Consider the following 473,386-nt stretch of genomic DNA (forward strand, 5'->3'; position numbering starts at 1 on the left):
CTTTTGTAGCTTTTTTTATTGTGCATGTGTTATAATTTACCTGTTGGTGTATCTAAATAAATATATAAAATAAAAAAATACGTGTATAGCCTACGTGTGGAATTCAAAATTATGATGCGGGTTCGCTGTCCGCGTGACGTCTCTATGTGGCCCTGGGCGCATTATTGTTATCGCTGACCTCTTGACCAGACGCTAATAAATGCTCGATATGCTTTTATTATTAACGACGCGGCCACGACATGAAAACACATTAACCAATAGGTAAGTGACCGACGTGTCGCGCAAAGCTGTCATTTTAAATAGGACCCACGACTTGCACAAAAATGACGGTCGCGGTCGGCTAGTAAAGACTAGTTTGGATGGATGTTTGTTTCAGGATATCTCCGGAACGGCTCACGGATCTTGATGATTTTTGGCATAGAGGTAGAACATAGTCTGGAAGAACACATAGGTTTTTTTTAATTCCGCTAGACTATCTAGCTTAGTGATATATCTCAAAACCTAACTGGACGCAGGAAATCAAACTTGTATTGGAGCGTGTCCGGAGCAAACGTTTTCGACTTAAGTTTTTTGACTTGTGGATGTCATGTCTTCGGATGAGGTCAGGATAGTGTTTAAGTTGGTCGACATAATTTATTTTATTAATTATTTAGATAACTAGATGTTTTATTAGTTATAAGGCTCTTGGGGCTGTTTGGTTGCATTAGAACAAAGCCTAATTATTGAATTAATGAATAAATACTCAATATTATTTCAGTTCGCTAAATAATATACGCCGACTTTTTAGATTTATTATATGTATGTATAGATAGAGAAGATATGGATGTTATTATGTACATATATGATACATGAGTTGAGTGTTATCACAGGTCGGGGCGCAGTGCGCAGTGCGCGACATGGACCCGGAGCGACAGCCGCTGCTCACGCGTGTTCAGACACAACACAGGTATACATACTAGTTATTCATTATTTGTTTAAAAAACCTTTGTTCATTTATGTCAGTAGTCAACAACTTTAATTTTTTAATTTATTTTTACGTTAAATAAATTGTTATTAATTATATGTATACTAGTTTTGTTTACCACAAATGTGAGGATTTTCTCCAGAGATTATTTGTTTTGAAATGACGCATCAAGAGTGGTGCGGTATTGTCGTGTGCAGGTGCGGAGGCGGGCCGCTGTCGCACGCCGAGGTGTGTGCGGCGCGGCGCGCGTGCGGGTGGCGCGGCGCGCGCGCGGCGGCGCTGGAGCTGGTGTGGGCGCTGACGGCGACGGCGCTGGCGCTGGCGGCGCGCGCGCTGGCCGCGGCCCCGTCGTGCGCGCCGCTCCGGGCCGCGCCGCAGGTGCCGCCGGCGCTGGTCTCGCTCGCCCCGCTCATGGCCAGCGTGCGCGACCACCATCAGAAGCAATACATCTTATAGCTTCATTGCGTTTATATTTATAACACTCGATAAGTTTCGTCAACGACAAGTTTGAGTTCGATGCGCAATATCCATTTAGCATCATTCTGTTTTAACACGTTTATGAAACATGTCTGTCGAATGTTTTTTACATACACATGAATGTTCCGTTTTTCTATTATACGCTGCTAGTATATATCTTGTATCATTTAATTGTAATTATAATCGACGTAGATTCGTTTAGTTCACGCATATTTTTGGAATTTCTTTGGAGGTATGTGCAGGTTGCATTGCGATGCTTTCTATTAACCGGCTATACAAGTTGGCCGAGGCTCGCCGAGTGAAGGCGAATACCAACGCACCAACATGTACACAGTAGGTGGGTCGCGCCAACGTTTGCGTGCACAAACACCAACATGTATAGAGCTCATTTGGCGATGCTTGTCACGATTTGCCGGCGCTTGCGAACGCTTGTTTCATTTCGTAGCGCTGTCGGTTTTTCTGCACACATCAAAGACGCTCTCTTGCGCTTTGCCAGACCACGTAGACAGTAGCACTTGACTTGTATTATTTTGCCTACACTCGCGTTGGCCTACATTCGACAAGCCTCGGCCAACATGTATAGCCGACATCACCGTAAAAACAGCGGATAAGTATAAATATGAAATTTGAAAAACATTTTGATATAAGACAGGAATTCAACCGGAACCTACAGATTGCAAGTCCGGTGCGTATCTACTGAGTCACAGACGTTAAAAATAAACCTCTTTACCTAATAAAAATTCAACAAGAGTATAAAAAATCAATTCTATCTAAGAAAGAAAAATGTACATCGATTGTACTAATATTAATATTAGCAATAACTAACAATATAACTAACTATTAGCACACAGTTAGGGGACAAAGTATAAGCCGCTCTCTGGTTCAGCTGAACTTTCTTTATGAGGAGGTCAGTTTTAAGGTAAATACGAAAATACGTTTATTTGTATAAAATATATAGACACGAAGTGCGGTCACAGCAGCAGCCGGCACGAGCCGTCCGGGATGCTGTACAGCGCCAGCAGCTCCCCGCCCCCCGCCGCGCCCCCCGCCGCGCCCCCCGCCGCACCCGCCGCGCGCACCAGCTTGCCCACCTCCGTCTGCGCCTCCTCCAATATGTCCCCGCGTTTTGCAAATCTAAAACAATATAAATAAGATGAATACTATGATAGAGAGAGAGAGAGAGAGTTTTTTTTTTTTTTTTTTTTTTGCCTCTACCTCTAACATGTTGGTCAGAGTCTATATTCACTATTCTCATTCATTCCAGTTCTCTCTTTTATTCTGCTCGCACTTTTATTCTGCATACTATATTCTTTCTTTCATTCATCCACTTTTATTCCTGTTCGGGTGGGGTTCCCGATCTAATCTATTCTATCTATGTGTCTACTTATTTCTTTATTTATTCTGTTTGCGGGTAATAAAACACAGCTTCTTAAATCTTTATTCATCAACAGGTTAAATACTTAGTTTCTAACTTAATTTGCTAACAACTTATTTATAGGATCTTTTAAAGTCTTATTTTTCTACTTCTCTATTGGATACCCAGTCTATATAATCTTATTTTGCTAATCATGTTTATTTTATTTACAGGTGCAGTGTGTGTAACACTCCGGATTTCCTAAAAGGTAAGGCACTTATTTTTTAACTTTGTTTTATCTTATACTACTAACAACATTTTACTCTTTTTTACAGGATTCTATTAAACAGGTAAGTATACTTATTATTAAAGGTCTTATTCTACTTTATCTTATCTTACTGCTATTTCTTTTCTCTATACTTCTATGCTTATAAATAATATATATAATAATATTATTGCAAGCATCATTAATACGCTTATATTTTATTTCTTATTTACTACTTTTCCACTTAGTCGCTTTGCAGTACTCAAAAATCTCCTTTTTATATTTTCAGCTGTTATTGCCCCGCTAATATAATCATTATATTGGTTTGCAATACTGCCTCCATTTCCCATTTTCTCGCTATTGAATTTTGTCTGTGGGCAGTAATTTGTGCTGTTTACTGTTGCCTTATATTTAACTATATTTAAATATTTGGCAAAACTACCGCTACCCTGCCCACTTTTTATTTGTATTCTGTTTGTTATTATTTTTGCTGTTGTTTTTGTCCTGTTCTCAGCCGGTAAATTTGCCTTAGTTTTTCCATTTTTCAGGTTGTTCCGGGAGATTTTGACGGTGTTTTGGGTGCCCTGGGCGTCTTTAACAGTAGGCGACGGTTGAACGCGCAATCGTGTCCCACTTTTTCCGGATTGGACAATTGCGGTCGAAACTATTATGGTTGGTTTCCGTGAGTTTTGCCTTATGGCAGTTTTGACACTTGGGTGGTATCCCTGCTATTATGTCCGCGCAGTCTGATCGCAGGTGTGGACCTCCGCAGTGACTGCACAGGTCTGTCGTGTCCGTGCAGAAGCGCCTGCTATGTCCGAAGCCCAGACACCGAGTGCACTGAATTAATGGTGTTTGATCCTCCACTTTAATACGCTGAAGGTCAATGTGGGCATATCCTTTCTCCACCGCTTTTTGCCAAGTCAGTGGCGACACCGCTACCACGATATGGCTTGTGTGTGGATTCCTAGTTTTCCTTCTATATTTAATTTCGATCCTGTTTTCCTCTTCATCGAGGGAGCCAAAAATACCCCGATTTTGATTTCTCAGTGCTTTCTGTATGTCTTCGTCCGTGTTGATGTTTAGGACGTCTCTGAGGAGCAGCATCGGGTCTTTGTTTTTGACCTCCTCGACGCTGAGATCTTTGGCTGTGGTTTTGAGTCTCTCCTTCATCTTCTCCCTTTCCTCTTTAGATCGGAATCCCATTATAATTTTCCTATCTTTTGCCTTTCTAATCCTTTCCACTCTCACCCAACCTTCCTTTGCGTCTGCTGTCTTCCGAACCTTTTCTAGCACCTCTTCCCCCGTGTCCATTTCGTTATTAGAAGTGACAACTATGGAATGTAGCGTCACTTTCTTTGGTGTTTCCTGTGTATTTTTCTTCCCATTTTTTGTGATGTTGGCGTATGTATCTGTTTGTGTAGCCAGTTTCTCGCTGAGTTCCGTGATTTTCTTATTATTTTCCAATAATAGCCTTGAATTCTCCTCTAGTTTACTTAGAAGTTCTTCGTCAATTTTGCGGGGGGCTATTTGGTTTATTGTGCTTTGGTCGGTTTGTAGTGTGTTTGGGGTTTCACATTGAGTGGAGCCCTTTTTGAGTTCCATGTCAAGCTCTTTGACTATATTGTAGAGACGTTTTAGTGACTCTTTGAATACCGTTTTAATTTCAGTTTTTAAGTTTCTGGAGTTGTTCAAGTGGAGAAGGGCTTTATTATGGCAAGCCCTTGCTTCGGCAACACGACTTTGGTTTCCCTCCTTGGGTGGGGTGTCCAGCACTATTTGTGTGATTTTTTCCGAATCCGGTTTCTCACCCTGTGGAGATGCTGATGTCGGTTTTTCATCTTGCGTTTGTCTTTGCGCAGTGCTGGCCGCCTCCCATTCACCGATGCTACGTCTCACACTTGTTACTGTGGCTGGTCTTGACATGTTCGCAGTGGGTTTGGTTGGGGTTCTTATTCCAAACATGTGGAGGCAGAGTTGTCAATCAATAATACGTAATCCAAAAAGGTTTGTAAAAGTTATATATATAGAGTATATAAAGTATGATTACTTGTCAAGGGCTAACTAATTTCAGTGTACAATAAAATTTCACTAAAATTAATTTTATTTGTGTCTTACAGTAACTCTACTATTTGTAGAGCTTGTCTCTACATTCACTTTTCTGATAGAGCTAACCAAGCTCTTTGTACTTGTTTTTATGTTACTAAGGTTTAAAGTTTTTGTTTTCAAAAAACAACTCAAGTCCGATGCTACTTAATGTCTATTTGATAGTCTCAATGTAAAGCTCTCCAGGAGCCCTTTACAATGATACCAAACACCGATTACTTACGATGAATGTAGCCGGAGTTATAATTATCTTAACTTATAGTTTAAAAGTAGTTAAACCCAAGACTTTCCAATTTTACTTAAACTAATTCTAAAACTAAATAAATATATTACAATTGTTTAGTATTGTTGCTCAAATCTCAAACAATAGAGCAATAATAAACGGGCGCGGCGAAAACAATAGAACAATAGGCGGTCGAGTTAACGTTCATGCCATTGAATACTAAACAAATAAGTCGATTTATGACAATGTCCAAGTTAAACAAATAATAAATCTATTTGTTTGGTCATAAAACTTCTCGACGCTAATTACAATTGAACGTCGGTCTCCCTATTGTTATCGGATGTAAACAAAATCTTCTTTCAATAGCTTAATTAACACTGTTTGAAAGTCTTTTAAAAGTTAATTTACAAATGATTTATAAATGATTTAAAAGTAATTTATATGTTTCAATCGTTTACACAATGAACCAAACGTTACAAAATGAAATAACTAAAAGTAAATGAAATGTTTCAAACGTTAATTAATGAAATCAAACGAATTTAAACTAAACCAAGCGAAATTAAATTAAACCAAACGAGACAAAACGAAACAAAATTTTTTAAAATGCTTTGCTTAGTTTCGCTTACAACAATAATACAAACGAATTTAAATTAAACAAGACAAATTTTTATGAAATGTTTCGTTTCGTTTGGTAATATTAAATCCAAACGAATCCAAACGAATCGAAACGAAACAATTTTTTATAAGTTTTCACTTTTACAATTTTTATTCTTATATGTTATATATATACTCTATTCACTCATTAATAACCATCTATAAATCTATTTATTATTTTACGATTTTTGTTTACATCATTGTTTACGTTTTTCTGAATTTTCAAAATTCGAAATAAATTAGAAAGAAAATTATAACGGGTCAAAAAACCCCGTCAATCTTATTTTTTACAAGTGCTTTTTTAACCTACTTACAATTTTTATCAAAAAATTCAAAAATAAAAAAGTTATTTTTCGAATTAAATTACGTAAACATTTGGTCCACTTTTTATAAATTTGGGTGTATCTTAATAAATACTGGTCAGAAAAATCTGAGTGAGGTGTCTTTTTATTCGTTATTAAATGCCGGATTTAACCATAATTTAAAAAATATACCTAAAAGATTTAAATCCGGAGTTATGAATTTTTTAAAATGTCATAAAATTTTCACTTTTTCAGTTCCTTATAACTTTTCACTGTATTGTCCAATTTCAGATCTTGAAACGGCGTCAGATTCCTCTCTTCGTCAGCTTTCGATTGGTGTATGTTGTCACGCTCCAGCTGCCCCGGATCAATGACCTCGTGGCCACGTGGTACTTGTTTTTTTGGCTTTTTGACCCGGTTATCCGGGTCAGAAAAATCCAAAAACTATCCAGGCTCCTAGATGTCGACGAGCACTACAGTTTGACACCAAAAAACCGGTATGTCGTCGATTTACTTTAGCCAGCGTTAATTTTTGAAGTTTAAAATGTTGAAATTTTTCACTTTTTTATGTATAATTTCCAAACGGGTTGTCCAAAATTCACAATTTACACACCGTTGTAATCCCTGCACAATTCTGCGTACTTTGGTATGCAGCACTCCCACTGTTGGAATACTTTTCCCACTCTCACGAATTTTTACACTTTTCTTAGGTGCGGAGCGACGCGGAACGACTCGGGAGCGGTGTCTTCGGTACGGCGGCTGGCGCGCAACCGAAGAGAGAGAGAGTTAGAGATAGAGAGATGTGTGTGACTGACGTGTCGGCGAGCGCGTGCAGCAGGAGAGGTGCGGCGGCGTGCGGCGGCGGTGCGGGCGCGGGAAGTCGCGCCGCCAGCGCCGCCACGCGCGCCTCGTCCGCCGCCAGCGCCAGCACCGCCACGCGCCGCGCAGAGCTCGCCAGCGACACGCGCGCCGTCACACTCGCCACCGCCTGCAACATGCGCGCGCGACATGAGGGGTCAGCCCGCCCCCGCCCTCGCCCTCCTCGCGCCCACATACACACGCACCTGGTTCTCGATTTGTCTCCTGTAGCTTCTATTGAGCTTCTCATCTCCGGTGACGAAGGCGACGAGCACGCCGGGTGCTCCGCCGCGCTCGCTCTCGCCGCCCCCCGTACCTCCCGCCGCACCCCCCGCGCCCGCCGCGCCCGCCGCCTCGCGCGCTGCACCTGCGATGCCAACCTAATGTCACTTACAATTCTAGTTCTCCACTCGTTTCGGAATAAGATGTGAGACATTCTTGCCTCTCTACGTCTCCTCGGCCTATTAAAGACATGCAGGTGGAGCGGGGAGGGGAGCGGGGAGGGGAGCGGGGAGGGGAGCGGGGAGGGGAGAGGGAAGCGTCACGTACCTTCGGGCGCGAGGTGGCGGCGCACCAGCTCCACCGCGTCCCCCGGCGCGAGCACCATCTCCCGCGCTCTACAACGTACACACCATCTTGTACACATCTTTTTACTTTATTTTTACAAAACATCAGCGGATGCTACCTAAAACACGAAGGCACAAAAAATAATATGCTAAATAAATTTTAACCGACTTGCTGCCTTCCCAGAAGTCGACTCGCACGGTGTCGGCGAGCTGACGCAGCAGCAGGCCGGAGGGCAGCGCGCGCGTCTCCTGCTCCTCCCCCTCCCACAGCGTACAGCTCAGCCCGCGCGCCCACAGCTCGCGCGCCAGCGCCGCGCCGCCCTCCGCTGACACCAGCACCGGCGCCCCGCCCCCCGCCTCGCCCCCCACCTGCTCGCACAAACACCACTGTCAAATGATGCCGACACAGATGAGGGCGGGTGTCGTCGCCGCACATAGAGAACATTGACCTGTGCGGTGTCGCGGCGCAGTACGGCGGCGCGCTCCAGGGACAAGGAGAAGCCGACCGCGGCCGCAGCGGCGCGGCTCCGGCCCGCAGCGCGCGCAGCTCGCCCCAGTCGCTGCACCAACTCGTCGTATCTGTAACCAAAACATTTGCTTACATAAATATTACTTTATCGATCTTACTGATATTATACATACGAATGTTCGAACGGATGGATGTTTGCTTGAAGGTAACTCCGAAACGGCTCAACGGATCTCGATGAAATTTGGCACAGATGCAGACCATAGACTGGAAGAACACATGGCTACTTATAGTTTATTTTTTAATTCCGCGCGGACGGAGTGGCGGGCGACAGCTACTTGTCTAAAAAACTCCCCGAATAGAAGATAGTGTATATAAAACCGGCTGCAGACCTGCCCCCGGCGGCCACCACGTGGCGCTCGCGCAGACGCTGCGACGGCTCGCCCGCCACCAGCTGCCAGAAGACGCCGCTGTGCTGCTCCGCGCCGTACGCCAGCAGCGGCACCACCGTTATCGGGATCTGAACAAAGTCGAAGGCGTGAGGGCGTAACGTGTAGGGCAGGGCGGGGCGTGGCGCGCTGGGGCGGGGGCCGGGGCGTGGCGCGCTGGGGCTGGGGCCGGGGCGTGGCGCGCTGGGGGCGGGGCGTGGCGCGCTGGGGCGGGGGGCGGGGCGTGGCGCGCTGGGGCGGGGGCCGGGGCGTGGCTCGCTGGGGGTCGGGGCGGTGCTGAACGCTCACCTCGCAGCCGAGCGCGCGCGCGCCGCTCTCCACGAAGGCAAGGTCCCGGGCGGCGCGCTGCAGCACGGCGGTCCACTGCTCGCGCTGCACCTGCGCATGGCATTCACCTACTTCATACTGAGCCCTGATCAAAGCTTCTTAAAAATACGTTTATTAATTTTTTTTCTGCTTTATAAACTGACGTATAGAACTGAACGTTTGTCTCTTTGTCTGTGCATAAGTCGCGTTCGTTTAGGTTACTTGTCCGAAACGACAGATTCGATTTTGACGTTACATACACTGAAGTACACCTACCTATGTAACAATAAATATAATATGCTCGCACACCATCACCATGTGAGCATATTACATGGATTTATTTTGCGTCGACGAAGTCGCGGACGACAGCTAGTTTACAAACAAAAATATTGTTGTAAATATACCACGGAGAAAGCTGCCCCGTTCTTTGTACAGATAATAAATAATTAACATGTTTTGAAAAAAAAAATGTGTCGCTTTAACCTGCACAATGAGGTCGGGCAGGTCGGACACGGGGAGCTCCGCGTCGGCCAGCCGCATGAGCATGGCGGCGCGCCGGCCCCCCAGCGCCAGCGTCGCCAGGTGCGTCTGCAGCTGCTGGCGCACCAGCCGGCCCAGCGCGAAGTCCCGCAGCGCGCCCACCAGCGGCGCCGCGCGCTCCGCCGGCAGCCCCGCGCAGCGCAGCAGCGCGCGCAGCAACTCCGCGTGCCCGAGCCTTAGCCGCGCCACGCGCAGCCCCAGCGCCTGCGCGCACCTCGCCGCGCACGCCACCGCCTCCGCGTCCGCCCACAGGCTCTCTGCACAAATAGTGCGCTGTCGTCAGCCCGGCTCGGCGAGTGTCGGAAGTGTCGGCAGTGTCGGCAGTGTCGGCAGGGTCGTAGACACCGACCGGTCCGCGGTCCCACGATGTCGAAGGCGCACTCGAGCGCCTCTCGCGGGTGGTAACCGCGCGCCGAGCGCTCGCGGTACACTCGGCCGATCGTGTAGCGTCGCAGCCGCTGCACGCCGCCACCGGCCACCAGCCTGCGACACACGACACGCGCCCTGTAGTCGATGGTGGGGGGCGTGGGGGGCGCGGGGGGCGCAGGAGGCGCGGGGGTCACCTGGCGAAGGGCAGGCGCAGGTCGTAGGGCAGCAGGCAGACGGCGCCCGCCGCGGTCATGAGGCGCACGGCGTCGGCGCGGGAGTCCCAGGCGTCGCCGCGCAGCGTGAGGAGGGGCGGCGTCAGCTCGTGCGCGCCGTGACTGCGGAACACCTGCACCAATGAGAAATAATGATTTTATTTAGGCAGATGAAGCAAAATAACAAACGTAGTTTTCATAGTAAACTAGCTGTCACTCGCGACTCCACCCGCGCGGAATAAAAAAAAAGAGTAATAAGTAGCCTTAGTGTTCTTCCAGACTCCTCTGAACCAAATTTCATCAAGCTCCATTGAGCCGTTCCATCTATCTAAACATTCGCATTTATAATATTAGTAAGATGTTCAAAACAGTCGGGACACAAGTTACAAGATCGAGACTATTCTGAGCTGAAATCAAACGTTCATATTACCGCAGTTCCACACGAACATACTAACGTTGACGACCGCGTCGGCGAGGTGCTGGAGGAGCGCGGGGTGTGCGGGGTGTGCGGGGTGTGCGGGGTGTGCGGGGTGCGCGGCGCGGGGCGGGGCGCGGGGCGGGGCGCGGCGCGCGCGCGCCGGCTCGTGGAACAACAATTCATCAGCCGGCTGGGCGCGCTGCGCGAGACAGGCGCGCACGAGCTGCGCGTGCGCCGGCGAGTCGCGCTCGGCCAGCGCGTGCTCGAGCAGCGCGGCGAGGGCGCCCCGCGGCACTGCGCGCGGCACGTGCTGCGAGGCCGCGAGCTGCGCGCACGTCGGCCGCTCGTCGGGCTCGGGTCGCAACATCCACCTATAGTCCCGCCCTCGCATTATCTTATACTTCATATAGAATTCAAAGTGGTTTTCTCAGTTGTGTTAAAGGTGCTAATGACGAGATAAGCGCCAGCCACCGACCTGAGCAAGTAGACCTGCTTGGCGTTGGCGGCGGTGTCGAAGTCAGCGGGCAGCAGCACCTCGGGGCGGCGCAGACCCGCCAGCACCGCCGCGCGCTCCGCCCCCGTGACGAACGGCGCGTGGAACATCTCGAACAGCGTCACGCCCAGCGAGTACACGTCCGCCTTCTGGTTGTAGCCCCCCGCGCCCCCCGCGCCCGCCGCCAGCTCCGGCGCCACGTACATGGCCGTGCCCACCTGTGGGCGAGCGCTCCTTGTTTTAAGATGACATTTAACGCGGCCATTAGGTCGTTTCATCGGCTGAAAGTTCTTTCTTGTGCACGATTCAACAAATACAATATAATAAAATAGTCCCGAGGTCGGCTGCATTCAGCAAATATGATACATAAAATGGTAGATTCATCATCCGGAACATCTTTTTGATAAGCAACAATGTAAAAGATACAACCCATTGTACGAGAAGTCACACTGTACGATATATACCACATATATTTAAAGCAATATTAAACAAACAGACACAGTAGGAACGTCGTCGTGTGAGTGCTTAGTTTTAACTTATTGTTAGGCTATTTATAAAGAGTTAAGTTAAATGAAGCGAAGCGATGTCCCCTTCTCGTGCAGCAGCAGCAGTGCTGACTGCCGCCGACGAGGGCGCAGTGGGCGCAGTGGGCGCAGGGGGCGCAGAGGGCGCAGGGGGCGCAGAGGGCGCAGGGGGCGCGCAGCGAACACTCACCTCGCCCGTGAGCGCGCTGTCGCCTTCTTCTTGCGATTTAGTTTTATCTGTGACAGAATAATGAGACAGTCAGTCGGCGAGCCGAGAGCCGACACGGAACAAAGTTGCAAAGGAGACAAAGGTACCTTCGGCGGAGAGACGCGACAGAATGTTGGTGGCCAGACCGAAGTCTCCGATCTTGACGTGGTCGTCGGAGTCGAGGAAGATGTTGGCGGGCTTGAGGTCGCGGTGGATCATGCCGCGCGCGTGCACGTGCGCCAGCCCCTCCAGCACCTCGCGGAACAGCCGCCAGGCGCGCACCGGCTCCTCGTGCAGTCCGCCGTCGATGGCCTGCCGCAACGTGTGCTTCTCGCAGAACTCCATCTGTATGTACAGCACGTGCTGCGCGCCCCCCGAGCCCCCCGCCGCGCCCCCCGACCCGTCCCCGTCTCCTTGGCACTTGTCTTCGTCGTCCTGGAAAACTATACCGCTCGTGTCTTCCTCAGGACTGAAATAACATTAAATAAAACGGATAATAAAGACGTGATACTATCTGTATACATCTTATTTTTTTTTGTTTGGTTTCGAGCATCTCCAAACAAAATGGATCCAATCTTATCTATTAAGGGTAACAGCTTTTAAACCTTGTTGAATAGCTGTTACCTATCATTACCTGCTATCATTCATAAAAGAAAACGCAGCGGCTCACCTCAGAGACCAGGGGCCGGCGCCGTCATCTTGCTCGTCGGTATCTTCGTCGGTGTCAGTGTCGGTGTCGGTGTCGGTGTCGGTGTCGGTGTCGGCGGCGGCGGCGGGCGGGGCGCCGGAGAGTGACCACTCGAGACGCGGCGGAGGTGGCGGCCGGCCGGCGCGCGGGCTGACGCTGGACTCCACCCAGGCGTTGTAGTAGCGCACGACGTGCTCGTGGCTGAGACGCGAGAGCAGCTTCACCTCGCGCATGATCTTGCGGTTGAGCGCGACGTCGCGCGGGTTCAGTTGGATGCGTTTTATCGCGTACACGCCGCAGTCCAGTTTGTTCCTCACCTGTGAGCGAGGACGCAATAGTCATAGCGGCAGCTGAATAGGGCTGTAGGAAAAGTTGTTGCAACTAGATGTTTCGAACGAGCGAGGAGTTTAGCGGCAGAAACGAGGATCAGAAACGACATTGCAACTCGTTACTTAGTAATTTATTTATTTTTCTCGAAGTGCATCACTAACGATAACGTACGGTCGCAGGTCTCACCTTGACCACGTCGCCGAAGCCGCCTTTACCGATCCACGAGAGCACCTCGAAGTCGAGGGAGAGCCGCGACGCGCCGCTCGCGAGAACGCCCAGCGCGCGCAGCTCGCCTCCCGCCTCCGACTCCTCCTCCCGCTCCTCCTTCGCCCCCCGCTCCTCCACCTCCGTCTCCGTCTCCGCCGCCGGATCCTGCAAGCGCATATTGAATGTCGAAAAGTTGGGACACAGAGGGTGGAGAGCAGACAAGGGAGTGGCGGTACCTGCACGTGCGACGGGGGCAGAGTGCGAGGCGGGCCCGGCTGCAGGAAGGGGTGCGCCGCCAGCCGCGCCGCCGGCCACAGCGAGCGCTCGTCGTGCGCCGCACACCTGCCGCCGGCGAGAGACGGTCACATTACAGCTCAGGCTGAGCGAGGAGTGAGATGTGAGCGACGATCACCTGGCGAAGAAGTCGCGCGCGTCGAGCGGCAGCCGCGCCGGCAGCGCGCCCACACCCGCCGCGCCCACCAGCGCCAGCAGCACGCCGCCGGCGCACTGCACGTCCAGCGCGCAGCTGTGTCTGCGTGCACGCGCAACGAACCATTTTATATTCATCGACATGTATTTGGAGAATAATCAAAAAGATCTTAAAATAAAATTAAAATTTTAAATAAGTGTAAAATTATGAAACAAAGTCGCAGGCCAATGTGTCCCGGACCAAACTTGTGTCTGAACTGGAGATCCTATTGGGTAAAGTCTCGGATTGGGCTCGACTAAATCTCGTCGAATTCAATCCCAAAAAGACACAAGTGTTGTATATGTAAGCGCATAATCTATACGCATTAACGTACGGCTGCTGCGTCTGCCGTCAGTTTGACAAGTACGCGAATAAACCAGTCTGCACTCAGCTAGCGGTCGTATCATTACTCCCTATATCTAAGAACAAGTGTGCGCCATTAACCGCTAAAAAACAACCCTTTGTCGTAGATCTTCGTTTTGAGGGCACTCCCCTGGTTGCCTCAGCCAGTATCGGTATTCTCGGCGTTGACATATCGAGTGACGTTCAGTTTCGCGGTCACTTGGAAGACAAGCCCAAGCTGGCCTCCAAAAAGCTGGGTGTGCTCAGTAGGGCGAAGCAGTATTTCCAGCCGGGCCACCGCCTACAACTGTACAAGGCGCAAGTTCGGCCCCACATGGAATACTGCTCGCACCTCTGGGCGGGAGCACCCCAATACCAGCTTCTTCCATTTGACCGCATACAACGGAGAGCGACTCGAATCGTCAACGACCGAGCTCTTACCGATCGGCTCGATACTCTGGCCTTCAGGCCTCTGGACGTCAGTTCCCTCTGCATCTTTTATCGTATATAACACGGGGAGTGTTCCGAAGAACTGTTTAGAACGATTCCTGCCGCCGAGTTTCGTCATCGGACGACAAGACAGACCGCCAGGTACCATCCACACCATCTGGATAGCTGGCATTCCACAACAGTGCGCTTCTCGCGAAAATTTTTGCCGCGTACGTCCGCTTTGTGCAATGGTCTGTCCTCGGCGGTATTCCCAAACCAGTACGACTTAGGGTCCTTCAAGAAGCTAGCATATATTTTTCTTATACACCAGCAACGTATCTGCAGTTCTCCTAGTGTTGCGGATGTCCATGGGCGTCGATGATCTCCTTGATGTTCTCGCCGCTCGTTTGCCCCCTTCTCTTATAAGAAAAAAAGGCACAGCTGCGACTTCGTCCGCGTGAAATACTGTCTTCGGGTAACATTTCAATTATTTAGGCTAATTATTTTACTTAAACTTATAAAACATATAAAAATTTAGAAAACATTCACAAAAATCTCATATATTTCCATACAAGCTTTCACCCCTTATTTCTTATTGTTGTTTTACACCCTCGAGGAATCCCTCTAGTCTTCTAGTTGTAAAAATGACGATACTTCCAAATAAAATAAATAAATAAACAAATTTTCATGCGCCTCTTCTCAACACTATCTGTGTATTCAATTTCATTTCATGTTTAATATTTTCGGCGCGAAAGCGAAACGGACAGTTTGCTTTGTATTTATAATATTAGTAAGTATTATTGTTACCTATCACAAGAATCATCTCCGCGCATCAGCTCGAGCAGGCGCGCGTCCACGGCGGCCCCCACCAGCCTCACCTCCCCGTCGGGGTCCAGGTAGAGGTTGCGCGCGCGCACGTCCCCGTGCAGCACGCCCGCCTCGTGCAGCGCCGCCAGCGCCGCCAGCAGCGCGCGCCCCACTCGCCGCACCAGGCGCAGCGAGTCCGCCGCGCCCAGGTACAGGCGCGAGGCGGCGGCGAACCGGCGCAGCGAGCCCCCCGCCAGCAGCCGCCGCGCCGCGTACAGCTGCGTGCGCGCCCCGCTCTGCACCTGCACCGCGCGGTAGGGCTCCAGCGCGGCGCAGCGCAGCGCCCGCACCGCCGCCGCCTCGCGCTGCAGCGCCGCCAGCCGGCGCTCGCGGCGGCGCACGTCCGCGGCGGCGGGCAGCTGCCAGCGCCGCACCAGCGCCGGCGCGCCGCTCTCCTCCAGCGCCAGGTGCGCGCTGCCCAGCCGCGAGTGACCTGCGACATACATACCATACATACAGATACGGTAGGTGGGGGGGGGGCTGGATGCGGGCAGAGATGTGGGGGCGCTCACCGAGACAGTGTCCGAGGTACATCTTGGTGTTGGCGGCGGCGAAGCGCACGGGGCGCAGGGTGCGGGGGGCGCAGGCGCACTCGCCCCCCGCGCACTCCGCCTCCCCCGCGCCGCCCCACTCCGCGCCCGCTCGCTCCTCGTAGCTGCGCTAACATCGACGTGTCGGTTAAACACAGGGACACCATTCGATCATATACAATAGTAAAAAATGACAAAAAATCATGAGTGTCAAACCACAATAGACGGAAGTCGGTCCGCGCCCCCTCCTCGCCGCCCGCGTCCTCGGCGTCCCGCTCGGAGCTGTCGGCGACGTCGGCGTCCAGCGTCTCCTGACGTCGGAGCAGCGCCGCGCGCATCTGCCGCGCCTGTACCCGCACATCTCATGTCAACCGCTTGATAATGAGTGCATTCAAAAACTATTATCAATAAACTTATAAAGTGATGAGTTCTGTTGGCAGCCTCTCGCCTGATCCGACCTCCTCGTGCTCCTTGATCTGTAGGTCACGCTGCCGCATCTCCTCCAGCTGTGTCTTCTCCTTCACCATCTGCTCGTAGAATGACAGCATGGGCTTGTTGTGTTCATGCAGGAATTGCTGGAATTGTAAAAAAGTAACAAGAAGTGGAAAGTGATCATGAATTGATATTTGTACTTAAAACAGGGCTTTTTCATTCTTAAAATTACACATGTTCTCTCATTCACATTACAAAGTAGACATGTTGTGCGTTATCAACATATTGTATGACACATGTTGATATAAAACCCAGCTGCATGAACCTTATTAATGTAACTGTTTTCATATAAGGAGGTAAAAACAGCGGGGTCCTAGTTGAGTGATCACCTATACCAATGACTTAGTTAGTTAGTTAGTAGTAGGGGCTCAGTTCTCCGCAACTCCACAACAAATACCACTGACAACTACAAATACCAATGACTTTCCACAACACTAGAGGAAATGCAGACATACATATTACTGACTTTCAAGTAAGGCAAATACTTGTTTATCACTCTTCATCGGGGTTTAATTACATCAAGTTGTATACTTGCGTGTGGCTGGCCAGCTGATATATCATGACCTCCCCGCACATCTCTGCTGCCATCTGGTCCAGCTCCTGTAGCAGTATGTTCATGTTCTCTAACGACAGCCCTCGCACACTTCGTACTGAAATTTTTGGAGGCCTTAAACAAAAATATTATTTCAAAAACCAGGGAAGTTAACATTATCATAACTGGCAAAGAATAAAAAAATAATAGTGCGGTATTAAACCATGTTATTTCTCTAAAATTAATCTTTCAGTGGTCTCCTTATATAGCTTAACTCAAAATTATGACACGGAATCAACTAAGTAGGGTAACAATTTAGGAAACTGTGGGGACACTCACTTATCAGGATACCGACGACAGCACTTGAAGGTCAGCGTTAGGGAGCAGTGCGCGCCGGCCGAGTCGTGCAGAGGCAGCAGCGCCAGCGCCACGTGCAGTGGCCGCCAGTCCGCTGATACCTGCTCCTCACCATTCCAACTCTCTTCTTCATCCCCGACCTCCACCACTGACTCCCCATATATTGACTGCAGCAATTTAATTCAGTTCAATATCGTCTTTGGAAATGTTGAACACTGACTTTACAATCCCAAGTCAAAACCAGCAGTAGTCAGTAGAGTCCTAGTCGATTTCAATTAGAATAAGTTCCAGTTTTTATTACTGATGTCAAATTTTGTTTTCATAAATTCCTGTTGAATTAATATCATCATAGGGGGGCTACCCCTTATTTACCCCCTTCTTACGCATATCCTCTTTCACACAATCTATCCATACTTTCTTTAGCCTTCCTCTACCTTTATAGCCATCCATATTCAATATCATTACTTTTTTGTTTATATATATATTTTTTTTATAAGAGATGGGGGCAAACGAGCGGGAACACCAAGGTGTTCATCGAGGCCCATGGACATCTGCAATACCAGAGGAATCGCAGATGCGTTGACGGCCTTTGTGAGGTGATACGCTCGCTTCTTGAAGGACCCTAAGTCCAGGTTTGAAAATACCGCGAAATATGATCATTATCCCTCCGCATAACATGTCCAAACCACGCTAACCTTCTGCTCCTCAATTTCTTGATAACTGAAGGAAAACCTTACTCAAAATCTTGTTCAATAGCAAGTGAAATGTTTACACTACACTAACAAAAATAAAACTTTTTATAACCTTTAAGACAACAAGTTCATTATTTTGTCGTTCTTCCGGGGTGTCGTCGCCCATATTACATTAATACCGATCTGTTTCTTCTTTCTTCGCAGTCATAAACTTCAAACACTATTTACAATTTCAGATAAAAATTTAGTCAAATAAGAATAACAAAAATAAACTAATCTTAAACTTTTCCCACTTCTGCTGAGAGAGCTTAGACGTGTGTAAATCAGCTCTGAACCGGTTCAAATGTTCCGTTCACAAAGGCACGAACAGTACAGTTGAGATGCAGCTCAAAAACAAAACTAACATCTCAAGATTCAATGTCAATTCAGAGTCGTGAGATGTTAGTTACCCTAGGACCAAGTTTATAACTTACAAGTATATAACCAAGTATATAATTCTTTATCTGAGTAGTTACTACATGTCAGATGTTAGTTTCCACATACTATAACTTTGCAAGTAAATAAGCCGAGAGACAGACAGCGAGTCGAAGCGCGGCCAATCATAACTCCATACATGAATTCAAATTGAGCTGGTCTGCGAGTCGGTGCTCTGGTCTAATTCACGCATTCAAACTGTGAGCTGATCTGCAAGTCATCAATTTTAGTTGAACCACTCGTGCTTCAAGCAAGTTTTGAGTTTTGCCAGTGTTGCCAAAATAAAATTGTACCAAAAAATTGGCCTGTAAAGCCTTACAAAAATTTTAGCTACAGGGCAGCCCAATCTTCTTTGATTTTGTGGCACTTTTCACCTACTTTCTACTACGAGTGAGCTGTCATAATTTAATTTGACTTACGCCCAGTGGATAAGATAGCACTAACCTCTATAAATGGACTGGCTATACGACGCAGTATTTTGTGCCGTTTTGATTTTCGCGCTAATGGTGGCAGTGCGGTGTGTAGAAGGTGGTTTGTAGAAGTGTTGTGGATTTGAAATAATAATATAGATAGAATTAACTGTCACCTAACATCGACAGGCGCGTTTGAATCGGAACGAACCAAAAACAGTTATTTTGAAGCAGACGCCTATCCATATATAATCCGATAAGGATCTTATTGCAATTTTTGACATTGCTTGAAAGCCTATTTTTTTTTATTAAGGCAGAAAAACTAAAAGTTTTAAGGATTACCTATGAACAAAAATTACCTAGCTTCTACCGAAATTCACCAATGTAAAATATAAAACAATTTGTAAGAACGTTATTTACAACTTATAACCTGAGTGCCTTAAGTAATTGCTAAATTTTTCGAATTAATAATCCATACAAATTGATACAGCTTTACAATTTTTCAAGAAAAAGCAATGTAAGCAGCTGCGGTTCCCTTATTGGTCAATATATGATACTGTCCAGATGACATTATTTTCCAACTGCCATAAGCCATAAGATCATTGTCTATTAGACTATACTACTACTCGTAACGCCCACAGCTGGGAATAGGCCTCCCCCAAAGATCGCCACAATGATCGGTCCTGTACAACCCGCATCTAGGATACTCCCGCAACCTTGACCAGATCCTCAATAATTAGTAGGTTTTCCGCAACATGGCGAGGATTTCTACTTTTCTGGTAGGCACATGAAAACACTGAGTTAATTTTCCCCAAAAAACTTCTTAGAAGGTCTACTCGACTGACAACAGGGTAATGTTTTTTACACTATGTAAGTATACTTTTATGTATGGGGGTTTGTACGTATTCTTAGGCCTTTCGTACACAAGGCAACGTAAATCTAGAATCTAGAAACTAATATTGTATATGGTTCCGTCGTGAGCATCACGTCACGAGCTCCGTACACACGACCTTAAACCGTCGATGCGAGTCGTCAATTCACTCCGCTTTCGGGTCGTAAAGATTTGCTCCGCCATCTGCCAAAAAAGTAAATAAAAAAAAAAGAATGTGGCAACAGGTGGCCAGCTCAACTGGTGCAGGGACGTCTTTGGTCATCCCTTCGCTGGTTTTCAGCAAACCCTTTTGCTCTTATACCATTTTCTCTTAGGTGGTAGGGTAACTAAACCATACTACTTGATATTGTGGCCGACATAGATCAGAGAGTTTACCACCTCATATAGATCCTTGGATAAGAATACAGGAACGACCGTGACTAAGTTCTGGAGATGGTTAAGAGGCACTAATGTCAAAATGCCTTGTGAACCTGGCATAGCAGGCTGCTTGACGAACGATATGCACATAAACGCAACGGAACGTTGTTGGTTCTGCCGGTATTTGAAACATTATTGCAGGCATGCATAGCGGCTTCAAATATATAATTTTTGTAGGATCGAGCGTGATGAATTGGATTGCTTCTTCGATTATGGAGGAAACGATGATTCTGCGCCTCACACCCTGTCGGTTTTTTGACTTGGCAACATGAACGGGTAGTTTTAGATGAATTCAACAATTCGAAACTTTCTCTAACTGCTAGCAGAGGCTTCCTTTTGCAAGGCCATCATAGAATAAAATAAGAGAGGGCAAATCGCGCAAATCAGTTCAAGCTGAAGTGTTAGTCCTACAGTTACGAGAGCTTTTGGAGACTCTAGTGAGTATGATAGGGGCCTTAACCATTAAGAGAGGGGTTTAGAGTGGTCTAAAAAATACTCGAGATAGACTACTTTCGCTTGAGCAAAGCGTTGGGGCACGCATGGCTGTTCTAAGGTCACTGTGATTGAATTAATCATAACAACATTTGTCAGAGTGCGGCCCCGTAGCGTAAGTTATCTTACTGCAGAGAGAAGAATTGCAGTTAAATAAAAACCGATTTCGTATAACTAGGATATTGGGGGCGAAGGAGGGCAAGATTCGGGTTTAGAGGGGTGGAAATGGATGGCAGGGTGGCGGGCGACAGGTGGGCGGAGGCGTCTGCCGCGGCGGGACGGGAAGCGGGCGGGCGGAGAGCGCAGTCGGACGCCGGCTGCGGGCGGCGGCGGTCGGCTCGGGAGCACGATGTGCATGCTGGCCGCGTTCACGCTGGCGGCCTGCTGGCAAGCGGCTCGCTCCGCTCCGCCCGAGGCGCGTCTCGCTCCGCGCAACTCTACACCCGCGCGCACGCTGCGTTGCAGCGACGGACTCGTTCTTCCCGCCTGGAAGCCCCTCGAAGACGTTCCGACCCTCGACATTGCCTTCCGTGGCCTCGTATACTTTTTCGCACTCTTATATCTGTTCATAGGCGTCTCTATAGTATCGGACCGGTTCATGGCGGCCATCGAAGTGATAACGTCGAGAGAAAAGGAGGTGCGGGTTCGACGAAACGGCAGTGAGCAAATAATCGTGGTGCGAGTGTGGAACGAGACCGTCGCCAACCTGACGCTGATGGCGCTGGGCTCGAGTGCGCCCGAGATTCTCCTGTCGGTGATAGAGATTGCCGGCAAGGACTTCCAAGCCGGTGACCTGGGCCCCGGTACTATCGTCGGTTCGGCAGCGTACAACCTTTTCGTCATCATCGCCATCTGTGTGGCGGTCATACCCGATGGTGAGGTGCGGAAGATAAAGCATCTAAGAGTGTTTCTAGTTACCGCGACCTGGTCGGTCTTCGCTTACGTATGGCTCTATCTCATCCTTGCAGTAATTTCACCTAGTGAGGTGGAAGTATGGGAGGGCGCCGTGACCTTCCTATTCTTTCCCGCCACGGTAATGACTGCTTATATTGCGGATAGACGTTTGTTAGTATATAAGTATCTCAAGAAAGGTTATAGGGTTAATGAAAGAGGTGTAATCGTAGAAGCAGAAGGGGACGGATCCGTGGAGATGGCTTTAAAACCAGGAGACGAGTTTGCGACAGACGACGAGGAAGGTCGCGAATTAGAGAAGTCTAGAAGAGAATACATTTCGGTTCTTCGCGAATTGAGGAGACAACATCCTCAAGAAGATTTAGAAACAGTGGAAAGGATGGCTTTGGAGACATTGATGTCTCGAGGTCCCAAATCAAGAGCTTTTTATCGGGTGGCCGCGACTCGTAAGATGACCGGCGGCGGAGACTTTTCCCGCAAAATCTCAGAAAGAGCTCAAAGCGATCTCAGCGAAGTAAAAGCTGAAATACAACGGCGCGAATCGGAATCTTTGTCTCCGGAACCCAAAGGTCCCACCGTTCGGTTCGATCCCAATCACTACACGGTGATGGAAAATTGTGGTTCGTTTGAAGTGAGAGTGATCCGCAGGGGCGACTTGAGCGGCGAGGTGACCGTCGAGTACTCCACTGAGGACGGCACGGCGGAAGCAGGCTCTGACTACGTAGCCACGCGCGGCCGACTCGCCTTCGCGCACGGGGAGGCCGAGAAAAAATTCAGCGTCGAAGTGATCGACGACGATGTGTTCGAGGAGGATGAACATTTCTATCTGCGCTTGAGCTCCCCGCAAGGAGCTGCGCTGGCATCGCCCTCCACCGCTACCGTGGTAATTCTGGACGACGACCACTCCGGCGTATTCGCCTTCCCTCAGAGGGACTTCGAGCTGACCGAGTCCGTGGGCACGTTCGAGCTGCGCGTGGTGCGTACGGCGGGCGCCCGGGGCCAGGTGAAGGTGCCCTACTGGACGGAGGACGGCACCGCGAAGGCCGGCGCGCAGTACGAGGAGGTGCAGGGCTTCGTAGTCTTCGAAAACAACGAAACAGAGTAAGAGGCAATGTTCATCAATTACCCAGTACAATATGATTACAAAATTACTACATATGCTCCATTTAAACATTATTTCGTAAAATAATCCACATTTGGTATTTACTACATTAATACAGTTACTGTGTGTACCAAAAAGGTGAAGGTGTAGTAGTTAAATGTTTGTGGCGAGAGAGAGGAATAGATCAATGTCGGTGTGTGGTTAGAAGCGGACGGAATGTCGTCAGCTCGCCGCGATAACTCGGTTATCGCACCAAAATACCATACTCGGGCCCTTGTAGGACTTCGAGTGAAGCCGCACAAATTAAGCTAAGGGCATTACAGATGGTGGGCGAGTGGGCACCCGACCGGACGGGCGACCTTCGTCGCGACGGACTTTACTCCGAGCCGTCTTCCTATCGCGTTATCCGCTACTTAAACCGATTGCTAATTAGTATTGATATTTGACAAAGTCTAAAGGATGATATTATTATAATTTTTTAATTAAATTGCTCTTGATGACTGGATACGTGTTGATGATAATCAGATCATCATCATCGTCATATCAAATCAATCAGAGCAGTACAGTAGTTTTCAGACATTTTGACGGCTCTTAACATCACACACTGCGCAGAGCTCCTAAGATCTTGGACTAAACTGATATTCCCTGCCGCGATAGTTTTATTGAGATATTTTGCATGCTTCATAATCACGTTGGGCGCATGTTGGGGCGTCCATTGGCTGGCGCCCCGCACCTTTTGCCTCCCCGGGCAAAGACGGCCCTATTTAATATTGACAGGAAGTTGGTTGTCCGCAGATTACTTTCCATGTTTTGATTCATTTCATTTAATCTATAAATAATTTAAGTATATTATCATGAGTTGGCATTGCGCGCTGCCAACAAATTGTTTCATGCCTACCGACGACGCGACCCAGCGTTGACGGCTGAATTGCGCTCCTTTAATAAATGTCAAGCTTCGAGCGTCAACCGAACAGCGGCCAGCGGATGGAAGCGATGAGCTGAACCATCGTGCGGCGTGCCTATGTGTGCCGTGCCATCCGTACGCCAACAGTTGGCGGCACTCAGGGTCGGGGCGTTCGTTTCCAAATTAAATCAATTACCATTGTTCCAATAGTCGCTTCAAAAACGTAACACGAGGCTCGTTATCGACTAAAACAACTCTCGTATGTACAACATACTCGTAATTGTTATAGTATTACTGCGGCGTATTTGCATTCTATGTTCCACGCTTCTTCTGTTTGAAGCATGTTCTCAGCCAACTTGCCGACTGTAGTAGGTCTTATTGCGTTTTCCAACTCTTTATGGTTGTTGAAATAGGCCGGACAAGCAAAGGACTCTTGTTTCGCGTTCTAGGGTACACCGCACTCGTATCTGTACGCGTGTGTGTATACTTGTGTATGATTTAATCTTCAATACAGTTAGTAAAATTAAATATGTAATTTATAAAAAAATGTATTTCGCGAACGAAAAACGTTTAAAATGTTGGTCCCTGTCTGTATGTTCGTATTAGACCAAACCAAACGACAACTTCTCCGACGCGGCAGGACCGTGTACGGAAATAACTTATTAAGTTGTTATCGTGAATAAGTAACAGGACGTTTGCTAAAATTTGGTGATTGTTAACAACTCATTTTTAGTTTTGAATACATTGTTGTAAAATTGTAAATTAGAGTATTATGTTTTTGGTACAGTTTTAATTATTTTTTTGGATAAAACAGCTTCGTGTTACGATTTTTTTGATGATCATTATATTTGTTCTCTTCTGTAATTTTTGTATTATTTATATAGCGTTCATGTAGATGTGTCGCGCCGGTAGTTATCGCTACAAGCGAAGGCAGATCTGGTAAATTGCTTCTTGGCTCAATCGCCTCTGTCATTTCCTGCGCCGGCTCCCGCTCCGCCGGTAGATAAGATTCACAATTAAGAAGTTAGCGTTCACGAAACGCAATTTTGATGCAATGATAATTGATAAGTTTGAGAAATCAAACTTGTGAATTATCATTTTCGAATTCATTTCCTAATTATACTCACCCCGAAGAAAGACCCCAACGGGTCTGAAATTAGACGGCACCTAGACTGAAATACACGTGACACAAGCCGTGATGTTTAATTAGTGTTGTTAATCTATTTTAGAACGTACAAAATAAGAGTGATAATGAACATAAATCGCTGTCGTAACGAGAGCTGCCAACACGCTGCGCTGGTTCGGTTCGCACGCCGTTAATGAACGGTAGCGGCGGCGGCGGCGAAGGCCCGTGCCTACAGCCGCAGAAAACGTGGAAATTATATTAATATTCACGCAGTGGCGGAACATGAGCTAAATTTGATGTGGGCAAGTTATCTCTCTCGAGGTCTTCATGTGATGAATAAGCATCTTTTTAGTTTAATTTCCTTTTTTTCTTAAAGTAGAACTGCCAAGGATGATTTTACAGCCTCGGCCGCCTTAGGCCCCATGTTAACACCGCTCCACTTTGAATTAAAATAAAATATGTTTAAACAATGGGCAGCAAAAGCTACAAAGCTCAACTAATTTAACAGCTGTAATGCGTCAAAGTCATAACTAACTATTGATCATACACATATTTGTCAAATCAAGTTTATACATATATAGGTAATAATGTACTTAGAAAAAACCGCAATAAAACTGCTGCTCGAAGGACGGTCATAAATTTATATGAAGTGAGCGTAAGGTGGGTGATCGATAGCATTAGTGATGCATTGGCCCACGCCGTCCGTGGCGCCACTGTAGCGCGCTCGTCCCGCGCCGCAATACAATTCTCTGACTGATGTTTTCACATAAATACCACTAATATAGATTAGACTACATAATACATTGTTTGTTAATTTCTCCTAACTACTTACATTATTTTCCTCTAGAGGATTTAATGTGCGGGAGCGAGCTGGAGGCATTTATACATGTTGTACAACTTATTGTTTTATTGCAGAAAGTTCATTCCTCTGCGGATCATAGAAGAGGACAGCTACGAGAAGGACGTGCTGTTTTATGTGAACCTGGGAGAGCCGGAGCTAGTGGACGGTACGCTATAAAACGATTATGTACATTCCCTCTCATCTTCTGTTACATGGTGATGTCACTGTACGCAACACGCAACGCACGCGTGTCACGCACGCAGCACAATTCACTGCGTGCCAACCATTCTCTATCTTACTACTTGTACCAACTACTATGTCTCAATGAAACAGATTTAATAACTTTTTAAACACTTTCTTGTAGATAATTTAGTCTGAGTTGTTTATCGTTGTTATGTTTATATATATTATATATACCTACTATTAACATCAGGATTTAAAAAAGAGATTAATTATCTGCATTCGTGCTGTCAGGCATTCTCGTAATGCTCCCAGACAACCTGGCAGATGTTGAATCTCTTTTTAAATGCTGAGGCTAATCTATGCATGTTACTAAAATTATAGCGTAATATCGAGAAAAAAATATGAAAATAGATCCGCACACACATGTATTTGCGTTCGTGATAACGAAAATCCCTTTTTTTTGCATTTTTGTCTGTCTGAATGTCTGTCATCAAGGCCGCATTTGTTCCGGGTAATGTCCGGAACGGTTGGACTGATTGTGACGGGACTTTGATGGGAAGGTAGCTGATGCACGCGGGCATATTATAGGCTACTTTTGTACTTAAAATCTGCGCCGAGGAAATCGCGTGACGCGTCTACTGCTAGTAGCAAATGTAATAAATAAGATGTAAATAAGTGATAGCCGGTCCACGTCGCAGGAAGTTGGTCAAAAAGCACATTGAAATTAATGTCGTCATATCGAGTTTGTATGAGATTTGTGCGGCGCCTCTATCGGGCGTAAAAGTAATCAAGAAACTTGCTAGCACAAATAAAACTTCATTTGGGCGTACTGTGAAGCAAATTCTGGAGGATGCTATCGAGCTAAAACATTTTTGGGTGTGAGAGGTTTCGAAAGTATCGAAACATATAAAATTGTTATTGGTCGTCAAAGTTCACATTACGTCAAATAAAAGTTTTCGCAAAATTCTTAGGTAATTTTAAACCCGAAAGAGACTCCGCACAAATCTCACACAAATTTGTCGATACGACGATACGAAATTCAGCGAAATTTCCGTCACAATGTTTCCCGCTAGAACTTCTGGGTCATAGAATTTAAAATATGTAATCTATTAAAAGTCTCCGACTGTCCAGCTATTATGTAAAACGCAATAAGGTAAAATTATTTTGTATGTTTAATGTGTTCCACATCTTGTTTATATTTTTGTTGTGGCATGTTATGTGACGCGAGAGGCGCGGTGGCCGCTGCTCGTGTACTCATGCGCACTCTGCGGCGCCTCCGTGTCTACGCTCTGCGGTCTGTGCATTCACTTTGATACGTTTTGTTTCCGCCCGATTGACGTTGTCGTCTTGTCGCCGCCGCGCCGTTTCTGGCCGGACCGTGCCTTCCGCACCGCCTCTATCTCTCTCAAGTAAGACTCGCTACTTCTCTTCTGACCTATTATTGAATAGATTTGTTTTTTGTGTCTATTGATTTTCTTCATATTTAGTTCAAACACGTCACAATTCTTTAGCTTTAGCGCTTCAAAAGTATCGTTATATTATTATGACCTCGTATTGAAGCATCAAGTGAACGACGCTAGAGCTTTGCTAAGTTGAATTTTTCACTTTCATCATGTCTGTTGTGATATGTGACGGAGCGCCTCCTCGCCGGTCACCGGTCACCGGTCACCAGTCACCAGTCACAGGTCGCCGGCACAGCGTCACGCAGATGTTCACAGTTCCCGTAGCCGTAGCCGCTGTCACATTCTGTTTTCTGTTCAATAGTACGTAGCTGCCAGTACCGCTAAGTCACGACGAACCATCTTCGATCCATCTCTATACGCAGCAGGAATCCGGCGAGCAAATTATTATTTGGTTTATGAGTACTATCTATTTTGATAGACATTTGCGATGAGACAGCCAGGTTAAAGGTACGGATCTGACAGCGCTCCATCCTGAAGCGATCTTACATTTTCTACGGGAGTAAGGTAAGTCACGACGGTCGCTTTAACTATATGTGTGGTAACAATAACCATTTAAAAACTAGAGACGATCCATCTGCTACTTAACCTAAGTTTCACTGTAATACATTTATTACACCCACAATATTGCTCGGGTGTTATATTATACGAAATTCAAAACGAATGTATAATATAAATAAATATAAACAAACATAGACGGCGCCGGGCGCGGGGGGCGTGGGGCGCGTGGCGGGCGGGGGTCAGCCGAGCACCTGGTAGCGCTGCCGGACCAGGAGGCGGCGGTGGCAATACGAGGTCTGCCGCGCGCCGGTGACCTCACGCGCGCACAGCTCAGGGTCAAAGAGAGCAAGGAGTTTAAGGTGCTTCCCCTGTTTACTTACGATATCAAGCTATTAAAGGCTATATTCACAGACTCTTTAAAACGACAGTGGGCTCCCTTTACTCGGTCTACATGTGGCCTCCGTCACGTCTTGTTGCAGAGCACGGTGGACAAGCTGGTGCAGCGAGCGAACGCTTCCATCATAATCGGGACGTCGTCGTGGAAGGAGCAGTTTGCAGAAGCGTTGACGGCCAGCTCAGGTGGCGACAGTCGACCGACCTGTACCTTGAGTATTTAGTCGCTATACGAGTAGACGGAAGTGGCTGAGCGTACGTCTTGCTGTTCGCAGGTTCCGACGAGCCCGAGACGCCTCCCTCGTGGTCGGATTACGTGCTCCACGTGATCACTTTATTCTGGAAAATCATTTTCGCATTCGTACCCCCCACCGGTGAGTAAATGCCGAGCGACAGCACGTGAGTTATCACTTACAAAGAAGCTTTATCGTTTTACGTCAGAAATAAGTAAGTACCTACTTAACTACGTATATTTTGTTGTTTTGGTGACAGACATCGGGGGTGGGTACTTGTGCTTCGTGGTGTCGATCGTATGCATCGGGCTGGTGACGGCCGTCATCGGCGACGTGGCCGCACACTTTGGCTGCACGCTCGGCATCAAGGACTCCGTCACCGCCATCGTCTTTGTCGCGCTCGGCACCAGCATACCTGGTCTGTTTCACCTCATGATTTTTTATTTCACTACCTTACACATTATATTAATTTTTCTTCGGTCTATTATTCTATATGGGTAATTTTTTTATTAAGAAATCTTTATTTCCCTAAATGACTAGCCGCATGATTGTAAAGAAGAATCGCAGCTGCAATATTGTAACCGATTATATTGCTTATATGTACAAAGTATTCCCTTGCCAACAGACTCTCGCTTTAATAAGCATCTTATTTGAGGTCTAAAAAATTTTGGTAATTAAACACATTATTTTAAATTTAATAAGATTAAAAACACACAATTAAATGAAGTGGTTTTAGAAAAGATAAGTAGTTAAGCCAACCCTAACTTGGGGTAGGCTCCGAGCCCCTCAGTGGGGACGTATAGTGAGCTGATGTTGAATGAATGTAGTTAAGCAATGTGGACACGTGTTTGGGTAGACACGTTCGCGAGCAAGGTGGCGGCGATACAGGACCGGACAGCGGACGCGTCCGTAGGCAACGTGACGGGCTCCAACGCGGTCAACGTGTTCCTCGGCATTGGCGTGGCGTGGACCGTGGCCGCTGCGGTGCATCGCGCGCGCGGCGAGCCCTTCCATGTCGACCCCGGCAAGTGAGCGCCTTACACACTTATGTTTATGAAGAAATAACTATTGCCCATCACCCTGTGTCCATGTTAGTTCAGGTTGCAAAATATAGTTAAAAATAAGCCTATGTTACTCGGCCGATTATACCAGTTATAAGTTCCGTCAAAATCGGTCGGGCAGTTACTGAGATTCTCTGAACAAAAGCGGACTTGCAAACAGACATTCAGACGGACATAAAAAAAATTAAAAACTTTTTTGATTACGATGATTAACGCAAATATGCAACCGTGTGCTCAAAATATGCAAATTTTATTTTAATATTACATACAGACACACCAATTTTATTTATTTGTATATATACATAAACACTTAAACTTCACCTGATGTTCACCGTGATGCGATCTACCCCGCTCGCTGGCGCCCGTCGTATCTATTCTGTTGATCTGTAGTCAAGTCTATGACGTAATTCCAGTCGGTGGCTCGGTGGGCGGCAGTGGTCGCGGTACTTCATAAGCAATTCACTGATTGTCACTAACTTGTAGTTCATAATGTGTAAATGCTAAATGTGAATCGTGTGAGGTATGCAACCGGCCGGCGGTGCGCGAGGCGCTGTGCCGGCCGAGCAGAGGACACATGTAGTAAGCGAGTGCGCGGTCGACAGCCTGGCGTTCAGCGTGACGTTGTTCTGCTCGGAGGCGGCGCTGGTGGTACTGGTGCTGCTGCTGCGGCGGCGGCGCTCAGTGGGCGGGGAGCTGGGCGGCCCGCGAGCTCTCAAGCTGCTCACCTCCGGCTTCTTCTTCTCGCTGTGGCTGCTCTATCTGCTCATGTCCGGCCTCGAGGCGTACGATGTCATTAAAGGATTTTAGACTCCACAAATATCGGCCTCTAACTGAATTGTGTTCATCTGCAAATGAACTATTGTAAAGTGAAAGTACCGTTGTGTTCTATTAAAGTTTATATTTTCACATTAGTGCTATAGTAGTTATATATAATTTAAACGATAAAGATCTAAAAGGTGTCGGAAAAGTGTCGTGCTCAAATGTACAGCTTTAGAACTGTTGTCGTGTTTTCCTCTTCCTCTAGTCGTTTCACTTTCATAGTTCCATTAAAGATTAGCCTTAAAGGCTGTGGTTTCGAAGGTCTAATTATAAAATGTAAGGAAATTATAATTACGAATAAGTAATAGATAAACAACGTAAGAATAGAAGTCATTATATGTATATTTAAATTTGTTTGCGGTCCATCGAAGAGATATCGTAATGTAGAAGAAGCCAACATTTTGTAAAAGTTTTTACGATATATTGTAGAAGTAGCGCGGTGTGGGTGTAGATGTAGGGACGCGCCGGAGACTTCATTGTACCTGCCTGTGATCGGCAGTTGTTTATGTCCTTGCTGCTAAATATAAGCTGAGTATGTGTTCATACGAGTGTCGTCTAATCTAAGTATTAAGTCATATAAAAAGATTTATGAATCCTTCTTACTGCACTGGAATTCTTTCATATCATGCACTTTTTCTGAGACTTCTAGTAACTAATGACTTTATTAAACAAAGTACATAAGTATAGCTTACTGATACGCCTGGAGCAGCCGGCAGCGAATCTGGATGACTGGCGGAAGGCGAGGCTGAACTTTCTAATTCAATTTCATAAAACGCGGCTGCCGGCGACGATTAACTATGTCGCTGGATGTATGTTTTTCAACAACAATTTTAGCTTTGCCATATTCTTAGATTTTATTTTCGTCTAATATTATAGTATACAAAATTAATTATGTTTATGAAAATATTAATGGTATCTAATCTAGAGTGCGCTGCGAAACAAACATTTAAAATAAAATTATATAAATATTACTATCAGGTGAACGTACTTATTGACGTTCTAATGATGGTGTTGACGAACACGAGAACAGTGCCAGTGTGCCAAGAGAGAAAATTACTGCTTGCTTGGAAGTGTAACTTGACATATTTACTCTCGTATTTGCGGTACTGTCTTGATACCGGCTGTTACTGTTGATTGCCTGTCTGTTCTGCCGGTCTGTTACTGGTGCATATCGTGCTGGATGATACTATGAAATATATTCGTAATATAAAAGTTGAAGTGTGAATTGCGAGGGCGCGATAGCGACCCTGTCACTGCCAGGTCGCATCTTTACATTTTTTTTTTACACTAAACTCAGTAAAACGAATTTTGCAGCTAAAAAGTTTCTGATGAATTATTCACTTTTATATATAAATATTTGATCAGACTAACACTTTATATATATTATGATATAATAACCAGCTTATGTAGAATGAATTTACAAATATATTGTATATAGTTTCAGAAAGCTTTTACAGCGTTATTATTGTTTACAGATTTTTTTATATATTGTTATATACTTGTTTTAGATCAGCTGACATTTATGTATACATACTCGTAGTTATTGTTGTTGCGTACTGTGACAATTTACTGACAAGTTTTCATTTTAAATAGTTGTGATATTTAAATGGAAAGTGTTCAATGTGTCATTTGACTCATTTGTGAATTTTGTTTATTATTGGAACCTCAGTGAGTATTGCAACCACTACTACTACTACTACTACTACTACTACTACAACTACTACTACTAGTGTAAATTCTCGTTGTGTATACGCAGCAGACGCACGAACTTCGATCAATCCTAAGATTTAACCAGAAAACCCCTCAGATTTACCGCCTGAATAAAGGTAAATTCCAAAAATTCGTGTATATTTTGAGCCTTTACAACCATTAAATTGTTTAAACTTTCGTGAGACATAATAATAAATTAATAATGTTTTCTATAGAGTTATTTTTTAAGGAATTAAATACATTTAATTTATGATACTTTTTTAAATAATAAATTAACTTATTAAAAACCTAATGTTCTTCGACTTTTCGCCGAAATTTACATTGTATTTAAAGTCCTTAAGTCTTGACATTTATCAAACAAATAGTAATAAATGTTCTAAATAAAAATAACTTTCAGACTTTTCAATCTAATAAATCTTAGTATTGTTCTGGGTTCGTGCCTTTACAGTAACATATTGGTACATAACTCAATTACCATATGCAATTACTTTACTATTGTTATATCTATATATAATTATTTTTATGTATATTTACACATATATTGTGTATTGATTTACAGCAATACACATTCTATACAAATTAAATTTAATTTGCACTAATAATATCTAATTACACAAGTATATGTCCGCACGCGCGGCGACCACGTGTAAATGTGGACGCAGTCAGTGTCGCCGTGACCTGTCGAACAGTCGGCTAGACACGGCGCGGCGCGACACGTGCACTCGTCACTGGCTCTGAACACTACGAGCACACTCTTGTTGGCATTGTACGAGTACTTTTTTGTATCGAACTGTTATATGAGAAAAAAACGCCAGCAATATATTATCTAAGTCCCGAGCCAGCGGCGGCGGCGGCACGAGCGACGAGTGACGAGCGGCCCTAGTTGACATTATTGCATCGCCGCAGACGTCGCCTCGCGCGCAGCACTCTCACCTCTCACCAACATGCACGCACGGTGTTATTATTAAGTATAGCTAAATATATCTAGTCTCGTCCGATATATTCGTACTAACGAAGGGGATATTCGTTAGCGGCAGTGCAATTCAGTGCAGTGCAGTGCAGTGTAGCGGTGTATTGCTTTATTTAACTATAAATATTCATAGTGTTTATTTACGAGGTTGACTGTTTATTGTGATCTGAATAATGTTCCACTTAGTTATTTACATACATACATAGCTATATGGGTAGTTGTGTTTTTATTGTTATTGTAGTTATGTAATTGTTTTCGTCCAGCATTAGAGGCTAGAGGCTAGAGGCTAGCGGCTAGTGGGTAGCGACTAGCAGCTAGCGGCTAGCCACTAGCAGTAAGAAATTGATATATTTTCATGTTTGTAATAAAGTTGTTATCACTAATAAGTACTAAGTTTATTTGTTATTTGCGAACGCAAGTGGTTATGTCGATTTTGATTATTTTTTAATATTCTTTAATAAATGCATTAATTATTTTTATAATAATATTTAGACAGTTAGCGCATGCGCAGCGCGGGGCGCGTGCGTGGGGGTGTTGTTGTTTTAATGTTTTATACCAATAATAAAAAATAGTTTATTAATTGTGAAGTACCTAATAAAGTACTTCAAAATGGAAATTTCCAAAATGTGAATACCAATGTACGTCTGATTATTAAGAAGTTCATTTGTTTCCCTCTCATTGGTTGCGATAAGTTCGGAACCACAACACCGCCGACCCGCTGCGCCGGCGCCAGCGACCTGATCCTGGGCCGTCGCGTCATGCTTCTTGTGTTGTATCTCAATGTACGACGCAGACGCTGACGCCGACGCCCAGTGTTCCGCAGAATGATTTGTTACAGCGTGCGATGTATTTAGTACAAAAATTAAAGAATATTTATATTCATTGTGTTTGCGTTATTTCGATATTACCTTTTATACTGCCATCCCTCTCATTCTGTTTGAAAATAACAGAGACAGAAACAGTGTACGTATACAAGTATAACTTCATTTGATGGTGCCGCGACAGCTTCAGAAAAAGTTTTCCATCTTGTGGAGTGACGTCGGCGGCTGTGTCAATCACATTGGACAGTAGCAGCATAGCGTGCGAGTGCTACGATCTGACCCTCGCTTTGCGCTTTGCTCAAATAAACTGTTGCCATTTCTACGAAATCGATTAATAGTTATTTATATATTGTTATCAGCAAGGGGCAAATTGCTCACCAGACGGCGGCGGATAAAGAGCGACCTACATCTAACAAATAATTATAAGAATGAAAACGGCCACATGATGAAAATTGAGTAACTGTATACTTACGAAATTCTTTTTTCGTGAAAGCACCTAAAATACCTGAGCTAAAGTACATATATGTACAGAAAGGTGCAGCATGCTGAGGCCGAGGACGAGGACGAGGCGATAGGTCAATATCGACCCGATTTTCATTCACAACTTGGGCAACAGAGACTCAAACGTTATGATTATTACATAAATACCACACTCGTATTTTTATTAGTAGGTAAATCGATTGATCAAAGTACAAAATTAGTTTGCGATCGGCACACGGCGCGACTTATAAAAAATTACTGAAACATCAATATTTTATAGAGGGAGATATATTGAGGTTCGAGGAATAAAGTAATTCAGAGCACGACCGCCGAATACTAAAAAAAAATCTTTAAGAACATTAAACAATGCATAATTCTGTGATTTGAATGATTAAATAAAATGTCAATGAATGGTCACTGAATCAAATAACGTGTACATCTATTTATCATCAGATGGATGGAGTATATTTGTATTATGTAAGTACCTTTTTTGTTACTGTAATAATAATAAGCACGAACTCCAGAAAATCCTAATAGGCTTGTATCGAGCAGTCGGCCGACTTACGTCAATACAACAAACCATACGAAGGCTGATTACGTAATTTAATAACGGTTACTTTAACTTATGGAGGTTTTTAGTAATGTATATTGTATTGTATCAGAGTCAATTTACGTCTTTTTAGCTTGGCCTATTTTTTCATATAGCCACCTAAAATAGTGAACAGTGGTAGAGCCCGCGATAACATCTTTTGCACGAATGGGCCGGCTCGACCAGTGAAATACCACGACCACACAGAAGACACGCGTCGAGTGGAAATAATTCCGCGTTACGTCTAAAGAGTGTGCGTGACGTTGGCCTAATTTTACCCCCCTCCGCTCCCTGCCCCCTCCCACTCGTTTCTTCTAAGGAATGGATAGAAGGGGAGGTGAAAGAGAAAATACCGTCTCTATGAATTAAAGGTTGACAGGCAATGCCTCTACTAATGCAGATGTCTATAGACAATGGTTACATGTTGGCGAATTCAAGTGGCGGCTCGATCGTTTGCCGCTTTTTACTATAAAAAACCGTTTTCTTACCTCTCGAACACTGGAACACAGGCTGAGGGGCTCGGAGCCTTCCCTAAGTTAGGGGTCCCTAGGCCATGATCAACCACACTGGACCAGTGCGTTGACTTCACACATATCGTTGAATCTCTTATCAAGATATGTGCAGGTTACATCACAATGTTGTTCTTCACAATAAGAACGTCGTTTAAATTTAAGTACATGTTACTTATGTAAATCGAAAAAACATTATTTAGATACATAGTTAGTTAAACGATAAAACATATAATTTGCCTTTAATATGAAAAAAAACTCAACCTTCACCGTGAATAATATTTTACAACAACTAGTTGGCAAAAATAAATACTTCAGCATATTATTTAAATAAGGCAATAGCAGCGGCGGCGGTTCCATTTGCTACGTGACTGGTTGTTGTAACGCCGCGCAGTGTTCGTAGCAGGGCCGTAGCGGTGCCGTAGCGCTCGAAGGCAATAAATTACGCCGCAGAGCTTAATGAAGGCAAACTCGAGTCACACACAAATATCACATTTGGAAACAATGTATCTTTTATTTAGTACAATCTACTGCCCATTTTTCCCAAATTCAATGGGCATGTAACATCATAATAATAAACCGTGTTGTTACTACTTGATCTATGCCGTCGCGTCGCGTCGTGTCGCCGCAGGAAACATCGCAACGATCTGACTCATGTACAAATTTGTGTGTGTTTTTTTAACCAGGAGGTTGATGGACATCGCGGTGCAGGCACTCGTCATACAAAATCGTCAACACAGAAAGGATTCCAAAATCCAAATGACTTTATGAATATTGATGGAAAATTCATTGAATTTCAAATAAAGTTGATTCGTAAATCTGGTTTGTTTGTTCACGAGTATATAAACATAATAAATAAACATTGCGTGCAAACATCGCGCGCCACGCTCTGAGAGCAGCGCCGCGCGCCCCACGTCACGTACCCTCCTTATATGAGAGCTAAGCAAGAGCTCTTGTTTAAACAATACTTTGTTGCACGTTTTGTCATAATTCAAAGCTGGTTAAGTGGGAACTGATGTGTTGGATGAACAATGTACACGAGCAATCCAGCGAAGATGGTATGCTTGTGTTATACTTACGAAGTCGAGACAAATGACTTTAAATAGCCAAATTTCATATTCTAAACTGGAAAACGAGTGTCGCCATTGCTTTCATGCTACAAAGAAAATGAAAGAAGAAAAAGTAACAATGGAATAAAATCAAACAGTGTAAGGAAGTATAGTGAATATAAAAGTACCTACGTCGCTCGGTCGCGAACACGCCTTAAGTACGAGACCCGCGCCACTAAATCAGATGAATTATAAAAATACATTTTATAATTGAACGTGTCATAGGAATGATAACATGCGACCGACACGACGCGAAGTGTCGGCGGAGCCGAAGCATGCCGGGCATTGCTGCGCCCACGTCCTCTGGAAACTACATCACTTAGCCTACATTCATTGAATTCCACCACTAGTGATATTATAAAACATTCACATGTTTTCTCTGACGGAATTTGACAATGTTTTATCCGCGCATACCGTGAGTGACATTTTTTCTTATTCCACGACTATATTGGACGGATGACATACCGCGAAATGAAGCACAGTGCGGCAAGTTTTATTAGACAAATGCCCGGGAAAGGAAAACAAAGAAATCAGAGTTTAAATACGTGTCAACTTTAAATACGTGTCAACTTTAAATACGTGATAAAAAGTTAATTGTACAATTTCAATCAATAAATAATCAAATCAAGACATGTAACCTTGACGTATTCGATTTATTGAAAAGGGGTTTGTTGAAAGAGCAAGTCGGGCACATTTCGTTTTATAATTGCAAAGTTCCGTGTTCAAGATTCAGGCCGCGCCGTTGCTCCCTCGTAATAACTGAACAAGGAGAGGTGGAGGGGAGGGCTAGGTGTAGAAAGGCTGCCGACTGCGAGGTTTCCCCTCCTCCCCACCCCCGGCTAATTGAATCAACAAGAAAATCCCTTTTGTTTTATTTTGAGGAGGCGGAACCAAAAGTGTCATTGCACACAAACAGTTGTTTAGTTATATACTGGTTAGATATGTAGTCATTCAATTAGTTTCTAAAAAATTAACACAATGGTCTAAGGAGCCGGCAGTAGGTCGACCTTCACTCATCTGATAACCAGAGGAGACAGCTTTTTTTTATCAAATAGGTACTATTGACAAACACACTTATGACAACTTGCTGAACGCAGCTGAATTAGTTTTAATCAATTTTTTACTTCACTCTTTTAAAAACCAAAATATTCGTGAGTTTTTAAGAAAGAGAATATGTCTCTAGGTAGGCTTGCCTTCAACATATACGTAAGACGAGACCGGTGACAGGCGGACAGGCATGTTGTCATTTTTCTGCTTCACAAATGGATTAGTATAACAGCATCATTATCATCATCCTGGCTTTTTATCTCCGGAGAGTCGGCATTGTGTGTATCTCTCACATCAGCCGTCATTTCTGAATTCTCTTTGCATAATATTACAGGGTCGTAATAATAAATATATTGTTTGTAATCAAATAAGACAACAAGATAAATCGTAACAAATAACGGTAGAAGGTAAAATTTATGTTACCACTAAGTAAGCACAATATAAATGTGAAAATTTGTTTAAGTGGCAACTTAACTCCACAACGGCTGAGAGAACAGTTTTTTTTTTCATAACAGAACAATATTACGGTAAATATGAATAATTTAGTAACGATTTTCTATCATTGCTTTTTTTAATTTTTTTAATTACCTAAAGATGAGGTAATAGTAAATAATAATCACATTTACCAGTGATTATTAATAAGTTAACCTTAGTTTCGATAAATGTAATAAATAACAACAAAAACTGGATAATGTAGGTTAGGTTTAGAACATTGTAAATTAAATCGAAAAACTAGGTCAACATAAAAATGATATTTACAACTTTGAATAAACCAAGATGTAATTATTAATACTAATATGAAATTGTTAATAATTTTTCATTTATTAAATTTACTGTTACACAAACACTATCAGTTTATATTTTAAATTGTACCACGCTGACGACCACGCGAAAGACGAAGGAGATAGCTAGTGTAAAATATACTTATGCAGTATCTGTGGTAAGGGATGCCTCTTAATTTACAAGTTATTTTAAAGTGTTAAACAGAAACCAGAAAATCTTTGATATAAAAATTCCATGTCACAATGTTAGTAACCGTACTCCTGCGAAACGGCTTGACCGATTGTTATGAAATTTTACATTCATATTCAGTAGGTCTGAGAATCAGCTACTATCTATTTTTCATACCGCTATTAATATTTTTTTAACTGCGCGCGGACGGAGTCGCGGGCGACAGCTATTAACTTTATAAATCATATTTTAGATAGGTAATGTAATGATAATGACTAACAGTCGCCGCGCCATTTATCTATTACGTCACGCATTACAAGGGTAATTTAATAAAGCGGTTTATTTACTACTGTACATAATATGTGCCCGAGACTTCGTCTGCGTGAAATACTGTCTTCGAGTAGCATTTTTAGACTAATTATTATACTTAGCCGACGTCCTATGCTTTGATGTATGGATGTAGAAGAACATAGAGGTGCTCCAGGACCGCACTAAATGTAGGTCCTGGGTCTCTGCCTACCCCTCTAGGTTACGGGCGTGAATTTTGTTGTACCACGACAGTATTTTACTTATATTTATAAAAATTACAATAAAACATATTAAACTTACAAAATATTCATATAAACATTATATATTCCCATGCAAACTTTAATTCCCTATTCCCTTTTGTTAAATTGCAGTCTTGAGAGTAAAACGTTGACATAAATTAAAATTATTTATATCAAATTAGCAGCCTTCAAGATAAGTTTCAAGCTTATAACTGTAAAAATGACGATAATTCCATACAAACTTTCACCACCACTTTCCCCGCTTACAACCCCTTTTACGCGTTAAAATGTAGCCTATGTTTTTCCTCAGGCTCTAGACTAGACTATCTGTGTACCAAATTTCATTTAAATAGGTTCAGTAGTTTTGACAGAGTTACTTTCGCATTTATAATATTAGTAGGGAAGTAAGGAATTTCTGACAAACAACGGCAAGATCTGACACAAATATTGCCGTTGTTTTGAATAAAGCAGTTGTGTATATTTTAGCTCCTTTGGAGGCATGCTTCGAAAGTAACATATAAATACCTATATCTGACAGATGTCCGCAATCTCGAATTGTACTAAAAAATTTACCGTTCGGAATTCATATGTATACCTATGAATACCTATATATACCTACTATGACTAAACCAAAGCGTAACACTAGACCAAGCCTAGACTATCGGCTGGCGACGGCCATGTTTAAATCTCTTTTGTAGAGGAAGAGGCCTCGTTTACCTCCAGCACGACACACGTCGACAAAGCGCACAAATACTCCCACTCGACGCATGGCTTGTGTGTGTGTGTGGTCGTGACAGTGCACCGGGCTATCGGGGCCGCTGCGGTGAAATCATTTTATTGCGTTTTATTTACAAACGTAGCGCGGCATTGGTACGTTTGCGCGGCGACCAGTAGCGGCAAGGATAACTTCCTCGTGGTAGCAAAGCAGCCAGCGGCCTTACCTCACACTCGTACAGTGTGGCGATACACACGGGCACGTGCACACCACTGCTCTGCACACGTCGCGTCTCACTTTATGTCAATCCTACTTCGAAAGCAGTGTAATTATACAATTATTATTACGTGTTGTGAAAACGTGAACAAAATAATAAAAGTTGCGGTTAAATCCGCTGTTACTAAAAATTATTAAGTATATGATTCCGATCGATCTACTTGGGTGTTGTTAAAATCGCTTTTACCATTTTATTTCGCTCCTAAGTTACACCATAATTTGACGTTATCTAGGATGTTGTAATTTTTTTTTTCTAAATCTATAATTCTATGGACAAATTCTTTGAATATAACTTAACTATAAGAATTGTATAGATCGTGTGACAACTATATATTTATACTAGCTATCGCCCGTTACTCCGTCCGCATGGAATTTAAAAAAAACTGAATAAGTAGCCTTTGTGTTCTTCACGACTGTTCTACATCTGTGCCAAATTTCATCAAGATCCGTTCAGCTGTTTCGAAGGTACCTTTAAACAAAAAAAACATCCATCTAAACATTCGCATTTATAACATAGTAAGAATTAGTAAGATTAACTCGATCTTTGCTATAATATTAATGGCATTCTTAGTGTGTGTCGTTTATTTTAGGTAACAAATAAATACATATTATTTGCATCAAATTCCTATTTTTCACAAAAAGTAGATCAGATATTAATCACAAATGAAGCACACGTCATAATATCATATAAAAAAATTACAGTAAAATCTATATTTATTATACCTATACCATATTAGTTTTAATGAACAACTCGATGTCTCGCTCCCGTCGACCGCACCAGCTGTTACCACATTTCAGTGCTCCCTGTTCTTTTTAAATAACTACTGATGTTATAGAAAATTTATATTTGGTATAGATTTTTATAGGTTCCTGTTCATATACATGAGACAAAGAAATGCTTGTAAAATAATTGAATGCCAACAGCTTGTCCGTTTTATGACGTTTACAAACGTACGACCACCATTACAACCGGTCGAAATAAAACTCGTCAACGGCGTCAATCCGTTGTAATACAATATGCATATAGAAGAGAAGGCGTCTTTACTCTCGGCTTGCGACTTATATAAGTAATATGAAAATTGTTCGCTTTATATTACATCGTCGACATTTTCTGTAGCAATTCCCCGATAAACTCGAAAAAGGCTTTATGGCTAGAGGCAATTCTTTTGCCGCATTTGTATATCGAGGAGATTTTGCGATTTGTTCAGATTTTATGTGAACTCGGCAACTGTTCTTTTATGACAATAGAAATGGAGGCGGCGGCGGGCGGCCCTCTCCTCGACAAACTTTACAGCCGCCACACATTGAAACGAGAAATCTTGTTCACAAATGCCTTGTGAGCCTGTATGATCGGCTTATTGGAACGAAACAATCTACTAAGGGCTACAACACTGACTGCAGTGACACTTGTTTTAATACATATTGTAGTCAATGTTATGAAACGGACAATGAAAGGGATGACAATAGTATCAATATAAAACCTCCTGCTCTTGTTACTTCGTTCAAAATAAAAAATAATGTAGAGGTTAAAATATTTTTTGTAGAGGAATATTGGTAAACTTAACCAAGTTACATTGTCAAGTCCTTCATGGAAATAAATTAAGAGTCCTTTCTTCTGAAAATATATCAATAAATTAACGACTTGATTGTCCACAGATCGATCAAGTCTCAATATTTATTTTATAAAATTCATTTTTAGTCACAATTTAAAAGAAACTTTGTATTGAACAGAACAAGAAAATATTTTTTGGATAAATAAATTGTCATCATATCTGTAACGAAGGCGTGGCGATAGGAACCTCGTTCATATAATAATGACGGGCACGCAATGGACTGCTGTGTTAGTGCTTCAACTGCTCGCTCACAACGCCCTCTGCGGCTATGGTACACTCGCTGCCCACGCTCACCTCAGCGATCACAGTGCCCACGCTGACCTCAGAGACCACAGTGCCCACGCCGAACAAAGCGACCACAGTGCCCACGCCAACCAAAGCGACCACAGTGCCCACGCCGACCAAAGCAACCACAGTGCCCACGCCAACCAAAGCGATCACAGCGTCCACCGCGACCAGAATGACTACAGCGACTACAGTGCCCACGCCGACCAAAGTGAACACAGTGTCCATAGTGACCACGGCGACCATAATTCCCAAGGTGACCACAGTGCCTACGGAAATCACAGTACTCTCGGTGACCGTGGAGTCCTCAGCGACCACAATGACTACGGTAACCACAGTAACCACGGCGACCACAGCGACAACGGCGACCACAGCGACCACGGCGACCACAGCGACCACAGCGCACATAGTGACCACGGTGACCACGGCGATCACGATGCCCGCGGTGAGCACAGCGTAGCCGGTGGCCATAAAAGCCACAGCGTTCAAAGTGGCCGCAGCGTCCGCTTTGGTGTTAGGCTTGTTGAGCGGTCAGAGTACATCCATGCGACGACTTCTAGCGGCAGCATTCGGGGCCGGCTGGCGCGCGACGGCGACTACTTTGCCTTCCTCGGCATACCCTACGCCGCAACGCCCACAGGATTGCTGCGATTGAAGGTAAGGTTTGTTCTTAATACTATTATCATAAAATGCTTTTTGTAGTATTCGTTTATTTATATATATATAATGTTAACATGTACATATACCTGGAAATGTTAAGATTTATTTGCACAAGTCAACACTGCCATCTTATTCTTAACAACGTGTTTCTTCTCAAGATTACCTATTAAAATAATGAACAAATATGTAAATTAATTGTACATTATGTATTGGTTATGTCGGCAGGCGCCGCAGCCTCCGCCTGCGTGGAACGGCACTTTGACCGCCGAGCGTACGGTCGTCTGTCCCCAGCAAGGCGTCGGCGAAGAGGACTGCCTCGTACTAAACATTTTCGTTCCCAAGATAAAGGCGAAGCGTGCGCTTCCCGTGCTGGTGTACATCCACGGAGGCTCCTTCCGTTACGGCGCCGGACCCACCCGAGGCGCGGGGCCAATAGTTGAACAGGGCGTTATCTTAGTGACAATCAACTACCGTCTAGGCCCACTAGGATTCCTTTGCCTCGGCATCGACGAGGCTCCGGGCAACGCGGGCTTGCAGGATCAGCTAGCGGCCCTGAGATGGGTAAAGAGTAACATAAAACATTTTGGTGGCGACCCAAATGGTGTAACCGTATATGGGACGGATTCCGGAGCGGCGTGCGTCGAGCTTCTAGTTCTTTCTAAGGCGAGCACCGATTTATTTGCAAGAGCTGTGATCGAGTCCGGATCCGGTGGAGCGACGTGGGCGATCGACGATCGTCCCCTGTGCACCGCCAAAAACTTTGCGAAAGCATTTTCCGTATCCGAGTTGGAACATCCGCTTAAGTTATTGGAACTGTATCAAGATGTGCCGGCGAGCTTATTGACCAGAGTCAACGAGAAATTCGCGAACACTTTTACCGACGGTAGGTACGGCTTTGCGCCGTGCGTCGAGAGACCCTTCGAAGGTGTGCAATCTATTGTAACCAGACCACCGTCGGAAATCCTGAGAAAAGAGTCAATCAGTGAAATACCAGTAATGTTTATATTTGCTTCTTTGGAAGGTTTGTTTCTTAAAAGCAGAGAATATTACACGCTGAATTACATGAACAGAATGGAAGCGAATTTTGCGGAATTTTTGCCTTCCGGCCTAAACTTCGACAACCAAATTAAAAGGAACGAAAAGGCTGCGGAAGTGCGACGTTTTTATTTCGCAAACGAAACCATAGAAAACAATAAATTGGGATATTTGCGGTATTTCGGAGACAGCCAGATACTGCGAGCGGTGGTCGGCGGGGCGGAGGCGCATGCACGGCGCGGCCGCCTCGTCTATCTTATGGAGTTCGCGTATGGCGGCGGGCTGCGCGCGCGAGACCCGCTCTACGCGAGCGTGGTGGCCCAGGGTGCGCCAGCGCCGGCGGGACACGCCCACTTCAATGCTCACGTTATATTGAACAGTACTGTTCAATCGGACAGCGATCAATTGGCAATCGAGAGGGCGGCGACACTCTTGTGTAATTTCGTTAAATATGGGTAAGTGTCGTAAATTCGTCGTGTGGTTATTGTCAATATTTTGACAAAACATGTAAAACCATCTCTAGCTCGGATACAGAAGTGCAAATTGAATATCACCCCATTCCTTGAACTTTGAAAATTCTCTGCACCTAACGCAATTTACAATCTTCTGACAACAAGCAACAGACAGTTATTGTAAAACTAATACCAATAAAGTTATGCCCTCAATGTTGAAAAAAAAAAGCAAGAAGCCCAAGCAGAAAAACAGTTTAGTTTCTTAGCTTCTTTAGTTCTATTTTTAATTATTCTACATTAAAAATGTGTTAATTAGGTATGTACTTTCCAGGGAGCCGACACCGAACATGACGGAAGCGCTGCCGATTCGCTGGCCGCGACTGCGCCCACCCCTACTGCCCTACCTGCGCCTCGGCGACGACCTACAGCTCCTCGAAGCGCCCTACAGCGGGAGGATACAATTTTGGAAACAATTATTTTACGATTTCGGAAAACAGATATCGGATTATGAACCATATTTTTGCTAGAAAAATAATGAACACTTGAGACTTTTTGTTGTAATGTATATGAATGTAATATAAGTAATATAATGTCAGCCTTGATCATAATACATTTATGGATACACCTACGGCGAATAATAAAGTGACACATTTTGATGAATATATTTATTAAATACTTATCCCGTCTCGTACACAAGTGACTGAGGGTATTCACAAATGAAGACTTTAATGTTATTAATAGTAAAAGTATCCATACTCGATGTCGTAGTCGGCGGGGATGTGCGCCGGGCCGGCGGGGATGTGCGCCGCGCCGGCGGGGATGTGCGCCGCGCCGGCGGGGGTGTGCGCCGCGCCGGCGGGGGTGTGCGCCGGGCCGGCGGGGATGTGCGCCGGGCCGGCGGGGATGTGCGCCGCGCCGGCGGGGATGTGCGCCGCGCCGGCGGGGGTGTGCGCCGCGCCGGCGGGAGCTGCGCGCCGCGTCATGTACCCCTCGAGGTCGGGGTAGGACTCCAGCAGCATGCGGGCCTGCTTCTTGGTCATGGTGCCGTTGATGATGATTTCCCGGAAGGTGGCGTTCTTCATGAAGTTCCTGTTGACCACCCTTATCTGATTGAGCTTCTTCATGAGCGCGGCGTCTACCTTGATAATCTCCATTTCGTGAATGTCTTTGACGGACTGCCGATCCTTGCGGTACTGCTTCTTCAGCTCCTTGATGAACCTCTTCAGCTGCTTCGTCTTCTTCTTTCTCATAGCGGTTCCGTTCTTGTATGCTCTGTCTAATATTTTTCGTATCTCTTTTATGATGTTCTGGATGTTCTTCTTGATTTTACGCTTTCTCTTATCTCTGTCGCGCTTGCGTTTTCGCTTCTCCCGCTTCTTCTTGCGCTCGCGGCGCTCTCGCGAGTTAACGTCGCGCATCCGCTTTTCCTCGGAGTCTGTCTCGAGGCTGGAATCCTGGAAGGAGATGTCGAAGCCGCCGTACATGTCGTAGGTGGAGAGTTGCAGCGCGCAGCATACGAAGGTTGTGCGGCCGCAGGAGAAGTCGCCGCGGTAGATGCGGTACTCCGCCTCGCATTCCATCGGCAACATGCACGTGCCCCACGGCATGTCGTGCTGATTGGGATCGCCGCACGGCACGCCCCACGGCCCTTCAACATCGCCATTGCTCTACTTAAGTACAAACTTAGCAAGTAGTACTTACATACCTCTTACTTATGTACTTTAACAATCTTGTTCGACAATCAAATAACTCCTATAAAAAATACACGCAGTGAAGTGATACATAATCACGTTTATTATTATCTTTTGGATATCGTCCTTTTTAAAGCACAAAGAATAAGAAAAAAATAAATGTTATTAGAGTAAGATGTTAAAATAAGTAAAATAAGTTAAAATAAATAATAGTAAAAATATAAATAAAATAGAGTCAGATGATCGTTGCCGATGTCGCAAGTGAAGGCAACTATAAACAATATCTATTGTCTGTTACTGGAATTGAACCAAAGCCAGTTGAAATACATTTAGTCCAATAAAACAAATGGACGGTAGAGAAGATAGCTGATGGTGAGTAGAGGACGTAAGCTTACTCGCGGCGGCCATATTGACGGTGTCGCCCTTGGGAATGGAGGAGTTGAGCGCCTCGAGCTTCTTGGCCAGCCAGATGTCCTTCCACTCTTCCTTCCAATTCTGCATCTCGACGCTGGAGCTGGAGCTGAGATAGTCCTCGGCCTCATTCTTGTGGCGGCGCACGAAGGGCGGGGGCGGCCGGTACAGGTTCATGATGGCGTCCTGCTGAAATCCGCTCGGCTCCTCCTCCAGCCCGCGCGCGCCATACTCACTGCCTCGAGGCTTCACGGTTAAACTCAAAGCGCGCGCCTTCATTTTTATTTTCTTTAATGTTTTTACATCGTCCGCTTTGAGATAGTTGTTTATTATTTTGTTTCTGTGGAACGGATCAGTGATCACATCTTTCGCCTCATTCCCGTTGCCAAATTTTATTTCAAGATACGCAAAAGGAATGATGAAGATAAGGTGAATAAAGGCGGCCAGTACGAGGTAGATCGGCACAGAGCTCATTGTCCGCGGGACATGACCGCGGCTGCAGCAATGCGCGCCAAATCTCGCCGCCATAAAACCTTTACAACCATAACTTATTTAAATTGTGAAATGATTTCAAAAAGTTTAATGGGCAATAAATTTCAAAAACGATATAGTGTTGTGTAGTCAGTTTACGGAAACGATGTATTTGGGAAATCAACTATGAATATGTGTTGAATGCTCGGCGGAATGGACTGTGCCGCGGCCACCGTTGGGCTGTGGTGATTTTATATATTAGAATAAGCCGGATGAGGGAACAGCAAGCACCACCGCCATGTCTCCATCCACCCACCTAGTGTGTGGTGCGTCACACTTAAAAATCACTTACGAACCTACGAACGATGTTTCACTTTATCCTGAGGTCCAATCTTTTGATAAGCTTTAGTTTGTGTAAAAGAATTAATCAATTAATATAAGCAGTGCTTCATGATTAGTTACAATATAATTGATTTTTCTAATTTGGAAATTTAATTAATCAACATGTCTACCATTGTATGAAGTGAAAGATGTACTGTTCTGAACATGTAAATGAAATAAAATGTGCTGTTATCTTTATTAGTTTTATTATAAAGTCAATCATATAATGGCAATAAGTGCCATTACTTTCAAACAGTGAGCAGCTGTCATCTCACACTACCCACTAGTGTAGTCAGCAGTGACTGAATACAACTCATTATGTACCCACTCCCCACATGTGTATGTTACAAGTTACAATAAAACTGCATGACTGTAATGTGTATTCAGCAGTTCCCTTCGGACACCACATTCTGGCCACCAGACTCTTGTGTTTGCAGCCTAAGCAATAACTTCAACAACTGCCTCCGGCCGCTCCAACCACAGGAGCCGCTCTCCATCCTTGTCCAAGATAAATGTCTTTGATGTTTCACAAGTGTTACACTTCCATTGCATCAACTTTCTATTATTTTTTGTTCTCAATTGCATTTCGGCTGAAACACCATGAACAAGTATGCAACGACACTTTTTACAAACCTGCCTTTTTATATCAGGATGTCTGAAAACAAAATTGTCACATTGGTGTACTGTTATCACTGAAAGTTCAATCCAATTCAATTTCCAAGCAGTGGCTTTTAGGTTTAATGAAAGTTAATAAAATGATAACAGTAAGCATTGACATTTAATGATTAACTTACGAACATTTTCAAGACGTTTTTCTTTCCGATATTGATTATGAGGTTGCCATAATATGAAGACAAGGCTGGATTTTTACCCGCCATGTATTTACTTATCTAAAACAATATTTAAATAGTGTAGTAATCAAGAAAATTCATGAAAAGCATAAGCGTAAAGTTATTTTCTCACTAATGTTACCTTTTTTGTCTGAAAACTTTTAATCGAAAATAAAATTAAAAACTAACCTGATATAGATAGTTAATACGCTGAAAAGAATCATTCCCATGTACTTTACGCATTTTACTTTTATCGTATAATTAATAATGTAATGATTTTCTAATTTTAACACAATGCATTGTATTTCTATTATATATCACATTTCGAGGTTGTTTTGTGTGTTTTGTTTTTACTATTGACAGACAAGACAAAATCTGTTTGACAGTCAAAGACACACATATCTATGGACGATGGACGTAATATATGAATTTTGTAATAAAATAATTTGGCGTTTTAAAACATAGTAATTAATTAATTTACGATGTAGGGCAGTTAAGAAACTTTTTATTCACATTTTGTTGATAGGCAGGCAGGCAAGTGGAAGTGGAAGTAGAATTTCTTGTCGTTGTCAATCATATGTCAATGTTATCTTGTTGATGTCAATTGTCATTGCGGATATTATTACATTTTGAAATTAACAAGTTGTTAATGTTATTCAAATAAATTAAAGAAATGATGTTTCATTGCTAGCAAAAAAACATTATTTATTAATAAATCTTCATGATAACTGCACACTATATAATTCTTAAAATTAACCTTCAAAATTAAAGCTTAACCCGACCTACATATTCTACTCATGCAATTCATGATTTTTATGAATAAAAATGTTAAATAGGAAACGTTTTATCTTATCAAAGTTAAAACTAAAAGGACTGTGCTATTGTCGATTACTTTCAACACAAACAAATGTGGGTGAAATAGAAGTGCCTTTTTCAAATGGGTGAGTATTTAAGGCTAATATGGTACAATATTACGCTCGCAGAATTGGGGGTTGAGGAGTGTCCGGTCTGGACATATTTTGATGAACAAGGTTGCACCATATCCACGGTTAACAAATGCAAACAGCTACTCATAAGGCTTAAAATCATATTTGACATTTGACTATCAATGTTGAAACTTTAAAACTATTCCTTTAAAGTCAGATTCTAAACCTGTTCTTTGCCTTTCTCATACTCCAATATTGCAAATTTTTGTAGGAAAAATAGTTTATCTTTACTCTAGACTAGACTTATATCCAATGAGCAACATTAAAAGTTGTGGTGGTAAATATATTTTCTAGTATAGAAGTTCTTCTTCACAAAATATAGTAGTTTTTTGTTTTAGTGACAGAACAATATATCTTGGTCTTATAATTTAAAGGATAGAGGACTGAGATTTTAAAAGTTGATGTCTAGGAATAAATTGAATGTTTCAGAACAACATTGAAATTGTCAACGGGACGCTATGCAAGGTTTGCAGATGGGGCATGTGTGGCCACATTGGGAAACACCAGCGTGTTGGCCACCGTGGTTGCAAAGGCCAAGGCCAGTGCAGCCTCCTTTCTACCTCTTGTAGTTGACTACAGACAGAAGGCAGCAGCTGCAGGACGCATACCCACCAATTTTCTTCGGAGAGAGCTGGGTATTAACTTTTATGATTACTTTTATAACCTCAAAATTTTGATACTTAGTAATTAGGAAGTCCGATATTTAATTACACTGCTAGAAGAACTACTTGAATGTTAGTAGTGAGCATGGCGCAGTGCAGTGCAGTGAGCTGTATGTGGTGTGCGTGTGTGCGCAGGGCCCACGGAGCGTGAGATCTTGACATCGCGGCTAGTGGATCGCTCGGTGCGACCGCTCTTCCCGCAGGACTTCACGAGCGACACGCAGCTGGCGTGCAACACGCTCGCAGTCGACGGCACCAACCCGCCCGAGACGGTCGCCATCAATGCGGCCAGCGCCGCCCTCGCTCTATCCGACGTTCCCTGGGATGGACCTATCGGGGCGGTTAGGTAAGGAGAATACATATGCAAAGTATAAGTTACATTATAGTTAGAAGTGGTTGTGATGAGGCGATGAGTGCTCAGGTTGGGACAGATAGACAACGAGCTGATCGTGAACCCGACGCGGCGCGAGCTGGAGCGCTCCAGTCTGAACCTGGTGGTTGCGGCGGCCAGCGGGAATCTGGTGGTGATGCTCGAAGGCGGCGCCAACGACGTGCTGCAGCAGGACCTGCTCAAGGCCATCAAACTAGGTAAGAATGTAAGTCCAACCTGATTTGTAATAGAGCCGCCCTTACAGTTTTACATCAAAAATTTGTTTATCATTCTTTACGTATATTTTTGCTGATTCTCGAAATTCATAGAAACTTCCAAGATTTGATTTCCTGATATTTAACCGTCTCCTGTAAAAGTGAACCAGAACGACATTGACACAAGTGAACGTTCAGGTGCGAAGGAGGCGCAGCACGTGGTGCGCGCCATCGAGCGGCTGGCGAGCGCGCACGGCAAGCGCAAGCGCGCGTACGCCGCGCCCCCGCAGCTGCCCGGAGACGTCGCGGACGCCCTGCGCGCGCTCTGCACCATGAAGATACGCGAGATCCTCAGGTCGGTCCCCCGCCCGGCGCCCTCGCGACTGTCGGTGGTGTTCAGAGGCTGAGCCGTGTGTCCCTCGTGCAGCGACTTCAGCCACGACAAGACGTCGCGCGACGCGGCGCTGGCCGAGCTGCGGCAGACGGCGGTGGCGCAGCTGCGCGACGCCGGCGACCCCGCCCTCCTCGTCGACTGCTTCAACGCCCACCTGCGACAGACCTTCCGCGACCTCATCTTCGAGACCGACGTGCGCTGCGACGGCCGCGCGCTCGACGAGCTCAGGAAGATCAACTGCGAGGTATGCGGCGGCGGGTCGAGGGCGGCGCGTGAGGTGCGTGAGGCGCGTGAGGTGCGAGGTTGAGAGCGCGGGCGGTGTTGCAGGTGTCGCTGTACGAGCCGCTGCACGGCAGCGCACTGTTCCAGCGCGGGCAGACGCAGGTGCTGTGTACTGTGGCCTTCGACTCGCCCGACAGCGCGCTCAAGCTGGACCCCCTCACCGCCATCACCAGGTACACCCGCGTGCTCGCCCCTTCTTACGTCTTTTGACTTATCAGTCTGAGAACTCGGAGGAAATCAGAGATGTAAACAAATAGCGCACATAACATGTGTTTACCATATCATCATTATTACACGTTCATAAAACACGTCGGAATACATAAGTTCGGTCACCAATCCGCATGTTCTCATCAACCATTTAATGATACCAGCCGTAGTTAAAACTAAAGAAAATAAACCGTAATATTAACTCCTCGTTTATCATTTTGCATGTGCGGACAACACGGTGACGGCGACGAGACGGTCTCCCTTTTATCTATTATCTACAAATTAATTTTGTAATAATTAAATAAGAGAGTTGTAACACGTGTGCAGCGGCACCAAAGAGAAGAGCTTCTTCCTGCACTACGAGTTTCCGTCGTACGCGACGGGCGAGGTGGGCGGGGCGCGCGGGGCGGGGCCGGCGCGGCGCGAGGCGGGGCACGGCGCGCTGGCGGAGCGCGGCCTGGCCCCCGTCGTGCCCCACCAGCCCTACACCGTGCGCCTCACCGCTGAGGTGCTCGAGTCCAACGGCGAGTACATCTCCCCCAGCACCCACTCCCTCCCCCGCCCCCGCCTGCGCCCTGTCCTGACCGTGCACATCCCGCAGGCTCCAGCTCCATGGCGTCGGTGTGCGGCGGCTCGCTGGCGCTGCTGGACGCGGGCGTGGCGCTGAGCGCTCCGGCCGCGGGCGTTGCAGTCGGCCTCGTGTCGCGCTACCAGGACGGCGCGCTGTGCGACTACCGCATCCTCACCGACCTGCTGGTGAGCGCAGCCCGCACGCAGCCCGCACGCGCCCCGCCACTGCCTGACCTCTATGTTCTGAGCTGACGCCGCGCGCGTGTCGTTGCAGGGCATCGAGGACTACATGGGCGACATGGACTTCAAGGTGGCGGGCACGAAGCGCGGCGTGACCGCGCTGCAGGCGGACGTGAAGACGGCCGGCCTGCCGCTCAAGGTGGTCATGGAGGCCGTGCAGCGCGCCTGCGACGCCAAGGCGCGCGTCATCGACATCATGAACAAGTGCATCGACCGGCCCAGGTAGGCGAGCGGCGCGGGGCGGGGTGGGGCGGGGGCGCGGGCAGGGGAGGGGACGGCGAGGCGAGGACTGACGGGCGGCGTGTGCGTGTGCGCAGGCAGGACCGCAAGGAGAGCCTGCCGGTGACGGAGGAGCTGACGGTGGAGCCGCACGAGCGCTCGCGGGTGCTGGGCCCCGCCGGCATCAACCTGAAGCGGCTGTACGTGGAGACGGGGGTGCAGCTGAGCGCGCTGGACGAGCGCCGGTTCTCGGTGTTCGCGCCGAACGCGGCCGCGCTGGCGGAGGCGCGGGCGCGGCTGGCGGGCTGGCTGAGCGCCGAGCGCGCGCCCGACCTGGAGTTCGGGGCGGTGTACACGGCGCGGGTGGTGGAGCTGCGCGACTGCGGGGTGATGGTGTCGCTGCACGCCGCGCTGCCGCCCGCGCTGCTGCACAACTCGCAGCTCGACCACCGCAAGGTATTGCGCAGACGGCGGCGTGTCGTGTCGTGCGGCGAGCGTGTCGCGGCGTGTTGCGAGCGTGACGTGTGTGTGTGTGTGTGTGTGCAGGTGCAGCACCCGTCGGCGCTGGGGCTGGCGGTGGGCTCGGAGATCCACGTGAAGTACTTCGGCCGCGACCCGGTGTCGGGACAGATACGTCTGTCGCGCAAGGTGCTGACGTCACCGCCGCCCGCCACACCGCGCAAACTGGACAGGAGCAGTTAGCGGCGCACATCGCGACCTCGCGACCTCACGACCTCACGACCCCACGACCACGCATCTGACGTTCGCTCCGGAGACAAAAGATTGCAAATTCCAAGATAGTGAATAAATTAAATGTGTAAATAATAATTTATTATTTTATTTTGCAATAATATAGAACGACAACGACATATGTCAAAAAGAAAAAGATATACCTATAATACTAATTAACAAATAATATATGAAAGTATGCTCCAGTGCGTGAAGGCCGCCAGCAAGGTTTGCCGGAGGCTGGGCGCTGGGCGCTGGGCGGTGGGCGCTAGGCACCGAGTGGATTGTATCAGAAGTGTGTAAAGGCTCGCTACAATCTCTGCACACAACATACACTGGGCATTAGTTCTAGTACTCTGAAGCAAAGTATAAGAAAGTAAATGCGTTACTCCCAGGTTGAGCACATGTCACTGAATAGCATTTTGTTTTGTATCGTACTTACCATTTGGGCGGGCTCTAAATTATTATATTTAAATATATAAAGAAAACTCATAATAATTTAATATATTTATTGCAAGAAATATTCTGTACAACCTAAGTAATATAATATTGTATCACAAAAGGACGTTTTGTCGAAGGCACTATGTGGTACTCTTAAATAACATCTAACAACAAAGTAATTGTCAAAAAATAAAGGAGACGACGTCGTCGTCCGGCGTCTTCTCGTCTCCTCGCGAGATAAACATTATTAAATAAATAAAAAATATTCATTATAAAAAACATGAACATGTCAAAAGCCATACACATAGTTTATTTAATACTTGCAGTCTTTGATTTCGTTGTGACTACAGCATCCAGCCGTCGCTACATCTTTACAACTATTTACAATAGTTCATCAAAATAATTGCTTTACTTATATAGGTAGGAATATGCTCTGCGCAGAGCCTCAGAGCCCGAGCCGCAGCCGCAGCCGCAGCCGGACACGCTAACTAAACTATGACATACAAAGCACAATCATAAATAACAAAGTAACAGAAAATATATAATGTATGTATATTCAATTATAATTATCTTTGATTTTGCAAAATCAAAACATAAAAATATTCAAGTGGTTCGCTTCGTTTGGAATAATATCAATGTTATTTTGTCATGATCAGTAAACCATCGGCAAGCTGGTGTCGAGACGCAGAAGTTGGCAAGATTATCTAGTGGCAGCTCGCGTCCCCTCTCTCCCCCTCTCTCCCCCTCTCTCCCCGGGCGGAGCTCGCGTCACATCTACCTATCATTTACCTAACGCAATTCATAAATCTCTGCACTCGGTAACGTAAAGTTTCCTTCTAACATATAAAAGTGACTGCGATGTGAGAGGTGGTGGGGGGTGGGGGGCGGTCAGTGGCTGAGGCCGAAGAGCTTGAGGGCGTTGAAGGCGGTGGCGAGGGCGACGTCCTGCGCGCTGCGGCCCAGGAAGCCGGCCGCCAGCTCGACGACTGCGGGCAGCGCGCACGGCTCGTTGCGCTGGAACGTGCAGTACCGGTTCACGAAGTTCATGGACCTGCGGACACGCGCCCAGCGTCAGTGGGGCGGGGGCGGGGGCCGGGGGCGGGGCGGAGCTGGGGGCGGGGGCGGGACTCACCTCTCGGTGAGGCAGGCCTTCACGTGCGGCGGCAGCTTGGAGGCGCGCACGTTGGGGTACATGAAGGGCGAGTCGGTCTCGACGAGCAGACGGTCGAGCGGCAGCAGGCGGTCGGCCAGCAGACGCCGCACGCCGTCGGCCGCCTTGTCCTTGCACACGTAGCCGGTGAGCGCGAGGTAGCAGCCGCGCTCCAGGTAGCGCAGGCCCTGCTCCGCCGACCCGGTGAACGAGTGCACCACGACGGGCGGCAGGCGCGCCCCGCCCTCCTCCAGGATGCGCAGCACGTCCTCCTGCGCAGCCTTCTCGTGCACCAGCAGCGGCTTCTGCAGCTCGCACGCCAGCTCCACCTGCACGTCGAAACACTCTCGTTGACCGATGTGCAGCGACATACGTTTGGTATGAAACTCTGATATTACTGTTCAATAATATAACGACTCGAGACCACTCGGCGCACCTCGGTTCCTATTGACTACATATTGACTACACTATATAATTACATTTTAACAAGATCAAACTCTAAACATACGTCCCGGTGTAAATACGATACCTGGCGAGACTCGGAGGCCCTCGAGGGAGTGCTGTTACACCGACCAGATAAAAGGGAATCAAAGTATCATATGTTGCCAGTTCTCCCTCCAACTCATTTATGTCAAAGGGAGTAAGGGCTATGAGGTGCGGTGACGTCACCGAGGCGGAGGAGAGAAGGCCGGCCTCCGTTTGTCCTGCTAATTATACCTCAGCCTATTAATAATTTCCTCTGCGCCGTGGCCGAGGCCGAGGTCGAGGTCGAGACGGACTCATACTGAAGTACGCGAGTTCTACAGTTTATGACTACAACTACAACAAATGACACAATGGAATGTATAAGAATACATTCCATTAAGTAAGACTAGTAAGAACTAGTTTTCTCCGAATTAAAAAAAAACGTAATAAGTAGTGTATGTGTTTTACATCTGTGCCAATTTTCATCATGATCCGTTGAGCCGTTCCGGAGATACCTTAAAACAAACATCCATCCATCTAAACATTCGCATTTATAATATTAATAAGATAAGAACTCAATTGCGTCATCTTCACAAAATAAAAATTGTAAGTACCTACATTTTGAATGGCAACAGATATTCCTGCACTAGTTACCAATGATGACTGCAACGTGTCAGATACGAGACGACAGGGGACGGGCATTAAGCAGCGGGTGACGAGTTGCAGGGGCGCGGGCGCTGAGCTAATTATACAGCGGCCGTGGTCGGGGCTTGTGTCGGGTGTCGGGCCCGAGATCGTTTCGTAATGCAAATAATATCACAGTCGTATCAATGAACAACAATTTACATTACTTCTATGAAAAGTTTTCCAAACAGTGAGCCATGTAATCTCCTCGCTTACGACTACATTACAAGACAGGATTGCTTCGTAACAAGTGCATACATTCACTTGTAATAAGGTTTACTAACGATTGTAAAATGCGATGCAGGAGAGTTCTGACACGATTAAAACTTATCGTAGCTTTGACAACATCAAATATTAAACGAAACGTGTATGCTGTTGGCGTGATTAAATAAATAAATGAATCGATAAAGACGCGCCGTGTGGCGGACAACTAAACGTGGTGTCAAAATCGGCCACACATGACACAGTGCAAAAATCTAAAGAGAAATTATTACAATTTGTAATAAACACTGTAATATAAAAGTGTCGCGTTATACATTATATTGTCGGATGTTGGGGCGCGGGGCGGAGTTAGGGCCAAATCTCGAACGGTTGCCCGACATCATTTCAACAAAGGTTTTAGTCTAATCAAGAAAAAAGAATTATCAGTAAATTTATCTGTTGCGACTAAATGCTCCTTATGCGAGTAGCGTGGGCGTGTGGGGTGAGTGTGGGGTGGCGGGGGCGAGGGGGCGAGGGGTGTTGCCGCTGCTAAGTATGTCGTAATCAACTCAGAGTGTCCGCATCATCGCACTCTGGATCTGTTCATACATGACGTCACAACAATACACTATCTCGATAATCGAGTGAATGTTTCCCCCGACCTTTGCTGAACATCACCAGTACAAACAATGGTTTATATATATTTTTATATAGATACTAATTCTGTGAAGTGGCAGTCGCGGCGACAATTTATTTATGACGAAGCGTAGGTCGTTGCTGCTCGACTGTGGCTGTTTTAAAAGTTGCTATAGGAAGTGAAGAAGTTAGGTCACAGCAGGTAGCTAAACGTCCGGGGCGGAGCGGCGGCGGTCGGAGCCCACGCAAGTGTTACATCTCAAGCGTTGCAATGATTATGTTGTTTATCTGCGCGTGCGCTGGTCAATGCGGCGAGATATTTCACTTTTTAACATGTATGTAAATAAACGTTCCATTAATTTTGCATTTTAGTATATAAAAATGAGTACCTAGATAATAGAGATGTGTACCTGCCGCTTGAAGACGGCGCGCTGCACGTGGGGCTCGGAGAAGTCCTTGGTGTAGTTGAGGCCGCACTCGCCGAGCGCCACGCACTCGGGCGCCGCCGCCACCTGCCGCAGCTCCGCCCACAGCTCCTCCTCCGACATGGACTTGGCGTCGTGCGGGTGCACGCCTGAACATGACACACACACTTTTATAAATAATTATACCTTCATGCGGTTGATTATAATGGGAGAACTTCACGGCCATTTCGAATAATTCAGACTATATCTTAACTCTAAACTGTTCATGTGTTACAGTTGAAACAGCTGCATGAAATGATATCTTTCAGAGACAACGAGACGAATGACAATGTGTAAGAAACAACCGAGTGAGGTGTCAGTACAGTTCGCAGTACAGGTGGTCACATCACATCATGTCTGAATGTGAAGATGTTATTTAATTAACACTACACTACTGGTCACAATTAGTGACTATAGCGAGCGAGTTCGTATTATCAATACATAAAATTACGAGTTTAATTTTTATTTTGATACACAATGTATACATATAATAATGTTCACAATACAAGTGGTATGTGTGCAACAACTTTTTGAATTTGACTACGTGACTGCTGACGTTATCAATTGGGGGGAGGGGAGCGAGGGCGAGCGCAGCTCCTCCCCCGCACATGTCTCATTGACATTATCTTTGGCAGATGACATGACATGATAACACTCAAAAAATAAAAAATAATTTACTTTTCGTCTTCCACTTAGCAAATAAACATATTTTTTAAGAAGTATCACATTCCGCCTCAATACCCCGTGCCACTTCCACATACGTGATATTACCATGATAAATAAACTTCATTTTTTATGTCTAGGTGCCACCAAGCAAAGCACCACCTGAATTCGCCGAAATAGCGAAGCAACCACTGCCCATAGGCATTTGCAATTGCAGATGTGTCGCCTACCTTTAATCGACGGAGGACAGGACACACAGAAAGAGAATATTCCCCACTTCTATGTGATCTCTGCCAAATCAACTTCCCCTTCCCATCATTTCCCTAAAAGAAATAGGCGACAAGGGAAAGAGGACTTTAATTACAAATCTGTCATGAGCACCCTTCATACGAATGATGAGATTCCGTCCACTTTATGCCTTTCTTCTGTATGATTGTAGTTTTGCACCAAAAGAACTGGCCCATTTTGTATTCTACCTGTACAACACACATTGCTGGTGGTGTATAAAACCTCTGGAGTGTATTCAAAGCCTGAAGACTTTAGTGACAGATGGTGCAGGGCGGATGGACAAAGATAGACATATACACAAGCTGATAACAATAATAACTACTACTAAATATTACAATTTGTCTTAATTGTTCTGATCATACTGCTGTAACATAAAGTTGCCAAACATACTAATTATTTGTTGCCTAACACTGTACAAAAGATAATAAAGTATGTTTGGTAATTAATTATATTAGGTTAATCACTTGTCTGTTTGTTATTTAAACCATTACATGCATACTCTCGGCTAGGTTAACTTAACTGATATACATGATAACATGATTCATGCAGCCATCCAACTTGATCAGATACTTTATCCAAACATTTATACACAGAAATATATTATTTGAATACTCAAAGGTTATTTTCTGTCAAAACATTATTCATATTTTTTTAATAGACTATTTTTTTTTGTCCTCATAGATCAGTATTAGTACAGATCAAGAAGTGACTAGTAGATTAATTTTTAACTAACAAAATTGTAATAATAGAACACCCAGTTACACCTATTCTTGTAGTCCATAACCAATGTTATATTAAAATAATTGGAGGCATGGACTAAGACATTGTCTCTACATTTAGTAAAAACTCTGTTGTTTAGACTGCTTTAAAATCGTACAAATTGAAGCAGATACAATTACTCAAACACATTTCACACAAAGGCTACAGACAGACTACACAGCAAGGGAAAGTTAATCAATCAACTTACCTGCTGTGGAATAAATGGTCCCGGGGTACAATCGAGTCAATCGGAGTGCCTCCTTGCTATTTCTCACCGATGTGCCCGTCACCATTATTTTCTGGACGCCTGCAAAAATTCAATACTACATATTGCAAATTTTTTTTGTAGTCTTCAAAAAATATACATAATGATTGGCGGGCCGTGTCTCTGAGGCAATTAGGTCAATTTGTACGATTTATTTAGACAGCTGGCGGCAGTGGGCAGTGGGCATCGTCACGCACATCTACATATGAATGTCGACACATCGCAACATTACTGCACGCAATGTTCATGATGCCACTCAGCCACTCTTCCGTAATGTAACATTGACACGCACCTGCATCTTTCGCCCTTTGAATTACTGAATCGAGATCACGTCCATACTTTTTATTTGTCAGATTTGCGCCGATGTCGATCACAATAAGATTTTCATAACAACCCTTCAGTTCCTCCGGAATTTGCGTTTCTTCAGACGTCATCCTTAAATTTTGTTTGAAGCTTATTGCTTTGGTGTTTACCTGTGATCAAAACAGATAATTATAAGCTTCATTAATAAATTGCTACTAATTGTTTTTAAAATATACTTACAAATTGTATCAAACACTCCTGCTGAATAAGCTTCTTAAAATTCTAATGACTAGTAAAATGAACACCCCTCTTACTGAGCTGCCACCATGTTTTGAAGTAAGTTTTCTTCAAACTTCAGACTGCTTCAGACTCCGACTTCAGTTTTCTCATATGAGACCAGTTCTCATTTGTCCTTATTTATAATCCAATAAAATCACATGAAGATTTTTATTTTACCATTCATTCTGGTTTCCTATTTGACAAAAACATTCAATTCCATATTTCATTCGTTTCATTCGCGGAAAATAAATCGTGTAACAGAGAACAGATTTTTTTACGTTCCGTTTTCGCTTTGCTTTAATCTTGAAATTTTTTTCGTGTCTCTTTAATTTTTGTTTCCAAATTATGAAAAAAACAACATATCTTTATGTTGTACTGTTCTTTTCTTATTAAAGTCAAAGATTAACAGTTTTAATTAGCTTTAATAAAAAAATAAACTTTAAGGATTTATGACTAGATTGGAACTATTTGCTAAACATTATTTTTAAGATTTCGTATCCCGAAAAGAAAATCCAAACCCTTATAGGATCACTTTGTCGTCTGTAAAGATCCCTTGGAATTTATATTAAATACTCCCTTTGGAGCTGTGAAAAATTCAAACTACTAATGTTCTAAGACAACGTAATCAAATGATATAGCCGTTTATGCCGACACTCGCAAGGGAAACAAGATCTACAGGGTACTTCCCGTGAAGTCAAAATCTTGATATTTGGTACACCAAGCAACGTGTTATAGTACAGATAAAGGAAAAATTGCGAAAACCGTAAATTTTACTTTCGTACCAACTATCAACTAAATTGGCAGGTCACAGCACAATACTATAACTATGTAAGTTGTAAGCCGAAGTGCCGCGTGCTGCCTGATGACCCAAAGTTCGCAGCTCAAAACTTTATGCAGATACATTGATCTGATTCGAAGTTGGCTAACTGATTTGCTTTACACACGTGAACCGTGAGCAGTCTGACGCAGATCATCAATTTAATTTTAAATTGTAAAATAAAACTTGACAACTCAGATAAAGAACTATACTCGGAAATGTACTCGGTCCTAGCTTGACAATGACATATAACATTGATTGACATTGACAGAAAGCAATATTTGTTTCTGGAAATAAATGTTATTCATAGAAATATAACCTAAACATATAAAATAAAAATTCTATTGTTTTTAAGAGTTAGCTGTCACTTCAGGACTTACAATGAAAGTGAAACAATTTTTTTCTAAAAATTTAGTCGTGATCGTCCTAGTCCCAGCTATTATAGGAGCACATTATGGCTGGGCTAAACTGCAAGGTATTGACTACCTTGTTAGTCCTGAAGATAGGAAAAAATTGCCTTTTGCTTCGGTAAGGATATTTTTCTAATACTGAAAACATTTCTCACTTTTTTCATTTTACGATACTAAATTACGTTATGATAGTACTTTGCTTCAAGTAAAAAAAAAAAAATATTGTTATTTAGAAAATAAAGGCCACAAGGTTGTAGGCAAAGGTCCTGTGTTTGATTCGTCACAAAAAAACGAATGAAAGAACAAATTTTATTCTAAATCTTGTGCAGTACCAATAGCTTAAATTAATTAATATCTAATTAACTAATATATTAATTAATGATAATTTTCTGTACAAATTTTCATTTTAGCTCTTCAAAAAAGACTGAGACTGAGATAACATAAACGTAGAAGTAGATAAACATAGAAGATGATTGTTAAATACTGTATATATTTATGTTAACATGTTAGGGTGATAAAAAAAAAATTAGAGGTCCTACATTTATAGAGCAATATGGGAACAGATAATTCAACAATGTGAAAACAGAATTGAAAGATAAAGTTATTATTTTGTATAGCAATGTTACAAGAACATAACAGAAAATAAGAGATGGAACTGTGTAAGAAATAAGTATAACCAAATGCATTGTTTTATTTTATATTCCTTTCAGTTAATTGAATCTGTTTTCTATAGTAACATTGCCCTTGTAGAGGGTACTGGAAATATGTAGTGCTGACTATTTTGTACCAGTAGCCAACTTATATTTATATAGTTGTGGCAGAGATGAAGACAGGTGAGTTGACATGTCCTGGGATCAAACTCAGAGTCCATTATAGAGCTAGCTGGCGGCACACTGTGGAGGTCATCAGCCACAGCATACCAACATATACATACTAGCTTTTACTTTGCGGGTGGAATAAAAAAAAATTAAAAGGTACAAAAATGTATCCTGTGTATGTCAATCTCCTGGTTCTAAGCTACCTTCCCACCAATTATCAGCCAAATCAATTCAGCTGTTCTTGACTTATAAATAGTTTCACTAACACTAGTGAAAAAACTTTGCCCTTCTGTGACTGTCGGGTAAAAAGTAGTAAAAAAAAGAATTAAAGCTATCACTCAATAATCCTATACTCAAGTATGATGCAATGCCTCGGCCGTAATGCTTGAAATAAGACGTTTTTACGATTTTAGAAGCCACCATTACCATTTTATGACTTATGATTAAAACAGGCGAGGGTAAAGAAAAGAGATATGCTTTTGCCGTATAATTTATTGCATGCGCGTGTGCGAGGTGTGCGGCGTGTGAGAGTCGGGCAGGGGGGCGAGCGGCGCGCGGCGTCAGATGGTGGGCAGGTGCGCGCGCTCGGGAGGCTTGTGACGCGGAGCCGCGCGGCCGCACGCTAGCGCCGGCAGCAGCGGCGACGACTGCACCTGCACAGTGCACCACACCAACACGCGCTCCGCTACACACTCACAACTATTAATACAAGTGGTAATTGCTGTGCTAACAAGGTATTATATGTTGGTGCTAGGTAGCCTTATTGGTTGACGATGTCCAGCGAAGAGTTACTTTTAAAAAATTACTAATGTGGAATCTGTATAATGAAACTGCTAACCGCCATATTCCGACACAAACATAGCGGGGGCCCAATTTAATTCATGGCATATTCATTTTTTCTTGCCGCTTTTCTTTTTCTGTAAACTCGCCGAGTCCTGTAAGTTCTGCTGCGAGTTGGTGGACTCCGACTGTCGCTTCGTCGCCGACTGCTGCGGGGAAGGGTCGGGTTGAGGAAGGTGCGTGGGAAGGAAGGACAAATTTATGTCAAGGAGAAAGTTATTTTCATACGAACGAAATAATACCTGTCCTCGGCGCGCTTTCTCGTAGTCGTGGTGCGGGGGCGGCGGCACGCTGAACATGAAGTTCTCGAAGAGCGCGTGTCGCAACAGCTGCTCGCACGACCACCGCGACACCGGATCCTTGTCCAGGCACTTCTGCACACGACAAGGCGTTGCATTGTCTTAGCAAAGTGAAAATTCCGTGTAGTTTCCCCTTCATCGACAACTCAACCGACCACAAAGTGTAAAACACAAAAGAAATATAGAATTTAGGCAGACCAAAAAGTTGTAATTAGAATGAATAGGGAATGTTACTTTTAAGAAGTCCATGAGCAATTCGTTGTTGGCGCAGCGTTGCGGGATCCTGGTCTCAAGCGGCTGCAGCTGAGCGGGTTCGGGCAGCGCCATGCCCTGCGGACACCACGTCGACCAAAGTTATTACAACACTCTTCTCGTCACAACATCGGCGTCGTTGTCGTGGGTGGAGGGTTTACCTGGAAGAATGTATTCTGCGAGAAGATGGTCATGTGTCGCGGCAACAGGTCGCCCAGCGTGCAGCGGATGAGGTGCAGCTGGTCTAAGTCGCTTTTGCCCGGCCAAAGCGCCTCACCCGACACCAGCTCCGCAAAGACACACCCTGCAAACACCATAAACTCATAAGCACCTGTATAACTATACGACGCCCTTTTATTTGGGCTCACTTAGGGCAGTAATAGAAATTTCAGCAATAACTGAGCTTAGGAAGTAGCGGTGTTTGCCGCGACTCACCGATGGCCCAGACGTCGACGGGCGGGCCGTACATGGTGTCGCCGACGAGCAGCTCGGGCGCGCGGTACCAGCGCGTCGCCACGTAGTCCGTGTAGCTCTCACCGGGGCCTGGGCATGTAGACGCACGGCCAGTCAGCTAACTACCTCACCAAACCACAACTCTACTATATGGCTCGAGGATAGGGTACGAATACAAGAGTACTTTTGGCACAGAATGAGTGGCTAGTGTATTGCGCTGGCTGCTCACTCACGAGTGTCTCCGGTATTGTGCAGCGTGTGCACCGCAATCACATCACGCTACTGTGTGGACACAGCGACGTCAGGGGCGCCCATTCAATTAGCTTAAAAAAAGCGCAATAAATGCTAAACTATAACTACATTATAGTATATATTGTATACCTACAGCTACCTATGTATTATTCGTACGCATGTAATAAGTAAACACCTATATTTACACTAACAGTACCTACATTAAGATAGTAAGAACTAACATGACTCCTGCACCTATAAATCTTTCAGCAACACAACTAAGGAAACATCGTGGCCTGTAGTTGGTTGTAACTAATGACTACTATACAAAACACGACATTTCTTGCATATGCATAGCTTAGACAACCTGACTTGTTAATAACAGACGTATGTAGATAGATTATAAGTTGATGTCAACAGTCGGTGTTGCCGCCGCTGTCGCCGCTGGTTGCAATCAAGTTAAGGCACGTGAGCTGCGTCGCGAGTATGCTTTATCGCATTATCTACATATTTTACGTTACCAAATCATAATTTCTTATATTTTCCTTGTAAATATTATCAAATTCAACTCATTATATTTCAGCCTTTTCGTACTTACTAAATGTTAAAAAAATTATTAATCAATGGCTATGTAATTACTAATTACTTAGATTTCGTAAGGTAATATCAGAATTGATATTTACTAGCTCTCTTCCTGACGTCTACGCCGAAGGGGATCATAGTGTGCACCGAATACTCGGAGGAGCAGCTCCCACCTGGGGATGCCGCCGCTGGTTCAGGACTTAGGCAGATAAGACAAGGATAAAGGATTTTTAATGATGGTCTGAGGTCGTGGCGAGGAGATGGAGAGAACCGTATCTTTATCGTGTCATAAAAACTTTTAAAATTGCGGTTACGGCGTGTCGATAATAACTTTTAATAGACACGCCGTAACCGCAATTAATTTGGTAAAGCCTAGGAGCACTTCGGTGCCTCCTACATGGCCAAAACGTGATCGATAGAGAATTGTAGGACGACGGGCGAGGTGAGCTTACTCTAGCCGTTGCAATTTGTATGTAGCAGGGGCGGGTTCGACCCTGATGGATGAGGATTTTTTAGCGTAAGGAATTTTGATTTAAACTTCAGCAATATGTGGGCGTGGCGTACGCACTGATCATCCTCGCGAAGCCAAAGTCGCACAGCTTGACTACGCCGTCGGCCGTCAGCAGGATGTTCTCGGGTTTGACATCGCGGTGGATGCAGTTGTGCCGGTGGCAGTACGCCACACCCTGCAGCGTCTGCCAGATTATCTGCTTCGACAGCAGCTCGGGGCAGCCCTGTACACACACACATTATCCTCTATGTCACATATGAGTGGTATCTCACCTACTTTATGATTTCTTACGTAAGCTTCAACTGACCATAGTGGAATTGTGGTCATTTAAACAGGTGACACGGACATGGGGTTATAGGTTTTGGTAGTGGTACTTAGATGCCAGCAACAACAACATCTGTTGCACGAATGAGCCAGATCGGCGTAAAGTGGAAGCAATTTCGCGTTTCATTCGATGAGTGTGCGTGTCGGAGGCCTAATTTTAGTTTTCATTCCCATTTTTTTCTTATAAGGAAAGGATGGGAAGGGGAAGTAGATTTCACGGAGGAGAGGACGTATACGAAGGGATAATATTATGTTTTGTGCGCCCCTTTCTCTGTCGATATATGGTAGGTAAGGCATGTGCAATTGCAGATGTATATTATAAAGTTTATTTATAAGTTTGAACTATGATCTTGTGAATAAATTGTACACAGATTGTGACATTACACGCGACAGTAACTATTACACAATCTGTACGAAATGTTATATTTATATGTATGTATTTACACACTTGGGTTTGTGTAATGCCTACTTAAACTCGCGCAAGCGAAAATATGTATAAACAGCTGAGGTACTGGATTTTTATACCTAATATCCAGTATTTCTATATATATAAAAGAAAGTCGTGTTAGTTACACTATTTATAACTCAAGATCGGTCGAACTGATTTAGCTGAAAATTGATGGGGAGGTAGCTTAGAACTAGGAGACGGACATAGGAACGTTTTTTATCTTGTGTGCATTTTTTTATATTCCGCGCGGTCGGAGTAGCGGGTAAAAGCTAGTTTATAATATTTTTTTACAATATCATTGCGAAGGAAAGATGTATGGACCTGTAGAAGATTGTGAGACTCGCCGAGGCGTTATACAAGAACATCTGAATAATGTAATATAGACCTAACGTATTGTTACTTGGGTACCAAAGTATTTTTAAATTTTCGCATTTCATATGTACATTCATGAGACGCAAAAGAATTCTGTAATAATAGTATCTATGAAGAAATTCAAACACATACTCACGTGTGAAATTAACTAACCAGTACTTACTGGGCCTGAGTGGCTGACTATGACTTATTCGCCCCTAATTTGGATATACTCCGAACCGCTCGGTGGAGACATGTGAAGTTTTCCATAAGAAACTACATGTTAGCGGACGCGATGGCCTCGGCGAGCACAATCCCTGAAACTGCCCCCGCCCCCCGCCTCCGACCCTGACCCTGACCTTCTGACATTTGCTACATCACGTAATGTTATAAATAGATGATGATAATGGGCTAAGCGTTTCGGATTTCCTCAACAATCCGTAAAAGTAAAAGTACTTCGGATAAAAGTTTGCTTGCTGCTTTAGTTATGTACTAAATTACTTCGCCACTTTTATATAAAGGACTTCTCTTTCAATGTATTAAATTTTCAAAAAAATTGTTGGTTTTTTTCAATAGTTCAAGTACTTCGGTTGTGTTGTTGTAGATATATATAAATGCTTACATACTTACGCGCAAAATACTTATATTTTACGCGTCTTGTTTACCAAACCAAATTTTTCCAAGTAGGTGTTTCATATAAGTCTGTAAACTAATAAATCACGGGGAGTTACATTAGTTATACTTTGCTATTATTATTCATGGTACAAAAATATAGCAATATTGGTAAAATTATTAACCAAGTTATAGAATAGCACGCACGCAAGCGGGCTGGCGGGCCGGGCCGGCGAGGCGCCGTGCGGTGCGGCTTGTGCAATGCACTGAGCAACTTAACTTCACTAGCTTTTACAAACGCCTTCCCGAGCCCTGCTATGTCTGTGTTGCAATGTCGCTTGTACGAAATCGAGAGCCAAGGTGACTGCATTTTGAAACAACACATAATTAAAAAAATATCTTGACAGTCGATTACTTTCATACGAAATATGAATAACAAACATGTTAGTAATCGGGTGCGTATGTAAAATAAACCGATTAGTGTTTTAAAAGATTGTGGTTGTGGGGTGGTGCGCGGTGCGCGGTGCGAGGCGGGGTAACTGACCGCAGGGTACTTGTCCAGCTCGTGCAGCACGGTGTGGTCGCAGTACTCGAACACTAGGTGCAGCTTGCGCTTGCGCCGGAACACCTCCAGCAGGTTCACCAGGTTTGGGTGTTTCAGATTCTGCCACAAAAACGTTACAAATTACATGATGAAAAATGTCACGTATTCGTAATCATACAAAGCACGTGGCGCGGCGTAGCGACGCGGCTGCCGGCTCTGAATAGCGCTAGGTCCTCGGCTTGTCTATGTCTAGAGCACTTCCCATATATTTATAGCTTTCTCAGTAAAAAAATTGTGCTTCCAACAATTACAAACTCAATAATAAAAAAAAACAACCAAGTATATAGATATAACATTACTTAAATCGAAAATATACGGAAAAAAAGGAAAAATCAAATACTAATTTGGGGGGATAGCCAGCGCTGATCTTTCGCGAAAAACTTTAGGATTATGCGCATCTCAGTTACAGTGGTGGATAACCAAATACTTTCGAGTATACTTACCAGATACTAGATAGTTTTATATCGTAACCAACAAACACGCACAATAAGGATAATACCGAAAAAAATATTGAAAGCCAGAGAAAGGCTTTCGCACAAGGGTGAAATAAGCAGGACCGACATAACAAGAGGCAGTGCCCGGTGTCGAGCGGGATGGAGGCGCTCACCTTGAGCATGCGTATCTCACGCAACGCGATCTTCCGGATGAGCGGGTCGTCGTCGTTCTCGAGGAACTTCTTGACGGCGACGAGGGCGCCGGTTTCGCGGTCGCGACATTTGTACACCAGTCCATACGAGCCCTCGCCCAGCTTGGCCAACTTCTCGTAGCGCTCCATGGCGCGGCTGCTGGCCCGCGACCTGCGCCATACACGTACACATCACAACAACCTACCTACACATTATTATATATTATTTTAAATGATTAGTAGCGACCCAATGACATTCACATCTCGCAGATGTTATGCAGCCGTTACGTAAGGGAAAGCTAAGGTTTGACAAATTCAAGAGGAGAAAGAAAGGAAACTCCTCAGTACCCGGCGGCCGCGACCTCTGCAGACACGAGGGCGCGGTCCACGGAGCCGGACATCTCGTCCGACGCTTCACTGTAATTTCATCCACATGCCTGATAATTTTACAAAGTTTGAAACGAGCCGACAAACATAATCCGCTCGTTCGTATGTTTTACAATACCGACTGACGCCAAAAAGAAAACATTTACGTTTTTGTGTTGTTAAGCTTACTTCAAATGACAGAAGTTAGACAGACTTATCACTTATTTTTTCTTCGGCGACGTTTACAGATAGTTAATTGTTAAAAAATCCCTAGGAATAGAGGAATCCATAGAGGAGTTTGTAATATATACAGGAGAGGCTTAGTCTCGCCCCCTGCACAGGCCCGCAGTCTTTGCCCTATCCAACGGATAGGACAAAGGCTGTCAGATTCAACGGCCATTCTCACTAGAATAAGAAATCTGAACGCTCTGGGGCCTGAAAGGAATTTTAGGTAAAGTTACTGAGCTTGTTGAAGCAGAGTTTCAAGAGCGAACAGAGTCTTCTGAATCAACTCTTTTTTTTTTTTTTTTTTTTTTAATATATTGGAAAAGTTAGCGCTTGACCACGATCTCACCCGGTGAGGTGAAGATGTGGTCAAAAGATGGTACGCGCTAGCTTTGTAGATGCCTATTCACTCTACTCTTGAAGGCCCCCACATCGTATTTGGACGGAAAAACTGACGCCGGCAACTTATTCCAATCCTTAGCAGTACGCACAAGGAACGATGATTCAAACTTTTTCGTTCGAACGCGTGGCACGTCTACTACATAAGGATGGATTCCAGCCGTATGTCTAAACGTCCGATGGTAGAATGGTGATGGTGGAATTATATCGTGTAATTCCTGCGCACACTCCCCAAAATGCAGCCTGTAAAATACCGAGAGACTAGCCACTCTACGCCTGTGCTCAAGACTGATTAGATTTAGGTCTTGGTCACCGAACAACTTTTTGGCTCGCCTCTCCACTGAATCTAGTGCCGCGAGTTGGTACTTTGCTGCGCCTGCCCAGATATGACAGCAGTACTCCACACATGGCCGGATCTGTGCTTTATACAGGGTCAAAAGCTGTCCCGGTGTAAAGTACCGCCGTACCTTTGAAAGGACTATTTACTATTTAATATTATACCTGGTTGTATCACAGCACCAATCACAGCATTCATGTGGTTACTTCATTTAATTGACGAAACGTCAAGACTTAAGTATTAGGTATATTTTACTTTTAACTTTCGACACTACCGAGGAGCAACACCTCAAGTATTCTTACTTATATTATAAATGCGATGAGTTTGTATGTTTGTTAGAAGGAAGGAAGAGGCCAGAACGGCACAATAGATCTCGCTGAAATTTGGCATACATAGTAGTGCCTGGTAGATGTAGAACATAGTTTGAAAGAAACTAAGTTTTTTTATTAATTCCGCGCTGACGGAGTCGCGGGCAAAAGCTAGTATTATATAAATCTAATGACACGAAATAAAGACCAGCATACTTTTATTTATTTGCTATATACACCATTAACTCGCTGTCTATCTAGATATGAGCAGTACAAAGGCGATACAGGTACGCAGATGACATCGTGAGCATATAACGTGACATTACGTACCTCCTCGGCAGCAGCGGCAGGTTGTTGCCGAACAGCCAGAGACGTTTATCACCGAACCATTTCTCCATGCAGGATGCCACGTTGTTCCACAGCTTGGATGTCGCGAGTTCCCGTCGCTCAGCGGTGTCCTTCATTCGTGTCGTCGGAGGCACGGTCCGACCGCATTCCCGCCTAAACCAACCTCGAAACTATGCTTCGGGATTGCGTAAACGATTTGGTGGCAGAGAAGCGCTCCTCGCTAAAGATGCCACTGTAATACGTAGTGCCGAAGTAATATCGATCGTCGGTTTGTTTACACGTTTGTGTCCGCCTGTGCACATGACAACCGTCGCCGTCACCGCCGCCGGGCCTCGCTCTGCAACTAAATACCACTCACTAATCTCCTTTCAGTACATATTGACGAACCATAAAACAATCCAATTGTTCAGCGAACATTTGTTTATCTGAATGATAATACATGTTATTAAATCACATAGGCAGAGGTAAGCATTTGATGAAATAAAACAATTTAGGTAACACATTTAGATTTTGTTATGATATCGATTGGAGATATACAGCAGTTACCAATCGATTATGAATGCCTCCCGTTTGTAATTTGCTGAGACACATTACAAATTCTACCTTGGAGTACCGCAATACACACTTAGTGGATGTAGACTATAAAATTATCTCAATAAGTCGAAAACAATGTTTGTATTAGGGGTTTACTTAGCTCAGGCCTTATTTAGCAATATCCAAGTAACACTTGAGTGAGGTACTTGCAAATTATCTGAAGTAATTCTTCGTCGTCATTTCATAAACTTCAAAAAAGCTTTATTGGTATTATGCTTCACTCAATTTATGAGGTATCTAACGTTCAAGATTTTTTGCTTTCCCTGTTTGTTTTAAATGTTTTTTTATATTATAAGTTAGCAAACGAACAAGCGGCCACCTGAACACGCCGAAAAAGCAAAGCTCGAAAACGCGGAATTGCTTCCACTTCAAGCCTGTCTTCTCTGTGGTTGTGGTATTGCAGCGGGCGAGCCGATCAATTACAATACCACGAACAGTTTGCTGGCGTCTACCACTGTTAAAACACTTTCATTCAAACACCCCAATTTCATATGTAAAGACGTTATAGTATGATCTTTTTTCCAGTGACCTCTATAAATACATACATTTATGCTGGACTTGCTGTAGGACGGATATATTGTGCCTATTTGATTTTTAACACTATAGCGCTAACAGCGCCGGTGTTGGAAAATGGAACTAATAATAGAGATAGGAATGGTGTTTCGATAATTAATACCCACTATTTAAGTCATAACCGTTATACTAACGTATTCAATCAAATATATGTTTTCGATTATACAGTACATGAACAAATAATACAAATTTACTGATTGACACCACCTGTTTCGTCTGCAATTATATTATTGTAGTTTGGTATAATAATACGAAAACCGAAAACGTCGATTAGCGTTTTACCATTATGCCTGGTTTACATTAAGCCAGCTCAGTAAGCCAGTAGCGTTGACCTGGCATGGCTGTTTTGCCGTTTTTGTCTACATTCTGTCAGTCCAGTCTAAGGTGTCGATTCGTATAGACTACTGACATCTAGAAATCAGTGGAAAACACTTTATAGACATACACTACAATTAGTACTACAAGATTGATAAAGTTTATATTGAGTTTAAAAAAAAAACATTTAAAGAGGAAGTTAGTGAATATAGATATTTAGAATGCTAGGTCCAGGATTTTGGTTAAAATAAATTTGATATCTTAGGCTCTCAAGGTGTAAGCATTAAAACGCAGTAAATGACAACAAAAACTAAAAATCATTTTATATCCTGAAGAGTCATTTTTAGTTACCATTTTATGAATATAGTCTTTTTCTAACTGTAGACGCATTTCTACTTCAGGGCTCTATTTTAAATTCCGACCCAGTTTTTACAGAATGTGTTTTATTCAAAAATTGAAAAATGACAAACAAAAACTGTGATAGATAAAAATTATCTCGCACCACCTTTTTTTTCCGATTCGCAGTCCAGATAAAATTTCCCTAAAATATGCAACGCGTGGTTCCTACATAATGGTTCTGTAAGCACTGGCTGGCTTAGGACAGGCCGTCTACATTATGCCAGTTGCGGCAGAATGGCTTAACTGCCCTGAAAAGTCGAACGCCATCCCAGTTTTCGGACTGGCTGGCTTACTGACTTCGGTAGGTGTCTGCATTTATGCCAGCTGATTTCAAGCGCTACTGGCTTACTGAGCTGTAAGTTGGCTTAATGTAAACCAGGCATTACGTCAAAAAAGTATCAAATTTTATCCACGTGGCGCTTCAAATAGGCACAAAATAGCTATCATTCCATCTCGAAGCAGCCTGTCTAGAGTATACAGATGTATGGAGGTCGGCAGATGATTGGTGATGACATGACACGACCGCTCCGCACGCACTCCCCCCACCCCGCTCGCTCGTCCTCGTCCTATTCGTCCTCATCCCATTCTGTCAAATTTCTTCGTACAGTGATCGCGTATGTTTCGTCGTCAGCTATTTGGATCAATGATTTTGTATTTGTTATGATCAGTGACCATACTTCGAATAACAACATCGACGGCTATATACGATCGTGTAAAGACAAGGTTAAAGTGACGGTGGCCAAGTGTTGTTGCGTAAATAATTGAGCAACCGGCGGTCGTATCCACGACGAAATGAACCGCTTTTTCGCAAAATAGTCTAGATAAAGTCTAGAGTGGTGTGTGACAGTGCGGGACCGATGCGTATTTTACGCCCTTGCTTTATTTTATTGCTATTTAGTGATCGAGAGTGACAATCATGGGGTCCACGGGGCTGACTTTGGCAGATTTACCAAACATTTTTATAATGCTAGGTGCTTTAGTTGCTTTGTTCGTGATGCTAGTCATACTTCTTAGGTGAGTTTGATAACAATGTCATATCTATATCTATTTCCTTCTAAAATGTCTAATGGTTACTTTTTTGTAGTCTGCTTTGTACTTCATGTAGAAATTAGAAAGATAATAAGTGTTGTTTACTCAGCTGATTGCTGTCACACTGTGCTGGTTGGATGGCCAGCTTGTGATAAGTGTAGTGCAACATACTATGTGCCTTATCTGTCTCATCATAGTGATAGGACATTTTATTTCCATATAAAATCCACTAGAATAAAATAATGAATGGAATGAGAAATTAATATTATACAGTATACAATTTAATGTTTGTGTTTGAATGGCAAACATTTTAAATGGTCACAATTTCCTACCACACTTCTGTTAAACTTTATCTCTCTATCATTGATATTATATATAAATATAAATAAAATAAGTTTGTTGGTTGCGAAGTCATTTGTTCAGTCAGGCTGCACTCAGTGGAAATAAAATCACTCAACTACTTTGATATTTATGATGTACATCTAAAACTGAGAGTTAGGGGAGTAGTGTTATGTTTATAATTATACATTATAACAATGGTACCCTCATCATTTATTCATCATGTATGAGAGATTTCTCATAACATTTCTATACTTTAAATATTTGTACCAAACATTGACAAGCAAAATTATTTCTGAGATAAACTAGGAGTCTCTATGGTACTAATCAAATTGTTATAGTTAGTAGTGATCTAGTTTTGTGACCTCAGCAAAGTGTAAAGCTGAGCCTCTAACAAAGAAAGAATATACAGGGAATCAACAATTACAGAGTATGAAGACTTTTATGCAGTTAAACATAGTAAGTAATATGTTGGTGGCGTCGAACAAAATAGCCAAGCGGCCAACAAGTAGAGAGCAAACAAATGCTACACATAATATATTGAAATATTTAACTACAAGCCATGAAAATTGTTCAGTTCAAGTAGCTTATTTGTCATGTTCATCATCAGCTCACTATAAATCCCCACTGAGGGGCTCGGAGCCTACCCCAAGTTAGGGGTGACTAGGCCATAGTCAACCACGCTGGATAAGTGCGGGTTGGTTATTTGTCATGTTGAAACATTCCAAAGCCAACATTAGATACAAACTCAGTGTTTTTTTTTTAACAAATGAACTCTAAAAATAGAATTACTTAAAACTGGTACAAATCTATATATATATACTAGCTGTCGGTCGCGACTCCGTCCGCGCGGAATTAAAAAAAAAAAAAAAAAAAAAAAACTGTAAATCTAAACCATTCTCGAATCTCCACGAACACACACAAAAAATTTCATCAAAATTGGTCCAGTCGTTTAGGAGGAGTTCAGTCACATACACACGCACACAAGAAATATATATATTAAGATAAAAGAAAGTCGTGTTAGTTACACTATTTATAACTCAAGAACGGCTGAATCGATTTGACTGAAAATTGGTGGGTAGGTAGCTTAGAACCAGGAAACGGACATAGGATAATTTTTACTCCGTTTTCTATTTTTATTCCGCGCGGACGGAGTCGCGGGTAAAAGCTAGTTAATAATAAAACAAGTCTGAATATTAATTAAAATACAAATGTCTTTTTTTCCTTATTTTATCCTAAATGTTGTCACTTTACTATTATTATCTGTATCTATAACATACTTACTGTTGTTTCTAGAACTTTGGTGAATTAAATTACTAAAAAAAAGTTTGTAAAAAATATATTTTTTTCACATGTTAATTGTAAAATTTATGATTTTTTTTTCATATGTTAATTGTAAAATTTTACTTCCCATAGATGAGGTAAGTCTTGTTTTAGAATTCATAACTGTATTTAGTATAATATTGTAAGTTGTGTGCATATTATAATTGATAATACAACATTTTAACAACAACACAAGTCAAGGCACAATATTAAAAGCTATTTTTCAAATTTTTTGCACTCTTATTTATGTATGACATTGACCTTTACCAGAGTGTCAATGTTAATCAAAGTGTGTCATTCTATAGGTGTATCTAAAGTAGAGACATAAAATACCTCTTTCTGAGAGGTGGGAACTGAGTTTATTAATGAAAGCAGTTTGACATAAGGTAGCCGCTCTGCCCTGTTTGTGTTATTTTGATGTACTAAAGTTACAAAACTTAATGAAGTCAAGTAGAAGAAAATTTAATTTTTGTACATTGTGAGGACGTTTACAACTTTTACGATGACTCAGGCTGCCTGAGGGCCTATGTCCGAGTAATTGATGCGTCCTGCCCCCCCCCCCCCCCGCACCCGTCGTAACTTCCCGCTGGCCTTTCTCGTCCCGCCAGTCTAGACGCACTAATTGCCCCTTATGTTGAAATGTCTTTTGTCATTCAATCTATTATTTTAACAGACTTAATTATACTCCGTAGAGCGCCAGTGGCTCAGGGGTTAAGCTCTTGACTTGTTATCTGCAGGTCCAGGGTTCGAAACCCCCCATGTACCAATGTTTTTTTCGACTTTCGCTTTACATAATATGTACATTTATCCGACGTTGTGAAAGTTTAGGAAAACATCATCATCATACAATGTGTAAAGTCAACTATCAGAAGGATAGGCTCCGAGCCCCTCAGTGGTGACGTATAGTGAGCTGATGATGATGAATTATACTCCTATTTTAAACATATAAAGTTAAAATTACTCCCTACATCTGTGAAAAAACTCTAAGTTGAGACATTTTCAGTTTATGAGTTTTACAGTCCACCGCAACTTGGATAGCTGAAAATAAAAAGGACAAATGAAGATTTTCTCATCGGTGACAAGTTTGCTGCACGCCGCACCGCAATAACTATGTATTCTAAGAAATGAAAATCTTCTAACTCGATTTATTATCCGGAAGAAATATGTTAGGCGCAATTGCATCACCGGAAGTAACTAATTACCCGTAAGCCTAATTTATTTTGTTACTTAACGAATGGACCGGGACGTCCGCATGCAATACAGCAGCCGGGCATCGAGTGTGCAGCGAGTATGCAACGACTAAACAAATGCAATGTGCGTGAAGCGTGTCAATTATTTTATTATAATTTCCATACGATCAGAGCTTATTTGACTTTAGTTTAAGTTCATTTGTACACTACAACGTTCACGGTAAGAATGTATGCGGTTGCAAATTTACGTCTGGCTTAGCCCTAGGTGCAGAGGAACTTAGTTACAACATTCTAAACTAAAGCCCCTCCAGACAATGAGCAGAGTTGTTTTAGTTTATTTTATTTCCAATGTTTATTTATAAAAGAAATAACAAAAGCATAACGGACTGAATAAACATGGCCGTTGCAGCCAATTAGCAAAGACAAAGGCGTGCCGGGACAGCGGCACGCCGACTATTGCATACAGTTTCAGAAGTGAGGCGGTGCGACGAAGCAGAAAGGATATACCTTGGTGGTTTTAATTTCACACGTGCGAGAATTATTGTTTATTTACTTAATACAAACTTATTCTCACTGTAGCAATAATGATGTAGATAGTCCAGTTCCTTCAGAGAATTTAAACAATTGGTATATTGCTAGGTATGAGAACCTCGCGTGCCGAAAGCTCAGCTCGCGAATGTTTGACAAGGCGAAAGAAGGACAGCGTATTGATGTCGTAAGATCACACGGCACCGGATTACATTTAGATGCATGCATTGTATTTTATACCAAGGCGAAATCTTATAAATTATAAAACAAACAGAGCCGTTGGGAATCCTTACTTTTTCGTTCGATGTGTCACGAAGCGATTCCTTATAGTAGTTCAAAAGTGTATGAAACTGACACGTGACAGTCACGTGACCAATCGAATGTTATTAATAATAATCCTTACTAATATTATAAATGCGAAAGTAACTCTGTCTGTCTGTCTGTCTGTCTGTCTGTCTCGCTTTCACGCAAAAACTACTGAACCGATTTAAATGAAATTTTGTACACAGATAGTCTAGAGCCTGAGGATGGACATAGGCTACATTTTAACGCAAAAAGGGGTTGTAAGGGGTTGAAAGTGGGGGTGAAAGTTTGTATGGAATTATCGTCATTTTTACAGATAGAAGGTTGAAACTTATTTTCAAGGCTAATTTGATAAAGATAAATATGAAATTAAATTTTTGGAAAAATTTTACCCCCAAGGGTGCTAAATAACAATAGGGGATGAAATTTTGTTTGGCAATATATTCGGTTTTGGTGAATGTTTTGTTTAATATGCTTTGCTGTAACCCTTACCAATATTTAGTCTAGAGCCTGAGGAAAGACGTAGGCTAAATTTAAATGCGAAAAAGGGGTTTGAAGGGGTTGAAAGTGGGGGTGAAAGTTTGTATGGAATTATCGTCATTTTTATAGGTAGAAGGTTGAAACTTATTTTCTAGGCCGCTAATTTGATAAAGATAAATGTGAAATTAATTTTTTGTAAAATTTTACCCCCAAGGGTGCTAAATAACAATAGGGGATGAAATTTTGTTTGGCAATATGTGAGGTTTTGTTGAATGTTTTCTTTAATATGTTTTGCTATTACCCTTACCAATATTTAGTCTAGAGCCTGAGGAAGGACATAGAGCACATTTTAACGCGAAAAAGGGTTTGCAAGGGGTTGAACGTGGCGTGGGCGTAAGTTTGTATGGAATTATCGTCATTTTTACAGTTGGAAGCTTGAAACTTATTTTTTTGAGGTTGCTAATTCTATATAAATAATTGTAAAAAAAATTTTTGTAAAAAATTTATGCCCAAGGGTGCTAAATAACAATAGGGGATGAAATTTTGTTAGGCAATATGTAAGGTTTTGGTGAATGTTTTGATGTTACCCTTATCAATATTTAGTCTAGAGCCTGAGGAAAGACAAAGCCTACTTTTTAACGCGAAAAAAGGGTTATAAGAGGCTGAAAGTGGGGGTGGAAATTTGTATGGAAGTATCGTCATTTTTACAGTTAGAAGCTTTAAACTTATTTTTTAGGCTGCTGATTTGATATAAATAAATATGACATTTTAAATTTGTAAAACTTTTACCCTCAAGGTTGCATTATAACAAAACGGAATAGGGGATGAATGTTTGTATGGGAAGATGTTTATGTGAATATTTTGTAAGTTTCATATTTTTTGGCATTTTTTATAAGTTTAAGTAAAAACCACAACAACAACATAATTCACGACCCGTAACCCAGAGGGGTAGGCAGAGACCCAGGACCTACATTTGGCGCGGTCCGGGCATACCTCTTTCTATGTTCTTCTACATACATCAAAGCATAGTACGTTGATTAAATAAAATAATTAGCCCAAAAAAATGCTACCCAAAATAGTATTTCACGCGGACGAAGTCGCGGGCACAGCTAGTAATAATAATAATGTTTATTTAATTCAGACTACAAAGATCCATATTATTATACTAGAGTTAGTAAAGGCTTAATAAGTAATGTTAGTAACAAAAATAAAGAGAAAAAATAAATAAAACAAAATAAAATAAACTATAGACTATTCGTGACCGGGATATGGTTGTTACTCAGTGATACAAGAATACGCTAGTCTACATGTATATTTATCCAGCGAGCCAGCATCACTGAGTCCCACCTATCCAACAAAGCATTCAGGATAACGTTATGGCTGTCACGCATTCGGCGCAGTAAGGAGGCGCAGCGCTTTCGCATGATGGCATCGAACCCATCTGTACGAGCCTCCGCGAACATGCCGGAGGCGCTGCAGTAGCGTGGCAGCCCCATTAACACCCTGAACGCGTTGTTATACTGAACCCGCAGATCGCTGTATGCCCTCCGCGTATAGTCAACCCACAGACCGCAGGCATAGAAAGATTGACAGTATGCCTTAAAAAGAGTCAACTTAACATGTTTGGTACATTTGGCAAATCTGCGGGCCAACATATTGCAGCGAACAGACAGCGATCTACGTTCTTTTTCAATATCTAGATTATCTTTCATATCCTCAGTGATCCAGTGACCCAAATACTTAAATTTGTCCACCTTTTTTAATTGAGTTCCACAGAGCAAAATGTTTGGCACGTTAGTGTAGCGTTTACGATCCGGACAGAAAATCATAAATTCGCTTTTCACTGCATTATATTTGAGTCCATGTGACACCGCATAGGATTCACAGATCTTAATAAGCTGTTTCAAGGCCCCTATCGATGGGCTCAGCAGTACCATATCATCGGCGTAACTAATATTATTAAGACAAACTCCGTCAATATGACAACCGATTCCCGTACTGCTAAGCTCATCGATCAATTTGTTCATGTACAGATTGAAGAGCGTGGGTGAGGTCAAACCGCCCTGCCGCACTCCACACTCCAATCTATACCCTTCCGAGAATGCACCTGCCCATCTAACTTTATTATTTTGATTATTGTACCAAAACTTAAAAAGTAGTGTTACATCATCTGTCAGATTTGTTTCGGTTCTCATTTTATTCCAAAGAACATCATAAGCTACAAGATCAAACGCCTTCGACAAGTCAAGATAACAGGCATATACTGGCGTTTTCCGTGCAGTATAGTATTGGACAGTCTGCTTGAGGCACATGATGGCACTCTCAGTAGACAGACCTGGCCTGAAACCGAACTGCGCGTCGTTGAGCGAGAAGGTACCATCCATGCGCTGGCCAAGCAGACTGTCCAACACCTTTGCAATAACTGTGGCAAGTGATATTGGCCTGTAATTGGACAAATCGGATGCATCGCCAGTTTTGTTTTTTATGATGGGTACAACAACAGTACGCATAAGTTTCTCTGGTAGGTATGAATGACCCACACATAAGTTAAAAAACAATGACAAACATTCCGGCAGTTGCACGCCAGCATGCTGCAAATGTTCAATGCTGAGACTATCAAAACCAGGTGATTGTCCTTTCTACATACTTTTGAAGTTATGGAATCGCTTCAAAGCGAATGCACTTTGCCTGATGGGGAATGTCAAAGATAACAAAAGCATCATGGGTAGAACACACTGACTGAATAAACATGGACGAACGTTGGCTTTTCTTTTCTGAAGTTAGTATCGGGTGCAGTGGTCGAATATGTTTTGTGCAGTAAAAAAGGTGTGTGCTGTTATTTGCAGGAACATGGAAGTGATCGGCATAGTGGGCGAGGGCGGCGAGGCGCGCGGGCGGGCGTGGGCGCGCAGCATGCCGCCCCCGCGCGTGCTCATGCAGCGCGTGCACATACCCTTCACCTTCAAGCTGGTCGAGAACCTGCCCGTCTCTTACTCGGGTAAGTACCTAATTCCTACACAACTACTAACTTCTCACTACTGTACCGTATGTGGTCATCTTCAAGTCTAGTCCGACTTGCGGGTCTCCGATATCTCCGGTGGAACACTGGTGCCCCACTTAACTCTGCTTATGCGCTACCCACTTGAGCATAAACTCTCTTTTCAGTGCTACGGCATCATGCAGCGGTCTTCCCGATAAAACCTCCATAGTTCCTTACTTACAACCTTACATTAAAACAATATGGTTTGGAGTACAAATGATTAAGTACACATTTTTTATTACTTTTAGTACTGAAACTCTATTTGGTTACATTAAAACCCAATCTTTGTACTCGTTTTGTATTCCCCGCTGCCGCAGCCCGCGCCGCCCCTTGTCTATGATCTAGCAAATGTATGTAAACATAGAGATTTCTCGCAATCCGGTGTTGTAGAGGATGTAGGCAGTGCTTTACAATTACATTTATTATGTTTTGATAAAAATGAATAAAGTCGTCAGTGTCAGATAACATTTGTATTAGTCTATAATTTGTATAATTTGTATAATTTGTATATTAGTCTATGTAAAAAAATATACTTTGTAACCTTGACTAGTTACCGTCAACGTTTACCGACGACGACGTCAGTGTGCAGGAGGAAAGTGTTGGTGACCTCATGATTTATAATGATCCCTCATGAGAAGAGCAAGGTGAGGCGGCGAGAGGTACTGGCTGGTCCCCGAGGACGGCCGGTAGAGCACAGCTGCGCTAGGTTGCAACACACCGCATTAATTCGGCGCACGCACTGCATGAACTTGAAACAGCTCACGTCGCTCGCTCGCTCATTTGAATACCAAAAGAATTGTTAATCATCATTAAAGATTACGATGAAGGTTAAATGTATCTCAGTGTTACTTTGTTCATTAGCTCGCTGTTTGTTTTGAAACACACCATTTGCCTGTTGCTGTATAACTTACGATATAATATTAAAAATAGAAAACAAACGTTTTTGTAAACAGGTGCAGTTGTCCCCGCCGCGGTATCGCTACTTCGCCACAGTCATCAATAAACATGAGATAGCATCGCTTGACATTTATGTACGCGACACAAAAATGTGAAACAAAACCTACGTCCAATGTAGTTACAATCGGATATAGCGCACAGCAACCGCCTACAGTATAAAATTATCACTTAACGCGGTCTGGGTGGTAAAAGTCAATAAACCACCCATCTTTAAAATAAGCGTAATTATTTTTGTAGTTACAGTTATGGTTAGTATAACGGCGCGGCTTTGCCTGCAGCCTCCAGCCTTCAGCCTACAGGAAGAAAGGCACAAGAAACGTCTGAATGAGCACTGAAGTCTGAACTAACTAACTAACAGAACTATATATATATATATATGTGTGTGTGTGCCTTTTGACAGAAAATTTCGAAATATCCGAATATTTTTGGCATAGTAACGTTTGCATAGAAACCAGTTTGCGGGTGTTTTGAGCAGGCGCGAGGTTAGCGTCGCCGAGCCGAGTTGATACCGTTACCTTTCGGCGAGCGTTTGACCCACAAAGTGGGCACAGCGATGCCTTCACCTACTGCTCTACTCACCGATCCGTGTCGTCAAACATCATAACACATTTGATCCAAATATATTTTATATTGATTTAATGTTCATGGAACGTAATGTTTGATAACGTTGCAGGCGTGGAGTGTGTGGTGTCGTCTCGCGTGCGCTACTGGCGTGCGAGCTGGTGGGGCGCGCCCGTGCGCGACCTGCACCTCGCGCTGTGGGCCGCACTGCCCGACATCCTCGCCTGCGACCACCTCAGCTTCGAAAAGTGAGTGCCCGTCGCGCCACCCTGCCCCTGCCGTAATCGGTCATTACGTATTTTAAATGTCTTATCCGCAAGAAGAGTTTCTGTAAGAGCGCAGATTCCCAGTTGGTTGCTCTCGTACGCCCATCATTGAGTCACGCTCACGCCACGTCCTCGGCGTGACTTTTCACCGCGAGTCACAGGAATATCACTGGTGGACGAGGCTTTTACACATGACGCAGGGGTCATTGTTTAGTGCGATAATGTTAGACCATACGACGAGTCATTTAGATTCTGTTACCTGTGACAACAATATTCCGAATTAGCCGCAGAGCACAACACATTGCACCATCAATGTTACTAACAGTTAGGTTCTGAGTACCAGGTGACGGCGTGCGTCTGCGCATCTCACTCAATGTTCACGTTTGAAGTCTGAATTTACATACATAACATAACGGGAAAAACATATTTTGTATATTTTGAGATGATTTTCAGATGTCGTCATCTTCATTAACTTAAGCGGTCGTTGATTACGTTTTAATTAACGATTTAAACAATGGCTAGACAGATGTTATGTTATATGCAAATAGTCTGTTCACCAATCTGTGGTGTACTTAGTACGTTCCGCTGATACCCAGTAGCGCTGCCATCGGTCGCGCGCGACTAGTCGCGAGAAATAAAGGTGTTAGTAATGGTATAGGTCTTAATGGCCCGGAATAATGGAAAAAAATAATTTGTATTATTTAACCCATATCTAAAATAAATACGCAAAATATTTAAATATAAATTACTCGTCCCATATCGTTAAAAGATTTAATTTATTAATTTTGATAGTCTAGAGGCGTAACTTCCTTTTAGCGCCGACTGCAAACTGCTAATATGTTTATATCCTGCTAAATCACCAAGGTTTTCTAATAATTAAAGCCGTAGTTTTTGCATTATAAGTTTGCAAATAAAACAAATTTAATATTTATTTAAACTAACGCGACGATCCAAATTTGTTCATCAAATATTGTGCTATATAAATTCGCGCGACCTCGAGCCTCAGACAATTATACACTGAGTGTGACGTCATTTAGTTTTGTATACAGAAAATAGCAAACGAACAATCGTCTCAACCTCATAAATTTCTTATTATTTAAATGACATAATAATTTAATCTCTAAACCAATGTAATGAGGCATATTTTCCGTTGTTCCTAAGTTTGAGTGTTTAATATGAGAAATGGGATAACGACAATATGTCGTTAATTCCAGATTCGGTCCGCACGAGGAGCGGCGCGTGCGGCTGGCCACGGAGAAGCCGCCCGCGCTGGGTGCTCCGCCCCGCTCCCGCTACCCCCTGGTGGTGGTGCTGGCGCGCGACTTGCGCGACACGCACCGTCTGCGCCCCGACGACACGGTACCCGCTCCCCCCACAGCAATCCACAAACTTCTTCGTAGAGCGGGGTACATGTTCTTGTGTTGCCCGCAGGTGGCGCTCGTGAGCGTGGTGCACATCCGCGACGAGCAGTGCGCGCTGCCCAGCGGCGTCATCGCGCAGTACCTCAAGCAGGCCAACGGCCACCTCTCCTGCCTCAAGGTACGCCCCGCCCCACACCCAAAACCCCGCCCCCGTCCCCGCCGCTGCTCATACTGAATGTGCGTCGTGTTGCGCAGCAACTGTACGTGTCGGGCGAGGTGGGCCCTGTGGGCGCGCTGGACGCCGTGGACGCGCTGGACGCGGTGGACGCGATGGACGCGGGCGAGTGCGCGCTGTGCTGCGTGTGCGCGTCCGCCCCGCTGTCGCGCGCGCTGCTGCCGTGCCGACACGCCTGCCTGTGCGCGCGCTGCCTGCGTGAGTGTCTGCGCCGACACGAGGACACGAGCCAGGTCACACTTCACCACTCCACTAAACGTGCACTCGTACGGTTTTCAGCGAAGCTGGAGAAGTGCCCCATCTGCCGCAGCGACATCACCAGCTACTTCTGTCTGCGCAACGAGGAGGAGCCGCACGCGGACCGCAAGCCGCGCCTCGCGCTCAACCGCCGCCTGCTCGACCTCTTCCACTACCACTAGCCGGACCTTGTTGTGGTGTGTGTGAGGTGCGGCACAAAGACATTAGTGTACGTTGTTGTGAGGAGCAGTCCGCGGGCCCCGCAGCGCCCTGCGCGGGCCAAATTATTTGTGATATTTTTTTGCCGACCGACCGACTGGTTATTTATTCGATTGTGCAATAAAATCCGCAGTCACCACTGACACTTACCGATCACTGGACTTTCCTTGAGGTCCTCCAGCCCCGCCCCGAGCCCCGCCCCGAGCCCCGCCCCCGGCCCCGTGTTATGTATGAACAAAATGAGCTATTCTGTGATTTAACACATTCATATCATAGTTAGCTCAAAAAACCTTGTGGTGAATAAATACTTTAGAAACCACTAAAATGATGTTAACATTCTTATCTCCAATGTAAAATTTTGTCGCCGACCGAATAAGTTAAACTGAATTTGTGTTCAATCAAACACAAACAACTGGACTAATTGTAATTTAACTAGATTTAATACTTTGTTAATAATTAGCAAGTAAGTTGTAATTTTGTACAGCCGCGTGTAGTCTTCCAACTTAGCTTAGAGTCCTAAAGTAACGTAACCTAGATCTCATTGTCACCTACTTTATAAATATATGCAGCTAATTATATAAATGTGTATCATTGACATCGACAACGACAACGTTCTTCAACTTAAATAACCTTTATTGAAACGTTACAAGATAAACAAAACATAAGTTATTTTATAATGCAACATATTATCTCAACTAAATGGCACTCGTAGTGCTAAGTGTGTGCGGCGGAGTCCTCGTCGGCCTCCCTCTGGCGCTGAGCGTACAGCTGCGAGCTCTTGACGGCGGAGTAGAGCGCGAACAGCAGGTGCAGCGCCTGCAGCAGCGCCCGCAGACCTCGCCCCGGCACCGGCACGTCCAGCACCGCGCACGTCAGCGCCGCGTACTGCGCCAGCGAGCACTGCAGCCCCGCCCCCGGCACGCCCACACCCGCCCCCGCCCCCGCCCCCAGCACCGCCTCCACGCTCGCCGGCCACTCCTCCATCAGGCTGTCGATGTCCGGCATTTTACTGAAAATGTACATTAAAAATATGATACATTTTCATCCAATGACATTTTGAGAGATTGTACAAGTTTGACAAAGACTTATGTTAAGTAATCACCGACGTGTTGAGTGAACAATTAAACATTCTGCCAAGGAGGTGGCATACTGGCCACTAACACCTTTGCCTTTTTAGGTATAGACGAAAAAATAGAAAAATATAGACGAAAAAAAAGGCTCGCGCGGCGTATTTTGACAACGAGATGTAGTAGCTATTAGAGAATTATGAAATCATAATAATATATATACGAATGTGAACTGTGATCCTGAACGACTCAACAGATCTTGATGTAATTTGGCACAGATGTAGAACATAGTCTGGAAGAACACATAGACTCATTAATTTTTTTTTAATTCTGCGAGGACGGAATCGTGAGCGACAGCTAGTATTTAATATAAACAAAACAAATGTATTCTGGTTGCCGCGCTACTCTTATCAATTTACACACGGCACCCGAGAGCATCCGCAACACCGGAGGCCAAATGTAGGTATGTCGCTCGCATTTATGAAAAATTAAAAATACTAGGGATACTGGTAGAGAATATGGGTGAGTGTGACCGACCAGGTGTAGAGGAGCGCGGGCGGCGGCCGGCCGGCGTGCAGCTCGCCCACGTCCCGGATCCAGCGCTCGATGGCGGCCGGGTTGCGCTCCGCCTCGCTGATCTTCCTCGTCAGCTGCAACACACACCTCTGTACCCTCGCCACCTCCTTATACACTATCACAACAATCTTACTTATATTATAAATACCTACAAAAGAATAGATAGGTGTTTGTTGTTAAGTATCTCCAGAACATCTAAAGGATCTAGCGAAAATTCGGCATAGATGTAGAAAGTAGTCTGAAAGAACACGTGTGCCACTAATTATGTTCTTTAAATTCGGAGCGGACGAAGTCGCCGGCGACGGCCTGTACCTAAAGCTAAAACTCGCCCGACAGCGGAACGCCGTAAAATGAGCAGTCGCAACATACTTGCAAGATACACAAAGGCGGGGGTTTTATAAATAATAGTATTTTCCTCCCGAGTAGTTAGAAACTTCATAATTTTTCCGTTCTACTCGTATTCATCGTTACTCAAGACAAGATCGAGCTCGAGACGAGAACTTTAGTGCGTGTTATAGTTACAGTAGTCTTGCCGCCGGCGGAGCGAGCGAGCGCGCGCAGGCGCAGCTGCAGCAGCGCCGGCTCACTCTGCGCGGCCGCCGGCTCGTCCAGCAGCGCCGCGCCTGCGCACGTAAAACTCACATTTTCATGTTTCATTAAAGATCGCATATATTTGATTTCTTTTAATTACTCATTGCCCCTGATTTATTGACTTAAAATATCTGCTAAGAAATATCAAAAAACTAATATTCACAGTATCCGAACTCGTGTGTATTTCATATCAAAAATCATTGTTTTAAATGAAAAACTTGAATGTGATGTAAATCGCACAGACCTAGGTTGTCAATGTGCTCGAGCAGGCGGTCCGAGAGCGGAGGCGCAGACGGCGTACCGAGTGGCGCGGCGGGCGGAGTGCTTAGCTTTAGCAGGGCATCACAGTCGCCCACGGCGGGCGCGCACTCCGGCACGAACGCGCGCAGCCTCCCCTCTAGCTCGATCTTCTGCGGAGTGTACCTGCAAACCAACACTAGCTAATGTATAAAAATATTATGTATTCCGCTGCCGTTCCGACAGCTTGGATACAACTTTTTGACGTGCAAACCATCTTAAGAATAAAAAACTATTTACAGTGAAAGTGCTCGCAATGTTGCACGAATGGGCCAGCTCGCCCGGTGCAATACCACGACCAAACAGAAGACAGCAAGCAGCCTGAAGTGGAAACAATTTCGCGTTTCCCCTGAATAGTTTGCGTGCCGGAGGCCTAATTTTAGTCCCCTTCCCACCGGTAATTTATAAGGATAGGGAAGAGGATTTGGCGTAGAAGAGGAAAATATCGTCTTTCTGTCTGTCGATTAAAAGTGGGCAACGGAACTGCATTTGCGAATGTCTATGGGCAGCGGACGCTTCGCAATTTAGGCGTATTCATGTGGTCGCTTGCTCTTTTGTCACATTTCGCTATAAAGTTTAGACATAAACTTTGCGAGTTCCGACCACGTAAAGTCACCACTCGCCATGAGCGACAATTTAGTTTGTGATGAGCCACGTCGTGCACCGCGGCGCCGCGCCTGTTACATCAATTCGCATGCTATTGGCTCACTTCATTATGTACTGGAACAGGTTCTCCATGTCGGGGGGCACCTTAAGGTCCTGAAAATTCTTGGGGTCGTAGGCGCCCTCCACGGGCAGCGCGCGCCCCGGCATATCGCGCACCGCCACATCCTCGCCGCTATCAGAATCTAAAACAAACACCGTAAGGTTTAACCTGTAATATCAAATGAATTGGCGTTATGTAGTAGATAGGAACACTTTATTACACGGTGAAAAGGCGATGTCCCTAGCCTTCTTTTCTTTTATATATTTTTTTTATTGTTGGTGCGGCGACTCTTCTACTGCGTACGTGCCCGCGATTGTGGCCCCAAGCTACTCACTTGACGTTTGCTACCATCAAACAAAAATGTTTTGTGTAGGTTTATACTTAACTATTTAACATTTTGTTATCAGCACAAAAATAAATCTACAACGACGTAGACACTGAGTGCGATGAATAGATAGAAGATTAACCAGAGTGTGAGGTGTCGCGGCGGCGCTGCGGGCCGGGGCGCGGCCGATCGCCGCCGCCTGCCTCGCGCTTTTCGGGTGTCTTCGCTCTCCTTTGCGGCGACTAAATACACAACAGAAAGTTATAGATATAAATAATAAAATGAGACAGGTATTTTCCGAAAACAAAATTTAAATTTTTTGCACTGACATATTACTTTTATTATAATTGTGTGAAATGTATTGTATTGTTGACAATATGTTGGCAGTTTCGTGTAACTAAAAAGAAATGAAGCGAAAGCAGTTGCGTTTCCTGAAATAAAGATTGACCTGATGCAAGAGCGACATCGCGCGTAGACAGAAAGCTATTTCCAACCGCCAAACCTCGCCCCGCCACACGAGGTCCGCGGAACCGGGGGCCAACATAAGCCATTAGACTTTCTTTTCAACATTTTATGTGGGAAATGTATATTTTTATTATATATAAACATTAATTATTAATTCATTATAATGTGATTAAACTTTTACTCTCTCAGACTCACTCCGTATGGTCAAATAATGGCAAAAATCGTCATTGGTACGGAACTGGGATGCCTTTCGACTACAACACGTTACAACTAACCCAATAACTTTGCTAACAAAAGGTGCTTTCAACTTTGATTGTATGTATGTGTATGTATTAATACATCCATTTGATCTCTTTGACAAAACAGAGACTACGATACAAGACTACTAAGGCAGTTGAAGCCACTTTTAATGTGGCTTGCTCCATAAAAACGTAATCTGTAATATTTGCCCTTGGTCGTTTGTCACAGACGTAAATACTATTTTGATGACGCTAAGCGCTGACCTGGTGGTGCGGCAGCCGGGCGGGTATGTCACCGGCGCCGGGCTCGCTGTCGCTGTCGCTGTCCGAGTGGAAGTCGTGCCTTGCAGTGTGGCGCGCCGGCGGCTGGAACCTGCTCATGGCGGCCCGTACGGCGCCCTCCTCGGAGCTCCCGGAGCTGTCTACTTCCTGCCCCTCCACCACTACGCTCTCGTCGAACATGACCGCATCCTCGCCGTAAATTACGTTCGCTTTCTCGCCGCCGGGCTGCGTCTGACAATGTTTGTCATTCGTTGCCATGACGACCTCAAGGGCAGGACAAGACCGCCCGGCGGCGGCGCGCTGACTTGCACTCCCCGACCTTTTGACTTCAGCTGGGATGATTCCCGATTCCTGGCACAGCGTGGCACAGCCGGGGCCCACGTGTGTCCGCGATGCCTTCGTAAACATATCGTCGAGTGAAAGGTCGTTGACCCATTTTGATTGTTTAACGACCGCCGTCTAAAATAATCGAGCGCGAGTTTAAGTCTCGCCGTGTCTTCAGATCTATTTCAGGATAGGTGTTTACGTTTCCTGAAAAATGGGACGCAGGAAGTCGCGCTTTCCGCCTTCAACTATGGAGCGCAATGAAATTATGTGTCTCGACACTTTTTTATGGATTGTAGCAAGTTGCAGTAATTCATAGAATTATTATTTAAAATAATTTATCCCTGATTATGTAGGGGCTTTTTAACTTTAGTAACGAAGAAAAAGTTGAAAGAATGAATTTTGTTGTATCACTTTTATTATGGATTTTGGACCACATAAACATCATAAAAACAGTTATAATTATAAGAACTTAGTGGTAAATAAAAGACAATTATTTATTTTATAAAAATTACTTTAATAACTAAAACAACATGCCTGACAATCGTTCACGATATATTACATAGATATAAAAAAGAAATTATAATTATGTCAAAAAAAATCTAATAACTACAGAAATAATACAAAACTATCAATTTATCATCACTCAATTATGTTATCAAAGATATTTTACTGCAACAGAAGATGTACAACAGTTACACAACAATTTAATTAAACCAATATTTAACATTTTATTAGGATATTTTATGGACGATAGAAAAATATAAATCGATACATCATGTTGAAATATGATTATCAAAAATAATTTTATGAATATTATAATCTTTCTACAGTAAAGTATCGGAAAATAATAATTTTTTCAAATGTAATGCGCATAATACAACGGTAAACAAAAATGTCATAAGATTTTTCCTTTATTCTAATGCAAAGCTTTGTCACCATGATTACAACGAGCAACATATTCATTTCCATTTTAACGAGAAACTATTAGTATACCGTATGTTATCTCTTGCTCACAATGTCATCTGATGACGTATCATAAAAATTAGTTGATGTTAGTTTATAATATCCTAATAAAGAATATAAAATAAGTTGTTACAATTTATATACAAGACATTCATTTTAATATAATTAGATTACAGCAAATTATGAAACTATCGATAGTTTCCGAGGCGGTGCATCAACTGTTTATATATCATTTTACATATTATCACAATAACAGTCTTTAAAATTAAAGTATGTTGGCACATTATATCCTGATATAGTTGACGTGTTCCTGTTATGAGGAGATAGTGAAGGTCGGTTTGCCGGCACAGCTTGCGGACTGAGGTGGTTTCGGTAGCGTCATGCTACTTTATGCCACTTTGTTTAAGAGTTCGTCGCAGATCGCCGTCAACTCCTCGTTGGCCTTAATTTTTTGTGCCAAAGTCTCCTTTAGTGAAGAAATATCCATCTCCTTCCTCTTTATCATGGCCCCATATTTTAAAACTTCGGCTTCGTGTGTCCTGTTCAACTTCTCAAACTCGTCGTTTTTATTGTTTAAATTGGACGTTGCGTGCTGCTTTAACAGTTCGTAGTTATTCTGTATCTTTATTACACTCTCGTCGAACTCCTTGATCGATCGTTTATATTTTTCTTCGTTGTCTTTGCAATTCATAATTATTTGTTTATTCTTCTCATACTTACTGTGCAGATCATTAAATGACATCGTCATGCTCGCCAAGTGGGCATTCTGTTCGTTCCTTTCATTTATTAGTTTCAGACGTTCTTCCGCATGCGCCTTCTTGTCCTGCTCGATTTCTGCCGTTAAACTCGCAATAGTCCTCTCGTATTCTTCGACTACAACCGCCATACCCTTGTTCATTTTGGTTTTCTCCACTAGACATTTGTTTAAATCGTCTACTTTGCGGAGTCTCTGTTCGCTTTCAGTTTCTAACATTTTAACTTGCGATTCTAATGTACGCAATCTTTCCGATAATTCTTTGCTCTCCGACCTTAGGCCGTCAACGTTTATTTCTTTTTCAGCTAATAGCTCTCTTAACTGTGTCAAGACTTGATCAGTTTCATTCGTTCGTCCGCGTACATCAACCATTGACATCTCGAGGTTTAACGCCGAGTTATCGCCACTTAACGAAAGGAGACGGTCTATAACAGCTATTGCTGGCGACGTAAACGTATGTGATCGCCGATTTGCTCTCGGTGGAGTGCAGGATTTGTTTCTTGGCGAAAACACAGAATTAACAGCAGGATTCACCACCATCATTGGTTTTGAAAGTAAAACAGTAGCATCTTCAAAATTGGCTTCTAAAGTGCTTTCTGTAGTTTCGTTAACGTTCCTATAAAAATCGATATTTGATAAGGCTTTTGTAATCTTCTTTGGCGTACTTTGGCCTTTTTGGATTTTATGAACGGATGCTGCGTCTGTGGACATTCGTTTTGCGAAGAGTGGATCAAATTTTAAAAACAAGCTCTCTCTGCCACTATCGGCAACAACATTGCTTTTATTCTGATTCAGGAGAAACTGAAAAGCCTCAGCATCGATAAACATTTCTCCTTTGTAGGCATTGTTGTTAATCTTTTGAGTCGGTATATCGGAAAAATCTATCATGTCTTCGTGATCTGATTTTTTATCAACATCATTAAATTCTTCGGTTTCGAAGAAAGATGCTTCTACAGTGTCATCGTCTTCAGTGTTGACTTCATGGACTGTCGTTTCTGAAGCTTTTGATGATGTGCTTACATCAGAAGAGTCAAGTTCGTTTTTATCTACACATAATTTGCGATCTACGTCTTGAGTGTAGCCTTCACATTTTTGAGAAAGATGAGTCAAATTACTAGACGGTACTTTGAAAATGTACTTAGAATCATCTTCTGCATCTGGTGTTGATGATGTAGCTATCGCTCCTTTCAGTCTTGAAATAAACCCGTCTGACATTTCTGGCAAATTGAATACATTTTTAGGATCACTACTTTTAACTGATGATATATTATTTTTATCTATTATACTGTCGTTTTCTTTTTTATGTGATGAAATATTTGCAGCAAATCGTTCTTGGCCTACAACATCGTGTTTGTTTAAAGCAGACTTGGAATCAGTCTTTTCAGTCTGACAAACAACTTCCTCTATAGATTCAACGAAAGTATCTTGGTCTGGTAGATTAAAAGGATTGTCGGGTGTAACATATGTTTTATTTATGTAATCTAATGAATTAGTTACATTTAAACAATTTTCTAATAGCAATTCCTCGTTCTTTACGGGATTTAAAATATCTGACACATTCACTGTTTTATTTTCTTCTGGTAAAACTATATCTTTAGCGTAAAGAATGTTTATTTCTTTGTTGTTGAAACAGTCGCGCTGGTTAAGCACTTCCGATTCTGAAGTTTCATTTATATCTACATTTTCCTTATCAGCTACTGAATTCAATATTGTTTCAATTTGAGTATTTTGGTCTTTTTGTACATCCTCGTACATTTTGTTACTTTCACCATTTATTGTAGTGTTCTTCAATACATTGTTTTGAACAAGTTTTTTAGCATCATGCATACTTGCATTTTCAAAATTTGTTTCTTTTTTTGGGTCCATATTAAAGGTTGTGTCCATAGCACAGTTATTTGGCTCATTCAAATAGGTATTATCAAAATTAGTTAATTTATCTGATAATTCATTGATATTACTTTCAATTAGCACAGTTTCATCTCCTATATCCATTGTTTTATTAATTTTTTCATTATTCAAAAAATTATTTGATTCTTTGTCGTTTTCTTTGAAATCATACATCATTGAAATTGTACTGTTTGTTACATGCACTTGATGATCATTGATTGCACCAACTTTACATGAATTCTGAGCTTCTATGGCGTTCTTTTCATTTTTTGTAATGTTTAAACTGCTACAATTATTCAGAGAAGCATGTTCACTTGTTGAATGATAAGGATTCATTGACAAGTCATCATTTTCAGACATACTTGTCCTAGAATGTTCATTATTGAATTCCCCCAATTCTAGTTGTTCAGTTTTAGTTTCTTTATCACAAACACACTTTGAGGGAAGTTTATAATCTTTTTTAATTGATTCAATCTGCATATTAGTTATTTCATTTTGATCATCATTTGTTTCTGTCTGGGTGTCAATTGAGTCAATAATTTGGCTTTTCGCACAATCTTCTTGTGTAGACATAGCCACATTATCAGATGGCTTTGAATTAGCGGTTTCCTGTTTATTATCTTGATCTAGCTTTTTTTCATACTCTATTTGAACATTTTTACAATAACTTTCTTGAGTCATTACTGACTCACTATAATCAACACACATGGCAGTTTGATTCAAATCTTGTTCTATAGTACACATCTTAGGTTCATCTGCGTCTTTTATAGTATTGGGAATCTCCATAAAGTCAACATTACTATCATCAGGTAAAGGAACTTCACTAGGATGAATTTTTTCATTGTAATCATTATTTGAATCACATATTGTCACAGTATCTTCACATAAAGTAATATTAGTAGGGTTTATGTACTCTTCTGCACTCAAATCATTTTTCTTCACACTCTGAATACGTTCGTTACTTGATGCAGGCATTTCATTTGTGTTGTCATTATTCTCTAATGCTTTTTCAGATGTAGAATGACTTTCATCTACAATATTTGTTTTTGATTCTACCTGATCATTTATGATGTGATTCAAAAAAAGGATTTGATTTGAATGTATTGCAGTAGATTCACAATTTACTTCACATGGCTTTTGTACCACAAAGGATTTGTTTCCTTCACAATCTGTTAATAAATCTTCAATGTTATCTATCACTTGTTTAGTATTTTCATGAATTAATTTATTCTTAGTTATCTCACAAGCATTATCTTTACTTTCAGACAACATGCTGTTGAAGGATTCTGCATTAAGTGTCATTTCGCAGTCAACAAACTCACCATCTGACTCTAGAGCAGAAACTTCATTTTGTAAAGAAGTGAGTTGTGCATTGATAATATTTCCACTTTGAGATATAGAAGCATTATTTGACATACTCATGTATTCTTCTGTAATGTTTTTAGTCTCACTTTGGTCCATTTTTAATGTTTTTGTAACATTTTTTGAAGTTTTAGAATAACACAGGGATTGAGATGGAAATAACTTGTGAACAGGAATTTTTTCATCCTTGAAAAATATAGTTGTCTCATCCTTCCACTGCAAGTCTTTCTCCAGGTCATCATTGAACACAATGCTCTCTTTTAAAGGACTGCTTTTTCGAGACTCGCTTGATGCTTTTTTGTTATTTGAAATAGGAGTTGATACCACAACTGTTTGACACCTAACATTTTCATTGTCTTTTAAAATTGAGTCATTGGGATTCAGATATTCTTGATTCATATTTATAAATGTAGTCTCAGCAGGGGGAATGGGACTTTGTGAGGAACGAAACATATTGAGTACACTCTTCAAACCCCTCATTATAGGGGAGCTTCCATCATGTTTGGGTATTTCCTTTGTGGGTGTTGTTGCTTCCGGTGTATGTGTCACAGAAGATGATGTACTTGGCAAGGATATATTTTCATCATTATCATTAGCTCCTCCTAGAGTTACATTGTTGTTGTCAGAACCAGGCTGTATGGTGCGCAACACTGACAAATTCCTATCATCAATTACTGTGTCACTTGTTTGAACTTGTAATGGAAGTGATTTTAAACAATTTACTGCTTCAGACATGGTGATTGTAGAATTTAAAGAACGGGTTAAATTATTATTTTCGCAGGCCACAGCAGTGTTTGTGCTACTTTCATTATCATTAAGACTTTTAGACATAGGAGAAGCGGCAGGAGTTATTGAATACCTCAGCTTCATGTTCAATTCAGACACATCCAATTCCTCATATCCCTTTTCCATGCAGGGAGTCCGGGGCAGCACATTGCTGTGATGGGAACTGTTTTCTTTGTTGTCGAAATCGCTATCTATATCATCAATATCCATGGGCTCCACTTGAGCCATTTTGCCAAATTCAATCAATTTATAACTTTTAACTTTCCTGTTTTGTATACAGCTAATACTGAACTACAATCCTTCCGTCGCCACTTGCTGTAAATGTCAGTCGATTCAACTCACTTAGCACACATTCACTTTATTATTTAAAGTATTTGATACACAGAGTTTCACTTGGATTTCTAACACATATCTATAAACGAATGCAATGTCATTAAAACAAAAATGTCAGAACATGAATTTCAGTCAAAATCTATTTATAACTTCGTTGTGGCGCAAACATCTCAACGTGGAAGTTTATATAACTCGCTCCCGAAGGAACAAGGGAATCTTGCCAAAAAACTGTTACGACCACACACAAATACGCCGCTCAATCTACCGAGACCGTTTTGCCGTTTGAAATGCAGTAACTTTTTAAAAATTTAAACGTCAATTTTAAACTTGCCACACTTTGCCATGATTTAATATTTTTATAGACGAAGTGTACTACTAATAATTAAAATTGATTTTTAATATGTACATACAAAAATATAAATCGTTGTAATAAGCAATAAAACAAGAAAAAAACTAAATTTTCGTAGATAGTTAAGAAGTTTAATCTGTACCAGAATGGCATTTTCACAGCTATTAGAATAGTAATTTGTTTGGTGTGGTAGCGATGATCCAGAAAGTGTAGATTTCCTGTAATTACGATCATTTAAGTATCAAACTGCTATTTTCTTAAATTCCCTGTTATTTATTTTTAAAAAATCCAATTCATTGGCACACTGTCAACACAACTGACATTACACCCTTACCACGTGTTGATCACGTGCAGACGGCTGACACCTCAGATGAAGAATTATATAGATATGGCATGCGCGTTCACCCGTAAGGGACAGATAGAGAGTACTATAGACTATACCTATATATATGTAAAAGGATTGGGGTTACCAGTTATTTGTTTTGTCCCGAAAATGAATAATTACGATATAATTTAATATAGACCAATTTATATATTCCCAATTAAATTGTAATTAATAAACGTAATAAATATAAAAAACAATGCGTAATTTTTGTTTATGTGACTAAGATTACATAAACAGATTTTTTTAGTAATACTTAGTCAGGTCATAAATTCTGTTACATGTTTAATATAAAATAATTGAAACAAGTTTATTCATTATGTGACCATTTATATACCAAAATGAACTTAACAAAACATAGATTCTTATGACACTAAAGTTTATTCAAAATGACATCCGTGATTTTGAATACAGGCCTTCAATCTGCTCGGCCAGTCGTCTATCACAGCACGAACGAGGTCCATGTCAATATCGGCGGCTGCCTTAATCAAGGATGTCTTGAGTGACTCCAAAAAAAGAATTTCCCGATATTTTTTTCCCGCGTACTGCTTCAACAAAGCGCGGCATCTCTTCAGTCTTAGGTCCATTAGACGAGCATTCAAACGATGTCCTATTTTTCTTCGATATGCACGAAGCCCTAAGTCTTCATAAAAAGCTACAAAAAACATACCAATATTATAGTCATATAATTTTAAATTACTCTGTATATCATTACAGTGAACACTACATGTAAAACTACTTAATATTAAACTATTTTGATTGTAATTTCTAAGAAACAAAATTTACATGGGACAAATTAAAAAGCATACTCTTTAAAATCAACGGGATAAGAAAGTATCAAATATTTAAAAACACAGCATATACCAGAATTAAAAACTCCTTTTGATATCTGTTGAAAATAGTATAAAAAATGTGAATTGTTTCATTTATATACATTATACATACTATAATTTATTTCCCCTAAATTCAGGGTAATTTTTACAACAAGATGGTGGTATTATTTTTACGGGTAATAACCAACCAATTTGAAAAGAAGTTTAATGTGGCCGCTTGTTTCCCAGATCTACAGTATATTATTTGACACAAATGACATCTGCGTTTGGGCGCATAATGTTCGAAAAATACTATTTTATTTTAGCTGATTTTACCCGTATTTTAACATATTAGTTATTACAAAGACTGTAAAGAACAACTAGTTTGTATTTTCTTCCTTATTTTGTATGAATACATGTGAATAAGTGCGTAGTTTCAGTACTTACGAGTGAAAGGTTATGTTTTTCTCTTTTCGCTCACTACGGCTTTTACAACCGACGATACAGCAGTATACCATGTTTTATAAACTTTACCTTACTAAAACTGTAATATCAAAATATTTTTGCACAATTACAGCCACTAAGTACTCACAATTTTCGAAAAATAGCACGAATGTCAAACTTTGTTAGGGACAACCTAGGTTGTTACCCGTTGGTACCCAAATTGGTTGGTTATTACCCGTAAAAATAATACCACCATCTTGTTGTAAAAATTACCCTGAATTTAGGGGAAATAAATTATAGTATGTATAATGTATATAAATGAAACAATTCACATTTTTTATACTATTTTCAACAGATATCAAAAGGAGTTTTTAATTCTGGTATATGCTGTGTTTTTAAATATTTGATACTTTCTTATCCCGTTGATTTTAAAGAGTATGCTTTTTAATTTGTCCCATGTAAATTTTGTTTCTTAGAAATTACAATCAAAATAGTTTAATATTAAGTAGTTTTACATGTAGTGTTCACTGTAATGATATACAGAGTAATTTAAAATTATATGACTATAATATTGGTATGTTTTTTGTAGCTTTTTATGAAGACTTAGGGCTTCGTGCATATCGAAGAAAAATAGGACATCGTTTGAATGCTCGTCTAATGGACCTAAGACTGAAGAGATGCCGCGCTTTGTTGAAGCAGTACGCGGGAAAAAAATATCGGGAAATTCTTTTTTTGGAGTCACTCAAGACATCCTTGATTAAGGCAGCCGCCGATATTGACATGGACCTCGTTCGTGCTGTGATAGACGACTGGCCGAGCAGATTGAAGGCCTGTATTCAAAATCACGGATGTCATTTTGAATAAACTTTAGTGTCATAAGAATCTATGTTTTGTTAAGTTCATTTTGGTATATAAATGGTCACATAATGAATAAACTTGTTTCAATTATTTTATATTAAACATGTAACAGAATTTATGACCTGACTAAGTATTACTAAAAAAATCTGTTTATGTAATCTTAGTCACATAAACAAAAATTACGCATTGTTTTTTATATTTATTACGTTTATTAATTACAATTTAATTGGGAATATATAAATTGGTCTATATTAAATTATATCGTAATTATTCATTTTCGGGACAAAACAAATAACTGGTAACCCCAATCCTTTTACATATATATAGGTATAGTCTATAGTACTCTCTATCTGTCCCTTACGGGTGAACGCGCATGCCATATCTATATAATTCTTCATCTGAGGCTGACACCATGACACTGACAGTCAACCATCAGGGGATATTGACAGATTCACCTGACACAATACAATTCAAATATTTCTATTCTATGAATGAATTTGTAAGGTGTTTCATAGTGAAATGTACACTAAAAGTACAAATTAGTTATAGGTTATAGGTTTCAAGTGATTTAATATTATCAGGGTAAAAATAAAGAGTTGTTTGTTAGTTTTTACATGGTATAAATACATAATTAGTTTCAATGCACTTCAGAAGTAATACATACTGTAATTCAAATTCACATATCGCTTTACTTCACGGTTAAGCTACTTTGTAATAAATCATTTGAATACAAAATATGACATGAATTCACTATACATTATTAAATATTTGGATTTGGACAACGTTTTTAGGTTCAGGATGAATAATGGAAAGTGAACGTGCTGTTACAGTGAAAGTGCTATTTTTTGCTCAATCAAAAGAGTTGGCCGGCACTCGAGAGGCTATTATTCATTTGCCACAGAGGATCAGTTACAAGGAACTTCTCAATATCATCACTGAGACATACAATCTGCAGTCATTGAAGAATAATATACTTTTAGCTAAAAATGAGGAAGTCTGTGAGCAAAGTATAGATGTGGAAATAAAACAGGAAGATATAATTGCAGTTATACCACCATTGAGTGGGGGCTAAATTGTCATCATATAGTTAGAGTTATAGACATGGATCACCTAAAATTAACAGAAGACAAGTTATCGGTGGAGTCCATCAGTGAGCTGGTGGGGGACAGCAGCTGTGGTGCCATCTCTGTCTTCATCGGCACAACCAGAGACAACTTTGAAGGTAAAAAGGTAAGTTTATTGCATTAACTTCATAGTCATTTATTTGTTAATAATGATTGGAATAGTTAATTAAAATTTGTATATGTGTGCATTGTAGGTGGTGAAGTTGGAGTATGAAGCATACGAGGCCATGGCTTTGAAGGCTTTTAAAGATATTTGCAATGAAATCAGAAGCAAGTGGCCCGCAGTACATGGCATTGCTATTTACCATAGGTATTTGTTTTAAAAATATACCTTTGTATATTTATGAAGTCAATAATTAAGATAAATTTAAGTCTTTGTAAATGGTCTGTTTGAGTAAAGTGCAAACAACTCTATACACTTAAAGGATTTACACTAACACTTCTACTCTTGTGATAACACACAAGTGTAATTACCTACACTTAGCCTCAACAGATATTGCATATATACAATTCCATGTTACAACATTAAACAATATTAGATACATTTTTCTGATAATTATCAGATGAGATTTTCTTAAGTTAAAGTAGTAGTTATTTTTAACTTGTGACTCAATATCATGAGATTGTCAGCATTGCTAGCAACAAATGTTGCTTGAAATTAGACATTCAATATGTTTGCAATGTTACATCACTTTATTTGTTCAGCTTTATCAGTCAAATGAATGTTAATGAGGGTACAAATGTTATCTGTATTCTACTTATTGCTTGAGATATTTTTACTTATTGAAAAGTAATTTACATTCCTATTTAAACTATAAATATATATAAATAAATTAGTTTCTTCAGAAAACAGAATACAAAAGTGCTTAAAAATCTCTTTTATGAAAAGTTCTTATAGAAGCATTCGGATTGCAAATAAAAGTTTGACAACTGAGGGCTACAAAGTTCATTTGCCTTTGGACATTGACCAATTGTAAAAAAGAAGAGGACAGACCAAGAGTCTGTAGATGTTCTCCTGTTAGATGTTTCTTATATTATAAATATAAAAGTTCATTTGCCTATTTTGCAAAACTCTGACAATGTATATCTATAAAAAACGGCAAAACATTAACTAGATTTTTGAAATAGAGGATGTGTGTAATTATAGCGCAGGCGCACGACACAAAGCGCACAGAGCGTGACCGGCGACCTCGCCGCCTTGTTTCGTAATCGCACTTAATTTGGCCATATTTTAACCTCATTATGTACGAAGAAGTAAATAGAACTAATTACTAAGTTTATGCTCGCTAATCATTAATACAATAATGCAGTGTACGTGTGCGTGTGCGCAGGCTGGGCGCGGTGGCGTGCCGGGAGGCGTCGCTGGTGGTGGCGGTGAGCAGCGCACACCGCGGGCCCGCGCTGGCCGCCGCCGCGCACTGTGTAGACCGGCTCAAGGCGAGCGCGCCGGTGTGGAAGCGCGAGCACTACGCCGGCGACCACGCGCCCCTCTGGAAGGAGAACCCCGAATGTGCGTGGGCCCACACCCACACCCGCAGTGACCCGACCACTACTGCTGCACCTAAATCATTTCAAAAGTCTTAACTCGGGAGTAAACTTATAAGCTTTCCTATCTTGACATACATATTGAAAGTTTGTTTTGTTGGAAATTGACCATTTAAGATAAGAACTTAATTACAATTTATTAGTATTCAAAGTAGGTAGATGTTAAGTAATTCTAAAGCATAATATGCGGTTGTCGAGACACACCGAGCCTGGCTCGTGGTGAATGCTACAATATGTGCTATTATTTAAGAAGACTATTGTATACAATGGTGTTAGTCGTTATTTGGAGAAACACTTTTATTTTTTTGTTTTAATTTAGAATCGCTTGCCTTGTTACGAAGTACATGTTATTTTTTAAATAAATATATTTCATTGTTGATAAATAAGTGTTTGTTTTTATTGAATTGTTTGTCCTTGAACCGGACGCTCTTCCCATTGACAACCGTAACATCCTTGCAGGTTCACCGCCACCTCCACCTCACAGATCACCATGTCCATCTCCTCCTCACTCACCAGACGACACGACCGACAGAAACTTGGTTCAGATCAACGTGTCCAACGAGGAGCTGCAGCAACGCATACAGAACTTTATAGAGCGGAAGCGGGCGCAGGTGGACTTGAGCAACATCGTCGACTTCATCCCCGGCCACTGCGAGAGCGAGACGCAGGACGCCGACACGTGCGCCAGAGTGCGCACACAGTTCGTTAAGCGATCCGACTCCAAGGGACACTTGAAAAGTAAGTAGTTGCGACGTTAATTTGGATGGTAAATAATGAATAATTAATGTACAAGACCGAGGCAATAATAGAGTTTTTGAGTTCGTACAGTCATTCTATGAATCCGACAGTAAAAGTATTTGAAATGTTTGTCCAGTACGCAAAGTGCACAACGAGTGGGGCCCGCAGCTGTCGCGTGGGGCGGGCGGGACGGGGCGTGAGGCGGGCGGGGCGGGGCGCGAGGAGGGCGGGGCGTTGCCGGGGGGCGTGGCGGAGCGGCTGCGAGCGGCCGAGGAGTTCCTGAGCGTGGCGCCGGTGGGGCGGGACGTGTACCGCAGACTCAAGCAGGTGGAGGACCGCATCGCGGAGCTGCAGGCCATCTCGCCGGAGTACGCCCACTTCTGGGTGCGTCCGCTGAATACGTTTTATTGCTCAATTCGGCATTTTATTTATACAATAAAGCTAAGATCATTTAAGGGCTTCATTCGAAAAAAAGTTTGAAACAAATTTTTGGTGTTTACAAAAATGTGTTTATTGCGATGTCGTTTGACAGAAATTGAAGAGTGAGCCCGCGGAGGCGAGCCCGGAGGCGGCGGAGTGCGCCTTCTCCGCGGACGACATCGCGCGCAAGATCGAGCAGCTGGAGCGCCAGGCCGCCGCCGCCTCCCCCACCTCCCTCACATCCCCCACCTGACACAAGACACACCTTTATTTATGAATTTTAAATAAAACAACGTTTACTTAAAACTTCTATATTTATTTAATATTTACATCATTTCATCGTTGATTTAAATAACTTAGTTCGGCACAACGTGAGCCGGCCGATGTAGAGGCAGTGCGCCGTGCGGCAGTGCGGCAGTGCGGCAGTGCGGTAAACTTTACTCACTAACAATGCCGGCGTCGTTTGATGAAATGAATAAAGGTTTCACAAAACAAAATATTTCAAAACCAATAAATATCATGTCAACATCACAAAATTCTTACTTTTAGAGTAAACCTGAATGTTACGTTTTTACTGAATACGTTCAAACTAATATGAAATAAGATATTATTGTAACTGTACGTCGTTCATAAATAAAACGTATATCGATGTTCTACATCGCTGCTAATGGAATTTAAAATTTAAAATTCTTTGTACAAATTAAATGAATAGTAACTAATTAAAAACAAGTTGCGACAAACAACATCAAGTTTTAACACATTTGTACAAAGCACCGCAAATGTACTGCGAGAGATCGCATCTCGCTCGTGACACGGTGTGTCAGTTACGTGACATGTGTGACACCCGGCGGGGGGTGTCGGGGGGTCAGTGGTTGGGGGGTGCGGGGGGCGCGGCGGGCGGGCGGCGCAGCAGCACGACGAGGGCGAGGGCGGCGGCGAGCGCGGCGATGAGGTAGACGTCCCAGCTGGTCTGCAGACTGGACTCCGCCGACAGCAGCAGCCAGGCCAGCGGACTCTCCATCACCGTCTGCACACGACACAGTCAGACAACAATGTGAGGTGGAGAGAGCGCGGTGTAGATGATGAGATGTGAGCTGTGGAGTGCGGGTTACATGTGCGATGTGGTCGATGGCGGCGGCGGCGTGCAGTCGGGCGAGGGCGAGGGCGGCGGGCAGGCGGGCGTCGGGCGAGCTGTCGGCGGCCAGGTCGTAGCAGCGCTTGGCGAGGTGCGGGTCTCGCGCCAGGCCCAGCCCGCGCTCGTGCATGTAGCCCAGGTTGAAGGTCGCCTGCGCGCTGTGCAGCTGCTCCGACGCTATCCTGCAACACGCGAGCGCGACATGAGGCGGGGGCGGGGGCGGAGGCAGGCGGGGGCGGAGGCGGGCGAGGGCGGGGGCGCGCACCTGTAGTGGTAGGCGGCGGCCTCGAGGTCGAGCGGCGTGCCGAGGCCGTAGTAGTGGTAGTCGCCGAGCTTGAGACGGGCGCCGGCGCAGCCCTGCGCGGCCGCTCGCCCCCACAGCTGCAGCGCGCGCCGGTACCGCTGCTCGCCCGGGAACAGCGCCGACTCGCCTGCGACACGACACGACACCGGTCAGTGATGCGCTGTGACACGGCGCAGTGACACGCGGTGAGATGGCGGCGCGCGGGGACAGTCACCGATGTCCAGGATGAAGGCGGCGTTGCTCTGGGCGACCTCGAGGCCGCGCTCGGCCAGCGCGAGGTACTGCGTGAGGGCTGCGGGCGAGTTCCGCGCGCGCCACGCCCCGTGCGCAGACATCAGGCGGGCGCTCCACGCGCCGCGCTCGCACACGTTCTTCAGCAGCTGCACACGACACGCATCGAGTTACCATCGCACTGCACGTGCACGACGTGTACAGTACAGGAGGAGTACCGCTACCTCTACGGCGGTGGTGCAGGAGCGCAGCACGCCGAGGCCCTGCGCGTGCATCTGCGCGAGGTGGTAGAGCGCCAGCACGTGGCCCGACTGCGAGGCCAGCGAGAAGTACTTGTTGGCCTGCTTGAAGTCGCGCCGCACGCCGATGCCGCCTGCAACATGCGTCACCACACAATTGTATCCTTTCGCACCTCCGAACACTTCACGGAAGACAGGACCGACTGACGCATCGATCGCCCATTACAATATCCCGACTCACCGAAGTACATGAAGCCGAGGTGGAGCTGGCCCTCCACCCAGCCCTGGTTGGCCGCCATGGTGAAGTACTTGAGCGCGGCGGTGGTGTCCCGCGGCACCCCGCGCCCCTGGGGAGCACGCCGCGGCGGTCAGCATCGCTTACAATGGTATATAACAAGAGTGTGATGCTGCGAGTGAGACGCGCGCTACCTGCAGGTACATGAGACCGAGCCCGCTCTGTCCCACGGGGTTGTTGAGCTCGGCGGCCTTGCGGAAGTAGCGCAGCGCCGTCTCGTTGTCAGCCTTCACGCCGTCGCCCCCCTCCAGGTAGATCTGTTCGCATCGACCAATATGTAAAAACAATTCACTGTAAGTTATAAGCAGTGTGAGGATCCAGTGGTACCTTTCCTAGGAAGGCGTTGGCGACGGCGTTGCCGGCGTTGGCGGCCTGCTGGAAGTAGTGCTGCGCCTTGCGCACGTCCAGCGTCACGCCGCGCCCGCCCTGGAAGTGCAGCTGCCCGAGACCCACCTGCAGAGATATATGTTTGCGAATTATATGTTGTAAAATAGAAGTATAAGAAAAAATGTCACGGCAGAGATTTAGTTAAGCGACCTGCGCCTGCACGTCACCCTTGTCGGCCAGCAGCTGGTAGTACTCGATGAGGTCGGTGTCGAGCGCGCCGCCGCCGCCCTCCGCCTCGTCCAGCAGCCGCGCGCGCTGCACCGCCGGCCCTCCGCTCAGCGACACCTTGCCCGCCACTGGCACACTCGCACGGTCAACAATGTCACATCTACACTCTCTACATACAAGTGGTTGTGCGCGTACCTTTGGCGGCGACCTTCATGTACAGCTGCATGGCCTTGGGGCAGGAGGCGGGCACGGTGACGGCGGCCCAGTGCCGGTAGGCCAGCGCCATCTGCGCGAAGTCGCTGCCGCCCAGCGCGCCCAGCGTGTAGTGCAGCAGCGCGCGCGCCTGCGACACGCCCACGCCCAGCCCCGTCGCGTACAGGAACCCCACGCCCTGCAAACCACGCATATTCTATTACTTGGCTTTTCATTTATTTACCCAATGATATTTAAGTCATCATCGGAAGACAAAAAGGTCTAATAGACCATTAACAATAAGCAGTCCTCTATTTCGATGTTCAAAGACTATATTCATTTATTTACTTACAGCATGAGCATCTGCGTTCCCTTCATTTGCCAGTTCCTCGAAAATTTCCTTTCCCTTGTCGATGTCGAGGTCAAGCCCCTCGCCGAATATGTAAGACCACGCGAGCTGGACCTTAGCGGGGGCGTAACCGCGCTCCGCCGCGCGCTGCACTTGCTGCACCGCACCGCGCACGTCCGCAGACCGCCGCTCTAACTTCTGCATAGCGGCATCAAACAGCTCCTTGGCTGCAATGTATATTACAAATTGGACTAAACAGAAATTTAATTAGTTGATATGATACTGCCACCAACAATGTGTTAATGTGTGTAAATAATAAAATAAAACAATATAACCTTCTTTCAGTTCTGGAGTTAACTCTGGCTCTTTTTCCACAGACAAATCTTGTATAGTAGAGAAGATGTCATCATATCCTGTCTCTCCTTTCTGTACAATAAACAAATTAAAATAAGAATCAAATTTGATATTGATTTAATAATTACAATTACTTTTTATAAAATTGTAATATAATTTAATTAAGTTGATGTTTGCAACATTACTATTTAATTATTTAACTAAAATTAATGCATACATTATATATCATCTTCAAATTTATAAAAATGACATTACCTGATATTCAGTGTCCTGGTCCTTACTGCTCCTTGTGCCGGTGTCCAACATGGGTCCTGTTTGTGTCAGAAAGGGATGTTTTTTTATAACTTTCAGGACATATTTCATTTCATCCAACTTTTCATCAGAGTTTTTTGTAGGAATCTTAAGAAGTTCTGTTAATCATAAAGATGTTTTCTAAAATGTTATGACATCAATAACAATTCATATAAAATCTTATACTGTCTCTTGAAGATTTGACAATATATCAAAAATGTATCATTATCATAGATGATTCATCAAAAATTTACAGGTTCATATTTTATATCTATGATTAAGAAGTTTATTTTTACATTACTTGCATTGTTCACATTTCTAATGACCTTATTTTGTAAATATTGTTAAAAATGATTTTACCTTTTAAAGTGTCCGCTATTTCTTCATCTTTCTCAACTTTGTCTTTCATCGCATCCGCAGCGTTTTGCAGATAAACCAAGTCCTGCCTAAGCCTAGTAAGATACTCCATAGTCGCTTTGGCTTTTGCTTCACTGTCCTCAGGAGGGTCGTCATCTTCTGCCATTTTCTCTTTGTTCTTACGTTTCTCTGGGCCGAAAAGCTCAGCAGCCGAGAGACTAATACATAAGTAAATTAAAAAAAGATGTAAGCGACTCATGGTTCCGTAATAATTGGCTTTTGTTTCAAAATAAATAATTTTACGTGTCTATGTATAATGGGATCATTGATTAAAACAACATAGTTTTAAACCACACAGTCTCCGCACAGACTTTTTTGTATCCAATAATGTACACTAATTGCAGTCGCTAAACATTTCGTTTTAATTTGAATATTACGATTATTTAAACCGCAAATGAAATATCAATCTACTCTCTTCTCGAATAAACAGACCAAAACATCAAAAACACACGTCAGTTTGTAAAACTGTCAAATCGTTATCTGAAATTATTCGTTTAGAAATACTATGTTTGTCGGAGGACGTCATTAAAATTGAATTGATTTTCAAACATAATCAATCTTCTCAAATCTTTAATGAAGCAGCTCACTGACTTTATAAATAATTACTCGAATATTCAAAGAGATTACTAAAACAATTGTTTTTAGAAATAAATTTCTATCTTTTTTCATTACGTCTATGTTTCTAAATATATATTCTGTTCAATTTTGTAAAAATTGGATAAGTGACATTGACATAAGCTTAGACATTTGTTTTTGTTTCTGATTTAAAGTTATGATACAGATAGTTTTTAATATCTTAAATGTTAAGTTACTGTGGTGAAAGTGTCGTGTATTAAGTAAATTCATATCGAACTTTTAAAAATGTATCGTGTATCGATTACAAATAAAATGCCTCGTGCATTCTACAAGACCCACAGGACATTGACGTCCAACAACATTAGGAATTCTTTTATTGAATACTTTTGTAAAAACCACGGGCATAAGTTTATAAAGTCTAGTTCTGTGGTGCCATTATGTGACCCCACAGTACCCTTTGTTAACGCCGGAATGAATCAGGTAATAAAGAAATATTTTTTTTCTAATTAAGTTTTGCTGCACTGTATTAGTTAAAATTAATATTTCTCTGAGCAATGTAGTGTAATAAATGATATCATGCACTTTTCTCACAATTTCAGTTCAAAGGAGTATTCCTGGGTGTGGTAGAGCCTCCATGCGCAAGGGCAGTCAACTCACAGAAGTGTGTGAGAGTTGGGGGCAAGCACAATGACCTGGAGTTGGTGGGGATGGATGGCCATCATCACACTTTCTTTGAGATGTTGGGGAACTGGTCCTTTGGCGACTATTATAAGGTAAATAAGACAAACATTTTTTTTTTTTCACAAAACAATGATGGCCTTATCTTAGTAAGTTGCTTCAAAAACCAAATTATATATTTCAATAATTTTCCCAACATGATGCATTGCATAATCATTTATTTTCCTTTTTAAAAGTTAAGGTAGTTGTTATATAAAACCTCATTAGGTACACTATTTAAATGTACTAGTTAATAGCTTTTGCCTGGGACTTCATTTGTGAGAAATTAAAAAATAAACTTAAATAACCTAATTTTTTAATTTTTTCTCTTATAAGAACCTTCCTCTGATAATAACAAATACAACTAAAAAATCAAACTTGTGATGTGTAATGCCATGACCAAGGGAAATAGGGATTAATTTTTATATATTTTTAGAGAATTATTAGTCAAGATCCTTTCGAGCGTATTGCGCGCTAAAGTTCCCAAAACCAAGTGACAGATAGCTGTAGTGAGGCGACGTCAGCGTTTATATTTGACATGTCTAGTGCTGCGCCGATACACCGGCACAGTGTTGATTTTTGTCTCTAACAGTTCGGCCATCCTGCATTTCCTTCGTCCTCGAAGGAGTATTGATCCTTGCTGCATCGTTTTACACGCTGTCCCAAGCGCCATGAAGAGCCAGAACACCTCCAAGAAAAAGGACCTAAAAGCAAATCAGCCCCGTAGGCAGAAAATATAGCCCCGTAGGCAAACCATACGCCCGGAGGCTAAACATACGCCCGGAGGCTAAACATACGCCCGGAGGCAACATATACGCCCGGAGGCTAAACATACGCCCGGAGGCAACATATACGCCCGGAGGCTAAACATACGCCCGGAGGCAACATATACGCCCGGAGGCTAAACATACGCCCGGAGGCAACATATACGCCCGGAGGCTAAACATACGCCCGGAGGCAACATATACGCCCGGAGGCTAAACATACGCCCGGAGGCAACATATACGCCCGGAGGCTAAACATACGCCCGGAGGCAACATATACGCCCGGAGGCTAAACATACGCCCGGAGGCAACATATACGCCCGGAGGCTAAACATACGCCCCATAGGCAAAACATACGCCCGGAGGCAACATATACGCCCTGAGGCTAAACATACGCCCCATAGGCAATCTTTGATTTTCTTTTATCAATTATGTGTCTGAAATAAAAGTTTTCATTATTATTATTTTTATTACCATGTCAAATACCTGGCATTCCGTGCACCCTGTACTCCATGACATCTATACCCATCAAGACTCTCTACAGGTTCGCGGCCTCGGCCTGCTCGCGACAGGCACTTCACGAGCGTACTACTCGCGACGGGTGCTCCACAAGCGCCGTTGCTCGCGACAGGCGCTCCACAAGCGCCACTGCTAACGACAGGCACTTTACAAGCGCACTGCTCACCACACGCGTTTCACTGGTGCGCTGATTGTAAACAGGCACCGCTCAGGCGCGCTGATTGTAGACAGGCACCGCTCAGGCGCGCTGATTGTAGACAGGCACCGCTCAGGCGCGCTGATTGTAGACAGGCACCGCTCAGGCGCGCTGATTGTAGACAGGCACCGCTCAGGCGCGCTGATTGTAGACAGGCACCGCTCAGGCGCGCTGATTGTAGACAGGCACCGCTCAGGTGCGCTGATTGTAGACAGGCACCGCTCAGGCGCGCTGATTGTAGACAGGCACCGCTCAGGCGCGCTGATCGTAAACAGGCACCGCTCAGGCGCGCTCATCTCGACACGCGCTTCAATGGCGCGCTGCTCGCGACACGCGCTTCAATGGCGCGCTGCTCGCGACACGCGCTTCAATGGCGCGCTGCTCGCGACACGCGCTTCAATGGCGCGCTGCTCTCGACACGCGCTTCAATGTCGCGCTGCTCTCCACACGCGCTTCAATCGCGCGCTGCTCGCGACACGCGCTTCAATCGCGCGCTGCTCGCGACACGCGCTTCAATGGCGCGCTGCTCGCGACACGCGCTTCAATCGCGCGCTGCTCTCGACACGCGCTTCAATCGCGCGCTGCTCGCGACACGCGCTTCAATGGCGCGCTGCTCGCGACACGTGCTTCAATCGCGCGCTGCTCTCGACACGCGCTTCAATCGCGCGCTGCTCGCGACACGCGCTTCAATGGCGCGCTGCTCGCGACACGCGCTTCAATGGCGCGCTGCTCTCGACACGCGCTTCAATCGCGCGCTGCTCTCCACACGCGCTTCAATCGCGCGCTGCTCGCGACACGCGCTTCGATCGCGCGCTGCTCGCGACACGCGCTTCAATCGCGCGCTGCTCGCGATATGCGCAGGTTCGGACCCTTAGGCGGTAACTCGATTTACACGATTTCTCTTGTCATCTCAAACACCAAGTATCTTTATGGATCTATAACATTCATCACATGACCATGTAGGGCAAGCATGTCATGACATACCAAACAATAAAATCAAGTTCTAATTTAGAAGTATCCTGCTGACACACAAATTAAAATAAACTGAACTTAGAAAGGACATCAATGACTTAAGACATAATGATATCCATCTGACTCAGGTAATGGCTTTAATTTTATCACAACTCTGCTTTACCAGACCCTCACTAATAAATTGATCTATATTCTCAATTTCAGTTGTTAGGAAAATTCTTTAAATTAATTGAAAAGCCTGATCTTATTAAACATCAACACTAAAAATATAAAAAAAATTGGTTTGATCTTACCGCAGTACAAATTGAATAAGTATCCATGCCAGGACATCCGGCAGCTTATACCAATAATGGCTTGAGCAATCATGCTATCTGTCATATTACATGACATGTGACATGCCAATCCCAAATTTGTCATAATAAAATTTTACTGAATCCTCACCTTTTGGTTTAACTTAATTGGCATGTTCCCTAGTCTGAACTACTACTACTGGTCTTAATAAATGGAAACACTTGAATTAATTTGTCATCAACTGACATAATGAATACATGAGGTCCTCCATTCATATTTTGGCAATGCATGCAACAATGCAATGCAACTAATCTTTGCCTTGCAATTGCATTTTAACATCCTTTCATCTCATGCATATTTGTCACAGCTTCAAAATTATATTCCACATAATACACCACTGACTGTGTATTTTAGTTTTTGTACCAACTACTTTAATACCTCAATTTGACTGTCTTTTCTCTTTATTCCTCTTTGTGTGACTTAAAATACAGAAAAGTATTTTTAATTATCCTGTTAAATTATAACATAACCTGTAGTCTTTAAAAGTACTGTCTTAAAGCCAACAGTATATTTAAATATTCTACACAAAACTTTTATCTATTAACCAAATTATAATCTTAATATTAAATGTATGATTCATATTATTTTACACACCACTTTTGTGTCTCAACATAAATCATACCTTGTTTTAAAATGAAAGGCACTTATAATATTTTACACAAACTTTTGTGTCTTGACAAACCATAAAACCAAACCTTTAAATCAAGCATTAAAATAGAAATAAACACAACAAATCTTGATTTTGTGTTTTCAAGCCAATGGTCTTTTCATGGTCTGTTAATAAAACAATTTTCGTAACATGACTTTATGATTGTACGATTACAGACTTTAGGAAAATGTTTTCAAGTCTTTTAGAAATCACCAAATTAAGAAATCAGTAAATAATTTGGTACAGATAATTAGAAACATGGAACAATCTCACCAAATATGAAGATTTTCACGCTGGTGTGCGTTTTAAGTTTACCATTTACTCGAAGTTCTCAATATCCTTACAAATTTTAAAAATCTTACTCTCCGGTAAACAATACGATACTTTTATGCAACAAAATCACTTTGTGAGTTTGGGTAATATCTCACTTCTGAACTTTTAGAGAATTATTAGTCAAGATCCTTTCGAGCGTATTGCGCGCTAAAGTTCCCAAAACCAAGTGACAGATAGCTGTAGTGAGGCGACGTCAGCGTTTATATTTGACATGTCTAGTGCTGCGCCGATACACCGGCACAGTGTTGATTTTTGTCTCTAACAATATATAGATAAAATTGAATAAGTTTTTTGCTTGTTAGAAAGAAGCATGTCAAATGGCCTGGGACCTGCTACTGGGTCCATTTCGCCTGAAACCTGAAGACCTGCTGGTGACATACTTTGGTGGAGATGTTGTTATAGGTTTGCAAGAGGACAGAGACTGCAGAGACATTTGGAGATCACTTGGGTATGTTTAGTTAGGAATATTTTTGGTACAATATTTGATACAAAGCAATTGTAACAGTTTGTGATGGCAGGGTGCCAGCGAGCAGGCTGCAGGCGCGGGGGGCCGCAGACAATTTCTGGGAGATGGGAGCGACAGGGCCGTGCGGGGCCTGCACTGAGCTCCACTATGTGGGAACAGACGGCAGCCTCACTGAGATATGGAATCTCGTCTTTATTGATTGTAACAGGTTAGTTTCAGTATAAATAATTAAAAAGGATTTTCTTTATCCACCTTCTACTGAAAAGTACCCACATATTAATTTGTGTGTACGGTCAGAGAAGGCGATGGTTCAGTGAAGCGACTGCGGCGGCAGCACGTGGACACCGGCATGGGGCTGGAGCGCATCGCCGCGCTGCTGCAGGGGGTCCACTCCAACTATGACACTGATCTCTTCAGGCCATTAATGGACGCCATACACAGGGTAACACAAACTATGTTGCTATAATTATAATTTTTATGCAAATTATTGTCAATTTAATTTAGAGCTCTGTTGAAATAAATATTAGTGTATCATTGAGTTTAGAAAGATTGTAACAGAACAGCAAAGGAGTGCCGGCGTACAGCGGGCGCTATGGTGCTGACGCAGCACTGGACCAGGCGTACCGGCGGCTGGCGGACCACGCGCGCATGGTCAGCGTCTGCCTCGCAGATGACGTCTTCCCCGTAGCCAGGTCAGTTTACTGATCAACTGTTTGACATTGCATTGGAAAGATGTTTTCTATGTATACAACTTTTAAATTTACAGTTTGAACCTGAAACAAATAATGCGTAAATCGTTCAAGATTTGCACGGATGTCTTCCAAAACCCTCAACTGCTGAACCAGCTGTACTCGGAAGTGGCATCCAGCCTCGGAGATACATATCCGGAACTGATCACTAAACAAAACGATGCCAACCTCATCATAGACCACGAGAGAGAGTCGTACGCAAAATTGCGCGCTGACCTCAAGAAGAAATGGAAAGGTCTGGTGCAAAAGTATCCGGAGGTGGAGAGCCTGGCTGACATTGAGCTGGCCGGTTTCCCATTGGGATATACAGAATTTAAAGAGGTAGGCTACAATACTTTACCCTTTAAAACTGATATTATTTTTATTTCATTAATATTACATAACTAATTGAATGTCTTTCTCATCTTTTTATGTTATTGTTTCAGAAAATGTCCAAAATTAATTCTGCAACAATACCTGGAGAAATAGTATTTAAGTTATACGACACTCACGGCTTCCCGGAGAATGTGATCGAGAGAATAGCGAAATTGAATAATTTAGATATTGATAAAAAAGCATTTTGGAAGCTCCTCACCGAGCACAAATCTAAACATAAGACCGCTTTCAAAGAAAGAGCTCAGAAGGGGCTCGCCTTCGATGACATCATCGATAGGTTGCTAAAGAGTAACATTAAACGTACAGATGACACATACAAATATAATTATTTGTATGAAAACAATGAGGTGCGGTTTGAGCCGCTCCAGTGTGATCTAGTCGCCATTGTGAACGAAGACGGCGAATGGATCGACTTCCTGGATCCGTGCGAAACTAGTCCCTATTATTTAGTAACCGACAGAACAAATTTCTTCTGCGAGGAAGGCGGGCAAGAGGCGGATACGGGTGTCATAAGAATTAGTGACGATGTTTATATGAAAGTGGAGAAGGTGTTTAAAGTGCGCGATTTTGTGTTTCACAAGGGACACTTTGTCGTAAATAGAAGTGGGGGGAGGTGTTACGTGAGGTGCGGGGCGGGGGCGGGGGCGGGGGCGAGGGCGGAGGTGTGCGGGGCGCGGCGCCTGCGCCTCATGCAGCACCACACGGCGACGCACTTGCTGCACGCCGCACTGCGCCGCCTGCTGCCGCGCACCGCGCTCTGCCAGACCGGCGCCGCAGTCTCGCCCGCCGGCCTCGCCCTCACCCTCACACTGTACGGCGACAAGCTGACGCAGGAGGTGCTGCTTCACGCCGAGGAACTAGTCAGGTGAGTGCGCTGCCAAATATCATCATTTTGCTTTTTAACTATTGATTTATTCTTTAAATTATGTACGTAAAATATCGTGTAAACAAGAGAGTGAGTGGTATCGTTACGCGTGCGTCAGGGCGGCGATCCGCAGCGACGCACCGGTGCGAACGCGCGTGGTGGACAGCGTGCGGCTGGCGCAGGAGGGCGGAGCGCTGCGCGTGCCCGGGGAGGCCTACCCCGAGCGCGGCCTCCGCCTCGTCAGCTGCGAGGCCCCCGGGCTCGACTCCCGGTTAGTGGAGCAATAAATAAAACATTATCTGTGTTTAAAAACCAATTATCGTAATGGTAAATTGAGCGGAGAGCATGCGGCGTCGCAGGGAGCTGTGCTGCGGCACGCACGCGCCGACGGCGGGCCTGCTGCGGGAGTTCTGCGTGACGGCGGTGCGCGGCGCCGGCAGCAACGCGCCCACAGTGCACGCGCTGGCCGGGGACGCCGCACTGCAGGTATACACACGTTACTATCCCGCGTACAAACTGCGCTTGTGCGTATTCATATATGTCGCGTGGCACGTTGCAGGCACACGAGCTGTTCTGTCACACGGAGTACCTGTGCGAGGTGGCGCAGCTGACGGAGGCGGGGCGCGTGCGGCGCGAGGCGGGCGAGGCGCGGCGGCGACTGGCGGCGCTGTGCGGGGCCAAGCCCCTCGCCCGCGCCGCCGCCTGTCTGCAGCGACTGCAGCGGCTCGAGGCGCAGCCCGACACCCGCACACACGCCGACACCGACACCGACACCGACGCCGTGCTGCAGTCAGTGTTCGCCGATCACTATATTCATGACCATCACTAACACTTTCAACTTTTAGTGATGTTCGCCTCAATCTGTAACTTGTAGTTATATTACGAGTCAGTATCAACCCTCGACTCGAATTCTATATGTTTCAATATGCCCGAATCGTTCGACTGACGATCAACTCTTTGTCATGTAGACAAACAGTAATGTATGTCCTGCGCGCAGACGTTTGGCGGAGGCGGAGGTGGCGGAGGCGGTGTGCGAGGCGCGGCGGGAGGGGCGCACGTTTGCGGTGCACTTCGTCCGCAGCTCGTACCTGCTGAGCGGCGAGGCCACAGCCGCCGCGCTGGCCGCAGCCCCCGCGGCGCCCGCGCTGCCCGCCCTGCCCGCGCTGCTGCTGGCCTGCTCCGCCGGCGTGCTGCGCGCCTCCGCCTCAGTGCCGCAGGTCACTCACGACCACTATTTACAAGGGAACATATGAACAGTTGCCGCGGGACTGAACGCGGAACACCGTAGCCCAGTGCTGACTAAATATAGTATGCGCAGGAGTACGTGTCGGAGGAGTTCAGCGCGGAGCGGTGGATGGCGTGCGTGTCGCCGGTGCTGGGCGCGGCGGTGCGCGTGCGGCCCGCGCGAGACCCCGCCCTCTACGCGGAGCTCGCCGCTACCAAGGTCGTGATGCCTGCCTCGTGCTGCGCCTGCCTCGTGCTGCGCCCCTCACTCGGCGAATGTTGTTAAAGTCGAGTATTGTGTTGCAGGTGAGTCTGATCACGTGCGAGCAGCTGGTGCAGGACGCGATGCGCGTCGCCATCAGGTTCGCGCAGGCGAACGCGCGCGGCCACGCCCCGGCCCCCGCCCCCGCCTCCGCCCCCGCCCCGCCCGACCAGGACCGACAGCACAACTAGTCTCACCGCAACCTGCACTCAACTGTGCAAAAGTAACATCTACTATCTGAAAATCTGTCTTCTTTTTCCACAGTCAACCTCTCTAGAGGTTGTGCAAGAATTATGTGGAGCATCAAAATGTCTCAAATATCTAAGTCTATATTGTAGATTGTCTATGTGTGCGTAATGCGCCTTTGAAATAAACGTAGATTTCGAGTTCTCCATGTGTCGGCTGGTTTATTGCAATGTCATCAGGGACTTGTACCAGTTTTCCTAATCGACACTTGTCGCATTTTGTTAACACCAGGTAATATGAAAAATAACCGCCATTTTTGCCAACATTAATTTGTAGGAATTATTTTCAATAATAGTTACTGTTGATGTTACAGTTATATTGGTGCTCAGTCGGTTGGTGCTCGTACCACAAGCCCACATTCGTACGGCCGCTTTCTTTACCTCGCGTTAAAACAAGTTCAAATATGACAAAATTTCCATGTATCTGTTGTATTTTGAGCGCAGGAAGAAGGAAACTAGTGATTTTAAAGCGTTTATTTCTTAACTCCGAATTTTGAAGCGGCGTAAAAAAAAGCGCTCGTGCAAATGGCGGCCAAACACAACTACTATTGTACTTATTTAGTATGCTGTAGATTATATTTATAATTTTTGAAAATCTTGATTTTATTTCTTTCTTAGTTTCTGGAATGTTGTATAATTTCTTAATTCACAAATAAAATAATTATTGATTTTTCTGTATAATATGTAAAAATTTAAAAATAAAAAAGATATTTTTACAAGTCTTATTTATTTCAATGATTTACAAATATTTATACATAAGGCTGGTTTTACAGTCACGCGTTTCGGCAGCGCCGTCGGAGCGCGCGCGCTCGGATATGTATTGGGGTATTAGGCTGGTTTTACAGTCACGCCGCTAGACGCGCCGTTGGACAGCGCGCTGTTGGACAGCGCGCGTTTGAACAGCGGTGCACCAAAAAACGACATTAGTACGGCGCGTTTCGCTGCTGTGAGACAGTCGTGTACAAACAGATACAAAATGAACGGCAATGCGGTTAGAGTACTGGCTATTTACTTTTTATGGAAAAAAAGGCAACAAAAACGTCGAAGAACAGTAGGTGTTGATCCTTATAACGCTACAAGGTTACTGAGAGGCGAACACGTAACATCTTTCTCTGATTTACGAGAAAATAGTTATAAATTTTATAAATATTTTCGCCTATCAACCAGCAGTTTCGACGAATTACTGTGCAAGTTAGAGTTTTCTTTACGAAGATCTTTATTCTTATCCTTATAAAATTATTCTTATAAAAATCATCGGCCGGGTCCCATAAACATCTTCTAATTCGCACTTCGTCAATTACTCGACCCGTATCGATGTGATTCATTTTGTACACAACAGTACCTAACGGCACGTCTCAACGGCGTGAGACTAAAACGCACAATGGCCGTAGAAGCGCACGAGCGGCGCGCGCTTCGACCGCGCCGCGCGAATAGGACGCGTTCAACGAACGGCGCTGCTCAAGCGCGCGAATTTGAAACGCTACTAAGGCTGGTTTTACAGTCACGCGTTTCGGCAGCGCCGTCGGAGCGCGCGCGCTCGGATATGTATTGGGGTATTAGTAGCGTTTCAAATTCGCGCGCTTGAGCAGCGCCGTTCGTTGAACGCGTCCTATTCGCGCGGCGCGGTCGAAGCGCGCGCCGCTCGTGCGCTTCTACGGCCATTGTGCGTTTTAGTCTCACGCCGTTGAGACGTGCCGTTAGGTACTGTTGTGTACAAAATGAATCACATCGATACGGGTCGAGTAATTGACGAAGTGCGAATTAGAAGATGTTTATGGGACCCGGCCCGATGATGTTACGTGTTCGCCTCTCAGTAACCTTGTAGCGTTATAAGGATCAACACCTACTGTTCTTCGACGTTTTTGTTGCCTTTTTTTCCATAAAAAGTAAATAGCCAGTACTCTAACCGCATTGCCGTTCATTTTGTATCTGTTTGTACACGACTGTCTCACAGCAGCGAAACGCGCCGTACTAATGTCGTTTTTTGGTGCACCGCTGTTCAAACGCGCGCTGTCCAACAGCGCGCTGTCCAACGGCGCGTCTAGCGGCGTGACTGTAAAACCAGCCTAACTATTTTTTTTCTAAGAAAACACAATTAAAATTAATTTACAATCCATTAAAATAATCCAATCATACAAACATCATCATCATACAGTAATCTGCTGCATTCAAAAACACAACACATGATATATATTGCTCAATCACAGGAAAATTCAAGTTTAACTTTCGAGTTTATTCACAGACAAAGTTTCACTGAACACTTGTCACAAGAGGTGCCAACTAGTGGAGAGTCGCACATGCTAGTGGTTGTCCATGTACTGCAGCTCGGACAGCAGCAGCACAGTGGTGGGCAGCGGCCGCGGCTGCGGAGACAGGATTGTCATAGTCTGCCGCTCCGGGTCCACCGCAGTCCTGCAACACGTACAATTATAATTAAACATGTTTTATTTGTTTTTTGAAGCTTGGAGACAATGCTTGTTGTATGGGTATGTATGACTTACACGCAGACGAAGCCGGCGAGGTTGCAGTGCGGCACGTGGTCGTCTGGCTCGGCTGCGAAGGAGACGGCGAGCAGGCGATGCTGCAGCGCGGGCCCGGGGGACACACTCACCAGCTTGGTGAGCGCTTCCTCCGCTCGCATGCCCAGCGGCATACACGAATCCGGCAGCGAGGGCGCCCCCACCTGCCCGCGCACACCACCATATTAATATTTACTCTACTTATACAACTGCTGCATATATTTCGAAGCTTCTATTATTCTGGAAAAAACATTTAGAAAGACACCTTATATATCTTGAGGTCCGAGTACTTGACATCGAAGGAGTGGGGGTAGTATGGCGTGCGGCGGCCGTAGAAGTACTCCCGAATGCGAGCGTCGCGCCCCTCTGCGCGTTGCGCCGGCGACCGCTCCGCCACCTGCGACACACAGTTATATACATAAACATATACCCACTTGTTTCATGATTAAATTTGACAAAAATAATCCAAATTGCACTCACTCCTCCACTTTTGGGCAAGTACACAACTTTCACAAACTTTGGCATATCCCGTTTCAGTTCATTGTATAATCTCTCATTGTCCAACACTAATATCACATCCACCTGAAAAATATAACGAATTTTAAATTTTATTTAATAGTAAAAATAGCAGATGTCCAGTGCAAGTCTCAAAACGTTAGCAGACATAGCAACGCACCTCGAAGGCCTGTGCGGCGTGTGTCAGCACCTTGTATCCCGCACCCTTGATCCAGCCGCAGGTGTTGATGATCACGCCAGATGTTGATGCTGCAGTCAATACACGACTGAGAAATCAGTTTCAGCTGATAACTAGGCAATATTGTCACAACAATCAAATAAACAAATCCAAATAAGTACAATTTATTTGAACATATATGTTGGCTTAAATATATAACTTACAGACAAACTACTTCATACAATTCTTCAGGAGTTACAATTGTAGAATGGTGGTACCTTTTTTATTATTTTCACACCTCTCAGCAATGACCTCAGCCAGCCGGGAGACAATTGTGTTGTAGAGCTCAATGTTCTCTTCGGGGGACTTGTGACCAAAGTGGTAGACAAGCGGGGCCTGTTGACTGAAGCCCTCCTCAATGGAAGCCGGACGCTCCACAAGGAGCGCACCTACACCAACATTCAGTTAGATAATCGTTAAAGTTTTAATATTTATCTTGACTTATAGTCTACAGTTTTTTAACAAAGTACAAATTGTATGCAATATATTTTTTTAATTCATATATAAAATAAAATATTAAAGGATATATATTTGTCCTCTTTAGATTTCATACATAAAAAATACAAAATCATGACAATTACCAATTGTCCCAGGGACACTTATATGACCTTGGCCGACATCTAGATCTACATATATAGGTCTCCGACCCATCCGCACTGCATAGTTCAGCAACAAACGTGTGAGTGTGGACTTGCCCACATCCCCGGGGCCCACAATCATGGTGACGGGGCCCCGTGTGTTCTCCTGCTCTGCGGCAACCCTCTGCTGTTCCAATGCCGCATGGACATTTAGATAGATTACCTGGAACAATAGTCATTGTTAACAAATTAAAAAGTTATTCATGAAACATGTGCATATTTTTTACAAATTAAATATGAATTTTATTTAGCTTTTTACTACTCTTAACTTAGCTTAATTTTTCTAGCGATCCCCTCCTCCCTCAATTTCCCAACCAATATCTTCACTATTGCAAAACAGCACCAATATTATAATAGTTCAACACACTTTACCATTGGTGTCTCCTTCGCCACATAACTAACTTCCGTCCTGCCTCTGAGCTCTACTGTGCAGCCGTGCCACGTGAACACAGCCACTTTAGCACCTGTATGGAATTCATATGGTTTCCCCTTCACCAACTCTGTCCCAAACAGCTCGGCGTAGCCACTTTTAACCTATAAATTAAATTGTTCATTTAAAGTATTAAACAATTTCAGTGAAAATATAGTTTTAAATCTACTATTCGAATGTACTACTTTAAACTACTTTTCCAATACCTCAAGAACTACTTTTTCATTTTTTGATTCGACTTCAAAACGTAGTTCAGAATTTGGCTCAAGTTTAAATTCTTGTAACTGAACTTCTGTCATTGTTACTTTTTTTTAAATGGAAAGAAATAAGAACTGTTCTGTTATAAAATCTAGAAATACAGATAGGAATGGAAACGCAATCCAATATAACAACAAAAATATTTCGTTTTGAATTTGATAACAGGTTGACAGTGTCTGACATGTTCTGTCAAGTAAAGATCAAAGACAAGACAGAAACTCTAGGTTTCTAAAATATCCGCAGATCCTGTAGGTTAGAAAAGTTTTACTTACATAAATTAAGATGTCTGCATAGCTTTTGAAAAGTTGAAGTAACTATATTAATTGTAGTAATAATTGTATTTTGAACTATGTATAACACATATAGACTTCTACTTGTTTAAAGAATTAAATTTATCAAAATAAATAGCACGACACACGAACGCATCCATAACTATGAATGACGCGCGTGTGCTAAATTTGAAAGACGAAGAAATGGATCTATCAAAATTGTTATATTTTAGCTAAAACAAACAAAAACTCTCAAAAAATTGTAACACAAATCAGAAATGTAAAATTTTTAGTGTTCAAAAGATCTTCGACCGGAAAACATCGGCGAAGAAAATTGATTGTCAGAATCGTAAGTAATATTGTGATAATAATTTAATGAATGACGTGAAAAGCAATTTGTAAAATTTAACTATTACCGCATAAAGATATCGATTTTTGTATGTTTTGGCGTATACGGTGTTGTGTAAACGCTTCCGCTAAGTACTGCTTGCGCGACTGGCGCATATAACTTTCCATTACTACAAAAATAAATTATTAAGAATTTGACACTAACCGCCGCTGATACTGTGTTGAAATTTATTTATTTAATATTAATACAGTATATTATAGGCGATAGGATTTTTTATTATTGTCATAATCAAGTTGTTTTAATAAAGTTGTCGTGTGTTGTGTTTGGTAAGAGGCATGCAGGGCGGGGAGACCAGCGCGCCCAATTTTAAGGTACCCTCTGATGACTTTCCCAAAGTACACAAAAAATGCAACCACGTCCGTCCACACACCAGGTTAATATATGTATTTATATATCATTTGAGATTTCAGATCCATACACACATATTAACCAATTTCAAAATCAAATATATATCACAGTTTTTTTTGTAACTCAAATTAAATTTCGTGATTTTAGTTATGTTTTATATTCAAGATTTTGAAATTGTCTATACCGTATACATATTGGCACACTTTAACATTTACACAGAAGCAGAGGCTGAGCAATGTCACATGTTTATATTTCTTTACTTGTCTAAGTTATTTTTTATATTTATGTACTTTATCATTTTATATATTTACAGTTACAGTTTATTATTTTAAAAGGCGGAATGACTTAGAAGCTATCATGCTTTCATTAACAATGAAAATATATATATGATCCTTATTATATTAACATCACAAAATATTTATTACCTTCCAATAATACCGGAATATGGAAAAAATTATTAATGTGTCTTGTTATCAAGGTGGCTTATGCTATGTCAAACAAGTCTAAGCCATGCAGCATGTTGGCTTGCTTTATGTCTGGCATGATTGCACTTTTCCTTGTTGTTACCTCATCACACATTTACCTCAGTATTGATGATGATTGAAACTTATTTGTGAAGTGTTACTGATGTTGAAATTCTATTTATTTTATAATTTTACTGGCTTTATTCAGAGTAATCTTCATAAAATTGTATTTGTCTTTATAAATTAAAGCATGTTTCTGAATATTTATAACTTAGTACATATCTATAGCTAGAATCTACATCAAATTCTTCAGTAATATTTTGTTCTTTTGATATAATTTTTAAGGCAGTAGAGGAAGTTAATTTGATGAATGTGGAATGTTCTAGGAATATATAGGTTACTAGCTTTTTCCCGCGACTCCGTCCGCGCAGAATAAAAAAAAAAAAAGAAAACGGGGTAAAAATTATCCTATGTCCTATTCCTGGTTCTAAGCTACCTGCCCACCAATTTTCAGTCAAATCGATTCAGCCGTTCTTGAGTTATAAATAGTGTAACTAACACGACTTTCTTTTATATATATAGATTATTTGCTATGCTATTATTAGTAACCTATTATGATACCTAAACATGTTATGACAGATTAATATCCAACTTTAAAATTTCCATTAGATAAGATTAGGTGGTGAAATAGCAATGTACTGCATTGTGGCAGCAGCAGTGCAGTCTTAATGCGGGAATTGCCGCTAAACACACGCCGTCGCTAACCTCGCTAGTAAACAAAAAAAGTTAAGAAAGATATAGATATATGTAACATAAAATGGTAATTATCCGTTAAGGCTCATTTTTTACGATAAAAACATTTTATGAAGGTGGAGATACAGCACAGAAAGCATTGTTTTACGCAGATAACATCGCGGGTATAATATCACGTAATAAGGATTAAAAGCCTTTGTGTATATTTTGTGGAAATAAAACAATTCTGATAAAGGAAAAGTTTTAAACTCGTAAAAAAATACGAACAAATAAAGCAAACTTTTAATCCAGTACCACGTACGAACATCCCCTCGACGAGCGAACTATCACGGAACTTAAACTCGGAATCGTGTTCATGCATGAAATATACTTATAATAAAAATCATCCTGGTACTGTTTCCATTGTTTTTTAATTGTGGCTCGTAGCTTCCGTTAGTCGTAACAAGTACCTATATAGCTATTTATTAAATATAACCCATTTTCTTATCGGGAGTATGAAAATATATAAGAAAAGTTAATCATATGTTGCAAATACATATTTCTTGTGTACATATTTTCTTTTACCGAAAATATATCAAAAACGACCCTTCAATATTTGTGGAATTAAGCCTAAAATACATATCTGTGGGGTATTGTGGCATCAGTGAGCCACAGCCATAGCAACCCCCTTCACGGCAAGCGGTCGCTAGCGGCGGAGTTTACTTCAGTCGTCTCCGGCCCGCCGACCGCGACCGACAGCGGACGTTGGTGCTGCCGAAAAGCGCGCGAAATTGCTAATTAAGTGACACAGAGTGACACGGCGCCTGTCAACTCTCTTCCTCCCTCCCCCGCAGCCGGCGAGGCGTTTCCGTACGCTGACTCAGCCTATTGTCTGATCGACATTCATGGGCAAAATTTTTGTGTGAGTACGCACTGAATAACTTATGTAAATGTTGTTCAATTGTACCATAGATAATAATATTGTTAATGAACGTTCAAAATTGTACCTTATTAGAATTCAGAAATCGGGTATAATGAAATAATATTTTATTTTTGATACATATAATAAAAATAAGATTCCTACTGAGACCAGAAAAGAGTGGATTCCGATAGTACTACACATTGTGATTTATAAGGATTTAAAATGCTATAAAAAAGTAGTATGAAAAATGATCAAGTCATTATTTCATAGTGTTTAGGTTGTATCAGTGAGCGGTCGTGGCGAGTTCGAGTGGTGTTAAGCGTTTTCACATTGTTAGGGTGATGAGGGGAGGTACGGGGGCGGCAGGCGGCGGAACATTTGCATGTCCGCTGGCGTCAGCGCAGTGTAGCTGCACTTCTTTCTAACATTACTAATGCTTCTCTCATAAGTTAACGTTGATCCGATCTTATAATAAAGTTTTAGTTTCGTACAGTAGAAAGAAGCATGTTCGTTTATTATGTTCGCTTATTATGACATGGTTAAGGGCCGAGCTAACCCTCCGATAGTTGGCAGCAAGGGCAATGCCGCGCTCTGGTTTACAATTTTAAGGTAAGGTCAGTACGGCTGAGGCAGTGTGAGAGCGAGGCGAAACGCTGCGCCTACGCCTAACTGAAAGTTGTCTGTCTGCCCGCAATCTCGAACCTGAGACCGCTTGTTATCGTTACTCGGCGCCCGCCGTGGCCGTATCGTTTGCGTAAAATCTTTCCACTTGCCTTGCCGCAATTTGGTGAAAGCTCCACTTTTAATTTAATTGCAAATTTACATAAAAATCGCGTTTAAAATTTTTACAGAATCATGCTGATGTTTCTATTTGCAGCTGTATGAATTGTTTATATTTTATTTTAAATAATGTAATTAGTATAAAAAGTAGTCTTAAGTTCAGTCGGCTGGATTTGATTAAATACTCTGGTTTTGTGGTTAATTTTCAATTTAATGGTTTGCTTTCCGAGCTGCTAGTTAAGAGGGACTAAAGATCTTAGATAAATAAATCAATTTAGATTAACTTTAAAAAAATAATTTTACTGCGATAACATCTTCTGCACAATCATGTAGTAAAATTATCAAAAGCATTCATTGCAGCAGTAATTAATGAAAAGTAAATGGATGTAGCTCGTAGCACGTAGCTTAGCAAATCAGTATAGCATATTGCTATTTTAGCCGCCCCCAGTCGCCTCGTTCACTTTTTCAATTTCACACCCGTATCGTATCGGGAACCGTAAATCGCTTTGCAAATCAAATATTTACCTATATAAGTGTTTAATTTAACAGCGTTTAGGAGTAAAAAGGCAACAGGAACAATGAAAACAGACGCATTACATGATAGATTATCGTTAAATTTTAATCGTTTAATTTAACTATCATGAGCAAGTAAATCAGCTTGCAAAATATTGATCAGATAACGCTGATGCCGACTTAAGGCAATAGCGCTGGCGGCAACGGGGGTGGAAGCGGACGTCCCTGTTGCAGCAGACTGCTGCAGTTGGGCAATAATGCTTACCCTATTAGTTACAGTATACACATAAGTTTCTCTATGAAACTGTGATGATGTTAAATATTACTTCTTACTAGTATTATAAATACGAAAGTTAAGATAGATGGATGAATGGATGTTTGTTTGAAGGTATCTCCAGAACTGCTCACAGATGTAGAACATATCCCGGAAGAATTCATCGGCTACTTATTAAGTTTTTCTTATTCCACGCGGAAGAAGTCTCGGGCGACAACTAGTTTTGAATTACATGGAATTTCAATTTTTATTAATAAATGAATAATATCTCATTGCCTTTTTGAAGTAGTTATTGTTGTTTCACGAATCCTGTATCGACCCTCTTATACGTGATTATTGCACGGACAGGTATGTTTTGGTACGTGAGTATAGTGTACTAGTCTCCGACGTGAACCGTAAGTGCAGTATCCAGGCAATTTAGTGCACGCGATTTGTACCTAGGGCTGGCTCTAGCAGCTATCGCAAGTTTTATATCCGAGATTGGACACGCAACGACGCGTGTGGTGTGGAGATATGGTGTGGAGAAATATTTTTGTGACGATGAGTCATTCATTCGCCTCCTTGCGTTTTAATTAGACTTTTTCACTCACCCTTGAGGGATACAAAATGCATTGGCTGAGAATAATAATAGTACGCGAAATATTTAAAAAGATTGATCATTACTAAATTTCAATTCAAGCCATTATGAAGCTGTATTGTTTGTTTTCGCACTAGGAATCCTAAACAAATACATGTTTATTAATAAGTTCAATCTAGGAGAGTTTAATCTCAAACTAGACTACCATGCTTTGTAGCCGGAGTGAGCATGTCATGGTGTAAGGCTGTGACTGCCGGCCGCCCGCGCCCCGCAGCCGCGCCGGTATCACCACCACTCGGTATCCATGACAACGCGGCGTGTTTTCATATTGCCCAAAATTTGTAGTACTTACAAGTGGTAAAAATAAAACATTTGCGTTTTTAAATAAAACGTTTGTAAACATTTTATTTTGCATCAAATAATGTTCGTCAAACACACAGAGTAATTAGAACACAGTACTTAAATTGGTATTATTTAAGGCACTGCATTTGGGTTACTGCACGTTATTGTTACCTTTCAAAAGAGAGCAGGAGCCGAAGGTTTCTGGGAACAATAGATTGCTCTGAAAAGCTCTGTGCATTATTATTCATCCGTACAGTATGTACTTTACACACGAACTTTTGTACCACTACGACTTCTCCGCATTCTGTGTGCGCAATTTTCATTAACCCATTGAAATCGATATAAGTATATGAAGTTGATTTTTATAACAAAACAAGAACAAAAATAAAATGTACTTATTCTTTTTTTCAAACTCAATTATTTTTATGTTTTTTAGCGCAGCATTGTCTCAACTTTACATAATTCCCACATTGCAATTAACTTTGCGAACAACAGTTTCGCCTTTTTAAATGTATCTGTTTGCTTTGGAAAAAAAAATTAAGCATTTACCGCATAGAAAAAAATAAAATTCAATTTAAATTTTAAACCAATGACGATATATTTATCATAGTTCGGAACACCGATAAACATATGACGACCTTTATGAACTATTTTACATTTTGTAGATATCTTAAATGCAGTGAAAACCCACATTATAAGTTTGATGTTTTCTGTGAATAGCTAGTGTTCATTGAGATTCAACTCAGAACGCACCAGGCCATATAGGGCGGGTGCACGAGCCGCGCACCACGCGCTTCTCCCTTGTCAATACATCCTAACGGCACGCCGTCGCAACGCACTTAATGACTGACGATGACTATACTGTCCACTTTGTTTAATGTAAGCCCGGGTGTTAAATATCTCATGACATCATTCTCTAAGACGCTGAATTACTAACACTACGAGATATAGTTTGCTTTAAAAATACATCTACATTGTAAAATATACAATACATAGTGTATGTTGCCATATTCAGACATATTTTGTATGTGAAATGTTGAATGATAAGGGCAATAATAAACGCGAATACTTGTTTAGAGAGTAGTTCGCTTATAATTTTGTTAGGGATTAAAAAAATGAAGCACAATCCTTCAACGAATGTTTGTCATATGTGAACATTTGTCGCTGTTACGCTGCACTATAATTTACTATCACCACTAAGACAACTAAATCAATAAATCGGTTTTAATAAATCGCAAAGCGGCTGCATTTAGTGTCACAACACAACGTTTAACGGCAATTTCCATGACCTGGATTAAATGGCAGCCGCGTTATGTTCTCGCAATTACATGCAATACCTTTATGAATTTCACTCGATTTTATTGTCTTTAAACTATTTTGGGCTTCATATATCTCAAAGTAGCAAGCAAATCCTATTTTGTGTTAATTCAATTAAATTGTCGAGATTTCTGTCAGACAAATTAATTTTAACTAAATGCTCATCGTACTGGAATGCTTCATCTTAATATTTCAATATTCGGTAATTAGTCGCATGAGTTCCTTTTTTACTTTTTAACCTTATCTTATGCATAGCAAATAGCCATTAAGCTTAAAAGGTAACTCTGTAAGTACTTATTATGGACTACTAAAAACTAAAAGTAATATTTTGTATATCACAAACAACGTTTGTTGCAATAACAAGCACAAACAATATCAAACCGCACTTGATTCGCAATCATCCTTATATTTTACGACAAATTAATGTCAACTTTTATAAATTTCAGTCCACATGTATCACCAGAAACAACAGATCCGTCTACTTCGGGCCTTCAAAAGACCATCTCGGAAAAGGCCGACATCATGAGAAAAACAGAGGAGGAGACCAAGGATGGAAGCGAACAGGAAGGCTCGGTCGCGGACTGGGTGACGGGCGGGCCCATCGGCTCCAAGGCGGCCGTGCTCGTATTCAGATCCTGCGTCCTCGCCTCCCGGACGCCTTCCATGGAGTCGGCGACCAAGAGCGTCGGGAACAACACGGGGAATAACATCCTCCTGAACAAAGCCAAGAATATGGCCAAAAGGCTAGTGTCCGAGCCGCACTCGTTGAGCGTCAGACCAAAGAATATAATGCACGACGTGATGGAGACGTTCGGTACCGGCACAAAGATGAACGGGCAAGCTTACGTGGTTCGGCACGTGAGCGACACCGAGCTGCCCGAGGCCGCGCCCGTCGAGGAGCAGGGCCACGAGCCGGCGCACCACCAGCGCGACATCGACGACGTGTTGCACGACCTCAGCAAGATCACGCTCAAGAAGCACCTCGACGTCGAGAACACCACCGCCAACATCAAACCGCCGGAGGACCCGCCGCCAATTGGTGAGAAATTTAAACCGTCATATTACATTACATATATGCAAAGATGTCCTATATACAAACTTTTACTTTCGTCGAACTAAAAACGTGGCTTGACTTAATTCAAAATTTTCTGCATTTCAGAAAATAAAGAAGACAAGAAAAACAAGAAAACTAAAGGAAAGAGCAAACTAAAATTTCCACAAGTCAAACGATGTATATCACCACAAGAAAGCCAAGATTCGGAAAATACGTTAGTGAAGGAAATAGACAGTGTTAAGGTATGGAGCGTTATTTTATAGTTGCAGGCAAAGGATCAGTATCGGGTACGCGGTAAATGTACACAGTTGCGATGTGTGCAGGTACTGGAGAGCAGCAACATGCCGGCGCGCATCCTGCAGGCCACCTACAAGCTGGTGAACACGGAGACCAAGCTGCTGCACCGGCTGCTGCAGGCGCACGGTCTGCAGGAGGCGCCGCCCGACTCCAAGGACTTCAACCTCATGTGGGCCGGCCTGCACCCCAAGCCGGACGTCCTGCGGGCGCTCTCGCCCTACCAGAGAGTCAACCACTTCCCCCGGTCGGTTGCATCATTCATCATTTGTATGTTTTAGGTTGATTATTTTAATAAGCCATGAGCGGTGAGTTTTAATGTCACTGTTAGGTCGTACGAGCTGACGCGCAAGGACAAGCTGTTCAAGAACATCGAGAAGATGCAGTATTTCCGCGGCGTGAAGAACTTCGACTTCATCCCGACGACGTTCCTGATGCCCACCGAGTACAAGGAGCTGTGCACGGCTCACTACCGCACCAAGGGGCCCTGGATCGTGAAGCCCGCCGCCTCCAGCCGCGGCCGCGGCATCTATATAGTCAACACGGTGAGCTCGACAACTTGTAATTCTCAAATCTTCAAATATACCGTTAATGCTGTTAGTTATAATTTATTTTAAGAGATTTAATTAACTGAAGTCGTATCTCCCCGAGTCGCAGCCGGACCAGATCCCGAAGGGCGACAACGTGGTGGTGGCGAAGTACATAGACCGGCCGCTGCTGATCGGCGGACACAAGTGCGACCTGCGGCTGTACGTGTGCGTCACCTCCGTGGACCCTCTGCTCGTGTACCTGTACGAGGAGGGCCTCGTGCGCTTCGCCACCGTCAAGTACGACAAGAGCAACAAGAACCTGTGGAACCCCTGCATGCACCTCTGCAACTACAGCATCAACAAGTACCACACCGACTACATCAAGTGAGTGAGGCGGGTGTGGCGGGGCGGTGGTGGGGCGGTGGCGAGGTCTGAGTGTACCTGGGCCTTGTGTCGGTGTGCAGGTGCGAGGACCCGGTGGCGGGAGACGTGGGACACAAGTGGACGCTGTCGGCGTTGCTGCGCACTCTGCGCGCGCAGGGCCGCGACACGCGCACGCTCATGGCCGCCGTCGAGGACCTCGTCGTCAAGTCGGTGCTCTGCTCCGCGCACACCATGGCCGCCGCCGCCAGGGTCTTCGTGCCCAACGTCTTCAACTGCTTCGGTCAGTCGCTCTTCCTCGCCTTTCCTCACACTTGCCCGCCTGTTGCTCTAAATCGTTCGTACTTTATCGTCTTGTCTATGTTTTTTTCTAGAACTCTTCGGCTACGATATCCTGGTAGATGAAAATTTAAAGCCTTGGTTACTAGAAATAAATCTGTCGCCCAGGTGTGTATCTCTTCTTCTTTGTTACTAGTGTGAAAAGTGTTGTGAATATAGCGGCAACATCAGTTAACTGGATTTTTAATAAGACATACTATACCTATATTTGGTACATTTGTGTGGGAGCAGTCTGGCGTGCGAGAGTCCGCTGGACGCACGTGTAAAGTCTGCGCTGCTGGCGGACACGCTGACACTGGTGGGTCTGCCGGCCGTACCCCCGCCCGGACATGACCTCGCCAGCCACAACAACTCGCTCAGGATGAGGATAGGCGCGGTTCGTCTCAGTCTCGGCTTTTAAATAATTTCTCAGCAATGGATGATTGTAATAATGCAAATACTTGTGTTGTGCGCAGTGCCGGCGTGTGCACTCCGCGGAGAACGTGTGCGTGCGGCGCGGTGCGGGTGCGGGTGCGGGTGCGGGTGCTGGGGGTGCAGGTGCGGGCGCGGGCGCGGGTGCGGGTCTTGCGGGCGAGGAGCTGCGCATAGTGCGGGCCGTGCGGGCGCAGTACGCGCGCCGCGGCGGCTTCGTGCGCATCTTCCCCTCGCAGAACTCCTGGCAGAAATACGCCCAGTACCTGGGTACGATTTTTATTTAAATCGTAATGTAAGGTTACGATACGTGAGATCTATGACCGAATGTGGCGTCGTATCGTGCGGCAGATCCGGTGACCGGCATCCCGGTGTGCTCGACGTCGGTGAACAGCAGCGCGCCGTACGCGGCCCTGCAGCACAACTACAACCTGCTGGTGCACGCGCACGTGTTGCCGCACTTCCGGCAGGCCGCCGCGCACACCGAGCCCGACCTGGACGCCGACACGCCGCAGAGGTGAGCGCCGGGTGGGGGTGCACGGTGGGGGGAGAGGGGGGCGAGCGGCGGTGGTAACGGCGGCGTGGTGTTGCAGGCTGCGGCGCTACGAGACGGTGGCGATAGCGGGCGCGGCGCCGGCCGTGCAGCTGGCGGAGAGCGCGCCGCCGCCGCGGGACGCTCGCCGCGCCAAGGACCTCATCAAGCAGCAGCTGCTGGACGGACTGAAACTGACGTGGGTATAGTTGCCGCTCCCGCTCCCGCTCCCGCTAGTCTAGTGGCGGGGGCGGCAGTGAGAGCGTGCGTGTGTGTGTGCGCAGAGGCAGCGAGGGGCGGCGCGCGTTCGGTCTGTACCTGACGCACGTGCTGAAGCGCGTGTCGTGCGCGGGGGGGGAGCAGGCGGCCCAGCACGCCGCGCTGCTGCTGCGCTTCCTGCGCCGCGCCGCCGCCACACTGCGCATGCCCTACAATGTAAAGGTGACATCGATATAAGCATGCCGCTTTGCAACATCTGTACTCGTAATGTCTAATTAACAGTACAAACTTATGCTTTTAACTTTTTTTTAAATATTTTTTACTGTAGATTTAATGCATGAAACATACACCAGGATACTAACATTTTACTATCTCCATATCTTACCGATATCTCCCTATATACTTCTAGACAATCTTTGTTATGTTGTACTAATGGACATGTTACCTTCACAAATAAGTACGTAGCACGATGTAGACGAGATGAGAAGTGTATAGTTGCGTGTGCGGCTCAGGGCCCGCCGGCGAAGATGTGCGACAAGGACCGGTGCGCGGTGGTGGCGAAGCAGCTGAGCGACTTCCTGTACCTGTACTGCCGCGACGCCGACCTCTGCGCCGACGCCGACCGCCGCGACGGCTGCGTCTCCAACATACACTTCGCCCAGTTCCTCTGCTGCGCCAGCGAGGCCGACCTCGAGGAGGTGCTGTTGCTCGTGCTGCGTCTCGAGAACCACGTCGCGCCCTTCCTCGGCGACGCCCGCAACCCCTACTGCGTCGACCTGCCGCCCGAGCGGCTGGCGGCGCGCGCCCAGCGCCACTCGCTGCTGCGTCTGCTGGCCGCCCTCGCGCCCCTCACCACGCGCCGATACTACAGGTGTGTCCCGCACACACCCCACACCGCACACACCCCACACGTACTCCGCACACACCCCACACGTACCCCACACGTACACCACAAACACCAACCTATTCATCGCGTTTGATTGCAGGCCGATACCAGAAGGAGCTAAACGCGTGGAAGAAGAAGCGGAGTGCGAGCCTCAACCCGTCTCTCCGCAACGCCCCGCCTCGCCCTCCCGCCGCCCCTCCCCACCGCGTACATAACGCCCCGCCCCACGCCCCACGCCCCACACCAGACATGATGCAGTCGACCTGGAGACCTGCACCCACCCTTGAACCTATCGAAATCTTGTACAAAACTGTATCGTAACCTCGCGACCGCAACGGGCTGAGGAACTTTGTCTCTTGTCATATCCTCCTCTTGTCATTGATGATGTTTGGAACATCACAAATCACGGTTCTTTTTTTCTCTGTTCTCTAACCTATGAAATTTATACTGTGAACTTGTTTTCTAATATTTGCTTACATTCCTGTCTCTAAATAATATAAGACTTAGGATCCTCGCCTTAACTAGCAATAAATAGTGTTAAATAGAAACTAGCTGAGAAGAGTCTTATGAAGATGTAAACGTTGTGATCCGACGAAGACGTCCTAAATGTCGTGTCGCTAGTCTAGCGCTTAGATCTTGTCTAGGATATGATGAGAACATCATCACATGTGACTTAACCAAAGATTTAAATACATAGATGGAGGCGTTAACGCATTTCAGTTGTGTCAACGAAAAGTTCCTCTTAAATATATTTCATCAGCATTATGAGTGTCAATTGATGTCATGAATTTCATGAATTAAATGGAGTTATTTTCACATATAATGTACTGGTGATAGAGACCATCTTAAATAATGAAAGAGAAACTATGAAAATGGCTACATCTATGTGTTTAAGTGATCGGTGTCTAGTTCTAGTACCTGAGGGAGTTATAATCGGTGCTACAGGACGGTGTGTGCGTGTGTTTGTGTGTTTGTTGTTGTGAAAATGTGACTACAACTCTTGATCACATTTATTATGGATGGAAAATTGAAAATGTGACCTTTTCAATAATATTAATGTTAACATTTGAAAATCTTTGTTCCATTTTTATAGAAAAAAACAAAATTAATATATAGAGAATGTTGACTATATTTGATATCATCGTTAAAAATATTAATTAAAACATTTAGTAAATTTGAAACCTTCTTTGAAAAATATAATAAATATTTCATTTATTTAAAGTGATGAACAGAATCTCCGTTTAATTTTGTCGTGTAAAGATTGAAGAACAAGATTTTGTTATTTATAAAAAAAAATCTACAGGCAACTGTTAGGTAAATCTCATTTAAATTCTATAAATAGATTTGATAAATTAATATTAGCAAATAAGATTTTTTTTATCAAAGGCAATATAGAAATGAAAGTCTGTTGATGAGATTGTCATTGTATTGGTTTGTTATTTGACTTTTTAATTTTAAATCAAAGACAACATGGATGCTAGTCGAGTCGGCGTGTTGTTTATTTAGATTAGGCCTAAGTTTGTCCAAACATATCCTTGATTATTACTTACAACCTTATTTTATCTAATTAAATTGATGTCAGATACTAGTCCAATCATTAAAGAGTTTTTACAATTTGTTATAAAATTGCCGTGCGTTCCGAAACAACCCTAGAAAACTCATACACTCTCAAACACTGATAGAGAAGTGGCATTCCACGGTTATTTGAAAAATGTACATGAAGTAGTATTTTTTTTGCTACAAAAATTAATACGAATGTGCATATAAAATAAAATTTCAACAATTATTTCCTCTCCAAAGAATATTTTGCTACAAATTTGAGATGCTTTTTTTTAAATTTATTAAGGCATTGGATATCAAATTTGAGATGCTTTTATTAAATGTTACCATATTTGTGTTGAATGATTTTGTTTTTGTTTTTTAGTATTATTTTGATGATTTATATTTAAGAATGGTTTATTAATTTTTATTTCATGTTACCGTGCAACTGACGCCATTGTACTTTTATCCCGTACAAAGATTTTAACAAATAAGAATAGTAATATAATAAAGTACTTAACTCATTATTTATTTGTAAATTTACTCGGATATATTAAAAGAAATGCATGAAGAAAAGGAAAAAGTTATTTTCGATATTTTAGTTTTTTGTTTAATATATAATTGCTCTATTACGAGAGCGATTAATTTCAATTCGGTAGAGATATATTTATACGGGCGATTATTAAACTGTATTTTTATAGTGAAATGAATTATAATAATAAATTTTTGATGTGATGCATGCAAGTAACTCGTATGCGAATCGCTTATGTAGCTTCTCCCGCGGCGTCGGTGCAGTATCGACATAATGCGGGCCCAGCTGCAACGGACAACACTTCGCTTCACAACAGTACATTGTGTGAGTCTCGTATTTGGCAACCGCGATTCGTTCTGCAAAATTATTTTGAATTTGCTGTGCTGAATAAAGGAAATATTTACAAATCCATGTTTTTTCTTCTAGTATATCTTTCTGACTTTTCTGTTATAATTTTGATGGCTGCTACGAATAAAGGTTAATGTGCAAATTGACAACTATTCGGGAGAGGCTCTCAAAGTTTAAACCACTGTTTGTCTCCTACGCAACTTTGTCCGAAATTCAGACGACTCGACCAACGCAACGAAACGAACGAAACTACAAAACGCAACCGACATCAATGACAACAACGAACTACCAAAACACCAAAATCATTCAGGACCCGCGGGAGGTATATGTGTAGCGAGATATGTCTCTAAACATCGCGATTAAATCAAACGATGTCTCGCTACAACGCCATCTTTTAGGGCGCAGCAGAAACGGCGCCAACATTCCGCCCACCAAGAACTCTGTTCTTCACCGCCCACCATGGTGTATTTAATTCAAGGTGCCTAACGTGTTGATTAGTAATCTCCCTTTTCCCCTTGTTTAATGCTGCTGATCTTTCGGGTTGCGTGTCTACTGTTATTCCAGATAAAATCCAACCTAATAATGTATTTTGAGCAATCGTCCCTGCCGAGTTCTTTAACAGCCCATCATCGATAATTTTTGTGTACACTTCAGCGCCTAGCAAGATGTCTATTTTGTTCGGCTCACCGAATGTAGGATCTGATAGTGTAATAGAATGCAATTCCGGCCAATCGGGGACGTTGCACCTTTGTGATGGCAAGTTGTTTGTGATTCTATTCAAAACATAGGCTCTCACAGGTACAGTGAAGTGTGGGTTTGTTCTCGAGCGTATGTTTAACTCAACTGCGTACTTCGTACGCAGTTTGCTCCCTTCACTGAGTCCTGTGACCTCACCGTTAATTGTAATTCTTTTTAGACCTGCTGATTTCACAATGTCTTCAGTAACAAACGATGCCTGGGATCCCTGGTCAATCAAGGCACGGTAGATTTGTGTGTTTCCGCTTTTTTGAAAGACATCTACTAGTGCTGTAGGAAGCAGTACTTGTCCAGGTTGTTTTAAAAAATGTGTAGCGATGTTTTCATGTTCGTTGGTGTGTATTTCTTCTCCGTGCTGTTGTTCATCTGTTGTTTTTTCCTTTTTCCTGGGATGCAGCAACGAATGATGTTTTCCTTTGCAAATATTGCATCTTGTGCTTTTCAAACATCTTTTAGCAGAATGGTGGGGAATTAGGCAGTTAAAACATAAATTATTTTCTTTTACAAAATCTATCTTTTTTTCCTGATTAAGTCTAACGAACTGTTTACATTGGAAAATGAAGTGATCATCCTTACAAAATGTGCATTGGGCTGAAGACACTGTTGACACAGACGAATGAAATGCTTTGGTCTTACTAGTACCTTGCTTTGAATAATCTTCCACCATTTCTAACGATTTAAATCTCATCTCAAGAAATTGATGTAACTGTTGAAAGCTCGGCATGTTTTCACTGTCCGCAGTAATGTGTTGTTCCCACAATCGATGACTCGTCGGATCTAACTTCGAAACGGTTATGTAAACAATTATGTCATCCCATGCATCAGTATTAATTCCCATATTTTTGAAACTATTAAGGCAGTCTAAAGTTGTGTACAGCAACTGTTTTAATAGATGAGCCGATTCATGAGCTATCGTTTTCAAACTAAACAATTTTTTGAAAATGTTATTTGCAATATACCTCTTGTTGTCAAATCTATTGTACAATGTTTCCCAGGCTTTAATATAATTGTCATTTGTAATAGTAATACTGCGGAGTAATTGTTCTGCCTCCCCGGCTACGAGTGACTTTAGATAATGCAATTTCTGAACATCATCTAAAGTTGTATTTTTATGAACGATCGAAGTGAATAAATCTCTAAACGATGGCCAGTCTATATAATTACCCGAAAATGTGGGTATCTGTATCGCAGGTAACTTTATCTCTGTACTTGTACTAGTTCTCGGGCTAAGTGCACTACTTGTAGTCATCTCTTTATTTAGTTCAATTAACTTTTCCTTTAACGAAGTCTTGTAAATTGTATAAAGTTCATCCAAATCATCAAACTTATTTAAACTAAAATAGTCGACAGAACTTCTTTGTCCACGAAGAATCAACGCCGATATTTCTTCGTGTCCCTTTGTGAACGAACAATATAAACGTTCCAAGGTTTCTAGGCGCGTTTCCACGTATCTTGATGTTATTCGAGACTTAGGTGTTTTCAAATAATTAGTTTGAGCTTTTTGTATTTGTTCAATTCTGTCCTCTTGAAGACTTATTAACCTTTTGGCTTGTTCCATTTTAATAATACAAGTTGAAGCACTTAACAAAATTAAAAAACAAAATAAGAAAACCAAGAGGGCATGTAAAAAATAATTGCACTAATAAACTTGTATGATGCACCTCTGTGGCAAACGTAATTAACTATCCAAAACTTGTATTCAATCGACAAGTCTAAAGTAACGAACTCAAGTTTTGTAATGAAAATATTCAGCCTACTCGAAACTCAATTCAATTTACCTAGTCGAATATTTAATTCGAACGCAGTACACTCAGACCGAAATATCCGGCTCGAAGGACCATTTGTTTGTCTCCTACGCAACTTTGTCCGAAATTCAGACGACTCGACCAACGCAACGAAACGAACGAAACTACAAAACGAAACTACAAAACGCAACCGACATCAATGACAACAACGAACTACCAAAACACCAAAATCATTCAGGACCCGCGGGAGGTATATGTGTAGCGAGATATGTCTCTAAACATCGCGATTAAATCAAACGATGTCTCGCTACAACGCCATCTTTTAGGGCGCAGCAGAAACGGCGCCAACAACCACAATAGGCTGCAAAGACCCTTTTACTTCAAGAAATATGCAATTCTGGCAGTACCATGAAACAGGTACCACACTATTTCTTCTCTATTAATCAATGTTGATGCTGGTATTCTATTGCCTCATTACCATCTCGTTTTCCTTGCTGTTTGCATTCCCCGGACACGAATATAGAATTACACATTGATAGCTTTGTAAATATCTACGTAAGAAATATGGATTTAATAAATATTGCTTCGTCCATAAACAAAAATTCACGAGAAAAAACCACAACAATTGTTTATGGACGAAACCGGACATAAAATTATGGCAAGACCAAGAAGCTTTGGTTTTCTTTGCTTCAATTTGATTGGCCAAGTTAAAAGACGCATTTTGTTTTAACCAATTGAATGAGTACTGATTTGACGCCTAGTGCAATTCGACCAATTGTACTGTGAGGTGCGGTTTACTGTCAAATGCCATAGGCTTAGAGCTCCAAACAAACTGACTGTTCTAATTTCTAAGACGTCATTTATGTTCATTATAATACATCGCCCGCCACCGCCATTTTGTTGCTAAAAGAAGCGGGATTGCGGTACTTTGTTATAAATGCACGTGTACTGAGTTTTATAAAATTATTGAATATTGAATTAGAACAAAGTGTTATAAGGAACAAAATGGTGCCGGTAAGTGTAAATGATTATTGTTAATGGTATGTTATGTAAATTGAGTAAAATTGATAAAAGTAATAATGTTTTCAGCAAACAAAAGTTTTCGTCGGTAGCTTGCCCCAGGGCTCCAAGCCGGAGGATCTTCGGAAGTTATTCGAGCGGTTCGGAGTAGTCACTGAATGTGACATAATGAACAGATGCGGATTTGTACATATGCAGACAGAGGAGCAGGCTGCGGCCGCCATCCGCAGCTTAAACAATACGACGTTCAATGGAGGTGTTATAACAGTAGAGAGAGGACGTATCAAGGAACGGGGGCAACGCGGCGGCGGGGCACGCGGTGGTATGCGAGGTGGAATGAGAGGATCGATGGACCGGCGCTCCGGAGGACCGATGCGCGGGGGTCCGCCGACCAGGGATGCTCCTTACATGAGGGACGCCCGACCAATGGGTCCGATGAGAGGAGGCGACATGCGCGGGCCCCCTATGGGTGGTGGAATGCCAATGCGGAACGGTATGGGCGCTCCACCATACGACCGAAGCATGGAGCGACCCATGGGCTATGACGACCGCGGGTACAACGGCTACGGAGGCGAAGACCGGCGAGGATTTGCACTGATGGACGGGCGCGGCCGCGACCAGTACGGTGCTCCACCAATGTACGACGACCGACGCGGGTACGCCGCGGAGGACATGACAGGCATGTACGCGGAGGATAGACGCGCCGGCATGTACGGCGACGAGAGAGACATGATAGACCGGCGAGCTCCGATGCGGCCGGGACCCATGCCCGCGGCTTATGAACGGCCGCCGCCCCGCGCCGCGCCCATCCCCGCTGCAGACATGTTCAGCAGGCGCTCACCACCACCTATGTTAGTATTTTAGCTTTAGTTTTGTTTTATTTCTACAGAAGGTCTTCTTGGAGCGGACTCACAACATTTTTGCCATGCTTTAGATATCTAAACATAGATAATGCCTAGCTCAAACTTGTCAAACAGTATCTAGGATCAAGAATCTAGACATAGTATGTTGCCATGTTTAGAACTTTAGTTCAAGCTTCCAAGAAGTGGTTACAGAGACAGCTTCCATGTAGTAACTTATTCCAAAGGCTTTTAAAAAATTGCATAATTATTTGCTAATTTTCCACAACAATTTTGTAGTTTAATGTTTTAATAATATAAAAGCAATGACATTCAACTACTTTTGCGGTGATTCCTTTTCATTTGCCTTTGTAGTTAGTGCTACTAAGAGATGATAATGATATGTTTCAGGCGTGGCGCAGGGGGAGTTGCCGGCGGTTACGACAGAGACCCCTACGCACAGCAGTACCCACCAATGGGCAGGTAAGTTACCCACCTCACACTCTACAACTTTCAAGTAATTGCATGCATCACAACTTGTGTGCATACAAGGAAAAAGTTTGTCACCAGTGAGATTTTTGTTAGACACAAATTGGGTTGTCTCATGACTTAGTCTGTAATTGACACTCTTTGAGCTGCAAAATTACTGATGTATTAAACTAAATTTCATTATAAAATGATGATTGCAGTTTCTTGATGATTGTTAGTTTAAAAGTAATAGTTACGGAATTGACGAAAAAAATATTAAATTGCTTTTAAATGGTCTTCTTGCAAAGTAAATAAAACCGTATGAGCTGAACCTGAAGAAAATTACATCAGTTTGTCAAAGTATAGCCAAGAATACACTAGGTAACAAAATATCCTCCCCGTTGTGATGCAAAACGATTTCCTGTCTGCCGTGCAACGTCGTGACTCGCTGTATGTGACGAGGAATGAATCGCTTCCTCCGTCTGCAAGAGCGCACACATGTCGTATGTCAGTGCAGCGTAGTGCATGTCTCTCTGCTTTCACGATTACGTTAACGCTTAGTTAATATCCGACAATCTGTTTTGACGATATTCCTTCCACATGCGTAGTGTACAGTAGTGTGACAGTCCGGCGACACCGCGCCCAGTCTTCACACGTCGCCCCGTTTGTCTCCTAGTGCATTCAAGGTTTTATACATTTCCTAATTGAAACAATTACGTTATCGGATAATAATTTACGAAATTTAATTAAATTGCAAATTTTTCGTGTCAATTTTTTTTTGTCAGCAAATGTTACATTTAGAAGAAATTTGATTCGTTGTATTTTAATATGTATTTAGTTATCAGTGAGAAGAGAAGGGAAGAGTCGGATGAGGCAGTTGTCTGGCGCACGAGCGATGTTCTAAGGTGAAACGTTTGTTTTAGGGGGAGTCACGCGGGTTGGTAACTGTCTGTCGGTCTGGCCGCCGCGGCCGCCGCTCACGCCGATACACATAGGCAATAAGGTTAACATTTCGGGCCGGGCGAGGCACGGGGCGGTATTTCTCAATTTACAATCATATGGAACACGTTACGATAAATGTGTAGCGAAGTTGTTTACTTCATAACGTACCAATTATTACATAAGAATTTGTAGTTGTTATAATAATGAGCAAACGACAAACACGTCGCCGGCCGCGGGGTTGTCTAGTTGCGTTCGTAACTTGAGTGGATGTGTCCGCTCCCGCACGCTAAGCCGGTAGCCGGCAGCCAGTAGCCGGTAGACGGTAGCCGACAGCCAGTAGACGGTAGCCGGCAGCCGTAGAGTCGCCCCGCGGCCGAGCCCGCTCCGATCGACCACAATCAAATTATGTCATCATTTTGTATTACAATAAAGATAATAAAATTAGCACCCGCGGTTTGATTTACCCGCTGACGACGTCGTCGCCCGACTGAATGTTATATTGAAATTTATTTTACGAGATATCGTTCTAGAATAATTCAAATGTATTTTAAGCTGTACCATAATTTACTTTAGATTAAATCCTTTACCATTTTATTTTATTTTTTTATTTACATCCTCCGATTGCATGTGACATGTCTCTTACTGCGGCTCGCTCGCTATTCTGTTTGCGTTTGCGGTTGCGGTTGTTACATAACTTGTCATGGTTATATTATTACAGGAGATAACGTCTAGGCGTGTATCCGGAGATGTAGTTGATGGGTGGCTTAGTGTTAAATATCATGTTAGTGAATGCAAAAAGTTAGCGAAGCGACGTGAGGCGCCCGATGCGGGGCGTTCAGTGCGTACGTTACTCGCTAGCTAGAGTGATAGCGCTCAGGCGGCGGCGAGATGAGGTCGAGAGGCGTTTGCGTTGCGCAACACCGGTGCGGACTCGGCCCCCTGCGTTATCCAGTCGCAATACTTGAGCGTACCCTTGTGCCGCACGCAGCGCCCGCCTCGTGCAGGCGGAGCTAACACTCGAAGGCGACACGGCTGCGGGCCGCACGAGTAGGCGTTGCGGTGAGGTTTGTTTGCGGCACGTGTGACAAGAGTTAGCTTACGCATCGGCGCGCCGCAGACGAGGAGAACGTTACAATCGTAAGTACGGGCGCGGCGTCGCAATCCGCTACACTACAGCCGCCCGCCGGAGCCGCCATCGCCGCCCCCACCGTCCTCACAGTATCAACACACGTCACACACACTTGTGAGCAATTTTAACATTTCATTTGAAAGATCACACGTGCGCAATGTTTAAATTTACAATAACAATCGGCCATGTCGTGTTATTTATTTAGGAAGCTTTGTACTATATAACGGAATGCGACGCGCATCATGCAGCTCGATGAGCTTACATGAGGCAAGTAGCTCGTCTGGACGGACCCTCATATAAATCCTCAGTAAATAACGTAATAATGGAGAACGTCGATGATCCACTCTGTTTTCTGTTCCATTGATATACAATAAGAAAAGCGCACAAATTGAACAAATATTGAACCCCGTACACATGAAAAAATTACTTAATTTTACTGTTATTATAACATTGTTGTGTGTTTAACAGAATCTGGTATCCAGAATGAAACAAAAAACATGATGGACCCCGAGGAAGGGTGATGGACGTCTCACAAAGTATGTAATTGTTGCGCCGCCAACAGCACTCAGAGGATGCGGTGGGGAAGTTGTTTCGGTCCACCTCGAGCGTCGGCAGGCATTCACAAAAGAGGATAATGTGGTAGAAAAACTAAAGAAATAATGGATAAATAAATTTAATGTTATTGTATACAATTTTGTTTCTTTTTTACCATTTCAGAAACATTTTACAGAGTTAATACTCCAGTCATCTCGCACAAAGAAACCGATTGGCGTATTTTAGTTTTATTACTTTTACATTTTAAGAATACTTATTACTTAATTTTAATACGAAAATATTGAGTAAAATGATTATATAAAAATAAAAACAATACTAAATTTTGGTGGAACTCGGCAATTACAATAACACAGAAACCACATAATCACATTCCTTTATAAATAATAATAGCTTACACATTATTAAAGCAGAAGTAAGTCCCAATGACGAATGATTGATGAATTGAATGACTATCCATTGTCATCTGAGCGAGTCTAAATATAAAGAGGCGTTGTTGATGGCCCTGGTGAGCTTGAGCAGCTCGGCGTGCAGGCAGGCGCGCGCCAGCTCGGCCAGTGCTGCGCCCGCGCGCGCCCCGCACTCGCCCGCGCCGCCACCCAGCGCCTCCGCCAGCCGCGCCGACACCTTGCCCGCGTCCTTTTGGTGAACGCTCTTGGGTGAGATGCGGCGCGCCTTCCTGTACAGGCCGTCCGCGGCGGCGGTCAGGTTGAGCAGCGCGGCGTCGCTCCCCCGCCGCGCATCGCCTCGCCCGCTGCGCCCCAGCATGAAGCCTAGATTACGTTCACAACCATAATGCAATGTTTCAAATAGATGTGATGCAATTACAAGAAGTGCGCCGCGTTCCGGTTATATTTACATCCCAGATCGCAGTAGCATTTAAAACAAGATTAAAATAGTATCGTTTTCTATTTTCACTTTTAACGAATAAATTAGTCTTTCTCTTTAAATCAATATATTTTAAAGGCACATTATGCTATGATTGATTTCTAAATACATTTCAGAAAATTGTCACTACAACGAGGACGTATGATGAAGTTATTACCTCCATGCGTTACACTCGCTTCGGAGCGTGAATGATGTTTTGTAAACTGTACGAAATATAGAACAAAACAGTGTAAATTGTCTAGGTATAATCTAGTATTTTCAAATTTTATGGCACTTAGGTATTTGATACCTATAAAATTGTAGGTGCTAATGAAATAGCGTGTAATGTTTTAGTTGGTGAGTTTATTCGACTGCCTGCAATAACTTTGAGTAGGATAATGAATGAAGGGGAAGCCAGTGTGCTATCAGTGAAGGAAGGTAGTAAATAAAGCGGGTCACCTCCAAATATGCAAATGATGGCGACGAAGAGCGCGATGACGGCGCAGAGCCTCTTGGTGGCGGGGTCGCTGGCCATGGCGGGCGGCGCCGAGTGTCACTGTCGCGCCGGCGGCGGGGCCGCGCTGGCTCCTGCACTTGGCTATTTTTGGACGACGCGATTTTACGTTGTCTCGCCGATTCCCCGAGCGCAATACGCGCTTTTAATTCTTTGTTTGAAATATTTAGTCTTTAGGTTTTTGCCAAGTTTCTCTAAGATATGTATGTAGTTAGTACTTTATTTTTAAACAACGTAAGAATTTGCAAATAAAATCATTAGAAGATTGTCGATATTGCTAAGAAAGAAAGTAAACTACAAAACATATGAGTAATTGATTGTGTAAGTTTATTAATAACAGTGTAAAAGCGAGTGATGAACTAGACACTCCGCTAACTTAACTAATTAAATAGGGTTTAAATGTAGGAAAAGAAATGATTGGGGAGGTAATAAAACCAAGGCGTTAAATTAACAAATATTATTACATATTAACTAGGAATTACAATCATATATTTCACATCTTAATTTGTGTCACACTTAATTAAAATAATAATTATGTAATGTTGTCTTCGATCTTTTATTTAAGATATTGTTTGTCTTTGTAATTAGACGGAAAACAAACTGATGATGTATCAGTAATCAGTTTTAAAACAGATTAGATACATGTTATATTCATATATTGATTATAATTAAACCCTATATTTATTATTTACATTTGGCACATTTAAAAGCATCAAGTTATATAATAATGAAAAAATAAATTGAGAGCACAACAAGTTTGTTAGAGTACAATTCGAGAGACAAGATTTGACAACATTAAGTAGAATATAATTATCACATCATTACTTCATAATTTTACATCTTGTTTCAAAGCCAAAATTCACAGCGACATTAATCAGTACAGCTGATAGACGTTAAACAATACATCATTGACCTGTAAGTAAGTAAAGGCGAGACATTGACTTAAACACTAGACTGCGGCTAGGCGGCCATGTTGAAGAGCACCTTGAGGTCCTCGATGGAGAGCTTGGCGTGGTTGGTGGCGCGCGCGCCGGTCAGCACGCTGTCGGCCAGCGCCAGCTTGTCCTGCTGCAGGCGGCGGATGGACTGCTCCACGGTGTCGCGGCACATGAAGCGGTACACGTGCACGTGGCGCGTCTGCCCCACGCGGTACACGCGGTCCTGCGCCTGCTGCTCCAGCTGCGGGTTCCAGTGCGGGTCCAGCAGCAGCAGGTGACTGGCGCCGCACAGGTTGAGCCCCACGCCGCCCGCAGTCAGCGAGAGCAGCATCACGCGCACCGGCGACGCGGGGTCGTTGAGCGCTCGCACCAGCGGCGGCCGCGCGCCCACCGGCACCGCCCCGCTCAGCGTCACGCAGCGCACCCCCGCGCGGCCCAGCTCGCGCTCCACCAGCGCCAGCACGCCCGTCCACTGCGACACCACCACCGCCTTCTCGCCTGCGGACATTCCCCCGCCAGCAGTCAGCACCCCGCGCTCTGCACGTGCAGGCGTCGTGAAGGTTCTCGCTTACCTTCGTTGGAGAAGACGTGCTCGTTGAGGCAGGCCATGACGGCGGCGATCTTGGAGGAGGGTCTGTCGAGCGCGAACACGGGGTTGTTGGGCGCCAGCACAGAGCGGAGCGCCTCCGCCGTCGTGCTGCCCTCCTCGCCCTCCTCCTCACCCTCACCCTCGCCCTCGCCACCTTTGCTCTGATCGCAATTGAGAATTAACCAGTCATTTAAACGTCTCCCAAATCCATGATAAAAATGATCTGTTATCGCGATCGGCAACACTCGTATAGTGAATGTAAAATGTATACTTTTCTCTTATTGCTGCTATCTTCGAGCACGAGCTTGTTGAGTTCGTCGAGCAGGTCCTGCTCCGCGGGGTCTGCGTGCAGGTCACGGAGGTCTGCGGGGTCCGGCGCGGGGTCTGCGGGGTCGTCGCGCAGCATGGCGGCGATGAGGCCGCAGTGACAGCACACTTGGCGCAGACGCAGCAGCAGCACCAGGATCTCGTGTGACTTGACCGGCTTCACGCCTGCGCGCAGATGACCGATTGAATTCATGTAATATTTCATGTTAGTTTTTATTATTCAAGTGAGGGTCGAGGTCAAAGAACAAACTAAAAATAGGAGTAAAATGTGAGCAGCGTGTTGCACCTTGCAACTTGACCATGCGGCGGTGCATGGCGTGGTATGCGCCGCGGTCGCCGAGCTGGTCGTGGCGCTGCTCGGCGCGCTGCTGCAGGAACTGCGCGAACAGCGTCTTGGAGAGCACGAGCAGCTTCTGGTAGACGTTCATCTCGTCGCGCGCCAGCGTCACGTCCAGGTCGTGCGTGTCGCGCGCGGGCAGGCAGGCGAGCTGGCCGCGCGCCTGCAGCTGCTGCTTGGTGCGCCGCAGCATGATGCAACGCATGATCGTGCTCAGCCGCTCCTGCCCGCCCAGGCTCTTGTTGTCGATCCACTTCTTCCACATCTGCGAGACGAGTCACCATGTACAACGGGAGCGGGAGGTGCGGGAGGTGCGGGAGAAGCAGGCGCGAGGTCGAGGCGGGGCAGCACCTGGAGGTCGTCGAAGGGCGAGCAGCCGAGGTAGCGCAGCAGGGCGAAGAGGTCGAGGTCCTTGTTGTGCAGCGGGGTGCCGGTGAGCGCCCAGCGGCGGCGAGCACGGAGCCTGGCGGGCAGCACGGCGCCCGCGGTCGCGCTCTTGTGGTTGCGTACAACGTGCGCCTCGTCCAGGATGCAGCGCCGCCATTGCACGCGCATCAGCGCCCCGTTCTGACACACACAGAGGCACTCTGTTACAAACACCGTGTCTACGTGTGGTGTGTGTGTATGTGTGGGGAGGGAGGGGGGGCACCTTCTCGGCCTCGCGCAGCAGTATATTGTATGTGGTGATGACGAGGTCGTGGTGCGCGATGCGGTGCGGCTGCGTGGCGCGCGCGGTGCCGTGGTGCATGCAGACGCTGAGGCGGTGCGGCCGACAGTGGCGGGTCGTCTCCTCCGCCCACTGCTGCACCAGCGACGCCGGGCACACCACCAGCGTGCCGCCCCGCACCACTGCACCCGTAACACAACTTCACATGATTGTCTTTTACAAAAACAAAATCTAAAAAACGATAACGAGTAAGTTATATTCCACAGTTAGCTTCTCTAAAACGAGACGATTTATGTTAGCGCCATGAGCCGGCGCTAGAGCTATGCTCGTCAACAGTTGTCGAGACGCAGTGCTAGTACAGTAGTGTGAGGCAGACGCAGAAGACTCACGCTGCTTGCCGCCGCGGCCGGCGTCATCGCTGTCGTCGTCCTCATCATCGGTCGCCTCCTTGTCGCTGGCCACCAGCGAGATCATCGTGATGGTCTTGCCCAGCCCCATGTCGTCCGCTGCAAAGAGACACATTGTAGTGTTGTAGTACACACGAGTAGTGTTGTGGGGGGTGTGGGGGTGATGCGAGGCAGACAGACCGAGTATGCCGCCTGCGGGGCGCTGCGTCTCGCGCCAGCGCAGCCAGGTGAGCGCGTGCAGCTGGTGCGGCATGAGCTGTGTGGCGAGCGGGGGGTGCGGGGGGTGTGGGGGTGATGCGAGGCAGACAGACCGAGTATGCCGCCTGCGGGGCGCTGCGTCTCGCGCCAGCGCAGCCAGGTGAGCGCGTGCAGCTGGTGCGGCATGAGCTGTGTGGCGAGCGGGGGGTGTGGGGGGTGTGGGGGTGATGCGAGGCAGACAGACCGAGTATGCCGCCTGCGGGGCGCTGCGTCTCGCGCCAGCGCAGCCAGGTGAGCGCGTGCAGCTGGTGCGGCATGAGCTGGGTGGCGAGCGGGGGGTGTGGGGGGTGTGGGGGTGATGCGAGGCAGACAGACCGAGTATGCCGCCTGCGGGGCGCTGCGTCTCGCGCCAGCGCAGCCAGGTGAGCGCGTGCAGCTGGTGCGGCATGAGCTGGGTGGCGAGCGGGGGGTGCGGGGGGTGTGGGGGTGATGCGAGGCAGACAGACCGAGTATGCCGCCTGCGGGGCGCTGCGTCTCGCGCCAGCGCAGCCAGGTGAGCGCGTGCAGCTGGTGCGGCATGAGCTGGGTGGCGAGCGGGGGGTGTGGGGGGTGTGGGGGTGATGCGAGGCAGACAGACCGAGTATGCCGCCTGCGGGGCGCTGCGTCTCGCGCCAGCGCAGCCAGGTGAGCGCGTGCAGCTGGTGCGGCATGAGCTGGGTGGCGAGCGGGGGGTGTGGGGGGTGTGGGGGTGATGCGAGGCAGACAGACCGAGTATGCCGCCTGCGGGGCGCTGCGTCTCGCGCCAGCGCAGCCAGGTGAGCGCGTGCAGCTGGTGCGGCATGAGCTGTGTGGCGAGCGGGGGGTGCGGGGGGTGTGGGGGTGATGCGAGGCAGACAGACCGAGTATGCCGCCTGCGGGGCGCTGCGTCTCGCGCCAGCGCAGCCAGGTGAGCGCGTGCAGCTGGTGCGGCATGAGCTGGGTGGCGAGCGGGGGGTGTGGGGGGTGTGGGGGTGATGCGAGGCAGACAGACCGAGTATGCCGCCTGCGGGGCGCTGCGTCTCGCGCCAGCGCAGCCAGGTGAGCGCGTGCAGCTGGTGCGGCATGAGCTGGGTGGCGAGCGGGGGGTGTGGGGGGTGTGGGGGTGATGCGAGGCAGACAGACCGAGTATGCCGCCTGCGGGGCGCTGCGTCTCGCGCCAGCGCAGCCAGGTGAGCGCGTGCAGCTGGTGCGGCATGAGCTGTGTGGCGAGCGGGGGGTGTGAGGGGTGTGGGGGTGATGCGAGGCAGACAGACCGAGTATGCCGCCTGCGGGGCGCTGCGTCTCGCGCCAGCGCAGCCAGGTGAGCGCGTGCAGCTGGTGCGGCATGAGCTGTGTGGCGAGCGGGGGGTGCGGGGGGTGTGGGGGTGATGCGAGGCAGACAGACCGAGTATGCCGCCTGCGGGGCGCTGCGTCTCGCGCCAGCGCAGCCAGGTGAGCGCGTGCAGCTGGTGCGGCATGAGCTGGGTGGCGAGCGGGGGGTGTGGGGGGTGTGGGGGTGATGCGAGGCAGACAGACCGAGTATGCCGCCTGCGGGGCGCTGCGTCTCGCGCCAGCGCAGCCAGGTGAGCGCGTGCAGCTGGTGCGGCATGAGCTGTGTGGCGAGCGGGGGGTGTGAGGGGTGTGGGGGTGATGCGAGGCAGACAGACCGAGTATGCCGCCTGCGGGGCGCTGCGTCTCGCGCCAGCGCAGCCAGGTGAGCGCGTGCAGCTGGTGCGGCATGAGCTGTGTGGCGAGCGGGGGGTGTGGGGGTGATGCGAGGCAGACAGACCGAGTATGCCGCCTGCGGGGCGCTGCGTCTCGCGCCAGCGCAGCCAGGTGAGCGCGTGCAGCTGGTGCGGCATGAGCTGGGTGGCGAGCGGGGGGTGTGAGGGGTGTGGGGGTGATGCGAGGCAGACAGACCGAGTATGCCGCCTGCGGGGCGCTGCGTCTCGCGCCAGCGCAGCCAGGTGAGCGCGTGCAGCTGGTGCGGCATGAGCTGTGTGGCGAGCGGGGGGTGTGGGGGGGGTGGGGGTGATGCGAGGCAGACAGACCGAGTATGCCGCCTGCGGGGCGCTGCGTCTCGCGCCAGCGCAGCCAGGTGAGCGCGTGCAGCTGGTGCGGCATGAGCTGGGTGGCGAGCGGGGGGTGTGGGGGGTGTGGGGGTGATGCGAGGCAGACAGACCGAGTATGCCGCCTGCGGGGCGCTGCGTCTCGCGCCAGCGCAGCCAGGTGAGCGCGTGCAGCTGGTGCGGCATGAGCTGTGTGGCGAGCGGGGGGTGTGGGGGTGATGCGAGGCAGACAGACCGAGTATGCCGCCTGCGGGGCGCTGCGTCTCGCGCCAGCGCAGCCAGGTGAGCGCGTGCAGCTGGTGCGGCATGAGCTGGGTGGCGAGCGGGGGGTGTGGGGGGTGTGGGGGTGATGCGAGGCAGACAGACCGAGTATGCCGCCTGCGGGGCGCTGCGTCTCGCGCCAGCGCAGCCAGGTGAGCGCGTGCAGCTGGTGCGGCATGAGCTGTGTGGCGAGCGGGGGGTGTGGGGGGTGTGGGGGTGATGCGAGGCAGACAGACCGAGTATGCCGCCTGCGGGGCGCTGCGTCTCGCGCCAGCGCAGCCAGGTGAGCGCGTGCAGCTGGTGCGGCATGAGCTGGGTGGCGAGCGGGGGGTGCGGGGGGTGTGGGGGTGATGCGAGGCAGACAGACCGAGTATGCCGCCTGCGGGGCGCTGCGTCTCGCGCCAGCGCAGCCAGGTGAGCGCGTGCAGCTGGTGCGGCATGAGCTGTGTGGCGAGCGGGGGGTGTGGGGGTGATGCGAGGCAGACAGACCGAGTATGCCGCCTGCGGGGCGCTGCGTCTCGCGCCAGCGCAGCCAGGTGAGCGCGTGCAGCTGGTGCGGCATGAGCTGGGTGGCGAGCGGGGGGTGTGGGGGGTGTGGGGGTGATGCGAGGCAGACAGACCGAGTATGCCGCCTGCGGGGCGCTGCGTCTCGCGCCAGCGCAGCCAGGTGAGCGCGTGCAGCTGGTGCGGCATGAGCTGGGTGGCGAGCGGGGGGTGTGGGGGTGATGCGAGGCAGACAGACCGAGTATGCCGCCTGCGGGGCGCTGCGTCTCGCGCCAGCGCAGCCAGGTGAGCGCGTGCAGCTGGTGCGGCATGAGCTGTGTGGCGAGCGGGGGGTGTGGGGGTGATGCGAGGCAGACAGACCGAGTATGCCGCCTGCGGGGCGCTGCGTCTCGCGCCAGCGCAGCCATTGAGCGCGTGCAGCTGGTGCGGCATGAGCTGTGTGGCGAGCGGGGGGTGTGAGGGGTGTGGGGGTGATGCGAGGCAGACAGACCGAGTATGCCGCCTGCGGGGCGCTGCGTCTCGCGCCAGCGCAGCCAGGTGAGCGCGTGCAGCTGGTGCGGCATGAGCTGTGTGGCGAGCGGGGGGTGTGAGGGGTGTGGGGGTGATGCGAGGCAGACAGACCGAGTATGCCGCCTGCGGGGCGCTGCGTCTCGCGCCAGCGCAGCCAGGTGAGCGCGTGCAGCTGGTGCGGCATGAGCTGTGTGGCGAGCGGGGGGTGTGAGGGGTGTGGGGGTGATGCGAGGCAGACAGACCGAGTATGCCGCCTGCGGGGCGCTGCGTCTCGCGCCAGCGCAGCCAGGTGAGCGCGTGCAGCTGGTGCGGCATGAGCTGTGTGGCGAGCGGGGGGTGTGAGGGGTGTGGGGGTGATGCGAGGCAGACAGACCGAGTATGCCGCCTGCGGGGCGCTGCGTCTCGCGCCAGCGCAGCCAGGTGAGCGCGTGCAGCTGGTGCGGCATGAGCTGTGTGGCGAGCGGGGGGTGTGGGGGTGATGCGAGGCAGACAGACCGAGTATGCCGCCTGCGGGGCGCTGCGTCTCGCGCCAGCGCAGCCAGGTGAGCGCGTGCAGCTGGTGCGGCATGAGCTGTGTGGCGAGCGGGGGGTGTGGGGGTGATGCGAGGCAGACAGACCGAGTATGCCGCCTGCGGGGCGCTGCGTCTCGCGCCAGCGCAGCCAGGTGAGCGCGTGCAGCTGGTGCGGCATGAGCTGGGTGGCGAGGGCGGCGGGCGCGGTCGCCAGCTCGTGCTCGGGCGGGCGGGAGGCGAGCGCCTCGTGCAGGTCGCGCAGTCGCTCCAGGATCAGGTTGCGCTCCGCCATGTGCGTCGACATAGCTGACATGTGACAGAGAGAGAGAGCGCGTGACAAACGACTTGTATTTCCATGTGCCTATTAATTTATTTGAATCATAAGAAAGCAGTACTCACCTTGTTTGCCAAACATCCTCGGCTGCACGGCCTCGCTGGCTTTCTTGATGTCGTCCCAGGAGAGACCCTTATCCTCGGCGCCGAAGCCGTCCTTGGCAATATCTTCAGCTGTAGGTTCATCTGCAAATAGCGTAAAAAATATAAGCTTTGTCGATTCTCCATGGGGCAGTGTACGTGTGAGGGTGACACAGACCGGGCTCGATCAGCATGTTGGCGACCTTGTCCCCCTGCAGACGCACGGCGTGCTCCAGAGCAGTCAGCCGCTCGATGAGTCTCACTCCGCCGTCAGGTAACGTGCCCACGTCCATGTTCTCCAGGAGGTTCTGCACGTGAACAACACATCACATTTATTATATCCAGTATCCATAAAAAAAACAATAAATTGTACTTAAAAACGATTCGATCGTTATCGGATCTGACAGATGCACGAGGTAGACTGGTGGTGAGTGTGCACTGACCCTGACGTTGTGCAGGTCCTCCTGCAGGCCGGTCAGCTTCTGCAGCTCGTTCTCGCGCACGTGCTTCTTCACGTACACCACCTGGTTTGGGTAGCTGGGGGGGAGGAGGTACTGCCGCATGTCTCCGCCCACCTTCTCGCTCTTACTCTCCAACTTCTCACTCCTCTTACTCGGAGATTTTTTTACCTTCGGGGATTTCTTCTCCTCTTTTACCTTGAGTTATAATAAATCCAAAATTACTTATATCTTAATTGATTAAACTGCTAAACTATCTTCGTTCTCAGTTACCGTTCAGTTATGTCAAACTATTCCTGATTGTATATTTATATTTTTAAAATTAACTAATAACCGCATTCTTTTACATAATACAATTGAAAAGGCGCTGGTATTTTCGTTTCATATTGGAAATTTTGTACCATACTGTAAACGTAAATTAAAAAGAAATAAGACGATGTCAGGCTATTTCAGTGACTTGGTCGCAAAAATCTGTTTGATTTGAAAAATTTCCGACTAGAAAATCGTAATGTTTTAACAATTGTAAACTATTCTGCATGGATTTAATTAAGACAAAGACAAAATAATAACTGAAATTTTAAAAAGCAGACAAAAAAGCGGTTACCTGTTTAGGCATTATCACTTTTGTAGACATCACAAACTATATACAATCGTTTTTTTTAAATTCAATATATTTATGACAATCGAAACAATATTTGCACAAATAATTGTAATAAATCAGTTTATAAACATTCAAAATAATGAATTAGCGGCCCGCCGCGTACACTGCCGTGTGTGTGACAACTCCTTACATACTACAGACATTTACCCACATCGATATTACATATTCATAAAATAATATGGGGTAGACTGAAACTAAAACGTTACGTTTCGATATTTATAATAGTTAATAGCATATTGCAGAATTAACTTTATCAACTATAAAAAACAGACTAAAATAACATATTTGAAAAATAAAAAATTTAATTAAAAATATAAAAGATGAAAATGAAACAAAATACAATAAAGCTAAGATATTAAAAATACTTTTTTTATTAGTCGTATGCTTTTTAAGAAGAACAGCAAAAAGGTCACAGAGTTTTGTGTGAGTCGTGACCGTAAGGAGTAAGTAAACGACTGGTAAAGGTAAATACTGACCGGCTCTTCGTCGTCGCTGCTGAGCGCGATGATCTCGGGCTCGCGGTCGATGATGGTGACATCGTCGTTGATGACATTCTCCTTGTAGCCGCTGTTGTCACGCTGTATGCTGTTCAACACTTTGTTCCTGAGAGAAGCGCGTTTGCTGCCAGTGAGGTCGTACACTTCCACTTCGTTGTGCGTCAAATCACATATCTCGTTCTCGATTTTACTTTTACGTTTGGATTTGTCTTTAAATGACTCGTTAAATTCATTGGTGACATCTTTCAGTGGACTGGTGAAAGGGGAACAAATTAGCCTAGAATTATCTTTGTCTTCTTCCGCCTCGTTTGCTTTTTCAGGCGACATCCGAAGAGAGGCGCCGAAGTCAGGTAGCTCCTCCAAGCTGTTAGAGGAGCCTGGACGCGAAGAATTCTACGTACAAAAATAAAACTTAACATTGCAAATAATGAGAAGCACTCCAAATTATGAATTTTTGATGAACTCGTAATTACCCAATAACAATACTTACATCGTCGGACTGTATGTAGTCGGATTCGTCACTGGCCGTCTCCTTTGGCACGAAACCCATGATACTCATCCGCGTGGCGCGGGACATCACCATGTGATCATCATATTCATCACTCTCTACTTCACCACTTTTATTTTCAACCGTAGAGTTGATGGAATCTTTTGTAATTTCTTTATCGTCACCATCATCTTCGTAATTACTTGTTCTTTTCTTACTACTTTCTTCTTTGTCATTATTAACTTCATCAAGAAGGTTATCAAGAGGGTGCACTTTTTGGCAATCATTTTCGTCTTCACTACTTTCTATATACTTTTCATTTGTGTCACTTAGATGACTAACATCAGTGTTGTCATGATTGTCAGTTATAGCATTAGCTAAAACATTATCATTCACCTTGAGAGGTGTTTGCTGCAGACAGGCGTGCTTTTTGTTCTTGTTTTGTTCTATGACAATGGAGTTGTCCGTGTCAGAGTCTAGGATCATAATACGTTTCCTGTTCCTCCGACCGATAAAAGAATCCGAAGACCTGCGCGGTGTTTTTGGGTTGGGGCGTGGTCGTGGCACGATTTCAGGAGACATTTCTGTTCGTTAAAATTAAATGAAGTGAATTAAAACGAAATAATATTATAATATTTGTTCCATAGTTAAAAAAATAATTTGTAAGGTTTTGTCAATAGTATGAGTTAGTACTAAGAGTTCGATTTTCCGCAACACCACTGCTAGAGCATATTCTGCTTGTTAGCAGGATATGGACTACTCCAGCCAGCTTAACTCTCCAAGGAATATCAACAACCCCTTGATGTTGCCAGTGATTTCTGGGAGTAATCTCAGTGAAGCAAGATGTTTGAACAGTATGAGTTTTGAACAACAATTATACCTAGAATTCTATTAGTAGAAATTAAAAAAAAATCTATAATAGAAAATGTAGAAGATGAACAAATTGAGAAATGGATATTGCAACTTGCTTCTCTCTATTCTGGAACGGCACCTAAGGACATACGTTTTACTAAACAGTTTTATTTACCTTCATCAGAAGAACTATCTTCACATTTTCTTGATGTGCTGGTGGAACTCATTAAGCTTTCTCTTCTTGTTTCTAAAAGCAGACAGTAGTATTGGTGGTTTTACGTAATGCTTTACTTTATAATTAAGTGCAATTTGGGTTCATCTCATAATAGCTTTTGTCCACAATATTTCCCACATTGAGTCAAAAAATCTGTCTATATTATATATATCTTATTAATTATAAAGAGGAAAGATTTGATTGTGTGTTTGTTTGCATTGAATAGGCTCACTGTTGGGAAGCTATGCTATCCCTTGGTGAAATAGGATATAATTATTGTTTTTTTTTTTGTATTCGGTCTCATAGTATTTTATTTGTTAGATACAAAAAACCAATGTGATCTAGAAGTGAGTGGTGTGTCAGGACCTCGCCAAATGGATTTCCATGGTGTCTGCCTACCCCTCTGGGTTAGAAGAGTGTGTAATGTTGTAGTGATAGATATAACACCTATGAGGTAGAGGTTCTATCTTCTCAGGCATGACCTCAGAATTATAGAGAGTTGCAATACGTAATATTTATCAGGCATACATTCCATAACTAGTGGAATAATTGTTATTAAACTTATGAACATAACATAAAATAAAAATTTGTATACTAACCATCTTCACTGCTTGATATAACGGTGGGGGCGGCATCGCTTTTATTGTTGGTTGAAGAGTACTTTTTAGCATTATCATCTTCATCAGTGGCATCTACAAGAAAAGACATGTTATTGAATGACCTCAACATTACTGATAAGCCTGATAAGAAACAAAAAAAATTCTTACCTTCGGACGCCGATTCCTCAGACTCTGAAATGAAAACAGTCTGATTCTTAAAACCTTGTTTCTTTTTAGTAGTAAACGATTGATCTCCGACAAAACTATCGTCAATAACTTCTGTTTCAGAGTCGCCTTCTACTTTTGTAGAATCGCGATATTCAAAAAATGTACTTTCCATATTTGATTTAAAACGAATATAAGTTATACATTATAATCGAACTTTGTTTTTAGTTACAAAATTTCAAAACAATTCAAAAAATATTGTCGTTACGGCAAAAAGTCAAACTTGTCAAACATGTGATGTGGTGTTGCCTTCCATTAAGTAGGTGGTTGCCATTGCTATCTTTTCTTTTTCGGTTACTTTTTTTTTATCAAGGTGGAAATCTTCAAGAAGATACCCTGCCTTTTCGGGACAAAGACAGGGTTATGTGAGATTTCTACTCACTAAAACCCCTCGGTCGCCATTCTCAAGTACAACTGCGAGGGACCCGAGATCTCCAATGGAACGCACCGGGATTCGGACCTTAACAAAAATATTTATTACTAATACTAGCTGTCGCCCGCGACACCGTCCAGGCGGAATTAAAAAAACATAATAGGTAGCCTATGTATTCTACATCTATACTAAATTTCATCAAGATCTGTTCTGGAGATACCTTCAAACAAACATCCATCCATGCATCTAAACATTCGCATTTATAATATTGGTAAGAGTATTTATAATTTTTATATTATTATTGAATAATTCCTGTGATGAAACAGGAATTTTACCAAATCGTTGGCCATCCCGCCAACCAAATTCATCGTGTGCAGGCTCCGGGAACTTCAGAACGCACCGGTGTCTACACCGGTACACACTACACTTGCTTTACAGGCGATCATCGGAAATAATTGGAAAATAAAGGATAAAAGTCCTCGCACATATTCAGCATAGAATAAATTATTTATTTCTATTTTCTCACACAAAGATGACCCACAGCACAAAGTTAAAAATACAATAAGGCAAAAATTGTAGCATATTTGTTTATTACATAAACTTAAAATACAAGAATGAATGTTTAGGCGTAGTAGCTGAGATTGGCCTTCTTCTTTGCCTGCACTTCGAGGATAGCGTCCATGAAGTCCTCGTGTGTGACGGCGGAGGCGGAGCGGCGCAGGGCGATCATACCCGCCTCCACGCACACCGCCTTGCACTGCGCGCCGTTGAAGTCGTCCGTGGAGCGAGACAGCTCCTCGAAGTTCACATCTGGGCTCACATTCATTTTGCTGGAAAATATCAAGAGCATCAGTCACAAGTTGGTGCTCTTACGATTAAAATTACATAAATAAAAAATGAATTAAAGATCACATCAAATCCAATAAATTAAAGAGTTTGAAAGTAGAATGTGCTTTCTTAATACAAAAATTTAAAAACCGTAGTCTACTGTAGATAGTCTTTTTGATTTACCGTGAATGAATCTGCATAATTCTTGCTCTGGCCTCTTCATTGGGATGTGGGAATTCTATCTTCCTGTCCAGACGACCAGATCTGAGCAGGGCAGGATCTAGGATATCCACTCTGTTTGTAGCAGCTATAACCTGCAAAGAGGAAAAAATTAATTTTATTAAAGTCTTTATTTGTAAAAATTAGTTGTAAAATGGAATGATACTAGGTTTTTTCTATTAGACAATTTTGTTAAATAATCACTATTTATTTCAATCTCAACCTGGTCACATACAAAAGGTGATGTTTTTGTCATTTTTACATTAAATATTAACAGACCTTAATATCCGCTGTGGAGCTAAAACCATCAAGTTGGTTAAGTAGTTCCAACATGGTTCGTTGAACTTCACGATCTCCAGCCTTTTCTGAATCAAACCGCTTTGTACCAATGGCATCTAGTTCATCAATGAAGATGATGGCTGGTGCTTTTTCTTTAGCAAGAGCAAATGCATCACGGACCAGCTTAGCTCCATCACCTGTGATATTAGATATGACAATGAATGATAACAATCTCCAAACCTAGTTGTTTCTTACTTTGTACAAAAAAAAAAACTATTATGAGTAACAATGTTATCTTACCAATAAACATCTGCACAAGCTGTGGGCCAGCAAGTTTGAGGAAGGTAGACTTGGTTTGTGCGGCACAGGCACGAGCCAACAGCGTCTTGCCAGTTCCTGGCGGGCCATACAGCAGCACTCCTTTCGGCGGGTGGATGCCTAAGTTGACAAACTTCTCCTTGTGTGTCATCGGCAATACTACAGCCTCAATAAGTTCCTGGAAAAGGAATAGTTATCATTTGTTTTCTATGAAAACTTAAGTGCAGCATTTAATTTTTGCCGACAACATAAATATTTATGTTATAAAACTTAGCGCTTTACTGACCTGGATTTGTTTATCAAGACCTCCAATATCAGAGTACTGTTCTGTTGGCCTTTCATCTACCTCCATGGCCTTCACCCTGGCGTCGTACTCGGCCGGCAGTGTCTCCAAAATCAAGTAGGAATCTTTGTTTACACCAACCAAATCACCAGGCTTAAGCTTTTCAGCATCAACTAAGCCAATTACTGGTAAGAAATATGTCTGTCTGGTAGATGTTTTGATGACTGCGCATTTTCCTTTTCTCTGAGAGTCTAAGTCAACGACTGCACCGTCTTCTTCTTCCTCTTGAGGGTCTACATCGAGGAGTTCTATAACGTTAGAAACTAAATAAGGTAGGGTTTTGTTTACTTTTATCTTCTCAGTGTTTTCTTTGATTTTATCATTCTGTGCTTGCAATTCGTGTGTGATTCTCATCACCTCGCTCTTCATGATCTTTATTTCATTGTCCAAAAGCCTGGAACGTCCAATTATTTCGTCTGTCGGCATACGCAGTACTTCATCGCTCAGCGCTTCTTCACCATCCTCCCAAATTGATTTATCTTCAAGTGTCGTGGCCATTATTATTTTTGTAATTTAACACTCACTACAAGTACAGATTTAACGTTTTAGTGAAACAGAAATTGAGAGATCAAACTTTTCTTGCTTACAAATCTGAAATCTGAATTGTCATTCATCTGGTTTGGTGTTTCTATTATAAAAAAATTTAATCCGAACTTGATTCGTTTGTATTTTTTATATTCATTTAAATGTTATGTGAAAGTTTATTTCACCTATTTGTTTGCGAAATAATTTCACCAATAAAAATTGACCAAAAAATAATTTTACGAATCTGAAAATAGTGATTTTTGTTGGAGCTTTGTACCATAAAACTTTTTTTATTTCGATTCTTGACGTCTGACACTGACATCTGGTTTCAACTGTTTCCATTTGGCACATTTGTGTTTTGTGCTACCTATTTTTCACGCATTTTGAGATATTTTGTCCATAATCGTTGTTTGATTTAACGTAAATAATTATAATAACCATGGCCTTATCAATGTTTCTTCGTGCTCCAGGTACTATAGTTAGAAATCCATTAAGAATGTTTTAAAATTCACATTACATAATAGTTGTTTTGATGTACTATTTAGCTTTTAATTGCTATTATTTTGTAGATTTAAAAGATCTGTGAAAAACTATTTTAAAAACAGATCATTTCGAAAACCGTCAGGTCTTAGTTATTTAAAGTAGCAAATATAATGGGGAAACTGAGTTTTGGTTTCCCCAAGTCTAAATAAATTTAATTAACTGGTTGATTTAAGTTTCCTCGTCTAAAATTAATGTTTAAGGATATGAATATAAGCACGAGAAAGAAACTATCTTAATTTTAGGTAGCATATTATATAAATGTTTATTTTCTTAGATAATGCAGATTTCAGTTTCTATGACTATGATTCCCTTCTATGTAATTCTGATTTAACTTTGTTAAAGAACATTAGGTTTATGCGTAATAATATATTTTTTATAATTTCCAGTTTGCACAAACCAGGCCTTCAGCAAACAGATAATGCGGCTAGCAACATTCTCAGCAACAAATGGATCCTCATTGACTGCACCAACACTTCCCAGTGTTGTCCCTCTCAAGAACATTGTAGGCAAATCAGAAATTACACCAATAACTAATTCGGTATAAATAAATTTCATATTTCTTTCATTATATATTATGCTGATGTTTAAATTTATTCAGTGTATTAAACAATATGTTTTTTTTAGGTTCGTTCATTTCGTACATCAGCAGTGCGCATGTCCGACGAGAAGCCCCACGACCATTCCAAGCTGTGGGTGATAGAGAAGGGTGTCAGTGCTCTGCTGGTGCCTCTCATCCCACTCGGCCTCCTTGTTCCCAACAAGCTGTTTGACTCTATTCTTGCCATTCTCATCACAGCTCATAGCTTTTGGTAAGTTTTCCATTATTTTGTTATTTCCCTTGAGATTACACCTATTGAACCTTCAACCTCCAACTTCCACATTAATTCCTTATTCTATCCTATCCTGTGGCCTCACCAGGGGCATGGAGGCCTTGGTGGTGGAGTACGTGAGGGTCCTTCTTTTTGGTCCTCAAATCCCGAAAATAGCAATGGGTGTTGTGTACTTCTTCACGGCACTATTGCTGGGTGGTCTTTTCTTCTTGAACCTGAACGACATCGGCATGTGTCGCGCCTTCTGGAGGATTTGGCGAAACATGAAGAAACCCAGAGAGGTTATTTAAGAATTCAATAGCATTAAAAGATTTGGAAATGTACTTTATTTAAAATGTTGAATATGAAGTAATTATTTCTTTCGGTCGTTAAAAATAAATTACGCCTAATGGTGTGGGTTGAATGTAGATGTAAAAAGTAAAATATGGTATTGTACAATTTGTGTAGATAAAATTTTCCTTCATACATTCAGTGCCGTTGTGATTTTAACAAAATAGACCCGCATCTGGTTTTGGAGTTGATGTAGCATTGAATGTGTTAATCAGGCTTGTAAATGTCACAGGGGTTTAGAGGCGATCGCTGTTGACTACGTGCGCGCCAGTATATTCGGCCCAGTTATACCCAAAATTGCCATCGGCCTGGTGTACCTGCTGTCCATTGCGACCTTGGGCGGCCTCTTCTACGTCATCAGTCACGACGTCGGCATCGCCAACACCGTCCGCCAGCTCTGGTCCGTCAAGTCAAACTCACACAATGCGTGAAAGTCTTAACAACAAACTTAGATGTTGGCAATATTTAAACAACTTTTGGTCCTGTTGGTAATTGTTATTGTTTTTGACTTGTACTTAGCTAATGTTCTTTTTTTTTTCAAAATTATTTTTTTTTATAGTCTTATCATCCAAGAAATACTTAATGTTTTAAACAAAATCAGATGTTTCAAACATCTTTAATTGGTTTTTTTTTAATTTTTTTATGATCATAGATCATTTTTTTTACGAAATACTTGGGTTGTTATTGTTTAATTGATACAATTCCGATTTGGAAATAAAATTTAGTATTACGTATGTGTATTAGTACCGGCATCTAAGGGAATATAGTATATTCATTTTTATGCCCTTTAAAATATGTGACTGCATAAAAAGTAATACATGTTCACAATAATGCCTAAAATAAAGTTACAAAAAAAATTTCTTAATTGTTTTATACACAAATGATTACTCAAAGAAAAACAATGTATGTAGTTGTTCAAATTTAAATATTTTTTCATCTGTCTACTTTAAAATAATGTCTTGTTTTTTAATGTAAAAATCAAAATGACAGGTAAGTTGTCTACTTGTATTAAAATGATTATTGTTTCCATGTTCTTGTATAGGACGATGATACATTTCTGAATGTTATGATAAAATAATTTATTGATATAGAATAATAAACGTATTATAATTGAATATTTGTTTTTTTTTAATCAAAGGTGTTGTATAGAGAAATTGAAAAAAAATCTTTAATCACCATTCATAATTTTATTTAATAATACAATAAAATCGTCCTAAATTATTACAAATATTAACATTATTTGAACCACAATAAATATTTTTAGAATAAACAACATTGTTTATAATTTCTTAAATATTTTACAAATTCTATATAAATTATAGTTAATGTTGCAGATGTAACAAGAAAATAGACACAATTCACGCCTGTAACTCAGAGAGGTAGGCAGAGATAAAGGACCTCTATTTGGTGTGGCCAAATGCACCTCCGCAATTCACTGTTCGCTATTTCGTGGCGAGCCGCGTCGCCGTCTTTTTCTCCCGGGACTTCACACATATGTGCGGGTTACATCACGATGTTTTCCTTCACCGTACGAACGTCGGATAAATGTATATATGTAAATCGAAAAACACATTGGTACATGTCGGGATTCGGACCCAGGACCTGCAGATTGCAAGTCAAGTGCTTAACCTCTGAGCCACCGATATTACGGATATTATGGATATAATATAATAAAATAACCTAATAATTATCCTCTGCTCATAGTTCACAAATCGGCTCACAGATCAGCTCAATTTGTACCCTTTATATGACCTGAACTTTTGAACAGATTCATAGCTGATTTATACGTCTAATTAAGTATACATATTAGTTATGAATATAAAATTAGAAATAGTAGAAATGGTTGAAAAATACTTGCGATTGATAATTGGCAATAACATTATAGGTACCAGACACCCGCATTACTAAAATTCATTTTTTTAAATACACACAACAACTAGGTCTAGGGATACATAAAACTTTTTAAATAACTTAAAAAGTTACAAAGAAACTATTGATGACAGATTATAAAAACATTAATAAGTTCCTATTTTAAGTTCAAAATTGTATATAAAAAGATTTGTTTTAAGATGAAATTCGCATTCATTGAATTTCTTCCAAAGAAGTAAATGTTCACGAACTTCTAACTTGATTAAAACTCCATAAATTTCTATAAATCTTTGTCAAAGGCATCTCCGGTGTTCATTTTATCATGCTTGACCAGGAACGAAATGTTAAGAGCAGTGAGTATGATTCAAGCTGGCGCTACCAAAATTGCGGTTTCCGAAGCCATAAGGACCAGTCAGAGCGTTATATCCAGGCTTTGGTCACGTTATCGTGTCACAGGGGAAGTGGTGGAACGGCACCGACGACCTCGACGCATTACAACACATGTACAGGACCGATTCATAGTAAAAGCTGCACGAAGACAACCAAATGTAACGGCGATGCAATTGGTTTAAAAGCCACAGAGAGAGTATGGTTTGCTGGTAAGCAGTCAAACTTTGAGAAGACGACTGTATGAAGTTAACCTACGTGCTCGTAGGCCACTTCGGGTACCAGCGCTAAGGAGAGGCAATCTAGGAAGAAGATTACAATGGGTTATTGCACACGAAAACTGGAACCATTCTGGTCACTTGTGCTTTTCACTGAATCCAAGTTTGGATTTCATTCTGATTCGCGAAGAGTACGCGTTTGGTGAGAACCTAATCGACTGCAGCACCCACAACAAGTTCATGCATATCAAAGTGGCAGGATTATGGTTTGGGCAGGATTTCGTCTCGGCGGTAGAACGGACCTCATTTGGATACAAGGCAATATGACTGCTCTAAAATACCGAGATGAGGTAAGATCCTGTAATCTTGCCCCACAGACAGCAAATGGGACAAAATTTCCAGCTAATGTACGACAATGCCCGTCCACATACGGCGCGTATCGTTACAAGTTGGTTACAACACCATGATATCCAAGCTTTAGACTGGCCTGCACAATCCCCTGACGTAAATCCTATTGAGCATGCCTGGGATATGCTTCAGAGAAGAGCTTTTAGGAATTTAGTTGAAGATATTGTGCATGAAAACCAGCTTTACTTGCATCTAAGCAGGACTTGGGACAGTATTCCACAACAGGATATTCACACCCTTGTTTTGAGTATGCAGAACCGCTGCAGTCGTGTCAGGAGAGTCTTAGGTGGATCCAAGGATTATTAATTTTAAGTTTTCAACAAGTTTTATAAAAAAAATAGTGGTTTTGATGTTTCAAAAATAAAATTAACATTGAAATTTTGTCTGAGTTTTTTCTCTTATTCTAAGTTTTTTATTTTAATTTAACGTCATCTAAAAGTTTATTATCAGATTAGATCGGCTATTAAACAAGGTTTATTTTAATGTGTGTGTGTGTGTGTGTCTTTACAAAAAGTTAATAGAATTTTAGTTATTTAGGTTTAATTTAAATATCACTAGACCGTGTTGATGTGTGTATTAACATAACCTATAACAATAAGCGATGTCAATAAAGCAGTCTGCACAAAGCAAGCGTTGTTTCAGTTACACCTCCACATACTTATTAAATTATAAATCACATTTCCCTTTTATTTACTTAACTTATAAGACAATGTAATTTAAACACAAAAATAGAATCTTATGATAAATTAAATAATTATAGAAATACTTTTTTGAGCATAGAGCATTGTTAGTACAGATAAATAATAAATAAAGATTAAAAATGTGTACTATAGTTATAATACTTTAATTTAAAAATTTCCATACCTTCAAGTATGTGACGTCTTTTTAATTCATTAAAATGTTATAATAAATCTCAATTTTATAAAAGATGTAATAAAATTATGTAGATAAAATTTAAACCGTTCGTGTTTATAAAAACTGATTAATACGGAAGCACGTAGACTTTTTTTTTTACAAAAAACAAAGAAAACAGAAAAATTAGCATATCTTTGAGACTGTAAAAAACATAGTATGCGATATTTCATCTTCTGTACTTTATAAAAATGCGAAACTTATTAATACACAATAACATAATTTTTTAAATACATGAAAAATATATTCATACATTTTCATTTCCTAACAAATGTGAAGTTTCATGAATTATTGCTTTCGTTAAATTCGTCCAATGAGAAACACTCATTTGACAAAGTAAACTCTCATTTCATAAAAGTACAAAAAATACCAAATGTAATAAGATTTATATATATTTTAAATAATATAGAATTAATAATTTACACCGTCACAATTAACAAGTGAAACTACGAATGTAGTAGAACTTATAATTATGTAGGTTTATTTGTGTCTGTGAGAACATGTCGCCGGTGGAATATATCGAGCGCCTGCCACTGCTTCGTGTGCAGAAGTATGTGAGGTCGTTTAGACCGCATGTGTTCCACGGCCTGCTCCGGAGACCATCCGTTTTTCTACAAATATTATGTTTATACCAATTTTATTTTTACAATTCGATCTTTGTTGTGCAAACTTTAAGGCCTTTCGTACACAAAGCTATGTAAATCATCGTAAACCGGCGATTTTACGCAATACAATATTATACATTTCTATCTTTGATCGCCAAAGACAGTCGCTCGCAACCTGTATGTCAAGATCGTCGTGAAAATAAACGCGGCATTTTTCAAAATGGCGGAGCAAATCTATAGAGTTGACATGTATTTCCTATACTTGTACAATCGTATGATATTAGTTTCGCAGATTTACGTTGCCTTGTGTACGAAAGACGTTACATCTGCGTGTGAGAGAGGCAATGAGATACAGACCATCATGAGGTAGCAGCCGACGAGCGTGGCGCTGCGCGTGCGGCCCGCCTTGCAGTGCACGTACACGCTGCCGCTGCCCACGTGGCCGCGGTCGGGCACGCCGCACAGCTTGCCGCCGTACGGGAGAAATCTGCTCACATAGAAGACGTAGGCATTAGTTAACATTCGTTTACTTATATCAACGCCAACGTGATGTCAACATATAGCTACAACGGAAGGAACATACAAACACAGCACCCTGTGAGTGGGTCAAGAAGTTACCTGTTGATAAAAGTGACGCCCTCGTAGAGTTTGTCCTGGTCTGGCGCCTCGAAGATGTCGGTGGTGGCTAGCTGCAGAAAGGCTACACCGTACTCGCGCCATTTCTGCAACAAGTCGCCGTCACGTCAAATAATTCTTTATTCTATACCTTTGGGTTTTATTTAACATATATAAATAAAAAATAAATATTGCTACCGTAGAAATGTGGGATTGTTAATTCATAATTTTAATCGAGACAATATTAAAACATTCGATGAATTGTGAACAGAACGAGGCATTAGTAAGAACAAGATGTACATATTTGTTCAGTCTGCGCGACAAATTGTACATTGACTTAGACATTTTTACATAATAGCTAGAAAGATTGTAAATTGACAGATTTAACACAACTCCTTTACATAGTTTTTCATAACAAATGTATACAATGTATACTAGTTCAGTAGGATAAAGAGATATTTACATATCGTATTGTCGCGTCTCAGAATAAACGACGATCATGTGCCACATTCATTGCCGCGATCATTGCCGCGGCATCGGCAATAATAACTACCTCAGTAGGTAGGTACTAGTGTACAAAGTATGCCGCACCTTAGCCAATAAGTTATCCCATATAACACACTAACTAGCTGTCGCCCGCGACTCCGTCCGTACGTATATGTTTTCTTACAAACTATGTTTTACATCTGTGCCAAATTTCACCAAGATCCCTTGACTAGTTCCGGAAATACCTTCAAACAAACATCCATCCATCTATCTAAACATTCGCATTTATAATATTTATAAGATCATTTGAATTTGAACTAAAGCATATAGTATTATCAATTATGTCAATTCATCACCCTTTAATTAATCTACTTGGCATGCTGCACTGCAGCTTCATGAATTACATACTTAAAATTCACTGCATGTACTTTTTGTTTTCAATTATTACAAAATACTAAGTGCTTGTAACAACAAGAAAAATATCCAATTCAAAGTAAAGCTATTGCTAGTAATAAACAATGACGTTTTTTTTTACACAACCTGCGCAAAAACTCCTCGACCACAGTTTAATTGTCATTGATTATTTAAATTGATTATTTGCTTAAAGTAGTTTTAATTATTTATTGTGTTGAATAATATCACAGTAAAATAATGCCGAGAGAAACAAACAAACAAATCTCCTAACTGTACGTATTTAAACGGTTATCAGAGTAAAATCGCTACGCATTGCATCGTAGTAGTACAATGGAAGTTATTTTATTTTTAATTTGTACATTTCCATTACAATGGCACCCGAGGTCGAAGATGACGAGCTTAAGGTGATCTCAAAGTGGGAGGTTCAAATATTTACAGATTATTAATAACTAGCTTTTACCCGCGACTCCGTCCGCGCGGAATAAAAAATAGAAAACCAGGTAAAAATTATCCTATGTCCTTTTCCTGGTTCTAAGCTACCTGCCCACCAATTTTCAGTCAAATCGATTCAGCCGTTCATGAGTTATAAATGGTGTAACTAACACGACTTTCTTTTATATATATAGATAAAGATAGAGAACATTACGATTCACAACATTTAAATAAAGATAAACAGATTTTTTGGTCCATTAAAACTTGAGAGTATGAAGTAAATTTTGAAAATTAATAACCTAGCTCAAAACAGGACATCTACACACGACTGATAGATTAGTCTTAGTTATAGCATCATACCGATACATACAAATTTTTGATTTTTGATCGACACAAAACGAAAGAATTTTTTCATGTATATGTAAAACAAGCCGTTGCCCGCGACTCCGTCCGCGCGGAATTAAAATAAACGTAATAAGTAGCCTTTGTGTTCTTCCAGACTATGTTATACATCTGAGCCAATTTTCATCAAGATCCGTTGAGCCGTTCCGGAGATACATTCAAACAAACATATGCATTTATAATATTAGTAATCGTAGTATCGTGTCACAATGATAGTTACTATACTCCTCCGAAACGGCTTGGTATGCAATTTTATATGCAAATTTAGTAGGTCTGAGAATCCCTACTAAGTTTTTTTAATACCCCTATTAAATTTTCTTTTTACTGAACGCGGACGGAGTCGCGTGAGACAGCTAGTAACATGTAAATATGTAAATATATATTTTATTTTTCATCTATAATTTTTTCCTTCAATTGTTTAAATGGAAAATTTATTAATCATAAAGGTCAAGCTCATTAAATCAGCCGACATCTATCCGCACGGCCTCCATACTTGTCGAACACGTCACCATTGCGTAGTTGTGGTCCTCAGATTAGCACTGTCTTAGTTATGTGTAGCTGGTATGTCATAGTGCCCATAGGCAGAGACTGACTTGTCACAATTAAAAAATTAATAAAATGGACAAAATAAGTTGTAGGAGCCAAGAAAAGAGTGTGCATGGCCAAACATTAGCCAGACCTCAATCCATCCTGCGATTTGGCCCATATAGCCCTAGGATTGGTTGATCTGTTGGTACAAGGGAGATAGGCAAGGTACTAATATGCTGAGAGTGGGTTAGCTTGCTTAAACCACTTGTTCATACAAATAAATCCATATGGAGTGTTGTTAAACTTAACACCTCTAATAAAATTGCTGTTATGGTCCATGCTTAATTGGACCCAACTATTGATAATCTTACTTCTTACTAATATTATAAATTCGGATGTTTGTTACAAGGTATCTCTGAAATGCCTAAACAGATCTGGATGATATTTGCCACATAGTCTGGAAGAACACATACCCTACTAATTAAGTTTTTTTATCTTCCGCATGGACGGAGTCGCGGTTAGCAGCTAGTTTTGTATATTTATAGATGTGTGTTATAAGTGCAACAATATTTGCATGTATATAACAATGTATTACATAAATAAAATATTTTCTTGGTACGAAATTGTACATTAAACTGATCATTATACGAGATAATTACAGTGACCCTGAGTTTTAAAATTATACACAAGATTTAAATTATATTTTTTCTTTGTTGTTTATGAATAAAAATGTATTATCCTCATAATATTTTTTATTTTTATCTTCATTCAGTATGAACAAAAAACTCACCTCGGCATCATTGGAGAAGATCTTCAGTTCATATGTCTCGTTCATGGAGACCACACCTTTTATGTTTTCTTCCTCTATCAGCTGGAAACCCAAAATACACCAACTTTATGATTTTACTACTTGTTTACTCCAACTATTTGAATCAAATTTACAATGTTTTTTGTGTTCTGACTTAGCTCATAATACAACCCGTTCAATTAAATTAAAATTAAAAATACATTTAATTTAATTGCACTTTGAATTATTTCCATGGTTAACAGTAAAATGTTAAATAGTCAATTATCATAGTTTTTAAAGAACGCGTAAATTATTCAGCTGAAAACTAGAGAGATTCTAAAATTAAATTAAAATTATAAAAATAATTAATTTATGTTTGATTCAATGAAATTAAAATATATAATTCTATCTCACAAATATTTTCTAGATTTCAATATATAAATTTAATTAATTAAAATTGAAAATGTCTGATAAAAGCAAATAACCTACATATCATAATAAAATACATGCCTTTTTCGTCATGCTTTGGAATGGAAGAGCCCCCAGTATGACGTGGTCGTCTATCCTGTCGTACCAGCGCCGGCTGCTCACCTTCTCCATCACCACATTGTACAGTAACGTAGGATAAAATGTAACTCTGGCAAACATCGCGGTGCCCTGTCAAGATGCGGTTAAGTTAACGACGTACATGTACACTCCTCGCAAGCGATACTACTACAATAATTACAAGGCGTGTAAAGGTATGACGCTACCATGGTGAAAGCAGGCTACTCTTCGTGGTGGGGATTGAATTATAATTTTTGTGAAGACACTTCTTTCATTCTATCAACTGTGCCTTTGGTTTGTTTTGACAGCAACTGTCAATGTCGCACTCTGAAAAAGTGACTTATATACCTCGTTCGGAAATTTGATATTTACATGTTTGTATGAATTCAAGCAAAGAGCATTTAAAATAATGGTGAAAACATAAACAAAAACGCATTTATGAATTAGAATTATAAATAATGGCGATACTTGAAACCTAATAAGCTTACAACTTTATCAGTTAAATCAAGTTAATCATTAAGCTATTAAAAGTTACCTTTCTTATAAATTATGACATAAATATGAAGTTTACATACGTTATGAACTGAACACGCAAAACTATGAATAAGATAGGTCTAGATACATATTAATTATGTTGACTAAGATTATTACTTAATAAATCTTACGAAATCCACAGATAACATAATACTATCCTAACATCCTCTTTTTTCCGCCACATCATAAAGGCAAACCAATATTTTTAACTGTATATTTGCTTATTATACTTATTTCGCAATGGCTTGAGCAGAATCTTCTGACTCTGAACAAGCAGAAGACTGAATATGTATGTTTCCATAAGTCAGCGGCCTCAGCACCAGATGAAACCTCTATCAAAATCCATTATTCATGTCCTGGAGGAGTTTGCTCATGTGAGTCGCTTAAGCGTACGAAGTGCCTCAGATATTTAGGAGTTCATATTGATGAAAACCTTTCATTTAAATTCCACATAGAGGCTCTCTCGTCAAGAGTCAGAAAGATTATATCAGTAATGAGAAGTGTTAGAGATGTAGCAAATCGGGAAACCATCAAATCAATTTACTACGCATTGTGCCAGTCAATAATAACATATTGTATAACATGCTGGGGGAGTGCTGCCAAAACCTTCATGATCCAAGTCGAGAGAGCACAAAGATCAGTCCTCAAAACCATGCTTAGGAAGCCATATAAATATTCTACAGACAAATTGTACAAAGAGGCTGACGTTCTTAGCGTAAGAAAGCTTTATGTTTTAAAAAGCACGCTGTTGACGCACCGCAAAATATTATCTGCCCCTGAAGACTTCAAGTATCTACGAGATAAAAGGGTCTACAGAGTAAATATGCCAGTGGTGAATACTGCCTTCGCGCAACGCCACGGTCTCTTTGCCAAGGCGTTTGCATATAACAGAGTGGCGATGCACTGTAGCATTAAAAATAGGAAAATCTGCGAGGTGAGGAATATCGTGTCAAACTGGCTTGCTTCGTTGTCCTACGGCGAACTCGAGAATTATCTGGATTTGAATAGGCTAAACTAATAATGTGATAACTCATCTGTACCTTATATAATCCTCACGACACAGGCTTAGCCTAGTGTGAGGGTTATAGGAAATAGAAATATTAGAAATAAGTAAACTTTGTTAATCTTATCGCCAAATCTAAGCTGTAAATAATTTTTGTCAATAAATCTTTTTCATTTTTCATTTTTCATTTTTTTCATTTTTTTTTAAAAAAAAACAAAAGGCGCAGTTAACCACAATTAAGTTTATTTAAACGACTTTAAAAAAAGGAGGAGATTCTTAATTCGTCTGTACATTTTACGAATTGTTGTACGTATACATTTTATTTATTTACTACCATAACAGGCGATTTTATTACACATACGTTACATAGCTGGAACAACAGGTGAAATTATTTACTTCCCTTTTATGTAAGTACTCTTACAAATTTTTACATAAATCATTTTTTAATATAAACAGGTAGTTAATACAGTTAAGGGCAATAACTTACGAAATTCAAATGATGTTAATAATCTTTAGGTAATATTTAAAAACTTGTTACTCCAACCATGCAGAGTGCATATTTTACTTGTAAGTTTTTTTTTATGTATGTTATTAATTTGCCGGCTGTGGCGGGTTTCTTTCAGAAATCGAAAGAGATATCATCGGCGTGATGCATCGCGGTCATTTGTCGCGCTCAGCGGGGCGCTCGCTCGCCGCATCGCCCCGTCGACCGACAGAATTCTAAATTAAATTAAACACCAGCAAAAACAACGCTAACGTCCGAATTGTATCTGAATTACTACGGACAGGTAAACTCATTTAAATAACTAGTTATCTAAAAGTGCATAAATCTAGACGAGTATTGAGCGGTCTAAGACTAAGTAACCTAATCCACAAAGTAATGCACACAAATGCTTTTTATCATTAACATAATTTTCATCAATCTTCCATAAAGTATTTGAAGAAAATGTACATATATTAATTAGTATGACAGTAGTGTTATATATGCGCATGCTCTGTGCTCAGCAACTAGTTTGAACGGAACGATCTTCAGCTTCCTACCAATACCTGTACGTAATAAGGCAATAAAGCAGTCTGCACTAAGCAAGCGTTGCTTCACTCCTTCATATACGTATCAAATATATAGTTAAAGTAGGTATATATATATATATAATTGATGGATGAGTTTGTTCGGATTTAATATACGAATCTCATCACCAACGGAGAGAACTATGCTAGGCTGCGTGAGTTCGTGCGTCGTTGGTACCAACGAAGCTGTAGACTAGAGTGGATGCCCGACTGCGAAGGTGTTGATCTGTCGTCATGGCCATTAGGGTGTAAGTGACTTCCACACCAAAGGAATAGACGAAAGTAATTTGTAGGGAGACAAGAAGGTGCGTGCTGTCTTTTTTAAAATTTTATAATAATACAGTAGGTGTTACGTCAGTATGATCATAGGCGCTCCGCTCATTAGATTTACATAGATTCGATCTACACTAATTTGTCTATGACTCCCGTAACAAAACAATTTGAAGTGAAAAAAAAGAGCTATTGTCTCTGTTCTTATTTTATTCCACAGATAATTAATTAATTTTATCACGATTCAGAGTTCTCGGAAACGTAGCGAAGGGGTCACGGGTCAAAGAATTACGAGTAAATAATTAAATTTAATGACACACATTTGTCCAGAGACACACAAAGGGCGTGTTATATCTGTTGTTGGTCAGGATTTCACGCTTTTGATGTGAAACAAACGTTAAAATTAATTAACGTCTACGAGCTGATAACGATGAACAAATGTCATTATTCCGCTGCATACATAATCAGTTTAGTTTGAGGTAAACACAATAGTTTTTGATTTTGATATAGAAATGAAATTAAGAGATACTTACAATAAGCAAAGTACCTACTTACAATGAAATTGACCTATAGTTTTGATAACATAGAAACAATAGTACCAAGGACTTCAGTTTTTTTAAACTATAATGTGTTTTGTAGAAAAAAATAATTATTGTTTTATTAAGTAACAGCTAATATACACGGTACATATTAAGCTTCAAGGTCAAAAGTTCGGGAACTCCCCATAACGTAATCTTGCATTGCACCACCTACGGGCGACACGGTCATTATTAAGCGATATGAAATAATTTTATCCAATGTTTTTTCTGTTCCCCTGGTCGCCGGCAGAGCGCGCCGACAAAACTGATCGCTTCAGAGAGCCGACATAAAGTGCATTAAGCCTCGATACGATATCTCATCTGTCATCATTAATGCCACAGCATCCTAATAAGTTTGCTACAATAAATAAATGGGGTATATCAAAGAAGTGCGCTCTCGATACAATACGGTGACTTCACTGACTGACTCAAATTAAGACTAAAGTTGGGACTAAATTCAGTATTAGTTATTTTGATATGAAGACAACAAGCAGATAACAGATGCACATAATGTCACTAGCAGATTGTACAGTTGTGAAAAGAGATCAATTTCTGCATATTTTTTTTTGTTTCCGACTCTCGAACACAACTAACATATTCTCTAAGATAGGTAGCATCGTTATATTATTAAGTATAAGGGCCTATTCTTCTACCTGATGCAATTAAAAATAACTTTTCCAGTTTTTCCATGTATTCATTCAACTACACTTACAATAGCCTACCGGCTTATATTTGAAGGTGTCAATGTTGTGTGTCATCAAGTTGAAATGTAAGTATGTAACATATTTTATCTTTGAACTAATTATTTGGAATGTCCTCTTTATTAATAGCTGTGTGAGACCCTAGCGGGTCGGTTGTAATTGTGGCCAAGTGAAATATGTCTGCGCAGAGCACGGACTCTGTCGTGGGTGTCTCGCCGCCTTAATATCGACGTTTACACGCTATAAATATTTTAAATTATTATCGTAATGTCGTTTTCATTTACATAGGATGCGACGAGGAGAGATATTCGCACTGCATGCCGACCAAAGCTCGTTACACGACGAAAGTGTAAGATAGTGATGGAACGAGCTTTGGTCGTGGTTAAAAACAAATAAAACTTTAGTGCTTACCTAGATACTGGAAAATTATAGATTTCGTGATATTTGCGAGTTATTGTCACCTGGTCGCCAGTCCCTATTATAAATGGCGACGTTTCGAACCAATTCGGTCCGCCAGTGTGCTTCATTCAATATCGAAGGCTTATTTGTGTCCAAAAAGCGATCGGAAGAAATAAGTCCTCGCTTGATGATCGCCGACGCGCCCCCGACCTTTATATTCAAATCGTCCATTCAAGCCCTCGTCTACGCCTTGGCTGACAATTCGCGGCCATTTCGAAAAAGGAACGCCTCGAACGTCATATCGTTTGAATTTTGCCTTTTGGGCGCCCGATACGCATCTGGCTCCCGGAGAAGTTCCCAAGTCGGGTGTTGTTTATTTGGAGTCGATTGTGTCCGCGAGATCTGCCCTGAGATATTTGACGTCGGGGACTGATAAAGTTAGTGTTCTGCTGCTGTGGGACGTTAACGAGCCGCTGAGTAATGAGACGTGCCATTGTCATCTGAACAATGGCGGCTTCCGATACCCATTGTTTCTATTATTTAAGATGATTGCGAATGGCGAAGGTGTTGGTCTTTTACACCATCTGTCTCTATTGAGTTTATTATAGAGATTTTATAAATTATTCTTTTATATAGAGAGAGCATGAAATTATTAAATTTAACGTACTTTGGCCGAGAAATGTGATTCAATAATGATATGTGAAGCTTATTCTCAAATATCAAAGACGAAAAGTTGATGCAAATGAGATATGTGAGACGCGCCGGACGGTCGCAGCATCTGCATACAATGTGGTGCTGCAACCTGCCGGGCAGTGGCGGAGCGGGCGATGCTCCAGTTTGCCAATAAATTACTGGTGATGCTTCGCTGATGTCGTCCTTAGATAGCTGCTGCATAATGTTGTTGAAACCAAAATATATCCATATTCTCTGCTAATCTAGATTAGAAGGATGGCTCACTGATATATAAAAACAATAATGACCTATACATTACAACATACCTAGTTATAATATGTTTTCTTGTTCGAAAACAAGATTTTAACAAATTGCCAGGCCGTGTAAAGCAAAAAAGCTGCATAAATAAAGGGCAGTGAAGGGTAAGGTTTTAATAAAGATTGCTAGTTATTATCTGTTGACCACCAATTATGGCGCGGCAACGCCCTCTGGTGACAAATTGGCGCCTCGCCTCCGCGCCCTTTTGCTCACACAATATGGCTGCTCACGAAGACAACCTCAATTTAAATTAGCAGTTGTTTAATATTCTTTATTTATAATTCTGAATTCATTATTTAACAAAGATTAATATAATTTCATTCCATATATATTTTTTCAATAATAAGGCATATATGTTATAAATATGACTCGTTAAATTATCTTCTTATTGCTAATTGAAGTATAAAATGCTGCTAGTAAATATATAGATACTCACTAAAATCAAAAATATTTCATACAAAAAAATTATATACCTAACTATAACTAGTCTGGCCATAAATACTGTTACATAAAAACATTTCTTTTTTTCAACTTTTTAATTATTTTTAAATTTGAACACGTATATTATTTTAAAAACTTAATTCGTTTTTGCGCCATTTCACATATTTTTTTGTGTTCATTATCAAATTACAATATGGAATGGGGTATTAAAGAAAATAGGATTGCAGTGATCGCCTTGCACAGAGTGTGTATGGAGCCGTCGATCATATTCCAGACACTTCAAAAGCTTGGTATCAGCCATATGTTCGTATATCGTACTATTAACAGATACAGCATCACTTCGTCTGTCGAAGACCAGAAAAGATCGGGGCGGCCGCGTGTTATTAGAACTACAAAGGCTGTTGATGCTGTTAAAGCCAAAATTCGTCGAAACCCCATTAGGAAGCAAAAAATCTTATCGCGAGAAATGAAGATTTTCCGCTAGAACTCTGTCGCGTATTATAAAACAAGACCTGAAGCTCGGTGCTTATCGCCGATATACAGGACATGCCCTAAATCAATCTATACAATTAAAGAGAGTGGATCGATTAAAACGCCTTCTGTCGCGATACGCAGGAGAAAGGCACAGAAATATCCTCATTACCGATGAAAAAATTTTCACGATTGAAGAACACTACATTAAGCAAAATGATAATGTGTACGCTCACAGTTCTAAAGAAGCTGCTCAAGTTGTCGGAAAGGTAAAACGTGGTCATCATCCTGCATCAGTGATGGTTTGGTGGGGCGTGTCTTATCAAGGAGTCACAAAACTACATTTTTGTGGAAAAGGAGTGAAAACTTCAACCAAAGTATATCAAGATACAGTCTTGGATAGTGCAGTGAAACCTCTCAGCAATACAATTTGTAAAAATATACCGTTGACTTTCCAGCAGGACTCTGCACCTGGTCACAAGGCACGAACTACCCAAGGCTGGCTTGAAACCAACGTTCCGGACTTTATAAGAGTTGAAGAGTGGCCCTCATCTAGCCCAGACCTCAACACTTTAGACTTCAAATTATGGTCAGTTTTAGAGGACATGGCCTGCTCTAAATGACACGGCAGCATTGAGCCTCTTAAAAAATCTTTGGAGCAAGCAGTGGCGAAATTTCTCTTGGATACAGTGCGTAAATCCATAGATTCGTGGCCAAACAGATTAAAGGCCTGTATAAAAACTAAAGATGGACATTTCGAATGGAATATTTTTTTATTTTTTGCTGAGACCTTAATAAATATGTAGGTAAAAATTTTATTAATATTACATTACTTCATTTAAAAAAAAATGCATTTTCATTTGTTACAGAACTTATGGCTGGACTAAGTATATTATAACTCTTACTTCTTAATTTCAAAAAAGTAACTCTTCAATTAATTTTCATTACTCCGGAAAACGACGGAATAATAAATTTTTTTAAGATACAAAATGTATTCGTAATTTTCTTTAAGAGTTGAATAAATTCGATAAAACCATCTTTTGCAAGGTGGCGATAGAAATATAACTAATATATTTGGTTCAATAGAAGCTTTTACAGGCAATTATCTGTCGAATTCTACTTTTATATGTCTGAAAACACCATTTTAAAAACTTTATGTAGACTATAATCATTTATACTCAGTAGAATAATTAAATAAGATTGTTTATAAAGAAGTTTCTTACTCGATGTGTTTAGTGAATCGTAAAGTTGTCTTTGTAAGTTTGTGAGATATTTAAGTTTATTATGTTACAGTTATAGCGTCTTTAGTTGTTAATAAATGTTATTGTAAGGTTTAACACAAGCTATAACAATCGGAAACCAGCAATAAGACACGAGTGAGATTCACAGATGTAGAACTGCCCGAACTTATAACATTTTAAAATAATTAGATGTCGTCCACGACTGCACGGAATTAAAAAAAATCTTAATGTTTTGTCTATGTGTCCTTCCCGTGTGTGTTCTACATCTATTCCAAATGTCATCGAAATCCGTTTAGCCGTTCTGCAGATCCCTTCTAATAAACATCCATCCATCCGTCCAAACTTTCGCATTTATAATATTAGTAATTAATTTAAATAATTTACAGCTAATATTGATTTTGCATAAAAAATTGTATAAAGCTAGCGAAAGAGTGATCAACTCAATTTTAAATAACTTAAAGGACGTTCACCCAATCTTCGACTTAAATTTTAGAATTCACTGTCCCTCTCATTATTCAATTAGGCATTAATTAGTTACTATTCAATGATATGTCTAGAATCTCTCACATTAATCCAAGTCAGCTGAGATGGACCAGAGGGATATCGCAACAAAAGTAAAGCTAATCGCAGACGGAATTCAATTCAAATGGCCCGCCATTGTTGTCTGCCAAACTGTTTGTTTGGACCATTTTTAAAGTCCTGTGACTGGGCAGCGACGTGACATGTGAGGCTGAGATGTGGGAACGCACAGAGCAATGGAGGAGGTTTGTAAACTAAGAGCGAGACATTTACTTGAGACCTTTAGATTAATTATGTTTTTATCTATGCTTGTCTTTTCTCGGCGAAGATCAGCATTTTCTTTTTATAAGAGTTCTAACAGAAAATCTTTTTGTACACGTTGCGACAATTATACTTTATATAGACCTAGATACATTTTAATAAGAAAATACAGCGTAGCTTAGGACGGGAGTGTCACTTTATATCTTCACTGGGTTTTTATCAAGTTAACACATCAATTAATTCTTTTGGGGTCGACTCGTGGGGAACTCACCGACTCCATTAACAGTTTTGACGTCGCGTCACTTCACTTCTGTTAGTCAAAATCACATCGACGTCGGTTTGCGGACGTCACAATATATCATAGCGTCTATTGTATTCGGCGGCATTTGTTTTTGGGACCCGTATGAAAAATTTTACTTCAAAACGCTTTGTTTCGAATTAGATTTGAATTTATTAAGCATAGTAAATTTTGTTTTAATTAGCCTTCTGTAACACGCCATTATCAGATTTCTTTGTACAATAGTGTAACGAGAAGTAATTGCAATACACGGATATTACGAATTTAGCACGATCTTGGTAGACCTTTATAGTTTCATCTATATTTCTACATCTGAAAATATATTTATTTATACAGGCTTTGGATACTACAGTTATAGAAGAGATCTTAATACATAGTACTATTCTTCCTGACTCGTCAAAAACAAAAACAACTGACAAGAAAATGAATAAAAGATATCTTAAAATATTATATACGGAACCATTTGTTGCTAGTTTAGGATCGCACCTCAGCGGTTTTTTTATTCGACCTGTGCTACCGGTGAGGTCATCTATCTAGTTATAGACGCGTCATTGACAGTTCCTGACAGTTTGACTAATGTTGCCATGTGCTGTGTGACTGCGAGCGATTGATGTTTAAATAAAGACTTAGCAAAGGAATTCAGATTGGGTGTCGCCAATAGGACAAATGACGAGAATGTGAAAAATTCGTTTCTTTACAGTTCAGATGCATCACATAAATCAAATCAAAGACTACTGTTTTAATTTTTTGACTTTTTATTTAAGAAAATTGGGTAAATTGTTAGTAAAAGCAAAGGCCGACGACGTATAAAAAATTTGCTTTATTTTGATGTTTTTTTTTATTTAACGAAGTTATTTTTACCGAGTGGAGACTAGGAGATAGTACCTACAACAAAAACTTAGCCTCTACAACAAGGATTGATTTCTCCGAGCGGCGTAATATTAATAAACGCTATGGAAACATCTCGTTCCCGTTGCGGGAGATGGATGGCTTCAATTGAGACGTGCGCGTCTACTCGCTGCCCACTGCCAGGTATGCGGTATCTTTAACTCGCCCATATAGTAAGTTAAATTGGAAAACAATCGTTTCAACTCTATTCCGTTTGCTTTAGGACTATTTTCGATTACCAAATAGTTAATTAATTGCTAATATATGTTTGTATGATCGCAGCAGTACTAGTGACTGGTTCATCAATGATTTATTTCTAAGAGTTCTAACGAATTCGTTATTTCAATTGGGATAAAGATGAGTATTGTGTGACGAGATGTTTCCTATTAACAAGAAGTTTGTCGATCAGAGTTGTGATTGTAAGGAGATGCTTTATCGAAGGTTTGGAAATATTTGGCTTTGGTTGTGTCCGACGTACCTATGTATTTAGACCGAGGGAAAGATAACAGCGGCGGTGGTTCGCTTCTAATTAGTGCTCTGATCTCCAGTTTAGCTTTCAGTTTAAACGAAACCAATTTTGTGATTAAACATACACTATAACTTATAGTTTATTATTTTACTAAACATTCAATGGTCTGTATTATTTCCATTCAATTTAGGAGCTCCCGATCTTATGAGCAGGTAATTCCAATTCGCGAAACTGTTCGGCTACTTATTGACGGCAACTTAAACCGATAGCATTTGTGTAAATTGGGTCAATCAATGAATGGATTTAATGCACTATTACATTATCAATGACGTAATAACGGAGAGAAGCCAACTTATAATTCGATATTCCGATGCGCTCACTTCTGTTTACGCGATGTTTATTGTTAAAGCGCGCGAAATTATCCAGATTTCGCGCGCGAATTTCCGTTTAAACAAAACATGTTTAATACCTGACAAAAATATAGGAATATGGTTATGTTAAGAGCGGTACTGCTACGAATTCAGGACTATATGTGGAGCACAATGTTTAGATATGATCATTTGTGCTTTAGGTTAGCGATGGCCTGTTTACGGTTGGCGGGAAAACGTTTATATGCAAGTGAGACTGTGTAAATGTTTTATGTTTCCTGCGATTTAATTTAGGATCACTTCTGGTATTATTATTAACTACATGAACAAGTATCGACTTGTGTGAAATGTGTGAATAAAATATTGGATAAAATGTACCTTATAATTGTTATTACAACGGTTAAATTTAATTAAGACCTGCAAGCAAATAATTACGATCTAACAATTTATGGCTAAAAGAAATAATAAAATAAATAAAAATAAGTTGCAGTTTGTGTGACGTGTGTACGGACCGTTTAAAAAGATAATTATCATATAAAAAGTAATCTGGGAATTAATTATGTGGAATATCGAATACTAATTCAAATAAATGTGAGATCGTCGCGGGTCAATTGCATTATTTATAAACGGCCGGTTAAAAAATTATAATGACTCAAAACCTCCGTGAACTACGGGTTATCCTTCGGGCGTTTTTTAAAAGTAAAAAAACCATATGAAACCTCGGCATTAATCCGTCGGCATGAAAGGCCTGCCGTCGGGTCGCAGCGGGGGGCTGGCAGGTGCGTGTGCGCGGCTCGGTGTTGCCGCATCCAAAAAAATGGACAAGACTTCGAGTGTCAAAATTTTCTATTGGAATTTGGGTGCCGTAGAAATATGATTGATTATAAATATACAAAATTTAAAACCTTCTTAGCTAGTTATTGTATAGTAAGTATTTGACAATGTTAAGGATAATCCACGTTTAAGTTAATAGTCTTGGAATTGGTAGAGTAGTTGCACTTTGTTAAGCGGCAAATTTCATCTGCTGGGAACTTAGATTAAATGAAATTACGAGTTGCAAAGAAAAGGTCGAATTTAAAAGGTTCATGTAACACTTTTTTTAAATACAATTTACGTAGGTACGAATAATTTCCACACGGATCCCAAGCAAAGGGAAGAAAAATGCAAATGCCCGCAGCGCCGCCCGCGGCCGCGCCCGGAACCAATCTCTTAGCTACGGACTGTTATTATTCTTGCAGATCCGCTGCATCAGGACCTGACAGTGTCTCATGTTCAGGAAAATTAGGGAATGCTTTGTCATTGTTATAGGACATAAAGTATCATATAGTCAACTTGTATCTATTTGCTTATGACTTTGATTGATTGTTGTCAATTCTTCTCCTTTTTCCTTCATATCAGTAGACGATTAAGACTGGCTCTAGATTCGTGAAAGAGAACTTTAACTTTACTGTTAATTTATTTCCGATTTTATTACATTAAAAGGTCTAAGATTTATTTTATAAGTATAACTATTTCGTACAACTTACGCTTTTTGCGGTAAAGATGATATTATGCTTTGGTTGCTGCTAAACTTTGTTTGATAACTTCACTGTGATGGTTCTGGTGGTACATTACTCAATAATGTTTTATTATATCGTCTCAACTATAACCCTGCATGTTCCATCTACAACAAATAGAACAACAAATGTATACTGAAGATGTTAACATCTATTTTACGAGGAGTAATTAAAAGTTAACGATACCATTTGTTGTTTTATTAATTGTAAGAACATTGACAATAATTTACATCGAGTGCTGGATGTGGTTAAAGACAAATATCAACGTTATTTATGATTCGATGCATTTTATTTGCAAAAGAGGAGGCCGTATTTGTTGATTTTAATCTCTTTAGCAAATAAGAAATGTGTAATCAAATTAAAACAAATTTAATTAAAATTTAAATCTATATATATAAAAGAAAGTCGTGTTAGTTACACTATTTATAACTCAAGAACGGCTGAATCGATTTGACTGAAAATTGGTGGGCAGGTAGCTTAGAAGCACGAAACGGACATAGGATAATTTTTACCCCGTTTTTTATTTTTTATTCCGCGCGGACGGAGTCGCGGGTAAAAGCTAGTATTTAATAAAATTTAAGCTCTTAGTGTAGAATTATCTCAGTAAATCTACACTTGTAGATCTCATTCTCAAGTATTTAAAATATGTGCAAAACTATTTACGATATTCGCGTTTATATTATGTGTTATAAATGTAAAGGGGCATTGAAATAAGATGACATATCAAAAGACAGTAAAATCCGAGCTGCGCCGGCGCCGCGGGGACTCCCGTCTCATACACTAACAACATCGCTATGATTGTTTGTCTGTACCTCTATTATGTCTACTTTATATTAAAAACAATCAGATATAACTATAATAATCTTATAGTTTTTAATATAAAGTAAGCATATGGATTAAAGTTATTATTCGCTTAGTCATAATCTCAAAACTTATTTACGGACAAACATCGTTCATTGGTCCTTCGAGGCACAGTTTTTGGGGAAAGTCCTGACAAGTCTCTGTGGTGATATTATGTCGCGTCGTTTACAAAGCTTTGGTTTGAATATTACTAAAGTTTTAGGAAGTACTTAAGTGAATACAGGCGGCGAAGCTTAGTGTTGTTGTATGCCATCTCACAGACACCCCCCTCGGAGCCCAATAAGATCCACTCCGCATCAATAAAATCATAATGTACTATAATTATTTGACATTGTTCCCAACTTAAGTTTAAACTTTTATAGTTGGAAATAAGAGTTATATTTGCTTGATTGAGATTTATTTAAGGTTATTTCTGTGTGTAATAAAATGAAGGTAAACGGATCCAGCAAATGTTTTCGCTCCTCGCAGACTTAGTTAACGAGAAGTATTATTACTTAAATATAAAATATTAAATGCGTTCTTGATGAAAAGATAAACAGATAAATGAATTGCAGAAGAGATGTGACATTCCTTTTACATTTAATACTTGGCTGTTTGTTAAATACAACATTGCATTTCACATAATTCTCATTTCACGGCAAATTGTTTATCTATTTAATTTTAAAAAGCAAAACAAATCATATGTAATTAATACTTACATAATTTAATCGTCGGCCATTAAAAGTTTTTTTATTCATTAATCATATATTAACAAAGTAAAGGTTTATAATATTGTTGCATTTGGCGGGAACGCACTTAAATGTCATTTCTATTACGTTGGCACACCTGTTCAGATAAATTGCTAAATGTTGTTAATTTTATCGCTAGAGCATTTTCCATTACCGGTTGCAGTAAACACGATACGGATATAAGAAGATCGACCAGCAATGGACATGATGCATTTGTAATGTGATCAGTTTTTATGTCATCGACCGGAGCCTTGACCGCGGCAGTGAAAGTATAGTATACAATAACGCCGATGTCCGACGATATAAAATGTTTTACATTTAATAGCAGCATACTTAGTAAAAAACCCTCCATATGTGTTATTTACTAAACATGTGTAGCCAAATTAATGCAGTGTGAAGTAATGAATATTTTTTTTCCAGCTTTAACATAATTCTTGTATTAAATCATATTTTATGTAGGTAATGTGCTTCAAAATGAGTATAATTATGTAGGTATATCAATTAAATACTATGGCAAGTATGAATAAAAAACTTAATTTGTATTTCCGTCCTAAATCAAATAAAAAAAATTTACTTATCTGTTAAGATATAGTTATCTACTAGTTGCCAGGATTATTTAAAATTAAATTAGAAAAAAAAACATAATTCTTAGAATACTGTATTGGCTTATAAAATATTAACAATTACACATTAGTCAACAACAATGCAACAATGCAACAAACAACAAAACAAATTGGTATAACACACAATAAATATCACAATAACAGACAGGTCGAAACACTTTCACCCGAGTTATACTACACATTTTTATGTACAAGATTATGCTGGGCGCTAGGCGCAGGGCGGGGCGGCGGAGGCCTACAGGGTAAGCTATGATCGCCTAGTGCTTGCCGCCCTTGTGGTGGTAGATGTGTTTGTAGACGGGCACGTGTACCGGGTACGGCTTGGGGATGGGCACCTCCACCTTCTTCTCCACCTCCACTGGGTAGGGCTTCTCCACTTCATAGGGCACGGGCTTCTCCACGGTGTATGGCACCGGCTTCTCTACCACTTGAGGCACAACCTACACGACAATATCTTAAGTTAATATTTTATCAGTTTAGTTTTTTTACACTTTTCTTAAATTCTTATAAATATTAAGATGTTCTTATATTAAAAGTTAATAATTTATTGCATTTTAATTTATGGAACTATTACGAAAGTTATTGTTACATTTAGAATTTCATATTGCTACAAAAATGATAACGATTTCGAGAACATGAATAAAAATACAATAAATTATGTCCAAAAACATCAGCATTAAAATTAAAGCAATTTCGTGCGGTAATAAAAGCGTCTGAAATAAATAAAAAATAATTATTGCCCAAATAAGTTCCGAATAAAAAATATGATTTAGTTTTGACAGTCTATGAATTGCGCGTGCGCAGGTCGCGGGCGCTAGCTGTCACTGTCAGATGCATTCTTTCCAATCGGACGGTCGGGCGCTGCGCCGTTGCCCGCAGACGTTCTTACTTTCATTACGTTCTCGTTACATAATTACAATCGGCGCATTGACATGAATGCACCATTTATGTCACTGATTACGAGACTTTAATCTGTGCGAAAAACAACAAAAACACAACACAATGGCTGTGACATAATCTGTGCAATTTAGCAGACATTAGCGATGAATGGAAATGGAAAATTTTCGAGTTTCAATATTATGAATGTCTGGCAACGACTGAAGAAAATATTAGTTTTTTTAATGCAAAGTTTTTTGCACGAAGCAAAAGCAGATTTAGGCTTTTTTCACATTGCTTATTCGAATTCTTTACTTGTTAATGTTGTTACTTGGGTGAGAAAACTATGACGCATCTCATGAAAATAATTTGTTTTCGAATTTCGTGGATTAATCGCTAACAAAATGGGATAGCATACCTTGTATACGGGGACATGTATCGGCTGCTCTACAGTCACATGCACGGGGTAGGGCTGCGGAATGGGGATCTTGACGTACTGCGGCACGGACACGGCCACGGGGTGGGGGATGGGCACGCCAATCTTCTTCACCACCGTTACGTGGTAGGGCTTCGTGTGCTCCGTGTGCGAGTGACCCTCCGGCTCCCATTCATCCGACGGCCGCGCGCTCGCGACTGCGGCGATTATAAGGATGGTTGCTGCTCTCTAGAAGAATATCAAAAAACGGAAGGTTAATAGTCTGGTCATTATCAGAGTAGCTGTCTTACCAGGCTGGCAGAATTTTTTAAAGGTAGGAATGCAAACAAAAAAATATGCAGAAATACAAAAAATAAACAGATCACGTATAACGGAACGTAAACAAATGATTTAATGGCCACACAGAGTCTGAACTTGACACGATGACCTGTGCGATTATTGACACTAACTTAGTGAATTAAAAATGCAAAATATATAGTAAACAGTAGTACTGATAGAAAAACACAACAACAAAACATGTTTGTCGTAGCATCTACTCTGGACAGGTATAGGACAGGTAACAATTCCTGTTCCGTTCACTGAAAGTGATCGGAACTTACGCAACAGATAATTAACTGGGCCGCTGCACTCGTATGTCTTTAAATATAACATTGTAAATACTTGTTTATAAAGTAACTAGTTATCGTCCGCGACTTCGTCCACGGAATATTAAAAAACCTTACTAATAGCATATATGTTCTTCCAGGCTATGTTCTACATCTATGCCAAATATAAGCGAGATCCATGCATACCTTCTAACAAACATCTATCCATCCATCCATTATAAATCCTGTCTTGATGGATGGATTTATAATTTTAGTGAAATAGTTACACTCATTCAGATCAGAGCCGATCAATATTATAACAAAATAATTAACAGATTAATCGTTGGTTTCTGAGACCGAAATCCTTCTTGATAAAATATTGTTATCTCTGTTTTGTTAAAGATAATGAGAGGAATAATAATTCGTTATAAATAGGAACTAGTCTCAGAAACCTTTTGACAAATAAATGTTATGCATCGTGTAGAATCAATTCGTTCGATATTTTCCCTTTAGTTATTATTTTTTCCGCGTTATTTTTATTTAAATATATTTTTAATTCATATAATTAGGAAATTATTAAAAAAGTACTTGTGTTACTGTGATTTACCTTATTGCAATTTTACTACAACTTTTTCATTCATATAAATGAAAAAAAAAATCTGTCAATTTTTAAATTTAGAACGCGGAACCAAAATCGTATCAAAAAAAATCAAGTGAGATATTATCCCATAGACTTCCGTTGTTACATAAATGGGTGTTTGTAGGAAAATGCAGAAAAAACTTACGAATGCGATCATGTTGGCAGGTTTAGATGGTAGTTGTTGACTTGTTGGTAACGACTGATGGCCTGTTTGGCCCTCACTTGCATTTTATACTTGGTGAAATGAGCTCCGTGCCTTTCAATTCAGTGATAGGTCCTCCCTACTACGAAACTGCATATAAAGATATTGTATTGCGATTGTAAAAATATTGTATTACATTGCGGGCATCGATCCGAGTCGAAGTATCCTGATCGTTGTTGAACAAGCAATGGATTGGTATAAATCGAATGAGTTGCTGGGCGTATTTTTTCGCGTACATCCGTGTATGAGGCGCGGTAGATTTTTTCGATTTTTGGTTCTATATGTTTAGGTTTTGTTTTATTAACTAACGCACCTAGTTCAATGTAGGAAATAGAAAGTCCAATAGTTTAATGATGTTCTGTGCTTGGCTTGTTTAACTCTAACTCTAACATACCTAATAAAAGTAATTTTAAAATTTGTTACATTTATAGCGAGCGTCTATCAATTTTAAGTTTTTCACAGAGAATCAACAAATTATGGAATGTTATTTATAAGTCTAATTAATCTTTCCGTTTTATTGAAACACGGTTATTTTTTATTAGTGTATAGGGCAGTAAAGGTGATGAATACGGAAGCGCATACTTTATTAAACGAGTTCATTTTTTTAGCCTGCAGTAGTCAGGTACAAAGCAAGTCTAGACTTCCGATTTCTGTGAGGCTAAGGTTTAATTGGCTTATGTAATATGTGGCTGATAAATAACAGAAATAATTATACCAAATAATAACATCCGGTGGTATATAACGGCTCTGACAATTTAAGTTGTTTTTGAAGAAAGTAAATTATTATGAAATTTAAGTCAAATTAATGTTGAAACTAGCTGTCGCCCGCGACTCCGTTCGCACGCAGTTAAAAAAAACTTAATAGGGGTATGAAAAATAGATGTTGGCCGATTCTCAGACCTACTCAATATGCTCACAAAATTTCATGAGAATCGGTCAAGCCGTTTCGGAGGAGTACGGGAACGAACATTGTGACACGAGAATTTTATATATAATATGTTTGTTGGTGATATAAACAAGGACGTAATGAGAGATTGAATTATGGATGACTACAAAGGAAGAGAAAGACAAGAGTCTGGATTATACGAAAGAAGGTAGCGCAAGCAAATATGACGTCTGATAGAGGCACGCGTATGTCTTTTCAAAGTGAATTATAAATATCCATACATTTTGATAAAGATGTTTTTGCAAAAACACATTATGTCACAAGAGACATGTCATAGCTGTGTTACAAGTGGCCTCGGTGTCTGGACATTAGCGGAGAGCGCGGAGGCTGGATCACTTCCGCAGAGGAAGGTAATTATGAATCGCTTAGACAATGCATCGCCATCACCGTGCAGCGCCCGCGGGACTTCGTCAGACTCGCACACCGGCAGCCGTTCACTTTCACTGCGCGAGCGCACAACGCGCGCGCATGTCGTTGTCGGCCGATATTATAGTATTACCTTTCGATATACGTTATATGATATTTTCATAGCTTTATCGGCATATTATACAGTTTTAGATAGTTCAATTTATTTTAAACTAGCTTTTACCCGCGACTCCGTCCGCGCGGAATAAAAAATAGAAAACGGGGTAAAAATTATCCTATGTCCTTTTCCTGATTCTAAGCTACCTGCCCACCAATTTTCAGCTAAATCAGTTCGACCGATCTTGAGTTATAAATAGTGTAACTAACACGACTTTCTTTTATATATATAGATGTACAAAAACTTTAGTATACACGCCATTTATTACTTTGTTAACGTTGTTTAATTTTTATATTTTAAGTTAGGTATATAATTTTTATTAAGAGATTAATATTTTTTATGTGTATATTTCGTTAATACGAACACACTACAACTGCGAAAATAGATGTCAATATTGCCGACACTTACGCCTACAATAACTTTACTACAAAACATAAAGTACATTCGCAAGAAATTGCTATTTGTTTAATGATCCGGATTATATTACCAACCTAGAATTCATTAACACACATTCGACTACACTTAGAGCAAACAAAATAACAACTCGCAAACATTGCATTAGACAAATACCAAAGGCAAAGTTTGTACGTTATCATTTTGGTTTACCATTTACTTGGCCATTAAACTGAACTGTGAATATCCACGTAAACTTAACACCTATTCTCATTAATATTCCAATATATTAATTAATTCAACCGAAAGGTGTCGCGGTGGTCGTTAAAACGACAACGCAGCAGATGTTTGTTTTGTCACATATAAGGTGTAACAATATGTATCATAAACACCATGTTTATGTAAATGTAATTAAATACGAGTACATTTATAGTTTGTTTTTTTATGTAAGTTTGTTTAATAATGGATTTAATTAGATAATTAAGCAAACTTGCTTCATATAAGTCTTCTGAGTGCCTGCAAAAAAAGTAGGTACCTGATATGCACCTAACTTATTTTCCGAAGCAACTGACTACTGTTTACATCTTTGCAAGATCACCCTAAAAATAGGATCAAAGGAATTAAAAATTAATAGCCTATGTTGAACTTAAGTACTTGATATTTAAAACCAATGCTAAATGTAAGATTTGAGTAGCGTGGCCGATGATCTCAGGATTATGTATTTCTTAAGGTAGACACGGATTGCATCTTGCATTATTAATCCTGTTCGTTGCATTTCATCTTTTAATATTATCTTTTCAGTCTATCATGTTTTCGAATCATGAGTTACTAAATACTTATTTATTTAATTACTTTGCGTCAAATTAGATAAGCATATTTAGGTTACTAAAATAACAGTGGTAGAGTCAGCAACATCTGTTGAACGAATGTATGCAATACCACGACCACACAGAAGACAGGCGTGAAGTGGAAGCAATTCCGCGATTCGTCTGATGAGTGTGATGCCGGTGACCTACTTTTGGTTCTTTTCAGTTCTTTTGGGACAGTTGAATTTGTAAAGCAAGGGTCGCTACGTATCTGCAAATGAGGATGTCTATGGCCAGCAGCCGCTTCGCTATTTTGGCGAATATATTTATTTATTTATTTATTTATTTATTTATTTATTACATGGAAAACTTACAGCTATATTAATCTAAATAACTCTAAAATGGATGACTGAAAGCCAATAACAAGTTTTCACTTATAGCAATTTTATATCTGAGATGAGCAAACAAATACCGCAACTATTAAGCTATAATAATATAAAACAATGTAAGCTATTTTAAAATATATACATATATATTAACAGCAACAGTTCACATGTACATTTTATTTAAAGAAATCAAGAGCCAAGCACTTTCGTGCCGAGGATACACTCGTCATGAATGGATCGAAATCGTGTTGCTTACAAATTTTGTTAAAGTTTGCAATTGCACGCACAATATAACTATTTTGTCTGTAATTTGATGACGCTTTAGGCAATAGCAAAGGCGGTATTGAACGAATTGATTTGCATGGGACGTTTATATATAATTTGGACAATAAATCTGGGCAATCTATTTCGTTATTAAAGATTTTAGGATTATAGGTAGTCAATTGCTCGCTTGGCACCTTATAAATAAAAAAACACCATAAGAAATCAAATGGCGTTTTCTTAAAATTTCTTCTATGACGTTTTTTTACCTATTAACTTGAAAACGTTTAGAATAGAGTAAAATAGTCACAGTTTGTAGTGAATAATAAATTAAAGACGACAGTGTCAATGCAATATGTTAATTATTGACAATAAAAAAAACTTGAAGATTTTGTCAAAATTGCGGACCACACAGGTTCGGCGCACCGCACGCGGCGCCTGCGCACTTCAGAATGGCGCGCGGTGTCACAACACGACCACCTCGGTTGATTTATTGCTGACCCCACGCCGGAGGTCGTCACTGCGTCACTGCTGCACGCCGCACTGGGTCGCTGCATGACGACTCCAACACATTGTCATACAGTCTCATACAAACTTCCTTTATAATAGTTTCACACAAGAGCACACAGTAGAAATTGCGGTAGTGTCATTGTTTGAAAACACACTCCGATTCAGAAAAGTTTTGTCAGTAGGTACCTCAGTCTGTGTATAATAGCTTTGTGAAACTTTCCCTAAATGAGTGCAGTTGTTCAGCCCTTTGTTACGTCCTAGATGTTTCTATGTACGAATGTTGGCAGAGTTTGTTTAGTTTTTTCGTGTGTGTTGTTTCGTTCGTGTTGTGTTGTACGAGATGTTTACATTAAGATATTTGTGCTCACGCAATTTACTTAGATCTCTTTGTGATGTCGCTTCAGTTTGCTGATCTATTTACTCTTTAAATGTCCATAGTTTGCGAGGGAAATATTTGAAAGTGCGAGAGCGGTGAATAAACTTTGACTTTGTTTTGTTAACGCATAATGTTATTACAAACTGTACTGGTAAGTTTTTTTTAATATTCTATAAGGTGGCAAGTGATCAAGTGGCTAACTGAATTCGCCGAAATGGCGAAGTTACCGCTGCTTATAGACATCCGCAATTGCAGATGGGTTGCCTACCCTTTAATCGACGGAGTAAGAGACGTCCAGTAAGAGTATATTTCTCCTTCCTATCCATCTCTTCATTCATCAAATCCACTTCCCCTTCGTATCTTTTCCTTATAAGCTCTTCTTATAAGGAAAAGATACGAAGTCCTAAGAAAAAAGAAGAAAGTTCGAAGAAAGTTCTAAGTAATTCCACTTTAACTTCCCACTCTCTAGTGGGAAGTTAAAGTGGAATTACTTCCACTTCACGCTTGTCTTCTCTGTGGTCGTGGTATTGCACTGGGCGAGCTGGTCCATTCATACAACAGATATTGTTGTTGCTGGTGTCTACCACTGTTGTTGTTTACGTAATGTTATATTTTTTTCATTAGGTACATCATTTTTGTTTTAATTGTTGATTAAATATTTATTGCACATTTTTTTATATTAATAAAACTACGACATTTAGGTACTCTATTACAAGATTTTCAACGGATGAAATCTTACTGTACCTGAGTTCATGAAATAGTGCTTTACCTTAGCTAAGATAACTCGTTAAATACTGTAACAACTACAATATTGTATATAATCTATCTTTACTTAATTTAACTTACAACATAGAAAAGTCAACAATGTATACTTTATAACATACATCAACATAGTAAGTACTGATTGCTATTATAACAAAACAGGCGCTGCTTACCTACAAAGACTACATCTTACTAGTCTTATACAAACGCGAAAGCACAGATGGATGGATGTTTGTTTGAAGGTATCTCCGGAACGGTTCAACGGATCTTGATGAAATATAGCACAGATGTAGAATATAGTCTGTAAGTACACATATGCTACTTATTCAGTCTTTTATAATGCTGTGCGGACGGAGTCGCGGGCGACACCTAGTTTTTACGCAATTGTAAAATTGCATATCACATTCAACAGTGGTAGAGACTGATGCACGATAGGTTGCTCGCCTCGTGCAATACGATCACACAGAAGACAAGCGACAATTGGAAATACATATTTTCACGTTTAGTCTGTAGAGTGTGTATGCTAGAAGATATCGTTCTCACCTTTTTCTCCTTTACTAACATTTAAGCTATTTTTGTTATTTTAAGTGACATATATTACCTGCAAAGTTTAACTATTTCGATTTTATTTTCAATTTAGAAAAATAACATTTAATTTGTGTTTTGTTACTTTTCAACTTTTATAAAGGAAAATTACTGTTAATTTAATTTAATCGCTTAAAAATAACTATATTAAAATCAAGTTCAACTCCTACAAGTTATTTTAGTTAAATATTAAAAATAGGATAGGAGCAAACATTAATGTAGGCAAGTATATTTCAGAAATGAGATAACACTTACGCGCTAAAAATCAAATCTTAAATACAACACAATTATCATTACCTACCTTTCACGTCTGTTTTAATTGTTTACCGTAATAAAAAATAATAACTAAAAGTGGGGACAACTATAATATGTTCAAAGATCTTTACCACCAGCCACATCTTTTCTATGGGCGAGTGATTTCGCTTTCTCAGTTCTAACGCCCCGGTTTGTTTTTCCGACGGCGAGCGTTTTCCTGTGAGCCCCGCCCGCGCTGCTCGCGCCGTTCGGGGCGGCCGCGCGCCAATCCCCGCCGGCGCCATGTTGCCGCTGGGGCGGAGTCCTCGCGCCTGTCACTCTCCCGCGCCCACGGAAAGCCAGTTTTCCCGCTCGCACTCGGCGCGCGCTCATTGGCGGCCGCGTAATTAAGCGCGGGAATTTGAATTCTATTTTTGAAGTAAATGTTTTTTCAGCGGCACTAAGAGGCCCGGCGAGGCGACACCTGTCGGCGGGCGAGGGCCTTTTTATATTGCGCCTTTTTCATTCGGTGGGTTTATAAGATGGCGCCTGTACTCGGGCACATAACGTAAATCTGTGGGAGATATATGGCGGGGAATTAACACGTTTGCTGATGGTGTCTGATCGATTTATTAGTCGCTGCGAGATGTATGGAGACCTGTGAGACATTTGTTTACATGTGGGCGGAATGGTAACGGCATGCGGACCATTTACTTTGTTTGGAAACACTTAATTACTTGCAAGTTCAAGGTTCTGTCCCAAAAATACCTATTATTAATATTATTAAAATTATAATAATAATTATTGTATGACCTTAGGTATAAATGGCAAGGAAATACAAAAATAAATATCTCAGGAAAAGCACAAGGATATTGAATAGTTAGTTTTTCCAACTTTTTAAATTAAAGGAAAGGATGTTATAATTTATTAGGTAATATAAGAACTTAGTTTCACTTTACAAAAAAGAAAAAGTCAATCAATTTAAAGCTGAAAATAGCTCATTGAAATAGACATGTTTAATTAAGAAGTTTGTATATTCAGGCAGTAAATCAAATATAGTTTATAACGTAAACAGCCATATTCTTGTAACGCTTCAATGTAACAATATGAAAACGTTAACGCCAGCTACGTCTAACATACTTTATTAAATAATAACTGTTATTTATAACCGTACACAAAGCTCTGTGTAAACTTAACCAGTTATGTAACATCAATATTTTTGCAGCCGCGCCTGGCTCCGGTTATTGCCCTTTATTAAATAATAACATTAATAATGCGTTACTTATATTGTTACTATAGTTTTATTATTGTGTAGGTAAGTAAATTTGACGGTGGTAAATCCTGCAACAACAATATTGGTTGGGTGCATGAATTGGCCGGGTCGACCGGTGCAATACCACGACCACGCAGAAGACAGGCGTGAAGTGGAAGCAATTCCGTCTAATGAGTGTGGTGCCGGAGGCCTAATTCTAGTCCTCTTTCCTTTCCCACCCATTTCTTATTAGGAAAGGATGGGAAGGGGAAGTGGATTTGGCGGAAGAGGAGACGTATAGGAAGGAGAAATTTCCTCTTTCTGTGCGTCCCCTTCTCCGTTGATTAAAGGTAGGCAACACATCTGCATTTGCGGATGTCTATGGGCAACGGTCGCCTCGTTATTTCGTCGTATCCAGGTGGCCGTTTGCGTTTGCCACCTTTTGATATAAAAAAAAGTACCTAGTATACCTATTATTTCTTGTATCGTATCGTATTAATGAAGTATGTAATTAATTCATACGACAAGTGACAAGAAATAATCACTGACTGGAAAATCAAATTCTTAACGTATGAAACGTATTACTTTCCTTTTTTATATTATAAGGTGGTATACGTGCAAGCGGCTGTATTTGCCGAATTAACTAACCTAGCGCTGCCCATTGACATCGGCAATTGCAGATACGTTGCATACCTTTAAATGACGGAGGAGGGGACACACAGAAAGATTTCCACTCTTTTGGTTGGGAAGGGAAAGAGGACTAAAATTAGGACTCTGACCTCATAAGACGAAACGTGGCATTGCTTCCATTTGACGTCTGTTTTTTTTTTATGTCATAAGGATTTCTGTGTATCTGACAATAATCATGCTACAGATGCTGTGGTTGCTGGCGTCAATCACTTTTAAAACTGAACACATTATCAAGCACAAGAATCTAAGTAAATCTAATTCTAAGTACTTAGAAGTCATTTGTATAATATATAGAGTGTGTCAAATGAGCTTGTGACCTAACTTATGTGTTAATTATCACAAATAATATTTGCAACATCCAGCGATCTTATCGGAGGGAATTGAAAAAAAAAGGGGCATTGTTTCTTGCCGTAGCGTAACCATCAAAGACAGGTAGTGAGATTTGCAAATGTATTTTCATGTTGGGAGTGTACCTATAAGCATCAGGAAAATGAGGCATTCAGCAAACGAAAAGCAGATGTAGTATAAAAAAAAACATTTTTGCATGGATCCGGAAGTTATATAGTTGTAATACATTAATTCCCAAAAGTAGTGCAGAGGCCAGTGCTAGTGTTTGATAGAAAGTCTCCGGTTGTGTACATTCCGCCGTTTAGTGGCGGGTGTTGTTTGACTGGCGCGAATTTACGAGCGCACACAAGCTCTTAACAAGCCCCGAGCCCCCGCCGGATCATTACAATGTTTTCATTCGCCTAACAAATTGCCAAACACTTCGTTCAACACTCAACATCCCCCAGACGGAGCCATCTCGCTGTTTACCTCCTTACTATTTTTGAATTTATAATTATAAAGAATTTTAAACGGTTTTGAAATTATTTACATCACTATAAATATCTTGATTGAGTAAAACTTACGTATCTTTTGAAATGATCCAAAGCAAAGGCAAAAATTTGTTTACGCAAATTAAACGCTGATGTGCTAGTATCTAGTAACTAAGTTTTCTTTACTAGATCTAGAAAACATTGTATTAATGACCAAAACTTCCTAACGAAAGTAGGTTATCATCTTTATATAAGGAAAAGAAAATTAGGGACGAAATGAAAATATTATTAGTTATGAAAGTGTATGTCAGATTTAGTCGACAATAATATCGACACAGGGTTTCTAGATCCATGTAGTAAAATGCTATTTCACAAACATCGCAACCACGTAGGTAAGTTTTATTTTATATTAAAAGGTGACAAACAAACAAGTGGCCATTTGAATTCGAAGAAATAGCGAAGCGACCGCTGCCCATAGACATTCGCAATTGCAGATGCGTTGCCTACCTTTAATCAACGGAGGAGGGGACGCACAGAAGCGAACATTTTCCTTGTCTATGCGACCCCTCCTTCGTCAAATCCCCATCCCCTTCCCATTCTTTTAAGAAAATTGCGGATAGGAAACGAAGACTAAAATTAGACATCCTGTACCACACTCATTATACAAAAAGAGGAATTGCTTCCACTTCACGCCTATCTTCTGTATGGTCGCGGTATTGTACCGGGCGAGCGACCCATTCGTGCAACAGATGTTGTTGTTGTCGGCGCCTATCACAGTTAAATATGTTTGTGTACAAATAGGTAGCATGGCATATGTAGAAGAAATAAAACGATAGCTGTTGTATGTAGCTTATTGAATGTAGTTCGAGTGGCGTGAGTGCGGGGGCGCTGCGAGCGATAATGTGGTACATACAGGGTGTGTGGTAATAGACTGCAGGTTTATACAGGTGATGAATTACCTCGATTTCATAAGTTATATTTATTTATTCATTTACTTGGAAGACTAACGGCTAGAATGTAATTAATAAATACAATATAGTTAACGTACAGCCATTGACAAGTCTACACTTATACTGTTGTTATCACTAATAAATGCAATAGGTACTGTTATTACAAAGTTGAGAGTTCTATTCTAACTCGGCCAGTAAGATATGGAGAATAGTTGAAAGTGAAACAAGTTCATACCTCACAGCTACTAGTCATAAAGCGAACGACATTTTCTCAATCTAAGTGTCAAACATAACTTTCTTAGCATTTAATAAAGAATAATATCGATTGAATTACCTAAAACCTTTTTTTATTTATACTTGGGTTAAAGATACGAAACGATCGATTGAGAATATTTTAGAGTGAATTTACATACTTATTTAATGTATAACGTGCGCATACTTTAATTCGATCCGAATGACCTGATAGATTGAGTTCCCGCCGCCCGCACCGCCGCCCGCACCGCCGCCGTCACTGCGATCCTGACGAGGTTACCGAGAGCTTTATGCTAATGGCGCCATTACGAATACTTGACGCTGCGCCAACTCAACATAATTATTTCGTCTACTATATTAATCTCATTTAAAATTTAATATGAGCGGAGTTTCCGAACGCCGCGCCGGCGATTGCGCGCCAAACTCAACTGTCAACTTGACAAATTGTGGCGCGGAAACTTTTACGGGCGTAGTTCAAATACGAACGATTACCTTCGTTCATTTCTTCGATTGTAAAAGCTCACTTAGAATTTGCTTTGTATCTCGCTGCAATTTGCGAGTGTGTTCGTCTGTTCGTGGGGTTCACGACTCGACGCTAATTCCAGTTTTGCGTTTTCGTCCGCTGACGTTTGATTGACGGGTGAAAGGGCGCGAATTAGTACCTACCCGAACACGATTTGTGGAGCTTTGTTCATTTTCATTGTATGGGTATATAAATTAATATATCATTAGTTTTAACTACATTCCCATTTTTTAATATATTTTTTAAACATATGCAAAAAACTATATTCTTATATGATCAATGCCTAAATAAGATCGATGAGAAAATTTCTAACAAGTTTTTTCTGGCTCTGAGTAGCTTTTGTATCTCATGTGATTAATAATTATGTAAAAAATCTTAAACTCAGATAAGAGTTTGTGCGTTTGTTAGTTGCGAAATAGAGTTAGAATTAAATAATAAAAAAATGAATACAAAAAACAGCACATGCTGTGTGAATGTCCGGCCGGGCTGTTACGCAAACAGATCAGGATTTTAGGGCGAAAGTGTTGAATTAACTTAGGAGTCCATTAGCGCCGTGCTGTGACATATGTCAGTGAGTGGGCACAGATAAGATAGAGCAGTATGTTGTTTTCCTAGCTACCGTTTGACATCCGCTAACATAACTTGGATGCGGGGATTAGCTAGGGCCAGGGCAAACACGGCGCGTGTTGTTAACACTAAAGTGGGCCGATAAAGATGTTGGTACGGGCCCGGCCAGAGACAACACACGAGATTTCAGATAAGGAGTAGTTTGACTGCGGCACAGGTTGTATGGGCGAGGCGCGCGACAAGAGCACGGAACACGAAGCATTCGCCGCTGTCTACATGGTCTTGACACTGCTGAGAAAAAAATAACAATAGGGTCATCAGCGATTAAATAAATATGTTTTTCAAAATTAATCTATCCTTATGTTTGATGTGTTATGTGTCTTTTCTTCTTTTACAATTATCAGTGTCGAAATTTTACAAAACTTTCACAAATAAAGGCACCGTTTGAATCGGTTCGGTTAAAAAGAAAACGAAATAAACAATTTCTCTGAGAAAAAACAACAATGGCTGACAACAATGTAAGCTAATTAAGAGAGGTCGGCCGCAGGACAATATGGCGCCGTAAATTAATACGCAAATTACTCGTGCAGACGTCGCGCGAATTGAACACCACACCTCTTCTCAAACCCGCCTCCTTGCTGTATAATCGACCTTATTCTGCATATACTTCTTTGCTCATTTACTGAAATATACTTCACGGACAATGCATTCGAAATATCATCGGGCTTTTTAAAAGATGAAGTCGGCGTCAATCCAAGGTCACTTCCGTAAATATATCCCAAGAACAAACTGCCTGATTCACATTTAGAGCAAGTATTATAAGTATATCAAAATTCTTCCGGCTTTTGGGAAACTGGTTCCATTATTATGTTTATAACGTAGTTCTTATAAGCTGGAAATATCATGTTGCAAGTATTTAGAAGACATAATTTCCTTCTAAGCTCTGATAATACTTAAAGAGCCTATTAATTTTTAAATGATATTGACTAAGTTTTTAAATTGTATAATGTACGAACAGTACCGTGTTTGTGCCGCAGCGAGTGACGTCTTCATCAGACACAATGCGCTGTTACAGCGCTTATTGCTAATTGTTGCAGCTCTTAATGATTCCATTGCAGATGAGCTGCGCCGGAGAATTGGACATTAAAGCGGATTTATGCAGCGCTGTACAATAATAGGTACGTCGCTGCTTTGACGTATCGCCCACACATCACGCGCCAAAGAATCCGCAATTACAACGAAATACTAAGAAAGCTACAGTGATTAATATCTGTCCGTTAACTGTTGTGTGTTTGCTACAACTATAACGACATATTAAATTTATTAACTATGCGCGAAATAAAAAATTGTAAGAACAATTTTATCAGATTGTGCAAATCATTTGATCTCTTTTCAGATGCTACAAATAAGTTTTATATAAACGTCCACGTACACTTATGTATGAGTTTTTTTTTAAATAATTCGGTTCGGAGTATTTTTTCTATCTTCTAACCAGTTTATTTATTCCGACTAAAGAATGGCTAGACAACATTCCAACACGAAATTTAGTCTTAGTCATTGAAACCAAATGGATGCATGTAAATATAAACAAGTTGTATATTTTTATATACAACTGTTATTAACTATATGTCAGAAATACGACAAAACAGATACAAACACTGTATATATATATATTTATATTGCACAAATTATATGGGATCAAATCTTTTCTTGCGTAAGTACCGCTTACTCGAGTTGCGTCAAACGATGTGACATTTCTGATCATCCAATCAGAAGAGGCTTTCTAGTTACTAATAAAAGCCAAATACATAGTTGTAAGTAAACAGGACTTTAGACAGTGTGATTTTTAATTAAACGTTTGTAGCTCTCACTTGACTTGCAATCTGCAGGTCCTGGGTTCGAATCCCGCCATTTACCAATGTATTTTTAGATTTTCGATTTACATATCGACGCTGGAAAGCATAAACGCTGTAACCCTTGAAATCGCGAATATGTTTTTCACACGTTAATAATTTCAACCATTATCAAACGATAATGATTTTATTATAGGTTAGCACAAACTACACAACATTGCTAAATACCGCATGCTTGTAGACGTATCAGCTCACGAGTTATCATTTTTTGGCTCTCCTGTAAAGTTCATACTTTCGGGGTTACAGCGTTTACGCTTTCCAGCGTCGATATGTACATTTATCCGACGTTCTTACACGAATGAAAACATCGTGATGCAAACTGCACATATCTGCATAGAAATTCAAAGATATGTGTGAAGTTAACCCGCACTGGGCCAGCGTGGTTGACTATGGCCTAGTCACCCCCAACTTTGAGTATGCTTCGAGCCCCTTAGTGGGGACGTATAGTGAGCTGATGATGACCTTCACTTCTACTTCTGTAGACATCACTAGAACTCAACGTGTTCCAAGGCATTTGACCAAACTTATGTCTTGTACTTATTGCTATGGTGTCATATGTCATGGCATGTTGTGTTGGCCACTGAAAGTGGTGACCATTCGTATTGTATTGCCAATAATTTAGCCGACACCGTTATACAGCGATCCGCGAAAATTACACCATTCCTCGTACACACTTGTAGGGTTGCCATTTAAATGTTAAATTTATTAAATTCTTTTATACCTGCTAACTATTAAGGTTATTTGTTGAAAGTTAACGAGTTCTTTACAAGAAACCACCAAGTAAAATAACTTAAAGTAAATACTTACGTGAAGTAATGAATATAGTTTGTTGTAAACATCTACTGTTAACCAATAGAGATTGTTTGAGAGAACGCGTCGTTACATAAACGAAGACTCAAAGTCACTTGTGATTGTGATTATTTATTTTTGTAATTGTTTTCAAAAGTTTAAATATCGGGAGCGTAATATGTGATATATCTATAACATGCGATGCAGTACGTCTATATTTAAAATCTATAGACACATGTTTTGACATGCTATGTAATGCTATGTAACCGTTTGCTACTAATAAAAAACTAGTGTTTATTAAAAATTATGTAAAAAGTATTGAGTGAAGAAGCATTAAACATTCTGCCAACGAGGAGGCATACTGGCCACCAAGACCTTAGCCTTTTTTGTATTATAAAAAGATAGGTAAAAATATAGACGAGATATAAAGAGAATAGCGCGGAAAGTGTGTTAACAACGGAATGTAGTAATTATTAGATTTTATGGAATTATATTGTAAATATGTATATAGTGTTAGTATAAGTGATTTTAACAACAAAATAAAACCATTTTTGGCTGCAGTGCTGGTGTTTTCAATTTATAAAAAAAGATTTTTTTTTTTATTTTTGTGGGTGGCAACCCCGTGAGTGCCGGCCAGCCCGTTTTGTGCTGGTTGCGTCGAGCTCATTACATTCTCGAATACTTTTGATTCTTTTTTTAAAGCTTTCCGAAAAGGAATTTGGGATGTATTTAATTATAATTTTGAAGGTTTTCAGATATTATGTTAGTAATGTCGCCTTTAATATTCTTAACACACTTGAATGCGTCTCTTTATGTTGTTATTTACTTTTAAATATGACACGATTCAAGTTATATTATTTAATGCTCGAATAAATTGATACTTTTTCACTCAAAATATTTTACTTATTGGTGTTAAAATATAAAAAAGAAATTCACAGCCAGTAAAGTTTTTTTTTAAGGTAGTGTAGATTTATACCACTTCACTATAGGTCCAAGTACTTAATGTTTTTTCTAGAAGGCAGGTGTTGCGTAGAACATTTACACACAGTGGCTGCTCGGCGGTTACGCTAATTATAATAATAATAACAACTAAAGACACAAACATGTCAGTTTAATAACGGAAAATACTCTTCGTGGTGAAACACCGTGATGTTTTTGTGGATTTCCACCAGCGAAACAAATGTATAAAAACATTTTGATCTTTCATATTCTTCGATAAGACAGAGATAGTTACAGTTATGTTTTGTACATGTGTTCGCTCAGTGGAACTCTATACATCCAGACTTAGATTTACTAAGACGTTATCAATATCGCATTTTGATGTGCTGTAAAAAAGCACATCTCCACTCAGTGTTATTGCTATTCATTTGCCGTTCAGTGTACAGGTTGGTTGAAGTTTAATGATAACCTTAATCCCGACTCACAATACATCACTAGGTACTTTAAAATATTTGATATTTGTAACAAGACATATTTTACCATGATTGCGCAGGAAACTCTGACTGCGTTTTTAACTATATTTGAATAGCAACACTCGAAAAATTTAATTTAAGTTAGGTAAAACAAACGGACGATGATAGTTCGTTTAACACAATGAGTTGTGATGCGATGTGGTGAATAGTGTGTGGTGAAATTAGGCGTCATGGTGACCGCAAGCTGCGGCCGCTTCGTCTCCAGTGGAAGCCGCAACAAATAATATCGTTGAATTATTTTTAAAATAAAAAACTACCGTTATGCTACTGTTAAAGTTTTCTGTATTGTCACATGAAATTAATAGGTAATTAATTTGGAAATTGGAATTCACGCTTCGATCTTTGAAAGTAATTAAGGGTGTATAAGTATTATTTTATTCTACTTGGCACTGTCCCTTTTTTAAATTACAAGGTGGCAAACGAACAAACGGCCACATGAATTCGCCGAAATGGCGAAGCGACCGCTGCCTAATAGTTGTTCATGTTCATGTTGCTGGCGTCTGTCTACCACTGTTAAAAAGTCCTGGCAGACTTTTCCTTTTTCTTACTTGTATGATGTTTTCTTATTTGCTTCTCTTTAATATGAATTGTTCCGAAATAGTGTGGACATACAATAAAATCTTATTTCCTTGTCATTATTGTAATAATATAAAATTAATAAATTATATGTAAATTTACAATATTGTACAACATTTTATGAATTGTGCTGAATCTTCCTATAATTCGAATGACATTATATAAAAATTAACATATTACTTACGTCATTATTCAAAATTATTTCATGTTAAAAGTAGTTAAAGATATAAATATTTAGTTGGAAACGAGATACATGTATTTTTAGTGATTTTAATAAAAAAAATGGCGTTGTCGATGCTCGGACATTAACATGGATATGATTATAACAAAATTAATCAAGATTTTATTAAATTGAAACTCAGTTGGATTGAATTTTTTAATACATTACATCCTAGAAGCTTTTGCCCGTGACTTCTGCTCGGAATTACAAAAAAAGGTTGTTAAGTAGCCTATGTGTTCTTCTAGACAGTGTTCTACATGTATACCAAATTCCATTCAGAACCATACAGTCGTTCTGAAGATACCTTCTAACAAATATCCATCCGTCCATACATCCAAACATTCGCATCTGTACATATAAAAGAAAGTTGTGTTAGTTACACCATTTATAACTCAAGAACGGCTGAATCGATTTGACTGAAAATTGGTGGGCAGGTAGCTTAGAACCAGGAAACGGACATAGGATAATTTTTACTCCGTTTTCTATTTTTTATTCCGCGCGGACGGAGTCGCGGGTAAAAGCTAGTTTATAATATTAGTAAGATTGACGTCCGCTATGAAAATGATAATATAGCATTTCCATCTCAGTGGCCGCAGTTCCCAGCGCGTGCTGAACATCGGTAGATGGCCACCAGGAATGCGCTCATTTTTCATCATTATTTACTTATAAAAACAGACCAACTTTCCTTCACGTCACCAGTTTTTACTGGTCGGTAACTGAGCCGCTAGAGATGTGCTCTACTGATTACCGCCACACCGCACCGCACCGCTCAGCCCACGCGCTCCGAGATCCTCTTCTAATTGTAAAGTTTCCATCATTAAGTGCACCTATTAATAAAAAAGTAAATAAGGCGTATTCTACTAAATGTTCCACATTTTATTGCCCATTACAATTTTAGTGATGCGCGTTATTTCCATTTTGATAGCGATTTGTAGTTTAATAGAGTATTTGTAAGATATTAAAATGGAGCTTAATCGATCGAACAAAATACATTGAATTAGTTATTTAAACGCTATAAAAACATAATAGAGCATCGTCGAGGTTGTATATCACGTGTTGTAATTATAAAAAGATAATAAAATCCCATTTCTATGTTTAATGAGAGCCAATAAAAAAGTAGGTTCTATTCCGTTTTATAGTCGGTAACGCATTAAGTGGCGGCTTCAATGTTTTTATAATGCAGCGAGACAAATCGCGTCCCGATCGGATTGTGGGCTGCGATGGCCGGGGAATATTGTAATATTGGATAATAAAGCTACCGCCCCGCGGTCCTGCCGGCGCAGGCGCAGGCGCAGGTCGCCGCGACGCGACCGCTCGTAACCTCAATCAAAATGACAATAAACTTTGACAAAAATTCCACCTTAAGCCGTACTTTAATTATCAATATATTACCGAGACCGCGCTCAAAACTACCTGATAGCAATTATAGGCTCACCCACGTCAAGAGATCTCGCTCACTGACGGCACAGAAAAAAAAAGAGCAACCGGCGTCTTAAAGCTTTTAACAAAACTGGCCGGCGATAATTCAAGCGAAATGTCCAAACTGCGCTCGAGAAAAAAAATGAATTTTGTGAAAGTGTTAGCGACAATGGAATATTCAAAATCTTGTTAATAAAGACTCTAGCACTCGGTCGCCATGATGTTGTTACATAACTTGAGACTAGTTTAAAAAGTATTCAATTGATAAACTAAAAGTTGTCTTTTAGATTATTTTAGATTCTTTCATTTACATCGCATTTGATAAACTTTAAATACTCTCTTTGATACTTTTTATAAATACTTTGTCTTTATTCGACAATATCATTTAAATAATACTTTCGAAAAAATAGATCAATTAAATTTATACTTTATTTACATTAAATTCAACATTTGGTTTAGTTTAACGTTAAAAATTAAACATTAAAATTAAAATATGTATCTCGTCAGATTGGTCATATCTGGTGAACCTAATCTAAGGTCCGATACGAATGTCTCTGACAATGGAAAGGAAAAAAAATACTATTCGAAAAAAGAACATGAAGGATTTTTTGTGAGCGCAGCGTGAGATCGCTTTGGAGGGAATTTGGGATTTGGAACGGGCGTCATGTGCGGATAGAGCTTGTTTTTTTTTTCGATTCATCTGAAGTTGGCATCTCGGCCACATGGGCCAGCGGACTTATGGTTAGCAGCCATTTTTACTTCTTATTTTAAAAATGTAAAAACAAATTATAAATGTTCGATTTTAATACATTTTGTCGGGTCGTTGTACCGATTGAGTTAATGTCGTTCTGCTTTATTTTTAATTCTTGCATAATTATGTATATTTTGCTGTGGCGGCGACTTTAATATATCTAAGAGCTTTAATATATTAACTAATGTAAATCTTTGTAATTAAAATTGTAATAAGTTGTAACGTAAATGTTAAATTAAAGTGCAAATTTTAATGTGTACACTAGAAAATAGCACAAGTGGACAACCCTGATTGTCCGGGCGGTTCTCTCGTCAAAAATTATTATTATACTAATATTAAATCGACTTAGTTATTACAAAATCCGCTAAATGGGCGTCACTGCGAAAGGTTCGAATATTTTTGTACGGCCTTTTGTTAAATCTACAAGCGTCGTTTTGTATTTGTTTATTTAAACGTGTAAAATTGGGATCATATTCTGAAATTCATACAAAGATTTGTAAGAATATTAAAATTGATTATTTACGATTAATCCGCCAAAAAGTTCGTTCGTTTTGACAGAAAGAAAAATAAAGTATATGTGCCATAGATAGAGAGCTTTAAGAACTTTTAAATGTGCTTTTTTATTTTATATTTATTAAATTAAAATTTAACACGATATACGTATAGTAGGTATTGAAAGAGAAATGATTTCCTTGTACAGAATAAAGCATTAATAAATAGGTTAAATTATTATGTAAAAACTATGAATAATATGTTAAAACTACTAAACTAAACTATTTACTTATACCAAACTAAGAATAAAAAAATAAATTAAATTGTTTTTAAAATTAAGAAAGAGGAAATATAATTTCCCCGTTTTGTAATATTAACACTTCATTTAATGCAAAGTAATCCTATCACTATAATGTCGCACCTCTAAACATAAAAGTACCTGTGTAAATGTCACAACAATTCAAATATTTATGACGTATTTACATTTTAAAGGTTTCATGAAAACCAACTTATAAGAAGAATAGAATAAGGCGATACAACTGCCGTTACTCGAAGCCCGCTTAAGAAAACACTCTTTATGGCTGATATTAAAATCAAGTGAGTTTTGTCAAGTCTATTACAAAGAGACAATAAGTCCTTTACAAGTGCCATAAATTGTAAAATTTTACGACTTTGACAAGATCCGTAATTTCCTAACAATATACATTTCATAATGACCGTGTTTAATTTACTTTTTTTTAATTATTGGCATTACATCATGGCCAGTTATTTTTTTTGTGATGTATATTTTATTTATTTATTTTATTTATTTATTTATTTATTCTTTAGCACTTTTATAAGTACAAGGAGGACTTAATGCCTAAAGGCATTCTCTACCAGTCATCCGGTATATGAGAGGAAAGTATAATTATGTGCAGGGCAGATATGAATTGAAGATACTATTTTACTAATACAGATATTATGTAATACAGTAATACATTAGAAAAAAAGTAAGTTTAAATTTATAAATATTGTACATGTAAAAGAAAGAGAATAAGATAAATACGAACTCTAGATTAATAAGTACAATAATAGCGAGAAGGCTTCTTATGAATGGAGTCTCATAACATAATGATGCCGAATCAGACGCTTGAAAATATTCTTGGAGGAGGCTGTTTTAATGTTAGGTGAAAGATCGTTCCACAGTCTAACAGCTGTCACAGAGAAGGATTTATCCAAGAAGGACGAGTGATGAATAGGCGTGGATAGTAAAAGATTATCAGAGGACCGAAGAGAAAGCTCGTGATTTTCACACAGGAATTTGAAGAGGTCTTTTAAATAAGTGGGGTAATTTGTATCATTTAATACTGAGTAAAGAGTGCAGAGAATACGAACGTTCCTACGTTCTCTGATGGGCAGCCATTTTAGTTTTGATCGGAAATCCGACACATGATCGAACTTGCGAAGGCCATAAATATATCGTATGCAGTTATTAAGTAGTCTATCAAGCTTATTCAGTAAGTCGGTATTTAGATCAATAAAACAAACGTCGGCATAATCAATAATGGGAAGAAGAAGGGAATTTACTAAAGTAAGCTTTGTTTTGACGGGGAGGAAGTGTTTAAATCGGATGATAGAATGGAGAGATGCATAGAATTTGCGACAAATTTCTTTGACATGGGCTGACCATCGCAGCTCGGAGTCAATAATGACACCCAGATCCTTGACTGTGCTCGTAAACGGGATGACACAACCGTTGAGTGAAAGGGACGGGATGTCATCAGTAATGATTTTAGTTAACTGGCGGGAACTACCTATAATGATTGCTTGGCATTTGTGTGGGTTAATTACGATGCCGTATGCTTCAGACCACTTTTGGAGACGAGATAGATCATTATTCAGTGATAGTATAGCAGAATTTAGGTCATTGACTGATGCAGCACTATATAGTTGCAGGTCATCGGCATACATGTGGTAATTGCTTTTGAGATGAGGGGAAAGCAGATTTATAAAGAGAGAAAAAAGGAGAGGGGACAGTAATCCGCCCTGGGGGACGCCCGTGTCTACTTCAAGCCAGTCGGACACAGTATGACCACATCGAATAGCTTGGCTGCGACCACGCAGATATGAACTGAACCAGTCAACGGAGAAGGAAGAGAAACACAGCTGGCTTAAAAGAGCTAGAAGGAGATCGTGGTCGACAGCATTGAAGGCGCTACTGAAGTCGACAAGGACAAGCACTGTTATCATTTTAAGTTCCATGTTGGAACGAATATCCTCAGTAATTTTTAATAAGGCTGTTGTAGTACTGTGACCTTTGCGGAAACCGGACTGGAAGGGATTAAACACTTTGGCATTAGTGAGGAAGTCATTGATTTGAGTGAGGGCAACTGATTCTATGATTTTGGAAAGAAAAGGCAGAATTGATATAGGTCTGTACTCGCTAGGTAGAATGGGGTTAGGTGTTTTAGGGAGTGGTATCACATGGGCTTTACGCCATAGTGCTGGAAAGGTACCAGACGTGAGGGAGAAATTTACGATATGTGTGATGATAGGTAGTACTTGGTCAATAATGTGCGTCAACATGACGCGTCCAATGTCGTCGCATCCCACAGCTTTGGTTTTTAGGGAGTTAAATACTTTTCTAATACAGTCTTCACTAGCTGGCGCAAAATAGAAAGGAGTCGAAATACAAGGGGTATGTATAGATTTAATTTCATTGAGGGTGTCGAATTTCATTGTTGGGGAAATTTTAGAAATGTTAGTGAAGTGGGAATTTAAGGTATTGGGATCAATATTAATTTTACTATCCGTAGGCAATTGCTGGCCTACTCCGAGGGACTTCAAAAATTTCCACAAAGCAGCGGGAGATGAAGTTTCAATCTGCTGGTTAATATATCGACGTTTAGCGTTACGGATAAGCTTATTGCAAAGATTACGAATAACTTTATAAGAAGACCAGTTCAGTTCGTTCCTTTCGCGTTTGAATATGCGGAAAGCCCGATCTCTTTTCTTCATCACGTTACGTATGGTTTCATTAAACCATGGTGACGGTGGGTGCTTCAATTTGACAGTATGAACTGGCGCATGTTTATCATAAAGTTGAATGATTAATTTGTTAAATTCTCCGACTTTGTCATCGACAGAGGCAGCCGCTTCGACCGCGCTCCAATCAATTTTTTGGGCGTCACAGTGCAACAGATCGGTATTCATCCGAGCAAAGTTGCGTTTCTCTAAGACTAAGGGTTTATGTTTAGGAGATTTCAATTTAAATGAGCAAAAGATGAGGTCGTGATGAGAAAAAGCAGGAGCAGAAAATTGGCCGTAATGTGCAACTAAATGGGTATGTGAGGTTAAAAGTAGGTCGAGAAGAGTGTCTGTGGCACTAGAGTGGTGCGTGGCAGTTAGTTTTAAAATATCCAAATTAGCTGACTCAATTACATCCTTTAGTTTTGAAGAACGAATATTGTCGTTGAGAAGGCACGTATTAAAATCCCCCATAACTAAAAAGTGCGTATAAGTTCCCATGAGGGATTCAAAAATGTTTTCTAACTCTGAGAAATAATCGACATTAGGAGGGCAGTAGATAACACCTAATATAAGTTTAACATCGGAATCGATCTCGAGAAAAAGGAATTCAGCATTTGCATGGTAGGCGGAAGCTGACTGCAGGATTATTTTATATGAGTATTTACTTTTAATATAAATTGCTACTCCACCGCCTCTTTTATTTGTTCGGTCGTTCCGCACCAGAGTAAAGCCGGGGATAGAAACCGAAGTTGACGGGATAGACGGCTTGAGCCAGCTTTCAGAGATAAGAATGGCATCAATGTGGGACGATTCAAATGATTCGTGCAGGTCTGCAATGTGTGATGGAATACTTTGTGCATTGATGTGGCAGATGTTAAAGTTTCTTGGAAATAACTTAAACGTGTTTTCAAGATTCTCGCCTAAAGAAAACAATTTGTCGTCCGAAGTACTGGAGTCGGAGTTAATCAAATCAACGGAACATAATAAATCTTCTTCACTATTACTCATTATTTAAGTTTAAACAGTTTTGTTGGCGGCTATTATATATAACAAAAAAAGGCCTATCCTAATAAACAAAATAAGAGTATATATTGCAGAAAAAGAAAAAAAAAAAAAAATAAATAAATAGGAACAATGAATAAAAATAAAAAATATTATGTATAAATACACTTCAAAACGATCTGCTTCAACTTCTCTCAATATGCTCTTTGGGGGACTACTCTCTGTTAGTCGGATGAAACGCTGGTAGAGAATTAACAAAAATTTAAGACAAAACAAAAAAATATATATACAGATTATTACAGTAACAGAGTAAAACAAAACAAGCAAAAAATAAGAAATATACAAAAACTGTACAATTTACAGTTCTAGTTATTTCACCTACCGGTGAATAGATGCGTGTCAAAGCAATACATTAATTAACAAGCCAGAAAGTAATTGGAGTATTCGGAAACAGCAATGAGATGGCATCGAAAGCAAAAGCAAGCAATGTAATTTCCAATACTACACTACTTAAAATATTGTATTGATACTACAGTGATACAAAGAAAACAAAAAAAAAAAACAAAACAAAATTGGCAACGAAGATAAAAGCAACCATGATAAACAGGAACAATATTCAACACTACGCTACTTAAAACAATAGATTTACACTACAGTTATAACTAAAACAAAAAACAAAAATAGTACTAATAATAAAAAGTGTGAATTAAAAAGGAACAGAAAAAAAACATACCGTGTGTTTACAATCTATGTGATCTGTGTTCTTTACTCTGTGAGGGACATTGGCGTAGATGACATCGGCATCTTAAGCTGTCAATGTCATGTCAAACACTTTGAAATTCATGCGTCAAAGTGGCGAATAAAGTTTGTAAACAAATATTATTAAAGAAGGTATTTGCAAATGGTACCCACTATATGATAAATGTATAATTAGAAATCTCAAAACTGAAGATAGTAATCACGCTATATTGCCGAACACAGGACAGCCACATCATCTACTTCTTGCCGGAGGCACTTGTGCCCGCAGCCCTCTTACTCTTCGATGCTGCACGGGACTCCCTAGTTGTTGCTGGCGCCTTATTGACTGTCTCGCCAGACTTAGAAGTGGATGCCTTGTTGAGTTTTTCAAATTCACTCATGGTGTTGATGCGGTGACGCATGCCATCAATGATTACAAACACTGATCCATTGTTCGTCCAACACTTGGAAATTCCAAACTTCTGTCTAGCTGCCATGAAGGTGTCATGTCGGTGTTTGGTCAGGAACTCCGACAGGGTTATACCGGTGCCCTTGAGCGCAGATTTCTTCCTCCATATAGAGGTTCTGCGTTCATGGTTAGCCATCTTGAACAAAATTGTCCGAGGCCGATCCGAAGTTAACTGGCCCATTCTATGGCATTGCTTAATGTCAGCAGCAGAAAAATTCTCCAGCTTCATTTTATTCACAATAGTATGGACCACTACTGAGACAGTATCCTCCGATGTGGTCTCGGGCACCCCATGAAGTAGCAAGATCTTTCGTCGACTCTGCGACTCCAGATTATCTGCTTGAGAAGAGAGGAGTGCCACCTGTTCTTGAAGTGACTTCAGTGCGGACATAATGAATGTGCGGAATGTTGCAAATTCTGCTGACAAACCTGTAATGGTCACCGCAGGCACAGCACTTGCAGCCGCCAGCTCACCCTGATATATATCCATGCGCTGAGTAAACATTTGTTGGAGATTGGCTAGTGATTCCTGAATGGCGTCCATTTTGAATAAGTGCTTGTCACTAGTGAAGAGTGTATTTTGTAGTGAAATATGTAAAATAATGGAGATAAATTAAGGAAAACGCTCACCGGCAGGTACAGTGCTTTACTTGTTGGTTTGCTTCATTAATTATGTGCAAATAATACCTTATTTAATTATTTACAAGTTATTAAAATTAAGAGCTAAGAATGTGTTTAATTCAATCTACCCTCTCACTGTTACCTGTTCTATTTATGCTGAACATATAGGTTTTATAACAGTATGTGTTTTATACATTGCTCTTTAAATTAGATATATCTATATTTGTTTGGTTTTGTTTTCTAGTTAATGTTATTACTTTTTACTCTAATTCTAAACAGATGATGGCTTCTGTAATTCTATTCTTGACTACGAGAAAGGACAAGTGGAGGCTCTCTCTAGGGGACCATGGACCAATTTCCCTATGGGGGGGTCAGACCACGCGACCCAAGCCCACTATTTGTTAGCTGAAATAACAACCCATAGGTCTCTATTCAAAAGTAAACATACGAATAGATTAAATAGTTTGCAATAGACCACATGCTGTACTAAAGAACCAGCAATACACGCAAATGTCGAGATGGAGAAATTCGCAGTTTTTTTACTGTAAGTTTTTCACGAAAGATCGGGAAAACTAAGTAAAACTTTCTATAGGCAGATGACTAATTCTAGTAGAAATATGTAATTATCTTCTACTTGAACATTTTCATTAACTTTTGCAGTAAACAATATTATCACACTTTGGTTCTTAAATGGAAAGTATATAAACCAAAGTGTAGTTCAGGACGTTGGTAAAATATAAGGAAATATAATAAAAAAATATATTTTTTTTAAAGATCAATGTCAAAATTCGTGTTCATGTCCGTGTGTATTAAAACTATTGCATGTCAAAATAAAAAAAAAGAAACAAAATGGAGCGTGTAACCGCGCGGCGCGCGCGCGTCGTCCATCACGCAAGATGGCGGCCGCGGCCGTGCGCCCGCCGTGTTTTGATCGGCGATAACGTGTGTAGCCGGTGAATAATATCCCCAGCTTGATTTGTTCACGGCCGTCATACGTTAGATCGCCTGAATACTATTTTATTTTTATGTAAAGCTCGTTCAATTCAGGTTTATAGTGAAACAGAGTTTAACGTTTGAAATGAACATTGTACAGTAATAATCACAATAATATAAACCTGTGTATAAACTGTATAAACCTACACGAGCAAGCCGTGGGTCAGTAAAACTAATTACACACATATTGTCGGTGTTTATATCCAAAGAAAAATATAGTATTAGTAATTTTATACTTGTTGGAGTACATGTAGTGTTTAAAGTAATCGATGTGGTGAAAACAGGCCGACTCTCGTTTCCCTCCGCCATTAGTCGGTGACGTCATACTGCGAGCTTGATTGCCGCTCTATGTCTGTGTGGAAATTATAACGATGTAATCTAATTTAATTCTTTATTATGTTTATAACGTAAGACTTATTAGACATGTGAGGTTTTCATATTAAAATTAATTGCAAAATGTTAATGCCTTGGTTTTTTCTCCCGACATAAAATTAACGCTATGATGTTTAAAGCTAAGTTATGAAGCGTTAGCCAATTATTTTTGTTTATAAGAATTACTCAACGACACTATTTGCAAGTATAGCGTTTATTATTAAAGAAGCAAAGACACACAAGCAAACCTTTTTTCTGTTTCGTGTTATTTTAGAAAGACAGATGATATGTTTTTAATGGTGAACTATAAATATGGTATGTTATTAAGACATCCGTAAAGGTCTTAGAGGAATTCCTGATATTCCGTTGTGGGATGACGCAGCGGCTGACCGATGACACTTGTCCGTCAGATAAAAAAGGAAACCGAAGAAACCACAAAAGATAAAGAATGATTCCAAACACGTTGCGAGCGCGGTGCGATGTGTTCTGTGGGCGCTTTGATCCTGCAAACAATGCCGGGACGAAGGTGATCCGAGAGCCTTACGACACACAACATACGATAGTGTTTGATAGTGCAACACACGGCGCACGAGCGTTGTCTATCACTGAACTAAATCGCTGACTCATCGTAATCAATCATCATTTAAAATATCCATAATGATTATATTAATTCTTGGGGCATTATTTGACTAAGGCGTCTAACAATAGTCGAAATGAGTGCTCCGGGAACTCAAAGAGAATGGAAGGAGACAGGGTTGAAAAAAGTATGTGTGTGTGTTTGTGTGTGTGTGTGCAGGATGACATGTCAATTATAAAGTCATCAATTGTGGCGTGCGGTGGCGGAGACCGTTTGGAGCCCTGGCGGTTCTATTTACAAAAAAACTTTGCAAGTTCTTGTTCATTTTAAGCTATTGTTTAATTTTTTAAAAGTCATCATTATAGTGATTTTCTCCGTGTCCCGTTTAAACCGACGCAAATGATTTGATTGATCTGAAGGTCTAACTGAGGCATTCCCTTAGCACTGATTTGAAATTAACGGAAAAATATGAACTGAAAATAAAATTATTAATTAAAATAATCTTACTTTTATGCGAACTTCGCATTCACCGTCGCTTTCTTCTTAGCATAATCACATTGGTTTGTTTTTTCAATTAACAAATTAAAAATATCCACGTTATCAAAACAAGTTCCATAGATGATAGAAAAACGATTGCTTAAACGTAATACAACAATAATTAAAAGCTTAATTCAGTTTCGATCAGAAGCGCAAACTACACATAAAAAAGAACCAAAAGTTGACAATTTATCATTAGTAGAAGGTGTGTACGGCAATAATTCATATCACAACGAACAGAATTAAACTGTATTAAAATAAAAGGCACATTAAATGTGTGAAATGATATAGCCACAGTTCACAAAACAAACATCCGTCGTGTACAGACACGAGATGGCGCTTATCTTTTATCTGCTGTTGTTCTCAGATAAGTCGCTTTTAAACAAATTAATTCGGGCGTCGGCGGACGTTGTTTACATTGATTACATTTTCATAAATTAAATATTAATTCTGTTATAACAAAGGAAAGAAAAGAACAACGCTTTCTCTGATAAAGTAGACCTAAACTGAAAAAATACTATTGCTAGTTGTAAAGGATTAAAAAGATTTATGAATTAAGGAAAAGGTAACGGAAAAATAACAGGAAAGGCAAATTAATCTAGATTGTAAAATAACGAGCCCAATGCCCTACTAATAAGGTCACCAGTTTAGTACTTTATCATCTGCAAGGGACTGGAAACGAAGTACTGGTTACGAAGGTAGGGTCAACAAAAAGTGCACGCGGTCATGTTAAAAGGTACGAAATACATGACAGTAAGTATACGCAGCGCGCATGCAAATCAGCGGGCGGAGGCCTGCAGGGGCGGAGTCCTAGCGCCGCGCAAGCTGTAATTACTACACCAGTGCACCGCGTTAGGGTTCCTTAGGCTTTGTTCAAATTCACTAATTATAATTAACATTTTAAAGAATGTACTTAATGATTTAAGTAAATGAACTCGTTGGCGGAGATAACTGAACCGAACTGAACTGAATGACTAACTATACTGAATGAAACGGAATTATAGTAGAGTCATTTTGAACTATTTTTTTTCTTTTTTTTTTTTTAAAATATCCTCAAGGGTAGTAAGTAAAATTAACAATAAACTTTACGGTACATAAAACAAAATAAACGCTGTAAAATTCTAAAAATATAAATGCAATGAAACATTGTATGGAACCCATTTCAAGTTAATGTTGTAATTTAGACTTTACTTGCTGCGGAATCAAGTTAATTTGTGTAATGGCGGCCGATTTGTGTTTGCTTAATGCAATGAGCCGACCGACGTTTGACCTCACTACGATAGAGGAAAATCTCCTTTTACTATGTCATTAAAAAAATAGTCTTTGTTACACATTGTTAGTTAAAAATTTACTTAAAAACAAGTAGGTAAAGAATTCGAGCATGTCACAATAACATCACAAAAGTTAATAAAAACTTTGATCAAAGTAATTCTGGTCGAAAAAAAATAAAAAACTGTTTAAATGTATCAAATGTTATACAGTGACATTACAAAATATTCAATTAAAATCTATAAATAAGTTGATTAACCTTATAATGGAGGAGTATAAATATAAAATGACCTTTAATCACAAAGGGGGTAAACAAGGCGATTGGTGATTTATATATAGAGTCGTCATGAGTACGGTTGTTTTATGTTAATGCAGGTATTTAATTAAGGACAATGCATCCGGTTGCAAAAACACTGACGTGACATCCGCCCCGCGCCGCGCCGCGCTACTCGGCGCCACTACTTTACATTTAATGTTAGTAATAATATAACTTGGACTTAGAATACTTAGCTAAAAAGTTTCCTCATTAATAGAAAAAACCTTTATTTTGCTACTTGTGAAATGTAACACTCATAGTTATAAATATAAAATTTAATTTACGTAGACAAAGTGTATACCTACTTTAAATTAAATTTAATAACAAAATCTTGTCTTACCAACATCATGAGCAACTGGCCGCTAAGAATATAAGAAAAAAGAGAGTTCTATAGTAAAAAAGAACCCGTTCACATTTACATTTTTTTATTGATAATATAAATAATTTTAAAACTAATTTAAATATAAACATTGAAGTGAACTAGTCACGTTATCGAAGCGTAAACAGTGTAAAGGGGGCATAGCACGGAAATTAATGACAATCATCATTGTATCGTCGTAGACAAAATTAGTAGTCAAATTTGTGCAGCGCCCCCTATTCTGCGTAAAGCACACCAAAAATCTTATAGTAATTTTGATATAATTGTTGATGACAGTACGAAGGCGCTTGTCGCAAATGTTCATGCTAGGACCACTGTTTGAGTGTTACAACTATTACATACAAAATTTTTACGACTTAATCAAAATAAAAATAATTTACGAGTTCTATTTAGTTGGTTCATTATTCATCTCGGGGGCTAGTTAAAGTCGTTTTTACTGGGCCATTAAATTTTTACGAGTATTGTAGTTTTGTGATTGGGCAGTGGTCGGCGCGGGCGTTAGCCACAATCTTATGTTAGCATCGTGTTTACGACGCCGCACAGATATGGGTCATTTTTATGATTTTAAATACGAAATATAAGGATTTTAAACGTTCAGTTTAATCATAGTAACATTAACTGCGTGCGTCAAATAACACTTTGTTTTTTATACACGTAATATATAGATTTATTTATATCCTTTTTAATTGTACAGGAAATTAAATGGTCAGTCGTGACTTAGTTTATGTACTATAAAAATAATTAAGCAAAGGATTTGATTAAAGAAGAAGAAGCATTTGATCAAAGATTTGCGATAAATAAGATGGTACGCGGAAAAGTTGAAAATAAGACATTACTTCTTCGCTATTAAGATTAGCTGCTCAGTTTAGATCGTATAATAAACATTGTAGGTAGCTCGTGTCATCTGGAAATGATCCGAGTCTGGCTGATTGTATCACAACAGCCACCAATCAGACTTAAATAGATTAGAAAAGTGTATAAAACATTTTTCTACTTTATATCCATAAACATTGAATTTGCGCGAGTTTGTTTTAACAAACTTGTTAGGCGTTGATGTTTTACACAAGGGCTGTATAGTAAAGCAGAACAGTACCATAGGAGAGTAGGCCTAGCACACATCGTCATTGGAATTGTGTCAAAATGAGTATTAATTTCTAGTGTCCTTTACGACCGATAGAGCACAAAGTTTAAAACAAATTTTGTTGATGACGATACAATAACTATTTTCACATATACATATTCGTATTAGGCCTCTAGTCTTGTTCCGTTTCGCCATGTGCATTTAAGCAATAGCAGTACCACACCGTTCTCTGTCTCACTTTTCCACCCTCGTGTGAAACTAGGATAGCGGACGGTAAATCAGGCGGAGTGCGAGTGGCTGTGGGTGGTAGGTGGAGACCATCGTCAGTCGTCGCCCTACTCTCGCACCTCATAAATATCCTAAACTCAAAATATTTCCCCATGATTGCAGCAAAAAGCGCGCACGCAAAAAATAAGTGCTTAGGCGACTGCGCTGCTCAATGTTTTGAAATGCAACAAAGTTACAAGTTTTAACTTACTCATGATGCTTAAAATAATTATATGTTTAAATGATTTTTTAATAATTTAAGTTGTGAACTTTTTAGTTGATATTCAATTAATAATTTTTATGTCTAAATCTTTTCAATTTACCAAAAGTTTGACAATCGCTGACATAGAAATGATAAATTGTTGCAAAATATCTGCCTATCTCAGAACTATTACTACGTTAAACCACTACTGCCATCTCGCGACTCTATATTCATGTGAAATACAAAGGTAAATAATATTTTCAGGGATGTGTAAGATAGTCACAGCTTCAGAGAATTTCTAGTTCGTGTCAATTATATCACCGTGTTTATTTTGAGTGACAATTTAGTCATTTGAGGTAACACGAAACAAACAAGTAATAATATGGACAGATGTAAACACTGTCGTACGTATAGTAAACATAAATATTACACGGACTTGGACAGCATCTCTGTTAGTTTAGGAGACGGCTGTTGAAGAGACCAGCGTGTTGTTTGTACGAAGCACTTATTTGTGTAAGACATGATTATTTGGTGCAAGTTGTTTTTGCTATTGTTTCATTACATGCATACAAATGTATGAAGTATAAAGATAATGTATATGTGAGTAGATGTGAGTTAGCGATACATAGATCTATTTATCTATCTTTTTTCTATTTGTTATATTAAATTTACTTAACAAGAAATATAAAGATTTTCTTTGAATTGAAGTGCGTACTATTCTCCGCCTGCGAACATCCCGATTGATTTAGAGGCATCAGTCACTTTTTTTTTTTTTACAGTTCCGGGTAGGGCGGGCACCGGGAAACGAACAGCGGACATAGACGACCCCGGTCGTGACTCAAAAGCACTTTGAGTTTAGGTTTTTATAACTTCAAAAGAAATACAGGAGACACAACTATTCGATGGCGCCTATAGGCTTTCACCTTGAATTTACCTGAATCAAGTGACAACGGTCAGAATGATCAAGGCATCTGTAGGCGACGATTGGATCGAACCTTTTATGGTATCAATCTGAGATGACAAATGTAACCTCAGTAATGAAGCTATGTGTGACAGATGTAACATATTTCTATGTCTTAATGGATTATCACTTCCTCTCCCCTTCGCGGAATCTATAAGAATGCTCCTACAGGATTAGTCTGAACCGAAATTTTAATTAAGAAATGACGTGTACAAAGCGACGTCATTAATTAGCCCGGGTTGGGATTGCGGCGGAGGAAAGAAACGCGATAATTAGTTGAGCTTAGGCCTTTCCGCGTATGCGTTTATTATGATGAGATATCGTCAGCTAAGTGGAGAGACGGATTCTTTTTATATTTAAACAAATGTAATGATCAAACGGCATTGCTTATTAAATTATTTGTGCAGTTACAATCATTATTTATGTTGCTTTAGATACCATTATTTTTAATGTTTGTACATTTTAATTATATTTTTAAAGGATATGTAGCATATTATTTGTGACTGGGAAAAAAAATAAGAACATGTTGAATGAGAACAGAAAATAGTCTTAACTTAAAACTAATAAATCAAATACGAGTGTGTATACTTCTCCCCAGTAGATGGCGTTGTAAGTGTCGACCGCATCCCTTAAACTCAAACATGCATCGTGGAAGCAGACAAAGGAGGAGGTCTAGTCTCTAATCTCACTTCATGCACAAACTTTCTCGCTGTCCTCCAGGACCACAACCTTATGTACCTACTTAAATCAACTCAATAACATTCGATATTTTTACATTACAATATGACTCTTACATAATCATAAATTTTAAGTAAATTTAGAAGTAAGTATTCTTTAAAATGGTCTGTAAAAGATTACACTTTTCATTTTCAGTCGCCCTGCCTTAGTTGTTTCAGCTACTAGACACTAGATGGCGATAAACGATTCAAACAGGACAAAAAATAGAGTTCCCTTGTATTAATATAAGGAAGCGGAATCGATGAAACATAGCTACTTGTTATTACGGCAGAATAATGATTCACTGAGATCAAATATCTGTGGGATTTTACTAATTTGAATATAGTGCCTAATCTAAATTGCGATGAATAATTAAGACATTTATTTTTATTAATGTTATAAAAGTTATAATTTCTCAAAGCTTGTTTGTTGATGTTGTTTGAAAATATTTTGCAAACGAGAACTAATCAATAATTAATGAAGTGATTTTTACAAGATATCAAATCTTTACAATTAACTTATTTATGGTATATTTATTCTGAAATTTAAAAGAAGTTGGAATTTCAAGACGCCGAAAATCTTAAATTTTCCTTTAATTTAACAGCTTTTATTGGCGTTGTTGACTTTTTTGAACAATAACAATAGAAAAATTGTTCTCAATCTAAATATAATGCTTGATCATTTTTATGACAGATACAAAACTTATAGTTAAAATATCTTTCTTAACTCCTTGAGTTTTTCTTTTATCCTGGTAATTTTCTAGGGTAAAAAAAACCTAGCTCAGGCACAGGCCCACCCGAGGCTATGAGGCCTCAGATAAAAACATTGTTTTCCAACTTACATTACAGTTACGAAGCAATCGTCATTGATAAATAACGAAAATAGCATTTATCCAATTATCTTATCATTTTATTCAATATTCAATAAATACAATGTGTGTAACCATATAAAAACAACATAATTTTAGAGCAAAAGAAAGTGATTTCGTATTTCAATATACTTAAGTATGAATGTTAGCCTTAATATTATTACAATTGATTAGTAACTTAATAAATCATATCATAATTTTTTCACAAGCTTATAATTTGTCTGTAAATCAAGTACTTAGCATCGATACAACTTTTAGTTCGTTTTTTTTAACGTAAATCTAAGTAATTATACAGCTGAGAAATAAACGATTGAAAAACAATATATTGTTACATTGTAGAGTTGTTGCAGTGGCGGTGGTCGTCAGCAAAAACTGCACTCGATGGTGCGTCACTGAGGAGTGCGGGTTTGACTTTGATACGGGATATTTACTTGCCATTTTAGCATAAAGTTTCTTTATAACAAAGTGAAGGAAATACGCCTAGTGATTAATAGTTGAAGCAGTCAAAACTTCTCTTACATACAAATTAACATAAACTTCTGATACATGGGTATTGTATCTTGATGTAAATTAATTCTTGTTGTATTGACTTAATTACATTTCAACTATATTATATATCTATTAGTTAATATTAATTTAATTGACTCTAACAGTAATAATAAGGATACGGATTACTTAGTACTATATTACTGAAAGCGCATAATTATACAATTTATACATTTTTATTAGTATATATGTAGACACTTAAATACATCGATAATGTCTATTCAAACTGATTTCTTTTTCTAGAATATCAGCCAAAGTATTGAGAACATTTTTTTCAAATACACTTCCAACTCACACACACAATATCTGTTACATATCACTAACCGCTTCCTACAATAATGCAAGTTTCATGTTTGATTTTTTTGCACATAAAAGTGTTTTATAATTAAATTTCATTGTTTAACGTTTCGTTATTTACGCCACTGGCCGACAGGGAGCGCTGTCTGTCGGACTATTTAGGTCGGCTAGCCGACATAGTAACGTCTAACATAGTAACTAATCGTGCAGTCCGTAAGCTGTAACTGCAACTAACGTGCTTTCAACCGTTACTTCAATTTCATGTAAGACGTTGTTAAAATGATTGAAGAAATTACTTTCTGCTTGTTCTAGATACGTTGTTACAAATATGGTATACTTTTAACAGTCGTCTAGGTCTACAATACACAAGGTTGCACTGCACGCGCGACGAGACAACAGAGATTGCAAGGGAAGTAAGAACTTTTGATTTTACATCTAATTTTCGCTGAGTTTAAATAAAATTATAATTTTATAGAATCATTGCATCTGTTAGTCGTATTAGTTTTATTCATTTGTTATCATTAAAAATCTTCTTCGTGGAAATAAAGAACTATTTTTGTTTCTTGCTACTCAACAAGAGATGGCGCTGCTTTAAGCAGACAAAAAAAAATCCAACTTGTTTTTATAAATAGAACAAACAGTAAATGTTTGCTATTGCAATTGTAGAAAAATCACGTGATAGTAAACAAAAACTTATTCGTAGTTTCCGTCATTTGTACGCTTGTCTAGTTGCTAACTCGTGCAGAGAGGATCGTCATTAAGCAAGGTAATTGCGCGCCGCCGCCGCTCGTGACTGACTATTGTTAACTTGTACCTCTAGTCAATGCACACACCGCGCCGCGCCGTTGCCGTGATACCTAGTTTTTTGCAAAACTTTACGATGTGCCGAGTTATTTCTTTGCACAATTAAATACTTGCGTGTTAAAGATACCATTTTCCTTGTTATACGACGTTAAAGAAATCGGAATCTTTCCAATAAAATATTATTTCATTGTTTCATTTTGAAATAATTTTCTAATAATATCAGAAGGTTGTAGGCGATTAGATAAATTTTTTATTTTCTAGACATTCCTTTTTCCTTTAAAAATGACCAGATAATACGATAAAGACGATTGTTTTTGTTATATTTGACCACCTCGATGAGTATAATATAGGATTATAGTAGCATATTTTAAGCTAAGCTTTTTGCAGCTTTTGGTTGTCAACAATAGATGTCGCCACTTACAAGTTTTGTCAAACAAAAGCAACGTAGAAATAATATTGATATTTTTTTTTCCTCCATAGAAAAGTTCATAATCCTATTGATAATTATTAATTGAATAAATTTTAAAATACATATCGCTTTTTAACACTGAGTACAGTATAGAGACCGACTTTATGTTTTTTTTATATTGTAGGTAAAAACGATATGCCTTTCTCAAGATAATCCAAAAAAAAAACTCGTATTGAGACGTTTGACAAATTAAAATGAAAGCAAAAACTTAAAACTAATTTAGATATAAAATGACATTACTTACTTTTGTCAATTTGTTGTAAGTAAATAGTAAAAAAGGACGCGTGTAACTTATCAACTCTAATGGAGTTGTTAAAACATATCACAACATGAAACTGCTACTCATACAAATGTACTTTTAATAAGGAAACAATATTGTTGTAGTACATTATTTTTTTTTTTATATTATAAGGTGGCAAACGACCAAGTGGTCACCTAAATTCGCCGAATTGGCGAAGTGACCAATAGATATCTAAAATTGCAGATGCCTTGCCTACCTTTAACCAACAGAGGAGGAGGTGACGCACAGAAAGATAATATTTTCTATACGCATGCGTCTCCTCTTCCGTCAAATCCACTTCTTCTTCCCATCCTTTCATTATATTAAAAGGGTAGGAAAGGTAAGAAGACTTTAAGACTAATCAAAGTCGTCTTCAACACACTCAGACTCATCAGATGAAATGCGAAATCGCTTTCATTTCAATTCTGTTTTCTGTGTGGTCATGGTATTGCAGCGAACGAGCCAACCCATTCGTGCAACGGATGTTGTTTCTGGCGTCTATCACTGTTAAATGTTTTTGTTAAATTATATGTGTTTTTCATAAGAGACATTTTTCAAGCTTTTAAAATTGTTAAGTTTTTGTTACGAATTAACAAGTATCATAACCTACTATAGCCTAGTTCTTCTATAGAAGATATTAGTTTCTTGCAAAGCTATTGTCACTTAACAAAGGTGATTTTGATCCCTAATATCTCCTTCAACAAAAATAATAATGAATAGTTTATCCATCCAATTGTATAAAGACTTCACTGAATATTAGCGTGATATTAATTCTTATTATATGGGTAACCTATGTGTACGTCCATTGCTGTTGGTGTTGTCAGCTCACATATGTAGATCCCCAGAAGACTGTCCAAAGTTTGAGGTGACTATGTCTTAGTCGAAAGTGGCTGTGGTGTCGCAAAAATCAACTGTATCTAAACTTTATTGTTAGGTACATTCCGTACATTTTATAGATACTTATGTACTAAAAGATCCAATCTTAATGAATCGAGTAAAATGTTTGCAAACTATTTTTAATATTCTATCACTAACATAGTTTCATATTTAATTTACATTTATCTGTTTAAAATAATTGTTTTACATATAAATTGTCGCCAGCGACTCTGTCCGCGCGGAATTAGAAAAATCTTAATGAGTAGCCTATGTGTTCTTCCAGATTATGGTCTACATCCATGTGATACCTTCAAACAAACATCCATCTATCCATCCATCTAAACTTAAACATTTATAATATTAGAATAAGATTATAAATTATCATGTATATATTAAGTCAAAGTTTGATTACGTATAATTACTAAGTTATGTTGAGCCGACGGCGAGAGTTATGATCGGCTTTAGGAAAACGATCTCACTCATTCTTATCAGGTAAAGTAATCATTATAGAAAAGGTGAAAATATATTTCTTTAATTAATAATATTTACAATTATATTTAAACATAATGTTAATTAAATTTAGTAGAAATAAATAAAAAAGATTGCAATAGTTATAATTTTTGTGACATAAATCACATATCACTGATTTACTTTTAAGATGATTGTTTCTGTCATAAAATGCCTTCATTTGAAATTAATTATTTTTCAATTTCAGAAAACTAATACACAACAAAATTATTATACTTTAAGTGTTTTTAAGAATGCCATTTATTTGGATCGAATTACTATAGAAATAATGAAATAAGTAAGTTAATCTTAGGTTTTAAAGATAATTGTTTTACGGCCGATATTGATCCTCTTACAAGTAGATAAAGAAAAGATTACTATGTAGAGTTGTAGAGTTGAGATGTATACATTACAACAAACTTTACTGTTCTAAGCTTTTTTTTTACCAAAGAGGTTTATTTTAATAAAATATCCTCAGAAAATAAGTAAAAGCGATTGCTATAAAAATATTATAATCGTTAAATTGCAATAAAAGCATTATTAAATTTAATTCGCCATCGTAAAGTTTTTAAAATGATCGCCATATCATAAAGTGGCATTTTATTAAATGTTAACTTCTGAGAATGTTACAGTATCCGTTTCCATTAGGTACTGAAACAATTGTACATACAAAAATGTGTTAAATACTAGGTACTGTTATTCTCTTTTGAAAAAACATTATTTTTATATATACGCAATGACATAAACGTAATTGTTTCGGTAATGATTTGACTCAATTCTTTCAACAAAACAATATAAGACAAAAGTGTAGAGATGTTAATATTGTTTTAAATGAAGTGTTAAAATGTTAATGATAGGAAATTTCCATCTAGCGTTAGTTGGTCACGAGTCACGACCCTGAACAACTGCACGCAGATAGATGACACACTTTGACACGGTGTCATCTATGAGCGTCACGTCCTGAGTTGGAATTGTTTCATGATTCGTTGTATTCTTGTGAACAGCTATTTGATATAAATTTTGGACATTTATCCTTCTCAAACTTTGTTAAAGCTTAGTTAGTATGGAATTACTTTTTTTTTAAAGGAACTGTCAGAAAGTATGATTAAAAAAGTATTGTGTGATTCTTGATGACTTATTTCCTTTTATTTACAACTGTTTGTATTTTTCTGGAAGCAATTTTCTTAGTTTAATCTTTAGTTGGAAGACGTGTTCGAAGGCAGTGTGGAGGTATGTCGGTGGCGGGCAAGGCAGGTCGCAACGGATGCTGCTCCTCTTACCTACGGGAGCTGGGCAGTGCTGGCGCATGCGCCTTCGCACCACACTGACACCTGTGCCTTGTGCCGCTGTCCTGCTGACAACATAACACATATCATCATAGCAACACACGCGTTCAACCAACTTATGGAAAACGCAGAAAAAACGCGCGTCGCGTTGGAAGTGCGCGCGCGAGTGCCGGCGGCGGGCGGCGGGCGGAGGGCGGCGGGCGACGGGGGGCGGGCGGCGGGCCGAGCGGGGCGGGCGGCAGGCGGAGCGGGGCGGCGCGCGGGATTGGCGGGCCGCGGCGGGTCTGGCGCCACGCCCCGGCAGGACGCGCGGTCGCGGCGCGCCAGTGTCCGCCAGACCGCCGAGCGCGCCGGGCCTCCCGCTCCCCGCGCCTCGCTCGGCTTCGCGTGCTATCGACCCCGAAAGTCCCGACCGTCGCGAGTGCACTATGACACTGGTGAGCTAGCGGGCCGCCGCCGCCGCCGTGACGGTGTCCATATATCCGAGTGTATGTGTTGACAGTGCTAGTGCAGTGTTAGCTCGAGCCCGTGACCAGAAACGTTCGTGGTGGCCAGCGGAGCCTTGCACCCGGGCTCGGGCCGAGCTCCCATGGCTCAGCCTAGGGTATGTACTGGCACGATGTGTCTCTGTCGCCATCACCATCTCTTCCACACTATAGCACAACACACTGATAGGAACACGATCACTTGCCGCAAGTGTAACAGTAGCGGTGTTAGGCGCGGGAAATTAATTTAGTCAGGATCACTAAGTGATTGAGTGGTTATCATGTATCTAGGCTTTACGTTATAAGTTCAAGGTAGAAATGTAAATGAGAGCTAGGCGCGGTGTGAGAGTGTTGACAGGCGCAACGCGACTTGTGACAAGTAGCGCGCGTTCAGAATACGTAACGACGTTGCGGAGCAGTTCGGACGCGGGAGTGTGTCTAAACTTAATCTAAACAAAAGGAGCGCGACATAGAATCTATAAATCTCTGATATCCCACTAACATCTATTTAAACATCGGTAACATTATAATAAAGTTCGTATACGACGCACGAATACATTAAAAATCGTAGACAAACCTTTAATTTAATGCTTAGAAAAGTTCATCGATCGTTTAATAGTCTCATTTACGTTTATATTGTGCCATAACTTGATTTGAACTTTGATAGGAAGGTTCGTGGTTGTCGCGGGCGAACACCTGATAGAATTGCTAGACTTTGTTAAAACGTTAGCGACAATAAATGAGATAAAATGGCGTTGCAGCGGGGGGCCCATTGTGCCCGCTGCTCTTATGGGGTCGGTCCGGGACAGTGGGATCCTCGCGGGGCTGCAAGCGGCTTTGAACGCACGGTTGGGCACAAAAGGGCCTATCTCGGAAACCAACAATAAAATTCAATTGACAATGAAAAGAAAAAAGTTTTTTGGTGCGCACCACAAAGATACCCTAACGGAACATGAGGAGACAACTTTCCTAAAGATTTAGGGCTGCCTTTGTTTTTGGGTAAGGGACCAAGAGAAAAAAAATAATCCTTGTTTTTTCATTTGTATCTTTTATTGGCGACAGAACTACCTAGCTGCCTCTATTCTCCTCTTTTATATTATACATAAATAAAAAAATATTAACATAACAAACATTGTTACAGAAAAAAATTGTTCTTTACGTATAATATTTTTTTTTTATATCTGACTAAGAATCTTTAATCTCATTTATAATCATTTGAATAAAATTTTGAACACTTTTTTTATCTTTCAATTTTAAATCAAATAACATGCGATAATATTATAAAAATCAAATAACCTTAGTTAAATAAAAAGAGAGTGAAATCAACGATAACAGTACGAAATGTTTAGTTTCCATGGCAAGCTGCGTAGAAACTAACTTATAACATAAGTGATTTAACTTCAAGCCATATCTTTTGTTTCTAACAATCTATATGTTAAAAACTATCAACATGGTATTTATGCCACGGCCAGTCACCATATTATGGTCCTAGAACCTAGATACTTGAATAACCTAAGCCACTACTTGTATACTTAAGATAATCAACAACGTTTGCGTACATATTCAATTTAACGCCATTAATACTTAAGTTATATTCAAGAAAATAATTTTGTATAATATGTTTGATTCTAATTTAATATACGGCCTAGTAGGTAAATAAGTAATAATAAATACAAGCACATATTATAACTTAATAGCATATAAAATATTCATTATGCAATAACTTAAGTAAAATTAACTTAGACAAAACTTAACGCTATAGTAGTAATAAATAAAAACATTTTAAACCTTTTCCGGCCGACTATATTTAAGTAACTTAAAGTAATAGACTTAAAATCAAATAATTTATCTTTATGATTACATTGTTTTAGGAAAAAAAAAGTATTTAAATTTTCCTTAAGAAATTAATAGCTATGTAAGCATTTGAATACATTTTCATTTTAATTATCGACGGCCGCCGCAATGAGAACTTATTAAAAATGTGTGAGAAATAAACCGTATTGTTAATTTTAAAGCCCCGAAGTATTTGAAGCGAATTCTTTAGTACGCTATTTATTTAAAATTCTCCTCGAACAACAAATAGTGTATAATATTTGGAATTCTAAAACCAACGACCACTGATAACCTAAAAAAATTTATCTTTTTTTTATCAGCGTTTAAAATGATTGTTTTGAATAATGATAATTATATATAAATCAAATTATATTAAAATGTTACAATTTTGTATTCAATATTATTATAGATATAACTAAATATAACGTAACGTATAACATAGTGGATTGCGGAGATTCGTTTGGTCACGCCAAATGATTGTCGGTAATCTCTGCCTACCCCTCTGGGTTATAGGTGTGAGTTGTGCGAGTGTGTATAACATAATGTCGTTTAATAAATGTAGTTTTAATAAAGCATTTATCTATTTACGATTTACAACGCACATGTTCACGGCCGTCGCCGAAATTACTCGTTCGAGTACAAAATTGTATTGACACAAGACTTGTTGATTTATCCGAGAGAGGACGTCGTAAACTTTATGATACATCGATAAGGATATTAATTTGTCGTATAATAGTGGATAAATAATCGGTGATAGTGCCGCATTCGGACTCGGCAAGATAACGAGGTCCACAACCCGCCGACGGTTTATAGTTTATCGTTATAGCGTAACGTTATAAAACATAAAACGCTATAAAATGCTATAACAAACGGTTACAAAAACTATAATCTACGACATTGTTAAACGTTTGAAACCAACACTTATTTATAACCTAAAATCAAACGTTACAATCGGATTTATTTATAGCTACATTGAATGTTAGCATTATTCTTTTACCAACTTAAGTACGCGGAATTCAAATAATTAATTTTTTTTATTTCTAAGCGATACGCTACTGGAATTAATAAACCGTACTGAAATTAAAAAAATGGATAAAACAATGATACTGTTCTCATATCTCTGTAAGCAATTTATACTGAGTTATCTATTATAAAGAGAAAAGATTTGATTGTTTGTTGGTAGGTATTGAGTAGGCTCCGAAATTACTGATTCGATTTGAAAAATTCTTTCACTTGGAACGCTACAATATTCACGGATGACATAGCCTATATTTATAACTAGTTTTTTTTTAATTCAGTACAGATGTAGTCACGGGAAACTACTAGTATTTAATAACCGAATAAAGGAAAGTGTTCTGTTAATTTTATAAATGTTTACACAAATTATAAATGATTCATAATCAAAATATTATAAAATAGTCGAAATACTTTTTAGCCGAATATTATATTGCCGGCTGTCTATCTGTCTGTCCGTTTTATAATAATATACATGATTATTTTAATCACCAGCGAAATGTTAAATTACATTATGAATAATTTAATATTATAATGTAAAATCGTACGATACATTTTATTCGAGGCGCCGTTCAATTGATAAGAGAGATTTGATTATCTAGATCGGCAAATACGTACGCTGTTAATATTGTGAGATAATTGTAGCTGAAGTTAATTAAAATAATATACATTCACGATAAATTAATATTGAAAGTGAGAATTTATTTTAACTTTTGATTAGAACAACACTGTACCTATTAAGTTTACCTATGAACAATGATAGTTGAATTTTGTACTATTTTTTGATAATTTTGCTATAAAAGTGTATTAAGTGTTCCTTCATTCAATATTGTTCATTAAGTATCATATAAATTGTTTAAAAAACGGGACCTAATCAAATAATAAATCATAATGTAACTAGGTACTAATTGCCCGTCGGTACTTACTGTATTTTATATAAATAACATAACAGTTAGATACCAAAATATACGTCAATATATTCCTTTTTATATTTTTGAGATGAAGTATAATCAATTTAACAAATGAAATTAAAAAAAAAAACATTTTTAATTACGCATGAAAATATTGATATAAAGGTAAAAAATCGTTAAAAGTTATTACTTACGTCACAGAATTAATGCAATTACTATAAAATTCAAATAAACTTTGAGGTTTCAGGCATTTTCTTTTATATTGATAATTGCAGAAATATTGTGCTTGGAAAGCAATGATTATAAAATCGTGATCATCTGATAGCGTGTCGCCATTACTGCTACAGGGTTGCCATGTTGATGACTTTGCATTTAAAAAATATGTTAACATTTTCTTGTGTCTAAACATCTATTTTATATTTTTTTAAATTAAAATGCATTTTTTAAATATTATGCAGTTTTTTATTAAATTATCAGAATTGTATATTTAAATGCGGATTATGTTAAATGTTAACACGGTTAAAATTATAAATAATAATTAGCTAAATTAAATTCTACATTAAAGTTAAATTAAATTTACAGTTGTCTTTAGTAATTATAACTCAGAGATATTAAACGTTTCCTAAATAGTTTATTTAATCATAAATGTGTATTAAAATTAATCATAAACTTTTAATTATCAGAAACCGATCCAATAGTACATTTGAAAAAAATACAATTGGTCAATTGATTAAATGATATCAAAATTTGTTTTTAATATTAAATCACAAAATCTGTACACCTGTAGTAAGGTTACATTAGTCGTTGTTTTATTTAGCCCTATTTTTCTAAATTTGTGCCAATCATTGTGGCCATCGTCACATGAAATTTATTATTGGCATTTATTTGCTATTGTTAAGATAATGCTAGCAATTTAATTTAAGACGAAGCACAGATAATACAATTTTATATAGGAAAGTGTTGAAAAACTCTAAGTTTGGGTTCCGTCGGTAGATAACGCGGTCCCTGATATGTCTGGTATTAAGGAATAAAAAATCACAAAGTTATTTTATATAAATGACTCATTGTAAAATTATTGTTTATTTTAGATAATTTACTAATGTCTGTACATTTTTGAATTTAGAATTAATATGTTTGTCTTCATAAAATTATAGCTTAAAGCTTTTTTTTTCTAAAATGATACAAAATTAGTTCCAAAATTAGTTGTTGCAATACATTAATGTATTAAAAAAATTATGGTCAAAAAGGAATAAGTTAAAAACCGATCTTTAGTTTCATTATAAATTTTAGGGCTTGCTTGCGAAATGTATGCGGTCTCCAGAGCCGAGTTACAACACCTTCGCCGTTTCGCAGATAATAAAAATAATGAAGTACTCAACCATAGAGCAATAGATAAACGGTGTGTGTCGATGGCCGCTCCTTATTCTATGAACACAAATTAACTCTAATTAAACCAATAATCTGTTTAACAACTCTCCGTATCGTTTACTGTTTCCAAATGAACTGTCCCTGTTAACTGACGTTTGACGCATTTTGCACTTAGCAACTTTTTCACCCACATTCTTAGGGAAATAAACCGAGGTATTTTTTTCATAGGTAACAATAAATTTATGAAAGAAAGCACTCATATCTGTGTGCGTAGATCTAAGGCATTAGGTGTGAGCGTCACAAGATTTTATCAAAATGCTCGAGGTCACTTAACATTTGAAATTTTTAAACATGCTTTTAGTATTAAAGTATGCGTTATTCAATAATTTATAGGCCTCCACAATGAATATTAATGCATTAATAAAATCTTTGATATAAGTAACTTTTAACAAAGATATCACTAAAACATAATTAAGATAAATACTCAGTGATTATTTTATAAAATCATATTGATATAAACCAACAGGTTGGTATATTTCTTATGCTACATACACCTCCGGTTGCTTATCTGTGCAAAAGTAAAAAAAAACACCTAATTCGAATACGCTTATCCATTCTAGAACGTCAAACCCGTCCCGCCAATTCGGTGACAGATAAAAAAAAAACACTTAAAACGGTCATCGGCTCTATGGTGACCAAATAAATAAATTAATTCTGTTCCATTATATAACAGTATACATACACGAATGATATATTATTATAATAAAAACACGAACCGGTCGAGACATTACGCTTTAATGCGATCTTGTGATTACAACTGGCTATTTTTCAATTCGGATTATTCTATGTTAGAAAATGGTCCGGCGGCGATGAATGCGTCACTAGTTTTTACCGTGGGCAGCGTATGGCGGTTACGATACGACCTGACACTGCCTATAAGTTATTTAATACTTTCAATTCGTTATCGTAGTTCAGACTCTACACCATTATTGTATCGATTCCTATTTCAAGTTGTTTAAAGAGATTATAATTGGTTACTGTAAGAGGTACTATCTGTTGTTTTTGGTGTTTATTGTAAATTAATTATAATTATCAAAAGTTTTAAATGTAACATACAATATTTTTTTGTGAAGAATTGCTGCTGTATTTAGAAAAGATGATAAAATTAAAAATTCTTTTGACGTTATCATTATAAATCATACACATTAAAGCATCTTATTGTGAGTCCATTTTGACCTGACAGTGTTTTGAATACGTATCTGTGGTAAGGGCCGTCGGGCCGATCGTGGGTGTTTGTAGATTAGCGGTGCCGAGCGCCCGAGCTCTTTGTGCCCGTTAATGCACTTACGGATATGCTTTAATCGTAAAAATTCGGTGATTACATTGATGTATACGCTCTCAATCTGTTCTGGGACTAGTCAGTGTACACTGCTTTCTCTAAAATAATAGGTACATATAATAATTAAATTTGAGGATGCATTTTTTGTCGTATTAACAGCTAGCCACATTTGAACGGTGCTTACTGGTATTATTGGCGTATCTATGTGCTAGTAGCAATTATATATCTCCTTTTTTGCAAATGAAATAAAATCAAAAAACCTAGTGACCCTTATCCGCTGTGTATATTTTTTGTGGCCTACTTGGAGCAGTCAATATTTTTAGTATTTTTCTATTAAGAGAAAAATGCAAATCTAGTTGATTTAACGCATTTTACTTTGAGTAGATTTTGTTATAATATTTTCACTGTGAATATTTTAGTTTTAATTCTTGCGAAATAAGAGAAACCTCGTCAAATATTAAAGATGTCTGCAAATAGATAATGCAAGGAAATTGTCACGTTGACAGATAAAAAAATTGTTTTTATCTATCAAATAGCGGACAGTCGCTTTCTATTGCACGTTGTCTATGCATTTTGTTTTGCATATTTAGATTGTTTAACGGTCCCGACAGATTTATTGACTTACATTTTAAAATTAAGAAACTAAAAAACACGTCCTCCATTTTGGGAATGCACTTTGTTGCATGAATACGACGGGAAATGGATTTGGCAGCGCAGATAACGTTTTCTAAGTTTGTCGAATCGTGTTGTTATATTAATTGTTGAGATAAGTGCCGTCGAGTGTAATTTCAATATTATTGAAATGCATGTTTTTATCATGAAATAAGATAAATACGTTTGTAGATATAGCTTAAAAAGCTTCCTAATTATTAACATAATGCTCAAAATTCGTGTTTCTTTTTTAACACAGACTACAGAAAATATATATGTATAAATTTTACTTGTAAATGTGCGCATGTAAACAGATTTGATTTAAACTATCATGTAACATTAAAACCTGCATTAGGACTAGAATTTAACAGTTGATAAACTTGGAGTACTTACTCGTACTAATAAAAATATTTGTTTCTTTTTTCGTTATCAATCTAACACTCTAACCGCCATCATCTATGTCGGAGAACATTCAAATCATGGAATATAATTAAGAATTCTAACAAAATAATGTAACGAGTTCGCAAATGTAAATCTATTGTAAATGAGTCCGCATTGGACGCGGGACGCGCCCACTCATTTGTTATTAAGATTTCGTTGGTTTTGGGGTTCCATAGACATCGAAAAATACTTTAAAAAACTTAACTAGGTACATAAAAATTAAACTGCTCTGAGTATGTTTAAAATATACGCGTTACTAGTAAATAAATGTGAAAATTAACTGTATTTAGATTTTTATAACATGCAACACTATTCCGACAAATATCTATGCTGTAGGTATATATTATTTGCCATAAACGGTTTCTCTGTCTGTTTGTTTTCTAATTTATCTGAATTTTATTATTCAATGATACCGAATAAGTGCTCTCAGTCAAACGTTGCGGGAGCTGTGCCTCATGGAGCAATAGAGCTTGCGGAGCGGATGGGTCGCTGTCGCTGGTCGCGGCAGTGTCGAAGCGCGCATACCGACTAAGCCTGCCGATGTATTATTCCTAACGCGTCGTTTTTTCAATTTGAATATCGCTGTTCATTTTCCGATTGCCTCTTTGTAGAGGCGCGTTAATTGCGCACTTTGGATTCAAAGTTAAATCGCGAGCTCACTAATTTGAGGGTCCATTGTGTAACCGAGACTTAAACAACTTTTAAACGCACACCCCGTGAATGCCTGATAGATCGGCGGGCGATCGTACACCCAATAATAATTAACGGACGATTTTGCGTTCGTCTTAAAGAGAGGGTACAAATCTGAATTTCTTGTGGCCTTTAACCGAGTAGAGATTTAATAAATATCGTACAATGCATACAAAGTTTATGCTTTTGCATTAGATATTCTAGACACGGAATTCTTTTCGTCGGACGCCGTCGGAGCAATGTTTATCGGAGATCGACAAATTCTCGGGTATAATTCCACTAATATGTGTGTGGGTTACATTAAGTAAAATTAATTACGGCGAGCTGACTCAGCAGCGCGGCGGTGGAAGGGTTGGAACAACAATGGCGTCGAGTGGCTGCACCGATCTTCTCGATGCATTCGAATTCACAACGGAAAATAAACTTCGCTATAATAATAACACATGTTTAAATTTTAGTTAACGGCTTGTGTTTTTCGGGCATAAGATAACAAGGTACAACTTTTCACTGTGCAATTTAGAGCGCGAGTTTCGTTGACTGTTTTTAAGATATTCTCGGTAAGATAAATAGACGACCATTAGAGTAATTAGCAAGTCTTATCTATTACATTATCGGTGTAAAGACGCTAAGGTTAGGTCTGGAGCTGGTTTTTAAGTGCGAGTGTGTCGCTGCGGCTGGCCCGGTCGGGGCGCGCGGGACGCGGGCGGCGCCGGGGCGATGACCAAATTATTGCCAAGAACGAGTCCCGCGACCGCCGCCGACGCGCCCAATTCCCTGGTTCCCGCTCCCGTACTAAATCTTGATAATGCTCTTTACGCAAAATTAAAAATATTCCAGTAGGTATCGGCCGGCGGTGGTTAATTGGCCGCCATCTCCACAATCTCGTCAAAACAAACGTATCTGTTTATGATTATTGTAATGTGCGGCGCGGGCGTACGCTTTTGTTTTGACTAGTCACCGCGTAGTATCCATCGTAAATTTAATGTGGCCATGTATAATTTTATATCGGCTATAAAAATGTAATGTACTCGCGCATAAAAGACGTGAAATTCCCGCGTTCGGATACGCCTCGCTAACAGATTTCGAACTCAAATAGTCGATCACGATGGACGTCGCGGTGCGAGCATCCCGTATTCTCTGCGACAATAGAGGTAACGAACGCACAAACGGACAGACGCGTTAATCAGAACCGCGTGGGCGCGTGGGCGGCTCCGTGTCAACGTTATTTATGACGAGAGACCTTTTTTCAAAGGTTTTGTCCTCAGCAAAACCGGCGATCATATCGAGAGCTAGATATCATTTCTAATTACTGCCGAATGGTGAAAAGTTTCTTTTTGATTTATCTATGCAGGTGGGGATTATTTAAATATAGAGAGCGCTGTCGGTAGAGCGCGGGGGATAATTTGGCCGTGCGTTCATTTTATTACTTGAATAAAAGCAAAACGGAGACGTCCGTCGCGTCAAAAGGAAACGGTTATCTTAAGGAAGGCGTATTTACGTAAAATCTGAGCGACTGAAGGAGAGTGCAGGGGCGAGGGCGCGGGGAGGGCAGCAGACGATAAGGGCGGCGTCTATCGCGGCGACTGCGGTCATGTGCCAGCTATTGACCCCGCTGTTTACACTGGCCCGCGGGACAAGAAAGATAAAATTGCGCATCATACGTTTATACACGAACTTCGATAACAGTACTTTCAATTTGTAAACATAATCTCGGGGCGATCGGGTTAATGGCGCTCTAAATTAATTTGGACTTCATTAAATTTGTTTGTTTATATAATTTAAACGCTGGCTGATAACGCTTGGACGATTGTATTTAAAAAAATATAAAATCCGCTGATGCGGTGCCCCAGCCATCGCGGCGATATGTTTGGTCGATTACATTTTCAAAAGAGCACATTTTGTAAATGGAATAGGAACTAAAACTTTCATCCGCGGACTTAAAGCGACCGTTAAAGTTTCCCTCGCGATACTTTCCGAACGATAAATCCGCTCGCGAATTGAGCAAGCCCGCGCCGCGCCCGCAGCACCCGCCGCGCCCGCCGCGCCGAGCTGAATCCGCGCCGGTTATATTTAGAAGCCACTAAGAAAAACACACTCTACATTACAAAATTAATATTGAAACGTTTTTAGACAAGCGGCGGGGGCGATGCTACCTTCCCAATTCGATTTTAGACGGAGCCCTACCGGTATTACCGTACGTCAGGTTTTTTACCTGACATTATAATTACATCAGCTATGGTCCAACCTTGTATCGATACGAGCGAATTGATAAATGTTTTATCTTTTTTATGAACATGTAGGCAGTCAGCCGCGCCTGCTTGGATTTGAGACGTTGTCAGTGACAAGCGCTTGGCGGAGCCAGAGTTGCTCCTGCCGCTTCCGCGACTGATTCGTAGCATGTCAGAGCGACAGTGATAGCCAGCTGCAGTAATTAGGCCCGGGGCCACCACGTGTCGCGGCTGACGCGGCCCGCGCGGCCCCGCACGGCCCCGCTCGACCCCGCGCGGATGGGCAAATGGGATAATGGTCGTCTGGGCCCGCATCCGGCGCGAGACTCGGATACGACTCTTGCAACGCTCTGGATACAATTTTTCAATTAAATCGACCAGACAGAAGATCCCTAATAGGTGTCGTTAAGAAGTCGTGTGCCCGATTTTCGATCCGTCCCCGTAACGAGGCCGTTTTATTAGTATTTATGGTCGTGAAACAAACGCTCGCAGCGATCCGCCGCCTTTTGTACACTCACAGTATTATGAATGAAACGGAATTTACGACCAGCGCCTTCTCTAGCTTTATATTACTATTTAATTTAAGTGGCTCTTGTCGATTGTCGCCGTCGCCATCGACGGCTGCCGTGCGCCGTCCGCTGGCGCGTCTCAATCCGCTCTCTGGCCCTAAGCGAGATCGACAAAGATTTTTCTAAGTTTTACGGTCGTATTACGTCTGTCCGAGAAGCAGTAAAATCCAATACGAGCGTCGCGCGAGCCCTAACGAGGCTCGATTTACCGCTATCAATTTTTAAAATACATAAAAACGCACCTCGAATTTAATTATACCACCACTTAACGCATATTTTTGAATTCGAGTTAAGAAATACCATACCGTCGTACCCGGTAGTATTATTATTAAGCGGTGTAAACTATTCAAACATATTATTCACTGTTACGAATCGCTTCTGGTAGGCCCCTACGTAGTGAATGCGCTGCCAGATGACAGAGGGAGGAGACGGCGCTACGGCCGGGCAGGGAATCAGAAAGGGACGGGACGCTAAGGGTGGCGTCGCTGACGTCCCACCCCGTGTCGGGCACAAGTGACGCCGCTGTCTTCCCCGGCCGCGGCCGCCTGCCTTCCAAACCTCGTCCCTTTAGCTATGTTTTTTGTACATAAAACTACTCACAAATGTTTTGAATTCCCACATCGATGATTTACCGACGGCGTTCGAAGCTCGGCCGCGCACCGCAGCTTTTGCAATGATTAGTCATACACTCGCCAAAAAATATTTCATCTCTAAACTTCTCGGAACCGACCTACGCCAGTTTTAAAATTTTGTGTCGTAAAAAACTATAATCCGGCTGCGAAATACGAACGAAGTTTAAATAACTAAATCGATTAACTCAGCGGCTTTAATTATCGCGGCGGGTTCGAACCCGCGCGTATGCCGCCGGGTCATCGGGTACACCGAATGCGTTGAGCGCCCGCCGTAGCTTAATCACAACCGAGGGCACAAAGCCATACGGATCGCAAAAAGCGACCCAAACAAACGAACTTATTACTCGCTGAAGATTCCCGGTGAGAAAAAACCGCAGGAATGTCATTTAAAAAAATTAAAACGTAAGATGCTTTTATTTTTTTTCGTTATGCCGACCGAAATGGACTAAAGGTTATCTCGGAGGAAAAAAGGCGGGACGGAGCGATTCCATTTTTAAAACGTATCATTTAATTTTGGAACCGGCTTTCAAGACGTCAAAAGGTGGTCATTACGCGTTTTGGAAATATATAATGAGTAGTTTTATCATGTTTTGGGCCGGGACAGTTGACGCCTCCACGTGTAGGCCCTGACCCGGCGCGGCCCAGCTCGGCTCAGCTCGGCTCAGCTCGGCTCAGCTCGGCCAGCATCAGAACATCATAGATAACGAACTCATTTAGATTTTATCACTAGTATTTTATGAACGTTATTAAGGACCACGAAATGTCATTGACGAATACTTAACATATAATTTTACGAAGTATTTGTAGTACTGTAAACTATTGACAGTGATATTAATCGCTTTGTGTTTTTAGCAAATTATTAAGTTTTGTCGTTTGAATTACAATCAAGTATGAACTCATTAAAATATTTTTAATATAGTGTAGTATGTGAGTAACATTCCGAGGTCAAACAATTGGAGACCTTTGAATATTTACTTTGATCAGAGCGAATGTGAAGTGACGCAACAGGTGCGGCGTACGTTTATGCCTTATCGATTTTAACTAGTTTCACTAAAGTTCACCAATCATACTTTCTTAATATACTCGTATTTCTAATATTAAGATTCCTTTGTGAACCAATCTTTGTCACATTATCTATCAATGAGTGATTCGCATGTTCGGTGCTCGCAGTCTAATCGTCCAATAAACCTCGCACTGACATCAATAATAAATATTTCATTACTTTATTTGTCACGTGCCGACAACTATTGTACAGATTCAGTAATTACAGATTGACATATGCGATATGATACGATGCTACATTGTTTCTGTGGTGGCTTATAAAAAAATATTTTCGATTCGAAGGCGAGGTGTCGGTGCGATCATTACAGAATTTTAATTACCCCTATCCCTTCATACGTGACGGAATGTCAGTCGGCACTGACCTAAAAATTTATGGGAAAATATTTTTGTTGGAACGACGTGTTTGTTTACTTTCGTACTTTATTGTTGTGATGATAAGAGTTATAATCGCGTGCGGCTCGCGATCTGGACGAGGAACGCATGCTCTGAAGACCGTCGCCATATGTAAAGTGACAAACGCCTACAAATTAATGACGCAAGCCGCAGAAGTGTGTCACGACGAGCCGTGATCGCTCCCGCTCCCGCTCCCGCCCGAGGAACAACCACCAACTAAAGAGAACCTCTGAAAACGATTTCTCTGGTCATTAACACTATATTTATCACAACTAAATATGAATTTTATTTTCATTCCTTTACTCCTCAATCTTCTTGTCTTATAACAAACTGTCTTACAAATATCACCCAGACGCTAATTTCATTCAAATATAAAAGTTATGTGAAGGAAGTTATGTTACATTTTATGTAGGAATTTTGCAAATGATATTTATTCTCTTCTTGCAATATCTTTCTGGATAAAGCTTTTGTTATCTCGTTATAATCGATACAACGAAAACCAACAGAAACCTTTGTCGTGTGTAGGCGCCATAAGCCAGGCTACGGACATTAAGTGCTCAGTGCCAGTGGTAGCCGGCGGGCTGGCAAGTTGAGCTCTTATCGCGTATCGGTGTGCGTGCCACAAAACTGAAAACAATGGCCTCTTCTGTAACCACATGCGCCATCTTGAAAAATACATTCAAATCACTACGTTCATTCATATTGCAAATTAAGAAACATAATAACGATAACAAACGTTCTTATTCCACTTAGTATATCTGAAATTAGGTACGACAGTGTGACGGATATTTAAACGCATTGTAAGCGAGGAGTAAACAGCGCGGTTGTATTTTTATGCTCCCACCTCTACATTTAAGTGGGGATATTAAACGCGGGCCTCCTTTACTACATCGTAAAATGTCCGTCATTTAAAAGCATATTTATAGAGGCGAGGCGTCGCGCTACAGCCTCTCCCATTGTTTTGAATTTGATCCAATAAAAATACCTACCTCGGACGCCATTTTCATATCGCCTGTACAAATATAGCAAGCGCCAGTCGCTGCCCGCCGCCCGTCGCCCGCCGTCACCCGCCGTCACCCGCCGTCACCCGCCGCAAGTAATAAGGGTCACATCTGTTTAATTCACAGTCGATCACCAGCTTTTCTTATTAACGCAGCTTTAATTACCAATATTGAGTATTTGCGATTACACTAGTGTCTATAACGTGGTGATAAGGTTGAAATTATGTCATTCCGGATGTCTCTCACCGATATTGCAATGATTGCGGCACAAGCAAGCAGTTAAATAAGTAATTATGATTTAGGAGAAGGTTTTACGACGTGCATTATTGTTGCGAGCCGCTAATCGTTGCCGCTGCGACTTCGACCACGTTCCCTGATTAATACGAACCTAGTTAATGGTTCGTGTAGAAATCTAGACCCGGACTATAATTAGGTTACAAGAAATAATAATTATGAACATAACTATGGATTCATTGCATATTATGTTTAACGATTACGGTAAAATTTAACTGATTTTAAATACTGATAACTATGTTGAAATTTTAAACGGTTTTTACTTATTAATACGTAAGATTTATTTCCTAGTAAAACGTAGAGAATAACACAGTACTTACCAAATAATTAAAGGGCTACGGGACTCAAAGCTATGCTAATATTATATCATATTTACAATAAAAGCAACGAGATGTGAAGGACGTTAACCCGTTGAAAAGCGATACGTTACCCAAGACATGCGCTGGTTTTTGATATCCAAAATGTTATACTTTCAAACCGAATTACATATAACAAAGTTTCCTAACATTAGCGACCAGTGTTTCAGTTATTTATTTATTGAAAATAATTATTTAAATATTATTAAATGTTATAGAAGTCATTAAATAAGACTAGCTTTTTGTTAACTTTATCTTTGTATCAATCATGACCTTTGCATTATACAAAACTCGAATGTACTTTAAAGTGGTTCGCAAGGCTTTTGTGACAGCTGACTATACAATTTCTAAGTAAACGTGTGGTAATGAAGCGGAGACCTAGGAGCACCCCGCTGCGTCACCCGCTGCCCGCGGCGTTATAGCCGCCCCCCATGCTATGAACCACTGATTGTGCTATAAGCCTTTATATACGATCATCTCATAATTTGGAGGTCATCTGTAGTTTATCTTTGAAGGACATTAAAAATATATAGAAATAAATGCGCATTTTCTTTTTGAATTACAAAATCAATAGCCTTTGGATAGCAAAGGAGCTTTGATAAGTGAAACATCAGCCCAAATGTATTTTCCAGTTTGCACTTTCAATGCATACTACGACATGTGTGACAATTGATATCTTTTGCTTGTGAGTTAGCAAAGCAATTGAAGTCATTCTGAGCTGCATCCTTACGAGTAATTGAGCTAAAAAGCTCCCCTTGTCTCTGGCTGAAAATGGAAATATGACGTCATTCAATATCATAACTCGAAAGCTATATAAACACGGTAAAAACTAATAAAAATAATTTACTACGTCGTAGCAACATTTTTTACTTAATACGAGCAAGGAAAGCGAAACCGTTTTTATTTAGAGCTCCTTCTAAGCGGAGTTAAAACAAAGGACATGTTTATTTATGCCCCGATGTCGGGAATGACAATCACTACCATGTTCGGCGGCCGCCATCTTTATTATTGCAGTTTTATGATATTAACCTGCAGCTAGGACATGCAGCGACACCGAGATCCGTCATTTATACTTGTCCATTTCTGTTGTAATAAACTTATTAGCATCAACATTTCCGCAATAAAAGCTGTTAGAATAATTGTTCGTGCAATCGTAACGATTTATCGCCGTCCAGAGAAGAATGTTTAATTACAGTTTTTTGTTGCAATCACGCGTTCACACTGTCACTTGTAAACATTGAGTGCGCGAATAAAGATGTAAATACCTGGTGTTAATTAAGAATTGACAAATGATAGTTATTGATTTATTAATGTTGATTTAAGTTAGAAACTTTTCTTGTCATATAGTTTGCTAATATATTAACAATAAATGAACTCTGTCCGAGTTCACATATATCTTTTCTTAGTATTCAAAACTGACAATCATTTTATAACGGTCTGTATAATTTTAATAAAAATTACGAATATTTTTTTACCTTAAATGTTCCAAGAATTCATGAATACCTAAAAAATAATGGCGATTGTCATCGGCAATAACAAAATGGCGGTCGCCGTGAAAGGTATACAATCAAGGAATTAATTCGCCCGCTATAATAATGGATACGTTCTCCCCGCGCTCTGTAATTTTCATAATACCTAGGTACCTTATGGGCAAGTGCTAGGGCGCCTAGATTGCGGGGTAATAAGACCTAGGTAAGGTGATAGTTACAGTGGGCAGGACAATTTGCATCGGTTACTACATAATGAGCATAATTTCATTTTTACCCTTCATTTCTTTGATGGCGGAGTTTTTAAATCGATCCAATGAAAATGTTGGGTACCTTTCAATTTATACAAATTCAAATTACACTTTTTCGACTAAATTTTCTTTCTTACACTTTGTGTGCAGTTAGTTTTTAGATACTTAAACCAATCGTATATATACAAGTTAAGTTATTCTAAATTTAATGCTAACCATATTGAACATGCGTCATGTCGCCAACTCAGCGAACAATGCGAATCAAAAGCCTCTTATAGTTTTTAGCCTTCGGTCTACAAAGAATTTTTTTTTTTCATTGTTAAAAGCGTATTGAAGGTAAAGAATTATCCTCTAACGTATTTCTCTTTTGTTTAGTCACATTTTTATAAAATAAAGAACCGTTTCATAAAAAAAAACTTATCAAATTTAGAATTATATTACTTCTAGTTATAAGAAAACTGAGGATGAGCGTATATTGCTTATTTCATTTAGGTCAGTCATGCTTTCCACACATTCTCCGAGAGGCTCCGTGACTGTAGGCAGTTAAGCCGTAACTCCACTGCATAGATTATCTGTGCGGGCAATTCGCGCCGCTAATGCCGCCGCCAGACGAAAACATTTACTGTTTTTGCCACTCATTGCCAACTAACGCATTCTTATGCAGCTTTGTTAAAAACTATACTTGATAATCATATTAAAGGCTGTTATAATATGAAAAAAAAGCTATAGTAGCATCTTTGTCGGTTTGTATCTATAGTATTTTCAATTTTAATTTCTCTGAGATTTTTATTTGAGATTAAAAATTACTATCCCAAACTTTTTCTTATTAAATATTTGTGTTATTATTTTCGTACAGATAAATACTTTTAATTAAACGGATATTATTAATCGCCAGTATTAAATACTATAATCGTTCTGTCAATATATAATCTTTGACCACACCTTAAGCGTTCTGATTCTAAAACCATATTAAAAACGCGTGATAAAAATCAAACATTTTTAATTCTAGAAATAAGTTTACATTAAAAATATCGTTTTGCAAAACGCTGTTTAACTGTTATTCAATTATTGCTAAATAAATATAGATTATAATAAGTTTGATAAACGATAAATATGAAATAATTAAAGAAATAAATTAAATCGGTTGTTGTTTATAATATTTTACATCAATATTGATGGCTGTAATTGATTAGATCGGGTTGTTAATCATATTCACGGCTTGTTTTTAAATTTAAAAAGTTTAATTGGAAATTGTTTAACTATATATTAGTTATTCACACTTTTGTATTGTAGTTACCTAGTGATATCAAGGATAAAAATGCAAGCAAACTCGGTCGCTGTTTATAGTGCGTATCGGAATAGGTACGGTCAGCAGCGTACATAAAGCAGCGATAGTATCGCCATCTAGTAACAATTACAATGGCTGTAATGTCGCTCGTTTACTGATAAAATGACGTTTTGAATGAGCTATAAAGTATAAATCTCTTGTACGGTCTGCAAAGAAACATTATATGATTTCCATATGATTTTATAATAAGGTATGCTAAAAAGGTATCCAATGTAAGTATGTTTTATAAATACATGTAAATCAATTAATTTTTTGTCAAATTTAGGTAGGACAAATAATATGGATCATAAATTCCTGGCCGACTATAAGATAACGTGTCAGATTTCAGATGCGACCCGTTTTCAAAATTTAAAAATAATATTTCATATTAGAATTATTTTTTTCTGACTGTACCCTTAGTATTGTTTATGGAGACCATATAAGACGCAGTAAAATAAAACGAATAGTACATAAGGAAACAGCTTCCCATAGTAAATGTACACATACTAAAGATTACTGTTCCAACTCTAATATAAGAAATAAACTAGCACATCCACGAGACTTTGTCCGCTTCATTTTATATAAGACTGAATCCGAATAATTCCATGTAGCTTAAAAAAAGCTACACAGTATAAATGCCTAAATCTGTCATTATATTCGTAAGGTTTAATGTACTCAAAACTATTCATAACTAGCTGTCACCCGCGACTGCATCCGCGCGGGATTCAAAATAAAGTAGCCTATGTGTTCTTCCAGACTATGCCAAATTACATCTAAAGCCGTTCTGGAGATACCTTCTAACAAACATCCATCCATGTAAACTTTTTTAATATTAGTAAGATTAGAAACGAATAAATTAAATTAATGTAAGAAATGAGTAACCATAGTTTTTATTAGGGAACTAACCTACCAATATGGAAATGAAACAATATTCTCTGGTTCGATATCGCGAGGACAACTGATAAAGTAGAGTGCGCTCAAAATTAATTAGATATAGTGCTTTCATTTGACTGTATTATAAATCAATTAGGAGACACTCGAGTGTCTACGAATTACTATTAAACAATATTAAACAGAAATATTTCTAAATTCATTAAAGAAAAACTATAAGAGAGAATAACGTTGCTCTATAAATCTTACTAATATTATAAATGCGAATGTTTAAATGGATGGATGTTTGGTTGTATCTCCAAGACGGTTCAACGGATCTCTATGAAATTTAGCCTAGATGTAGAGCATAGTCTGGAAGAACACATAGGCTACTAGTTAAGTTTTTTTAACCCCTCGCCGGCGACAACTAGTAGAAATAATATATTTATTTTGAACTTAATAACTATAATAATAATAACTATTACTATAGCAATTTAGCAGTAAGAATAGAAATAGTTAACATTTGCAACGCTACTTGCTAATTCAATTGTTCGTCAAGTGTACACTGAAGTGTACTCTGGGTAATAGTTAAAATAATAAGTTTTTAGTCAGTTATCAAAGTGTTAAAAAAGTAAAGTAAATGGTGAATTATTAAATGCATAAGGAGCGGCTAAAAGCGGACCAGTGAATAGAGTACGGGGTTATGCGCCCATCGCGCCCAGCGCCCACCGCCGCCATCAAATACGATGACATTGCTGTTTGGAGCGATCGATAGCCTCGACCTGTCATTAACGCATCTATATGCATCTATATAAAATGTACGCTTGTCTTTTTGTGAACGCGTAACAGCTGGCACACATTCCAGACCATAGATTACACTAATACAGACTCAAAAAACATATGCTATGTGTGTTATTATATAAATTTAAAAAAAAGAAAACAAAACAATAATGTTTTAGAAAAACATTAAGAAATGACGCAGTTTCAGTATGTAAAATATTGACAAACAAAACTGTGTTCACTTACCTCGGTCGAGTGCATAACAAGGAGGATTTGCTTCAAATATCTAATTAAACGAAATCGGTCGGTCTGTGTGTTTAGTACAGACATTGTAACCTAGAGCGGGCACGAGTGTGGCTTCCCTCGGCGAGCATCGCATCCGCTGCTTTATTGTGCTGTTAGATTATAAAATAATACAGATTCAGTTAAATAGAACATGAAATGAAGTTGAAAAACGTGTGTAGAGTTACAGCTGAAATCAATATTAGATCTTGAAGTATTTTTGTTTATCTGCAGTATTTTAATTAATATTTTCGTATAGATTTTGAGAGACCGTTTTTTCTTTTAAATTTTTTTTTTTTATTTAAATATTTTTGTGTACATATGTAAAATATGTTATTGTTAGGAAACGTAGTGACCTTTGCACTGCAGCAGTTTGACGCGCGATGTACAAAAACAAAGCTCAGTGGAGACATATATTTATTCATGATTTTGTTAACAATGGTCCTGTTGGGGAGGAGTAACTTTGTGCTGGCAGTGAAGCTGTTTTTATTTTCATTTATGAATTAACAAAATAAAATACGGTATTAGTAACACTTGTATATCGTTTGAAAGCAAACAATTATTTAAATTGAAGGACCAATAGTGTAATGGCTAAGGCTAAGCTAAGGGAATATTTTATGAACCTATTATAAATCTTAAACTTATTTGAAATGGTCAATCGAAATATGTATTAACAATTATTAAGACTATATAAAAAGAAATAAGTTTTTTAATAAAACTGACAAAATTCGGTTAAATAATTTTGTTGGTTATATTCACAAATGCAATAAAACTGTATAACCGTAACTTGGTTATTGAAAGCGTATATTGATAAGTGTCAATTGCACCACGCGGCTTACACCTGTTCTAAATCGACAGATGTTACGACATTTATATGAATTAAATGTAAACTTATTACGTGCTTACATTTTTAACACATTTTGATGAAATCCTATTATTTATTAGTTTGGTTTTGTCACATAAAAATAAGTAAGCAATTCAGTTTTCAGTTTTAATTAAATTGGCTTTGGTATAGACAGGAATGACATCTTTATGATCTCAATACTGATATAAGCGATTTAAATTTTATCACAACAGTAAAATGTGACATTGATAAATATAATAGACATGGAAAGTTAGAAAGATGTCGTTTTTTTAATTACATTTCTTACTGGTGAAGGAAATTATTCAAGTTGATATTTACAAAAATGTACTTAACCAAGAGAGGTACATAAAGGTACATAAAGGGTTAATAAAATGCATCTTATCTCAACAAATTATTAAATAACATGATATGTTAGTATGGAGATATTTTTATTACTATTTTCCCTTGAATTTATATTCAATATAAGATGTTTTAAACAGCGATATTCTGAACTTCGCCTGCGCTAATCCGATATCTGATAATGTTTTTACTACGCTTGCAATGTCCACTGTACGATTACGACTAACTACATTGTATTACGCGATATTACACTGGCTGTATTAATACATATTATATATCTACATCTCACATCACTCTCGTAGTTTCTAAGAATTTAGCATTTTCCAGTTTTTTCGAATCATACATAATCGATGTAATTAGCTTCATAATATGAAAAATTAATTCAAAACTAATGAAGTATAAAATCTCTTCATACTTTTAAAGTTATCTCATTTTCTTCAATAACATTTATATGATTTTATTCGTATTTGTGCATTTTCAAAGCACAATAAATAAAGTTGGAACTCGTCTTAGCTAATAGCTTTGTGGGAGCTTTCAAGAGGCGCTGTCAAACATTTTTTCTCGCCGCTAAGCTTCTCTCTCGGGAATGTATTTTAAAAGCTCGAGGTGGTTAATTGATGGCCGCAGCCGATGCGATACCGATCTCAATGACTTAACTATTTTGAATGAATATTCATGCGGCCCTCGCCTCGCACACTATTTATTTTATTTTTGAGTACACACTCTTAGCTTTTAATTGCTGCAGTTGAGGAGAGCCTTTTGTTTTGCGTCTTCAATTGTAGCGCTCGGACGATTCTATTCTGCGTCTACGGTTGATATTGTTACTTTAATACTTCGTTCTACATGTAGAATGTATGTATGTATGTATGTACAGACTTAATATACATTTTATCGACGATGACTCTGTACTGTCTTAGTCTCTTTTATGTTCTAGAATATACTATATAAAGCAGATTAAAATCACGAATAGGTACACAATAATAGTCTAAATTCGATACACGTCTGGACTGTTACCTGTGCTTATTACACTAATCTTTTCTTGTCACACTTTTCGTTTTCCTTACACCAAGGCCAGCAATGCATCTACAATTCATTTGGCCTAGCTTCTTACGGTTCATCTAACATCCTGTGAGACACTTGGTACCGTGTTGTGTACGTTGTGACAGGTATACTGATAGTGCATGTTGTGTGTTACAGTACGACGAGAGCCTCCACGGCGGAGGCTACATGGAGGGCGGCGCCATGTACCACGAGCACCGGCTGGCGCACGCGCACCTGCCGCCCGTGCACTACGCGCCGCCCGCCGCCGCCGCGCACGCCGCGCATGCCGCGCACGCCCTGCCCGGCGAGCCCCTCGTGCATAAGCGCGACAAGGACGCCATATACGGGTGAGTCCGGCGGTAACGTGTGCCCTACTCATTATATTAACACCTACCTAAACAATAAATAATCATCAAATTTTGTAGACTAGTGCTGTTCTATAGACCTCAAGTGCTAAACAAACGTCAATAATAAAACAATATGAATGGACATCACTATTATCAACTGTTCCAAATATAACTAATCTCTACGATAAAACATTTCTGTATCAATTTTCGTAGTTGTTTTCTTGTTATATTTTCTTGAAGTGTACTAGTGGTCCGGTACCACTCAGCAATTGATTTCCTTCCTCAATTTATTCAATGAAATGTACATCGAATACATCCTCATTTTCTTCACATCCTCTAAGGGATTGAAGTTTTGCATAATATGTAACCGTCTGCAGCCAAAGCTTGCACTATACTAAAGGTTATTGACTTTAATATACTGCAAAATATCTACTTACATAATAATTCCACCATTCATTTTTAATTTTATTCTTTATTTGAACGCTGTCTTAAATCACAATTTTGAAGAACAAACATCTTTGTAAAATAAAACTATATCAGGCCACAATCGCAGCAACATGAGGCCACGAGCTGTAGCGAAACAAGACAAAGGAGCAAGCGATCAATGTATAAAAGAATTACCAATATTACTGTGTTTAATAATATAATTTTGTTATTTATTTTAATTGTTGTGAATATTGTTATATTGTACAACACAACTGCAAAATTGTAAACTTTATTCATACTTTTAAATGCTAAATATTATAATAGTGACTAATTGGCTTCCTGTTAGACCTGTGTAAGATTTGTCAAGTTCGAATGCAAAAACTTGTATCCATTTTATAAGTCCCATTCTTTGAATTGAAATTGCACGATGTAATTGTGTGGTATTCGCTCCTCCCATCACTTGGCAACTTGGCATCTGAGACCGTTACTGGCTTCGCTGTCGATCATAACTCATCGCCGTGTTTACCTCCGCTCGCAGATCCAACGCCATTGGCCGTCCCTACACGACCGTCAATACACGCCTCGGGTACTCTCATATTGTCTTATGTCAGATTTAAATATATAGAGACTTGATGCTGACTGGGACTTTATAAATAGTACATCATGCAAAAGATGTTAAGGGTTTAGAATAAGTCTGCGAATTTTTAACACTGTCCATTTTGAATTGACAAAGATGGAGACAAAATACCAGGACAACATAGATAGACAAATATATATAGAAGCTCTGACTGATTTCTTTTTCTTTTTAATTTCTTTTAGATTTTCTGTTGGTTCAAGTGAAATGCTTTTTCTAGTAACTTAACTAATTTTTATTAAGGCAATTGCAAGATTTCATAAAGATATTGTGATATTTATGACAAATTTAAACGAAGAATAAAGTGTACGGATTATACTGCTTCTGTCATCTTTATACTTTCAGTTTTATACATTAAGAACTGAATTGAAACTATTACTCACAAGATATTTGTGTATTAAATAATATTGTATTGTCAAAATATGATATCGTTGTAATGTTGTGACATTCGCAAATTATCAATTTAATTACAGTCGACGAAGACATTACAAGTGCCTAATCTGTGTCTTATCGAATGTTTTTTTGACGCCTTAATCGAGGTTTATAATTTCTATCAGATAGTGCTACACGGTAGCTACCGATCTGGCCTTCCTACATACCTTATCTCAAAACATATTTTATTTATAAATATTTATCAATGTAATATAAAATAAATTATTCAATTTTAACATTTGCAAATTAAAAAAAGAACTTTTTCAAATTTTTAATATAAGTTCGTGATACACAAAGGAAAGATTTCCATTTGAAAAATCACACACTATGAAATTGGTGTTATTCAATTAGTACAGTTTAAATTGAAATGTCAAATGGTAACTTGGATTAAATAAACTTTTCAACCATGAAGTAAATGTCCTATGATAAGGTTTTAGATAATAATATTACTAATATTATAAGTGCGTAAGTTCAGATGGATGGATAGATATTTGTCAGAAGGTATCTTCGGAATGGCTCAACGGATCTTGATGAAATATGGCACAGAAGGAGAACATAGTCTGGAAGAACATATAGGCTAACAATTAAGTTTTTTTTTAATTCCTTGCGGACAGAGACGCGGGCGACACCTAGTAACACAATAAAACTTAATAGCCTAGATCTCTGTAACATCAATAGACATTAATAAATTGAGGTGCGACGTTTAGCACGTTAAGTCGGTTTACGAGGACCTCCGCTTATCAGATCAAAAGTTGTCAAGAAAGTTTGAGCTACTGTTGAGGGTGTGGTGCGACTGACAGCTTTTACACAATTATAGAAACAGTTTTTGATAAATCATTTTGTTTACTAGAAGATATAATTATAATATTAGAAATTAAATAAAAGTTGTTTTGTCTAACCCTATGATGGGACAGTGGCTCATTATCTAAGAAGTTATTCAGCGTAACCGCCGAGCTCCGAGGGTCAGCGGCTATGTTAGTTCCTTTCGCATTGTTTAAAGGTTAATCGTTACTTTAATTGACTTATTCGCATCGTGTATATTTTCCTTTTTACTCTGTGGTTTTGCATTATAGAAGTAATTACAATTAATGCGATATTTTGATCGTCTTTATGTCTGTTCGCCCTCGGGCCGTTGTTTCTTCGGTTTTTATGCTTGTTATAATTGCATAATAAGGAAGCTTTTGATGCATGTAATACATAATAAGTACTGTTGTCTTTGCTTCTGTTTTAAATGAACGCATCGCAACTAAATGAATTAGGACAGCTGCTAGTGTGGTCTTAGTTCTTGAGGTAAATGCATAATTGTTTCGTTGTTATTAACAACAAATAATATTCAGTTCTCACAGTTATTATGTCAATATCTAAGCAATCTTTCTCTTGTTAGTTACAACTAAACTTTATCTTTTTAAATCTTTTCATCTATCTTGAATTTTTATATGTTCAAAGCTTTTAGCATCAAAAATGTATTTTGTATTGTTGATTAGACTTCTAGTGTAGAATCTATTTATATAGAATTTGAAGAAAATATAAGCTGTATTTTTATTATTGTAAAAATACTTGCAAAAAGCTGTAGATAGATAAAATTGTTATTAATGTAATAATATTATACGCTTGGAAAACCTCCAACTGGCGATAATCCTTATAGGTTCTGGGAATTGTGCCTGACAATCTGAGAGAAGACGATATCACGTCGTTGTGAAACCGAACACGTTGCGAGGATTTCGACTTTTGTTTTCTTAGAATTACATTGAAATGTATTTTATTTGATTACACTTCGCTATTCTTCTGGTGTTTTACCATAAACCTTTTCATTATGACTTCGATAGCTTTAACAATGTGTGAACTTTTTTATTAGGATAGGTTTAAACTTTCTTTTACCATTCATACATCAAAACTCAAAAACTTATCAAGATTTTGTCTATCATCTTCAAAGCCTAGATCCACTAATAAATGATTGTAAAATTGAAGCAGGTGGTAATCGATGAGTAATTGTTAGAAATGATTAGAGGTCCCCCGCCGCTGTCAGTGTGGCCCCGCACCGCGCCGCACAATAGCTCTGATAACATCAGCGTCACGTCGGCCCAATCTGCATGTAACGTGGCGGCGCACGCCAGCGCACACATTCTCAATCACTGCTTTTGTGTCTGAGGAGTTTTTATGTGACCGCAATACACCTTTATGTGTCGTTACGTCGCCCGATCGTTTCTCTGTTAATCGACAAGACGAGGTCAATGTCTAAACGCCACATAAGAGCGTTTATTATAAATATCTGCGGCCACAATGAAGAGTGGCATGTGCTCAGTGTTTAATAAAAGTATATTTTTACTGTTATTAAACTGATGCTTTAACTTGTTGGCTTTTAACATTAACAGCGATGGTGGCGATTGTTAATTATTTTGATTGGTTCGTTTAGATCACATGTCATGGACCGGGAAAGCAATAGGTATAGTTTATTGAAATTTTTTATTATTTTTGTAGCAGAACGGGAATGTAGCTACTTGACACTGATACTGACTTGATTGGTATTTGATTGACAACCACCAAACAATATTAGAAAAAGAATTATTGAAAGTGTGTACAAAAAAGCAGTCGGATAACTGCGGCTGTTCTTAGTTTATGCCTGAAACAAAATATCTGTGTCGACGTGTCCGTGTGTGATCGTAATTTTGTGTTTTGGTGTCCGCAGGCATCCCCTCTTCCCGCTGCTGGCGCTGATCTTTGAGAAGTGCGAGCTGGCGACGTGCACGCCGCGCGACCCCGGCGTCGCAGGCGGCGATGTATGCTCCTCCGAGTCCTTCAACGAGGACATCGCTGTCTTCAGCAAACAGGTATCTCCTCACAAATATACAACTTAATTACTTACATATTCATTAATGTAATAACTTAGAGTAAGTCATTTCCATTTTCCACTGAACAAGCGCTTCTGACTGCGCGAGATGCTATATTTATATGAGTATTTTGTAGTAGTGAAAATGTAATATTAATGTATTTATTTAGTTATTACTTTTAAATCTAAAAAAAGGAATTAATTAATCTTATTAAGAAATCAATCAATTAATCCTCTTCCCCCGCCACCGCGATGAGAGTAGACGTGTTATACAGTGCTCCGTAAATAAAAAATACTTTTGCGCGGTTTAAAGTGACCCTGTGTGCTAACTTTGATAATATCATAAGTAAAACATACACAAACTATAGTAAGTGTAATAAATGTGGTGTAAAAACAGTGTGATATCTATTTTATCAGACAATATTTTTAGTGACTATATAAGTGAAGTTGCAAATGACATTCACCATTTGTAAAGTAACTACCCGCTTCATAACTTTAAAATCATAAATCTTAATAACAACTTAAAAATTCACTGACATTGTAACTGTACGGTTTGGCCTAACTTGAAGACTGTGGACTTAACTTCGCTTAGCGCCGTGCTGCACCGCGTTCTAATCCAACGTGTACGGACTTTTTGTTTATAAGATTTTATTGAGATTGATTGATCAGAAAATTTTAATTTGAAATTAAGTCTGTTGTGTGTTGGACTTTGAAATAAATATTCGACGCGCCGCGCCGGGCCACGCTCCGACGTAGCTGTTATAAAAAATGGATTCGGCATTAAATAGTAGTAGATCTGTTTCGGAGTCGAATATTACGCAAGAATTTCTATCACCTGTATATGTCTCTCAAAGAACTAAAAGAGCTAGAGAACCGGATTGCGAGGTTGATTTTAACGCCTTCAGAGAAGAAGTAAAGAAAATGATATCTTCAATGTTGGCGGCGCAGAGTAGCGACATTAAAAAAATTTTTCCTACTCTTTCTGAAATCAAAACATCAAACAACAATATTGAAAAATCTATAGCCTTCCTATCGGCGCAACATGAAGAATTAAAAAATAAAATTGACTTAATGGAGATTCAAGCTAAAAAGGATAAAGATTACATCACTATCCTAGAAGACAAAATAGAGGATCTCCAAAGAGAAAATCGTAAAATGAATGTTGAAATAAAAAATGTGCCACATATGCCTCAAGAATCTAAAGAGGACCTCATTAAAATGGTTGGTCGTTTATCAGAAACTATTGGTTGTAAAGTAGAGAAGCACGACATAAAAGATATCTACCGTATTCGAGCAAAGAATAAGAAAGTAGAAGCAAAAAATCAACCGATCATAGTGGAAATGTCATCCTCTATTCAAAAAGCGGATTTCCTTAAGATGGCAAAATCCTACAACACAAGACACAAAGAAAAGCTATGTGCCAAACACCTAGGCATAACTGTCAATAGGGATACACCAATCTTTACATGTGAACAACTGACGGCAAAAGGTGCACGGCTACACTTCCTGGCTCGCGACCTGGCAAGGACAAAGCAGTACAAATTTTGCTGGACTGCTTACGGAAGAGTATACGTCCGGAAAGATGAGAACTCACGAATTATAATAATAAAAAATGAAGCTCAAGTGAATAGTCTCATGAATTTAATATGACTAGACTTATACAGCTATGATGACGCATCGCCTTTCTTCACAAGATTATCATATACCTTATATCATAATATGTTCGCGCATACTTTCATAAATCGCAATAACAATTTCTCACTACACTACTACCTTCACTTACTTACAAATTCAGTCACATTCACACATAAAACTCAGTCAGTTATTGGAAATTGCACTGTACTTAAAATGCTATACTCTCTAGTTACACTGTGTTTGTTTTTCTTAGACACCAATTATTGATCTTCTCAACAACATTAATGAAGTAGACAACTTAGAAATTGCAAATGTACATGTTGATAACATCGAAAACATTTCTAGTCTGTTAAATGTAACACAAAATGATTTTACTATTATTTGCCAAAACATCAGAAGTGTCTACACTAATTTTGATGATTTGCAAATAAATCTAGCCCTTTTAAAGTTTGAAATAGATTTAATCATTCTCAGTGAATGTTGGCTGAGAACTGACAAGAATATACCCCATATACCTTATTATAATACATATGCGACAACAGTTCATCTCAACCAAGCAGATGGGGTGGTTGCGTTTCTCAAAAACAACCATAGGGCTTCTGTTACTGAAGTAAACTTAACGCACGCGTCTTGTTTACAAATTAGCTTACCTCACGTTACTATCCTTGCTATTTATCGCTCTCCTTCTATTGCTAATGCAAATGACTTTATTTTGTCACTGGACGTATATTTAGAAAGTATTAAAAATAACAAAAATGTAATCATCGTTGGTGATATAAACATCAACTTAATCTATAGAGTAGAAGAAAAATCACACGAGCGCTTAAACAGACTAGGTTATCTAAACATGCTTGCCATGCATGGACTTTTGCCAGGACACTCACTTCCAACTAGAGGTCCAAGCTGTCTTGACCATGTCATCCTAAAGCTGCAACCCGAAAATTACACGGCAACTATTGCTATTGCTAATACCACTGTTACCGACCACTTCATGAACATTTTAAAAATAACTAATAAAATACATTCTAATAAATTAATTAAAACTAAAACTAGAACGACCTTAAATACAAAAAATGCACTTGATCATTTGGAACATAATCTACCTGAACTGTTAACTCTAAAAAATCCAAACTTACTTACAGATACGTTAATAAAAACTATACAAGAATGTCTCAAAATCCACACTATTAAAAAAATAATACCTTTAAAAAATCAAATGCTAAAACCATGGATGACCATTGGTTTACTGCGATGTATTCGTAACAGAAACTTAATCCAAAAAAAGCTAAAACTTGACCCACATAACGATATCCTTAAAATTACATTTAAAAGGTATAGAAACTATTGCAACTGTTTAATTAAAAAAATTAAGCGTAAATACGAACGAGAAAAATTACTTGCAGCACGTAAAGATTCTAAGAAGCTATGGAAGGCTATTAATGAAGTTACTAATCGGAGACTAGTTAAGACACAAAACGTTGAGTTATTGGAAATGGCAAAAAACCCTTATGAGGTAGTATCTAGAGTAAATAATCATTTTGTTATGGTTGGTGAAAAATTGGCTAATGCTATTTCACTACAACATTCACCACAAGCAACTAATAAACAAATTCAAAATTCAACCCAACCCACTACATCGTTTGTTCTTCTTAATACCGATGATCAGGAGGTGCGCAAAGTTCTGATGAGTTTAAAGTCAACTAGTGCCTCTGGCTCGGATGACATACCTACTGCTTTTCTTAAAGAAGCACATGAATTTATTGTCCCAATCATTACCTACCTGGTCAATCTATGCTTTGAGCAGGGTATTTTTCCTTCTGCATTAAAGGAAGCTATAGTCACCCCTGTGCACAAGAGTGGAGATAAGACGGTTATAACAAATTACAGACCGATATCAGTTCTAACGCCCCTTTCAAAAATATTAGAAAAAATTATTAATTTTAGACTAGTAAATTACCTTAGTAAGAACAATATCATATCGTCATCACAATTTGGGTTTAGGCAAGGCATGTCCACAGAGGACGCTATCTTGCAACTAGTTTCTCTTGTTACTAACAAAGTAGACAATGGTGACAAATGTCTGGGTGTCTTCCTAGACTTAAAAAACGCTTTCGATTCTGTTTCTGTCTCCATACTATTGCACAGGCTGGAGGAGATTGGCATTAGAGGCCAACCTCTTAGTCTTTTCAATGACTACTTGACTAATCGTAAACAGAAGGTAAAAATAGGTGATTTCATTAGTTCATCGGAGACCATCACCTATGGGGTTCCCCAGGGTAGTGTACTCGGTCCAACTTTATTCCTCCTATACATAAATCATCTTTGCAATATCAAGGTTCATAATGGACACATTTTCTCCTACGCAGATGACACGGCTCTAGTTTTTTACGGTAAAACGTGGGATAGTGTGCGGACAAATGCTGAATGTGAGCTAAAGCGGATAGCAGGCTGGTTGGACTCTAACTTGTTAACTTTAAACACTAAAAAAACAAGCTACGTCTGCTTTACCAAATATGACAGAACCCAACCGCCAGACAATTTTACAATAAAAATTCATAAGTGTTCAGATTTAAATAACCACACATGTACATGCACAGCCATTGACAAAGTAAAGCGTATTAAATATCTTGGTGTGATGGTTGACCAGCGCCTTTCTTGGCATGATCATATAGAACTTATCTTGTGCAGGTTGCGGAAACTTATGTGGACCTTTAAGACCTTAAGACATGTAGCCCCAAAAGATATTTTACGACAGATTTACATTTCACTTGCCCAATCAGTTATAACGTACTGCTTACCGATCTGGGGTGGAGCATCCAAGGTTAAATTCTTGGAAGTTGAAAGGTCCCAAAGATCCCTCCTAAAAGTTATTTATTTTAAACCGTATAGATTTCCAACTGAAAACCTTTACACAATTGCTGAAGTTCTGACTGTCAGAAAATTATTTATCTTACAAACTATATTAAAATTTCATAAATCATTCAAATATGACCCAAAGATAGATAAAAAAAGAAGAAGAAATGTAGTAAATGTTATCAAAGTAAATTCTACTTTTGCTGCTAGACAATACCCACGACTATCCTCTTATTTATACAATTTAATAAACAAAGAAATTAACATTTACCCCCTTAAATTCTCAAAATGCAAAAAGACTGTAACTGACTGGTTGATGACTAAAACTTTTGATGAGACTGAAACGTTGATTCAAACAATACCAACAATATGAAATCTGCGCCTTATTACACTGTCACATAGGTACAAACTTACACACACTCACACACACACACACACATGAAATTTACTCTCATATACACTCAACGCACATACTCTCGCACACATTACTTATTTCATTATATATTTTGTTTTTGTATAATTGTTAGATTGTACAGGTTAAGTTACCATCATAATGTAGTTACATGGAAGAGCGGGACTTCCTATCACAAGTACCTACCGGATACTTAAATGGAATTCCCAACACTAGTTTAACTTTGTACTATGTATTGTTAAGCCAATAAATCATTTTTCATTTTTTTCATTTTCAAGAAACATAACGAATCGAGTAGGTTTTTGATTAATAAATAGATGGCTTCAAGAATCAAATACTTCATAATCTGATAATGTGAATGTATACAATAAGTTCATTTTACATTTCGTACTCAATACAAACATTAACCGGCTTATCTGAAATGAAAAATAACATCGCAACGAATCGATTAACTTCGTTTGACTGCAGGTTAATTTAATGCGGACCATTCGCACAAACTAAGGAGTATGTCGCTATTGTCGCGAGCGTGTCGTGACCGTTTCGTAAACGTATCGCCAACGTGTCGTAGTCGTGTCGCGAGTAATCAATAGCTCACGCCCACCGGGCAATCCAATCCGCGAGATTTACCGTTGCTAATTATGTTTTATAGTTATTAAAGCATAACGCCGAAGGAATTACTAAATATGATTTACGGCCGCCATTACGAGCGCGACACACGCATTCGACGTGCTGATACGATGCCATTGCAAATGCAAATAGCACTCAAAAACATCTAATTTTATAATTAGAAACAATTCCTGCAATATCTCTTATTAGTAATACTTCAACTTAATGTAATAATTCACATAAAAACCTTATTTTTTTTTTAATGAAACTTTATATTTATAAACTATTAGATTTATAAACAGTAAGTATATTGATTTCTTTCATGTCTCAAACTGTTAAATGACAGACATCGGCGCGGCGCGGGAAAGTGCTCGCAGCAGTGCATTTAACCAATATTTTATTATGCGGTCCCCGATAATAACACGACAACGGGAATCGACGCAGTAACACCTATCATTTGATCGACAAAAAACCTTATAAATGGAGTCATTTTGTGGCAATCCGGCTCCGTGCACCGGGTAATCTGGACACAGACAGACAGCCGCCTGCCATATAATTTTCTTATAAAACTCTTTTACCGCAAAATATTTGTGGGTTTTCTCTTTTTTGTGACACAATAGGCCGAATAGGCGTTGACGTGTTGCGGTGCGGGGCAATTTACAAAACAACGTCGGCCGTTCTCGTGCAGAGCAGCACACATTAAATTGTCAAACATCAGTCGCATCACATCGGAAGCGAACTGCGTTCAATGTTTACTTGTTTTCACTTTCTGTTGTTATTGAACAGAATGTGAAGTCAATGCTGTCGATACGTTATCAGTCAAAGACTTCATTGTGAGCTAATTATTGAAATCGAATCGTATTTATAACGACAATAACGCTGCGGATCGCGACCCGCGGGTCGGCCGATAGCGCCGGATAGCGGCCGTCACTAGAAGTCATGGAACTGACCACTTGTTATAATTTATGTTCTGTAATGTTGAGTCAGGTTTGTTTATTTGCGGGCCGCGGCCGTTCGCAAGACAAATAAATCCCGTATCGCGCGCGGCCGCCACTACACCAGACTGACAGCTAGTGATAGCGCATTAAAAATATCGTCGCTTCGATTGCGTTGTAAAATGTCACATACATCATCGTTACGCACATGTACCGCGCACCGAACTAATCGCCACTTTTAATTACTTCAATAAAACGTTTATCGGCTGCGGCGGCACGTGAGATCGCCACAAAAAGAGATAAAGATTCAGACCTCTCGCTCTGCAACGCTTAATAAGCGACGTTCATAATTCATCCGCGCACCAAATAAATCATAAACGGTAAAGTGTTTATTTTCAACGTACTTAATATGTTATAAATTTATTTAAGTGGCATGCGGTGCGATTGTGAAGTGATTGATATAGCGTAGAGTCCGCGCCGGCCCGCGCGGCGCTAGTGTGCGGCCGGGCCTAGCCAGCCGCCAGTCTCTGCTCGCCGAGTCTCGCGCATTCAAACATTTTCCATTGAATAACTTCATTCGACAGAATTAGTATTTGACAATCGGCACTAGATTTATTATCCATCTATTACTACGTGGCTCAAGGCGGCACGCCACGGTAGGCTCGACACGTTTGGAATCGTTGCCAGTTAAAGCGCGCCGTATTTTTTTCTCGCTATCACGCCCGGCTACGTAATAATGTTGTTACGTTAGCGGCAGCAAAACTATAATTCCAATCAATTTTTAATGAAATCGTTTTTTTTTTCTCGTTACGACGCCAAGTGGACTATGTCAGTGTCGTTGGCATTCTTTAGCGTAATTGCTCGCGCGGTTGCACTGCGCCGCCGCGCCGCCGCGCCGCCGTGCGCTGAACCGACAAATTTTATTTGTTAATTAATAGATAAGCATTTATTTATTTGGCTAACCTTGTAATTTTTGTCTTCGGCTCGATTAAAATAACATCTGACGATTCGGAATCCTTAATTCGTTGTGTTACAAAGAAAAAGTCGATATAACTGTCGTGGTAATTGACTAGAGTATATTTAATGGCGTGTCTTGTAATGAAATATAATTGCGAGAATTTTAATTGTCAGCCGCTGCCGGTGGCCGCACCGCGCCGCGTCGCTCATTCATGACTGATGTGTTGCATTGATGAATGACGCTTCTACAATGTTACGTCAGTCGCTTCTATGATTCCCCTAGTACCTGCTTGCACTATGAACCATTTATTTATACGCATCCAAAAAAAATAGTTCTACAAATCTACATAATATATTACTATCTTTCAAACTATAAATTTCAATTTTTTACTCTTTAACAAAAATGTTGCATAGATAAACATCATTACCGTTTAAGCCTGTCTCTGAACATTTAGTCGCGTGACACAAAAGTGTTAAAATGTTCATTATTCTCAACACTTCGTAATAAGACATCGCGGGAAAGCATTTTTTGTTACTAGTCGCATTATTCTGCACACATAGCTTTATCTATTCGCAAGTAAACAATAATTGATTTCCTAGATCTTTTAACTTTATCAATAACTTCTGTTCCATAACTTGCGACACAACATACTTGGACTAATTGTTGATGTTTTGTCTAGTTTGAATTCCATAGCGTCAACTTTATAAAAATGTTAGTCGTTTATAGTGAAGGCACGCGGTTGGTGTGAGATAGTATAGGCTCGGGTGTCATCTCTGCGCCTCGCAAGACTCTACAAGGATACCTAATTGCATCTCCTGTGCTCACTCCTTTTTGTATAAAATTTATACTTACACGAATACACCTGTCACATCTCAGAGTAATTCGTAATTTGTATGGTAATTTTTAATTCATCACATTTACTCCTCATTTTATATTCCTTTCAAATGAAGTATGGAAAATTCCACTCGCTTGTATTACTGTAGCCGTTCGTGTGTAAACAATAATTCAATGATTTTAATGAGCTCTGTAATTACACGAGGCGAGTAGCGCCGGGAAAAAACTTAGTGTCGGTCGAACGACCGCGCCGCCAGGGACTGAGAGATCATCTATTTGTGTACAACTTGATTTAGAAAGCCGCTCATACACAATCATGTACAATGGGATCCTCTTCAACGCTCATCGTCCATTACACACTACATCATACCCTAAGACACAGTTATGATTGGCCCCAAAAATTTTTGTTACTTCAAATCCATTTTCACACGTCGGATTAATTGTTCTGTACAATTACCCGTGTACTAAAGTATCCTTTTCAATTTGTAATCGTACAATACGACAAAAAGCAACGTCGCCGTTGCCGTTGATACTGACTGACTATAGAGTAGACTGCTCTTTTGGACGGCGCATCACGTCAGTTCAGTCGTCGCTCGCCGCATTGTGCGCTGTGTTTACATCTGTCCATGTTTCGTTTAACATCGATTGTGGTGGGATTTGGACGGGCAATTTAAGCTCTTTGTCGCCGTTGATCCAATTCGTAGTTTCGCGCGGAAATAAAATAAATAATATGAGTTTGTGTCGGCGAGGGGTGCGGGGGTGCGGGGGGGGGGGCAGGCAGCTGCGCGCGTCGACCGCGCCAGAGCGGAACGCCGCTACGTACGTTTTTTGCGTCTCGCTCGCACGCAGCGCTCGCGGTTTTTTTTTCGCCAACGCATCGGCGATTTCGTTTTATCGTCCCCATCGAGTGGTTTTTGCCGTTCGGAATTCCTTACGCATCTTGTTTCGGGTTTGTTTGTGCACTAAATCGTCGAGTGAAACTGCGCATTATAAATGTATATACTTTGAAGATATTCTCTTTATATAATTGCATGCATAGTTGCATATCAATTGAATAACTGTTCTTTTTCTTAAGTTAAAAATATGTAAGGTATTTTTTTTGCTCGTACAAGTGGATATTTTAAAAACACTCGGCGACTAGAACAGAAGAAGGGAATTATGCAGAGTGGGCATTTTTTTCGGTCAAATACTCGCGGAAATATTACGTGGATGTAATAAGTCGATTTGATTTATTTACATATAAAGTTACGTACATTAACACGATGTAACTTATTATTTGTTGGTACTCAACTTACAGTTATCTTGACTTTATCGAAGGAATTTGATGGATCAGTAGTTATCAGTTATTATTCACTACATCTCAATGTTTGTATGTGACTATAAAAAGGAAAAACCAGAAGTGTAGCCAAGAAAACGTGGACATTTCTTACAAGTATAGCTAAAGCACGTGGATTATCTCCGTGTATAATACGTGTAGATACGATATCATATTTTCATAGTTGCGTCAAAACATTATTTATCAAGTACGTAGCAAATGCAGATAAAACAATACGTCCTTAGGAGCATTTTTCCAACTTAAATATATATATGTAAGTTATGTTGCTTGCTTGAGAAGTGAGGTCCTTCAACTTTTATCGTGCGTATGTGTCGTTGTGAGCGCACTCGGTGGTCCGCCGCTTGTGCCGAGGGACACTTATCAAATGGCCACGTCAATAAAATGTTTGCTTTACTTCACGTTACTCTGCCTTTAGGTCATTGACTGAAAAAAGTGCACACCATTAAGCGAATTCTCTTATAAACTTTGTTCTGATTGAGGCCAGACCACGCCGTGCGATAGCGTGAGCCGCTCAATTAGCCGATACGCTGCGACATGCCCGGCCCGCGGCTAGCCTCGCCTTTTTTGTCCAGCATTACTCCAATCGACTAAACACAACGTCCTTTCATCGCTCCACTTGATGTACTCGACTTATACATCAATAGTTAACGAATTTTGTAATAATATTAAAATTACAGGCCGCCCTCACAAGGTCAGTGCGCACGTTATTTAAATTCGAACAGCGCTCGATGGCGCGGCGGCGCGACTCTGATGGCCTGAGGGCTTGAAATTTAAATACTCCAATGGTATCGTACTTTGATGCGATTGGTCAAGATCAGCCGTTATATTAGGGATAGAATAAACAATTTCTAAATTATTTTAAATAAGACATGATAGTAGACATTTTTAATTCGTGTGGCTTAAATTTATAAAGATCATACTCGCGTTTCCGTCGACACAGAGATTTTAATTGGCGCTTTTAATTATTACATATTTAATTTTTCTAAAGTGAGGCGGGAGATAAATGTGCGTCTGTCCGTTTTTGGCGGACTCAGTGGCTGGCGGCTGGCGGCCGGCGCGACGCAAAAAATGGCAGGAGCGCGGCGCGGCCGCAGAACGCGCCCGACTTTTTGCCCTTGCGTCAGAAAACTCGCGATAAAAATGGACGTCAAATGAGTATTAATTCTCGCTGGTTAATAATGACATAAATACACTAGGTACGCGGCAAATACAGGCTGCTCCCCGTCCGGCTAACGTTCAATCAAATCGTCAAACTCTGTTTACATCATTTTTAAACGTCTGGGAAGCATTTGGTTCGTTTTAGCAGTTCTGTTATTATTTACGGTGGAGGCCATAACTCACATTTCTGCTGTTCCTAATGCAATTTGTTTAAATTGATTTGTATATAAATATAACAGCTGGAATCCCGCCGAAACTTCACTTAGATATTACCCTACTTACGTAAGCTTGTACTATTCAAAATTAAGTATTAAAATCCTCTTTATTTTATGGATTTTAAAGTCAACTGCAAAATAAATCAGCCAGCTATCTACATAATACCTTATAGATTTTTATAACAATTTTTTGACAGTGAGAATTCTGGATCAGGTTGTATAGTGAACGTTCAAAGCAGCAGAGGCCCGGCTGCATTCCCGGCGACACGTCGTGTCTCCGCAGAACGCGTTGGCAGTGTCAGTCGGTCAATCGGTGCCAGTCAGTCAGTGTCCACCAGTTAGTGTTGGCCAGTCGGTGCCGGTCAGTCGGTGTCGGCATCGCAAGGCGCTGTTAGCTTTTTGTTTAGCGACCGCTCGTCCGACTGTAATCAATTGGGAAATTGTTTAATAGGGCCTTTAATTCTATAAGCGGCTTTTAACTCAACCGGTTTGTTTTGTTACGAAGCAACCAACAAACTTAAACATAGTTGTTTTCGTTTATTACATGTTTAGGGAACGGTTAAATTGAAAAATTATTTATTTGGCTGGCATTAATATTTTAATTAATAGAGAGGTAGACATCTCTGTTATGAAAAGCTTGGATTATCTAAATGTTTCACATTATTTAAAATTTAAAGATAATATGTCATTGAGGACATTTATAAATTATGGATTATTTTTAATCGTCTGTCAGTCGCAGGGCAAATTCGCTTACAGCCATTAAAACCGCCATCGATCGTTTTAACCTACACATATAAAAGTATGAAAAAATAAAAAAAACCGCTCATTATGTATTTGACAGGAGGGCAAGCTCTCTTGTACATACGTCCAGTACAAATTGACACTTCACCTCCCTCTCGAAAGCAAACAAAATAGAGTTACACGAACAACGGGCTAAATTTCCACGGCTCAAGTTATAGTGGTCTACGTAGGAACGGACCGGTGTAAGTTGACCCGTCGCGGAGACAACGCCGCTCGGTTACGGAGGTCTATGAGTTTTTAAGGGTAAATATGGGTGGGAGAGCTCGTAGGGCGGCGGAGGGTGCGACCAGTCAGAAGCAGCTGACATGGATTAGAGGGTGTTTTTACCTACAGTCTGAGGGTAGTACATGTTTTGGTTAGGTAACAAACGCTCGACGTCAATAGCTATGCTTAGGTATCACTCGAGGAACCTATCCCTATCTTACCTATCTATACACTAATACTTAGGAAATACTATATGTTAAATAATAATATTTTAAATAAAAAAAAAACACTATATCGTATGTTACATACAAAACAAAACTTTTTTTTAATTTAAAAAACTAAGAGAATATCTATCATCTTAAAAATGAACAACTAAGTGCTAGGATATTTGTATTTGTTTTATATAAAAAGTTCCTTATCAAAACATTAGGTAAATCTGTATTTAAAAAGAAAACATTCTGAGAATTCAAAAGATTTAACGCAAACAAAAGACTGTCGATTAACTTTTATAAACAATATGGTGTTAATGAACAAACACATCTGACAGAATTTAATCCCGCATATATGATGCAGAACAGACAGTTACGCGAAAAGTACAGTAAACCCCGAACACAAAGGGATAAGAAAGCACCCCGGGGTGGGCGTGAGTAGGACACGGATAGCAAACCAACATTATTTGTAGCAGATCAATCAAGATTACGTCCAGTAGTGCGCCTAACCCTTCGGCCGCCGCCACCCCCCGCACTCGCGACCTGATTGTTTCATCAATGTGTCAATGATTGGGGGTTAATGTGGGAATAACATGCCCCCAGTGTCGCCTCACTGCTCTTCTCCTTATATTGTTTGTTTTCTTCTTAACATCTCATCAAGAAATAGCTTGAAAAATAATTAAAGTACATGAACGTAAAGTTCATGTAGTAAATAAAGTGTAGGGAATTGATAATGTTGGGTTCTATATAATGAAATGAATTTAACATATATGCTGTAATACCATCTATCCTTACCAAAATGCATGTAAGTCGACAATCAATTGACGACAGATGAGTTCGTTAATATGAAACGTTAACTCGCTAAAAGTTTGCATTAATGTGCACGAACATACGCGGTCGCGGTCCCCTGCACCGACGGCGTTCATTTTCGACCCCTTTTAAAGCATTAATTCTAAAAAATTGTATTAACAAAAGCCAAACACACATCCCTACCCGCAGATAACTTATTAAACATTGCGCCATTACACTTTAATTTCTGACCCGCTGGGAGCGGCAGGGCGGCGGGCGGCGGGCGGCGGGCGACGGGCCGCGGGCGACCGGCGTTTGGAAATTAAAAAAAGGCAAAATAAGGGCGCCGAATGCGCTTACTTATTCATAGCGTAGGAACTAGACGCGTTTATTTCTGCGCAGGCACACGCTCGCCATTGTACCGGTGCTGTGCCGCTACGGATTGGGGTGAGCGCGTTGCTCTTGCGTTCTTTAACATTTGTTTATCTTTTATTTTTTTTCTTGTTTAAAACACTCATCGGCTTGTTTATTTTCAAATGGAGCGCGCGCGAGTGCTCTCGAGCTTTAGTAAACACGCACCGTTATGAATTTGTTGTTTGTTTGTTTGGTTGTTCGTCTGACGGTTGTGCGGTGGCCATGGGAACGCCGCGCCGAGGGTATACGGCGACTCGATTGCACGCCACTTTAATATAGGATTTGGTGGCTAAGTGTTATTGTGGTGTCATTGAAGTGTCCGCTCTAACACCTCGTCGTCATGCGATAGTTGACTTGAACAAATATAACTTCTTTATGATAGATGACGTATATGAATTTAGGTACATGGAAATTTCTGATCACAAGTTATTCTATTATTCCAAATAGAAACAAAAAGGCAAATCACATACGCAATATGTGACTATAGAGATTTTATAGGATTCTAAGACGAAAAAATTAAAAAAAAACTATTCACCGACAATAATTCATTCGCTTTACAAAAGCTGCTTAAAAGCCGGCCAGTGAATGTAGAAATTTTATTAAAACGTTCTCGATCTTCTCGCTGTAAATGCTGTAAACAAAGTTTTTGCCGCGCTTATTTTTTCGGGCAGATGGAGGCTTAAGAAATTGTGCATTGAAAGCAGATTATGGAAAGATGTTATAATAAATAAACAGCTGTCGCATCATAAAGTATTAATCCGTGAATCAACGTAAAATGTATCATCGCACGATAGCGGAAAAAAAAAACAAATCCATCGTTATACATTCATCGCTGCGCTGCTTTTTGTAGCGCTTTGTACTCGTTGTATCGAAATTAAAAAAAAATGCTCTTCTTAATCCAAACAAATACAGATTATACAGACTATATTTTTGTAGTTCAAGCATAGACAATAGTGTTGGTACAAAAAAAAATCAGCCACATATTTAAAGTTTTAGAATAGTATTTTTTATTTACGTAGACTGCAAGTGACGAAGAAATGGTGTAAACAAAATAATAGTTGGTACAGTAGACAGCACACAGGCGCACGGCAGTGGTCCGGAGTGAGTCATTACGCACCACCTTTATGGCAATTCCTAATTCCTCTTCGACCCTCTGATCGCTTTAATGGCCGAAAAACTGACCTTCTGCGTCGGAATGACCCCGGGGGACCGGTTAAATGGGTAACTAACGCGGTTATAGCTCGAAGTGTTGGAACTTCCGATTTGTTTTGCTATTCTACCAATCTTGCCGGATGAATGAAAACACAAATATTTATTATCTTAACTATTATATAAATTTATGAAAAAAATAATTAGTTTATAAATTTATGGTGTAGTGAGGACTATAATTACTTTAAATTTGAGGTCAATGTTCGCACTGCACTTATCTCATAATGAAAAAGATTATAACGATCCAAAACAGTCTAATGTCATAATGATATGTACGCGAGCGGGAGAATTTTGACAGATCCGTCGTGTGATAAAATAAGAGGGCCCGATGTCGGAAGATTAGGGGTCTGGGACGACTGTCAGAACCGGATCACGCCTCCGTTCAATTAATAAATCAGGCCAGGGCCCGTTAGTGACAAAACTGGCATCGGTGTTACAGCTCACAAATCGTCGCGCCCGCCGTCATAAATCAGACAGGAATCTTCGCGAGATAAAAAAAGGAGCTAAGCAAATACCAAGACTCGGCGTCGTCTACCTGCCCTGTGCCCTCCTATCTTTTCAACTCCACTCGTATTAAAAATAAAATTTCCAAACTTCGGAGCAAAAAACGCATGAAAAACTATTCCTTGTTAGATCCGTCTCCCTCTAACAAACAGAAGTTGTCCTGCTCTGACCTGGGTGAATGCACAAACGGACGTAGTGTTTAGATTTTTTTGGGTCGAGTAGAAAACTTTCTCACACCATGCGATTTTCGAGTTGACGTATGCGAATGATTTTTAATGCCTGCGTGTAAAATATTGCTGGCGAGATTTATTTGTGAATCTTTTTTTTAAAGGATTGTGAACGTTTACGATACAAGCTTACTTATTGATTTTTTTCCATTTAAAATTATTGACAGTGCTTCTGTATTTGATAAAAATTAGTGTAGCTAGTTGAAAAGGTCCAATAAATGGATTCTGTTCTATTTGAGGAAGTCAGAGTCGCGGTAGACAGGACTCCCGTGTAACGACGGAATTTGGAAATGTTACGGACGAGTCCGTCCGAAACATTTCAAAATTCCTGTTATGAGTAAATCGGATATTAACATATTTATGGGCTGAGCAAACAAAAGGACAAGAGTCAGCTCGAGAACAAAACCGAGCAAAGGATTTTATTGAGCCGGCTTTATGGGCGCAATATTCAGTAGGAGCAGTTCTGTTAGGACCATATTTATGGCTGTTTTTGTGATGAGGTTGAGTGTTACTCCACACAGGTGTGTATAAACGGATTCGTTCATTACGCGCTTGTAAACTGTCCGCAGCACGTGATCTGCGCTGAGAAGAAACTTTTCACTACATCGTAATTATAAACTTACACATCGGACCACCGACTTCTTCAGAAGCCGTTCATCAGCTATCGATTCTTTAAAGTAAAAAGCGAATAAAAAAACGCCACCTGCCGGCCGGAATATAAAAACGTTATTAAATAGGAGGCGACCTAACTAAATTACAAAATTCAACCTTTACGCATTATAGAATAATTTACCATTGAATATTGCACGCGATTATAAATCGTACGACGAAGATGACAAGCGTCATAATCGCGGGACGCGACGTGATTTATTATAAGCGGGCGAGATCGATCGACGGCATCTTAGGTAGCGTCGCAGTGCTTTATTTTATCTCATAAATAGATTTTTTATAACAAATTACAGGGTACTACGTTTGGTAGCAATTTTGGAGCCGCGTACGCTCCGCCGCTTACTGCCGCAAACGTTATCTGAGCTTTAATACGTGACAAACAGAGTTTAATTTTCATTAATGCATTTTATGAACCTATTGATTATGAATTTTGTTGGTTCCGTTCATATTTTTTACGATCAGGTAGCGAAGGCATCTCAGGACGAACGGTATTTTGGCACACGCGTTCACTAAATCGATAAAAAAAAACTCCAAAAGTCCTCTACGTGTCCATGTCTTGAGAAGTTTAGAGAAGACCACAAAGGATTTAGAAAAAAGGCATTTATTCAATTACAGCGACAATGCAGTGTTTCGCCTGAAAGTGCACAAAGGGCCAGATGATAAAAGCGGGCAGGTAAACCTGTATGAATAGAAAGATCGACAATTGCTCTCGGACAAAGATTTTTAGGGCGAGTCAAAAGTTATGCCCGAGATGGTCGCTCGGTTTACGACCGCCTCGAGACTGGGATAGTAACATCTGCTTTCTTTTCATTTATTGTGACTTTAGTATCTATAGAATTGTCCCTTATGACATGGAAATAATTAACAAAGCCAAGTCGAGACGGTAATTACATGAGATAGACCATAATGGTACTATAACATATATTCGTGAGAAGTGTTTTTGCTCCAGAACTTACACCATTGACACTTAACTCTTCACCAATAAAAAACATAATCCATTTTCCAAACGTAAACATAGAAATGGTTCAAAAGATTCACATGTTACCTTTAAACATAAATCATCAGATTATTGACACTAAAGTAGTAATTAGCCTGTAGTTTTATTTTTCTGTGGACTTCTCTTTACGATATCATTAGCCGTAGTATCTCATGTATACAGATAATGTTTTAACTAATAAATAACAACAAATAAAGCTGCATGTGGGCTATGCCTTACATCTTAGAGCGTGTTGTCTCTACCATTATTCAATCTATAGAATTTAATCAATTAAAACTTGCTTCTGTCTTATTTTTCGTAAGATGGTTAGTTACAAACTCCACTATTATTACTTCCTAGTCTCGTTTTAAATTGAAATGGCTGATAATTTAAAACAAATCTGTCACATAAACAGATAAAAAAATTACGTTTATCGTAATATGTTGGCCACATTATGTTATTGGGCCAAACCCAGCAAAGTAATACATAATACAGTTGAGCGCGTGGGAACAAAGTACTGGGCAGTTCCATCGAAATTGGTGGTTACTAAGACGATATCGGTAGAACGTAGCTTATTAGCATTTAATTCGTGGTGTCCAAAAGTGGGGGCTCCGAAGTGGGAGCTCCATGGGTCGCTGGCCTCACAAACGAGGCACTTCCTCGCTCGAGGGCACGGCGAGGGCAGACGCGGGGAGGGGGGGGGCACGTGTTTATGTAACTTACAAACGCCATCATTGATCTCAGATTACGTGTTTGTGTACATAGTAATTTGGTGGTCATGTTTTTTATGTTATTTCTCATGTATCTTTGTTTCTTTTAATACTAGTTACAATTTATGACGACAATGTTAGTGATATTATTGTTTTAGTTCAAAGTATTTAATAAAATCAGATTTTACAAACTGTGTCCTCAATTGCTTCATATATTTTATATAATATTGAAATGGTATGCTTGTGTCTACATTGAACAGTTTTAAGGTCGCAAGTCGCGGTGACGGCGGCTGCGAGGTAACATGGCGACGAATTTATAAAAACCTGTTACGTGTCGAATGGTTTTATTGCCCTCTAATACGGACCAAAGATGGTCTATAAATATTAGATACGTCTTCCGTATTTGCATATCGATTTTGTTCATTCATTAAACGTTTTTTCTTGAGCACAAACTGTAGCAAATTTTCGCTTTACTTTGATGCATACGTAGACAAAAAATTTGCTGGAATTATTAGATTCAAAACATCGGATGTAAATTATGAACTTTTGTTTATAAAATTTAATTAAAATATCAGGTATAATTAGTTCACAAAACATATATTTATTAAAATATAAACTATCAAGTCTTGGTTAGAATCGATAAAATAACCGAGCCATTAAAGTCTCAGAGATCTTAATCGCCTCTATACATTTAAATGTGAGGCATTCGTTAAAAGGCGCGAGCCGGTGAATAAATTTGCGTCTTATTGTAATGCGGTAAGGTGTTAATTTGATTAACGTTCTGGTTCAGTTGCTGTAGCATTTGACAAGTTGTTACAATGGCGAGTGGAACCGGTATTATCAACTTGTACGGCTTTACGCAAAACACGTCATTAGACTTTTTTAATTAATGTAACAACAAAGTACGCAATGACCACCTTATGTAGACCCATATATACAAACAGATAAGGAAGGGATGTGGTCATGTTTTTGTTGGTGTGTTTGAAAAGCCAGATCAGACGGTTAGACGCCTTGGTAATGCCTGGTTTACATTATGTCAGTACAGTAGTGCTCAAAAACAGCACTGGAATACAACTGGCATAATGTAAACCAATCACATTGTCCAGTCAAGAAATACAAAGTAATTCTCAACTTCTTTCTGCAAATGTATAAAAGGACCATCTAAAGATCTATCCATAAAATTTTAATACTAAACCCGTCTAATAAAACTTAATTGTTTAATTAAACTTTAAAATTTATGTTCGCTTAGCAAAGATTAACAATAAAATAAATGAAACATTACTTATCTACTAATCTCTACAAACATATTAGTATAATTGTCTTGACTATGAATAGATCGCAAAATTTATATTGAATCCTGTAATGAAACAGAAGCTTACAGCTAAATGTTAACTGACTATATATCAAACACTGATGTATTACGTATCATCTTACACTTTAGAAGCACCTTTAAGTCTATTGTTCTTTATACCTAGTTTACATTATACCAGTAGCGCTGGAAAACAACGCTGACATACCACTGGAATTATGTTAACACTAACTGTTCTGTTATACTGTACTGGCGTAATGTAAACCAGCCATTATATTTCATGTTCTATGCTAGTTCAGTTCTTCTTCCTATCTTGTATTTGTCTTCTGTTTGTCTGTTTGTTCAATTCAAACGATTTATGTTTTCTTTTTAATATTTTATACGATGTTCAACAATATGAAGTTCAACCTTTTCATAATATTCTGCTGAAATTAATTTTGATTTATCACCACTTGAATAGAAATCTTTTCTTTTTAAAGTCTGTTCATAGTTCAGATTACTATAACAACTTTCGTATGATTCACCTGTCTGTCTATTTAATATTAGAACCAATTATTTTTGATATAGTCACATAGTCTTACCCTATTATTTTTAATTTATAATTATAAGGTTTGAAGTCTGATTAAAATCGTTATTAATTTGAAATTTATTTACTAATGCCATCTTTATTAACATCCAAGGCGTGATGTAGTCATGTGCAGCATACAAACTAGTTCAGGGTTCGTGCCCGTCGGGTCGCTTGGCCGAGGTGGTAACTAATATTTATTAAAAACCCGGCCGCCTTGCATAAGGCGCGTGATGGTATCGCATTTCCGGTCAAACTAGGCTCAAATGTTGAAAAAACTTACACTGTTGCCGGCAAGACATAGAAAAACAAACTTTAATTTTTAAAGGCTTAAAAACATTTAGCAGCCAGTCTCGTACTAGTAGTCTTCAACAGTAAACGAAATGTAACCTCTATGCTTATTCAGTCTGGGAGCTGCACGAGAGTGCTGCCACCTACGCCCGCTTTCTGCTACTCGGCTAGTCATTTACGCGCCTTCACTCACCTTTTTATTGTTTATAGATTTCCAATTAACCTACTTGTTACTAAAATACCCCTGTATATTTTTGATTGATATAGCCATATTATTCAGATGAGATTCTTGTCGGTTGTAAATATGTTTTGTCTATGTCGTGACAAAAACAATGAAATGTCGGTGATTTGGTTCATAAGAACTGCAAATATGCAAACTGGGCAATTTTTTTTTTCAGAAATTGTTTTTGTCATATTTTTCATAATTTAATTGCAATATTTCTCTGTCCACAGATACGCCAAGAAAAACCTTATTACATAGCGGACCCCGAGGTCGACTCATTAGTAAGTATCCGACGATTTTATATCCCCTAAGATAAATAAAATGGGTCCGAGTTTAATGCTCCATAAAATAGTTAACAATTTATACTTCACATCTCTGGTTAATTTACGATTTGATTAGGTCGGGCCCGAGCGAGCAGGTAACGTTCCGGGAACGACAAAAATGGAGATTAAAAATGTCCATACTGTAGTGTCACTCATAAAGAGACGGAATCGCGCCGTCCCCCGCTGCTAGCGGCTAGCGGCTCACAGCTCGCGGGGAAAAAAGCGAAATAATAAAAATAAGACGAGACGATGGCGGCCACCCACCGCCGCTATTCGACACGGGTACTTAACCGATTTTTAACAAATAAAATCTAAGGCATTACGAATCAGGCGCAGGCGGGGCGCGGGCGGCGGCCGAGAGGCTCTGCACTGCGCTCGACTCTAACCATAAACCGACATCGATCGACATTGTTCTTGTTCATACATACTACAAGGAACTGTCTTTTATTATTATCATAAAGATTTAGTGGAAGTTTATTTGTTTTGTATAAAATTCAAAGAACATTTAAACATTGTCAAACCAATGTTGGTATAGTAATTTAAGGTTTTAACAACTACTATTGTTGTATTATTAACAAATAGCACGAAGAGTTAACCGTCGCTAATAATAGTCAAAACAAACAAGGCAATAGCGATAATTAACATAAATCAAAAGAGACGGTAACGAGGTAGGAACGGTAGCGGCCCGTGACGCCATAAACCAACCTCTTACCTGCCGCCTGGTTGCTGCCTGCGGGCCTGATAAGCCCGGCCTGCCTCCGCCACAGATAACAGACACACACAATATCCGGCCTTAGCTAACTTGTGCACACATAAGTAAATTAAGTTGGTGTTTTTCTAACAGCCACATGTGTTTGCAACTGTACCATGTAGACACCCTTACAATCCGCTGACGACATTTTATATTTTTTTTACTCATCGAAAAATAATCAGTCATCGATTCTATTAACCTTCCAGTTTGGTGTTAGAATAATCGATTTTCAAATATAATCGATACAATCGAATTCAGAACAATTAACTTATAATTTGATGATCTGTAGACGGCAATTGTAATCCACTTTTAATGTAATTCGACTTAACCATAATTACTCTCATATAGAGGAGCGGGCGGACAATCTTTAGAAATATTGCTCATTATACCTTGAGCCATTATGAATTCAATGGATCCTTTGAAAAGACACCTCGTGAGCAATTCCTTTGCAGTAAAAGTACACTATTGTGGTACAAATGATATGTCTGTCTAGTTGTGGGTAATTATTAAGTTTTGTGTACAAATGTTAGATTGTTTCGCTACTTAAGTGGGTTTGCTCGGGGTTGTTGTTTTTCTGCATTGAATATTGGTGTGTGAAGTAAACTTGAACTGGGGCTCTTTATAGTGTAACAAGGTTCGTGCGTTACGTCACCGCTACCAACCTCAAGTGGCCGTTGACAGCTACTAACATTTGTTTGTCGATTTATTTTGTCACAATTAACTCGCTAAGGCCATAGACTTGTAGAGTTCTCTATTAGTTTAAATTCTTTACGGTTATTTAAATTTTAAAACCTACGACTATTTGAAGTTTATTAAAAAAAAGCGGTTAGCAATTTAACTCTAAATAGTTAAAACTTGATTAAAGAAGAATGTTTGTATCAACGCACACACAATATTGTAAAAGCACAGTTTTTGTACTCACAGCGTCGCCTCGCCTCATACAAGTTATCAAATATCAACAAAGGAGAGTTAAAGTTTTTTAATGCATTAAACTAATATTGTAAGTTCGGCGCGGGCGCAGGATTTGTTACGGTGACTAGGGTGTCTAGGAGTTCCGGGATAAGTTCAGATAAAATTTTCATAAAAAGTATTTTATACACATGTTTTCATCGCTATATTAATATGCTGGGAAAGATAAACAAGACATAAGTTCTTTTCTTTTTATCTATTGATAAATATTGTATCACAATTAATTCTTGGTCATATATTGTTACATTTCTTTTTTAGAACGTCAAATTTATAGAATATCCCTGGATAATAAAAAGACTGATGCTCACCTTATTCTGGTATCGCGTTGGCTAGTAGGCTATTTGAACATGTCACATCTGTGTTTGTTCTGTCAGCTGAGCCCGCTCAGACATACAGACATACGGACAGACTCCCGGCTCCAGAGCAAATAAGCTCCCACCTACTAGTAACATTTGAATTAATATATCTGTATCAATATTAATTTTATACGAACTCTTTATTATTTAATCTTTGATATGGTTTTAATTATTGCAAATAGATGCTATTATATTTAAGAACTTAAGTATCAAAGAGTACTTTACTTCTGAAAAGAATTAGTTAATATTAGTAATTTGTTATAAACCCGAAAATCTCAATAAACCACGACACGCAGTCTTGTATAAAGTCCGGCAACGCGTTGCAGTTCCTCTGATATTGTAGATGTCCATGGGCGTAGATGATCACCTCGGTTTTCTCGTTGAACGATTGCTCCCTTCTCTTTAAAAAAGCGATACAATTTACATAAAAGTTGTACCACTTTCATGTGAGGTCAAGAGCTCTTTTGTGCGTGTCATTTATGTTGTCCTAGAGTGTACAAACAACGGTAGCTTGTTTAAATTGCACGAGGTCTTAGACTGGGCAAATAGAGGCCGCGTGGCCGTCAGCGTTGCCCGTAGCAAACACGCGGCTATCTGGCAGCGCCCGCGCCTTGCCTGCGCAAATACACGGGGGTGGCTGCGGGCACATTCCATTAATTGATATTGCACTCAGCTCTTTGTATTCATAGCGCCCTGGTACCTCTTTTTATCAAATTTCGTAACAATATAAGGAACAATTTTAATTTTCTGTAATAATTATTGTGTGTTTAGGTTTTTATAGCTTAACATCAGCTATGCATCTGCTTTTTTAAATTTAAAATCGCAATGAAGTGGCTGAAGGCACCGCATCGACAGGCGCGGGCGACGCGGCCGGCAATCAGAAACAAATCAAGGCGCTATTAAAACAGCATTAAGTTGCAATATTTAGATACGTATCGATTAAAAAAGTTACTGAACATTCTTGAAAGTAAATCGAATGCAAAACTGAAATACAGCGGAATGACGTAGCAACAGCACTGTAAGCCACACGGTTAATGTAGGAAGGATTTCAGACCTTAAAAACTATACAATAAGGATCTTAGGACTAATACGAGGCATGCCTTTTAAGTTTTGTCGTTTGAAGAAAAAAACACAACTAGAATCTTATAGTACTTTTTACTGTTTTTAAAGGTATTCTCCACGTAGCTTAATACACTTTTCCATTCGCTCAAACCAGTTATTATAACATTTATTCCACTCTAAAGTGGGGGTGTTGAAAATGGCTCACTTGAAAGCGTCGACTGCTTCTTCACCGGGCTGGAACCTTTGACCACGAAGACTTTTCTTAATTTTAGGAAATGTAAAGAAATCGTTAGGGCTTAGGTCAGGATTGTATGGAGGATGGTCAAGAATTTCTACTTTTTCCTGCTTCAAATACTCAATCGTTTGACGAGCGCTGTGTAAGCTTGCGTTGTCGTGGTGCAGGATGATGCGTCGCTTTGAGTTAGATTTTCGCATTTCGGCGATGACTTGTGGTAAACAAACTATGCTATACCACTCTGCATTCACCGTTCTACGATCTTCAAGTGCAATAGTCGCAACATGGCCTTTTTTTCCAACGAAGGTGGCCCACCATCTCCTTTAAAGTGCTTCGCGAACGAACAACTTAAGTCGGCTTTGGCTTGTCTTGAAAGACCCAGATTGTAGATTGTTGTTTGGAATCAGGATCGTAGGCATAGATCTAAGATTCGTCACCACTGATGATGTCGTAGACGTGGTTTGACTCTCCTCGGTCCAACCTTTGCAGAGTTTTCTTACACCATCTGACGCGGGCCGCGTTGTGATCGTCTGAAAGCAGATGCGGTATCCAACGGCAAACTAGCTTTCTCACACCAAGCGCTTGATGTAAGATCTTCTGAATGGTTGTCCCTGAGAAGCCTAATAGAACCTCTATCTCTCGATACGTCACATGACGATATTCGAGAATTAGTTGTCTCACAGCAATGATGTTATCTTCGGTGAAGGCGGATTTTGGACGTCCTTCGCGAGATTTTTCACTAAGACTAGTATGTCCACGCTGGAATTCTAAATACCAGCGTTGGACAGTCCGCAGACATGGGGCTTCATCACTGAACACAGATGTTAGCTCTTCAAAACACTGAAGCCGTGTCAGGCGTCTTTTAAAGTTGTAGAAAATTATTGCACGAACAGTTTCCTTAGAAAGATTCATTTTCGTACGTTACCTGGCAGATTCAAATCGACGCTGTGACTAAACAATAGCATTAATCTTAATACTTTCAACTGTTTTAAGATTCAAAATGTAAACACACTCGAATATAAAACAGTTCAAAATTCAAAATTGCCGGGAAATATTGAAACGACAGAACTTAAAAGGCATGCCTTGTACTAAAGTGCATGGGATAGGATATCTATATATATTCTAGTAACTGATTATTAATAAAGCGTTGTTCAGTTCAATACAAGCGATACAGGTTACAATAGAGGCTGCTCATCCCTACGGTAGCGAGACACGCTTTGTTCGCATTGTAGCGGGCAGTTTGCGTCCCTCGCAGCCCTGTGACGCCGAGGACAATCGCTTCCTAAGCTATTGCGCTTTTCAATCAGCCCGATTAGACTTGCTATGGATAGATGAATTGTTTGCTGCTGTTTAAGTTCAGTTTTTAATTTTCACTTGAAACTAATGAATATAATGTTAAAAAAGTAAGGATTTAAATATCATTTTAGTCATAAATGGGGAAATAAACAGTATTCTCAGATACTTCGATAAAATTATGAGATTCTTATGATATTGTCGATGTTCTTTGCTACAGTTACTTGACTGACAATTGTGTTTGTTTCCAGATGGTGCAAGCGATACAAGTCCTACGGTTTCATCTATTAGAATTAGAAAAAGTGAGTACCTTCTTCGTTTATAAAGATGAGAATACATTGAGAGTCGCCGCGGGATTGCGGAACCGGTCTCCGTCGTATCTGCTGCTATAATATCGTTGCGATCACCCGACCGGCGGACTCGCTCCGGGATGTCAAGTGTGCGGCGCAAGCGCACGCGGGCCGACATGCAGCGGCCGTGGAAACCGAGCTGGCGGTCAACTGTACTGGACGAAACAATACGGCGCCGAGATCTCGCACAGCTGGCAGGACGCCGCGCCGGGACCGGTCCTGTTGTTTGCTTGCGTCGAATTATACCAGCCATCGATAGGTAACGGTATCGCCACGGGTCCCCTGGCTGCCTGCCCCTGCCTCCAAGACCTGCTAGCATTCGCGTCATGTTAATTAGAAAAAATAAAAATTCAAATCTCAGTCCACATACGCTGATGAATTCCACTTGTCAATATTATGGTCACGTTTCGACGAAACTAGTTCCACTAACGTCTGTATCGAAACGAACGATCTCGAGAAACGAGATCCGCGGCTCTCTGCGGCTCGCGGGCGGCGGCGGGCGCAACGGATTCCATAAAATATCCGGCGCCATTGATCTACTGCGCGCGAGGGGCCGGCGGATTCGTTAAAAACCGTACGCGCGTCCACACAAAAAGTCTCCGTAACGAGATAACCGGTAACGCGACACCGCACTACGAATCGCCGCCGCTGAGGATAAAGGCAGGTTTAAAAAGAAAAACAATATCCCGCGTTCTGAATTTACAAATATCCGGACGCGGGAAGCAAATTCCATTTTTAAAATTTTTTCGATTACGAAAATCGATTACTGAAAATTGTTATCAATATTAATCGTTTAACAAGAAGGATTTAAAACTACACACAATTGCGTAATAACGTTCTAAGAAAGCATCGAGTTGTAAAATTATCGCATGCAAAAATATTTATAGTCTAGAATCGATTTTTATGAACGAATTTTTGTGTTTTATTCGTAACTAGATGCTTCAATAACCGCTCGTACCTGTCCATGTGATGGAAAAAGACGTTTTTTTTTGTTACTTGCTCATATCCTATACATGTCAGCTCCTATCTCGTCTACGCTTTTTGTCGAACGAAATCGAAGAAAAAAGATTCCGTTAGTTGAATCCATTTCCGCTCGAGTGCGCGACGCGACGTCCACAGGTGATGTTTTTAAAAGCTTTAAAATAATTAAAAACGAAAAAAAAAATCCACCGCCCGCTCACAATGAGACCTTGTTAAGGTTTTGTTATCTTTTGTTGTCGTATTTATTGTGCTTTGGATGCGATTTCCAATCGGCACAATAACGCCATCTGTGTATTGTTTATTACAATGAAGTCGAAATAATGACATGCATAGCTGCCCTGATGACTTTCTGAAGATCAGTATATTAAAACATCCAATAACGTTTTTGATTTATGCTTTTAATATTTTAAATGTAGCCGAGGGCAACGCGGGTCGGCCGCGGCGGGATATGCGATTGGTCCTCACTTGTATGTCGTTTTTTGTGAGCAGCGAAGCCTTGAACGTTCCCTAATTACCTGCGGAGGTGGGACCTCAAATCAAATGTGGAATTCGTTAGACGACTTATTGCTCATTTTACCGACACCGTTAATCAGCGGACTGTTCATCGCATTACAATTTTGTTTTTAAATATAATACCGACATAAAACAAATTTTGCTATTAACCGTATTGTAGTATTATCCACAAAATGAAAGGGTTTGATACTTAATGTAGTCGATAGTAAAATAGTGTTTAGATGTAGGTAACTGCGGTGCGGTGGTGCGGTATATTTAATGGCCACTGTAAAGTCGCGGCCAAAATAAAAACTCGTCCGTTGCCTTTTTTGTTTCATATTTTGTTTCTAACTCGTAAACGTTATCTGTAACAACGTGGCTAAGTGATTTACGAGCCGGGTCAGATTTGTTAGTTTACGGGCCGAGCCTCGAACCTGGGCTTTACGACCGAGCGACCGCTTTTACAATATGCACGATGTCCGCTCGGAGCTCCCTCTATCGTTTTAATTTCGGAACTATTCACACGTTTAATTGGTCAATAGTAATTAATTAGCGGAATGTAGCAACGCACAGCGCCGACATATAAAGCTATCGGTGCGAATCAAATCGGCCGGTGAGCGAGCGCGGACCGGTCTTTAATTATTTGTATTGAAAATAAGTGCTTCTTGACTCGCGATCGTAAAAAATTTGAAGAAATATACAAGATATAGTACGTGATAAAACCGTTACCCGCAATAGGTAGCTGACAGTCCGCAGTGTTCCTGCAGCGCCAATTGTGAACAAACTCAACATAACGCGGACGGTAAAGTCGCAATCACATAATTAAAAACCATCACTGTCCAATAAAATATTTGTGTATATGCATTTTCATTTACATCTTCTCGATTGTATCTCACTAATAACGCACTCTGCGTAATGGAGGCCGATGTCGTAACGTCCACCGTCGCAGATAACAAATTCTTTATAACGCTCAAAACAAAGATAATAAAACTCGAATAAAAAAGTTAAAACATTTCGAATTTCGAAGCGAAATAGTGTTCTGAATTTGAAATATTTTTTGTAGTCGAGACGCGAACCTATCAATCCGAGAAACAAGATATCAAAGATGTTTTGAGCGGGTTTATTTATGCGCTACTTACGGCTATTACTAGGCGGCTGAATAAAAATTAATTTAGCAACGCTTACAAACGTGCGGCGCCCACACGGCCGCGGCGTCGGCACGGGAAAAAACCTCTTTTAGTTGCGACGCGAGCGCGGCCGAGGCACAGATTGCGAGATCTTATCCTGCCCACTGGCCACTGGCCACGCCATTGCCATCGCGAGACCTCTATTAAAAACTTTAAAAATAAGCCGAGTTCGTAGTAAGTTTGGCGTCCGAGCAATGCCCGATCAAAACGCAAACTCATTTATTATATTCTAATTTCGTTTGCTTGAAATGGTTTATTTTAGAATTTCCCATTTGCCATATCTTAGGATCTACGAATGTATCAGAACTATCCATTAACAAGAATTGCTTCCAAAGTTTCCATTTTGATTCATCATTGCAAACTGATAAGAAACATAAATCCAATTTGAATTTAATATCTCGCCCATAAAATTAATTGGTTCTACCAATCAAATGTTAATAAACCGGATTAAAAAGATAATAATTACAAAAAAAAAATCATCTGGAAACACGCCATAATTCAATCCCGTTTCTAAATGTTACATTTCTGGAAAAAGTTCGATCTTCCAAAAGATTATTACCGGACCGAACTCGATTCCGGAATGCCGGAATTATCTCATTAAAGAAACCGCTTTATACTCAACGTGTCGTAGATGTCACATCACAAACAACTATAATACTTTACGTCATACATATAAGGGTCATATTCGGTTCGCTGCGGCCAGATTAAAATTTGAATTCCCGAGAGTTACTATGTCAAATCTTAGCCGATGTCACTAAATCGTAAATAGTTGTGCGGGATGAGCGGCCACTCGCCAGCTCGCCACTCGCGCTTGCTCCGTCATTCTGTGAGCTTATGAATGCGCTCTCAATCATAATTTGACATTGACAGCGCGGCGGGACGCGAGGGGCGCGGGCCGGCTCATCCTCTCTAGTGTCCATAAAATTCACGCAGCAATAAATATGAATTTCAACGGTCGGCTGTAAAAGTTCAAATTATGATAAACAAACTACGGCATTTGGTCGTGCGATCGTCTTTTAACCGGCCGATGCGTGTAATTTGGAAAAGCTGTCGATTAGGAAATTAGTGTACCGAAGACGTAATCGGCTGTCGGCGCTAGGGGGCGCCGTTTCCGCTTCCGGCGCGCGTTCTATTTTCAAATCCGACGAGAGGACGCGTTCGTTTTTCGAAAAGCTTCGTTTTTTCCGCGGCCACCTGCCTCCTTTTTATTACATTGCACCGCTCGCGCTCGAGCGCTGTCTAAAAATTTCTTTAGTCTTTTTATTGCTTTATGTTAATTTAAAAGCTAATTATGCCTATGAAAATTTATAAGGTACGGAATTAATACACCGTCGGGGGTCGTATTTATGACGGGCCGGAGGTAAAAAATGTTTATTTTTTTAAATTTGCGTCTTTGAGTTTTCGGACGGGCGACAGTTGCGCCTCGCGCGACTCTGAATGTATTCCCTTTTGTCTATGTTGCATGTTTTTTGTTACCATAAATTAATTTCATTGTTTTGTTTATTGTCTATTGCGTCCGCAAAGGACATAGATCATCTTGCAATGCCTCTTGTGTTAAAGTTATCATTTTTTGTTACCGCCGTTAATAATTTTATAATCAAAAAGAATTTCAACAAAATATCTTTTTAGTATTTTATTGTTGACTATAATTAGTTGTTGCAAGTTTCTTTAGTATTAAAATATTACTGAGTAATATAAATGCAATAATATTTATTAGTTTACATAAGTCAGTCAGTAAACTTGACAACTGTGTCAATTGCAACGACGATGTAGGAAACTGATAAGTTAATAAAACAACTAATTAACATCGACGAGGGAGACGATAACTGATGTTTGTTTTGGACCTCGCAAGGTGTCAGGTTTGTCCCGCAGGTGTCGCTGTCATCGTAAACTTTGTATCAGTGGCCAGTGTAACCGTGCCCTTAACAAAGCCTTTATTTACATTATAGATTGTAGGAGCTATTTAACTTTTGTTAGCTCCGCATTTTGTTAACTTGCAGCTCTTTTTATATATTTCTGTAGAATGAACATCCGATAGGAACAAGGAAGTTATTTTTGCACATCCGAAGTATTTTACTTCATACAGTAATGAAGATGCAACATAATGTTTAACAGCGTGTAAGTGTAGGTGTTTTAGCTACATGAGAGTGACACGAGTGGTTGTTATGTGTGCAGGTGCACGAGCTGTGCGACAACTTCTGCCACCGCTACATTAGCTGCCTAAAGGGCAAGATGCCGATCGACCTGGTGATCGACGAGCGGGAGTCTGCGCGGCCGCCGGATGCCAACGGCGAGCGCTCCGCCGCCGACAGCGGGCACGACGGCGCCTCCACACCCGACGTCGTGAGTACCCCCTACTCTAAGCCCCACCTGATTCAGAGGCGCGATCCCCAGCTAGCACCCAGCTCCACCACGAGCTACCTCGTGCACCCCTGCTCTTAGTTTGGCCATTGCAAAAACGAAGTACGTAAAGGGGGTGCTCGCAAACTAGTTCTTATATTCCGCCTCCCTTGCTTTGTAACGTGGCGTCCGCCCTCCGGCGGGCGTCGCGACGTCTCCTCCGAGGGCCCGCGGGCCCCAGGAAGCGGCGTTAGCTTAAGTTCCTTAGAACAAATCTTCGTTTTTGCAATTGGCCAACCTCTTAACACTGTACGAATCTTTCGATTTGACATTGAGTATCTATTTGAGTTTCAAAATTACAATATCAGACACGATACAGTGAAGGGGTGTCTCAGGGTGCGACAACACCGACCTCGTAGTCGAGCGCGGCTTCGGGCCGATGCTCTTTCATTGGAACATGAAACATTTGCGCCGATGTTCGAAATTTGTTTGCGGAATTATGTATACGATTAAAAAATACGTAAAACGTTGAATGTAATATGTGTATACTAATTATAATTATAAGTACCACTAACTCCTCTCAGCGACACTACACTGAGCTTAGTTTAAAACTTAATTAGGTATATTGGGAAAAACTATTGGAAAACGATGTATACGTTAAAGATACAATTTTAACTTGCCTAAGTGAGATAAGGATTTTACTTAAGAATTTTAAATTATTATCATTGATTTAACGGTGGTAGATGCTAGAGCGTTATCGTTTCGGCTAGTTAAATATTATACGTAAATAGTTGATATTCGCCAATTAATTTACCGACCGACGGTTAGATGGCAGGTAACTAATTAGTTAATTGAAACAAAAATACGTACGCAGTATACGTTAGGTGTAATTAGGTGCCGCGGTGAACGCCGCAGGACGTTATATGTATGTGCATTATATTATTAGAGAACTAGATGCTTTTACAGAATAAATTATACATAGTGTCGAGCTATTTTCCTCTCTGCGACTAACGAAAAGGTTTTCCATTGTTTAGGCTGGGTTATTGTATTTTTGTATCGCACGATCTCGATCCGGTTCGAGTGATATTTCTATGAGTATCGCATTTTTTTCTGTGAGATAACGCTGCACTCGTTGGCACTACGACCTGTCCGGCAGTGCAGTGTCCGGCGCGAGGGACCAGGGCGACGCTAGCGCCGCCGCTGACCTCGCGTCACTCACACTGTTTGTTTAGTATGTTAGGCATATTTTTGGGCGTTGAGACTGAATTGTTTTGTTTGTGTTATATATTATTTCTCGCATTGTTAACATGGAAGCCATAATTAACCTTATGTTTGACACTTGGGCCGTCCCGGCACCACCGAGACGACTCTCGCTATTGTCTTAGTTACATTTTGTCTGTATATGAGTTTTTAACAATAAATTTTTGTCTAGTTGGTTCTTATCTAAGTTAGGCTAGTGGCGATATGTTCTAATGATGTTCGTAAACTTATTTTTTTCATAAATCTAACTCATAAATGTATTATAAATATGCTATTTGGTGTACGTCCATCTTGTATGTCGATGTGATTTTGATTTATTATTTTTATATTTTTATTTTACTCTAAACGGATTAAACAATAAAATGTTCTGTTTGAAATAATACTGCAGTTTGTTTTTATAGAAGTACGATAACACTCTTACACACACACACACATTTCTTAGCTTTACTGGCGATGTCATCCTCATGACAACAAAAAACCTAAAGCCGGACCACCAGGAAGCAGGTATGAAAAGAGATTGCTTAAGAAATTGCACTGAAAATTACTGAAGATCAGCGAAAAATTAAGTGAAAATCTGAAAATGTCTGAACTTGAATGGAATATATTCTTTTAGGAGGGTGTCTTATTCCATAAAGCTTGCGGGTCCCGGAGGCCGCGGGGATCGCGCAAATTGTTTCTTTACGACGCCCCGCGCGCTAATCTTTTGTACCTCGTGGAACTCTCACGTCTCGTAAAAACCACGGGAAAATCATTTCGAGAGCTTTTACGTTACGATACAAAATTGTCAATATCATTCATCTTTTATGTTATACCGTTGCCGGTTGATTGGCTCCGTGCGGTGGCCCCACAGTCGCAGGCTCAGTGACAATACCGCGACCAATTCAGATTTAATAGGATTTCACAGACATCTTTATCGTCCACCGCTATTGTTATTGCTTATTAAGACATCTACTTTATAAAAAAAGTTTAAATTAAATTAATACATCAAGCAGTAAAAAGTAATATTAATTGTTTTATTTTGTGAGCTATAAATAGATATAATGTTTCTGATGTAGTTGACATAGTATAGACGAGTTATTTTTTTATCTGTGGAGTGCAATAACAGTAAACGGCGTGTCAGCAATCGACGCACAATGAATAATGTAGGAGCCGACGCATGACCCCCCTTTCGCCCAGCACCCGCTGCCCTCTAGGAGCCGAGCAATAAGAGAAATAATAAAGTAAGGGGACAAAGTCGGGATTTAGCGTTGGGTTAGGCGGCAATTCGTCACGGACTGAGCTGTCCTGCCTGCAGCCTGGGAGCCTTCTGCAGGATTACCACACATTTGATTCAACATTCGCCCTCCATGCGTCCGTTATGAATCTATTGAATTCGTTCCACAGTATGCCAGACCCGCTACAGTTTCACGCTAAAACGATGCATACATTTTAGGAAAATATTTATTTTTATATTTTGATACTTTTATTTTACGATGGTTAACAATAATGAGACAATTTGTCGCGGTTACCAGTAAAAGATAGAACAGACTCTGTGAAGAGTTTGAAAATTCGTAAAAAAAAGCATATCCTCGAGCGGGCTAATTGTTATGTGCCGCACGCGGTCGCCTTGTTCGTCAATCTCAGCTACTGACTGCTTTATTACATTGTAAATTCTTGTTAACCTCCTCCATTTTACATAGGACCGTAGGTGAAGTCTACATCGTTCCATAAATCCTTCTAATTAATTCGCCTGCAAATAGCCGCGCAATTTAAACGCGCAGCGATTGTAACTAGTTGCTTTATTTGTGTGTGCTCGCCGCGTGTCACCGCCGCTTGACATGTCACACACACCATTTTGTTATTCGCTAAAGCTTCACTGCATATAAATTCAGTTATAATATAAATATGATCGTGCAATCGAAGTGATTCAGATCAAATGAGCAGAAGCTCACAGCTCCGTCAGGTTCCTTGCAACTATTAATATCTCAAGTCGTAAGCATTATAACCTGACCACTCTCATAAACGCCGACCTGGAAACCGCGTCGGGATCTAAACATGTCAATTTTGGCGCCAAAACGGCAAAGAGACGCCGCGTGGCGGTCGTAAACCGTCACTTTCAAACTGGCCTGCGTCCATTGGGCGCGACGCGTCCAATCTGCAGCCGCGGACAAATTTTACGAGCTCGCATTGGCCGCTGCGAGGTTACTTATTTACGACACTTCTAAGCTTTAGTCGCAAAATTTCTATTAATAAATTAGTCGTAAATGCCGTGTAATTTATTATCATGGCTTTCTTGGTAATTATTTCCTTTATAAGAACATCGAGGCTTGCTCGCGTCGCGTCGCGTCGCGTGCGCTTCACATTTTATTATTTGGGTTTTCACATGACCGCACAATTTCCCTGCTGTGATTGCAATTTTTACTTTGTTATTAATTACAGGAGTAATAGCTAATTGCACGTTTCACATATTTCGTGCCGTTACTTAAACGTTCCGTATTGTTTCCTTTATTTAGTTTACTACGCGACCCAATTATCTTAACAGCTTTTAAATATCACTGTATCTTGAGGATATTGTAACAAGAAAAATGCCACATGAAGTCAAGGCTCGCGCCTCACTTGCCTTTCATCCGGCTAAGCATTTGATGGCTGTCATTTTGAGTTGCGTTTCATTTTTTTTACACCGTTTACTTTACAAAGGGCACGAATTAAGGTAAGGAGTGTAATAATAGGTTCCAGCGCGCTGGGAGGTTCAACCGCGGGACGCCTATGTCTTTATTCGCTTCGGGTCAGAAGAGGCTAGTGATGGAGGAAGTACCAATTGATTGATGGATATAAATCAAATGCTGGTTGAAGATTATGATCAGATCCAATGGTAGACTTGTACTAGTCAAATAAATTGAAGATAATTGACAATTAAATTTATATAATGAAAGTATATTATAAAAGGATGGATTGTGTGAAAAGAGATATGCTTAGGAAGGGTTTAGATATGACAGCTGATATAGTATGAAGGTGTTTAACATATAATTCTGAATGTAGCGAAAAGGTAAGATTGACGATGAAGTTCATAAAACCTTGACCTATAAGTAATTATTTTAAATATTTAAGCTTTCATTGTAAAAACTTCTTAAGAAATTGCTGATAACATTGACTTATTATGTGGATAATTGAACAAAGGTCGAAGCATCGAGATAACTTGGGGATTTCACACAAAGCAAAAGTAGGTACCTACTGATTTTTGATTTTTTTGTAATGAATCATATAACAACGTTACGATATTTCTGGAAAATATGCATAAATGTTAGTTATACCAAAACATAAGATTAGGCAGCTTTTCTTATTTCATGAGAGGTGGTGATTATCATAGATTGAACGGTTAATAATTTAATCCTTATACTTTAAAAATAAATCGAACCAAATCTCATATAACACTAAAATATCGAGTCCGTCCACGTAACGAGGGATGTGCCGTGTACCGTGACACATCGTGGGGCGCCTCCTGTTTGCTATCCGGAAATTGAAAGGAAAAGAACCCGCAGAAAAACTGCAATATTTCCTTGAGGCCTCGCTCATTGTATTCCTGTGACGTCTGGCGGTGGCGCAGAGGGCATGGGGCACCCCGCAGCGCTATTTGCCGGGGACCAGGAAGATTTCCTCCCTCGCCTGGGATGCGTGTACAAGTACCTCTTAATACATGTCCCACAGTAATTGATTCCGTTTGTACAAGACGCTTTTTTAGAATTTTTATGTTGTGATTTTTTTTGGGTGTTTCGTGGAATGTTCTGCTCGCATTAGTCGCAAATTTGTCTAGTAGATGAGTTTAAAATTCCATTCATCATGGACCTACGCGACCTACCAGTTTGCAGGACCTACGTGATGGTCAGCTGTCTACGTATAGTGATGCAATAAAACTAAATGTTGATGGTGTCAACAAACTCGCTCGCGTATAACACATATTGGATTTTAATATTAAAGTTGATTTTTTTATCTTGAGTATATCAAGATTTAATATCGGCCAGACGGCTACTGCGTTGACCGCGCCGTTAGCCGCTAGCTGCTAGTCAGTTCCCACAGTAACACCGGGAGTTTGAATGGCGCGTTCCAAATCTAAAATTTGAATTAATTTCAAAAGTTAAATTATAGAACAGCGATCGGCTTCCGTAAGAGCACATTCTCCAATTAGCGATTGGTCACAGTCCCCTGCCCGCGCTCCCCGCCCGCGCTCCCCGCCGCACGCTCGCACACAATCGAATTACATATTTGAATTTGGAACGCCTCGTCTCATATCACATGTATGGATTTTATCTCCCGCTACACGAAACATTCAATCTAATTTATCCTTCCGTAGCGAAATTTTATGCAAATGGTTTAAATTATCGTTTTAAATGTTTTATTTTTAATAATATTTATCGAATGTCTCCGTGCTTTTAAAATTTTAATAAGTAACTGGCAGCAATCACTTCAATATGATCTAAAGAAAAAAATCTTACTGTGCCACAGAGTCCGCATCATTGACACGGAACAAATGGCGGGAATTCAAATCAAACAATGTCACGTCGCACTTAACGAGTGCCGGGCGAGATGGCAGGACGTAATAAAGCGGTGTCGTCATGCCAATTAAAAAAATTATTCCTCTTAATAAGTGTCAATTCTTAACGAATGTGTGCATATACATGATTTCCACTTGGCGCATTCTAAATAACGACGTTTAAATTATGGCATTGAAAGCAATATGGACTTTATTATCAAAACATGAAGAGTGCAAATCTGATTTCATCTCCACATATTTTACGACTATTTTTATTGACATTTAGTGGAGCCGGTAAGAGTAGCAATTGTAGTGTAATAACGTCTTACGACTCATTATGCTATCATTCAAAAGACAACCCTTTGGTCTTAAAAATAGAGTGGTAATTACAATTTTATAGACAAATGTTGCATTCTTTGTAAGGAGAGCGGGGTAAACTCGTACGTAGCGAGTCGAAAACTAACGAAGTGGAAGAGGCCATCAAATTTTAATTGTCCGTTAAAATAACAATCAACAGAAGAGCATCGCACAACGCTCGCGAATACAGCTGATTACGAGAATGCTTTGATCAACTAATTCTAAAATCAAATGTAAAACAATTTTTTGTCGTGTAAGTAATTTATTATTATTTATATTTTATTAGAATTAAGAATTATTTACTGCTGTAACTGACGCACTGACGTACAGGCTTTTACAGAATATCAGCGCTTATTTCTGAAAAGAAATAAGCACAATGCTGAGTAAAGGCCTTGTCCATTCAGCATTGCAAACCTAGTAGGAACTTTGATTGATTTTTTTTTTATACTTGTTAATATGTGCATGCTTGTCGCTTTTTTATTATTTTTTTTAAATAGTTTTTGTGTTTTTTCCCTCCTTTCAGCATGTTTGTTATTTTTTTTTGTTTTTACTTTTTTATTGTTTACTTTCTAATTAATGTTATGCTTTCTGAATGGATTAAATGAGTTTATTATTATTATTATTATTAATTGATATGAAATGGTGGCGCTGTTATCGCCAATAATCCTCGATGATTTACGACTCGGCTCGCTCGCGCTCAGCTGTAATTAAATTGTGAGCAATTAAAATATTATTCGCTTAATCTTAGAATTGGTAACACTAAGCGCCGCTATTATAACCACATAGAATTATGTGGATTGTAAAATTAATTTAATTATCATAGTACATTTAGATCATATTCACTGTTTTTATTTATTAGTATACTCTCAACATATAAAAACGAGTAGATTCTGAATGTACATGGCAATGTCTCATTTTGTTTTTAGATTTTATGAAACATTATTATTTGTTATTGATGTAGGGCAATATAATTTTGTAGGTGTTTTCTGCACTCAGTGTCTTGCAGTTTATTTCGGAATGTTGGTTGGCAGCGGGCAGTTTACCAGCGGGGTGCGGGCGGCGGGGTGCGGGCGGGGCACGGAATGCGACGCGGCGTGCACGTGGCGACACCGCGGTGCTGTATAACAATAATAAAATGTTGGCGCATTATTTATTTATTGCGGCCGCGGCTGTCGCTCTCCGTGTCTATCACTTTTACTGCAATATCCATCCATCCATACATATTCTGTAGTCTTGTTGTATACGTCATTGTTTCATTATTAATTTGCATATTTAATTTTATCGATATTTGGATAAAACTACTTGGAATGCTGTCATTATTTATTCAATAAGTATCCACAAGTGTAAGTCCATTGAATAAAATTGTTGTTTCATTTAAGAGCGCCATCTTTAAAGCACATATCTTATAAACAAAGGCGGGAAAAAAAAGTGTACAGCTTTTGAACGATATAAAGATATCTGAGCGTTCGAAAATATAATTCAAATTTCCGTGAGCTCATTCTGTTCGCCTGAAACCATAATATCATACTGGTATTGTTTTGTTCGCTCGGGATGCTCGCTATTTGCGGACGTCTTCGTCCCCCCCCCCTGCCCCCACCCCGCTGCCCCCACGCCCCGGCATCCGTCTGAGCACAAGCCATATTTTATCCCAACTTGGGCTCGAAGCGTAAACTGTCAGAATCGGATCTGTAGGACGTTCAACTCGCAGTTTAGGAGTTTATGTCGTATTTTGACTGCAGCTTGTGATAGATGCTTTTTACGTAGACTAGACAATGGATGCCAGAATTCATTTATTTACATTCTGTTCACATTATATATCTGTATGTTTTGATACAATTATTTAGATAATTCTTTACATACATAATTCTCATGTCGATGAAGGTGGTCCTAAGTAATATTACTTATAAAAAAGTGACCATCCAGGTTCGCTATACTGATTTCGAAATAACTTCTATCAGAGTCCCGGCTGAGCGGCTCACAGCGATGATGCTAATTTAAACGCATAAATTAAAAACGAAATGGTCTCAGCGACGTCAGGGAATGTGCCGTGAAACTGACATTAACAAGAGCAATGATAATTACATATAAATCATCGAAATCAGCGCTGCGATGCATTGACAAAACGCGGTCTATATCTCAAATGCATTTGAAATATGGCCGCCGCGTCGCCGGCGACAGGGACTTGGCGCGCGCGGGCTGCGCTAATACAACAGTGATTGATTCCAACGGCCGCCTGCTGCCTGCACTCCAACCCACACACACACAACACTCGCGGCATATTTAAACATTATAAATACCCTCGTAATTAGCGACATACTATGAAAAATATTTACCAATAAATTTATATATTAAATTGCACTGACATCTTTATCTATTTGTGACAATAAGGTTCTTAACTTTGTTCACTACGTTCTGTGAGATTTGAATAATTTGTGGCGTGCCATAATGCACTTTCGTTAGCCATTCAGTGCGGCGTGCGGACTGCACTTGACACTCGTCGCGTTTATCCATTCCTCGTACCGTCAGCTCTGTGTTATAAAGCGGTCGTTTACGATCCGACGCCGCGCGGTGACATCCGCCGTACAAACACCATAAATTATTCCTCAAATCACATCTGATGCGTATTACCCTCTAGTCTCCTACAAAAAGCTCATGTATCTCTCGATCTTCACGCAACGGCAAATGTGTAACAAATAAATTATAAAATCAACGGCCCCGGTTTTTATACATCACGTGTAATTCTCGGTCACGCTCGCACTCGCGGCTCATCAGATCACTGCGTCTCGCTCTGACGGGAATTGTCGCGTCGCAGCACGCAGTTTATCATCGACCGTTCTCTAATCGTGACGTCTGTATTGCGTATTAAAAGATTTTAAAGAGCATTAGCACCTAAAGAGTTGGAGTTCGTTGCACCGGCTCGTGGATTTTTATTCAAAGTTTGAGTCGTTTTTTATGAAAATATTGCGTGACTCGCTTATTTTTATTCGAAGATCATCGCTATAGTTTGTAATGTCCATTATTATGTTCCTATTATGGCTACACTTTTAAAAGAGTTGTTTCTTCGTAACCATGTGTTAAAAAATTAGATGATTTTCGAGGATACTTTTATAACGAGCTCGTAGGAGGGTTATTTGAAATCATCCACATTGAGGTCAGCGATGTGACATTTGAGTGTGTCAAGTTGTGCATTAAGTTGCAAGTGAGTCCTTATCAATTATTTATTTATTTATTTATTTATTTATTTATTTAGATACACCAACAGGTAAATTATAACACATGCACAATAACTAATATAACAAAAGTAAATTAAAACTGAATAATAATTTATCCAAGTTATAGGTGTACACATCATACAAGTATAATAAAGTAACAAACGGAAACACCAAAACTTTATATAAACAAAATTAGTAAGATTAGTGTGATGAAGCTAATTATGTAATAAAAGAAGAGGAACAACTAAAATCAAATCATAACATCTCGAAGATATTTTTTAAATCTAGACAACTTGTTAGAGAAGATATCAATTTGAGACGCATCATTTATGGATTGTGCGATATTTGGACTACCATGATCTTGTTTAGGATCTTCTATTACACAAGAATTATGCCATACATTGTATGTAGTCATTAATCTGTTAATTGGTGAATATAAGCCTAAGTTTGTTCGAGCTGCCTTAGTGAGAAACGGCTTAAATTTTTTATATCTAGGTAGTCTAGAAGGTACAGAGAAGGGCAATTTTGATAATAAGTTAGAAGCGTCGGTGTAACCATTAATCAGTTTGTACAGAAACATGGCGTCCAGATATTTTCTTCGCTGGTAAAGCGATTCCATCCCAAAGTGTTTTAAGCGGTCATCATAACTCGAAAGTTTATTACTTAAGTTACTGCTAAACGATAAATGCGCTAGAAATCTTTTTTGGACTCTCTCTAAGCGCTTGATATATGTATCGTAGTGCGGATTCCACACGACGCTGCAATACTCCAGGCGGCTGCGAACTAAGGACGAGTAAAGACTTATTTTTGTACGAGCTTTAAATTCTTTACAGTTTCGTAATACGAAGCCTAAAGTTTTAAGACATTTTTTAGTTATGTCATCGATGTGAACATTAAACTGCAACTTACTATCAAGTATTACACCTAAGTCATTAATATGGTCAGCGACATTCAGTAGCGTTCCGTTAATATTATAAGTGTGAGAAATGGAACTTTTTTTTCTCGAAAAATGGACCGACGAACATTTGTTTACATTTAAGGACATGGCGTTACTTCTACACCACTCAGATAGTTGGTCCAGATCACTCTGTAATAGCGATCTGTCTGCAAGTGAGTTTACTTCTCTGAAGAATTTTAGATCATCCGCGTACATAAGGACCCTGGAGTTGCTAAAGCACTTGGTTACGTCGTTAAAAAATAAATTGAATAATAAAGGGCCTAAATGGGAGCCTTGTGGAACGCCTGAGGACGCGGTAAACGACTTAGATTTATATCCCCCAATTACGACTACCGACGTTCTGTTTTGAAGATAAGATTATAGATGAGCAGTGAGGTGGTGCGGCCGCGGCAGATGCGCACTCAAATGTATTCCGCTACGAGGAGCTAAGCGAGGTGTAGTAACGTCCTCGAGGCAATTAAATTATCATCTGTTAACGAAAGGCTGACGCGACTTGAAAATTTGTTGCCGGTTACTTCCTTTATTTTAAATGAAATTATAATAATACTATCATAAAAGCCCCTCGAGACGAATTAAAAGTTTAATACTGCCTCATAATTGTCTAGAGAAGTGTTTATGTGACTCGGATAGTTAATTTACACCTCGGTGGCCGATAAACCGAGTGGTTAGTGAACTTCCTTAACTGCGCACTAAACTACAATTGACCGTAACTGTGAAGTGTTATTTTGTGGCACATTTCTCTTGAAGTTATTGCGTTATGAAAGACTCATTATGTTAAATGATATTAGTTGAAAATACACATCCCGATTAGAATCTTTCAAGTAACAAATTAAGAATTTTGCTCTGACCCACTAAGGTAATTTTTAGACTAAACATTTTTTACCACTAAATTACTGAGAAAATAGTTAAAATTATCAACTACTTCATCATTTGTGCTATATCTAAGTTTTAAAGCAAAAAACAACGAATAAAGTAACTGGTGGTTAATTAATTAGCTCAGAGGTTATAATTAGAGTGCGCAGCCGCGTGAGTGGGGGGGAGGCGACGGCGCGACGTGTGTGACAGATGGCGACACTGCGCTGGCGCAGTCGCCGGCTTCTACGCCCGCCCCCGACCGCCCCGGCCGCCCCGGCCGCCGCGGCGCGCAGCCCTAATCCAATTAGTCGTCTACGTCGTCGCTTTGCCTTGCAGCGATCGTACTTCGTCTCGTAGCGATGCGTCGATCAATCTCACACTAACTGAAACAAGTACATCACATCCTAACTACCACCAATCTCGTTGAATTGCGGCACATTCATCACTTTTCTTAAACTACAATATCACAACTACTTACATAGCTAAGAATTTATCAACTTTCAATTTTCTAAGAAACTAAATGCTAGTTAAGTTCAAGTATAAGTCTTCGAAATTCTATCCGCTAGTCTTATCTAAGATCAGTTGAAAAATTTGGAAACGCAAGATTGTCTTCGAGATATTGTCAATCCAATATCTGACCTAACAACTTTATATTTATCACTGACCGACCGTAGCTACATACGAATTTGGTAGTTATTGTAATAACAATAGAGGTGATGTAGAAGAACGATAGTGGTTTCACAATGTCGTTGTGATTTGGACATATAATGCCATGCTAGTCTCGTCGCGCAGCCGCGATTTAAACTCGTTTATCGGACGTTGTGGCCACTCGCTCCCGAATAAGTTGACGCGATTAGTGGAAACGCGTTCTGGACGAATACTTTACACCCGCCAGTGCTAATGAAGGAGCCTTTTAAATTAGACATTCTGTTAAGGCACGATACGAGAAACACAACTTTAATTATCCAAAAAAAGGGGCCACATGACCTCATTTGACTCTTCTTTGATAAAATTTTGATGACTTTTTATGATGTTTGGAATTATCAGTCATCGTTTCTTAGCAAACAACTGATAGCTTAGACATAAGAAGTACAGCGAAACAAAGTACAGTCCTTGAAGTAGTCATTCAAACTGTTGGCCAGTCTTAAAAAAGATGTATTAAGTTGGTTCTTGTTAGCATTGCAAAACAATTCGTCCGTTACAATACTCGGTTATTGTAAATTTTATTTGGATAAAAAGTTAAGCTTTGCCTATTGTCTTCCCAAGTTGGCTGTTAACTTTGAATCAGTTCTGATCACCGAAACGGCTGCTTAAACTTCATGTATTAAGCATTCTTTATTGAGTCGTATCGGTGATTTGAAATTTTGATTCCAACGTTTCGAGTTTTATTTGGCAAGTTTGAGAGGATACATGAATATAGAGTTGTTAAATTTATTCTGAGGACGCATCGACCGCAATTTGTTATATTAAATTCACAAACTTAATTCTTCTCCAACGGTACATTGCTTCCAATACAATAATAAGTATTATGTCAGCAAAAGAATTAAAATATTTTTATAATCTTTAACCTAAACACGCAAAACATTAAATTCATCTCAGATTTTATCGTTAGGAAAATATCAGATCAAGCTTCTTGGTTATAGAATAAAGTAAATCTTTGTCAAATGTATTCTACTCACACACTATCTGCCTCTACAAAACTGCGGCTGCATAACGTCTTGTAAACAATGCAAGACGGACATTATGGCAAAAGTATTAAAAAAAAAACAATCATTACCTAGAAAGGTACAGCTTACCATATAAGCATTTGGATCACAGATAAAGTGGACTAAATTCAAACAGTTGCATACAAAGACTGGTATAAAAATTGAAATTCGAAGGGTTCCAGCTAGACAGCAACGTGCGTGAGGTGTGATAGCAGACGCAGTCACATTTGTTATGGATCTAGGAGCGTCGCGATCTGTTGGCCAAGCGGTTGGCAGATAGCTATCTGCGCTGGATGCGCGGCACGAAGCGACGCCGCTACGGAGCCGTAAACCAGATACATAATGCATTCGTCGTCCGAAATGCTTTTGGCACATTGACATGCGCGAGCGCAGGATTAACTCGACAATTAGTTGTAACAGGACCGCGCAGCTCGCCTTGGCTTACAATGATTCACGGCAACACTGATACAATGGTTTATTTGTTGTGTGTATCGTTCATTGTAAATGATTTTGCATCGATTACTAAAGATTCTGCTGAGTTTTCAAATCTTGATCCGATTTTGGGTCTCACACAGGTCTTCGTAGCTTTAGTGATTTTAAGTTCGTTTGTGCCTAGTTATTTAATTTCATTTGAATATTGTCTATATTTAGCCGGTGCATGTGAGCTGGGCGGGGTGCGGTGTGTGCGGGCAGGGCCCAGGCAGCACGGCCGGTCACCGGGCGGGTGCAGGCGCCGCGCCGCGCTCCGCCATGCCGCGAGCGCGTAATTCAAAATGCAAATATTGTGCACTTATAATACATTTAGTATTCAACCGACGGCGATGCAGGCCGCGGTCTACGCCTCTCGCCGGTTTTACTGCAGAATCATGTAAAAATACAACATTTTTATTCCGCACGCACACGCGCGATTGGCGGTTCCCATGCCTCTAATTTTCACTGATCCATGTAAATTCAAATATTTGCCGGTAGAAACGATGCCCGAGAAGTTGCGGACTAGATAATTTTTATATGCTTTGACGTTACCTCAAATACGGCTATGTCAGTTTCGGACATCTGAGGCGCTCTGAGTATGCACGGCATATTCGTAACACTAGCGACCTATTACTAGATAAAATCTCCAAATTTAAAGTGAAAACATTAATAAACCCCTAATATTTGACTATAGTGTGTCTAAATTAATAAATTGTATAATAATCTAGTGGCAGGCGGTCGTCGCCGTCACTGAACTTGTCATTAGTAGAATCACAGCGAGCAGTCGTTATCTCCTACGTACCATCAACATATAAAAAATAAATGTTGTCATAAAATTGTCGTGCGATCACTCTCCAGTCTAATGAGCTCGTCCGTATTTTTATGTGACGAGGAGAGCGTATGACGCGCGACGTTATGACAGCAACGTCACGGTTCTCGAGATGCGCGCGACGACGACGCGGGGATAGCGCGGCGATGCCGATGTATCATAGCGCTACACTCAGCAAGTTTACGAGATAGCTACTTCCCTGCGACGCTCGCTTCTATAAAAAGGCGCTTCGTTAGCGATCCCCCCGCGCGCTCGCCGCCGCGCCGTCTATATTTATCCAAGAACGAACCCGGGACGTCGCACGTGTGTTCACTTAGCACTCCGTAACTTGAATAAAGTCTCCTTAAAGTAGTCTCGCTTTTTGTTTACATTTCGAGACGTTTTTAATTTTAACTCGCAGAAGGAGTCGCACGGGGCACGCAGGAGGCACCGGGCGGGGGGCGCCGGGAAACTCGCCGGGCTCAAGAACCCGCTGCGGCGGCGATTCGGGAAAAAATCGATGTATTCATTCGATCATTGTATCGAAGGTCAATCGAGATATAAAATTAAAAAGTATAAGCGGGCGAGCGCGAGCGGGATCGCCATTATTAAATTTCAAATATTACGGCGCTTGGCGGATTACAATTTCAAATGTGCAGCGGCCAGCTCGGTGGGGGCCGAGGCCGTTGCTTGGCCGCTGCCCCTCGACCCCCGCCCCGCATCGACACCGCTATCCGTGTGACGACTGACGCTAAATATTTCAACAATCTTAGCTGTTATAACAATATGTCGAATCCTGAAATAATAGTTCCGAAAATTCGCTCACCTTACCACCACCAATGATATTAATATAAATATCAAAAGTAGAATATCAACACTGACCAGAATATCTCATTCTATTAATAACGTTTTATTAAAACAATAAGCCCTTCATTTGTCAAAGACAATTAGGCGACTAATAAATACGATGAAAAACAAAATCTATCTGCTCTCTGCTGTTCTGAGAACTAAGAGATTTGCAAATAAAAGTTTACATTCTGCAAACTGCTAAGGGAATATGACATTATCAGCTTCCGCTACAGAAGCTCTTTCAAGCTTTTCTACATTGTATTTTTAATCACCATGTAGGTACATCCTTATGATGTGCTTTTAACAAAGATGACAGACAATCAGACTGGCCGAGCAACGCTAGCTCTCTTGAAAGTCATTACGAAAGTGTAAATACATCAGCTATAAAAGGCGACACATTCTGTCCCTCTTTATTATCAGAGTCCACTTATTTTTAACCTACATCATAAACGAGTGATTTATTCGTCTGATGAGCTCGCGAGCTGACTCACACACTACTTTTTATAATGCCCACAATAACACGTTCCGTCTTATTGGGAAGAAAAGATATGCATTTTTCATCCTGGCCATGAATAACTTTCTAAAATCAAACGAATCCTAAAGTTTCTTATTCTTTGTAATTAACTTTGCAAGCTTTAGAGAGGTCCGATTATAATTTATCTTGGTCTAAGTCTTGTCCTCACATTCAGAAATAAACTATTTCGAAGTAAAACTGGCGAGATACTAACGCTATTGTTTTACAAGCGATATTGTAAAGGAAAAAGAAAAAGTACATCTTCCAATTGGCCTTTTACATAACGTAGGCACTGGTACTGGCTGGTATGGTACATTTGTCAGCGGTGTCGCGCAAAGGACAAGATTCAAATCCACTCGAAAGCTCAATTTGCTCGGTTCGCAATAGTTTTGTTTGGAGCGGGCGCGATATCTTCCCAACTATCTCGCAAATAATTCACTTGCGCTGCCTTGCTCTCACGCACACAACGACTCACAAAACCGATGACAATTGGAAATGTAACCGTAATTACACATTCGTAGGGTTTGAATTAGCCTGAATTGGTACCAGGTTAGGCCGTTCTCGTCCACTGCGCGAAGGAATCCGAGCTTGAAGATGACCGCGCGACGATTTTGAAAATACGAGCAGTGAAATCCGAAAGCCAGATAGCTTTTTGCCGCTCAGACCGCTGGCCGCTTTTAATTATTGCGCTTGCTAATTAGGTGGCAGGGGTCCGCGCGATGCTCACAACATGAACCATTAAAACTGAGGAGATGGAATATTTTGTGTAGTCATTTATGTAAATATGTTGTATTTCATGCAATTGGAGTTATGCATGTAGTTAGCATATACCAAGCTATTGGTGACGAGACCAAAACCTCATGCGAAAAAACATCTCGCTTATCGTACTGACATTGCCTAAATTGTTTTTAGAGTTCTTAACTGCTCTTCTTTTATTAACCTTAATCATCTGTATAATACAAGTTCTTACATTGATATGCTACTGTTTTTGTCATAGTATAGTAAATGTACGGGCCCAGCGTCATCGGGCAGCGCGCTTCTGTGTTGTGGCACGTTTTATGACTTGTTCGAAGCGCTAACTGCGTAAAAACAGTTCGCTCCGTCGGTGTTTGAATTTGGCGACTTTTTACTTCGCCGTATTAAGTTGCAGTCCGCTTATCGCGGTCGGTGCTTCATCACCAGACGGGGTTTTTCCGTCTTAGATATCCAATAATCGATTGTGATGAGGATGTAAAAAATCCTTTCGACTACACCAATAAAAGTCTTTGAATGTCTCTAGATTTTTATTGTGATCCTTTGTTTTATGTTTTGTATAAATTATGAGTTTTGAGTCATTTAAAAATGTGCTTAAGTACTTTATTGCAGGTTAATGAATGGAATATAATGATTCCAAATTAACGTGAGAACTAATGACAATATGGAAAATACATTTTATGAGACTCAATATTCGTTAAGGTTTACGTAAGCTAACTTCAAGTAGGACAGAAGCGACTGCTTTGTCGTTACTTTAATGAACGTATCGGTTGCGGAGTCGTGTTACTTCTGCTGCCTCGTTAGCTAGGCACTCCCCCTCCCTCCTCAGATAACCTCGGGGCCCATCCAACCCCCCCCCATACCTTCCACATCGACGCTTTTGTCTCTCGATACTTGTGTATTATCAACTGTATTATCATTTTTTACATTGTACAGTAACTTGAAAATATTGAAGTTGATTAGTAGTAGTCAATCCTATACGACAAGTTCATTAACCTCATGCGAATAACAAAAGACTGTTTGTCGTTGACATTCAACCACACGCATAGTAATGTCTGTCATTGGAGTACATATGACAGCTTCCGAAGCGACTGGTATTCGATGAATTGACGAGACACGAGGCAGGAGACACGCGACAGGAAATAACACCGCTCGACGAGTGAATGACGCAGGTGACCGTGGAGCACGAGCTTCATTCAGTCGACGAGTGAATGAGTGAGCGACACAGGTGACGTCGGGCGGGCGACAATTTGTCAGGCCGGAGGCCGCCACCACCCCGTCAGTCAGCGGGCATCGGAGCCCGAGGAATGGGTCCCGATGACGGCCCGCGAGATATATTCGAGCGACACCCGTCGATTAGGCCTCCTGCCAACCCGCCACAGCGCCGTAGCGACGCAGCGAGTTGAACGAACCGTCCGGTTTCAATTGTTTTCTTAAACGGCCATCAATTCAGTTACATCGAATGCAAATTGGATTGATTTACGTTAACTAAACATAAACAAGGTTTAGAGTGCCTTGTTTTTCACAGTACCTTTGCGTACCGATACGATCGCATTATCAAAAACTGTTCAATCTTACGTTAACGCGATCGATTTTGTAGATCTATCTAGTCCATAGAGTTGTCGCTAGTATTTTGTGAATATATCTCAAGGAGTAAGGACAATGAAGCTAACTTTGGCCGCTCTGAATGTAATGGGCTTAGCTTGTATTGCTGGTGTTGTTGTTCTTGACATTTGTTGCGGGGAGTCGGAGGTGACGCGGACCGGGCCGCGGCCGCCATTAGCCCGGCTAATTGCGACACATCCCCTGGCACCGAGTGCCACATCTTGGCACATCTTGGCAGCGCCGCCCCGCATTCTGGGTCACCGGCGCACGCGATGGCAAATTCAATTCTGTTTTTGACTGATTAAAGTCCGTATTGTGATCATCGATCGAAGAGAAAACACGCAATTGTGTCGGTAAACAAGTTTTAAGAGTAGATATGTTTTTTGTTGAGATCTCGTTGTTTTCGGTCGAAGACATAAATTCACTTGATATACAACTTTCCAAAAATATATTTTTTGATTGATTTACAACCAAACAATCCATACGGTTTATTATTTTGTTTATTAAGACAACAGATATACGCTAGCTAGTGACATTATCTGCAACGAGTCACAGGTGGTATGATATTGGCATAATAACGATCTTTTTATTTCTTCAGTCTTGCAATATCTACAATATTTATTCTCACTGTGCTCAATTTGTAAGGTATAAAATATCAAATTTGACTCATCAGCAACAAGTTAGTTGATTGGAATAACAGATATAATTCAGTAAAGTGACCGAAGACGCTCGATGCATCTCCAGTTCATAACTCACACTGGAATGTTAATAACGCTGAATACATTAGCGGCTCCAAATCTAATTCTATCTTCGGAGATAATCGCTTTTTATTATTAAGAAGAATCGATATTACAATCGGAAAGCTTGTCCCGGGGGTGAGGCAGAGAGACGGGGGAGGAGGAGGGTAGACAATGGCCGCGGGCGCGCGGTTGATTTAAGACCTCGTTATGAGGCTCGTAATGAGTTGCGCGCGCGCCGCGTCATTTGCATCGGCCGGATCATGTGCCGCCATTTTTAAATTAAAGAATTCCTCAATGATTTGTTCAGCGGCTCCGAGCCGACACACTTTTGCTTTTCTAATTAAAATATAGCCAGAAGCATTGTTAGTCTCTTATGTTCCCTCATCACAGGTCGATTTGATTTATTCATCTATACATCCGTTCTTCTTAATATTGTAGTTATATAGCAAACAATCGAAAAGCAATCTTTATCTAGATTTTAACTGAGAAAGAAATAATACATCTTGTTTTAAATTCAAGAAATGCGTACATTCATTCAAACTTATTTCAATAACGCTGAAGGAATATATATACCCATACAGCATTATTTATTATGTATATTATAAAGAGGAAATATTTGTTAGTTTGTTTGCATTGAATAAGCTTCGAAAATACTAAATCGATTTTTAAAATTCTTTCAATGTTTGGAAGCTACACTATCCTCGGTTGATATAGGCATATTTATTACTAGTTTTTTTTTAAACCACACAGAAGTCGCGAGCAACTGCTATGTTAAATAATGGAGTAAATATAAAATATCGTCCAACACAAAACCGCTACACAATTCTCAGTCAGTGATTTGAAATTGAGTCTGTTTAACTTTAGGAAATAGCGTTGAAATATAATACTTTACAAATAGAAAAGAAAGCAGACAGTTGATCTTCAGGAACACGAGTATGTGAAACTAACCAACTCCGGTTGCGAGGAGTCCCCGAGGGATCTATTCTGGCGACCCTCTCGCCTCGGAACTCGAAAATATTTTTTTTCTCTCGTCTCCCGCCTCTAAGTGAGGTATATTTAGAAACAGCCGGCGGACGCTTTGATTCCTCTTAGTTGCATCATTAGTTTAAATATAAATTATTTGACTACGGCTCGAAACACTGATATTTCAGAGGGCTGTTTGGAGCTACTTATTCCGAAGTACTTACAAATTTATTCCATCTCTTCGTCAAAAGAAAACATGCTTCAAATTATAGTTATGAGGTTTAACAATAAGCTATAATAACTAATCTTATTACAAGGATCGGGTCTCTTAACAAAAATTCATTAAGAAGGCATCATTAATTTCATGCCATTTCTCTCATTCCGCACAAAAACAAACAAATCCTACAATTACATTAAACGAATAACATTTGTTTTGCCTTTGAAGTGATCAAAAATCATCTCTATTGCATACGAAATAACGTCGTCTCTAGCTGTACTCAGTAAAGGAATGTCTCCTTATTTTGCTGTTGGAGCAAAATCTTTGATGAATGACAGGGGATTTGCGAATTCGAACTTTATGTCAATGGAATTAAGACGTCGTGTAAATGCATTATCGTTTGAAATTGCGATCTCGGCCCCATGTTCGATGTTACCAAAATTCTCAAGATATTGAAAGATTAGCCGTGGGTTGGTGCAGGATGTCCCCATAAATAATACATCGGTAGGGGAACCGTGATGGATTGTCTGTCTGTCTATCCGCATTCTATTAGTCGGAATTCTTAAAGGGTGGCTCCCGGGGTGGCTCACGGTAACAGCTACTACCAATGTTAGCCTTGCCGGATCTACTTCGCGTTCATTAATTCCATCTTTGTCGTTTACGCCCATTTCTCCTTCAATAACCACTTTAATACGAATAATTTTTGTGATAGGAAGCGGAGAATTTTTAATTTTTAATCATTTTTATATATAGTTCTTTAAGGTTTTTACTGATTTCATTTAGGAGTTTGTATCTTTTTTTAAATCTTCGTTGAGGCAAGTTGAGAGCATTTCAATGCTATTTCATTATATTCACAGTTAGGCAGTTAAAAAAAGATTTCATATATGATACAAGAGCGCAAGGCGCGGCGGGCTGGGAGTCCTGTACGCGGGGTGAAGGGCGCTAGAGCTCAGGTGATAGCGTCGTGATTAATGTACTGACAGATAAGCGATCTTGTAAAAAATCGTGTGACCGATAACAGCACCATTGAAGACGCGGCGTCGAAAATATCTTCAGATAGAAATAAAATTTACATCGTCTTGTTTTCTTTGAGCTATGTCAAGTGTGAAGGATAAGATACCTACTCAGTCGGTTAAAGATTTGAATATAAAAATAAATCAGAACATATAAGAAATATTAATATATTTAAATCCTAAGTTTAGGACCATAATTTGTCAGAACTTTAAAGAAATAAAATCAATTGAGGACCGCTTTAAAAGTGATATTGGATGCAGACAAAATATACTTTGATAAGTTGAAGAAAGTCTGGCAGACAGGAGCGAGTGACAGGCGCGACTCCTGTCACCTACTGACAGTTATTAATTTACATTCCGAAGGCGACAAAAGAATCGGAAATAAATAAAAGATACAAGCGGACTCGCCGAAAATTGTCAGATCCCGGCCGGCCGTCAGACCGTCAGACCGTCACCTGCTTGTGTTAGATTGATTTCTGTTGGAAATTGTCTCTTTACAAAAACTTTGTTTTGGCAACTGTTTCTTTCATCTTATTAGTATTTTTAGAAGTGAGAATAATTTCAAATTCTCATTTAATTTATGCTTATATGCATTTAGAGATAAAATCTCCTGTATTACATATTACTAAGTTTTTGTACTTTACGATTGTTTCCTCGTGTTTCAGCTCTGATACAGTTTCATTTCCATTCCCGTCTCTCACTTCTTTGTCATTATCTTACATCTAAAATTTCCCGTCTTGTGTTCTTAACTTGTCGAACAAGTTACAAGCGTTAGCGATTTCCATATTACCTTATGAAATTATATTTTATAGATCTCTTCATAAAACAATAGTTGATTTTACTTCCCTTGGTTGGACGAGTGAATGATAAAATTGATAAAGAGTGTAATAAAGTCAATATTTTAACTTACTAATATTATAAATGTTGTTTGGATGTATGGATGAATGTTTGTTAGAAGGTATCTCCAGAACGGCTGCATGGATCTCACTGAAATTTTGCATAGATGTAGAACATAGTCTCGAAGAACACATAGGCAACTACTTTTTTTTATTGGGCGAAGACGGAGTTGCGGGCGACAGCTAGTTAATGATAAAAGTCAATATTGATAGTTGAGAATATCGATTTTATTATGATTGAGAATTATTGTAATAAATTCGCTCGTAACTTGCGCCACACACTAAAACAAAACTCGTGCCGATATCAAGTTTTTATTATTGAAAGTATTTATATTATTTCACTTTGTCTCCTTTCACTTTCTAGGAAAGTTTGTGCGGTTTAATACACTTAGGGCGAGGCGAGAGGAGGCGAGAGGAGGCGAGGTGCCCGCTCCGCTCTTTGTTTCAATCATCTCTTCGCGAACTTCCCCAGATATTGAACAAAGTTTATTTTTATATGTTTTAACTCTGTTTTGCTTTTACGTGACAACCTCTTTGTATATCTCCTTGTAACTTATATTTATTTATATTGTTTTAAAGATTGTCACATTTGTTAGAATTTGTTTTGACGTGCACGACGCACATTAGGACTTTTGTTTGTTGACTTTTGGAAATGTATGATAAGAAAATGTTTGTTGAAAGTGATATAATAATAGATGCGTTATATTTTTAATCTAAGATCACATCTACAAAATAATTTACATGTTTTATTGTGTGTTGTTAATAACCACACATATATTAAACAAGTATTCCTTATTCAAAACTCATTGGCAATCGTTCAAATGTGTCATTGACCTGACGATTCTGTGTCTGTCTGTGTGTCTGTAGCACTTAACATAACCTTTAAATGTCAATGTTTTTATGGAAGCGGGCAATTTGCGCGGCGTCGCATTTGCATAATCACCAGCACGCCTCGGATTGATACCAATCGACTGCATCTCAGCGCTGACTAAATGACTGTCCTTAACTTACTGCTTTTCCAGAATAGGTATTATACTTAGTAAACCTACGTAAGAAGTAAAGACAAATCTACAATTATTACTACACTAGCTGTCGCCCGCGACTCAGTCCGCGCGGGATTAAAAAAACTTAATGTGTTCTTATAGAGTATGATCTACATCTGTGCCAAATTTCATCGAGATCCGTTGAGTCGTTCTCGAGATACTTTCAAAACTACATCGATACATCCATCCAAACATTCGCATTTATAATATTAGTAAGATCAGTAAGACTTATAGGAACATATTGACGATTTGAAACAAGTCTTGAATTAAAGTTTTATGGATTTGCAATTGTTATTTATCAAAACGGCGCGGAAGTGAGACCGTTTGCAAGACGTTTACTGATCTAACATTATACGAGTAGAATTCATTCGTATTCAATACCAGGTTTGTATGGCGAATGAAGCGGCGCGTGCAACCCGACACCTCTGATAGATTTCGCCTTTTGTCTCGCCCTCCGCCCTCGCCCCGGCTCTGCCTACCCTCTTTGGTAACGGTAAAGAGTTCCTCTATTGTGCGGTAAATGAGAATACAGCTTTGGCTTTTATTTCGCAGTTTTAAATTACTATTTACTGTTCAATAGCATCGATTGTAATTAGACCAAGTTTGTACTCGAGGGGTTTATTATTTATGGGATTATGTTCTACATTGTACTTTGATATGCTTTTCATAAGTATTTTTTTAAACTTTATGGATTTGAGAATTATTTTTTAAAGTAATTGCCTTGGTTAATGTAATATTTTGATAGCCGTTGATCAAGGTCAGGTTGTAATTCTGTTTTCTCTTTATTTCCGAAATTGCTACTTACTTTTTAGTTAATTTTAGGTTAATAAGAAAGACTCATAGGCGAGGTGCGAGTGACCGCACCTCTTGTTGACACTGCAGTGGCTGTCCAAACAGCACCCCGGCCCCGTAGACCAGGCGTGACGTCAGGCTGACAGGCGACAGGAGTAATCTCACGGGCGCATTGTCGAACCCACTACCCGGCCGCCGGCAATCGGCACATAATGACCGCGCCACTCCACCGCGCCGTGTTTTCCTTTGTAATCTTCCCCTCGGCGCGCTCCCCTAATGATTTTTCCTCTTATTTGTTTTTGTGCAGTAATTGTTGTTTGGTTTTCCTGTAAATTGCTCGCGGTTGTAAATAAGGATTAATAAAGAAGGTTTAGGCGAGGGCGAGCGCGGCTGAGCTCGCTGCGGCGCCTGTGTTGGTCAGATAAATGCGGAATGTTTGCCTCTCGCACTAGTCGCTTGCACTAACACGCATTGCTACAAAACCCGACCGTGAGACTCGATTACGAGTCAGTGCGTTTTATGCAGATTGTCGATAAGCTGAAAGTAGTTAAACAATTGCATTTAGCTATGTCTTTCCAAACTTCGATCATGGAATTATAAAATGTAGTTATAACGATGAGTTATCTATTGTTAATTGATTAGATATACATGTATGTTTAATACTTATACAAAAGGCAGACAGAAGGTACAGATGCGAAGTATAAAGATGTACATAATATTGACACTTCAAAATATTAAGTTATGGTATTTAATAAAATCTAATATATGGTACATTAATCCTTGAGTTTTAAAATAAACAAATGAAACCGCCTAAGTTTGTTGTGAATGAAAGAAAAATACGACCGTTAGAGAGCGTTGCGTAAGTCTTACCACAATCCGGCTGAGCCTTTCAATGTATACCAGAATCAAAGATGTTGAAAATTTCAATATGAATGGCGGAGCAGCGGGCGCGGCCCCGACACGTGTTCCCCGGCTTAACTGCACTTACAATTAAGCTTTAAGCTCCGGTTAATTAAGCCGAGGCCGCATTGTCGCGAAACCCTTTAAGCCGCCCACAAAGAGAGTTCCGTAAAAAGCCCATTGAGTCTCGTCGTCGCCGCGTTCTATTGACGGACGGGACTACTTTTAATATGTGCTCCGGCGTTTTGTTCTTGGATTCAGTAAATAGTCCTCGCCGTAGTCCGCAGCGAGCTGGTTTCCGCTCCTGATACAACTACGGGAACTAAAACGTTCGCTGGAGGAAAGCCAAGCTTTTTACTGTTCACCAATAAACTAGATGTTATTTTCTAAATTGAGTACTTTACAGATATCACTTTGATTTGTGGTGAGATAGTTTCGTGATGTTCAATTTTATTGTTATTTCCAATAACTAATGATCATTATCATTTAACAATTCAACTAAATTGTGAGATTTAATGACACTTCTCCAAATATATCTCATAAATTCTAATGACTGATGTTTATTAAAATGATTGAAAGTTATTTTTACATCCATTATACATACTTCTTTGCAGTGTAAATTTGCGAAAACTGTAATCTCTGTAAGCGAGAATAGTCAACCCAAATTAGCAGTAATTAAGAGTCCCTCAGCTAATGACGTCACCCGCAATCCGCAGACGATCCCATTTAAATAACAACACAATAAAAATCGTATTAAAGATTCAATTAGACGTCACCGGAAACCCTGTAGGAAGCGCCCGGCGAGCGCTTGACCGTGCGTTACGGTTCCTGAATTATTTATACTCTCCCATTCCGTTTCATCGCATAACTAATGATGTGTGTTAGACAACTTATGCATATTTACTTTAATTTAGTATTACTGGTTAGTCGCAGTGTTAGTCTGCGCCGCGTCTGAAACTCCAGCACTTCTACTTACTCATTTAACATTGGCACTTTCGACCGACACAGCTACGTGCTTTGCAAGTTGTCTACGTCTTTGTGTTGTTTTACGTTTACGTATCAAAAATTATTTATATGTAAACTAACACAATGCTACCAGTTTGACTATTTACTGTTTGCACGAGTTATAGTCAATTTGACACCAACAATAGTTATGAACGATAAAAAAGCTCCGGGCGGTGCTCAGATTCATTTATGACTGGAAAAACGCAGTCGAACAAATAGAAGGAATGAATCGGGCGCAACAATCCTTCCCCGTAGGACGCCGCGGGACGCCGCAGGACGTCGCGCCGCGTCCCAGAGAATGAGTTAATGAGAGCTTTGGTGCACTTTTTGCGGCGTCCAGTCACCGCGTCCGCTCTATCACATCACTACATCTTTAATAATAATTGTTTACTTCGTAATTTATTTAACGCTTAATTAAATTGATATGAGTGACATTTAAAGTTCTTTTTCAGTCTCAACTGTTTGCTTTTAAAATATAAAAAAAAACTTGTGAGTAATTGACTCTCAAATGGAGTATTTGCTTACCGAACCCTTTAGTACATGTCAAAAACATACTTTACAAATCTTTAAAACAACAAACAAAACAAACAGTCGAGGGCATTTTGATTAAATGCATCAAATAAAAATCAATTGGAGTACATACTATTCATTCATACGCAGAGAGCGTAAAACAATGTACGGGGAGCCATCAAAAGCAGACCCAATATGTTTTCTTTCACACGTCCTCCCTCGGGCCGGGGGCGGCTGGCGGCGGCTGGCGGGCGGCGGGCGAAGGGTTGCCGCGGCTCTGGTTACCGCACAATGGCAGCGCGGCGACCCTCCGCTCTTGTTATTACAACACAATTATTCTTGATTAGCTATTGAATGTTTGTCCTAATTTTTTTCTTTGGTCGACGCTTAGTTTCACATTGTTATATTGTTATTATTATACGTGGATAGTTATACCGCTTGTTGTAGATTTTGAACATCATCGGTAAGAGTACAGGGACTTTGTTGTTTGAAGATCGACGTTCAAGAGACTTGAATTCATCATTAAATATGAATTAAAAATAATTAAAACCATATCGACCAGTTACTTTAACGTTCAATTTATGATGTTTGTTGCCAGATCTTATCACGAACACATTTAAAAGCATTTAAGACATTTACTCTGGGGTTTTTATCTCGACTTATCGTAAAATATAAACACACAAACTGAATCCTTTTAGACATTATTGCAAAGTGCATTAAAATGTTGTTTAAATCTCTAGATTTGTCTTCGTTCTCTAGTGCGTTGTCAGATTCTAGAATTCTTTGCGGAATTAAAATCGAATTTCCAAGTAAGCCGAGTTTGTCGGGACGCGGGGAGCTCAGGAGAACGGCGGGAAAATTAATATTGTCTCATTTAGTATGCAAATAGTGTAGCCTTATCTCGCGTTGTCCGGTCCGTTCAATCAAGGTGTCCTTTACCCGTTATCTGCGAGATCTCATCCCCCGCCCGCACTCCGCGCACTCTACCCGCTATCTGTGAGATCTCATCCCCCGCCCGCACTCCGCGCACTCGCCCCATACGCCCGTACCGGTCGACAATCTTATCATTTCGAAAATCTTCACCATCGACTCGTATCTGCTCGCTCGATCGTGAATTTTTAACTTTATGCTCGTTAAGTCGACGTGTATTAGGTTTCGTAATTAGATTTTCTAAACTTTAATTATATATTTAGTAATTCGTTTAAAACAAATTAAACTTGCTGCTTGTTACAAACTCTATCTTATGTCATTTATTTTATATTAGGTATCTAAACATTCTTATCATTTAGTACAGTATATGTAGTACTTTAAGTGCATTCTTAATAAATAAATACAATGCAACTATTAATGTAAACAGTTATAACAAGGTACCATAGTGCACATTAGCCGTCAATACAGCGAGGCTGCGTTAAAACGTTTTACGTGTTCTCAGAAGATGTAGACTACACTGATTCTGTGAACATTGCAACATTAAAATTGGCAAACTTCAACTTGAGTGTGCACTCCAAACCCATTGATGTTATCTTGAATAATTTCTTAGTAACACAACAAAAACTCGAACGAACTTCACCAAATTCCCGACTAGAGCAATGCGGCCGAGCACGATGTGAATTGGGCCATAGTGACGGATTCCGACGAAAAAAAAAACAAACACTTCACATCCCGATACGCGAAAACACTTGATAGATAACCGAATACCTAAATCGAGGTCGCTGATCTAGCGAATTTAACCGCTACTCCCTCGTGATTAGAGTTAGGTAGACTATGATATAAACGTCACGTACAATTTGTTTAAATGTCGACTTTCCCATGCGGTCGTCGACCCGCAGGCGCCTCGGACCTCGTTATAATTATGATCACGGATCACCGTAAAACCGCGGCCATATCACGGTTATAGATTAAGGGACAATAAAATTCGACCTTGAATAGCCGCGACCATTCTGTTTACGTATATACTGTATACTGTCTGTTTGTCACACTTAATGCACACAGAAAAAGAGATGTAACTTCTAATTTTCTAATTAAGCTTATATCATTAACTATGAACATGTATTATAAAATAGTTGAATTAGAAAGCAGTGCAAAAGAAACATCGACATGAATCAAAAAACTAAAAATACCGAATTCAAAACATCCGTATTAATTAAAAATCAAGCGAATAGAAACAGTTAAGTTTATTACAGGGCCTAGAAAATCTATGAACTGCAATATCCAGTAATTCTTACTATATTATGCATCGCTAAAATTACTACAGACAAATACAGAGTCAGACTTCCTGTACTAAGTGTAGGGGAATTACTAATAAGTAATGTAGGTGTGCTGACGCTAGCGGCCGGGCGTCGCGACTAGTGTCACGCCGCGTCACGTACCACCGGCTAATTGTCCGCATTATTTATGTATGCTTATAATAAAATCCGGTGTTACTGTCCGTCTGTGAGTGATTAGATTTTGTAATGATGTATCATATTTAAATAGAAGCGTTATTTTGTTTATGTGATTCGGATTTATATCAGAAAAAATAGTAAAACGTAAAAATAAGAATTGTTAACTTTAATTTCTAATTAATATAATTGTTTACAAGTAATATTTTATTGTTTTTAATTTAATAAATTACATGGCAAAGGCAATAATAGACATAAAATGTACGAATGAGAATGGGTGACCTTTTAAAAGTATCGGTCGCGTTTGTTTTGTTTCTCGGAAGGCGAAAAACAAAAGAATGGCTACATTAAGACATATGACCTCTCAAGATGACACGAAAGTAAACTCTCATTTGGAGAATTAATGGTAATGGAAAAGTCGGGTTGTTGCCCCTCCGCCCCCGCCCCGCCCCGTCTTGCCCCCGCCCCGCAGCCGTGGGGGTTGGTCAGTCGCGACAGGGGATGCTTTGTACCTCTTCTCAGATACTGCTGATATCTTAAAAACGTATCTGTTATTGCTTTCTTGATTCTAATTTAAAGACATACTCGTATAAAAGTCAATCAAATTCATACAACGAAATCCTTTAATTAAATTAAAAGAGAAGTTAAATTGTTCATCTGAAATTAACTGTCATGTAATTTTTTCTCTCTTGAGCAATTTTTTTATTTTAGCTCATTAACTAATTTCCGTTTGTCATGACTATTAAATTATACAGTGACAATAATCGCATCTAATCTCCCTCGATGTCAATCTGAGGGCGTGTCCTGTGACGTATTAGATGACGTGTCGTGTGACGTGGGAGGCTGTTCCCACGTCATCCGACACCGCGCACGCGTCGCGGCCGGCACGAGCACGACAGCAAGCTCAGTTGTCACGTGATCGCGGATAATTAGGCGATAAGTGCATTGCTTTTCTGCCATAATGCATTCTGGTTCTAAGGTGTCAGATGTTTTGGCTAACAATTGGAGCTTGGTGACTACAAGTCTCCAAGTATTATGTAACAGTCTCTACGGTAATTAAGCTTCAATTCTAATTTAACGACATATTAGTACATTATCAACAAGAGCTATATTCCATCAGTTGTTTCGTGCATGAGTCACAGCATGATATCACACAATTCAATGATCATTTCTCGTCATTTAAGGTCTCATCTCGTATTGTTACTTAAGTGACGCGACATGAAATACAAAAACATGAAACTTGTTCTCGCGCGACCGCAAAAAAACTTTCACCCGAAAAACGGTGCCACTCCCCTTCCAGGAATCGAACCCACGACCCGCAAACAATGTAGTCGTACTTGCAACCCACAATGTTAAATTACCAGTCGTGGACCGGACCCCGCCTTGTAATACTGTGGCCATGCTGTAACGCCAGGATTCCTACTGATCAAGTATCAAAAACAGCTGTTTAAAAACAGTAAGTTCAAAGTAACGTTAGTGATAAATATCAGTTACCAGCTCTATTGTCTATCTACCTATCTATTCAGACAAGCAACGCCCACTGCTGGGCATAGGCCTCCCCCAAAGATCGCCAAGATGATCGGTCCTGTGCAACTCGCATCCAGGATACTCCCTCAACCTTGACCAGATCATCGGTCCATCTTGCGGGAGGTCTGCCCACGCTGCGTTAACCTGTGCGTGCTCTATTGTGAATGTTGTAAAATTTACAATGAAGTAGTAGTAATATTATATCCAATACTATAGTATAATAGTTTTGACTCTTACAATTTTTGTTGTATTTTTTTGTAAATTAAATATTATAGATGTAAACACCTGACAACAAAAACGGACATATCGCGTGTCAATAGCGTCACAGCGAGACCATATTTATTGATAAATAATTATAACGAAAGGTGTTTTTGCTATTCGTTACTCGTTATCGTTAACCAAATGCCGGCGTTTTCGCTAACGACGCCAAATTACCGGCCCCAGTGACGTGTGTAAACAAAATTATAACAATAAAAGGGGCTTTGTAATGATGAGAGTCGGGAATAAGTCATTTTTGATTCTCGCATATGGTGTGAATGCGGGACATTAGCACCGACACTTCCGCTACACTACGCTTAAAAGAAACAAACTGTTAAACTCATTTTGCGCTAAAACTTCACTTAATTTATATAACCATTCCAGCCCTCACTTCGATAGCAATTTTTCATGGACCAAATGCCACATTTCTCTAACTTTTTAAGACTTTAAATGTTTTGTTTACGATCAATGCTCTATCCCTTTCTGACTTCAACCAATAGACGGATATCTTCTCATCGGTGTTTTCTGTCTTACTTGGGCGTAAATGATGATGTGAAAATAACGGTAATTTCAAAGAAGTTAAAGTAATAGACTAGAGTATTACATAACTATCTATCTAAGCTCTACTAACCGTGCGAAACTAAACTAAGCTAGTGCATCAATACACGTTATAAAAATAATACAATCGTGATACCTGTAGACCTTGGGAGCATCTGTTCGATATTCAAATTGAGACAGAGCTGAGGAGTATCAGCCGTAGCCGTGTAATTGAAAGTGTCGGGCGAGTCCGACATCTGCTCCTCATCCCCCTCCCCTCCCCTGACACAGCGGTGCTCCTCTTTAACGATTATTGGAATTGCCAGCGAAGCAGCGCGTGTTCTATTTCCGCGGCGTCTCACACACATTTTGCATCGTTACAATTTCCGACTCTCGAGGGTGAATACTTTTGCGGTCCACATAATGTGACATTTACGCTTTTAATACAAATATTTAATGTGGTTTGATTTTTCATAATGAAACCAAAGATACCGCAGATCGTAGGAGCCGGTATTTGCAGCGCGTGTAGTGCTGTAATCACCGAAAAAAAACAGCGTTTTAATTGCTGCTCATGCATCGTGAAATTGATTGTGAGCACTAACGATCTTTAGATGTTGCGTGATGGTCGCGGATTGCGCGCATTTCATTTCACTTAATGGACTTTTGGTGCTCTTAATTGAACAGCGTAAAGATTTCGAGTCTTGGAAGTTGATCATATATGTTAGATAAATTTTGCTAATAGTAAACCTTCTCTAGGTTAAAGTTGGTGTTTACACTTACACAACGACTTTAAAGTTTATTAATCTAGGAATTACATATGTTATGAACAAGCTAACTGGACATCAACATGAAGTAAGCGACTTGAAGTGTTACACAACGCGCAGGCAACTTTATTATTATGGATGCCAATAAAGGTGCAGTCGGACAAACCTACGTCGCCAGTGGTCTGATCTGTGATTGTATATCTAGGCATCACATCAGTCCAGTCGAGCTAAATGACAAACTTAATGCACTTTCGCAAGCTGGATAGAGACTTCCTCGAGAGATCGTCGATACGCAACGATTTCCTGATTTCACTTGGCCCATTACCAACCGACGAGGACCGTAAACTTTACTAACCAGGCACATGGTTGCCAACATATCAAAGCAAACAACATGTTTGATAGCACATATTTGATTAAAAAAATAATTTGAATTCATAATTTTAATACTAGTAAACACTACATTAGTAACAAGATTTGTGATATTTTTGCTGAAAATTTTGGGTAAATTTGTTAAAACTGGTAACCCTGATGCGCTGGCGCATAATAATGAGCAGTTGGCGTGTGCTCCAGCTCATTAGCCGCGCTCCTGGCTCAGTGCTCCGTGTGTAAAATACCAACTCGCCTCTACTTTCGTCCATTCATAATGTTACGGCCGCGCCGCCGACCGTTACGTAGCAACCTCGGAATAATTACAGCATTAGGAATGGCGCAGGAGCGCGCGATGTCTGTCACATGTGTTAACTCTATTTGCGTATCAGATTGGGTTAACATCTTCACTTTGAATAAAATTGTTGCAGTAAACACTGTAGTTATAAGTTCAAAGGATTTCCAGTGGTTCATTCGATTATAACAGTTTATTTATGTCAGATAATAACATTTGTATAAGCACTTGCAATTGCAACGACTACTGCGACGTTATTACTGAGTTCCATATGTACTATACGCTGTAAAAAGAATTGTGGTCTACGTCCAGCTGTGACCTAACACAAGCTGATGATGATCATAATATAATGGTATAAGTTTTAAATGATTGCTTAATATGTATACTGTGTGTTCTATTGTTTATAAGTGTATATTGTGTTGTGCAGAGACCACCTTCATCGTCGCTGTCGTACGGCGGCGCGGCGACGGACGATGTGCGGTCGCCGGGCTCGGGTGGCACGCCGGGCCCGCTCGGACAGCCCCCTCCGCAGACCCTCGACGCCACGGATCCAGGTAACCCACTGCTTCATTCTATTAACTAAATTTTATACACTCACCCGTTAACTATGAAAGGCGAAGAAAGTATTAGTAGTAGGCATAATTCAGAGAATGGTTAGGGGCTTGACTCCGCTAAAGATTTTTTTACTTGAAATTGTATTTGGGTAAGAGGTTAAATTCAACATAATTAAAAAAGTAGCTTTTGATGAACGTAATCAAAAGTGATGTAGTGTCATCAGCCGCCAATCAATAAGAAGAGGTTCGTCGACAAGACATTCTGTAATTAAAAGGGCAGAGGTCGAGATACGCGCCGATTGCACGTCGCACGTCGGCCTGTACGCGCCCCCGCCCGGCAATTAACATGTCCACACGCCGATCTAGATCCGACGCGAAGCATCAACACCCTTCAAGAGCCAATTCAAAACTGACAGCGATACATCGTCGACTTACAATCGGGTCTCACCAACTAAGAAATTAGTTGAGAAAAAATGGAGACACACGAGCCGCGTTGTCAGGATCACTCGGCGCGTCGCTCGCCGCCTCGTGGCTCGAGCGATTGTCATCCGTCTCTCGCACGCACATAAATGACTGATGGGTATTCATTGAAAGACGTTAAGACGTTTGGGGTCCGCGGGCGCGCACAATACGCATTGAAATGAGCCAGCCGCCGCCGCCGCCGCCGCCGCTGTGCCGGAGTGACGCATATCACCACAACATCACCGCGCGATTATCATCAATCCGCGGGTCTCGTAATTTGTGTGGGATTACATTGTGTATTATTCAAATGGTGGGCCATTGACTTACAACTAAGTGATTCTAAGAATATGACGTCGGAGCGGATTACTGATTGCTGCGTAGAATTAAAGATCGATTTTTTCATAACAAACGCAAAAAGTAATAGGTTAGGAGACAGGACTTTAAATTAGCGGTTTTGTTGATGGCAAAAAGCATATTAACATTTAGATAATAAAAGTAAAATTAAGCTACTTATTTACCATTTTCTATGTACAAATATTTCACCGCGTCCATGCGACAAAATAATAATGTAAACTCTATTTATGTACGGCCAGCGGCTATCTGTTTAAAAATGACACCTAGTCATTGTGAACGTTGAAAATGTTATGAAAAAAATCAAACGAATAAAGGTGTGATTTCACAAAAGACGCAATCACAAACGCGGCTTTTGACAGCTGTCAAAAATGGGTAGCGCGTTGGCGCGAAAACTAACAAAGCATCAGCGATCGGTGTTGCCATTTTTTCCAGCATTTCCACGTAGTTTTTCGTTGAAAAAATTATGCTTTCGAAACAGGTTTGTGTAATTGTTTGGTTTGCGGCACGGTTTCGTCAGGCACTGTGAAATGAACGAAATTGAATTTTGGCGAGCTGCGTTACACCATTTGCACATACTTGTATGTACCAATTTAATTATTGCTCCGTCCTGACATACGAAGCATCACTCGTTTTTAATCTAAAAAGATTTAAGCCTACCATTGGCTTTTTGTTCGCACGAAACAAAACTGCAATGATTTTGGTCTAACACTACACTTTTGTTTATTTTTATATGTAACTTTGGCCAACGAAGTACAGATGAGCAATTGGAGATATGAGAAGGTTTTTTTACTCCGCAAGTTAAATGGTTTGTAATTGCTGGTCCTTTTTTATTCAATACAGAAACAGTTTTAATTGATCGCGTATAGTTTTTAAAATTATTAACTCCCTCATGTTAATTACACTCGCGTTTATATTTAATGGAATATTTATGCAACTATCTTGGCTTTTATTTCTTACCTGATAGCCGCTGATTTGATCCTATCTTTGCTTCTTACTTTTTATATTAGTAAATTCTTTAACTTATAAATGCTACTTTTATCCCATAACAAAATATAACAATGTTATAGTGTAACTTATGCAAATATCTATGTACTAAACTATTCAGATCGCCCAGACTGTATTTTGGTATGCAAGTTGTTCTCTTGTCGTGAATTCTGAGTAAAAACGATTCACGTTACCTTTGTCTAGTTCAGAACAATTTGTCGTATTATTTTCTATGTCACTAAGAGACAGCGAGGCAGACGTAAATAAATTTACACACGTAATTACAAATCGGAGACGGGGCGTCGCCCACCGCGCCCACCGCGCCCACCGCGCCCCCTGCACGCCGTATATACCCCGCAAGCCCCCCGCACGGCTGCCGTAAAGGGCTAACTCGACGCCGTGAATTATTCAAAATTCAAAATTTCCCTATAATTCAATCAGACCCTCCCGTCCTCCCGGGGGAGGGGGTCGCGGCGATTATTTGCGAATTTAATATTAATTAACCGCCGCGCGCTCCGGCGCCGGCGTAATTGCGTTTTTCAATTATAACTGACAATTATGCGATGAAATTCGGATGAGACGAGATGATTCCGCTAATTGCTGATCGCGCAGACCTTATTTAAAATTCACGAAAGCGCGCAATCGCCTTTGTTGTCGTTAAATGTGATGCCATAAATATTTAATACTTTATTTCCATAATTGTAACCAGCTAGTTACATCAAAAAGTTCTGTTTTTATATGTACTATTTCTCAGAATTCAAATTCAGTCCCTTTAAAATCGATCATGACAATAATTCCTAAAGGTTTAAGGTCTCACTGATCTGTTATCGAATATTAAATACAGTTACCTGATATTTGTATAATTCTCAATTGAGATGTAACAATACGACTAGGTAATGGAATTTGGGCGCATTACCACAGGGAGGCGGCGAGTGGTTCTAAATAAAATTACCGTCCCCGAGTATCCGATAGTGTCCGAGTCGATTTTCGTCATAATTCCCCCAAAGAGGCGCAGCTCGTTGTGCATTCAGTTCGCGGATAGTGACCACTGCCCGCTGCCCGCCTCCCTCTGCCCGCTGGCCGCTGGCCGCAGATGTGTCTTGAATTCTCTAACCTCATCCGGGTCTAACGCACTCGCATAATCTAATCTGGACATCTTTAGATCATTGAACACGATCAAATGTACAAAATGTTACAAAATTACGTATAGCCCTATATAGAATTGGTCTAATATCTAGTTTGTTATTTTTTTTTTTTTACTTATTCTGAGAATATGGATGTAAAGATGGATGTTTTTAAGTAGGTATTTTCAGAACGGTTTAACGGATCTTGATGAATTTTGGCACAGATATAGAACATAGTCTGGAACAACACATAGGCTACTTATTAAGTTTTTGTTCTAAACGCGCGGATGGAGTAAATTCAAATAAAACTGCAATTGAAACCTTGGTAAATGTTAGTACAGATAATAGTAATTCCTAGAGATGACAATATTTTTACTTTAATGATGACAATCTCTTTAGGAATATGTCATTATGCAACGGATTCGTTCAGTTATAAAGAAATGACGTCTTTACTGTAAACTTGATTATTTATTTATCTTTATCTTTTACTGTTAAGTATTTCTTAGAAAATATAATGAATCAAAATATGATGATGGTAAATAAAATTAATTGTTACATTGTCTTCGTATAACATGATTGATGTCTAGAAGTCTGTTATCTTACAATGATCATTAAGTCATGATATTGTCTTGAGTGCTGTTACAACTTTAAATTGTGTTTACTGAGTTTTCATTGCAGAAACAGAAACATGTTGTAGTACTTAGTGGAAATGAATGGAAAACATTACTCAAAACTAAAATATTAGAATTCATTTTTCGTCAATCAAGAAGTCAATGTGACATTCAGAAGATTTTCTGTTTAAGTTTTTTTTTTGTAATTAGTACAGTTTCTTTGATCATTTTAGTTATGGTTGGAATTTGTTTAAGTCGAATTTGAATGGGATTTTTCAAAGATCATTCATTCATTTCTATTTTAGACTGGTCTCCAAAGTACATATATTATATACTAGCTTTTACCCGCGACTCCGTCCGCGCGGAATAAAAAAAAAAAGAAAAGAAAACGGGGTAAAAATTATCCTATGTCCTATTCCTGGTTCTAAGCTACCTGCTCACCAATTTTCAGTCAAATCGATTCAGCCGTTCTTGAGTTATAAATGGTGTAACTAACACGACTTTCTTTTATATATATAGATATATGTATTATGTAACTTATAATTTTTTTATATACGCCAATTCTATACGTTACTACACAGAAAAGGAGACGTTGGTTTAAACTCATGAAACGAAACATTAATTGTTCGCCACGCCATGCTGCGCGCTCCGCTCACTAACTGACGGAACGAAACGCTTCAATTGATTAGCTCCTCGCACGCTTGTCTGTCGCGTTACTTTTAATTTTATTTATTTTTACATCGAATTGTTTTGATTAATTTCATTAATTCATTTGTTTTTTCACGCTTGATTTAGTATAAATTTTGTATTGCTTTTGTCAATAATTTAGACCTCTTCTTAATAAGTTAAGAACCATGTCACTATAACAGTCATATCAAACGAGACGTTGAAGTCAAAATAAATTTTTGATGATGGATTAATTTTGATATGAGATGGAAGTTTTATTACAAAGCGGTAGACTTACATTCATATTAAACTATACGACACATTGAAAGATTTTGATACTTTATAAATTTTTATAGGGCATTGTAAATGGTGTAATGATTGCAACTTTAATGCAATCAATCACTTATAGTAACGTATAGGGGTCACAGCGACCTCTAGCGGCGGACCGGCGCATCAATATTTCAGTCACAAAACTGAAAATGACCAGGGAGCCAGCACTATTACATAACTCGGGGAATATCGAAAGCGATAAAATATTAACCAGAAACGATTTCCCGGCGTTTTTCCTCCGCGGCCGGCGCTCACACCGCATCGGTGTGCGTCTCACGTGCGGCCGCCACTCACACCGATCACTCTTATCATAAAACTGTTGTTAATAATTCATGCGGGAACGAGACGCGGCTAGAGAGACGAGCGAGCGAGCTATACCAGTGTGGGATTATTAAATTCTGTGAATGCTCACTTTGTATCTAATATCGGAAGGTATTTAATATTAGATTAGGCGAGGGCGCGGCGCCCCCGGGGCGTGGTCCTCGCGCTGGGCTCACGGCGCCTTCGCCAGGACTTACGGGACAGGATTGGTCGCCGTCGGTCTACTCATTTAGAAATTGATCGCACTACGTTGGACCTGGTCGGTAGAGTATTTGCACGTCACTAGAATTTAAGTGTCTCTGAAAAAGTCTACCAAATTCAATTACATAAACGTAACATTATTGGATTTATTTATGTTCTATTAATCTAATGCAATATATTTTTATTTTCAATGAGTCATAATGTTTTATCAGAGATCATTAAAGTTTTAACGTGTTAATGTTGACATATTATAATAATAGTTGTGGTAATTAAAAGCTGATTTATTTCACTCATTAATTAGAACATGAAATTAGATCAATGTAGTTCGATCATCTTTAACTTTGATCGCGAAGTTATATCAATAACTAATGGGTAACGTAGTAAAGAGTTAATTTCCAAATATCAAGTACCATGCATCAATATCAACAACAAATTCGTTCTCTTTGTACACAGCCATGTTAAATGGCGCGCAAGAGAACGCAAGACGTAATAAATAAAAAGCACGACGTCGACAAACCGGCGACCCGTCCGCGTCGCTTCATACAAATAAATAAAGGAATTAGATCCCATAAGAGCACAAAGAAATTGTTATTCAGGGTGACATGGTATTGTTCAACCCTTTCCGATTTTTTTTTTGCACCCAACCGTAGTAATTGTCGGGATAACAGCGTGATTGTCTGCTTGTTTGGGGACCGAGTTAGAACTATTGAAGGCATTTGTGAAACATCGACTGAGAGGTTTTTGTACACGCATAAATAGTACCATTTTGAATTTTTCGAATTTAATACAATAGATGGCACACAATAGATTGAAACTTTTACAATATTAAAGTCAATTTTAACCTGCACATTCTTAATAAGTAAACAATCAAGTTATTATTTAACTAAAGTTTCTTTGACAATGTGTTCCTTCTGCTTATTCTTGGGCTTTTAATACATAAAAAGTATTGTAAACTGGTGACATACTATCTCTGATTTATAAAATGTCATCTCATTTCGTATTTAATAATATAAATGTCAATGTATGGATGGATGGATGTTTGTTACAAGGTATTTCCAGAACGGCTGAATAGGTCTCGCTGGAATTTGGTATAGATGTAGAATATGACCTGGAAGAAAGTTTACTTGTAAGTTTTTTTTCCATTTCGCGCAGACGGAGTCGCGGGGTACAGCTAGTCATAACTATACGATCTTGTCACTTATAATGACAGGCACTTTTGTCCTTTCAATTTACAACAGTTTTTAACACAATATCCTTAAGGCAGCAATTGATATTTACCTTGTTTGTCGGCACATTTCATCGTAAAGGCACCTGTCATCCTGCTCGTTATATTCATCTGATGAGAAAATCGTTCACAAACCCAACATTAGTGCTGATTTTGCAACAACCGTAACTCCTAAACATATTCTCAAGCTATAAAAACAAATTTGTATCCAAACCCGCTATTTATCCAAACACATAATTCCACACACAGACTGCGCTTCACTTTTTTTTTTTATTATTCATATTCCATCAAAAAGGGTGAGAATTACAATTGACGTACAAAAAGCTGTCAGAATGACAAAGTGATTCGTCATACGAGTGACAGCTGCGCGTGAGAGCGAGACCGCTTGCGCTTCGGGAACGAGATACACTAACTCGACAATTAGAAGGTTGCGTGTACGCAAGTTTTGCTTCCCCTGGCTTTTTAATATGTATGTTTATTTAATCTCGTTTCAAAGCATCGGATAACATTTATGCTAAACATTTAAATAAAGGGATTTCTGATGTTATTTGTTATTATAAATTATATTTATAAATCTTCAATATGTTAATGGCTGGACAAAAGAGACAAATTAAATAATGCAGTGAAAAAAATAGTTTCTTGTAATCCGTAAGAATTTAAAACAATTCCGAAAATAAGTTAACTTTTTAAACACCTAAAAGGGTGGATGAATCAAAGTATAGGAAAGGATTTTTTATATGAATTAAACAAAAACTGAACATAAAGGTGAAGTTTTCTTCTTAAATTGGTCTTCGTGGAGCGTCAGTGGTTTAGGGGTTAAGAACTTGACTTGTAATCTGCAATTCCGTGGGACGAATCCCGCCATGAACCAATGTGAAAACACCGTGATGCAATCTGCACATATCTGAGAAGAAATTCAAAGATATGTGTGAATTCAACCCGCACTGGGTCAGCGTGATTGACTGTGGCCTAGTCACTCCTAACTTAGAGTAGGCTCCGAGTCTCTCGGTTGGAATGTAGAGTGAGCTGATGATGTACTGTCAACCGATTTGCTGCCATTGTCAAGATATAGTACAGAATTCTTCGCACGCGTCTAACAAACATAATTACATACAAAATTTACCATTCAACTCATTAAGCGAGCTACTGTAAGCTAACTACTCGAATGTCCATTACATGACCAGAATAACTTGACCCCTCATATGTACACACTCTATGATTACCGCTGTTTATTTCTAAAGAAAACAAATAAATGACATGTCTTGTTATCCGGGCGGCATTAGCATTTTTAAATTTGAAATATTTATTTAAGTAGCCTATTTGAGATTGTTTGTCTGTACGTCTGTACGTAGCAAAGGGCCGCGGACGCAAGTAATAAATAACAATAGAATCTATGAATTGTGGTAGTTTAGCTTTTGTATCGAAATGTATTTAAACATTTTCTATATTAAATTGCACTTAAAATTTTAACATCTTAAATAATAAAACAACTTTTTTATTTTGTTTTTTTTTTTTAAATCTTATTTTGCTAATTCTAAAATTAGTTAGCCTTTTTTTCAGTGAAATTGTTATGTTGTTAATTTATTAAGAATGTAACTGTGACTAGAAATATTACTTACATAGTTTTTTTTTAAGTTAGACAAATGCTACGTTGACTTAATGTAAGGCACTCGAGTCACTAGGGTACTGAGAGTTAAGAGCATGCTGCAGTGTCAAGGAGCAGTTGCAATACTGCAGATGATACAGAGTATATCTCCACTTCCCCCTGCCTTCTCCCCCCTCTCCCGTACGCCGCGTACTTCAGCAAATTAGATTCCTAACCGGATGCTGCAGCGGTTCATTACAGCCTGCACTTTCAAGAATTCACAAATTGTTTCAGAGGATATTTAGCGATGTATAATGAGAATTAGTAAGATATATTAATTAAAATAAAATACATATTTTTAAACTTATAGAAAACTAAAGCATACCATAGAGTTTTAAAATTAAAATAATGCTTTGTCTATTCATTTTTCTATCTTGCTTGCGTAACACATGTCTTTCATTTGAGACGCGCATAACTCCAGAAGTTGTCCTTTCTCATGAAAATCATCGGCGGCGGTTCGATGTGCATGACCAATCGGACCCAATTACCACTTGTGTTTGACTACGACCGTTAAAAATATCATACAACTCGTATATAAATAATTTTCACGGCTGTATGTCTATCATACAAATGGCAAGCTTTGTGTGGCGCGCATTCATCCGCCGCAAGCCTTTGTCTCGGAATTAATTGCGAGCTATTGTTTTCCCGCTCTTTTAGCAGCCTTTACAAAAATGCCTTGTTTGTTCGCCCGAGGATAATTCAGGCGTTGGCCGACTTTTGATTATGCCGAACCCCAAAACGGAGCTGTGAATGGAAATAGCTTATGTATTGCTATATTATTATATACGAAATATGTAGGTTGCATACAATTTAAAACAATACGTGACCATGATTATTGTAAACGGAACATTTTTGTTATTTTTTTGTACGTATGGGGTCATAGTAAATTTTCATATTTTGCATTGGATTAGGTTATATTTTTTAAACTAAAATATTAAACAACTGAAGTAACAAAAAATTGAAAAAATATAAATTGCAACGAAAATGTAGCCGCAACGCATCGCTGCGATAGGACGAAGTGAAAGCGTGGCGAAGGATTTACCTTAATTATTTCATTATTTTCAATTTCATGAACAATACTAACCCATTAAATAGCAATATTTAGTTGACTCTTTATATCCATATTATGGATATGGATATCGTTAAATGAAAACCCAATACATTTTTATAATCTCCCAGAATTTTAAAATTTTTCACAACTTAAATTCATAGTTAAATTATTAATTTATGCATATAAAGAATTCACAATACTTCTTACACAATTTTTTATAATTTATTTAAAAGCGTATTTGAAATATTAATTACAAATCAAATGATATACGTTTTATTATGTAAATATAAACGTAAGGCAAAATTTATTCATGGCGAAGTGAGACCACACCCATCTCGACTTAACTTGTGCCACTTATTGACAATGGCGAAATTAACATGAGGCTAGAGGGGGAGGCGAAAATATTTTGATTAAAAATTTATTCCACCAGCAAAAAATATGGGGTCAAACCCCCAGTAACCGATAGGGGCCTACCCAACTGACAGATGTCAATCTGCGCGGCGCGAATGAGGGCCGACAGAGATGGACCCGTTTGTTACTAATGGTTACTATTCATTCTGAAATGTTACCGAGCTTTGTTAATGCGACGAACACATTATAAGGCATTATTTATTTTACACCTTAAGTTTTATTTATAAGTACAATAATAATAGGATTTTATTTTCTGGACATTTGTAATTGTTTATTGCGTTGATTCAAGGTTAATAATATAGAAATAAATTTAGTTTTGAAGTTTTTTTTTTAGTTGACATATTTAGTGTTCTTTTTCTTATATTCTTTCTTTTGTTATAATTTAGTTTATAATATGAATAAAGTATTTATATATTGGTACACAGTGTACTTGCAAAGCCATTTTAAGACATAATGGTGGACCACCCAACTACAACCTTTTTTATGACAAAATAACCACACTAACAATAACTATATCATTAATATTTCAATACAACATGGCGGAGTTATCATCAGTAATTATTGTATTGCTAAAAACGTGCAGCAACTATGTTGTCAGTAATTGTTGGTGACGTGCGCGTCTTGCCGGTCTGTCAGCTTGCATTTGTCATGTCACACTACAGATGGCACCCCCGGTTGTGTCATAATGCATCTCATGTCGTTATGACATCGATCGTTATGATTTCGTCAGATTCATTTAAGTACTGAAATTTTTATTTGATATACAACTTTTCACTTAGTTTTTTCTCAAAAATCCTAAACTCTTTGTCTTATCTGTGTGGTGTCTACATTGAAGGAATTCTACGTACATTTTTCAGTGATGAATAGGTATTTCTACTTGTATAAAAATATTGTTGCATTGCTTGTGAGGGAAAGGAAAAGCAATCCGCGATATTTGTTGAAATTTTCCGGCCGAAATGCGTTCGGCGATACAGCATTATTCGGATTCAAGTAGCGTTAGCAAATTCTACACACATCAAGACTAGACGAATTTCATCACTTGAATTATTTATAATTAAAAGCTGGTTTATTAAGATTTAACTTTAATGCGAAACTACCTCTAAAGTTAAGCATTTAGCGATTTTTGTACATATAAAAATATCTTTTCGTTCTGAAAAGTTTTGATCATTCGACGATCATCGGTGAATCGAATCAAATCGTAATCGATATGACAGGAGAAAAATATGTAAATTCCTAGCAATTCTCAACACTCAAGAGCCAAGTAACACTGGTTATTTCAATAAAGCTACGTGGTCTATTTAATGTAGACCCGAGCACGAGTGAACTTTCCGGAAAAATATTTACCCAATTCTTATTTCGCTGACCGTGCGAAGGTAAGCGAATATTTATTTTGTGGAAAGTCGCGGTCATTTCGCCCAGGATATATAGAGGAGTGGCCCCTTACCTATTGTGTTTTTATATATTGCATACAAACATACGCACGTCTTTTCATTATAGTAGATTTATTGCAAGAGAAAATTGTATCCGGTTTTTTTTTGTAGTTCGGAATTTGGTGAATGTGGATTGAATTTATTAAGGCCTTTTGTAAAAGTCTCGTTACATTTTGTGTTTGAAAAACATTGATGTGTATTCGGATATAAAATTGTCTAATTTAAATTGCTATAATTCTTATATAATGCGATGAAATTCAACAATATTTTTTACCCTTAATACAAAGAGTAATAATATGTTTGCATTGAATAGGCTCCGAAACTTGAACGATTTTTAACTCTTGAAAAGTCGCGGAAAAATGCTAGTTCAATATAAAACTAACCATGTATTTTTTTATTGTTACAGGTAAGCACCAACTTTACACTTAAAGAAAAATTTAGCAATGGTAAGCTGCATTTCAATCATAACTTACTAAAATTTCGTCACATAATCGTTGAAAAAGTAAAAAACAAATTGTCCTAATTTAAATGAGGCACTGCATTAAATGTTCCGGTGGTAAATCATAAGAGTTTATAGGCACGATGTTTACTGTTCAACTGTTTATGCAACCTTAGTACCTAATTCCTATCACGTACCTCCCCGCGCGCCTCCCCCACTCCCCCATTCCCCGGCCGGAGGGACATTGCGTCGTTTTATTTAATCAAGACCACTTTTTAACATTCCCCGGACGATGTCACAATATTTCCTAAGCTTCGGGCATGGAAAAATTATAATAGAAACAAGTGGCAACACTTCCCGAGCTCGCTTACTGCCGCCGCCCGAATATCAATGTAATTTCAAATAACTTTGTACGAAATTATACTAATTTTTTCGTCACTAGTACGAACTCGGAATTGACAATTACGTTAGAACTGTAACTTCGTATTATTTATAGCTGTGTTAAAAAATTTAATTAATTTAATACTTCATTTATTTTGTTATTCATAATACGTAAGACATAAGCAGTGGATGTCATAAAATTGTGACTTGCAATGACTTGGCTATGATAAATTGCTTAATAAAATAGTGTTGTAGGAAATTATATTAAAGGATGCGTTTGACCAAACTGTAAATTCCTTTACAAACAAATATGTACTTGTAAATAAAGTCTATATTTAGAAACATGTTAATTAAATTTCAGATGTATTTTGAAGTATGGTAGCGCACATTCAGCCGTGGACGTTGCAGTCTAAGCTTTACGGCCTCGTAAAAGTTCCTCTTTTTTCCTCAACTCTCCCGTCTGGACATAAATATAAAGATTTTGTCAGATTTATTAAGTAAGTCCTGTGTGAATTTGTCGTAAATGTCCGATAGTATTTTACTGCCGTTACATTATTCTATATTTTCTGATCGTTTAAGAAAAAAAAACATATAAAGTATGTCGCCGCGGGTTGACGGTTTTTTAATTTCAACTTTTTACAACTTTTTAGAGTCGTTAAACGCGTAGGTTACATCTTTGGGTCAATTAGACGCATTCTTAAAACTTCTTCATTTTTTCTTTTAAATTTTTATTGCCTTGTAAAATATTTACAATTTTATACATGTCACAAAAATATTTAAAAATAATTGTACCTATTTTGTATGGACGTGAGATCAAAGGAATTAATTTTATAGTTCATTCTAAACAAATTCACTTCATATCTCACGAGTACTTTAATGTCATTTAGTTAATAAATTGAATTGATATCATTTGGTATATAAAAAAAGGTTTCAATGCATTTGTCTGCACCTCCAGTTATTCTCCGCCCTGGGCACAGACGCGGGCGATGCCTTAATGACTCGAGGCATTAGTTATCTCTCAGATACCCGATAGGTATTCTAGAAGGGGGGATATCTGAAGAAAAAACAAGTTGTAAATGAAGGGTGCGGGTACCAGGGTGGCAGGAGACGCAGGCGGTGATAACGAGGATTCGAATAGGACCTTTTCCTTATCTCCCGCTTTTTGTGAAAGCCAGAAAAAGTAATTAAGTTTTTTTTTTGTCTCGAAAAAGAAATTAGATTTGTGACGGGTGCGTTCGGTTAATGTATTTGTGATGTTTTTAATTATCTGCCTCGTGCAGTGAGAACGCGGCGAAAAGCTTTATATTTTTAACCAGTTCGCATTTTGATTTGATAATTTAAACACGTTTTATAGTTTTTTTTAAATAATTTATGACTGCCGGATAAATCTTTCGCGACAAGCGGACTTGGCGAAGTGTCTTGTTTCTTTTAATTTAATGGAGGCTTTACTGATAGCTGAGATATAATATTTCATTATCACAAGTTAATTAATCTTGTGCGATGTTAGACAACGCAATAGGCTTTCATATAAAATCAAAAACAATTTGTTAATTTGAACAGTGACAAATTTATTTCATTTATATATCCATTCATAAGAATCGTTTCGATTAATAATGTAAACTTGACTTTCTTCTTATTTGTTGTTTTGGCAGTTATTATAATTTTCGTTTAAAATGTCTAAAAATTAAACGCAATCCACGCTATTAATGAAAGAAATCTTTTAAACCTAATTGAATCAAGCACACAAATAACCACCACTTTGAATAAAGCAATTTATCCCATACAACATATATTCTTAACTAGCTATCGCCCGCGACAATGACCACGCGTAATAAAGAAAAATCTTAATAACATGTCTACATCTGTGCTAAATTTCATAAATCCATCCATCCATATAAACGTTTGCATTTATAATATTAGTAAGATTTAAAATTAATATTAATTGCAACTCTATTAAAAATAATAAAAAATTGTGACATTAACAAAAATTTTAATGTTATTACGAACACCTGGTAATTATTAATAGCAATATAACTAAGGAATCGTTAATTTGCATTTTTTGCACGCGCGAGATCTGTTTTCTGATAGCTTGTGCGTTGCATTCAACTCGCATTTGACATTTTTATTTATGCAACAATTAGTACAAAGGTTAAATTAATTATAATGAATAGATCAATTAAAGTGTAACGTATATTTCTAATTAAAATGTTATAAATATATACATTTTTATTTAAAACATTTATAAAAATTATGACACAAAATGAAACATGTAATATTCACGAGAAAATAAAAGATGGCGCTGTTATAAACTTTATTACACATAAAAATTTAAATGAGCAATATTAAATGTAATAAATTAAAAAATAATTGTCATACATCAAATCGACACACGAGAGAGATGACCAGACCACCGGCGTTGATTCTAAACATAAATTCAAATTTAGAAGACGATTACAAAAATGCAAATCAAGATGGCGTCGGTTCCCGCCTTGAGGCTCGCGGCTTGATTTGCAAACAGAGAAGCTGCGGCGATTGTATGCTGATGGTGTAGCTATTGCAACATTTTATTTTTGTATGTATTCGACCTACCTATCAACTTATAAACCAACTTATAGATTATTTCAATTTACTGAAGTTGGAAGCCGTATTTGGCACATTATAAGTTTAATTGAAATGGCCGAAAAAAGTTTGGCGTTTCTTACATTCTTCTTTGTTTATCTTAATAGCTTATGCAACGGCACAAATATTCAAAATAATCACAGCCGCGTCACCCGCAAAGGCATTCCTATCAAAATATTATTTTCTCGTTCGAGATACTTGACTCGTTCTAAATTTACGCAGTCGCGGGGGACGGACGCTGTGTTAGGGTATCCATGTGACTCCTCACAAACGAAACGTAATATTTTCTGTATGTTTATGTAAAATAATAACTTGTATAAAAGTTATTTAGATAAATAGTGAGAAAGAATTTAGAATTCTAACGTCCCAAATTTGAATAACTATTTTTACTCTCGAGTCCTTATTTTTTTGTCATTTACTATGATTAAATTTAATACGATGGCAACATATCTATGTGAAATCCTGCTACGAATGATGGTAACCCTAACAGTAGTATAACAAAAACACATTGGTACTGCACATTGAGAGAACGAGCAGAAACAACGGCTGCCGATAAATCACCTTCGGGAAATTAAAACTGTCTTTAAAACAATATTTTTCCCCGCGGCCGATTACTAGCGAATCTACCCTAGCCTGTCGTCCTTGTCGTACAGTCCGATGTAATTTACTTCTCGCTAAACGAAATGAAAAATAGACAGGGACTAGCTCAATGAGATTTATTCAGCAGATAGTGAAATATTTAACAATAAAGTTGTACTATTAAAATATTTAAAATTTGTATTTTTTGTGATCCATTTCTCAATCATCAGATATTACAAGTCTTATAATTAACGAACAATTTGTCTTACAAATTAACACAGTTTTGTACTGCTAATACTTTCTTAATTATAATGCACCTGTTGCTTTAAATCAAATAAATTTTGTTTAATTCAATCGATTTGTAAAGTAAATCGTTATAGTTAGGGTTGGATGGTGATTATAGTTTTATAATTATCATTATTTAATATTATTGCTTATAATTTTGAGGGTTAGAATTACTACCGAATAATTTATAACCTATAAACTAGTTAAACTATGTTTCTATAATTGCTTAAGATATAGTTTCAACTGATGAATTTATCGTTTAGATGGATGGATGGATGGACGTTTCATAGAAGGTATCTCCGGAATGTTTCTACGGATATTGATTAAATTTGGCACATATGTAGAACATAATCTGAGAGATTACATAGGCTACTTTTTATGTTATTTTTTAATATCGCGCGGACGGATTCTCGAGCAACTTTCAGTACATACTAAATATATTGAGGGTTATATTTTATGCTAAAGTATATTCTTTATTTTAAAAGTTATCGATGTTATAATAGGATAGCGATGCATAAAGCGGGGACTTGCTTAAATTTCATGTAAAAGGATGTGACGCGCTGTGGTTAAGTCCTGGGGTAGAGTTAAAGCCGATTACTTTAAAAGCATGCCGAAGACTGGCGGAATCGCGAACTAAAAACTTTGCTTCAACGACCACCTAATTTCCACCTCGCTTTTTGATAATTATTTTTAGCAAAGGTATAATTTTTTTTACAGAGTTTTAGTTTTATTACTCCATTATGTCATAAGTGAGTAGGAAAGGTTTTTACGTCTGGTCACGTATTTATTAGTCTTCTTTCTTCAAGTATCAAATATTTTTAATATTAACTAAATATGTAGGTAGATATATTTTTGTTGTCTATGTCGTGTTTATATGTATTAGATGACTAGCCTGATTAGAAAATCTAGCCGTCCTTACCACTTGGTAAGGTTTTTTCCCGCACAATCGCAAGCGCAGCCGAGAAAGTGGTCGCGTTCATTCCGCGCAGTTGGCTGCTCGCCGCCGCGTTTTTATAATCGTTTAATGCGCGGTTTGTTCGCACCGCTGCTTTACGACCTATCAAACTGTGGCTTGCCATATCTTTGACATTTCAACGATTATTTTACATGTTATTATTAGTTAGCAACTGGTCCGAGATGGTGTAACTTAGTATAGCAGTTACACTTTTCTTTCTAGAAATTAAATAAACTTTTTATCTATCAGTTATTTTATCGTAATTCGCCCATTAAATTTCAGTATAAACAATATAATTTATAGGCGTTAAACGAAGTTTTATTACAATCATTTGTACAACGTGTACAAATCATTGCCAGATTACAATGTAATAAAACCGCGTTTATTATTTGAAACATGGTAACATTTTATTAGTAGATCATGCAGTCGGCATGTACGATGCAATTTTATATGCATATTTTAAAAAAAAGCATGCGACGCACGTAGTTTTTTTTAAACATTTCTAAACGCATTAGCATTAGTTACAATGCGCACCAGGGCAGCAGAAGCGCGGCTGCAGAGCGCGGGCCGACCGCGTCCTTTGTCCCCGCATTACGTATGCAAATGACGCTCACTACACCTGTGACTCTATGCGCGCCTGGTAGACAATCGTTGGATGGAAATGAAAAACATTTTTCTTTTGTTCATTAACCGCACGGCTACTGGGCTTCGAATAAATTATAACACGCCCGATGAAGATCTTCCTTTTATTTCCGCAATTCAGTGCGACGCGACGCCATGCAACGACAATCTTGTGACATTGTCGTGAATGTGATCAACAAACAGTTATAGCTAATAACGAAGTAACTGTTTTTAATGCACTAACGATAATAGTTTTATTACCTCTTAAATAACTACCATGTAATTTTAGTTTAATTTGATAGGAATAACTAGCTCTATTCTTCTATTCTTAGAAGTGCATTTAGTTTTTTTATAAAATGAAATATAAAAAATCTAAGTCGTTAAAACAAAATGCAAAAAATCCAATTAGGGCTTAGGTAAAGGTTAGCTATTTAACATAGGAAACATAAAATACATTTTTTACAAATCAACGGTGCATAAAACGTTTTAGTTGGTTACGATACGATAGGTTTCTGAACGTTCTTTACGGTAACTAGAGAAACTGAACGTTCAACAAACTGCAAGCTATATAGATCGTCAGATAGACCTAGGTTAATTAGTAAAAGAGAACAGATAGCTAGTTGAAACCGTTTAAATATTAATAGTGCGGACATGCATCGATACTGAAGTGCTCATTAACATGTAAATTACTTGGCCACAACAATAACCCTCGCCGGCCGACGCCAACGCAACAAAAACCTCTTTAAAGGATAAGAATACGAACCATTTTAATTAGAACGACACCCCCCCGCTTCACCCCTGCCCTGGACACATATAACTTTCCTTTTATAATCTTTTTTTTAATTTAATGACACTGGCCATAAATATGACACAACTTTTTTTTTAAACAGATTTTCTTTGATTTACGAACTAATGATTATCTGTATTGATCCATTTTAAGACATGAAGTTTATTAAGAATATAATTATCTTTTTTTTATTTATAGCTGCAAATCTTGATTAGATGATGATAGACTAAGATTTTTTGGGTTCAGACAATTCCTTTAAGTAGCGAACAAGGTAACTTAAAATATACTACTTTAGGTCTTGGAAAATAATTGTTTATACAATGCTGAGGCTGACACCTCCAGACTTAGATTGTATTCAATATCATTGCATTTTTGAATAGCTATGAATTACGCAGTTGTGGAATTGATACTGTTCGACATCTAAGGTACTATCGACTCATTTACTAACGTATATGGCTATAATTCGTATGTACATAAAGAATTTTGTGAACAATAAAAAGACTAACAATGGCCACCATCCATTTAGGACCGCACTTGCTCTGAAAGGCGTTTCACTTGTATTTTCTAGGCGCGGACCTTGTAAAAGTGTAAAATACACGCATGCCTGCTCCTTTTTCGTCTCGCTACCGACATGGCGGAGGAATAACTTTTTCCTCGATGTCTTTTTGTGACTCGAGCTTTGAGTTCACTTGCCGATTGCCCGGTTCAAATTAAACGAATTGTTTTGTTTATATTTTATATGTACTAACTAAGTAGATATTTGTGAGTTTAGCATTGTTTAGTTGATGTTGCTGAGTTGAAATTGATCGACCATGCTAAGGGTTTCTAAGCTAAAAAAGAAAAACATTGTTTACTATAAAATATTGCGAAATAACAAGCCGCCCAAGCGCCCCAATATCTAGCAATAGGCCGCCAACCTCAATATTTTTCCTACAACATTCGGTACAAGGAAAACCCCTGCTCCTTTATATCATTCCCGGTCAGATTTAGGCCCGAAACAAGAGGGAAATCAGCATAGGAATAGTCTGCGGCAAATATCGGCGTATCGTTTTATCATAGAAATGGGCGACTTAAATAATACGGGGCTTATTATCATATATTCGTCGGTGCCATGCCGCGACGCTCACCACACTACGGGGAATTTTAGAATGGCCGTTTTTTCTTTAAATTATATCCACATAGGCTGGAAGATGTGGGGGAAGGAGGGGGAAGTAACCGCAAGACAATCCCAAAATTCATTATGCGAAGGCATCCTTGGAATTCACAATATTGAATCCTTTCCCCGTCCGGACTCGCAAGATATTACAAAAGCTTAAAATGTTATTACGAACTAACATGGCGGCGCGGTGAGGCGCGGGGGCGACGGGGAGAAGGGCAGTGTAAATTGTTCCGCGTTACGAATTTACGCTCCGTCGCGGTGAAGGGTTGGAGCGAGGAAACTTGCTCTAACTCGGGGAAACTTCTTGGTTCATTAAAAAATACCTTCAACTTACTTAACTATAATACGTCAGCTCTATGTGGAAAGATTTAAAAAAGGTTCATCATCATCACTTGTTAATAAACCAACTAATGAATTCAGCAGTTCCTCTTAAAATCAACAAAAATAAACCGTTTCTAAAAAACAACACTGATGACGTCACAGTCTCCGAAATATATTCAAGATAAGTTAATAATGAAAACATATCGTAAAACAATTTGCTGGGTAATCCGAAAGGTGATTTACGGCCGGTAATATCGAGCGGATCAGCCGTAAATCATTAAAAAAACGGTTAACACTCGCATTAGCTTGCGCCCGCAACCGTTTAATAACTATTATTAAGTCTATTGACCAAATTCCTCGACAAAAACTAAGTGCACTCGGGGGCTACCGGTCGACTGCCTATCTAGTTATGTGGCCCTGGTACATTTACTTTCATTAAAAAATTCCACTAGAAAAAAAAAATCTTAACAGATAATAAAAATAAATTTCTACGAAATATTATTAACTAAAAGTTCTTCTCCATAGATTATGAAAATTTTTGTATGTTGTTGCATTTTGCAGAATCCCTTTTGAGTCTTTTTAGGTGTTTTTCTTTATTATGTATATTGTAAAGACGGTTATTTATTCGCACCATATCAAGTTACATGTATTGTCATTTTTACAAAAGTATCACTGAAGAGAAAATAAAAGTTTACAACCATCATCGATTTCAATGCACGCAATAAAATGTTTAAAATTCGCCCACACATTTGCAACAATAACGCAAGTGTCATTTTGACGTTGTCATAATAAATTTAAAGCTTAATGCGATAAGTTTTTTTTATATCCTTATTAAATGGTTTTATTTTCTTTGAACTGTCGTTGTGAATCGGTGTCGCTATTTAATAACCTATATTTATTTTATTAGCAATTCAAGAAAAGGCTTCAGTGTAAAAATATTTTAAAACAGTTTTAAATCTCAATAAATTATAACTAGGTCATAATATTTAAGAGTACATCTTGACAGTTCGGTAAAATTAGACAGAATGTTTAGATAATTATAATAAAATGCGTACAATATACATTGTTTAGTTCATCTTTTAATGAGCTATAAAAATATCATTTATAGTACAGATTGTCTTTGCGGTAAATATCACTTGGGCGAAATTGTGTCGTAAATACGATGTAGGCTGTTTTTCACGTTAGGGAAGTGATCGTATAATGCGTAGTGGAAGATAAAATGTATCATTGCGAACATTTTACGCTCGCGTCAATCGTAAAGAGTGCATTCGCTCTCCGCCATGCCAGCCCGTACAGCGGCGCGCCGCGCGAACCCGCCAGTACGCCACCAGGCGAACATGTGTCGTAAAGAGACCTCTTCGGCTAACAATTTCCTGATGGTCTGTAAATAGTAAGTTTATTGTCTTTTTATGAGGTACTCGGACCGTAAAAAGGAAATAAAAGAGCACCGCCGATGGTGATAATAAAAAAAATAATTTTCGACTCATCTTCGTGATTATCTCGCTCGGGTTTACGAGGCGCGTGCGGGAGAGAGTGGGACGGGAAGAGTTTACGGCGTGTCGCGGCGATGTGACCCTTTCGAATGGATGGGGTAAAGGTCGTAAAATGGGAGCATAAGGATAATGTTCAGGGTTTCCTATACTGCGCTCCATTCATGATTCCGTTTTAGTACAACAGTAGACATGTAAATCCGATCTCTGTGCTTGCTCCGTTCCCGGCACCAGCCGCCAGCCGCCTGCCGCCTGCCGCACTTTTACACGATGTTATACATTCCTAATGGAATTATCTCCGCTTTGATTTTATTTGAATCATTCGGATGCTGTTCGGAAGCGCGTTTTGTCGTTTACAATATTCATAGGCACTCCCATCACTATAATTCCTTAATTTGAAACAGAACATCACACTTGCAGATAACGGACTTTATTTTTAACCGAATTTATTGATCAAATCAAATGCTGGAGATAGAGTTATTTATTGGTTACAAGTTATTATTGTACTCGTAGTAGGTACAAAGATCGTTATTAAGGTTAGTTAATTAAATTTAAAAGTTAATTTTAACAGAAGTTCGATAAAGGTTGCTCTAACAGCTGGGGCAAGTGGACAGTCAGTTCTGGGAGACATTAGTCCGGCGGGGAGGTCGTGGGCGTGCGGGGGAGGGCTGTAATTCACGAAGTGCCATCACAGGACCTTTATGCGTTAATAAAGTTGCGATATAAAAAGAAGAGAGGCGTCCAAGGGTGAAGGAAGGGTAGCTTAACTGCGCGTTTAAGATGTGTAGGGCGTGCGAATTTGTCCCGGCTCGATTGTGCGATGATTGCGGAGACAACGGCCCGGCCGGGAGTCGACTGGGAGACACCATTGTTCCTGGATTGTGTCCGGATTTGTAAGATGTTCCAGTTGAGCGGCAAAAGTGCGGGGGATCGCACGAAACTTGTTGCGGTTCAATTCTATTCTATTTAAAGTCGTGTCACTTAAGTTTAATTGATTGATTGGTCTAAATTCAATAAGACATAATAGCGCGTACGAAAAGGATACAAACATAAACTTTTAATTCAACATCAAAATTGTGGTTAAACTGTATTCAGTACGGCAGGCGTCTTAATGAACCATAAATAAAAAAGAATCTAATTAACTGATATAATTAACTAGCATATCAAATGGTATCGGCGGTGAGATCTGTATCCGCGAACGTTCGCTGTCGGCCTTAAACAAAGCGGCGCTGCGGTAGTGGCGGTGGCAGTGAAGACGCGGATGTTTTACGGCCAACTGGGGCTTTATTTAACGCCCCCCATACTGATTTTATACGTCGGCGTCGAGACGTCTGACGGCCTCTGTTCATGGCCCTTTAAGTCCTTACGGCCCGTATCAGATGAGAAGGGCTCGCCGGGCCCATTTCGCTCGAGATTGAGAAAGCTCCGCGCCGTATCGGTGCAAATTTCACGTCTATTTTTATCATCATCTCGTAACACCAAGCCTCATAACACTTGTTTAAAGCATACTTTCATGTTTACATTATCTGGCAAAAGATTTTTTTCTAGATATAAATCGCAGAAGAAAAAAGAAAAAATATGTGAAATCGCTTGAGCAATGATTTTATTTTATCCTTATGTTTAACAGATTTTCGTCGCACGACTGTAAAAAATCCTCTCAACCGCACTCGCAAACTCGACAACACTTACGCATTGTAATCGCGTCTAAATCGAATAATCGTCCACTCGAAGCAGACGAGAAGAGACGAGGCGTTAAGTTATTTAGAGGACCCCCGCACTAGTCGCTAATCGAATCCGAGACCGCCACTTGCCGCCGCACGAGTGTTATTTTGTTAACGGATTTTTGCGGCCCCCCCCATCCCCGCACCCCCGCGCGCACCCTCGAGTGTCAGATTGTCAAGTGTCGTTCAATATTCAACACTCGAATTGTCTTAACTCAATTCTCATACATTATCTACGAGGGGTGATCAAAAAGTAATGATAAACGGGTATATCTAATAAAGATAAAAATCGAAAAAAAATGTTTTTCGCTTCTTCGGTCCTTCACTACTTCCCAGCAAAAAAATTGTATAAATAGGACGTCATTTGGAGGAGCTACATTGATTTGAATACCAGCAGTCGGAGAGACAACACGAAAATGGAGAAACACGAAGTAAGATGCGCCATCAAGTACCTCTGTTTGAAAAAAATGTCTACCAAAGAGATATACGCTGATTTGGTGGAGACACTGGGGGACTCTGCTCCTCCATATTCTACGGTGGCACGGTGGTGAAAAGAGTTTAAGCTGGATAGAACATCCACAGAAAATGAACATCGCGAGGGACGCCCAATCCCGTCACTCCTGAGGAAAACGTGAAAAAAATCGAAGATATCGTATTAGCAGACCGAAGAGTAACCATCAGACATTTAGGTGAGGTCACAGGGATCTCATATGGCAGCATCCAAAGCATTTTGACCCGCAAAATGAATATGAAGAAGGCCTCCGCGCGTTGGGTACCGAGAATGTTAATGGACGAACAAAAGAAAAAGCGAGTTGACATTTCAAGAGCCAATCTTGCAAAGTTCCAGGCTGACCAAGAATTTTTTTTTCTCGATTTGTGAACATGGACGAAACATGAATCCATCAGTTTGATCCTGAGACCAAACAACAATCGACGACTTGGAAAAGGCCATCCTCACCGACGTCGAAGAAGTTCAAAGTCTCGAGCTCGGCGGGCAGGTTATGGCGTCCGTTTTCTGGGATGCTGAGAGAATCATAATGGTTAATTACCTGGAAAAGGGAGCTACTATAACGGGCTCCCACTACGCTGATCAAATAAGACCACTGCGAGAAGCCATAAAGGAAAAATACGGGGCAAATCCGAGCGAAAGTCCTGTTTCATCAGGACAACGCTCCTGCACACAAACCCGAAGTTGCGATGGCTGCCACTCTAGAAGCAGGCTTCGTATTGGTCGAAGACCCGCCCTATTCTCCAGATTTAGCCCCCAGCGACTTTTATTTGTTTCCTCAGCTCATGGAACACCTCAGGGGCAAGAAATTTAAGCATGATAGCGAGGTGACGGCAGCTATAGAGGCATTTTGGGATAGCCAAGATAAAGATTTTTTTTAAAAGGGTATTTTAGGTTTAGAGAAACGTTGGACTAAATTAATCGACTTGTCAGGAGACTACGCAGAAAAAAAAATTAAATTTAAACTAAAATCGTTGTTATATTATACTCATTATCATTACTTTTTGATCGCCCCTCGTAGTATGGAAAATACAAAGTGGTTAAGCAGAAGTTTTTACAAAAATCCCAAAATGGAATAATGTGTTGATGTAAGGATAAACTGGTCCAATGTTTTTCTTTTGTATAGTTATTAAGACACTATTTGTTAACGTTAAAATAAACTGAAGTAAGTATTGACCATCCTTTGACACCAGTTATATTGCAAAACTTGTTTCTATTGGATACAATAAAAGCAAGGAAAGCATTCTTCGCTATTATTGCTTAGCATTTTACATCAGTAATTTTTGATCTAAAATTATTCATTCAAATTTGTCAATTCAATTGATAGTAACAGCAGTAAGTGCATGCAATATTAACTCGTCAAACAGTCTCGACAGGGAGCTGTGTTGTATGATGGGTTACAATTCAATTTGAATATTTTGTAAGCGAGCGGCGACGGTGAGCGGCGACGGGCAACGCGGTAAGTTCGCTACATTGTGCCGCCGCTGCTGCTGTGGACTGCAAATTTTGATGTTTTATTTATAAAACGGCGTTGATTCAATTTGCGTCAATGTGTGATCCGCAACCATGCTGGTCGTGATCTGCGAATTTAAACGATAGGGATACTTTTGCTTTTGCAATATGATGATTTTTTTTTAGTTCATGGTACCTAATTTATGTCGTGCGATAGTAATAAATTGTGTTCGGTACTTAAAACGATATGAAGTAGTAAAGATATAATATGTACAAACATAATGGACAATATAAATTTAAATTATTAGGAGAGTCACGTCTTCTAAGTGCTTCAACATTCCGGTGTACTCAGCGGTCGCGTTTCTCTGATTCCCGCATTGTTTATAGTTCGCTCGGCGGCTAAATCAAGTTTTATATCTGCCATCGTAACTCTAGCGCTTAGACCGACAATAGTAAACTGGAAATCGTCCCGTTTATTGAGTCCTAAAGCGGGATGAAACATCGCCGGGCCCTGACTCGAACCTCATTAAACTGGAGCTGAGCCATTGACGCGTCTGTTGCGCGCGGGCCCCGCGGCTTCTCCTTCAAAATTAATGAACAGTCCGCGACGTGCCGGCGGACATAGAAAAACTTTCAAAACATATTGGAAATAGAAACGTATGAGTAATGACGTGGCTGGGAATGGATGTCGTGTGAAAACGTCACCTTCTAATTAATGTTCGCCTGGCCCGGGCCCGGGATCGCTACGGCGCGGACAGACGACATGCGGATGAAGAGTTTTCATTATATTCGCTGTCTCATTTAAAAATCCTCGACGTTTACATTAGTGATGTTGAATGATAAACGAGGGGCACACATTTCACGAATCTTAAAAATTTGATTCGCTACCGGAATACAGTAATCTCGTGAGAAACGCAAACACGAGACATTTGTCATACGAATATTTAATTTGTCTCGAGCGCCGGATGCGCCGATAAACCTCTCGACCCGAGATTAAACTTTTCTAAATAAACACTAGCGGATGTTGTTTACCGAGTGAGGGCGTCCTGAGCGGCCGGACAACACTCGAGCCTTGTTTAAAACCACTCGAGGACTCGATGAGGGAAGCAAACACGCGGGCTCGGTAACACGCCGCGACAATACTCCACAACGTAAACATCGATTCGGTATCGATTGAATCGTTCAAACTCGACATCGATTCGATTGATTTCGACTCTGTGACGTAGGCGATGCGTCACTACGTCACATGTCATACGTCATTGCCTGTCACTATCCACTGCGCGCGGTTGCTATGAAAATATTTATAAGGATGCGAGTTTAACGCCTCGATACCGATTTGTTTGTGTATATGTCAGAGTGCCTGCTTTGATAATGATATTATTTTAGTTGGATTCATCCCGCGCCCCCGCCCGGCCCCCGCCCGCGCCGCTCAGCGCCCTTTACAAACACGTACAAGGTACACACGCAGTAGTGCTACGTGTTACAACTCACCTGTGTTTGATATTTAAACAAAAAAAGAAAACTATACAACCAACTTTAAGTTGAAAAGAAGTTTTCAAACTTCAAACATGGAATTATATTGCGTAGCAAACATTTATTGAAAACAAAATTACATCGTAAAATCTAACATTACTCTTGAGCCTTGTTTTCACCTTTTATTCGTATAAAGCTGCAGTTTTTTTTTTAATTAACCAATATTATGACATTAAAAGCGATAAATACACATTGTTGATAAGATATAAAATCACACACACTCACAATATTGGTTCTGAATAAAGGTAAACTTGTCTTCATCAAATGACGTGCGTAATACATTACATAGATACGTTACCAAGCGTATCTGTGGCACATCTCCGCCTCCGCAAACACTGACCGTAGATTAGATAAGGGCGGATGTTGTCGCGAGATGGCGCGCGTTTGCTCACCGCTACCTCAACGCAAACAACGGCTCTTTCCATACCATCGCATCTCTGAAGGGCAAAGGTAAGGCTCGAAGTATCTAGCACACTGTGCCACTGATTTTATCACATACAACTTTATCTTTGCTAGCTTAACCTATTCTTGTAAAGATGACAAAGTTGGTAGCGTGCAAATATAGAAATGTATGTTTAAAAAGTCCATTACCTGACATAAATTTAATATTACTAATTATAAATGCGAATGTTTGGATGATTGGATAGATGCATGTTTGTTTCAATGTATCTCCAGAACGGCTCAACGGATCTCGATGAAATTTGGCATAGATGTAGATCATAGTGTAGAAGAACACATAAGATACTTACTATGTTTTTTTTTTAACTCCACACGGACGGAATCATGTGCGACAGCTAGTAGCCAATAAAACACAAACGGTAGCCAACAATGTAAAGCGGCACAAAAATATATTGCGGTTAACTACAGCAATAGCGCAAGTCGCGTTAACACCTCCTTAGTGCAGGTTCTCGAACATTTAATACTATTAAAACAAGAGGTGCGAGGGATCCCACTCTCCGGTCATAAGGTACCGATAATGTGCCAAATTGGAATTACGCCTCGTCTGCAGCGTGAAGTAATTGCGTTCCGCACGCGAACTGTCTATCACAATTATTTTCGTATGGGGCTCGTTTTTTTCTATGCACCCCTGGTGCCGTGGGGTGGCGCTGCACGCAACCTTCTCCGTGGGGGTAATTGTTTCATTATTCCGATGTTAACTCGACTCATGACGCTAATTGTCTTTGCACGCCTCCACGACTCCTGCGGATGATTGGCACGGTTTAGATTTAATTTATTTTTAATTTAAATTACCTTCACAAACTACGTGAAACTCACACGTCGAGAGTGTTAAAACAACTGACAATCTATCAATCTTTTGAACTTATGTCACAGTGTGACAAAGTATAGAATGGACAAACAGAATGAATGCATGTTTCCCTTCCGAATGATAAATGTAATCTATGATTGTTTCCCACCAAAATGTTGGTTATATACTTAACTAAAAAAAAAACGATTAAGTATATTATGAACTATCTACTACAACCGGTACTATATGAAATGCTCCTTGATCTGAACTAATTCTCATAGCAACAATATCCCTTGGGCTGTAAAACGGCGAGCCATAAAGTCCGGCCGTTGCGAAGTAGAGGCGTGTCAGCGCCGCCCAGTGTTTTAGGAGCGCATGCAACGCCGCGTCTTTATTAACAGCACACCTACCAGCCGGTCCTGAGTACTGCTGGACTACTGTCATACATACCATGCATCATAAATCTTTCTCCAAGAAATGAAGCAATGCTATTTTATAAAATCCCTCTTTTTCCTTTCGAACATCTGCATCACAAAACTATCACACCTAGTTAACTATTTACGTCTAAAAACATTCCTCTAGGTGTCATTTTGTCTGTGGCCAATTAAAACGTAGGTAGCGCGCGGCGGACAGCTCCCATCAAAAATATCAAAGCGCGACAAGTAACAGAAATACCAGCGAATTGAGCGTGGCAAAGGCGCACTCATGTAATAATTAGATAGATCAAAGAATTGGATAAGCAAGCTCTTGCCCGCCATGCGCGCCTGGTAATTGCATGGACAGCAGCCGTTTGATGGACAATTCGGCCACCGTACTCGTTCGCCTAAAATGCTTGTTATTTTGCTTTTTTATCTCTTTAATTCGGTTAACTTTATTTGCGAAGAAAAACCAACAGCAGTTAAAGATTTATTTTATTGCGTATAATCGCAGCGCAATGTATTTAATAAAATGCTATCAAAATTATCACGAGTTATCAAAGAGATCATGAGGTGCACAGATAGTTAGATAAGATAGAGCGATTATAGGAAGATTTGGAACGACATATCCACAAAATATATTGCCTGATTATTAAAAAAAGTATAATTATATCTAAAGGCGTTAACTATTCTTGAATGAAAAAATAAAGCGACACCACTAATATAGTTAAAAGAAGATACATCATAGAGAGATAACATCGACTGCACGACTCGACTCTAAGTCGATCCTAAACAAGACATTCGCTTATCAGATGGCTCTCATACATCAAACATTTACGGAGCGAAGACGGGAGCCTTGCGCTTTATCTTTACAGCATCGGAACGGGCTAATCTCGCTGATAATGCGGCGAGCAAGCAGCGCGGGGTTACGTCGGAACGCCAAGCAAACAGCGCGGCGCGATCACTGGCCTGCGCCTGCGCTACTGGAAACTAGAATAACACACGAAATTCATATCATACGATAGTCGTTTGTTTAATAATGCATTAAATATTACCGAGCGCGCGTTACACAGTTAAAGACAACCAACCGCGACGTCTACCTTACGGATAATTCACATAAATTACATTACTTAGTTTCCTAACAGATTTGCTTTTATATTTAGTAGGTGAAGCAATTTTAGAGTGTACGAACGTTATCGAATCTCGACTCATGAGATGGTATTATCGAACCAATTTAAAATACATTGAGATTTCGCAGCGTTTGTAATCAGGTCAATAGGGAATTCAGATTTCAGATAGCAAACGTCAAGTAACATTTATTTAGACTTGGAGTGCAAGTGCAGGGTCGCTGGGGGCTGACCGGCGGAAGCTGGCAACGCTTGTTTGTTATTGGCGGCTGATATCAAAGGAACTGCTTCTTCGAACGATTCCCGCGCCTCCCCTTTGTCTTCAGTCACGTTAACATAAGCTGCTTTATTTGTATTACCCTCATTTCAAACGCTCCAGGAATAGACGCCACAATCAAATAATGTTTTTGTTACATCAAACTATAATTTCAGTATTGTTTCTATGTAACGTAAACAAACTAACTCTTTGAAGAACACTTTATACGTGACCTTAGATAGGTACTTGTTAGATTGCTTTTCTATATTTTGTTTCAAAATAAAACAACTTCGGAACAAAACACGCACGATACAGCGTGAGCTATTCATATTTATTTATAGGCTTAATAGCATGGATTGTTGTTTATTTGTATGAAAAAAATTAATAATTGAACGTTTAAAACATCCATTATTTTTGACCGAGTTCCAGTAGAGTTTCTCAGTTTACTACTGAGTGATTTATTAGTTAATAAAATACGAAAGCAAGGTATGGCATTTCATAATATAATAATGAACTAATCGCGAGCCTAGAGGAGCCGTGAGGTACCGGGAGGTGCAGGGAGGTGCGGCACGAACAATGGACCCGTTAATTGTGCCCTTTGTCCGACCGAATAGAAAATTTGATGTTCAACCGCCAGTCGAAACGGCGCAATTTACGTTTTATTGCGCGAGACTTTAAATGTAAATCACTGGGCTTTGTACCGGGACGAGGCGTCGGGATTCCCTAATGAAAATTTCATCCACTCGCATTCCGTGTCGCCGTTCAAGCGTTTTATTGTCTAAAGATCATCTAGGAAGTGCGCTACAAGAGTTACGGCGTATTAAATGCTCACCGCTATCTCCTCTATCTATTGCCTATTAGTAACGGTTATTATTAGACAAGAATGTTGACAGTTTAAACGTTTTTGTTTAATTACTAGTAAATGAAAGTAATCTGCTAGGATCGTGGTGTTGTTACAAACCATCAAATGCAGCACGCGTAAGTTTCTCACACCTTTATATGTGAAGTATGGTGTTACCAGATGGCTGCAGTCATCATCGGACATACATTTGTTATTCAAAGCAAAGCTGAATTAAATCCAACGGTTTTCCCGATTTAAATTTGATTGATATCGGCAAACATTGTTCGCGTTTCATTGAAAAATAAATCAAAAGCGGGAAAAATGATTTGACGGTTTGTTATGACAATGTAGACGTGAGGCAGAAAGAAAGTTTGTGTAACAGAAAGCGTCGCCTGGTACCGGGAACCGAAGATTTCGGCGATGCCTTTGATACGAAAGCGTTAAGCGGGTTACAGCATTGCCTGGAACCGCTTGTTTGTTTGTCGGGCTGTAAAACTGTTGGGAATCGTAAACGATCGTGTGTGGCCAGCCCTTACGGCGAAATACGACCAGATGGGACGAGATCAAAAGACTGCGCGCTGATAAAAAAACAACGTTAATGTGATTCACAAGTAACAACTCTGTACTAGAGACGCGGTGCACGCTGCGAGCTAACTCCCGGGTGTTTTCTTTCTCGCTACACGCCGTATATTCGGCGTTAACGCGACTCGCGAGGGCTCGGGGAATAACAATCCCATTTTCCAGGTATTTCCCGCACTCCATATTGGTTGGATTTGTCGGAAGCCGCGTCGCCGTTGCCGTGCAGAATCATTAGCCACCAAATCCTCTCTATCTCCGCGACGCCGCGTTGCCGTCGACCCGCTGCCGAAACTATTGCCAAATTTTACAGGGATTCTCATTTTGCCAACATGGGAGTAGTGGAATGGATCATTTTTTTACAAATTTTCCTTACGACATTCTTCATTCTCTACTTTTATCAACTTATATCAGGTGAAATTGGCTATTAATTCGATCGATCCAATTCGAAAATAATCTCATTAGACTGACCGGAAAGCCGCGATACGTCCCATAATTATAAGAAAACTATCCTTCTCTTTACAATATCGTTGATTCTAATCTGCAATCTGAAAAAATCAAAATCAATGGTAAACACGCGGAATGCAATTTCTTTGTTAAAATGTAAAAACAATGGCTGGTTAAACAGCAATGATTGAACAATTATAACTTTCTAATTCTCCATTATCAGACGTCTGCGGCGATGCCGGGTAACGCCCGGGTAGCGGCCGGGTGGCGCCGGATCGCACGGGCGTTATTAACCGGGATTACCGGATCCCTTTCTCGATCCCCGGATATAGGGATTTGCTTCGGGATCGGATCCTAGTGGAAATGATAAAAGATATGCGCTACGCTTCCCGTTTGATACTAAATGATAATACTAAATCTCCTATCCCTACTGGAGTAGAGTAACGCGTCTCAATCATCTCTAAACATTTACGTGTCGACCGATATCGCGACTCGAGACGCTCTGCGCATTGCAATTTAATAACACCATAACATCTTATAAATAATTTATTTTTAATGATGGGAAATGTTAAGTTTTTTTCTATCGTAATGTGTTACAACTCGAGCGGGCACGTCGCTCTTAATTTTTATTTAGATGACTACGTTAGCGAAACCCGGCCGCCACCTGTCAATGACCATCACGACCGGATACATGTAAATTGACTTGTTTATACTCGTACGATGCTCTAACGTCGCTCCAAACGAATGATATTATTGTTCACACTTCTCCAAATAAAAACTTCAGTTATAAAAAGCATCGAAACTGTATTAATTAAGTATATTTAAGTTTTGTCGTTAAACAAATATGTTTATATTCTTAACTGCGAGGACGAGATATTCCGATATTTCCGTATTCCTCGTAGATAAAAAGCTGTCAGCGTCGAATTTACGGGCAACTTTATACCGAACATAAATAACAGAAGGGGTATCGAAAATAGACGGGAATCCGGCGGGGATTTTAACGTCAAATCCCTAAAGGACGAAAAAATAATGAAGGAGTGTTGTAGAGAGAGTAGAGTGGAGACAGAGGATCGGACAGACTAGGTACCAATACCAAGGGCGCATGAGCCGCGTGTAGGCGAGCGCATATCACCGGACAAGCGATCGCACTTAGCGCCGAGCATCGCCGCCGCCGCGCTATCGCTCCGCGTCGCTCGTTGCATTAGTGCTGTCCTGCTGTCTCCGACGATAATTTATAGAGCATCTCACGGCACGCTGCTGCCGCCCCGGTCACTTGCTCAAATCAACACCGACTTAATTGAATACTTTAACTAGACGTTTCGGCGACATGCATCGAGGAATCGAACCCGCGATCGTCGTCCACACACACAGTGTTATTCCCACAAGTTTAGCAATAAACTCGTATGCTAGATAACTTGTAGCTAATCCCGATAGACTGTTAAGTTTAATAGCGATATACATTTTCTCCACTTTATTATGTAAATCTGTAAATGAAACCAGTTGTCGGTTTCAGGTTATGGAGGTACGATGCGGCTGCAATAAATGTTTAAGTGACTAATATCATAATAAACTAGTTCCAACTAACGGTTTCTATCATCGGTTTATAAATTTTATTCAGATCGGTCGCAACGACGAGTTGTAAAGTCGCCTTAGACGTAAATAACTGTATTTCGTTATCTCGTCCATCGACAATTTTGATTGATTAATTTCTTCTTAATTAAGTATCCGGTACAAGTTTTCATGCAAACAATGTTATAAGAAAAACGTCAACAGCTACGTACATTTTTACAACGCAGAGACAGGAGACAACCACGCCATTGTCCAAATTGCCAATTAATTTGTCAATGTTTAACAGATGACATCATTTGTAGATTAAAATGAACCCAGTAATTTCTGATGTATCTGTTGATTATATTTAAATTTATTTCGGACCAACTTGTGCGTACGTAACGGCGGCAGAATGGGGCAATGTTTTGGCGGACGGCGGTGCTAATGGAGTCGGGTTCGGGAGCGTCGAGATTGTCAAAGCTGTGGGGTCACGAGGTATAAATAGTCATGCTGCAGGCGGCTGCGAGCAGCTCTGCTCGTATGCACCGCTATTATTGTATATAAGCCGCTTATTAAGAGCGACTCCCACTCGCCGGAGAGGCACGCAACGTTATAAGATCAGGTTTACATGCACGCGTCTTGAGAGTGTTGCTCCTAATAAATCTTTACCAAAAACAATATTCACATCTTTAGCACACGTACAATATAAAATTTTACAATTTGATCACATAAATAAAACTAATATCAACTACTACAAACCTTTTCTTATTAGATTTGTAATATTCCTGTCTTGTTAGACAAAAAGTTGAAGTAAGAAAGACGGTAAAATAAAAGCAAAAACAATCTTAGTATTGTGAGTTGTTGAATATTTATAAGAATAATAATGACGTCTTATGTGAGGATATACCGTAATAAGAGAGCACCATGTAAGCCCGCGCGTACCCACTAAGTGGAATCAGAGGAACATTTCCAAGTAGGGCCGCGTCACAGCGCGGGCCGGCGACACCACGTGCCAACCACATCGCGCATTAAACCGGGTTTCTATCACGATCGAGCGTTAGGAATAACTTTACCATCATTAATTTTATACACCAGTGTATTGTTGTCACAATTGATTAGAGACAAAAATTTAACAGTATTAGTGATCTTATTAATGTTTAAAGAATCATTTGTTGCTATTAAACCGAATTTTTCTCTTATAATATAGAACCCATTTACTCATAAGAATACTAGATATTCAAAAACAATTGTATGTGAAATAATATGCAACTATATCTTTATTAAAGTTAGTATTTAATTAATTCAACACCATAGAGAATTGGCTGGATTTATATGAGACTTGTGTACCTTCAAACTACATTTTTCTGACAACAAATAACAAATTAACTCTAAACTTTACCTTAAATAGATTATTACAAACAACTATCAAAGCATATCTCTTTTCAAAGTTAATGGTAGCCAGATAGGTATAGCATCCGAGTTAACCGTAACCGGATAGTTAACTTGAGTATGTGGTACCAGGCCGTCGTGCTCTCCTCGCGGAATGTAAATAGACTGTAGCCGGCATCAACCGGGCGAGCCTCGTCCGCTCGCAGCTCGCCTCGGCTGAGACGAGACGGAGGGAAAAAGTTTCTTTAATTATTTATTTAGCACTAGCCGCGCAACGCGGCATCGCCCGCGGACTTTGACCCGACCTGCACTCATACAATTAATGTATGAATCACTCTTATAAAAATCTTATTAAGACCACATAAAAGTATGTAAAAGAAAGAGCGTCGTTTTCAAGTATAGATAATTGGAAAAAAGATCGACTTGTAATTGCCCCAGGTTCTTCAATTAAATGGGTAAACAGAGAGAAATTTATAAATTAGTGTGAGTAAAACTTTATGATGATGATGATGATGATGATGTAATCCCGGCCGATATCGGCCACGGCGACTGACTTCAGCTCCGGTTTTGACGTTGGTGTGCTCGCATGTGGCTTATGTAGCCAATTTTGTTTGAGAAAATCCTCGCACATTGCGGACATGAGAGCACACCGTTCACGTAATTATAGCTGATAGCCGCAGGTGGTCGGGCTTTCAGCTCGTCGCGTCTGGCATCTAGCTCAAGGAGCCGCCGGTTTTCAAATTGTTTGACGCTATGTTTAACTAGCGCTCTCCACTCCGGCCGTCTGGCAGCCTGCTGCTCCCACAGCGAAGGATTGATGTCGCACTGCTTCATGTGTCGCTTCAGCACATCTTTGTACCTGAGGAGTTGTCCGCCTTGCTTCCGCTTGCCTTCCTCAAGTTCTGAGTAAAAGATGCGCTTAGCTGTTCTTTCCTCCGTCATACGCGTCACATGTCCGCCCCACCGAAGCTGACGCCGCATAAGATATGACTCAATGCCACCGACATTGGCCCTTCGCAGCACTTCAGCATTCCGTACGCGGTCAGACCATCGGATGTGAAGTATTTTCCGTAAGCACTTGAGGTGGAATCGGTCTAGCATACGGATGTGATGACGATACAGTGTCCACGTTTCGGCAGAGTATAAGATGTTAGGCAGCACGACTGCCATGTAGACACCGATCTTCGTTGACAGTTTAAAGTCGTGCGAGTTAAAGACCTTAGAGTCCAGCTTGCCAAAGGCAGCTGCAGCAGCGCCAATTCTGCTGTTGATCTCTGCATCATGATCACACTTAGATGATATTGTGCTCCCCAGGTAGCGAAACTTGTCCACCTGCTTCAGCTCATCCCCTCCGAGTGTAATATTCAGTGACTCGCGACCATAAATGTCCAAAGACATCACCTCCGTCTTTTTGACACTGATTTTTAGACCAAATTTTTGGCACGACTCGTTCAAATCAGACATTAGCTGTTGCAGGCCCCCTGGGGATTCTGCTACGAAGCACAGGTCATCGGCGTACATCAACTCTGTGATCACGGCATGCGACACTTTGGTGCGGGCTTTCAGTCTGGCGAGATTAAAAATATTGCCATCCATGCGAAAGCGGATACGGACACCTTCAGAAGTCGTTTTTGAGACTTCTTGGACTACCACTGAAAAATATAAAGCGAACAATGTGGGTGCTAGAACGCATCCCTGTTTAACCCCACATGTGACGGAGAAAAAATCGGACTGTTCGTCGTTAACAGCGACGCAGCAATGCATGTCGTCGTGCAGGAGTCTTATAAGTCTCACAAACTTCTCTGTACACCCGATTTTATGAAGTACAAGCCAGAGGGCTTCACGAGGCACACTATCGAAGGCCTTCTCAAGGTCAACAAAACAGAGATATAGGGGACGACCTTGCTCTCTGCTCTTCTCCTGTAATTGTCTCACCGAGAATATAGCCTCACACGTACCTCGTTCCGGCCGGAAGCCGAACTGAGTTTCGGGAAGAAGTTTTTCGGAAAGCGTCATAAGGCGGTTCAGCAAGACTCGTGCAAAGACTTTTCCAGGGACTGATAGCAGTGAAATACCACGATATGAGTTACAATCGGACCGGTCACCCTTGTTCTTATATAGAGACCTAATACGTGATACTTTAAAAGTAGATGAGACTTGTTCTTCTTGCCACATACGAACAAAGTGTTCCCATATAGCCGAATGCAATTCATCACCGCCGTATTTAAGCAGTTCTCCTGGCATAGAGTCAATGCCCACCGCACGCTTATTTTTCTGTTGTTTGATTGCGAGAGCAATCTCCTCACGAGTGAGTGTCTCGTCCAGCTCTGTAGCGACAGGGAGTTGAGGAATCGAACGAATGTGCTCCAAACTTTATACTGTTTGTAGGATCGCATGTAGGTCGGTGAGGCAGTAAGCTAAGCATAGCAGAATAACATATTCTAAATATAAAGACCTGTTGGCTATTTATTTCTGGGATATGCACGCAACCAAGTTCCCCCCTCCTCCCACACTGAACCCTGACCACCGTAGACGGACATACAATCACGCATCGAGACAAGAATGTAACATTCTATAGTTTTAAATTACGCGGAGTAATAAATTTTAATACAAACATACTTGGTTTATGAAACCAAAATCTCAGTATAAAATATATCGTTATCCCTGTTATTAAACGACGTTTTTGGGCTCAGAAACACACTGTTAATCTTTTCTATTTAATCTTCTGTTTTTCACAAAAAGTGCAGATTAATTTTAGCTTACCTTAAACGAGATAAACTTACAAAACGTTTTGTTACAGTTCATAACCTAAAAATCACAATAATGGTGTTTAATATAAATCTACTAAAAATATAAATATCTTGAATATTATTGTAATCGTAAGTGATGAAAGCGATAGTTACCGTTCGGTACTTGACATCTGTCAACATGTCACCTGTCATCTGTCAATTTATCAAACCTGTCACGATAGCGCGATAGACGATAGGTCTCGGCGTGATAAGATGATAGCGAAGGGGCCAAGCATTGTCTTTGTACTTATGACACCACGTTATTCAGTTTTTCCTAAATAAAGTGGGACTTTATGAGATCGGATTTCTGCTAAGTAACTCTTATGACGAGTTATTTTCTAGCAATACTTTCTTGTTGTTGTTAAGATCATTCTTATAATTTGTAAAGAGGCGTTATTAGTTTTTGAATTACTTTATCCATTTTTATTTACATACATATTTTTTGAAAACACGAGTACCGTTTGTATTTCTGCTTTTTTTTATTTTTATAAAATCACATCTACAGACGCTTGGTCCGTACTCTTTTCTGCACAGGTTTTAGTTATATTTTTTTTTTATTTTTTTTTTATTAATATCCCTGTGTTATATTGTTGCTTTAAACCTTTGTGGATTTTTATGTGTTGCCATAGTTGTAATAAGAAATACAGACAACTTATATTAACGTGTAGTTTTGTTTTGTTCCAGATGCGATGGGTGAGTGTTGCCGTGTTCCAGAGTTCCCGGCAGACATGAGGAAGCCTCGTAAATCATGGCGCGCATAAAACGGCCATGTTAACAAAAATTCCAATCTTCATAAAACTCCAAAAAATAATTACGGCCGCGTCCCATACTTTTTTCTTTCTTCTCAATTTTTTCAACGCAAAATGAGTCAATCGGCCAACACTAGGAGTCGAGAATTCGACTTGGCTCGTAAACTTTGATTAGGTCATTAAAGCATGTTAATTTATTAGTTCTCGACTTACGTGCGCTTGTGGCTAGGGAATGTAGATCTTATGTCCCTCGGGATACAGTCACAAGTTGCGAAACGATACTGAACATACGTTAGACCTTTTGAAAGTGTTAGGTTAGCGTGTAATCGAAAATTACCTTTAGTGTAATTAACGTCTCGGTGTAAAATTTCGAAGTTCACGGAGTTGGAACATTTTTAAAATTCTGGTTGCGTTATCGATTCTCGTTTCATTGATTATTTCATTATAGCTTTATTCTATTGTCTTTGTTATTTCCTGGAAGCTGCAACTCAACTGATAGAAATTTTTATTTCAATTCGTGTAAATACAATTATCGATGCACAAACAAATATTTCAATATTCATACTGGTCGACAAAATGGCGCATTCATTTTGAACGTCAAAAATTGGGCGGGAAATGATGGCGCGTGAATCGATGCGTTCATTTGTCGTTGGAGTTGTGCATTAAATAAATTATCAATAAACAATTTTGACACGGGAAAGCACTCGTTCGTTTGCACTTAGTGTAAATATCACAAATAAAACTCTCCAATGTTTCGGTCAGCTCAATGACTTGCTTAAATTATTTTGAGGTTAACGGATAAGTTAACAGAAAAACCATTGTTGACTGTCATTTTTGTTTAAAACGTGAACTATTTTTGCACAGTCATAAATTTTGTATAAATGTAGAAAAAAGAATACTAGAAATAGTGTGCTACTAGTGAGTGTACTACTATTTCTAGTCGTTCAAATCGTGTTATCGAGTTTTCTTTGTTCATTCATCTGTTCACGTTGTATCGACAGAGAATGTTAATTTTTGGTTTAAAGTAACTTTTAGGAGACAAGTTAACAATCACTAGCTATTTGTTATATTACCGTACCAATATGATAACGCAATTCCTGACTCACGGATCTCTGAACATGATTAATGAGTCGGAGGCTGCGCAGGCGCAGATATGTATCTAATAGCAATTGTTAATTATAACAATACATTTGTCTTAATAACATTACGAAATTAACAATTTTTTATTACAAAAAAATATCTTAATGGTATAGTTTACATTGAAAAAGAGAATGCTTTTAAGACAAAGATTTTAACTTTTTTTTTAATTTATTTTTACTAATAGAAATAAACTCTAATAAAGTGTTTAAAATCCGAAAGCTAGTAAATTGGTAGATGTGTTTATTATAATAAATTTTCACAGCGCATTTTTGCATCCATTATATTTTTGGTTACACATATCAGGGACAGATGGCGCGCGTGACGCAAGTGCTATAATGTGTGGCGACGCTTGCCAGCAGAGCAATTGTCTATTAAACGACGATAATGTCTTAATATCGCTTTCACTTATGAATGAAGCCAAGTGTCTGAAATTAATAATGATGATCTATTTTATATACTATGATGTATTGTAGCAATTCCTTACAATGGTAAAGGAATCAATCTCTTATGTACTAAAACAGAATCACTAAAAAAAAACAATCCTAAAATGAATTTCAAATATAAACAGCGCAATAATAGAAAATGCAGACGATAAGTCTCAACTGTCAAACGTTCAGAAATATGTAAGTGGAGCACAGATTGAAAATTCGCGCGCAAAATTCAAGATGGCGACCTCGGCAGCTCGTATATCAATGTTGATTTACGCGCCACGGTCGAGGTCGACGGCCGCCCGAATTTCCTACAGAAATGCACTCGCCGAGTAATTTATTTGTGACCATCTATTATTTTGTAGACTCACGAGGTCCTAAACGCAGCTGACATTAATATATCATTTTACGCGACGGCGCGACTTACTTTCACTCCGTCTCTTTCGCACTCGAGGGCTATGAATACAATCGGAAAGGGACAGCGATCGCGAGGCAGAGTAGTTTGCGTTTTCACTTTTTATAGTAGCAATATATTTGATCAGCTGATCGCCATGACGTTTACAGCTCGGCCGAGTGTAATGTATTTCATAATTTATATTATAGTGGTTGTGTTTTTATTGAGTTGACTGAGGTCGGGATTTGTTTATAACTTTGAATATTGAACTAACGACAATAACATTCGCCGATGTGCTAAGTGACCCGCAAGGTGTTGGTGTTAATTTCTTTACATTTGGTTCTAAAAATACATGCATTTTGCCATCTGTGGCTACGCTCCTTCAAGCTGGGCATAGTGCGGCGCGGCGTGGCATCTGCTCTGCACATGCCTTTGCTCACATTTCACTAAATTCTATTGAAGTTAATCTCAACAATACTTCTGTTTGATTTTTGACTTTTACTTTCGAATCAATACAAAATAAAGTTTTTAATTATCAGCAATCTTTTTATGTTAGGTTACTTGTTAATTCATTAACATAACTGAAGTTAACAATTGTTAGGCAAATTTTAACAAATTAAGTTCTACTTAATCTACGGATCTTGTATCAATGGAAGAAAGCTCGGTGACAGGTGCCATAGAGTTTCATAGCGCAAGTCACTTAACACAGTGTCATTGTAACAGTCACCGTGTCATCCAGGTCGCTGAAAGTAGGTAGGTAGGTAGTCAAGGTACACTCGTCCGTGGACTGGTAACATGTGAAGTGTTGCAGTGAGGGTGGTTGGTTAAAATTAGTGTGCGTGGCGTCGGCGGGGCGGGGGCACGGGGCGGGGGCACGGGGCGGGGGCTGGTACGCGGGGCGGGGGCCGCACCCGCACGTGGGCCCTGTAAATATTTTTGGAGGCAATCGATTTCCGAAATCCATTCTGTACCCTCGCACCGACAACGCGACGTAAGGAAACGTGGATACGACTTTATGAACATTAAACTTTAAAATATACTTTAAGCTCGAATTTGATGCAGGAAAAAAGATAAAAAGAACGAACGTACTCAATTCGCACAAGTCTTTATAAAGATCTGTAAAATCATCTTCAGCTCTGTATGAAAAATGAAAACAACCAAAAAGGCAAAGTACTAAATATTGTTTTGATGTATCTTCTTCTTATAAAAGTAACTTATGGTAAGTTACTTTTATAAGAAGAACACATTTCTAAAGCACACATTCCCTTCTTTATCAAGTCTTAGTATTGTATGTATACACTCGTTCGTATTTAAGAACCCGATCAAATACAACTAATGACCTTTATCGAGCTAAAACGAATTGAATATCTATAGAAATAACGAGCTGGCGATTACAACGGTAACACTTGTCGCATCCACACTAATCGACAGGCATTAGCGCGTATCGCACGGGCCTACCATCATTAATCTACGTGACAGTTCAAAATTTAGTTACCGAGGGTCGCCCCCCCCCCTGCCCGCCACAGCCGCACCTCGGTCCCCGCGCGCGCCTACACCCAGCGAGCACACTTTTTGAGCCACAGTTCTCAGCTCTAAATAACGCCCGACCATTCGGCAAGTGGCTTTCGTTACATTGTCCACATTTTCGAGATTAACTTCATGTTTATTAATACTGTTAGGAGCTCGTTGTTCCATCAATCCATTTTAGAGTCTTGGTAGTGAGATAAAGTGACGTCGGATAAGATTCGTCGCCAAATACAAATTATCTATTTCTGAAAATGCTTTATGTTAGCACTTACTCGTCTAACCGGTCTAAAGGTAGTAACTACGAGTAGTACATATAAAAAGCTTATTTGATCATCAAAGGATCCGTTTCACTTCGTTCACATTCTAATGAAACAAATCTAAACAAAAGACAAAACAACTAGACTCTCTAGGCACTTTAGTTTGCGTATAATGTATTTGATAGAGTATCGATTGCTAAATACCAGAGTAGCAAAGCTGTGGAGTGGCGCCCCGCCGCGCCTGCCGCCGCCAGACGCCGGCGTCTCAGCCGTGCAGCCGCGCTAATTGCTTTCATATTGTACCTTCACTTGTGTCTACGAGCTTGGTAATTCGGCTGTCGCGAATATATGCTATGAAATCCTGGCAGAGGGGGATAGATCAAAATAATATTCATTCGAAAACCCCAAAATACAATTGCAGTGAAACTATAGGCGAAAACGACAAGCTTAAAATACATAGGCCACGATATTCTTGTAGAGCGATGGTGGCTCAGGGGTTTTAAGCATATGACTTGTAATCTGCAGGTTTTGGGTTGGAATCCCGCCATGTGTCAATGTGTCAATCGATTTTCGATTTACATATTATGTACATTCATCATTCAACGTTCTTACGGTGAAGGAAAACATTGTGAAAACATATCCGCCAAGAAATTCTGAGATAAGTGTGAAGTCAACCAACCTGCACTGGGCCTATGGCCTTGTCACCCCTGATTTAGGGTAGACTCCGAGCTTCTTAGTCTGGACGTATAGTGACCTGATATCGATATTCTTCTTCTTGTCGCCTATTACAGATGCGTGTATTCAAAGACGAATTTGAGATAAAACTGTTGACAATTTTGTACATCGCTTTAAATGAGCAGAGCGCTTTCAATGTCTTCAATGATGGTGTAGAAGCAAGTTAATGTTTTGTGTAGCTAATGGTGTCCCAAGTCCTCTATGAGCAGAGATCGTTGAACCCGCGTAACGACATGGGAGGAGGTCCTGCTACACCTCGTGTCATACCGCCTTGTAATTTTTTCCCAACGTCGGCATGAGTAATCACATTTCCGTAAACCTTCCGCGTTTGTTCGAGCCCCGAAAAACCCGAGAAACGCGACGCCGAAACGACCTACCCTCGACATCTAGATGAACGAAATCGAACCGTGAATATATAGTAATAAAGTTGCATATTAATCGCGGACAGGTGGTGTAGAGAACGCCGCGGCGGTACCGGCTCAGGTCCGCCAACGAGCCCCGTGACTGGCACAATTCCGACCCCGGTCTGTATTTCTGCCGTTTTTATTACGTTCCGTGATAATCTCGGTATAGGCATTTTGAATTTATGCGCACTTTTTTCTGTATAAATGCAAATTTATAATGTGCCTATGCGTATTTTTCTACCCTTCTTAAGTCCGTGTCGGAAATTACGCACGATTAATTTCAGTAGAGGATGCGTTGTTATAATCCATATGGTTATTTTTATAACATTGCTAGGCTCTTACTTGAAACAGTTTAAACTATCAACTTCGGTTTACTTTACTTAAAATACGAACCCCCTTTAGTATTATTGCCTTGCCTAAATAAAAGGCTAGGGGATCTTGCAATCTTAAAAAATACGAAGGTGCAATCAATGCGAGTTGATTTTAGCTTTGCACTGTTAGTTAATAACTGTCTATTTATAGCCTGTCCTACACAAAAAGAATCAAAGTAATATCAAGAACATTGACCAGGAGTATGTTCCAGTGACCTTTTATGTGGCCAACAGCTGGTACATACAGTGCACACCTTGATGATCGATGGCGCGCTGTCAACGCGACATTGTCAAGGTCGACTTTGACAGCTGTCAGACTGGCCAGACTGTCACTGTCAAAGTGGGGCGCTGAAAAACGCGCGCTGTCACCGCGTAATGGATCGCCTTCCGGGGCTGACGCTGCGGCGGCCATAGCTGTCAGGGACGTCGACCCCGAGTCCCGGCCTCTGGCGCACATGAAGTATTTATCTCTTGTGTCGTATGACACATTTTGAGTACTTCGTTAACTTTTTAATTATCAAAGATTTCGTCTTTATGATCTTGACAACTTATCCAAACAGTGTTTCGGAGCCTTTGTTATGAATTCGTATACGTCGTATTGCAAACTTCCGGATTTTTTGATATCAGTCAGTTTGTGTACATTTACTACACTGTTAATTAAGATAACTACGTCGTGTTGAGATAAAAATGTTGACAGTTTTATGTCTTTACTTTCATTATTACAGTCTCTTACATTCACATGCTTAATAATTATTTATTCTTGGGATAATAATCTGGGAAGTTTAGTCTAGCCTCTAGAGACATATAAACTTAATCGCCAGTTTTATTTTAAAAATGTAAAGTTTTTAAAATGGAACTAAAATATATGAAATACAATTAAATGAGTCATGAACGATTACTTTGGCTGATGCGTAGTTAAACTTTAAGGGTATCAGGTGTACGGACAATGGATTCGAACGAGGGGCTAAAAACAAAACAAACTACCAGTTTATTAGGTACAGGTATCGATCTGTCGGTCCGTACCTACGGATGATGTACCTAGGCAGCCTCCCCTCGGGGCGAGGCAACGACCGCGCAGCGCGCACCCGACAACCCGCCCTACCCCCCACAGAACACGATAGCTTTTCCTTTGACAAATAGCAATTTTCTTATGACGATTCTAAGTCTCCTGTATCGATTGTAGAAGTGGAAAAGAGCGTAAACGACTGTATCGAGGTGAGGAACAAAGGCCCCAATGGCCACAGTGGCCGCGCGAGCCGCCGTAGGGCGGGCGGTCCGCCTGCTCTGGGCGGGGGCAATTAACCAACTTCCTTGGCGAGCGTGTTTAAAAATGCATTTCTTATTGCTCCAGTTTTCATGGTCGGCTATAATTGAAGTTGGTGTAACAGAATTAACCTCATGTTACAATGAAGAGATGGCTTTTAAAAAGTTTTTCGTTCAGAGCGGAAACTTCTTCGTCTAAACTTCTTTTTTTTATAATTTCCGGCAGTCACGGAACTTGGTTTGATTGATCCTGATAGTTAAAAAGAATGAAAAAGGAATTACACAATTTAACTACGGATAACAGCAATTTATTTTCCCAAATTTAGTGTAGTCCCGTGTAACTGTATATTGTTCGCACAGGTATCTTATATGTGCAAGTTAATTCCACGAAGGTAAAATAAAGGTGTAGGTGTAGTAATCACTTAGGAAACATGTATCCTTATATACGAGTAGTATACAAGTACAAGTTGTACTAATATTAAAAATGCTGATGTTTAGATGGATGGATGGCCGAATTTGTTAAGAGATATCTACCAAACGGATCAACGGATCTGGATGAAAATTGGCATAGAAGTAGAGCATATTCTGGAAGAACACATAGTCTTATTACTAAGTTTTTTCGGTCGCAATCGACAGCTCGTAATATATAATATATAGCAGAAACTCGTGACATTTTGTTAAAACATTTTCATTATCTCGTGTAAAATGATAATGAAGTCTTCAGAACATTATTAAACATAAGAATATAGTACAAAAAACTCGATAAGTCGATTTCTTATTGGTTTGAACGAAGTCCAGAAACATGTTGTCTACAATAATCTTCTATGAATTAATGTATGTATCTCGCGAAAGGTTTAATTGATTACCGCCATTTTGGCGGTGACGCACCGATAGTGATGTTTAAATCAATCTAACTTGTTATTTGTCGATAATTTGTCAAAGTCCCGTGCGATAGCAACATCGTAAGATATATTTACTTTTGTCTACACGACGTTGACTAATTTTTGTCTAGTATATTTATACAGGATGATAGTAATCCTCTGAATTTGCAATGTCTTAGTCACCGGTTTTGTTAAAATACAATTAATTTTCAAGAACTTTGAGTTCTTAAATATTGTCATACATCTATAGTCTACAATAATAACAAGGTTTTTACGTAATAATTTATTTTAGGCCAGCGTTTATCAACTTTTTGTTTTTCTTAATAATGATATTAAAATTTTGGATTTTTAATTCTAAAAATAACACGCTGAGTTTGTTAAGACATTTTGTCGACTTAATTTAAAATATCCGAACAAAAAGTAATTTCTAAATTCCCTTATACCGTGGCTTACGAAAACGAAATACAATAAAATATAAGAAAAAAAAGCTCGCGACAGGATCTCACCAGGGTCACATAAAACACGGGGTGTCTCGCAGGAAAAAGCCGTGTGATTTATCGTGAGAAGAGCGACATCTTTGGGCCTTCCATTATGTTTCGGGTGCATGCATCAGGTATATCCCTTAGCAGGTGCGACCCTGGTACCTTGTCTAGCTTTTGTTATGTTTTTATGAAATCCTTCTAAATTCAATTTGTTTATTGTTTTCTTAAAAGTTACGAAAGTTTGTATGCCAGTTGTAAAAATTGACATAAAACAACGTCAGAATTAATAGCATACTCACAAATAATCGCTAATCCGAATCAAATTGCATCATTTTATTATTGTAATTTAACAGAACATAAACAGTTAATGTAAAATAGTATAAACTCACTAACGATGGCGTATAAATAAAAATCAACCAGAAATTACCGCACAAACGTCGAAACAATGAAGCAGGGGAATTGTAAAAACGGTAATTAATACCGATTATTGAGTAAAAATAATTGCCGGTTCCTTAAATAATGGGCCGCTGTAGATCTAATTCTCCGATTCTTTTAATCACTATTATTACAAGTGGGATGCGGCGGCGGTGCCTGATGCCTATCACAACAGCTTTCCAAACCAACAATTGTTTTAATTCGGGAAACAGGAAAAAAAAAGAATTATGAATCCGTAATAACTACGTCCGAAAGCGTTGCATTGTATTTTATGTTTTGTTTTTCACGTCCGTGTTACAGCTCGTGCCTTTTAATCGGCTCGATCTGTATCGTGCAATTAAATTTCAGTATTCAAATCCGTTTCACTAATAACTGTTAGACAAATCGATGTTTCATTCGACTCGATCGATGGTAGTTTCTTTTAATTACTGTTCCATACTTTTTCTTTGTTGCCTGTGTTATTACAATCTGTCATCTCGAAGCTACACGAAGCTCTTTATTTGCAACTTCTTGAAAGTTCGATTACGCAACGTTCACTGTTAGAAGGATTTGCGCTGCATTATTAGATAGTAGTAATGTTTATTGGCGGCTTCAGCGTGCAAGTGTTATTACATAATTGATACTAGCGGTAGCATTTTTGTGGCGAGGCTAAGCTAGCAGCGGCGTGACGCGACGTCACGCGCGCTCCGCCGCCGCTGCGGTCGCCGTGTTTAGACAATTTTCTTGGCAAATTCCCCGCAAGGGCCTCGCCCTCGTATAAATAACGCGCGCCTCGCCCTCGCCTGATATTCGCCAGGTTATTACAATTTTTCGCGTTATGAATATCGTCGCGAGCGGTGCGCGGCCCGATGCGGCGCCGGGGGAGTCACACCTCAACAATTTTACTTTAATTCTTATTTAGAGTGCCGCCTTATTTCGGTTACAAGATTCTTAGTATTTGTTTACGGCGTTAACTCGCTTTCGGCGGCGGCGATGGGGTAATTTTCGCTTTTTTCAATGGCGTAATTTCGTCGAGCTACATCGCATCGGGGCGAGAGGAACGCAAATTGGCTATCTTATAGCGCGCGGGCGATAAAAGATAATGTGGCGATAGCGCGGGCTTGGGGGGTTGCGGGGCGCGGAGCGTAGGTCTGGGGTCAAGGGCTGGCCGGGGGTAAGGTCCCGCGCATGGGCCGCAATCAATCATGTGCGCTTCGTTGGCCAGTACGGCGCAAGCTTTGGTTAGAACTACGAAAAAAAAAAACGCAACCAGAGATATAAACAAAATTACATCAGTCGTCTTCTTTCTGATATTCGGCTGCCTGCGGTTCTACAAATAAAAACTGACAACTCATGTCAGTGTTAAGTTTTAATAATAATTCAAATATACGTTCAGTCAGTGATGTAATGGAAAGTTTCTGGTATCAGTGTAGGCGGAAAACTCAACACGCTAGTGACAACATTCGATGTACAAAATAACAGTCCGCGGGCGAACAATAATAACGCATTTATAGAGTGTGACACCGTTAAAAAAGTAAAGAAAATTGCTAATGGTGTATGATATTGCCTCCCCTCATTTTTGGGGTAAGAAAAGACTAGGGGTGGCGACACCTTCGCTCTCGGGAGAGTTTTTTTTCCGAGTCGAGTATTTCTTGTATTTTTCGACGGGTGTTTTTTGCGTAATGACGCCGAGGTCCTGGGAGAGTTGGTGGAATCCATTAGGAAGGCGGGCAGGGCTTAATGTACGAGGTTTTTTTCTTGTGTTCCCAATCGGCAGCGGGCGAGAGTCGCATGTGTAGTTGTATCGCATATTAGCAGCGTTTTCGATGGCGTTTTGTCTCAGTAGTTGTGCTGTAGGGTCGCCGGCTTCATTGCCATCGCCTCCATAATGTCCAATTTCCCATAAATAAAAATTTCTACCACTTTCAAATCATTACAACAATAATGAAAATAAGAAACTAGAAACGTTTCCCATTTAACAAGAGTAGTTAGTTACTTTTTATGAGTAATAAGTCAGCTTAATAAGATTTGCGAGATTGCAGCATCATCATCAGCTCACTATACATCCCCACTAAGGGGCTCGAAGCCTACCCTAAGTTAGTGATGACTAAGGCATTGTCAACGACCTCACACGTATCTTTAAATTCAAGTCAAAAGCTTAACCCCTAAGACACCGACGCTCTATAGAGTTTTATTTACTTCATATAAAAACTAATTTTGCAATTTACTATTATTCTATCAAGATGTATATTTATATGAGAGTAGAATGTTGTGGCAGTGTTAACATTGTGTTGTTGTTGCAGGCAAGTGGTGCGGGTCGCGGCGAGAGTGGTCGTCTCCGCCGGATGTTGCGCGCCGGGTCTACTCCTCCGTCTTCCTGGGTAGCCCGGGTGAGTACCCAGGTAAATATACGACACAAATATATACATTTTATAATTATTAGTAATATAGTAAACTGACAGTTGGATAATTTGCATACTAACCCTTTATTGTGATAGCTTGATTTTAAAAAGATTTCAGTCAATTTCTATTCAATATTTTTCAACGGCTCAGATGAAAAGTAGAGATATGAAAAGATATCTACCTTTTTATATAGTAAAACGGGCTTATTGGTTTATATATATATATATATGCAACTGGTGTAGGTATAGGTACCTACATAATGTACAATTTGACTAAAAACTCAATCAAATGAACAATATCTTATTTATTACTCAAACAAGGATAGCTACAATTTATTAGCCAACGGAAAATGAAATACGAATTTCAAATCAGTTTCAGTACTCTACAAATTGTGTATTAAAAAATAAAATACGAATGCAGAAGCAAGAGGGGTATGTCAAGACTGCGCCAAATGGAAGTCCGTGCTCTCTGCCTACTCCTCTACGATACGGGCGTGATTATGTTGTTGTTGTAAAAATAAACTCAAACTAAAACACTTATAAAAAATATACTAGTAAAAAGTTAAACTAACAATGGCCAGTAACAACTCCTGTTAAAATGTACTCCGCCGTGGACAGCCGTATCGATTCCTTAATGTTCCGATAAAATAAGGCGACAAATAGACAAATATTAATAATATTTAAACATAAATTGAGTTTTTAGGTTATTTTTAATCTAATTAAGTCTTATTTTATATTTCCTGAGTTAAATGGACATTAACAGGTTTTTACAAGATATTTTTATTCTATTGAAATAAATGACGCCATCTTGAAGATTCTAATTTTAGTATTCGTCCAGTTTTATTTATACACATGACAGTGTAGTCGACAATTGAGGTTTGAATACCGCTTTATTGGTACATACCAGTTTGCAAGAGGATCATAGTCTAACGTACCAATAGACCTTTAGACGTGTAGACCTTTTTTTTACACGCAAATTATAAAAAATTTAACTAGCTCGTTATCATTAATCTCGTCTAAAGAACTTATTCTAATTACAGACACCGACTACCAAAAATACAATCCATCTTGTTGACTCGCCGCGGTTATCTGTCATACGATCATAACAGACTTGCTACAACTAAAGAAATTAAAAAAAAAACACCCTAAAAACAATTCCAATGCGAGCTTTACCAACTCATATGAGCACAATTAACTAACGCCATCTAGCGACAAACTATATATTTATATGTGAACATGTGATTAGACTAATTTAAGCTTTATAACCATGTGTTATAGTTTCAATTACCGCAACGACGATATAACGTATACAGCGTTATAGCCGTTCGCGTAAATGATGTATCCATTTCTTTATGTTCGACATATTTCTGTCTCTCTCTTATAATAATTCGTCAGCAACAAATGTACGTTTCCATTACACTATATCAAGAAAGCCTATACGTCGCTGCATTTTTGTAATTTTACATCTTTAATATTCATAAAGTGAGCCGTAGAAATAATAATAGAGTAGGTACTTAAATCAGAAATGAAATCGGCAAAGGCGAAGTCAATTTATTCGGAGCTTCGTTACAATTCTGATTTTTATCTAACGTCCCGAATGAATGCCGCCGAAGACGGATTACAGTGGACGGAGAGGAGAGGCCGACAAAAACTCCGGTAGAGAGGGACGCTGCGAAGAAATCGATTCCGTACTCGATGAGGAAGGATCGCCCCGGCACGAAAGAGCAAGCGCCATCTCGTCTTTACGACGTGCGAAAGAGATAAAACAATTCCTTATGTCGCTATTCTTAAGTCATTTGCGCATTCGAAATGGCACTTTACTGGCAAACATTAAGGTCGCAGTTTCATTGTTATGATTGCATATTGACGATTGTGGTGCGCTGCAATGGAATGTTACAACTTCATCTAACAGCGAACGCGATAACGTCCTTATGTCTTTCGAAATAAGGTCGTTATCGGTACGTGCGGTGCGACGTGCGGGCTAGGCCGGCCGTGCACTGTCAGTCGCCATGGTTACCAGCCGGAATGTTTAGGCAGGCGGCGCACGGAGCGGCCGTTGCGCCGCGTTGCTCGTTTCGTTTGATCTTTACCATTAATTTAATTGCTAATAACTATAATGTTTATTTTAATATGTAATAATGAAACCGTACCGCTGGCAGCCTAATGGCGGCAGGAACCAGTACATATTGGGAGTTGATAAGTTTAATAGTGTTTATTTCCTTATTAATGAATTAATTATTGACTATTTGAGTAACATAATTGTTGACATAAAAATGTAATGTCTGACATGTGGATACTTACGTAGATACTTTGTAACGAATAGTCATTTTATTTATCTAAAACGAAAGGTAGTTTTAATATATTATACTTTAACGATTTGGATAATTACTTTCATATACACGATGACTTAGGTATTTTACTTAAGTAGCTTATATAGGCGTGAAGAGTTAGAACTTAAATCAAGTTTAAGGCCATGTTTTAAATTGTAATATTATCCCATATTATGTAAAGGCAAGTTGTTAGTATTTAGTCCACTCTCCGTTTATATCGCGGTGGTCGGCCGGCGCAGCACCGCGCCCACATAATGACGGCCGAGCGCGGACTCATTTTTAATATTCTCTTTTCGAATTTACGTTCGAAATTCGAAATTAGAGAGGGACAGAGACGCGAAGAAGTGAAACGCACGGGTGCGAGTGGGAGGGCGTTCAATTGCTCAATTTGTGCCTTGGCTGTTGAGGTGCCTTCGGGTTCCTTTTTCAAAAATCCAATGAGATCGATCGCTCGCCATGTCCGCAAATTAGAGCGGGAATCGTTGTTCGTTAGCGCTCGACTTGAACCCGAAGGTTTTAACGACCTTGTAAAAGTATGCTAAAGTAGATGTTATGGCATAAGTAACTAGAGCGATAGTCCCTTGCGTGTGGTAATCTCAATCAACGTTGCTGGCGGGTCAAAGCGCGCCGCCGAGCGTACGGAGGTGCATTTTAGTATTACCGGCGGTCTCGGTGCTCTCATTTCGCCAGAACCTTTTAAAGACGCTGAAGATTCTCTCCTGAAGATGGCCGAAGCCGTCTGCGAAAATTGCGTTCCCGCAATGACCGTTCTTTTATAACTTCTTATATCGAAATTACATTTTTGTAGTGAGAAACACGTTCAACTTTGAGCTTACTTTGCGAAGCTTTTCACATGATATGACCGTGTGCAAGTACGTAAAAACGTTCGTGAGTAGATTTTATTTAGCCAGTGTAATAAAATAAAGAACACCAACGTTTGCTGAGCTGTTAAACATTTTTTAACGATTTCTTTTATGACGTTTTAAAATACCTACGCTAAATTTTTAGATATTTTTTCTAAGACTTTGTATACTAGTATTAACTATTTTTTATAATAATACGCACCACACTTCAATAAATATAATAAACATCATATTGTATAAGAATTATCAATGTTTACCAGACCGATCATGTTTACGAGCCGTCACTATGCAAGTAGCGGCTCAATAATCGCTGACGATGACGCGGCAGGAATGTCGCGATCGCGGCAGTAAAAACTGTAAACCTGCGCAGTGACGTAGGCTCATTTACTGCCAACATAACAACATGATGGCAAATAACACTTGTACTATATAGTTGGCAAGATTTTACAAATAGTTATTTTAGTTTTATAAGATATATTTTATTTTTATAGCAATCTGTACAAACTGTACAAACATCTATACAACCTATTTGTTTGCAATTGAGTGTAAGTCAAAACTTACATGACATTTTTGCGAATCTCCTAATTCTTAAACTATTAGTAGTTAGTTGTGACAATTCCAAGTAATAATAACTAGTCACGAAAGATCCAAACAACTAGAATATTCAGATTTAGTGCATAAACAAGAGCATTGTGTAGTGTAGTTAGGCGCTGTATAATTTGTCCTTCCCGACCTCTGGCCCGCGAGCCTTCGGACCTCCGATTATACGAGTATGTTAATGACAAGGAATAATCCCTACTCCATGGAAACTGCACCACGATAACATCTGTTACATTTCCCACGCCCTGATTTCTTGAATACGACTCTATACTGATAGATTCTCATGTCTTTACCCTGCCATCTGCTCTAATGATTTTGTTATTTTTGTTGTATCTATTTTTGACATGATAATTTATTGGAATACTTTTAACTTTTTTGTTGCTTAATTCAATGATATATTTTCTAATAATGAAGATATTTTTTTTAACAATGATTTATTAATCTTACTAATATTATAAAAACATTCGATGTTTGGATGGAGGGATGTTTGTTTGAAGGTATCTCCAGAATGGCTCAATGGATCTCGATGAAATTTGGCATTGATGTCTGGACGAACACATAGGCAAGTAGCCTATTCAGTTTTTTATACCACGCAGACAGAGTCGCAGGCGATAGTTAGTTTTATTATTAAATTACCTACATACTTCTTTTTTCTAGGAGTCTATATATCTATTTGAATATCTTTATAAATAATCTATTCCAATTTTATTGTTGCAACTTTAAACATTCAAAACCACTTTAAAGTGTACTTCAAACGTCAAATATAAAATAAATGGAGGCACTTATAGTTATTTCTTTCATTGTAAGACAAGTTGACTGGTAAGTGTCAAAACAATAGTCATTTGTATAACAAGTGTCAATGTTAGAAGTAGTGTTGGATAGGTAGCGAAGTGCTGCGTGGGTGGAAAGTGCTCGTTTGAAACGTCTAGTGTTCGCCAACACTGGTGGTAGTAAAAACAAGTAGATGGTTACTTGACATTTTCAAATCCTATTAGACAAAGAAGTGTCACTTCGACATACATTTGTTACCTGACAGAAGTGTTGTTATAAAAATATAATTATTTTTATATTTTGTATGAACAGAACTAAAATTAATCAAAAATCTTTCGTTGTAATATCTCGAGCGATACGTCAACCTGCTATAACGATACAGTCTTAACGGTGCACTTCCTATTAGTGCAATGGAAACAAACCCTTATCCTGTTATTCGAATTTGAACTGCCTTTGTACGTGTTAGGGTATAGTTTAGCTCGTGCAAGGTTTGTTTGTCCGAAGGGTGTGAGTAGCGGGGCGAGGGGTGCGTGAGCGGCGGGGGGTGTCGGGTGATGGATGGCCCAATCAGGCGGCGCGGCGGTCGAGCAACGAGCAGGAGGCCAGTTCGCCCCGAGACATGGGCCAGCTAGCTCGCGTTGAAGCTATGTGAATGGTCCAATTAAATCATGTCTACCTATTTTATTCCTAAACTATGTTCCATCTATTACAATAGTCTAATTAAACGTTTACTGATAATGAAGTTTATGAATTTAAAAACATAAAAGCAAAGAATTGAATCCCTGACATATTGGAATGTCTTCGTATAACGTTACCTTTGCCAGAGTCAATCCACCACAACCATGATGAAAGAACAAAAATACGTCTATGGTTTCGATAATCGAAAAACCAAATTTTAACCAAAAATTTAACAAATACTGATATATCAAAATGTAACGTTTTATAGTTTATACGGCCTTTTATTAATTTACATCACCTGTCCACTGACAACTTCTTATATTTTAATATAGTTGTCGCCCGCAGCTACGTCTGTGCGGAATTTAAAAAAAAAACATAATAAGTAGCCTATGTGTTCTTCTAGACTATGTTCTACATCTGTGACAAATTTCATCAAGATCCGTTGAGCAGTTCAGGAGATACCTTCTAACAAACAACCATCTAAACATTCACATTTATAATATTAGTAAGATTTAACTCAGTTGTTTCAATAAATGTTTTCAAAATTAAATAAATGAACGATTGATACGTATCCGGAACGATTGAAGAGAGAAGTACGATCAGTATGGATCGATACAGAGCAGACACGGGCACGGGGCAAGACGGGCCATTAGCGGCACGCGCCTGTCACCGCCAGAAATGACGTTGGGCCCGAGGGTCACCAGACCTTGAGGGTCGCACCAAAGCCACACGACCAGACATGTCCGGGGAAATTGTAGACAAAATATTATTAGTTTTTAAAATCACATAGAACGTAAAATTATGCTTTTAACTATGCTAGTTAAATTTATACAACTTCCTTTTAACCCGGTGATAAAGAGTCTCATAAGTACCACTAGGTATTTATTTAACTATGAAGACATCACTTAATGATAAAACTTTCATCTTTGCGAGACAGTAGTGTGGTCTGTCCAGGCCATGCAGAAGCTGTAAAAACTGCTTCGACCATTCATTACGTGCCGTCGGCGAAGAATGGAATACATATAAATCAAGAGGCATCGTTTTATCAAAACCTCTCCCGGACTAATCCGGCCACAATTGAAACGAATCTAATGAAACCGGGATATGGAACACAAAAAAAGAAACAAAACACACCCGGGCCGTCTACGAGCGCCTTTCCCCGGGCCGTCTACGAGCGCCTTTCCCCGGGCGTGCCGCGAGGTTCTTTTTTAATTCTGTCCCCGGACTTGTACCATCGTATGTTTTTTTGTCCGGTTTGCCTTTTCATAAATATTTTAAAATCGGACTCCGATGCGCCGCGACCGGGGACAGGCGAAGCGAATGGAATTAGGATTTAGATATTTTCGGGACGCGGGTAATTTATGCTCCTCTTTGTTGAGATATGAATAATGTGCACGAATGATGAATCTCGTCGTCTTTCGACCTTCCCCTTCCCAGTGCGTAGCCCTCCATTGCTTCTATATACCTAGTTGATGTTTTATTTCTCCAATTCTTTATTTGTTTTCTATTGTCAATATTAGCGATATGTATATGTTGCAAATCTCACCAAAAATAATCCAACTTCACTTATTTCAAACAAACAAAATATAGTGAGCAAAAGAAATGAGATATCAACTAAAATAAACCATAGTTATCTAATAGATAGACAGTACTAAAATCTGAAACTAGAACCTAAAAGCTCGAATCGATAATTTAACCTTATTAAGATCGATAACTAAACCTTTTGAATAGATACAACTCTATTTTAAATAAAAACCTATCGAATTTAAATTCCTTTAAAATCGATTCGAGCATCATAAAGTACTGGCAGCTATTCCAAACACGCGCCTCGTTTAAAAAGCCCTTAACAAAATTATTAAAACAAGAAAAAAAAAAAAGGTAAAGTGGATGATTTACCGATGTCAGATTTGACAGCTCGTAGTTCTGCCCCGAGGAAATTATAGTAATTTGATAAAATATCCATCTACTTAAGATGAAAGGTTTGGGGGTAAAAAGTGGATGTAAATTTGATGCAGTAGATGCGGTTATGTCAGGAATGCATCGAACATTGTTAGCTCTACCCTCAACCGAATTGTTAGTTACAAAGCCAGATATATTGGATAATAAAACTATGTTTAAATTCTTCTATACAACCATATTCATTAAAGGTCTGTTTCACAATGTCCAAGTAAAAGCTGGATAACTAAATAATTAACTGACACATAACCGCCTATTTGGAGATTGTGAATCTCCAACGTTGAATTTATTTGACAAATAAGTTCCAAGCAGCTTATCTAGGACTTGGGCATTGTGAAACAAGTCCTAAGTATAACTTAAAATGTACCACAGATTAAATAGGCAATATAAAATAGATAAGAAATTATTTATTATAATCTGACAAAAACAAAATAAAAACCAGACGTAAAACTTTCAGGACAAAACAAGATTCATTCATATAGCAATTAAATTTTTCTTTTAAAATGTTGCCATAATTTTTATATTCATGTACGAAATGACACACCAAATGTAAATGTTATTTGTTATTGAACATTTTAGACAATTTTATTGTCGGCTCGCACACGGCTACCAACATTCTGTCGGACCACAATATATATGCAAGAAAATAAACTCTGTATTTTATTCATAACCGTCTGATGCGAGCGAAAATAATAATGAGACGGTTGTAAAAATGGCGGATTTATACGAGGCCTTAGCAAGGCTTCGTAGGACCGCGGCCGGACACTTATAAACTTCCAAATCGGAAAATTATGTCCCCCGCGACCGTCGCTCGCCGTTCGGACATAAAAACTGGGATTTGACAAGATTAACTCGACGTGCATCTTATTGCTTATTCGCTACGGTCTTCGGTCTCCGATCTCTGGTCTTCGGTCTGTTATTGGGAACATAATCCGTCGGTGCATAAATTGTTAAAATGACCAACGAATTAAAAATTCGACTAAGTTTAATGTTACGATGTTAATGATGTGACGCGGCGAGACTTCGAGCACTTTAAGTGTCGATTAATGTGAAGTTAGTGCCGATGTGATTGTTAAGTGCTTAAGAAAGCAATTCTATTTTATTTATTAATCTAGTATCGATGTATGTTGGAAATAAAATTTTAAATTACATTTCTTAATCGAATTACCCCTAAATAAATTTACTTTTTACAAACTAATTTTGAATCAGACGACTTTTTCACGTAATAAAAAATAATGTTACTAATATTATAGATGCGAAAGTTTAGATGTATGTTTGCTTGAAGGTATCTCCGGAACGGCTCAACTAATCTTGATGAAATTTGTCACAGATATAGTTATAGAACATAGTCTGGAACACATAGCTACCCATTAAGTTTTTTTAATTCCGCGCGGACGGAGTTGTGGGCAAAAATTAGTTGTATATATGCCATGTGATATTTATACGGTTCTAGTTATTTATACTAACTTGTTTAGTCTGTCATTTATTCTTATGTAGCATTAACTACACTAAATCCAGAATTAGTTAGTTAAAGTATTATAAGTTAGCTTATTTTGGTTCTTGCGGTGAAGGAAAACATCGTGATGCAACCTGCACATATCTGAGAAGAAATTCAATGATATGTGTGAAGTCAACCCGCACTTGGCCAGCGTGGTTGACTATGGCCTAAACACCCCTAAATTGGGGTAGGCTCCGAGCCCCTCGGTGGGGACGTATAGTGAGCTGAAGATGATGAAGATGATTATTTTGGTATGACAGATATAGTAATTACTCACAAAGACCGCTTGTTAAATTGAAATAAAAACAAAATTATAATAATTAAATGTACTAAAATCAATCATTATTTAATTACTTAAATATTTAATGACATTTTACAATTAATTTATTATTAAAATTACTATTTTTTTAAAGTTATGATGTTGTATTTCCTTCAATGGTAATATGAGTTTTTTTTTAAGTTTTTTTACTGACTATTTTTGTCTTTTTAATTTACTACGTGCAGTTAATAAATCAATTAATGTCATTAAATGACAAATTAAATGTTTAAATTAATTCAATTTGTCATGTAACTGTAAATAATCAGGTACTGAATTGACGTATTGTTTTTAGTATGCAAGTTCTTCTCAAAAAAAGGTATATTACGGAAGACGTTGGTGCCGGAGGTCTAATTTTAGTCCTCTTTCCCTTCCCACCCTTTTCTTATAAGGAAAGGATGGAAAGGAGAGATGGATTTGATGGAGGAGGAGATTCATAGTAAGGTTAAATATTCTCATTTCTCTACTCTCTTTACTCTCATTTAGATTTTTATATAGCATACTTTGGCAATATCTTCTGGCAACATTATCTGTTACCGTATTTAGATTACAAATAAAACGTATTTTCCCATGTATGTATGATATTAGTGAGGTAAGCTGGCAACAGGCATCACGAGGCGATCGCGACCGTTACCGGAGATTACCTCTAATGTAATGTGTCGGTGATTTGAAATAATCGCGCACAGATTATGTACAAGCGGATGTTGCCATTTAATTAATATGTATACCAACATTAGGCCGCGTACAACGCTGCAATCATTATCAATTTGATAGGCGTTCGTACGAACTAATTTGTTGCTTCATTTGAATTTATTTTACGAATTCTATTTTTAAATTAAAGGTAATTCAACTGTGATGTTAATGCGATTTTTGTTTATTTTTCTATTCGATAGATGTCAGTGTTAAGAGATTTTTGTCAATTTAAGATCAATATTATTTTAAATATCGCGAGATTTTTTTCTTCGTTTATTTCCATTATGAATTATTTATGAAATGAATTACTAAATAGCTACATTCCAGATAAATTGTTGTGGGGTTATTGACCTTTACAATCCGTAACTTGTTCGCATTTGTTGCCGCACATCCGACCCATTTAAGAGCATTCCGTCGCAAGTCACATAGAAATTATATCAGTATGTCTATTCGCTTCGTACAATATTAACATGATTGACGTTTACGCATTCGTAATAATGTATAAAATACGACCCGTTAAGGTTTCCAGCTCTATTTGCGGTTCGTCTGTTAAATGTGTATGGAAAAGAGTGTAAATGAAAATGACAAACGGACGTAAAAACGTAAAATAAAACATATAGTAACGAGGTCGGCGAGACTAACCCGGCGGACTGCGGTCGGCGGTCACCCGTCGCCTACAACGCGACACCGCACCTCGCTTCGTCATACGAAGAAAACTTGCCTCGAGAGTGCTCAGACGCAATAACTGAGCGTTCTATATTTAAATTACAGAGCCTCAGGCAAATGTGCGGCTGAGAAGGGAATAGTTTTGTGTAATTGAATTAATTTCGGGTGATCGATTTTTCTTACTTAATGAGTCTACTCATTGATAGATGGCGTTGTTACAAGAAATAAATTACATAAAGTTCCTTTAGCTATTCTGAAGATCAATGCAATCTAAACATTCGCATTAAAAATATTAGTAACATATTTATATTATATTCATGTAAACTTAATCTAAATAATTTTTACACTGTAATAATATATACGTTACACAAACAAAATAAATATAACACGAAAACAACAAGGCTCGCTCGTTCGCAAAGCATAACAATGCAGATGGCTGTAATACGTTTCATATTCCGGATCCGTAATTGAACATCACATGCAAATGTGTCGCGAGCCGCCATCTCTTTAATATTTATAGTGCCCTGGTACTTTCGCAGCAGGTGGAGGAACGTTTCTATTTATGTTACCTTGTCTTATCTTTTATTCCTTTTACAAAAATAAACTGATATAAAAAGAATTCTTAAAAGAATATTTTTTTAATCCTTTAAAAGAAAGTTAGTTATTTACTCATAATTAGGATTTAAATTGTTAAGTTCAATAAAAAAAAATATTATGAAGTTCTTACTAAGATTCTATTAAACTTGCAAGAAAGTTAATCTTCGAATATTTCTTAAGTACCTTAACACCTGTTTACGTGAGAGAGGACAGGCAGGGTTCGGCATATAAAATAGAACAAAAGCACAAGCCCAAAGCTATGCAGCCAACTAATTCGATGTATTTGTCCGGGGGCGCAGGAAATGTTTTCGAAAACGTAATTACAATTTTAATTTTCTCGTCCATCATTTTTTTTTTTGGATGTCGATGATTACTGAACAGGTTGAGATGTAATCGTTTTCAATTTTTTCACTGTCAAAATGAGAAAAACATTCGTAAATCCCTTTATTAAAGTAATACGAAGAATGATGTCAAACGATACGAAATTTGTCTCAATTCAATTTTTTTAATTCAATTAAATAAAATATTATAAAACAACGATGATCTTACGGTAATTTGGATGCCTTATATTTGTTAAAAAAAACAATGTATTTAAAATTTGAAATCGTGAATAAGTTTAAAAATAAACCTACTTACAGTCAAAATCTGTTATAACGACATCGAAGGGACTACTCAGGTCAGGTATTAATAGGAAAGATATGTATATTCACGTAGGAAATTAAACCGCATTTTGTTTACTTCAATTCAAACGTTTAATATAAAAGAACAATATCATTTTTCCATCATTTTTGTATGCATAAAATCTGTAATTTTAGTTTGTTTGAAACACTTCTGTCGTGCATACACATTTTGTAACTCACGTTGGATTTTAATCAGCGTATCGTTACAATTTTCCTGCATGTGGAACTCTTCATTAAAAAGAACAATCTCTCGTAATACACTAACAGCATTAAGACCGTCAATATTTTTTGTAATTTTTGCATAGCAGTGTCATAGGTGACGCTGAACGCTAGTTGAAAAACAGTAGAAAATAGGAATGAAACACAAAACATTGAAATCAATGTGAAAACAGCAAATCTACTGTTGAAACAGTAGGGTTGGTAACACTGGACTTAAGAGATATGACCACAGGTGGGCACAGTTAATCGAAAAGTTAACTTCGTTAATCGTTAATTCGTTAATTAAAAAATTAACTTCGTTAATCGTTAAAGCGTTAAATTCTCGAAAATTTAACGCAAGTTAAAGTTAATCGTTAACAGTTAACCATACCAAAATTATACATACTAATTTCACACTTATGTGGCGACACTTGTTTAAAATAGTAATTTGACTATACATTTATAGAATGTACACATTAGTATTAGAGGCAAATATGAATGCAATATAGTATATTTCATAACGAGTGCGGAAAGCCTGACATTGCAAAGAGTTCCAACAAATGTCTACCCGAGCCGAGGCGCAGCCGAAGGTGAGGGTTGACAGTTGGAACAAGTTGTAATGACAGTTTCGCACGTGTACTAAACTACTATTTTTGATACAGTTGCGAAAAAATTAAGCAATTTAATAATATAGAATAATAAAAACAATAAACTCAACTTACTAAAATGTTTGGAAAATGGCGCCAACCGTAAAAGAATACAGAGATTTTTTTTGTTTTCTTCACCCATTCTGGGTAGGCAAAGGGAACTATGCCCAAACAACCAAGTCTTCAGTAGATTATTTTTATTGATATGAAATGAAAATGAAATTTAATGAGATGAAATAAAATGAAACCTTAATTCATTGAATCAAATCATTAAATCTGATATTGTAACAAATTAGAAGCTTCTTTTTAGAAACATTTGCACGAGTCATAAAAACTTCAATGATTTTTTTTTTTTTGTAAAACCTTCGTGGTTGGTTATTCTTTTTTAACAGACATTATTTTGACAGTTGGGAAAGACAAGTTTAGAAAAGCTAAAGAAAAAGCACGAGTAAAAAAGTGTTTTAATACAGTTGCTCAAAAAGTAGCGTATTGCAGGGACGAAGAGCGTTCGGAATGTGGGCTATTACATGCTCATGCTTTTATATACTCGTAATGAAATATACTACTTCGAACCTTTTTTTGATTTTGTTCTGTTGGTCACGTCTTTCCCGGACGCTCTGATGCATACACTTGCACGCGAACTTCACATATAATATCAATTATCAACTCGTTCGTTCACCATTCGAGTCGCCGACAGTCGCCCAACAAAGTTGAACTTACGAGCGTGGCGTGGGGCGTAATTTAAACAAAATGACAGCACGTCTCAAAGTTTCTAATTTAACGATTAACGGACTTTTATTAACGGAAGTTGAGTTTAACGGAAGTTAACAAAAGCGTTAACACTTTTTGAAGTTAACTTAAAAGTTAATCCGTTAAGCAAAATGTTAACTTCGTTAATTAACGATTAACGGATTAACGAGTTAATGCCCAGCTCTGGATATGACCAAGCGGGCCTTGAGGCTAGGGCATGCATGTGCTTTGTTTCTAAGAATTACAAAAGACCCTAAACTTTGTTTACTTTTACGATAATAGCCATTGACTATTATACTGTGCCAGATGTGGATACTGTTCCCTATTCAAATTGTTTACAATACAGCAGAGCCGGTCGTTCTACAGATATAATTCTCCGAAAACATTAACCGAATGTGGTCGCTTAATGCGGTATGTCGTAGTAAACAATGTCGTAAAAACCAATGTTTTCGATAAAGCGGTCATATAACATTCAGCCAGGACCTTTGATTTTGGTCATTTTAACCGGTATGTTGTTCTAAACGATGTCGCCATAAACGGTTTTGACTGTATTTAGTGGTCATTTGGCTGTCATTTTAAATTGTTTATATAGAACACTGCATTAAATTGTACTTTTCTCGCTTTAAAACACATAATTCTATCATCACAGAAGACCGAAGAGCTGGCAGCTACCTCGGACAAAGAATTCATTTACCTATTCAAAGGGGGAACGCTGCCAGTATCTTCGGAACCTTGCCTAAAGGGACACCTTTAATGACATATTTTAGTTTTTATATATTATACTAGCTTTTTCCCGCGACTCCGTCCGCGCGGAATAAAAATTATCCTATGTCCTATTCCTGGTTCTAAGCTACCTGCCCACCAATTTTCAGTCAAATCGATTCAGCCGTTCTTGAGTTATAAATGGTGTAACTAACACGACTTTCTTTTATATATATAGATGTATATTGTATATATTGTATATTGTGTCATTCATTCTATCATAAGATATGATATCACCTTTCAGATAAAGCTCACCACGAATTAAATTAGCTACCTAATCTGTAATTCATTTATTTAAGATAGGTACCAGGAATTTATGACTATGAGAGTATCGTAGGAAATTAAAAACGTAGATAAAAGTGGCTATAAATATGCAATATCAAGAATTAAATCGGAGAACAAGACTAGAAGATAGGGTTTATCTTAGCGTGGGTTACCATTGCCGAATCTAATTATATCTGTCGTCTTTTTTATAATGACCACAATGTGCTTGACCACTATCCAACCTAGTCTATGTTAGTTTAGTAAGTGTCTATTCACTTTACTCCTGAAGAACCCTATCGTACTTGGAAATTATGACGTCAACAAATCGTTCCAATCCTTTGCTGTATTTAAAAGTTGCTGTAGCCAAATGTAAGAGCGTCGGAGGCTCAAGGGCTCTTCACTTCTTTCAGGCTAAGCACTTGACTTGCAATCTGCAGGTCCTGGGTTCGAATCCCGTCATGTACCAATGTGTTTTTCGACTTACATATGTACATTTATCCGACGTTCTTACAGTGAAGGAAAACATCGTAATGCAACCTGCACATATCTGAGAAGAAATTCAATGATATCTGTGAAGTCAACCAACCCGCACTTGGCTGTGGTTGACTATGACCTAGTCACCCCAAACTTGGGGTAGGCTCCGAGCCCCTCGGTGGGGACGTATAGTGAGCTGATAATGATGATGATGTAGCCAAATATTTGGTAACTATTAGTTTCTTAGAAGAATCCTTTGTTAATTTAGACAATCTTGTCTTCCAAATAATTCCAATAGTAATTGTTATATATTGCTTCTAGAAACTATTTAAAATGTTGAATCATGTTCAAAGTATTTATTACGAAGAATCAGTGCGACAAATGTTCATCGAATAGCTTCAGAGAGGCCGCGCGGTGAACTACAGTAGCCCTTTAACTGGAACTAGTTAGTGGACAATTACATTGTTATACACAAATGTCGTCATACACTTTAATAAGAGCCACCACATCATGTACTATCTCACTCAGAGTCTTCATTCTAAAGCTAGCTTAGTGTCGACGTGTTTTGTGCGAATGGGCAGCGGTGTTTCGCCATTTTGGCGAATTCAGATGGTCGCTTTTTCGTTTGCCACCTAATATTATATTAAAAAAAAATAGTCGATAGTTTCATATTGATAACAAGTTTCTAAACTCAATATATCTAGGTTCTTTAATTTAGACTAAACTATTTGAAGGAAACGTTATTCCGTTTCATTAATGAAATCTAGTGAACTGTGCAGTGGAACTAACAAAAGCTCAGCATCCAGATTGTCTCGTGTGTCTATATTTATGCGCGCGCGCATCTCCCTGCGTAACAAGCTGGGCGTCGCGGGGTCTCAGGACGCGCAGGGGGAAGATAAATTGCTTCTAAGCACTCTCTTGATACATAACCTGCGTAATTACGTGGCCATATTTCATTACGAATATATTTATGTTCGTATTGTTTAATTTAATTTCTTGATTTATATACTCTAGACAAATCTAAGTTCTAGTCATGGTTATCACAATTTTATTGCCTCGACACATGTATTAAAAAATGTCTCTCATTATCAAACAGAAATATTTTTAGTTTTTAGTTTTGACCCATATTTGAAAGGTGTACTAATTTCAGAATATAATTATGACTTGGCAGCATATTTTTGTAAGCACTACGTTGTAATTTTATGTTTCAAAGTAAATTGAATGTTTAAGAAAACAATAACAAAGAATAAAAAAATTCTTTGTAATACGAGTATAAACAAATTGCTGAGACTTTTTATGTGCGATAGTTGCGCCATCTTGTGTGCGGTGGAAATAATTCGCGTTATTTGTCATTGGTGCGTAGACGTAGGCGGGCATATCTGTTTGTATCTCGCACATTGCCCGCCCACGAGGCTTTAATGCACCTAAAGTGCCCTCTTGATGTACGCCCTCCGAGATAGCCTGCACATCTACGTCTCAAAGTCCTAAGTTATACCTAAATCTATTTATTCAAACATTTTATCCTCTTAAGTACGACAAATTATTGGATATTTCAAAATCATTGTAGAATAAAATTTTAAATCTCAGTAGTAATGGATCTTCTGGTATTATCAGTGTAAGGGAAATGTAGAGATTGTTGTTACAAGAGAGGACACAATAACAATAAAACGGCTTTAATCAAGTCACCAATAAAGAAGCACTAGGAAGGCACAACGTTGCTATTTGTCGGCGGCGGTCGGCTTATTACGCGGCAAATATACGCGCTTATTTATGCGCCAAGACGCGCGCTGCGCCGCCGCCTCGCGCGCATCAATCCCGCGTTAATCCTCACATTATTTGCGAAATGAGCGAAACTGCATTTAATGACGCGACGCAGCGCCGTGCGGCTATTTCTGCCGATGTAAATGATCGCCAAATACCATTCGTTTAAGACGCGACGCCCTCCGCACTCAGGTTGCCAACTTAGGGATTCAAAAACGATGCTCCGAATACCTCATTGATTCCAAATTATTTTATGCGATACATTCAGGGCGACACTTTGATGTGTTTAAATATGTGGAACATTTTGTGTTATGTACTGTTAATAACTTCTTACTCCTGGTATGATCATTGGCTATCTTTGGCGACTGGTCGTGATTTTCGCGCCACCCATGGCTATTGCCGTTCATTGGTGCATTTGTCGTAAAATACGCTATTTACGAGCCTCTCAATTAATCGTCGGTTGCGTCCCGCGCTCGTCACGTCGTCATGGCGACAGCTCGCGTCACGCTGACGGATGGAGTCCGCACGAAACGTGACATTATCAGTGTTGCCACCGTTCTTGGCAAACACTCGCACGTCTTAACTCGACTCTTTGAGGTTACTTTTTCGTATTACACTGTCAAATACCTTTTTATAGCGAGAATTTATAACAGCTTATATTTGATGTTAAGATTCCTTATGATTCAATGTAGTCAGGCACTAATTTTCGTTACTCTTTATAAACTAAAGGCATTAAATCAACATTACACGACACATAAACATGGGATATTTTTAATAAAGTAAAAAACTTGTGTCAATAAAATGTATATTGCTTATTAAAAGTTCTCTTTATCCCTGAGGATAATTAAATGGTAATAAAATTTAACTATGCCATTATTGTGTTATAATAACCTTAATATTCTAGATGCGTGCGCGCGGAGGCGATCGCGGCATACAATTCCTAGCACGTCCAATTCAAATAACAATTAGTTACGAGGTAAACTCAGCCGGCGACGACCACGACGGCGACTAGCAGGAACTAGCAGTGTTACTGACCCAAACTGGACCGACGATTCTTCCTTTAACACCGTTTAATGTCTGTGCGAATTACTGTATGCGTTATGTCGCGGGAGCCGCTGGTCCTTTACTCGGAACTCTCGCTGAATATATTTACCGCGAGGAAGGTGGTAAGGAATTTGAAGACTTGCTAGACTATCGAATGTCGCACTGGGAATGTTAATTAGCCGTATCTGACGCGTACACGAGATTTATTCCGCTCAAATGGGTTTCGTGTGCAGATAAGACGCGGCGAGGTGACTCGCAAATCTCACTCAAATAAATTCTAGATCGATGAAAATATTCACAACGAGTTCGTGAAATACGCAATTGAAATCATTTACAGGCCGTTCACATTCGAAGCTCATATATTTTATCTGTTTTACGTTCTTTTTTTCTGTTGTAATGGAAACATTGTCGCTATCGGGTCGCACACCGGCCATTCAAAACATCTAGAAGTATCCTATCTTGACTGATTGGAGTCGGTTGGGCCTTAATTAAAACTCGCATTTCTATATGGGATGGTTCGGTTTTAGTGGATAAATTAAACACAGGCATCTTACGGTCTCTTTAATAAAGGCCATGTTCGTGTAGTAGGCTCGTTGCAGACGCGGTGCGAGCGCTGCGCGGGCGCGGCGAGAATGCGATGGTATCGCAGTATCAAGGGAGCACTCGGCGTGTATCGAGTGATCAGTATAGGACGATGACATCGAGAGGTTGCTCGATAACGACGGACGGACGACTTTTTGTTTTGAGTATTAATTTTCGCCTGCGATACAGGGATGATACGGCGGGTAAAGTCATGTCTACTTTGTTAAGGACATCAGATACTTAATGTTGCCCAAAACTTGTTTATACGCTTCAGAGAAAGGGAACGATAGTTTGATGCGGTCTCCTTACAATATAAAGCGTAGGTTGTTAATTGTTTTTTTTTTTTTTTGCAATTTTTTTTAAGGTCGTCATCGTCCTTTATATGTATGCAAACTTTGAGATATAAAAGATATAAAATTTCTTAAATTGATTAACGATAGTGGTGGGCTATTCTTTCTTTTTATTAGCGTCGGTATAGTGTAATCGAGAGGCGAGTAACGAATACACCGTCTAGAAAGGTATAAAAGATGGCCGCGTCAGACGTACAAACGGACAAAACCGCGAATTAATCACCCGACAAGTCGGTGTAATGTTACTGCGTGTACTAGGCTATCATGAGTCGGGCGGTGTTCATAAATACGCGATATGAGGCCGCACACGGCGCGATCATGCGCTCCCAGTACCCGGCACCGACCGGTTGCTACCAGGCTGCGTAGGCGATGTCTCACTTGTACCGGTAAATTCAAAAATTCCGATATCTCATTGGCCGTGTTGTTCGGTGACAGGTCTCGTGGCCTCGTGGGTAGCATCACTAATCTCATCTGTCAAGATACAAAGATTTAATAGCCATCTAAATTACATCCAACTTCATCCATTGATCTGCTATCATATCTTTAAAATAAAATATATTTCAACTGTATTGTTGGTAAGCAACATTAAATATGCAAATAAAATCAAAAATAATTGGATAAATGTGATTATAATTAACAAAATTCCGCTTTGACTCACCAACAAGTCTATCAAATTAAATGTCGCTCTAGTGGAGGTAATGGCAGAGATTCACATTTGCATCGAAAGCAAAGGGAGTTAGTTGATCATCGTCTGCAAACATCAACCCTCGCTCGCTGACAGTTTAACCCCATTTAAACGAATGCGTCCACGACGACAGCGAATGCATATTTAACCGTCAGCCATCTTGATTAATATGCACGCGCCTCAATCTACACCCACGTTAACTTATTATTTTTAAAATTTCCTTTTACAATATTTAGTGGTTATTATTAAAATAGAAGAAGTAAAAATGAACTTAAAAGGTTGTAGGTAACTTAATATTTGACTTAGAAGAGCTTCTTTATTTTAATTAGGAATTAAGTTGAGTCATTCTTGAGTTAAATGAGGACCTGAAAAGTTCCGTTTATCTTAGTTGTTAGTAATGGACATTACATTACCTGTTACATTTAGGGTTATGTTAGAAATTAAAAACAGATACAGGAATGTTAATTAAAGTTTGTTATGCAAGTTTTATTATTTTAAAAGTGGCCGTTATTGATATACTTTGTTTAGGTAAAAAATACTGCTCATTTAAATGTCATACGCGTCGTAAAACGTTCGTGTAATCGTTTCGGTAATCATAAAAGGATTAGATTCTCGTATTTAAAATTTTAAGATGTCTCCAAAAACGGACCCGTCATAAAATGCCGGCACCTATCTCAGTCGTATCGGGTTTAATGAAAATCGCCCGAATCTCGCAAAATCCGGCCCTAACCGGTTAATATATGCGATTTTTATCAGTCCCGCCCGACCGGGGGCGGCAGGGTTACAAAATATGCAAAAATCAGCGCCCGGGGTGAATATTAAGTAATGTAATTTTGTTGAATATTACGAAATTAAGATTTAAATTGAAACCAATGCGCAGAAGGGAGAGTTCGTACTTCATAATTTGATAATATTGAAATTTTTTAACTCTCTTGTAATTCTGGTTAACTCAAATGTAAAGCTTTTAATGATGAAATGGTTTTGACAATCAAACTAAGGTTTTTCGTACACAAGAAAACAAAAATCTTCGAAATCGCTACGCGCATTGTCGACATTTTTTTTAACTCAAGATCGTCGTAAGAAAAGTTGCTTCAATATTCAAATTGGCGGAGCAAATGTATACAGTTGACATGTAGTTGCTACGCCGGTACTGACTGGAAAGACGATTTGCGTCGACGATTCCAAGTTGTAACGGAGCACGCGCAATGCGATACTCGCGACTAAGTAGCTTTAAGTAGCTTTGCGTACAAATGGACTTACGCAAATTTTAAATTGATTTCAAATTTAGTACAGGTTACGACGTACATACAATATTACAAAGCTTAGTTTAAACACATGACCGGTTACACAGGACAAAGCAAAGCAAGACATTTGAGTTGTAAGAGTTGCTGTGACTGATTAGTGACATAGATGTATGCGACCTGTTTAGACACGTCCACAGACAAACTTACCTTCTGACACTTGAGAGTGTATATAGTACCCTTTAAATCAGATAATACCTATGTTGTTAGGTTACAATGTCTTTTCTCCCATCATGAGGATATCAAGTACTCTCTCTCTAATAATTCCCTCAGTCAGTCTCCTTTGTGAATTTATAACACGGTCTATAAAGGAAGTATTTAAGTATTTACTATTTCAAATCCCTACATCATGACTATTTTTCAGTTCAGTTAACGCAAGGACTAAACCATTACTACTCTGGATCTGAATTCATACATACTTAGATAGGTACTTTAAAAGTATGTTAAAAGTTTTGAAAGTGCAGACAAAGTATTTGATGGATGATTAAATGAAGAAGCGAAGCGCAAAGAAGCGAGCATGGGTAAGATCGCTTAGCGCACAAAACGGCAGCGTTCGTCTGCGGAGTTACGGCACATTTAATGGTCCATAAAGGCACCCCATAACTCGGCTATCTACCGGATAATTCCGAGTGTTATTCCCTCTTAATTGCCCGTTCCGGGCGGAATCGTCAATTCGAGATATTAAACTAATTTTCAATGCTGTGTAATCGGCGCGACGTGAACACCTCGGCAAGGGTTGTCTCTCTGTCTGTCTGCATCTATACCAGCTACTCAAGTTTGAACAATTGATTTCATTATTGTTAAATAATGATTTTAAAACAGTTAATTAAAATTTGTCTGTAAATGTAGTAAAATCTTTATTCCTCGGTTTCTTTATGTCGTAAACATTTCTAACTTTACCATCGCATGTCCTATAAGAAGATTGACAATAACTTAATATGATATGTAGTTAATTTCATAAATAATTTTTTCCCATTAGCATTTAAAATGCTGGCATAATGGTATTAATTTCATGCGACTCCGACCGCCATTCATCAGTTCCCGCTGCCCGCTGTATGCAATGTGCGAGCCTCGCTCAACGCCATTACCTCACTACCCAATAATCTCACAAAAGCTCGATGCAACCGACTCTTCCATCATCACAAACATAATTAACACCACGACGAAGTATAATGACCTTTATGTCTATACAAGCAGAGTCCTCAGAAACTGCATTGATGTATTTGCGATAGGTCTTCGTTTCGGGTGCCAATTTTAATTAGCCCTCCCCTCCGCCCCTCTCTACCCGTCCGCAGCCCCCGCTGCCCGCGCAGTTCCCGCGACGCCCAGATAAGGGTGTTTGCAAATAGGAGGGACTGCAAAGAAGCCAATCCATCAAATCGGTGAGCGCATTACGACACCACGCTTGTCGCTCTTTAGGGATTGGTCACGTTGTTAAAATAATTTATCGATAAATTGGGAGATTATTTTAAAATGTCACGTTGGCAATTTCGAGAGCCTTTAAATATTTAAACAGGATCTTAAGACGGGCCGATGCTCCCTTATTTTCGTAAATTATGTTAAACATAATGAGGGAGGGATTCCAAAAACTACGCAAGAAATTATTGTTCTTTAATGTCTATATTTAAAAGAAATATTTAAGTCAAAAGTAAAAAGCAAATAGCTAAAACTGATAGCAACTTCTTGTGTGGTGTTCCGGCTATCGATGTTTCCCACGGCGGCCCATCACTAGCGGCGCGTGCTTTCAGTTGATTGGCGTAACTCGATAGCCCTGCACTCATTTGTGCCCCTCACTAATGTCGATAAATCTCGCAGGAGAGCGGTGTCAATGGCACTCGATAAAACTTCTTAAAAGTATCGTGGCGCCTACTTTGTGCAATTTCATTCTATTTAGATCGTATTTAATTTAGGATGTAATAAAATTATCCCTTTGCAATTACAATATCAGACAAGTTTTAACGTATTTTTACTAGTTAAAATTATTTATTTTGTTTTAAAATGACTTACGGATGTAACCATAGTATCCCTGCAACTGAATAACGAGGCGACGTGCACTCTCCCGGGGGTCGAAGATTCAGTGTCGGGTTGCAGCAATCGGCTTACGAATACCTCGGGACCAAACACCACACTATTGATGGATTAGCTTTAATGAGTGTTCGCATTTCGAAGTGCCACTTTAGATAATCTTGCTTATTGTACTTTTCAGATATTAAAATTTGCTAATGTACATGGTTTATAAGTATAACTTAGTTCTGATTTGCTAAAGACTAACTCCATGTATTTAATATAAGTAGTTATGGTAAAGAAAAACTGCTTTGATAATATTATTTTATATAACATTAAACTTATTTACTCTTTTGATGGTATGATGATGTCTTGATATTTTTAATAATTATGTAACTGTCCTAAAATTGATATAACAACTTTAGTATTAACCACTAAAACAAGTGAATAAGGATAGTTAAATACTATGAAAAGTTATTGCATACAGAGATGGCAACATTTTAGAACAAGTGACGTTAAAGATACAGTTATTAGTTGCTTGCTTGGTGTTTCTAGAGACAAGGTCGTTGAACTGTTGTGTAACAAAGTCCTGCTTCGCCACGGGCACATCGATTGCATTAAGTTAATTTAAACGTTCTCTTGACTTTTCGCACGCATCCCTCATTGTGTTTGTACACACCCATTTGGGGTTGTATTAGTGAATATTAAGGGTCGCTCCCTGTGTGCGTGGTCCCGAGATGAATTAGGGGATTACAGGGACTGCATCATGCAACTGCACTCTGATTTTGCACGCTGATCAAGCTACAGGATGTATCTATCTTACATGTAAGAAATGAAAGGTGAAACAAACAATATTCCTACTATGAATTTAAACTTGATATTATAACATTTTCGCAAAATACTTAAATACAGTATTACCCACTTATTTACATATCAAATACTAAAAAATATTTATGGTAATAGACCAAGGTATGTACAGCTCAATACCAGAAATTATTGGAATTTAAAATATGAATACAAAGCAAATGATTTCTGTGTAGTGTTGGAACGCTCGCAATAGTTCTGTGAAGCGCTTGGCGGAGGTTCAGCATAACTTTCAAATATCTGTCGAGATAAATAACAGGCCGCGACCGCAATTGAAAGATAACCAATACGATTTGAGTAAAATATAAACCGCAGCATTATCTTTAATGTGGCCTACTTTTAACGCGCGATTTCAACCAAAGCAATCACCCATTCGTGAAGGAAAGATGCATTTGAAACTGCTTTTATAGTTTTTATGTTTCAATTTTTTACTTTAAAAAATCATAATAAAGCAATACTCATAAATAAAAATAACAAAAAATACAATAGAATAAATTTTATTTCGAACAAATTACATCCATATAGTGTTGATGCAAAAAAAATTAAGACAAATTAATTCGTGACATTTTTGGTAACGGAACATTCTGTTACCTGTAATACCGAATGGTTAAAAGCAATTCACTCAATAGCATTGGGGTTACTTCAATTCGTAAATAAAACAATTACCCATCATGGATCTCACTGTTTTTGTCAAATTCAAATATTTTTATTGTGAGTGGTACACCCTATATCGCGGTGGGGAGCGACGCAGGGGCGACGGGTAATGGCCTAAGAGTAATTTTATTACTTTGCCCCTATTACCATCACAATGTGCATGCCACCGGTCGAATACGATACGCGGATACTCGATACTTTGCCTTGCGTTTCATCATTGTCATTTATTTTATCGATATCGAGTCGACGGTCGCCGCCCAACACTATTGGCTGCAGATGCTTCCCTAGTTAGCACATTGTATTTATTTATTTTTTAATACAATAGTTTGTTGCTTTTTTAACAAAAGAAACTTTTGAAATAAAATCTTAATTATCAATGAAACTTCAAGTTTTTCTTCAGCCAAAATAAAACAGCATAAAGGGACATACAAGTTGTCTTTTTAGCCGACTTCAAAAAGAAGGAGGTTATCAATTCGACTGTATTTTTTTTTTTTTTATGTGTGTTACCGCGAAACTCGGCCCCTGGTGGTCCGATTTTGATAAAAATTATTTTAATCGAAAGGAAGTGCTTGCAGGTGGGTCCCATTTTTTTGTTTTTTTTTTTAAATAACTAGAAGACTAGTAGATTTTGAATATAGCTTCAAAATTTGTTGCGGAAATTAGGGACATTTTTGCTTTCAGCGCTTACGTAGGCTAAACTATAGGACCTACATAAAAATGATGTATGGCGAATTGTAGCTCTTTAAATGTGCTAAATAAAAGTCCGCGATAGCATATATCTATCTTTTATAGTTTTCTCACAATAACCATTTTTTTCTTTAGAAACATTAATTAAATTCATGCCCTATTTCCGACGCTATTATTCAAGTTCAGTATTAACCCTTATGTAAATTAATATGTTCATTATCAAGAGAATTTAATGTAGATTATATTTGCAATTGAAACTATATCATTCTGTCTAATAGTTTAGGAGATATCGTAAGAATAAAATTACGCGGAAACGAAAAATGCTACATCGCGTTACAATGAATAGCACAAATTTGCTTTCTGGGCTTACGTAGGTCAAACTATATGACCTACATTAAAATGATGTATCGAGTAATTATAGATCCTTAAATTTGCTAAATAAAAGTCTCAGGTGGCATATATCTATCATCTATGGATGTCTCACAAAAACCATGTTATTATGAACAAACTTCGATTAAATTGCACACGAAAAACAGCGTCGTAAGCTTACGGCGCTATTATATTAGGTCCTTACATATGAAATTGGCGTTTTGTATGGGAGGAACAAAAAGTCGAATATTTTTTAATATAATATATTTAATTAATCAAAGTATGAACCATTATTTTCTATGCACTTTTGCCATCTCATAGGTAGTTCATTGATCCCTTTACTAAAAAAACCAGTCGGACGGGAATCAATAAAATCTTTGAAGGCGATTTGGACTGCCCCATCGGAGTTGAATTTTTTCCCTTGCAAGAAGTTATCCAAATTTCGAAAAAAATGGTAATCTGTTGGAGCAAGGTCCGGGGAGTACGGAGGATGTCTTAGACTTTCCAATTGAAGCTCTTCTAATTTAGTAGCCGTCTGTTGCGCAGTGTGTGGTCTAGCGTTGTCGTGAAGCAGCAGTGGCGTGGAGCGATTAACCAGCCTAGGTTGTTTAGCCGCTAGCTTTTCCATCATGGTTTGCAATTGCTGACAATAGACATCAGCCGTAATAGTCTGGCCAGATTTGAGAAAACTGTAATGAACAATACCGGCACTAGTCCACCAAACGCTTACAAGTAACTTTTTTGGGGTTAATTTTCGCTTGGGGCAGGATTTGGCTGGCTGGCCAGGATCCAACCATTGCGCTGAGCGCTTCCGATTATCGTAAAGAACCCATTTTTCATCACAGGTAATGATGCGGTTTAAAATACCTTCATTATTGTGCCGGTTTAGTAATGTAACGCAACAGTCGACGCGCGTTTGCCGGTTTGCTTCAGTCAATTCGTGAGGTACCCACCTTTCAAGCTTTTTAATCTTCCCAATTTGCTTCAAGTGAATTAAAACAGTTTTATCACTAACATCGCAGCCTGCAGCTAACTCGGACGTGGTTTGCGATGGATCCGCTTCCACAATAGCCTTCAACTCTTCATTATCAACTTGAGTCTCAGGCCGTCCACGGGGCTCGTTCTGCAGATCGAAATTTCCAGAACGAAAACGTTGGAACCAAAAACGAACTGTGTTTTCTTTTGCAACACGACCGCCATACACATCATTCACCCTTCGAGTCGTTTCCGCAGCACTAGTGCCACGGCGGAACTCGTACTCGTAAATAATGCGATATTTTAAGTTTTCCATTTTGTGAAATGAGTGACGCAAACAGAAAAAAACAGAAGAAAAAAAACAAATGAATGACGGTCATCGAACCACAAATACATGAGTCTATAGCTGCACAAATTTGAATTTGGAATTCCTTACCAAAGAGGAGAAATTCGTGATTAAAGTGGCCAGTACGAAAAACGCCAATTTCATATGTAAGGACCTAATATTATATTCGATATGAATCCTTATCCAAATAAATATGTTTGATGGCTAGAGTATTAAATGCAGATTACATTAGCCTTTAAACTATGTAATTCTGATCAATAGTTTGGAAGATATTAAATCATTAAAAACTACGCGCATTCGAAAAATGCTAGTGCGGCGCGCGGCTGGACAAAATTAAAGGCACGCTACGATGTATTAGTTCGTTAATTTTCAATTTGTATACCGATTTTGATAATTATTTCATTGTTTAAAGGATAAGTGGTTATCTGGTGTATTCTAAATTAGTTTTTGAATTGAAGTACACACATATTAAATAGGAAAGTCCTTTTCTTTATTTGTCTTATTTATGTCCTTATACGTATTAAGGAAATTTGTAATTAAACTTCAAATTCACTAAAAATTGAGAAATAAAACAAACATTTTAAGAAAAAAAAATAGCCGACTTCAAAACAAAAAAAACTATCTCAAACAAAATGCGTTTAAAAGTAACTTAAAAAAAACAATTTCAAACAAAATGCACTCAAAAGTAACGTAAAAAAACAATTTCAAACAAAATTCACTCAAAAGTAACATAAAAAAACAATTTCAAACAAAATGCATTCAAAAGTACCATAAAAAACAATCTCAAACAAAATACACTAAAAAGAAACAAAATAATGTCATGAAAACTTCTTTCTTTCTTTCTTCTCTCTTTCAAAAACCCTCTAAACTCTAAAGAAAGTTCTCTTCTTTCTTGTAACATGTCTATATTGTATAATTATTGTTATTTTGGAGTCGGTTTCGGCCTAAGTAGGGACATAAACGTAAGTATGTCTAATACATCTCAAATATAAAATGTCACCTATTTACTTCGGCCGACACCGACTGCGAAATAACAATAATTATACAATATAGACATGTTACAAGAAAGAAGAGAACTTTCTTTAGAGTTTAGAGGGTTTTTGAAAGAGAGAAGAAAGAAAGAAAGAAGTTTTCATGACATTATTTTGTTTCTTTTTAGTGTATTTTGTTTGAGATTGTTTTTTATGGTACTTTTGAATGCATTTTGTTTGAAATTGTTTTTTTATGTTACTTTTGAGTGAATTTTGTTTGAAATTGTTTTTTTACGTTACTTTTGAGTGCATTTTGTTTGAAATTGTTTTTTTTAAGTTACTTTTAAACGCATTTTGTTTGAGATAGTTTTTTTTTTAACTAAAATTTTATGTTGGCTAACATAAATTTCGTGTAATTTTTATTAACCAGGCCAGCAGAAATAAGACGGCGCGGCGCTCGCAGCCGCTCCGCTGATTCGATTTTGTTCCTGTTGCGATGAATATTTGATACGGCCCAGTGCACACTAATTTGTTTATCGTGCTCTGCTCTCCTGGTACACGCGGATAACATTTTCACAGTGAAATTTCACATTAATTATTCATAATTGGAAAACATCCCTTTATCTTCATTGCATTTGCACTGTTGTTTCTTTTTCAATCGTCTCGATAACAATACTGATTACTTTTGTAATGTTTTTACGTATATTTTTCAAAAATTTATTAAGTACAAAAAAATTGTTACTTTATTACAAAAACGGTCGATTAACGTAAAATTAAACAAAGCAAAATAAGTGAACATTATGTGAGGCCTTCGTCATATTCACGGCATAAGCGAATTTCACTCCTTGTTACTAATTTTTACTTAGATATTCAATCATCCATCCATCGATATCTATATATATAAAAGAAAGTCGTGTTAGTTACACCATTTATAACTCAAGAACGGCTGAATCGATTTGACTGAAAATTGGTGGGCAGGTAGCTTAGAACCAGGAAACGGACATAGGATCATTTTTACCCCGTTTTCTATTTTTTATTCCGCACGGACGGAGTCGCGGGTAAAAGCTAGTAAAAGATAAGAACTAGTTCTTGCAAAACGTAGCAAGGCTAGCCTCATCAAATCCGCACATCCAGCGAGTCAGCCAGTCAGCCAGCGAGCGACGTATATCGCGACGTAACGAGAATTAATTAAGCGCATATACTCAAGATAGGAATCAACGAAGTGGCAGCTGATTAAATAAATAGTCGGCGTTTCTAATTAATATGCCAGACGCGCGACAGATAAGCTAACATTGCGACATCTTTGCGATTAACACGTTATTCTGAATTTGCAAAAATTTGTCTACTCTGTCCAGACTGTCTATCTAATTTGCTAAATATCTAGTTATACCTAGATCATGCTTATAAAAACGCAAACTTACTACTTAATTAGTTCCACGTGTGGTCTCAAAGCTTTTCTCTCTTCCTTTGATAGACGACATATGGTCTATTGGTGTTTGTTTTTCATTACTTCCAGTTACTTGATACAGTTTAGATACTTGGAGCATTTTCTAAGAACGTGTTTCTAAGATGATCGTGTTACAGGAAGTTTGGTTTGTTGTTATTTTGAATACAAATCGTAATTATATAACAAAAACTTAACGTGAAAAAAATATATTATAGCTTTTAATAAAATGCAAAACTCGAAGTCTATTTATTAATTCTTGTGTACTTTAGCAGTTATTTCTTTGAGTGTTTCATTTACTTTAAATATATGCTTTTTTTGACTAGATAATTCTGGATCTAGAAATGTCTCAAGAATGCTTTATTTCAAAAACCAATAAGCCCGAGTCAATTTAGAATCTATCTCTTTATATCTCATATTATTTTAAAATGTTGTCTATTAAAGCTATTCATTAAATCATTCACAAATGTTTGACTCTCTTGATTGTTGTTAGGCGACGCGAGCAACGCCAGCATCGGCTCGGGGGAAGGCACGGGGGAGGAAGACGACGACAGCAACGGCAAGAAGAACCAGAAGAAGCGCGGTATCTTCCCCAAGGTTGCCACCAACATCCTTCGCGCTTGGCTCTTTCAGCACTTAACGGTGAGTACTGTAAGTCTAGTTGCACTTATAACCGCTAGATTACTAAATTATTATTATATCATAACTGCAGATGTATACAATTAAAAACGAAAGGACAATGCTATAATAATACTGCAAGTGATAGATGTAAAATATTTGTCATAATATCTTCGATTTCATAATTGGTAAAATGAGAGTAAGAAAAACTGTTAGCTCTTCTCAATGATTCGTTTATTTGAATTGTCAGCGTCATAGTTACGCTGTATCAGTGGTACAGTCCGAAATAATTTTCTTTTGTTCCAAAACAGTGACATTATACTGTGCGAACGCGGCCGCTCCGAGGCGCAGTTTAGGACAATTGTCCGGCGCCATGTTGTCGGATTTTCAATTAAAATTTCCCGACACACCGATAAATTTTTCATTGCGCACACAAAGACCTAGTTTTAGGAACTTTCCCGCTAGCGCCCCGCTAACGGAATTAAACTGGTCCGCGCGCTTCGAACGAGCGCGAGCGCCGTATCATTGTGATTGATGACGTAAAAAATAAACATTAGCATAAGACGAGTGCACGGTTCGCCGTTGCGTAGTAATTTCTAGAATGGCTTTCTGCTGGGGCGAGGGGTCGCGGGGGGAGGGGGGGGGCGGCGCGCGAGGGGGGTGCAATTTCATTACCGGTCCGGATCCGGGCCCATAAATCACCAGGGCCGAAGAAGGCGCTCCCGGCGTTCGGTTCAGGTGACGCGGGCTCTCCGGAGCTCGCTATTTCTGTTTCGTTCGCGACCCGAATCCCTCTCTTTACGGCCGCGGATTCCGCGAACCTTCCAAACGGTTTTAATTGCAGCAGCGCTGAAATGTGGCGCCCGGCTGAAGCTCGGCCGTCGATGCCTCACGTTTTGGTAGTAGTGCCCAACGACAATCGAATTAGAAGGCTTTTAGCGCGTGCCGCTTCGCGTTTTTGCGCCTTGCCGTCCGCGCCCATTATGTCCCAAATTACTTGTAATTGCTTCGCTTATCGCTAAGTGCTTTCATTACCGAGGCCGGATACTGTTTGGGTGCGGGACGTGGCATTTTAAAGTCCCGCTCCTGTTGGCGCTGTGCGAATCGAGTTTGAATTTGGCAGCGGCGTGCGGTTGCCGATGGATCGTCGTCAAAAAGCGCATCTGGCGGCTGGCGGGATGCGTGCACACCGCACTCGGGCCGTGTAATATTCATTCGATTAGTGGCTCGCCTCGGTCGCGATGACAGTGTGACACGCGACCACCGCTGATTGCGCTGTGTTTCAATTTGCAACAAATGAACTGGTGTCGCTTCGCCGCCGCTCGCCGCTCGCCGCCGATCACCGATTACAGGGAAACGAGCTCGGCAGAGAGCCGCTGACTGTTGATTGAATTCCGCCGCTCATTGTGACCATATCCCCATCGAAAATGTAGCAGGATCACTGCCCTTTGATTACTCTGTTGCATTTATGATTCTACGAATACATGATGTCCTAGTCATGCTCATACGATTGCTTTTCACTGCTAACTTTAAAAGCAGTGGTTTTCACTTTGCAAGATATTTTTTTAAATATTTAAATTTGGTAGCACATTACCCAATTATTGAAGACGGCTTACCAACTTTTAACAAATTTTATGAGCAAGAAAAAGTTTGATGTTATTTTGTGGCTCAAGTTAAGTTGGTACAACCAATTCTCTCTCAAAATAATTGTTTACCGTTTGTAGGTTGTGACAACAAATTAGGATATTGTTTGGCAGACAGATGTCACTATGTATGTACTGGTCATTGCAACAATTCGTGCTCCGCGCTGTATGCACTGGTAATTTGAACCTTCCTAACTTGTATTTGAACTCATTGATTGGTTAGTTTTGTTTGTTTTGCAATCACCGTACAATCCACGAAGTTCAGCGCTGAGTTTTGAAAGCTTTTTCTTTATTGTACATAAATTTATGTAAGTTTTGTCATGATTAAATCAAAGTAATAAATAGTCATATCACTTTCTTAATATTTATATCACACAACAGAACGTGTCCGACACTCAAATCCTGTCCCTCCGTCCCGTTGCACGCTGATTGTCACTCCCTGTCACGTGTAATCTTGTTAATGATTAATAAATCGGCGAGCACGTCGCGCACGCTCGTCCCGCGGTCCCCACTTCCCGCCCGACGCCCCGCACGCTTCGAAATAATATTGAATAACGTCTCCGAACAACAAATCCCACCTTGCGACTTTAAGCCCTTTCAGGGGGCTAAAAATAATTATAAGACTTGCGTAATCCTCCGCCTCAATCCCCGGTGAGAATTCTTTGCTTTGTCTTCGGCGGGTACATGTCTGTTGACACCGTTATGTTTGTGTAGGCGCGGTTATAAATATACCAAACTAATCTCTGTACTTTCGCTACAACACATATGGTTATACTGTCTTCGGTTTTTTTCAAGTTTTGTTGAACAAAAAAAGTATAAACAAGATTAAAACCTAAGCTGTACGTACAAATTAAGAAGGTAATTAGACGATGGATATTGAAAATTTAAATAGAGAGGACAAGACATGCTAGACGTCTGTCTGTTAAACAGGTCCTATACACGCCATCACTCTAAATAGAATTTTCTTCAAAAAACATGATCGTAATTTTGTAAGACAGCCTCAACATAATATAAATAGAAGCACCAGGACATCATGGAGCAAAGGAGATATTGCGAAATGCGGAATTCCTAGGCGTGCGGTGTTGAGTTACGTTAGTATCGGGTTCGCTTTGAGAAGCACCGCAGCGGAATAGAAGCATCGCGGAATAATCGCCCCGAAAGAATTTATACATTATTTATGCAGACTGCCTCTTGCGTCATGCACGCTTGGTACTTTACGGTTATTACGAGCCTTGTCAAAGTGGGCTTCATGAATTTATCGGAAACGCTTTACGGTTTTTATATTCCAATCCAATTATGCATGTTTTTATCATATCTCTCGTTTCCTTTCCAATTTTACATAATATCATTATAAATATGAAATTAAATCTCCGCTTTATCTTTTTAAATGTACACAGATAATGTACAACATCGAAATACATATTGTTAAGATAAAGTTTGACAGTGTAATTGAAAAGTAAAAAAAATAAATTATCTTTACTTTATCTTAAAACTGGCAATGTATAAAATACGTTGCCACCACTTTGTTATTATCAAAAAATATTCAAGTGCTGTTCTGATTGTTACCATGCAGCTGGTTAATCAGACCGAAGTTGCGAATGTCTTATTTTCCCACTTTGCCCACCATTAATCTAATAACTGGGCCTCCCCACGAAATATTACTCAATTTTCGCTGTTTTCGCCGCATTAAAACGTTGGGAAAAACTTTGTGTTCCCTTAGTTTATTTAGGGTAGGGCGAGTCGTAAGTTCCGCGCCGGCGTCGGGGCAAATTGCATACGAATCCTGGAAATGAGAATTTATTAATATTGGAAGGAGACTACGTAGAAGCGAATCTCCTACGAATTAAGCGTTAGAGGGTTTTTTATTTGGCAACCAAGTATAAATACTTGTTCAGAGGGACACTTGCGTGTGACTGTACTTATTTGACAGCAAGAATTCGCACGCCTTTATTGTTACATCGAAAATGTTTTCCCTTCGTAACTCCAATTCTATTCCTAAATGATAAATTCATTTAGGAATAGAATTGGAGTTACGAAGGGATTTAGAAATATGTATGAAAACAATATTTCTCTTAATTTTTGGATCCTAATTACGAGTGTTGAGATGTACTTATTTACATTTAATGGCATTTTACTGTCATTTTTTTTATATTTTTTAATTATTATTTAATCTTGTATAGTCGGTCAATGCACGACATAATTCCAAGTCACAAACACAATTTCCGATTTAATTTGATGTTAGTATGCTAACGGTCAAGAAGTGTCACATTTAATCATTTTTAATATCCGTAAAAATGGACTGTTATGGTGAGTAGGGTGACGCGGCCAGGGCTGGTTAACATAATTTTTTTCTTGGCGGCTTTTCGGACATTCCGCTATAATTTAATTTAGGGTAATAATATAATTAAATATTACATAATATAACATGTAAATCTGTTCTTTAATTAAAGTTTATTAAGTTTAAAGTTACATCAATCAATTATCCAAACAAAACATTCAAACAACGGACTTTTAACTAGACCGTTTAAGTTAAAAGTAGATAACTGCTAATATATTCGCTTGCTAACAAAATAAATACTAGAACTAGATTCAGATTAGTCCTTTAACAGCCCTACAGGGCACAGGAACCATTTCCTGCGTCCCGGCGTCCCAGCACCCCGGCGCTTCGGGATGGCGTCCACTTTTTAAGTCCGCGACATTTAATGGCCGCCGTTGGTACTGGACCCACAGGAAATTCGGATTTGCCGGAAATAGAGTGTGCAGATGAAAGAGACGTTGCATCGAACGAGAGAGATAGAGTCAGTTGTATATTATACAGTCAAAACCGTTTATAGCGACATCGTTTAGAACAACATACCGGTTAAATTGACCAAAATCAAAGGTCCTGGCTGAATGTTATTACATATCTTTCCTATTAATACCTGTCACCGGTTGTTACAACTATCGGTTTTTACGACTCAATATGAGTAGTCCCTTCGATGTCGTTATAACAGATTTTGACTGTATTAACGAAATTTAATCAATATAGACTTTGGGACTAGGATAACTGCTTGTGGTTCCCGCGGTGATTAAGTTAAATAAATAAAAAATGTGACCAAGTTAGTCGCAAATATAAGTTTAATATTAAAAAAAAACAAACAGCGTGTAGCAAATTATATTTTTAATATCTGAAAGTTTAGTCTTTCAATTAGGCACAGACCTTTGAAACATTGTCCATCTATAATTAATTAAAAAAGATTTTTTTCTAATTATTATTAGTGAAACAGTCAATGAGTCTTACATCATTAAAGAAAAAAAAGTAAATCAAAAAAAAAACAAATTAAAATAAAGAACATCCTGTCCTCTCAAAATATGTCTGATGGAATACAGATTATATAAAAGTTTATCATTATCTTGGTTAATTAATACTTGTCACCCGATACTTAGTTTGCAGTAAGGGTTGTTGTTTGCGGGGCGTGGGTACAGTTCCGAGGCGAGTTACTGTAGTATACCTTACATTTGTATAGGACGATTGTGTTGCCGAGATATTAAAGGGTTACGCTCGACAAATATTGACTTTGCCTCTTGAGACTAATCTATTTGTGGCGGGGATTACGTTACGCGGATCATTTTCAAGCCTTTACACCGACTTTGGTATAAAAGTGTTAAACATTACTAAAGGGGTTAAATAGACTTTTCTATCAGATTTTTTAGTAAACAAGACGTTTAAACCCTTCATGATTAAACTTAGGAGAACTTAATATGATAAGTTCGAATAATAACTTAGAATTAAAGTTACACAACACGAGATTGTTATTGTACAATCAACAATTATATCCAAACAAGAACTGTCGTTACTTCCGTGAGGTAACCGATGTCTACGTAAATTGTTCGTTACGTATCTAGTAGGAATCGTGGGGTCAGTTAGACTGCGGGGTCTGCGGGGTGTAGGGGCGGGAGGTCGCAGTTAAGATAAGGCTATATCTCCCGCAGTGGACGGAGACTCGGGTTTCAGGATGTGGGGTCCATCTTGGTGTTCCCTCGGGACGGTCAAGGGTTGTGAAAAATAACCGCATTTATATAGAAAAAGAGAATATTTAAGTTGTATGTTAAGCTATCTTAAGTGCACTGCGGTATCTTGCGGAATTGTTTTTTGTAGTCCTAACTTTGTTGGTTTTTTACTTTATTACGTTTGTAATATATTGGATTTAATTTTTCGCAAAAAGCGTCAGAATTACGCTTCGAACAAATGAAAAATAGAAGAAAAGACATGTTTTCGTCCGCTTCAATCTTGAAAATATCGCTTTCGTCCGCTTTTTTAAAACCAAGAGCCAGTCAACAATCTAATTAGAGTTAAATAGACAGATATTGAGACCGACCACCAGTTTTTTTTAACATATCCTTTATACCCGGATTCCTATCACGCTATAAATACAAATGGAGTCGACAGGCGGAAAGGAAATAACGGGAACGCAATATCAAAGTACCAGGGCACCATAAGTTAGCGACACGTAATATCAGAGTACCGAAAAATCCGTCGCAAGCCGGCTCTAGCCTTTGATTAATGTATTCCCGCGCTACTTATATTGCGAAGAGATATCCCTTATTTTATTCGAGTTGGAGCCCCGTACGTCAGAGGTGTTATTGTAAATCTAGGGTATATTAAAAAGGGCGGTCGGATATTTATACGACGAAGGATACACCTGAGATAGGTCCCGGCACATCGGGTTTTACTATAACGTACGTAAATTTAAAATCATATCTTTCATAAATAATATTGTATTTATATTTTACTTAAATACTAGCTGTCGTTTATAACTCGGTCCGCGCGGAATTAAATACAATAAATCTACATTTATGCCAAATTTCATCAAGATCCGTTAAGCCGTTCCAGAGATACATTCAAAAAAACATCCATCCATCTAAACATTCGCATTTATAATATAAGTAAGATTAATTAAGTTGAAGTAGGGTAAGTAGAGATAACATTTGTTAAGTTACTTTAATCTCTCATCGTAATTATTTCCAAAAATCTCATATGTCTCAATTTTGATTCTCTCTCTCTCTCAATTTATATTGATTTGTTGAAACTTAAGAATGTTTGTGATAATACTGATGTAAAAAAATCTTTGTAAAAACTGGATAAATTAAATAAAAAACATTTGTTGAATTTACAACAGAAAGTAGCACGTTATTTGCTTAAGTTTTTAGTAAATTGCAATTAAATACATTTTTACTTAAACCTTAATAATTTCTTGAATTAAATTTGGTCTAGACAAGATAAATCTAAGAGCAACCAAGTAATGAAGAACCAAATTTAAAATGAACTCTTTGGAATTTGTGTTTATTAACTTAAACCAGATTTTTAATACTTTTTAAATTTGCGAAGTGGTTTGAAAAATTTAAAGCCCAACACATTATTTCTAAAATTTACAATAGATGGCGCTGTTTAAAAATGTATCCAGACCATTGACCGTCCGCAAGGGACACTTCACCGGCCACGTCAAGTACGCCCAGCGATGAATTTATAATGCACAATCAACCCTTCAAGTTAGGGCTAGTCGATGTTTTTCTTTAAACAAGGGTCTTGACCTCTTTAATACGTTACCGGAACACGTCACAATGAAATTGCGATAGAAAATTTTTGCTTCCTTCTATTATTTAGTAGTTTAATGGTAGTAACGTAAAAGTAAAAGGTTTTGTATTAACATCCTATCCTTTACTTATTAAACTCTTGTATTTACTTAAACTAAACCAGAGACAATTCCAAGTTACTCCGCACTTTGGTACATCGCATGATTACCGAGTAAGTCCCAACATGCGCACTAACTTAGGCAGTAAATTCGAATCCGGCCGGAATAGGTGCTACGGAGAATTTTTCCGAGAACCCACCGCCTTACGGGAGGTCGGTAAAGTTGGGCCAAGTAATCTAAAGTTAGGTGCGCTCGGGCTATTTAGATGAACATCTTAACTCTGTCGTATATCTACATTGCAGTTCTGCGACATATCAGATATTGTGGGTAATGCACCTTCTTTATTACTTAAATATCTCTTCTGGTTTTCCGATTTAATAAATTGAATATGAAAGAACGACATTTGTAAATTAAAATTTTCGTGTTAATTCATGATAATGGCTCGAAAATTCTATTTCATGCATAGGCTGTTCTTTTAAGTTATGACTTTCTTGATGTTCTATAAAAAGACATCCTGTATATTGCTAATCTTATGATATACTTCTTACAGTAAAGTACAATAATTTGTTCTGATTAACTAGCGAGTACACTTTATATGGATATAAATTACATTCAAAATGGCGTCGAATCTATCCGGGCATGCGTCCATGCATGTCGATGGTATATTTATTTAATTTTAATAAACAAAGCATTTGCATATGCGACGTAGAGCTGCGGCGGACTGGGGCGGACTGGGGCGAGCTGATAATGCATGAATTTGCATCACGTCGATGAATTATCGTTCAGGTGGCACACTGGCCACTATCTGACGTTTCGCACACGCCAGCAAGGTGCAACTGGTTCAATCTTGTTACAATTATGTGAAATTTAAATATCGCAATGAAGTTTCATTTATTCTTTTGCAAGATTTTGAGACCTTAAAAGTTATAGTACGCTAATTTTAATTTATAAAACTAGACTCAAATACGTTGTTCTCTAATTTTTTTTTATTAATTGACTAATGTAAAGTTAAAAATATTTCTGTAAACTGTTATCTTGATATAAAATAATAGGGAAATTTTATTTTACTCTATCCGTCGTATATTTGTGTCGCCGCGAGCCAGTCGTGCCTGCATAATGCGGGCACCAGGGGCCCAGGGCGGCTTAGCTAATCGCCGGCCGGCGGACGATTAGCCCAGGCCGGGCAGATAAGGCCCGCGCGATTGCACACTGACCACCTCGCTGCTGCCCTCCTAGTATCAACAGCCAGCAACCCTCCAATTTAACTAACTTTTAATCCGTCTTAACTGTGACGGTCAATTGGACAAACGTTTAAATTACCAGATTTTGTTTAATTACGCATCAAACATGAAAGTTTTATTTGAAATAACTTGAAATCTATTTTTGAAATTAGGTTAATACATCATTCATTCGATTTAATAATTAAATAACTTAATTAAATTAAACTAGAGCTAAAAGGGATTTTTTAGAGATAAACGGTGACAGGTTGATAAAATTGTTGCAACCTACAAAAACAGTTTTAGACGTTAAGTATAAGCCGTTAAACTCAGGGCTTTTTTCAGTCTACTCATGTCACTCTTTCAACTAATAATTATAACTAGAATTTATTTCGACGTATACGATACGATTTTAAACTTTGGTTAGGCAGCGAAAAGGTATTCATTGAAATATCCGTAAATGCGGTGGACGATGAAAGTCCGTTTTTAAAGGCATAAGTCGCGATGAAATAAGTTGGAGTTGCCATTAGCGGGATTGCGATGGCGCTGTCGGCTCGGATTCGCGCCGCTTTATCGTCGGCTAATTTAGAAAGCGGCTCGCAATAGACGGATAAAGTAAATTGAAATGTGACTACGGCATGCGATATGCACAATATTACATTTTAATTAAAATGATAAATTTGCAATAGTTGTCATCTAACCATAGTGCAACATTACGAAAGTGTACCAAAGATGAAATTATAAATGCGAAAGTTTAGATGGATGGATGGATTGATATTTGTTTGAAGGTATCTCCAGAACGATCCAAAGGGTCTTGATGAAATTTGGCACAGATGTAGAACATAATCTGTACGTCCAGATTATGTTCATAGGCTACTTATTAATATTTTTTTTCAAACGGAAGGAGTCGCAGGCGACAGCTAGTATTATTTAAATTTTAGAACATCTTAACGTGCATTTCCTTTGTTTAACACAAATGCACAAAAACATCTTGTTGTCTCTGTTTTTCTTAAGTAAAATGAGAAGGATAGTAATATATTTTTGTGGATCGGCTGTGAAGCTCACAGATGTTAAATGTCAAGTTAAAAACAATACACTGTAAATTTATTAATTTAATTTCATTGCATGAATACAAAATTTCTAAGAGATGCCTAATATAGAACAATTACTTAGCCTGAAAGTGGGGGGTTTGAGATGGGATGCAGTGGGGTGTGGGGGTAAGACTGAAGCCATTTTCATAATGCACCGCCGCTCGAGTTTGTCTCAAGTAAAACTTCACACTCTAAATAATTACTGGGTAGATAGAGTTGAGTTAGATGCGGACAGAGTTTGGATGAGTTTCAACTCAACTCGATAAAGTTATCTGAAAAAACGTAGCATAAAAGTTCTTACGGAATTTCATTTAGAAATATTACAAATTAGCTTTTACCCGCGACTCCGTCCGCGCGGAATAAAAAAAAAAGAAAAAGAAAACGGGGTAAAAATTATCCTATGTCCTTTTCCTGGTTCTAAGCTACCTGCCCACCAATTTTCAGTCAAATCGATTCAGCCGTTCTAGAGTTATAAATGGTGTAACTAACACGACTTTCTTTTATATATATAGATATATATAGATTTTTATGAGTAAAATTGAATATATTAATTTTGACAATGATTTTTTAGACATTGATCATTATTCCAGATGTTAAATTTTCTATTCACAACATATGTTTTTTTCGCCAAAATAGTCACCTACAGTTTTGTGACGTCATCGTAATGTGACGTTTGTAAAATTATTTTTTCTTAACTTTGTATAACGAATGGCAGATGGTATAAGGTCTTGAGACAAGTTCCTTAATGCACACCCACCTAGGACCCATAACTCATCCGGTCGAGTCTTAAAATTCAGACGGGAGTGCAGTTTAAGCGCTAGACTTGCTCCTTAGCACTAAATTACACCTACAGCAGTCCATTTAGAGCCGTTAACTGCGTCCGAAGCTTTCGTAGAGACTTTGTTTACAAAGAATTCATGATACTATTATGAAAATTTCTACTTTTTAGGAGATCATTTTTAATTGATAGTTACTAAATGTTAGCTTATAATTTAATTTGTAAGAAATACTATTTAATATGACTTAACTAAATAAAAATAGTTAAATATTCTAGCAACCTTTGAGTACATTTTTGAAATATGAAATTCTAAATAAAATATTCCTTCATGTACAAAGCACAGAAGTGTGCATACGGAATACGAATGCGTTGATATCCTAAGGGAGTGAGCAGAGTTGTCGCGTTTTGCCGGCGAATGTAGTGTGCTTTTAGGATTACGTCATAACCTTCCCTTATGCTTTCACACGAAGACATGTCATGCAGAGTAGTTACACTAGACAAAACAGTACCTTTTAGACGTATGCGTTCTTACAATTGCAGTATTGCACTGTCTACTCTGCCTCTTTGCTCTGCTCACGTGTGAAACTAGCACTACGATGCCTACAGAATAAATCACATGAGCAGTGTGAAAGGATAAATATGTCCGCATGTCACCTGTGGACTTGACACTAGCTTGAAATAATTTAATACCCTTTCTATTATGTAGAAATTGTTACATTCATATGTTATCTTAATAATATTATCAATGCAAATGTTTGCACGGCTGTTTGTAAGAAGGTACCTCCAGAACGGTTCAACGGATCTCGATGAAATTTGGCAGATATATACAACATAGTTGTTTTTAAATCCGCGTGGACGAAACCGCGGGTGAAAGCTAGTAAAATATAAACAGTTGAAAATTGAAACAGACAAATATGGATTCCCTCAGAGGAAACAAATGTTGGAGGTGTGTATTATAGCAGCATATCTCTGGTCGACAAGCATCCTTATAAGATGGTTTTAGCCAGAATGGAATGAATCATTAATTTTTCAAATTTATACTAAAGATACTCAACACAAGATGGTGTTGTCTATAAAAGTCGTTTTATTTCGTACTTCTTCTCGAAATGTACATATAGATATTCGGGACTTAAGGTCTTACGTCGTGTAACTAAATTGATAGTAAGGTATATTAAAGCTTCTAAAGGCTAAAGTAATTCTTATTTGGATTACATTAGTTAGATATTTATCTTAAATAGAATTAATTTGTCGTTATTTTTCGTTACCCACACATCGTGATATTGTGCCAAATAGTCACGACTGTAGACGGATTACACAAGTCCTATTTAAACGTTCGTCCATGTACGCCCTCCTTACGATGGCCAATAAAAACCTAGACAGCTGTCGACAGCGACCAATCGTCGGCCAGGCAGCCTTTCAGCCTAGTCTTATTCACATATGACATATAAGCGATTGTTTCAGCCTTTATCTCTATTTAATTTAGTCATCTAACTGTTTGTTGTGTGCAAATGAACTGCCGCCATCTTTGTTTCCATGATCGGGTATGTACGAGCGAGATGGTATCGCAGTATATTTGCTGTTGAGTAATTTAATGTAATTAGTTTTGTGATGTTTTGTAATGATCTGTTTTGCTATTCTTCGAAGTATTTCAATTAATTTTAATGTACTTCATTACTCTTTTAAATGGCATTCAATTTAAAATATAGTTTAACGAATAGAACGACCACTGTGTACATAGATCGCTCACAACATGAACGGATATACCCGAATATACCAAAAGCCGATTGTCGATGTCGGAGGTAATGATTATGTAACCAAAATATTGTTAACCGAACTAGCTCTAAACAATTATCTGTCTATATTCTATAGTGTTCCGTTTAATATTACATCAAAATTTACCACTACACTGTATGCAGTAACAAAGGTAGTTACACCGTTAGTACTGCTAGTATGAAGACGTCTCAGGGCGGGCAACAATGGGCAGCGAGGGGCAACAATGGACGATGGGCGCGTACAATGCGGCCGATAGCTGCGCCGCTCCGTCACTCTGACAGGGTTATCGCCGACCGCAATGAGGCCGCCCAGCCTCTGTTCTGAAGTGTGAGAGTCAGCGGTATCGGAATGTATTTTGACATATTTTTCATATTTAATTTTCGTGGTAAATCCCGTCTATAATATAGATGGACATCAATAGATTTGAAACGTGAGATGTGTAACGCCTTTAGCAAAAGGTCTTTAGAATGAAAGAGATCAGGTAACACTTTTCAACAGCACTGTGCAAGAACTTTTTTCTAATCAGCGACAGAGAGAAAAGAGTCACATATCTCTTTTTCTTTAGAAGCGTATGTATAACTGAAGACTCCAGAGTAAGATGCGATTTTCTAGGATTTATTCTTTTATAATGCAGAAACAGAACCTACGCTACCTCTTATGAACTGAAGCCTTGAAACGACACGTTATTGTTACTGTGACTAGGTTATGGAGTGTGATCGCCTCTTTACGTATTGTCTTCTGATTGGGTTTATCTTACTGTATAGGTGTTGTAACTCGATTTATAGCTTGTATCTACTGGTTTATTGCCAATAAAGAAATTTAACCTCAATCATAATCAGAATTGCTTAAAATCAAACAAGTTGTTAATTCAGAGTCTATTTTAAGTGACAGAGACTTCTTAGTTTAGCCTAAGGAAAGGAAAATGTTGAGAACACCCTTTTTGATTACATCAAAGTAAACAAAACAATTTAAACGTGGAGGACAGTTTAAACAGAGTTTTCTTAACTGACACAGGTGCGTCACGAGTACCAGGAGATCATATCAAGGAGTGAGACTTCAAAGTAACTACAACAAAGTGAAAACAGGATTGTTCGTTTGATTAGGCGCGTTCTTGCACACGCCCGCCGCGGGGCTCACTTTGTTTAGGAACGCCTTTGTGAGCGGACGTCCCTTTTGCTTTGATATCGTTACTAGCTTGCTTGTCGATTCTAGCGAACGACCTGATGGCAAATACTGATTTGTAATAACTTCAAACAAACCGAATGGGTAATGGAACAGAACAATCGAAACAATCTCAAATTGAAACCATACGGTGTTATGTTTACACCCAATTGTAGAGTAGTTATTATCCGAAATACAATAATGCTGATACAAAGTTAACACGATAAGCCAGATTACGATACTGCACGTTTTACTTATATTTATGTGACGTTTCGTACGGTTAAGGAAAATATTGTGATGCAACCCTCACATATCTGCGAAGAAATTCAAAGATATGTGTGAAGTCAACCCGCACTGAGCCAGCATTGACTATGTCTTAGTCAATTCTAATTTAGGGTAGGCTCCGACCTCTCAGTGGGGACGAATAGTGAGCTAATGATGATGAAGTTTTACTTATCTATTCGTCTTTAAAATGTGCAAATGAACAACATTGAAACAATAAATTTGTAGAGATCTTAATAGAGTGACTTACAAATGCACTCTATATTATCGTAAAGTTAATCCACTCTACAAATCTATAATTAACAGGTCTGTTATAACAATCTTTAATTTAAAAATGTTCACAATTTTTTGTTACCAAATTGAAGCACGCGTTTGTAGCGGCTTTCAAAACGTACAAAAAAAAACAAACAAAAACGTTCGCAAAATACAGTTTTTAAAAAAGCTTTGGTCCGCGAGCTGGGTGTCAATAAAATTTGATATTTACGCGGCGCGCGATATCCGTGAACACGTACCCGTGAATAAAGTCCGCATTTTAAAACGCCTTTTTTCCCGCACAAATGACTTTACTAAAAACGTTCTTTCGCTATCACTTGACTGTATCGTTATTATCTCAGTTCCATATATCACCATCCAAAAATAATGAATTTAGATAATGTATTTAGGACCTTTTTACTTCTTAAGTCGTTTTGCAAGTTCTTTTGGCCCTACTCTCATCATTATCATTGTTTAGTTTATATCATCAAGGAGTACAAACTTCGTCTTCTAGACCTTCCTTCCTCTACTTTGTAGAGCTTTTCAAAATATCAGTAGTTATATAATTATGTTTGACTCCTCATCTAGTTACATTTAAGATTTAATTTCCGAGCCACTTCAATAAACAAACAATTTAAACAAAACATTATTTAAAGTTCGTTCACTTTTGCGACTATATAAAATCTCTATATTGTGTATTTGTACGCCGTCAGCATTTCCTTTTTTGCTTTTTTTTCAAATTTCCGTCCCTCGCTCTGTTTCCCTGAATAGTGCGAACGGGTATAGCTTTCAGGAAACGAATGCGGTTTGACTGACGCTGTTTTAAGCTTTTAATACGCTTTTTAACGGGTCTCTCGTATTTTTTGTCCATGTTAGACTTGTGACGCTTCACCGTACACTCGACACGTCTATTTTCAAGTCTAGACTCGAGCTAGATTGGTAGCGGCATATGTTTCAGTAGCGTCTAACTTTTTTGTCATCGCTTCTTTTTCAGGTAGACTAGATTTTTAATTTGATAGCGCTAATTGTGACGTATCGTTTGTTATTCTTTTAACATTTACTTAATTCTTCATTTTAATTATTGTATCTCTGGTAATGTAGATAAAGTATGTAGACGTCGCAGAAACAGGAGAGTCGAGTGTGAGGAGAAAGGGAGAGGCCAAAACCTCCGGAGGGCGGGAGGGAAGAGGCCGGGAGACGGGAGAGACGCTGCCGGCGGAGTGCTGTCAAAACGTCAAATTTCAGAACGCTCAGCGCAAGTTGAAACGTGCCCCCGCCGCGATGTACGGCGCGCCGGCATCTCTAATATAGTTATGGCCGCCTGGTACGCTCCACGTTAATATTCATGCACCTACCTCCTCATTCGAACTCCTAGCCATTTTCGTGAAAGCCTTCCCGTTCTGCCACTATGAATATGAATGAATTATTTCCCGTTCGTATCTCTTAGCTTCAAGTTTTCAGTTGCACTTCGATTTGCAATTTGCATTCCGTCCGACTATCTGCTAATGCTATTAGTAATTCAACTATTAATGTTTAATTCGTCTAACCGTGTTTATTTCGCGTCAACCTTGTCAATTATTGTGTGAATCTCGAATTACCAGTAAGATAGTCATTTATTTAGATTAGTTAGTATATTTGGGTTCACCTTATTATTCCAAAATAGAAGCAAATCGATATCATTTTCAATAATCTGTGTAGATGATACAAACACAGCCAAGTTTCAAAAACGTTTTGTTTGTTTGTTTCCCTAGTACAGTCGTTATTTACATCTCAACAGTTGAGGACGGTTTGCCCATTTTTGAATTGTAAAATAACCGAAAAATAGAATTGCACATTTCGTTTTCCCGCTACTTCCGAGTAAAACAGTCGGTTTTCTATTCCGACTCTCAAAAATACAACATGCGATCCGCTGAAACTGTCCATCCCACTCTTGACGGGGAGGATATTGGAACTGGCCGAAAATGAGAAGCAAAAGAAACACTGATGTTTGACATTTCAATATGCACTCATCTAAAGCCCTGTTGGAGGCGGCGAAGTTAATTAATGTTACGCCCTGAGAATTTTGCAAGCGAAAATATACCTTAAAGTTTTCGAGTTTGAATTGAAATTCTTTGCAACGTAACGTCCGAAAGAAACAGTGACATCAACAGCGCTCGATCGAAAAGCAAACGTTTCTTATGTTTCCGAAGGTATCGCGGCGAGCGTGGTGCCGGAGCCCGAAGCCCGTACTTGACTCGCGGTATTTACGAACGTCAATCACAGCTGTCACAAGTGACAGTAGTCAAATCCCGCCGAGGAGTAACGGATAAGGACGTTCCCAATTTGAAAAACACACGTTCGGATATCCGCACGACGCGGCGCGTGCTCGTAGCGTCGATTAGTGTAACTTTCGAAAATGGAATCAGGGATCGTGTCGCCTTCGGGCGAGCCCGCCCACAAGATGGCCGCTCTAATCACCCGGCGCGACGCGGGAAAAGAACCGAATGATATACAATTTAGCTGCGATGCGTTATTACAAACTTGAACCTATAATTACGCGCGAACATTGCGCGTGGGAAGAGTTTAGAAAAAACGTCTTCGAAAACGGCTCGTGCTTTATAATTGGGGTGTAGTAACGGCCATTCATGATTCCGATTTGATTATAGCAATTTGAAGTTTGCAAATAAAAAGCGATCGTTTCTTTTATTATTTCCTCACGCCCACTGAATTGTGTTAAATTGTTTGGATACAATCTGTCCGTTTTGTATTATTATATTAAATCTGAAATTTTAAACAAAGCTAAATAATTAGGAATTAACAATTTAAAACATTGAAGTATGAAGTTAGAGAAATAGTTTTAAGAAATAACTATAAGAATGGGTAAAAAATCAGTCTCTGAGAGACATACATCGTTATAGGCATACAAGTAGATGTCAATTGATCGGCGTCCTACAGCGCAACATAACGGTCGTTGTAATCGACGACAATCGGCAGACGTGTTCGTCGAATGTCGGCCGGGATTCATTATTCATTTCCTAAAAGCGGGTGTTTGCGGCGGCGTCGGACATCGGCCGCTGATTTATCGGGCGTCGTCGTCGGCTTCGGCGTCGGCCTCGGCTCGGACACGTTCCGGATCAGAGGTCGCGCCGTGTGATTGACGGTGTCTTACTGCTCCGTGTTCTACATCTTAGGATCTGAATTAAATGTAAAACATTTGAAACTTTCTGCGACATTCGATCGAACAGACACAAATCGAGATGCACAAATTAATAAGTTCTCGAAATATAGGCTTGTTAGTGATTTCACATGATCTAATACTTTAACTTTAGACCGATGAAACAAGCACCTAATGTTCAGAACTGATTCACCACCTTCCCTATAAAACCATGTTCCGGCTACAAGTTTTCTTTTTATGAAATGTTACCTTTAATTGCAAAGACAATTTGTCAAGAATAAATATTTGAAAGCTGTAATGGTAGTAAGGCTATTAGGGCGTTTTCATGTTTCACTATGGAAGCAATATGGGGAATGTTCTCTACGTGTGACCGGAGGGCCAGGTCGTGTGCGGGGGCGGGCGCTCCGCCTCGGTCCTCGGGCTGTGCCGCGACAGAGCCCGGCGGCATGTCGGTGCCGCCTCACCGACGCCTCGCCGGGCACGACCCGTGTTCAGCAGCTGCGGGACAGAGGGAAGCTTGTTACTTGACACTTGGGGGACAAATTGCCACGAGGCAGTTTTAAATTGACTATGTCACTGCAGACCATGCCATTAGGGTTTTGCTTTAATGTGTTCACCTCGATGAATATATAGTTTCTTCAACTCTGCGGAGTAACTTATGTCAATTCAAAGTAATTTGTTATTCTCAAAACTGTAATAATAAACTCACCGCTCTCTGGGTGCACTTGTCCAAGTACTGTCATCTAAAATATCAATTGCGTAAACCTCGTGGAAATTAACATTTACCAAATACGTCATAACATAAAGCCCTAAATCACGCGCGCTTACACAGTCTGGCGTGCGCGACGGACGTGGGACGGGGGCGGGGCACGGACGAGACGCGGGCGCGCATAAACACCCAGCGCTGACAAATTTCACATCTAACCGATATCGATGCTGCGTAAATCATCGCTCGGTGTGCGCCCGCCTTTATGTCGCGCGATATCACCGCGTGTTTTATTGCCGTCCTACGAGTACCTCACGACATGCAGACGACTTATCAAATTTCCCCCCCGATAGTACAAGTGCTTTAATGATCCTAAGTCATCCTACACAACTTTGATTGATTTCACTTTCTCTTCTCTTTTGTTTGTTAACTAATTATTAACAGCTGGCAGTAAAAGTTTTTGTAATAATAGTTGTCTGGAATTCTAGATATACATGCAGTATTTTTCTAAGTCTGTCCGTCTGAATTTTTTTTTGACCATTTCTTACTTAAAAATATGAGATGATTCAGTTTTCACTATGACGTAGAAAAGTGTGACGTAGGAAATAACTTGGAGTTAATCCAACAACCGAAATGACGTCAAATGCGTTCTTTTGCTTGTTTTACTGTCACTAGATTCTGTGTTCAATCCTGTTTCCACGGAAATTTCCTCAAAATGCAGTCGTTTTTAACTTCCATTTTGTTACTAAATAAAACAGAAGTACACAGTATAAAATTAAAAACTGACATTGAATGCTTAGCTCAGTGTAACTTATTCATAAAAACAACAAGACTTGACTTTATTTGCAACTGTGACTGAACTCGAACTGCTATCGAACTCGAATCGCTATTTACTCGCCCGCGGCGCTAATCAATGAGCGACATGCGTTTTAATTTATGTCCACCATTCGTCCCGCTCGTCGGGGAATAGTTTTAGTATTGATTTTCAATACTTTTGTTTGTATCAACGCTGATCTCTCTTCAGTTATGTCGTAAATATTAAATACTAGCTGTCGCCTGCGACACTGTCCGCTCGGAATTAAAAGAAAAAAACTTGAGAGGTGTCAAGGGACACCCGGATGGAACGAAGTTCCTTTCGATTAATTAGTGAAGGAACCAATGTTTGTTCTATGAATAAAAAACTTAAGTCTTCACAAGAAGTACATTTTATTTCTATGAATTTTCGTTATATATTGTCACATCGTTGCCATGGTGAAGTAGCGCTCATTTGTCGTTAACATACTTACTATAGCAAAAAGTGTCGTGACAACTTTTCGTAAGATTTTTTCCGTCTAGCCGCCTTTCACAACGCGCGATAAGGAACATCGTTCCAAAAACTTAATTAGTAGCCTATGTGTTCTTCCAGACTATGTTCTACATCTGTGCCAAATTTCAACAAGATCCGTTGAGCTGTTCCGGAGATACTGTCCAACAAACATCGATCTGAACTTTCGCATTTATAATATTAGTAGGATGCATCGTAAATACTTAATACTACGTAATTGCAATTGAAAATGTATTTTTAGTGAAATAAGATTATAGTCGTTTCGTTTTACTTGTCCTTGTGCCTTATTTATCATTGAATTTGAATAATAATTGGGAACTAAATCGACCTATCCGAGGAAAAAGGTTACTTTTACGACGATTAAGAGATGTAACTCTTTTCCATGGAACTCCAAACATGTTTAAAATCTGTATTTGTTATTTATAATAATAACATGTAACCTTGTCTCGTGTGCGGTGTGCGGTGTGCGGTGTGCGGTGTGCGGTGTGCGGCGCCCGCGCAATGCGGCGCCCGCGCAATGCCGCGCAACTCTTTTGTTCCCGCGGCAAACGATACCGCCTCCTTTGATGTCTCTTCCGATATGCAAACTTTTATGTCCGCTACATATTCATCAGACTTTGTTGCGCCGCGCAAAAAGTTTCGTTCTCTCCTCCTTTTTCAATACGCTTATATTTATGCTGTTTTTATACAATATTTTAAAACGCTAATTTTGTACAATTATTAGCTTAGTGATCCAATAATTTTACTGTTAAAATAACGTATAACTGAAAAGGTTTTATTTTCAGCCTTTTTTTCTGTTCTCTGTAGTTTTATAAACACTAAAACTATATAGAACAGATTAAAAAAACATTATTAATTGTTCATTTGTCTTACCTTGTCCCCATAAATCAGGTCATTCAGTCATTTCGGTGCCTTCACACATCATCAGCCCAACAGTCTTCTGAATACGAAGTACCAGGCGAACAGAATATCGGTGGAGTTGTGGACCTATCTCATTTCCTAGCGGCATCGGAAGCCGTCAGCGCCCAACATCCGGCTCCATAGATTAGTATCGAAGCTATAACGTCTCATACAAGCATTGTTCCAGCGCTCGATTCATAGCTGTTGCAGCGCTTTGTATTGTTATGTCGAAATTCTGAAATAGTTCGCTACAATGACGTTACAAATGACGTAACTTAGATGTTGTTAATTAGTACAGAATAGAACATTTTATATACGATATCTGTAGAATAGAGGCTTAGGAAGAAATCGATGAATTGCATGAAAGAAGACAAATGGCAGAACGATTCGGATTAGGTTATTAATAAAGTACGTGAAGAATCGACAACTTAATCGTATTAATTTACTGTTTCTAATTTAAAAGCACGTGCATTGCTTTCCGTTCAGACAAAGTGAACTAAATTATTAGATCCAATTTCGAAATGTCAATACAAATCTCCTACTTTATACAATTCACGTAAAAAACCGATTGTCACTGATTGATATAATACTGTACGGTTGGCGGATTGTTACAAAAAACTATTCGGAGTTTTGTAGTCGATGTGCGGCCAGCGGTCGTGTCCATTACCACTTTGCATAATTCAGGCGACGGTCCTTTGCCGCGACGACCGGCCACTGAATGCTTTATCCCGCCCTCGCGATAAAAATGCACGCGCGACATCTATCGACAGGTGCCTTCCATTAAAGCCTTCTAGCTTTTTTTAAAGCTTCGATCCGTTCTGCCACTATTCCTAGACATTGTAGATTTAAATATTCATTCAGTATTTCTGTCTGTGATAGAACCAAAAGCCTTTTTTGCTAATTTTCTTTTACACAAGTTGGTCTAAGTAGTCAAATTTGAAATTAGTTGTATGTATGTAGTAGATTATAAAATCAGATTTGTGATGATTTTATCACATTAAACGCTAAAATAATCTTGCAACAATCTTGTTATTTGCCAGAAAAGTTATCAAAAATAAATGTACAGTTATTTAGATAGCTTTTGGGATATAGTCCTAACATTCGGAACACAAATTCACTTTTGTCCATATAAATAAAACTCGTTCGCACATAAACAAAAGAAGAATAAATAAACAAGAAGTGCGTGCACGCGGCGGTGACGCGAAGGGTTGAGATGGAGCCATCCATCAGGCGTGACTCTTCGATAGGGTTAGGGCCACCTCCGTACCTTTATGCGTCCCTGGTCGCACATAACGGCCCCAAAACTAGAGACCCCAGTTTTTTGACATCTATTTGTGGTCGCCCTTTGGCCCCTAACGGCTCCCGAGGTCCTAACGCCGCGTGTAGAAATAAGATTTGAATTTGCAATTCAAAATCTTGATAATTAACACTTGATAGTACTTTAAAATTATTTAAAAGGACTAATTGAAAACAGATTTGAAGTGACAAATTAAATTAAATATTTGCGTGTTTTAACTTAGCTCCAAATTTTTCGAACGTCGACACAAAAGTATTTTGGCATGCGAAACCGCTTTCAAGTCTTACAAGAGTTAGTTTTGCGTCACGTCGGTTACGAGCTAAAGTGAAGCGTGCATAATTTAGCACTCAATCCGCGGCGTGTCTCGTCGGGAAAAAATTTAATCCATCAACACGCTGCGTCACGCTTACATCTTCAGCTGTTTACAAACTAAACACGCTATTAATAATTAGAAAACATGTATGTTTTAAAATCATGTATTTTACATCAACAACAGAAATACATTTTCGTCTTTCACTTTTCTTTGTCGCTTTTCGCATACCATAATTGAGGTACAGGTAATGTAGTACTTAAAAACAAATAATATCATGCACGTATCATAACAGTTTAAAGACTACACTTGAATTGACAGCAATGTATCTCGGCCGCTAGTCTTTTCTCCTAGGAGATGCATGATGATGCAGGAAAGTGTCACCGGATCCCTGAATACATTATCATTGTAATGGTAACACGGAGCGAAAATTGTGATATATATATCGCACCGCACTGCGTCGTCGGCGCATATCATTAGGGAATTTCGGATTTCGGATCGCAGCCCGCGAATGAATTTTTCATCGTCTCCAAAGATTTTTTTTTTCGTGTGAGACATTCTGTTCTGTGTTCACACACGCTCTGTTTATTAATGGAAATACAAAACGTGTGTCTCCTTAGGGAAATCTTCAGCTAACACTAGAGTTAAATGACTAAATAATGATTTGAATTAAAAACCCAGTCCAAGTAAACAGAAGGCAAACTCAAGAGTTTGCCTTAAACCGTTCAAAGAGCCACTTACACTGTTAGTCTTCAATTCTATAATTTACCAAAAGGCACGAACTTCGCAACATCTTCTCAGTTAACTCTAAGTAACTGATGCTTCAAATAAACAAAAAAAGAAATAGGTGTTAGCTCTGATCGTCAGCTCCGCGCAGTGCCACGCTCGGCTGCCTCGTAGTATTTACATATTCCCCGCCGCCACCGCCCCATGGATTTAGGTGCCAACAAATGGATTGTTTCTCTTCGACGCTGCGAAACAAAATTTATAGTCCGCGAGGCGAAATTTCCTCGAGCGCGTCACAGGGGCGCGAGTTTTTCACTCCCGATGCCCGATTTATTGCAAACTTATGCCCGATATAATCGTGATTTTAATGCGCGCCGGTGATTTACTGGCCGGATGAGAGCGAGCCAGGATTGCTTTTCGAAATTTGATATCTCAATAGAGTTTATGACGGCTCGTTGCCTCCCGCCTCGCCTCGTCTCACCTCGCATCGACTGGAAATTTTAAACTTACACCCGTTTGTATGCACGGTCGTTAATCTTTTTGTAAATTGTGTAAACAGATTAGAGAAACAAATTATTTTGTTGCTACGTACTGGAACAACATAATCCAAAATGAAGTTCAGTCAACTTAATGTTGTTTTTTTTTTGTGCCTCTCAATCTATTGTTTATTTCATGTCAAAAACGAACAAAGGGCATCGACCTCGTCTCCTCGCATCCATTCCGTCCGTCTACAAGGTCCGTCTGAATTAAAAAACAATTGCTAATAAATCATTTCTGACGGGGGTCAATTTTCGTGTCTGTTTATATTCGGCAAGTCGCAGTCGATCGCTAGTTAAAAATAATTGGTGGGCACCGAGTCGGCAAAAAACCTCAGCCCCCGGTATAATTTTGACAAATCCCGTTAGCCGCCCGGAGGCGGCCAAGAGTTTATCATTTTCCGGTTTTTGTATACACCGTAATAGGCTTCATAAATTTCTGATAATGTTTTTTCGATATTCGAGACATGCTCGCCGCTCCAGAAACTTCGACCGGCGGAGACATGCGGTCACTGTATCACAGCCTCTCGAGATAACATCTCCTTACAACCAAATATAATCAAATGCTACAAGCACTGTGATACGTTTATTTATAAGTAACACAAGAGACCTCCCTCAACTTATTATGCTTTCTAAAAATATTGTTTACCATTAACATTCCCACACTTGATATACTTTTTAAATGAGTGTAAAATAAGAAACTGTCAGAAAAATCACCAGAAAAACTCTACATAAACACTAGGTTTTACCTAACACTTAAATGTCCACTCTAGCTAAGATATTATGCATAAGTATATATCCAGTAGTAATACAAAAATTGCATACAATTATATTTTTTAATAACAATAATTCGGGTAGGTGGTAAGAACACACAGGCGGTCGGCGGTTGCATTTAGTCGGCCGAAGACAGCGCGTACAGCCAAACAAAACATCCTGCTCATAACAAATATCATAGTGCATTAGCGTTACCGATGCCCGATCGATTGCCCGGCTAATTGTAAACAAACAGAGCGGGAGACCACCGGCGAGTTATTCTCAGACTACGATCTCTATTGCTTTTTGTTTATAACTCCCCACATTAGGAATTACATCGGACGTTATACGGGTAATATGCATCCTTTCGTCATATAAACTTTTCAACCGAATTAATTGTCTATACGTTGTTATGTTTAAATTGTACTTACTTCATTTTTAAACGTTTTATTATCTCTGAACTTGTGAATGTTTTGAGCTTAAATAATTCTGAGGATCCGTTTAAAATTATTACAAGAAACTTTTTAGTTGTAACCATAAAACCAGCTACGGTTAATTCAAAGTACATTTAAACGGTAATCTAGGTCAGTAGTAATCTGTAATGTCTGTCAAAATAAAATTTTCAATTAAAGAAGCATTAAATTGACGTTGTAAAGATAATTTTATCTTTGGTTATAATTGACACGTTGTAAAAGTGGTCATCTTAATTCAATAATCATTTAACGACGTGAGATCGGGGAAGCGCGAGATCGGCCGCGTTGTACCACAAACTGTTTATTATAAAATTTTATAGCTGCTCGAGTTTAAAACGACGAAAACATCATTGTTTTACGATCCGAGCGTCAAGTGAGAGCAAAATAATTCGCCCCATAACCTTCCCCTTGCCGATGCCGCGGCCTCGCAGACACTTCCCGTGTAATTCTCACTATGAATACATTATTTAGACACTCCAGCGCATCGGGGAATTGGTGTAATGCGCCATACGCTTTTATTTTTATTAGGAAGATTTTATGAGAGTCTTCGGCGTATTCGGATTTACGGGGTCGATGTTTAACGATTCCTGGGAAGGCTTTCAGGTGACTTTTAGCGCGGTAAACATTACCTCCTTTATGTTTGATTTGCACTAAATTACACTCGTTTATAGTTCTATGCGAGGGAATGAAGCTGGTGCTAGAATCGCGGTGTTTTAGTGCCTATTTAATAACGTTATCTGTTTGCTTTGCATAATTAAGATATCGTCTAGGAAAACTAGGCTTTAACACTGCAATCTATTAATAAAGACTGCGAGATATTAATTATTTTTGTAATTTAACTTGAAATAGAAGTAGGTTATTTTAGGTTTCATGTTCCTTCCATATAAATAAAATAATGGCGGCGGGCGCTCAAAACTCATTTCAAAGTATCATTAGTTCGACCTCTAAGTGCGGCGACACGTTTATGAATCATGATTTCGTTGGTCAGTACAATTTGTCATATTCCCTAATCGATGGGACTCTACCAATATGACGGATGGTTGTTGATTCCAAATACTTTGAAGTCATAATTTCTGTATATTTTGTTGAATCTACGTAGTTAGTTTATTTCAACAAATACGTCTAGAGTTTAGGATTTAGTGTTTAGAAATCTTGTGCGCGCAGGTGACCAGGGGCTCATAAATCATAAGAGGCGCGCGGACAATGGCACTGTGCGGGACACGGTGTGGCGTGCCGGGAGCACACCGGCGCGGGCGACGGGCGACGTATCAATTTCCTTGGGAGTCGCGCTATCGCGTCATCTCGCGCCTTTTCCCTCCTTTTGTTTTTGTTGGCAACGCACCGGCACCGGCCGATATTTTTCAGTGATTTACTCCGAACGCGGCGCCGTCTCGGACATGTTAAATCATGTCTCTTTAAATAAACATATCTTTTTAAAAAAAAACCCGACCGTAAAATGTTTACGTAAGAAATGACAAATAGCTCATCTTCAGTCGTCGGCTGAATATTTATAATAGTTTTTATAACTCGTTTATTACTTTATAGATTTTGAACAGAATCTCTAGGGGTTATGTTTAGTGCAATATATACTTTCGTGTGCTTCATGACATAAACAAATAAAACAGAAATTAAAATACCCTAGATTTTGATTTTAGCCATAGATTTAGACGTAGATATTGAAAGATCACCCCAATACATCGATAGATAGGGAAACTTATAGGAACTGTCTTACCCTTAGTTTAAAATAAACACATTTCTGATAGGTGAACCTAACAAAGATATTGTCGACATTAACCGTGGCTAGTTCAAAGTAAACACGACTGAAAATAAATTAAAGGAAAGCTTATTCAGTTAAAGTTAGTCATGTAACCACGAACAGCCGGGTATCGACCGGGGACCGAACCGGGGCAGGTTAATTTACACACACGTACGCTACCTGCGGCTACCAGGGCGAGATGAAATAGCGGAGGTCTCCCGGGGACCCCGCGTCGCTGCAAAACCAATAACATTACATACACGTGAGTCATGCCGCCCTGGTGGTTACCTGTCCTTGGAACATGATAAAAATGATTATCCCTTTGGAATAAAAAAAGAAAGAAAATTCAAAATCTTCTTTTCTTTTGACATTTTTCGTTTGTTGTTTTTAAAAAAAAAACGGCCAAGTGCGAGTCAGACTGACGCACCGTCTCCTTAGTCTTCAAATGTGAGAGTTCAAGAGATGCAAGTGTCCTTTCGTTTTATTATTATTACTAATTCACAGAAAAAAATAGCTTTAACATTTACTATTCTTACTAGAAATGTAATGTGTTGTTATTTTGTTTCAGCACCCGTACCCCTCGGAGGACCAGAAAAAGCAATTAGCACAGGACACAGGGTTAACGATACTACAAGTAAATAATTGGTAAGTACATTTTATTTACTTAAAATAAATGAGAAATGGAAAGAAAATTGGAAAACAAAGTTTCTATTTTGTATATCGTATCATATCAATTACTATGATTATGTTTCACAAGCCGAGAGAAACCGTTCGTACACCTCTAGACCCCTGTTAGCCTGGTATGGGAATCGCATGATTATGTTAAGAGACGACGTAATAAAATTAGACATTTTACGACCCTCGATCGCGACGCAAAATTAAATTGCGTCTAATGAAAATAGAATTTTGCCTGCGTCTGCGCATACTCCGAGTAAAAGACGCATACTATTTACGCAGAATTTTTAACTTTCTTTAAAGTAAGTTAAAATAAAAAGATTTCCTGAGAAGATTTCTTTTGGTCCATTCTATTACGAGTATAAAATTTCACAATCAGTTTATATTAAAAGAGGAAACTTTCTCAAACAATTCATTAAAGGCAGATAAATCTCCTTTTTTGACGTTTATAAATGTTGTTGAATTGTTTCCCGTTGCCCTAATAAGGTCAGTTACATCGACGCACGCGCATTTCGCGTAGGCGTGCATTTGACGCGCGCTAATAAAACGCGCGAAATACTGCGCACGGTCATTGTCCCCACAAATGGCGAACGAACCATCTTTACTTGTTTTGCAATTCGATTTATTTATAATTCTAGCTGAACGAGGTTTGAATATAGCGGATTTGGGTGTCCTTAATGTGGCAACCCTTTCACTGCCACACGTCGTGTAATACATGCAGCTTGTCCCCTGTCCGTATTGCAAAGTGCATCTTTAGGTTATACGCGTTGTAATGATTTCAAGATAACATTAACCTTTGAGGATATTTATGTATCCTTTTAACTTTAAATTTTGTTGTTCTCGTGCTCTTTACATAATTTAATATTTGAGCTCTTATCTAATATAAGAACGACGAAAATTTAGACAGAAACAATCTCTTGGTCGATCCATAGAGAGCATGTACACTACACTTTTAAATCAAAAAACAAACAAATATTTGAAAGTGTTCAAAGTTTAAATTCAAAGCTCCAATGCAATTCAAACAAACAAAATCGTCTATTACAAGTTATTTATCTGACCTGTACATTGAAAGTTTCCCACGCTGTACACTGGAACATTTCACAAGAGGTAAGAAGCTGACGACAAAATACCTTGATGATTAAGCCGCTATATATTGTGATAAGCTCTCGAAATCCAACGGATAACTAATGAACCTATGAGAGCCTCTCCATACAACTAGCGGGAACTTTGCTTCGTAATGATCTTTATAATATTTTGAATATTTGACATGCAGTGCCAATCAGTTGCTATTTAGAAGTACTTTGGTAATTTTAAATATTTTTACTCAGAATTGTGTACTTGAATTCGGTCAAAATTTCAATCTGAAGAGTTAGGACACACACAGAAATATTCTCAAATAATGAAGTTTTTCCATCAAATTAAAATACCATTCATATTGCTAAAGATCCAATCAGGCAACACTTAAAGTCATTTTTAAATTAATCAATTTAAATACAAAAAATCTAATTTAAAACTTAATTTACTCGTCATAGAACGTCGTCATCTTCGTGTTAAGTTCACTGACAGGCGATGTGAAATAATCGAAGAAACAACAGAAAGGGGGTCTTATACCGCAAAGTAACGCTGCATACACACTATTAACATTTACCAGGCTCTTAGAGGTCGGAGAGGTCAGAGGTCCAGAGGCTCACAATTCTCGCCTGAGTGCCGCTATACCAAGGTTACCAAGCGATAAGAATTACCAGGACAACAGAACTAAAATCAATTCATACACTATTTATAACTCAAGAATGGCTGAATCAATTTGACTGAAAATTGGTGGGCAGGTAGCTTAGAGCCAGGAAACGGACATAGGATAATTTTTACCCCGTTTTCTATTTTTTATTCCGCGCGGACGGAGTCGCGAGTAAAAGCTAGTTTAAAATAATATTAAAAAAAGTCTAAACAACAATCTCAATTGTACAGAAAAGAGTAATTTTAAATTGAATATTTTAGACTGTTGTCTGTATTTTTCTGATATATAGTAATGGTCACCCTACACTAAACCATTATAACGCTATGTTTTTTCTCCATTATCTTAGATAATTGAAGGCAATCGAGATATTTTTTAAGAAAGCGACGCAGAATTAATATACAATTATATGCTATTAAAATATGATTCCGTTTGACAGCTCACGCGTTTGAAATTGTTTTTCAATTTATATTGTACCATTGACGTTAGGCATTAAAAAAATGATTAGAATAAGTGACGCTATCAAAATAATCCGTCTTCCCGGTCAAGAGTTGAGAGGTTCTGACTCTTGTGAATAGACTTAGAGACATTCACGATTGTAAAAGCCTAAGGAAGTGGTCAGAGACGTGACTAAGATGGTAACCAAAACATAAGGCTTCCAAATTACTTAATTATTGAAGAAATTTAATTAAATTTTTCAGTTTATATGTCTAATGACGTAAAAATAGCTAACCCTTGTTATTTCAATGAGTTCGTAATACAAAGCGTGCCCCAAGCGATATCCGTTTTGTTCGCATCGTACACAATGCCCTGGCCCTGCTCATCCCATTACAAGTTAATTGGTCAAACAACTTAAACAAAGACGATTAACCAATTAAAAATTCATTCCTAATAGCTCCGTTAGGATACTCGAGATTGCCTACTCAATAACCCCCATCATCCTTTTCGCATTACGCTAAATTCGACATAATATCCAAATTCCTATCCATTACCTCTCGAACGTCTTTCGGAAACAGCTCGATGCATACGTAACGAGCAATGTATAGTGTAATGCGATACGGTATTATATCGTGGTAGGGGTAACCCCAGGAAGGGTTGTGTGGTCCCCTCGTGTAAACAGGTGTCTAGATCCACGTTGATTGCTCTCTATGGCGTATTAGGACAAATGCCTCCTGTAAATATTTTATTGAGTCGCTTTTGACTCCGCGGTGAGGCCGTAAAAGATTATGTAGTCGTTGGTTTTATAGTTTCAAGCTTTAGAATTATTACAGTCAATCTCTTTATTGCGAGAGAAATAAAGTTAATTTACATTATACGTAGCAGAAAAAGTTATTTTAAAACTTAAAGCTTTTCCACAAGAGTAGTTTTTAACATAATACATACGAAAAATACCCATAAAATAAAAGATTTTCCGAATAACAGCAATATCTAATATTCCCTTCCTCAAAGGGGCTTTCCAGAAAACGCGATAAACAATAAAACAGACAGTGTATTCAAATTCGATATTGAAGTTAACGGCTCGTTACGCACCGAGAGCACATAAAATTCATGCAAATGTCCCGTAATCACGTTACTCGCACAAGGTTGTATACCGGCTCCGTCAAATTGAAACCACCTCGCCTCTGGGACCCTGTCGAATTAATGAGCGCTCCCCTAATTGCCATTGTATGAAGATGCAAATTCGACAAAGAATGGGAGCGAGCTATCTCTTATTGTTGGTCTCCTAGTACATGTAATTGATAAGGAGTCGCTGGATTTGAATTTCTAATTTTATTTTCATTCATTACCTCCTGGGACGGAACTGTTCCCTTGCGTTGTTCTTTTCTTAAAATCTCATGATATTGTTTGAATTTAATTAATCTGTATAAATTAAATGATAACTGAGGAAAACTAAAGGAAAACTATAATACTCCTCCCATTTATTTCATTACCAGTAGTTAGTAATTAAGTATAATTTCAAACAATGGCTAGTAGTTATCTGTGGCGCATAATGGAAGGCTATATCTAAGTGTAGGCTATGTCGGCAGCGCGGCGCGACACTGTAGATTAGTGCGCTTTCAAGGGATTACTGCTGATTAGTCGAATATAGATTGCTAATGGGGACATCTGCGCTGTTATGATAGCCTGGTAACTTTCAATCAATCTGTCGTTAAATCTAACAAGTTAATTTACCACCAAATTATTTATTATGGTCAAACAAAGAAGTCAAAAGTCACAAAAATCTTAAGTTTTTAGTTGGTATGTTTCAGGCAAAGTGAGCCGTTTTGTGAGGAACGTAGCGTTTTTCATTTATTTCGTTAGATAATTAAAACGTAATTTATTTGTTGAGCAGTTTTCCCATCGTCGGCTAAGTAAACGTCAGCAGTAAACGTGTTTGGATATATTTATTCGGCTGTACCCTTTTCCCCATCTCGGCTAAGTGGACGGACTCTACTACTCGTGGGCCCGACAGGTCGGCACGCAATAAAAGGCCCGACTATTCGGGTAATTTACGCGCTCCGTTCACCTGTGACGCGAAATGAAAATACCAGGGCGACATGTTCCCGCCGGAGTTTCATGCTACCTACGGGTATATGTGAGCTGGCTCTAGTTATTTCGTATTTTTTACAATAGTTGTTTAAACAGCAAAAGAAACCAAATTAATTTTAACAAAAACTAACAAGGGAATCTCTTCCTGGTTTGTGTAATTTCACACACATGTATTTTTGGAACAAGTCAGTCTGTAATAATGATCTATTCCATTCCTATTTACTTTAAACATATTACGTGAATTAAAAATATATTTACGTACTGTTAATTAATTATTAATGCATTTTACGTTAAAATAAATAATTCACACTAAAGTATACACAACCTTAAAATGAAACAGCGGTGTTAAATATAAAATGGGCCATCAGCGGTCGTAAAGCGAGATACTGAGTGGATTGTAAAGTTGTACGTCCCCCAGGCCCCGGACCCCGGGCAGAGGCTGACTCTCAAATTGTCCATCAAGAATCACTGTCAGCCGACCTTTACGACCCAGAAACCGTAAAACAACTTGCAAACACTTCGCTTTAATACCCACGGATTTTTGTTTACTTTCAAATATCGACTAACTTTCCAAAATGTAATTTTACTTATTTTAAATTTGAATGTTTTTATGTATGGATGGATGGATGTTTGTTAGAAAGTCTCTCCGGAACGGCTCAACGGATCTTGCTGAAATTTGGCATAGATGTAAAACAAAGTCTGAAAGAACACATATGTTATTAATTAAGTTTTTTTAGTTTACTAAGTTACTGTGCGGACGGAGTCGAGGGCGACAGCTATTACAGTGATAAATTTGTAACATTTGATGATTGCTCTGTAGTAAATCTTATTTTTTTTTTGTATAAAACTTGATGATTTAATGCTTAAATAGAAAGATGTTAAAAAGTTAATTTGCAATAGAACATTAATATCAAATACTAAACCAACGATCAAAAGAACCAACAACAAAGAACATATCAATTCATATACACGATAAATAATTGTCTTCACAAAATACACACATAAAAATCAGACGCTGTAAAACATTCACATCGCATAAAAATTCCGCCACGTTTTCGATTACGCGTCTAATTCACATAAAACAAAATGGGGGCAGAGTTAAGCGAGAAAGACGTATTGCTTAGACGTATGTGTCACAGGAATTTCGTGGTCGCTGCCATTTTGTAATATGCCTAGACAAATTGTAAAGATCTGGCAAAATACATATCGGGCACTATTTAATTTGTCACTATCAATAAAATGTCACCTTTACAAATTTCCGAAATGCAACACGTCAATTTGTGAATGAATCTGTTCGATATAGTCTCTTTTGTCTGGACATATTAAAATCAGCCCGGGTCCACGATTTGCGGGTAACATCAGCAGTTTCGGGGCAATAGGAATCCATTCGCAGAGACAATGGAATCACAAAGCCGTGATCTCCATACCGTAAAAAAACACTATTTCGTCTTTACAACACCTCCGATACCGCGAAAGGGATTTTCCCCTACAACAGAACATACGAGCCTATATTACGCTTGAATTTTTTTATACAAATTTTCAGAACTACGAATGAGAGATATTTTAACAAAAGTTATACCAGCTAAAAAATTAATCCAGTTGTTGCAAATTTTGTATTTTGAAAGCAGAGTATTCACCATACATATTCTTTCAACTAAATTCACAGACTGGCTAACCTAGTTACTAGTTCTTTTCATATTTATTTATTTATTTATTTATTTATTTACAATACAATAAAAAACCTAAAAAATAGAACTATGTCCCACAAAATTATATAAAATAATTTGACTGTGGGATCAAGAAATTAAATTTAAATTTAAATTGATATAATATAAAATTAGATTACTAATAATGAACAAATACTTTACCTATAGCATGCGTAGAACTGTTAAAAAAACAAGCGTATTTTATAAGAAACTAGTTTTTACTCGCGACTCCGTCCGCGCGGAATAAAAAATAGAAAACGGGGTAAAAATTATCCTATGTCCGTTTCCTGGTTCTAAGCTACCTGCCCACCAATTTTCAGTCAAATCGATTCAGCCGTTCGTTATAAATAGTGTAACTAACACGACTTCTTCTTTCACGGTTTCTTTTATATATATAGATTTTCAAGCCGTGAGTCCCATGCGGTGCTTGTGTGATAAAACAGCCATTTTCCCGTTGTAATCGCAACCTGAATTTTTACTCGAGATGCGTATCTCTGCGTGGGGCGTGGGGTGTGCAAAGAGCCTCACGCTATATGTCGTTGCCTCTTACCATCGGGAAGCATTTCTTCTTCATCGTTATGCGCACTTTCACGCATTCGTGGCTCTTTGAATTCGTAGAGAGGCTTTACTTGCACTGATTATCTGCAATTTGATGTCTTTAGAGCGAACGTGACCTGAGTTCTATTGATTTTATAATATTTCTCAGCAATGCTTTTGTTTTTGAATTAAGAATCGATCTTACGTTACTTTTTTTTCAATAAATGACATTTAGATAAAGTTTTTTCTTATTTTATTAAAAAAAACTCTACGTCGGTTTATAAAATTACCAACAGCAATAAATTACAGATTGTAATAATCCAAACATAACGATAGTAATAAAGTAGCAGTTAAGAATAACTCACAATGCAAAGTGTCGAATAAGGCCGCTGAATGCGTCAACACAACAGGTTACCGTTGTAATTACAAGCCCAACAAGCTGCGCCTCAATCCCCGAGAAAAACAATTACCCCTTATAGCGCTATAACAATTCACCTCCAAGCAGTAAACGGGGCTAAGCCTCAAAAAACCCTCCCAACACTCGTCAAAATAATTCATTTTAATTTTCTTTACTGGCTAGTAAACCTTTATTTTACGACGCCAGCGTCGGAGATAACTCGGGGACTCCCTTAAAGGCTCTTATTCCGGACCCTTTTCCCGTCTACGTCCTCTCCCCTCCCCGTCCCTTCCCTTTGACATGGCGAGACAGGGCGGCGCTCGGTAGTCGTGTTTATCGGATATATGTAAGCTTATATTAATTGCTTATATGAACAGGATGTTTTAGTATAATTTTAGACATCTTGATATGGAAAGGAAGACTTATTGGACAGACGTATACTAACAAAACATTGTTGAGTTAAGCATTGTTTTATCGTTTTAATCCTTTCTATATTTTACTGTCTCTACCACGTTTCTTTTAATAGGATAGCATAACTTTATTAAAATGTCATAATTAGGTTACAAAATTAATAATTAATTTGTATACTCTACATATTTATTGATTGGAAAAAACTCAACTTGTCACCAGAGCAGTTTATTCAAAATTTGGCAGATCTTTTCCCCGCTCCCTTAGCAATTTTTCTCGTCTTGTAAATATTAATTATGATTAAAAGGGCTCTCTACAAAATAAATTGCGATGCGGGTACTTTTTCATTGTAATTTTAATTAAATTTTTTCTCTCCCTCTTTTGTTATAGGTAAGTGACTTTCGCTGTTCTTCCGCACGTTAGTGAGTATCTTATTTATATAACGGTATACTTAGAAAAGAAGAAAGAGAAATTACTAAATAGAATAATTTGTAATAACTTGAAAATTATTTCGATTGTCTGCGGTCTCGTTTGTATAATTCGGAAACAGATAATTCAACTACCAGTGTCCGTGTCTATCAATAATTATTATCCTGGTGTACCTCCGTATCCGTAACTGTCCATGGATAGTGAGGAACCCCAGCAGTTTATAGTTAGTTAATCGGGTTCCTTAAACATCGTGTCAAAGGCCCTCTCGCGGCATTTACGACCCAGGTTATGGCTTTGAGGGGCTGCGCGGGGAGCGGCATAAACCTTGTGAGGAGCTGCTAAAGGCCAAAGGGTCTCGGACGCCTCGAGTTTAAGTGCGAAAGGGCCCACAAGCAGCGCCAAATGTGCTGTAAGTTACGGTGCGAAGTGCGCCATAAAACGTTGCTCAATACTTACAGGAGCTCAACTTTGTGTGTAAAAATCTTTAAGAAACATGTCTTATTTATTGAAATGTATGAACAGATGAATTTGTGTATTTTGTTTTACTTCTACTACAATCGTAGTGGTCGTTAAATAATAAAAATTCGTAGAAGTATGGAAGGTAAAGGGATATGTGTATATATGAACATAAACTTACAATCACTTCACTCCGTTTGTCGACAATAACGAAGTTGTAATTAAATTTCGTACTTTCTCGCACTAGATTGATTACTAGATATCTGTTATACGTTGCTTATTTTTGTCTATCTTTATGTCCAGTGGCATAATACTAGCTAGTTACCTAGACAGGATCTGGGCACAAAAGAATTTGACCCGCGGCAGCACCGACCCCTTTCACATCGCGAGGTCTTTCCACACCGCCGGCGTTTCCTCATTTTTCACTGCGCCTCCATTTATTTTATCTCCACTGTGCACGCTCTGTTCCTTGTTAGGGTAGTTGCACACTAACCTCAATAGTATTTAACTTATTTTTAAACTCATGTACTTTAATATTTCGATAGAAAAAAATATTATTTTAAGTTCTAACGTTACGTTAATACCCAATTAACCGATGCTTTGTATAAATGAGCCATGCATTTTTGAATGATGTTATTCCAAGGAAAAATAGTTAGACAGGACTTTTAACGCTACACACGACACTGATCCGTTCTATAGGTATGTTTATTAAAATCGTCTTTCACATTTATTCACTTTATTATATCGTATCTGGCATTTATAATGAACATAAACAACATTATTAGTCAGTTACAACGTTTAACGAAATAATTGAAAGGCTTGTATCTGAATTGTAGTAAACAATCTATTATAATTTGCCAAAGGTCAGCAGGTGTATTGAGTTGCGGCTGAGAACTGCTGCTTTAAACGGGTTCTAATTTAACAAGTATTCACTAAGATAGCTTGAAAATGTCATTAAGTTGTACAGCAGTTCTCTTACAGTCTTTTATTTTACAACTCACGTCTCTTTTGTACTGTAAAATAAATATAAGGACTTTTAAGTGATATTCTGAACCAATATTGAATACTTTATGGCATAATCTGGATAATAAATCTGAAATTAATTTTAACTAGAAAGATAGCAAATTGTCTTTATCAATAACTAAATTAGCAGTTCGTAAAAAATTACAGATCGAAATATATGTGTTTTAATTACGTTCTGTCTAAATGCTATAGTGTGTATTCACCTTTATGTCCCGATCCGCTCGCACATCAGCTGGCGAGACACGGAGATTTATGTCCTGCTCCATTCAGCCAGAAGCCGACTGTTTGAACTTGCCTCCGCGTTTTTTTTCGTTAGACTCATTTACGTTTTCGATTCAAATTCTTTGAAACACGATACTATTAATACCTATGATTACCAAATAACTATTTTCTGCTTTCTAAAAATATTATGTGGAATAGAGAAAATAAGAGAAGATTAAATAAGTTGAAATGTAAGTAACGTTTTTAATAGTAGACGCAAACAACAATATTATCTGTTACACGAATTGGTCGACTCGCCCGGTGTAATACCACGACCACACAGAAGACAGGCGTGAAGTGCAAGCAATTCCGTGTTTCGTCTGATGAGTGTGGTGCCAGATGCCACTAGGAAGGGGAAGAGAACTAAATTGTTATCTTCCCCTTCCTAGTAAATAAGGTGGTCACTTACTTGTTTATGATATTAAAAAAATAATGTTACTTAAAGATGAGTACGTTGCATAATCGATACTTATTAGGTAGAGGAGAGAACTCAAAAAGAGATGTTCTTTCCTATCCTATGATGAGAAGGGAAGAGGACTAAAATAACATTTTTCATTTCACAAATTAAATTTCAAATCATTTTATATTCATTCCATACTTACATTTCACTCTGTATTTCTATGTAATATAAATTCTATGACACATTCCACACGAACGTTGACTCTCGTTTAATGAAATGTCGGCATTCTCGCGTCGGCATCGCTGTTGGTGTCGGCATCGTTGTCGGTGTCCGTGTCGGCAAATGTAACGCTTATTTGATATTTAATTAATTTAATTTAATAAACACATATTATCCGACAAGTTGACGGTAATCGAACATGATACACGCATTCAAGAATTATTGAAAATCATATTTTAACTGTGAATTGGGATAGATTTTATTATTTATGGTATAAACGATCTCAGACTGTTACAACTCAGAGTTGGTGTTGATAAAAATAGACCTTTGGTGCTTATTTCTCGTATTAAATCACTATAAGTCTCTTTTGACCATTAAAGAAACATGACAGTTAATAAAGACGCAAGAAATTATTTCATCAAATCGAAAATTCACTTTCAATATAAAGCTGTTACATTGTGCTGTAACAACGCAAAATGTTATTGTAAAGAGAGAAATAAAATATAGCTGGTATATTACAATGGCACGGGGGGCGCAAGTTCGAAGCGGGGCAGGTCGATTCAGCCCGCTCTGCATTTCCCTATCTCATTTTCCATTTGACGAACATCGCCGTGTCCCCCTCGCGGCAATTTTCGGAGGCTTTTGGGGCCCGCCGGAGCGCGGCTTCCGGCCGTTGTAAGTTTTGTCACGCCGCCTGTGCGCTTCCTGTTTGATTTAATGTCTGTTACGGCTCCTAATTTGATGTCAATGACGTTGATGCTTGTTCTACTGTTAAATAACGTTTAAGACACGTGCTTACATTATTTTCTTAAAAATTTTATAAGACTGCTGTTATTTTAAAATGTAATTGTATTTTGCTATATTCCAATCAATTTGTCCTGTTCTTGAAATTGTAACCGTTGCTTTTTTGAGACTAAACCAGGTCTCAGAAACCAACGATTCGTGAGTTAAACAACGCAATTGTTCTAATATTAAAATAAATCACTTAATTTTTACTTTGTTTGAAGCACACTTGTATGTTTGATCCAAACACATTTAAAATATTCACAATAATATTCTTAAGTGGTACTACATGTAACATAGACAATTGAATAATTCATAGCTCAGAAAACACCAGAGATTCAAACCTCGTGCACCTGTCAGCGAAGACAATCCGAACAGAGTTTGTCCATTAAAAACGAACATGGCACCCGGAATAGACAATAGAGCACCGAAGCTGCTCAATCGCGGCCCTCCCCCCGCGACCCTCACTCCCCCTTTCCCCCTGATGACAATTAATCATCCCCCTCACATTGCCCCGTTAGCTTGTAGCATTGTCACAGAATACGGCCCTGGCTGTGACGTCACAGATGCTTTGAGCGATCGCGGAACACTTGAGTGCTCACTTAATGAGTTCTGGCAAAAACGAATCATATCATACACTTTTAATCATACACAAAACAACAATGGAGTAACCGAGAATTACTAAGACCTACATCTCTGTATATAACATATCGTTCTTTGTCACTATTTTTAACAGAACAGAGATAACAATACGTTTAAGTAAGTTCAACGTCACCATTCAGTGTCACTACAATTTTGATGTACTAAAGTGAATTCGCCCCAAAGTTTCATACTTTCCTTGTATGAAAATGCTAAACAATAAATAAATGTGGATAGGTACATAGGTAAAACTGGTATAGGTGTTAAATTATAGAGCCTACATATAATGAGACGGGAGCAGTAGCTAGGGGTTTCCACTCGTCGCTTATCTGCCGCGCCCTCGAGACAGCCAGGCCGGGGCGGTGGCGTTACAAGTACCGCTATTTATAACGTATAACGCAGTTTTATACGCTATTAACGTTTTTACGTTAATCAACACATAGAATACAATATTGTTTAGGCTTTGTATACTTAAACATATAAACGTTAGATTTCTTACGTATATAAATAATAAGTGGTACTTTTAAGTATGGAAAGTTTTAGCAAAGTTTATTACAGTGTACAGTCACACATTACAAAAGACGAGGAGCTACCAAACAACGGAAAGGTTCTTTTAGTTACTAAAATAAGCAGTGATAGTTTTTAAATCACTTATTATCATTGATACTTAATTAAACTAAGTAATAGTTTTTAGTTTGTTAAAAATATGTCGTTTTTAAAATAACAGTTGTTCGTTTTCGCATCACTAGAGCTATCGCCCTAAGCGTTACGGCAACAACTCCCCTTTGTTTGACTGTTTGTTTGAATGCGTGTAAGAACAATCTGCGGCGGCTGAATTGTTTTTGGAGTTAACCTATTTACATTTAAACATACGCTTGCTAAAATATTGACAGAATTGTAGACGTGCGATAAACAAAGTACATAAGGTGGGGGTGATTTTAAAAGGAAAACAAAGTATGCAGATGAAGTTAGAATACGAGGGCCACACTGAAAGTTTTTAGAACTAGCTACTTTTTAAGGATATATTAAAAAAATTAGATTAAATTTTGTAAATAGAACTCTTTGCTAATATTATTGAGTACTAATTTAATTCGTTTGTCATTTGTTTTACGATTTGGCGGCAAATTGAAAGTTGTTGGTGTCAGGCCAGTATGAATTTAACGCGAGAAAATTTTCGTACCATGATTTTGTATGACTTTCGGTGTCATTTAAGTCAACAAGAATGTTATGACAGACTTCGATTGGCCTTTCACGATGAAGACCCTTCTCGGGCCACTGTTTATAACTGGTTTAATGAGTTTAAATGTTGTCGTACCAATCTCAACGATGCTCTGCGTCAAGGATAGCCTTCTGCGGCGACGACTGAAGTTAACATCAGTGTTGTGCGATGTATGAAAGAGACAGATCCAAGAGTAACCTATCAACAGATTCGCACAAGCTTAGGTATCAATATGACTCAAGTGCAAAAAATCCTCCACAAACATTTAGCCATTAGGAAGCTTTGTGCCCGGTGGATACCCCATTATTTGACCGAGGCCCAAAAACTCCGTCGTGTTGATTGGTGCCATGAAATGATACAAATATTTAACGGAGGTGACTCAAAAGCTGTGTTCGACATGCCTACGGGTGACGAAAGCTGTATTTATTGCTATTATCCGGAAACTAAGAGACAATCTGTTCAGGGGGTGTTTCCTTCCAAGGAGTTGCCAACTAAATTGAAGAAAGGTCGAAGTGTAGGAAAAAAGATGGTGGCCTCATTCTTCGGAAGAACCGGTCATTATGCGACAATTGTTTTAGAAGATTAAAAGTTACTTAGTGCAGAGTTGTATACTAACAAATGTTTGCCACTTGTCTTGGAAAAAGATCGAGAAAAACGACCTTGAAGTAGGATCCTCCTTCATCACGACAACGCCTCTTCGCACACCGCCGGACGAACGATCGACTATTTGGTGTCGTCAGACGTGGAATTGCTTGGTCACCCGCCATTTAGCCGCGACCTCGCACCTTGCTATATTTATTTATACCCGAAAGTAAAAGAAAAACTTCGAGGAAAAAATTTTGTGGACGCCAAACAACCAGTGGCTGCGTTCCAGAAGGCCATCGAAGAGACCCCTAAGGACGATTGGCAAAGTGGTTTTCTCGGTGGTTTTATCGAATGCAGCGATGTATTAATGTTAATAGTAATATTCTGAAAAGATATAATATAAATAACAACTTGCTAGTTTGCTCAGTTTTTGATTTTCTAAGAACTTTCAGTGTGACCCTCGTATTTAACATGAAGTTAAACGATTTTAAGTTATATGCGGTTGTTAGAGTTAAGCACACATCTTTGTCAAACATTTTTAGTACTCTTTTAAACATTACGACTCTACTTTTGTATACAAAATTACTTGTACAAGTAGCATTTAGTTTTCACGCGGTTACGCACATTATCCTCATCCGTGGTGAAGGATACACAATAATATTCAGTGTAACAAGGTGGAGATCTATCGGAGAGGATCCACTTTATGACGTATTAGTGAGACGTCAAACGCGAGACGTTTACGGCCTCGTAAACCGGCCTCACTTCACTTGTTGAGTTTACGACGGCGACAAATTTTACGAGCATCCCTTACGACCTTGTTGCTACGAGTTAAGGGCCATAATAGCATCGATATGGCTCGTAGCTCGCACAAACGATGTCTCACATCGGGACAGATGTCCCGGACTCTCGATTCAGGAACGATATCTTAAGATGTGATGACGACTTTGAATACACAATAAACATTTTAGGTTTTGATACACATCAATAAAGATGTATCGAGTGCAAACGATTCCAATGCGTGGAGAATGAAATCGAGTTATTATGTAACATATTAGTTTGTTGATAACTTTAATTCATTGTTTTAAATCGATTCCTATTTACGTAATCGATATAGAAATTGTTTTAACGTAATCGAAATTACCTGGTCCTAGAGAACGTCTGCTGTAAGACAAATGTGCTCGAGCGCTGGGTCCCTGGTAGTGCAGGCTCGGAGGTAACTTATGCGCGCCGGGGCGGGGTTAATAGCTAATATCGCCGCCTAATGACCATACTCGTCTTGGCCGTAATGCCCCACATGGGATCCCGAACTGCGGGCGAACATGTCTCGAGCTATGCTCTCCTAGTCATCTTGTGTAATTTACATTTGATCCTTTATTTGATAGTTCCCTAATAGTTGTATGTATGTCCGTAACTATCTTACTAATATTATAAATGCGAATGTTTGGATGGATGGATGTTTGTTTGAAGTTATCTCCAGAACGGCTCAACGGATCTCGACAAAATTTAACATAGATGTCATAGTCTGGAAGAACACTACTAATTATGTTTTTTTTAATTCCGCGCGGACGGAGCCGCAGGCGACAGTTAGTTAAATAAATAAACTCAATAAAAAGTAGATCTATTAATCAAGAAGCATTTAATTTCTAATTACAAAATAGCCATAACTTTAAAGAAAGACATAAGCCGAGATCTAAACACGTAAACACAAAGATAGTGTGGCTTAATTTATGTCACATGTCACGACAAATCATGATTCGTTTAAAGAAGTCCTCGTGAACTGCAAATGAGTCAAAGGATATAAATCATTCCAGCAGACGTGTGTACGGCGCCTAGACGAACACCAAAAATGGCCACTCCAAACTAATGAAACCGGGGAACACGCGTCCGTCGACTTTTTATACTCCGAACATTTAATAGCCTATAAGATTACAAAGAACTCTATTGTTTTTACAAACTCTGATTTATGGAGGGACCGTAAAAAATATGTTTTAAAAACTAATCTCCGTTTTTAACAAGGATTGACGTGTCCGTTTGACGGAGTCAGTTGTGAAAATATTTGTTAACTACCGGTCTTGGTGATATATTGCCTTCTATTTGATTTTAGTTTCTTTGATTTTGTAAATTTTATTATGTATTTTACGCTATTAATGTCGTTGCTTTAAAATTACATAAGCGTTTATTACAAGACAATATTATTATAGTGTTGTGATGTAGCCTATTAAAGATAACATCAAATGCAGGCAGTGGGCAGATAAAGGCTGATGATGATGATGATTAAGGATTTCTTTGCGTACTTATTACTCAATTGCACAAAGATCAAACAAGAGACAATCAGAGCGAGCGAATACACTATTTCACAATTTATAAAATTTTGTGGTAAACTTTACGCTTCGCGAATCCTTTTAAAATACCTCTTTTTGATAGTGTGATAAAAGAATTGACAGTACTTTATCTACATATATAAAAGAAAGTCGTGTTAGTTACACTATTTATAACTCAAGAACGGCTGAATCGATTTGGCTGAAAATTGGTGGGCAGGTAGCTTAGAACCAGGAAAAGGACATAGGATAATTTTTACCCCGTTTTCTATTTTTTATTCCGCGCGGACGTAGTCGCGGGCAAAAGCTAGTTTATTATAAATAAGGCTATCATAGAACAGACCAGAACTGTTTAAAACGAAACAGAATAATCGATTTATTATCGATTAAAGTTTTCTCCACATATCTCTCCGTATTCGTATCTTTGACTGGAACATTGTAACATATGTTAAACAGTACAGGTAGTAATAAAGTGTTTATTGTGATCGCTTTCAGAGACATGCTTAGCTTCCTACGATACTTATCTATGACCATATTGGATACATACTCGAGTATCAATGTAGACAAAGGGTTGTACCAATTTGCAAACGCAGCGAGCCGAGCCTTATACGGTGAGCTGGTACAAGCACGCTGTGGTCTCGCACAGCCCTACCTAGTCGATACACCTGTATTATGACTGGAACTTTATGATACAAAACCGTGTTTACATGATTCCTTCTAAGAATACTATTCTAAGATATTAAAATTAATTTATTTAAAGTTAGCAATTTTAGAAAGAGTAATATCATTAAAGTTTTAACTTCTACAGAACGTTATTACCTAATGAATTTGAGGTTATGTTTTTCGCGCATAATCCATTGTGACTTCTTATAACCAAAAAGATTCAAACCATTAGGAAGAATTAGGTGTTATTAGATATTTTTCTCTGGAGTATTACCTGGTTTACATTAAGATATATATAGTAGGATAATAGCGCTCAAAATCATCACTGACATAATGTAAAAACTATCTGGCGCTAGTGTGCCAATACAGTCCATGCCAGGCCAGCGCTAACTGTACTGGCATAATGAAAACATAATGTAATCATTATAGAGGTAAAGACAGTCTTTTTCTTGTTTTTTTTTCTATAAAATTTAATCTTTTTCGATTGTTAAAATCCAATGAATAAATTATAACAATCTATATATATAAAAGAAAGTCGTGTTAGTTACACTAACTCAAGAACGGCTGAATCGATTTGACTGAAAATTGGTGGGCAGGTAGCTTAGAACCAGGAAAAGGACATAGGATAATTTTTACCCAGTTTTCTATTTTTTATTCCGCGCGGACGGAGTTGCGGGTAAAAGCTAGTATATATATAAAAGAAAGTCGTGTTAGTTACACTATTTATAACTCAAGATCGGTCGAACTGATTTAGCTGAAAATTGATGGGGAGGTAGCTTAGAACTAGGAGACGGACATAGGAACTTTTTTATCTTGTGTGCATTTTTTTTATTCCGCGCGGACGGAGTCGCGGGTAAAAACTAGTTTGTTATATTTCCCAAGCTACATACGTTTGGCACATTTTCTCACGGCGATTGTTAAGTCAAGAGTTACAAATCGAGGCTATGTACGAGCAAACTATCGGCCTATTATGAGTGGGCATTAGCGGCCATTAGCTGACGACCGGATGTATTACTGTAATTACTACGATTACATTGATTACCTCACCCTCCTCTTGAACCTCCCTCCTACCAGCGCCACTCCTCATCACGACTGCCCCCCCCCCCCACTCTATTAGTAATTACCACCAGACTTGGCTTTAACGCTATATACCTAAATACCTTGATTAATAATTAACGATAAATTAAATTGTTATTCCTTTTGTCTGTTATAATCCTTGTTTACATGTTGATGTCAATTTTTAACACATTTTTCCAAAATATTGTAGGTACCTACATGAAGTCAATAGAACATATTTTCTTTTACTGAACTATGTAAGACCATGATTTACTTAATCTGTGTCACCTGTTTGTCTCATAATTGTCGGTTCAGGAATGTCTCTTATCAACCACACATGTGTGGGAAGGTTTGCAGTTTGCGCAAACCGTTCGCCTGATTGTCCGGACCACGTGAGTCCACGTTGCTATAAACCTGCACATTAGCACGTCATTGGCCTCGGCTGTCCCGGGGCGCTCGCCGCCCGCTCTCATTACACGAATTACGGCGAATTACAGCGAATTACGGCGATTACGAGGGCCATCGTCGCGCCGCGGCCGTCATTGTGCTGTAACTGTCGCGAGAGGGGCGTAGCAGCACGGGGACTTATACCGCCCAGGTACTGACGTTTAGTTTTAACAATCAGGTACGAATGGAACGGGAAAACTTGTTAATTATGTATAATTCAGGATTATATTACCACAGAAATCATTGAAAACAGTTGTAACGATAGCAAAATTTGTAAGTTCCGTGAAATTAACACGACTAAAACTGATTTGAAAGACTAAATAAACCCAAACTACAGCATCCTAAAAATATTCACAAACCCTTTCGCTTGTGGTTAAAATTAAATTAAAATCATACAACTGAAATTCAAACAAAAAAAAGTGCGTATTTGACATTTGGCGTAAACGCGTAACCCGGTGGCGTGCGGTGGAAGGAACTGCCCAATTTGCGGTTGCAGCGCCCGGCAATGCGCGCATTACCAGATCTGTCCACCCCAAAATTGTTTCGTATAGCGCACGCGTCCTGCCTCGGCTTGCATTCTCATTGTGACGACTAGGGTCACAGTCAGTCGCAGTAATTGCTTAAACCCTGGACCTTTGCGGTTTTAACGCGTATGTTGATTTTTAACATGCGCCGATGCCAAATGTTTTCTGGTACATATTTCTTGCCACATATTGTATAATAACATGATTAGTATTATTATAAAATTGGCGTGATATTAATGTAAATGTCTTGAAACCCTGTTGCCTAATGATAGATTATTTAAAATTGTAACTAACCCACTTGCCCTCCTCCCTTTTTCGACGCCCATCTTGAGTACCTATTTTAACCTTTTCAGTAACTCGTACTAAACATGTGTTAAGATTGGTTTTTAATATCCAAAAATATATCACATTTAACCTCTTAATTATTGGCTTGACTTGTATCCATTATTAAGGATATTTATACATCTTACTAATATCATAAATGCAAATGTTTGGATGCATGGATGGATGTTTGTTTGAAGGTATCTCCGGAACATTGAGCTGTTCAATGGGTCTTGATGTAATTTGGCACATATGTAGAACATAGCCTGGAAGAATACATAGGCTACTTATTAAGTTTTATTTTGTTTAATTCAGCTAGTTTGTTATATTTAAAGTAACTTGCGGTTGCGGTCACAATTCGTTGACGACGCACTTCCTGCGAGCTCCGATCTTACTCATTGTTCGTGTTCGATGACATTTGATACATTTATAAATGTTATAACTACATTAAAGAGTCATGAGAAATTCAAACTAGACATCAAAATATTTCCGAAAGTATTTTTATTTGTAAAAGACTACATTGTATTCTAACACATTTATCTTAAACAAATTAAAAGAAACTGACTGAAATTATAGATGGCGCTGCACATATATAACAAAAGCATAACTTACGGGCTAACCTATAATGTAAGATATAGGCAAAAAAGGATCAAGGGATAACGGTGAAAGATTTTGTGTTTAAATCTAATTACTAACTTGTGCTTTATATAAATAATTCTTGTTTTTCTTCTTGAAGCGTCTCTCAGATTATCAAAGGTTTGTAGTCAGTTAAGCATCTCTATTCTGAAGTCTTTTTAATTACTATTAATTTCTATGAAGACATCAAATGTTACGGACGTGACGTCACGATGAATATTTATAAGCCGCCATAACCGCGTCGACGTTGTATAATTAACGAGAGTTGCCATTACGCAAGGAATCACCGGCTCTGTAAATAACCCGCTTTATGAATAATTAGAGATTCAATCGATTGAGCTAATAGCCTGCCAGTATGAAGGCTAATCGATTTTCTATAATACCTCGCTTATCGATCGATCGATTTGAACCTACTTACATTCATCACCCGCTAATCATCAGATCACAGGTGACAGGGAAAGGATGACAATCTATCTTACAGCAAAGATTTCTTAAGACAAGCCTGATTGTGTACATAATATCAAAAGTACTAGCTGACGCCCGCGACTCTGTCCACGCAGAATTAAAAAAAAACTTAATAAGTATAATGTGTCGTTCCAGACTATATGTCCTACATCTTTGCCAAATTTCATCAAGATCTATTGAGCCGTTCCGAAGATACCTTCAAACAAACAACCATCCATCTATACTTACATTGCGTTACTGTCGAATATTTGTTTACTTCAATTTTCACTTTAGTAATATTTATTATTCTTTGTTATTAATATTGAAATTATTACAAGTTACTTGGTTATAAAGAGTTAAGGTACATTTTCTACGTATTGAAAATAGTTGCTATTTAATCAAATTGCAAGTCTGAAGGTTTGTGCACGTAATCATGTTGGTAAGAATTCAGTAGTATTGGTGACACGCAAACCTGCGTCATTCACAATAACTTTGCTGATATTAGTAATTTTAATGAAAATGTTTGGTAATTTTTAGTAGTTTTTGGTAGATTTACTTCTTTGATTACATTTACAAATTCATAACGCTAAAAATATTTGTGATATGTTCCTAAACAATCTGGATGATTGTGGTAACACGTCCCTTTCCCTTCTCGGGCAGGATCCGGGAGCATTGGAACACGTTAGATTATTGAGTAGATGGGACGGATACATCGAATATTGCCGATTGATACTTAGGATGAGGTCCCCGAGGACCGCACCGAAAAAGTATCAAAACCGCGAACCCACATACATATTTAACCGACATGACGGTGTACGCTGCCTTTACCAAATTTACTAGCGATCCTGTATCTTAATATAATTTAGTTATATTCTATCATTTTCGTAAGTATATAAAATTGCTCTTTATTGAATTTAAGAAACAAACTTCACGTACATTATAACATATACTATTAGATCTCTAAATTCAGAAAATATATCTCTATGACGCATTAAAATTTTAACTAGATAAATTTGGGATATTTTTTATGGCAGATTTGTACTCTTTTTCGGAAAATTTCTTACTTTAGTGCTTAACAACTTATTTAACTTATTAAAAATGCATTATTATATTCATATCGCAAAGAAATTAAGGTTAATTTCACATTATATATTTGCAGGTGAGTCTAAACTATAAGTAGAAATAACCGGTCGAGTAGAAATTGAGAATCCTTATCGTATCGAAATCCGGTATATCTGTGCAGGTGGGGGGTGAGGGGAGTGGGGCGGTGGTCTCAGAGGAAATCATTGGGAAGGCATCCGGAAAATTTAGCGCACATTCCGGCTCACGTGGCGTAACACACCTTGCGATTATGTCGCCCTGATACTTACTACCTCTAACTCACCTATTCTGTACCAAAAAGATAAATCGAAAACAAAAATCGGACGACAAAGGAACTTTACCTTGGGGCAAGAAACACAAAAATTCAAACAATGTCGATGTTGTTTTGAACATGCTACCAAATATTGGCATAATTTGTCAACGTAATGTATTCGTCTGTCTACTTTAATTATTACCGATCGGTCTCTTTTTCGGTATGTTTTCCCACACTGCTGTAATATCAAGAATTAAATTTAATCGTACAAATAAACGACTAAACACATTGCCATAAGAATAAATAAAATCGTGTGATTTTCATGTTTCCATCGCATTAAACGTTGGGTTGTCGTTTTGTATCGATTAAAGTTGAAATATCGGACCACACCGCGCCGCATAAGATTTTAATTCTCTCGATTAATCATTGTACTCATGAAGCTCACTGCAATACTAACACTCAGAGTCATTAAATGAGACCCTAAGATTACTCTTATTAAAAATACACTAATGTATATTTTACAATTGTGAGTGGTGTGGCTTTAAATACAAGAAGAATAAAATCTCAAAGCGATGCTGTTACAAAATAATAGGTTTTACGGAAAGTCATTTCGTTTTTTCTAAACTTAGGATTGGTGTATTTCCGACGAAGATGCACTACATTTTGGAAGGTCGGTTGGAGCTGATAAAGGCATTATTAAACATAGAAAATAGAAATAAAAACGAACTCCGAACAACCCAATAGATTTCATTCAATGAGTTCGGTATTAGTTAAGTTTATTGAGAGCATGAACAAGATCGGTGTAGGTTCATCAGGTGAAATGTAGATTGCAACTTTGAACTTAAATATTACGTTGTGTTTACGGCAAATTTGTGTTTACCTGTATTATTAGAAAAATCTATATATATAAAAGAAAGTCGTGTTAGTTACACTATTTATAACTCAAGAACGGCTGAATCGATTTGACTGAAAATTGGTGGGCAGGTAGCTTAGAACCAGGAAACGGACATAGGATAATTTTTACTCCGTTTTCTATTTTTTATTCCGCGCGGACGGAGTCGTGGGTAAAAGCTAGTATTAAAATAACTAATTTATTATTCTATTTGATAAACGAACAAAGAGTATTATCAAATTAAACTTTATTGCCACATTTAGTTTAGACTGGAATTTATGAGTAGCAATAAAAATATATTTTAATCTGCTGGACGTCACACATGAATGATGTGTTAAGTCGATTTCCAATACAATTTTAGTCCGACATCGAATCGATTTGCATGTTGATTAGACGTATAAATGTCAGTTTTTCACGCTGTGCCTCCGAGTGTGTTTTCTGTGACGTAAGCCATGTTTATTAATTGCTTTAAAATATGCATGTCGCTATTAAACTGTCACACGAATGGAATTGAGACGTTATAGAATGGACCCGGGCGACATCTGTAGGCCGCGAAACGCACTAATTGCGGCCCTGCCAAGGTGCGCATCGCCGACAGCCGGGCCTTGGCCGCGGTTTAATGCAGGTGTAAAATATAATATTTATGGGGTAAAGAAAGAGTTCGAATGCTTGTTAGCGATAATGAGGTGCGCGCGCAGCGATAAATTCGTTCCGCCGCCCGCCGCCCGGGGGCGCGGTTCATTTGCATCTTTATGTATTTCTCGGGTCCTTATTCTTTTATTTCAATATCGCTGGGTCGTCGACTCGGGCTGGTGAGGCGATGCGCCGCTCGCCACGAGATGGCGTTGTGCGGCAGCCGGGTGCAAGTCATGCTGACGCGGCAGGCGGCCGCTCGTTAGGCTGACGCGGCGCCCGTCACGTTTTTGACAGTTTTTGACAGAGACATCGATAGTGAGGCGCTTCGTTACCGACGGGGCGGCGGCTTATCGCGTATTTGTTGGTTTTTCGACTCGATTTACTCTCATAAGCTTATTGTTAGACACGACTTTGTTCTTTTTTCGATACGCTCGTAATGATGCCTTTTAGTTGGCTCTATTCTGTTCTAGGGTACTTCGAAGGTCGATACCTCTGGTCTATTTTGATATTTAGTTTTGTTTACTTTTACATTCTACAATAATACAACAACTCAGGGTTAGAATATCAACACAACATATATAATGGTGTTGTAATGTCAATTGAACAAGTAAGGAGTGACATCACAGGAATCAAATGGCTGGCATTCCATAATCTCTACTACATCATCCTAATAACATTCTTTTCGGTCGACTTCTTCACGTAGTACAAGATATCAAATGAAAGATAACAGTTTCATAAGCAGACGATAAACAAGTCGTACACGTGCTGTAATCTCGTAGCACCTCACTGCGTCTATCATCGCGCCTCCGCCCGCCAGATGTCGCCGCATCGTGTATTCATGGGCCGATATATCACCTGGAGTCCTCCGAGCCTCGCCACTTGACGTGCAATTATAAAGATAATAATGTTTTCAACAGAGAAATGGCATTTTTTCAACACATCCCCCTTTTTTTCTTACATTTTGATTTATAGGCAATTGTAGATGTAGGAATCTAAGCACGTTTTGCTATCTTATATGTAATACGGAATATATTTTAAATGTAATATTTGCGAATAGGTTGTAAATCACAAATGTAACAGGAAGTTAAATTTGTTTTTACAACGAAACTTTGTATGAGGTGTTTATATTAAAAGATTTAGGCCAAAGATTGTTTTCCCACGCACCTTCTTCTAGCTAGTTAGAGGCCAGGTGACATCGAATCCTTGGCGCGTAAAGGATTTTGATCAGAATAGCGACAGATAAAAAAAGTTGACAACGATGAGTTTCTCGGTATGTGCCAGCGGAAGGTTTTTGCGAGAAACATTCCTCGCGCTCGGATCCAAATCTTAATTCTGAATGTTGTTTTTTTCCGACCATAAAGTACGACGAATTTATAGAAGCGATACCATTGACAATAACGATCCTCTTCGACGAGACAAATGGATGATGACTTCATTATGGTCACTGAATTGATTTGACGATGGATACGAATCTTAAATGAACATTGTCATGCCAATGAGACATTTGTATAACAACTTTTTTCATTTACTTAATGGGTTTTAATAATGTAATTGTACGTTGCCATTTTATTTATATTCAATAAACAGATAGTTTTACACTACCTTTTTTCTTTTAGCCATTGTGTTTTAACCACATGGTGGTACAGCCGTAGTACAACTTCTCCACCCGTGTCTTTTGCCTCTGGAGTTAATCGTTTATCTTCGCAAACGTATTGTGGTAACGTAATACGAAGCTTCCAGATAACATTATCGTAAATATAGTTTACAAAACGCCCCACCGATGGCGCACTGTCCGCCGCGGTCACTCGACACCGCCGCTGCCTCGCGACACAATCGCATCGCTTTATCAGAATTTACACCCCGCTAATAACGGCCGAGCTAATGCGCGCCTTTGCCACTTTTTTCTCTTTCATTTTTTCGAAAAACGAACTCGACTCGTCGAAACGACGTCCGTCAAGACTCTCTCGCTCTCGCGTAAATCATACGGACACGAAAGAGACAGGTGCGCCGCCGGCGAGCGGGCGATTTGTAAAATCGACTCGATTGGGCGGAGCTTTGAGCGAGATGTCGACATCACGAAACAAAAGAGCGGAAAGGAGATAAAACCGGGTGCAAGGTGCAACGCGTGCGAGCGAGACGGACGAGAGAGGTTTTTATTTTTAAACATGGGAAAAGGCTAAGGCGGTGGGAAAGCTGAAGAAAAAGCTGGAAGCGGGAAATGCCCGCTGCAATAATGTAATGCACCGCTACAGTACTTTTTTAATTTTCTTTCTTACTGACCATTATTTTTATACGATCTTTTTGAACTTCATTGAAAACTAAACAGTACTTTTCTAAACTTTAATTTCAGTACATTCGGAATGGATGAAACCTATTGACATATGAAATTGTTCAGAGTTCATTCTTAGGTGTAAATACTACGTTGTACTTGTACCTAAATAGGTCCGTTGTCGTTGCGCCATGACTGCGCTCCACCAGCCGAGCAACGGCGACGGCTGATAGGAAAATTGCTCAAAAATCAGTGCAATTAAGCAATTTGTTCCGTTTGGAGTTGAATTCAATTGTGCCTGAACCCGCCATTCTTACCGTAACGTATTATTAATGTAATTCCACCAAATTACTGCTATTACGAGCATTATCCGTGCTCACCTAGCTGTATCATCACGACCGATGACACAATGAGGTAGACATCACTCTCATGTCAAAGTTGACAAGGTGAGAGAGTTGCAACACTGTTAAGTAAGATAAGAAAAATGATTGTAAAGTTATAATAAAAATTGTATGTATTTTATGGTAAAAAGTTTATTTATTAGTTTATTTATCTGTTATCAAGGAAATACGCATATACTAAGTTGCTATTTTAAATAATTAAGTACATCTTAGAAATTAGATTTTCTAACTAAACTTTAGTTAAAGAAATTCTGCTTGTTTTTACAGTGTAAGAGTTTCTTAAGGTCTGTGCTTCTTTACTTTCTGTTTTCTTTAGGACATTTTTATCTTCACAATAAATATATATTTAAACAATTTAATAATCGCCGACCATTACCTTAGACCAGTCCACCTCACCGCATTCCCAAAGAGCTCTAACGCGTGTAATTATTTACGCTAATCGAATTAAAACGGACAATTATCAGACGATTTCAACCCTTATTACATTGCAATAAGGGTAAGTACACACAACCGCAGCGCCACCGCGTCACCCGATACGCGGCGGATGATTGAAACCGATGTCTCGATGCAACCCGAATCCGAACCGATACCATCTCGATATACGAGACCGTATTTATCTCAGAGTTTGTTTGTTCAATCTTAAATGATGTAGTCGCAGCGGGGTTAGACTACGGGGTGGAGGGTGGGGGGATGCGCGGGGGATGTTGTTTATATTATACGTGAGATACTCTTGTTTTCGATTCAAGTTGTAATTGGCTTTTATAAGTATGACAGACAACAAGTAAAGAATCATATGTTCACAATAACACTACAAAGTAAAAGATATAGTTATTTTCTTATCTTTAATTATCTTTTACTCCTTTCAAACATTATCCTTACTGTTTTTTCCTTAAATAATATTTAAGATGTAGGAGGTAATTCAAACCTCCATGGTCCGTCTGACCGCGGACCGCATGCTGTTTCCATCCGTGTACAAAATGTACCTTACGTGATTTAAAAAATTTAATAGCCATGTTTTTTGCGGTTTTATTTCGCACCGCAGTTTCAAAATAACACACAAGTTATAATTACATTATCAAATAATAAAAATCAAACATTAATTAACAATCATAACAAGAATAAATTTAATTTTATAATTTTTAATGTATAAAAAATAAAGTTTTTTTATATGAAAAAACTAAACAAATATTTTTGTAAGGAAGAATCAATAGTTCTGTTTAACTAAAGCATTTTCTTGATTTAAAATTTTAAATACGTCAAAACTGTATTGAGTAAAAAAAAATTGCAACTTTAAACGATCAATTAAAGATTGTTCGTATAAAAAAAAAGAAAAATGTTTTACACCAAAACAAAAATTCCGAACCCGTCTGCGGGAGACCTAAAACGATCTTTTTAAAAATGTATTCATAAAATGACATTTGATTCTCTTTGATTCGAATTTACGCGTCCGAGCGCGGGGTCATTCTTTTTTTCCATTTTTTATTTTGTTTCTTTTATTTCGTCGTATCTTTTTTCTTTGGTCCGCTCGCTTGAAGGCTTAAATTTCTGATGTGATCTCTCGGACGTCGCATACCGAACATATTTGATGTTATTTCTTATTTATTTTTTTCGTCCAAGCTTCGTATTATGTGTGATTATTTTTTCCCGTCCATTCCTATTGCCATGAGTCACTCGTCTTTGTGGACAGTCCAATAACCTTCATGGTCGTAATTACGTTTAAAAATAGAATTCACAATTTTAATTTAATACTGAAATTTTTCTATTTGACGTCTAGACGTAATCTATATATCTTTTTTTTATATATATAACAGAAAGTCGTGTTAGTTACACTATTTATAACTCAAGAACGGCTGAATCGATTTGACTGAAAATTGGTGGGCAGGTAGCTTAGAACCAGGAATAGAACATAGGATAATTTTTACCCCGTTTTCTATTTTTTATTCCGCGCGGACGGAGTCGCGGGTAAAAGCTATAGAATTATAAAGCCTGACAACAATTAATTCAAAACAATTTACTTTTATCTGGTCACCCTATTGTGATTCGAGAGGCATTCGATAGTGCGGGTACAGTCGTGTAACAAAGTGGTATAGACCTGTAGCAGTATATCTGTACCAACTTCCTTGTCATCCCTGTTATTAAGAAATATATAATTTAACACTACCCGTTAGGAGATGGCGCCGCATCTGCCAGTGTTATAAAGTTGCGGATTTAATATCACAAACGCAGCTGCGTCCCGCGACCCCACGCGACCCCACGCGACCCCACGCGACCCCACGCGACCCCACGCGACCCCACGCGTCTCGTGATATTATTTATTTCATTTTAATTTACCTTACATTATAATTGTACAAGCGATATACCTTCTTATTCTGATACCCTGGTATAGTGTGACTTTAATAGAATTAGGGTTTTTAATACAAATCTATATCTATATATATAAAAGAAAGTCGTGTTAGTTACACCATTTATAACTCAAGAACGGCTGAATCGATTTGACTGAAAATTGGTGGGCAGGTAGCTTAGAACCAGGAAACGGACATAGGATAATTTTTACCCCGTTTTCTATTTTTTATTCCGCGCGGACGGAGTCGCGGGTAAAAGCTAGTTAGTTACAAATATAATAAATGCGAATGTTTAGAGAGACGGAAGATGGGTGGATGGAGCGATGGATGTTTGTTTGAAGTTATATCCGCAACTGCTTAACGGATCTTGATGAAATTTGGCACAGATGAATAACGTAGTTTGGAAAAAAATATACCATCTTAGATAAGATCATCTTAGATCTACTTTTATGGCAAATTTAATCAAGATCCGTTCTATTCCATCAACATCCATCCATCTAAACAATCGCATTTATAATATTAGTAATATTTATCATATTCATTATGCATAGACTGCCTTTGTAAACAGACAGACGAGACGAGAGGAAGGAGGAAGCGCTCTGCGAAATTTATTTATTATTTTGGTGTCGGCGAACGATGCGCGTCAGTTTACAGTACCGGGACATCATAAAGTGCAAACAATGACGGCGTTTTCCATTACAATATGTTTACCGATCCGTGGCGCGCCGCATTATGTATGTTATCCTGGTAGGACGAGCGGGAGGCGAATTTATGATACCCTCGCAAATATTTGGCGCCCCGAGTCCGACGCGGCTGACAGTGCAAAGATTGTCCGCATGTTTGCAAGCCTATGGTAATTTTTTTCCGACCTTGTTAGCACAGCATTTCTTGGTTGTGTCTTTGAGACTTTGTTCAAATCTTACTAAATACAGACTTAAAATCTTCCTTTCAGAAATTCCTTGTCTTGACCCTAAATCTAAAAAAATACGGTACTGCCAAAGCATCAAACATCACTACATTAATTTTTAAATCAAGAACAAAGCAAAGAATTTAAGCTTTTGCAATTTTTGTTGTAATGACCAAGTTAAGGCCTTATGAATGAAAAAATTAGGAAGAGATATATCCGAATACAATTTTAAACGATTTCCATTTTCCCGTTTATTTCCGTGACCACTAAGGGCAGCATGAAGCTGGTCAGTTGTACAGCGTCACGTGACGGGTCCAGGCGCGCACAATGCCGGCCTGCGTTATTGTCCAACAGCGCGTGAAATGCCCTGACAAACGATGACAGCCGGCCGCTCCACCTCCCGCGATTTATGATATCCTATTACGAGATTTAATGACAGCGGCAACTCGTTCGCTACCAGTTTGTTCCTCTTCCACCCCCCGACGGAATTCACACTTGCACATCTTCCAATTGAAGACACCAAATTGTCAATTGCTAGTGAAATTCACCTGAACTTTCAAATAAACAATCTTCTTTCGTCCTTAAAAATAACAGAAAATGGATTGAAATTGATCTTAGTCAGTAAATTAATTGATAATTATTATTTGCAATGTCTTCGTAATTAATCATAAACTTTTTCTATAAAATTACATGAATAAAATAAACTTATATACGAACTTAGGTGTGATATGAATTTAATATGGTAAAGAAAGTTTATAAGCTTTTCAAAGCCACAAGATATGTATATTAAATCCATGAAATATAATAATCTCTTTATTAAACTTTCCTTAAGACCCGAGCCGGGGTACTAACTCTTCCCGGAGCTCTAAGATATTCGGAATCCGTCAAACCCGTAAATCGAGCCCTTTTGTATGTAACCGGGGCCCGTATTTACGAGACCGAGCGAGCTGCAGATAGCCCGAATTAAAGTTGAATTTAAAACCATTTTATATTAGCTAAGCTCGCTTAGATCGCGCCGGGGCCGCGCGCGCGCGATAAGAGAATTGCCCTGTCAGGACCGGATGATATATTTGACCAGTATTTTCCATACCTCCCCACTCGAACCTCCCTTTCCCCTATTTTCATTTTGTACGTGTCTGCTCCGCCGCATATCTGTAATGTATCCCGTCCTATTTAGGAGTTACATTGAATAAGGAAAAAGTGCGAAGGTGAGCGGAGTTTTATTATTTAATAGCAACGCTTCTGATCTGTCAAAGTGTGACGTAGGGAGGGGGTAGGGGGGGAAGAGCGGGAGGGTAGCTGGCTTTATTTTTTTATTTCCAACTTGTTCTCTCGCATTCCCCGGAGTTTTCGCGGAAAACGTTTTTTGTTAACTGATCGGTGTAAGGTATAGTCGGATATTAATAAATAATAAAGTGACTTCTTAAAGTACTTTTTGATATGATTTTTATTTGTTCCCGTTTACGATGAAGTTTGTATCGAACAAGAAGATGTAGAACTATGAATCTACCAAAGTTTATAACCTTATTAAATGTAACTTATTCTGCGATGAACCAATTATTCCTAGCTCGACTATACCGAAGTTCCTTTGCGTACAAGTTCATGAAAATTTAAGATAATCCTAGAAGCAGCGGTAAGTCATGTCGGCTCTGCTGCGTTCATATTGAATAATTAAAAAGCTTGGCAGCGGGCCGACGTTTTTGCAGCAATGCGATGGTTTGGACGCGATCGTTGCGCCACCGCACGAGGCGATTATAAAACTATTCGATACACACGTTGAAATTATTAATTGCGGAATGCGAAATATACTGACAATTCATCATTATTATTAAATATACAAAAAAACATTGGTATTTAAAACCTGGCATTTATTAACGAAGGCCATCCTATCACGACATCTCTCAGGACAGTTCAAAGGATGCTTTGACAGGGGGGTGCAATAAACAACAAGTAACTGACCTCCATGGGTGAGATGCATCTTAATTGCACGCTTCACTGCGCACCACTCAATCAGACATTGTTCCTGAATCTAATACTATCCAATTTACATTATGTTTATCTATCTGGCTAATTCCTTTGTTAACTTCTTACTTATAACTCTGTGATTATGTATTTTATATATTTTGGAATATTAAACCAACGCTGACTTTATAATATACAAAGAATTAAGAATTAAAAATGCAATGTATGTATGTAATTTCGGGTGAGTTGAAATTTCGACTGTTTATTTATCGTTCTTTAATCCTCTGTTCTGTAACGTAGTTTTTCAATGTCAGTCTCCGTAACCGTTAGCCTATAGAAACAATGAAGCTATTGATTGTAACGTAAATCCATCAGCAGTCTATATTCATGCAGCTTCACCGGGAAAAATCCCTTTCCCAGCCACCTTATCCGGGGAGCGATAAATCAGACGCTATTGTACTACCGGGCTAATGTACCGGGTATACCCATTGTGCCCGGGTATTAATACAGACATAGTACTCACACGTAAGATGATATCCGTTAAGTCGTTTTGGGTCTAAAAAGGCTTGATTTGGGTTAGTTTTATTGAAAACAATGCAGTTATTTCGCGTTATCGTATTTTTAATGAAGATTTTAACAATTCTATTTGAGTTTTCAATTTAGCTCCATCATTATAAAGAATTTGATATTATTATGTAAATTTATAATGCTAGCCGTCGCTCGCGACTCCGTCCATGCGAAATAAAAAAAAAACTTAATTAGTAACCTATGTGTTCTTCCAGACTATGTTCTACATCAAAGCCAAATTTCATTAAGATTCGTTAAACCGTACCGGAGATACCTTCAAACAAACATCCATCCATTTAAACAATCGCATTTATAATATTAGTAACAAGTAAAATTAATAGATATAAGACCTCCGTAAAGGTTATAACGGATTTTTTTTAGTATTATTCACAATTCAGCACATAACTCTTAATATTAAAAATATATTCTTAATTTAAATTCCTCGAGCGGCCAATTCCATTTGGCAGCCATTTAAACCGAAAAGACATATTAATGTAAATATTTTCGCTTATATCTCCAAAATCTTTGCGATATTTAACCAACACAACTAGTTGTAGTTGAAAGAATATATATATGTGGCATTAACGCAAGCTTTCACGATGCCAGAGCTTTTAACAAAGCTCTTGGCGTCTCTCCAATAGTTTTGACATGCCCGCGCCCGCCGGTAGATGTCGCACGGCGGCGCATGTACCAAGAAAATACCTACTGACAAAACTCCCTACTTACTAATAACTATCGCCATTATAAATTGGAACTAACGACAATGGATTCTAGTCCTTATGTATATTGTGGTATGGTTTTGACGGGTGTCGACGTTCTGAATCCATCTGTCGCTCTCTGGCGTACAGCAGTCGGTCAAGTGGAAACGAGTGAAATATGGCAGTGTTAGTTGCGCTCGGTATCCGCCAGTTTTCGGTTTTCGCAAACAAAGGTATTAGAGCCGGGCTCGATTTACGGCCGCCGGCAGTGACCAAATTCTGTTGTTTTTTTTTTTACATCAACATTTTTTCCCCGTTCGGATATTTGTTTCTGATCTGCGAACGGGAAATTTCGTAGTTGGTTTATGTAAAAAATGTTGACAGCTTAATCGGTTAAGTAAAAGGCAATTTTAGTAAAACAATTTAAATTTAGATAACCTAATACTTTTTAAATGAAGCTACAAAACATTTTAATAGATTTATATATTGAATAACTTTAAAAAAAAGTTAAAAAGTAAAATAAATACAGTCGAGTCTAGATTAAGTTTAATTTTATAAAAGCAATTTATGCATTAGATCCCGGATTCCATTAATTGTATACTCGATCTTAATACGAATTACTTTTCTCTCCGGCCAATCAGATTGCGTTCAATTCTATTAAAACTTCTTACAAACTTGACGTACCTTTAAATTCAAACGTTAAGTTATCTGATAAACTTAAAAAAAAAAGTTATAAAAGAGTCGCGCCTTTATCTCAGCGCAGCTAATACCACAATTAAAAAAAGAAAAAAAAACATGACGTCGCCCCCGTCTCACTTGACACTATCTCCTCGGCTTTGTAACTTTTTTTTTACGTTTCTCTCACTGTCCAATTTATTATTTTGAGAAGTAATGACGTCGAGATGAGAGAAAAATAATTCATTCGTGTTTAAATATCAACGACAAAAATTTTGGCGCGTAATGCGGTGCTTCTATTTTTAAATTTCTAACGGTGTTGCAATTAAATGAATTTATTATTTTCTACATTTCTGTATTGGTTCAAATATATTTATGTTTTTGAAGTAATTTTCAAATCCGTTTTATATTTACTACGTCTTTTAGATTTCATGTGACAGAAATATAATTAAAAATATTTTTTTTTCAAAGGACATTGTAAGCTTACTAATATTATAAATGTTTAGATGAATGGATGGATGGATGAATGTTTGTTTAAAGATATCTCCGGAATGGCTCAACGGATCTTGACGAAATTTGGTACAGATGTAGACGGCCTGGAATAACACATAGGCTACTTATTACTTTTTTTTTTAATTTCGCGTGGACGTAGCCGCGGGCGACAGCTAGTTTATGTATATTTAGAAAGCTTTCAATTCGCTATCTCAAGCGATGTTTCACATTCCTAGCGTTTTGCACACGAGTAGATATGTAACCGGTCCAGTATCTTGTGTAGTAAAGAGTATTAAAGACCTAAATAAACAGCGATCACTTTCAGAGGGTTCCTATCGCAGCCCATTCTTCTGATGCCCACGCTCTCACCATTTTATATAGCCTTAACACCTATTTACTTATTTTATTATATATTTCTATCTAACTAGCTGTTGCCCACGACTTCATTCGCGTGCAGCTAAAAATAAACTAAAAGCATTCAAAATAAAAAGTAGCCGCCTACGCTTTCTTCCAGAGAATGTTTCTCTACTGTGACAATTTTCATCCAAAATCATCTAGCCGTTCCGGAATTACCTGATAACAAACATCCTTTTACAGAAACTTACAATGTAACGGGCACAATCAAAGTCCGAAACCTAATATTGTATCATATATAATTATTTGTCAATCTTATTAATATTATAAATGCGAATGTTTAGATGGATGGATGGATGAATGTTTGTTTGAAGGTTTCTCCAGAACGGCTGAACAGATCTTGATGTAATTTTGCATATATGTAGAATGTAGATGTACACATAATCTACTAGTTAAATTTTTTTTTTTAATTTCGCGCGTACGGAGTCGCGGGTAACATAGCTGTAAACATATAAAAGTCAATATGATGTCTAAAGGCTCGGTACATATATAAAAATTGTAAACTGGTTGCGCTAATGGTCTCCCGTGACGTGCAATTAAGTTTCGGTCGCAACAATCAATCATTGCAAATTGCTTTAAACGGCAAAGCATTGGCAATTACAAATACAATACGTGTACGGTGGGCGAAATAGAAAAGCGGTTAGACATAGTTACGTAATACAAAATCTAATATTCTATGTCCTAACTAATAATGAGCAATCTGCGTGGACGTCAGTAAAGCTTTGAAAGTAAATCTATAATTAAAAAAAGTATTATCATCAGGAAAATCATCTTTAAAATAACATTGTAACGTAAAAAATAACCATAGGATTAATAAAGTTTAAAAACTAGTTCTATATCTATATATATAAAAGAAAGTCGTGTTAGTTACACTATTTATAACTCAAGAACGGCTGAATCGATTTGACTGAAAATTGGTGGTCAGGTAGCTTAGAACCAGGAAACGGACATAGGATAATTTTTACCCCGTTTTTTTTTATTCCGCGCGGACGGAGTCGCGGGTAAAAGCTAGTATTATATAATTAAAACAAAATAGCAACTATGAAAGGTAACGGTTTCAACTCGAATCATAATGTTAGTAATATAGTTAAAACTATCTTATCAAGCAGTCAATTTATAATATAACATGGAGAGCTACATTCTATTGTTTTCTTTCACTATTGTTGTCGTCACGCGTCGCCGGGGGCCGCACCTAGTTCAAATATATGACTTGTTCTGACATAAAAATTAGATGTTGCAGGAATAGGGTGGGATTACTGACACGTTTTAATGTGGATGTAGGTCAGTTGTGATCAGTTATGTGTAATTAAACACTTAGTTATACTGTTGTAATCTCCGACTGTGTTCTGATAATTTAATGTTAAGTTACCTTTGTTAACTATAATTAACCTTTCATAAAATTGTGACTTTACAATTTTGTGTTACTTTTACATATGTATATATAAATATTATACTTTGTATGTTTGTAAACAACATTGTATATCGTAATTACATAATCCAACAATAGTTTATAAAAAAAAATTGAAACTGTAATATTTTAATCAACACGAGATAAAAAATTTAATGTGGGAGTAAAGCTTTGTGTTTGAATACCGAACAAACCGAGGGTTGCTACTTCCCCTTACCCCCATCCTACCCTTCGTCACAGCAGCTAAGACTACTGACCTAGCTAGCACCTGGGACCTTTAAATGTAAAATGCCATGCCGTCATTTTTTATACCTTGTTTATCTATTTTGATTAATTATAAAAAGTTTACTTATATTACAGCAGTGTCTCGTTTTCAGAGGGTAAGCAGAGATTACTAATTTATTTGCATGCGGCATACCTTATTTTCCTAAATTGTTGTATATTTAAAAATAAATTTAAAATCAAACTACTGATTTTAATAAAATTGCATTAGTGTGTTGCAAATTTGTTTGTTATTTTTTTAAAACCTTTAAAGAAAAATGAAAACCTAAAGAAAATAACAGGAAGTACTATGTTCTCATAGCTGTGAGCTGGAAGCTGCTGGGAGATATTAAAGCAGACAAAGCTTTCACGTTCCAAGGCGGCGCACAACAAAGACGCTAAGACCTAAAACAATGGCCGACACGAAAAAGGACAAAGCAAAAGGGATCTCCGGCGAAAATTTACGTTTAAAAACAACGTAGATACCTAAGCGGGATCCGTATCTATCCTATTTAGATATTAATCTAAACGAAAAAGCAAAAGCAATTCAAAATAGGCAACAAGCTAACAGAAGGGACGGGGCGGGCCGCGCTGTAATTGGCCATTTATCAAACTGCGAAGGGGTTAGGGGCCTCCTGCCGCCGCTGCCGCCCTGGTACTCCGCACGCACAAAATTGCTTGCGCTAAACGAAACGAACAAACACACAAGTTTATGTTAATTTTATTTAATCCTTTTACATAACAAGCAGTTGTGACAATAAACGGCGAACGTGATATTTATCTTGTTTATTTTTTGTCTAATACCGTTATATTTTTAACGCATAACGTAACGTAAAGTTATAACGATAACCTAACAGCAAAGCAATAACAACTACCTGTAAGTTTAACGTTTTGTTTTTTTGTTAAAACAAAACAACAATGACTTCTTTATTCTTTTGTTTTTCTAAACAACAATTTTGCAGAATAGAATCTAAAGGTGACAAATTTCTTGAAGACATAATAAAATATGTAGTTTGAATTTTAAGTATTTTTTTAATGATTTGAATGTTTTTTTTTATAATATTGCTTAAAATATTATGTAATTAATATGCAGCCTAAACAAACAGGTGAGCCGCGGCGAGTCTGATTTCGGATAAACCCTCTCATACCGAATTAAGCCCGGTTTAAAATTCAGCGTTCGGCTAATGAAACTTTCTTATCAGCGGCCCTCCTTGTTTTGAGTTATGACCGTAGCTTATTTAGATTACCTCCCGCTACTACAACTTCTGATGCCCTGGTTACTTTGCTATGAAAATTATTGCTATTTTTTTTTAATCCACATATAATTATCATCAAAACACTTAATTGTTACACAAAAAAAAGTTAATAGAAATACTATGACTCTATTGATTTATAATTCAATCGAATAGTAGTCATTTTTTTGTTAAATTAACAGAAATTGTTGTTTTCCTTTTATATTCTTTGTTAATTATATATTTAAATGATAATATATACAAAAGGACAGGCAAACAATTTGTCACCCCACTGCGTGGTGACTGTGAAGGGGTAGATCCGACTCTAGGAATCGGAGCGTGGATAATTTAAGCCTTTGTCTATGGTGTTGTGATCGGAAAAGTTAACTTGTAATCTCCCCGGTTATGCTACACAATGGGGATGCTCACATCTGACAAGCTTGAATAATTCCACGGAATTATGAATACTCATAAAGATAATATGAATAATTGGGGTTACAAACATGACACGTAATTTTAAAATGTAAAAGTTGACATTCTTTGAATGTTTCTTTCATTAAAATTCTAATTATAACGTTAAAGTATCCAGCAGAGTTGAAATAATTTAATTTCTTTTTAATGGCAATACGCGAGGCATAGAGCATTGAGACGCCTCGCCATAGACACTGCGTCCGGCGCAGTAATGAGCCACAGCTATAAATTAACCTCTCAAAGTCCGGTGCTACACTCCGCTGCTTGTTTTTTATGATTTATTAATAGGATAATAAAAATTTAATAGCCATTATCGTGTTGATTATTCAGTCTATAAAACAGAAAATGCCCCAATTAAATATAGACGTTTATTATGAACACAGGCTATGAAAGTGTTGTAGTACAAGCTATTAACCAAAACTAACAACCTCTCTTATTATAATTATGCTCATTTGAAAACATCAAAATGCATATCGCAGACGGTGATACCCGGCGCGGGCGACGCAATAAAAAAATGAACGCATTAAGTACGTCAATTTTATTTTGCCTTATTCTAAGAAAATGATAAGCGTCGGCCGAGATAGAGCTAGAATGGCGAAGCCGTGTCACACCGCTCGCGGTCGCATCACTATGCAAATATGCCTCTTAATTACTTGAAATATCTTTACTACGATCTCTACTAGATCGTTTACTCGCGTTTCTTTTGAAACAATTATGTTAATGGCCGACGTCGGCTCGGATGGGTAATAACTTACAATTAAAGGCGGGCGAGCAATGGCGCCGCGTGCTGGGTGCGTTCCGATTGTCACTGTGAGTCTGTGCCTGTGAGCATGAGCCAGCCGGGACCGGGAGATGTCATAATCTGGCGCAAGGATTTGTCGCAAAGCCGAGCACGGGCACTAGAGGGCGCGGGGGCTGGAGCAGACGCGTTCAACTCGGCTTATAATTCAGGCGGCTCGTAACGCAGTCATACGGTAGGTATTAGAGAGACGCTCGAATTAATACGACGGGGCGGTGGCCACCTGCGCCTCGCCGTTTCTTTCGAAATTAACTCGCAGCTCCCGACAATGGCGGCCGAGCCCCGCCCGCGTCCCGCCCGACAAACTTTCGCCCTGTTACTTTTTTGCAGCCGCGGCTATATTTCAAACTGTCATACTTAATCTTTTTATCAAAGTTTGTTAAACGACACAAGAAGTGCAGCCGCGCGCGACCCGCCTGCCGCCTCGCCGCCCGCCGCTCATCTGCCCGCTAATTGTGTTTGGATTCAATTTAAAAACTTTATTATCCCATTACATATTTTTCTGAACTTTTTATTAGCTTTTGAAGATAATAAAATCTTATTGTATTTTCACTACATTAAAAGAAAATACGAAATACATAATACAATTTAAGACATCACAAATAAGTTTGATTCTCAGAACTTAACTACTAAAACGATTTTGTCGCTGTCTCGCCTTAGTTATTAGGTTAGATTCCGACGACAAAATACGAAGAGGGTTTTAATTCCAAAATGGTTGTTGTAGCAATTCCGGGTCACGGCGCGGGCCCTAGCAGTCAAATAATTTATATTTAATTTAAACAAGACGACATTGGTATTCGAAACGCGAATGCGTAATTAAAATTCCCGCCGCAGCGGCGCTGGGCCGCGACAGTTTTCGCGCCAATTTCAACGCGCCCGGAAATTAATTGTGATAGAAGACGCGGCGGCCACATCCGACTGTATGTAGGGTTACCAGCGTTTTTGTTTCCAATTTACAAATTTGGGTATATTATTCTTTAAGATGGTAATTGATTGAGAAAAACAATATTAAATACTGTCTTAAGACATTGCTACTAACAATTTTAATTTAATTTTTCCTGCAACGTATTTTTTCTATCAAATAAACCAACCGTATTCAAATTTATTCAAAAGCTTTAACTTTAAATTCAAATTTAAAGCTAAAACTTGGCACAATCTAAAAACAAGAGCCGTGTACCGATTAATCAAAACGTACGCTTCGTATCAACAACAATGAAATACCAAGATTTGATTTATTTGAATCAATAACGGGCGAGTGTCGTCACTTCGTGAACTGGCCGCGGCCGTCAGTCCTCTGTTCACGTTAGAAATCCGCGCATACCTACCAAAGATAAACGACCATTTATTACTGTCGTAAAGAACATTTGCAAGCGTTTTAAAAAAATTGTGTGAGTCAGTGTTGCCATATATAGAGATGACAAAACTGATACGTGGTATAGACTAGATATAGAAAATTTTGGATATGTTTAGTTTTAAAACTAGGTATACAAAACTCGCTCCATAACGTAGTTATTTTTAGTTGTAAAAAATTCAGTCAAGTAACATTGAAAAGAAATACTTTGGAAGAGTAACAATAATGTTAAAATACGAGTAATTTCACTAATAATCAGGGCATTAAAAGCGGAACATATCCATGTGATATCCACACTGATAGTATCCATGTTCACGGCATGCGGGATCTCACGTTTTCTTATTACGCGCTCCGCCGTGAGATGGCAGTGGCCGGTAACAATTGTGCGATCTCCGGCATCTGCCCTCCGAGGGGCTCGTTACCTCCGCTAAGGGCCTCTAATGGCCGCGGCGAACGCTCCTTAAAATTTTAACCAACCTTTTATTTATGACCCCCCTTTGTCCGGCACATATCAACGCCTGTAATCTTTCCGTTATGATTTCGAACGAGCTTCGTTATTTCAGAAATATCACAGGTGTTTTTGTTGCTGTTCCCTTCTTGAAAAAATTATTTTATGAAATTCTTTGAACCTGCTGATTTTTCAATCATAACTATCATCGTAAAGTCAACCTAAAGTTACTCATAATTGTAAGTTTGAGCTGTTCGATGACATATTTTTATCTAACGTCTACTTTAATAAACTAAAGGTTCCTTTATATTTAGAAAAAACAAGTTTTAACTAGAATAATTATAACTGTCGAGTGTAGACAATTTACAAATTTTAATAGTCTCATGGCACTTAGACAAGATCTCACATAATCTCAGGATCTGTAAACCAGCCGTCATTTGTCGAGTTGACCGTTCCACTCGTAATTAGTCCAAAATGTCTCAACATGGTTTACTTCATAATATGATATTGTTATCTCAGTTATTTATAATATAATGAGATAGAGAGGAGAGTAAATTTTTTACATATATTTCGACACTAAAAACACGTGGTTAAGAAAATAAAAATTGCCTAAGTAATGCATATGTATTAAAAATGACGAATCTTAAATCCCTCTCCTACTGGCCGGTGATAATAAAGAAAATAACTTATAAAAAAATATCACGTTCACTAAACATTACCTTTCAAATATATCACATCAAATTACAACAGATTATAAAAGCGAAAGCACACAGATAATCTAGAAAATACTTTCGAGCGTTAATGCGTTACGTTAACGACCGTTATTAATTTAACAGTTATAGCTGACGTTATAATGAAAGAACGCTTATTAATACGCTATATTCATAGCTGTGTCTGTTACTATCGTTGAGTCCATTTAAATAATGCATCTCTCGAAATAGCGCTGTTTCGTATATCGAGGCCTTCGATAGGCAACTGAGAGCCTCTTTCCATCACACACTTTATCTATATCATTCGTTCGGACGCTATAAATAATACTTTGTCGTAGGGCTGGCACTAATTACTCTCGTTTTTTGTACGACTTTAATAGGGTTGCCTAATTTTATTTAGATTTTTATGTAACCTTAAAAGTAGGCAACTGGTTGATTTATACATTGATTGAATCCTTTTACTACGTCATAAATCTCTCTCTATCTCGACAATAAAACCTTCTTAGTAAACTGATGCGATTTGCATTATTAAAAAAATTAAACGAAATAAGAGCCACCATTGTGATTACGACACGGTGACTTTACTAAATGCGGATAATTATGTCGGTCCACACGCTATGACGTCGATAATGGAAGATCACATGGCTATTTACTATATTTTTTTTTATTCCGCCTGGACGAAGTCGCGTGCGACAGCTAGTATAATATTATTTTATTTGTCAATCGTTCGTATCGTGCCAGCTGTAACTACACTTTCATTTGTTTTAATTTTTTTATCATTCGCCAGGTCGGCTGTAAAGTTGACGTGCGCGTAAACAACCGCTGGAAGCTTTTACCATTAGATTTATTGTTATATCCGATACAAATATATTTTTATCCGGGAACGTTTAGCGACCACCGGCTCTCGGATCGATCGTTGTTTTGATTTGAACAACGAAAATGAAATGTAATCAAATTTTCCATTGTTTTGTTAAAATTTTATTTAGAATCTGTGACATTTTGTCAATTTCGTGTATAGAAAAATCGTCTTTTTAACCAATGTTTTTGTTTGTAACATAAATTAATAATAGTACGTGTTTTTTTACCTTAATTACGAATAAACATGGTAATTATTATTCATAATACCAGGACATCAAGACACTGCGGTAAACTGAAGCACAGAATGCCGGTAATCCATCAACAACAAATTAGTTAGCGCGCGCGCCGCAGCGGCCGCGTGGCGCTGCTGTTGCGCTCATTAGCGGTTGTCGCCGGCATCCGATGTTGCCATGATAGTCGTTTAACATTCGCCGATATGACACACATCGGTTTGGCTCAAAACTACACAAATATCCGAAATTGCGAGTAAATTGCACCACTACGGCATTTCCGAAAAATCTCCCGGTATATACAAAATTTTATGTAAAACAAAAAATAATAGAAAGCATATTTTTACCGCTATTACAAGCCGAATATAATAAGGTACGATTAACGCAAGCCTGACCATTCTATACTGTGACAATCAAGAGAAGTCAAGTACCTATAACATTGGAGTTTAGTATTATTATTTATATCCAAGAATATTTTGTATGTTTCATATTATTTTCCTAAGCAATACTCTCAGGATCTTATTTATCCTCGGCTCCAGCTGCCGCTCATAAATAACCGTTCGCACCTCAACCCTTGCCGTTCTGGTCATATTTAATATGAAATAAATTCGAGATGCTGTCAAGCAATCGACGCAATATGGCGCCGGATTGGGGACGATTATAGCGAATGTGTTATTCGCGACCCTGTGTCACCAGGCCAGGGAAATGAGGGTCATGATGAGGAAATTGAAACAAGCTAGACAGACTCAAGCTGACTTGTTTCTAGTTTGTGAATAAAGTATAGATAATTTTTAACCGACTTTAAAAATGAGATTTAATTAACAAAAATAAATAAATACAATTCGATTCATATACAAAAAGAAACAATTTTTTCTGACCCTATCTTGTATCCTGACTGTGCAGTTCTAGGTAAAATATTCTCTTCGCCAGTAAGAGACCAGTTTCCTTAAGTTACAAGAGCAATTTTGAACGTATTTATTCTAATTAATTAATTAAGTATTTATTCTAGTAATATTTAACCATCTTGAAATTCATTCGTCAGTTAACACGATGATCTTTGACAAAATATTTTGTCGACATCTGCTACTGCGTATATTTACTGCCGATACGAACTAGGGTCTGATTATCTCAATAGACGTCAGGAACCCTACCATAAAGATGTTTCTTGACGTAATTAACTTCTCTACTGAATACTTAGTGATATTTGGTTACCTTATATCAAGTCAAAATTAAACTATAGGAGTCAATAATAGTTAAAGAATAAGTTCAATCTAGTTATAACATCTGAATATGTGTAAACATGTTCCATGTATCTCTTGAGGAATGTTCCTGGGAAGCATGTTTTTACAATTAAGGCGTAAACTTTGACCAACCATAAATCACGACGTGTCAAAACACATAACAATTATAAGTAATTGCATCAGCGTCACAAATCCGAACACAACTTCTCCCCTCTGCCTAAATAAAAACAGTGGCAATCGGTACCCTAGCAATTAACGCAGCACCATGTGTTGCGTACTCGGTCTGATGAGGTACGGGGTCTGGGAAGTCCGGGAGACTCGGGAGGTCGAGAGGGTCGATGTGGCGATATATTGCGCGACGTAATTACTGCCAAGCTACCAGGCGCACGGCGGATTAAGGAGCCGCTTTCCTTAAAATGAAGCATTTGCGCATTCGTTATTTACGAGGTCGATTTTTGCCAACTTGTTTATGCTGTTCCAGTTGATTACTGATTGTAACGATTTGTCGTTAATTTTTATAACCTCTGCTGCTACTGATTTTACTACTAGGATATTTTGAGGCGATCTGGTGGTAACACAAATAAAAAATTTATGGCAAACCTTTGGTGCATGATCTGATTTAACTATAAATACAAAAAAAATACGATTAAGTATAACGATAGTCACAAGTTAGTAAGAAGAATATATTCATTACTATAAGACTTGTTTTAAAAGATTTGTAGGCGATTGGAAATCATCGACCAAAGTCTACCTTAGCTATAACAATAACAATAACGGATACTTTCCTCAGCAATACTTATTTGAAACGTTGTGATCCCTAAGTTATAATATTTACTAGTCGCACCTATAATTGCCTGATTTAGGGCAGTTTCTATGCGTCGTCGCGGCTCTGGGATTTCATGAAAAATATTTATCGTCCGCCGAGGGGGCCGTGGATTAGACGAATTTGTACGTGATACCGGACTCTCGGACCCATTGTTTTCATACCAATGCTCGTATAACGTACAAAATAAATATGTATTACGTATTATCAACGGACATATTGTGTTTTCTACTAATTTCATGACAAAAAAATACTTTCTACATCATCTAAGCAAATAACGAATGTTTAATACGATTGAAAAACATGTTATTTTATCTTTATAGCTACTACTAGCTTAATTAGCTTTTACCCGCGACTCCGTCCGCGCGGAATAAAAAATAGAAAACGGGGTAAAAATTATTAAAAAATTATTATTTACCTGCCCACCAATTTTCAGTCAAATCGATTCAGTCGTTCTTGAGTTATAAATAGTGTAACTAACACAACTTTCTTTTATATATATAGATGTTATATATTTTTATAAATACTCGGTAATAAATTCTAGAAAAGTTGACAAATAACTGCAATTTAGATCATAAAAATTTATGATAAAACGGCATCAAAGTCAATACATCTTAAAAAGTAAACAGCGCAGCGGTCGAATCCGTCTTATTGCTGAACATGATCTGTCTGTCGGCAGTGGATTTAAGGGATCTTTGTTTGTTCAATTGTGTCAGATAGCTTGAATTATTCACCCTTCTGTATCAATACTAATATTGCGAAACTATCCATCTCAACTTGTATTACAACAATATAACAAATCGAGCTTTTTCTTTCGATGATTTTAAATCATTACTTCTTCAATAGTAACCAGTAATCGTCTCTTAAAAATGTTCTCCATAGAAAGTGTTATCAAGTAACAGATGGAAAATCTTTGCATTGTTATCTGTTTTAAGGTAAATAAATTTTAATTAAATCTAATCAGAAAATGATTTCTATCCTGAACTGTGTTTATATAATTATCTTTACCACTTAGGCGATAGGCACAAAACCTGTCAGGTTATCTGCATAGACCCAAGAGAAGGTCATCAGGGTTATGTGGTCGTGAAAGAATATTGATAAGTTTAATGCACAATAATTTTCAACAATGGCCCAAGATTTAAATTATCATAGTTTCTGTCAGCAGCTTATAAATAACGAAAAGTAAAAGAACAAATGCTGACCTTCCGAAAAAATAGATAAAACATTTTAACTATGTTCTATTTGTACAGGATGAACAATGATACCAAATAATTTAGAAAAGTTTTTTGGCGCCAAATTCGCTATTGACAGATTGTCCGAACATAATTTAACCCTCTTAACGCCGGCTAAGGCACATTTGTCCCCAGTCGTAACTCTTACGAATGGAGACGCAGTTTCAGACAAACTGACTGCGGGAAAAACAAGTTGATAATAATGAATTACCAGTGTTCCTGATGTTTTGCCTCGCTCGATGCGACACTGCGGTGCCTTTATTTTCTCTCCAAAGTACATACATACAAAACTTTGTTCCTATGCAATGTCTAATTACACAAATATAGAGAGTGTTTGTAATATTATAATGACTTTAAACATAACTCTTCTTTGCAGTAACATATTTTTTTTTTGTATACCTTACATTCGTTATATATTTTTGGTGTATATATAATAAATTCTAGTAGTAAAGATATCAAAACAGAATTCATGTAGTAATATAAGTTACATATATTCCTATGTAGCATTTAATACAGCCCTAGGATACCAGCACGACGGCCTATCTCGGGGCCTTATGAAAACTAATGCGTTCATTTGGCGACTCGGTGACCGGCGATAAGCTATGTCAGCCTGGTAGTTGGGATTACTTCGGACCCCGGCCGGACCCACTGATAAAAGTTTTAGGACTTTGTCCAAAGCTTTTATAATTAGAATTGTACGTACAAAATGGCCAAAGACATTTTTTTGTTATTACCAAGGCTATCTAAACCGGTGGTTATAAATCTAATTGAATTGACAGATCACTAGCGCCCCCCTGTCTGTACTCTAGCTGTTATGTAATTTTTTGTCATTTTCTATGCCTAAGTATGTTTTATATATTCTGACAAAACCAACTGCGATAGCAGCGCCTCTCTTACCGATTCAGATATCATTGTTTGTCTATACTTAAGCAGTCCATGAGTGAACATTTAACTCTACGTCAGTTACTGTGGGTTTCTGAGGCCAAATCCCCATCTAATTGTTATCTCTGTTTTGTCAAAGATAATGACAGAGATATGTTTTACTTAGAGATTTTGGTGTTAAAAACCAAGGGTAAGATATAAATGTACGTAGATATAGGGTACGTTACTTTAAATTTAAACGAATTAACTTGAAATGAGTTTTCCCCAAACAACCAATAACATAATCTAACTTTAAATAAACTATAATTTAGATGGAACAATGCGACAAGTTCCGGACGGCACAGAGACCCCCGATCCTCGGGAATTAAACCTTAATTAGGGAAAAACGGAATTTATAGCCGGCGTAATACCTCACTCGCGCCCACCTGCCCTTTGTTTGCTGTGCCTAACTGTACTGAACGGGTAGGGGAAGCTGCAACTGATTTTTGGTTCATTTTACATCTATATGTTATTATTTTATAACCAAAATTGTGATTACAATACGGGTAGTATAGTTCTTTGAATAGTTTAGTACATTACAAGCACTAATTTTGTAGATATGATTTGATTTACTTCCACGTTTTAAAATCTTTGTAATTTGAAGATAGTTACGGTAGTACTTCTAACACTGTTACCTTTTACAGATGTATGAACCATAAATACTGGTGTTTGTTTATTTTATAACGATTAGAAAAACAATCAGCACAGATAAAAAAATGATGGATAACGGCGCACTGCCGCGTTCCTGTGCCGGCCGCTCTTACACCGGCAACTATATTTACGTTTCGTTAATGCTTCATTTGTTTTAACATTACGCGATTTATTTTTCTTTTGTGTATTTTTATTTGCTTATTTATGTGGCAGAAAGGAACGTAAGTTAAAATTATTTATATGTGCGCATTTAGAAATTAAAACACGAGACGTTACCGTTTCGAGTTTTCCTTAAGCATCGCTCTCAGAGAGGGCGCTGCGAATTCTTGTAACAGTAAATTATTAACGACTTCTCGTTCTTGAAAATTCGTAGAATTACAGCGAAGAAAATTCCACTCAACCCTTTGCTCGTTTAACTTCGCTTTCAGGTAATTAAAATCAAAAAACTTAGAGCGAAATTAAATTTTACATTGTGCTATGTACTTACTGGGGATTGTTGCCACATTTCCCCGAGCCCACCCGCACCGGCCGAATCCGGCGGACGTGTTCGGCGACCTAAATGGCTCTTTTAACTTTTCCTATTTAGAGGAGAGCGGGCGAAATCTCACAATAATAATAATAGTTATATCAGATATCGTACCAGGGTATCATGAGCTCGAGTGGCCCCGATTATCATAAGATATTTGTCGCTCGAGTGTATGGGCTAATAAAAATGGCGGACATAAGTTCCCCCGCGGCGTACGGGGCTGCTTGTACAGCATTATGTTAATGCCAGTCGCCTATCAATTACGTCGCGAAAGCGTTCCGATACACGCACCGGCATGTCTCGAATAACTTACGATTACTATACCCCCTGTGCCCCGCAACACGCACCCCGCACAACGCACTACGGACCTCTAACTCCAGATAGCTGCCAGTTTACTATAAATCTCTTGTAACTTCATAACGTCACTTTATTAAAACCAATCATCCACCAATCATCTTTTTTTGATCAGTCAAATAAAGTCAGAAATCTATTTTTCTCCTCAATATAGTTTATTGTTGCTTTCTTTGACTTTATCAGTGTAAAATGCCTAGGACTTTAGGACTAAATTTCACATTTAACTGTATCTCAGAGGAACCCTTGCAGTGACTTCATAGAGAAACGAGCGTTTAAGATAAGTGAGACGATTCCCCTCAGATTAGGGCGTGCGCTATCCTATTTCATACGAAGCTTAAATCTCATTATAATTAGTCGGATTTGCATATAAAATGCATTTATCACTAAAGCTCATTTTTTGAGTGCATTTTATAATGCATCTACAATGCATTATGTTTGTCAAGGGATGGGATTTACTCTTATTGGTTTATTATTCTGAACTTTAATTTAATATTTTTATTTTTTACTTTGAAATCAAGCTTACACTGTTTATTCAACAAACTAGTCCTATTTAATATTATCATTTAAAAAAAAGAAACAAAAAGGTAAATAAGTATCTAGGTATATCTTTTATCATTTAAGGGATACTAAAAACACATAATTTTTTTTTTCTTTCCCTAAAAACTTGAATTATTGAATTAAAAGATAAAAAAAATATTAAAAAATTTATTTACATTCATGTCCCATCACTAGTAGGTATTGGCCATTTGACACTAGTCGTGTCAACCCTTCGCCCGCCGCCGCCGTCGGCTCGAAATTAACAAATCCAGAGTGTTATGATTTACGGTCCTCCTGTTATCAGGGGTCGGCCATTACGATACAAATAAAATAATACATATTATACAAATGCAAATTTCACATCGCGTTCGAAGGATTATTTCATATCGGTCGGAGCGCGTTTTGTTGTCTACATTTTGTATGCATTTACATTCGCTGTTTATTAATTTTGTAATGCGTTAATAAATCATTTGTGACGTTATACAAATATGACGTAACACACCACATTGGAACATACCACATCTGCAGTTTGATAAGGATTTAAATACAATATTTTTTTATTGTAATATCATCTACCTTTATTTAAATTGTCCTGTGTATAGCTAAGACTGTTTTATAGGTGCTCAAAATATATATTTTTAATAATATATACTTATAAAATTGTAATCAAAATTGTTTAATTTTAACCAAAAAGCATTAAACACCGATTTACCACTTGGTTGATTGTTGTACCAACAACTAATTTATGGTCATATAATGTTCATTTTGTTCAAATAAATGTAGACATTTCTTGAAAGTTTGAATACAAATGAATTATTTTACAAAACACATCACGTTAAGACAATATGTTACAAAATAAACAATTGCGTACAATCTCATTACTTAGCGACATATTGTCACTTAAAATGCACTGCTGTAACAATTATTGTTGTCAGAATTAATACACGAGGCGATTTAGCAAATTCACCCTAAGGGTTGAGAAAATCGGGGCCGTTTTTCCATCCCCCCTCCCCGAGGGCCGGAGCTGTACTGCCGGATGAAGAGTTAATGAACTAATCTAGATATTAACAATACATTAGTCGCAACGGACGCGACGCCATGTTTCGTAGCAATTACCTCCCTTTGGGATATAATCATTGTAGGGTCCAGTGGGATACCTTTCAAATTTGTTAATATTTTCATTAAAGATTAAAAAAAAAACTTTTATTATAATTATTAAATAAATAAATTTGAAGCGAAGATTTTAAGTTATTACTCTTGGAATTCGGAACTGTATGAACATCAGATCAACATAAATTGACATTTTAACGATATATCGATTACTTCTTTGTATTGCGTGCGTTAATTAAATATCATAACCAATAAGCAATCACTTGAAATATCGATAAAAACACACGTCGTATTATACGTAAAATAAATCGAATCACAAAGCAATCGAGATATCAGTCGCTCGACCGGCACCGAGACTCGGGATCCGGGATCCATACTGACAGTTAATTTGGGAATGCACCGCCGCGCCCCTTGGCGTTACTTATTCAGACGTGTTACTACTGCCGGCAAGTAATTGCATGGATATTAAATTTTCATACTCACTCAAAGACAACCGTGTAAAAGAAGCTTCTTTGTCTTAATACAAGGTTAGCTTATAAAAGGTTGTGTTCTAATAAAAATTACTTTAAATAGAGGCTACAAAAATATCTCCTAAATTCTTTTATTGTATACTACACTATTGATAAAATTAAGTTCATTATATACAACTACTTTCTCTTGTTTTTCATGTGTTTTTTTGTATATATAAATAATGTTTGTTTGTTTGTCCACAGGTTTATTAACGCGAGACGCAGGATAGTGCAGCCAATGATAGACCAGTCGAATAGAGCAGGTAACATTTTTCTTATACATCTATATGCTTAGTAGCTGTCGCCCGCGACTCTGTCCGCGCGCAGTAAAAAAAATATGAAAAATAGATGTTGGCCGATTCTCAGACCTACTGAATATGCTCACAAAATTTCATGAGAATCGGTCAAGCCGTTTCGGAGGAGTACGGGAACGAAAACTGTGACACGAGAATTTTATATATTAGATATTCTTTTACGTAAGAAAACAATGTTTTTATTACTATTGGTAGCTGCAACAATATTAAATATAGCTTTTGCCCGCGACATCATCAACGCCGAATTAAAAAAAATATCTAGCGACATATAACTTAACTTACTCAAGTGATAAAGCAGCTTTCTAATGACATAACAATTCTTGAAATAGGTTCAGTAATTTTTAAGTTTATTCGTAACAAACATATAGAAATAAAAACCATATATAATTCCCTCTTTAATATAGTGTTGATATGAACTTAGATAACCCTATGAGTAAACTCAAATAAGCCATACATAACGTAAAATGGCCAACCTTTAAAGTCTTATTGAAATTCTCTAGTGGCAATGGAAACTTTGATGTACGAAATTAAATTTCACTGACCGCATACGGCCCTGCATAATGCAGACAACTGAGCGGACTCAGCCGTGTCCCGCAGACACTTCAGGCACTACAGGCATTTGGTGAACACAAAGACACAGCTACGATGTGAATAATGATTGGATCAAGGAAATTGCACCGAAGCTTTTGTCGCATTACCTCGCCCGAGCGCTAATTCCTATGGATTTAACTTCTATATTAGAAAGGGGATTCAGTTTTTTGGTTATTATAGTAGCTTTATATAAAATTGTAGAGTATTTTCTTTTGCGAGTCTAATATTTACATATTTTCTCAGCATTTCTATAAATTATTTCTTAATTAATGCGAATTTTTAAAATTATGCGTACACCCTTTATTATAATACCAACTAAATACAATTGTTACTTGCGATCTTTATTACAAATAGTGTTTGAATTTAAAAAACTCTTATTCTATATTACTCATTTATCGATTTAGAAACATCGATGTCTAATAATAATCGATAGAACATCACTATAAACTGGATCACATATACAGCACATCGATCTTATCTCCCGTCTACAGCCGAGTTGAATTACAAACGGCCAATTCCATTTTTACTTTGTAATTGTTGCGCCCACTCCATAAAACGCTCCCGGGACGCAAAACATTCCGCCGCCAAGCGGGAAGAGGGGAAAAAAGGACGTCGCAGAAAAAGGGCTTACTCTTGCGAACGGAACGCAAGAAGGGTAAAAAAGAATAATGTCCGAATTCGTTGACCCGTCCCGGGCTATCCATCACTCTGCCTCCTCCCCCGACTCTCCCGATCGCCCTCGCCTACCCTCCATCTCCCCCGGCTCTATCGCGATGTGTGTTACTTCGCCTATGAGAGGATTACATCTCTTTTTGTCTTTGAATTTTTTATACATGACACTGTCGTGTTGCAATTCATTTCAATTAACCGACGTTACATTACCTTTTAAACGGGCAGCGTAAATTGTTTTATCGTTAAATGTCACAAAAATTTAGACTAGAGGAAAATTTAAATAAACCCCACAATGCTAATGAAACGAAAAAAAAGCGGGAGATTAAAAACTTTTCTTTATTTCCATTAAAAAATCTTAAAATATTGGTTAACCGTTTATAAGAATATATTACAACTTATCCGTAGGCCGTAATCATTACTCATTAGGCATAATATTTTATTAAAATCCGTGTCATTGGGCGCCATCAAATTATCTGTCCGCGAGGCACTCGCCGTTTTTAATAAACTGCACGAAGCGATTTAATCCGCGCGAAAAGCTCAATAAACGATCGCAGGAAATATCGGGGCGCGGCCATCGAACGAATTGTAATTTACAGGCGGCGGGTAATGGCGTCGCATCACACTGCAATTTATGCCCTTATAATAAATTCATTAGCGCGCCTCGCTACGCTGGCCTTATGTATGTATTGACAGGTATGTTTGTCGATTGCCGAGTAATACCCGTATCGATAGGTCGATGACAGCCCTAGGTCGATACGCACGCAATTAATCTAATGACAATTTTTTCCCGCCATAGTATAATGACAAAAACAATTGAATATCTGTATAAGATTTTTAATAACTTATTACACTTTTTAACTAAGTAAATGGAAAAACTCGATTTTTATCGATAATTGTTAATCATATCGATGATACGGGTACCACACTAATTCGTTTCATTTTTGTACTCTATATTGTTTGTAAAAGCTACAAATTATATTCATAGAACAAGCAATAAAGCAAATTGATGTACCGTGTGAGCAGTTTAGAAATTCAAGTAAAACATGGCTCGACAGACTAACTAGGAATACATAACTCGGAGCCTCGGCGATTGGAAAAGCGCTCGGTTTGACCACAGGAAATGCGGTGGCCGTTTTCTTTAGTCGATTGCCAAAACAATTTTCCATCTATCGTACCCTCCGGTTTTTCCATTTTCCGTCGTCGGCAAACTTGGCGGAGTGCGCATCCGCTCGGGAAATTTAGAATTCTCCCAGCTTTATGTCCTGAATGTTTAGTACAATGCCACCCGCCTGTCGCCCTGGTACTTAAATCAATGTACTCATACAAAATGTCCTATATGTATGCATCAAAAATGAAATCAAGCAATATCCATGCTTCAATTTAACTTTGAAAACATCTTTTATGATAATTTTATGTTTCCTTCAGTCCATAAAGATTTGCATTGCATATACAACATAATAAACTGGGTGCATTATTAAATTATATATGCATAATAAATCCACATCTCATACAATATATTAGTTTCTCTAATATTTCACCAATTAATATGTTATATTATAAATATCAATTCACGTAACAATGACAAATGCCAGAGGTATGACAGGTCCGTACAGACTTGATTAGAACTAGTGCCTACAAGCTACTGCTCCAGTACAATACATTGACAATAACGTCAAGGACGCTCGTGAAGATTATCGCCTACTAAATCATAGTTTCCTGGTAGTGCGGGCCGCTGCCGACGTCCCGGGGGACCCTTTATTGTTTCCTGTCTTCCTGGTTGGAAAGTGGGATCTACGCGTCATCGGTCACTTCTATCCCGATCTTATTTTTCGTACAAATTTCAAATCCGTTTTATATTTTGTGTTGAAACAAAATACGTACGAGATTATTTGTCTTTTTGCCAATAAAGAAAATTGTTGGAAAAATATACTATTAACCCAAATAAATCCAATTCTAGGTTCATGAAAACAGAAAAGACATTAATCTGAAACTATCGTTAGTTTAGATATGCACATTTTACCCTTTTTCTTAATAGAAATTTCTTTTACTGGAATAATATCTACAAATAGAAAAGTCACGTAACGACGTGAAAAGAATGGAAAGGATGGCATTAAAAAAGTTTTATAGAATTATTCTGAGTGTATTGACAAATTGTAACGTAGAGTTTTTTTTTTTTGTAAAGTCATTTCGAACAAGACATTAGACTGGAGTTGTGTTTGTTCGCAACTCTCGTGGGGCAATGGCGCGTGCCACCATAAAGACCCCACGACGAAGGCGGAAATCGGCGTCTATAATGGACGAACACCATTAGTTTACGATTGATAATCCCCGGGATATATTGCCACCGGAAGGCATAACAGTTTTGTGGTAAAATCGAGCGGCTTCCAATAGCGACGTTAGCAATTGTACGAATAACATTTTTTTCCTTGCACAAATTTTTCGATGTTGAAACGGAACTGAATTAACAATGCTGACAATATTATTTACTAAATATTTAAATATTACGCAAGATGTAGTATTTTAATATATTATAAGCTTTTGTCTACGTTTAACATCGTCAACAACAGCAGGTCTAATTAACCGTTCAGTGTTCTACCCGGCAGTGTTCCCGCATGCGGGCCCGAGCGGAGCATACAGCCCGGAGGCGACAATGGGCTATATGATGGAGGGGCAGCAGATGATGCACAGGCCGCCCACAGACCCCGCTTTCCATCAGGGCTACGCGCACTACCCCGCCGAGTACTACGGACATCATCTCTAATGCACGCGACACTCTTGTACATGTAAGTATCTGTCAAAAATACCACGAGTTTCTCCAAAGAAATTAACAGGAATCATGTACCGGTTATTTATACGTGTATTTATTGTTTCAGATTTGAATAACACGGCGTTTGGCGGAAGGTCGCGTGCGGCTGCGGCGGTTGTGCTCGCCGAGCCGCTCGTTGTGCCGCTCGCCGCGCGACATCGTGGCACGAACAAACAGGAGAACGATGCTACATGTATATAATGCGATACGTTTTGTAATATTGAAACAGTATACGATCTCCTAAACTAAGATTTAAAGTCAACTTTAATGTATAAATGATAACGCGGAGTGACACGGACGCTGTAACATAGTCGACGGTGCAATCACCTACGTATAAATAAAATACGATATCATCATTCGGAATAACGTAAGGAGCAACTAAATGTAACAATAAACCCGTTTGATTGTTATCGTATAAATATTTATAGCTAATTGTGTATTGTTATTACGTAAATATAAATAAATAATTGAATAGTTGTAAGTTGTAACTATCATTGGAAGTACCGGGGTCGATAGAGTGGGACATTTTGTTTTGTAAAGGAGTTTTTTTTTTGTATATGTAATAGAATATATAGGTTTCATTTTTCAATTTCACACTCGCTGTTGTGGACGATAACGACCAAAATAGATGAGTCTATTTAAATGTAATAATCAATTATATTCTGTATTAAATATTTTACTCATCACCAGTCACATAGATTGACTTGCACAGATTAGCTTTAAAGAACAAAGACGAATACCGGAAAGAAATAGAATTGCGGGCTATATTAGACAAAATAAATTGGATCACATTAAATTTTCATTAGAGTTCTCTGTCCTGTGATTTGAATTTTTATAATACTTGCGTTTTGATTTATCTAAATCTGTGACCCTAGTGAATTTGTGAGCTCAAATATACTTCTAGATTGAACGTCAATTTATCGGAACTTTGTTTCATCGCCCGCGCTGTAGTTTTGTGATTTTGCTTTACAGGTCGATTATACATATCTTTGAATTATGTATATATTATATACATACATATATATATTATATATTTATTATTATGATATTGGAAATGGAAATATTGTAGTTTCACCTTGCCTTGGTGTTCAATAATGTAGCACAATTTGTAACCGATGTATACGATGAAAATAATGATATTTTACAATGTTAAAGTCGATGAGATTTTTAGCTCTATTTTGTGTCGATAGATGGCGCGGCTCGTCTCGGACGTAACGAGTACCTGCCGTCGCGGATGTTCAAACCTCTTTGTAGTGTCAAGGCTACAAAAGATATATTTTATTTTATTTGTAGCCCTTTTAAATGTCATACATATACAAAGCGAGGTTTGTGAGATTTTTCTTGACTGATAATCGATTGAGCTTCATAACTCGAATTGAAATCCGCTTTTAATGGGAGCGGCCATTTTAAGCCCGAAGGGATAAAAAACGCGGGGAAATCCGTATGTAATTTATATTTAGTTACATTTAAATCTGTATTCTTTAACTGTTACCCTTAGTTTGCTTTAAATATACTTTAGATTACTCCATTATCTGTGCGTATGTTGTAACAAAATGGCCGTTCTCATGTTATCTTTGCCCAAAACCAAATAAAGCGTCAACTGTCAAAGCGGGACAATTGTGACAGGAGCTGTCAACTTTGGTTTTGGCGCGTCTTGTCTATTAATATAAAAGTTACGTGGATTGCTTCCTTCTCCACAATTAAAAAAAATAATTTTGCTTTATTTGAAATTTGTTTTATTATAATAAAAATGACCAATGTCTTTTTTTATAATATATAATTTGAAAAAGTAATATGGTAATGCTACGCATTACAAGCCTTAGCCATGTATACGAATTGGAGCTATAATTGTCAAAATTGGTCCTTAATAGCCTATGATATAAATTTAATAGCGGTAAAAATTTATCCGAGATCAAGCTTTATATTAGAGTAATTGTAATATTTCTTTTCGACAAAGGTATGCGATATGGTTGTTTTATTTTTAGATTTTTCCTAAACACATTATACTTTAACATAGTTAGTCATCATTAAAATCAAATTTCAATAGATATATCAATTTGTTTCTAATTTCTGAGGTAAATACATTTAATAAAAGTATAATTCTTGTTTTTATAAACAACCTTATCGCATTCAATAATACTTTGGATATCTTTTTTGTTAATTCTTTGTAAATATATCATCGAATTGAATCGCTTTTCTTTGTATAAAAGTCGTTTGTTTCCAGTGAAGTTTCAGTATTAAAAAAAGAACGATGTTTGAATCATAAAAAACTGTCTTTTACTTTTGAAACGCTGGTCTTTGTTAATATTTCCCTATTATTATTATTATTATAATTGTTAATTACATGGCGTGTAATATATTTTATTAAGAGGAAAGTCTTAAAAGTAGCTGTTAGTTATTAATGTATTAATTGAAGAATTTTATTTTAATTTTTCTCTTTATATGTATATGTATTATACATAACGTTTGAAAGTCATGGAATTATTGTAAATATAGGATAATAACTAACGAATACAGTAAGTCGTCTCGCAGCGGAAAAAACACATCAACTGACTCTCGAGGGGGAAAAATGTTAAATATATATTTGTATTATGTTTTAACGGCGAAGGTAACTAACTATATGTAACTTATAACGAGAGATATACGATTGTCCTGTTTACAAATTAACTGCAACCCGCACGCTGTCGGGACGTACTGTCAGGAGGGATGTGTCGGCATTATGAATGCTACGAATTGTGTAAAAAATATTAAAAACAAAAAAAAACTTTTCGTTTCATTTCGTTCTTAAAACCCACTTTCACTACATTTAATAAAAATCAATACGGAACAAAGTACATTTTTAGAATCATTTAATAATATGAAATATTACAGTAGTACAAGTTGATTATTTTAATTAATAAAACACACTTAAAAACATGTCTTAATTACAAATGTTTTGATAGTGGAATTTCACTTTAAAACACATAGACAATTATAAAAATTGAAGTTGTTACATAAATAGATTACAAAGCAACACTTCTTTAATAGCAAACAAACTCGTGCTGGCAAAAAGTATGGAGCGAGCTGGCGAACAAAGTAAAGTAAGTGCCTTCTAACGAGTGCAGGGTCGTCAGGTGTGCAAGAGATATCACCGCTTTTAACTTACTAGGAGAACAGATGCAGCGGAATAACACTTGCAACCCGACTATAAAGTTCTGATGCATTAAAACTACCAGGAGTAGAGGAAAATTGTTTATAAAGTTCTAAGTATAAAGTTTTCATTACATTACTTTAAATTAAGTAAAAAATATGATTCACCAAAATAGCTCAATTATTTGTTGAAAAATAATATTCAATTTCATTTAGATAAAAAAAATAATATTAATTAATTTAATTTAACAATAAATATTAAATTTGAATTAAAATGACTTATCCATTAAACAGTAATTAAAGTACAAAGATAGCCGCAATCGCAAGCTGTGGCTACAAGCTTGCAGCTACGGCGTAGCAGCGTAGCGGGCGTGGCGCGTCGAAAATGGCGGCCGACAGTGAGTAATGGCACGCCGGGACGAGTCCAGTGACGCGTATGTAGGGCTGTCACTATTATTGCAAATATTACATTTAAAATATTTATTACAATGCCTGTAGTCAATTTCAAGAAAATTTAACTAATACACAATTAATTTTCTATTCTCCTATATTAGTTTTTATTCTGTTTGTCAACAGAATAATAAATAAGTAATAACTTTATGTACCGAATAATAAAAAAGAGGGTGAAAAACATCTCATATGACTATGTTCTATACGTGGGCCAAATGTCACTAACATTCGTTGAAACAAACGTAGCTCACGAGAACTGTTCATAATTCCGAGATCATACATAGCCTTTGTGTTCTTCCAGAGCAAGTTCTAATTGGCCTTAATTTCAACCAAATCTGTTGAGCCGTTCTGGAGATACATTCTAACAAACATTAATCTATCTAAACATTCGCATTTATAATATTCGTAAGATTAAATAATTACTGTTATCAAATGATAGATACTTTGTTCAAAATTTTCAATCATATTAATATTATAAATGCGAATGTTTAGATAGATGGATGGATGTTTGAAGGTATCTTCGGAACGGCTCAACGGACCTTGGTGTAATTAGGTACAGATGTAGAACATAGTCTGGAAGAACACACAGACTACTTAATAAGTTTTTAATGCCATGCGGACAGAGTCGCGGGCAACAGCTAGTCTTATATAAATTTAAAACGTACAGAACAATTCATCTCGAGCGAAAGAATGCGAGCATCCCTAGGATTTTTTCCTACAACGCAGCACTGTAAGCAAGGCAGCGATTGTATCGCGGATGCTTGGAGCGGCACATTTGTCAACCTTAGCCTCACCCCTCCCCTCAACCCGCGCCACCACCCCACACCGTACCCCCCAGACTCCGCACCCCCCACGACAAAAGAAATGCGGATCCAGATGAAACTAAAGCCATGTCAATATATGTATTCCTAGTAAAGATATTTGTGAGCACTCTTTGTGTATGAGGATATATTAGATGATAAATCATTATACATTATATGTATGTATGTATGAACGCTTTCAATGAAAATAAAATGAAAAAGTGGGAATATAGGAAA

At 39.3% G+C, this 473,386-nt stretch overlaps 24 protein-coding genes and 1 long non-coding RNA gene across 34 annotated transcripts; 11 read left to right on the top strand and 14 right to left on the bottom strand.

The window, feature by feature from the left end:
- Window positions 1-458: 458 nt before the first annotated feature.
- LOC123721911 lies at window positions 459-1,226 on the top strand. Its single transcript, XR_006756330.1, has 3 exons — window positions 459-601; window positions 870-946; window positions 1,162-1,226. It is a non-coding gene; the product is annotated as an uncharacterized LOC123721911 (long non-coding RNA).
- Window positions 1,227-7,234: 6,008 nt separating this feature from the next.
- On the bottom strand, window positions 7,235-18,087 carry LOC106708562 (eIF-2-alpha kinase GCN2; the record flags this gene model as incomplete). Its single annotated transcript, XM_045681970.1, has 23 exons — window positions 17,802-18,087; window positions 16,980-17,164; window positions 16,640-16,775; window positions 16,075-16,191; window positions 15,648-15,963; window positions 15,027-15,519; window positions 13,392-13,511; window positions 12,959-13,358; window positions 12,425-12,759; window positions 11,862-12,223; window positions 11,737-11,783; window positions 11,005-11,240; window positions 10,567-10,900; window positions 10,094-10,245; window positions 9,880-10,013; window positions 9,474-9,787; window positions 8,973-9,062; window positions 8,628-8,755; window positions 8,171-8,348; window positions 7,939-8,138; window positions 7,753-7,820; window positions 7,410-7,570; window positions 7,235-7,333 (listed from the first exon to the last, which is right to left on the bottom strand). Coding segments are annotated over exons 1-23 (4,659 nt in total), but the record flags the coding sequence as incomplete, so codon positions are not given.
- Window positions 18,088-20,692: 2,605 nt separating this feature from the next.
- LOC106708563 (sodium/calcium exchanger 3) lies at window positions 20,693-31,304 on the top strand. 2 transcript variants are annotated; one of them, XM_045681804.1, is made up of 8 exons: window positions 20,693-22,387; window positions 25,334-25,425; window positions 27,647-27,762; window positions 27,883-27,982; window positions 28,072-28,170; window positions 28,289-28,447; window positions 28,886-29,057; window positions 29,693-31,304. In XM_045681804.1, exons 1-8 carry the CDS (start codon window positions 20,724-20,726, stop codon window positions 29,895-29,897), a joined length of 2,607 nt encoding a protein of 868 aa, XP_045537760.1. In that variant the 5' UTR covers window positions 20,693-20,723; the 3' UTR covers window positions 29,898-31,304. The 2 variants fall into 2 exon arrangements, with proteins under 2 accessions (XP_045537760.1, XP_045537761.1); XM_045681805.1 differs by lacking the exons at window positions 27,647-27,762; window positions 27,883-27,982; window positions 28,072-28,170; window positions 28,289-28,447; window positions 28,886-29,057 and having other exon boundaries at window positions 29,693-29,797.
- Window positions 31,305-39,230: 7,926 nt separating this feature from the next.
- Window positions 39,231-44,331, top strand: LOC106708937 (esterase B1). Of its 2 annotated transcripts, none has more exons than XM_014500556.2 (4): window positions 39,231-39,683; window positions 41,334-42,189; window positions 42,418-43,682; window positions 44,011-44,331. In XM_014500556.2, exons 2-4 carry the CDS (start codon window positions 41,449-41,451, stop codon window positions 44,204-44,206), a joined length of 2,202 nt encoding a protein of 733 aa, XP_014356042.2. In that variant the 5' UTR covers window positions 39,231-39,683; window positions 41,334-41,448; the 3' UTR covers window positions 44,207-44,331. The 2 variants fall into 2 exon arrangements, with proteins under 2 accessions (XP_014356042.2, XP_014356043.2); XM_014500557.2 differs by having other exon boundaries at window positions 41,366-42,189.
- A 4-nt stretch (window positions 44,332-44,335) lies between these two features.
- On the bottom strand, window positions 44,336-46,636 carry LOC106708564. Its single transcript, XM_045681851.1, has 3 exons — window positions 45,766-46,636; window positions 44,625-45,327; window positions 44,336-44,456 (listed from the first exon to the last, which is right to left on the bottom strand). Exons 1-3 carry the CDS (start codon window positions 46,307-46,309, stop codon window positions 44,414-44,416), a joined length of 1,290 nt encoding a protein of 429 aa, XP_045537807.1. The 5' UTR covers window positions 46,310-46,636; the 3' UTR covers window positions 44,336-44,413.
- A 175-nt stretch (window positions 46,637-46,811) lies between these two features.
- On the bottom strand, window positions 46,812-47,833 carry LOC106708691 (ribonuclease P protein subunit p21). Its single transcript, XM_014500227.2, has 3 exons — window positions 47,653-47,833; window positions 47,432-47,523; window positions 46,812-47,288 (listed from the first exon to the last, which is right to left on the bottom strand). The coding sequence occupies exons 1-3, from the start codon at window positions 47,704-47,706 to the stop codon at window positions 47,072-47,074; spliced, it is 363 nt and encodes a 120-aa protein (XP_014355713.2). The 5' UTR covers window positions 47,707-47,833; the 3' UTR covers window positions 46,812-47,071.
- A 364-nt stretch (window positions 47,834-48,197) lies between these two features.
- LOC106708565 (polyribonucleotide nucleotidyltransferase 1, mitochondrial) lies at window positions 48,198-52,436 on the top strand. The gene is made up of 12 exons (XM_045681745.1): window positions 48,198-48,404; window positions 48,879-49,084; window positions 49,247-49,457; window positions 49,533-49,699; window positions 49,895-50,051; window positions 50,124-50,334; window positions 50,418-50,545; window positions 50,907-51,103; window positions 51,181-51,335; window positions 51,424-51,611; window positions 51,707-52,064; window positions 52,155-52,436. Exons 1-12 carry the CDS (start codon window positions 48,289-48,291, stop codon window positions 52,308-52,310), a joined length of 2,250 nt encoding a protein of 749 aa, XP_045537701.1. The 5' UTR covers window positions 48,198-48,288; the 3' UTR covers window positions 52,311-52,436.
- Window positions 52,437-53,351: 915 nt separating this feature from the next.
- LOC106708904 (3'-5' ssDNA/RNA exonuclease TatD) lies at window positions 53,352-59,067 on the bottom strand. The gene is made up of 6 exons (XM_014500506.2): window positions 58,897-59,067; window positions 58,646-58,826; window positions 58,297-58,395; window positions 56,325-56,488; window positions 53,911-54,257; window positions 53,352-53,829 (listed from the first exon to the last, which is right to left on the bottom strand). The coding sequence occupies exons 2-6, from the start codon at window positions 58,785-58,787 to the stop codon at window positions 53,667-53,669; spliced, it is 915 nt and encodes a 304-aa protein (XP_014355992.1). The 5' UTR covers window positions 58,788-58,826; window positions 58,897-59,067; the 3' UTR covers window positions 53,352-53,666.
- Window positions 59,068-61,437: 2,370 nt separating this feature from the next.
- On the bottom strand, window positions 61,438-69,543 carry LOC106708925 (cyclin-dependent kinase-like 4). Of its 6 annotated transcripts, none has more exons than XM_045681792.1 (9): window positions 69,078-69,543; window positions 67,095-67,284; window positions 66,428-66,547; window positions 64,206-64,371; window positions 62,807-62,914; window positions 62,533-62,675; window positions 62,354-62,449; window positions 62,063-62,194; window positions 61,438-61,627 (listed from the first exon to the last, which is right to left on the bottom strand). In XM_045681792.1, exons 1-9 carry the CDS (start codon window positions 69,209-69,211, stop codon window positions 61,541-61,543), a joined length of 1,176 nt encoding a protein of 391 aa, XP_045537748.1. In that variant the 5' UTR covers window positions 69,212-69,543; the 3' UTR covers window positions 61,438-61,540. The 6 variants fall into 6 exon arrangements, with proteins under 6 accessions (XP_045537748.1, XP_014356019.1, XP_045537749.1 ...); XM_014500533.2 differs by having other exon boundaries at window positions 61,438-61,633; XM_045681793.1 differs by having other exon boundaries at window positions 61,546-61,665.
- Window positions 69,544-71,492: 1,949 nt separating this feature from the next.
- On the top strand, window positions 71,493-83,365 carry LOC106708822 (cell growth regulator with RING finger domain protein 1). Its single transcript, XM_014500376.2, has 7 exons — window positions 71,493-71,990; window positions 79,015-79,166; window positions 80,839-80,974; window positions 82,207-82,351; window positions 82,424-82,531; window positions 82,609-82,786; window positions 82,868-83,365. The coding sequence occupies exons 1-7, from the start codon at window positions 71,893-71,895 to the stop codon at window positions 83,005-83,007; spliced, it is 957 nt and encodes a 318-aa protein (XP_014355862.2). The 5' UTR covers window positions 71,493-71,892; the 3' UTR covers window positions 83,008-83,365.
- A 392-nt stretch (window positions 83,366-83,757) lies between these two features.
- Window positions 83,758-88,169, bottom strand: LOC106708602 (intraflagellar transport protein 46 homolog). The gene is made up of 7 exons (XM_045681928.1): window positions 87,575-88,169; window positions 86,749-86,848; window positions 86,285-86,423; window positions 85,523-85,701; window positions 85,210-85,310; window positions 84,649-84,761; window positions 83,758-84,053 (listed from the first exon to the last, which is right to left on the bottom strand). The coding sequence occupies exons 1-7, from the start codon at window positions 87,998-88,000 to the stop codon at window positions 83,759-83,761; spliced, it is 1,353 nt and encodes a 450-aa protein (XP_045537884.1). The 5' UTR covers window positions 88,001-88,169; the 3' UTR covers window position 83,758.
- Window positions 88,170-88,767: 598 nt separating this feature from the next.
- Window positions 88,768-94,272, bottom strand: LOC106708821 (GRIP and coiled-coil domain-containing protein). Its single transcript, XM_014500375.2, has one exon. It carries the CDS (start codon window positions 93,897-93,899, stop codon window positions 89,271-89,273), a length of 4,629 nt encoding a protein of 1,542 aa, XP_014355861.2. The 5' UTR covers window positions 93,900-94,272; the 3' UTR covers window positions 88,768-89,270.
- A 3,606-nt stretch (window positions 94,273-97,878) lies between these two features.
- Window positions 97,879-100,939, top strand: LOC106708823 (molybdopterin synthase catalytic subunit). Its single transcript, XM_014500378.2, has 6 exons — window positions 97,879-98,079; window positions 98,168-98,283; window positions 99,305-99,483; window positions 99,978-100,256; window positions 100,393-100,640; window positions 100,789-100,939. The coding sequence occupies exons 1-6, from the start codon at window positions 97,951-97,953 to the stop codon at window positions 100,927-100,929; spliced, it is 1,092 nt and encodes a 363-aa protein (XP_014355864.2). The 5' UTR covers window positions 97,879-97,950; the 3' UTR covers window positions 100,930-100,939.
- Window positions 100,940-100,988: 49 nt separating this feature from the next.
- LOC106708824 (protein sel-1 homolog 1) lies at window positions 100,989-105,490 on the bottom strand. The gene is made up of 14 exons (XM_014500379.2): window positions 104,982-105,490; window positions 104,586-104,641; window positions 104,312-104,402; window positions 103,980-104,203; window positions 103,631-103,826; window positions 103,418-103,563; window positions 103,208-103,333; window positions 103,015-103,137; window positions 102,827-102,932; window positions 102,571-102,719; window positions 102,330-102,495; window positions 102,077-102,242; window positions 101,789-101,993; window positions 100,989-101,703 (listed from the first exon to the last, which is right to left on the bottom strand). Exons 1-14 carry the CDS (start codon window positions 105,235-105,237, stop codon window positions 101,542-101,544), a joined length of 2,172 nt encoding a protein of 723 aa, XP_014355865.2. The 5' UTR covers window positions 105,238-105,490; the 3' UTR covers window positions 100,989-101,541.
- A 296-nt stretch (window positions 105,491-105,786) lies between these two features.
- LOC106708603 (alanine--tRNA ligase, mitochondrial) lies at window positions 105,787-114,247 on the top strand. The gene is made up of 14 exons (XM_045681972.1): window positions 105,787-106,094; window positions 106,214-106,387; window positions 110,418-110,563; window positions 110,634-110,789; window positions 110,879-111,023; window positions 111,140-111,273; window positions 111,348-111,651; window positions 111,756-112,570; window positions 112,689-112,841; window positions 112,930-113,056; window positions 113,130-113,359; window positions 113,568-113,787; window positions 113,889-114,014; window positions 114,101-114,247. The coding sequence occupies exons 1-14, from the start codon at window positions 105,900-105,902 to the stop codon at window positions 114,245-114,247; spliced, it is 3,072 nt and encodes a 1,023-aa protein (XP_045537928.1). The 5' UTR covers window positions 105,787-105,899.
- Window positions 114,248-116,496: 2,249 nt separating this feature from the next.
- On the bottom strand, window positions 116,497-119,031 carry LOC106708729 (protein CLP1 homolog). The gene is made up of 9 exons (XM_014500275.2): window positions 118,828-119,031; window positions 118,564-118,725; window positions 118,135-118,354; window positions 117,772-117,942; window positions 117,497-117,585; window positions 117,301-117,402; window positions 117,086-117,217; window positions 116,803-116,984; window positions 116,497-116,713 (listed from the first exon to the last, which is right to left on the bottom strand). Exons 1-9 carry the CDS (start codon window positions 118,918-118,920, stop codon window positions 116,602-116,604), a joined length of 1,263 nt encoding a protein of 420 aa, XP_014355761.1. The 5' UTR covers window positions 118,921-119,031; the 3' UTR covers window positions 116,497-116,601.
- Window positions 119,032-119,327: 296 nt separating this feature from the next.
- LOC106708604 (tubulin polyglutamylase TTLL5) lies at window positions 119,328-131,193 on the top strand. 2 transcript variants are annotated; one of them, XM_014500141.2, is made up of 16 exons: window positions 119,328-119,497; window positions 119,829-119,930; window positions 126,273-126,865; window positions 126,986-127,122; window positions 127,204-127,421; window positions 127,506-127,719; window positions 127,832-128,088; window positions 128,169-128,368; window positions 128,460-128,532; window positions 128,656-128,800; window positions 128,880-129,105; window positions 129,187-129,352; window positions 129,429-129,566; window positions 129,652-129,808; window positions 130,099-130,457; window positions 130,573-131,193. In XM_014500141.2, exons 2-16 carry the CDS (start codon window positions 119,833-119,835, stop codon window positions 130,685-130,687), a joined length of 3,096 nt encoding a protein of 1,031 aa, XP_014355627.2. In that variant the 5' UTR covers window positions 119,328-119,497; window positions 119,829-119,832; the 3' UTR covers window positions 130,688-131,193. The 2 variants fall into 2 exon arrangements, with proteins under 2 accessions (XP_014355627.2, XP_045537693.1); XM_045681737.1 differs by lacking the exons at window positions 119,328-119,497; window positions 119,829-119,930 and adding an exon at window positions 121,782-122,023 and having other exon boundaries at window positions 129,652-129,802.
- Window positions 131,194-136,256: 5,063 nt separating this feature from the next.
- Window positions 136,257-140,356, top strand: LOC106708895 (RNA-binding protein 4.1). 2 transcript variants are annotated; one of them, XM_014500489.2, is made up of 4 exons: window positions 136,257-136,406; window positions 136,482-137,263; window positions 137,663-137,734; window positions 140,259-140,356. In XM_014500489.2, exons 1-4 carry the CDS (start codon window positions 136,398-136,400, stop codon window positions 140,275-140,277), a joined length of 882 nt encoding a protein of 293 aa, XP_014355975.1. In that variant the 5' UTR covers window positions 136,257-136,397; the 3' UTR covers window positions 140,278-140,356. The 2 variants fall into 2 exon arrangements, with proteins under 2 accessions (XP_014355975.1, XP_014355974.1); XM_014500488.2 differs by lacking the exon at window positions 140,259-140,356 and adding an exon at window positions 138,643-139,798 and having other exon boundaries at window positions 136,258-136,406.
- A 293-nt stretch (window positions 140,357-140,649) lies between these two features.
- Window positions 140,650-141,931, bottom strand: LOC106708605. Its single transcript, XM_014500142.2, has 2 exons — window positions 141,669-141,931; window positions 140,650-141,115 (listed from the first exon to the last, which is right to left on the bottom strand). Exons 1-2 carry the CDS (start codon window positions 141,742-141,744, stop codon window positions 140,805-140,807), a joined length of 387 nt encoding a protein of 128 aa, XP_014355628.1. The 5' UTR covers window positions 141,745-141,931; the 3' UTR covers window positions 140,650-140,804.
- A 546-nt stretch (window positions 141,932-142,477) lies between these two features.
- On the bottom strand, window positions 142,478-153,659 carry LOC106708606 (transcription termination factor 2). The gene is made up of 16 exons (XM_045681834.1): window positions 153,411-153,659; window positions 153,243-153,335; window positions 152,605-152,676; window positions 151,581-152,161; window positions 151,070-151,483; window positions 149,918-150,130; window positions 149,653-149,782; window positions 149,460-149,579; window positions 149,166-149,366; window positions 144,971-145,087; window positions 144,564-144,763; window positions 144,266-144,481; window positions 143,864-144,179; window positions 143,522-143,742; window positions 143,234-143,411; window positions 142,478-143,159 (listed from the first exon to the last, which is right to left on the bottom strand). Exons 1-16 carry the CDS (start codon window positions 153,580-153,582, stop codon window positions 142,684-142,686), a joined length of 3,720 nt encoding a protein of 1,239 aa, XP_045537790.1. The 5' UTR covers window positions 153,583-153,659; the 3' UTR covers window positions 142,478-142,683.
- Window positions 153,660-154,413: 754 nt separating this feature from the next.
- Window positions 154,414-156,442, bottom strand: LOC106708607 (26S proteasome regulatory subunit 6A-B). The gene is made up of 5 exons (XM_045681798.1): window positions 155,771-156,442; window positions 155,467-155,662; window positions 155,167-155,363; window positions 154,852-154,982; window positions 154,414-154,670 (listed from the first exon to the last, which is right to left on the bottom strand). Exons 1-5 carry the CDS (start codon window positions 156,323-156,325, stop codon window positions 154,463-154,465), a joined length of 1,287 nt encoding a protein of 428 aa, XP_045537754.1. The 5' UTR covers window positions 156,326-156,442; the 3' UTR covers window positions 154,414-154,462.
- A 218-nt stretch (window positions 156,443-156,660) lies between these two features.
- LOC106708740 (succinate dehydrogenase [ubiquinone] cytochrome b small subunit, mitochondrial) lies at window positions 156,661-158,565 on the top strand. The gene is made up of 4 exons (XM_014500288.2): window positions 156,661-156,822; window positions 157,282-157,433; window positions 157,520-157,704; window positions 158,288-158,565. The coding sequence occupies exons 1-4, from the start codon at window positions 156,792-156,794 to the stop codon at window positions 158,484-158,486; spliced, it is 567 nt and encodes a 188-aa protein (XP_014355774.2). The 5' UTR covers window positions 156,661-156,791; the 3' UTR covers window positions 158,487-158,565.
- Window positions 158,566-162,265: 3,700 nt separating this feature from the next.
- On the bottom strand, window positions 162,266-166,969 carry LOC106708608 (phosphatidylglycerophosphatase and protein-tyrosine phosphatase 1). The gene is made up of 6 exons (XM_045681905.1): window positions 166,871-166,969; window positions 166,629-166,775; window positions 166,122-166,202; window positions 163,073-163,176; window positions 162,812-162,941; window positions 162,266-162,460 (listed from the first exon to the last, which is right to left on the bottom strand). Exons 1-6 carry the CDS (start codon window positions 166,871-166,873, stop codon window positions 162,320-162,322), a joined length of 606 nt encoding a protein of 201 aa, XP_045537861.1. The 5' UTR covers window positions 166,874-166,969; the 3' UTR covers window positions 162,266-162,319.
- Window positions 166,970-181,033: 14,064 nt separating this feature from the next.
- Window positions 181,034-183,670, bottom strand: LOC106708775 (proline-rich 33 kDa extensin-related protein). The gene is made up of 3 exons (XM_014500328.2): window positions 183,613-183,670; window positions 182,226-182,471; window positions 181,034-181,371 (listed from the first exon to the last, which is right to left on the bottom strand). Exons 1-3 carry the CDS (start codon window positions 183,622-183,624, stop codon window positions 181,189-181,191), a joined length of 441 nt encoding a protein of 146 aa, XP_014355814.1. The 5' UTR covers window positions 183,625-183,670; the 3' UTR covers window positions 181,034-181,188.
- Window positions 183,671-221,915: 38,245 nt separating this feature from the next.
- LOC106708835 (homeobox protein homothorax) lies at window positions 221,916-469,740 on the top strand. Its single transcript, XM_045681887.1, has 14 exons — window positions 221,916-222,182; window positions 244,244-244,434; window positions 248,613-248,754; window positions 269,026-269,076; window positions 274,036-274,086; window positions 278,970-279,137; window positions 311,624-311,750; window positions 348,735-348,743; window positions 359,399-359,497; window positions 388,771-388,919; window positions 415,268-415,344; window positions 464,592-464,650; window positions 468,553-468,747; window positions 468,838-469,740. Exons 1-13 carry the CDS (start codon window positions 222,168-222,170, stop codon window positions 468,723-468,725), a joined length of 1,311 nt encoding a protein of 436 aa, XP_045537843.1. The 5' UTR covers window positions 221,916-222,167; the 3' UTR covers window positions 468,726-468,747; window positions 468,838-469,740.
- The last annotated feature ends 3,646 nt before the right edge of the window (window positions 469,741-473,386 follow it).

This window comes from Papilio machaon, chromosome 17 (assembly GCF_912999745.1).
Source record: "Papilio machaon chromosome 17, ilPapMach1.1, whole genome shotgun sequence".
NCBI classification, from domain to species: domain Eukaryota; kingdom Metazoa; phylum Arthropoda; class Insecta; order Lepidoptera; family Papilionidae; genus Papilio; species Papilio machaon.

Coding starts and splice junctions, on each gene's coding strand:
- LOC106708563 (XM_045681804.1), top strand. CDS start 20,724: ATGTGCATGCTGGCCGCGTTCACGCTGGCGGCCTGCTGGCAAGCGGCT. Junction 22,388..25,333: donor TTCGAAAACAACGAAACAGA/GTAAGAGGCAAT, acceptor GTTTTATTGCAG/AAAGTTCATTCCTCTGCGGA. Junction 27,983..28,071: donor AGCGTTGACGGCCAGCTCAG/GTGGCGACAGTC, acceptor TGCTGTTCGCAG/GTTCCGACGAGCCCGAGACG.
- LOC106708606 (XM_045681834.1), bottom strand. CDS start 153,582: ATGGAAAGTACATTTTTTGAATATCGCGATTCTACAAAAGTAGAAGGC. Junction 152,677..153,242: donor TATATCAAGCAGTGAAGATG/GTTAGTATACAA, acceptor GTCTGCTTTTAG/AAACAAGAAGAGAAAGCTTA. Junction 143,160..143,233: donor GCACGTCTTCTCCAACGAAG/GTAAGCGAGAAC, acceptor GAATGTCCGCAG/GCGAGAAGGCGGTGGTGGTG.
- LOC106708895 (XM_014500488.2), top strand. Junction 137,264..137,662: donor AGGCGCTCACCACCACCTAT/GTTAGTATTTTA, acceptor GATATGTTTCAG/GCGTGGCGCAGGGGGAGTTG. Junction 137,735..138,642: donor CAGTACCCACCAATGGGCAG/GTAAGTTACCCA, acceptor CGTTTGTTTTAG/GGGGAGTCACGCGGGTTGGT.
- LOC106708608 (XM_045681905.1), bottom strand. Junction 166,203..166,628: donor TCCAAAGCATGACGAAAAAG/GCATGTATTTTA, acceptor TTGGGTTTCCAG/CTGATAGAGGAAGAAAACAT. Junction 163,177..166,121: donor TCTTCTCCAATGATGCCGAG/GTGAGTTTTTTG, acceptor GACTTGTTGCAG/AAATGGCGCGAGTACGGTGT.
- LOC106708564 (XM_045681851.1), bottom strand. CDS start 46,309: ATGGCGGCGAGATTTGGCGCGCATTGCTGCAGCCGCGGTCATGTCCCG. Junction 45,328..45,765: donor CGTCAATATGGCCGCCGCGA/GTAAGCTTACGT, acceptor GCGATGTTGAAG/GGCCGTGGGGCGTGCCGTGC. Junction 44,457..44,624: donor CCCGCCGGCGCGGCGCACAC/CCCCGCCGGCGC, acceptor CCCGGCGCACAT/CCCCGCCGACTACGACATCG.
- LOC106708740 (XM_014500288.2), top strand. CDS start 156,792: ATGGCCTTATCAATGTTTCTTCGTGCTCCAG. Junction 156,823..157,281: donor AATGTTTCTTCGTGCTCCAG/GTACTATAGTTA, acceptor TATAATTTCCAG/TTTGCACAAACCAGGCCTTC. Junction 157,705..158,287: donor ATCACAGCTCATAGCTTTTG/GTAAGTTTTCCA, acceptor TAAATGTCACAG/GGGTTTAGAGGCGATCGCTG.
- LOC106708775 (XM_014500328.2), bottom strand. Junction 181,372..182,225: donor TACATGTCCCCGTATACAAG/GTATGCTATCCC, acceptor ATTGTCGTGTAG/GTTGTGCCTCAAGTGGTAGA.
- LOC106708937 (XM_014500556.2), top strand. CDS start 41,449: ATGACGGGCACGCAATGGACTGCTGTGTTAGTGCTTCAACTGCTCGCT. Junction 42,190..42,417: donor CAGGATTGCTGCGATTGAAG/GTAAGGTTTGTT, acceptor TTATGTCGGCAG/GCGCCGCAGCCTCCGCCTGC. Junction 43,683..44,010: donor TGTAATTTCGTTAAATATGG/GTAAGTGTCGTA, acceptor TGTACTTTCCAG/GGAGCCGACACCGAACATGA.
- LOC106708565 (XM_045681745.1), top strand. CDS start 48,289: ATGTTAAATAGGAAACGTTTTATCTTATCAAAGTTAAAACTAAAAGGA. Junction 49,458..49,532: donor GGACCTATCGGGGCGGTTAG/GTAAGGAGAATA, acceptor ATGAGTGCTCAG/GTTGGGACAGATAGACAACG. Junction 51,336..51,423: donor GCATCCTCACCGACCTGCTG/GTGAGCGCAGCC, acceptor GTGTCGTTGCAG/GGCATCGAGGACTACATGGG.
- LOC106708925 (XM_045681789.1), bottom strand. CDS start 69,211: ATGAAGGACACCGCTGAGCGACGGGAACTCGCGACATCCAAGCTGTGG. Junction 67,285..69,077: donor CTGCCGCTGCTGCCGAGGAG/GTACGTAATGTC, acceptor TGTATGGCGCAG/GTCGCGGGCCAGCAGCCGCG. Junction 62,676..62,806: donor CGTCGACGTCTGGGCCATCG/GTGAGTCGCGGC, acceptor TGGTGTTTGCAG/GGTGTGTCTTTGCGGAGCTG.
- LOC106708607 (XM_045681798.1), bottom strand. CDS start 156,325: ATGGCCACGACACTTGAAGATAAATCAATTTGGGAGGATGGTGAAGAA. Junction 155,364..155,466: donor GCTTGTGCAGATGTTTATTG/GTAAGATAACAT, acceptor CTAATATCACAG/GTGATGGAGCTAAGCTGGTC. Junction 154,671..154,851: donor ATTATGCAGATTCATTCACG/GTAAATCAAAAA, acceptor GATATTTTCCAG/CAAAATGAATGTGAGCCCAG.
- LOC106708602 (XM_045681928.1), bottom strand. CDS start 88,000: ATGTTTACGAAGGCATCGCGGACACACGTGGGCCCCGGCTGTGCCACG. Junction 86,424..86,748: donor CCGCGACACCTCACACTCTG/GTTAATCTTCTA, acceptor TGTTTGTTTTAG/ATTCTGATAGCGGCGAGGAT. Junction 85,311..85,522: donor CGAGCACATTGACAACCTAG/GTCTGTGCGATT, acceptor TTACGTGCGCAG/GCGCGGCGCTGCTGGACGAG.
- LOC106708691 (XM_014500227.2), bottom strand. CDS start 47,706: ATGCGTAAAGTACATGGGAATGATTCTTTTCAGCGTATTAACTATCTA. Junction 47,524..47,652: donor GTATTAACTATCTATATCAG/GTTAGTTTTTAA, acceptor ATATTGTTTTAG/ATAAGTAAATACATGGCGGG. Junction 47,289..47,431: donor AAGAAAAACGTCTTGAAAAT/GTTCGTAAGTTA, acceptor TTTTGTTTTCAG/ACATCCTGATATAAAAAGGC.
- LOC106708729 (XM_014500275.2), bottom strand. CDS start 118,920: ATGACAGAAGTTCAGTTACAAGAATTTAAACTTGAGCCAAATTCTGAA. Junction 118,726..118,827: donor ATGAAAAAGTAGTTCTTGAG/GTATTGGAAAAG, acceptor TTTAATTTATAG/GTTAAAAGTGGCTACGCCGA. Junction 116,985..117,085: donor CGGACCTCAAGATATATAAG/GTGTCTTTCTAA, acceptor GTGCGCGGGCAG/GTGGGGGCGCCCTCGCTGCC.
- LOC106708604 (XM_014500141.2), top strand. CDS start 119,833: ATGCAGGGCGGGGAGACCAGCGCGCCCAATTTTAAGGTACCCTCTGAT. Junction 127,720..127,831: donor GCATCTATATAGTCAACACG/GTGAGCTCGACA, acceptor CCCGAGTCGCAG/CCGGACCAGATCCCGAAGGG. Junction 129,567..129,651: donor CTGGACGGACTGAAACTGAC/GTGGGTATAGTT, acceptor GTGTGTGCGCAG/AGGCAGCGAGGGGCGGCGCG.
- LOC106708603 (XM_045681972.1), top strand. CDS start 105,900: ATGTATCGTGTATCGATTACAAATAAAATGCCTCGTGCATTCTACAAG. Junction 111,652..111,755: donor GATATACAGAATTTAAAGAG/GTAGGCTACAAT, acceptor TTATTGTTTCAG/AAAATGTCCAAAATTAATTC. Junction 113,788..113,888: donor CCTCCGCCTCAGTGCCGCAG/GTCACTCACGAC, acceptor TAGTATGCGCAG/GAGTACGTGTCGGAGGAGTT.
- LOC106708824 (XM_014500379.2), bottom strand. CDS start 105,237: ATGAGTCGCTTACATCTTTTTTTAATTTACTTATGTATTAGTCTCTCG. Junction 103,564..103,630: donor CATGAAGGTCGCCGCCAAAG/GTACGCGCACAA, acceptor CGAGTGTGCCAG/TGGCGGGCAAGGTGTCGCTG. Junction 102,243..102,329: donor CGCCTTCATCCTGGACATCG/GTGACTGTCCCC, acceptor GTCGTGTCGCAG/GCGAGTCGGCGCTGTTCCCG.
- LOC106708904 (XM_014500506.2), bottom strand. CDS start 58,787: ATGACGTCTGAAGAAACGCAAATTCCGGAGGAACTGAAGGGTTGTTAT. Junction 54,258..56,324: donor GCGCCGTCTTCAAGCGGCAG/GTACACATCTCT, acceptor TTCGACGTGCAG/GTGGAGCTGGCGTGCGAGCT. Junction 53,830..53,910: donor AAGGCCTGCCTCACCGAGAG/GTGAGTCCCGCC, acceptor GCGTGTCCGCAG/GTCCATGAACTTCGTGAACC.
- LOC106708835 (XM_045681887.1), top strand. Junction 359,498..388,770: donor TAGCCCGGGTGAGTACCCAG/GTAAATATACGA, acceptor GATTGTTGTTAG/GCGACGCGAGCAACGCCAGC. Junction 415,345..464,591: donor ATACTACAAGTAAATAATTG/GTAAGTACATTT, acceptor GTTTGTCCACAG/GTTTATTAACGCGAGACGCA.
- LOC106708823 (XM_014500378.2), top strand. CDS start 97,951: ATGGATCACCTAAAATTAACAGAAGACAAGTTATCGGTGGAGTCCATC. Junction 100,257..100,392: donor CTCCAAGGGACACTTGAAAA/GTAAGTAGTTGC, acceptor ATGTTTGTCCAG/TACGCAAAGTGCACAACGAG. Junction 100,641..100,788: donor CGGAGTACGCCCACTTCTGG/GTGCGTCCGCTG, acceptor GTCGTTTGACAG/AAATTGAAGAGTGAGCCCGC.
- LOC106708605 (XM_014500142.2), bottom strand. CDS start 141,744: ATGGCCAGCGACCCCGCCACCAAGAGGCTCTGCGCCGTCATCGCGCTC. Junction 141,116..141,668: donor CATCATTTGCATATTTGGAG/GTGACCCGCTTT, acceptor AACGTAATCTAG/GCTTCATGCTGGGGCGCAGC.
- LOC106708822 (XM_014500376.2), top strand. CDS start 71,893: ATGGGGTCCACGGGGCTGACTTTGGCAGATTTACCAAACATTTTTATA. Junction 79,167..80,838: donor CCTGCCCGTCTCTTACTCGG/GTAAGTACCTAA, acceptor ATAACGTTGCAG/GCGTGGAGTGTGTGGTGTCG. Junction 82,352..82,423: donor GTCTGCGCCCCGACGACACG/GTACCCGCTCCC, acceptor TGTTGCCCGCAG/GTGGCGCTCGTGAGCGTGGT.
- LOC106708821 (XM_014500375.2), bottom strand. CDS start 93,899: ATGGCTCAAGTGGAGCCCATGGATATTGATGATATAGATAGCGATTTC.